This window comes from Acartia tonsa, chromosome 5, assembly GCF_053477335.1.
Source record: "Acartia tonsa isolate MP-2025a chromosome 5, ASM5347733v1, whole genome shotgun sequence".
NCBI classification, from domain to species: domain Eukaryota; kingdom Metazoa; phylum Arthropoda; class Copepoda; order Calanoida; family Acartiidae; genus Acartia; species Acartia tonsa.
The window spans coordinates 13,440,009-13,990,994 of NC_137264.1; the positions used below are offsets into that span (position 1 = coordinate 13,440,009).

Genomic DNA, 550,986 nt, shown 5'->3' on the forward strand with positions numbered 1-550,986 from the left:
GGAAATATTTAGTGGAAAAAAGTGTTATAATTATAAATAATTAACTACTAAAAAATATTTTTAATTGAAGTGATTTTATAGTGTTGGAAAAGTGTTTTAAACTAAAAAAAAACAACGTTTTAAAAATGATACTACACAGGGTGTACAGCAAAAATCTAAATTATTGAATGACAAGGTGTCTGATGAACGTATGATGACCCTATGTAGAATGTCAATTGTGCCACCAGCGGGAATAGAACCACAAACCCACGGACCCGTTACAGGAAAAAAAGATATTCAGTTTTTAAGATGTCTTTTGCAGTTTGTAAATAAATCACTGCAAATGACATATTTATTAGATATACTTAAAATATAAGCAACTAGCGGCTGCACCTCTAGAGGCCTTTAGGGGCACCTAATTTAGGATGGGAGAAAGGGGGCAGTCGACCTACCATCATTTTCAATTTTAAATTAAATTTTATAATTTGGGATGGTAATTTTTTTCTAGGAGTGATTTCTCCTTGGAGGGTAGTGGTAAACTCTTCCAAATAGCTATTGACCTATGAGAAGCTACACTGCACTGTTAAAGAGAACCATATCGGTTTAGTAGTTGGCGAGATCTTTCGACACAGCCAGATCCTGTTACTTTTATATTAAGATATTCGATATTAACTTTTTCTAAAACCATTAATAAACAAGGTATTTATAGTTAATATTGTTAAATAACTCGTACTATAAATTTATACTCGGTCAACAAAACAAATTATCTTTGCGGACAGGTCAGCAGCTAGCCGTCAAACTGCTGCAGGAGCAGATCAACCAGCAGCAGCCGCCGCCGAGCAGCCAAGACACAAAACCACCCCGCCATTTACTCAGTGACATTATGATGCCGCCATCGGCGGCTGTCACAAATAGCAGCAGCCCAAACTCCACCGATTTAATTTACAGTAAACCGTTACGGAAGCTTGGTTTTTCGATTGATTCCATAGTCGGCGTGAAACGTGAGGCAAGCTCGCCACCGGCGAGTCCTAGGAGTAACTCCCCGCCGGGTTTAAGACGGCAGCGAAGTTGGAGCCCGCCGGATAGAAGCGGCGGTGATGATAGGGCGAGGTCACGCTCGCCGCGATGGTCGGTGTCCCCGCCCCCATTTACAGGTATTATAGGACAATGAAAGATAAATATTCTGTAGGAACAAATTTTGATTTGGTTCGCTATGGCCAAAATTGTGATTTATTTGAATAAAATCCATTTGTCGTTAAGAATATGAGAAAATCAGAGAGGGAACATTGGGCCGTTTATTATTACTCTCGTCCCCAAAGTTTATAGTAACGTTTTCTTACTCGTTGGGGACTTTACTTGAATTTTGATTGGTTGGATTATTAAGTTTAGTGTCCAAAAGTTTCAACCACCAATTGTAATCTAAAAAAGAAGTAATTTTGTGCTTCAACAAAAAAATCTATAGTTGGTGTCTAATTTTAGGTGTATCGCCATTACTGGCTTCCAGCCCTTTAGTAACAAGTTCGATTGGTGGCACAGGAAAGGATTATTCAAGATAATTTAATCTTCCCCTCCATTTAAAAGTACAAAATATTGCCTCGAATCCTTGTATAAAAGTAACATGATGTCTATGCTTGCGTAGTGAAGGATATTTCTAACCTATGAACCGACATGGTTCTCCTTTACAGTGAAGCTCCTTATATTTAGGTTCAGAGAAGGCTTATAGATATTATTGGGGAGAGTACTCCACCCTCCCAAAAGAAAATAAAAATACCAATGATATATTTTAGAGTGCCATTAGAGGGTAACCGCTACGAAACGGGCAATATTGATTATAATAAATAAGGTTGTGTATATCAATTTATCTCCCATTGTCTTTGATTAACACGAATAAATAGTTATATATTATCTTTAATTTACACTTTATATTTCTAATAATAATTGGGCTTTGTAAAATAAGGAGGTTTGGTGATGATACCATCAATTCTAATAAATTTTAATATTACTGACCTTTCCTCCATATTTATATCTTAAATTGATTTGATTATTTATAATGTTTTTTTCACTATTTCCTTTTTTTACTTTTTAGAACCGGTTCTAATCCAGAAGATATTATCGGTTTCGTAGCCATACTAAATATAACTTTTACTTATCCCCCTTTCTGAAGTAGAGTTAAAGCAAACAAGGCATGATTAAACTCGATAAAATACCAAATATTTTTATTTTCAACCTATAATGAATAATCCTTGGATATTAGGACCGCACCTACCTGTGAGCGGCCTGCCTGGTCTACCTGGAGGCCTCCAGCCTGGGGCTGGAGCTGGACAATCATACCTGGACCAACTAGCATCACTTAAGGATTGAAAGTCTGTTTTATATGAAAATTTTTTTTCTAATTTTTAAGTGTATCTCATACTGGTACCCAAAGTTTTATAAAACTTTTCTTCAATTTTATTGATTGGTTACTAGTGTTCAAACGTTTCAACCAATTATTTTAATCTATAGAAGAGGTGATTTTGCGTATCCTCATTGGGGATGTATATCAATTTATCGGCTATTGTCTTTTCCATTAAAATCCCTAAATTTGCTAACATAGCAATTTTAATACTAAAACACTTTCCTCCCCTCAAATAATATCGTCCATTTTACTGGAACCCAAAGTTTTTATAAAACTTAATTTTCTTGAATTTCATTGATTGGTTAGTAACTTAGTAGTGGCCTAATTATTCAACCAATACTTTTATCGTAAAAATATCTATCCGTTACGGACGGACTGACCGACCCTAATTATAGAAAAGCTTCGCTTTTCAAAAAAGTGTAATATTGCTTCTAATCGTTGGAGATATATATCAATTTATAGGCCATTGTGTTATCCCTTTAGATCCCTGAATTCATCCAAAGGCATAATTTAGCAAGATTGATTTATCATCCATTGTATTATCTCTACATCCCTGCGATTTTGACGTCTTAATAAGAAGAACTAAATGTAAAAAATATTAAATAAAATTTCAGCGTTTTTATTAAATATACCAATGTAAAAAATCTAATTTTTTTTCAGCTCTAAAACGCCATTAAATTAAATTAAGTTGATACTTTAAGATTAAACCTAAAAAATCTTCTAAAGTTCATTTTTAACAAGGACAATTATATCCATAAGTAGCACAGTAAAAAACAGCAATAGAAATTTCATAATTAAAAAGAAAAATTGACTGATATTAAATTATATTATACTAATAGAAAATGGTTTTTTCTCGCATCGTTTTTTAGCCCCGAGGTGCCGAAGGCACGGGTTAAAAAAATGGTTTTAATCTTATGATTTTACATTTTTATATTCGTAGAAAGCTGGATAAAATACGATGCTAGACATAGTTTTTTCGTATGGATGAGAACCGGTTCCTATCCACCGGATTCGAATGAATACGAGAAAACTTATGACATATCTACTAAATGTTATGTTAAGAAAAGAAGACAATTACCTAAAAAAAACAGTTGGATCATTTGACTTTATATTATACTGGTACCCAAAGTTTTATATAAAAGTTATATCATTTTTAGGGTGAAAACCTTTGGGGATCTTTATTATATCCTGATTGGGTGTTACAAACTAACTAGAAGTGTCAAAACTTTTGTTTATCATAATTTGGTGTGTACATCAATTTATTGTCCATTGTCTTATCCCTTAAGATCATTTATTACTGAACATCCTTTAACTACAGACGTACGGACATCTTCTAGATATAAAGTAGTTTCGCTACTAAGATATACTAGTAATCTGATACACCTAAATTATATTTATATTTTAAACTCGTTTAAATTTTACAGAAAAAAAATCTTTCAAATATTAATCCTTTTAATATTAACCAGATTAGCTTTTAATAAACATAAAAGATATTTGCAAAATATATATTCTAAAACGTATAACGGAAAGTGAAATTATTATTTTATTTTTAAAAAATAGTTATTTATACGTTTGATAGATAAGACAATGGCCGATAAATTGATGTACATCCCCAATGATGATACACAAAATAACCCCTACTGTAGATTAAAATTAGTTGTTGAAACGTCTGAAAACTCAACTTTCGGCAAAGTTGTCAAGCCAACGAATAAGAAAACGTTATTATGCAACTTTGGGGACTAGTGTAATGAACAGCCCATTGTCCTTTCTCTCTTTGGAATAATATACCTTTTTACACTATACCCCTAAACCACCCTCCAACAAAAAACTAGAAAATGCGCCCTTACTATCAGACAAACGTCAGACATAATTAAACAATAGTCATACAATGTTGTAGACAAAATCAATACACTAACTCAGGAAGGAAGGGGACTATGGACGATATTTTAATTTTATCCCCAATTATAACAAACAATGTCACTCCTATTGTAGATTAATGATCCAATATTTGGTTAAGGGCAGGTTTAACACTAGATTTTTGGGGTGGGGGTTATCGTATTGTAGCTTTAGCCAAAATTTCAAGATTATATGCTATTTGATTGGGGGGGGGGGGGGGGATTGAATACAACCCCTCCATGATGACACAAATCGTCTAAACTCAATTTTCATGCTCGATAAATTCATCTTTAAAACGCCTATTGTCCAAATAGTTCAATAAAATTAAAAAATCAATAAAAACAGACTTTTTAATTATAAAATTGAAACATAGGCTCTGTATGAAGCAAAATCTAACCAGCCCTCATTGCCCCCCCTGCACGCCCTCCCCCCATCCGCCACCCATCTGCTCCCGGGGGCCCTGCTGCCGCCCCACTTCCCGCGGCCCCCACATTTTCTCGGGGGACTGCCGGGGGGCCATCCCGGCCTCCCCCCACCTCGAGAAGGATTCCCACTGCATCCATGGTTTTTCAACAGACATCGATTTCCATTAGGTAAGATTTTTAGATTCTTGGATCTTTAACCAGATTTCATTTAATACAGTTAAACTTTTAGCGGGCGAAAATCACGATACCCCATATCCACCCCATTCTCTCTCCTCTTACTGGATGTACGAACTGACCAATAAATAAGTTAGCTTTAGCAACCTAAATTGACGACAATTTTTCCCCTGTCATAATATCCACGTATATTCTATATCCATTGAAATAGCGCAAAACTACTATAGAAGTATTGCCAGTGGCTCAGCCATGCTACGATTTATAGCTGCCTCATAATGCGATTGAAAATATGTACACTTTTAAACCAATAGTATGACCAGGTTGTTCCTCCACTGCTTTCCTATTAACTGATTTAGATAGTGTCTCTAAATGTTTTAAGATTATTACTATATATTTGTATGCCCTGTTCTATTTTACATATATATCATGTATATATCATTAAAATACTTGTCCTTTCGTTTACATGCAACATACTTTAAACACATTTAAAGGGAAAAAAAACAAGAACGATTTTATCTAATAAGTAATTAACTTATTTATAAAGAAAATAAGATTGATATTGAAAACGAGATGTTTAAGCAGTGATCTAAAGGGATAAGACAATGGCCAATTAATGGCCAATTAATGACCTATGATGATACACAAAATTACCCCTTTTTGAGTGTGATAGGGCACATAAAAGCAGAAATGAGAAAAAATATGAGATAAAAATGGATAGTAAATTAATCTACAATCCCTTCCTCTCCTTATTTATTACCATCTGCTTAAATTTTACAACAATAATAATTTATCATCGATTGTCTTAGCGCCACAGTACTAAGAGAAAATTTAAGAGAATGAGAAAAGAAGAGAGAGAGGGAGAGAAAGAAAGTGCAAACAAAAAAACAAAATAAACATTAATGACAGTCATAGACAAACAGACATATCTTACTTAAAAAGTAGCTTCGCTTATAAAAAATAGGCCTTTACTTACATTCTAAACATTTTGCTTTGCCGTGTGCAAAAAGGTGTTTTCAACTAAAAAATTTTATTTATATTTTGGAGCGTAGTTACTCTATAACTTATATGTAGCTAAACGTCAATTCGTCTGTCATAGTGTCTAAAACCACTATAAGACATTTTTAGTAAAGACAATCCGGATACATATTTTTAGAGATCTTTGTCTTCAGACAAACCAACCCTGTACTAAATATTATATTTTTACAAAACTTAAACAATGTTACGCTACTTAAAAACTCACTTGCCCTTGTTTTCTAAAAACAAGAATTTTTATTTTAGTGGTACAACCCTTTATTGAGAAAATCCTTTAAATATCAACTTAGTCTATTTCCGCCCCCCCCCCCCCTTCTATAATTTGCTCTTTGCTTCGCCCTAAGCCTCAATGCAAATGGGGATGTCAAGAAAATAGTCTAAAACTACCCTCAAGACATTTATAGAGATTCCCTGAAAATACATTTGGTGTAATATCTCCGAGATCTTTAGCTTCAGACAAATCATTTACTACTTTAAAATGTTTAAATATCATACATTTTTACTAGGGGTGATTTTTCTTGGGTGTGTGGAGATACCCTCTCCCAAAATAGTTATAAACCTTCTATGGACATAAAAAAGCTTCACTGTAAAGAAGTTACAACGTTTAGCGGTTAGCGAGATCCTTAGCTGCAGACAAAAAAAAGCTTACTACTTTTTATACTTTTTTATACTTTATAAACTTTTTGTTAATAATTTTGACTTTGTAGTTTTTTGTATGTGGGGTTTAATATTGGTCCACAATTAAGTTTCAGGGGAAACTACCCTATCCCACCGCTCTTTTTGCCGCAATTACGGGCGGGTAATCTGCGGTTATTATTGTGACAACAGGGACTGTAAAAAGCCACCGTCTATGACACGCTTGAAATGCGGGAAAATGGTCGCAATCACGAAATCGTTGGTGTGCCCCCACTCCCGCTAAAATTTCCGAGACTTCCAGTTATCCAGAGAGGGAGGAGGCAATTGACTGTATATTTTCGGGTACCTAACGTTTTATAAAAATGCTCTGTAATTCGTTGGCTTAAAAACTTAATTTTACTAAATCTTGATTGTGGGGTATAAACAAGAAGTGTCAAAACTTTTCTACCAATAATTTGATTGTACAGAAGTGGTAGTTTTGTTTATCATCATAGCTGATCAATGATCATAGCAAATAAATTAATCCTCAATTGTCTTATCCCTAAGGATCTTTGCAATTTTCAAATAGTTTAAAACTTGCTAATTTTCTTTCTTACTTTGTTGTAACTTAAACATAAGCAGTCCCTTGGGTTGCGAGATCTTATTGTACATGCATACATAGACAGATAAACATTATATATAGGGATCTTAAGGTATAAGACAATGGGCGATAGATTTATGTACATACCCAATAAATATAAACAAAATTACACCTTCTGTAGATTAAAAGTAATGCTAAAAAAGATTTGACACTGTTAGTTAGTACCCAAAGTATGTTTATGAAACTTTGGGTACCAGTATAAATTATAGTCCTATGTTCCTTCAATCCTCTACATTATTTTATTTCATTTTTTGGTGCAATTTTGTGCCAACACCTTTAAGGGGAGTAAAGGGGGAGGGCAATGCAACAACAAGTTATAAAATTATCCAGGGCGGGGTTTCTGTTAGGCCACGCAAAGGATGACGGGTAAAACATATCTGAAAATACGCAATGACGAAAAAGAGTACAAATGTTACGCCAATTGTGATCACAACTCTCACGTTTATCTAAAAATGCAACATATAATAATAGCTATTAAAAAAAATTTCAAGCATAACTTTTATCTTATTAGGATAACAATTAAATAAGAAAAATATTTTTACCATATGAAATTCGTGATCAAACACCTAATTGAAAAAAATGCAAGACATAGCTTTTATTTTAAGAAAGACTAGAGGCAACGAACGCCCCCAAGAAGCCTCTAGGTGTTCTTAAGGTGGGAGGGGGATAAGTCAACCGCCCTTCTACTTTTTAATTTGAGTTTTAATAAGAAATATTCAGAAAAAAAATTTGGGGGGGGATTTTAAATTGGGAGGGTGGAGATACGCTTTACCAAAGTAGTTAAAAATCTTCCCTGTACCTAAAAAATAGGCTTAATTGCAAAGGAAAACCAAACAGATGTCATTTTTAAAAAAAATTTTATAAAAAAAATTGGCGCATTTGTATAAACACCCATGAGTTGTCACGAATTACGCATTTTGAGGGAAAGAAAAAAAAGGGGGAGGGGAACTGGTTTGAAGAAATCCTAGAATAGTTATGTTACGAATCTGCTGCTATCACGCAAAGGGGTCAAGCTAGCGAGGGTTAAATTGTCAAATTTACAACAATTTAAGATAAATATAGGATTTACACGGGACAGGTTAATTGTCATAATCATTTTTGCACTTGGCTGGAATAATGGATATAGAAAATGTGGATATTATGACAGGGGAAATTTTGTCGCCAATTTAGGATGCTACAATAATTCTCATTTGTTGTTTAGTTCGTTCATCCAGTAAGAGGGGAGGGGATTAAGTAAAGGGTGTGGATCGGGGGTATTATAAATTTAGCCAGCTGGGAGTATTATTTTATCGGGGTTCATGAAAATCTGGTGCAACATCCAAGTAGTTATTTATATGAATTGCTGGAATATTTGTTTAAACTGATCATTTATATTTTTAAAATAAAATAAAGATTTACTTCATATTTTAATTAACGTAACAGTATTTTAAAAAACTATTCATAAAAAAACTTTTTAATTCTGATCAAAGGATATTTTTATAATTTAAGATATGTTGGTTTTCCTCAAAGATCTAAGTCGAGCACAGAGGGGTAGTTTTTGTGCCATTGTTTTTACTTTCTATCAAGTTAGGTTAGGTTATATTTGGTATAGGGTAGCCATGTATGGTTATGGAGCCGCAGGTATAGTCCACGCAGGGTAAGGACCACCGCAAAAAGAAACTCATCATACTTCTTTTAAAATTATTACCTTCACAATGTGGGGTTTTTCTTGCTCGTTGGCACATTAGGGAAAGCACCATAAGGTTTTTGCCAATTTTGCATCATTCTTTTGCTCCTCTGTCGATCTAAAAAGCGATGGTTGCTAATTTTCCGTGGACCATTTAATTTGTCTAAATAGTAAATAATAGCCCCATCATAGCCGCACAATTTACAACAGAAAATTTGGGGTTAGGTCCAGGAAGGGAGGGAGGGGACATTGGACTGTAAATTACACTGGTACCCAAAGTTTTGTAAACATATTTTTCGCGTTGGTTGGCTTACTATCTTTGGATACTTTAATTGTGATTGGCAATGTCAAAACTTGTCAACCAAGTATTTTAATCTACAGAAGGGGTGATTTTATGTATCATGCTTAGAGTTGTAAATGAATCTATCGTCCTTTATCTTATTCCTTAAAATCCCTGGGATAGGTCTAACATTATATAAAGTATGTCAGGTATTTAGAGCGAAGCTTTATATTAAATTTATGTACGTTTGTCTGTCTGTACAGTCATTGATTTAGAACCTACAACTTTGATATAATATGTCAATATGACTATTTTTTATAGATTATTTGTATTTTATTAATTAATTCAATGGAGGGAGGGAACATTGAACTGTAAATTACACTGGTACCTAGAGTACAACAATCCTGTTGTCTTATTCGTTGGCTATAAACTTTAATTGGTCAATTACAAACTTTATAATCTATGATTTTGGTGTAAGAAAGGGATAATTTTGTTTATCATTATTAGAGGTATTTCCATTGATTCAACTGATAGTTTGTTAAATTGTTTTGAACAATCTTCAATCCCAAAAGAAAGTACTTTTTGAGGATCTGTTTAATTTGCAGTCGATTGTCCCCTCCCTTCCTGCTATTTAGACAAATCTGTGTCGAATCAGGGATCTAAAGGGATAACACTATAGCCGGTAATTTGATGTACGTTCCCAATTATAATACACAAAACACTTAACTTAATGAACCAACCAATCAAAAAAGTCCCCAAAGTTGTCAAGCTAACGAATGAGAAAACTTTATCATAAAACTTTGGGGACTAGTGTAATAAACAGCCCATTGTCCCCTCCCTCCCTGGTGTCAACTCCTTTCTTGTTCTCCTTACTTAGATAAGACAGGGATGTAGGGAAAGTCCAATGGAAAATAAACATTATCTCTAAAGATAAGATACAAGGATAGAACAATGAAAGAAAAATTAATCTCTATTATTGACAAAATAAATAATCAATTTTAAAAACATTTTCTCTATGTTTCTCTGTACTTCCAAAATGATAAAATTGTTCTATTGAATTCATTCCTTATTGGAGGATTTTTGTAAAAACAAGGCATAACCTGTAGAATTTAGCAACTCTATAATATTTACCAGAAAGCAACATTTTGAAGAAAAGGGTGTTTTTAGCCTTTTTGATATCAAAAAAGATACATGTTGATTCTCCTGGGACGATTAGAATTTCAAATTTTAAGAATATGGGGAAGATTTATTTTTTTATCCATTGAAAAATTCCTATTTCCCAGAAATAACAAACATGGTTAAGAAAAAAAAGTTGATTTTCTACTTTTTTTCTCTCTCTCTCTCTTTTGGTTGAGTGAAGTTTTGTAAGATCTCATTTATTGTTCCCATATATAACACTAGCGTCAGCGCCCCTAGCATCTAGGTACTCTATATTCGAAGGAAAATGAAAGGGCAGAAAAATAGCCTAAAACAATACCCAGACTTATTTTTTAAAAATAAAATAGCCAAAAACCATCTCAGGGTCAATAAGAAGCTTCCCTCTAAAGAAGAACCATATTGGTTCAGTGGTGAGCGAGATCTTTCGCCACAAACAAAAAAAGCTTAGTACTTTATATTATAGGATGAGGTGTCCTTTCACTTCAGCATTTTCTTTAGGGAGTAGACATTGGGCTGTTTATTACACTAGTCCCCAAAGTTTAATAATAACGTTTTTTTATTCGTTGGCTTTGGAGACTTTTATTGAATTATGATTAGTTGGTTCATTAATTGTAATCATTCTACAGAAGGGTTGATTTTGTAAATCATCATTGGGGATGTACATCAAAAAACATGTTACACGTAACTGACGGCCCGACGAATATTTGGATTTATAGAGTAGCTTCGCTACAAAAAACCTTCACCTCTAAGAGTTGTTAAACACTTTAAAATAAAATTGGCCTCATTTCAAATGCATTGAAAAGGAATAATTTGAAACTTTAAAGGATCTATAAGGAAAAAAAGGAACAGTAAAATTTAATACAGTTAAATGAAATTATAATACGTTTAATGAAATTTTATAAAGATTAAAAAGAGTGTTGTGCTTTGTAAACAATATGTTATTGTACTAAATTTTCTCTAACGTAGTGACGTACGGACGTATAGAAGACGTATCTATGGTCTCTAAAGTGAGGAATAAAATAGCCAAAAACCAACCCTCTGATATATATGATGCTTCTGTGGAAGGCATGACTCAATAAGGCAAGCCATCTCCTAGAACTTTAGCTTCAAACAAAAAACCTGAATACTTTAATTTTTAAAATACTATCGAGGGGTGAGAAGCAACGCTGTAATGGAGAACCATATTGGTTCAGCGGTTAGCGAGATCATTCGGTACCGACAGACACACATATAGACATTCTTTTACTTGTGAATAAGGGTATATTAAAAGTCGTTTTTTCGTTCTTTTACCTATCCATCTAGCTGTAAAAACGGCCAAACTAACCGTTCAATTTTTCTTCAATAAATCTATGATAATCATCCATTTTTATATATTTTATACCCTTTATTAACAGCTTTTTTTGGCTGGGATCTTAAGGGATAAGACAATGGCCGATAATTTGATGTACATCCCCGATGATGATACAAAAATTTGCCCTATCTGTAGATTAAAATTAATGGTTGCAACGTTTAAACACTCATCTTAATGAATCAATCAGTCAAAATTTACTTAGGGATCTAAAGGGATTAGACAATGGCCGATAAATTGATGTACATCTCCGATGATGATATTCAAAAATAACCCTTCTGTAGATCAAAATTAATGGTTGCAATGTTTAAACACTCAACTTAATGAATAAACCAATAAAAAAATTCCCTTTGATGAATTTTGATTTGTATTCATTAAGTTACGTGTCTCCAATTGTAATCTACAGATTGGGTAATTTTGTTTATCATCATTGGGGATGTATTTCAATTTATCATCCATTGTCTTATCCCTTAAGATCCCTAAAGAAAACAAACCTTACATTTAGAAAAGCTTCGCTTAAAATAAGTCAACTTTATATCACAAAATAAAGAATAATAATTTAATAAATAGAATGAATAAAAAAAATATTTATATATCATTTATCTAACTATGTAGATTCTTGTACAGATACTGTTCAGGCATAAAAGAATAGGCATTTTAGTCTACTACAACCAAAGAAAAAATATATCTCATTTTAAATTAAATGAAAATAAAGGGGGAGTGGGTAGTTTTTCGTGTTTTAGTGTTTTACTTTAGGCCAGGTTATGTTAGATTATATTTGGTACTGGGTAGCCACACAGGATTAGGGCCCCTCCACCCGCAGGAGTTATGTTAGGTTCTATTGGGTACTGGGTAGCCACACAGGATTAGGGCCCCTCCACCCGCAGGAGTTATGTTAGGTTCTATTGGGTACTGGGTAGCCACACAGGATTAGGGCCCCTCCACCCGCAGGAGTTATGCATAAGTGGAAGAGTCTCTATTGTGCTCGCTAGGCTCTTTAGTAAAGGCATCTATTTTTAATGTTTTCTTGTTCATTGTTTTAAAGCCTTTTAAAAAAAACTATTTTTTTTAAAGTATAAGATATTAATAATTATATTAAGATGAATAAAATTACTAAACCATAAGAAAAATAGTTAAAAAAACTTCTTAGTTTTATTAAAGTTTCACTCTAAAGAAGAACCATAATCCTTCGCCAAAAACACAAACGTAGACACACACAGACAGACATTCTGTTACTCGGAAATTTAGGGAAAGGTTAATTTATCATCCATTGGACCATCCCTTATATCCCTGATATGCAGGGGTCTAAAAGGGCATGACAATGGCCGATAAAATGATTAACATCCCCAATGATGATACACAAAATTACCCCTTCTTTAGATTATAATTAGGGGTTGAAACGTTTAGACGTCTAACTTAATGAACCAACCAATCAAAATTCAATAAAAGTTTAATAAGAAAACGTTATTAAAAAACTTTGGGGACTATAGTAATTAACAGCCCATTATCCCATCTCTCTCTGCCTGAGATGTGTATAGGCTTTTATTTCTAAATTGAATAGAGCTTATCTTGATTAAAAGAAAACACTAAACAAACTCTTATTATATTACACCAGCAACTTTAAAGGATAAGACAATGGACGATAAATTGATGTACATCCCCAATGATGATAAATAAAATTAAACACTGATTTAAATTAAAGCTATTGGTTCAAAAGATTATAAATACACTATTTAATAAAAGTATCCAAAGTTTTTAAAGATATCATAAAACTTTGGGTACTAAAGTAATATAATTTCCCTTTCTTCCTGAAAATAGACGGCTAGTAGCTACGATACTAAAAATTCACATGAAAGTCTAAAGAAACAAGGGCTCGACAGCCGAGTGTTAGCCGCGATTAAGCTTAAAATTTAAACCCGTTAGAATACTAAAAAAATTGAAAAGAGAAATTGCCAAATTTGGGTAATGTTTGGACCTCCAGCTGACCTTTATTAAATTGTAAAAGGTTGATTTCCCTGAGGCTTACAGGCGGCTGACGCGCTGCTGTCGCGCCCCAAAGAAACCTTTTAATGTAAGAATTAACTGTGAGAACAAAATTAGAAGTGATAACATTATAATTGAACTAATAAGGTTTCAGGGAAAAGTTTGTACAGTATGGCTTCAAAGTCGATTCTCAGTCATACTGAAAAATCATGCTTAGCATCATATTATAGACAATTTTCTACGAATATTACAATAAAAATCATAAAACTATTACAAATTTTGTTAGCAGAAACTGTTGGTTTTTTTCATTTTTTATTTTAATATCCGCGGAAACTTGTCTATGAAACGATGCGATAAAAAATTACATGATTGATTTGGACATGTTAAAATTATCTTATCTATTTGAAACTTGACAAAAGGATTTAAGCGCAGAAAGCGTAGTAACTCTATAATAATTGCCTTAAAGTCAATATGTCCTTTTTTTATATAATTATATCTGATTGCTTTGATTTTAGGAGTATATCTAAAGGGTTAAATTAATAACTAAGACTCGAGATAAGTTTGGAAAGAATATAGTTACTTATTTTACCAATAGATGACAATAGTTAAAATAATAAATAACCTGTTTTTATTTTTGGATATTATTTTGGATATCAAATAAATTAATTCCAATTTTGTAATTTTAGTTTTTAATTAAAAAAATCATTTTCTTGAAAAGCTATTCATTTAATAAAAACGTTAAAAGTTTATTAAAGAATTAATCATATAGTAAATTAGAATTAATTAGAATCATATTTAAAATATTAAAATTTAAAACCTCATTTTTTTAATTGTGTTAAATGATAACTTTCAAATTAACACGCTAATATTTAAGAATAGCCAATCAATTCATCGTTTGGTTGTTGACTGGTTAAATCTTGACCAAAGTACGTTATTAATGGTGATTGATCCTATTATAGCTGCTATGTCAGATGCGCGACAATAATAGTAAAAAGAGACGAAATCCCTTAGCCTAATAAAGAAGCATCTTGTTAGCATGCACAGTTGAGACTTCCAGACAAAGGTTTTTCAATCAAGACATAATTGGGACCTCGGGACATTATTTTATCCATAACAGGGATCTCAAGGGATAAGACGATGAATTGATGTATTATAAATTAACTTATTTTTTAAAATTTCACTTTCTGTAAATCAAAATTTTTGCTTAATTGGTTCTTCTACCCCTTTGTGCAAATAAAATATAATTTTTTACTTTTCTATCTGCGGAAAACTATAAAACGATGCAATAAAAAATATAATATATATCTTCATTTATTTTAATAAAAGAGATAATTTATGTCATAAATCAAAATTTATCCAAATCTGTAGTAAAATCATTCATTTTGATAAAAAGATATTTCACAGTATGGCTTCGAAACTGATTTATATACGCTGGATTAGAACCGGTTTTCAGCCATACTGGGAAAAAAAAACATTTAGAACTGGCAATAATTTTTTATTCTATTTCAATATTCGTGAAAAATTCAATGTAATACAATGCTAAAAATGATTTTTCAGTATTGCTGACAACTGGTTCTAATTCAACTGATATTAATAGGTTTCAAAGCCATACTACACTGGAAAAGATTTTCTTGTATTCATTAGAAACCGATTCTAATCCGGTGGATTAGAACCAGTTTTCATCCATACAAAAAAACTATGTCTAGCATTGTATTATATCCAGTTTTATACAAATATAAAAAAATGTATGATCATAAGATTAAAACCAGTTTTTTAGCCAAGGGCACCGGCTAAAAAACTGGTTTTAATCTTATAATTGTACACATTTACCTTCGCCTAAAGCTGTTTATAATACGATGCGAGAAATAACTATTAATAATCTTACTCAAACCTATAGTTAAAGAACTTAGTGATATACAAGAAAAAAAAGAACTAGAAAAAGAAGAAAAAGCAATTTTTGCATAATATCTATGCAAATTTATAAAAATAGTCTTAAATTGCAAAACAAAATTATGCTATTTTTCTTGGATAAAGTATTTGGTAGAAAATTAGGTAAACAAATATTTTAGTGATAAGTAAAAGTAAAATTTTATTTTTTTGGTGGCCAAAGAAAAAGAAAAAAAAACAGAAAAAATTAGTTATTTTTGGAAATTTCTAAACTCTTACATTTTTACCCTTCCATACACCCGGCCCCAAACAATTTTACAAATAAAGATATTTTTAGCATTTTTCTATGCATTTTAACTTATTATAGCATAATAACTTTACTTTTGCGCTTTTTTCTGCCTTACATTGCTTTATTTATAATGCAATTTTACTCAAATTTTCATATATTTCACTTTTAGGTTAGATATGTATTTTGCTAGTAAACTAAAAACCCTCACCCTTACATATTTTTTTACCATCTCCTTTAGGATTTTGTTGGGGTTTTCAGTACTCAAATAAGTACGCCCATACAGTTTTTCATGATTTTACTAAAAGCCATAGACCTTTTTATGGTTAAATTTAGTCAAATGAAAAAAATATGGGATATTGATTTAAATTTTTATATTCAGGACCAAGTTTACCAGAATTTTTGTTGCCTTTCCGCAAGCCGAAGCGAATTCGCACAGCGTTCTCCCCCTCTCAACTTTTGAAGCTGGAGCAAGCTTTTGAGAAGAATCAATATGTTGTCGGACAGGAGAGAAAAGAACTTGCTAAGTCACTCAACTTGTCAGAAACACAGGTAACACATTTACCCTAGTCTAGACAAATTGACCAAAAATATTAAGCGATATACTAAAATTTACCCTATAGTATAAAAATTATTGCGATCATATTTAAATCCTTAAGATCAAAAATGTGTAATTTTAGGTAATTTATGAATTATAGATTTCTTCAATATTGAAAAAGTTACATATTTTGTGAACTTTTATGCCAACCAAAATCCTAATTAAAGATACCCCCCAAATACCAAAATAAGGACAATCTTTGCAAACTGTTGCATCATCCAATACCCCAAAACTATAAAAGTTGCAATGTTCCTATTTATTTCAGACATACAATCATGCTTAAAAATGATAAGGTAGCTACGTTTATACCAATGATTTACTCTAATGATAGAAATGAGTGATTCTAGAGTGATTTAGTTTTATAACCAATTCGAGATGTTCCCATTTGTCCAGGGAGAAAGGGATAGATTAATAAATATTAAACTCCAAAGTTTCCGCTTGTAAGAAGGATTTTATATTTTAGTAGATGAGGATGATGAACAAAATAACCCCTTCTCTAGACCAAAAAATTGGTGGAAAAGTTTGAACACTTCTTTTATTTGTATCAACCAATCACAGAATCAATAAAAGTCCCTAAAGTTTTGAAGCTATATAAACATTGGGAAATCTCGATGGGTTAATAGACAAACTCGCATTTTCTTTCCATATTTTTTGTATACAAAAGGATTAATTTGTTTTTTTATAACTAATTTTAGTTTATTGTATTATCCCTTAAAGTCCCTGCTATAATCTGACACTTAAAATGTATCTGTTTTTGCTTAGTGTTAACCTATATTATATCATTAACACGTTAAATATCAAAATGTATTTATAATGGGAAAGTACGTTCTTATAATTTTTTATAAATATTTGGTCAAGTTTAAGGGTAGACTTACTGTATGTAAAAAAAAGTAGAATATTGTCTGTCCGTCTGTCTGTTTGCCAAGTATAAGCTTATGATCTTGGTAAACTTCTGAAAGGTTAGGCTCTGATTTAATTAGGTATTATCTGGTTTAAGATGTTTTCATCGTGAAAAACTGCCATCATAATCGAAAGTTTTGGGTAAACTCTCCCACTCCCGTTTTAGGGCAAGGCTCTTAGAAGCTAGGGGCGATGCAATTAGTAATATATTACGATTTTAATTTTAAAGAGAATCTTCTAAATATAAAAGTTAAACTTTTCTGAAAATTGTGGGACGATCGGTCTAGTCATTTACAAAATCTTAGAGGATAGATGTACATACAGACAGACATCTTTATGTAACTCTCATATAAAACTTTAAAAATATTAAAATCAAAGTGCTTCTCTTTAAATGGTCTTTGACTCCTTAAACCCCAACTAATGTCTGGTATTTGTTGAAATCTTAAGGGATAAGACAATGGACGATAAATTAATAAACATCTTCAATTATGATTGCAAAATTTCTTCCTCTAGATTATAATTATTAAACTTTGGTCAATGATTTCATTTAAACCAATCAATCAAGATTTGATAATAGTGAAGTGATAGGTTAACGAATAAGAAAACGTATGAATAAAACTTTGAGTACAGTAAAATTTACAGTCCAATGTCCCAACTTTCCCATAAGTAACTGGATATGTATTTAAAGATTAAAAAAATAAAAATAGTTAATAATCGCATCACCTTTCCGTGGATAGTAAAATGAAAAATTATAATATTATTACCAGTTTTGTAGGCACCGAAGGCCTAGACTATCAAACAGGTATTAATATTATGATTTTTATTTTATTATTCATAGAAAATTGTCTATAATACGACACGATACATGATTTTTCAAAATGATTTAGAAAAAAATATATCATTTAAATGAAGAAAAAATGGCAGAAAATGTGTATCAGTCCTAAATGCTTAATGTTGTTGAACTATTTATCAAATTAATTGAAATTGCCTGAGCAGTGTAACACTCACTTTGCCATTCCAGAGATAAATAATTACTTCCTGTAAAACTAGAATAGACAGATAGTTAGGTAGCATGGTTATTAAGGGGATAAGACAATGAAAGTTAAATTGATATTCATCCCCAATGATGATGAATAAAGTTAAATCTTTTTAAGATTAAAATTATTGGTTAAAAAGTATAGACACTGCTAGTTTGATTAAACCAATCAAAATTTAAATTCAACCAAGGTTTATGGGCAACGAATGATAGAACGTGTTTTTATACTTTTAATATCAAGATGTTAATGTTTAATACTTTATGTCAGGTTAGTTTAGGTTATAATGGATATTGGGTTAGGACCTCCAGGAGGAAATAAGCATAGGGGGGCGGGGGGGAGGGTGGGGAGGAAATTTAACCCACCCCCGGATTTTTTCAAAAGCAAAAGAAAATTAGATATTAAAAATTTGAATATGGGAAAAAAACTGAATCACTGAATTAGAAAAATATTCCTAAACATGAGAAAATATTCGGAGGGGAATTTTGTGGGGCTAGTTAATCTAATTTGATGATAATAAATGGAGCGGACGTGATAATAAAATTATAGAGCAGCAATTACATCAATTATATCATAATTGGGGGACATCTAATTTTATTTTTATCTATCTATCTTTGTTTCTAATTTTTATCTATCTATCTATCTTACAAAAATATTCTTGGTACCTAAAAATTTATCTATCTATCTTTCTATACCCTTCCAATCTATCTATTTATCTATCTATCTAACTATTATTTATCCTTAAATAAATGTAACAGGATGTCTGTCTATATAACCGAACCAATATGGTTTTCCTTTACATTGTAGCTTCTCACAGGTCCTGGGAAGGTAATAACTATTTTGGGGGAGGATACAACCAACCTCCCCCCAAAAAATACCCATAGAAAAAAATACTCCCTCCCAAAAAAAGAAAACTAATTTTTCCTTTCTTTTAAATCTTAAATTTCTTTTAAGTGCCCCTAGAGAAATTCAAATTTATTTTCGACTGACCTATTCCTGATTCCCTACATGATATGTTTTAGAATTAAAAGGGTTGCCTTTCTTTTATCTGTTATTTAATGAAAAATGATTTATAGTTAATTTTATCAGATATAAAAAGGATAAGGCAGAATCTATAATAAAAGTAGAACGATGTCTGTCTGTCCGTCTGTCCGTCTGTCTGTCTGTCCCTTAAGATCTCGGTAACCACTGAACCGATCGGATTCTACTCTTCAGGGTATCTACCTATTGGTCCTGTGGTGGTTTTAAGCTATTTTCTTGGGGGGTGGGACACCCCCAACCCCCCCAAAAATCAAAAAATCCCCCCCTCCATTTTTTTTTTGAAGGAGATTTCCATGGTTCTTTACGATTTTCGCCATGATTTTTTTTTATCACCTCTTGGGGCAAAGCCCCTAGAGGCTAGGGGCGAAGCCGCTAGTATAATAAAAAGTAACAGGATGTATGTCTACAGAAGAAAACCATTTATTCAATTGCACGTCTTTTATCTGGAAGTTGCGCCTGTTTTTAGGCCAAAGTATTACAGACATATATTGTTGTACAACCCCAATTATGATAGTCAAAATTACCCCTCTGCAGATCAAAATTATTGTTCGAAAGTTTGAACTAACAAATCAAAATCTTAAAAATGTTTCCATATTTTTTAAGCGAACCAATGGGGCAGAACATGTTTATAAAACCTTGGGTACCAGTATAATTTACAGCTTAATGTTTCCTCCCTTCATGTCATTAATGTCGAGCGCCTGACATAGTACCATTAGCTTTTCTATTTAATACAACGAAGGACACATTCAACCCCCCCCCCACAACAGGAAAAATGCTTATTATTTTCCTTTCCAAGCCCAATACCTTTTATCCCTGAAATTTAATCTAAGTAACTTATTAACATAATATAAACAGGTCGTAAATTAGATCTTATTTATTGGGGACCAGAGCTACTATATAGCAAATTACATTGGCACCCAAAGTTTTATAACAATGTTTTCTTATTCGTTTGCTTTAAAACTTTGGGTATTTTTATTGGTTGGTTTCAAACTAATATTTTCCAAACTTTTCAAACAATAATTTTAATCTACAGAATTTATTTCTAAGCTTAATAGAAATTTATGAATATTGTCATCCTTGTTTTAATGAAAATGTTTATATGTGAAAAAACGATAAAATTTGCATTTGAATTTATATTTCAAGATTATTTTTAATGTTTCTAAATGTAAATTTATTTATAGTAAGAAATGTCTGTATGTCTGTCTGTATTTCTGTCTGTATGTTTGTTTGTCTATGTGTCTCTCTAATTATCTGTCTGTCTGTTTATCGGTATGTCTGTCTGCATGTCTGTCTGTATATCTGTCTGTTTGTTTATCTGTATTTCTTTGTATGTTTGTCTTAATGTCTGTCTGTATGTATGTATTTTTTTATGTGTAGCTGTATGTCTATCTGAATGTCTGTCTGTATGTCTGTCTGTCTGTTGTCTGTCTGTTTGTCTGTCTGTATGTCCGTCTCAATTTTTGTCTGAATGTCTGTATGTCTGTCTGTTTGTCTTTCTGTATGCTTGTCTGTCTGTCTGTATGTCTGTCTGTATGTATGTCTGTCTGTATGTCTGTCTGTATGTCTGTCTGTATGTCTGTCTGTATGTCTGTCTGTATGTCTGTCTGTATGTCTGTCTGTATGTCTGTCTGTATGTCTGTCTGTATGTCTGTCTTTATGTCTGTCTGTATGTCTGTCTGTATGTCTGTCTGTATGTCTGTCTGTATGTCTGTCTGTATGTCCCTCTGTATGTCTGTCTGTATGTCTGTCTGTATGTCTGTCTGTATGTCTGTCTGTATGTCTGTCTGTATGTCTTTCTGTATGTCTGTCTGTATGTCTGTCTGTATGTCTGTCTGTATGTCTGTCTGTATGTCTGTCTGTATGTCTGTCTGTATGTCTGTCTGTATGTCTGTCTGTATGTCTGTCTGTATGTCTGTCTGTATGTCTGTCTGTATGTCTGTCTGTATGTCTGTCTGTATGTCTGTCTGTATGTCTGTCTGTATGTCTGTCTGTATGTCTGTCTGTATGTCTGTCTGTATGTCTGTCTGTATGTCTGTCTGTATGTCTGTCTGTATGTCTGTCTGTATGTCTGTCTGTATTATTTCTCTAGAACTAATATATCAATTGGCTTATTAGCTAGTTAATTTATAATTTACTAGCGGCTACGCCCCTAGAGGCCTCTAGGGGCACTTGAGGAGGGGGGAGTCGAATTTGATAACCCAATTTCTTATTTTAGATTTTAAAAGAAAAATTTTAAAAAATATTTTGGGGGGTTGGAATTTTTTTTTTTGGGGGGGGGGGGTTGCGTGCCCCCCCCCCCCCCATCATTTTTCATTTTAGTTAAAAAACGAAAAAAAAAATTTTTATTTGGGGGGGTGGTTACTTTTCATTTTTGGGGGGGTTGGGGGTGTCCCACCCCCCAAGAAAATAGTTATAAACCTTCCCGGGACTTATGAGAAGCTACCCTGTTAAGGAAAACCCGATCGGTTCAGCGGTTAGCGAGATCCTTTGGTACAGACACACAGACAAACATCCTGTTACTTTAGTATAAGGACTAGCGGCTACGCCCCTAGAGGCCTCTAGTGGCACTTTTAATGCTTTTTTATTTCAAATATATAGGTAATTAGAGAAATAATTGGTTTATGTTTCGTTAAAGTCTCTTTTTTGGGAAGGGTAATTTTTTTCTAGGGGCGATTTCTCTTGGGTGGGTGGTGGTACCCTCCCCCAAAATAGTTATAAACCTTCCCGGGACCTATGAGAAGCTACCCTGTTAAGGAGAACCCGATCGGTTCAGCGGTTAGCGAGATCCTTTGGTACAAACACACAGACAAACACACAAACACACAGACATCCTGTTACTTTAGTATAAGGATATTCAGTTGATTATCCCTCAATAAATAATATATCTATTGCTTTTTTAGATGGTTCATTTATTTTTTATAATAAGTTGATTATCCCTCTATCTAATATATGTATTGCCTTGTTAGCTAGATAATTTATATCTGTTGATTATCCCTCTATGTCTAATACCTTTTTTGCCTTGTTAGCTGGTTAATTTATAATTTTGATCAGTTTATTATTCATCTTTGTCTAATACCTCTATTGTCTTGTAAGCTTGCTAATTCATATTAAGTTGATTATCAATCTATATCTAAATACTTCTATTTCCTTATCAGCTGGTATAATCAGTTAATTATCCCTCTATAACTAATATATCTATTTTGTTGTTAGCTAATTAATCTATAATTATAATCAGTTGATTATCCCTCTATAACTAATATATCTATTTTGTTGTTAGCTAATTAATCTATAATTATAATCAGTTGATTATCCCTCTATAACTAATATATCTATTTTGTTGTTAGCTAATTAATCTATAATTATAATCAGTTAATTATCCCTCTATAACTAATATATCTATTTTGTTGTTAGCTAATTAATCTATAATTATAATCAGTTGATTATCCCTCTATAACTAATATATCTATTTTGTTGTTAGCTAATTAATCTATGATTATAATCAGTTGATTATCCCTCTATATCTATTATATTTATTGCTTTTTTATATTTCATAATAAGTTGATTTTCCCTCTATCTAGTTTATGTATTGCCTTGTATGCTAGATAATTTATATCTGTTGATTATCCCTCTATAACTAATATCTCTATTGCCTTGTTAGCTAGTTAATTTATAATTTATAATCAGTTGATTATCCCCCTTAGGTTGAAGTCATCTATAACTCAATTAAGTTATAATCAATAATTTATATCTTAATTCCCATATAATCATACTAAATTAAAAGGATTAGGTATTTTTAAAAAGATTTATCTACAAAAAAAGACCAATTTTTGTAATGTCTACTTGTTAAACTATAAGCTAAAGGCCTCTAGGGGCACGTAAAATGATTTCTTTTCAATCTATATTAAGATTAGCTGTTTACCAAAAAATATTTTTTCGCCGCCAGATGGGGTTAGTTATGTTTTTTTTCGGATTTTTTTCGATTTATCTTGGGAGGTTGGTGGTACCGCACCAAAAAATATCTATAAAGCAACACGAAAAACCCCCTACCTTAATTTTCAATTTATATCAAAAAAACTGAGAGGGGTTTCTGTGCTCGCCAAAGCACTTTGAAGGAAAGCTCCTTTAATATTTGATTACTAATTGAAGCATAATACCTTTCAACCTGAGCGATTTAAAACCATTTAACGAGGAGCGCGTTCGACCGCAATTAAGAAGGTATTTTAGGTTAATTTTATAATTAAAATATATCTTTTAAACAGGGATCTAAAGAGATATGACATTGACCGATAATTTGATGTACATCCCTATTGATGATACACAAAATTACCCCTTCTGTAGATTACAATTAGTAGTTGAAACGTTTGGACACTTAAGTTGATTAATAAACTAATCAAAATTCAAAAAAAGTCAACAAATTTGTTAAGCCAACGAAACTTGTGGACTAGTATAATAAATAACCCATTGTCCCCTCTCTCTGACTAAAGTAGCATGTTGGTTGTAAGTGTGTATCTCGAAAACGGCTGAACCGATTACTTCACTTTATTTAAAGGAAGCTTGTTTTTGGTCCTGAGCAGGTTTTATGCTATCTAAGGGGGAATAAACTTCCCCCTCCCCCCCCCCCCCCCGTCTAAGAATTCATGCTAACCACTGAACCGTTTGAGGTCTTAATTTATGGAAGCTTTACATTGGTAACGGAATGGGTTTAAGCTATTTTCTACCCCTTATCTAGATGTTAGGAGCGCAACCGCTATTTTAACAAATTGGTTATTATTTGATATTTTATTATATTTTATGTATATGTGAGTGAGTGTATGTATGTGTGTGTGAGTGTGTGTTATATAGCATTAAACCCGTCATATCACCCAATTACAAATCAGTTTTAACCCCTCCTTTATATCCCATTCACCCCCCTCCTCCCTATTCCTCCCCCTCTAAACACATTATTAAATCGTTGGTAATTTTCCCCTCTTTCATATCATATCAGTAAAAGGACTGTACACTAAAAATAAAAAAAATATAATGCAAAACAGAGAAACAATCCTTTGATTGGATAATTCTTGTCTTGAAGTCCTATTAAGCCTGTTTTTTTTTCTTAGGCATTCTCTCTAACTAATAGGAAGAAGTAGCACTATTTAAGTATTTTTTAACGTCTCTAGTATGACGCACTCTGAGCCTATCGACTTCCCAAAATAAATAGGTTACTTATACAGGGAGGGAGGGGACATTGGACTGTTTATAAAAAAAAATTCTCATTTATTAGCTTCAAAACTTTGGGTACTTTTTGAAAAATCATAATTGGGTTGCACAAACCTGCAAAATCCAAACTTTTCCACCACTAACTCAGTGAATAATAATTGGGTGTTTACATCATTTTATCCTCCATATAGTATTATCCCTCAGAGAGGGAGGGGACAATGGGCTGTTTATTATAATAGTCCCCAAAGTTTTATAATAACATTTTCTTATTCGTTGGCTTATAAACTTTGGGGACTTGATTGATGGCTTCATTAAGTTGAGTGTTCAAACGATTGAACCACTAATTTTAATTTAAAGAATGTGTAATTTTGTGTATAATCTTTGGAGATGTACATCAATTTATCGGCCATTGTATTATTTCTTTAGATCACTGATTATGCCTGGTACCAATTTCTCAAAATGCCGCTGGAACTTAAAAATTGTAAATGTACCGTCCTACTGAAAACTTTTGTGTTATATCAATCTAATCTGAACTATGTAGTTATATATCTCAGGGATCTAAAGGGATAAGACAATGGCTGATAAATTGATATTTATCCCTCTTGATGACACACAAAATTAACCCTTCTGTATATCAAAATTAGTGGTTGAAACGTTTGAACACTCAACTTAATGAATCAATCTATCAAAATTCCCCAAAGTCCCCAAAGTTAATAAGCCAACAAATAAGAAAACATTATTGTAAAACTTTGGGGACTAGTGTAATAAACAGCCCATTGTCCCCTGTATCTCGAAGTGCATCTAGTATACACATCACACAGCTACAAATTTACAGGGATCTTAAGGGATAAGACAATGAAGGATAAATTGACGTTCATCCCCAATGATGACAAACAAAGTTATCCCAATGTTTATTTGGACATTGCTAAAGATTTGATAAAGGTACCCAAAGTTTTCTAGCCAACAAATGAAAGAAAGTAGTTATAAAACTTTGGGTGCCATTGTATTATTTCCTCTCTTCCTGGCAAATTCCCCTCTACCTATCAACTGCTCCCCCCACGTACCCATTTTTTTCGTGGGAGGGAGGGGGATATTTCCCCCCCAAAACAACTTCTGACAATAATACTCACTCAACCACAACGTACAGCAAGCTTTATTCAAGTCCAGTTTTTAAAATAATAAAAAATATATTGGATCATGGAAAGAAAACAAATTAGTGTGTTTCGTTGTAATTTCACAAAGCTTTTGAGATGTTATTTTAGGTTAGATAAATGTTAATGATTGCCTGCAGGGTTAAAGCCCCCTGCAGTGGCTAGAAATAGAAGAAGGGCTACTGTGAAAATACGACTACGTTTCCTTTTCATGATCCAAAACAAAGTAGTATGGTTTTTTTTGTTTGTAGGTTCTTCATTTTAGGGAAGATACACATAGATCCCAGGATGGTTTTAGACTATTTTTCTGCCCTTCCTTACCCCAGAGCTTTTTAGAGAGGGAGAGGGTAATTGACTCCAATACATTTGATTTACATATGTGGGAACATTAATATATTTTCTCGTATTCATTCGAATCCGGTGGATAGGAACCGGTTCTCATCCATACGAAAAAACTATATCTAGCACCGTTTTATAACCAGTTTTCTACGAATATAAAAATGTACAATCATAAGATTAAAACCATTTTTTTTGTCCGTTCCTTCGGCATCTCGGGGCTAAAGAGACTTGTACATTTTATATCCGCGGAAAGCCGTTTATAATACGATGCGAGAAATAACTATTACATTGTCTTATCCCTTTAGATATTCAATAATTTCAATGTAAAATTTTTAAATTTTAAAAATACTTTAAAAACTGTTCTCTGATGTTTGATAAGATTAAATCAGAAAATTATGATAATGCTAGAAAATTATTAACATGTAAATTTCAACAGATATCTATCTATCTTTCTATCTAGTCATTTAATTATCTATCTATGATATCAAAATAAAGTTATTAAGATGTTAATTTCAACAAATATCTATCTATCCATCTAACTAACTATTTAATTAGCTATCTATCTATACAGATATTTAACTTTTATCTACCTGTATTCATATTAAAGTAAATTATTTAGATGCAAATTTCAACAGATATCTATGTATTATAAGGGTATATTATGTTTGTCCGTTAATATCTCGTTAACCTATTGAGTTCTCCATTTTACAGAAGCTTTACATTGCCATCGGGATAGTAAAGGCTTTTTAATTTTTAAATTTATCATAGGGTGGTTTTATGCTATATTTCTATCCTATCCCTCCCCTTTAGAATACATAGCACCTGGATGCAACCTCTAATTTAAGGAAGATAGTTTAATAGTACAAATGAATTGTAGTAAAATAATAATTATTTTGGACGTATTAACGTATTTGGTTGTTTAAGAGTAGATGCGCTAAGAAAAGAAAAAAGTGGTAATTATTAGTTTATTTTCTTCCTTTTACTGTTTGGGCGTTTCCCTCATAGTATAATTTCATAATAGATAGATAGATAGATAGATAGATAGATAGATAGATAGATAGATAGATAGATAGATAGATAGATAGATAGATAGATAAATAGATAGATAGATAGATAGATAGATAGACAGACAGACAGACAGACAGACAGACAGACAGACAGACAGACAGACAGACAGACAGATAGATAGATAGATATACGGATAGATAGATAAATAGATAGATAGATAGATAGATAGATAGATAGAAAGATAGATAGATAGATAGATAGATAGATAGATAGATAGATAGATAGATAGATAGACAGACAGACAGACAGACAGACAGACAGACAGACAGACAGACAGACAGACAGACAGACAGACAGACAGACAGACAGACAGATAGATCGATAGATAGATATATGGATAGATAGATAAATAGATAGATAGTAGATAGATAGCTAGATATATGGATAGATAGATAGATAGGTAAATCTATCGCTGGTATAAGTTGATCCTAATTATATGTTAAAGTATTTAACCTCAAATGTCTGGTTAACAAGCAGGGATAGATAGATAGGACAATGGAAAATATAAAAAAAATTTAACTTTCCCCAGGGAGATAGGAGACATTAAACTGTAAACTACACTAGCACCCAAAGTTTTATGAATAATTATCTTATTCGTTTGTCCTAAAACTTTGGGTACTTATGAAATGTTGATTGGTTGGTTCCAAAATTTCAACAATAATTTGTATCCTCCAGAAGGGGTAATTTTGTTTAACATCATTGGGAATTCATATCAAATTATCGTCTATTGTCCAATCCCTTCAGATCCCTGGATTTAACAAACAATATATTTATCATTTACATGTCCCTGTTCCCTAAACGCTAAACAGAAAGGTTAAAGATTATTATTTTGGGCCAGATTCTCTATTAATGACTTTGGTATTAAGAAAAGTGTCTTTTAATTTAATGACTTTGGTATTATTAACTAAAGTGTCTTTAAATTTTAATACCCTTGCTTTCTCTCTCTCTCTCTCTCTCTCTCTCTCTCTCTCTCTCTCTCTCTCTCTCTCTCTCTCTCTCTCTCTCTCTCTCTCTCTCTCTCTCTCTCTCTCTCTCTCTCTCTCTCTCTCTCTCTCTCTCTCTCTCTCTCTCTCTCTCTCTCTATCTATCTCTCTCTCTCTCTCTCTCTCTCTCTCCCTCTCTCACTCTAACTTGACTTGTTTTTTAATTTAATACCCTCAAATTATTTAATGATTTTTATAATTGCTTTCTCTCTCTCTCTCTTTCTTTCTTTTTTTTCTTTATTTCTCTCTCTTTCTCTCTCTTGTCTATCTTTTAGTTTATTTATTTTCCTCTCTCATTCTCTCTCTCTCTCTCTCCCTCTCTCCCTAAGAAACTTGACTTCGATATTAACTTATTAAAGTTAAGATGATTTCTATAATTGCTTTTTATTCTTTTCTTGTCATTCTCTCTCATTCTCTATCTCACTCTCTCCCTTCATTCTCTCCCTCTTTTTCTCTTTCATTCTTTATTGTTGTTGCTCCGCTTGTTATGGACTAAATTTCCATTATTATATGATGTTTTATGAATACGGCTCTATGATGGTTATCTCTGTGCATATTCCTTAATTTCTTAATTTTCACATCTTAAATATGAAAGCTAACAAATTTCTCTCTAAAGGAGGGCATTCATACATTAATCTTCATAATTCTATCATAAGCCAATAATGAAAATTGTCGTCAATTCAGGTTGCTAACATGGACATCATTTATTGGTCAGTTTATTCATCCAGTAGGAAGGGATGGAATGGAGGGTATCGTTATTTTAGCCAGTGATGAGTTTCACTTTATCATAATACATAAGATCCAAGTAAACAAGGATGACAACATCCATTAAAGCGAAGCACTGAAACGGAAGGACAAACGGACATTAACACTTGTATAGTGTCTGAACTGAATAATCAGAATATAAAAGTATCGAAAGAGTGGAAGCAAAATTGTAAGTAAATTTGTTGAAAAACTACTTGATACAGGATAATGTTTATGGACATACTTACATTTTAAGGACTTGATTATAGAGTTGCGTCGCTTATACTATTGTTCTTTGTTGTCCCAGGAATCAATATACCAAAAATCAGATCAAACGGATAATTAGATCACATAAATATTTGTTGTTAAAAAAGTAAAAAAAATCAACATGTTTAAAATGGACGTAGGGACATTATGGTAATGATTATAGAGTTGCTACGCTTTCTAAATCGTACCTAACTACTACAGGAATCACCATGCAAAGTTTGAAAACGATAGGACAATTCTAACATGCCTAAAATAACGAATAAAAGCTATCTATCTCGGACGGACGGACCAACCCTAATTATAGAAAAGCTTCGCTTTTAAAAATAAATTCATTATAATAAAATAGTCGGTCTCAAAATCTTGGGTTATCAAAAAGTCTATTCTGATATGGACTGATTGGGATGTACAAACCATCGGTGTCCACAAGGTGTAATTTTGTTTCAAGTAATTTGTGGTGTGCATTAACCAATCGTCCATTGTCTTATCCATTAAGATCCCTGATACCAAAGGACTAATTAGAATTAGATGATATAAATTGCAAATCATATTTGAAATTCATCGTCTAAATGCACCTTTTAAAGCCACATAAACACTACGTTTCACATAAAAATAATAAATATGCTTAATAATTATGACCAAATTAACTCTAATTAAGATAATTGTAGTATCTCTTTAAGCAAGAGATAGCTTAATGGAAGATAAACCAATATTTTACCACTATCTCGATCTTTGAATTGGGGAGATTAAATCATCTTTAATTGACCATTTATGAAATTTTTAATCCAACAAGATTAATTTTATCCATAAGTAGAGCAGCAATAACAAGAGAACAACATCCTTTTTGTCATTTTAGGTAAACTTAAAATAATTACTTTCTTTTCAAGAATACAAAAACTCAATCAGTTTAGAAAGAATTTTGTATTCATCTTCTATTTTGACGTGGAAGGTTTCGTGATTTATTAAGGAATATTTTAAAGGTGGATGTTTTTCAACCTATTTTTAATAAAAATACACTATTCCCAGGACATGAAGTTATATTTTGCTTTTAGCAATCATTTTCAATTTATATGATCTTCAGTAGAAGTGAACTAAATAATATTAGCATTGCCGTTTTACAATAAAAAATTTTATTGCAATTTTTCAAAAGCAAAAAACTAAGAATTTAGTGTTAGAAAAATTTGTCAATAAACTGCAGCTTTTTGAACTTAGATTTACTTCAAAAAACTTTAGGGGGGGCCTTGGGGTGTAAGGCCATCCGTATAAGGGAAAAAACTAATTCCATCCCCCCCTCAGTCAATATATTTAAAAAGAAGGGGGTGGGGTATCAGTTGTAAACTAGCCACTTGTGGGAAAGCACCAAAATAACTGTTAAAATAAATAATAATAAATACAAAAAATGTCAAAGAGCGAGTCTAATCTAGAACATTTGTAGTCATTGAAAATAAGTCATTATCCAGGGAGGAAGGGGACATTGGACTGTAAATTAAACTGGTCCCCAAAGTTTTACCAACACGTTCCCTCATTTGTTATTTTTTTAACTCAAATGCAAAGTGGAGTATTGACTCCCGTCTCTTAATTGCCTTTAGAGGCCTCTGAGCCTAATAAATCTTCTTTAAGAAAAGCATAACAAATTTGTCAATAATGTTATTTTAAATTTATTTCTTGACCTTTGGTGACTTAAGTCAACGAAAACGGTTTTAAATTATATTTTTTATCGGTTGGATGGTGGGGGGGAGTTATTTATAAGAAGCGTCGCTATTCTATGCCTTACTTTGTCCGTTTGTTGTTTTGTTTTTTGGGGAGCATGACTTTAAATTTTAATTTTAAACAGGTTGTACAGTTTGAACTGGTTCTTAGCTTTGGTATCTAGGTTTAAAAGTGAAGCTTTTCTATGGCCTTTTCGTCTGTCCGTAACGTATAGTTCGGATCGTTAATTTAGGCTCATTAGAATCGCACCATCGATTTCAAACATGGCATGATGATTTGTGTAATAGTAATGTGCAATTCAGACAACGTATAAATAATGTCGAAAACAAAAACGTTGTAACAATATACTATACTAGTGGCTTCGCCCCTAGCGTCTAGGTGCTTTGCCCCAATAGGTTTAATTACATCTTTTATTACCTGGAAATGCACTCACTCCACCACTATTTAAATACCCACCCCACCCCCCAAGAAAATAGCCCAAAACCACCACAGGACAAGTAGGTATATTCCCTGAAGAGTAGAATCTGATCGGTTCAGTGGTTACCGAGATCTTAAGGGACAGACAGACAGACAGGCGGACGGACAGACATCATTCTACTTTGTATTATAGATAATTGTTTATGTTCGTTTGTCTGACTTTCTGATTTGTTAAGTTTAAGTAAGGGATGATACAATGGACGATAAATATATTTTCTTTTTCGCGACCCAGACCAGCTTTAAATTCAGCGGAAATTAGGTTTAAAGCAGAGAAAAATTTGTATTTCGAATGTTATTGGCTCATACACAATGTGTGTATCGAGCCCTATAAATAAAACTTCTATATATACTAATAAAAGGGAAGGGTGGCTGAGATGTCATGTAAAGTTATAATAAATTAAATATTCATGATAAGGTCAGGAGTCCAAACTAATAAATCTATAAAACAATAATGGCCTTAAAAATCTAAAATGTTATTATTTCAATTATCAGATATAAAAAAATTTGCTCATAAAGACAAAAATTGAATAATTTTTAACAATTTCATGTTAATAAAGATTTGCCTAGCGTGTTTATTATGAACTAAAATGTTGGTATTAATTGGCAGAAAATAGGATCAGATTAAGGGGATTAAATTCTTAATCGCCTTAAAAAATAAATAACAACTCTTAAATGTTTTTGAAAGCGAAGCTTTTATATAATTGGGGTCGTTCCATCCGTTTCTAATGGATAGCCATAACATGCATCTTATACAATCTGGCTAAAATGTAACTATGTCCTTAAACAGTATCATGTATTTATTCAATTTTGCAACAAATTTATTAGTAATTTGTTAAGATTTAAAACTTCATATTCTACTTGTTAAGTTCTAACATCTCTGCAAGTTTCAATGTTCGTTTGTCCATCCGTCTGATTCTTATGAATCTTGTCGCCCTTGTTTATATAGGGTTAGGGATTAAGTTTAAAGGGAATCAGTCTCTATTTAAATTTTTTTAAAAAGGGGGAAAGTGGTTATTGATAAAATATTCTGAGAATAAATGCAGAGAGAGAGGGGACAATGGGCTGTCTATTATACTAGTCACCAAAGTTTTACAATAACATTTTTTTATTTGTTGGCTGAACTTTGGGGAATTTTGACTGGATGATTCATTAAGTTGAGTGTTCTAACGCTTCAATTAATGATTTTAATATACAGAAAGGGTAATTTTGTATATCATCATTACAGATGTGCATCAATTATCGGCCATTGTCTTATCCCTTTAAATACCTGGGATAAATGTAAAGTTTAAGAGGGGGGCTATATTTTTAAATAAAATCTTACTTGAAAATGGATAAGACATTAAATTATAATTATAAGTAGAAAAGATTAAACACTGTCAATTTGCAAATTAAAAATTTTTTACTTTCTAGTTTGAACAATCCAATTATAATAACCCAAAGTTTTAAAACTTCTCAATAATTCTGTATGTTTTAACCGTTTTAGAAGTCTTTAAATCCTTATATGAGTAACATTTCATAAATTTATATTTACTTCTTTTTTTCAGGTAAAAGTGTGGTTTCAAAACCGGCGGACCAAGAGCAAGCGTGAGCAGACGGAGGGCGAGGGCGGCGGCGAAGGCGGTGAGCGCGGCGGGCGTGACGAGAGCGGCGACGGGTCGGGGAATGGCGGCGAAGATGAGGAACTGGACATCATTGATTATGATGATGAGGATGACTATGTGGACCAGCTGAAGATGCGCCATGCCGCGGCCCTCGCCGCAATCAATCAATCAAACAACAGTCAATCAATCAATAATCATTCGCCGCCATCGCCGATGTCACGTGATTTGAAAGATCATGAAATGAAAGAATCTCAAAATTCACCACCTTCCCTTTTTACATCACTACCCAAGCACTCACCCCCACCACCCCCAACGGGGGCAACAGCTGTTAATCTATCAATGACGTCATCAGAAGCAGCTAGGCATCAACAGCTGACAGCTTCCACTAACCCACTAGCTGTCCATGCTTTGACCTTACGGGCTGACAATCAAGCTGTTAGCGGTCAGCAGGCAGCTGTACTAAGCTTGGCAGCTAATAATAAATCTGCTTTTAGCTTATCTGGTAGCAGCCAAGCAGCTTTAAATCTACCATTAAACAATCAAGTTGCTGGCAGCTTGCAGGCTGCTAGTGACAGCTTGCAACAAGGACTAAATTTAGCAGCTGGGCGGAGCTTGCCTACAAATCTAAACAGCATATGGACACTCATACCAAAAAGTACATCCAGTGAAAAAATTTAAATAACAATAGATTTGTGATTTTAAACTGAATTCTCCAAAAACTTATTAGATTCTTGTGATTTATTAGTTATTATTTAGATACATTTTTGTGCCATTTTAAAGATTTTAAGTGCCAAAATTTTTGCCTTTGCAATATATAATCATTTAATCATGTATAGTACATTGTATCCATTCTCAAATTTCTAGATGCGAAACTGCTCTACAAGTCGATATTCATGCCTGTTACTATATATAGAAGCTCTTTATAGCAGGGACGTCCAAGCTTTTTTATTTGGGGGGGTAAAAATTGAAAATCCAAAATCTTGGGGGGGGGTAATCACCCCTTTACCCCCCCCCCCTTGGACGTCTATGCTTTATAGTGCCTATAAAAATGACGTGATACAATACAAATGACCGATAATAAGGCAATACAAAGACTAAAATACCAATGCCAGGCCAGTAAACATTGTAATTGACCAATGGTGGGCCAGTATGACGTCATTTTTTATGGGCACTATAAAAAGCTTCCTTTGAAATTTTAGGTAAAAAAGTTTGGACACACATAGTTAGGAACTACTTTATGAAAGTACCCAAAGTACCCAATTAATGACAGAAGTGTTAATAAAACTTTGGGTACCAGTGTGATTTAAAGTTCAATATCACCAATTCTTCCTTGCTGATGATAAACTCAAATACACTAATTGAATTAGAGAAAGAGGGGACAATGGTCCCCAAAGTTTTGTAATAAGATAACGTGGTTTTAAAACTTTAGGTCCCAGTATAATTTACATTTCAATGTCCTTTCCCTCCCTAACAAATATGTATATGTACTGACAACAATTGGACTGTGGATTCGCATATCAGGTTTTAAAGGCTTTGTTACTATTGGATGTAATAGTCCTTGTTTAAATTTATTTGTATCAGCTTTAATATAATTTTTTTATAGGTGTAGCTTATTTAGAAGGGATAGATTAATGTAGGTTAAATTTAAGTTCTTCTTCTTAATTCTTATATGGTATGATTCTACTTTAAGTAACTTGAAAAAAATAAGTTTGACAAATAATTTATCTTTTATTATATTCTTCATAGGGCTGGGCCGGATATTCGGCCATTTTTAATATTCGGCCGGATACCGGATATTGAAACTATCCGGATACCGGATAACTGGCTGATTCTAACGCTGAATGTCCGGTTATCCGACCGGATATACGGTAATTTGCCGAATATCGAACGTTAGCCAGATATCCGACCGGATACCGGATATACGGAATATGAAATCAGCCGGATATCCGATATCCGGCAAAAAAAAGTATCCGGCCCAACCCTAATTCTTCACACCATAATTATTTAGTCATATTTCCAATTTTAATTTATTAGTAACGAAGTTTAGTTGGTCTACAAGCCGCTTATAACACCTTACCATGGATGACAGCAATTCATTTTGACAAGTGAAGGTTCTAAAATGAGAATCCTCATAATAAAGTAACAGGATTTGTGTTTGTATGTTTGTACCGAAGGATCTCGCTAACCGCTGAACCGATAGGGTTCTTCTTAACAGGGTAGCTTCTCATATGTCCTGGAAATGATTATAACTATTTTTGGGGAGGGTACCACCACCCTCCAAAGCGAAATGTTTTTACGTAGGGACTTTAACGCAACATAGAATTTTGTTTTGCTCAAAAACATTTAAAGTGCCACTAGAGGCCTCTAGGGCCGTAGCCGCTAGTATTATTGACAGCAACCAGGATCAAAATGTTGTTGATTAGTAAAAAATCAATTTTTTTATCATAGTTGAAAGCTTTTTACTATTAAAGTTTATCAATTCTTTTCAATAAATAATTTGGTACACCGACAAACGTCCTACTACGACAAACCTCCTAATGCGACAAACGTCCTAATCCGACAAACCTCCTAAAGGACAAACATCCTAATGCGACAAACCTCCCAATGCGACACCTTCTAAGTAAAACCTCCTAAAAAAATTTGATTTTTAAATCTTCCAAAATTAAAAAGAATCTTCCAAAAATAATGTACTAACAGTGAAACAATGTAAAAAACCAATCCAATATGGCGATAAAACACACAGGGACGAAATTCAAAACCAAAATTTTTTTTTTAAACTTTGTCTACAGGGTGAAATTTAAAAATCCGTCCGACAGTTCGTCTAAAGTCATGTTGGCTACTCAACGGCATGGTTTCGAACCCGATACAACCTTGCATTACAAAAATCGACCCTTACCTCTCACTTAATAAATGTAATTTCACTTTTTAGGAGGTTTTACTTACGAGATGTCGCATTAGGAGGTTTGTCGCATTAGGATGTTTGTCGCATTTTGAGGTTTAGGACGTTTGTCGCATTAGGACGTTTGTCGCCTTTGGAGGTTTGTCGGTGTACCAATAATTTAGATACTTGAAAATTCTCATAATTTGATTAAAATGCTTTAAACATAATATTTTTGCAATAATTGTATAAGAATTTTCTTATTTATTCTAGTGATCTTTTATCATAAATTATATATGAAATAAATTATAAAAAAATCTTTATACTTAGTTAACTTTATTAGAATTTGATATTAAAGTTTAATTTAAATTCTAAAAAGCTTTTAACTCATTAAACGTTTCATAATAAATTTATATACATATATTTGCTTTGGGTTATGTTAGGAAAATTAAGTTACTGAAGTCTTTAAAAAGGAGGAAAAAAGAATTTTTGTTTTTAATACCGAAGCTACTCTATAAGTCACTTTGTCCGTCCGCCTGTACGTCTACGAAGAAACATGATTTTCTCGCCAAAAAATGTAATTTTTGGTGATGATTCCTATGACCTATGCGGATGCACACATTGTCTGTCTGTCTGTCGTGTCTGTAATGCTATTTGCTCTTGTTATTTTGTAAAATGTACCAATTTACCAAATATTTATGCTTCGCTCTTTTAACGTTGTCATCCTTGCTTTAGTGCTTGGTAAAAGCTAGGCTTTTCTATAATTATGATCCGTCCGAAATGGTCAGCTCTTAACGTTATTTAGACATGTTAGAGTTGTCCTATCGATTTCAAACTTTGCATTATGATTCCTAAAATAGATGGTACGATTTAGGAAGCGTAGCAACTAAATAATCGTTACCAGAATGTTCCTACGTCCATTTAAAACATTTTTTAGGTAAAAGGATTATCCTATTCATCTGATTTTTGGAAAACTAATTCATATTACAACAAGGTAAAATGTTATAAGCAAAGCATCTCTATAATCAAGTCCTAAAAATGTAAGTATGTCCTAAACAGTATCCGGTATTTAAGCAGTTTTGCAACAAATTTACTTAGAATTTTGTTTTGACTTATGCACTATATTTTGCTTATTCAGTTTTTACTCTCTAAAAGTGTTAATGTTCGTTTGTCCTACCATTTCAGAGCTTGGTTTTTTAGGATGTTGTCATCCTTGCTTTAGTACTTGTCAAGGAGTCTTTATTATATCAAATTGATTTTAAATTTAGGTTAATTTGTCTTTAAATTGTTTCATTTTAGGGTAAATCCCTTATTTTTACCCTTTGACTCTGCATTCCCCTACGCCGCATTTTCAATCCTAATATAAAGTAGTAAGTTTTTTTTTGTCTGATTAGTGGTCCGAATCGGTTATACTTCAAGGAAGCTTATTGAATATCTTACTTAGGTTTTAGGCTTTTTTCCTGACATCCCTAGAGGCTAGGGACGAAGTAACATATATTAAACCTGCTGGGTCTTACCAAGTCGAAGTTTATTGTTGTTCATTAGTCGTCGGTTTGTCGGTAATTTGTCATAAATGAATACTTTTATTTCATGCCTTTAAGGATATAATAATTTTTTGATAAAAAAAACAAGGAAATAATATGTCAGCTATGCACACTTTTAATACAAAACATAAACAGTTGAAATATCACATCGACCCTATACAGAAAGGTTGTTTATCATAGTTGCTTAACTGGCGATTTAAGAGATATTGACCTATTTTTGATGGTCCAATTTGGTCCAATTATGATTCCTAACAACAAAAAGGGGGAGTGCCTTCACTTCCACACAGGTGTCACATTATCATATTTTATTGCAACAGCACAAACTAACCTTTAATTCCATTCATTATGCTCTCTTTATTTTATTCGTGTGGCAGGGAGGGGACATTGGAATGTTAATCATAATTGTTCCCATAATTTGCTTGTTTAAAACTTTAAACTGGGTACTTTTGTTAAATCTTCATTGGTTTGTAAATATTTGATAATTATAATCTACAGAAAAGTTAATTTTGTGTATCAATATCGGGATGTACATGAATTTATTGTCCATTGTCTTATCCCTTAAGATCCATAGATATTTTAATGTATTTAAATGGTGTAAGTTTATAAGTTTGTGTATATATATATATATATGTGTATGTGTGTGTGTGTGTGTGTGTAAGTATGTTTATGTGTGCGTGTGTATGTGTGTGTGTATGTGGGAGTGTATGTGTGTGTGTGTATGTGAGAGATTATGTGTGTGTGTATGTGGGAGTGCATGTGTGTGTTTGTGTGTGTGAGAGTACGTGTGTGTGTGTATGTGGGAGTGTATCTGTGTGTATGTGTGTGTATGTGGGAGTGTATGTGGGAGTGTATGTGAGTGTGTATGTGTGTGTGTGTATGTGTATGTGTGAGTGTATGTGTGTGTGTGTGCGTATGTGTGTGTGTCTTATCCCTTAAGATCCCTGATGAAACATTACGCGGGCGGCGGATATGTGAGAATATGCGAAAATCATTGCACACCGCAAAAAGGACGTTCAGCCCTTGTTAAACTTTTTATCTGGATAAATTTTGCTTTGCAAATTCAATATTTGCACACAAAATTTTGGGCCAGTTTCCAGTTAAGTTATGGTGGTATAAATCTCACCCCCGCCCCACATTCAAAGGTTTTTTTTAGGAGCCTTCCTGTCCTAGGAATCACCATTCTAAAATTATTTTACATTACATAAAATATTTCTGTCGCAACTGGACAAAGTGTATCAAAAATAAGCCACGTGACGTCATAAAAATAATAAATTATCCATCTCTTTATTTGGGGTTTTCTTTCCCACTTCTCCTCTCATCTCCCTCATTTAAAGACGTCACATGGCTGATTTTTTAGACACTTTTTCCAGTTATATATTGTTTAAAACGCAATTAATCCTTTTTAATATCACTAGCCTCTAAGGGCACTTAAGTTAGGAGAGGGAAAAGTTGACATCATCCCATTTTAAATTTGAGTTTCAAAAGTAAAAAAAATATTTTTGGGGGGAGGGGGGTGAAGACACCCTTCCCAAAAATAGTTTAAAACCTTCCCATGACCTATAAGAAGCTTCACTGTAAAGGAGAACAATATAAGTTTAGCGGTTAGCGATAATAGGATAAATTTATAGAGTTGCTACATTGCCTTAATTGTATCTAACTGTTACAGGAATGCAAAGTTTAAAATCTATTCGTGACGAACAGATGAATCCACCTAATTGTAGAATAGCTTTGATACACAAACCGAAAAGGGGAAACAGGAAATTCTAAGGGGAATAAAGCGGTGATAATACCCCCCCCCCCAAAAAAAAAAAAGTATGGACGTCGTTGGTGGGGGGGGGGGTATTAACCTACTTAAAAACTAGCCGGGAAATTGAATAAAAATTTGCAAAATTGTTCACTTTTTATCTGTGTAGAGATTATTTATATAAAATTGGTAAATTATAGAGCCACGGAAAAATTCTTTTCACCCAGACAAACAAGCCACCAAGAATAAAGGATAATACAATAAGGATAACTGGCAGAAACTACACCCCCTAGAGGCCTCTAGGGGCACTTGAGGTCAACCCTTGTCCTATTTCAATTTCAAGAGGAAAAAATATAAAAAAAAATTTCTAGGGAATATTTCTCTTGGGAGGTTGGTGGTAACCTCCCCTCAAATTAGTTATAAACCTTCCCTGGACCCTCATTGAGAAGCTACATTGTAAATGAGAACCATATCGGTTCAGCGGTTATCGAGATTCTTCGCTACAGACACACACACGGACTGAATACTTTTGAAAAAGTGTATCTTCCCAAAAAAAAAAACCAGCAGTCTATCCTAAATAGCAGCCGAGAAAATCACATTTTCGATATGGTTTTACAGACTGACGGATATGGTGTTACAGACTGACGGATATGGTGTTACAGACTGACGGATGAACGGGCAGACAAAGTCAATTCGCTTTCTGAAACATACATAAGAAGCTCATTATTATAGTAACTAGCGGCTTCGCCCCCTAGAAGCCTCTAGGGGTTATTAAGGTAGGAGGGGGGAAAGACGACCTCATCCCATTTTAAATTTGAGTTTCAAAAGAGTAAAACATATTTTTTTGGGGGGAGAGGGGTTAAGACACCCTCCTCAAAAATAGTTTAAAACTTTCCAAGGACCTATGAGAAGCTTCACTGTAAAGGAGGACAATACCGGTTGAGCGGTTAGCGAGATCCTTCGGGACAAACAAAAAACGCTTACTACTTTATATAATAGGATTACTAAGAACTTAAGTCAAACTTTAGCTAATTGTATAATTATCTATCCTATTATATAAGTAATAAGGTTTTTTTGTCTGAAGCTTAAGATCTCAATAATTACTGAACCAATTGGGTTCTTTAGTTAAGATAAGCTTCACATTGTTCCTGTGGTGGTTTTAGGCTATCTTAGTTTTAGATTTATGTTTTTGGATGGTTTAAAGCTATTTTTCTAGCCTATATCTACCATTTAAAATACTGAGCCTCTAGATGCTATGGACGTAACCGCTAGTATTTGATAATGAAGAGTATAATATGTCATGATTAAACAAGCAGCGCTACTCAAATGTCAAGTTAAAACAAGTTATGTCGCTGTATATCTTATTTAATTGATATTTTACTTAAGTCTAATACTTAAAAGATCTTCTTTTATTGTTGATAAGATTACTAACCAAATTGATTGACTTCCGTCCGTCCGAGATAGTTAGCTTTTATTTGTTAATTTAGGCATGTTAGAATTGTCCTATCGATTTCAAACGTTGCATGGTGATTCCTGTAGTAGTTAGGTACGATTTAGAAAGCTTAGCAACTCTATAATCGTTACCAGAATGTCCATTTTAAAAATGTCAGTATGTCCTTAAACAGAATTCTGTATTTAAGAAGTTTTGCAACAAATTTAAGTATAATTTTGTCAAACCTTATATTTTCATATTTTGTATATTCAGTTCTGACACTCAACAAAAGTAAATGTTCGTCTGTCATATCGTTTCAGAGCTTCGCTTTTATGGATGTTGCCGTCCTTGTTTTTGGTAAGCTTCACATAGGTTTTAGGACATTATATTTTTAGATCTAATTCTTGGAATGATTTTAAGCTATTTTTCTGCCTCTTCGAATACAGATCTCTTAGAGGCTAGCCGCTAGGGGTGTAGCCGCTTTTTAAAATATAATTTCCTAGAGCAAAGGTATCTTATGAACTGTCATTGTTCATAGCTGATTTCTTAAATAAATAAAATGAAAATAAGAGCTCTTTAATGCCAAAAAGTGTACACCTTCTAACCAATAATATGGTCGGATTGTTACTATTAATGAATTTTAGAATAACAGTGCATATAATGTTTAAAAAAGTAAGTTTTAAATGTATAGGACAATTCTAACATGCCTAAATTAACTACCAGAGCTATCCGTAAGGGACGATCATTGTGGAAGGCTTATAGATATTTGAAGCTTTCCCCTAAGTGTCTGTTGGGCATTGAAACCCCCCAATTAAACTTATTCCAAATATACTTAATATAACCTAACCTAAACTGCCTAAAATAATATAAAAACGAAAAATATCCCTTTCGTTATTTTAAATTTATTTTTTTTTAAATAAGGGGTGAGGTTTCGGTTGTGGAAAAACCGCTAAAGCACTATTAAGAATTGAACTGTGGCATATCTATTACACAATAAAATCTGAGAAAACCAGGGAGGGAGGGGGCATTAGTATGTTTTTTACACTAATCCCCAAAGTTTTATAATAATGTTTTCTTATTCCTTGGCTTGAGATGTACATCGATTTATCGGTCATTGTCTTATCCCTTTAGATACCTGGGGGAAAAGACAGAAGGATAACTCTGGAGACTTTTGATTATTTTGATTAGTTGGTTCATTAAGTGTCCAAACGTTTCAAACACATAATTATAATCTACAGAAGGGGTAATTTTGTTCATCATCATTGGGGATGTACATCAATTTATCGGTCATTGTCTTATTCCTTTAGATACCTGAGGGAAAAGAAAGAAGGACAACAAATTAACCCAGGCCAACTGAAAAATTAACCAAAATGGTTTGTCCAACAAGAATGATAATTTACATAATTACCCCCAAAAAATATTTTATCCAATTTTAAATGATTTTTAAAAGTTTTTTCGTATAAGTCCGTAACTTTGTACCAAGAATCCAAACATTTAAAAGCTTTTTATAAGAGTAATTTAACCTATGAAAAATAACGTTAAAATTAGACTAAAAAACAAATATGTATTTATAGCTTTTACAGACTTTTCATAGCTCATTATAGAGTAGTTTTCTTACTAAAAATTAGGTTTAAAATTAGTCTAAAATAATTAGTCAATCTTGTACAGACTTTAAAAGCTTATTAAAGAGTAGCTTCGCTACTAAAAATTAGGTTTAAAATTAGTCTAAAATAATTAGTTAATCTTGTACAGACTTTTGAAAGCTTATTATAGAGTAGCTTCACTACTACAAATTAGTTTTAAAATTAGTTTAAAATACGACAAACATATCTATTTTTTTATCTTTTCAAAGGCTATTATAGAGTAACTTCACTACTAAAAATTAAGTTTAAAAAACAAATATTTCTAGCTTTTAAAGATTTTTCAAAGCTGTTTATATAGTAGCTTCGCTACTAAAAATTAGGTTTAAAATTAGTCTAAAATAAGACAAATATATCCAACAGTTTTGTTAAAGATAAAGTAACTAAATCTAGATCAGGAATATAGGGGGTTGATGGAACCATCTTATACGTTTAAAACTCTTACTTAACGATGTTATCATTTCAATCATGCTTGCCTTTGATCACAAAACCTTTGTCTAGAAGTCCTAACTTTGTATGGAAGTAAGTTGTGACTGTTTTTTGCCCAAGGCATTACCCATATTCTAGCAAATGCTGTAATGCTACCTACCTCAATTACGTAATACAGGGTTGGGATGATGTCCATGACACTCAAATGCAAGGTCCAACAATCCAGAATAACTATGGGGAGCCAAATGTCTCCTTTTCTGTCCAAACACCCGGGCAATTATAACACATATCAGACAACCAACTATTTTATTGTACAAACTTTGTCTTAGAAGTCCAAACTCTGCATTGTGATGAGTTGCGCCTGTTTTGATCCAAGGCATTCCCCCAACTCTAACTATTAATGTCGCGCACCTGACATAGTAGCAGTGGGAACCATTTTTAACGTCTTTAGTTATGACTTGGTGCCGAGATTCGAACCTCCTCGACGACGAGCGGATGTACTACGTGTTGAGTAAGAGATATAAGTTTTCCGGAATTGTAATGTAGGGAGTAGATTTGAAATCTGCATCAAATTTTAAGGATTTTTTATAAAATTCGTTTTTTCTATAATTCTTTATCTAAAAGCGGAAATACAAATTAAGTTAATTAATTTTGGCATCTGTGATTGGTGGATTTAAAAAATCTGCGCTCTGATTGGATGTCGTACATCATTCAACCAATTAGAGCGCAGGTAGTTTAAAATCCACCTATCCTATTGGTCAAAATTAATTAACTTAAAATGTATTTTCGCTTTTAGATAAAGAATTTTACAAAAAACGAATTTTATAAAAAATCCTTAAAATTTGATGCAGATTTCAAATCTACTCCCTACATTAAAATTCCGGAAAACTTATATCTCTTAGTGTTGAGGTTCCCTGTAATGCTAGAAGTATGAAAGTTAAGATCAGTTTGTTGTAGCTCCTACTGTGCAACTCTCACAAAAAAGTCCCAGGGAACCTCAGGGCGAAAGGAATAGGGCAATGAAAATTTTGAAACATAAAACCTTTTTCAAACTTCAGGTTAGGTTTATTATTTTTTGTAAACTTATCATGACCCTTGCAAATATTTTTATATTGATTTCCCTATATAAAAGAAACAGGATACCTATATTTCTGTACCGAAGGATCTCAATAACCGCTGAACCAATATGGTTCTCCTTTACAATGTAACTTATCATAGGCACTTGTGGTGGTTTATAATTCTAATGTAATTATTCGTGGAAAAAAGTCATTAATATGACACAATACATGCTTTTTCAGTATGACTCTTAACCGGCTCTAATCCAGTGGATATTAACCGGTTTTGATGTCATACTGGAAAAGTATAGTAAAATTTCGCTTTCATTTAGATTTTTAGTTTTCACTTTTTCTCTGAAAGTTATGTTGGAAGAGTAAGATATATTTTATGTAAGTAATACTACTACATATAAAAACTTTAGAAAAATATATGTACATGTATACATAGTTAGATAGATATGAAAATAGATAGAAGAAAGATAGAAAAATATGATAGTTAAATTGATTAAATATAGAAAGACAGATAGATTAAAGTAATTATTTATAGATATATAGATAGATAGCTATAAAGAAAGAGAGAGAGACAGGGGGATTGATTGAAAAGAAACATATATATAATACTATATAGATAGAAAAAGATACAAAAAATTTAGATAGAAAGTAGATAGATAGACAGACAAGAAGATAGATAGATAGATAGGTAAGTGTTAGGTTTATGTTCAAGTAAACATTATAGAAATAATTATCTACCTTATTTATAGGCATTTACTTTTAGGGTCAAAGTAATTGGTAAATCAGAAATAAATTGTAGTTTTCGTAATCAATTTTAAGTTTTAAAAACAATAAGTAAAAAAAATAAGGGGATGTACTTTCCTCTAGGGGCTATTTCTCTTGAAAGGGTGGTGGTACCTACCCTTAAAATAGTTATAAAACCTCCCAGTACTTATGAAAAGCTATATTGAAAAAGAAAAACCATATTGATTTAGCGGATAGCGAGTTCCTTTGGTACAGACAGACAAACACAAATCCTATTTCTTTTGTGTAAGAATTGGAGCATAATAAATTGATAAAATCTAGAAGAATAGATAGATTGAAAGATGCCTTAGATGTTTAGAAATAAAGATAGGTAGATAAGAAGATAGATAGATAGAAAGACTGAAATATGGATTAATAGATTGATAGATATGTAGATAGATATATTGCTAACGAATTACAGAATGATATTGTAAAATAAAATATAGAATTTATTCATTCTCCAATTACAAATCCCCTTGTCCCTGCTATCTAGCAGTCTCTGTTATTTATTGACTCTTGGAAAAATAGCTTGTATTTTAGAAACCTAATTTCAGTAGTTTGGTAAATAAACATTGTTCTATATACATGGGGTAGGATAAAGAAAAATAGCTTGTATTTTAGAAACATAATTTCAACAGTTTGGTAAATAAACATTGTTTTATATACATGGGATAGGATATAGAAAAATAGCTTGTATTTTAGAAACTTAATTTCAACAGTTTGGTAAATAAACATTGTTCTGTATATATGGGTTAGAATATAGAAAAATAGCTTGTATTTTAGAACAATAATTTCAACAGTTTGGTAAATAAACATTGTTCTGTATATATGGGTTAGAATATAGAAAAATAGCTTGTATTTTAGAACAATAATTTCAATAGTTAAGTAAATAAACATATCTATATACATGGGGTAGGATATAGATAAATAGCTTGTATTTTAGAAACATAATTTCAATAGTTTGGTAAATAAACATCCTTCTGTATACATAGGGTAGGATATAAATAAATAGCCTGTATTTTAGAAACCTACTTTCAACAGTTTGGTAAATAAACATTGTTTTATATACATGGGGTAGGATATAGAAAAATAGCTTGTATTTTAGAAACCTAATTTCAATAGTTTGGTAAATAAACATCCTTCTATATACATGGGGTAGGATATAGAAAAATAGGTTGTATTTTAGAAACATAATTTTAAGAGTTTGGTAAAAAAACATCCTTCTATATACATGGGGTAGGATATAGTTTATAGTTCCTAAAAAACATGACGCCATACAAATACAAATGACCAATGATAGGCAATACACAGACTAATTTACCAATGGCAGGCCATTATACATTTTAATTGACAAATGGTAGGCAAGTGTGACGTCATTTTTATAGGCTTAATTGACCAATGGTAGGCCAGTGTGACGTCATTTTTATAGGCACCTAAACAGCTTCTTAGCAAATCTATAAGTTTAGGTTACCCTCCCTGTAAATACAAACTGAGGTTTAACTAACACACTAGTCTTTGAATTGCAAAAGTCATGTAGTAAGAGCATATTTACAGTAAAGTTCTAGATTAGCCTAGCATCAAAATCTACTGTGATAATCATATTTAAAAAAATATGGAACTTTTTTTAGTTTAGAGTGATTGGAAACATATGTGTCACAGTTTTTTTTAGTAGTGAAGCTAATCTATAATTCGAAATGTCGGTCTGTTAAGAAGAAACGTGATTTTCTGGGCTCCTATAAAAGATAGACAGCTGAAACTTTTATTCAACATTACTATTAATATGGAACATAATTTAATATAACTTGGATCTTGCACCAGAGTATCATGCATTCTAACGATACCGCCCCCTTAACCCTATTCCCTCCCCTTATACTAGATGGACGAACTGACCAATAATAAACTCCATGTCAGCAACCTAAATTTTTCCCCTGTCATAATATCCACGTATATTCTATATCCATTCAACGTGGATGATAAATGATTTGTTGTAAAACAAGGATAACAACATCCATAAAAGCTTTAAAGCGGTAAGACAAACGAACAAGAACACTTATAGAGTGTCAAAACTGAATAATCAGAATATACATGTATAAATAACGATAAAAAATTGTCAGTAAATTTGTTGAAAGCTGCTTAAATACAGGATGATGTTTGTTTAAGAACATGCTTACTATTTTTGAACTTGATTATAGATATGCTTCGCTTATAACATTGTACTTTGTTGTTGCTACGCTTTTTAAATCGTACCTAACTACTACTGGAATTACCACGCAAAGTTTACGAAAAAATCTATCCGTTCCGGACGGACCGACCCTGGTATTTTACATTATTCCCCCACATCACTCTATAATTTATCTTGGAACCAATCTGTTCGCACCTAGCACTCAATAATTGTTACATACTCCCTTGGGACTGACTATAAAGAACCAGAGAGAAGGGACAATAGGCTGTTTTTAACAATAGTCCCCAAAGTTTTCTTATAACATTTTCTTATTCGTTGGCTTAACAACTTTGGGGACTCTTGTGAATTTGGATTAATTGGTTCATTATGTTGAGTGTCCAAGAGTTTCAACCACTAATTCTAATCTAGGGAAGGGGTAATTTTGTGTATCATCATTGGGGTTGTACTTTAATTTATCGGCAATTGTCATGTCCCTTTAGATCCCTGAAAAGCAGTTAACATCAAACAGTGGGGAAATATTTTTTTCTTCAGGTTAAAAACTTGCTTAAAATCGAAGTTTTTCTATAATTAAAGTCTGTCCTTATATGCATATGTGCATGGTGTAATTTTCCTATTGACTTTCAACTTTGCATGATGATTCCTGTAACAGTTAGGTACTATTTCACAAAAGTAGCAACACTATAAACGTTACCAAAAAGTCCGTACGTCAATTTAACATTTTTATTCTATTCATTTGATTTTTTGGAATATTGGTTCTAGAACAACAAGTTACAATATTATAAGTGCTCGCTCCATAATCTAGTCCTATAAATGTTTGAATATCCGTTAACATTATTCTGTAAATCTTTAAAAATCTAGTTTAGTTTTTTTATTAAGTTCTCTACAAATATTTATGTTTGTTTGTCAGACCTTTTAATTTGAGAGCTTTGCTTTTATGGATGTTGTCATCCTTGTTTAAATCACTATATTATACAGATTATCTAAAATTAAGATACAATATAATATATAATGTAAAATATCATTTTTTTTTTCCGTATCGCTTCGAAACTGATTAATACCGGATTCTCAGCCATACAGAAAAAATTATGTCTAGCATCGTATTATTTCCAGTTTTCTACGAATATAGAAATGTACAATCATAAGATTAAAACCAATTTTTTTTGCCCGTGCCTTGGCATCTCCGCAGAAAGCTGTTTATAATACGATTCGAGTATAGTTATTTCTTGCATCGTATTATAAACGGCTTTCCGCGGATATAGAATGTACAATTATGAGATTAAAACTAGTTTTTTTTAGCCCCGAGGTGACGAAGTCACCGGCTAAAAAAACTAGTTTTAATCTTATGATTGTACATTTCTATATTCGTAGAAAGCTGGATATAATACGATGCTAGACATAGTTTTTTCGTATGGATGAGAACCAGTTCCTATACACCGGATTCGAATAAATACGAGAATAGTTATTTCTCGTATCGTATTATAAACGGCTTTCCGCGGATATAGAATGTACAATTATAAGATTAAAACTAGTTTTAATCTTATGATTGTACATTTCTATATTCGTAGAAAACTGGATATAATACGATGCTAGACATAGTTTTTTCGTATGGATGAGAACCGGTTCCTATCCACCGGATTCGAATGAATACGAGAAAAAATATTATAATATTTAGATGTACACCAAAAACGATTACGTCTTTATAGGCTAATCTTAATCTATAAAATAAGATATTCTTTGACTTTGTGATTGAACGGGTTGTTTTTCAAACCCCTGAAGAAAATTCATGAATATGCGACACTTATTGTGTGTAACAATTAGGTACTCGCAAAGCATCTCTATAATCATTACGTAAGTATGTCCTGTACTGAAAAAGAGTACTTTTATATTACACTTAAGCAATCAAATCAATAGTTTTCTGACCTCTATCTAAATATTTATTTTTATATTTCTTATAATATTTCATAAAGTAAATAAAATACAGCATTTAAAAACTAATATTATTTATTATAGATAAGTACAAAAAAAATATTATTATTGTAAAAACAAATTTAAATTGCGAGATCTAGCGGCGAAATTCAGAACTACATATTATACAAGTTTCGTCAATTTTGCAATATTTATCAGAAAACTGGGTTTTATCAGGGATCTTAAGGGATAAGAAAATGGACATAAATGAAAATACCCTTTTTCAATATTGAAATTATTGGTAGAAAAGTTTTGACACTCATATTTTGGAACCAACTAAGCAAAATTTGATAAAAAGTCTCCAAAGTTTTTGACCCAAAAAAATGAGATAACAGGGTTGTAAAACTTTGGGTACCAGTGTAATTTATAATCCAATGTCCCCTCCCTTCAGATATATTCAGATCTTCTTTCTGTTTTGTAATTTTGTAGTTAGTATATGTTACTATGGGGACAGCGGAAAGTGGTATGTGTGACGTCAAAAAAATATGTAAATTATCCATAACTTTTTTAGGGGTTCTTTTCCACTTCTCCTCTCATTCTTTCTATTTAGACGTATTTTCATGTGTCACACATGACACTTTCCGCTGTCCTGTTTCTAAAACTATTGCACGACTGTCTTCTTTAAATTTCTATGACACTGAGAATCTCTGAACATATACGTTCTTGTTAAAGCTTAATGGGTGAAATAACCTTGTTTTTAACTGATGTGGGACCCACATAAAGACATAGTTAGCAGGTATTACTATGCAAACAGTCTCTTAACACATTTATTATATGTTCATTATAGCAAGGAGTACAAAATAATGGGTTAGGAAACAGAAAATTGGTCAGACTTCCTTAAAAGTTAGTATAGTTATTTTCGCATTATATTATAAACAGCTTCCCGCGGATATAAAAATGTACAATAATAAGATTAAAACAAGGTATTCAGTCCCGAGATTCTGAATAATACGATGCTATACATAATTTTCAGTTTTTTTCAGTTTTATCAGTTACTGGAAAACTCATTCTGACATTTGTCTTTGGGTGATTATATTGAACTTAATTTTAATGGTAAGAAGTAACATTGTTCAAATTTTTCCACCATTCTAATTCTAATAATTTTGTACTTACATATATTGTCCTAATAATATAAATCCTGGCAGGTATTGCAAACAAACCTTTTATTAAAATACCTTGCAATTTAAAAGCATACCCGTCCGAAAAGACCATTAAGTGAAAAATTAGTGGTGATTCAAAATATCAAATGATTTTTTGTTTCGTTAGTAGGTTAGGTTAAGGTTTGGATTAACACCCAACAGATAATCAACCCTTAGATTACAATTCCTTTGTCTTGAAGTCCTAACTTGCATGGTAATGTGTTGCGCTAGTTTATAGCTAGGGCATTTCCCCTAATCTTACTTTTAATGTCAAATGAAAACAAGGATGACAACATCCATAAGTAGCGAAGCTCAAAAATTATCAATAGATATCTGGAAAAAATTCACTAAAGAGCCGTTTCATTAAACTTGATAAAATAGGGAAATCACAAAGCCTTTAAATCGCGCAACCTTATAATCATGAAAACATAAAAATCTAGGAAGCGATCTAGCACCGTAATTAATAGACAAATCCTAATAAAACTTAATATAAATATGTAGAATATGAGCATATTCAAACCCTATCATTTCAGCCGTCAATTCTGAACAGGAATCGAGAAAATCACGAAAACCTAAAAATCTATCGATCTAGCACCCCAATAAATAGACGAATCTTAATAAAACTTAGTGAAAACATGTATGGTTAATTATTCTCTGAAAATTCCAGCCTTCTATCTTGAAAAGGAGATGAGAAAATCACAAAAACTTGAAAACCTAGGAATCGATCTAGCAAACCAAATAATAGACAGATGGACAAAACAATGTATAGATTATAAGGACATATATCATATGAATCTTCACTAAAAATTTCAGCTATCTATCTTGAATAGGAGCCGAGAAAATCAAAATTCACGTTTCCCTCTTTCCTTGTCTGACGGACAGACGGACGGACATTTGGATACAATATACATTTAAAATCAAACTGTACTATTTGAATATAACATAATAGATTCACCACTAGTATCTAGGGTCACTGTATTCGAAGTTTGAGGAAGGGGCAAGAAAATTAAATAGCCTTAAACCATTCCAAAACTGTAATTTAAATTTGAAACAGGAAAAAACTATCCTGAGATCTATCATCTATATAAAGCTTCCCTAAACTAGAATAGTGAATTGGTTCAGTGGTTCAGTGGTTAGTGAGACTAGAACTAATAGATAAAAAAATACTTTCTTTGTAATCAGTACAAACAGACAGACATCATGTTACTTTTATAGAAGAATAGAACTTTGAAGCACCCCCCCTATGGCTCTGAAAAATTTGGCCTAATTAGGTATGAGATAGAGGGGGGGAATTATATCCCCCCCCCCCCCCATTATTCTAGACCACAAATTATTGGTAATTTTGCCAGCACTTTGCTGGACAGGTGTGCATGCAATTGCGCCAAAAAATTGGATATAATTGCAAAATTTTAAGCTCTTTATATTGCCTATAAAAAGGACGTCATACAATACAAATGACCACAATTTGGAAACAGTCATATCAATAAACAGGCGTTATGACTTTTAGACAAAGGTCGTGCAATTAAAGATTATATTTGGGCATTAAATTTATTTACATTACAAATGATTTTTTTAAATTTTTCCTTTTGTAGATTAAAGTTATAAGTTGACAGTTTTTGACACTTCAAAACTCAACCAACCAATCAAGATCTTATAAAAGTACCCAAAGTTTTTAAGCCCATGAATTAGAGAGCAAGTTTATATAACTTTGGGTAACTAGTAAATTGCAGACCAAGGGTCCCTTTTCAGACAAACGTCGTGCAATTAAAATGCGTGCGGTAGGGGGGTGTAAAGGAATATGTCAATATGGTAGGGGGGAATGTAGGGGTGTCACCCCCCCCCCTTCCAAAACGCTATACACGCCACTAGTTGCAGCATTGTAGGATAACCTTTAACTTGCACCACAAAACATAGCTTTTAGTTGCATGCACATACAGACAATGGGCGAACTTTTAAATTTTCAACATTTTGGCCTTATATTCTACCATCGGTTACGCCCCTAGAGGCCTCTAAGGTACTTGAAGATAGGAGGGGGAGTCAACCTTCGCTAATTTTTAATTCTAGTTTTTTAAAAAGCTATGAAAAAAATTCTTATGGGGGGAATATTTTTCTATGGGCAATTTCTCTTGGGAGGGTGGTGTTACCCTCCCCCAAATAGGTTTAAACCTTCCCAGGACATATGGAAAGCTACACAGTTAAGTAGAACCATATCTTTCCAGCGAGATCTTTTTAAGACAGACTTACACATGTCCTGTTACTTTTATATAAGGATAGATTACCTGGATAACCTCTAGAGGATCATATTTTGGCGCATCTCTGTACCAAATCTTGCTAATGAAGTGCATGATTATACGGTTAAACGCCCTTTAAAAATTCAACTCTTTTATTGCAAGACCTTTTTGTAGAAGTCCGCCCATCTTGTTTTTTGGTCAAAAAAAGGTTGAAATATGTTGTGCTAAGAAAAAATAGAAACACAACATGGGAAAGAAAATGAAAAGGGGAAAACAAGTACAATGACGTTTACGTTCAAAAGGAGCAAAAACTTGTAAATATTATTTAAAGTAGTAAGGTTTTTTGTCGGACGCTTAAGATTTAAAAAATTACCGAATCAATTGGTTTTAAAGGTCTCGTGATAGTTTTAGACTATTTTATTTAGATATGGCCTCTGGATTCATCTGATTTTTAGAATACTGATTCCTATTACAAAAAGATACAATGTTATAAGCGTTGCATCTCTATAATGTCCTATAAGTCCTAAAAATGTAAGTATGTCCTTAAACTTACAATTTTGTTTAGACTAATACAATTATATTCTGCTTGTTCAGTTCTGACTCTCTACAAGTGTTTAGTTATTTACAGAATTTCTGCAGAAGACAGACAAACACATGTAACACTTTTAGAGCAGTATCGCTTCTCTAAAAAGAGTAAACACTATTTATATGCAGTCGGTGTAAAAAAAAAGGATTTGACCCTAAAACGTAATTATATATTACACAAAAAAATAGTCCCAAAAACTAACTTTAAGAAAATAATATGTGAAGCCTTTTTTGTAAGTTATTCTGGTTCCCCAAAGTTTTAAAAACACGTTCTCTCATTCATTGGTTTTTTTTTTAAATATTAGTTCGGTCAAACAAACCCTGCTAGTTTAAAACCAACCAATCAAAATTTAATAAAATGAATCCAAAGTTTTTAGCCAACAAATAAAATAGCGTGGTTATAAAACTTTGGGCACTAGTATAATTTACAGTCCAATGTCTCCTCCCTTCCTTGCTTTTATTCCCTTTAGCTTTGTGTCTGTCTGTGTGTACCGATGGATCTTGCTAACCGCTGAACCGATATGGTCGTCCTTTACAGTGTAGCCTCCCATATGTCCTGGGAATGTTTATAAGTATTTTGGGGGAGGGTACCACAACTCTCCATAAGAGATATAGAATAAAACTAGCTACCTCCCCTCCAAAAACAATTTATTTTATTTATACTTTTTCGGGAATAGTCCCTTCCGTGGCAAAATACGTAAGGGGCGATTCGTCGTATTTTTAAATGGCTTTTGATAGGTTATATTAGGTTAGGTGATTGCCCCACAGGGTTAGGCAATTGGCCCCGCAGGGTTAGAGCCCCCCGCAGGGGCTAGAAATAGGAGAAAAGCTACTGTGAAAAAAAACGAAGAAACGCCCCTTAAGGAGCATTGCCACGAAAGGGACTATACCCACTTTTTCTTTTTAAAACTGAAAATTGAGCCCCTAGAGGCTTCTAGAGGTGTATCAGCTGCTCTATACTATATTCTCTATTGGTTAAGTACTCACTAATTTGTTAGACAAGCTAATTTTTTTTAGCAAACTTGTTTTTAAGTCTCAGGGATCTTAAGGGATAAGACAAATGACAAACAATTTATATAAATGATGATAAACATAATTCCCCTTCTCTAGATTAAAATTATTCGTTGAAAAGTTTGGACACTTTGTAGAACCAACCAAGTACCCAAAGTTTTTGAGCCAACGAATAGAATAACGTGATTATAAAACTATGGCGTAATTTACATTCCAATGTCCCCAAAGTTTTAAAGTTAAAGAATAACAAAAACGAGTTTGAGGGTCAATATTATTTTCACTTCATTATCCCCTCTCTCCCTGACAGGTCTAGAATCAATATATTTAGGAGAAATAACAACAAAGTATTTTTATAATGTTAAAAAACAAATTTTCTTTGAAACATAGTAATAGGCAATAGCTTTTATACAGTTTTTTGAAAGGCAGGTTTTAGACTGTTTAGGGTGGAGGAGGGGTAAACTACCTAAGAATATGACATTTCTTTTTTTTTAAAAGTCCACATAAAAGTGTTGTCAAAAAAGTAAAAAACATAGCATGTTTTAAATGGACATACAAACTTTTAAAACAATTATAAAGTTCTTACGCTTGCTATTTCATACCTAACTGTTACAGGAATCATCATACAAAGTTTTAAATAAATAGAAGAATTCTAACCTGCCTAAATTAACGAAAAAATATATCTGTTCAGGACAGACGTAAAGACCGACCTTGAATATAGAAAAGCATTGCTAAAATACTGTATATTTATGACATAAGCATCTGAAATTTCTGATAGAGATTCTCCTTAAGTTGCAAATTTTTGTCTACTTTTTGAAAACACATATTCAACAATAGCCAGGGAGTAAAGAGACATCGGGCTGTTTATAACACTAGTCCCCAAAGTTTTACAATAACGTTTCTTATTCGTTGGTTTAACAAATTTGGGGACTTATTAATTTTGATTGGTTGGTTCATTAGATTGAGTGTCCAACTGTTTCAACCAGATGTTGTAATCTACTTAAGGGATAATACATGCATCATGATTGGGGATGTTCTCAATTTACCGGCCATTGACTTATCCCTTTATATCCCTGAACAACAGTACTACATAATTTTCACGTTGAAGACATGTAATCACAGATCAGCCTAATCACATGTAATCCAGGGATCTAAAGGGATAAGACAATGGCCGATAAATTCATGTACATCCCCAATGATGATACACTAAATTCCCTGTGATCTGTAGATTACAATTTGTGGTTAACCTTAGTAAAACTTCATAATTCAGTAGAAGTCCCCAAAGTTGTTAAGCCTACAAATACGAAAACGTTATTGTAAACTTTGGGGACTAGTGTAATAAAGAGCCCATTATCCACTTCTTTCCTGCATGTAATCACTTTAATCACAAATTAAAACCTTTTACTGGCCCCCCTCCTCCTTATTTTCATTTTCTGTTCTGGGATACATCAATTACTAAAATCAGTCAATAAATAAGGAAATTATGCCCCAAAACATGAATATCCCTGTAATAAGGTTTCCCCTCTGGTATACTGGATTTACTTGATTTACCTCACTCAACTTTCTGGCGTGTTGTACAGTGAAAAAACTACCCCCCCCTTATTTTTGATTTTCTACAAAATTAAGGGGGGGGGGTTAAAAACTACCCCCCCCCCTTATTTTTGATTTTGTCAAAACTAAGCGGGGGGTTAAAAAACTACCCCCCCCTTATTTTTTATTTTTGTCAAAACTAAGCGGGGGGGGGGGGTTTTCGGTGCTCCGGTCTTCACATGTAAGCAAGCACCTTTTTTTTTAAAGCGAAGCTTTTCTTCATTTGATGTAATGGATTTATTATTACTTGGATATTACACCAGATTATCATTTACTCAGATAAAGTACCCTATCTCCTCCTTTTCTACTGCATATACAAACCTACCAATAAATGACAGGAGAAATAGCAACTAACTTGATGTCATTTTTCCCCTGTCATAATAACTACGTATATTCTACTTCCATTTTTAAAGTTTATTATGGATTGTTAATTGTTAATGTTATTTTGATTTGTTTATCGCCCTATGAATATGTAGACTGAAATCCATCTGATTGTCCATTAGTATTTCGTTAACCAAATAACAGGGAAGCTTAATATTGGTCCACGGTAAGTTTATATCTATTTTCTGGCATTTTTTTCTACTGAAAGTCTATTCTTCAATGGGAACTGTCAAATAGGCTTGAAACCTTTCCATTAACAGTATAAAACATTACTTTAAAAGTACAACCCAATTTTGATCTTCAAATGGTTTTAGGCTGTTTTTGGCCCCTACCTCTCCCCTTCCAATGTATGCAAGGGGGACCGTTGCTAATGCTTATATAAAAGTAACAAGATGTTTATCTGTGTGTGTGTGTGTGTGTGTGTAGCTTAACCATTATGGTTCTCCTTTTCGCTGAAGCCTCGTATAGGTCCTCAGAAGGTTTATAACTGTTGGGGGAAGATACCACCACCCTCCTAAGAGAAATCGCACTCCAAAAGAACCCCCCCCCCCGCAACAAAAAAAATAGTATTAAATTGTTTAAATCAACAAAGATAGGATACTGAATAAAAATCAATTTGGCGTTGGCAACTGAATTTTAAATGAGCCCGCTGTAAGAAAGAAAGAATTATTTAAAATATTTTATGATAACATAACATGATATTTAATCTACAGCTATATAAACATGTTACGTGTTTTTTTATGGCGAAGCTACTTTATAACTCAAAAGGTACGTTTTTTAAATTGTATATTCATTTTTATATTTAACATCGCCTTTTATATGTAAACTAGCGACTTCGCCCCTAGCCTCTAGGGGCTTCGCCCTAGGGTATGGGAAAGTCAACCCTCCTGTATAGAATTTGATATAAAAAAAAGGCTACCTACTTCAGCATTTGTTTTTAAAACAATAGGCACTGCTACAGGCTACCTACTGCTTCAGCCTACCTAAAAAAATATATAAAAAAAGGGATGGGGGATTTTTTTTTCTGGGGGGGGGGGTTGTCTCACTCCCTAAGAAAATAGCCTAAAACCATCACAGGACCAGTAGGTATATTCCCTGAAGAGTAGAATCCGATCTTAAGGTCTTAAGGGACGGACAGACATACAAACGGACGGACAGACAGACGGATAGACAGACATCGTTCTTGTTTTTATTATAGATAAATCCTTCTATAAAAGTTAAAGGATGTTAGTCTGTGTGGTTGTACTTAAAATCCCGTTGGACCGATATGGTTTAAAGTGAAACATCTCACAGGTTAAGGGAAGGTTTATAACTATTTTGGAAGAGGGCACATCAACCCTCCCAATAGAAAATACCCTTGGTAAAAATTATTTTTGTTTGTCCTTTAAGATCTCAATAACCACTGAACCGATTGATTTCTCCATTTGATAAAAGCTCCATATAGTTAATATTTTTTGTATACATAGTAAGGCGGGTTGATTTCAAACTTTTTTGGAATTTCACATTTTTTCACATTGGCAAGGGTTACAGGGCCAATATAAAACCCTATGAAACTTGAAACAGGTTTTTTAATCCAAAAACAACGGGCGCGCGGGGGGGAATAAAAAGTGCCCACCCCCTTATAAAACCAAAATTGAAATTCCTTCAAACACAGGCATGTTGCATATCAAAATGACCGCATTGAAATGCTGATTATGAATCTGAAAACCGTTTTGAAAAATATTGCTCCTAGTTCGAATAAGAGCTCATTAAGTACCTAAAAAGGCTGATTTAGTCAAAATTGTTCATTTTGGTAGGTTATTTGAAAATCATTTCAGACTGAATCAATATTTTTCAAAACGGTTTTCAGATCTGTAATCAGCATTTCAATGCGGTCAATTTGATATGCAACATGCCTGTGTTTGAAGGAATTTCAATTTTTGGTTTTATAAGGGGGCTGGCACATTTTATAAAGTTGGAAATCAACCCGCCTTAATACATAGGTCTTAGGATGGTATTAGGCTATTGTTCTCCCTTCCCCCCCCCCCAAAATTCCTCTAAATATAATTCAAAAGACAGTGGGTAATTGACAAGAGGGAAATGGGAAGTTCAGTTGCTGTAGTAACAATTTGCGCGGTTATTGCAACCTTTTGCGGAGCTGATGAAACATAAAATATTTGGTGGTGAATTTATAAATAAGTTAAAAGATTTATCACTTTACAAGATATGGTTATGTACCAAAACTTCAATGTGCATCATAGAAAAGTAGTAAAAAAGGGTAAAACGGACATATAAACTATAACGGCTCAGGGATCTTAAGAGATAAGACAATGGCCTATAAATTGAAGCACATTCTAATGTTGGTACATAAAATACCCCTTTTGTACATATAATTAATGGTTAAAACTTTTGGATACTCCATTTAATGAACCAACCAATCAAATTACAACGAACATGAAAACGTTATTTCTAAACCTTTGAGACTAGTTTAATAAACAGTGCAATGTCCCCTCCCTCCCTGATTTTGTTACAACCTTTCATTACAAAGCCTTTGTCAGGAAGTCTGAACTGAACTAGAAAATAAGTAGTGTTCAGGTTTTGTTTTCACGCGCCTGACATAGCAGTAATAAAAAAACATTTTATACGCAAGTAGAAAACCATAAAGTAACCTTGAAAGGTACAACACTTTTAAACCAGCATTTTCTGAGATCTTTAGCTGCAGACAAAAAACCTTCCCCCTTCTTATTATAGGAAATATAAAAATATAAATTAAATATAAAAATGTTGATTATATGTCAGCCATGAACACTTTTATTAAATGCTATATTGTCGACAGAAACCATAAATCTATTTACCAGGAATCTTAAGAGATTATCCAATGGATGATGAATTGTTGTACATCCTTCTGTAGATTAGATTCTGTAGGTTGACATGATTAGACCCTACTTGTCTAGAATCAACCAATGAGCCAAAAAATAATATAATATGGTTATAGAACTTTGGGTACCAGTGTAATTTACAGTCCAATATTCCCTCATTACTGAAGTCTACAAAGTGTTCCAATTATTTGACTTTATATTTACAAACTTTGGTAATTATAAGGAAATATATGTATGGAGGGGGGGGGGGGGAGTAGTTGGCCTCTTAAACAAATACCAACATCATAGCCCCCCCTCCCCTCTCCCACCAATCAACAAATAACAAATACCTGTTGAGATAATAATAATTGGTGTACTATCGTATCCCAATAATAACCTTTTTTCCTCAGCTGCTTTTGAAGATAGATATTTTTATTTTTTAAAGAATCTTATAATGCCTAATACAAAAGACGTCTTATAATACAAATGACCAATGATAGGCCAGTATACATTTATATAGACCAATGGTAAAATGTATACTGTCCTTTTATTGGTCTTTTGCATTGTATGCCATCATTTTTTATTATAGGCACTATAATCTGCTTCTAAGATTCTCTAATGAGCTTATTTTATGATTATGTGAAATGTAATTTTCTTGGCTGCTATACAAGAAAGATGTCTCATATTTTGCAAAGTTTTCTAAGACCAATGATCTTCTTTTTAAGACACTTTGTCTGTCTGCCTGTTGTGATGAAGTGTGGTTTTTCTCAGCAACTATTAATGATAGATGTCTTATTATGAGATAAATATAATTTCTCTGGTGCTATCAAAGATAGATGTCTGAAATTGTTTTAAAGATTTCTGGAAAAACGGAGAATCATCTACTCACTGAGCATCTACTCTTTATCTAACTTTGTCCGTCAGCCTGTCCATTACGCAGATTTTTACGTAAGAAACCAGGGATCTAAGGGGATAAGACAATGGCCAATAAATTTATGTACATCCCCAATGATGAAACACAAAATTACCTCTTCTGTAGATTACCATTAGTGGCTGAAACGTTTAGACACTATACTTAATGAACCAACCAATCAAAAGTCAACAAAGTTATTAAGCCAAGGATTAAGAGAACGTTATTATAAAACTTTATAAACAGCCCAATGTCCCCTCCCTCCCTTTGAACCCTTTGTTTATTCAAAAAAAACGACTTTTGATTATTGAAAGATTTAAAATTTGTGTGGTAGGGATAGTGCACCTAATGATTTACTATGATTGAAATTGAATGCCTGTATTAATATATTGTAATACGTAGTATTGAGAAGAATATATTACCAAACTCTCACCCAGCATTATTATACATAGTTTGGGTACTGCTTTAGTTTATAGTCAGCTTTATACTAGCAAAATCATTATACTAAAGTAACAGGATGTCTGTTTGTCTCTTTGTTTGTACCGAAGGATCTCGCTAACCGCTTAACCGATCGGGTTTTCCTTAACATGGTAGCTTTTCATTGGTCTAAGGAAGGTTTATAACTATGTTGGGGAGGGTACCAACACCCTCAAAGCAACCCTAGAAAAAATTACCTCCCCCCCCCAAAAAAAATGAAACTTAAAATTGAAATATGGGGTCCAATAGCATTACAGACAGATTACAATTAGCGTTGGAAACGTTTAAACACTCAACTTAATTAACCATCCAATCAAAATTCAATATAATTCTCGATTGTTGTTAAACCAACGAATTAAAGAAAGTTGTTATTAAAACCTTGGGGGCTGGTGCAATAAACAACCCAATATTCCCTTCCTTCCTGCTAAAACTTAGACTACAATCTTAAGCAGTATTAATGTGTATATAACACTGAATTTATAATTCATAATATCTATCTATATAATATCCATCTATCTATATATGTATTGTATATAATATCTATATTCTATATGCAGCACCTCTCTGGGCCACTACCAGTGGGGAATTTGAAATAACAACTGAGTTTTAATCTAGGGAGGAAGGAAAAATTGGTCGCCAAAGTTAAATAATAATGTTTCTTATTCGTTGGATTAACAACTATGTCTTATGCCTTTAGATCCTGGGTTTAAATCCCATTTTAGTTTCCTATATATAAAAAAAACAGGATCTGTCCGTATGTCTGTCTGTCGTGAAGGATCTCGCCTAACGCTGAACCGGAATGGGTCTCCTTTAACATCAGTTTCCAAACTTTTAATCTACAAACGGGGTAATGTTATTAACCATTATAGTGGATGTACATTAGGGATCTAATGGGATAAATTGACATACATCCCTTATGATGATATACAGAATTACCCCTTCTCCAGATTACAAGCAGCGGTTGCAACGTTTGGACACTCAACTTAATGAAAATTCAATGAAAGCCTCCAATTTTTTTAAGCCAACGAATAAGAAAACATTATAAAACTTTGGGGTCCAGTGTAATAAACAGCTAAATGTTTCCTCTCTAACTGGATCGATGTAATTCGTAAGTAGTTGCTCTAATTAGAATAGCTGAACAACTACTTAAGTTATTAGAAGTTCACTCATTTTCCCAACCAAAGAGAGCGTGTTAATAGAGAGATAGCGTTTAAAGGAGGTGGGTGGGGAGATGTAAATGTAAATGGAAAACTAAAGGGGGGGGGGGAGATTATTATAATGTATGATGAGGAATGTTTTGATATTTCAATCAACTGGGTCATGCACCAATTCCGCGGGGAGATAGGGATATTAAAGTTGGCTAAATATTTGGTCCTTGATGAAAATTGTATCTTTCTGTTGACATACAATTTTAATGGTTTATGTCCGCTATGTTAAATTAGATAAAAGCAGATTTTGCTGACATAATATCGACATATCATTTTTGTCGACTTGTTGCTTTGCTTATGATCAGGAACAGCCTATTTTCTTACTTTAACTTCAAAAAAAGTCGTGCAAATGAATGGTAATTACTGATAACCTAGGCCTTATACTTTTACTGTGCCTTTTTTCCATGACTAAAGTCAAACACCTTCTCTTTAACTCTCTCCTTCACACTCTCTCTCTCTTTATCTCTCTCTCTCTCTCTTTCTCTCTCCCATATTCTCTCGCTCTCCATCCTCTCTCATTTTCTTGATTCTTTCTTTAAAACAATCATAAGAAAGAGATTAGATGTTTTACTCACCCCCCCCCCTCCCCTCCCCAAGCTCTGACATCAATTTTTAATAATTCTAGCTCAATCTTTCAAAATTTCCCATTGGTCTTGATTGGACCATAAAAAAGGCACCCTATACACTTAAATATTTTCAGTAAATTTAATATCTAAAGAATTATATGTAAAACTACTTTGGAGCTTTCAATCCAAAGATTTAAAGATTAACATTGAGCATTAAATGACCCACCAAAATATAATATAAAAATTGCCAAAAATATTTTATACATCACTATCCCCCCCCCCCCCCGAATAAAAAATCCAGAGATACAAAGCACCCCTAAGCACAAACCATGTTTTTTTTCAATATTTAAGGGTGGTGAGGGGGGGGGGTTAATTCTAAAAGAAGTACTACTATAGCTAGCATCATGATTAGTACAGCTAAGGCGATCTGTTAGGAATTTAATTAATACAGAGATATGACAACAGAATATTAGATAGATAGATAGATAGATAGATAGATAGATAGATAGATAGATAGATAGATAGATAGATAGATAGATAGATAGATAGATAGATAGATAGATAGATAGATAGATAGATAGATAGATAGATAGATAGATAGATAGATAGATAGATAGATAGATAGATAGATAGATAGATAGATAGATAGATAGATAGATAGATAGATAGATAAATAGATAGATAGATAGATCTGTTATGAATTTAATTAATACCCAGATATGATAACAGAATATTGCCTCAAAACATCACGGTGTTCATACAAAGACTTAAACAAAATTTGCTTTTATTATTTTATTCTTGAATAAAAGTATCAGGATGTCTGTCTGTCCGTACCGAATTATCTCACTAACCACTGATTTAATATGGTTCTTCTTCACAGTGAATATTTTCATAGGTCTAAGAAGGTTTATACCTATTTTAGGGGAATGTACCTTTCAAGAGTTAAAGACAATGATAATTTGTACATCCTAATCAAGATTCAAAAACACCCCCAAAAGTTTTCAAAATGGCACAATGAATTTGAAAAAGGATTGGAGGATATATCATTTACAGTCCAATTTACCCTCCTACCTTTGGGGTAGGTTTTAAGCTGTTTTCCTATTCTTATCTAGATTGAATTCACACCAAGTTAACAGCAGATCTCAGGAATATAAAGGATAATAAAATGGCCGATAAATTGATGTGGTTCTCCATTGATTATATACATTATTACTCCTTCTTTAGATTTCAATTAGTGGTTGAATTTATTGGCGCAAAACTTTATGATCCAACCAATCAAATTTAAATTAAAAGTGCCTAAATTTGTTAATCCAACGTTAAAATAAAACTTTGGGGACGAGTGTAAAAAACATCCCTATGTCCCCTCCCTTCGTCCCTGAGCGATCCTGCACTGTGAGACAAATTGATTTATTAAAATTGAACAATGTTGGATGTTGATAGTAGCTTAAGAATTTGGTAAATATCAATTACAGATAATTTAATTTTATGCAAAACTTTATTTAGAAAGATTGTTTAGAAGACTTTAGATTATACTGGTACCCAAAGTTATATGAATTTGTTCTCTCCTTTGCTACCTTATTAACTTTGGGGACTTTTTGATCTTTGGTTACGTTAAAACCACTAATTTGTAATCTACAGAAGGGGTACTTTTGTGAATTATCAATGGGGGTTACAATTTAACGGCAATTGTTCTCTGTTAGATCTCTGTTGGTAGTAGCTTCAAAATTTGGTAAATATCAATTACAGATAATTTAATTTTTAAAAGCGAAGCTTTTCTATGATTAGGGTCGGTCCGTCCGTCCGTACGTCTGTCCGTCCGTACGTCCGTCCGAGATAGATAGCTTTTATTCGTTAATTTAGGCATGTTAGAATTGTCCTATCGATTTCAAACTTTGCATGATGATTCCTGTAGTAGTTAGGTACGATTTAGAAAGCGTAGCAACTCTATAATCATTACCAGAACATGTTGATTTTTCTACTTTTTTAAAAGCAAATTTTTATGTGAACTAATCATCCGTTTGATCTGATTTTTGGTATATTGATTCCTGTGACAACAAAGAACAATATTGTAAGCGAAGCAACTCTATAATCAAGTCCTAAAAATGTAAGTATGTCCATAAACATTATCCTGTATCAAGCAGTTTTTCAACAAATTTACATACAATTTTGCGTCGACTCTTATACTTTTATATTCTGATTATTCAGTTCAGACACTATACAGGTGTTAATGTCCGTTTGTCCTACCGTTTCAGTGTTTCGCTTTTATGGATGTTGTCATCCTTGTTTTTTATAAACCTTGATTAAGGAAGAGTGGTTGAAGCAATGGTGGTAGGGGACATTGGACTGTAAACTATACTAGTACCCAATGTTTTATGAACATTTTATGAACCTTACTAACTTTGGGTACTTTTAATAAATTTTGATTGGTTGGTTTACCAAGTTGAGTGTAAAAACGTTTCATCCACTAATTGTAATCTACAACAAGGGTAATTATGTGAATCGTCATTGGGAATGTACATCCATTTATCGGCCATTGTCTTATCCCTTTAGATCCCTAGAGTAACAAATTATTGAGACATAAAACTACGTGTATAAGTATGGGTGTGGTCAAATTACTTTAAAAAGGATGACAACATCCATAAAAGCGAAGCTCTGAAATGGTAGGACAAACGATCTAAACAGAATAATCAAAATATAAACAAATAAAAGTCAAAACAAAATTTTCAGTAAATTTGTTGAAAACTGCAAAAATTCAGGATTATATTTAAGGACATACTTAATTTTTAGAACTTGATTATAGAGATGCTTTGCTTATACTTTGTTGTCCTAGGAATCAGTATTCCAAAAATCAGATCATTCGAATAATCATAAAAATTAGCTGTTTAAAAAAGTTAAAAATCAACATATTTAAAATGGACGTACGAACATTCTGGTAACGATTATAGAGTTGCTACGCATTCTAAATCGTCCCTAACTAAAAATCAGTGTATAAGTATAGGTGTGGTCAAATTACATTAAAAAGGATTATAAATTTGGTCCATTACAAAACAATGCATCTTAGTAACCCTTCAAACCAAAAAAAAAATATAATGTTTTTTAGTAGCAGAGCTACTTTATAATCAAACAAGCGGTTACGTCCCTAGAGGCAATTGAGGCGGGGGGTGACTGAAGTTTTTTGGGAGGGCTTTACTTTTAATATGGGTTTAAGGAATATAATAATATAAGGCCTCCCCGTAAAATTTTGAATAAATATTTAAGGAAAGTGTAATTGTTATTTATCGCATCGTATTATATACAGCTTTCCGCGCAAATTAAAATGAAAAATGGTTTTAATTTTATGATTTTTATGCCAATATTCGCGGAAAGCAGTCTGTAATAAGATGATTTTTTAGAATGAACGAGAACTAGTTCTAATCCAGCTGATATTAATTGGTTTCGAATCCAAACTGGAAAAAGTAATCTTGAATCCGACCCCCCTTAATTATAAGCTTTTTGGAACACAGTAATAGTGTCTGACTGATTATGACGTAACAAAAAAAAATTAGCCAATGAGAGGCCGCTATTGACCAATGGTAAAATTTATAGTGGCCTCTCATTGGCTATTTTTTGTTACGTCATAATCAGTCAGACACTATTACTGTGTTCCTTTTTTGTGAATATAGCCACAAATTAGCATTTTGTTTTAAGTGACATTATTCATCGGGATTTTTTTTCAGGGAGGGAGGGAACATTGGGTTGCTTATTACACTTGTCCCAAAAGTTTTATAATAACGTTTTTTTCATTCATCGGCTCATCAACTTTAGAGACTTTTATTCAATTTTGATTGGTTGAATTATTAAGTTAAAGTTCCAAACGTTTCGACCAATAATTGGTTTTTTTTCAGTTACATCAATTTTTCGGAGATTGTCTTATCCCTTTAGATCCCTGAATTTTTTAACAAGGCTTATTTTAATGCAAAACACTGCACATACAACTAGAACATCATACTTCCAATAATGGCAAACATTTTTCGAGGGATAATATTAATTGAGAAAGAGAGAGATAAGAAGAGAAAGAGAGAGAGAACGAGAGAAAGAGAGAGAGAGAGAGAGAGAGAGAGAGAGAGAGAGAACGAGAGAGAGAGAGAGAGAGAGAGAGAGAGAGAGAGAGAAGGAGAGAGAGAGAAAGAGAGAGCGAGAGAAAAAAGAGATAGAGAGAGAGAAAGAGAGAGAGAGAGAGAGAGATAGATAAAGAGAAATAAGAAGAGGAAAGAGATAACAATATTTCAGTTTAATCCCACCTTAACCAATAGTGAACTACAGAAGGACAGACAGACAGACACAAACAGCATAGCTTTGCTCCCAAAAAATTTGCATCTTTATTTGCTGCCTTGAATAGGCAAATAAAACTTAACAGGCCATTAAATTCTTTCTCTTTGAGGAAAAAAATCTCTGTATTTCTGGCGGCAATTACTAAATTAATTCTATCTTTCCCAATTTTTTTGTGCATTTTCATTTTACAATCTTGTTTTTTTTGTGTTTGTAAAAGCGAAGCTTTCCTACAATGTGGCCAGTCTGTACGTCCTTCCAAATGAGATCATTAGTTTAGGCATGTTAAGAGTTCTATATTTACCACATTACCAAAAAGTCTAAAAATCTTTTTTTAAATATGTTGATTTTTTACTAGAAAAAAATGATTTAGTTGACAAGATTTTTGAAATGGTTATTCTTGGGACAATAGGGCACAATTTCAAAAGGAAATTTTGTTGTTGTGTTAACATATTCTTTCTCATTCTCAAAAAATATGGATAGTATCAACCTTGTTCTCTATTTTTACTCCATTGTTTGTTGTATGTGTTAATAGATCTAAATATATTTCAATAACTAAAACTCTGCATAAATATGAATAATATCAACCTTGTTCTCTATTCTTACTCCATTGTTTGTTGTATGTGTTAATAGATAAATATATTTCAATAACTTAACTCTGCATAAATATGGATAATATCATTCTTGTTCTCTATTCTTACTCCATTGTTTGTTGTATGTGTTAATAGATAAATATATTTCAATAATTAAACTCTGCATAAATATGGATAATATCGTTCTTGTTCTCTATTCTTACTCCATTGTTTGTTGTATGTGTTAATAGATAAATATATTTCAATAACTTAACTCTGCATAAATATGGATAATATCATTCTTGTTCTCTATTCTTACTCTATTGTTTGTTGTATGTGTTAATAGATAAATATATTTCAATAACTTAACTCTGCATAAATATGGATAATATCATTCTTGTTCTCTATTCTTACTCCATTGTTTGTTGTATGTGTTAATAGATAAATATATTTCAATACCTAAACTCTGCATAAATATGGATAATATCATTCTTGTTCTCTATTCTTACTCCATTGTTTGTTGTATGTGTTAATAGATAAATATATTTCAATAATTAAACTCTGCATAAATATGGATAATATCAACCTTGTTCTCTATTCTTACTCCATTGTTTGTTGTATGTGTTAATAGATAAATATATTTCAATACCTAAACTCTGCATAAATATGGATAATATCATTCTTGTTCTCTATTCTTACTCCATTGTTTGTTGTATGTGTTAATAGATAAATATATTTCAATACCTAAACTCTGCATAAATATGGATAATATCAACCTTGTTCTCTATTCTTACTCCATTGTTTGTTGTATGTGTTAATAGATAAATATATTTCAATACCTAAACTCTGCATAAATATGGATAATATCAACCTTGTTCTCTATTCTTACTCCATTGTTTGTTGTATGTGTTAATGGATAAATATATTTCAATAATTAAACTCTGCATAAATATGGATAATATCGTTCTTGTTCTCTATTCTTACTCCATTGTTTGTTGTATGTGTTAATAGATAAATATATTTCAATAACTTAACTCTGCATAAATATGGATAATATCATTCTTGTTCTCTATTCTTATTCCATTGTTTGTTGTATGTGTTAATAGATAAATATATTTCAATAACTTAACTCTGCATAAATATGGATAATATCATTCTTGTTCTCTATTCTTACTCCATTGTTTGTTGTATGTGTTAATAGATAAATATATTTCAATACCTAAACTCTGCATAAATATGGATAATATCATTCTTGTTCTCTATTCTTACTCCATTGTTTGTTGTATGTGTTAATAGATAAATATATTTCAATAATTAAACTCTGCATAAATATGGATAATATCAACCTTGTTCTCTATTCTTACTCCATTGTTTGTTGTATGTTTTAATAGATAAATATATTTCAATACCTAAACTCTGCATAAATATGGATAATATCAACCTTGTTCTCTATTCTTACTCCATTGTTTGTTGTATGTGTTAATGGATAAATATATTTCAATAATTAAACTCTGCATAAATATGGATAATATCGTTCTTGTTCTCTATTCTTACTCCATTGTTTGTTGTATGTGTTAATAGATAAATATATTTCAATAACTTAACTCTGCATAAATATGGATAATATCATTCTTGTTCTCTATTCTTACTCTATTGTTTGTTGTATGTGTTAATAGATAAATATATTTCAATAACTTAACTCTGCATAAATATGGATAATATCATTCTTGTTCTCTATTCTTACTCCATTGTTTGTTGTATGTGTTAATAGATAAATATATTTCAATACCTAAACTCTGCATAAATATGGATAATATCATTCTTGTTCTCTATTCTTACTCCATTGTTTGTTGTATGTGTTAATAGATAAATATATTTCAATACCTAAACTCTGCATAAATATGGATAATATCATTCTTGTTCTCTATTCTTACTCCATTGTTTGTTGTATGTGTTAATAGATAAATATATTTCAATAATTAAACTCTGCATAAATATGGATAATATCAACCTTGTTCTCTATTCTTACTCCATTGTTTGTTGTATGTGTTAATAGATAAATATATTTCAATACCTAAACTCTGCATAAATATGGATAATATCATTCTTGTTCTCTATTCTTACTCCATTGTTTGTTGTATGTGTTAATAGATAAATATATTTCAATACCTAAACTCTGCATAAATATGGATAATATCAACCTTGTTCTCTATTCTTACTCCATTGTTTGTTGTATGTGTTAATAGATAAATATATTTCAATACCTAAACTCTGCATAAATATGGATAATATCAACCTTGTTCTCTATTCTTACTCCATTGTTTGTTGTATGTGTTAATGGATAAATATATTTCAATAATTAAACTCTGCATAAATATGGATAATATCGTTCTTGTTCTCTATTCTTACTCCATTGTTTGTTGTATGTGTTAATAGATAAATATATTTCAATAACTTAACTCTGCATAAATATGGATAATATCATTCTTGTTCTCTATTCTTATTCCATTGTTTGTTGTATGTGTTAATAGATAAATATATTTCAATAACTTAACTCTGCATAAATATGGATAATATCATTCTTGTTCTCTATTCTTACTCCATTGTTTGTTGTATGTGTTAATAGATAAATATATTTCAATACCTAAACTCTGCATAAATATGGATAATATCATTCTTGTTCTCTATTCTTACTCCATTGTTTGTTGTATGTGTTAATAGATAAATATATTTCAATAATTAAACTCTGCATAAATATGGATAATATCAACCTTGTTCTCTATTCTTACTCCATTGTTTGTTGTATGTTTTAATAGATAAATATATTTCAATACCTAAACTCTGCATAAATATGGATAATATCAACCTTGTTCTCTATTCTTACTCCATTGTTTGTTGTATGTGTTAATAGATAAATATATTTCAATACCTAAACTCTGCATAAATATGGATAATATCATTCTTGTTCTCTATTCTTACTCCATTGTTTGTTGTATGTGTTAATAGATAAATATATTTCAATAACTTAACTCTGCATAAATATGGATAATATCATTCTTGTTCTCTATTCTTACTCTATTGTTTGTTGTATGTGTTAATAGATAAATATATTTCAATAACTTAACTCTGCATAAATATGGATAATATCATTCTTGTTCTCTATTCTTACTCCATTGTTTGTTGTATGTGTTAATAGATAAATATATTTCAATACCTAAACTCTGCATAAATATGGATAATATCATTCTTGTTCTCTATTCTTACTCCATTGTTTGTTGTATGTGTTAATAGATAAATATATTTCAATAATTAAACTCTGCATAAATATGGATAATATCAACCTTGTTCTCTATTCTTACTCCATTGTTTGTTGTATGTGTTAATAGATAAATATATTTCAATACCTAAACTCTGCATAAATATGGATAATATCATTCTTGTTCTCTATTCTTACTCCATTGTTTGTTGTATGTGTTAATAGATAAATATATTTCAATACCTAAACTCTGCATAAATATGGATAATATCAACCTTGTTCTCTATTCTTACTCCATTGTTTGTTGTATGTGTTAATAGATAAATATATTTCAATACCTAAACTCTGCATAAATATGGATAATATCAACCTTGTTCTCTATTCTTACTCCATTGTTTGTTGTATGTGTTAATGGATAAATATATTTCAATAATTAAACTCTGCATAAATATGGATAATATCGTTCTTGTTCTCTATTCTTACTCCATTGTTTGTTGTATGTGTTAATAGATAAATATATTTCAATAACTTAACTCTGCATAAATATGGATAATATCATTCTTGTTCTCTATTCTTATTCCATTGTTTGTTGTATGTGTTAATAGATAAATATATTTCAATAACTTAACTCTGCATAAATATGGATAATATCATTCTTGTTCTCTATTCTTACTCCATTGTTTGTTGTATGTGTTAATAGATAAATATATTTCAATACCTAAACTCTGCATAAATATGGATAATATCATTCTTGTTCTCTATTCTTACTCCATTGTTTGTTGTATGTGTTAATAGATAAATATATTTCAATAATTAAACTCTGCATAAATATGGATAATATCAACCTTGTTCTCTATTCTTACTCCATTGTTTGTTGTATGTTTTAATAGATAAATATATTTCAATACCTAAACTCTGCATAAATATGGATAATATCAACCTTGTTCTCTATTCTTACTCCATTGTTTGTTGTATGTGTTAATGGATAAATATATTTCAATAATTAAACTCTGCATAAATATGGATAATATCGTTCTTGTTCTCTATTCTTACTCCATTGTTTGTTGTATGTGTTAATAGATAAATATATTTCAATAACTTAACTCTGCATAAATATGGATAATATCATTCTTGTTCTCTATTCTTACTCTATTGTTTGTTGTATGTGTTAATAGATAAATATATTTCAATAACTTAACTCTGCATAAATATGGATAATATCATTCTTGTTCTCTATTCTTACTCCATTGTTTGTTGTATGTGTTAATAGATAAATATATTTCAATACCTAAACTCTGCATAAATATGGATAATATCATTCTTGTTCTCTATTCTTACTCCATTGTTTGTTGTATGTGTTAATAGATAAATATATTTCAATACCTAAACTCTGCATAAATATGGATAATATCATTCTTGTTCTCTATTCTTACTCCATTGTTTGTTGTATGTGTTAATAGATAAATATATTTCAATAATTAAACTCTGCATAAATATGGATAATATCAACCTTGTTCTCTATTCTTACTCCATTGTTTGTTGTATGTGTTAATAGATAAATATATTTCAATACCTAAACTCTGCATAAATATGGATAATATCATTCTTGTTCTCTATTCTTACTCCATTGTTTGTTGTATGTGTTAATAGATAAATATATTTCAATACCTAAACTCTGCATAAATATGGATAATATCAACCTTGTTCTCTATTCTTACTCCATTGTTTGTTGTATGTGTTAATAGATAAATATATTTCAATACCTAAACTCTGCATAAATATGGATAATATCAACCTTGTTCTCTATTCTTACTCCATTGTTTGTTGTATGTGTTAATGGATAAATATATTTCAATAATTAAACTCTGCATAAATATGGATAATATCGTTCTTGTTCTCTATTCTTACTCCATTGTTTGTTGTATGTGTTAATAGATAAATATATTTCAATAACTTAACTCTGCATAAATATGGATAATATCAACCTTGTTCTCTATTCTTACTCCATTGTTTGTTGTATGTGTTAATAGATAAATATATTTCAATAATTAAACTCTGCATAAATATGGATAATATCATTCTTGTTCTCTATTCCTACTCCATTGTTTGTTGTATGTGTTAATAGATAAATATATTTCAATAATTAAACTCTGCATAAATATGGATAATATCATTCTTGTTCTCTATTCTTACTCCATTGTTTGTTGTATGTGTTAATAGATAAATATATTTCAATACCTAAACTCTGCATAAATATGGATAATATCATTCTTGTTCTCTATTCTTACTCCATTGTTTGTTGTATGTGTTACCCCTTAGAGATCGGGGGGGGGGGGGGGGCTCAAAGAGCCCCCCCCTCTAGTTTTTTCAATCTCATTTTTTTTGTAGGTAAGATGGAGAGCTGTAACTTCATGACTTTTTAAGTTTAGTAATTATACGTCGGCAAGAGTTGATTTTATTAGGATATCTGGTCTGTGTCGGTCGTGGTGTCCGGTCAAAGTCGGTTGGGTAGCAAAAAAAATTAGAAAAAATTCTAAATAAATCTTAATTTCTACATTATGACTTTTTTTTATAAGGTAGAAACCTAAAATTTTTTTTGTGAATACTAAGATATCAATGACCATCTGAGAAAAGTGGTGTTATGACCGTTTGACCGCTCCCTGACCAACTTTATGACCGATTTTTGTCCGGCTTTTACTAGAGACCTATATTACAGCTAGAGACCTATAATTTTTTTTGGTAAATCCTTGAGCAATAATAAACAGATAAAAATATTAATTTGCGCCGCCAACCGCCGTTTTACCGCCGTAACCGCCGAAAATGGCGGTTTCCGTTATTTGCCGTTTTTCGGCGATGATCAGAAAAAGTAATTTTTTTGTTATGAAAAATAAAAGTTCGTCCTAAAATTTGGTCATCCTAGCTGCAAAATTGGCCGCTCTACCGCTGTTTTAAAATTTAGCGGCTGGCCACTAAAAAGCGGCTAAGTAGCGGTCTGACTGCTATGACTAGAAAAAGTATTTTTCTCTAAAAATACACATGAACCACCAGAAAAAATTTTTACGTCTTTATCTGTACCAGGAGCCGAGATAGAGGGGGGGGCTCTTTGAGCCCCCCCCCCCCCCCGATCTATTAAGGTGGGAATTGGGGCCCGATCTGTAAGGGTTAATGGATAAATATATTTCAATAATTAAACTCTGCATAAATATGGATAATATCATTCTTGTTCTCTATTCTTACTCTATTGTTTGTTGTATGTGTTAATAGATAAATATATTTCAATAACTTAACTCTGCATAAATATGGATAATATCATTCTTGTTCTCTATTCTTACTCCATTGTTTGTTGTATGTGTTAATAGATAAATATATTTCAATACCTAAACTCTGCATAAATATGGATAATATCATTCTTGTTCTCTATTCTTACTCCATTGTTTGTTGTATGTGTTAATAGATAAATATATTTCAATACCTAAACTCTGCATAAATATGGATAATATCATTCTTGTTCTCTATTCTTACTCTATTGTTTGTTGTATGTGTTAATAGATAAATATATTTCAATAATTAAACTCTGCATAAATATGGATAATATCGTTCTTGTTCTCTATTCTTACTCCATTGTTTGTTGTATGTGTTAATAGATAAATATATTTCAATAACTTAACTCTGCATAAATATGGATAATATCAACCTTGTTCTCTATTCTTACTCCATTGTTTGTTGTATGTGTTAATAGATAAATATATTTCAATACCTAAACTCTGCATAAATATGGATAATATCAACCTTGTTCTCTATTCTCACTCCATTGTTTGTTGTATGTGTTAATAGATAAATATATTTCAATAACTAAACTCTGCATAAATATGCCATTATTATCTTACACGCCCAGAATTCTGTATTTTAGAAGTTCTGCAACAAATTTACGTATAATTTTGTCAAAACTTATAAAAGCATTTTTTGTACATACAGTTCTGGCACTCTACAAGAGTTAATGTTCATCTGTCATACCATTTCAGAGCTTCGCTTTTATGGATGTTGTCATCCTTGTTTGTTGGTATTTTGGTAGACATATATATTTGCCTCTAACTTATCTGCTGGTCTTATATAATAGGAGTTCTACAGAAAATAAGAATAACTTGTTTCAATTTCTCTCCTACTTACCATTTTTAAAAGCAAAGCTTTTCTATAATTAGGTTCGGTCAGACCGTACGTCCGTCCGTAACGGATAGCTTTTTTCGTTAATTTAGGCATGTTAGAATTGTCCTATCGATTTCAAATTTTGCATGGTGATTCCTTTAGTAGTTAGGTACGATTTAGAAAGCATAGCAACTCTATAATCATCAACAAAATATCCGTACGTACATTTTAAACATGTTGATTTTTTACTTTTTTAACAACAAATTTTTATGTGATCAAATCATCCGATTGATCTGATTTTTTCGTATATTGATTCCTGGGACAACAAAATGTAAGTATGTCCATAAACATTATCCTGAATCAAGCAGTTTTTCAACAAATTTACTTACAATTTTGCTTTGACCCTTATACATTTGTATTCTGATTATTCAGTTCTGACACTATACAAGTGTTAATGTCCGTTTGTCCTACCGTTTCAGTGCTTCGCTTTTATGGATGTTGTCATCCTTGTTACAATTTTAAATTAAATTTCATAGCTAAATCAATCCTAGCTAGTTTTAAATAAGTAAAATTAAATTTTGTCAACAATCAAATTTTACACTTAAATATAAGAAATCCTTTTAATTACTGGTAGAAAAGACAAAGGCAATCAAGAGGCTGTAATTTTAAGCATGCCTTCCGGCAATCTAAGTTTCTGACAAAGATAAGGTTATAATTTTGTGTCTAGGTGACGTAATTTAATATTGTTTTTTGATTTTTCTTTTATGAGCATTGGAAATCTTTCAAAAATTTCATTGTACATAAAATGCTATTTTGAAATGCCTAGAACTTTTTTGTTATTGAAGCTGGAAGCTTTAAATTTGGGGTATTGGGTCTACTTGTGGCAGTCTTTCAGCAGTTAAAGCGTGGTATTTCTTGCAGGCGTCCTTTAAGTCATTGCATGAATAATGTTTAATTTAGAAAACCTAACATAATTTAAACTACTCCAATATCTTTTGAACAAAGATTTTAGTGGAAAATTTTAGTGATTTATGTAAATTTTAAAATTATCAATTAATTTTGTGCATATTTTAGGTTGATTAGTCCCACTGCACTGTGTGTAGAGTCAGGGAGGAAATGGGCATTGGGCTTTTTATTACACTAGTCCCCAATGTATTATGTTTTCTCATTCGTTGACTAGATAACTTTGGGGATTTTAATGAATTTTGATTGGTGGTTCATTAAGTGGAGTTTCCAACTAATTTTAATCTACATAAGGGGTAATTTTGTGTATCATCATGGGGGATGTAATTAAAATTGTCGGCCATTGTCATATCCCTTGAGATCCCTGGTGCAGAGTGGATACAGCTTAGGAGGTATGCATTCATTTCCGTACATGTATCACATAGGGTTGGGCCGTATATGTCAACAAAATTCGATATCCGGCAATTTACCGGATATCCGGCCGAATAACCGAATATCCGGCCCAACCCTAGTATCACATTATCAAATCAGCAATTATTCATATTATTACAACAGCACAAACTGCAAAATCATAAACATCCCTTTTAATATTTGCAAACATAAGAACATAGACGTCCAAGGGGGGGTGGTGGTAATGGGGTGATTACCCCCCCACAAAATTTTGGATGTTCAATTTTTACCCCCTTTCCCCCCCCCCTCAAATAAAAAAAAATGCGGGGGTGAATGAACAACCTAGAGAGCCTAAATATGTCTATATTACACTAACTCGCGAGCACGGAAGTGAATGTACACCCTAGAGAGCCTAAACAGTAAACATGTCTATATTACACTAACTCGCGAGCACGGAGGTGAATGTACACCCTAGAGAGCCTAAAAATTTCTATATTACACTAACTCGCGAGCACGGAGGTGAATGAACACCCTAGAGAGCCTAAACATGTCTATATTACACAAACTCGCGAGCACGGAGGTGAATGTACACCCTAGAGAGACTAAACATGTCTATATTACACTAACTCGCGAGCACGGAGGTGAATGTACACCCTAGAGAGCCTAAACATGTCTATATTACACTAACTCGCGAGCACGGAGGTGAATGTACACCCTAGAGAGCCTAAACATGTCTATATTACACTAACTCGCGAGCACGGAGGTGAATGTACACCCTAGAGAGCCTAAACATGTCTATATTACACTAACTCGCGAGCACGGAGGTGAATGAACACCCTAGAGAGCCTAAACATGTCTATATTACACTAACTCGCGAGCACGGAGGTGAATGTACACCCTAGAGAGCCTAAACATGTCTATATTACACTAACTCGCGAGCACGGAGGTGAATGAACACCCTAGAGAGCCTAAACATGTCTATATTACACTAACTCGCGAGCACGGAGGTGAATGTACACCCTAGAGAGCCTAAACATGTCTATATTACACTAACTCGCGAGCATTTAATGACTTCTAACAACCTCCCCCCCCCCCCTCCCTCCGCAATGCTAAAAAGGGGGGGTTAGTAGTGCTGTGTATATTAAAACAAAATTGAGGCATTTTAGAAGAATGGTAGGGGGGGGGGGGGGCTAGAGTGGGGGGGTAAAAGTAGGACCTTTTTACTCACTGATCTCTTTAACTCTGATAAAGTACATAAAGTACTAAGTTTTGTTTTTGTCTGAAGCTTAAGATTTCAACTATTTTCTACTTTCAAGGACATAGGTTGGATTAAGGCTATTTAGTTTTTAGATTTAAGTCTTAGGATGGATTTAGGCTATTTTTGACCCCTTTAAATACAGAGCCCCGAGATCCTAGGAGCGCAACCGCTAGTATTTATATAAAGTAGTAAGATGTTTTTGTTTCTAGTAACATCAAGTAAAACCCAAATTAGTTTAAAAGTTAACATTAAAAATCTGGATATCAGTTATAATCTCTAAGTTAAGTTTTAATGCTAAAAAACATACCAATAACCTTAAGTTTTTTCAGATTACCATTGATTTAAACTAAAGTTTCAATTTCTCTCAAGAGACCTGTGACTCTCTCTGACGATTATATTGAAACTTTGCCGCCAAAAGTTATCCAACCACGTGGCCATATTGCCCTGCTAATCTCCTAATGGCCGCCATGATGCTTTGTGAATGTGGAAAAAAAACGACCAATCTGCTCGCTCTCAGGGATCTACAGGGATAGGACAATGGCCAGTAAATTGATGATATACAAAGTTAACCCTTCTGTAGATTACAATTATATTGGTTAGAACATTTGGACACTCAACGTAATGAACCAACAAATCAAAATTCACAAAATCCCCAAAATTGTTAAGCCAACGATTAAGAAATCCTTATTATAAAACTTTGGGGACTAGTATAAAAAACAGTCGATTGTCCCCTCCTTCCCTGGCTTGCTCTGCTGCAACATTACACTTTTTGGCATATCAAGGATGGGGTTGGGATAATGGTATGGCTAAATTTCCTAAAAATCTAAAAACCTAAAAATCAAAATGAACATTACACTTTGTCTGTCTGTAAAGATTTGTTTCTCTCACTCTGTATGTCTGTAAAGCTTAGTTTCCCTCCTTATGTCTGTCAGTAAAGCTTAGTTTCCCTCACTCTGTTCTGTATGTCAGTAAAGCTTAGTTTCCCTCACCCTGTATGTCTGTAAAGCTTAGTTTCCCTCACTCTGTATGTCTGTAAAGCTTAGTTTCCCTCACTCTGTATGTCTGTAAAGCTTATTTTCCCTCACTCTGTCTGTCTGTAAAGCTTAGTTCCCTCACTCTGTCTGTCTGTAAAGCTTAGTTCCCTCACTCTGTCTGTCTGTAAAGCTTAGTTTCCCTCACTCCGTATGTCTGGAAATATTAGTTTCTCTCACTCTGTCTGTCTGTAATGCTTAGTTTTCCTAACTCTGTCTGTCTGTAAAGCTTAGTTTCTTTCACTCTGTCTGTCTGTAAAGATTAGTTTCCCTCTGTCTGTCTGTAAAGTTAAGTTTCCCTCACTCTGTCTGTCTGTAAAGCTTGGTTTCCCTCACTCCGTATGTCTGGAAATATTAGTTTCTCTCACTCTGTCTGTCTGTAATGCTTAGTTTTCCTAACTCTGTCTGTCTGTAAAGCTTAGTTTCTTTCACACTGTCTGTCTGTAAAGATTAGTTTCACTCTGTCTGTCTGTAAAGTTAAGTTTCCCTTACTCTGTCTATCTGTAAAGCTTAGTTTAACTCACTCTTATCAGTCTGTAAAGCTTAGTTTCTCTCACTCTGTCTGTCTGTAAAGCTTAGTTTTCCTCACTCTGTCTGTCTGTAAAGCTTAGTTTTCCTCACTCTATCTGTCTGTAAAGCTTAGTTTCCCTCACTCTGTCTGTCTGTAAAGCTTAGATTACCTCACTCTGTATGTCTTTTAAGCTAAGTTTTCCTCCCTCCGTATGTTTGAAAAGCTTAGTTTCTCTCACTCTGTCTGTCTGTAATGCTTAGTTTTCCTAACTCTGTCTGTCTGTAAAGCTTAGTTTCTTTCACTCTGTCTGTCTGTAAAGATTAGTTTCCCTCTGTCTGTCTGTAAAGCTTAGTTTCTTTCACTCTGTCTGTCTGTAAAGATTAGTTTCCCTCTCTCTGTTTGTAATACTTACAGTTTCCCTCACTCTGTCTGTCTGTAAAGATTAGTTTCCCTCACTCTGTCTGTCTATAAAGCTTAGTTTCCCTCACTCTGTCTGTATGTAACGCTTAGTTTTACCCACTCTGTATGTCTGTAAAGCTAGTTTCCCTCAATCTGTCTGTCTTTAAAGCTTAGTTTCCCACCCTATGTCTGTCTGTAAAGCTTAGTTTCCCTCTATATGTCTGTCTGTAAAGCTTAGTTTCCCTCGCTCTGTCTGTCTGTATCTCCCTTTATCCCTGGTTAAGGGGGCATTGTTGTACTTTTGCATATCTCTATGATTACAGAACAAAATGGCTTTAACTCACACTTACAGGGATAGGTCAGTAGGAGTTTAATTAATTTTTCCTCCAATATTTCATTATAGCAAAACTACTATGTCTGTCTATCTGTCCTTATGTAATACTGTTCTCTTTTACATGCTATTATAGATCGCTGTTATATGACAAAATCATCCATGTTAGAATACATATCCTTCGCCTCCCTGAATAGAATTAGAGGGGGGGTTAAATTAATGTCAGTTGGTGGGGGGGGGGGGGGCGGAGGTTTGAAACTAGTTATAAAATGTTGGTACTCGCTTACTAATGGGACTCCATTTAGCAGATGAACTGAAATTAGTTTCCGAATGTGAACACATTTTCCTAGGTGTTTCCCAATCCTATCTCAATATTTGCTACTAGCTAAAAAATCTTCAAACTTCAAAAAAAAATCAAAATTTGAATGTATTAACGATTTATACATTATACATTCAAAGATTTAATTTTTCAAATTTTGATTTTTTTTTTTGGAAGTTTAAAGGTTTTTTAGCGATAGCCTGATATCTAGTTGCCGAATGTGTACGCAGTTTCCTGAGTGTTTCCTCATCCTAGCTCAATATTTACTACTAGCTAAAAAAGCTTCAAACTTCAAAAAAAAAAAAAATCAAAATTTAAAAAATTCAAATTTATAATGTATATTGTATAAATCGTTTACACATTCAAATTTTGATTTTTTTAAGGGAAGTTTGAAGATTTGTAGCTAGTAGTAAATATTGAGCGAGGATGAGGAAACACCCAGGAAACTGCGTACACATTCGGCAACTAGATATCAGGCTATCTTTTTAGCTAGTAGCAAATATTGAGATAGGATTGGGAAACACCTAGGAAAATGTGTTCACATTCGGAAACTAATTTCAGTTCACCATTTAGCATTAGTGTTTAGCAGAACCAGGGAGGGGAGGGGACATTGGACTATAAATTACGCTGGTACCCAAAGTTTTATAACCATGTTTTCTTATTCGTTGGTTCAAAAACTTTAGGTGCTTTTATTCTTCAACTTTTTCAAGCAAAAATTTAATCTACAGAAGGGGTAATTTTGTTTCTCATCATAGTTGATGCATATCAATTTATCGACCATTGTCTTATCCCTTAGCACCCCTGAGTTGAAAATAGTGGGCTGATGAAGCTGTTATAGGATAGGTTGGTTCAGTTTGCAAATTTAAGTCGGGATCTTTAGGGATAAGAAGAAGGGAGGAGAAATATTGGTCTTCAAATCCTACAGGTAGCCAATTTTTGTTTGCTTACATTTTTTTAATACTGTCATCCAGGAAAGGTATAACCAACAAGCGAAATAAATCAACTGATAATTTTAATCTACAGGATGGACAATTTATTTGGGAAGAAGGGGACGTAGGGCTTTTTATTTCACTAGTCCCCAAAGTTTTCTAATAAAGTTTTTTATCCTTTGGCCAACAACATTGGGGACTTTTATTGAATTTTGATTGGTTGGTTCATTTAGTTAAGGTCCAAACGTTTAACCAATAATTGTAATCTACAAGAAGGGTTAAATTTGTGTATCATTAATTTATCAATTTATAATCCCATATCATATCCCTTTAGATATTTGGTACATGGTTTTAAAAATTGGGCCAGCCTAACCAGAAGTTTAGTGGGTGGGGCTGAATTTTAGCCCCAACTGAATAGATATATTATGGATATATTAGTACCTCTTTGCAAAATTTTCCAATCAATCAGCAACCCCCCCCCCCCTCTCCCTCCTCTATACATATATTTCAATTTAAGCTAACTTCTCCCACTTTGAAACTTGAAATATTCAGGGATCTAAAGGAATAAGACAATAGACAATAAATTTATTTACATCCCCAATGATGATACATAAAATTAATCCTTCAGTAGATTAAAATTAGTGATTGTAACGTTTAAACACTTAACTTAAACCAATCAAGATTCACTAAGGTCCCCAAAGTTGTTAAGCCAACGAATGAGAAAATATTATAAAAAATTTTGGGGACTAGAGTAATAAACAGCCCATTGTACCCTCTCTACCTGGAGAAATAATGCAATTTGTTAAACATATGCATGCACAGTGCGTATGAAGGTGCTTTGACTTTTGTGTCAGAACCTAAATTAGGACAAAGTGCATTTCATTACCCTAGATTAGGTAACTTTATTTCACTTTTCAATAAAATCTAAAATGCAGCCGTTTTTGAGAAAATTAGATTTGAAAATTTCAAGTTCAATTTTCATCCACTAGGAGTTACCGCATAATCATGACAAGAAAAGCAAATATTATTTATTTAAAATTTTGAACAACTTTGCTTTTATAAAGTCTGTCATAAAACCTCTCTATATATGATTTATTTCAGGCTGAATTTTCGTGACCTTAGCAAAGCAACTAATAAAAATGGCCATGAATCAACTCACTTCAGGAGTGGTTTTATGAAGAACTTTTTAAAAGCAAACTTGTTCTAAATTTTAAATAAATAATCTTTGTTTTTCTTGTCATGATTATACGGTAACTCCTAGTGGATGAAAATTGAACTTGAAATTTTCAAATCTAATTTTCTCAAAAACGGCTGCATATTAGATTTTGTTAAAAAGTGAAATGAAGTTACCTAACCTAGGGTAATGAAATGCACTATGTCCCAATTTAGGTTCTGACACAAAAGTCAAAGCACTTTCAAACGCACTGTGGCATAATGCATATAGAACAGGGGGAGGGAGGAGACATTGGACTGTGAATACCACTAGTACCCAAAGTTTAATAATCACATTATCTTATTCTTTGCCAGTGTCCAAACCTTTCAACCAATAAACTTTAATCTACAGATGGGGTAATTTTGTTTCTATCATTGGGGATTTATATTAATTTACTGTCCATTGTCTTATCCCTTAAGATTCATACCTTGTAGCAAAATTATTTTTAGCCCCAACCCTTCTCAATGCAATATTATTTTTTTTTTTATAATATAAAAAGGTTTCGTGATTTTATCAATGTAATTGACACATGAATAAAACGTGTGGCTACGCAGAGTAGAACAAGGATGACAACATCCATAAAAGCAAGCTCTCAAATTGAAGGACAAACAAACATTAACATAATTAACGAGTGTCAGATCTGAATAATCAGGTTATTATTGCATAAGAATAAACAAAATTGTAAGTAAATTTGTTGCAAAACTGCATAAATACATATTACTATTTAAGGACATATAACATTTTCAGGACTTAATTATAGAGATGCTTCGCTTATAACATTGTACCTAGTTGTAATAAGAATCAGTATTCCAAAAATCAGATGAATCGGATAGTTCTAACATACAAAAATTTGATATCAAAAAGTAAAAGATCAACATGTTTAAAATGAACATACTGACATTATGATTTTGGTATTGACTAGAGAGTTGCTTCGCTATCTAAATAGTACCTAACTATTACAGGAATTAATAGAAATAGAAGAATAGAAGCATATTCTGAACCCTTTTTTCGTCAAATCTAAGGAGGAACATTTCTAGCAGACAAAAGTATTGTTTACTTTCGACTCAAGCTGATGTGGATTCTTAAGAAATTATAGACTCGCTACTCGATAGTGAGGCAAAATTATTTTTGTGAAAAATCATCCAAAAGCACATTAAAAATCTACAAAAATTAAACAAAATCATATGTTAATAACCCTTTTAAGATTTATTAATTTTTGTAAATTTTTTTGGAGGATTTTTCACAAAAATAATTTTGCCTCACCAGCGAGTAGCCAGCCTAACTTTTTTTTTAAGAATCCACCTCGTTACTAAGCTTTCAAATTTAAACGAAATTTTTCGGCAATTAATTCTGATTCCGCAAAGCTTTCTACAAAGAAAATATACTGTTTACAGCTGACTTTTAACTATGTATGAAATGAAAAAAAAACATGCATTCGTAACAAGATGTGTACAAAATTTTAACCAATGAAATTAAATGTATGTACCGATGCGATTCTCCTATTGGCCCAATCAGACATTCCTTCTCTTTCTTAGTACCTTTATTCAGGAATTATAATGCAAAGTTTAAAATCGATATGCCTGAATTAACGAAAAGAGCTAACCGTGACGGACTGACCGCTCCTACTCATAGAAAAGCATCGCTTTTAAAAATAGCCTTAAACTATCCTAGAGCCAAAAAATGGAGAACCCAATCTGTTCAGTGGTAAGCAAGATCTTAACGGACAAACAAACAAAAGCTTACTTCTTTATACAATAGTTGGAAAAATAATAGTGTTGGGCCGGAAATTGAAAATTGCAAGATAACCGGCAAATTACCAGATATCCGGCCGAATAACCGGATATCTGGCATTATAAATCAGCCGGATATCCAGTATCCGGATAATTTCAATATCCGAAATCCGGCCGAATATTAAAAATGGCCGGATATCCGGCCCAACCCTAATAAATAACAATTATGAGATAAAGTTATTCATTTATTTAATTCAACGTTGACTTAATTTATTTTAAAATTATATATTTAAAACATTTACATAAAATTCTCTAGTAAAAAGGTAAGAATAAAACTCATCCACCAAGGGGGGGGGGGGGAGGAGGGGGGATGTGTCACTTTTTTGCATCAAACACAAAAATAAAGTTAGTCATTTGCATTCCAAACGTTGCTGCCGCCGAAAAACGCCATATCTCGGTTTTAAATGTCAACGAGAAATAAAGGTAGTTTTTCCGCCGTTTTGTATTTTATTAAAGCAACTTTTTCTTTATATGCCTAGTTTCTTTGTATTAAGTTTTACTAAAATGGCACATCCACCCTCCCCCTTCCCTCAACACCTTTCCATTAAAATCATTTACTCCAACTTAAACAAGAGAAATTTTAATACAAATAGTAGACTTAATTTCAATAATTTAATTAAAAACTATAATTGGGCAATTATAGTAATGTTAAAGACTAAAAGTTCACCAAAACATTGAGATAGAAAATTGCGATAATGTCCAATAGCAGTGTAGCTTTTCAGAAAATATGAAAAATAATGCGCGACTTTTTTCTCTTAAAAACTTCTTTGGAACCTTATATTGGGTTGTAAAAACATTCAGAGTCTAATCTTTTTCCCCAATTTTAAATACATAAAAAAAGGGTAAATTTATTTATCGTAATTGGGGGGCCTTCAATATACATGTCTAAAATACCGAATAGTAAAACTTTCAGAGTAGTTTTGCTTATAAAAATTGCATATAATAATAACAATTGTTCGATCCATAATTGGAGAAAAAATTAATAAAATCGCCATTAAAAGGTAATACTGGGCATTTTTTCAAAGCTTTTTCAATAATCTAATTTTGTTAAAATACTGAAAGAAAAATCAGTGATCTTAAGGGATAACGCAATGGACTATAAATTGATGTACTTTCCTAATGATAGTTAACAAAATTACGCCATGAGTGAATAGAAAATATTAGTTGTAAATTTATGATGAGGGAGGATGGTGACATAGGATCTTTGTAAAACTTCGCAACAATAATTTTATTCTGAGACTGGGACAATTTAATTTATAATACCTTGGGGGTGTACATTAATTTATCGTTTATTGTCTTATCCCTTAAGATCTCTAAAAATTAGCTTTGTCAAGATCTACAATATTTTTTCATCAGAATTTTCATCCATACAAGTTGTTAAAAGAATTATATATTTTGTGGTTATATAATAAAACTCTGGTTATTCTTAATATCATTTTATACAGATATAAGGGAGGGGGGGGGGGGGTTTAATGCAACCATCTCGTAATCAGTGAGCAAATGGCACTTAGAATTCGAATTTCGAGCTGAAATTTTGCATGAGTAATCCTTGGTAGGTCTATTTTCCCTAAATTAAACAAAAAGCAGCTCAGCCGTTTAGCCGTTTTTTGCCTATTTTACGGGGAAATTCATCATTAATTACGTAGGAATCAACTTTTTAAAACATATCTTTGGTTTAATTCATGTTAAATGATAGCAATAACCATTTTTTAAATTTTTAGTACCAGCTGCTAAACGGCTAGAACTGACTGAAAACGGCTGTTAGCGGCCAAGACTATGAAGGGTAGATAGGGCTTGTGACATGTCTAGGGGTAGGTTTTTATGGGTGCTTAGCTCAAAAATACTACTTAAAATAGTGATGGCAAATCCATATGGCAGCTGGGTAACAGCTGCTGCTAAGCTGCGAGCGGCCAAGAGTAGAATGAGTAGATAAGGCTTGTGACGTGTCTAGGGGTAGGTTTTTATGGGTGCTGAGCTCAAAAATGCTACCAAAAATAGTGGCGGCCAATACATATGGCAGCTGGGTAACAGCTGCTGCTCAGCTGCGAGTTGCCATGAGTAGAATGAGTAGATAGGGCTTTTGACATGTCTAGGGTTAGGTTTTTATGGGTGCTGAGCTCAAAAATGCTACCAAAAATAGTGGTGGCCCATCCATGTGGCAGCTGGGTAATGGCCGCAGCTAAGCTGGTAGAGGCCAAGGGTAGAATGAGTACATAGGACATGTGATATGGCTAGGGGTAGATTTTCATGGGTGCTGAGCTCAAAAATGCTACCAAAAAAGTGGTGACCCATCTATATGGCAGCTAAGTAACAGCTGCAGCTCAGCTGCGAGCGGCCAAGAGTAGAATGAGTAGATAGGGCTTGTGACGTGTCTAGGGGTAGGTTTTCATGGGTGCTGAGCTCAAAAATGGTACCAAAAATAGTGGCGGCCCATCTATATTGCAGCTGGGTAACAGCTGCAGCTCAGCTGCGCGCCGCCAATAGTATAATGAGAAGATAGGGCTTGTGACGTGCCTCGGGGTAGGTTTTTATAGGTGCTAAGCTCAAAAATGCTACTAAAAATAAGGGCCAATCCATTTATGGCAGCTGAGTAACAGCTGCAGCTCAGCTAGGAGCGGCCAAGAGAAGAATGAGTACATAGGGCTTGTGACGTGTCCAGGGGTAGATTTTTATGAGTGCTGAGCTCAAAATGCTACCAAACATAGTGGTGACCCATCCATATGGCAGCTGGGTAACAGCTGCAGCTCAGCTTGGAGCGGCCGAGAGTAGAATGAGTACATAGGGCTTGTGACGTGTCCAGGGGTAGGTTTTATGGGTGTTGAGCTCATAAATGCTACCAAAAATAGTTGCGGCTCATCCATATGGCAGCTGGGTACCCGCTACAGCCTACTATCCCTATCTTCTCATTCTACTCTTGGCCTCTCCCAGCTGAGCAGCGGCCGTTACCCAGCTGCCATATGGATGGGCCACCACTATTTTTTGTAGTATTTTTGAGCTCAGTACCCATAAAAACTTACCCCAAGACACGTCACAAGCCCTATGTACTCATTTTACTCTTGGCCGCTCCCATCTCAGCTGCAGCTGTTGCTCAGATGCCATATAGATTGGTCACCATTATTCTTGGTAGCATTTTTGAGCTAAGCACCCTTTAAAACCTACCCCTAGACACGTCATAAACCCTATCTACTCATTACACTCTTGTCTGCTCGCAGCTAAGCTGCAGCTGTTAACCAGCTGCCATATGGATTGGCCGCCACTATTTTTTGCATCATTTTGAAGCTCAGCACCCATAAAAACCTACCACTACACACGTCACAATCTACTTATTCTACTCTTGGCCGCTCCCAGCTGAGCTGCGGCCGTTACCCAGCTGCCACATGGATGGGCCGCCACTATTTGTGGTAGCATTTTTGAGCTGAGCACCCATAAAAACCTACCCCTAGACATGTCACAAGCCCTATCTACTCATTCTACTCTTGGCCGCTCGCAGCTGAGCAGCAGCTGTTACCCAGCTGCCATATGTATTGGCCGCCACTATTTTTGGTAGCATTTTTGAGCTCAGCACCCATAAAAACCTACCCCTAGACATGTCACAAGCCCTATCTACTCTTCATACTCTTGGCCGCTCCCAGCCGTTTTCAGCCGGTTCTAGCCGTTTAGCAGCTGGTACTAGAAATTTAAAAAATGGTTATTGCTATCATTTAACATGAATTAAACCAAAAATATGTTTTAAAAAGTTGATTCCTACGTAATTAATGATGAATTTGCCCTAAAAATAGGCAAAAAACGGCTAAACGGCTGAGCTGCCAGCCGCCAGCCGTTACTTTTCAACTTTTTGTTTAATTTAGGGAAAATAGACCTACCAAGGATTACTCATGCAAAATTTCAGCCCGAAATTCGAATTATAAGTGCTATTTGCTCACTGATTACGAGATGGTTGCATTAAAAACCCCCCCCTTTAATTATTAAAATGCCAATAACTGATATTTTTTAAAATTAGACTAGATGTTGTTCGTAAATAAAATGGCTTGATAAAAACTGGTTCTGAACTGTACTGAAAACACATGTATCGTATGATTTAATAGAATTGGTACGATTAACATCTGCTGAATTAGAACCGGTTCTAAACCACGCTGGAAAAAAACATGTATCGCATCTTATTACTGACTATTTTCCACAAATAATAAAATCAAATCATATAAACAAAACTTGAATTTAATTTTATTATCCGGTCAAAGATTTCTATACGTAATAATAACTATACTTTGTTCTATAACAAATAACGAAATATCAAATATTTATGATAAGTATATATAATCAATTACCTACCTACCTAATTTCTAAATATAAACTACACTTACCTTAGTTAACCCCAAAATTTTTTTAAAATAATTTTACAGTTTAATGATAGTTTCATAATAGTTATAAGACTGCATTCTACGGATATTGAAATAAAAAAAGTTAAGACTAAAACCAGGCAAATATAATTGGTATTACTATTTGGATTTTTATTTTAATATTAGTGGAAAACTTCCTGCAATACGATGCTATGCATTAATTTTCAGTATGGATGAGAACCTGTTCTAATTCAGCGTATATTAATCGGTTTTTTAAACCATTCTTGAAAAGATTTTAAAATAAATGTTAATTTTTCACATTTAATTTACAAATTGGTCAAAATTTTAATTTTAGATATAATAAAACTATAAAATAATAAATTATTGTGCATCTTATGATTTCCAAAGTCGTATCAATCGACTTTTTATATAGGTATATATAAAACAGCGACAAAAAGATTTTTATAAAAGATATGATTAATAAATTACATTTAGACATTGAAAAACCTTTACATTATGAAAACATAAGACAAAAAATAGGAAAGGGAACTATCAACGAACGAGAGCAAGTGATTATAAGCACCTTGCAGCAATGATCCATAGTATTTTTTTAATGAATATAATACTATGTTTATGATTAATATTTGGTTTATCAACAAAAAGTTGGGCTTTACAATGCAATGGTTTTACATGAAAAATTTCTGAAATGTAAACTGTTTTTTTGATGCAATATCATCAAATGCTTTGTTGAGTTCAAAGGACAAAATAAAATAACACGGCAGAAAAGCATTAAATGCTGTAAATTGCAAAAGTACTTTAATTAAACTGTTTACAATATTACAAGTTACCAACCCTTTTTCTAAATACTTAATTAATATTTTATTAATATTTTTTAATCAAAATAATATACTTTTGTGTCAAAGTTAAAAAAAAAACAGTTTGAACTCATCAAAAACATTTGATGATATTACACCAAAAAAATTCTTTACTTTTAAAATTTTTTTCATGTAAAACTATGGTGAAACCTAACATTTTAGTTGATAAGCCAAATATTAAACATTAACCTAGTATATTCACTAAAAAAAATACTATGGATCGATGCTGGAAGGTGCTAAGAGTCACTTGCTCTCTCGTTCGTTTATAGTCCCCTTTTTAAACGATTTAAAGTTAGAATGGAAAAAAAATTTCATTGGGCGCTTTTTGAATAATTTATTCCCTAATTTCAAACTTTATAAAATGCCCTTTAAAATACCAAATTCAAGCTGGAATGTTTATAAACGAATTATTTATTAGCTACCTACCTAGTAAATTCAGTAACAAACAAAAAATGATAAAAATACACAATTTACGTATTTTTAAATAAATGATTTAAATTAAACTATTGACAAAAAAGATTCTGACAAATAAAATAAGCAAATTTTAAATATTAGGATCATGGAAAGAAAAAGAAAGTAGCGGGTTTCGTCGTATTTTCTCAGCAGCTTTTGATAGTTTATTTTAGGTTAGGTTAGGTAAATGTAAATGATTGCCCCACAGAGTTAGAAAATAAGCCGCACAGGGCTAGAGCCGAAAATACGACGAAATACGCTACTTCGTTTTCTTTCTATGATACAATATTGTAATAGTGAATGGTGATAGGCAAATTCTTGCTTTATATTAAAGTTATATATAATATAAAAAGATAATACCTATGTATGATTGGAAACTTTAGCTATTATTTCTCAGTTTTTTATGTCATTTTTTGTGCTTAAAATATATTAAAAATAATATTGATAAAAATGATACAATAGGTATAAATTAAATATCTTTTTGTGCATCTTGTTTTATTATCAAAATACAATAAAATTATAATACCTAAAAATAATATTTGGGGGGGAAAGATTCGAAATTTTCATTTTCCAAAACTAATTTTATTCTTTTTTTGGTTATCAGCATTCTTGATTATAGGTTAAGCAAGATTAGTTAGAATTCAGGGGTGTTAATTCTGCATAGGATCCCCTACTAAAGGGGAGGGGGGGGGGGGGGGGGTGTAGGAGTGAGAAGAAAAAAAATAAAGAGTACTGAAAACATTTTGAGTTTAGTCTCTTTCGTAATAACGCCTCTTAAGGGACGTTTCGTCGTATTTTCACAGTAGCTTTTAATAGCTTATTTTAGGTTAGGTTAGGTAATTGCCCCGCAGGGGCTAGATAAGGGAGAAAAGCTACTGTGAAAATACGACGGAACCCAACTATACCCAACATTTTCTTCCCCTCCTTGATCAACTCTCCTTTTTAAAGATTATTTGAATTTCTTTTTATATTTATTTTAAATTAAGGGGGGGGGGGGGGTTTAATGCAACCATCTCGTAATCAGTGATTAAATGGCACTTAGAATTCGAATTTCTATCTGAAATTTTGCATGAATAATCCTTGGTAGGTCTATTTTCCCTATATCGACCAAAAAGTTGGAAAAGTAACGGTAAACGGCTGGCGGCTCAGCCGTTTTGTCAATTTTTGCCAATCTTAAGAGCATATTAGTCACGAAACTTATCTTCACATACTACTTATTCTCGCTCAAAAACCTTTAGCCGGTAGCTGTTGGTTCTAGAAATTTAAAATATGGTCATTGCTATCATTTAACATAAATTAAACCAAAAATATGTTTTAAAAAGTTTATTCCTACGTAATTAATGATGAATTTGCCCTGAAAATAGGCAAAAAACGGCTAAACGGCAGAGCCGCCAGCCGTTACTTTTCCAACTTTTTGTTTGATTTAGGGAAAATAGACCTACCAAGGATTACTCATGAAAAAATTCAGATCGAAATTCGAATTCTAAGTGCCATTTGATCATTGATTACGAGATGGTTGCATTAAAAAAAAAAACCCTTATTATGTAGGTATTTATGGTTATAACTAAAAGTAACTTCCTTTTCCAAAATCATTAAATTCTCGAATATAAGTTTTTGTATCTAAATTATTAGGTATGATGATGATTGTAATTTTGGTTCCAGTATGACTTCGAAACAGATCAATATCCGCTGGATAAAAACCGGTTCTAAGTCTTACTTAAACATCATGTATCGTATCGTATTATATCCAGTTTTCTACGAATATAAAAATGTACGATCATATGAAAACCAGCTTTGTTAGACCGTGCCTTTGGCATCGCGGGGCAATAGAAATAGAAGAATAGAAGCATATTCTGAACCCCTTTTTCGTCAAATCTAAGAAGGAACATTTCTAGCAGACAAAAGTATTGTTTACTTTCGACTCAAGCTGATGTGGATTCTTAAAAAATTATAGACTCGCTACTCGATAGTGAGGCAAAATTATTTTTGTGAAAAATCATCCAAAAGCACATTAAAAATCTACAAAAATTAAACAAAATCATATGTTAATAACCCTTTAATATTTTATTTAATATTGGTAAATTTTTTATTCGATTTTGGAGGATTTTTCACAAAAAAATAATTTTTCCTCACCAGCGAGTAGCCAGCCTAACTTGTTTTTTAAGAATCCACCTCGTTTCGAAGCTTTCAAATTTATACGAAATTTTTGGGCAATTAATTCTGATTCCGCAAAGCTTTCTACTAAGAAAAAATACTGTTTACAGCTGACTTTTAAATATGTATGAAATGAAAAAAAACATGCATTCTTAACAAGATGTGTACAAAATTTCAACCAATGAAACTAAATGTATGTACCGATGCGAGTCTCCTATTGGCTCAATCAGACATTCCCTCTCTTTCTTAGTACCTTTATTCGCGGGGCTAAAGAAACAGGTTTAAATCTTATAATTGTACACTTTTATATCCGCGGAAAGCTGTTTATAATACGATGTGATAAATAACTATTACCATATAAAATTGAACCTATCTATAATAGTTAGACTTGAGAAAAATCTTTGAACACAAATATAATTTTTTTGTTCTTTTCAATTTTGAATATTTTTAGCAGCACGGCTTCTCTATACTTGGTTAAATTCTATTCCTGTTTGTCTGATTGTGGTTTGGCTGTAAAACTTTTGATAAATTCCTGTTTTAACTTGGACAGGGTGGGGGGCATGGGTCCAGCTTCCTGAAAAAGAAAACAAGGATGACAACATCAATAACCAAGCACAAAACATCATGGATTCAACGGACTGACTAAATTATAAAAAAAAAACACAAGTGTTTAATAGTCATAATAAGAGAGGAAGAAAACTGGAGAAAAAAAGGACATAAAAATGGAAGAAAGAACAATGGTCGAAAATCACAAAGCCAGGAGGCCTTCCCATAGAATAAAAAAACAATATTGTCAAAAGAAAATCTGAATTGCCAAAAGGTTAGGGGAAAAAATCATAAAAAGAGTATTTCTTGAAATGCCTTAATCTGCAATTAATTTCCCCTCATTAAGAAGCGTACCTATGGTAGTCTTAATTAAAATACTTTTAAAATACATTGAAAATAAAACGGGGGAAGTTTTCTAATGTACCTGTCCTGTTTCTAGCGTTGTGCTTGTTGTACATGTTGATACGTTGTCTAAAATAAAAAATAAGCATTTAGAAATATAGTATTCTATACCTAACCTAAAACACAGGGATCTAAAAACTGATAATATAATGGCCGATAAATTGAGGTATATCCCCAATGATGATTCACATAATTTCTCCTATGGTAGAGTATAATAAGCGGTTGAAACGGATGGACGCTTTACTTAATGAACCATCCAATAAAAGTCCCCAAGGTTGTTGAATCAACGTATAAGAAAACGTTATTGTAAGACTTTTGGGACTAATGTAATATACACCCTATTGTCTCCTCTTCCTACCTAAAACCAGAGAGGGAGGAGACAACGGACTGTAAATCATACTGTTATCCAAAGAATCAAAAACAAGTTTTCTTATTCGTTGGCTTCAATATTTAAACTTACTTTGATAAATCTTGATTTTATGATTTAAACATTAGTAAAACACTAGAGGAGGGAGGGGTTAAATAACTGTATCTCCCCATCACAATGACCATTGTCCAGACTCTCAATTATGTCATTGAACATCAACCAGTAGTGTCGGAAATATTAACATAGCTAAATAGCAGAAAACAATTTGCTAGCAGACGAAATAGATCATTGAAAAAGGAAGTGAGGTAGTTATCTGTATGTATATGTATATGCAGTGTAGAAAATTTTCCAAGAACAATTTTGATCTACAAAAGCGGCGCTTTTGTTTTTCATAATTGGGGGATATTAATCAATTCATTGTCCACTGCCTTATCCCTTATGATCCCTATTGACATTCTATTCGCCCAATTTTAGAGTTACCCCTTTTTCCCTACTTTTGTTAAAAATAAAAATCTATAGAATGATATGAAAAAAAATGTTGCAAGAAGAAGCAGTTAGGAAATATTCTCACCTCCATTGGAAGTTGACTGTTGTTGATTATTTGTATCATTGACACTAGATTGTAGAGCTACAGGGGTCAACCATTCCTATAATATTATTTGTATATTGACACTAGATTGTAGAGCTACAGGGGTCAACCATTCCTATAATATTATTTGTATATTGACACTAGATTGTAGAGCTACAGGGGTCAACCATTCCTATAATATTATTTGTATATTGACACTAGATTGTAGAGCTACAGGGGTCAACCATTCCTATAATATTATTTGTATATTGACACTAGATTGTAGAGCTACAGGGGTCAACCATTCCTATAATATTATTTGTATATTGACACTAGATTGTAGAGCTACAGGGGTCAACCATTTCTATAATATTATTTGTATATTGATACTAGATTGTAGAGCTACAGGGGTCAACTATAATATTATAACAATGATAAAGTTACAAATCATGTCAGCTGTAGAAAAAAACAAAAATTCGGATCAACTAGCAAAATCTAGCTTTTCTGTCCTATACATAGCAAAATCTCACAAAATATAGCTTTTCTGTCCTTTACATAGCAAAATCTCACAAAATCTAGCTTTTCTGTGCTTTACTTAGCACAATCTCACAAAATCTAGCTTTTCTGTCCTATACATAGCAAAATCTCACAAAATCTAGCTTTTCTGTGCTTTAAATAGCACAATCTCACCAAATCTAGCTTTTCTGTCCTTTACTTAGCAAAATCTTAATTAAAAAGTAGCTACGCTACTAAAAAAAAGACTGAACTCACCTTAGGAAGACATTTTTGTAAGAACGGAACACAGGTCGACATGTAGGCTAATCTATTTACCCAGGCAGGAATATCTCTAAATATGTTAAAGATGTATAAATGGAAAGAGTACCTAGTGGAAACGGGATTCCCTTGATTTTAATAAGGTACTAAGGTAACAGAGTTTCATACTCTAGAGGTCAAATATAAAGGGGGAAAGAAAAGGTGTGGACCATATGTTTGCATTTTTGGATAAAGTTTGCACATTTCTTTATGTTTAAGAAAGTAACTGTTTTTCTTTCTTTAAGCGGGTACAAGATACAAAATTTAAGTTTAGTAGAAACTCAATAACAGGCTAGGTAAGACATTATATTAGACAGGCAGGAGTAGGTTGCGCTAAAAATCTGTAAAGGTGTGAGTTTTAAGGCTTAAAAATAGTAGTAGAACGATAAAATTCACTAAATATGTGTATTTCTTATTGAAAAGAACTATGGACAAATTTTTTTTAAATTTAACATAAATTTTTATTGTTCATATAGTTTTTGACTTAAAATTCACAACATTTACAGATTTTTAACGCAACCTACTCCTCCCTTTATTAATATTCTATATGGGGGTACAGAGTTACGGCCCTTGCAGAAGAGGGAATGCCTTGGCCTAGAACAGGTCCGTCTCCTAACTATGCATGTGTAATACTTAAACGAATAATTTGGTTGTCTGTTATATACTCCAAAAGTTTGAGAACACAAGTAAGGTCTATAATAGCCAGGGAGGGAGGATGCCAAATTTCACTGACCCCCAAAGTTGTCTAATATAGCTGTATGGAGCTAATGCCAAAAGTATTCCTTAACATTTAAATGGAATAATCATAATCTCATCCTTATACATGAGAACTTTGCTGTCGGTATAACAAATCTCTGGGAGAGAGGGGAAATTGGACTGCAAATCACACTGGTACCCAAAGTTTTAGAAACAAGTTGTCTTATTCCTTGGCTTATAAACGGGGTGAAATTTGAATATGAGTGTAACGAAATATGTAATATTTTACCAAGTTAGCCGCATGAAGTTCAAGGAAAAAAAAAAATTTTGTAAGGGGGGTCAAAATGGGGGGTCCGCAGTCTCACCACCCCCCGCAGGGGGGCGGCCGGAGGCCGATTTTGAAAAGGAAAATTGCTATGGATTCTTGAATGCCGTCCGGAGGTGAGGCAATTGGAATTTTGAAAATCGGAGCAAAAACGCGCGCGCAGCGCGCGCGCAAAGTTGAAAATTGCGGAAAAAAAGGTCAAAATGTCCATTTTACACAAAATATCCTCTCGTTTTTTGATCGTTAATAACGCGCAGGGTTTTTGATTTACAGAAAAATCTTTTTAAACCATGAAAATCTGGCAAAATGGCATCGCAAAAAATCATGACCCAACATTTTCCCCCAAGTGGCGGAAAAGTTAGAGCACTTCAAAAAATTTTTTACAAGGCCTGGTGTATTGGCCCCTGTGGGCTCCCAGAGGGGCTACAAAAAATCTGAAGGTACCTACAGAACCACAATGGCCGGCTCTAACTATCATTTAGTGTTGCCAGAGGCAATTGCCGGCCTCCTTCCGGCATTTAATTGGCGGCAAAGTTAGCGCACCCAAAAAATGGCCATTTTTTGACGTGTTTTTCGCGCATAGCGCGGCGTGTGTTTGTGGCGCAGCCACGTGTATTCCAACTTTTTTGTAGTCCATCCCAAGCCAGTTCAGCAGATGTGCGGCCGGAGGTGGTCGGCCCAGCCGTTTGGCCGGCAGCGGCCGTCAAAGGTCGCGAAAATCGTCAAAAAACGCTGTTTTTGCGGATTTTCGGCGGGCCGGTGCGGCCAGACCGTGCGGCCGACCGGCTTGGGACACATATCCCTGGATTCTATGGGCCATTGACCTTCATTGCTATTTTGCACAATTTTTTTCCCCCAATTACCCTGGCCGGGACGGCCGTCCAAAGTGGCCAGGGTCAAAATCGGCAAAAACCCGTCAAAAAACACCGTTTTTGCCGTACTTTTGGCGGCCGACCACGGCCGAACCAGCTGGCCGACAGGCCTGACTGGGATATCTCTGAAACCGGCTGGCAATGCCGGTTTTGGGGATGTAAAAAAATTGCTCCCCTCTGATGTGATTTTTTTCGGCAACAGCCCCTTAAAGTGGGGTGGGGTTCTAAGAAATTAAAAAAATTTTCTGTAAATTATAACAACTACTATTATTACACCACCCCCTGAAATGTATTTACCCCCCGCAAGAAACAAGTTTGGAGCCTTCGGCTTAAAAAATTATTTCATCCAAACTTGTTTCTTGCAGGGGGGTATTTAGGATCAGAGGTAACTTCAGTTTTAGTACACTCTCTCGGTAAATATAACAACTACTATTATTACACCACCCACCGAAATGTATTAACCCCCGGCAAGAAACAAGTTTGGATGAAATAATTTTTTAAGCCGCAGGCTCCAAAACTTGTTTCTTGCAGGGGGGTATTTAGGATCAGAGGTAACTTCAGTTTTAGTACACTCTCTACCTTTCCATCTCTGGTAACAGGTATAATAACTACAGTTATCAATTATATTATCTAACCAATTAGTAATCCACCAACTACAACTCAAAATCAATTGCTAATTATTACCATTATCTGTTTATTAATTTAATTAAATAACCAAATACTTATTATTACCTAATTATCATTATATAGTCATCACTATCATTTGTAATTTACAATATTAAAATTATCCATCATTACAAATCAATTACTAAATATTATTACATTTTAATTATTATTATAATACCTAACTTTTATAGTTTGATTATAATTATCTTATTTTTTTGCAATACAATAGATATCAATGATACATTTCAATCATAATGCTATAATCAACAATCACATTATATTACCCTTTACAAATCAATCGATTATCTTATAAGTTTCTATAATTAGCAATCATAATATTATTATAGTTATCTATGATATTATTTTGATTATTTTATTATTTAATAATTATATTATTAATATATTTAGCAATTTTATATCATAATTATGATACTATACTATAATTTACAATTATAATATATAATAAATAATAATAATTATTTTAATATGATATTTTAATAATTTTATATTTTATTGATTACATTAATTATATAATTAGCACTAATAATATTATTATAATTATTCTATAATTTAATTATCATACAATATTATAATAAATATTTATAATGGTATTTCAATTATTCCAATTATTTTATAACTTAATATTCATATAAATAATAATATTTATATTATAAATTATCATATCATTTACAATATTAGATTACAAAAATAATGATCTTATTACTTTCAATATCATAATTAGCAATTATTATGTTAATAGTAATGTTTGTAATATAATTATCATACAATAACATAATTTTCATAATAATATTATAATTGTAATTACATTTCATTCAATTAAAGGTAGGTTCTTTTTAAACTATTTTCCTCTGATATACCTGTTATTATATTTAACTTTAATTAACAATTATAATATTATTAAAATTATTAATAATGTTATTTTAATTATTTTCTATTTTAATATTCATAAAAATAATATTATTAATTTTTTGAATTACCATATCATTTACAATATTAATATGAGATTACAAAAATAATTATCTTTTTACTTTCAATATTATAAATAGCAATTTTAATATTATTATAATTATTTATAATGTTGTTTCATTTATTTTATGATTATATTAATAATATAATTAGCAATTATAATGTTACATTAATTATTTTATAATATAAATATTATACAATATTATGATTTGCAATCATATTATTATAATAATTATTTAATGATATAAATATCATACAATATTATAATTACCTTATTTTATTCAATATTAGAATTAGCAAACATATTATTATAATTGTTTTGTAATATAATTAGTACTCAATAACTTTAATATTATAATAATTATTAAACAATAACATATTTATTAAAATAATATTATATTTATTATTTTAATTATTTGATCAATTACCTTATTATTATTAGATTGAAATAATCATTATCTTATTATATTTAATTTTATTATTATGGTATAATAAAATTATTATCTTAATTATAATAATAATTTGTTAATGCTTTCTATACTCATATATTTTTACAATTCGCTGACGCTTGCTTCACGCGGTCCCATACCAAATTTCACCGTGGGGGTCCCAATCGAAAGGGACCGCGTCAGCCTGTTCTAGACTTTGGGCATTTTCATCAAACCTTATTCGGTTGGTCCAATCTAGAAATGTCCAAACTTTTCAACCAATATTTCTAAACTCCTTAATATTTACCTGCCGGTTAGAATTTGACTAAAAGCTCCAGTAAAATGATTGCAATTTTTGTTCATTAGATGATATTTGTCTCCGCGAAAATCCTAAAACAGTTATTTATTGCATCGTATTAAGACAGTTTTTCGCGGATATTAAAAATAAGAATTTTAAGATTAATACCAGTTTTTAATTTTAATATTCTTGGAAAATTTTCTTTAATACGATGCTAAACGTGACGTGCATTAGTAGGAAAACATCGAAAATTTTAATGATAATAATCATAAAAAAAACAAGTGTTTTAAATTAATTTTAATTACATAAGTCGCAATCTAACTTTTTCGTATAACATGTTATTAATACGTGATTCCATTAAAAAAGTCATAGTTCGTGCGTTTTATAAATTATTGCGTTGAAAAAATGAAATGTAAGCATTTAATGTCTAGAGTTTCATATTCAAATATACGTAAATTGATTCCAAATAACTATTCTGAAAAAAAATATTTGAACAAAATCCAATTCGCAATAATACATCTTCTATAGAAGTTTTACCCGTCTAGGTACTTATAATAAAAATCGATCTATATTACGAAGTACTAATGTTATTCAACTACTACGCCCCTAACTTTAAGAAGCTCTGCGAAAAGAGGTAAGGAAAGCAAAACAATAGCCTAAAACCATCTAAAACTAAATCTATAAATTAAATAGTTTAAAATCATCCTCGGACCAAAGTGAAGCTTCTCAAAAAGGGAGAACTCAATCAGTTCAGTAGGTATTGATAAATGTCAAGTTTAAAAGTTTAATTATATATTGAACTTAATATATGTACTATCTCTACTGCAAGCATAAGAAATACACATTGCTAAAGGGGAATTAAAAGCATCTTTGATCGTGTATAGACGTTCGGACGAAACCTAATTTAATAGTAGCTGAACTATCCTATAATACAAAGTAGTAAGGATTTTTTGTCTCAAGCTAAAGATCTCGAAAATAGTTCCATGAAGTTGTTGTACTTTTCAGGGAATGTTAAAAAATATCTTAGGTTGGTTTTAGGCTATTTTACTCACCTTTCACACCCTCCCCTAAAGGCTATAAGAAACTAGTTTAATAAAAAGGGGAAACAAAAAGTACTTACCTTTCCTAATTCTTCCAATATTTTTTCAACTTCTTGATCTGTGAAATCTGTGTACCCTAGGTGCATACTCTGAAACATTACCAAATATAAAAACTAGGACGACAGTATCAATACAAGTGGTAGGATAAACGAACATCAACACTTGTAGTGTTTCGGAAATGAATAAGTAGAATATAAATGTATATCTAAACAAAATTGTAAGTAAATTTGTTGCAAAACTGCTTTAATACAGGATACTGTTTAAGGACATAACTACATTTTTTAGGACTAGATTATATAGATGCTTCGCTTATAATATTGTTCTTGATTGTCCTAGGAATCAGTATTCCAAAAATCAGATATAGGTATATAATGGAATAATTATAACTCATAAAAATTGTCAAAATTTAATAATCAACATGTTTTAAATGAATGTACGGTCTTTCTGGTAACGATTATAAAGTTGCTATTCTATAGATTGCTGATTTTTTCCCCTTCTTTCTCTATTTTTTATGAACACTTTACATTTACTCTATAGGTAATAAAAAACTATTTTCTATATAATTAGAAAATATTTCACTAAATTAACCCACCTCTTTAAAACTGAATTGTTCACCAAGTTCTTTAGATTCTTTGGGTCGAATATCAAAAACACCCGAAAAGGGAAAAGGATGGCCACCTATAAAAAATATAAATATTAGTTTTAAAATATGATTTCTTTTGTATTTTTGAAAAAAAGTAACAGGCTGTCTGTCTGTATCGATGGATCTCACAAACAGCAAAATCGATATGGTTTTCCATTACAGTTTAGCCTCTGATAACTAACTTCCAAGGAAGGTATATATATAACTTTTTGGGATACCTCTACCCTCCATAAAGAACACCCCAAAAAATACCCCTCCCCCACTTGCCTTAAATGCATCTATGGGCGTAGCTTTTAGTATGTAAGTATAAAATGGCTTGTCGGAGAAGATTACTTTTTTTCAGTGAATATGGGCAGATAAGTCAACCTTCTTATGAGAAATTAATCCTTAGAAAAACATTAGAAATACTTAAAAACAAAACATCTATGAAACATTAGAAAATAAAAATGTTTCAAATCTTACCATAGGCATATTCTCTGCCATATACTTCTAGTCCTGAATGGTACACCCCGACACCAACATTGGCTGTGTAACCATTGGTCCAGAACATGTCGTAAATATTAAGAATCACTGGTTCCCGGGGCAGGTCCAGGGCTGATATAGCCTCTTCTATCTCTTCACCTGCAAAAGTTATTTATCGTAGTATAGACAGCTTTCCGCGGATATTAAGAAAAATTATAAAATAAAAACCAGTTGTGTTAGCCCCAAGGAGCCGAAGACCCAGAAAAACAAAAGTGCTAATAATTTTAAGTTTGTCATTTTAATTTTCGTGGGATATTTTATGTATTACGATGCTATTCATGATTTTTCCGTATAGCTGACCATAAAAAAAAAATACTTACGGTTCCGAATGATTAAAAATATTTTGTTAAGTATAAATGAAAAACAAATACAAACCTTCTGCAGAAGCTGAACAAAAAGGAATTTTACAAGATCCGTTCATTTCAGAAACTTTATTTTTCACAAATAACTTCTATAAGTTTTATATAATTTGTGCTGTTATTGATTATTTTCTAACTACTAAAAATCAATTTACTAGCACTATCTCTCTCAATTCATGAGTTATAGTCCATTATAACAAATCCATCTTTTAGAATCTGAAAATAATTTTTTTTTTACAATTCATAGGTAAGAAATATTACTCATTAATTGCATTAAAAAAATTATTTATATAATAAACAATAAACAAGAGTAGGTAATAAACATCCATAATTATAGCGAAGCACAAAAATTAAAAAATTGAAACAAAAACCGAAAAATTTCTTTACGAACCATCTTTCTTAATTAAAAAAAGGTGAAAAAAATCACATTTCCCAAAAAATCTGTTTCTAACAGTCAAAATGACATTTCAAATTATAGAGCAGCTTTGCAAAAAAATCAATTCATGAGCTTATAATCCATTTCTTTATATAAAATCTAAAAAAATATTTTTTTCACAATTTTTAAGAAAAACTACCTACTCTTAAATGACATTAAAATATTAATTATATAATAAAACAATAAATTTTCACAAAAAAAAGCTGATTTCTAAGTCAGATGATTCATATCAGAGAAGAGAGAAAAAGATTTTTATCTTCTTTATGTTGTGTCAATCAAAACAAAAAGCTGGTTCAAAATTGATTGATTGATATTTTGCGCATTTATGCCGCGTTACATTTAAGAGGAGAAAAGTTTTCTCTATTATAAATTTTTCCCTAATCTAACAAGGGATCTAAAGGGATAACACTAAAGCCGATAAACTGATATACATCCCCAATGACGAGACACAAGATACTTCCTGCACAAAATTACCACTTCTGTAGATAACAATAAGTGGTTGAAACGGTTGAACACTCAAATTAATGAACCAGAATTCACTAAAGTCCTAAAAGTTGTTGAGCCAACAAATAAGAAAACGTTATTGTAAAACTCTGAGGAATAGTGTCCCTTCTCTCTCGAATCTAATAATGATTTCGGTTTATTATCAACTAGCGGCTTCGCCCCTAGCCTCTAGGGGCTTTGCCCCAAGAGGTGATAAAAAAATTAAGGCGAAATTCGTTTAAAAGAAAAAAAAAATTGGGGGGGAGATTTTTTGGTTTTTTGGGGGGGGTGGGGGTGTCCCACCCCCCAAGAAAATAGCTTAAAACCACCACAGGACCAATAGGTATATACCCTGAAGAGTAGAATCCGATCGGTTCAGTGGTTACCTAGATCTTAAGGGACAGACAGACAGACGGACAGACAGACATCGTTCTACTTTGTATTATCAATAGGAAAAGATATGGGACATTGAATTATACTGGTACCCAAAGTTTTAAAAACAATTAACCCAGCTAACATTTTCATTAAAATTCATTTAATTTTCATCTTTTTCACTTACATCTATTCATTTAAAATCATCATGCCAGAAAAATGAAAATCAGGGATATTTCAGAATCAACTCCCTTCTAAAATGGCACCGATTTTGATGATTATAGAAATGAATTTTAAATGACAATCATTTTTGTGGAGACCTGACTTTTAAATGACAGTCATGTTTGTACAGAAATGAAATTTACATGCCAGGTCATCTTTTTACGGAAATAATATATAATGTAAAGCAGCATCCAAGGACTTACCACATGTACCTAAGTATGATGGCCAAAGATATTACTAAAATAAAGAATGTGTTGTAGTTGACACTGAATTTAGTTGTTTATATGACTAATTGAAATTGTAATTCAAATAAGATTTCTTTATTTTAAATGAATGTTAAAAATTCCTTTCATGTTCAAAAATATTTCCGTTATATTTTCTAATAACATAATAATTACTCAATTTTAATTAAATTTATTTTTACCTAACTTTTCCCACTTTTAAAATTAAAATTTGAGACCTCTAGCGGGATTTTTTCTAACAATGTAATATAGAAAAAAAGAATGGTATGAAAATTAAATGAAAGTCATTTTGATGAAAAAAAGATGACAGGAATGTTTTTTTCATCAAAAAAATGAAAAGTAAATGACCAGCATTTATTTTTCATCTCTTAATGATATGAAGATTCTTGGCATAATTTGGAAAAAGTCAAACATGAAAATTTAATGCCGGGTCATTTTTCGGAAAATTACAAAAATGAAAAATAAATGCTGGTCATTCACTTTTCATTTTTAATGAAAAAAACATTCTTTTCATCTTTCTGGCATTTGGGGGAAAATTACAAAAATGAAAAAAAAATGCTGGTCATTTATTTTTCATTTTCAATGAAAAAAAGATTCCTATCATTTCTATGAATTTGAAATTGTCATTTATTTTTTTTGGAGAGATGACGCATGTTTGACTGGGTTCTCTCATTAAAAGGATTGAAAACTTTGGGTACTTTTGGTTTGATAAGTTTGATTTTAACCCCTTACTACTTTCAGTGCCCCTAGATGTCCCTAAGGGCGTAGTCGCTTAGGACAATTAAAACGCAGTAGAAGGAACTTAAATGGGATTTTTTGTCACAGAAGAATTTGTCCAACAACAGGATGCGCAATTGCGGCAAATTTGAAAGGGGTCGATGCGAGTTGTTAGAATTTGTAAACAAACGCTCAAAAAATGCGAGTTTTATCATGTTTGTTTACTTTTCAGAGCTTTTCTAGCATTAAAATGCTATTTTTCTTCTTATCAGTGACTTTTTAATGTTATAAAAGCCATAAAAATGTTCATTTTCAGATGTATAGAGTAAATTTTTGTGATATTTGGTAGAAGTTGAATTTTTTTTTAAAAAGAAATAAAAATACAAAAAAATGGATTTTTCGTGGAATAATAAAGATAACTCCAGGTATAATAGAACATTTTTAAAATTTTCTGTAATAGTTTAATTTTCAGTTCATTCGTTGACTTAAAAAAATTTGGGGACCTTAATTAAAATCTTTGTTTCTTTATATATTACTAGCGGCTACGCCCCCTATATAGAGGCCTCTAGGGGCACTTGAGAAGGGGGGAGTCGAATTTGATAACCCAATTTCTTATTTCAGATTTTACAAGAAAAATTAAAAAAAATATTTGGGGGGTGGACATTTTTTTTTTTTTGGGGGGGGGGATGCCCCCCCCCCCCATTATTTATAATTTTAGTTAAAAAACGTAAAAAAAATTTTTTTTGGAGGGGGGGGTGAGTCCCACCCCCTAAGAAAATAGTTATAAACCTTCCCGGGACATATGAGAAGCTACCGATCGGTTCAGTGGTTAGCGAGATCCTTCGGTACAGACACACAGACAAACATCCTGTTACTTTAGTATAAGGATAGTACAAACCTTTAATATAATTAACTGTACGTTATTTTGGGGTAGGTATGTCATTGTTATATAACATAATTGTGATTGTACATAAACTAAGAGTCCATTGTCATTTAATTCCTTGGCTTCACAACTTTGGGGACTTTTATTGCATGGTTGGTGCATTTAAGCGAGTGTCTAAATGTTTCAACCACCAATTGTAACCTTCAAAGGGTAATTTTATGTATCATCATTGGAGACGTACATCACAATCTAACGGCCATTGTCTTATCCTTATATAATATTGATATTCATGATTAAAAATATAAAAAAGATTTGTTAAATAACTATTACATATATTTCAGCAATCTGTCTGGATTGGATACTTCTCTTGGATTTACAGGTATTTAATTGTTACTTTCTTACTTTCGGCTGCGCCCTTAGGATCAAGGGGCTTTGTGTTTGAAAAGGTAGGGATCGGAGGGCACAAAAGTAGACTAAAACCAAGGTATACCTAAAGCTTCCCATTAATGTGAAACTTAATCGGTTTAGTAGTTATCGAACACAGATAAAAAATATCAAATAAATACTTTATATAATAGGATTTACTAACATTTCGTATGATTATCTTAATGAATAATCTGGATTTTTCCTAGTAAACAAAACCCCTTAAGTTTTTTCATTTATCTGTATTTGTTATTATTAGGGTTAAAGAGACCTGGAGACCATTTGATAAGAAGAACCCCTTCCAAAACTCCTAGGTAAGAAAAATAATCAGACTCATGCCTTACTTGTAGTTAAGCTAGTTGTATGGATATTGTCGAGTTTATTACAAATAGTGCATTAAAGTAAATATACCTACTATGAGGAGGGGAATGCCTTGCCAAAATAAAACTTGTACATTACATATTTAAATAACTTATAAGACATGTAGGCAATGTGCATAGCATATCTATAATCACCTCTTATAATGTAAGACGTCTATTTTACGAAAAATTAACCCTTAATAACTTTCTCCAGATTTATTGAAAAATTACCGTATCTTCAATATTGTGATAGTTTTTTTTGTGTTGTTTTTTCACATCACCGAATAGCTAACGCTCTAGGTATTATACAACAATTTTAATCCTAAGAACATTTTATAATTTTAGAAAATCTCCCGGTAGAACTCCTGGTACGCCCGGAAGCACACCTGGCAGAAAAACTGGAGACAGGTACAAAATATCAGTAGTTATTTTTCGCATAGTATTATAGACAGCTTTCCGCGTATGGTTAAACATAAAATTATAATATTCTAACCAGTTTTGTTAGACCCGAGGGGCCAAAGGCCTTGGTTAACAAAAGTGATATTAATTTTATGATATTATAATGTTCGTGGAAATTTGTCTGTAATGCGGTGCTTAGTAGTTTTTTTTTAGTAATGGCTGAGAACCGGTTCTGATCCGGCGGATATTAATCGGTCTCGAAGTCTTATCATTATAAAATTACTTAAAATATTCAGTTATTCTTGAGAATTGGCTAAATCAGATTGAGTTGCTTCATACAATAAGATTTTTTGAATGCTGCTGTTTGTGAGATCCTTTCCTACATGCAGACACAGACATCCTGTTACTTTTACATATAAATGTTGCAACAAAATTTATTTTCTAGATTTATTCCTAACAGAAGTGCCATGGATTTTGAAAATGCATATCACAAACTATTTAGAGAGGTAAAATTCTGAATTAAATTAAGTTTTATAGAATTCAAGTAGAAACAGAGAAAGATAGACATACAGACATCCTATTTATTCTTAGTTAAAATGTAATTGAAGCTTTTATAATTGGTACTCATAGACAATCTTCCTTCTATGAAAAAACTATTTTCTGATCCTAAAAAATGGGATAACATTTTTTATTCGCTGGCTTAACAACCTTGGGGACTTTTATTGAATATTTGATTCATTGGTACATTTAGTTGAGTGTCCAAACTTTTTAACAACTAATTGTAATCTGGAGAAGGGATAATTTTGTTTATAATCATTTGAGATGTACATCAATTTGTCGGTCATTGTCTTATCTCTTTATATCCCTAGGAGCGGATGTCTCTTTATTGTCAAAATAATCCTTGTTTAGAACCCCAACGATTCCGAAGTGGAGATGCAGTCCCCCAGCAAGCGGGAATACACCCGAGTCTTGCAAGGAAATTTAAATATTGGAGATCCAAATACATCCAGAGTTCTATCATTTAATCCTAAGGTTAGTTATAGTTCGATACTTAAAAGTACCATATTAGGAAAAAATTGAAGCTGTGTTAACGAGAATCCTTTGATTAATAAACCTTTACTCTTTATGTTTGTTGATATTTCTCAATGTTTTTCACTTAGGGATGTTGCCATCCTTGCTATTTTATAACTTTTTTGCTCTACCGTTGTTTGTTCTTTTCTCTTACAAAACTGAAGTAATTAGCAAAGTTTTTACTAATGTTTGGTAGATACCCAGGGGTGTATATTTTGCTTTAGATCAATTTTAATGACCGTGACAATATAAAAAATGCCTTAACCCTAAATCAATTTAAGAAGCAGCTTAAAAAATGTTTTCTCTCAAGAATAGATATAACATTTAATAGACTACTTTGTCGTTCTTGACACCTAAGAATGTAAAACCTCTATGTTGTCTGTTTACAAGCCCTAGATTAATCAATTCTCTATTTTTTACTAAATTATAAGTATTTTAATCATTAATATGAACCCACACACACTCACACAATCATCCTACTATTTCCTTCATCATATCCTTTCCCTATTAATATCCCTGTAATATACCCTTATACAATTTTTTACTTTCTTGTTTTAATAAATAAGATTCACACTACCTTTTAGTTTATTATTCTATGTTATTCGCAAAGGCTATCTAATATCACCTCGAGAGAGATTATTTAGTCCTTTGACACGTATATTAACTTTTTTTTTGTCTTATGTGGATATTATTAACCTTGCTATACTGTAATTAATTAATCATGATCAATTTTACTGCTTGTTTGTGATTATTTATGTCATGTATATGTATGTCTATTTTACTATGTGTCATAAAAATAAATATTTCATTTCATTTCAATTTGTTTCCTCTGCTACAAATTTTTTTTATTCCCCATAGTTTTTTCCACCAAGGAGGGGGGGGGGGGAATAGAAAAATATTTAAAGAACTCTATTTTATTCATTTTATCCCCCCTCCCATATATTCTTTTAGATTTTTTTCAAAAATGGAAAAGATTACTCCCCTGTTTTTATGGCTTCTCTTTTTAAGACATAATTTTTTTTTAGGTTAGCCCATCAAATAGATATTTGGATAGCCTGAAAATTTTAAGCAACAGTCAGCGCGAAGCTGCGGCTCAAAAACAAACTGTCAGATTAATACCCCAGGTAGAAATATTTTTGGGACTCAAAATGCTGAGTGAGCACAGAGCCCCCTTATTTTTTTAAAAATTGAAAATAACATGGAAATGGGGGGGGGGGAATTAGTTTTTTATGCCTTTTTTAATGGGTTTATAAAGGATATCAATCTTATTTCATTTCTATGAAGGGGGCTATACCTGATGTGCGCTAACCCTGCGGGGCTTCCCTGTTGTCAATATAACCTGGGATAAAGTAAAACGCAATATAAAACATCCCTCCTCATTTTTTTTTCAACTTATTTCATAATAAGAGGCAGGTGAGACTTTTTGGGCCGATTATCATCTATTTTTAATATCTTCCTAAAGATTTAGAAAGTACCTAATGTAATCTTATTCTTTAATGTAAAAATCGTATTTTGCAGTCAGCAGATCGAATCCTGGACGCGCCGGACATAATCGACGACTACTACCTGAACGTGGTGGACTGGAGCGCTAGCAACCAGCTGGCCGTGGCTCTCGCCAGCACAGCCTTCATCTGGAACGCGGACAATGGAGCTATTACGCCGCTGCTGGAAGCCGCAGGTATTTCGATTTGTATTTGCATTTTCATTAGTTTTGGTTTATGTACAAAGAAGAGGAGAGGGGGTATAATGAAGAATGGGGATTGAATATTTAAACTATTGTGAAGCTTTTACCAGGGATCTTAAGGTACAAAACAATTGTTGCACTGCACACCCTTAATGATGACAAACAAAATTATCAAATTGGTAGTCAAAACTTATCAGTTGAAAGTTAAATGAACCAATTAGGATTTTAAAAAAGTACCTAATGTTTTTAAGCTAACGAATGTGATAATGTATTAATAAAACTTCGGGTACCCTTATAATTTAATTAACAGACCAAACTGTGTACTATGGTAAAATTGAGCTAAATGTGAAGAAATATCAATCAATCGCTTGATTAATTTTTATTTCCAGATGGCGAGTATATTTGCAGCGTGCGTTGGATTTCAGACGGCGGCCACCATTTGGCCGTTGGTACCAGTGACGGCCTTGTCCAGCTGTGGGATGTGGCGGCGGGCAAACGGCTGCGGGTTATGACTGGACATGATTCGCGGGTGTCCAGTCTTGCTTGGAACCAGGAATGTTATATTCAACTATTAAATTTTGATTTTATCGCAAATTTTTTGCACATGAAGGACACAGCACACTAAAATGCGCGAAAAACGTTTTCAATTTCGCGAGTTTCTTCTTTTAATGTGCAGTGCACCCAGAACCTATGCTAGCTTCATTCAAAGTTATTTGTAATTTGGTCTTTATCCATTAATTTTTTAAAATTAAGTGAATCAATTTTCGTGGCATTATTTATGAAAAACTCAGAAATATTTTTTCACTTACAAAACCTGCCAAGTAATTGAACAAAATAAAATATTTATGATTAATTTCTGTCAAGGGTTATTGGGTCATATAAAGCTAAGTTTTTATACTATTGAGAACACCTTTGGATGAGCAATCATTATTTCTCATGTTACATATTTAGTTCCTTAAAAAAAGAAAATACCTAATCCAAGGAATTATTAAAAGATTTGAGTATGACAAAATAAAATGTGTAGTATATTTTATCAAGCGGCTCAAGAACTGGGTCAATATTACACAGTGACGTCAGAGTTCCAAACCATCTAGTCTCTGCTTCTCATATTCATACACAGGTATTACCGACATACAGACAGACAAACAGACATGCTTGTAGAGTGATAGACAGATGAACAAATAGATAGATAGACAAATAAGAGTAAAGTAATAGTTTCTATCCATCAAGTCTCGGCTTCTCATATACAAACTCTGGCATTTAGGGATAGACATACACACAAACATGAGGTTAGAGCGATAGACAGATGGACAGATTGACAAACATGCTTGTAGAGCGATAGAAAAAGGAGCAGATAGATAGACACATAATATTATACAATACTTTTACAAAGCTTCAAGAAAATTATTGATAACAGTAAACTATGATAAGTGGCTAAATTCTCTGAATGGTCTTTTGGATCATGAAAAGAAAACGAAGTAGTGGGTTTTGTCGTATTTCCACAGTAGCTTTTGATAGGTTAGGTGAAAGTTAATGACTACCCCGTAGGGTTAGAGCTCTTCGCAGTGGCTAGAAATGGGAGAAAAGCTACTGTGAAAATACGACGAAACCCGCTACTTCTTTTTCTTTTCGTGATCCCTATTTCTTACCTATGTATTTCTATAAAAAAAAAACTATTGATTGTAGGAAGTATGTGGACTAGCATGGTCGCCGGACGGGCGTTACCTGGCTAGCGGAGGCAATGATAATCTGGTTTGTGTGTGGAACGCCGCACAGGGAGAATGTTTTGCGGGCCAAGCACCGCATCTCACCATTACAGACCATCAGGTAACAACATACAGACCAGGAAAAGAGTGGAATATTTACCAGTATTTACCAGTATGGCTTCGAAACCGATTTAATATCCGCTGGATTAGAACCGTTTTTGAGACATACTTAAGAATCATTATCGTTTCGTATTATAGACAGCTTTCCTTGGATATTAAAATGAAAAATTGTAAAATTAAAACCTGTTTTGTTAGCCCCTAGAGGCCGAAGCGATTGCGATCGTGGCAATCCGAAGTTCTTGCTAGCACCTGTGGTCAATCTATCTATCTATATCTATCTGTCTATCTATCTATCAAGGCTGCTGTGCGTGCGGTAGTTTGGTGTCCGTGGCAGTCCGGATTTCTTGCTAGTGGCTGTCGTTAATCTATCTAACTATCTATCTATCTATTAAGGCTGCTGTGCGTGCAGTGGCTTGGTGTCCGTGGCAGTCCGGAGTTCTTGCAAGCGGTGGCGGTGCCAGGGATAAGACAATCAAGTAAGTTTTTAATTTTTTAATTTGTTTTACGTTATCCACATTTTATTTTTACTTAAAACTTGCGGCTGTGCCTCCAGAAGCTTCTATGGACAGTGTACACTTGAGGTGAAGGTGGTGATCGACCCCTTCCCCACCCCCTCCAAAGAGGGAGGTCATTTTCTAGTAAATCCCGTAAAGGTGTGTGTTATAAGGCCTAAAAATAGTAGTAGAATGATAAGGTGCTCTATATATTTGTATTCCCTATTGAATAGAACAATAGGTAAATTTTTTTTTTTTTATAACCGTACCTGGAATATCTTAAAATAAGAAATTTCTATCAAACGCTTTGTTTGGCTCAAACTGACAAAAATTTAAAAAAATATAATTATAATAATAATGTTTTCGGTTCCATCGGGATTCCTCCCACACGGGATCCCTCCCACTGAATTCCTCCCACGGGATTCCTCCCAAACGGGATACCTCCCACACGGGATTCCTCCCACACGGGATCCCTCCCACGGGATCCCTCCCACGGAATTCCTCCCAAACGGGATACCTCCCACGGTATTCCTCCCACACGGGATCCCTCCCACGGGATTCCTCCCAAACAGGATACCTCCCAAGGTATTCCTCCCACACGGGATCCCTCCCACGGAATTCCTCCCAAACGGGATACCTCCCACGGTATTCCTCCCACACGGGATCCCTCCCACGGGATTCCTCCCAAACGGGATACCTCCCACGGTATTCCTCCCACACGGGATCCCTCCCACGGAATTCCTCCCAAACGGGATACCTCCCACGGTATTCCTCCCACACGGGATCCCTCCCACGGAATTCCTCCCAAATGGGATACCTCCCACGGTATTCCTCCCACACGGGATCCCTCCCACGGGATTCCTCCCAAACGGGACACCTCCCACGGTATTCCTCCCACACGGGATCCCTCCCATGGGATTCCTCCCAAACGGGATACCTCCCAAACAGGATACCTCCTACGGTATTCCTCCCACACGGGATCCCTCCCAGGGAATTCCTCCTAAGCAGGATACCTCCCACGGTATTCCTCCCACACAGGATCCCTCCCACGGAATTCCTCCCAAACGGGATACCTCCTACGGTATTCCTCCCACACGGGATCCCTCCCAGGGAATTCCTCCTAAGCAGGATACCTCCCACGGTATTCCTCCCACACGGGATCCCTCTCACGGAATTCCTCCCAAATGGGATACCTCCCACGGTATTCCTCCCACACGGGATCCCTCCCACGGGATTCCTCCCAAACGGGACACCTCCTACGGTATTCCTCCCACACGGGATCCCTCCCACGGGATTCCTCCCAAACGGGATACCTCCCATGGTATTCCTCCCACACGGGATCCCTCCCACAGAATTCCTCCCAAACAGGATACCTCCTACGGTATTCCTCCCACACGGGATCCCTCCCAGGGAATTCCTCCTAAGCAGGATACCTCCCACGGTATTCCTCCCACACGGGATCCCTCCCACGGTATTCCTCCTAAACGGGATACCTCCCATGGTATTCCTCCCACACGGGATCCCTCCCAGGGAATGCCTCCCAAACAGGATACCTCCCACGGTATTCCTCCCACACGGGATCCCTCCCATGGAATTCCTCCCAAACGGGATACCTCCCACGGTATTCCTCCCACACGGGATCCCTCCCACATGGGACTCCTCCCAAAAATGTTTCAACTTTTTTCCCTTTTTCAATTTTTCAAGGTGAAGTGACCTTCCACAACCCCCTAAAAATAAAATTTTCCAAATTCCAAATTTTTTTTTTCCAGTTTTAATTTTGTTGATGGTGGGGTGACCTTCCACATCCCAATCAAAGTTTCCTTCAAAATTTTTTTTTCTTTCATTTTCAAATTTTTTGGGGTGGGGTGACATTCCACACCCCCTAAAATTTTTTTTTTCTTTCATTTTCAAATTTTTTGGGGTGGGGTGGCCTTCCACACCCACCTAAAAATTTCTTTTTCAAATTTTTTTCTTTTTCCATTTTTCGGGGGTGAGGAGACCTTCCACACCCCCCTAAAATATTTTTTTATAAATTTTTTTTTCCATTTAAAAAAAAATATAACAGCATCATTTTCAGGGGGTGTGGAAGGTCACATATTTTCATTCATAGTTTGTCCTTTGATAAACATATTGTGGTGGAGGAAGTCACAGCTTGAGTACACTGTTATATCCATTCATTCAAATTTTAAGTACTTTAATGCATTTATCCCACTTTTTTAAGATTATGGGGGGGAGGGTTGGGTTGCAATTCCTTTTTTAGTGATTGGTAGAAGAAATAATAACTACATTCTTCTTTAGGGGTACAAGAAGACATAAATGACAATAAAATTTAGAGTTAAACATAATAACAGATAATTTCAAAAACAATTTTATATTTAACTTCAAATTCTAAGAATTTTTTGTTTTATAAAATTTTCTGTAAAACTAAAATTAGATGGACTTTAAAGACTGCTGTTGTTTTCTCAGTAAATTAAAATACATAATTTTTAATTTCTACAAATATTAGAAAAAGGAGAAGGCAACATGCAAGGTGGAGATGCTCAATTTTCAGAAAGAGGAGGTGAAGTCCGAGAGGAAGGTGGATTCCAATATGTGTTGAGGCAAGATAGAATAGGAAGAAATGGTGAGAGGACATGGAGGTGCCGCATGCAGAGGCAACATAGATGCTCTGCAACTATCAAAACGAAAAATGGCATACTTCAGGGAAATGAGGCACCTGTACACTCACACACTGGAGATCCAGTGAAAAATGATGTGTTGAGAGTGCAGTCCCTCATGAGGACCAAGGCCTCTTCAACTCTTGATACAACAAGATCTGTTCTTGCAGATTGCCTTGCAGGTCTAAGTCAAGATACGTTGCAAAGGTTACCTAAGCGCCCATCTTTAGATGACAACATCAGGGCTAAGAGAAGAGTGGGCAATCCTGTAGAGCCAAATCCTCAGAATTTAAGCTTTGAAATTCCTGAGAAATACAGGAATGTTCTTCTTCATGTCACAGGTATTGCAGATCCTAACCGAATTTTAATGTTAGGCTCCAGGGAGCTTTTACATGTACTGGATGATGAGAATGTGTGGTTGGGTGATGGCACCTTTGCTGTTGTGCCATCAGTTTTCTACCAGCTTTACACAATCCATGCTAAAGTTGGCAACAACTATCCTCCAATAGTGTATTTTCTTTTGCCCAACAAAGAACAAAATACATACATCAGGATGCTAGATGCCCTAAAGGAACTTCTGCCTGATTCTGTTCCCCAAATTATGTTGCTTGACTTTGAAAATGCTGCTCAAAATGCATTTAGACTGGCATACCCAAATGCTTCAGTAAAAGGATGCCTTTTCCACCTTAGTCAATCTGTAATAAGAAAAGTTGGAGAACTTGGTCTAAAGAGCCAATTTGAAAGCAACCCAGAGTTCAACATGGCAGTCAAATCCTTAATGGCATTATCATTTGTTCCATTAGATGATGTGTTACTAAGATTTCATGAACTAGCTGATTTATTTCCAGATATAGAGAGAGTTAATGAGCTGATTGCCTACTTTGAGGTAACTTACATCCAGGGTAGAGATAGAGGTGCAGGCATACCAAGAAATCCTCCTACGTATCCCCCTCAAGTTTGGAACCATTTTACAGATCCAGCTGAAAATGTTCCCAGAACCACTAATGCTGTAGAAGGATACCATAATGGATTAAATTCACTCTTTCTCTCTAAACATCCCAGTGCAGTGTGTGGAAACTTTTAGATGGGCTTATAAAGGACATTGCACTCCAACATAAGGTTTATGCTGACAATCAGGCTGTCAACAATCCTGCAGTTAGACAAAAATACAAATTAGTGGCACAAAGACTTGATGCCAAAGTTAATACTTATGCAGCAAGCCTAAATAAGTTGGTCTATCTCAGAGCAGTAGCTAACATTTTTAGCTCTGTATGATCCTATGAGGACACAATTTTTATAAAAAAAAAATAAAATTAAAAAAAAAGTATAAAAAATAAAAAAAATAAAAAGATTTTTTTAAAAAAAAACAAGAAAAGCTAAAAAAAATTTTAAAAAATTAAAAACAAAGAAATTCATCAAAAATGGCTTGCTATTATACTTGACCTCCTCGTGGTGCAAGCTGGATAAGACAGACAAAGTATAAAATCATATGTAAGTTTTTCAGACATGTAGTCAAAATCAAATATATTTTTAAAATCTTTAGAGGACAAGTTATGAAAAAATTTTAGAAATAAATTGAAAAAAGAATTTTATTAGTTATTTCTTTCATCGTATTATAAACGGCTTTCCGCAGATATAGAATGTACAATTATAAGATTAAAACCAGTTTTTTTAGCCCCAAGGTGCCAAAGGCACAGGCTAAAAAAACTGGTTTTAATCTTATGATTGTACATTTTTATATTCGTAGAAAGCTGGATATAATACGATGCTAGACATAGTTTTTTCGTATGGATGAGAACCGGTTCCTATCCACCAGATTTGAATAAATACGAGAAAAATAGATTCTTGGTTTTCTTTTAAATAAATAACTGAAAAAAAGTGAAAATGTCTTTTGTAAAAAGAACCTATGTGGGAGGAATTCATTGGGATTGGGAAACCTCCCACATCCCCCTGTAAAATTTTTGAAATTTTTTTTTTTGCCATTTAAATTTTTTTAATTATTTGGAGAAAAAATTTTTAGAGGGGTGTCGGTCCATAGGGGATTTTTTTTCCCCGGCTTTTTTAGAAATTTAAGTAGTGCCGCTCAAATAAATATACCTTTAGGTTAGAAAACCCTTGTGTTAAAGTTTGATCGCCTAGGACAAGTCTTTTGCCCAGTAAAATCACATTTTTTAAAAATGGAGAGGTTTCGTGATTTTTTTACCATTTTTTTATTTATTTTTCTTCTGTAATCTGAAAAAAAAACATAAAAAATGACATATGGAGTGAAAAAATTAAAACACAGATTATTTGTAATGGTATAAACTAAGTTTTAGGCACGAAAAAGGCAAAAAAATAAACAAAAACAATACAAGTTGTGAAAATTATTACTGTTTTATAAAAAAAATATTTGATATTTTAGCACAAAATACACATTATTTAAAAAGATTTTTTGGTCATGTTTTTGGGGTAATCTTTTCTGTTCTTTTATACCACTTGAAGGCAATCTTGAAGCTTATCTTCCTTATGATTTTTCAGGATGAAATCAGAAATTAACCTTATATTTCTTTCAGCAGTAACATTCGTTACAGAAATGTTCTTAACTTTTTCTCTGAACTGATGGTATATAGGAGAAGCTGAATCGAAATTAGATTCATGGAGCTGCTTCAGATTTTCAGCTTTAAAACCCAAAGCTTCAAACAAAAGATAAGATTCCTGGTTGACAAGATCTTCCAGCTTCGTGTTGGTATCTGGTTCAACTATAGGAGTTGATATTTCTTTATCAAACTCATCAGATTCAGGAACATCAAACTGGAAATCTTATTTAGAATTGCATGGCGAGATTCTACCTCCAAATCTTCATCAGCCAATGATAGACCAATAAGCTGGGGAACTAAATACCAAGTATGTCGTCTTGTACTGTCCAACAATGCCTGTGCCAACCCACCATACCTGCTGTCCAGCTCTTTGTCATTTTTCAACGTTATTTCTATCTTAATAGCTCTCAAACCATTGGCAGGAGCAACAGCTGGTAATGAAGCCTGGAGAAAGAATTTGGCATGAAAAAAAAGCTACATATTCAGCACCAATCTCCATCTGCTTTTTGACATCAGGCTCTAGCTTATAATAATTGCCAGTCATTGTTATAACTAAAAAGTAGATGGCACAAGCAAACCAACAGGCTTGATGACAGGCTCTTAAGCAAGACATTTGGCAAAGTGGCCGTTCAGATCACAAATACCTGTGCCAGCTGGTGGTAGTTTTTTTGGGTGGTCAAGTTCCCGGCAAATTCAGGTTTCACCAGCCTCAAGCCTGTCATCAAGCCCGTTGGTTTGCTTGTGCCATCTACTTTTTAGTTATAACAATGACTGGCAATTATTATAAGCCAGAGCCTGATGTCAAAAAGCAGATGGAGATTGGTGCTGAATATGTAGCTTTTTTTCATGCCAAATTCTTTCTCCAGGCTTCATTACCAACTGTTGCTCCTGCCAATGATTTGAGAGCTATTAAGATAGCAATAACGTTGAAAAATTAGATTTCTATATTTCTCTAAAAGGAGAACACATCGGGTTAGAGAAATGTTTAGATACAAAAATACACATACACACATTTTACCACTTTAATTCAGCGATAATTTCTTAATGGAACAATTCACGGCGCTAGAGTTGAATAGAGGCTATCCAAACAAATAAGAACACAGTTCAAAATGTAGAAATATATTTGAATCAGCTACATGAATATTATAACAGGGGGAAAATCGTCGTCAATTTGGCTTTCATGGAACTCGTTCATTGGACAGTTTGTTCAACCAGTAGGGCGGAATGTGGTATAGGGGATGAAAGGGAAATTCAATATTTTAGCCCGCTGCAAGTTTCACTTTATTAGAGAACAGCAAAATATGGTGTAAGATTCAAGTAATAATATTCATTCAACCTTCTATGGTTCTTTTAGTGTACAAAAGTTTGTTTAAAACCATATATTTTTTAAGACTTTGGAATTGTAACACAGGAAGAAATATTACCAGTTTAGACACAAAGTCACAGGTACTGATAATTTTCAGTGATCTAAAGGGATAAGGCCGATAGATTGATGTACATACCCAATAATTATACCTAAACAAAATTACGATTTCTTTAGATTACAATTAGTGGTTGAAACATTTGAACACTCAACTAAACAAATCAAAATTCAATAAAGTCCCCAAAGTTGTTAAGACGTTATTTTACACTTTGTAATAAACACCCCCATTGTCCCCCCCCCCTCTCTCTCTCTCTCTCTCTGGTTAAATTGTCATCATATTTTAGGCGTAGCAACAACATCCCATTCTTAAACAATCCTACAGATACAAAGCACAACAAACGAACACAATCACATTCTTAGGAGTGTCTAATACAATAGTCCCCAAAGTTCTATAATAACATTTCTTTATTCTTTGGCTCAACAGCTTTGAGGACTTTTTGGGGGATCATTAGGTTGAGTATACAAACGTTGCAACCACTAAATGTAATCTACAGTAGGGGTAATTTGTGTATCATAAATAAAACTGATATTGATATGTCCCTCCGACATTTTTCACTAATTTTAAAAAAATAGTGGGGGTTCTGTGCTCGCTAGACACTTTAAGGGAAAGCACCATACTATATGATTTACAATAGCCTTCTAATGATCCCTAACTATTAAACTTTATATGTAAATTAGACTGAAAAATCCATTTCAACATGTTAATATGTTCCTCCAACTGTACTAAGCTTCGCTTTTATGACTGTGTTCATAATTGTTTATGTACTAGGTGTGTAGTCTGTTATGGAACGAGAATTACAACGAGTTAGCGAGCAGCCACGGGTATCCTTCACATGAAATAAACATCTGGAAATATCCAACTATGAAAAAAGTAAGAATTAGGGTTGAACTGGATACTTTTTTTGTCGGATACCGGATATCCGGCAAATTACCGGACATCCAGCATTAGAAATCAGCCAGGTATCCGGATAGTTTCAATATCCGGTATTTGGCCGTAAGAATATTTAGTTTTTTGATGGATAATATTTGACAATATAACAGAATTATTTTACTTTTTCCACACACAAAAAAAGTGGGGTTGGGGGTTAAAGACTCGAAAGAGTCCCCTGGTCCTCCCAATGAAATAAATTACAGAGAGGTCTGTACTGTTTGTTGTTTTTCATTTGGTATAAAAAAAAATACTTTTGAATACCTATAATTTAAAGGGGGGGCGTAATGACATTTAAACGTAAACCGTGAGCAAAATTGTCTAAATATTAAGTTAGACGCTTGAAACTTGGCACACAAGCCTAGTCCTTTAGATACTACACCTAAATGAGAAAAAAATCAAAATTTTTTATTTTAAGGTTAGGTAAGAAAATCCTGCGGAAATGGGATTTTTAGACCTTTTTTGGCCTGTTTTAGTGTAATTTGACATAAAAACTAACTTTTAATTGTTTTTTCTTAAGTTTTTTGCTTAAATACTGTATGTCTATTCATAAGGACATTATTTAAGATTGTTCAGCAAGTTTGGGACCAAAACTCAAAAAAAAGGCCTAAAAACCCCATTTCCGCAGGGTTTTTCTTACCTAACCTAACCTAAATATTTAAGAATTTTTTTGCCATTTAGATGCAGTACCTATAGGACTAGGCTTATGTACCAAGTTACAAGTGTCTAGCTCAATTTTTAGACCATTTTGCTCACGGTTTACGTTTAAATGTCATTATGCCCCCCCCCCCCCTTACGTCTACATATGCATAAAGGAACAGTCAGCTTTTATCATTTTAGTAGGTAAAATTTGTAATCAGGGCTCTAGGTATATTTTTTTCTCACTATTTTCCTTTGGGGTTAGTGGTGGGGGGGGGGGGGGTCTTGGTAAGGATATGATAACCTACCTGCCTATGAATTGGGGAAGAAACTGAGATTTGGGGAATTGATTTGAAAATATACATACCTGGTTTTCATATTTACTAATCTTTTTAATTTTTTTAGGTTGGTGAGTTGACCGGGCACACACGACGTGTTCTCCACCTTTCCCTATCTCCCGATACCTCCACTCTACTGTCTGCGGGGGCGGATGAAACCCTTAGGTAACTATATAGACTTTCATACTGACCCAGAGATCTAAAGGGATAAGACAATGGCCGATAATTTGATGTACATCAAGTGGATTTTTTATTTTATTGAATGAATATAGAAAGAGTCAGGGAGGAAGGGGACATTGGACTATTAATTACACTAGTCCCCAAAGTTTTATATTCACTGCGGAGGCGGATGAAACCCTTAGGTAACTCTCTCGAGGATTTTCTTGTTCAGTGAATCCTAATATTAATAAAGTAAAAGGCCATCTGTCTGTCTGTTTGTACCGAAGGATCTCGCTAACCGCTGAACTTATATTGTTCTACTTTACAGTGTAGCTTTTCATAGGTCGTGTTAAGGATTATAGCTATATAAGGGGAGGGTACCATTACCACCCTCAAGCTAGGTAATCTTAAGAGATTTAAAAGAAAACATTTTACTTGCCCCTAGAGGCAATCTATCTTTTATTTACCTTTCTGTTTTCATATATTTAAATATTTAAACATTTTAAGACTTTGGAATCTATTCCCGCTAACCCAGAAGAAAAAAGAAACCAAGACACGACAACCGATGTCGTCTTTGTTCATGAACATGCGATAAAAAAATCCGCAAACTGATTTTTCCAAAAGTTTTTTTGTGATATGTATAGAAGGCGCTAAAAACTCTTGGTATATTTTTGTAGTTAAAGTTTATTAAAACAAAAATGTAGCTATTGAAAAAAAATAAAAGTTATCTTGATTTAAACTAATTAAAAAAATTAAGAACATATATGTATTAAAAACTAACATTATTTATGAAAGATTTATGATATACATACGTTAAACAGATTATAAATATAATAGAAACAGTTAGTGTTTTGAAAATAGTTTTCCTCTTTTAAATGAATTTTTTTATCTTTTATGAATTCCCAATTTCCCAATCTTGGTTTAAAGGGTTTTCTAGAAATAAGTATTTTGTTTCAAAATATAAATAAGGACAAATCTTGACTATTTAAAATCCGCAATTTATTGTTGCTTAATAATTTATATTGCCCAAAAATATTGCAGAAAATATTTTCAAATCAACAACTGTTCAAAAGAGAATAGTTATAATTATTTTTGTAGTTTACAACTAACAAAATTATTTATCAAACCCAACTAAAAAAGCTAAAAAACTAATTATAATACTAAAATATATGTAATATAACTACTGCCTATAAGATTTAATACAAATTAGGGGCGTGCAAAACCTTTTTCCCCGCACGCCCGTAATGTACTAAGTTAAAGTATTTATAATTTGAAAGAAACATATATTATTGTCAGAAAAATCGCTTATAAAAAATGTATGCTTATTATGTTATATTAAAATATGTAATTACCAAGAAAGAGGGAGGGGACAAGGGTATATAGATTAATCTACACTCCTTTTGTTACCCAAAAAGTACCAAGAGCAGAAAGTTAATTTTTTAATTCATCTTCCAATCCCTTATTTACTAATACCATTATGTTCTAACTATTGAATTAATATGGAAAAACAGAATATTAAACTATTCCCTATGATTTAAAAGTATATTTTTATTTATATCTTTGATTATATAAAAATGATTTTTCCTTTAAATACTTATATATTTTTAAAAATCCGCATATTGTATCGATTTTAAATGATAATAGTAAAAGAAATTGTGCTCTAAAATAATATGCAGTTCTGATACAATTTGTAGAAATAATTGCATAATATGTATTTGTTAAAATTATATTTTTTTATTTGTATACACTAAAAGATAATATAAAGTTAATTTGGCATTTATTAAAGATATACAGAAATTGATTTAGAATACGAGGATGGATATTGTGTAAGAATCTTCTAGCTGGCTAATATAACGATATCCCATATCACCCCCCCCCCCCCCCCCTCCTGACCATTGAGGAATGTATTGACCAATATCTGAGATTATATTAGCAACCTGAATTCCCCTGTCATAACATCCACGTATTCTATATCCATTATAACAGAAAATGATACAGGTTGATATGGAAAAAGTACCCTATTATATAAAAAAAGAACTAAATATGATTAAAAAGAATCATTATGATGTTATTTAATTTTATTGTTATGTATGTTTTATATGCAATAATATTCATTCTTTGTTTATAAAAACGAGGATCGTGGAAAGAAAACGAAGTAGCGGATTTCGTCGTATTTTAAAAGAAGCCTTTCTTCTATTTCTAGACCCTGCCCTGGACAATTATTAACATTTATCTAAATAACTGATCAAAAGCTACAGTGAAAATACGACGAAACCTCCTTCTTCTTTTCTTTCCATGACCCAAAAACTATTTTCGCACAGGGTGCCCCATAGAAAGATATGTAGATTTTATTATTTGTGTCAATATTATAGAATTTTGCTTTATATCTTGTCTTATTTTACAAGAAAAGTGGATTTCAAACATTTTTGGGACACCCTGTAGTTATTTATTTGGCAATTATTCAAAATTTACTGTGTTTAATTGAATTAAAAGGCCTTTTTTGCCAATGTAAAGGCATTTTTTTTTAGCAATTTAAGGGCCTAAAAATATTTTTGTTGTAAAATGTAAAAACATTTTCTTCCTATTTTTTTGTAAAACCAAATTTTTGTTCTGTAAAAATGTTCAAAAGAGTTATTTTTATTTAATTCTTTGTTTATTTTTTTCACTAGCGTCTACGTCTATTTTAAGGGGAACATTTTTTTCTAGTTGCGATTGATCATGGAAGGGTGGTACCCCCAACTAACTAGTTAAACCTTCCCTGGACCTATCGGTTCTTCGGTAAGAGATCCTTCGATACATACAGACATCTTGTTACTGTTATGTAGGGACTGCGCAGCAAAAAAAATTTAAAATATGGACTCTGTTTGCTCTACAAACAGCAGATATCTTAAAGGATAAGACAATGGACGATAATTTGATATAAATCCCCAATGATTATGAACAAAATTTTTAAGATATGATATAGCATGTCAATTAAACTGTAAGTACCAATTTAATTAACAGTCTAATGTCCCACCCTTCCCTGACAAACGTAGTAATATTTATTGTTAGTTAGTTTGATTATCTGTTGGTAGAATGGCTGGCTGCTTTGCATCCACTTGTTCCTGGCAGTTATTTATAATTAAAGATGGGAAATTTCTTGAGCGTGGCTAGAGGTAATAAATAGTTATTTCTCGCATTGTATTATAAACAGCTTTCCGCGGATATAGTATATACAATTAATTTATGATTGTACATTTTTATATGCGTAGAAAGCTGGATATAATACGATGCTAGACATAGTTTTTTCGTATGGATGAGAACCGGATTCGAATGAATACGAGAAAATGGATTTATTACTATTTGATCTTAAACCAGATTATGTACTATAAAAAAAATAAAAAGTAAGGATGACAACATCCATAAAAGCGAAGCACTGAAACGGTAGGACAAACGGACATTAACACTTGTATAGTGTCAGAACTGAATTGTCATGATATAAATGTACATGAGTCAAACCAAAATTGTAAGTAAAGAAGGCGTATCAACTTTTTCACTTTTTATTTAAGATAGCTAGCCGGTTCTTTTAGTAAGTAGTAGATGTAAAATTTTTCATAGAATTCAGATATGCAATCGGTTTTTTTTTGTAGACCTCTTAATTTTTAAGTAATTTAAGTTTTTTAAAAAAATAATTAAGTCGGTTTTATGGTACTAAAACGCAACAAAATAAAATGGCCAGTTTTCGGCGGTTGCGCCGCCGTTTTTTCACAGTTCCATATTGTACCCCTATAAAGCAACTGCCATGCAAAATCTCAGACCTGCAACTCTTTTTTTAGTTAAGTTCCTTTGTTGACTTTTAATTTTGGTTACAAAAAGTGTCACTTTCGCCCCCCCCCCCTTTGTTGTTAAAAAAGTAAAAAAATCAACATGTTTAAAATGGACATACGGACATTTTGGTAATGATTATATAGTTGTTACGCTTTCTAAATCGTACCTAACTACTACAGGAATGACCATGCAAAGTTTGAAATCGATAGGACAATTCTAACATGCACAAATTAACAAAAAAAAGCTATCCGTTTGTGACGGACGGACCGACCCTAATTATAGAAAAGCTTCGCTTTTAAAAACTTGTAGCTGGCTTTCCTACACCCTCTTTGCTCCTTTCCCTCCGCCCCTACTGGATAAACAAACTCACTGAAGTTGAAATTTTATTTAAGGGTCATGTCAACCAGATGTGTGCACAGAGATTCATTCAAATTCAAATTTTTTTTTTTTTTTGTCAACATCAGATTTTTTTGCCATAATAGCGATTTCGCTTTTAGTAATTTGGAGCTCATATTTGAAAGGGGAGTCAGAGGAGGCAAAAAAATAGCCTAATTGAAGCATTATTTTATTGTCAGGGGGATGGATACACCAACAAGTGTCCTTTGATTGGTAATTTGAAGAAAAAAACTAATTTAAGGAGGTGTTGACACTTAACAATTAAGGGGGGTGTTGATGTTGACACTTAACAAGAACGTTTATCTACCCTGCCTAGTTTTGCAGGGGGGAGGGCGGTTGAATACACCTTAGGCCCCATCCTTGTAGTTTTCCAATGTTTAATTTCCTGTGGGTTGATGTTAATATCTCTGGACTCCATAGAGCTCAGAGATTCGGAACCAGATGAATCCTAATAATAATAAAATTAATATTAATATACATTTCCGTTGATTTCCTTCTGTAGATTAAATTATTGGTTGAAATGTTTGAATCAATCGAAAGTTCACACAGTTTTTGTAACAAAAAAAAGATAACTTTGTTATTAAACTTTAGGTACTAATGTAATTTACAGTCAGTTGTTCCCTCCCTCCCTGTTAATTTTGAATCTTCTCTGAACCCCTTTTAATTTTGTAATATGATATCTACAATACAAAGTAGAATGATGTCTGTCCCTTAAGATCTCGGTAACCACTGAACCGATCGGATTCTACTCTTCAGGGAATATACCTACTGGTCCTGTTTGGGATTTTAGGCTAAAATCTCCATATTTTTTTTTGATGATGGAGAAGATACCAATTATTTGGTGCTGCACCACATGTACTACACGCCAGGCTATAATTGAATCAAGACAAAAGTAAGTGCCGAGCTCTGGGACCTATGTATGGTGAAATTAGACATAAAACCATGATGATTCCAGATAAAACCAAAATATTTCAGCGGGATCGTTTTGAGAAAATTAGATTTGAAAATTTCAGGTTCAATTTTCACCCCCTAGGAGTTGCCGTATAATCATGACAAGAAAAGCAAAGATTATTTATCTAAATTTTAAACAACTTTGCTTTTATGAAGTCTTTCATAAAACCTCTCTATATATGATTTATTTAAGGCTGAATTTCCGTGACCTTAGCAAAGCAACTGATAAAAATGGTCATTAATTAACTCCCTTCAGGAGTGGTTTTATGAAGAACTTTATAAAAGCAAATTTGCTCAAAATTTTAAATAAACAATCTTTGCTTTTCTTGTCATGATTATGCGGCAACTCCTAGGGGGTGAAAATTAAAATTTTCAAATCTAATTTTCTCAAAAAGATCCCGCTGAAATATTTTGGTTTTACCTGGAATCATTATGGTTTTATGTCTAATTTCACCATACATAGGTCCCAGAGCTCGGCACTTACTTTTATCTTGATTCAATTATAGCCTGGCGTGACTACATTTTTTTACTAGAGGCTCGGGGGAAATCCGCTAGTAGTATTATAAACAGCTTTGCGCGGATATACAATAATAAGATTAAAACCATTTTGTTAACCCGGAGATGCCGAATGCACGGGCTAACAAAACTGGTTTTAACATTATGATTGTACATTTTTAAATTTGTAGAAAATTGGATACGCGATATGAAACATGTATTTTCAGTACGGTTAAGAATAGGTCGCAATCCGGCGGAAATTCATCGGATTCAAAACTGGAGAACATGTACCTGGGTTTCCGTTCTTCTATCATAAAAACTTGAAAATCCTTCTCTAAAAAAGAGATAGTGTGATTTAGAATTAATTGGATTTTCATGTACTCAAATAAAGTGATGCTTTAAGTTGGCTAAAATAAGGATATCCCCCATCTCCTACTGGATTAACGAACTGACCAAATAAATGAAGTTCATATTAGCACCCTAAATTGACGACAATTTTTTCCCTGTCAATATATCCACGTAATCTATACCCATTGATATCATCATCATATAGATGTAATTGGTGTAATTTCGGCTAAAAATGTACGACTATATAATTTTTGTTTTTAGACGATGCCTAATCTGGAACTCACAGAAAGCATTGTTACAACAAAAATGTTAATGTGAGAAGTTGTTACTTAATACCTTTTATATTTTTCCGCTGAGGTAGCATTTGTTAATTCATCATCTAGATTGTAGAATGTGGATTTTCCAATTTTATTCTTATCCGTGGAAACGTTGGTTGAAGTTGCCTAATAACAAAATATAATATTAAAATTTATGTTTAATAATATATCTCTGGGAGGGAGGGGATATTAGACTGTAAATTTACTGGTCCCCAAAGTTTAATGTATTCATGTTCTCTCATTTGTTGGCTTTAAAACTGTGGGCACTTTCATTAAATCTTTATTGGTTGGTATAAACTAGCAGTGTCCGAACTTTACCACCAATAATCTAAATATTTAAAAGGGGTAATATTGTTTTTCGTCATTTAATATTCTAAAACCCGAACCACTTCATTATGCAATCTACATTTTCCTGGATATTTTGTCTACGGTAGACCATAAGCGTAAATCTTTACAGTACATTGTTTCTATTTGTTAAAGCAACACATATGATAAAAGAAAAAGATTCTTTTTAAAGTAAAATGCTTATATTTCAATCAAAATCTAAATTTTTGTATTTTTTACCGATCCACTTCATTATGCAAATCAAAAGAAAATCAATGAGAAAACGTTTGTTTTGCCCTTTTCTCCACTTTTAAAAATTAATTCTGATAAAATAACAATTTTTAAAGAGATTTATGCATTAATTATAATGAAAAACAGTTTAAGGTAGATTTTATTGATTTTTCTAAATAAGAAATAATTGAAAAAAAGAAATTCTATCCCTATCACTTTAGAGGACAGCTGCCGACCCCCAGTCTTATTGATGAAGCTAAATACATGTAAAAAATAAAAATTTGCCTGAAAAGTATACAAAAATGTTTTTTGAAGTGTTAAAATAATCCATTTTAAAATCTTGATTTTGAGGATGATGGCCTTTAAGATGCTCTTACTGGTGGTGATAGTGAGCTAAATGTTATCAAAGTGCATGCCCTTGAAGAAAACTTATATATTGAACTATGGTCCAATTTTTGTAGTCATAGCAGCCTCTAGCCAAGCAATATCAAAAAAGAAAAAAATTGCAATTTTAATTACTATAATTCATAGAGTAAATAATGTAGTTTTTAGATAATGGTTATATTTCATGTCGAGAGGCTCCACTGGAGGCTGCTATGACTACAAAAAATTGTACATAGGTTAATAGACAAGTTGTTGTAATGGTCATGTACTTAGATAACATTTAGCTCACCTTCTCCACCAGTAAGAGCATCTTAAAGGCCATCATCCTCAAAATCAAGATTTTAAAATGGATTTTTTTAACACACCAAAAAACATTTTTGTATACTTTTCAGGGTAATTTTTATCCATAACATGTATTTAGCTTCATCCATAAGACTGGGGGTCAGCAGCTGTCCTTTAAAGTGATGAGGATAGAATTTCTTTTTTTCAATTATTTCTTATTTAGAAAAATCATTAAAATCTGCCTAAAACTGTTTTTCATTATAATTAATGCATAAATCCCTTTAAAAATTGTTATTTTATCAGAATCATTTTTTAAAAGTGGAGAAAAGTGCAAAACCAACGTTTTCTCATTGATTTTCTTTTGATTTGCATAATGACGTGGATCGGTAAAAAATAAAAAAATATAGATTTTGATTGAAATATAAGCATTTTACTTTAAAAAGAATCTTTTTCTTTTATCATACGTGTTGCTTTAACAAATAGAAACAATGTACTGTAAAGCTGTACACTTATGGACTACCATAGACGAAATATCCAGGAAAATGTAGATTGCATAATAAAGTGGTTCGGGGTTTAGGAAAATTTTATATCAATACATTTATGTCACAATTATAGAGTAGCTACGCTACCAAATAGGACGTATTACCCAGGAAGGGAGGAGACTTAGGGCTGTTAATTTCACTAGTCCTCAAAGTGTTATAATAACGTTTTCTTATTCGTTGACTTAACAACCTTGGGGACTTTAATTTAATTTTGATTGGTTGGTACATTGGTTGAGAGTCCAAACATTTTAACCACTTATTGTAATCTACAGAAGGGGTAATTTTTTGTATCATCATTGGGGATGTACATCAATTTATCGGCCATTGTCTTATCCCTTTAGGTCCCTGCGTATTACCTCAGGTTCGTCTAATTAGAAGGCAAGATTTTGAGTTCCGTAAATATATTTGGGCTGGTTCCTTTTTATACACATACAGACTCCCTTTGACAATTATGTAGTAGCTACGCTACTATATAAGACGTACTACCTCCGGTTCGTCTAATTGGAAGGCAAGATTTTGAGTTCCATAAATATGTTTGGGCTGGTTCCTTTTTATACACATATACTCCCTTTGACAATTATAGAGTAGCTACGCTACTAAATAAGACGTACTTCCGGTTCGTCTAATTGGAAGGCAAGATTTTAAGTTCCATAAATATGTTTGGGCTTGTTCCTTTTTATACACATACAGACTCCCTTTGACAATTATAGAGTAGCTACGCTACTAAATAAGACGTACTACCTCTGGTTCGTCTAATTGGAAGGCAAGATTTTGAGTTCCGTAGATATGTTTAGGCTGGTCACGCTTCAATGGCTGCTTCAACTTACACGATCTCTCACCTTTATGCAAAAACAAGGTCTAAAACATCCATAAAAAAGAAGCTAAACAAATAATATATACGGACCATTTGCTCTATAAATTGGACCCAAATGTTACAAGAATCACGCCAAGTTTAAAATTGATGTTACAATGCTAAGATGCCTGAATTAACAAAAAGAGCTTATAGTTATGGACACGTACAGACCCTAATAGTAGAAAAGCTTCGCTTTTCATTAATAAGACATTTTTAAATAACAGTTGTTTAATATTTAGGAGGTTATATATGACGTTGGGGGACTAGACCTCTCAACTCAGACAAACCCTTTGACTGTACGACCTTAGAGAATTTCTAATTGTGCATGGTAATGAGTTGCGCCTGTTTACGGCTTTCCCCCTACTCTAACTATTATGTCGTGCACCTAACATAGTAGTAGTAAAAACTATTTTTATCGTCTTTAGTTATGACACAATGTCGGGCCAGGATTCGGACCTATCATATCCCCGACGACGATCGGATGCACTACGTGTTGAGCCACGGTAAAATTAAATAATCTGTACCTGGATAGATAGAAAAGCAAAGGAGCCCAGCTGCTATGACACCAAAAGCCAAAATAGCTGCTAAAAGTCCAAGTATGACGTCACTATACAATCGTAAACCCTGGATTTCCATATAGAGCTCATATGACTAAAATAAGATAGCAGACAATAGTTAGGTTCAATTATGACATCACTACTAGGAGTCCAGCTGCTATTATAGCAAAAGCCAAAATGGGCGCCAAAAGTCCAAGTATGGAGTAACTGTACAATCGTAGACCCTGGATTTCCATATACAGCTCATGGGACTAAAATAAGAGGCTGAAAATATAAAAACAAGATGACCGCAAAAATTTAATATTCTGACATAGCTAATTTTAACGGGAAAAAGGTAAAAAACAAGATGGCCGCCAAGTGTAACCTTACTTTGACACTAAAGGCTAGATCATGAAAAATAGTACACCTCCTATGACAAATGAAATACACTGTAATGAAAATTCAATAAATATAATTTAAAATACCTAGAGATATTGTCCATTTTTAAGATCTTAAGTAACATACCACATTCAAGTGATTCAATATTAGAATAACCTGGTCAGAACTAAGAACAGTTTCATACTCCTCAAACCGATCTGTTACATTTCAAATATCGAAAAATTGACAATTTATAGAAAAGGCTAGTGTGTGTTGATACCTATTCCTAATTGTCTCAGGAATCTTTAGGCAAGGTCAAGGAACGAAAGGACGATTCTAACATGCATAATTTACAATTTATACTGAATGTAGATGGCTTTGCTTTTTAAAAAGTTGTTGGGTTTAAACTTTTAGGGGTTTTAGAGATATTAGCAGCAAACAAACTAATTTTAATATTTTTCCTGAATGGTTTTCCACAACAGCCATGTTAAATTGAGAAGAGTTGTCTTCGATTTCAACCAAGTTTATCTAAAACAAGGATGACAACAGCCATAAAAGTGAAGCTCTAAAATAAAGGTAGGACATACGAACATTGACACTCGTAGAGTGTCAGAACATGATAGCCAGAATATTGATCTTTAAATTTAAAAATTGGAAATAAATCAAATTAATTTAATACTATATACATAAAAAGTTAACATATGAATTATAAGAGTTATTATAACAATATTAAATAAGGACTAATCCAAGATATTCTCTTATAAAAAGTGTAAGTTCATTGTAAAGCAGAAGTAAGCAATACAAAGAAAGAAAATTTTGCCGTTTAACATAAAAAGTGTACATTTAAATTAGGTCAATACTAATTCAACATAAAATCTTCTCAAAATATGTCCAATTTATACAAAAAAAAATAAAACTTCAGTAAGTTCCAGAAAGAAAAATAATAGTCATCGAGAAGTAAAATATAATATTCATGATAAAAATATTAGGTCAATAGGTACTAATCCTTAATATAAAAATGTGTATAATGGATACACAGCTGAACTTAAAAATGTTCCAATCAAAAAGTAAAAAATAAATATTAATTAAATGGACGTGGGACTTTCTTGCAACAATAAAAATGTTATTATGATTTTCAAGTTGTACCTAATTGTAACAGATTTAACATGCAAAGTTTGAAATCGACAGGACAATTCTAACATGCATAAATAAACGTTACGTGCGGACGGTCATACAGATCTTAATTATAGAAATGATTTGCTTTTAACAAGGACAATTAGGTCAAATATAAGTGAAGCAAACGCATTCTTCTACAGTCTCTACAATCCTTACTCTGAAGCTTATAGTTTCAATAAATACTGAACGAACCGATTAAGTTTTCCATTCTAATAATGTTTGATTTATATTATTGGTTAGTTTAGGTTATTTTATTTTAAAAAATTACGTCTTAGGATTGTTTTAGCCTATAGTTCCGTCCTCTACCTAACCATTAATAAAAAATGCCCCTAGATGGTAAAGGCACAGCTTCTAGTAATCATAAACGATAAAGTTTTTCAATCTAACTATTAAAGATATAAATATGCAGTTTGACCTTAAAGTAGCATTAAACAGATTTATGACTACATTTTTAGTAGCAAAGCTACTTAATAAAATTCTAAGGTAATTTTAAAGATAAACGCGTGTTTTTTTGTGAAGATTTATCTTTAACTTATTATGTTATACTGAAAAGCAACTGTATATTTTGGGAGAAAATTTTTTTTATCTTCCCTATCTCTATCACTTCAATACCTGAATATTTTCATAGATTACAGTTTCTTGTTTGTCCTCTATTAAATTAATATCTGGTTCAATAGCTCCACAATTACTATAAAACAAGAATAGCTATTTATCGCATCGTATTATAGACAGCTTTCCTTGGATATTAAAATTATAAGATTAAAACCAGTTTCGTTAGCCCCGAGCAAAAATTCAATATTTTATTTTAATATTCATAGAAATTTGTCTGTAATACGATGCTAGACTTGATTTTTCAGTATGAATGAAAACCGGTTCACCAATCTAATCGCTCCACAGTTACTAAGAAACAAGGATGACAACATTCATAAAACCAAAGAAAATGGGCAGGGATCTAAAGGGATAAGACAATGGCCAATAAATCTATGTACATCCCCAATGATGATACAGAAAATTAACCCTTCTGTAGATTACAATTGTTTGTTGAAACGTTTGAAAACTCAACCTAATGAACCAACCAATCAAAATTCAATAAAAGTCCCCGAGATTTTTAAGCCAACAAATAAGAGAACGTTAATATAAGACTTTGGGGACTATTGTAATAAACAGCCCAATGTCCAATTCCTCCCTGAGTACATAAAAGGTTTGAATTTAATAGTATGATTCTAACATGCATAAATATACAATTATAGCTCTCCATTAAGGACAAACTTACGGACAAGCCTAAAATATAAAAAAAAGCTTCGCTTAAAATAACCATACCTTTTACTAATAAAGAAAAATATCTGAACACACAAAATTATGAAAAAATCCATTAATTATCAAAAAATTAATATCATTTATTTTGTAATGAAAATATAACAATAAACTGGTGACAAATACATACATAATTCTCAATATTTGTAATAGATCAATAATATCAGGACTTAAAGTATAGGTTAATTGAAGATAAATATATGCCCCCCCACCCAAAAAAAAAACACAGATTTTTTATGAGTATATGAGAGTTTCATTCATTTTTTAAGGTGGGGAGGATAAATACCCCACCTCCCTCCCTTACAAATTTTCTGATTAGAGATAAAGATTAATTCGTCTGTTCAGGAGATATTACGTGACAAACATACATCAAGTGTCTTTAGAATTTAGTATTAAATAGACGTACGAACGTTTAAGTAATAATTTTTCCAATTTATGCTTAACGGTTACAGGAATCATAATGCAGTTTAAATTTAAAAATTCTAAAGCTATTATTTAGATCTATTCGTTAAGGACAGAAGGACCGACTATGATTTAGTTCTAATTGACTTGTCTGTCTCTTTATTCCTGATAATAATACACAAGTGTTTAAAAGAAGGAGAGAAAAGATCAAGGATAAAAATATCTATAATCAGCGAAGCACAATAAACGTGTCAAGACAAATGAACAAAGTGAGATAAAATTGTCGTTAGCTTCTTTTAATGTACATATACCTACTTGATATACAGCATGACCCTCGAAAAAGTATTTTTAAGCATCTGCAGCCCATATTTCTCAATGAATTATCAAAAAATGTATATGTCCTTGTTCTCTGTAGATTTCCACATAAGTAGATATAAAAATATTTTTTTTACATCAATTAACAGCTGAGATTTTTGGAGCCAAAGTTTTGAAAAAGTGGCTGAGGAAAAAGTAACTTTTCAAGAAAAATGTTTTTTTTAAAGTGAAATGACGTGTTTTCCTCATAATTTCAGAACTTTTTATAAAACTTATATAAAGATGTTTCCAAGAAATTTATTTCATGCTGAAAGCACTTTTTTCACTTGCTCTAAAAGGCATTTTTAGATTAGTGTTAATTGCAAAAACACCCTTACAGAAAGAAATCCTATAAAAAATAGTAGCAAATTGAAAGTTTACATAAACAGAAATCAAACACCTTTTATTTTATCAAAATAAGTTAAAAAACCAAAAAGTTACAGCTACAAACTTTTATTACACATTTAACAATTTAAATAATTTTTATGTGTCTTAGATTAATTTGATGAGTCGGCGTGAATTTATTTGTAAAGGTTGCGCTAATCCTTCCGGTAATGAGCATAAATTGGGGAGGGGTTTATTTAAGGTCATATTAATAAGTGGGAGATATTATAAGATTTGAGGGAAAATGGTTAGGTATAAGAAAAATGTATTTAGTAAAATTTGAGAAGTAGATTTTTATATGTAAAAGTAACGTTTTTTAATGCAATAAAAAATGTATCAATTGTAAACTTGCTCTTCTTTCTTATTTGTTTTTTAACTGGTTGATAAAAAGTAATATACTAATAAAAAACTAAGAAATATTTAGCAGTATCCAGTTTCTCAAGCACTTTTTCCAAACTTTGGCTTTAAAAATCTCGGCTGTTAATTGATGTAAAAAAAATATTTTGATATCCTTTGATGTAGAAAATTATAGAGAACAAGTACATATGAATCTTTTAATATTTTATTGAGAAATATAGGCTGCAGATGCTTAGAAATACTTTTTTGAGGGTCATGCTGTATAGAGTAGCTTTGCTACTAAACAAGGATGACAACATCCATAAAAGCGAAGCTCTGAAACAACGGTAGGACAAACGTACATTAACTCTTGTTTAGTGTCAGAACTGGATAATCAGAATATAAATGTATAAGAGTCGAAGCAAAATTGTAAGTAACTTTGTTGAAAAATTGCTTGATGCAGAATAATGTTTAAGGACATACTTACGTTTTTAGGACTTGGTTATAGAGTTGCTGCGCTTATAATAATGTACTATGTTGTCTCAGGAATCAATATACCAAAAGTCAGATCAATCGGATAATTAGATCATATAAAAATTTGTTGTTAAACAAGTGAAAACATTAACCTGTTAAAAATGGACGTACGGTCATTTGGTAACAACTATAGAGTTGCTACGCTTTCAAAATTGTACCTAACTACTACAGGAATCACCATGCAAAATTTAAAATCGATAGGAAAATTCTAACGTGCCTAAATTAACGAAAAAAGCTATCCGTCTCGGACGTACGGACGGACCGACCCTAATTATAGAAAAGCTTCGCTTTTAAAAACACATTTAGGTATAGTAAAGAGTATATTTTCGTTCGTGTTTTTAATAATAATTATATTGTAATTACAAGAAAGTTTATTTTAATCAGAAATATAGCTAAATACCTTTAAATAGGGTTTAATTTATGAAATAAAATACTTTGATAAAAGCTTGAATAGGCTAAATAAAAAAAATTAAGTATGTAGAATTTTCAATATGAAAATTCATATTTTTCCATCCACCTTATTTAAACAAAGTTGAAGAACAAAAGTGGAGGTAGGTTGTGCTAAAATTCCGCAAGTGTGTGAATTTTAAGGATTAAAAATAGGAGTAGAACAATAATATTCACTAAATATGTGTATTCCTTATTGAAAAGAACTAAAGACAAAAAAAATTTCAAAAATTACAAATAATGCCATTTATTTCAAAGATATTCATTTTTTAAAACATTATTTGATTGTCCATGGTAATTCTATGTATATGTTAAAAATTAATTTTTGTCAGCTTGACATTAGCAAAGATTATGGTGAAATTTTTAGGTTTTTCTTTTAACAATTTTTAATTACCGTTAATTTATTTTGTCTATGGTTCTTTTTAAAAAGGAATACACATATTTACTATTTAGTGAATATTATCGTTCTACTACTATTTTTAAGCCTTAAAACTCACACCTTTACGGAATTTTAGCACAACCTACTCCTCCCTTTGTTAAATACTTTAAGTCAGGGGTTAGGTTAAGTTACATAGGGTTACATAGGTATAGTAGCCCTATATTGGTTTTAATCCATCGAATATTAATAGGTTTCGAAGCTTCACTAGGAAATATTTTCTCGTATTCATTCGAAACCGTCTAATATCCGGAGGATTAGAACCGGTTCTCATCCATACGAAAAAACTATGTCTAGCATCGTATTATATCCAGTTTTCTACGAATATAAAAGTGTACAATCATAAGATTAAACCCAGTTTTTTTAGCCCGTGCCTTCGACATTTTATATCCGCCGAAAGCTGTTTATAATACGATGCGAGAAATAACTACCTATTCTTTTAAATTTGAAATTAGTATTTTAAATCGAGTGTATAAATGAAAATAACATAAATGATCAATTATACATAAAATTGCATTTTGACTAGTAACATATTCTGATTATTTTAGTCTTATTAATGGTTACTGGGATATACCAACAAAAGAATGGATGTATTATTAAATGGATGTTACACCAGATTTTAATATTCTCTAATAATGCGAAACACGCAGCGGGCTAAAATAACGATTTCCCCCCTTCCACCCCCTTTGAACCATCCTCTCCCCTCCTACTGGATGAAAGAACTGGCCAATATATGATATCCATGTTAGCAATCTAAATTGACGATAATCTGGTGTAACATCCAAGTAATAATAAAGCCATTATAATATTTTAAATGCTCAGATGTTCAACATTGCATTATTTTACAAAAAAAAAATATTCTAAACACAATTTAAAAAATTATTTTTGTATTTTTTTCTTAAATTCTCTGACTCTTTCTAAAAATTCATCATTTTTGTCCATTATTAAATTAACTTTGGTAGCCGTCACTTTTCTTTTATTTCTGATCTCTGAAAATAATAATGGATATTTATCGCATCGTATTATAGACATCTTTCCGTTGGATAGTAAACTGAAAAATTAAAAATATTTTACTGGGATGCAATACTCTAACACCCATGGATATTAGATTAAGTAACATCCAACAGACAACCAGCCCTTTGATTACACGACCTTTGTCTGAGAACTCCTAACTATGCATGGTAATGAGTTGCGCCTGTTTAATGTTTATGATCCAAGGCATTCCCTTACTTTAACCATTTATATCGCGCACCTAACATAGCAGCAGTAGGAAACATTTTTAACGCCGAGATTTGAAGCTACGGGTTGGTTGGGAAAGATTTATTTGGGACAAACCTGTTTAGTCACCCTCGACTGTGACTGTATCCAGGTGAGCAAGAATTTTATGTAACCCCTCATTATTTGAGTAAGCTCTTTTCTCCAGGGAGTTAACTTCTAATTTGGGGACTTTTATCGAATTTTGATTGGTTGGTTCATTAATTTCAGTGTCTAAACGTTTCAACCACTAATTGTAATCTTCAAAATTTTGTCTATCATAATTAGGGATGTACATTAGGATATATAAGTTTTTGAAATCTGCATCAAATTTTAAGGATTTTTTTTGTAAAATTCGTTTTTTGTATAATTCTTTATCTAAAAGCGGAAATACAATTTAAGTTAATTAATTTTGACCAATAGGATAGGTGGATTAGAAACTACCTGCGCTCTAATTAGGTGAATGATGTACGACACTCAAGCTTCTCCAATCAGAGCGCAGATAGTTTTCAACCCACCAATCACAGATGTCAAAATTAATTAACTTAAATTGTATTTCCACTTTTAGATAAAGAATTATAAAAAAACGAATTTTATAAAAAATCCTTAAAATTTGATGCAGTTTTCAAATCTCCCCCTAACATTAAAATTCCTTCCAACTCATATATATATATGTATATCCTAATGTACATCAAATTATCGGCCATTGTCTTATCCCTTTAGATCCCTGTGAAACAAACCTGTTTGGTTCCCCTCGACTGTGACTGTATCCAGGTTTGCCAGAATTTTATGTAACTCCTCATTATTTGAATTAGCTCTCTTCTCCAGTGAGCTGACTGCCTGGGGTACATGTTCCTTGGCCAACCATCCTTTCTCCAGATCTTCCATCTGAATAATAAATATACACTGATACAGTATACGTTGATATTGTGACAGGGGGAAAATCGTCTTCAATTTAGGTTGCTAACATGGACATCACTTATTGCATTGGTCAGTTCGTTCATCAAGTAGGAGGGGGTAAAAGGGGTGAAGGGGGGAGCCGTTATTTTAGTCCGCTATAAGTTTCACTTTATTATAGTATATGATAATCTTGAATAAGATCCAAGTAATAATATATAAATCCATTATCTAAGTTTTAAGATGATAGGTCAATAGACCAAAAGTTATTTATCGCACCGTATTAAAGACGGCTTTCCGCGAAAAAAAAAATAAAATTAATTATTAATGGCTAAGGCTAAAAAACTGACATTAATATTGTGATCTTTATTTTAATATATGTGAAAAAATTGTCTGTAATACGATGCTTTACATGATTTTTCAGTAAGGCCGAGAACCGTTTCTAATCCAGTGGATATTGATCAATTTTTAAGCCTTAGTGGAAAATACATTGCATCTGAAAAATAAACAAAGAGAGGGGTAGGTTTCTGGTAGAATCCGTAAAGGTGTGTGTTTTAAGATCTAAAAATAGTAGTAGAACGATAATATTTCTTATTGAAAGTACTATAGACAATTTTTTTTTTAAAAGTTAACATAAATTTTTATCGTTCTACTACTGTTTTTTACTTATAACACATAACCCTTACGGATTTTACCAAAAAACTACCCCTCTCTTTTTGAGAAAAAAAATGTATGCTTATCTTAATTTAGGTTAGGTTGGAATAGCCAAGTAGAGATAGCCTTGGATAGCCTTGAGGACGGGATTTTAGTTATGACACGGTGTCGGGTCGAGATTCGAACCTAATACCTTGTCGCGACAACGAGCGGATGAGCTATAGATATACTACAGTCTCGGGTAGCCAAGTAAGGATACTAGACGGATAGGACAACGCGGTAAGAATAGTTTGATATTAAGTTGTATAGATTACCTCTTGGCAAAGTTTTAAATATTTAGTTTCTACCAACAGACCTTTAGTTTCTAGATTTACAATATCTTTGTATGCAGCTTCCTAAAAATACATTCGGATTTAATAATAATTATAATAATGATTTTAGGTGCTGCTTAGCTTAGGAGATAGCACATACAATAATCTAAATATTCTGCTATCCATCGATATTTTTAGTTAACATTATGAAAGGGGTAGTTTCATGAAATGCATTTAAACTTAATTTAGTGAACCGCATATTTTATCCTGGTTAAATGTTTAAACTACATTTATATGGCATATATTTTAAAGAATTTCAATTTTCTACCACGTAGTTTTTAAAATATCAAGACTTGAAAATCGTCTTTTTAAATTGCATATATCACAAAAAGACAATTTTCAAGTCTTGATATTTTAAAAACTACGTGGTAGAAAATTGAATTCATTTCAAATATATCCTATTTAAATGTAGCTTAACCCATTAACTAGGAAAAAATATGCAGTTCACTAAATTAAGTTAAAATGCATTTCATGAAACTACCCCTTTAATCTCATAAAAAAAGATAACAATTAATAACTCGTGGTATATACATAGATTGTTTTATTAGTAGCAAAGCTACTCTATAATTCACTTTGTCCGTCAGTCCGTCCGTAACGCTAAGGGGGAAACGTGACTTTCTCGGCTCCTATACAAGATATGCCCATCTAATCTATACATTGTTTTGGCCATCTGTCTGTTATTTGGGGTGCTAGATCGATTCTTAGATTTTCAAGTTTTCGTGATTTTCTCAATTCCTTTTCAAGATAGAGGGCTGAACATTTTTAGGGATCAATTAATTTTAGATTCTACTTATTTTCACGAAGTTTTGATAAGATTTGTCTATTGTTTGATTAGCCATAGTCTCTTAGGGTTTGGACCTAAGTAGTCATGGAGTAGGCTGAGACACTTTTGTATAGCTACTAGGGCTATCAAGCTCCACGTTCAAGCACATTATGACTTGACCCGCTATCTCATGAGAGCTATTCATTATTACCTCACCCTCGCCGAGTATGGCAGGTGTCCCAAATTAAGTCACCGTATTGAATGACGCTCTCCGCAGAGGAGCTTGGGATAAGGGTAGTACTGATATTATGTACGTGACTATTAAGTATCCAAACTTACTCAATAATCCCCTTCTTACACAACCAGGGGAAGTTGCGTGAATGTATTCAACTGAGAAATTCGAGTTTGTCTATTAATTGGGGTGCTAGATCGATTCCTAGATTCCTAGATTTTTAGGTTTTCTTGATTTTCTCGATTCCTATTCAGGATTGACGGCAAAAAATTATCAGGGATTGAATATGCTAATATTATACAATAAACATATTTCCATAAAGTTTCATTAAGATATGTTTATTAATGGGGGTGCTAGATCGATTCCTAGATTTAAAAATTTTTGTGATTTTAAAGGTTTCCTGTTTTACCTATTTTTTCATTTTAAATGTTTATTGTATGACACTGCACTATAGTAATTTTTTTTTCATTCATAATTTTTGAGCTTCGCTACTGTTGTCATCCTTGTTTATACCGGGAAAAAATTATGGAAACGCAAAAAAATCGTCAAGAATACTATCTTGACGAAAATGGATTGATTGATTTTATCCAAGAAAACTTATGTCCAAAAGTAGCATAAAAAATACGTAGTAAAAGTCATCTAAGACGTATATCTATTATAGAGTCTAGTTAGGAGCTAGCTTATTCAATCTATCTATTTTTTAATTTCTAAAATATGTTAAAATCTAAAGAAATAGGTACCTACTATTTAATACAAAACTATAATTTATGTCACCTAGACTTCAGTAAAGTGTTCGACAACAAATTGATAATATTACTTCTGATGATAAATGAAAACAATTTAAAGTCAGCACTTTATCTTACAATAAGGATGACAAAATCCATTAAAGCGAAGCTCTGAAACGGTAGGACAAACTATCATTAACACTTGTATAGTGTTAGAAATGAATGAGTAGCATTTTAATGCATTAGTCTAAACAATATTGTAAGTAAATATATTGCATAACCTCTTAACTACAGGATACTGTTTAAGGAAATGCAACAGATCTATAGTATAGATGTATATACAGACAACTACCTCCCTTCATTTTTCAAAGACCTCTTTCGCCTGCTTCTTAATAATTTATTCTACTTGGCTGTGTTGATATAAGCGACACCATTGGTTGATTTTCAATGACCAAATAGGTGCCCAAAACGGTTGCGATGGGGAGATACAGTTATTAAACCCTTTCTCCCTCTAGTGTTTAACTCTAATGGAAATATTTACATTTTTGGGACTTTGTTATAGAGATGCTTCGCGTATAATATTGTACATAGTTGAAATAGCGATCAGTATTCCAAAAATCAGATGAATAGGATAGGATGATTATAACATAAAAAAATTTGTTGTCCACTTTTTGTTTGTGTATTTTTCCTAATGGCGATTATCTATCGCAGCCTACCACATATTTTTTGGCAAACTGCTGACCTTATCATAGATTGAAAAGAATACATATAATATTACGTGTCCCTGATGGCTTCTAGGGGCATAGCCGCTAGTAAATAATAAAATACTAAAACAACCTGTGTAGGATCATATTTTTTACCAAGAAGCATCACCTTGGACCCGTTTGATAATCCAGCCTAGAATTTAAAAATCAAACAAGTTGAATTTTTCAATAAAATCATTCGTCATGAAAACTTACCTATGCCTTTTAAATATGAAAAAAAATATTACTGCCCTTTTGGTACAGAGAGAGAGAGGGGACAATTGGCTGTTTTTAACACTGGTCCCCAAGGTAATATAATACCGTTTTCTTATTCGTTGCTTAACAACTTTGACGACTTTATAGAATTGTAATCGGTTGGTTCATTAAGTTGAATGTCCAAACGTTTCAATCACTAATTTTAATCTACAGAAGGGATAATTTTGTATATCATCATTGGGGGTGGTGTAGTGTACATCAATTTATCGGGCAGTGTCTTATTTCTTTAGATCCCTGGAAAATTCGAATCATGCCTGATATTGACCTGAATAAGAGTAGATTCAACGTCAGCTGATATCTGTTTCCCTTTGTAAATAAGTTTCTGCGCATTTACAGGAACACCGCTCACAGTAGCTAACTGCATCATTAAATCTCCTATAAAAAAAACTTTTCTTTGTCTGAAGCTTAAGATCTCGGAAGTTGCAGGTCCGAACCTCCTTCGACATTCCCTAGAGGGTAAGGTCAAAGAAACTAGGTCACTAAGGATGTAAACTCTTGAATGATTGATTCCTTTGTAAATAAGTTTCTGCGCGTTTAAGGGAACACCGCTCACCGTAGCTAACTGCATCATTAAATCTCCTACAAAAAAAGACGTTTTTTTGTCTGAAGCTTAAGATCTAGGAAATTGCAGGTCCGAACCTCCTTCGACATTCCCTAGAGGCTAAGGTCGAAGAAACTAGTGTTATATAGGTCACTAAGTATGTAAAATCTTGAATGATTGATTGCTTTATATTAAGTTTTTTGCGCTTTTACGGTAACACCGCTCACAGTAGCTAACTGCATCATTAGATCTCCTACAAAAATTTTTTTTTTGTCTGAAGCTTAAGATCTAGGAAATTGCAGGTCCGAACCTCCTTTGACATTCCCTAGAGGCTAAGGTCGAAGAAACTAGTGTTTTATAAGTTACTAAGTATGTAAAATCCTGAATGATGGATAACTTTATATTTATTTTTTTTGAGCGTTTACGGGAACACCGCTCACAATAGCTAGCTGCATCATTAAATCTCCTACAATAAAGACATTTCATCCTATTTCAGTTGTAATGTTTTGTCTGAAGCTCAAGATCTCAGAAAATGCTAATACAAATTGGATATACTCTTCAGGGAAGCTATAAATGTTGTGGGGTGGTTTTAGGCTATTTTTCCCAACATCCCACGATCTCTTCTAGAGTATCATAAGTGAAATCTTGTTTGTTGTAGCTAACGGAAACATAAAAAATCCTACAAAAGGGGATGTTGCATTGAAGGTCTTATGCTATTTTTACGTACGAGGAAAATAACTAGTTATATGTAGTCTATTCATAAAGCTTACTTACTAATAACAGTGGATATTTGATTTAGTTCTTATGATTGTACTTTAAAGTTGTCCTAATTCATAAAAATATGACTAAAATACTTTTTTTATAAAGAAAAAAAATTTTCGAACTAGGACAATATTTTGCCATAAATAGTGCAAAATAACAAGTTAACAATAATCGTTTGACAAAAATTACCAACTAATGACTGTTCTAGTTATAATGTACATAGTATTCCTGCTATAGGTATTGAACAGGGTTTCTCATAGTTCCCGAGATGTTTGATAAAACAAGGATGATAACATCCATAAACGCGAAGCTCTGAAATAGTGGGACACACGAACATTTAACACTTGTAAACAATAATAATATAGACATATAAAAATCAGCATGTTTTAAAGAGACGTATGGACTTTCTTGTAATCATTAAAGAGTTGCAACGCTTTCTAAATTGTACCCTTATATTATAGGAATCATCATGTAAAGTTTGAAATTGATAAAATTATAACATGCAGGGCGACCACTCCAAAACCAAAAAAATATAGTATTTTTATAGTATATTTTTTTTATCCATATAGTATATATAGTATATTTTTTTTCACTCATATAGTATGATATAGTATCTGACTTTGAATTATTTAATAATACATAGTATATACATCATTCAATAATAACTCAAAGCAAAGCTGTTATCAAAGCAATTTCACATATAAGGAGGGGGGGGGGGGGGGGGAGTTTTGCCACTTTCGCTTAATCTGTGATTATTAGACTAGGTATTAATTTGAGACTATAGGTTATTTGGGATAAAAGTTTACTTTTGTATAGTATTTCATGTATATTTTCTGTTTGAAGAGTTAGAGATCAACTTATTAAACAGAATATGCATAGTTTTGGACAGGTAAAATTCATTTTTTTTGTTTGAAGAGTTAGAGGTAACAAAGTATGCATCTATTTGAATATTTTCCACTCTGGACAGGTTATAAATCAATTTTTTAATTTAAAGAGTGAGAGGTCAACATATAAAGCAGAATATGCATCTTTTTGGATGTTATTAACATTAATGAAGAAAAAATTAAAATCGACCTCCAAGTTCTGGTCATGCAGGCCTCCAGGTCTACTCTGGACATGTAAAATTCAATTTTTTTGTTTGAAGAGTTAGAGGTAAAATTTTAAACTAAGTATGCATCTATTTGAATATTTTTTTACATATTTGAAGAAAAAATGACATTTAGCCTCGAGGTTCAGGTGCTGCAGAGCATCAGGTGGACTCTGGACAGGGACTTCTTGCTTGAACAGTTAATGGTATACCTATTTGTTAAAAAAAGGAGCTTATATTTGGATATTATTTATATATTTGAAGGAAAAAAATTTGGCCTCCAGGTTTAGGTGCTGCAGGCCTCCAGGTGGACTCTGGACAGGTATAAAATAATTTTTTTTTATTTAAGAAGTAAGAGGTTAGTTTATTAAACAACATAGGCATCTTTTTAGATGTTATTTATGTGTTGAAAGAAAAAATGACAATTGACCTCTATATTAATGTGCTGCAGGCCTCCAGGTGGACTCTGGACAGGTAAAAATCAAAATTTTCCTATTTATAGAGAATAAAGGTACTAAGAAAGAGAGGGAATGTCTAATTGAGCCAATAGGAGAATCGCATCGGAATTTACATTGGATCTCATTGGTTGAAATTATGTACACATTTTCCTACGAAGGCATGTTTTTTTTTCATTTCATACATGCATAAAAGTCAGCTGTTAACAGTATATTTTCTTAGTAGAAAGCTTTGCGGAATCAGAATTAATTGCCCAAAAATTTCGTTTACAATTTGAAAGCTTGAAACAAAGTTGGATTCTTAAAAAAAAAGTTAGGCTGGCAACTCGCTGGTGAGGCAAAATTATTTTTGTGAAAAATCCTCCAAAATCGAATAAAAAAATTTACAAAAATGAAATAAAATCTTAAGAGGGTTATTAACATATGATTTTGTTTAATTTTTGTATATTTTTAATGTTCTTTTGGATGATTTTTCACAAAAATAATTTTGCCTCACTATCGAATAGCGAGTCTATCATTTTTTAAGAATCCACATCAGCTTGGGTCGAAAGTAAACAATACTTTTGTCTGCTAGGAATGTTCTCTCTTAGATTTGACGAAAAAAGGGTTCAGAATATTCTTCTACTCTTCTATTTCTATTTTATAGAGTTAAAGGTTAGTTTTTTAAACACCATAAGCATTTTTTTAGACGTTATTTACATAACAGAAGAAAAAATACAATTGCTCTCCAGGTACAGGTGCTGCAGGCCTCCAGAGAAGACTTCAAACCCCAGAGAATACCGGGAGGCCAACAGGTCCTGAACTTGATGGACTATTTTATTTTGTTCTTCAGATATGTTAATAACATCAGGGCGACCACCGCCTTTTTTATATTAATATTGAAAATAACGTACTACAAAAAAATTACAATGAACACAATAACGTACATTTTTTGAAAAAATAACGTACAATAACGTACCATAAACCACATATACATATATCTATAATACAAAGTAGAACAATGTCTTTGCGTCTGTCTGAAGCTTAAGATCTCGGTAAATGATGAACTGATTGGGATCTACTCTTCAGGGAATTGATATCCTGTTATATAAAGTATTAAGCTTTTTTGTTTGTAGGAAAGGATCTTGCTAACCGCTGAACCGATGTGGTCCTCCTTTATATGGAAGCTTCTTATAGGCTATTACTTTTTGAAATAGTCCGGGTTTTAGGCTATTTTTATGCCCTCCAAATTCCTTCCATTATAGAGCCTCTTGATGCTAGGGGAGGAGTCGCTAGAATATAATACAAAGTAAAACAATATCTGTCTGTCTGTTTGTTTGTAACGAAGGATATTGCTAACCGCTGAACCGATCGGATTCTCCTTAACAGGGTAGCTTCTCATAGGTCATTGGAAGGTTTATATTATTTTTGTACCACGACCCTCCCAAGAGAAATCGCCCCTAGAAAAAATTACCCCCCCCCCCCCCTAGAGGCCTCTAGGGGCGTAGCCGCTAGTATATATATATAGAAAGTAGTATACTTATCCAAGGATACCCAAACTTTTTCATTGGAGGGGGTATAAAAAGCTCAATTTGTGAGGGGGTGGAGGGGTAAAAAGGCAGAAATTTTTCTACCCCTTGCAAAACTGTTTTGGGCGTTAACTACCTACTCCCCCTTTATTACCTCCCCTAAAAAAAGTGAGTTTTTTTTTAAAGGGAGTTTACTTGTTACATTTCACAAAAATAAATAAAAAAAATTTTTGAGGGGGAATTTTTTTTAGGGGGGTTGTGGTTGTCCCAACCCCCCAAAAAAAGACAGACAGATAGACATACATTGACTTTGTATTATAGAAAGTAGTATCTCATTCCTATAAGTACATGAAAACATTAAAATCAACTAAAAATAATCTCGCTAACTGATGAACAAATGTGATACTCCTTGAAAGTGTAACTTCTCATATGTCCTGGTAAGGTTTGTAATTACAATTAGTTTAGAGGAATTTTTTTTGCTATATAGTGAAATACTTAATTGAGTTTTTTATTTTACGAAACCTTGAAAATGACGTCATAGATAAATTGGTAAAATGGCGCGCGAAGCGCGCAGAAATTTTTAAAAAATAGTTTTTATGAAATACAATAACATTAATTATTATTAATACTAACCATACATTACAGAAAAACGTACAATAACGTATACTGAAATGTTCATATTGTACACAAAAATCAATAACGAACAAAAACGTACCAAGAAACCTAAAAATGGTGTTCAATATGAACATATTGAACATAACGTACATAGTGGTCACCCTGTAACATCCAAATAGATGCATATTCTGACCTCTTAACTCTTCAAATAAGAAATTTGAATATTTTAGCTGTCCTGAGTGAACCTGAACTTGGAGCCTGATATGTTAATATTATCCAAATAAATACATATTCTGTTATATAAATTGAACTCTAACTCGTCATATAAGAAATTTGATTGTTTACCTGTCCAGAGTGGACCTGGAGGCCTGCAAGACCTGAACTTATAGGTCGATTTTAATTTTTTCTTCAAAATTGTTAGTAACATCCAAAAAGGTACATATTCTGTTTTATAAGTGGACCTCTAACTCCTAAAATAAGAAATTCGATTTTTTACCTGTCCAGAGTGAACCTGGAGGCCTGCAGGACCAGAACTTGGAGGCCTAATTTATTTTTTTCTTCGGATTAGTATGTTAATAAAATCCAAACTGGTGCATAGGTATTTTGTTTAATAAGTTGATCTCTAACTCTTCAAAAAAAAATTTTTATTTTTTTTACCTGTCCAGAAACCACCTTCCAGCCTGCAGCACCTGAACCTGGAGACCTATCCAAAAAATGAATCAATATTAGTGAACTATTACCCAAAAGTAAACTTTTATCCCAAATAACCTTTAGTTTCACATTAATACCTAGCCTAATAACCATGGAGTAAGTGAAAGTGGCAAAACTTTTCCCTCCACCTTAAGTTAATTCTATAATGAAAAATAACTGATACTTAAATCACAATCACAAACAATAATATATTTTAATGGATTTTCTTCAACTCTTTCTTACTGTAGTGCTTTATTCATTTTTGTCGTATCACGGTATCTTTTGATAGGTTATTGAAGGTTAGGTTAGATAAGATAAAGGTCATTGGTTGCCCCGCAGGGCTAGAGCCCCCCGCAGGGGCTAGAAATAGGAGAAAACCAAATGTGAAAATAAGACAAAACGCACCTTAAGAGGCGTTGTCGCAAAACTGACAATATTCGTTTTCGTTATATAAATGTAATATTATATAGTATATATAGTAAATTTTGGTCAAATAAAGGTGAAATTATATAGTATATATAGTAAATTTTTGTCATATAGTATGATATAGTATCCAAATTCATCCTATATAGTATAAATAGTATATATAGTATGCAGTGGTCGCCCTGAACATGTCTAAATTAACGAAAAGAGAGCTAACCGTTACAGGCGGACGTATGGACAGGCCCTAATTGTAAAAAGCTTCGCTTTTAAAAAACCTACCTATCAACATATTTTCATCAACCTCTAAATCAAATGATTTTGTCATATGCTTTACATTTATATGCAACATTTTCATAGATTTTTTTATATTCTGAAAATTTACATTCAACATAAGAAAAGTCAAAATACAATTATTTTTAATTTATTTAGAAAAAAATTAATTAATTTACAAACGTTAATACAATCAAAAATACAAAAATCATTGAAATATTTTTTTTTGCAAAATGCTGAATTTAAACAAAATACATTTAATAATCTAAGACGAACAAGTTTTAAAGTAACTTTTTTTACAAAAAAAAAGAAAATTTTAAATTTTGAGTAATTAAAAAAAATATTTTAAATTGAGAGTTTTAACTTCTATGAATAATCAAAAAGATATTTTTAGAGTTTAAAAGTAGAGTACATTCAATTTTTTTCTCAAAAATAGGGAATTAATGTCCTTTTTATGCTTTTTTCAACTTCAACAAAAGAATTTAAAAGATTCTAAGTGTAAAAGAACCGTACAATAGATTTTTTTCAATGATTTAAAAGGAGCATATGATACAGAGTTATTAAAAGTAGGGATTTTGGTTGGTTTATGCTGATTTCAACTTTAACAAGGGAATTTTAAAAAATCATATTACAGTATTTTTTCAACATGTAAAAAGAGTGTCCAGTACATATTTTCTTAACTTGTAGAAGGAGCATCCAGATGAATTAGTTGTACTCCTGCTTGTTGTATTGTCCCGGCTTGTTCATGGAGTTAGTGAAGGACACGCACAGTCCTTTTCCATTCTAGAATAATTAACAAAGTTATTTTCTGAGAGAGAGGGGAAATTTGGGCTATTTATTACATTAGTCCCCCAAAGTTTTACAATAACGTTTTTATACTTTGGCTTGCCAACTTGGGGACTTTTATTAAATTATGATTTGTTGGTTAATTAAGTGTTTAAACGTTTCAATTTTAATCTACAGAAGAGGTGATTTTGTGTATCCCTATAAATCCCTGGTTATTTCAGTATTTACAGGAAAATCCTTGATAAAATAGGGGGAGGGATTTATTTCACTAAAAATTGAGTAAGAAATAAATCCTTTGAAATATAGGCTGGTCTTAGGGTTCTTAAGGGATAAGACAGTCCCCAATGATGACTTAGTACCCAACCTGAAGATTTAGACACTAGTATGAATTAACCATATAATATTTAACAAGTTTTTAAGCCAAGAAATGAGAGGTTAAAACTTTGGAAACGTATATATCAACTTACCTTTGATTTCATTTCTTCATTGCAGTAGTTGTGCATAACAGACAAAGCCATCAGAGCCTCATCAGGACTAAAATAATATCATTCATTTTCATTACATTTTTTTCAATCGAACTCTTTTTAGTGGTTTTCATATGAATGAGATGGTTTTTAATTGATCTTTACAAAAATCAAACCTTTAATATTGATTTTAAATACATAGGAGGTAAAAAATTCTTTAATGTGGTAAAAAAAAGAATTTAAAATTTGTTTGGACAGACAAACCGTATTTAGAAGGACTGAAAAAGTGTTTGTTTTTTATGTTTGAAAACTAAATGAAAAACGACTTGGATACACAAAAGTTAAAAATAGACATAAAACCCCAAAACACCAAAAAATAATATACTTAAATACAAACTTTTTGAAGACCTTCGTTTTGGGGGACCTTAGGGCCAAACTATGACAAGAAAACACATCTTTTTTAATTGGTCGAAATCTATCTATTTTTCAATAATGAAAAAAATACTTAATATCTGCTTGAAAATGAAATATATTACCTTGAGAAAACCAAGAAGCACATTTTAGCCTTTCCTTCGCAATCCCTGGACTCCTTGGCTGTAAATCCATGCTCAATAAACATTTCCTAATAATATAAATTATTATACAATGTTATACAATCCCTGGACACCTTGGCTGTAAATCCGTGCTCAATAAACATTTCCTAATAATATAAATTATTATACAATGTTATACAATCCCTGGACACCTTGGCTGTAAATCCGTGCTCAATAAACATTTCCTAATAATATAAATTATTATACAATGTTATACAATCCCTGGACTCCTTATCTGTAAATCCATGCTCAATAAACATTTCCTAATAATATAAATTATTATACAATATTATACAATCCCTGGACACCTTGGCTGTAAATCCATGCTCAATAAACATTTCCTATAAATATAAATTATTATACAATGTTATACCATCCCTGGACACCTTGGCTGTAAATCCATGCTCAATAAACATTTCCTAATAATATAAATTATTGTACAATGTTATACCATCCCTGGACACCTTGGCTGTAAATCCATACTCAATAAACATTTCCTATAAATATAAATTATAAAAAAACATATTGAAACTAATTTAAAAATTCAATGAAATAAAGTATCATTTAGGGAGGAAGGGAGTGTTTATTTCACTAGTCCTCAAAGCATTATAATAACGTTTCCTTACTCGTTGGCCATTGTCTTACCCCTTTAGATTCCTGAGTATTATTTAACTTTACTAAGAAATAACCGCCTAATATCAAGTAACATAATGTTTTAAATTTTCCTTTTTCACCAGGAAATTTGGGGTCATTGGACTAAAAATAAAACATGGTACCCAAAGTTTTTAAATCATGTTCTCTCATTCGTTGCCTTAAAAATTTAAGGATCTTATGATGATTCTTGATTTTTGGTTCAAAATTGCAATTTCCAAACATTTTAAACAATATTTTTTAATTCACAAAAAAGGTTAGGTTTGTTTATAATCATTTGAAATACTTTATATGGTTAGGTTAATATTGTTGCGCTATTTATATCCATAACTGCCCGCCCTGGTTTCCAGTTACCTTGATATCCTCATGGTTGTACTGCTCGGGAAAGTTGCTGATGTGCAGGATATTGGTTGGGGGACCCAGGTTCTTCGTGATCTTGGCTACCACCTGCGGGTTCTTGTATCTGTGGGATCTTAATAATTAGGTTCATTAGTAAAATGTATTCTAGATCTTGAGTACCTATATAAGAACAATTTTTATCCATAAAAACTTTACCTAGGTATTTACCTTACAATTTTATCTAAATGAAAAGATTATTCAACAATCTGAAAGACTCTGTTTGAGTGTGTGTGTCAAATATGATCTTGTAACCTTAATGACTGATAAAGGAAAGCTTTGAGTACTAGACATGGGAATTGAAAAAGGACTAATTGGCAAGTGAGCACAATTGCAGGATTTTAGTCACCGCAAAATGGAGAACAGAATAACGTACGACCATATCCTAATTATGGAGCAGCTGCGCTGCCAAAAATACAGGTTTTTTTTTACCTGGAATTGAGATATTGTTTCTGGAGTCCATCCTCCTCAATAAGTTTGTTTGCCAGCAGGCTCCTGATCTTACTGTAGGACAGGGTCAGGTTCTTACCTCCAACCTTGAACTGGTCCAAATGCTGTTTAGCCTAAACAGAGAAGTATGATTGGACCTATGGCAAATTCATGACTATCCATTGCCAATATCCATGAATAAGAGGTAAAGAGTGTGCAGATTTTAATAGTAAAACTAAACTTATTCATAGTGATCAATCAAAAGCAATTAACAAGTTTAAGTTCATAGATTAGATTATTTTTTATGGAAATCAGTTTTTGTGTTCTTGCAAAACTAGTTACAAATGTTAAAGAGAAATACTTGAGGCGCCAATTTCCATGCTCTCTGAGCGGAAAATGTTAACAAATACCTGAGATGGGGTTTAGCAAAGTGTACAAGAGCAGAATCTCTTTTCAACAATGGGCTGTTTATTACACTAGTCCCCAAAGTTTTATAATGACGTTTTCCTTTTGTTGGTTAACCAACTTTGGGAACTTCAGTAAAGGGGGGGGGGGGGGGGAAATGTGGTGACTCGTGCCACGACATACCAGCAATTTTATTTTGGGTGCTACTTCCTTAGTTTTAGAGATAATTGGGTGAAATCTTTTGGGCTGGGTCACTAGTTACCCCAAGTTTTGGTATCTTTCAAAAAAAAACGGCGGCGGGACCGCCGCTCCCGCCGTTCGCCGCCATTTTCCGCCGCCGCCAAAAATTTTTTTTTTTTTGAAAGATACCAAAACTTGGGGTAACTAGTGACCCAGCCCAAAATATTTCACCCAATTATCTCTAAAACTAAGGGAGTAGCACCCAAAATAAAATTGCTGGTATGTCGTGGCACGAGTCACCACATTCCCCCCCCCCTTTTTTGATTGGTTGACTCATTATGTTCAGTGTTTAAACGTTTCAACCACCAATTTAATCTACAGAAGGGGTAATTTTGTGTTTCATCATTGGGTAATTACCTGGGCTGCGTGATGTGGTTTAGCAAAGTGAACAAGAGCACAATCTCTCTTCTGGAAGAGAATCTTGACACAGAGAACATCTCCGTATACGCCCATAATGTTAAAAATTTTGTCAACCTGGGCCAACTAAAAGTAAAAAAAAAGTTTTAAAAATGTCTTTTCATTTCTGGGGGGGGGGGGGGAAGTGGGGCAATCGACTGTAAATTATACTAGTTGCCAAAACTTTGGATAACTCTATAAATCCCTGTTAAGTTAGTAAAAAAATAGCAGCTTCAAAAGTTTCCAACCAACAATCTAAATCTATATATATAGGGTAATTGTGTTTATTATTATTTGGTATGTAAAGTAAATCTATTTGTTAGCCATTGTCGTATTCCTCCTATTTAATTCTTTTAATGAATAATCTTAATTAGTTATTTATTGCATCGTATTATAGGCAGCTTTTGCGTGTATCATAATGAAAAAATATAAGATTAAAACCAGATTTGTTAGTCCTGAGAAGCTGAAGGTTCATGACGAAGCCCAATCTGTCCCACTTTAGAGCAAGACGATTCCTATATGACGTCATATAAAGGGAAAAGAAAAAGGGAAGGGGGGGGGGGAGAAAATCTCTTCAAAAGAGATGGGAGAAAAGGGAATCGTCTTGCTCAAAAGTGGGACAGATTGGGCTTCGTCAAGGTTCATGCTAACAAAACTGATAATAATAAAATGGTGTTTAATTTAGTATTCGTGGAAAATTTTTGTAATACGATGCTGTACATAATTTTTTAGTACGGCTGAGAACTAGTTCTAATTCTGCGGATATTAATTAGTTTCGAAGCCACACTAGAAAAAAAAATTACCTCGTCAGGGAGATTAGAGATGAGCACAACAAGATTATTTCTTCCCTCGTCCATGCCCTGTCCATAGTGATCTCCACCACCCATGTGCATAGGTCCACCCATATGCCCGCCCATTTGTCCACCAAAAGGTCCACCCATTGGTGGCCCGCCCATCGGTCCACCCATAGGTCCTCCATGGCCCTAAAGAAATAGTATTATAGTCAAACAATATTTTTATTTTTACACGAAATAATTAGAATTTCGTGGATTTTACAAAAAGTGGTTTGGAGATTTTTTTACAATTTTTAATTTATAGAATCTTTAGGTTAGGTTATATGGCTAGAGGGGACAGAGCGCCCGCGGCTAGGCAGGCCACGGGGCCGAACGCTGGGGCCATGATCATTATTAACAGTGGAGGCTATTTTCGTGAGGATATTTTGTCCAACAATCCAGTGTAGGAACATTCCGACCACATCAATGGTTAAAGAGTTACACATTTTAGTATGAAAGGGTATTTTAAATTCATTTTATCCATAAAATAAGTAAACTTTACTATGAATTTTGATCGAATTTCATCATATTTGACTAAATATTAACAAAAATTTATTTTTAAGTTGGCGGATTTTGTGACTTATTGACCATTTAGGGTCATTAATCTATTCCCTTTAGATTCATAAATGATTAGGTCAGTGTTTTAAGGTTTAATCAAAGATTGCCTACAGCTCCCTCAAATTCGTTTTTGAGAGGGTGTGGGGTGTAAACACCCCTTGGACATCACTGAAAACCTATTTACCTGGTCCATATGTTCCATAGCTGGGTTCCAGCGAGGAAATGGATTCAGCTTCACATTTCCAGTGTAATCCTTAAAATATAAAAATATTTTATTTCGTAGGTAATGTTTTAATATCATGATTATTAGATAATAGTTATTATTTACTGCATATAGGGTAATAAATAAATCTAATTTTTGACAAGGATCTAAAGGGATAAGACTATGGCCGATAATTTGATGTACATCCGCAATGATGTTAAATAAATTACCCCTTCTGTATATTACAATTAGTGGTTGAAACGTTTGGACAATGAACTTAATGAACCAACCAACATAAATTCAATTGAAGTCTCCAAAGTGGAGAAAATTTAATTATAAAACTTTGGGGACTAGCGTAATAAACAGCCTAATGTCCTCTCCCTCTCTACATTTTTGAACTAAAAATATTACCTGGGTGAGACCATCGTCCTGCATGGAGCCGGGGGCGGGGATGGGCACCTCGTTGAACTTAGTGCTAACCTTACAGAAGATGCGGAATCCATTGCGGTTCAGGTAATCCTGACCATCTACAACTCTACAAACAAGAATAGTTAACATAAAAAATGATGCCTTTTTGAACTTTAATAATAATGTTTTTTTCTTTTGAAGCATGACCAAGGGACATACGGGCAAAAATGTAGTAGCGCATAAATAATAGGAATCTTGACTAAAAATCACAGCAGTCTATTTTCAATAGCAGCTGAGAAACACATTTCCACCGAAGTGTTACGGACGGACGGACAGACAGACGGATACGGAAAGCATTGCGGTTCAACAACTATGCAAACAAAACATACAGGTATAGGGCAATGGGCGATAATTAATATTTCTTCATTTGTTTAGTTTTAGTATATTTATTTCAGCGGATAACGAGATTCTTTAGTACAAACAGACAGACAGACTAATAGACATCCTGTTACTTTTATATAAGGATATCATTATGATTTTAAGAAAAATGAAAAAATAGGAACTTACTTCTGGGCTTCTTCCCTGGTTCTCATTTGAATTAGAGCAGTTGATCTAAAGGTGAAATGTGTGTTACAATTATTAAAAATCTTAAAATGAGCTGAATCAAGGTCCAACCTTATATAGTACTTATTCTCTTCTTAGATATCTTAAATAGGGTTTATAAGATGTAAAAATGCAAAAAGGAAACAGATATTTAAAACCGAACATTAATTTATCTTTAAGAAGCAGTATTCTCAGGGATATAAATGGATATACCCTATGATGATAAAAAATAACCCCTGCTGTTGATTACAATTAGTTGTTAAAACGTTTGGACATGGACACAAAACTTAATGAACCTGTAAATCAAAATTCAATAAAAGTCCCCAAAGTTATTAAGCCAACGAATAAGAAAACATGTAATAAACTGCCCAATGTCCCCTCCCTCGCTCTCTAAGTATTCTAGTCGTTATTATCTTTCGTAATTTTAAACTTGCACTCATTTTCGGTCAACTGGAATATTTAAAACTTTTTAAAGTTCATGTAAGACACATAATATTCCTGTTGTTATGCAGAATCTTGATGCGCATGACCTCGCCAAAGTTGGATATCTCCTCGTGTATGATGGAGGGCAGGGCCAGGTCCAGGGGGATGTTGTTGATCAGCACCACCCGCTCTGGCTCCCCGGCGTGGGGGTCGGTGGGGTCTTCGTACTAAATTTTAAAAAGTAAAGGGGGTCGTACGTTAGTGAGCAATATTTTTTTTTGAGTAGCATATTTTTTTCTTAGGATGGAGGATATACCCTACCCCATAAAAGAATTTAAGAATCTTTACTGTAAAGGAGAACCTTATCGGTCCAACGGTTGGCGAGATCCTTCGCTACATACAGACATACATTATGTTACGTTGATATACGGATAAACTCCTTCTGTAGATTAAAATTTGTGGTTGAAACATTTGAACAAACCAATCAAAATTCAGTAAAAGTCCCCAATGTTTGTAATCTAACGAATAAAACGTAATTATAAAACTTTGGGGACTAGAGTAATTAACAGCCCAATGTCCCCTCCCTCCCTGATAATTATGGAATAAAATAAACCCATTAATAGGAAAATATTAAGTTAAGCTTACCCTTTTCTCAATCTTTCCATCCGGACCTTCCTTAGTGGAGCGGGACATTCTGTCAAAACCAGTTTTGGAGGAGTCCATGCCATAGCCTGAAATATACAAGTCATATAATTTTAGAACTGACATTACTATTTTATTTTCTGATTTCCTAGCAGGTATTTCTCGCTACATCACTTATTTGAATATGTTTAGGTTAGTTTTTAAATTTTTTTATTAGGAGGGTGGAGATACCCTCCCCCAAATTAGTTCAAAAAAACTAAAAAAAATTATGATAGTAGTATGACACACACACACACACACACAGATCATGATAGTAGTTATTACATATTTTTCAAACATATCTTTATATATCACGAAGAAGAAAAATGTACCTGGTGGCTTGGGACCAGTAGGACCGCCAGGATAACCGCCTGCAGCACTAGCGCCACCACCGAATCCGCCACTGCTTCTACCAAAACCTGTGGCACCAGCAGCAGCGGCTCCGCCGCCACCACCCCCCTGCTGTGTCTCTAGAAGCTCCACCTTCTTCTGAAGTTGTTGAATTGTAAGCATTAGTGACTTTTGGTCCATACTGCCGCCGACGGCAGACGGATTCATACCGCCGCCGCCTAACAGACCTGTATTGGCGCCTGTGCCGCCATAGCCGCCAGAGGACTGATTGTAGTTGCCGTACCCACCGCCATAGCCACCACCATACCCGCCGGCGGCATAACCGCCGCCATTTGCGCCATAGTCAGAGTAACCGGAGGAACCGCCGCCGTTGCCATAGCCGGAGGAATAGCCGGAGTTTGACTGAGCGCCTGGAGTGGATAGAAAAAAAGGAATGAGTAACGGACGGACGGACATTGACAACTATGTCGAACCGACAAAAAAGTGATAATTGTCTGAATATTTTTGTCAGTAACATGTTAGATATTAAGAAAAGTGTCAGACTAACAAAAAGTCAAACTAACGTTTAATTATGTCAGATTTAGCTACAGAAATTAAGTACTCAGAAAAAAATTAGAAAGTAATAAGCTGTAAATAAGGAAATATACGCAACTGGATTAAAGTTACATAGTATTTTCAAAAAGTTTAAGATGAACAAAAAAGTTTTTAGTAGCGCAGTAACTCTATAATTGGCGTAGGTCAGTAAGCATGGTGTGTCATTCTAGGCAAAATTGGTATTTTTGACATTTAGTTTATTATTTTTAATAGGCAACTTGGTAAAAGCTTTTTTTTAATTCTGCGCTACTAATGAACACGATTGTCATAGTTTGATAAAAATAATCAATTTTCACAAATGAATAGGTAAGTGAATAAATTATATATTTTAATGACAAAAAAAAGGAAAATTATGTCATTATGACAAGAAAGGGAGATAAAAGATTAGAAAGTTATTAAAAATGTCATTTTGACATAAAGGCATAATTGTCATAGTAGACCAAAAAATGTCATTATGACTAAAGATAAAAATAGTTGATGAAAAAGTCAATATAAACAAAAAAAATATACCTAGTCAAAATAAATCTAATTTACATGACAAGAAAGTAAAACAAAATGTCAAAAAGCATTACTGAAAAGAATAAGAAAAATCTGAAAAATTTTTTTACTAGCTGAAGTGAATTGAAATTGTCATTATGACAAAAGGCATGATTGTCATTATAAATACAAAATGACAAAAGGCATAAATGTCATTATGACCACGAATATTTGTCATTGTAAAAGTATTTTGGTTTTGACATATTGATAATTTTTTGGAAGATAAATTGATGTACATTGTACACCCCCAATTAGGAAAACAAAATTATCCCTTCTGAAGATTAAAATTATTTGTGGAAAAAAATGTCATTTCTGACAACAATAAAACCATAGTCATTAAGTTCCATGACAAAAACAAAAAGTCAAAAAGCATAGGTAAGAAAGAATCAATATGTTACAGAAAAAAAGGCCTTAATAGTATCTATTTGAAGTGAATTGAAATTGTCATTATGACAAAAGGCATGATTGTCATTATGAATACAAAATGACAAATGGCATAAATGTCATTATGACCACGAATATTTGTCATTGTAAAAGTATTTTGGTTTTGACATATTGATAATTTTTTGGAAGATAAATTGATGTACACCCCCAATTAGAAAAACAAAATTATCCCTACTGAAGATTAAAATTATTTGTTGAAAAAAAATGTCATTTATGCCACCAATAAAACCATAGTCATAATAAAAATGTCAAAATATTTGAGAAAAAAGCCTAACTTTTTTTGTTGAAGTGAATTGAATTGTCATTATGACAAAAGGCATGATTGTCATAATGAATACAAAATGACAAAAAGGCATAAATGTCATTATGACCACGAATGTTTGTCATTGTAAAAGTAGTTTGATTTCGACATTTTGAGAGAGGAAAAAATTAAACTTAATTAAAAAGTAGATAAAAATACCTTCAAAGGCAGGGATATTAAGGGATAGGACAATGAAAGATAATTTGATACACCCACCAATTGAGTTCCATGACAACAAGTAAAACAAAAATGTCAAAAAGTAATATTTAAAGGATAAGAAATATATTTGAGAAAAAAGCCTTGATTTCTTCTAACTGATGTAAATTGAAATTGTCATTATGACAAAAGGCATGATTGTCATTATGAATACAAAATGACAAAAAGGCATAAATGTCATTATGACCACGAATGTCTGTCATTGTAAAAGTATTTTCATTACAACATTTTGAGAGGGAAAAAATATTAATTTTGGTGGATTCTATATTTTCAAAAAGTAAATCATGACAGAAATATTAAGGGATAACACAATGGAAGATAAATCAATCAATCAATCAATCAATCAAAGATAAATTGATGTACACTCCCAATTAGAAAAACAAAGATCAATATTAATGGTGGGAAAGTTTGGAAACCTATTTTTTCTCCAACCAATCTAGATTTTAGTAAGTCCCCAAGGGTTTTAAGTAATCGAATACGAAAACATGAAGTTACAACTTTGAGAAACACTTAAATTAACAGTCCATTGTTCCCTCCCTCCCAAAATATGAAAAGGTGATATATGATTAAGTCATAAAGGGAAAGATAAATTTAAGAAAAGTTAATCTTCCAAAAATCTTAAGGAGCTTCTATTATCTATTGAGAGAAGAGAAAAAAATCGGATCAATGATAATGGAAAGAAAATGAAGTAGCGGGTTTCGTCGTATTTCTCTTATTTTTAGCCCCTATAGAAGGCTCTAACCCTCCGGGGAAAATTTCCTAACCCTGCAAGGCAATCAATAACATTTACCTAATTTATTTTATCATAAGCTTCAGTGAAAATACGACGCAACCCGCTAGGTACTTAATTCAATTAAAATTCTAAAATTATTAATTGAAAAATGTATGAAGAAAAAACTTACCATCATAGTTGTTGTAGCCTCTTTGCGAATTTCCACCACGTCTCATTTTTAAATATCTTAATTTATCTGAAATATTTTTATAGTTTGTTTTCAGTAAACAAGGGGTAGATCAGTGTAAAATTAATGAAAAAGTACTCAGAAAGGGAGAAGACAATAGGAGAAAAAAGAATATTTACCAAATATTGCATATGTCCACTTCACAGATGGGTGGTAATTTTTTGCACGGATTTTCCGTTAAGGTATGTGTGTGTATGGTACAATATAGAACTGGGCCAAGTGCAACTGCCATGCATAGTTTTAAAATTCTACTCCTGTTTTAAAGTCTTAGAACATAATCCTTTTGGAAAATCCGCGCAAAAAAATGTCCTTCTTTATCATTCAATTGTCTAATCCATGTAAAATACTGACTAATTAACTTGATTTGAATCAAGACATTTAGATATTATTAGGGACCAAAGAAATTAACCATATAGAATTTTGAAAATCTGACCACTTCTGTATTGTTGATTTTTAACAGTGTTTTGACATTAAAATATTTAAAATTTTGACGTTGCGATAATTTTGATATATTTATTTTTTTTTATGATCAGATTTCTAAAATCCAAGCCACTAATTTGAACATTTTATTGCCTCTTCCTCATATCATAACCTCAAAAATACAACAACTAAATAAAATAACATTATTAATAGCGTAGCCACTCTATAATTCGTATGAGTTCATTCAGACTTTAATAAAAATGTATCTTGATATGTTTGTAGACGGATTTTTATTTCCAGTATGGATTAGAACCGGTTCGAAAAATCATGTATCGTATTGATTACATCCAGTTTTCTACGAATATAAAAAGTACAATAATATATAATATTATGCATCTCAAGGCTAACAAAACTATTTTTAACTTTATGATTGTACATATTTTATATCCGCGGATAGCTGTTTATAATACAATGCGATAAATAACTATTACAACGTTAGTTTAATAAATTAAATTATAGATCCTTTCTGATTAATAATATTGTTATCCAGTTTATGCTGTGCTACTTATAAACATACTTGTGCTTGTTTAATAACAATAATGGTTTGATAGAAAAGTATCATAAAGTAAGAAATACATTATTAGTGATTTTCACATAGAAAATACTATTTTAAGTACATTTGTATAAGCATTTAGACACATTTTCTCCAATATTAATATTAAATTTATAACATTTATACAGATTGTCTAAATACTTTAAGGGATTTACAAAATAACATCAAAATTTCAAGAAACAACTCAAACATAACAAAAATCAAATTTTTTCAAACATATGATGTAAAACTAAAATTTTAACATAGATTTTCGTTTTTTTAAAACAATAATAACAAAATAATATTTAGCCCGCCAATGACATATTTTATCCGTTAAATTATCAGAAAGGGTATAAACTACAGAGTATGTTTAATATACATAACACTTAATAAATCATAATCATTCGGTGCAAAAATTCATTGTCTAAGTCTCAAAAAAAAATATAAAAAAAACAGTAGAAAAAACACACAAAAATTGATCTATTGTGAAAAAAACCTTTGTAGGATGAAAAAGAGTGTCCAGTGTAATTGTGAATTATTTTATTCTTTTTTGTTCCAATTCTGGGTGAACGAGACGCACAGTCCTTTTGAATTCTGAAAAAAATAAACATTAAAAATAAGCAGAAAATCAAAAAGTCAATGAAATAAACTATAACTATCCCTGTTTTGTCTTTATAGCTCTATCCTTATAAAAAAGTAACAGGATCTCTGTCTGTCTGTACCGAAGGATCTCGCTTATCGCTAAACCAATGTGGTTCTTTTTTACAATGTAGCTTCTCATTTGTCCTGGAATGTTTATAATAATTCACCTATTTTTCTTTTTTTTTTGAAGGAAGGGGGGGGGGGAGATGTAACGTACCCCGCAAAAAAGAAAAAACATAAAAAGTGCCCTTGAAGGCCTCTAGAAAAAAAGAACTAAAACTGACCTCTGTCTTAACCTTGTCACTGTTGTGGTTATGCATAACGGCCAATGCTCTCAGGGCTTCTTCAGGGTTGTCCATTTTCAGGTAGCACATTTTACTTTTACCCTCACATTCCTTGGAATCTATCACGGTAAAGCCATTCTCAACAAACAAATCCTTGATATCTGTGTGCTCCATGCCATCTGGTATGTTTCCCACGTGGAGGAGGTTGGAGGGAGGGCGCAGGTTTTTCAGCTGTTTTTTCTCGGCCATTATGTTCTTGAATCTATGAAGTGAAGATTTTGTGTAAATTTTCTGTAACCCCTCCTCATCTACTAACTTATCCTGTAGGTCACAGGTAAAGGATAATTAAAAAAAAACTTTTAAGCCATGCTGGAAATATTTTTAGACAAGTATATATTTCAAATTGTTGAGCAAAAATAACCCCCACCCTTTCGTTTTTGAAATAAGTTGTGTTTAGTTTTTTTGCTTTAGGTCAGGTTAGGTTTTAAGGTTTTCTTCACAGCAAGCTTAGTTAAACAACATCAATTAAACCCAATATAGGAATAAAGGGAGAGGTCATTTTCTAGTAAATCCCGTAAAGGTGTGTGTTATAAGGCCTAAAAATAGTAGTAGAACGATAAGGTGCTCTATATATTTGTATTTCCTATTGAATAGAACAATAGGGAAGAAATTTTTTTTTTTTTTTTGATAACCGTACCTGGAATATCTGAAATTTCTATCAAACGCTTTGTTTGGCTCAAACTGACACAAATAAAAAAAAATATAATTATAATAAATCAACCTGTAAAGAATGACTTCTTCCTTTGTTTAATGGTATAGATTGTTCTTAACCTTTACCTTGTACCTATAGAAAACATTATTATTATAATTATATTTTTTTTTAATTTTTGTCAGTTTGAGCCAAACAAAGCGTTTGATAGAAATTTCGTATTTTTTTTAGATAATCCAGGTACGGTTATCAAAAAAAAAAAAAAAATTTCCCTATTGTTCTATTCAATAGGGAATACATATATCTAGAGCACCTTATCGTTCTACTACTATTTTTAGGCCTTATAACACACACCTTTACGGGATTTACTAGAAAATGACCTCTCCCTTTGAGTAAGTACATGTTATGCAGGGATCTTAAAGGATAAGACAATGGATAATAAATTGATTACTAAAATTAACACTTCTGTAGATTTGAATTTCTGATTGAAAAGTTTTGTAACTACTAGATTGGAACCTACTAATAAAAATTCTTTATAAGATCCTTAAGTTCTTAAATGTATTAAACTTTGAGTACCAGCTTAATCTAATGTCGAATGTTTTATAGTATCTGTGATATAAAATTAACAATTTAAAAATCCTTTTTTCCCTGCCTTGAGCAAACTTCTCAACTTGCTGAATGAGACAATCAAATTCTTTCCTCCAACTTTAAACTGATCTAGGTGTTGCTTGGCCTAAATAAAATATTTTTGTTTGAAAGGTGATTGTGAAATCTAGCACTTTAAGAAACGTCATTTCGATTTCAAACTTTTACTTTTACCATTATTTAACGCAGCTACGATATCAGTTTATCACAGTAAATGAAAATCTGGTGTAAGATCCAAGTAATAAGATATCCACTAAGTAGAGTCACTGGTTCCTTATATTGATTCCATTCTTATTTTGTTGATTATGGTACATATTCATGTAGAGAACATTTCATTTTAGGATACCTGCGTTTTAATCTATTGTGGTGTAAGTAGTCAGATCCATAGTGATCTATTCATGGTTACCCGGGAAGAACTGATAAGGATTTAGGTTGATTATTGTTTTAGTAGTTATAATTGTTTTGTATCTTATATTTTTCTTTAAACAAAAATATCTGGGCAGCATGATGAGGTTTAGCCATATGAACCAGAGCACAGTCTCTCTTTTTAAACAATAATACCTGGGCAGCATGATGAGGTTTAGCCATATGAACCAGAGCACAGTCTCTCTTTTTAAACAGGATCTTTACACACAGCACATCCCCATAAACACCCAACATGTTGAAGATTTTGTCCACTTGCGCCAACTAATCACAAATAAAATATAATAAAGTACAATAAGTCTTTCAAAGGGGACTATGCACGAACGAGAGCAAATGATTTAGGCACCTTCCAGCAGTGAACCTGAGTAATATTTTGGTGAATATACTATTTTAATGCTGTTAATATAGTTTCATTATGGTTTTATATAAAAAAATCTTTAAAATAAGCATTTTTTATGATATGATCGAATGTTATTTTTAGTTCAAACTGTTGTGCATATAGTTCCCTTTAAAATGTACAAAATCAATAAAACTAATATAAGAATAAACATTAGGAAACAGAAATGTAATTTATTTTTATCTAAATGAATTTCTTTAATAAAACTAACACTCTAGGACTATTTAAAAAAAAATTACCTCCTCAGGAATGTTTGAAACTAGTAGGACGGGTCCATTGTCAGGTCCCATAGGTCCCATTGGACCCATCGGTCCCATAGGACCCATATCATCACGGAAAAATCTGTCAAAAATTTGTTTATACAAAAGAGTGAAAGCAGTTTTTAACTCACTGTGTCTATGGATATTATATAAAGTAGTAAGCTCTATTTTGTCTGTAGCGAAGGATCTCACTAAACGCTGATCCGATATGTTTCTCGAAGATTCTTACAGGTCCTTAGATGGTTTTAGTTAATTCTGTTTTTATAAATAAGTCTGGGTAATGGGTATGGTTTTATGCTTTTTTTCTGTCCTTCAATAACCCTTCGAATATAGAGCCCCTAGATGCAAGGGGCTCAGTCACTCATAGTGAATCTATAATACAGAGAGAGACACTAATTCTGACTTTATAAAATTAGTTTACTACTTATCATGCTAAGTTCAAGATATTCACAACTACATTTGTCCTATTTTTTTATTTGAGATAATAAAAATCATGCTGTTTTGTATCTTGACCTGTTTGGTGGGCCCATAAACTGATCCTTGGGGGGCTCCGGGGGCAACCAGCGGGGGTATTTGTTTAGATTGTACTTTCCAGTATAGTCCTAAAACAATGATTAAATTTTGACATTGAGAATCATGGAGGTAAGGGTATAATACAGGGATCTAATGGGATAAGACAATGGACGATAAATTGATAAATGATGACACACAAAATTACCCCTTCTATAGATTAAATTAGTTGTTGAAACGTTGGAACACTCAACTTTATAAAACAACCAATCAAAATTCAGTAAAAGTCCCCAAAGTTGTTAAGCTAACGAATAAGAAAGATAAAAGGTAAACCAGCAATCCAATCCAATAAATAAAAATCTAATTGAGTACCAAGATAACATACAGTCCAATGTCCCCTTCATCCTTAATTTATAGACAAAGTCTTACCGCTGTTTAATCATTCAACTGAAATATCTATTTTAAATTAATTTGAATATAAAACTTTAGGTACCATTCATCCCTTAATCCATAATGTTTAAAAAATGTGAAAATACTCGGTAATAAAACTTTGGGTACCAGTATAATTAAAAACTTTGGGTACCAGTATAATTAAATATGTTACCGCTGTATATCCATCATCCTGCATAGATCCAGGCATTGGTATTCTTACTTCTGTTAATAAAACTTTGGGTACCAGTATAGTTAAAAACTTTGGGTACCAGTATAATTAAATATGTTACCGCTGTAAATCCATCATCCTGCATAGATCCTGGTATTGGTATTCATACTTCTGTCAAGAAAACTTTGGGTACCAGAATAATTAAATACTTTGGGTACCAGAATAATTAAATACTTTGGGTACCAGTATAATTAAATAGCTTACCGCTGTATATCCATCATCCTGCATAGATCCTGGCATTGGTATTCTAACTTCTGTATACCTGAAAAAAAACATTTTTTAAACTACGTTTCACCAAATTCACTACCCAGGTAAAATCAGTTAAGAAATTCTAAATTCAATTTTGTTAGGCAAAAACGTACCAGCTTATGTAGACTTCCGTTCTAGAGGTCTGTAGTGCAATAACAAAATCTAACATATTTTTTGGAAAATTTTTGAAAACTTCATATAATATCAATGTTCTTATACGAAATTGCTCCTATTTAATTTGCCTTTCTATGGACAATTTTCGTAGATACTAAACCAAAAGTACTTTTTCATCCAAGACTAGAACCGGTTAAATGACATGATGATGGCAAAAAAAACTTACTTGGTGCTAATCTGTACTCTTATATGAAGTCCATTTCTACTTAATTTCTCCTGCTGCTCGATTACCCTAAAAAAGATATAATATTAGAACGTTTTAAAAAAAATATTTGAAGATTTTAAATTAAAAACAAAAATATGTTTTCTCGTATTCATTCGAATCCGGCGGATAGAAACCGGTTCTCATCCATACGAAAAAAACTATGTCTAGCACCGTATTATAACCAGTTTTCTACGAATATAAAAATGTACAGTCATAAGATTAAAACCAGTTTTTTTAGCCCGTGCCTTCAGCATCTCGGGGCTAAAAAAACTGGTTTTAATCTTATAGTTGTACATTTTATATCCGCGGAAAGCCGTTTATAATACGATGAAAGAAATAACTATTATATAACCATTTTTATTTTTAACCATTAGTAGCGCAGTTAGAACAATCTGACATAAGTTTATATAAAATTATAATAAGAACAGTAGATTTTTATACAGTAATAATATTGAAAATTTTTAGAAATTATAAATTAGGGGACATTAGGATGTTTATGACACTAGTCACCAAAGTTTTATATTTACATTTTCTTATTCGTTGGCTTAACGACTTTTGGTACTTCTATTGAATTTTGATTGGTCGATTCATTAAGAACAGTGTTTTAACTTTTTAACCACTAATTGTATTTACAGATGGGGTAATCATTATTGGAGATGTACATCAATTTATCGGCCATTGTCATATCCCTTAAGATCTCTGGTTAAAAGTAGACTTACTTGTTTGCATTTTCTGCATCTTTCATTTGCACTAGAGCCGTTGTTTTATTATTCGCCAGCACCTACACAATATCAAGAACAATTTTTTAAAAAGTTTTCAAAGTTTTTAAAGCCAACGAATAAGAAAATATTTAACAAACTTTAAGAGCATTATAATTTACAGTCCAATGCCTCCCCCCTGACAAATATAATACATTTTACATATTGCTATTTCAGGTGTGCCAGCATTAAGACTTATATTATTGTGATTATATGTTTTACCATGTAGTTATCTTATTATGCTTTGCATATTTTATGTTAATAAAATAAATATGTGTTTTACAGAATAAGTGGGCTTTTTGATATCTTTAATTTATATTCCAGACCAATAAAATGTGTGTCTATTTATGTAGTGTGTTATACACCAGGGATAGGTATGCTTTGCCCATTTTATCACCCCTATCTTACCACTCCCAAAATAAATGTATGTGTATACCTTAATCCTGAGAACCTCTCCAAACTTGGACATCTCCTCGTGTATGATCTTGGGTAGGGCCAGGTCCAGTGGTATGTTGGACATCACTATGACACGGGCCTCCCCCTTGTGTGGGTCTGAGGTGTCCTCATCTTGTTTCTAGGTGTAAGATAGATAGATAGATTAACCACCATAACCCCCCCCCCCCAGGGGGATGTTGGAGATCACTATAACACGGGCCTCCCCCTTGTGTGGGTCTGACGTGTCCTCATCTTGTTTCTAGGTGTAAGATAGATAGATAGATTAGCCACCTTAAACCCCCACCCCCCACCCACCCCCAAAGGGAATGTTTTACATGACTATGACCCTAGCCTCCCCTTGTGGGAGTCTGAGGTGTCCTCATCTTGTTTCTAATTTTAAGATAGATAGATAGATTAACTACCATACCCCCCCCCAAGGGGGATGTTGGACATAACAATGACCCTAGCCTCCCCCTTGTGGGAGTCTGAGGTGTCCTCATCTTGTTTCTAATTTTAAGATAGATAGATAGATTAACCACCATACCCCCCCCCCCAGGGGGATGTTGGACATGACTATGACCCTAGCCTCCCCCTTGTATGGATCTGAGGTGTTTTGTTTCTAGTAGCGTTTGGTTGTATTAAGGTACTTTCACTCATATAGATAGAATAACCTCACAACCCCCCCCCCCCCAAGTTCCAGGGGTATGTTTAACATGACAATGATCCTAGCCTCCCCCTTGTGAGGGTCTGACGTGTCTTTGTCTTGTTTATAGGAGTAAAGTTTTGTTTAGTCCAGGTTGTTTTATAATATTTTTCTGCCCCTCCCCCATCCATAGATTCTTGGGGGTGCAAACGCTAGTATTTCATGTTAAAAAATAGCTGAATACCATCCCAAGGCATTATTCTGAAAGCAATATAGCCCAAAACCTTAACAGGACCTTTATAAAGCTTACCTAAAACAACGAACTCAGTTGGGTCAGTAGTTACCAAGATCTTAAGATTAAGACAAAAAACCTTAGGTACTACTTTATATAATAAAATTGATAATAGGAGTTATGGAAAATATATTTAAACTCTAATAAGAGCTGCGCTACTTACCCTATTCCATTCTTGTTCTTCCTTTAAATTTGGCGGCACACGGGACACCCCAAATCCCGCCATTGGATTGCCTGACGCACGGCCGAATCCACCGCCGCCATATCCGCCGTAACCCTGGTCGTAATTACCATAACCGCCGCCGTTAAAATTTCCACTGCCGTAATTTCCGCCTAATTATAAAAAAATATTTTTTTATATTTCAGAATGTTTTATACAATTATAACGACAAATAAGTCCATAAGAAATTATTGTTAAATTTTAACTAGCTAATAACATTATAGATTCAATAAGTGCCTTTAAAAACAGACATTAAATGGTTAAGTTTTAAGGTCTTTCAATTTTAATAGCAAATGTAAGGGTAGAATTATTCCTTTTTTTTTAAATGGGAGGAAAGAGTTTTTTTTTCCTTCCATTTTTTAGATAGAGATAAAAATAAGCCTGTAAGCCTGACGCACTAACATTTGACTTGTACCTGTAGTAGTTTCATTACAAAAACAGTTATTTATCGCAGCGTATTTTAGACAGCTTTCCGCAGATATTTAAATGACAAATTATTAGATCTAAACCAAAGGCCCAGACTAACAAAACTTGTTTTAATTTTAAGATTTTTATTATATTATTCGTAGAAAAATGTCTATAGTACAATGCTTTACAAGATTTATCAATAGGGCTGAGAACCAGTTATAATCCAGCGGATATAAATCGGTTTGGAAGCCATACTGCAAAAAAAAACATTTACCTCTATTTCCGCCCCATCGGCTCATTTTTTATCAGGTCTGAAATTTTATATTTTTTCCACATAATTATTAGGATCCATTTTTTGTAGGATAAAAATACATATACAATACAATTTTCAACAATAACGTAATTTCATCACATAAGATATATTTTTTGTGATTTTTAAAATCTTTTAGTGCCAAAAAAAAACTTTTGAAAAAAAGGAATTATGTTACAATTTAAGATTCTTTTAGTTCCTGTAAATTTGTGTATTCTGAAAGTATTTTTATGTAACTTCAAATTCATTTTTCTTATTTGATAACAATATAATACTGTTAAAAACGATGAACTAATCTAATATAATAAACAATTCAAAAATAATTTTCTTAAAAATCTATAATATCTTTCTGTTTTAAGTACTTTAAATCTTAAGGAATTTCTTTCTTCTATTTGTCTGTAAATCCAGGGATCTAAAAGGATAAGACAATGGCTGATAAATTGGTGTACAACCAAATGATGATACACAAAATTACCACTTCAGTATATATAACAATTATTTGTTAAAACTTAGAAAATTTAAGAAAAGTCCCCAAAGTTGTTAAACAAATGAATAAAAAATCTACAAAACTTTGAGGTCAAGTGTAAAAAACAGCCAAATGTCCTTTCCCTCCCTGCCTTAAATCGCTGGCGACTTCATTCTGGAACCTTCCAGTTCAGCTCCTTGCCAACATCATACATCTTGGTGAGATTCTCAACTATGGTGTTGTCCTTCTTCATCTCCATATACTTCTTGTATAACCTGAATATACAAGTATAAAAGGAATGAAAATATTACCTTTTGAATGAATATTAAAGAGACCACGATTTAGATTATTTAGATACGTTTTATATGTTAATTTAGTTAGGTTATAATAAACATTAAACTATTAAACTATTAATCACAATAAGAACAACATATTTATAATCATTACAATTCAGCTATAGGTAGACCTTTCACATTGTAACTCAGATGTCAATTGAATGTATGTCAATGTAAACAAAGATCAGCTGATGGAAAAATGTGGTGTGTGTACATAAATGAGTTATTTAAGCAAACAAAATTTAGCATAAATGGATTTAAATAGCGTTAGCTCATCATTTAATACCTTGGGATTTAAATATCCATTTATGCTAAATTTTGTTTGCTTAAATAACATTCTATTGCAACAAAAAGGTGATGTTAGCAAATAATTTCTTGAATAAAATCATAAAACGTTTTTTCATTTAATTTTCATTTTTTTCACTGTTGTGTTTTTATTTGACATTAAAATAAAAATCATAAAAAATCTTCCAAATCAAAGAGAAAAAATCTTTGAATTATTGGTCCATTTAAGTTCAAAGATTTTTTTATTGTAAAAAGTTAATTTTTGTAAAATATTTTTAAAAAAATTTATCATAATCCAAGATGGCGTCAATACATGTAAAATAATATTTTCAAAACAAAAAATTTAAACTTGAATATCTTTTTTCACAGATTGAATTTCAAAAATCGGTCTGACAGTTTTTCCAAAGTCAGTATGATCTATCGAATGAAAAAGGTTTGAAACTGATAGAACATTTCTTTATACTAAAACATATTTTTTCTCCCATTTTTTCCCACACTTGCAAAAAATGAAATTCAACGAAAATTAAATGGTTCTCACGTTAAAAAAATTTTCTCACAGGTCCAAAAAATGAATTTAAATGAAAATCATATGTACCATTTAAATCAAAATAAATGGTTCCCACATTCTAAAAATTTTCCCACGCTTGACATTCTTGAAAAATGCTAAATAAATGGACATTTAAACAAACCAAAGATCGCGTTTTTTGCAATGGAATGTAAAGTCAAATGTCGTCTTTTGTGTTGGAATCTATAATACAAAGTAGAACGATGTCTGTCCGTCTGTCTATCTGTCTGTCCGTCTGTCCGTCTGTCTGTCCGTCTGAAGCTTAAGATCTCAGTAACCACTGAACCGATTGGGCTCTACTCTTCAGGGAATATACCTACTGGTCCTGTGATGGTTTTAAGCTATTTTCTTGGGGGGTGGGACACCCCCAACCCCCCAAAAAAATGAAAAATACCCCCTTAAAAAAAAATTTTTTTTTACTTTTCTTTTTAAATCTAAAATACAAAAAATTAGGTTGATCAAACCTCTTGGGGCAAAGCCCCTAGAGGCTAGGGGCGAAGCCGCTAGTAACATTATAAAGAATTAATAACTAAAACAAATATAATTTTGTTACAACAAGAATATTATCAGGGAGGAGGGTATTACTCCAGACCCAAAAGTTTGATAATAAAGTTTTCTTATTCATTCGCTTAACATTTTTTGGGACTTTAATTGGTTGATTTATTAAGTTCAGTTTCCAAACGTTTCAACCACTAGTTGTAATCTACAGAAAGGGGTAATTTTGTGTACTATCACTGGGGATGTACAACAATTTATCGGTCATTTTTGTCATGTACACTAATGTATGTACACTTTCAGGCCACCAGTCCACTGAGAAGAACAACGGGTTGCCTGCGGCTCACTGCGGCAGACATTCTAATTTCGCGGTTGCAAACAGCAATTTAAAGATTTTCATTTTTCAGACCGCTTAATTATAATGTCTGCCGGCTCTTTGGAGAACTAAGCTGTCCAGATTAACCATCCAGGTACAGCTTAATTCTCTGAATGTATGAATTTTATTTTTTAAAAAAAACCTTTACAGGAGAAATTTTATTTCATGTAAGTATGAAAATTATATGGTAATTGTTATAATTAATTTAAAGAGGACAAAAATAATAGGTGAATAGTGTTTTTTTTTTCTTATATTTTTTTCTGGAGAAAATCTGGTGATCGGTGCGTTTGTGTGTGTGTTGAAAAATGCGTACTAGGGTAATTATATCATCAAGAATTAATCATTGATCTTTATACAGAAAAAAAACTTTAAAACGTATTATTTACCCTAGTAATTACTCCGGATGCAAATTGATGCAAATTATTTTATGCTTTTTAAAAAATCAATAAAATAGTATATAATATAAAAAAAATAAACACTTTAATTATCAATTAAGATGCATGCCAATGTAATAATCAATTAAACTTAAGAAAACTAGTCAAAAAAAGTCTTCTAAAGGGGTAAAATAAACGATTTTGTTGACTTTCTCATTTATCATATGTTGAAGTAAAAGCAAAAATTGCAAAATCTACTTAAGGTTTTTTTTGATTTTTTAAATTTAACATAGATATTTTAAAAGTATGTAATGGCACCTTTCATATAAGCTCATATCATATTGAAACTATATTCGCCCTTTAAATCATACTGTCACAAGAAGGCATCACTTCCACAACCCACTCCTCGGATTGTCCAACTCTCGGACGAGGAAGTTCAGAAGGCGGAGAACTACTACTTTAGGCTCGCCACCAAAGAAGTGCTTAAATTCTCCAACTCTAAGGCCCACGGCAACAATGTCGTCACTGACGAAAACATTATCAAATACAATGGTCGTATTGTCGAGGGCACCAGCATTGAAGACGTTGACAATATCATGCCTGATTTGTCTCCCCTCCACTTTGTTAGACCGATAGTTGATCGGTATAGCTTGATAGCATACTCCGTTATGCTATACGCCCACCAAGAGCTTGCACTACATAGAAATGTAAATGCAACACTCTTAGAATCTAGGCACATCGCCTATATCCTCCATGGCAGAGATCTCTCCAAAGAGATTAGAGCGGCTTGCCCACATTGTCGTAGGTTCAAGGCCAAGCTTCTAAGCTGAAATGGGACCAATCCACCAAAACAGGTTGACCATTGCTCCCCCGTTCTACAACTGCCAACTTGACCTGATGGGTCCGTTCTTGGCTCACTGTGAACACAACCACAGGTCTACAGTCAAGGTTTGGGGTCTAGTCTGTAGAGACCCAGCCTCATCCGCAACAGCGTGTTATGCTATGACTAAGTATAACACAGACGCCTTTCTCCAAGCATTCCAACAATTCGTTCATCATTATTGCTACCCTAAAAAGGTCTTCATCGACCCAGGAGCACAGCTCATAAAAGGCGTAGCAAAATCGGAGTTTTCCATGGCTGACATCACTAAAACGCTCAATGGAAAAAGTTGCAGCATAGAGTACAAGGTCGGTCCCACTGCTGCTCACAACTATCAAGGTTGTGTGGAATGTTCAATCAAAGAAATCAAAACTTTGTTCCATGCAACATTTAACGGTCTCAAACTGGATGTCATGTCATTTGAGACTGCCTTTTCATATAAAGCAAATGAGATCAACAACATGCCGATCTGCACGGTATCCAGAACGGAGGATGTAGGTCACGCAGACCTTATCACGCCTAACCTTCTGATACACGGCAGAAATAACAGGCGTGCCCCCACTGGACCAATGAGGGTAGAACAACCCTCCCGCCTTTTGGAACAGATGGAACGCCTCTACCAATCATGGTGGCAGATCTGGCTATAAGAACGCCTTCCAGATTACATCCCAAGACCAAAGAAATTTGACAAGACAGGTCCACAACCAAAAGAGATGGACATCGTTGTTTTCCTCCGGTTCCCAGATGAGTTGATTGGCGATCAACTCTGGCGTCTTGGTCAGGTCCTACACCTCATCACTTCTGATGATGGTATTGTTCATCAGGTAGTTATCCATTGGCGGAAACACTGGAAGGAAGAATTTCATGAGACCAGAAGGAGTGTCCGGCACATCGCCATCCTGTTCTCCGAGGACGAGCTCTCACTAGTTGACCAAATCAGGTCCGCGGCCTCCAAGTGTGACAAGTCGTACGCTTCAGAGCAAAAAAACTAATAAAACTGTTCCTGAAACGGGTTAACACATTGCGTTGCAATTGAGTTACACCCGTTAAAACTTTGGCTGAATTTGCCGAAGATAATAATTAACCTCACGGACACGCATTACGATGTTGTGCGTCTCCGATCTCAAACCCCCTACTAATAAAGGCTGTAATTGCCGAAAAAATATAATTTAACCGACACGCATTACGATGTTGTGCATGTCCAAAATTCAACTCTACTATTAATAAAGGCTGTAAGTGTCGAAGATAAAAAAAACCTAACTATTAAATAAAGGCTGAAATGGCCCACCTCTCTAAATACAGCTGTAATTGCCTTACAAACCAACAATTAATATTAATACTGTAATTATTAAATATTAAATTACAACAAAAGAAAAATCCTACTTAAAGGTTCACACACCCTTTAATAACTTTAATAATCTTTTTATTAAATGTTAAATTCCAACAAGTAAATGCTGTTTATTGTCCTTAATAATTTTATTATTAAATGATGAATTGCCTCTAGAAGTTTAACCCACCTACGAGGATGATGGTTCTACATCAATAGCCGATAAATTGATTCCAGCCGAAGAAAACCTGGATTAGTATTATCAAATATTAAATTTAACGTTATTTTACAAAATAATTATTGTTTTTATGCCATTTTACCTATTGACTTTCGAAACAATTATAACCCATTGTAAACGATACGCCCAATAAGAAGCTTTTTTTATATATAAACAAAGTTTTTTTACTTCAGGATGGACAGTAATGTGGCCGCCATTTCAAACAACGGCCCCGTCCCAAGCGCCCCCCTTATCAAGCCAGAACCTGAAATCAGGGCAAAAAGAAAGGAGTTGCTGCAACGGCTAAATCCATCCTTCACCCCACAAATTGAACCCACCTTGTTCCAGAATGTCAACAACCCAAATATAGGGGAGATGCTTGACCAAGAAAACAAGGTGATTGAGTGCATCATCCACTTCCAGGAGGATATCAAAGCCCTTGAATAAAAAATTAACACGGAGCTGCACAAGATAAATGTCACCGACGTCAATGGTGGAAACTTCCTACCGGACGAGGAATTGACGGTTGAAATACCACAATGGACGCTAAAAGGCACCCACTGCGTAAGTACTCGTCAGGTTAGGGAAGAGGCTCAGAAGCGAAGCCGCTTAGAGCTGTTATACAAACAAAAATTCCCCGAGGATCCCACCCCCCTTCTTCTGGCCCGGACAGCAACTTGGTAAAAAAGATAGACTACCTTCACCAAGTCATGACTGAAAAAGAAATGTGAACCTTTTTTGATAGATGGCACCAACTGGACGCAATTCATGAACTGCTTGGAAAGGATGATGTAGTTGCTCCCCGGTTCCAATCTGTGTTTTGCCGTATGATACAGAAGTAAGGAAGCAGCGCTGGACGTCGCACTTAGCCGCCTAGAGTTTGACCGTGAGCAGAAGTTCTATGAATACAGAAAAAGGACTGCTGAGAATATGAAGACTGCAATCAGCCAAATCCCAAAACATAATTCCAAGATGCTATTCTGCAGGAATCAAGCATGTCCTGACTGTAAACACACATCCAAGCCCTCTTTAAAAACCCATGGTCTCCAGAATTCTGGCTCAAGAAGGAAAAAACAAAAAGTTTCCCAGGTCAAACAACAGGAACCCTCCACCTCAAGACAGCGCTCACGCTCCCGCTCACGTTCACCATCCAGGCGCCGGTCCTCAACAAGACATTCTCTGCCAAGACGCCGTTCCTCAACAAGACACTCTCCACAAAGACGCCGTTCTCCCTCCAGAAGGCGTCTCCCACCTAGACGACAATCCCCTCATCGACGACAGTCACCGCAAAGATGGCAATCACCACCACCTGCTGTAAGACGAGAATACCATCATTCAACAGCACACGATGAGAGAGATAGTTATTATAATAGCAATCCTTATGAGTATGCATCGGGTAGATACGTCACACACTTCGAACACGAACGTGTGGATCGTCCCTATAATGACTGGCAATATGGGGATGCCCATGAACCCCCAGGCCAGGACGGTCACGGCTATTAAACTTTAATAATTTCAGATAAAACCTAAATCACGATGAGTGTCCCGTACCACATGCTGGCCTCTCTTGAGCTTCCATATAACCATATGAAGTTCATAAAATGTGAGGTCCGTGATATCCGTGGCGCCATGGAATTTATCCGCCGCGGCCTGGAGAAACACGCCCGCCTGTTCCCGCAGGACAAACTGAACGCGCGGTACTTGAACCGCTACGCCCGCCGTATCTCCAGCCTTGAGGAGGATCTGGATAGCTGGACATCCTGGGCCCCCCGCATGCCTGAAGCCCTCGCCAGGTATGAGGTTAATGTCCTCCGGGAAAAGTTTTCAAAATAATGATGGAGATGGGACCGGCCGCCGAGGCGTTTTACTGGTCGATCTCCCCGGCGTGGAGGCGCCCTAAGGTTGTCACCCCTTGGCGCCAAATTTCTTTAAAAAAATTCAGTAAGCTGAAAAAAAAACTCAAAAGCAGCTCATCAGCTGCTTCGCCACCAGCAGAAGGACATCTCTGCCCTCCAGGAGTCCCGGGACTTGGCCCAGGATATGGAGAGAGCCGCGAAAAACGCGGCCTTCCAAGCCAAGGAAGAGACCAGCCGAGCCAGGGTCTGTACCCGCAAAGCCAAGCGGCTAGCCCTTGAAGCCAAAGCCGAGACGGCGGCAGCAAAGGCGGAACTACAGGCCTTACAAATAGAGATTCTCTGCCTACAACTCCAAAACTTAACTCTTTAAAATTATTTTGTTTCAACCCTCCTCCAAATTTTTCCCTTCCATTTTTTGTTCAAATTTAAAACCAATATGTCTTTCAGACAAGACATAAAATAACAAAATGAGAGGCGCAGCCACTAACACACTTTTTTAGTAAGCTCCGTCAGGATGATTGCTTCTGGGCGTGTCGTACAATTATTCTGTCCCCTTTCCTTTACATTGTACAATGCAGTGATCAACCCGCAGCCCTATGTTCTTCTTTTTCTTGCCGGGAGTGTCATGTACACTAATGTATGTACACTTTCAGGCCACCAGTCCACTGAGAAGAACAACGGGTTGCCTGCGGCTCACTACGGCAGACATTCTAATTTCGCGGTTGCAAACAGCAATTTAAAGATTTTCATTTTTCAGACCGCTTAATTATAATGTCTGCCGGCTCTTTGGAGAACTAAGCTGTCCAGATTAACCATCCAGGTACAGCTTAATTCTCTGAATATGATTAACCCTTTTCCCCTTTCTGTACTAACCATTACTGTAATAATGTATGGGGGGAGAATAGGATGTTAGTTTAAGCCGGGTGTAGCTTAGGCTTCCAACACCTGAACAAAAATATAACATTTTCTATCTAGGAAACAACATCAAGAATTTCCCAATATTCCAGACTCCATTAAATGCCCTGAGGCCCCGCCTGGAGACCCTAACCGTACTCCCGTCCTGGCCCCCCTGCACCCTTTGGATAACCTCTGGTGAGATTGTGATAACTTTGATCTTCCCTGCGTTACAGACCCAGGTAGTTTATATTTGCTAAAGCTGCTCTATAACTAGCCAATCTGTAAGTCCTATTCCATCTTGGGGGATACAGCATCCTTCCCAGACAATTTTTTTTTATCCCTTTAGATCCCAACTATAAAAGGGAAGATGAACAAAGCAGAATTTAGGACAAATAAACATTGTAACAGCCATTTTCATCTTTTTTAAAAATATCATATTGATAAAAAATAAAGTGACTTAAGAATTTCTTAGCTTTCCATATTATACCTAATTGTTAAAGGACTCCTACCTGAGAGAAGTAACAGCGTCCTCAATAGAGTCATGGGTAACTCCTTGGATAGTTGCCTCCAGGAAATACCAGGCCAAAAACTTCAAAGACACATATCTGAAATTGATTAAGTAGTAGTATATACTTAAATAAAAGTAACAGGAAGTTTGTGAGTCTGCCTGATTGTTTGAATCAAAGGATCTTGCTAACTGCTGATCTGATATGGTTCTTCTTTAAACTGTAGCTTCTCATAGGTTCTGGAAAGGTTTATGACTATTTTGGGAAGGGTTCACCACCTCCCAAGAGAAATCGCCAATGAAAGAACTTTTTACTATTTCTTTTCAAAACTAAATAGATAATTGGAAGGAGGGGGGGGGGGGGGGGGCGGCAACTTATAATATCTATCTCACTGTTGGACCCTCAGATGTAAAAACTTTATTTTAGTGTTTGGCCAAATTGACTTAGCAATTGTATCTGTAAGTACGTCTAATAACACCCTTTGCTATTTTTAAAATCCGAGAAAATTTTTTTGGCAAGAAATTGCAAAAGTTTGCAGCTTTTTTCGCACCACTACTTAAATCGAGTTTTAAAACGTTTCATATAAAATCATTTTTATAAAAAATATCAATAATTACTTAAAATTAGGCATGAAAGCAAAAAAATCTCATTACACGTGTTAATTTTCATGTTTTAGGTCTTTTTTTGAGGAAAGTATAACTTCTCCTTTTTTGACAACAATATATTTTTTAAACAATTCAAAGTAAAATATAATAAAAATTAAACGATTTTTTTTAAATTTTCAGTTGAAAATTTCATCAAACATGCAATTTAAGTGATGAAAATGTAATGAAATCATATTTTGAATGTTTAGAATTACCAATTTTCTACATTTAAAACAAAATGTTAACAAAATTTAAAAACATTTTAATATATAACTTTAAAAATAAATAACATTTTATAAAATTATGTTTTAAAAAATAAATCATTAAAAGGTATTAAAATGCATTTGAAATTACTTAAAATTAAAACGAGAACATCTTTTTACACTGTATTCTGTGTAATAGAGTTTAACTGACATGATTAGTAAATGAAAAATTTCCTAAACTGATTAAGCCTTTTAGTGACTATATTAAAAATAATTTATTTTGTTTTATATTGTTTTTTTATTCAAATATTTGACAAAATTTTCCCTGCGTCAATAAAATTAAGTCAGTTTTTACTGTTTCCAGGTTTTTCTTTATAATTTTAACAATTAAATATAATACAAATTATCATTATCTTTTATTTGAATTATCATACAATTAAAATGTGAAGTATAAGCTAGAATAGCACTTTTTTCAACGAATATTTTAATGACATTATATCAAAATAATTCCTCTTTAATATCACACAACATATGATTGGGAGTTATAGACATTTCTTGGAGGTATAATATTTACAAAAATACCATTAATTCTGTTTTTATCAAAAGTTAAAAAATTGAACAATTCTAAAACAATGGTTGGCTGTCTAGATATTGAGTACACTAAGACTATGGCTCTGTTATATTGAAATAATGTTGCAAAAAGAGGGGTTCTGAAAGTAATCTACCTAATTTTTTTTTAAAGAACCCACAAGTACTGTCAGTATCTATTTTCTTGTCATTTAGCAGACAATCAAATCATAACACAATTTTCATAATAAAATATTCAGGTTTCTACTTCACATTTTAAAAAATATACTGATCAATAAAATGTTCAAAATTTTACTTTGTATCATTTAAAAAAATATGTTGTAATTCTTATTTTAAAGTTACATTTTTATCCCTGACAAAATCATAGACGACTTTTAAAGGCATCTTATCTAAATTTTTTTAAGAAAAGCTTAAAAACGTTAATTAGGTATGAAAACTATTTTCTTCGATTTTTCTGAAGTTATTATCGCATTCTATGGGTTTTTTATTATCATTTACTTATATCGAAAGTGCCAAACATTGTACCCCAACTTATTCATTTAATAAAAAACGAAGCGTGATCTATCTATCCCTATGTATAATTACCTATGTAGGGGTAAATTATAAAGATAGTGGGTATCTCTAATTTGATCACTAGAAACTATAATAAATATCTATCTCATATAAGAGGGGGGGAAGTTTTGACACATTTGCGTAAACAGTGAGTATAGGCTTTATCTTTGCACTGAGAGGATAGGTTATTAGGGATAAAATCATTCATATATGATGAATTTTCCCAAGTTTTGAGCTTTTTTGGATACGCCTCCAGGTTCAGGAGCTGCAGGCCTCCAGGTACAAGAGCTGTAGGCCTCCAGTAGGTCTCTGGCTAGGTAAAAAGGAAAATTAATTTTTTAAAAAAGAGATAGAGGTCAACTTATTAACAAAATATGCATATTTTGTTATATAAAATGACCTCTAACTTTTCAACAACAAAAAGATAAAGTGCAAAGATAAAGCCTATACTCACTGTTTACGCAAATGTGTCAAAACTTCCCCCCTCTTACCTATGATGGGGTAAATGATGAAGATAGAGGGTATCTCTAATTTGATCACTGGGAACTATAATATCTATCTATCTATCTCTATGTATAATTACCTATGATGGGGTAAATGATAAAGATAGAGGGTATCTCTAATTTGATCACTGGGAACAACAACATTAATAACGCGGAAATCATTCTTCAAGCCATGACCTAAAATAAGATTGACCATTTTAATTACATCCGATTGTCCAATCCCTAATTAAATAACTTAATGAAAACATACTGGCTCAATATCGGTATAAAAAGACTTCTCAAGTGAAAAAGCTATAATTATAGAAGCTAGGTAGGTATAAAATCCAATAAAACGGCAAAGCAAGCCAAATCATTCAAAATGTTATAACACTCTGACAAACTAAATTTTTGAGAACATTGTTTTAGAGGGCCCTTTGGTCATATATATGATAGTATAGTTTTGAATTTTTGGAAAACCAGTAGGTATTACCTTAATGGATGTATAAGTAATATAAGTGGATATTATGACAGGAGAAAAGTTTCAGCTTGCTATTTACCGTATCATTTATTTGTCAGTTCGTTAATTCAGTAAGATGGGAGGGGATAAGGCAATGAAGGTGGAAGGGGGAAATTGTTATTTTAGCCCGCTGCGCGGTTCACTTTATTAGAGAACATGAAAATCTGGTGTAAGATCCAAGTAATTATAAATCCATTATTACCTATGAAAATAACTCCCGTATCAATTAGAAACCTAAGCTTCTGATAGGTTGACTTCAATGTTGTCAAATATAGTACCTTATTGTAATAGGACTCAGTAATAGGAAGTATTACCTATGAAAATAACCCCCGTATCAACCAGGAACCTGAGCTTCTGATAGGTTGACTTCAATGTTGTCAAATATAGTACCTTATTGTAATAGGACTCAGTAATAGGAAGTATTACCTATGAAAATAACCCCCGTATCAACCAGGAACCTGAGCTTCTGATAGGTGGACTTCAATGTCGTCAAATGCTTGGAACTGAAATTAGCATCCAGATCTCCGGGCTTTATACCTGACAAAAGAATTATTTTTAGGCAATGACGATTATTTCCAAATGCAGCAACCATTACATGTATAACTAACTAAAATAAATACTTTTAAACAATCAGAGCTTTATTGTTCCAACAGTTTTAGAGATCTTAAGTGTTATTAATCCTGCGTATTAAAACAAGGGGGGGGGGGAGTTTGTACACTTATAGGAAATGAAAGTTCAGTATCAAATTTTGCCCTGGCATTTTGGGCTTGTTTTTATAGTTTTCAACCTAATTCTTTTTGTAAACTCTCATATATGATTGAATATACCTGTAAAACTTTGAAAATTGAATTTTGAGACTTTCCTTCTCGGGGCTGGTGGGGCAAAAGACCCCTCCAAACACTAAAATTTTAAGTACTGAACTTATTTTTAAATATATCGAGCTGATTTTTTTAATTGAAACTATTTTCACATAAATAAAATAAGTAGTAACTACAGATTTTATTTACGCACTATCCTAAAAACAACCCCCCCAAATACAAAATTTACAAGTTTTGAGCTTACAAGCCCCTAGAAGTAAAGTGCAAAAATGTAATATCGGGTGGCTAATCAACTCATTTATGTAACAAAAGGTTCCATTTAAAAAATCAGCTAGATATTTTAAAAACTATTTTCATTTCCTAAAAGTGTATAAACTTACACCCCCCCCCCCCTCCCTTTATATAAGACTAAATAACACGATTGAAGAAAAAATGTTATTTTTGTTTTTCAGTGAGTTACTGAGTCACTGGTTGGTACCCAAAGTTTCAAAACCACTTTACCTTATTAGTTGGCTCAAAAACTTTAGGTGCTTTTAATGAATTTTGTTTGGTTAGTTGCAAACGAGTAGTGTCACAACTTTTTAAAGAATAATTGTAATATATAGAATTAGTAAGTTTGTTTATCATCATTGGAGATGTATTGTTTTATCCCTTAAGATCCTTAAAAAAAACGATTGAACTACACTGCAAACAAAGCTTACCTGAAAATTTTGTGAGATAATCTACGACTTGTTCCTGAGTTGAGATATAATCATCAATGAATGGAACACCCTCCAGTCTTCCATGTCCACGTACACACGTTATTCTGCCCACAGCGAGACAACGTTGATTAACAAATTAATTATTGGTTGAAAAATTTGGACACAAGAACGAGGGTCTAACTGTACTTAATTATGACCAAAATCTTAGTATGCGTTAGGTCATAATTAATAACAGTTTGACTTAATAAGCGCATTTGACTAAACGGTACGCAAAGAAGACCATCTTTACAAATAACATATTATAAACATGTTATTACAATTACTATGTCCAAATAAAATTAAGAACCTAAATCGCATTAATAAATATTTTAAAATAAACATCGTCTTTTCCTTGCAACAGACATATGAGCTGCCTTTACTGTACTCACTTTACCATCAGACCTAAAAAAATAATAAATAGGTATATTTGTTTTGATTTGTTTGGTATTTTCAACTTATGCAACGAGACTATGAACATATTATATTTAAAATCCGTTAACAACAAGGAAACCTCTTATTCAATTAGAGTTTTTTTTAAATCTATCAAAACTTAATCCTACCTCAATTCAGATTCTTCCTGGTTAAGGGTGACAAACTCCGCGTCCACAGCGACCAGATCACCCTTCCTGGGCAGCTCGTCGTTGTTGAGGGGGGTGAAGGTGATCCTCTTACCACCCGCCTTCTGCAACAGTGTCTTGTCCTCAGCAAATACGTCCACAGTGATCGGGTTCTGGTGTTTGGTTTACATTATTATCATCATTCTAGTAGAGGCGGCGTTCAAAAATTATCCCGCTATTGGCTAGATTGAATATTAATCTTTTTATTCCATTGGCCTATCCCTGTATATTAATCTTTTTCTTCCATTGTCCTATCTCTGAATATTAATCTATTTCTTCTATTGTCCAATTAAAAAACTAAAATTAATCCTTCTGTAGATTAAAATTATTGGTTGAGAAATTTGAACACTATTAGTTAGAACCAACCGAGATTCACTTAAATTACCCAAAGTCTTTGGGTACCAGTTTAATTTACAGTCCCATTGTCCCCTCCCTCCCTGTTAATAAAAAATAATATAATTCCTTGTATCTGGTATTCTTTGTTTTGACACTAAACTTAATCCAATCATAATTCATTAAAAGTCCCAAAGTTGTTAAGCTAACAAAACATTTCTAAAACTTTGGGTAATAGTGTAATAAACAGCCTGTTAATAAATCTTTGGGTACCAGTGTAATTTAAAGTCACATGTCCCCTCCTTCCCTGTTAAAATGAAATAATAATAATAATATAATTCCTTGTATCTGATATTCTCCAGAGGTAGTGAATATTGAACAGCTGTGAAGCAAAGGACACAAGGCACCTTCCATTTCAGGTTAAACCATACAGCTTCCTATTAATGATAATATATGGTTAAAAAGTAGATGCTTTTGTCTAAAAAATAATAATATAAAAATATAAAATTAAGGACTATTAATATGCAAAGTATAAACTATTATTGATTTTTCTTTGCCTGTTTTAAAGTAATAACTTTGGTTAAATACCAAATGATTTTGGGATCAATAAGGTTTCCCTTTCCAAAGTTTTTTTTTCATTTTAAGGGCAGGTGTTGCGCCCTTCCCCCCTAACACCCCTTCACAATGTATTCTAAATATATCTAAATAAAATAAATATTACCTCCTTTGGTATTGGGTTGATGGTAAAATCGTTGAAAATGTACCACTGAGACACAGGTGACCCAATTCTTGCATGGTAAGATGGTCCAACCTAAATAATATTTGTGGGTTAGAAGAAAGGCTAGTTGGTGTTTTTTAACCATTGCTAGCCCATATTGGATACAGTAGTACCATACATAATTTAGGTAGTACTTTAAAATATGGATTCACTTTCTAAAAGTTTTTTTCTACAACTATTATTTCTATAAATAGTATTAAATGTTAATTTGAATTTTAATCAAGATTTATTTATAGTAAATTAGAGCATATCAAATATAAAGACAAAGTATAATCAAACATAGCACGGGTGGACCCTCAGATGTAAAAACTTTATTTTAGTGTTTGGCCAAAATGACTTAGCAATTGTATCTGTAAGTACGTCTAATAACACCCTTTGCTATTTTTAAAATCCTAGAAAATTTTGTTTGGCAAGAAAATTGCATAAATTCGCAACCTTTTTTAGCACCACTACTTAACTCGAGTTTTAAAACTTTTTATATAAAATCCTTTTTACAAAAAATATCAATAATTACTTAAAATTAAACCTGAAAGAAAAAAAATCTCATTCCACGTGTTAATTTTCATGTTTTAGGTCTTTTTTTGAGGAAAGTATAACTTCCACATTTTTGACAATAATATATTTTTTTAACATTTCAAAGTAAAATATAATAAAACTTAAACGATTTTTCTTGAATTATCAGTTGAAAATTTCATCAAACATGCAATTTAAGTGATGAAAATTTAATAAAATCATTTTTTGAATGTTTAGATTTACCAATTTTCTACATTTAAAACAAAATGTTAACAAAATTTAAAACATTCTAATATATAACTTTAAAAATAAATAACATTTTATAAAATGATGTTTTAAAAAATAAATCAATAAAAGGCATTAAAATGCATTTTAAGTTGCTTAAAATTAAAACGAGAATATCTTTTTACACTTTATTCTTTGTAATAGAGATTAATCGTCATTTGCTGAAAATGAAACTAATTGAATCTTTTTGTGACCATATTTAAAATTTTTAATTTTTACACTAAGGTGTTTTTTAATAAAAATCTTTGTTAATTTCTGTTTTACGACAAAAAAGAAAGGGACTTTTTTACTATTTCTAGGTTATCTTATGCAATTTAAACTATATAATATGAAATAAATTTTAATTGTCTTTCTTTTGAGCCACAAAACACTGTAAAATGTAACATATATGCAAAAATAACAATTTTTTTAATGAATATTATAATATCCTTATATGACATTGCGTCAGAGCTTATTCTTTAGATCATATGTTCATGAAAAGTAGCCATAACTTGGAGGGTTGCGCTATTTATTAGAATATTAAATAAACTTGAATGGTAAAAATATTAGCATAGCCTTTGTCAATTCAAATGCTTTAGGTATATTATTCGGAAAGTTAGTTAAAAAAGAAAGAATTTGCTGTGTATACTGTTGAAAGACTTTAAAAAATGTAAATTACAAAGCAATCCTAAAAGATCGGGTCGTAGGCGAGTCTTAGTCGGGGGTTTTCTGATAGCAAATATTGCGTTATTGGTATACAATGTAAAAAAAAAATATTTAAAGAAATTCTTTAAATAAAACCCAACGTGTAATGACAGTACAAACATCTTAATGCTAGAAGACATATGTTTATCAACATTTGCCGAAAACTATTTCCACAAGAAAAATTATTCAGGTTTCTACTTTATAATTTTAAATATTTTTTTCTGAAAAAATGTTTGACATATATCGTATTATCATTTACCAAAAGAAATATTTTGATAATTTAGATTTCAGAGAAGATGAATCCCTTCAAAAAACTAAGACGACATTTTGCATCTTCTGCTATGACATTTTAGAAAAAAATATAAAAAAACAAAATTTAGTATGAAAACTATTTTTATCGATTTTTCTGAAGGTATTATTGTATTCTGTTGGTTTGTTATTACCATTTACTTATATCGAAAGTGCCAAACATTGTACCCTAACTTATTGATTTAATAAAAAACTAACCGTGATAGTTATAACTTCTGTAGGTTTTGTCAGTTAAGCACCAGAGTAAAGACATTTTTACAAGAGCCATTTTAGAGTGATGAAATCTTACAAAAAGTTTGACCATGTTAAGTAATAGTTTAAGAAAAAACAAAAGTAACACCTTGACCAAAGAGACAAGATTGGTAGAATCCGGATTAACAGGATCCATAATATTTGTACAGACAGCGTACAGCTCGTACGTGAGGCTCTGGATGATCTCAATGTTGGGGTCGTCTTTGCTTGTGTACACCAGGCCGTTGGAGGCCAGGTGTAGCTCTACCTCGAACGGTACCCAAGATCTTAATGGAAAAGGGTACTTTATTTATAGTTTAATGTCTCATGGAAAGAAAACGATGAAGTGGGTTGAGTAGTATTTTCACAATAGCTTTTTAGGTTAGGTTAGGTAAATGTTAATGACTGCCCAGTAGGGTTAGGGGTAGGACTAAAGCTACAGTGAAAATATGACGAAAACGGCTACTTCGTTTCTTTCCTTGATCCGTTTATTGTTTTAAAAATCTATGTGTAAAATTGGTCATTGGAAGCTGATTAATTCAAATTGAAGATGGGGGGGGGGGGGGTTGGATGCCCCTCCATCAATTCTAATTAAACTTTATTTTAACACTAGCGGCTGCGCCCTAAGAGGTTTAATCAACCTATTTTTGTGTTATTTAGATTTAAAAATAAAGTTAAATTTTTTTAGGGGGGGGGGGTATATTTTTTTTGGGGGGGGAAGGGTGGTCGTTAATTCCCTTTTCTGATTTTAGTTTTTAAAAAAATTGGGGGGGAATGGGGGTGTCGCACCCCCCCAAGAAAATAACTTAAAACCATCCAAAGGACTAGTAGGTATATTCCCTGAAGAGTAGAGCTTAATCGGTTCAGTGGTTACTGAGATCTTAAGCTTCAGACAGACAGACAGACGGACAGAGAGACAGACAGACATTGTACTACTTTGTATTATAGATAATTTGATTGATGGTTAAGTTATCTCTAACATAAAGTGACCCAATTCAGTGATCTAAAGGGATAAGACAATAAATTGCTGTACATTCTTTATTATGACAAACAAAATTACCCTTTCTGTAAATTAAAAATAGTAGTTGAAACGTCTGAACACTCAATTTAATAAACCAACCATTCAAAATTCAGTAAAAGTCCCCATAGTTTTTAAGCCAACGAATAAGAAAATGTTCTTATAAAACTTTGAGGACTATTGTATTAAACAGCTCATTGACCCTTCCCTCTCTGTATGAATCCCCATGCCCATACATGACCTAACAAAATTACCCATTTTGTAAATGAAAATTATTGGTTATAAGGTTATGAACTAACCAATCAAAATTCAATAAAAGTACCTAAAGTTTTGTAACTAACGAATAAGATAACGTGGTTTTATAAATTTGGGTACCAGTGCAATTTACAGTTTAATGATTCTGAACTTAATTACATTTTTAACAAAAAACACTCCAACTTTTTTTTATCAGATAAGATTAAATGATGCTAAAAAATGTCTAATTCAAATTGGTATATTTAACAAAAACCTAAACTTCAGAAGTTCAGAGAGAGAGGGGGGACAATAGGCTGTTTATTACACTAGTCCCCAAAGTTTTCTGATAATGTTTTCTTATTCGTTGGCTTAAAAACTTTGAGGACTTTTTTGATTGGAATGGTTCATTAAGTTGATAGTTTTAAAAACTAATTTTAATCTACAGAAGGGTTAATTTTCTGAAGATGTAAATCAATTCATCGGCCATTGTCTTATCCCTTTAGATCCCTGATTTTAAAGATACTTTATTAATACTCCAACTTCCACTTACTTTCCAATTTTGGCCAATTTATCGGCGACATCTAGGTCCATGTCCTTGAGTAACTGTTGTCCCTTGTGCCAGAACTTGCAGTCGGATCTCGTACACCCGTCTGCATACCTGCACGCTTTCTGCCCTAAATATTTTAATATTCTTTGAAAATTGTCTCTAAAACGATGCTGTACGTTGTTTTTTAGTATGGCTGAGAACCGGTTCTAATCCAACGGATATTAATGTATAAAGAGTTGGGGAGAGGGAAGAAGCATTCACCAGATAAAACAACAATAATAAAATAAAAAATAAAACTCAATTAGGAATTTAACCCATACAAAAAAATATACCTTGTGGGGGAGTCTCTTGTGTCTTGGCGTTTTTATCAGGACTGTCCTCTCTACCTTCCTTTTCCTCCTAAAGCAAAAAGTATTTAGATGATTTAACTTGTTGCATTACTGACAAAACAACCAAACCAGATGGATCAAAAAAGAACAGAAAATAAAATGGATGTAGGATGATTTCTAATATAGGGACAAATGTATATTGATATATTTTAAAATTGTAGCTTTCAGGGAAGCTAGTTTTATTAATATGCAAAGAGATGGTTTTGGAATATTGAATCGCTATCAAAAAATCATTACCTACGTCCATTTTAAACCTTCTATTTTTAATATTTTGATAACAACTTTTTTTACCTGTTCTAAAATAAGATGCATTTGTGTGTTCCAGAATGAAATATCCGCAGGATTATCCATACCAGCGTTTAGAGACAGGGTGTAGGGCAGGGAGCGCAGCCGTCTGAAGTTCACACCAACAGTTTATATACATTTTTGAGTTACGGTGATGAGAGTTCGAGTTCTAGTCCCCATGTGGCAACTCAAATTCCTCAGTTGAATACATTCACGCAACTTCCCCTGGTTGTGTAAGAAGGGGATTATTGAGTAAGTTTGGATACTTAATAGTCACGTACATAATATCAGTACTACCCTTATCCCAAGCTCCTCTGCGGAGAGCGTCATTCATTACGGTGACTTAATTTGGGACACCTGCCATACTCGGCGAGGGTGAGGTAATAATGAGTAGCTCTCATGAGATAGCGGGTCAAGTCATAATGTGCTTGAACGTGGAGCTTGATAGCCCTAGTGGCTATACAAAAGTGTCTCAGCCTACTCCATGACTACTTAGGTCCAAACCCTAAGAGACTATGGCTAATCAATCAATCAATCAATACATTTTTGATAGATATGAATTAGGGATCTTAAGGGATAAGACAATAGATAATAAACATTCCTATGATAGTTATCAAAATTACCCCTTCTCAAATTTATGTAATTGGATGAACAATTTTGACACTGTCAGTTAGATACCAACAAATTACAATAAAAAAAACCCAAAGTTTTTATTTAGATGCTAAAAAAATACAATAAAAATAAAATAAACATTTTATGAAAAAACAATCGTATTTGTGTTGACTTCCCTAGATTGAGTTGTGGGTTGATATTTTCTACATTTCTCACACCATGCTTGCGTTACCTACAAATATAAGACGTTCATATTTAGGGATCCTAAGGGATAAGACAATGGGCGATAAATTGATATACAAAACATCATCATTGATACCTCTTTTGAAGATTAAAATTATTAACTGAAAAGTTTCGACCAACAAATCCAATTTAAATATAAAATTGGACAGACAGACATTCTGTTTCTTTTCTATAAGGATTATTTTAAATATTCGTTCTACCACTAAGGATCTTAAGGCATAAGACAATGGCCGATAAATTGGTGTACATACCCAATGATTATACCCAAAATTATCCCTATTGAAGATTATAATTAATGGTTAAAACATTTTAACACTCAACTTAATAGATCAACCAATCAAAATTCCCTTTGGTCACAAAAGATTTTGAGTAAATGAAAAGGTAATTATAAAACTTTGGGGCCAATACCCCCTCCCTTCCTAAATAATACCTGTTCTGGACAAAGGCTGGAGCTAAGAATCTCAGCAAATGAAATCTTTAGTTTCAAGGTTGATTGTTCCGGATAGATGAGGTTACACAACAAGGGTAGGTTGTCCGACACTGTCTTAGTTTGACATTTGGAACAGGTCGTGATTTTTTCCTGAAAAAGAGGGTTATTTTTTCGCGAATTTTCCAAAAAAGTTGTGTGTAAGTTTTTAGTCAAATACGATTGGTCATAATTAAGACAGTTTGACTTAATAAGCGCATTTGACTAAAGCTTTCACACAATTTTACGTTAAATACGCGAGAAAATGACTCTCTTTATAAGTTAATTTGATATAGTAAGTACCTTCCTAGGCTTTATATGATTATCAGTATAATTACGGGATAAGACAACGGACGATTAATTGATGTTCTTCAACCTCAATAATTAATAGGTATACAATTATCTCTTCTGTAGATTACAATTATTGGTTGAAAAAATTGGAACAAACTACTCAAGATTTAATAAAAAGTACCTAAAGTTTTTCAGCCATAATATAAGGTAAAACCTTGAGTACCAGTGTAATTTATAGTCCAATGTCCCCTCCTTTCCTTTACTAACCTGTTTCATGCCCATGAGTTGAGCCACTGGAGAATCGTCCACAGGACTCTCAACGTTTTTCTGTCCTGCAAAGGATAACACTTCTGCCATATCCTGAACATACATAGAAATAGTCAGGGATCTAAAGGAATAAGACTATGTAAATTGAAATTGATGTACATCCCCAATGATCATACACAAAATAACGCTTCCATAAATTACAATTACGTTTGAACACTTAACTTAATAAATCAACCAGTCAAAATTCAATTAATGTCCCTAAAGTTATGAAGTCAACGAATAAGAAAATGTTATTATAAAACTTTGAGGACAGTCCAGTGTTCTTTTCCTCCATGAGAACTATATCTGCCCACATAAAGCTTATAATCTTTGTAACGCCGGACCAATTAGGTTCTACTTTTCAGTAAACAAACCTATTTGACTTGTGATGGTCTGACGATTGAAGGACAAATATTTTCTAGTAATATAATACCTATCTGCACTACAAAAACAGAAAAACTCACTCTGGAAATAGATTCAATCTCAGCAATGGCCGCAGGATCTGGTGTCCGCTTGGAGGGACTCGACCTGGACCAGTCCAGCAGGGACGCGGTCAACTTGGCGCCTGAAGGACTTGGGGAGGAGCTGCGTCCTTCACCTGATGTCAAAAAGAGATTTCATAACAAAAGCTTTTACTAAATCTTGATTGGGTTGTACAAAATAAAAGTTCTAAACATTTTCATTAATGATGTAAATTGAAGTACATTCCAATGATAATAAACAATATTACCCCTTGTGTAGATATAAATTAATTGGTGAAAAGTTTGAAACTACAATTTTGAACAAATCAACCAACGCATCAGAGGAGCTAAACATTTTGGACATCAGTATAATACCTTTAAAATGTTTTAAACACAAAACTGACACATACTGCTACTGTAAGTAATATAACAAAGGCTGATAATAGTTATTCATCGCTTGTAAACAGCTTTCAGTGGATATAAAAATGTACAATTATAATATTAAAACCAGTCTTAGATCAAAACAAAACTGGTTTAAATATTATGATAGTACATTTTCATATTAAACTGAATAGAATACGATATGATACATGATTTTAAGTGTGGCTGAGAACCGGTTCCTATCTACCGGATATTAATCGGTTTGGAAGCCATTCTGGTCTCTGGAAATATAAATGTTTACCTGGCATATTATCCGTGTACTGTTGATGTATCTGTTGGAGTATAAATCTATTCCAGGACTGTATTATGCGTGGTACAGAGCTCCGCGTGATAGTGTTCGCCTCTGAGAAGATTAGGCCCAGCGCAGACGCCTCTGGGATGGTGCGAAGCGCGCGCAAAAAGTTGGCCGGTTGACACGGCATGCCTTGGCCTAAAAAATACACATGTTATTGAATGTTATTTTTCTTATTTCAAAAGCGGCTGCACCAAAAGAAACTAGGACTTTTGTATTTGAAAGGAAGCCTAAAACCATCTTAACACTTAAATATATAACTAAAATAGCTGAACCTCCCCCCCCCCCCCCCCCCCGGTACAAGGACATAAATATTAGAATCTTCCACAAAAAAAAAAGAAATAATCTGTCGATTCAGAAATTATTAAAATCTTAAGGTAAAGCCAAAAAAAATAACTTTACTTTATATGATAAAAAAATAAAAAGTGTAGGGTTCTACAAGGGAATCCGAACACAAAAAAATGGTGTATATTAATATTAAGATATAGAGTAAGTATACCTATATCAAGCATATGGAAAAGATAAGATAGCTCACAGGCCAGGCAAGATTCTCGGATGCAAAAATGATTCAACAAAATAATTCGCAGCTTCTCAGTGAAATACAAAATCTGAAATATTTGAAAAAATATTTAAAAAAATATTTAAAAAACCTTCTTGAAACATTTTTGAAAACCTCTAATTTGAAGACAACTAGACATAATTCATTTTAAAAAACCCAAAGTTTTTAAGCCAACGAACATAAAACTTTAATTTACATTCCAATGTACCATCCCTCCTAGGAATAATTTTAGATTTTATATATTTTTCAGTGAATTAAAGTAAATTCTAATGTACACACATTTTTATTTTTTCCCCATATATTTAGATTCATTAATAATAGTCCGTAACTTAAAATAAGTAATCCAGCAACCGTGGCTCGTCGTCAAGGAAGTTGATAGGTTTAAATCAAGGCCCGAATCCGCGTTTTAACTGCTTCAATGTCAGGTGCGCGACACTAAAAGTTAGAGTTAGGGGGAATGCCTTGGCCCAAAACAGGTGCAACTCATTACCATGCACATTTAGGATTTCCAGCCTAAGGTCGTGCAATCAAACAGTTGGTTGCCTGATGGGTGTTACCTAACATAATACCCCGGGTGTTTTGACGGAAAAGGAGAGATTAAGCACCCCTTAGTCATCCTAGGTTGTTGGACCTGACGTTAAAGTGTCATGTACGGCAGCCACGCCCATATGATGTAACTAAAAAGTAAGTAAACAAACCTGTAACATAGCATTACAATAAGAATTGGGTAGAGAGGCCTCTAGCCCACAGAAACTTGTCTTGTTGAAATTATCAAAGTCAAAGTCATCCACACCAAGTTTTCCAAGCTTAATATCATTCTTCTTATACCTAAAGAAAATTAAAAGTAACAGAGTGTTTGTCTGTCTGTCCAATAAAATCTGATAAAAATCCGTATATAATGAAATTGTATAATTGAATTGAAATTTTTTGCAACGCAGCTACTTTAAGACAATGTTATGTTAGTCCGTCTTTAAGAGTATTCTCACAAAAATGTGATTTATTCTGCTTCAGCGTAAGAATGGCATCTGACTGCCCCTATGCGCTTGCAAATAAATGTATGTGTGCTTATATGTTTTCATAAGAAAGCTACATTTAACATAAAAGTATTAAAACATCTAAAGCATAAACGTGCAGAGTTAGTTAATAAAACTCAACTTTAAATCGAAATTGGGAATGACTTATTTACTCTCCTGGTTTTTTCATCCCTTTACGGTTAACACCCAAAAGCAAATCCCTGTGAACGCCACTAAATTCTAATTAAAATATTTTTTATCCATCTATTTACCTTTTAGGAACTGAGCTCTTGTAAGCAGAACTAGTTTCACTCCCTCCAGAACCAGAGCGACTTTCATTTACATCCTGTAACAATCAATCAATCTATCAATTTATCTATCTATCTACCTATAAATCAATAAATCTATCTATCAATCTTGTAAGCAGAACTAGTTTCACCCCCTCCAGAACCAGAGCGACTTTCATTTAAATCCTGTAACAATCAATCTATCAATTTATCTATCTATCTACCTATCATTCAATAAATCTATCTATCAATCTTGTAAGCAGAACTAGTTTCACCTCAACAAGAACCAGAACGACTTTCATTTAAATCCTGTAACAATTAATCAATCAATCAATTCTTAAATCTTACAATCAAATCATTCAATCAATCAATCAACCAATCAATCAACCAACAATTAACCAATCAATCAACCAATCAATCAACCAATCCATCAATTATTCAATCAATTGGTGAATCATATTAAGGCTTTAAACTGTTTTGAACCTATTTTTAAAGGGTATATAAAAATATACTCTGACACCTGTAGATTTAGAATCATACTGCAGAGGACCCCAATTAACTTTTTTGGTTGATTTTAAAGTTTACTTTTTACTATAGATTGAGCTAGATAGTTTTTTTTTCAGATCTTAAGGTTTTTTTTATTTTGGGGTAAAATTCTCAGCTTTTAGCATGTTTTGCTTCCTAAATACTGTTCTCTAGAATAGAGTAAAATCAGTTCTTTTGATATCATCGATCAAAATTCATTTAAAAAGGGAGGGGGGGGGGCGAAAGTGACACTTTTTGAAACCAAAACTAAAAGTCAAAGGAACTCATCTAAAAAAAGAGTTACAGGTCTGACATTTTGCATGGCAGTTGCTTTATATGGGTACAATATGGAACTGTGAAGAAACAGCGGCGCAACCGCCGAAAACCGCCGAGAAAAGGCAAAAAAAATTTCGGCGGGAAACGGCGGTTTTCGGCGGTAGCGCCGCCGTTTCTTCACGGTTCCATTTTGTACCCCTATAAAGCAACTGCCATGCAAAATCTCAGACCTGTAACTCTTTTTTTAGTTGAGTTCCTTTGTTGACTTTTAGTTTTGGTTTCAAAAAGTGTCACTTTCGCCCCCCCCCCTCCCCTTAATTCTTTACAATATATCAATCATTTGATCTATAAACCAATCAATCAATAAAAATTAATGCTACCTTATCACTCTGTTTCTTAAGATTATAGTGGATAACATTTCTTTTCTTCTGATCAATATTTCTTGCATAACCTAAATAACAAAAAAATTCTCAAACCTAAATAGGAATAGGTATATGTATTGGTACACAACAAGAGTCAGATTAAAAAGTATTTTATTTTACATATATATTTTAAATTCACATTCAAAAAAAGAACAAAAATAGATATGTTGCAGAAATAAAATAGAATTATTTTCTTATGTATTTTATATTTTGAAGAATGACTGATAGACCGACATACAAAGTAAATTACTTACTGGATGCTTATTGGTATCAAAATCTCAGGGAGTAAGGGAGGGGACAATGGATCGAATATTCAATTTTTAAGAGTCTCAGACTTTGGGTACTGGCTTAAAGGGAATGTGCAAGAATTCAGCAGTTTCTGACTGACTTTGGGTACTAGCGCATCAATGCCCCGCTAACTAGCTGAGTTAGTTTTAAATAAAGCAGACAGAAAAATTTGTCCTAAGGTGACTGGTTTTAACAAATATTTATCCCAAGAAAATGTCATTTCATGTATAGAAACTCTACTGTGATATTTATATATTAAACGATCTAAGAACCCCTTGAATTTAGGTAGCAGTTAAAAATATATGAGAAGGGTTGACGAAGTTCTAAGGGTGATTTTTCTTGTGATTAATTACAGAATGTTTACTACATTGTGATGTAGTAAGTAATTAAATTTTAAAGTAAATGATTTTTTTCTTGGAACTAATTTTGTTCTCAATAATATTACCATTATCCCTTTATAATTTTGGTAAAATTTTTTGGATAAATCTGGTTTTAATTGCTTTTCAGTGAAAACTCTTAAATTGAAATAATTGCCCATTGTCCCCTCCCTTACTCCCTGCAAAATCTTCACCAAAAAAATCACCTTTAATAAAAACATACAGAGTAGGTTTGCTACTAATAATGAATATGAAGAATAAGATTAACCAATAGTTCCAACCATCTTCATAGACTGTAGGATTGACTTCTCTATTTCTGGAACAGGTGGGTAGTAATATAAAGAATAAAAATTACCAATAGTTCCAACCATCTTCATAGACTGTAGGATTGACTTCTCTATTTCTGGAACAGGTGGGTAGTAATATAAAGAATAAAAATTACCAATAGTTCCAACCATCTTCATAGACTGTAGGATTGACTTCTCTATTTCTGGAACAGGTGGGTAGTAATATAAAGAATAAAAATTACCAATAGTTCCAACCATCTTCATAGACTGTAGGATTGACTTCTCTATTTCTGGAACAGGTGGGTAGTAATATAAAGAATAAAAATTACCAATAGTTCCAACCATCTTCATAGACTGTAGGATTGACTTCTCTATTTCTGGAACAGGTGAGTTGTAATATAAAGAATAAAAATTACCAATAGTTCCAACCATCTTCATAGACTGTAGGATTGACTTCTCTATTTCTGGAACAGGTGAGTTGTAATATAAAGAATAAAAATTACCAATAGTTCCAACCATCTTCATAGACTGTAGGATTGACTTCTCTATTTCTGGAACAGGTCGGTAGTAATATCTGTTAAACCTAAACAAATGTTTTTTTAATATTATATGATTAATTCAAAAAAGACTTTCTACTTTTTATAACCGGTGGAAAAAATATACTTTTTCTTTGATATTAAAATTCATTTAGTGCTTGGCAGTTCCTGAGATCCTACACTTTGGACCGTCAAACAACAATATAATTATATAAATGATAGTAAAACAAGCTATTCAAATGTCAAAACTAATGTTCGGTGGTCACAAATAATAAAATAAAAAAAGAAGTCTTTATTTATAAATGTCTTTTGTAACATGATCAGTAATTTGACGGTCCAAGCCAGTTGTATACTGGATCCTCTGTTGTAAGGAGTATCATCACAAAATAAATCAGATGCTTATCTTGATTATCAGCACAGAAAATTACATTTCATCCATAGAATTACGGACTGACATTTAGAAAAAGTGTTCATTCGTGATTTATGGACAATGACTCATAAAAAAATACCATTATTATATTACCTGTCGGGCCAATTATCGGAGACATACTGTGTTTGATCTGGGGGGAGGTGGGGAAGGGGGATCATGGCGTAATTGGCCATCTCGTCCTCTATCCTCATGTGGGGGAAGGTGGGCAGCGGGTGAGGGAATTCTGTGTCCCGGGAGTACAGATTAAAGGTCGGGTTCTCATTTCCTGAATTTTTATTAAATAGGCATATAATATTCATTTCATAAGCATTAAAAATTAATTCGGGATCTTAAGGGATAAGACAATGGAAGATAAATTGATTTACACACCCTGAATTATGATAAATATTATGTCCCTTCTTAATTCAATATTAATGGTAGAAAATACGGTAACTATACTTTAGCTAGTTGTACAAATGGCAGCCATTCATTCGAATGTATTCACATTAAAATAATGTTTAAACCATAAAGGAACTTAATTTGATCGATTACTCGTAGCAATAATAAAAATCTAGGATCATGGAAAGAAAACGGAGTACCGGGTTTCGTCGTATTTTCACAGTAGCTTATGATAGGTTATCTCTGGTTAGGTAAATGTTAATGATTGCCCCACAGGATTACAAAATAGGCCCCGCAGGGGTTAGAAATAGGAAAAAGGCGTATGTGAAAATACGACGAAACCTGCTACTTCATTTTCTTTCGATGATCCAAAATATGAATGTAGACCCACCTGAAGCAGTATAAAGAGAGATGCCACAATTTTGATCTCCAAATGCGAGACAATGGTTTGTCTGGGACACATCAAATGACAGGGCCATACCTCCACCTGTTTCCAGCTAAAATACAAGATGGTTGCTGCAGGGATATTAAGGAATAAGACAATAATTTGTCTGGGACACATCAAATGCCAGGGCCATACCTCCCCCTATTTCCAGCTAAACAAGCATGACCGACAGACTCACGGACAAAGTAAATTATACACTTGATGCTCAATAATACAGGAAATCTTTATCCAAACAATTAGCTTTCCATCTTCAATAACAGCCAAGAAAATCGCCTTCCCCCCATAACTGTTACGGACGGACAGACAAAAAGAATTATAGAGTAGCTTTGTCACTAAAATGAGCTTACCTGGAAAATATCTAAATTTGTGGTTCCCAGATCATTTACATCCACTATTTGCACCTAAATTAAAAAATAAAAATATATTAAAACAAGGATTACAACATCAATAAGTATTAAAGCACAAAAATCATGGATGGTTAAACATTAGGACAAGGAGATTTAAAGTGCATTTTAATCAAGTTTAAATGCAATGTAGAAAAAAATTAACAAACCTTTCTCACGTATTAAAAATTTTCTCTTATTTATAATTTGTAGCATGGCTGATAAATTATAAACAACTGTTAATGCGAAGCTAGACGAGACAAATAAGGAAAAAATAGCATTAAACGCTACCTGGCCAGTTTGAGACATGACAACTATCTTGGTAGTACCATTTAAAAACCTAAAATATAAATAAATTATTATATACTAAAGATTTAGGAAAGCCCCCCTCCTATATAGAATCGTTCGTTCGTAAGTTGTAAAATACCCCAAAAAATTGGGAGTGGGGTATTTTTTTGTTTTAGGGGGGGGGAGTGTCCCCCCCCCCCAAAGAAAATAGCTTAATCATCGCCGGGCCAGTAGGTATATTCCCTGAAGAGTAGAGCCCTATAAGTTTAGTGGTTCCTGAGATCTTGAGACACACATCGTACTACTTTGTATTATAGAAAGCGTCTCATATAATAAAAAAATTCATTTATATCTATAGGCTGATTTTAACATGGTATAAAATATGCATACCTGAGTTGCATTGGTTCTACAACACACTGCAAAGGACTCACACTTCTCATTATTCTGAAGGAAAAAAACAATGGTAAATGGAAGAAAAAATAATTTTCTTTTATATAAAAAAGTACAATATTCCAGGGATCTAAAGGGATAAAACAATGGCTGATAAATTGATGTACATATCCTATAATGATGCACAAATATACCCCTTCTGCAGATTACAATTAGTAGTTGAAACGTTGGACGCTGAACTTAATGAACCAACTAATCAAAATAAAAGTCCTCATAGTTGATAAGCTAACGAATTAGAAAAGTTGATATAAAAATTTGGGGACTAGTGAAATAAACAGGCAATTTTCTTTCCCTCTCTAACATCATCCTTTGTAATAAAAAGATGCAATAAAAGATTATACCTTAAATCATACACCATGAGAAAACGGTCAATAGCCTGGAGATTTCCGTGCCTGCGGGCAAATCCACACGTGACCAGATGATGACCGTTCATATCAAAGTCGGACAAAGTTCCACTGTGCGAGTCAAATGTGTGCAACACATTCATGCTCATAGGATCCCTAAGATTAAAATAATCATGATAAACAAAATTACCCCTTCTGTTCATTAAAATTTTTGGTAGAAAAATTATAGTTAGAACAAACCAATCAAGATTTAATAAAGAAGTTTGTAAGCAAACGAATAAAAGAACGTGTATATATAACTTAAGGTACCAGCATAATTTACTTCCCTGATTAAAATATTTTTTTATCATAATATTTTTTATCTATTTATATATTCACGTTGTATTCACATTTTTGTTAAATTTCTTATGTTTCAATCTACAACTATACAAACTTTGATTAAAACCCCACAGGGCTCCAAGAACTTTACTTAACCTAACCTAAAATTATTACCTTAATGAAATTCGTCCAGTAGTATCTCCGCACCCGACATGCCGACCATTGTATCGCAGAATAGCACAACTTCCACCTGTAAGGAATAATCATAATGTAAACTTTTTGTACATATGGTCTCGAATACCGCTGGACCGATTTGGTTCTATTCTTCCATCTTCCGAAAACTTAATAAATTTCCGGGATTCTAAAGGGATAGTTAAGACAGTGGCCAATAAATTGATGTACAATCCCAATAATGATACACAAAATTCCCTCTTATGTAGATTACAATTATTGGTGGAAAAGTTTGGACACTCAACTTAATTAATCAACCGATCAAAATTCATTAAAAGTTACCAAAGTTGTAAAGCCAACGAATAAGAAAATGTTAGGTATTCAAAACTTTAGGGACTGGTGTAATAAACAGACCATTGCCCCTTTTCTTTCCCGATTAATTCGCTTATTTATCATTTAAGTAAATAAAAGTCAATGAAAGAAAAATCAACTCTCAATTTAAGATGTAAAACTTACGAATGTGTTGAACTTAACAGTTTTAAAAAGATGTTTTATAGTTTACAGTTCAATTTTGTATATTTCCCCTGAAAATAAGTCAGTAAAAACAAACTACATTATACAACGACATAATTCTTACATAGCCTTTTAGACAATTATCCATAGATACGAAAATAAAAATATAATATTTGAAATAATAACCTGTGTCGTGCATTTGAATTTCTTTCAGTTTTTCCAGGTCCAGAGAAATCAGCTTGTCTTGGATACCTCCCATCAACAACTGGTTAGGCCTCTAAACAAAATCATAGATGTTACATTGTACAATAACTTTTCTTGATAAATAAAACTACCCTACCCTAACAAATAATGTAGTAAGGTTGTTAGATTCTCCGTTAATATAAAACTAACCACTGAACCGTTAAAGTTTTCCAGTATATGAAAGTTTCACATAGGTCCTGGGATGGTTTAATGACATTTTATATAGACTTTGGACGCAGCCGCTATTTTTTTTTATACAAGAGCAATCTTATACATAAATACAGGAGCAATAACAAGCTACAAACGTTTTGATGAATAGAAAACTGTATTGTCATAGATTACAGGTTATATGCTAAAGGGCAGTCGCTAGCTAATATAAAAGAAATCAACTTGTGTTGAATTTTCAACAAAAATAGGTCAATGAACAACAAATGAAAGAAACTAGGTAAACTTTTATCTTATATTTTGGAATAAATACGATTTCAATTTTTTCAAAGAGCTACTCACATAATTCATTACTGTTATCCAATGTGAAAAAAATGGACTAAAACCTGTTGATATTGAAGCATACACTGCATGTCAACCATATTGTCAGTAGAGTGAGTGAATACTGGTAAACCTCGTCTTATCTGACATCTACACAAACAAGATTGAAATTATTGGTTAAAAAGTTTGGGCACTGCATGTTTGTACCAATAAATTAAGATTTAAAGTTCTTAACTAAAGTTTTTAAGCCAATAAATCAGATAACTTGATTATAAAACTTTGGGTACCGGTATAATTTACAGGCCTGCAATGTCCACTCCATCCCCTTGATGAATTACTAAAGAAATTCTAATACTGACCTGAGAGTTGTTTGAGTTAGGGCAAGGATTCCACGTTCGGTTGACAAAATACTTCGCACTCCTTCGTTTGGACTAACCTAATAACATGGACAATAATGTCCATTTATACCCCAGAATTGACAGTTAACAATATTTTATATGAAAAAAGGTACAGATTGATAGAGAAAGAACAAGAGAAAAAGAGAGAAAAAATAAGAACTTGTAAACACTTGCTTATGAATTAAGTCTTTTATTGGAGGATACTTTTCGTCTCCCTGTTGGTCAAAAAAAAAGGATAATTTTAGGAAGGATTTTTCACCAATTATGAAAAAAAAAACAGTTTTATGTCATACCTGAAACGAAGTATATTTTTGAAGGTGCGGGCTGTAATAAGATGTAACATGTCCGTTTTGGTTTCCCATCCAAAGTAACTCCTAAATAATATCAGTAGTAAAAATAATCACAAAAATAATCAAAGTCAATTCAATTACCTAAGATTTAATAATAAACAGAATCTTTTAATAAAACAACAAATATCTTAAAAATCTTCCAAATATTTTTTCTAAAATCTTCTAAAAAATATTAATTTTCTACCTCAGCTGTATCAAAATGAAGTGCAGAAATGCCAACACCTCCATCGCCAACAACATGGTTTACTGCCTGTAAGCAAAAAAAGAAGACTGATTAATTTGAAATCATAGATGGTTTCAATTTAAATTCTGCATATTAGGACTTTATATTATCAATTTACATAATCTCTTTGTGTGTCTGTCTGTATCGAAGGATCTCGCTATTCGCTGAACAGTGTAGCTTCTCATATGTCATTGTCCTGGGAAAGTTTAAAATTATTTTAGGGGAGGGTACCACTAGTACCTACTGCTGCTACTTCATAACGAAATATATTTCGAAGAAAAAAATCGTCATTAGGTATCAATCGCATCTCTTATAGAAAGGAATCAAGCAATATTAGCTTGGTCGTTTTAGGGGAAAAAAAGGTGAAGAATGGTTGTCCTCTAACTTTTTCTAGAAGAGACCTTAAAAAAATATTTTGGATCATGGAAAGAAAACGAAGTAGCGGGTTTCATCGCATTTTCACAATAACTTTTCTCCTATTACTAGCATAACCTAACCTAAATTAACCTTTAATAAGCTAATATAAAAATACGAAAACCAGCTACTACGTTTTCTTTCCATAGTCCAATATTTCTTTTACCTGGAACTGTCCTTGTTGGTGCTGGAAGTGAGCCTGCTGTTGGTCCGCATACTCGTCCCCATACTCTCCGCCTGTCCCGTACTCACCATACCCCATGTCTCCGTAGTGACCATTTTCCTAAATATGGAAAAAGATTAAGGTCAAACTGTGATTCTCTAAGGAGGGGTTAGGGGGGGGGGGGAAATCAATATAGCTTAAAATCTTGGTGACCGCTGGACCAACACTGTTATGCTTCTTAGGGTATTTGCATCCTAGTCCTTCGATGGTTTAAAGCAATTTCCTTAATGTGTGGGACACCTTTAAACCCCCCCCCCCCCCGAAAATGAAAAAATCCCAATAACTATTTTTGTAAGCAAAACAAATAAGGTGGGTGGGAAAACTTCCACCACAACTGGGATTGAAGCCTTAATAAAAAAAATTCTGCTCCCAAAAAGTTTTAACAAATTTCAACCAAAAAAATTATTAACTTATATAATATTAGGGAACTTATATAATCCTAATGAAGAATTTAAAGTTCTCTGTGATATTGTCACAATATAAAGGTATTAAATAAAAACTACGCAGATTGTAAGACACAGCAAAACATCACTACTTAGGACAAAGACGCAGCCACTAGATTGTCTTTAAGATACTTATACCGTAGGGGATAAAGGCTGCGCCATTAGGTTCCTTGGAGTTTTGTTCTGACCGATACATCAACCTCCCCCATCATAAGATACTTACACTATAGGGAATATAGGCTGTGCCATTAGGATCCTGGGTGCATTGATCCTGGTAGATACATCAACCCTCCCACATCATAAAGATACTTCCACTGTAGGGAATAAAGGCTGCTCCATTAGGATTCTGGGAGTATTTATCTGGTAGATACATCCATAAAGATACTTACACTGTAGGGAATAAATGCTGCGCCATTAGGATCCTGGGTGTATTGATCTGGTAGGTACATCAACCGATCCCCCATCATAAAGATTAAAGATACTTACACTATACGAAATAAAGGCTGTTCCATTGGGATCCTGGGAGTATTGATCCGGTAGGTAAATCTACCCTACCCATCACAAAGATACTTACACTGTAGGGAATAAAGGCTGTGCCATTAGGATCCTGGGAGTATTGATCTGGTAGATACATCAACCCTCCCCCATCGTCCAACATTTTTAAAACAATGCTTTAATTATTGCTTTATCACATTTCTGAAACAATGAAAATTCTTTATTTACAACTTTCTCGTCTACGCATCAAGTCAAAAGTGGAATGATACAATTTGGTAGGAAAGAGCTAAAAACCACCCAGTAAAAATCACTTAAAACGAGAACTTGAACAAATCAGTTTTAAGTAGCATCATTTAATACAACAAAAAAATCATTAATTTGATTTGTAGAAAAAAATTTATTCAGGTAGGTATAAAATAAAAGAAAAAGTGTTAATTGTTAGGGATATGAAAATGGGCCTCAAATAGATCTTTTCCATGGATCATTGGAGGTTAATCGGCGAATTTTGAGTTTATTTAGTTTTAAAATCAATTTATGGTACTGAAATATACATTACCACTTCAAATTTACCCAATTTCATGTAATTTATGGTTAAAATCATCACAATATGTTATAAAAACTCACAATTTTCACAAGATCATTTTCTAAATATGCCGGAAAAGCTTTGACCTGCCTAGAATCGAAGCAGAAAACATAAACACGAATATAGAATTTTACGAGGCATTGCGCCTAGGGATTTATTGGTTGGAAAAATATTCTTGTGTCATATTTCCCCTCATTATTTTTGTAAATGACATTTTTTCCAGCATTGATTTCTTTTTGGAGGGTGGAGGTTTCCTACCCCAAAATAGTCCTTTGGCCTATGAGAAGCTTCACTATACAGGAGAACAATATCATTGAAAGATAATTTAATTTCTATAAAAAAATAACACCTTTTGTAGATTGAAATTATTAGTGGAAAAGTTTAGATTCTACTTTAGTGTGTTCTAACCAATCAAAATGAAAGTATTAGGCCCAAAGTATTAGAAAGTTAAATACCTTACACAAGGTTTTTTTAATTGGGTGTTTAGCTTATTTTACTATTTTCAAAAGCACACCATTAAACCTATTTTTAAGTTAAAAGGGAATAATTCTAATGAAAAAGCTGATCCATCAAACTATAGGCCGATAAGTTTATTAGCTATTTTCTCAAAAGTTTTAGAAAAAGTCATTTATCAACAACTGTCATGCTATTTGATTAGAAATAATATCATTTTTGAACATCAGTATGGATTTCAATCAAAAAAGTCTACAATACACCCCGTGATACACCTCTTAAATTATATAGCTGAAGCAAAAAATGATAATAAAACTGTAATTGGAGTCTTCTGTGATCTTGCAAAATGTTTTGATACAATTCCACACTCTATTTTAATTAAAAAGTTGTCAAAAATTGGCATTAATGGCGTTGAACTTGAATGGTTTAAAAATTATTTAAGTAATAGACAGCAATTTGTACATGTAAACAACACTGACTCAACAAAGCTGAACATAGATAGAGGTGTCCCACAGGGCTCTATTTTAGGACCAATTCTATTTTTAATCTACATAAATGATCTTAAAAACTGTACTGATTTATTTACCCTATTATTTGCTGATGACAGTAATTTTTTAATTTCTGGTAAAAACTTTACAGAGATAAAACTGAAATTAAACAATGAACTTAAAAAGATATCTGATTGGTTTAGGAGTAATCAAATGAGCTTAAATCCTGATAAAACTAAAATCATGATATTTAATAAAAATGAAAATACTATTGATTGGAATGCTCTTAATATTAAGCTAAACTTTAACAATGAAAATGAGTTTGATCATGAGAAAATAAAAATCTTAAATTACGTCAATTCAAGTAGCAATATTCCTGCAATTAAATTCCTAGGTGTATTTATAGATCCTTCTTTAAATTTTAAATATCATGTAGAACATTTACGTAAAAAGATTTCTAGTTCCTTATTTCTTATAAATAGAGCTAAACATATACTGAATTTAGATAGCAAAAAAATGCTTTTTCACTCACTTATAAATAGTCATTTACTTTACTGTTTACCTGCCTGGAGTTGTGGTCTAAAATCTACTATGGACCCATTAATTAAATTGCAAAAAAATGCAATAAGAATTGTTTTTAGTAAGAAACACATCTCACACACAATGCCTTTATTTAAAAAAATGAATGTCCTTCCTTTACATGAATCAGCTAATTATTTGAAATTATTATTTATGTATGATTTTATAAACAGTAAGCTACCAAGTTCCTTTCAAGGTACATGGCTTCGCCGTAATCAATTACATACCAGAAATCTTAGAAACTCTAATATGTTTGATGTTAAAAAACCGAAGTTTAAATCTATTGAAAGATTTCCTAAGTATCATTTCCAAGAATTATGGAATAACCATTGTAATAATGATTTATTAACCCACAATCAATCAAGAAAAAAATTTATGAAAAATCTAAAAGAATCTTTGTTATCAAGCTTAACTTTAGTGTGTAACAACCCATTATGTCAAGAATGTAGATAAAATTATATTTCTTTTCAATATTGTTTGAAATCTGATAAATCAATCAAAATCTATTTGTTAAATTTTTTTTTTAAATTTCTATTATTGCAATAATGGTGTGAGACTTGTATGTCCTAATCAATCCTTCCTATTATCATTCTTTCCTCTCCAATATGATTTTATTTATTGCTTATTATCTTTTTTTCTATTTTTTTTGTCTTATTTATATGGCCTGTATGAAAACAATGTGTGAATACACATTACTGCATACTTCCTAGTTTTTAGGAAACTGCCATTTGGGAAGAAAATTTTTTTATAAATTAATCATATCAATAAAATTTGACTGTATATATAAATGTATATAATATTCATTTAATTCATTTATTATTTTGTTGTTTTTTTTTTCTATGTATGTACACCCAAGAATAATAAATCTAATCTAATCTAATCTTATATACACAGGTTGGAACCGATTTTTTGACTCTACATTGTTGTAGTACCCAATGTTTTTATTAGTTCTTTCAGTAAAGGGGAAAATGTCTAGAGAAAAAGTGTCTCTAAAACTATATTCATCCCTTTATTTAGGAATAAATGTCTAGAGAAATAATGTTCTTAATAATATATTTATCCCTTTATTTACATTTTAATAAGTATAAAATTAATTGCGGCATTATTTATTTATTGCGCACACCGCTGAGAAAACCATTTTAAGGTATTTTTAATTAATTTTTACTATATTTTAACCTAAATTAATATAAAAATTAGATTTTTTATGTTTAAAATATGTGATTTTATATATTTTTTGTCTACATAACAAAGTTTTGTCATATTAGTGTAAGAAATTACCAGTTTTTGCCATCTAAAAAATTACTATTTTTGAATTAATTAACTTATTTAAAATTATTTTAAAGATTTTATTGACAGCGTATTTATTTCTTATAAAATCATTACTAAATGCTAAATTTTTATGATTATTTTGAACAAATGATTTACTGTTATGTAGGCTGTCAATATAAAGATGTATTTTTTGACTTTACCAAATTCGTACTTTTAATTCCTATTCTAGAGAAAGGGACAATTAATTAATTGTACTGAAAATTTATTGACCCCATTTCATTAGATAACCTGAATATATATTTTTTATAAATACCTATGTCCCCAAACTCGTCGAACAATTACCTTAATTTATTAGATATATATTTTTAAAATAACTTTATTTTAAAGTAAGATTTTTAGGTAATAGATATGATTCAAGCTTTATATATTGCCTACCTATTTTTTTCATGGGATAATTTTTCTAGCAATTATATTTTTTTCAAGTACTCTAGTACCTAGTTTTTTAAATAACAATTAACTATTAAACTAATTACAGTGTTCATGAATATTTTTATAATAAATTACTCAAAATTTTAATTATAATCATTTTTTAGGTGCATCAACCAAGAAAGCCGTCAAAATTGCCGGCCAAGGCCTTTGCAGCCCTGGAGACCTCGGGGGCCTGGGAGGTCTAGACGCTAACAGCAAAGATGAGCTCAAAACTCAGTTTGTGACGCGGGAGGGAGTTTATAGACTTATGACGTTCGCAGATTACTCAAGGCATGTCCATGTTTAAATTTTATTTCTTGTCTGCTTTTTTTGTTAAAAAATGATAAGTTCGAAGTAAAATTATTGTTATATCTCTAGGGATTTTAAGATGTAAGATAACGACTTATGAATTTATGTTCATCCTATAGTATAACAAAATTACCCCTTTTTGTGATAAAGATTATAGTTGGTATCAATCAATCAAGAATTCATATTCTTCAAAGTTCTCCAAAGTTTAAGCCAATAAGTAAGAAACATATATTTAAAACTTTAGTGACCTATACAATTTAAGTCTAAAGACCCCACCTTGTACATATCTCACATTTATTTCATTATTTTGCTTCTCATGAGATTTCATTGTCAATTTACAGTTTATTTTCTTATTGAAATTATTAGATTTAAACATGGCATTTTCTGTAGGCAAAGTCGAGTAGGGTATGTTTCCCAGGGGCCTGAGAGTATACCAGTCAAGGTGTCCTTCTCAGGCCCATCCGCCAATGAAAATGAAAAGATTGCCTTCAACTATGGCCGCGAGTTGTTTGTCTGCCCGTACCGGGGCGTCAAACGGACACAGGACTCAAAATTCACCGACAAACGAATATACAAAGGCACCTCGCCGTCGTGCCATGATTTTGGTCCGTGCGGGTGTGTGAAATCAGAAAAGGCGGATGTTGTGCCCCTACTTGTTGGCTTCACAGGCGGAGAAATTCACCTAATCGACCCCGTCAACAAAAATCTCAGCAAATTATTTAACGAAGAGCGGATGATTGACAAAAGTAAGGTGACGTGCATCCGCTGGGTGCCGCGGCACGGTGATATGTTTCTAGTCAGCCACGCCTCTGGCAGCCTGTACGCCTACCTGGCCAACGGCGACAGCCAAGTGCTGGCCCCCCAGTATCAAGTCTCCAAGCAAGGGGACAATTATACCTATTATACATGCAAGTCAAAGCCACCGCGGAATCCTGTGAGTAAACTCTGTCTAACACCCAACACTGGTGCTGTCAATGAATTTGCCTTTTCACCGTGCGGCGAACTATTAGCATCAGTTTCTCAGGATGGGTTCTTACGAATATTCAACTATGACAGCATGGATTTGGTCGGCACGGCCAAGTCCTACTTTGGTGGCCTTCACTGTGTCGCCTGGTCGCCGGACGGACGCTACATTGTTGTCGGCGGCGAGGACGATCTTGTGCACGTGTACAGTGTCAGCGAGAACCGCATTGTCATCCGCGGCCAGGGTCACCGGTCCTGGGTCAGCGTGGTCATGTTCGACTTGTACAATCTTTCTTATGGTGATGTACCTGACGGCCTAGATTTTTCCGGCTCCGACGACGAGAGTGGCGGCAGCATGTTGCCGGTTGGGGTCAACTCACAGCACGGTGGTGGCAGCAGCGGGATGGCGGGTTCCAGCACGTCTAGTAGTGCGGCTGTAGCGGCGTCGGGAAGTGAGAGTGTTGTGCGTGGAGCACGGGCACTCGGCGGGGCGACGGGTGGCGGTGAAGGGAGCAGCAATAGCACACAAGGAGATAACTGCCATGACAATGCAATGAATTATTCTCGCAGAAATAGTGATAGCTTAGAAAGGAGAAGTAATGGTGGAGGAGGAGAGAAACAGAAATCTATAAACAGAGAAAATTCTTTGCAGGATCAAAATGTTACTTGTTATAGGTAAGTTTTTTTGTAAGAACTTCGTATTTTTCGTAAAAATGATACCTATTTTGGCAACTATTACCTATTTTCTTTATGTTAAGATTGAACATACTTCAAAATTGATACTATGTTTGTATTAAATTACACATAATGAATTTATACAAAGGTTTTAAAAAAATAACAATTAGAAAAAAGCAGTCTTTTTAAATATAACCAACAGAAAATGTTAATCTACGTATTATTTCACCATATTTTTAAAAGCGAAGCTTTTATATAATTATGGTCGGTCCGTCCTTCCGTAATGGCTAGCATTGCTCGTTAATTAAATTTATACTGTGTCCTATATTTACTCAATTCTGCAACAAATCTATGTATAATTTTGTTTAGACTTAAAAATTATTAAGTTCTGACACTAAACAAGAGTTATTGTTAGTTTGTCCTACCTTCTGATTTTACAGCTTCGCTTTTATGGTTCTTGTCACCCTTGTTTTGTAATGATCAAATGTTTTTGTAGGTTCGGAAGCGTAGGTCAGGACACATCACTTTGTTTATGGGACTTCACGGAGGACCAAGTCAAGTCGCACCTTAGGAAAATTGGCAAGAAAAAGGAGGACCAGAATAGCATTACAATTAATGAAGTGGCCGTGGCCAACGACACGGAGAACGCGGTCGCTAATAATTCATCCGACAACAAGCATAGCACCAGTTCCTCCAGTAGCTTGACGTATAAGCTGGCAAACCTGAATTTTGGCCCCATTAGTAGTAAGGACTCCTCCGGGCATAAGAGAGCTTTCTCGTTGCCGAGTAGGGGGGAGAAGAAGGAGGCAAATATTCGGGTGGGAGGCAGTTTAACCAAAAGTAGTGTTCAACATTTTCAGGTGAGGATTTTTTTTCTTGGGGGGGATTGTCTGTTTTTTTTACCTAAGTATTGCACGTTTATAATACGATTTTAAAATTTTACTTAGTATTGTTGTGTGATTGTATACCTACTATTTTACTTCAGACTTTTGATAAATCGTGTATTGTAATATGTTGTACCGCCAATTGAAAAAAATAAAAGATTAATTATCAAATGTTTGTTTTTTATAGCATAAACAATAAACATGATTATTATCTATTAGATTTATTTTTCCTGGCATTCTATAGAATTTAATATGCGATGGAATAGTTCAACTATGCGATTAAAAATGTTAGTTTTCATTAAAATTAATCTTTTTTTTTATTACAGGATCAGAAGCCCAAAGATATAATCGGATCAACAAATTGTCCGCGCCTCAACGAAACTCCAGTCATAGAACCCATTGTTATTAAGAAAATTGCCCACGAACGCCTCACCTCTCTAGTATTCCGCGAGGTAAAAGCTTTTTTACTATTTTAATATAGAGATTTTTTAAAAAAGAGATTGAATTAGGGACGTCCAAGCGTTTTATTTTGAGGAGGGTAAAATGAGCGACTTCAGTGGTTAATCGAATGTATTTTTTTTTAATTAAAAGGGGGTAAAATGGGGGTTTTAAAGTTTTAGAGAGGTAAACACCCCTTAACCCTCCACTGCACCTTGGTATATATTAGTTTTTTTTTTAAATAATACTTCTCTTTACATACCTATCGGAATTTGGGGTTGGAATTTTTTTCTACCTGTTGTCGAATTTCGAATTTCTTTAATTAATCCCTTCCCTTGAATTCGTAAGAGTCAAATAATTCATACCTAATTCTGTGAATATTTTAATTTAGGACTGCCTTGTGACCGCATGTCAGGACGGATACGTGTGCACCTGGGCCCGGCCGGGCGCCACCAGCGGCGGCGGAGGTCAGACAACCACAACTGCCGGAGTCACCGTTTCCGCCATAGGCGGCGGCGGGCTAAATAACTCACCTGGCGGCGGTCATGGCGGAAGTATAGGCGGTCACCAGGATGACCTTGATCAGCCAGGCTACAGTGGCGGCGGCGCCACTGGCGGCCCTGGGACTGTTGTGTGATAGTAGGATTTATTTTTGCCAGAGATTTAAGGTTGACATTCTGCCAGGGAGGGAGGGGACAATGGGACTATAACACTATTCCCCAATGTTTTATAATTATGTTTTTTAAGTCGTTGGCTCAACAACTTTGGAGGATTTTGTCAAATTTTGATTGGTTGGCTAATAATGTTAAGTGTCAAAACGTTTCAACCACTCTTTTTAATCTACAGATGGTGTAATTTTGTTTATATCATCTTTGGGGATGTACATCATTTAATCGGCCATTGTCTTATCCCTTACCATCCCTGCATTCTGCAATTTGGTTTATCCAGACAAGGAGAGGACAACGAAAGATTTAGTCTTCACTCCAATCTTACCTCAAAAACCAATCCATCAAAAGTAGAAATTAATACAAAACAGTTGGAGTCATGATCAATTTTTCATCCATTTGTCTATCCTTGGGTTCAATTTTAGAGTAGCAGAATGTCAATTTAAAATCTCTGTATTTTAGTTACGGATATTCTGATTGTTTTGATAATAGAAAATAGCAATAGCGTTTTTATTAAATTAATCTAAAAATATACAAATAACTTATTTTAATTATTAATTTTTAACATAAATCAAATCAAGAAGAATAATCTCTATAAAAAAATTTACAGCGCTGATTTATTTATTTTGTGCTTACAACACACACTCAGTTATCAGTAAGTTCAGGATTATTAGGGATTATGCATTTTGAATGGATTCATTGATATGTTAATGAAAGAAAAAACAAGTTTTGCATCTCTAGGAGAGAAGTGTAGGGGGCGGGATGATGGACTAAGGTGCAATGGCGAAATTAATCTTTTCTTCCCTCAAATATTTTTAAGCTACATAAAAAAAAACCGGGAAGGGAGGGGACATTAGAGCGAAAGTTTTATATCTATCATCCGTAAAGAACTTTTATTACCTAAATCTTATGTTATTTGGTACAAAATAGCAGTGTCCAAACTTTTCCACCAATAATTAATCTACAAAAGGGCATTTCAAATTTATAGTCCATTGTCTTACCCCTGTTAAAAAAATGATTTTGTACCCCAAACTAAGATATATTTCAACTTCAATTTACCTATCTTAGTTTTCTCGCTTGATTACTATAGCGTTAGCTCAATGGAAGACATATTAAACTTCGGCCCAATATATTAAAATACACAACGTTTTACACTAAAAATGTTTTACTTCCATAAACCTATCCTTGTGTTTGAAATTTAGAAAGCAATTTTTCTGATTTAATAATCATAATCCCTAATATTCCTTGAAAAAATTATTAGGTTAAATATTTTAGCTAAAACATGACAAATACTTTTTTTTTAGTCCTAGTAAAGTATCATGATGATTATTATCATAGTAATGTATTTTCTTTTAATAGTTAAAACATCGTAATGAGCTTATTATATTGTAAAATCTACAAATATTTCCTGAATTCCATACATCATTGATTATTAGTTTCTCTCTCTCACATATTATGTTGAAACAGAAGCAGTTTGGTTGCTCATGTTAAGGGGGGACGTGCATTTAGACTATTTGAGCAGATGGGGAGGGGGGGGGGGGGTTGCTTCTCAATTCCTAGTAAGAAAAGGAAAGAGTCAAGGGCGTTTTAGGCATAAAATAACTGATTACTGACAATTTGTAAAACGACAGTTTTTTCGGGTTTTAAAGTTAACGTTAGGCAATTCAAGTAGTATGCATAAATCATTTTATCAGTGGCCTCAAGGGTTAAGGAATACCCCTTCCCCCCCCCCCCGGGAAAAAGGGGATATTGGTCTGTTTATTACACAAGTCCCATTAAGTTTTATAATAACGTTTTCTTATTCGTTGGCTTCACAACTTTTTAGGGGACTAATATTGAACTTTGAATGGTTGGTTCATTAATCTGAGTGTCGAAACATTTCAACTACTAATTGTGATCTACAGATGGGTACGTAGTACATCAATGTATTGGCAATTGTCCCTTTAGATCCCTGCTCAAATTGTTTACATACATTGCACGTTCCCCCTTTTTTTCTTGCGGTTAAAATTATTGTTATTAATTTATGTTTTTTAATCCTTGTTATTTAAGGTTTAGATGTTATTATCCTTTCTTATAATTTTCATATCATAATTAATGACAGCTTTAATTAGGGTTTTAGGGATAATTAGCCTAAAAATATATCCTTTTTTGGGTTTTTAAACAGGCAGAAAACTTTTTAAAACTTTTTATTACGTATAGAATTTATTTGATTTAAGTAATCAACAATTTATGCGCTATGATTGGCTTTACACCTGAAAAATAGCCTTAAACCTGCCTCATAAAAATCTTCCTTTAGAAGCACAATCTTAATAGTCTAGCTGTTTTCAAGATCTTTTGCTTCAAAGAGATGAGGTAATTTTTTCACGTATTTTTCCGTAAAGTTGTGTTTTACCGTTTTAGTCAAATGCGCTTATTAAGTAAAAATAATCTTAATTATGGCTATTTCATATTTATACATTTGGTCATAATTAAGAACAGTTTGACTTAATAAGCGCATTTGACCAAACGGTAAAACATAACTTTACGGAAAATACGCGAAAAAATGACCCCATTTTTACATCACTAATAACATGTACTGAAATATATATATTTATTTTTTTGGCTATCAGCATAACCCTTCATCCCTGGCTCTAATATATTTTCCTAACTATCAATAATATCTCCCTATCACTCTATCTCCCTGCAAAAGAAAATAAAAAAATAATTTCCATTCCATCTGTGATTTATAGTTGTTGATTAGAATGTTTTCTTTCATAATTGTATCTTTTTTTGCTCCTCTTGTGTCATTTTGTTGTACTTTTATTTATTGAATTAGGCGTTAAAAATTATTTTTTGTGTGATTTTTTTTTGCTTAGCTTTGGTAACTCAAAACATTACTATTTTAAGCATCAATTTTTAACGTCATTTGTTAGGTTGAATTTAAGTAATATGTTAATTGAAAACTACACACATACAAAACAATATGTAAAATAGAATTCTACAATTTAAAGTTTGATAATTATAATTCTTTTCTTTTAGGATAAAAGTCACAATAACTTATTAAATAGTATTTTCTTGTGTTCATAATATACAAATCAAATAATATATGATATTTATACAAAATAATATACAACAAAATATTAATATATCCATTTAAAATATTATAACTTAAATATTTGTACTTGATTGAAGTCCAATACAAAAATATGTAATCTACAACCCCCTTTTTTATATGATCTCTGTAATTGATTTGCTTTCTTAGAATTTAAAAGAAAATATTTTTCATTCTCTTTTTTGATTAACCAAATATTAGGACAATGCTATTTTTGATCAACAAGTCTTATTTCCAAAATTTGTACAGTAAAGTTTAAAAATAAATACCTCATCCTATTATATAAAGTAGGTAGTAAGTTTTTTTTGCTAAACCGGTTGTGTTTTACATTTTATGGAAGCTTCACATACCTTTCGTGATGGTTTTAGGCAATGTTATTAAGTCTTGGGATGGTTTCAGGCTATTACTTTATTCTTTAATTTTAGAGTCCCTAAACGCTATAATAAGGGCACAGCTATTAGTAATCTGAAATAATACCTTAAATACAAAGATTTGAAATAATATTTGTTGATCACACATTATTGAATTATTTTGATGTGCACCCTCTACTTGGTGGCTGACACTCTGATATGAGATGAAATGTTATTGAAATATTATTACAGATAGTATAATAATGTTAGATGAGCTATGGGCGGATTGGGACAACACTGGCAAAAAGAAATTGTAAGTATAATAACATAAATAGTATTATAGACAGCTTCCCACTGATATTAAAATGTCAAATAAAAAATTCAAGCCATTATTAAACTCCGAGGGGACGAAAGCTAACAAAACTGTTATTCATTTTATGATTTTTATTTAAATACTCGTGCAAAATTGTCTGTAATACGATGCAATATATGATTTGTCAATATGGCTGATAACCGGTTCTAATTCAGCGGGTATTATTCGATTTTGAAGCTATACTAGAAAATAAATATAGATATTAGATATATTCTACATTAGTAACAAAGTGGTGAATAATTCTAACCACATTATTGGTTTAGAAAGTGTACACGTTTTTGTTCTAAAAGGATAGGTTTTTTTTTATATAAAAATAGCAAAAAACTACAAAACAGCACTAAATCCTGATGGCTTGTTTGCTATGAAACTATGCTATTACTATGAAACTATGTGATAACTATTTGTATTTTAGTATGGATGGGGTGCTACGATGTTTGAAAGGAGATGTACGGGCGTTGAGTAGCCCCAACTACGCGGTTTTGGATAAACTCGTCTATTCTATCATCAACGATGCCGTTCAGGGAAAGGTTAGCTTTTTTATCTTTATAATAAAACATGATATTAAGATGAAAGTTACCCCAAATATCCCAAGGGAGAAAATTTTCTGGTAGTTTTAAGTTTTTTTGGGTCCTATTGCACCTTTTAACTCGGGAGTACGTTTTTTATGGTTGGGAGATTTTCTATAGAAATATAATTACTTTCATGTCTATGTTTGTAGCTGGGGTGTTAAAAATCTTATTTAGCTTCCAAAGTATAAAGATGTTTTTGAAAAATGCTACACTTTTATGGAAGGTAAAAAAAACATTTGAATTAAAGTAAAAACCTTTCTTAAAATATTCACAATAAATAGAAGGAAGATTACTTTGTTGTCCCTATTTATAGGTGAAACGTGATGCTGTAGTGACATGTTTTGCTGAGCTGATCAGCCAGAAACCTGAAATAGCCAGCCTCGTAGTGGATGTCATAGCTCTTATCGACATTGAAACTCAGGTTAGTGTCATTGTAAATAAAACCTTCCTTTTCGACTTTAGCAGTTTCCATCAAAGTACATAGTCGAACAGACAAAACCCCCACTCTTATTTTGATAATAATTGAGAATAAGATATCATTATGTTGGATTTTCCTGTGATTGTTTTTTTTACTTTAGTTTAGGCTAGGTTAGGTTGTATTAGCTATGTAATGTTGGGAAGGGGAGAGAATCAAAATATTTTATATTTTTAACAATTTAAATTGGGGCAAGAAATAGACAGGGATAGTTGAAAAAAATTCAACTCGGTTAGAAAATATTTAACCCTGCCTTTTCCATCAATTTAGAAGACTTATCCTTCTATTTAGAGATCTTAACAAATATTAATATTTTAGGTAGCAGAGAGTAAGTATGAAAGAGGAAGACTGGCCCTTCTCTTGAGGGATCTTAACAAATATTAATATTTTAGGTAGCAGAGAGTAAGAATGAAAGAGGAAGACTGGCCCTTCTCTTGAGGGATCTTAACAAATATTAATATTTTAGGTAGCAGAGAGTAAGGATGAAAGAGGAAGACTGGCCCTTCTCTTGAGGGATCTTAACAAATATTAATATTTTAGGTAGCAGAGAGTAAGGATGAAAGAGGAAGACTGGCCCTTCTCTTGAGGGATCTTAACAAATATTAATATTTTAGGTAGCAGAGAGTAAGGATGAAAGAGGAAGACTGGCCCTTCTCCTAAGGGATCTTAACAAATACCTCTCCGAAGAACTTGTTAAGGTAATTTTTAAGAATTTTAGTTTTAGTTATACCAATTTACAAACAACTTCATTAAAGTGCAACTTGTATGATAGACTTGCATTATGAATAAAAAGAGCATAATTGCAGGCTTCAGTCTAATGCGTTTATTAGGTCAAATTGTTCTGAATTATGCGTTAAATTATACTATTATTGTCAAAATTAAGGACAGCTTGACCTAACAAGTCGTACCTATTAGACAGGAAGCTTGCACCTAACTTTACGGAATTATGCGAAAATTTGACGCTCTTTTTTGCTCAATGTTAGAGTTAATGTGATTTTTTGTGTTTATATTGATGAAACTATTTTCAGGAAAGAATCGAACTTGAACTGTTGGGAGAATCAACAATCCTCAAAAATCCTAAGAAGTTTTTCAACACCGTCATCAAATTAAAGACCAAACTTTTGTAAGTACATAAACGTTTTATTAGAATTTAAATGATTTTTGGGAGGTAGAGGACTACAGATTGTAAACACCCTTACAATATGTTGTCCGTTGCTATTTTGTTTAAGATTCCCTTTAACATTCTTTAACTCCAACTTAAAAATACTCAACCAGAGGTGGATCCTTTAAAAAAAATTAGGCTCGCTACTCGGTGTTGAGGCAAAATTGATTTTGTAAAAAACCCTCCAAATCACATGAAAAATATACAAAACTAAAACAAAATCTTATGTTAATAACCCTTTTATGATCTTATTTAATTTTTGTAGAAGATTTTTTATGCGATTTTGCCTCACTAGCTATTAGCGAGCCTATTTTTTTTAAGAATACACCTCAGGATAATTTTTTCTATAATTATCTTTAAACAAATTGCTTGGGTATATATGTAGTTACTTAGATTGTTTAGATAAGACAGATTTAAATAATGAATTTCAATATAAACTTTATTAGTATCGAAGCTACTCTATAATTCCGTCCGTCCGTAACGCTATGGGGGAAATGGGATTTACTAACTCCTATAAAAGAATGCTGAAATTTTTTGACAACATTTCCATCATTAAGGAGCACAATTGACTATAAAACATCATTAGCGGTCGGACCGCTTTTTAGCAGGTTTTAGGCTATTTTTATATTTTTCACATTTTTCTCCATATCTCCAGTGTTTATGGTCCGATTTTCAAAATTTTTTCAATTACTGATATCAAAATTAAATTTCCCGTCGTTTAAAGACACAACCATGAAGGCCAGACTGCCTTTTTAGCAGGTTTTAGGCTATTTTTATATTTTTCACATTTTTCTCCATATTTTCAGTGTTTATGGTCCGATTTTCAAAATTTTTTCAATTACTGATATCAAAATTAAATTTCCCGTCTTTTAAAGAAAACAACCATGACGGCCAGACTGCCTTTTAAGAAGGTTTTAGGCTATTTTTATATTTTTCACATTTTTCTCCATATCTTCAGTGTATATGGTCCGATTTTCCAAATTTTTAAGTTAAGGATATAAAAATTTAATTTTCTGTCATTTTAAGAAAACCACCATAGCGGCCAGATTGCCTTTTATCAGGTTTTTGGCTATTCTTATATGTTTTACATATTTCCTCATATCTTTGTTTTTTTTATCCAACTTTTTTGGGATATCAGGATCATAATAATTTTCCCCATTGTTATGTGCATCTTTAATGTAATTTACTTTGACCATCGTCATCATACAAAATAAAACAAGGTTTCGTGTTTATTTTATCCAATAAATCTATTCTTGTTTTAAATAAATACCCTTTAAATCTACTTGTACGTATTCCCATCTATGATTTTTGTGCTTCGCTACTTATGGATGTTGCCATCCTTGTTTTTAATATTCTTTACGATAAGAGTTATTTGATTTCTATTATGTATTAAAGTTACAAGCAGCAGAAGTTCAACCTATTTCGCGAAGAAAGTGAGGGCTATGCCAAACTTATCACTGATCTTAATCAGGTAAGAATATGTCTATAATACAAAGTAGAACGATATCTCTCGGCCAGTCTGTCTGTCCTTGTGCTGAACTTAATCTAAGCCCAAACTGCACCATGACCAAAGAAGTTAAAAGTTTTACTTACTGCTGCTATCTCAGATGCGCGACATTTATTGTAAGAGTAGAGCAATGCCCTGTTTCAAAAAGTTGCAACTCTTTAGAATACACAGTCAGGACTTCCAAACTAAGGTCCTTCAATCAAAGAGTTGGTTGTCTGTATTTGTTGGAATGTTAATGCATAAACGTTAATATAACCGGCCTCAGAGATATTTTTTTTACTGAACTAACTTCTTACTGTTTTAAGGACTTGGACAAAGTAAAGCTTCCCTATGTGCTGCAGAGCATCCACTCTCTGATTGGTTACTTCAACTTGGATCCTAACCGGGTTCTAGACATTATTCTGGAGGCATTTGAACGTCAGCCGAGCCAGGTAAACTTTTTAAATGAAAACTAAAAGTAATTATGTCTGATTACCTCCAAAATAAGGTTCTTCTCCGGAATAAGGTATAGCCAACAAGAGAAATGAATCTAAAATAATATTTGGGGGCAGATAAAATGGTTGTCAATTCTAAAAAGTGTTGCTACCCAACGACAGCTGAAAGTCACGCACAGGTTTCGTGATTTTTTCGAATTAATATCGCTGTCGGTTTAAGCTGATATTAAAAGTCCCCCCCCCCAAAAAAAAAAAGAAATATCTAGGTAGAATGTTTTTAAAAATGTTTATGTGAATTTAGTTTTTTTTCTGTGTTCAGTATCGTATTATAGACAATTTTGAATAAGCTGTCTAAAATACGATGCCATAAATAACTATTTTAAGGGAAGATAATGATTAAATTTAATGTTATATTTCAGTTTAAATTCTTCATCGATTTACTGAATGAATTTCTCTCAGATAGGTATGTTGTTTTTCCATTAAAAGGGATATTTTTTGTACTTTTACACGGTGTTTAAAAAAAACCTGCGTTTTTCGGTTTCGGGAATTAATAAGGAGCATGAAAAAAATAATTATAGTCTATATTCTCTGTAAAAATGTACATCAAGTTTACTTGCAAGATTTCGATTAATAACTTCTAAAGATTTTCATTTGTGTTTTACTACGAAATTTTTTACCCCCGTAGGGCTCTCAATAACCTTATTAAACCCAACCTAAGTATTAAATATACATTGAGTAAATATTTTTTTGTCAAATCTTAAACTACGATTTATTTCCATTCGATACGATCCAGTTTGAACCATTTAGAAGAAAAAATAACTTTTATTTTCGTAGAGAGTTTTCCACGGAAACGTAAATATATATTTTATTTGTGCCAGGGACACTCTGAAAGAACTGCTTCACTTCAAGTACTCTTACTATGCGGATAATACAGGGATGGAAATATTTTTCCAGTATGAATTCGAAACCGATTATTATCCGCTGGATTAGTCCGGTTTTAAGCCTTACTGAATCATTGTATTACAGACAATTTTCCACTAACAGTAAAATAAAAATCATAATAATAATACCAGTTTTGTTAACCTTGGGGTTTCGGCCCTTGGGTCTAACAAAACTGGTTTTAATCTTATAATTTTTATTTTAATATCCGTGGAAAGCTGTCTATAATACGATGCGATAGATAACAATTCTAAAGTTATTGCATAAGTTGTACACCATCCCAAGAGAATTTGCCCCCAGAAAAAAAAGACACGGCATAATTTTTTTTTACCTAAAAAAACTATAGCTGAAAATCAGCGGATGTCGACTCCCACTTCCACTCCAAGTGCCCCTAAAGGCGTAGCCGCTAAATAGCTTAATATTTTTTACATATGGAACTTTCTGAATACTAGTTTATTACTGTTCTTAAAAATGTTGTTGATACACTACCTAGGTACTTACTTTTCAAAATTACCAATTTGAAAAATATCCATCCCTTTGATAAAAACAGAGGATGCTGTTACTCCTGAATCTCTGTACACTGTAACAGCTCTCCTAATTGTTCATGGTGTCCTATCCCTACCAGATGTTTATCCTTGGGTAAGAATTCTGTATTTATTAACCTTTAGCTAAAGGCAACTTTTCACATGATTAATAGCCTAAAACCCAACCTAAACTAGAAAAAATACTTTATTTCAAATATTGAGTTTTACATGAGCAAAATCTTATTTTTGTGTCCGATAGATATTAGTAGTATTATATATTAGAATGTAGTCTAGTTTAAAAAGTACAAGGGCAAATAACCACCAAAATGCTTCTAAAAGCCATAAAGTGAATAAATTTTTAAAATAAGTATAAAACTCTAGAAATACCCATATGTACTGTAGAAAATATATACTGTACAAAATAGGACCTTAAATTATGGATATAGAATATACGTGGATATTATAACACGGTAACAATTGTCGTCGACTTAGGTTGCTAACATGGACATCATTTATTGGTCAGTTATTTCATCCAGTAGGAGGGGAAGGGGTGGGGTAAAAGGGGAGAAAGGTGAATCGCTATTTTATCCAGCTACAAGTTTCACTGGATTAGAGTACATGATAATTTGTCTTAAGATTTAGTAATAATAAATCCAGTGTGCATGCAATATTTATTGTATTGGAGAGCAGAGATTTAAAGATAAGACAATGGTCGATAAATTGATGTACAACAATGTACATAAATTTATGATACACAAAATAACCCCTTTTCTGGTTAAAACGTTTGAACAATCAATTTAATGAAACAACCAATCAAAATTCACTGTAGTCCCTAAAGTTGTCAAGCCAACGATCAAGAAACGTTATTATAAAACTTTGGTGACTAGTGTAATAAACAGCCCATTGTACCTTTGCTCTTTGACTGGACAGTGATAACATACATTCATGATACATCTTACTATTTTAGTAAAAAAGAGAGTATTAAATGTATCATATTTTCTAGTTGAGCCCTACAGATGAGACTATCAATGACTTGTGGAAGGCCGAAGTTGCGGATGCAAAAGCTTTTCTCAAGAAAATGACATTAGTGTCAACTAAAAGCCAGGATGATGACGATAAAGCCAAGGTAAGGGATGACTATGAGTACCCAGAAAATAAATACCTTTACTTAACCTATTCAAACATATTTTTTTTTTATGAAATTTTATTTTTTTATATTTTAACTTATATTTATTTATGTATTGTATATATTACTGGCGGCTCTTATTTAAAGGGCTAGGAAAAGGATTGAAAAATAACCTAAAACCATCCAATTCTTAGAATTAAAAAAAAAACATGAAACTGTCGAGTAACCTAAGTGGAGCTACTCTAAAATATAGAACTCAATAGTTTCAAAATTCAGAGGATAGCGAGATTTATATAACATGAATTGGTTGAAATTAAATTGACTCTTTTTTTATCAAAAATGGTTTCAGCTTGGCTAGGTATGGATAAAATTGTCATTTTTAGGAGAAAGAGAACCGGAAAGATCCTGCAGAGAATAATCAAAAGTTTGGATTATTGACAGCTTTCTATAAGGTATAGCTTTAAAACAAATAACATAAGATATAATATTTCAACATCATACGAGGAAAATTCCCTCCAATTATTTAATGAGTCCATAATTCAGTCCTTTATGATTACTTTGTCAACTTTGTTTATTATTGATTTGCATTGTGTTTTTTTGTTCTGTCTACTTTATAACTTAACTAGTGGGTGCGTCTCTAGTATCTAGGGATATTAGAAGGGACATGAAAGTGCAGAAAAATTACTTAAAACCTTACAACGACTTTTTCATAAAAATTAAACAGCCTAAAACCACCCTTGGACCTATAAGAAGCTTCACTCTGAAGGAAAACCATATCGGTTCAGCGGTTAGCGAGATCCTTCGCTACAAACAAAAAAAGCTTACTACTTTATATAATAGGATTAGCGTTAAAAATATTGCCTTAAACCATACCCAGACATTTTTTATAGAAATGAAATAGATTAAAACTATCTTGGGACCCACAAGAAGCTTCACTGTAAAGGAGGACCATATCGGTTCAGCGGTTTTTTTAATCCAAATTATTTTAATCACTTTGCTCCTTTAAGGCATTTTATTTCCAAAAGCTAATCTTCGCTACTTAGTGAGCTTTCAGGAAAAAGGTATTTCAACAAGCAAAATAAACCTAAAATATTATTTGGGGGGTAGATAAAAGGGTCGTCAATTCTACTAAGTGTTGCCCCCAACGACAGCTGAAAATCACATATAGGTTTCGTGATATTTTCCGAATTAATTTTGTTGATGGTATAAGCTGGTTGGCTTTAAGTGAGTTTTGTTTTTAGTTGTCAAGTTGGGACCTAGCAGAGAAAATGTTAGTGACCCTGCCCCGCGAATATTGTATCTCTCAGCCTGGGGTGAGCAGAGCCCTGTGTCAGCTGGTCCACTGTACCCTGGAGCCACTATATGTACAGGTATATAATAATATTTTATCTCTCAGCCTGGGGTGAGCAGAGCCCTGTTCCAGCTGGTCCACTGTACCCTGGAGCCACTATATGTACAGGTATATAATAATATTGTGTCTCTCAGGAGTGAGCACAGCCCTGTGTCAGCTGGTCCACTGTACCCTGGAGCCACTATATGTACAGGTATATAATAATATCTCCCAGGAGTGAACAGAGCCCTGTGTCAGCTGGTCCACTGTACCCTGGAGCCACTATATGTACAGGTATATAATAATATTGGATCTCCCAGGAGTGAGCAGAGCCCTGTGTCAGCTGGTCCACTGTACCCTGGAGCCACTCTATGTACAGGTATATAATAATATTGTATCTCTCAGCCTGGGGTGAGCAGAGCTCTGTGTCAGCTGGTCCACTGTACCCTGTAGCCACTCTATATACAGGTGATTCTATGTAGCGCAGCTACTTTATGTCAAGGGAATGGTAGTTTGATTGCCTGTCCATCCCAGGGATAAGGGATAGGAAACCTGACCGAAAATTAGGTCTCAGCCTCCTTTTTAAAGTGATTAGGCAACTTTTCTTTTTTGCCTATAAAATCAACTAATTTCCTCCAGTTCCTTATTGGTTGTAGGCCAATATCCAATAGCCTGAAACTTGCTTTTAGCATTAACCAATTAATTAATAACAAATCCTTCCGCCAGTTCATTATTGGCTAAAGGGGGGGGGGGGGTTTAATGCAACCATCTCGTAATTAATGTATAAATGGCACTTAGAATTCGAATTTCGATCTCAAATTTTGCATGAGTAATCCTTGGTAGGTCTATTTTCCCTAAATCGAACAAAAAATTGGAAAAGTAACGGCTGGCGGCTCAGGCGTTTAGCCGTTTTTTGCCTATTTTCAGGGCAAATTCATCATTAATTACGTAGGAATCAACTTTTTAAAACATATTTTTGGTTTAATTCATGTTAAATGATAGCAATAACCATTTTTTAAATTTCTAGTACCAGCTGCTAAACGGCTAGAACCGGCTGAAAACGGCTGGGAGCTGCCAAGAGTATGAAGAGTTGATAGGGCATGTGACATGTCTAGGGGTAGGTTTTTATGGTTGCTGAGCTCAAAAATGCTACCAAAAATAGTGGCAGCCCATCCAAATGGCAGCTGGGTAACAGCTGCAGCTCAGCTGGTAGCGGCCAAGAGTAAAATGAGTAGATAGGGGGTTGTAACGTGTCTAATGGTAGGTTTTTATGGGTGCTGAGCTCAAAAATACTACCAAAAATAGTGGCAGCTCAATCATATGGCAGCTGGGTAACGGCCGCTGCTGAGCTGGGAGCGGCCAAGAGTAGAATGTGTAGATAGGGCTAGTGATGTGTCTAGGGGTAGGTTTTTATGGGTGCTAAGCTCAAAAATACTACCAAAAATAGTGGCCGCCCATCCATATGACAGCTGCGTAACAGCTGCAGCTCACCTTGGAGCGGCCAAGAGTAGAATGAGTAGATAGAGCTAGTGACATGTCTAGGGGTAGGTTTTTAGGGGTGCTGAGCTCAAAAATGCTACCAAAAATAGTGGCGGCCCATCCATATGGCAGCTGGGTAACAGCTGCAGCTCAGCTGGGAGTGGACAAGAGTAGAATGAGTAGAGAGGGCTTGTGACGTGTCTAGGGGTAGGTTTTTAGGGGTGCTGAGCTCAATACTACTACAAAAAATAGTAGCCGCCCAACCATATTTCAGCTGGGTAATGGCCGCAGCTCAGCTGGGAGCGGCCAAGAGTAGAATGAGTAGATAGGGCTTTTGATGTGTCTAGGGATAGGTTTTTAGGGGCGCTGAGATCAAAAATACTACCAAAAATAGTTGCCGCCCATCCATATGGCAGCTGGGTAACGACCGCAGCTCACCTTGGAGCGGCCAAGAGTAGAATAAGTAGATAGGACTTGTGATGTGTCTAGGGGTAGGTTTTTCGGAGTGCTGAGCTCAAAATACTACCAAAAATAGTGACGGCCCATCCACATGGCAGTTGGGTAACAGCTACAGCTCAGCTAGGAGGGGCCAATAGTAGAATGAGTAGATGGGGCTTGTGACGTCTCTAGAAGTAGGTTTTTATGGTTGCTTAGCTTAAAAATACTACCAAAAATAGTGGCCGCCCATCCATATGCCAGCTGGGTAACAGCTGCAGCTCAGCTGGGAGCGGCCAAAAGTAGATGAGTAGATAGGGCTTCTGATGTGTCTAGGGGTAGGTTTTAATGAGCGCTGAGCACAAAAATACTACAAAAATTAGTGCCGTCCCTTCTACATATATGGCAGCTGGGTAATGGCCACAGCTCAGCTGTTTTTTGAGTGGAGTTAAACTTCTCCCAATTAACATTTTACCTTTTTTTTCATGGATATATTACTAATAACTCTTTTTAATTACTAGATTTCACTGTTTCAAGAGCTGAAAACTACCAAAAAACGGCTGAGAACAGTTATCAATAGCCAAAAGTATATAGCATGTAACGTGTCTAGGGGTAGGTTTTTATGGGTGTTGAGCTCTAATATACTACCAATAAAAGTTCGGGCCTGTGTATATGGCAGCTGGGTAACAGCTACAGCTGAGCAGCAGCCCTTACCATGCTGCCATGTGGATGGGCTTTTCTATTTTTGGGAGTATTAATTAGCTTGGCACCTATAAAAACTTACACCTCTTTGACACATTACAAGCTATGTCTTAAACGTTTACTTTTATCTGTTGGTAACTGTTCCCAGCCAATTTCAGCCATTTAACAACTAAAACAATACATTGATAAGGTGTTGTTATTAATAATATAAAATGACAATAGTGTATTTATACTGAAAAATTCAATATTTGGTTATCCTTCAATAGTCCCAATAGTCAATGAGTCTTAAATAACGGCTTACTGCTAATCTTAGCTGTTACCCAGCTGCAATATGGATGGGCGGCCACTTTTTTTGGTAGTATTTTTGAGCTCAGCACTCATGAAAACACACCCCTAGACATGTCACAAGCCCTATCTACCCATTCTACTCTTGGCTGCTACTAGCTGAGCTGCAGCTGTTACCCAGCTGCCATATGGATGGGCTGCCACTATTTTTGGTAGCATTTTTGAGCTCAGCAACCATAAAAACCTACCCATAGACATGTCACATGCCCTATCAACTCTTCATACTCTTGGCAGCTCCCAGCCGTTTTCAGCCGGTTCTAGCAGTTTAGCAGCTGGTACTAGAAATTTTAAAAATGGTTATTGCTATCATTTAACATGAATTAAACCAAAAATATGTTTTAAAAAGTTGATTGCTACGTAATTAATGATGAATTTATCCTGAAAATAGGCAAAAAACGGCTGAGCCGCCAGCTGCCAGCCGTTACTTTTTCAATTTTTTGTTCGATTTAGGGAAAAAAGACCTACCAAGGATTACTCATGCAAAATTTGAGATTTAAATTCGAATTCTAAGTGCCATTTATACATTGATTACGAGATGGTTGCATTAAACCCCCCCCCCCCCCCCCCTTAATTCAAGCAAACGTAAATTTCTGCTATTAGAATGACAACAATGGAAATTTTCTGCGATCAAAATGACAACAATATATATGACGTTCAATCACATCAACTAATTATTAAATCTACACATTAATAAATGTTCATATAGCAAAACATAAACAGAGAGATCGTTTTTTGAAAACTAGTAGGATTCAACATTTTATACTTAAGAACAATGCACATAGGGGCAACAAGGGGCAACAATTCACCACCCCCAAATCTATGAGTATTATCATACCCAATGTACATCAGATTTTAAAGGAATCATAAAAATACGCTTTTTAAGTAAGCATTCTAATGCATGGAAGTCAAGAAATGCAAAAATTTTCTTACAGAAAAAGGCATACTTTTTGTGTTTCACCAACAATTTTAAAAGTATTATAAAATCTCTTAGAATTGACGTAATTAGACAAAATAACTTCTGATGAGTCATGCATTACATATATTTTGACAGTATAAAAGAAAAAAACACAAATTGAAGAAATTAGTCCTAAATAATTATAGTTGAAGTCAAGATTTTAGTTTATTTTTGTTTGTTTTTTAATCAACATTTAAGTAGACAGTAAGAGAAAACATGTTTTCGCCGGGTGTCGCCGGCTAAAAAAACGATATTTGATTACCCAAAGACATATTTTAATCGCCAGTACTGGTTTCATTTACCCCCCCGCGCCCCCGTAGGGGTTTTTAGCGTGTTTTCTGAGGCTGGGTGCACGAAAACTTTGTTAGGAAAATCTTTTAAATGCGCTTTTAAAGTCAAAATGAAAGATGTAATACATATAGATAAAAGACGCAAAAACATAGTTATAAGAAATATTTATTTGATTAGACTTTGAATTAATATTTTCAAGTTTTATTGCACTAAATGATGGAGACGGGAGGAAGGGGGGGGGGGGAGCTAAACCTAAATCTAAACCTTTTTATGTTTGATGTTTTAATGTAACTGAATAATCGTTTCTATAGATTATTACAAATATCAGGGATCTAAAGGGATAAGACAAAGGTCAATAAATTGTTGTACATCCCCAATGATAATACACAAAATTACCCCTTGTGTAGATTAAAGTTAGTAGTTAAAACGTTTGAACACACAACTGTAAAACTTTGGGGACTAGTGTTATAAACAGCCCAATGTCCCCTACCTCACTGCGGAAAGGTAGTTAATATGCAAATAACGTGAGGTTCTTATAATCATTCTAAATTGGAATTAGCTAGTAGTCTATCTGTCTGTATATTGGTAATGCTTTGATTTTAAATTATGTAGTTACATGGTATTCATGTTTAACCTCAGCAGTTTTATTTAGAAAGGGAGGGGACTGTTAATTACACTAGTCCCCAAACTTCAAAGTTTTATAATAACGTTTTTATATTCGTTAGCATAAGAACTTCAGGAAATTTAATTGATTTTTTATTGGTTGGTTCATTAAGATGAGTGTCAAAACTTTTCAACCACTAATTGTCATCTACAGACAAATAATTTTGTAATATAATTAATTAAATATGTATTTATTAAATATGTATCAATATTGGGGATGTACATGTTAATCGGTTATTGTTTTGTTCCTTAGATCCCTAGGTGTTAATATATAATACAAAGTAGCTTGATTTCTGTTTGTCTGTCCGCCCATCCCTTAAGATCTCGCTAACCACTAAATTGATTGAATTCTACTCTTCAGGGAATATATCTACTGGTCCTGTGGTTGTTTAAAGCTCTTTTTCAAAAATAAAAACCCCCAAATTTTTTTTCATATTTCTATAATTAGGGTCGGTCCGTCCGTACGTCTGGTACAGTTAGCTCTTTTACTTAACTTAAACAGGCTAGAATTGTCCTATCGATCTCAAACTTTTCATGCTGATTTCTACAACAGTTAGGTACAACTTAGAAAGCACAGCAACTCTATAATCGTTACCAGAAAGTCCGTACATCCATTTATAACAAGCTGATTTTTACTTTTTTGACAACAAATAATTGTTTTGAATGTTAAAAATATCCTATTCATCTGATTTTTTTAATACTGATTCTTATTTCAATAAGGTGTAATGTTATAAGCGAAGCATCTCTATAATCAAGTCCTAAAAACGTCAGTATGTCCTCAAACAGTAACATGTATTTAATCAGTTTTAATTACAATTTTGTATAGACATGCATTAATATTCAGTTCTGACACTTCACAAGTGTTAATGTTCGTTTGTCCTTCCATTTCAGAGCTTTGCTTCTTTCATTGATGTTGTCATCCTTGTTTAATTACCTCTTGGGGCAAATCCCCTAGAGGCTAGGGGCGAAGCCGCTAGTATACATATAAACAGTAAACAAGAATCATAATATCATTATAAATATAGATATTAGTTAATAAAAATTTATGTTAATCATGCCCACATTTATAATGGATTTATTAAACATAAAAATAAAGTGAAACTTGTAGCTTGCTAAAATAAGGATCCCCATCCACCCCCATTTACACCATACCCTCCCCTCCTACTGAAATGAATTCCATGGCCCCAAATTTGACACTTTGAACACTAAAATCGGACTACAATTGACATAGTTATACTTTAAAGGGCCCAAAAAGCTAGTGATAGGGTAGCTGCGCTACTAAAAAATTCTCATATTGCTCTGATAACCAAAACCTCTAATTAGACATTTTAAACACGAAATTCAAGATAGTTGATGGATAGATAGATGGATAGATAGATGAATAGATAGATGAATAGATATATGGATAGATAGATGGATAAGTAAATGGATAATCAGATGGATAGATGGATAGATAGATAGAGGGATAGATTGATGGATGGATAAATTGATAGTTAATGGATAAAGAGATGAATAGTTGATGGATAGATAGATGGATCGATATATAGATGGATAGACAGATGGATAGATAGATGGATAGATAGATGGATAGATAGATGGATAGATAGATGGATAGATAGATGGATAGATAGATGGATAGATAGATGGATAGATAGATGGATAGATAGATGGATAGATAGATGGATAGATAGATGGATAGATAGATGGATAGATAGATGGATAGATAGATGGATAGATAGATGGATAGATAGATGGATAGATAGATGGATAGATAGATGGATAGATAGATGGATAGATAGATGGATAGATAGATGGATAGATAGATGGATAGATAGATGGATAGATAGATGGATAGATAGATGGATAGATAGATGGATAGATAGATGGATAGATAGATGGATAGATAGATGGATAGATAGATGGATAGATAGATGGATAGATAGATGGATAGATAGATGGATTGATAGATGGATAGATAGATGGATAGATATATGGATAGATATATGGATAGATAGATGTATAGATTGATGGATAGATAGATAGGGTAAGGGGGGGCTATTTTCGGGAGGGGTTAATCTGGTAATTTTCTATCTACCTTCATAAAATGACCTTTATCTCCATGTTCCTTTCAAATGACAGAAAAAAAACATAAAAGCAAATTTGTTTGTTGTTAAATTACCTACAAAAATGTAGATGAACTTTAAGGGTACTAAATAATTAAATCCCCTTTTTGGTTGATTTGCCCCAATGTGCAATGTGAAAAACTCATGTCTTTAGACAATTTAAAAGTTAGGTATGTTTCATGTGGAATTGATAACACACCTAAATGATTACAAATACAAAACTAGTTCAATATGTAAATAAAAGTGTACTGTGTTTTGTAAAAAAAAAATTTCATTAATTTTGGTAAAAATTATTGCACACTTAATAGAACTTTTCTGTTAATTTTTAACGTAAAATTAATTTTTAAAAAATTCTTAATTTATATGTATGCTATGGAACAATTAGTTGATAGAATGTTACCCATGTACTTATTCAATTCTACTTAATTTATGTATTAAAGCTGGGGGGCTAAAGCGGTGTTTATTTCTATATACAAATTTTGGGGTGAAGTAGATCCCCCCTTAAAATGTTTTAAAGTACTCAGATTTAACCATCTCAAAAAAACTTTTTTTTAAATGGGGGGGGGGGGGTTGGCGAAGTAATGACCATCTTAACGGGATTCTACTTAAAGCCACTAACATATTGGTTCTTTGAAAAGTTTTTATTACATTCTATGCTAGGTGGAATCAACTACCTGAATTCTATTCTATACTTTTTTTCTTTGCATTCATATAATAGCTATTTCATCATTGTTCATAGTTTTAAAATCTAACTACTGCGTCATCCCGAAACTGGTTTATTAGGCCTAGTTGGAAAATAGGCCTGGAATAATATTTTCTTACGTTTCCCATCCCTTATCCCTGGTCCATCCTTCCGACACTTTCCCTAAAAGTGCTCCTGTTGAGTAAATTATGAAAAATTGAGGTGCGGGTACTTTTTAATTTGTTTACTAATATATAGGGCTAGGTCATGTTAAGGTTAAATTCTTTTTATATACATTTATTTCTGATTTTTTTTATTACTAAGTTGCTTTTTAATTATATTGTATAATAGTATTGTTAATAAGAGTTTTATAGAAATATTTTTTCAGTACAACGGACTAACCAGCCGAGTAAAGATGCGGAAGTATGAACATCTGCCCGCCGCTGTCCATCCGCCGCTTGCGAATACGCTCAAGGAACTGCGGTAAGATTTTTTTTTTAGATTGTGAAACTGTTCTATAAGTCTAAAGATTCGTTTGTTAGGTTATCTATAGAGAACTTGTGATGGTTAATATAAATATCCTATTATATAAAAATGTAAAGGTTTTTTCTCTGAATTTTAAGATTTTCCATAACTACAGAAATAAGTTCTCCCCAATAGTCAAGCTTATAAGTCTTTTTAGGATGGTTTTTAGGTTTAAGTCTGTGGATGTTAGGGGCACATTTGCTAGTAACAAATATATTGTTTTGTATTATAATAAGACATTTAAATTCTATATGAATAATAATAGTTAAAAAATTTAAAATTATTCGAGATTAAAGATATTAAATCAATATTGTATTTCTATCATTTTTATAATTCAGAAATATAATTTTTATTAGTTAGATAAATTTTCCCATTATAAAAAATCGATAAATTAAAACTTAGCTACTATAAAACAATTGCATGTCTATCTGTCCATTAGACGGCTTGACTCTCAATATCTCAACCACGTCAATATTCTTTCTTAAAAGTTACCTTCTACATACTTTAAAATACCTTTAATAATGAAAATATTTTGTTTGTGACTTATATAGATTACATTTACTGAAAAAAGTGAACTGTTTAATTTTATTGATAATGTAGTACAGTTAAGAGTTCTTTTTAAAGAAAATTAATTACTTGTTAAAATTTCTTTTGCAAACTTGTTTAAGTTTGGGAGATTTTTTTATTCACGTATATCTGTATAGCCTCTAACCACCCTGATACATTTACAAAGCTTTTCTAAAAAGAACAACCCATTCGAATCAGCCATGTCTAAGATCTTAAGCTTCAAACAACCTTACATCTTTATATAATAGAATATTCTTTTTCAGGACCATTGTATATCCAATGTTGAAGGCCTTAGGCCCATACGCTCATAGAGATCCAACCCTTCTATACAGAATTTTAAGGTAAACATTTTATACATACCAGGGAGTGAGGGAGTGTTGTTTATTTCACTAGTCCCAAAAGTTTATAATAACGTTTTATAATTTGTTGGTTTTACAACTTTGGGGACTTTTGATAGGTTGGTTTATTAAGTTGAGTGTCCAAACGTTTCAACTTTTAATTTTAATCTACAAAAGGGGTAATTTTGTATATCATCATTGGTCTTTTCCCGTTAGATCCCTGCAAATATGTGTATTGTGTATATACTTAAGTAACTATTTTATCATTCTGTTATTATTTTAGAATTCTGAAGTCTGGACTCGGAGTTTCAAGTCTGAGTAGTCTAGAATCAGATCCAAAAATGACAGATTTACACAACAATGATCTATACTATGATGCTATGACTCTACTCAATGAGGTAAAATCTTTATTGCACCTTTTTAGAACGGCATTTAGTGTTTACTTCTTCCACCAATTCAAAAACATTTCAATGCTTTCTCATTATTTCTATGGCCTCTGGGACTTCTTAAATGATGGTCGCCAAAAAGATCCGAAAATGACAGATTTACACAACAATGATCTTTACTATGATGCTATGACTCTACTCAATGAGGTAATATTTCTCTTTTGAACAATTGTATCGAGTATTTTTTTTTCTTCTAATCAAGGACGTCTAAAATGGGAAAGGGATTAAAAGGGGTAATACTAATACCCCTCAACAAAAAAATGGGACGTCATGATCGAAAGCCTTTAGTTTTTACAAATAAGGAATTCTTTGGTATGTGTCAGAATTTGGTTTAACTCCCCCCCCCCCACAAAAAAAGGAAAAACATATAGCAGTGGTAAATTTCCCCTGCAGTTAATATTACCTTCAGGATAAAAAAAGATTTGGTGGTAAAGAATAAAATTTTTTTAGGCATCCATCCCCTACACTCGAATTAATATAACGATAAGTATAGGCAGATAACGTTTTAAAAAACGCTAACACTACAAAAGGAGAATATTTGCAAAAAAATTACATAAGATAATTTAAGAAGTTGGATCAAGAAAAGGGAAGTGTAGTCAAGGGATATTGGGATATTTATTACATTAGTCCCTATACAGTCTTATAATAATAACGTTTTCTTATTTGCATGCTTAACTTTTTATAAAATTTTTATTGGTTGATTAACTTAATTGAGTGTCCAAAAGTAATTGTAATCTAAAGGTTTAATTTTTGTATCATAATCATTGGGGATGAAGTATGAAAATCAATTTATCGGCCAATGTCTTATCCCTTTAGATCCTTAAATAACTGCCGTTAATTCTAGGTGATATTTCCAAGTTTATCATTGATGACGTCCAACTGTTGTCTAGCTGAAGAAGTTTGGTCCCTTCTAAGGTAAATAAATTTCCATCCAGTTATATAAGACGTCTTTTAGTACATATAATAATAAAAAGGTATAGGTAAACATTTTAGTTCATTTATATTCCTTTTACATTATTTGCATTTTGATCCTTATTTCTGTTAGTCAAGAATCCGTATGATTAAGTAAAAGGATCTTTGTCTGTCTGTTTGCTTGTACAGAAGGATCTCGCTAACCGCCAAACCAATATAGATATCCTTACAGTGTAGCTTTTCATAGGTTCTTAAAGGTTTAAAGCTATTTTGGGGGAGGGTACCAAATAAATCGCAAAAAAACGTCATCTAGCGGCCAAAAATTTTTTTTGGTAAACAAATGATCTTAACATAGCAGCTAGTAATCATTATTGAGACAAAATTACTTTTCTAGGCATGTACCCTATGAACACAGATACAGACTGTATGATAGTTGGAAGGTAGCATTTTTATGTAGAAGAGCAATAACTTTATTAATGAGGGTATGTCCGTCCGTTCCTCCCAGCTTAAACCAACAACGAAATTAAATCAGAAAAAATCACGAAACCTATACGCGGTTTTAGCTGTCGTGGATGGGGGGGGGGGGGAATTAACAACATTTTATCTGCCTTTTAAATATTATTTCAGATTTTTTTCGCTTGTTGCGTTCCTTCCCTTTGGTTTATAACACTTTTCTTTTTAAAAATGGCTTTGGTTTGAAATTTTTAGTTTGATTGATGTTATTTCGAGCTTTCAATCATATTTATGATCCGAAGGACCTCTAAAACAGTTTTCTCTAAAATATTTGTCCGTAAATAAGGCTTATCTTTACCGTTTCTTGTTTCATTTTGAAATTTTTGTTAATAAGACTAGGTATAAGTATTGGATTTTCTGTCGTTTGATGAAATTTTGAAGCTTATACATGTAGGGTTTTTTTATTTCAAAGGGCTACAGTTTTATTAATACCAATGTTATTAGAATGAGACCATGGACTGGACTCTCAGCCCTTGTTGATCCGCGCCAAGGGTACAGCCCTCGAGTCTGCCAAGAGAATATTATTATTATTATTATTAGAATGAAACCATGGACTCTCAGCCCTTGTTGATCCGCGCCAAGGGTACGGCTCTGGAGTCTGTCAAGAGAATCATCAAGAAGATGGCTAAAGAGAATGTGAAACATACAGGTAGGATTCATAATTTAAAGGATTTGGGACACATTATCGCGTATTTTTTTGTAAACGTGAGACTTTAAAATAGGAGTAAAACTAATAAAATGTCAACTTTATTAGAAAATAATAAGTTTGTCTTGAAAGATTTAAATTTGTGTAGGTATGAAAGCGAGAAAATACTAACAAAAATGGCGTATTACCGTTTTCTCTGGCGTTTTCCGCCGTTTCCTCACAGCACCAAATTGTACCATATTAATTAAAGCAAATGCAAAGCCAAATGTGAGAGATCTACTCCTGTTTTAAAGTCTTAAAACACACACTTTAACGGAAAATACTTAAAAATCTTATATCACTTCACTTTCAGATACCTTGTATCTCATTATTTTTTCAATTATTCTATTTATTTTACTAGCGGTAGGACTTAAGGAAATAAAAATAAAATAAAATATGATTTTTAACAGGTCGACAGTTAGGGAAGCTAAGCCATAGCACACCAGGCCTTATTTTCCAATATGTTTGCTCACAAGTTCAGGTTAGTGCATTTTTATGCCTTTTCAATAGATTTACATTATTTCACTTAAATAATCTTATTGGTTGACTATAACTGACTCTATCCAGTATTTGATTAATCTTTCATTTCCATTAATCCTTTTCTGATTTTTTTTAATACCTACGCAGTTTTCATAATGAAGCAATGAAAGATAAATCTAAACAGTATACAACTCTATGTTATGTTATAGGTTGCTGATAATTTAATCAGCCCAATTGTTGACTCTATGAAGTATATGACCAACCTTTCATTTGATGTCCTTGGATTCTGTATCATTGAGAGCCTGGCGGACCCAGAGAAGAACAGAACTAAGACAGGTATGATCTGAAATTATCGGTGGAAAAGTTTGTTTTTAGGTATCATTTTGTACAACCGATTAAAGATTTATTTAAAATTACCATATTTTTGAGAGTTCATATTAATTTGACTTTGGGGCTGATATGATTTTTAGTCCAATTATCCTTCCCTGCCTGCTTAACATCCATCCCTAAACTGTCATCATTCAAGAAAAGAGTTGGTGAATATTTAGCCAACCAAAACTGATGACTGCTGACCAGTAAACCTTTTATTATAGCCCTATGTTTGGGCTCTCCAAGAGTATTATCAACATAGACATCCAAGGAATGGAGTATGGAGACTCGGAGAGGTTTTTATCCCCCTCAAACTTAAAAATTCTTTATTTACCCCTCTCAAAAAATAGGCTTGGACGTCCTTGCATTTATATATTTTATCCTTAGACGGCACCTCCATCTCCATGTGGCTGAACAATCTGGCCATGTTTTGTGGCTCCGTGTACAAGAAGTACAACATTGAGTTGACTGGGCTGCTGCAGTATGTCGCCAACCAGCTCAAGGCCAAGAACAGCTTGGATCTGTTGATTGTTAAAGAGGTAAGTCATATACTAATATATTAAGCAGTAAAAAGCATACATAAGCAGAAAAAATTATAATCAGAAATACAAATTCTAGTCTTCGCCACCACAGGATCAAGCCTGGGATAATGTCATTATCATTATCAAGGGAATCGTCCTATGTTCATAATTCTTTCTTCATTGGTTTTATTTATGATAATAATGTCATTAGTTTTGATGAATTTTGAAACTTTTACCATTGGCATTATACTATTTATGTGAAGCTACTCTAATATAAGGCCTGTACTAACATATGTAGATGACTCTAGCGTAAAATAACCTTAACTTCATAGGTTGTTGGTTTATAGAATGTTTATCTGTGCTTTACTGATAATGTCTACCTAACAAAAATATTTTTTTACCTTTTTATTCTTATTGATAAAATCTTTGCTAGCTTAACTAGCTGCGCTACTTACTGGATTTTGGACATAACTTTCTCCCTTTAGGTTGTAAATAAGATGGGCGGCATAGAAGCAGTTGAGGAAATGACAGCTGAGCAGCTGGAGGCTTTCTCTGGCGGTGAGCTGCTCAGACAAGAGGCTGGAAACTTCAATCAGGTTGGTAGATGCATTTTTAAACCAGAGGTCTAAAGGGATATGACAATTACACAAAATTACCCCTTCTAAGATAATTAGTGGTCGAAACGTTTGGAGACTCAACTTAATGAACTAACCAATCAATTCAACATAAGTCCCCAAAGTTGTAAAGCCAACGGATAAGAAAACGTTATTATAAAACTTCAAGGACAAGTGTAATAAAAAGATAAACAGATAGATAAATACAAAGATGAATGAATAGACCTATAATCAGATGGTTAGATTTTTATAATCTTAAATGTACAGAAACAATTAAAGACAAACCTAAACATGCCATTTTTTGGCCAATACATTCCTTATTTGTATTACTTTATAATTGTAGATTTATAATGATAATCTCAAACTAGGTGAAGAACACAAGAAAGTCAAGTCAAAGACTGAAAGAATGTCTTATGGAGATGAATCTGGCTGTACCCCTTGTCCTGCTCATGGCTCAACAGGGTAGCTGTGTAGTTTACCAGGTAATTTTCCCACGCTTGCCAATATGTTCCCACGGTTCACTACATGTTGTCATTGTTCTTCTCATGGCTTAACAGGTCAGCTGTGTAGTTTACCAGGTAATTTTCCCACGCTTGCTACTATTTTCTCACGTTTTTTTCTATGTTTCCACGGCTCACAAAATGTTCTATAGTGCTCCTTGTCCTTCTCATGGCATAACAGGGCAGTTGTGTAGTTAACCAGTTAATTTTCTCACGCTTATCACTATTTCCCTATGGCAAACTTCATTTTCTTACTCTCACTACTGTTTTCTCACGGCTCACTACATGTTCTATGTGTCCCTTGTCCTTCTCATGGCTCAACAGGGTAGCTGTGTAGTTTACCAGGTAATTTTTCCACGCTTGCCAATATTTTCCCACGGTTCACTACGTGTTGCCATTGTTCTTCTCATAGCTTATCAGGTCAGCTGTGTAGTTTACCAGGTAATTTTCCCATGCTTGCTTATAATTTCCCACGGTTAACTTCATTTTCCACGCTAACTACTTTTTTTCAAATGTTCCATGTAGCCATTGTTCTTTTCATGGCTCAACAAACTAATACTAATATTTTGTCACAAATAATTACATTATTCCCAGAGAGAAGGCAATGGCCGATAAATTGATGTGTACATCCACAATAATAATACACATGATTAACCCTCTTGTAGTATAAAATTAGTGTTTGAAACGTTGAACACTCAACTCAATGAGCCAACCTATCAAAAGGGATAGTTCCACGAAGTGTTTTTAAAGAGTTAAGGTACTTAGAGTAGTGAAATTTTATATGTCTTAGTAGAATATATTAGGCATTGGATAGATATGATTATGTGTTAAAGAATTTTTAACATTGACCTGACCGAACTTTTTTTATTTGACAATATCTAAAAAAGTTAGTGATTTGCCACATAAATTACATGAGAATGGTCTATTTTTTTCCTAATATGTATAGCCAAAATACCAGTATTAGAGAATGAATTGCCGCATATTTCACAAGAGTTATAAAAAATTGAACAGGGGTTCCCCTTGGGGCAAGTTACTTAAAGAACATAAAAAATAACGTCCGGTTCTTCATAGGGCAGGTTTTCTATAGATACAGACTATTTTAAAAATTAAGAAAACCGTCCGGTTTACTTACGATTTACACATTATCTCACGCGGAAATACAAACTAACCATATCATATATAAACTGCGAACCAAAAAAATAGGCAAATCCGAATTTTCAGAATGGCAGCTTCATTATTCATTTGAGACGAATTTACTGTAAATATGATATGTAGATGCATCTTTTTGTTACAAGTTTCCACCGTTGATTTTTCATTAATCAGCACCAATGAAGCACAAGATCTCAAAAACAGCATTTTTGTGAACCATAAAGATATGCAAATCCAAAACAAATCAATGGAAAAACGATTTTTTTGCACTTTTCTTCTGTTTTTAATATTGATTTTGATAAATTAACAATTTTTTAAGGGATTTATGCATAAATTATTATGAAATGTAGTATAAGGTAGAAATTAATGATTTTTTAAAATAAGAAATATTAGAAAAAAAGAAATTCAACCCCTATCACTTTAAAGGTCAGCTGCTGACCTCCAGTTTAATGGATGTAACCTAATACATGTTAAAGATAAAAATTCCCCTGAAAAGTATACAAAAATGCTTTTTAATGTGTTAAAAAAAAAACATTTCAAAATCCTGATTTTGAGGATGATGTCCTTTCAGATGCTCCTATTGGTGATGATGGTGAGCCAAATGTTATCTAAGTACATGCCCATTACAATAACTTGTCTATCAACCTATGTACCATTTTTTGTAGTCATAGCAATCTCCAATGGAGCCTGATGACAAGAAATATAAACATCTTCTAAAAACGACAGTATTTACCTTATGCATTGGAGTAATTAAAATTGCATTTTTTTTCTTTTTTAATACTGCTTTGCTAGAGGCTGCTATGTATACAAAAATTGGACCATAGTTCAATATATAAGTTTTTTTATCATGGTCATGCACTTTGATAACATTTGGCTCACAATCACTACCCATAGGAGCATCTTAAAGGCCATCATCCTTAAAATCAAGATTTTAAAATGGATTTTTTCAACACATTAAAAATCATTTTTGTATACTTTTGGGAGTAATTATTATTTTTAATATGTACTTAGCTTCATCCATAAGACTGGAGGTCAGCAACTGTCCTCTAAAGTGATAGGGGTCGAATTTCTTTTTTTCTAATATTTCTTATTTTTAAAAATCATTAATTTCTACCTTATACTACATTTCATAATAATTAATGCATAAATCCCTTAAAAAATTGTTAATTTATCAGAATCAATCTTTAAAACAGGAGAAAAGTGCAAAAAAATCATTTTTCCATTGATTTGTTTTGGATTTGCATATCTTTTTGGTTTACCAGTTTTTACCCAAAATGCTGTTTTTGAGATCATGTGCTTCATTGGTGCTGATTAATAAAAAATTAACGATGGAAACTTGTAACCAAAAGATGCATCTACATTTTATATTTACAATAAAATCATCCTAAATGAATATTAAAGCTGCTATTCTGCAAATTCAGATTTGCCTATTTTTTTGGTTCGCAGTTTATATATAAAATAGACCATTCTCGTGTAATTTATGTGGCAAATCACTAACTTTTTTGTATATTGTCAAATAAAAAAAGGTTGGTCAGGTCAATGTTAAAATTCTTTATCACATAATCATATCTATGGAATGCCTAATATATTCTACTAAGACATATAAAAGGTCACTACTCTAAGTACTATACTGTAAATTTTATTGGTCATTCTTTGTCATGTGTATTTTGTTGTATAAAAAGTTTAAAGTTCTATTAACTAGTAAATGCTATCTAAAGTTGTATTTTGACAAAAAAGTTTTCGCCATATATAACATGTAATGAAGATTAAAATAAAAATGAAAAACTCATTTTTTGAGGAAAATCCCTGGTCAAATCTTTTAATTTTAATCAATAACTTTATATTATGCATTACTACGTTATTTAAAGGGACTGTGAACGAAAATTTTTCTCATCTTAATATCAAATCTTAACATTATCTCATTCATAATATCTAACAGATAGAGCAAAACGCGCTTTTGTTTGCTTAAAAAACGGCTTTTTCCGACGATTTTTATAAGGTACGGGGAAAGGAAGAAATTTTCCGTATTATATAAAATGTGCATTAAATTGCTTTTTTCTCCCATTATAGCTAAAATTAAACTTTTTCACATAGTTCTAGATTTTTCCTAACAGTTAAGCTGACTTTTAACATAATCCTTGCTTTAATCCAATGTATAGTTACTTAGAAATTGATAAAATAAGCATTATTTTTTTATTGAAAACCAAATACAATAACAAAGCCAGAAACAGGTTTTTTATTTGTATCCAATTAACTTTAAATGGCCCATCTCTCGCCCACCTTTAATTACAAATTTGTAAATAATAAAGACGCAATATTTCTTTATAAACAGTCTGATAAAAGTGTAAACTAATTCTCCAAAGTGGGTTATTTATTGTTCAACACAATAAAAAAGGATATTATTATTTTATATAACCTATGAGATTCAACCCTTTGTAGACAGTGAGGTATTTTTTTGTCAATAATACGAATTTAAAATATGTCTTTATTACCTAATTACTACGTTATAAAAAAACGAATTGGCAATTTTTTAGCATAAAATAAATCCTTAACAGTAAGTAAATTGTTTCAACTATATACAGGGTGACCACTATGTACGTTATGTTCAATATGTTCATATTGAACACCACTTTTAGGGTTTTTGGTACGTTTTTGTTCGTTATTGATTTTTGTGTACAATATGAACATTTCAGCATACGTTATTGTACATTTTTCTGTAATGTATGATTAGTATTAGTAATCATTAATGTATTTGTATTTCATAAAAACTTCGCGCGCCATTTTACCAATTTATCCTGGGATTTATGACGTCATAGTGAAGCTTCCATAAAATAAAAAAACTCATCTTAATCAAGCATTTCAGTAAATAGAAAAAAAATTCCTCTAAACCAATTACAAACCTTATCAGGACATAGCGAAGTTAAACTTTAAAAGATGTTTAAATGATATTTGTGCATCAGTTAGCAAGATAATTTTAAGTTGATATTTATGTTTTCTTGTACTTATAGGAATGAGATACTACTTTCTATAATACAAAGTAGAACGATGTCTGTCTATCTATCCGTTTTTCTTTTAAGCTTAAGATCTCAGTAACCGCTGAACCAATTGGGTTCTACTCTTCAGGTAATATACCTACTGGTCCTGTTGTGGTTTTAGGCAAAGAATCCCCCCCCTCCAAAAAAATTTCTTTTTCTTTTTGTAAAATATAACAAGTAAGTGAGGCTGGGAAACTCCCTTTAAAAAAAAAACTTTACAATACCTCTTTTGGCGATGCCCCTAGAGACTAGGGGCGAAGATGCTGGAATATTTAATCGTACTTAAATAAATGAATATAAACCTCATTATTAGTTGGTACCATTTACATGATTAAATTGGGGTAAATTTGTTTAGGGGAGGTAATTAAGGGGGGGTAGTTAACACCCAAAACAGATTTCAGGGGGGGTAGAAAAAAAAGTTTTTAAAAAATTGGGGGGGAGGAAAATTTTTTTGGGGGGGGGGCGGGGTAGTCGAACTTTCCTTTTATGATTTCAGTTTTAAAAAGAAATTTTTTTTAGGGAGGGGATTTTTAATTTTTTGGGGTAGGGGTTGGGGGTGTCCCATCCCCCAAGAAAATAGCTTAAAACCATCCCAGGACAAGTAGGTATATTCCCTGAAGAGTAGAGCCCAATCGGTTCAGTGGTTACTGAGATCTTTAGCTTCAGACGGACAGACAGACATCGTTCAACTTTGTATTATAGATGTATATGTGTTTTATGGTACGTTATTGTACGTTATTTTTTCAAAAAATGTACGTTATTGTGTTCATTGTAATTTTTTTGTAGTACGTTATTTTCAATATTAATATCAAAAAGGCAGTGGTCGCCCTGTATATATGACAAGTTAAATATCCCTACAAACATTATAAGAAACAAAAACGTTCAGATTTTCCCTGTTTTTTCCTTTTTCCCTCTCAAAATACCATAAAATCAAGGCATTATTTCTGGCTATTTTTGTGAATAGGACATTTTTGGTTGATCAGTGTAGTGAAATGTGCTTAGTAAATGTTAAGATTTGATAATCAGATGAGAAATATTTACGTTCACACTCCCTTTAAAATAGAAAAACCATACAGTTCACTATTTCTTTTAAAATGCACTTCGTGGTACTATCCCTTTACTCGAAAAAGTTGTTAAGTCAACGAATAAGAAAACGTTATTATAAAACTTTTGGGACTAGTATAATAAACAGCCCATTGTCCCCTCTTTCACTACATTTTCCATGCTTACTACTATTTGCCACATTCATTATTAATTTCCCACGCTAACTACTATTTTCCCAGGCTTTTAAAAAAAAACTTTAATAGTTATTTCTCGCATCGTATTATAAACGGCTTTACGCGGATATAGAATGTACAATTATAAGATTAAAACCAGTTTTTTTAGCCGATGCCTTCGGCACCTCGGGGCAAAAAAATTGTACATTTTTATATTCGTATAAAGCTGGATATAATACGACATAGTTTTTTCATATGGATGAGTACCGGTTCCTATCCACCGGATTCGAATGAATACGAGGAAAATATTTTTTAGGCGGGGGGTCATTTTTTATAGTTTAAAAACTTTCCTAGGCCTATGAGAAGCTTCACTGTAAAGGATAATTATATTGGTTCAGCTGTTAGCAAGATCCTTCGCTACAGACAAAAAAGCCTTCAACTTTATCAAATTAAAGGCTAAATAAAGGATAGATGTAACTTAAATAAGAAAATTTAGTTATATTTTAATTATTTATTAATTACTTAGTATTTAGAATAATTTTATTTCAACTTTTGTTTAGGAAACCGAAGAGGCCCATTTGAAGTTGGTGGGTAAACTGTTTGACCAATGCCACGACACTCTCGTCCAGTTTGGTACCTTCCTGGCTAATAATCTTTCACAGGTATAAGTTATCATAGGAGAAGAACCAGGTAGCCTATTTTGTCTCTTAATTATAGCAGGCAAATTATTTGTCTTAAATCTCGACTATTTGGAAGAATGCACGAATCTTTAGTTAAAGATTCAGGTATCTTATGTTATCATCTATATATCTATCTCTCTCTCTATCTATTTAAGGATGATTATAGTAAAGTGATGCCACCCCTCCCCCAACTCTTGTCCCAGTTCTTTGTAAATCTATCTATCTATCTCTCTCTATCTAACTATCTCTATCTATCTATCCATCTCTATCTATCTATCTATTTAAGGATGATTATAGTAAATTGTTCCCCCCCCCTTCCCCCAACTCTTGTCCCAGTTCTTTGTAAATCTATCTATCTATCTCTCTCTATCTAACTATCTCTATCTATCTATCCATCTCTATCTATCTATCTATTTAAGGATGATTATAGTAAAGTGATGCCACCCCTCCCCCAACTCTTGTCCCAGTTCTTTGTAAATCTATCTATCTATCTCCCTCTATCTAACTATCTCTCTCTATCTTACTATCTCTATCTATCTATCCATCTCTATCTATCTATCTATTTAAGGATGATTATAGTAAAGTGATGCCACCCCTCCCCCAACTCTTGTCCCAGTTCTTTGTAAATCTATCTATCTATCTCTCTCTATCTAACTATCTCTCTCTATCTTACTATCTCTATCTATCTATCCATCTCTATCTATCTATCTATTTAAGGATGATTATAGTAAAGTGATGCCACCCCTCCCCCAACTCTTGTCCCAGTTCTTTGTAAATCCAGATATTGCATTCTTTTTGGCCAGGTAAGTGATAGTCTTCAGGTATCTAAAGGGATAATACAATGACCGTCTAATTGATGTACATCTCCAATATTAATAAACACAATTAGTGATTGAAACATTTGGACACTCAATTTATCAATAGACCATTCAAAATTCATTTTGAAAGTCCCTAAAGTTTTCAAGCTAACGAATAAGAAAACTTTATTGTAAAACTTTGGGGACCAGTGTAGTAAAGAGCTCATTGTCCCCTCTTTCTCTGGATTGTCCTATTGGCTTTATAAAATTAACAATAAACAAGGAAGCAACTTTTTTCAATAATTAACTAATTATAGAGTAGCTGAACTATTAGCATTTATAAAAAATTCAAGCATGACTTTGTATTTATTTTGTTAGAAAGTGCGACTTTTTAATGGTACTTGTATAAATTGGCATAAAGAAGCAGGAATATGGTATAGCTAACAGGCTAAATAAATCTGAAATAATATTTGGGGGGCAAATAGGTCGCCAATTCTACCGTCAAGTGTTGTCCCCCAACGTCAGCTGAAAATCACGCACTTATAGTTTCCATGATTTTTTTCTTGAATTTACTTTGTTGTAGATAAAAGCTGAAACAGGTGTCCTTTTTTAAACCGTCATTATAAGAAATTAGATTATAAAACCATTTTCAAAATTTTATTAATAAAAATTAAATCTCAATGATTTTTAGCTAAAATGCTTAAGGTAACTTAACTTAACAAAATGATGTTTGTTTAGGCCTATGTTTAACCATTTGATTAATGGCCAGTATGAAGATATTAGAAAATCTGATAAACAGTGGAGAACAAAAACTCTACAAGAAAAACAGGTTGGCAGATAGTTTTAATGAAAAAATCTCTTTTTTCCACTTACTAACTTTTAAACAAGTACATTTTCATTGCCTGTAAAATTAAAGAAGTTGTCGTAATTTGCAGATAAGAAAATATTTGCATTTTAGGATAATTAAATTAATAAATAAGACTGTTTTGAGTCAATACTAGCAGCTATGCCCCTAGAGGCTTTAACTAATTGTTGTGACCCTATTTTAATTGTAGATTAAGCACGGTGAAGCAGCTAGAATGATTATGGAACCCCTTACAAAGGCTGTTGTACCTGTGTATCCAGCTAAGGTGAATATATATTTATAGTATAGTTAAGCATAGTAAAGCAGCTAGAATAATTTGATTATGGAAGGACAGAAAAGCTATAGTTTGCAAGATTTTGCTATGTAAAGGACAGAAAAGCTATATTTAGTAAAGTTAAGCAATAAGCATAGTGAAGCAGCTAGAATGATTATGGAACCCCTGACTAAGGCTGTTGTATCTATTAACTAGCAGCTACGCCCCTAGAGGCCTCTAGTGGCACTTTAATGTTTTTGTTTGTTAAAGTTAATTTTTTATGTACGATACCACCTTATTTGACGTTGAAGTCTCCCAGATTTTTAAGAAAATTTTCAACTTTTTGTCATTTCTTTTGGGAGGGTGGTAGTACCCTCCCCCAAAATAGTTATAAACCTTCCCGGGACTTATGAGAAGCTACCCTGTTAAGGAGAACCCGATCGGTTCAGCGGTTAGCGAGATCCTTCGGTACAGACACACAGATACACAGACAAACAAACACCCTGTTACTTTAGTATAAGGATTAAGATTATATACAGTATGACCCACGAAAAAGTATCTTTAAGGGTTTACAGCTCTTATTTTTCAATGTATCATCAAAAATAGCAATCCGTGTTCTCTGTACATTTCCACACTAGAATATATAAAAAAAAAAAAAATTACTTCCATTAACACCGGAGCTTTTTAGAGCTAAAGTTTTGAAAAAGTGACTGAGAAAAAGATTTTTTTGTTTCTCATAAATTTTGGATGGTTATATTATTTCTTTCTGATAACTGAAGAATGACATACAAAGAAAAACAAGTTAAATAAGAGGGGGGGGGGGAGTTCTGAAACATTTGCGTAAACTTGGTATATAAGCTTTATCTTTGGACTGAGAGGATAGGTTATTAGGGATAAAATCATTCTTATATGAAGAATTTTCACAAGTTTTAAGATTTTTTGGATAGGCCTTAAGTTTCTGGAGCTCCAGGCCTCTAGGTGGTCTCTGTACTGGTAAAAATAAAAAAATAAAAACATTTTTTTAAAAGAGTTAGAGGTCAACTTATAAAACAAAATATGCATCTTTTTGATTGTTATTCACATATTTGAAGAAAAAACATGCATATTTTGTTTCATAAGCTGACTTCTAACTCTTCAAAAAAAAATTTTTTTTCATTTTTACCTGTACAGAGACCACCTGGAGGCCTGGAGCTTCGGAACCTGGAGGCCTATCCAAAAAATCTTAAATTTATCATATAAGAATGATTTTATCCCTAATAACCTATCCTCTCAGTCCAAAGATAAAGCCTATATACCAGGTTTACGCAAATGTGTCAGAACTTTTATTCCACCAAAAAATATCAATTTTTAATGGCTAAAAATACTACTGAATGAATTGATTATTTGAAAATTTCAGGCTATTTACTTACCCTTATTTATGAAAAGGATTAACTATGACAGTTGCTCCGCCCCCTTTTCTGACATCTCAATCACTTAATAAGGGGTTAATTAAAAGTTTTAGACAAAAAAAATTTATGTTGTAATTTTATTTTATTCATAACTTTTTTGTTATTTAAGTTAGGATAATAAAACAAAAACGATTTTCCTGCTATATTCATAAAGATTTATTTGGTTTTTTAATCTAAAACAATTTTGCCTGATAAGTAAGTTTTTAAAAATATCATTAAACTAAAAAATATGTGTAAAAAATGCTTTTAACTTAAAATCTAAATTTTTTATTTCATTTTTGTATAAAGTTTCTGCTAGTAACAAAAATAATAGGATTTCTATCTTTAATTTTGCTGAAAGAGTCATTTTATGTTAAAAGTTACTTTTTGCTCAGTCATTTTTTTAAAACTTTAGCTCTAAAAAGCTCTGGTGTTAATGGAGGTAAATTCTTTTTTGGATCTACTGCAGTTCACGGTAAAATATTGCTGGTAACGAATATTGCTAAAAATCTATGAATTTAAAAGGCTTCTAGCTGCCAAACGGCTTAACGTACAGATCATGCTCGCACACTGTTTTAAGCGGCATAAGAAGGCCTAAAAATAATCTGGAATAGCCATAAATCAATAATGCATAATTATCTCGCAGTGCAGAGAAATGCGTGAAAAAGGCCTATTTTACGCGTTTTTTCTTCAGTGAAGCTTTCACTGTGCATCATTGGATCTTGGCTATTCCAGATTATTTGTAGGCCTTCTTATACTGCTTAAAATGATGTGCGGGTATGATCTGTACGTCTAGCCGTTTGGCAGCTAGCAGACTTTAAAATTCATAGATTTTCAGCAATATTCGTTACCAGCAATATTTTACCGTGAACTGCAGTAGATCCTATTTTTTTTATATACAGGGCGTTTAAAAAAAAACTGCGTTTTCCGGTTTTGGGAAACAACCAGTAGGAGTATGAAAAAAATGATTATAGGTCCATATTCTATGTATAAATGTACACCAGATTTGCTTAAGGTGTTGTTTAATATCTCTAAAAATACGGCTTTTCTGATAGGTACATGTAGGAGAAAAATGCTTGATGTTAAATTTTATAAATCAATTTGATTGAAATAACTTGTAAATTTTTGAGAAAAAAGTTTTAAAATCCCATTAATAATATGGTAAATGGTTAAATGAAAGTGCATGTTTAATTTTTTGTCATTATTTCCCTTTTTTTTTCTCTGAAAAACGCTTTTTAGATCCTTACAAATTGCAATATTTCTCGTTTCTCTTGGTTGAACAAACTTTAGGTGACTAACTCTTCATAGTATTTTAGATTATAACATAAAAATTAAATACTTTTTATCCCTAGAAGTTATCTTTAAAAACAAAAAAGTTACAGCAGTTTGTTTTATTTACTTAAAAGTGCAACCTACAAATTAATAGCTTAAATGTTGATGTATGCACTTGAGATTTATGGTTTGACCGTAAATATAAAACATTTGAACCGTATTTGAAGGGGGGAGGGGTGGATTATAAATGTCCGTTAAGTAGTTCCAGTTCAATTAGATGCCAAAAGTGGGCGGAGATTTTAAAGTTTGACCGGAATTGTGTAACATTAGGCCCTTAATATAAGGTGTTGGAGGGGGGGGGGGGATATAATATTATATTCAGTTTTGATTACATCTTAAAACTATCAACAATGATACCTGAACAGTTTACTCCAGAACAAAGGACTTTTCTTTTACTTAAATACTCTAAATTAAGTGAAAGGAAAAAAAACTTTTGGCCAGATCTTCTACACGGATATATGGGAAGGTTTCCTACATCGCGACCACCATCAAAAAATACAGTGAGAAATATTATGAAGAAACAATTATCTAATTGGACTATGCATAATTGTAACAGTAAGAAAACTCCAGGGCGCACTTTTAGTGGCCGTAAGCGCACAGCAGTGACAGAGAGAAAAAACATTGGACCTGACCATTCTCCAATAAATTCATGCCGTCGAAACAGACTTGGAATTAGTCCAGCAAGCTGGCACAGAATTGCTAAGGAAATAGAATATCATCCTTATAAAGCTGTTAGAACCCAGCGGTTATTGGACACAGATTTTCCTAGACGTGTTAGTTTCAGTGAATGGATTGAGAGAAAATCTGTTCAAGAGATGAGAAACATGTTGTTCTCAGACGAAGCCTATTTTGATTTAAATGGGCATGTTAATTCGCAGAATGTCCGCATGTACTCTGCAAAACGATGAGGGCGGCCAGAAAATCTTGCACATGAGTGGTTTGTTTCCCAAAAATTGCATGTTTTTTGTGGCATTCGAATGTCTGGACTGTTAGGTCTAAGATTTTTTCGCAATGAAACAATGAATGCTGCACGATACCATTCACTATTGCAATATCATGTGTTACCTGAGATTAGAGAATCTAATGGTGGCAATCTGGCCAACCTTACCTGGACACAGGATGGAGCTCCATGCCATACAGAGAGGAGGAATATAGCTTACCTGAGCCGCCAGTTTGGGGGTCGGCTTGTAAGCAAAGGAGCTGATCGTGAATGGCCACCAAGGTCACCTGACCTTAATCCTTGTGACTTCTTTCTGTGGGGCTATTTAAAATCCAGAGATTATTATCCCAAACCTACTAACCTGGATGAGTTGTAGGCAGCTATAGAACAAGAGGTTAGGCAGCTTGATCCTGCAATTTGTTATAGAGCAGTGTTGGATATTCAAACACGAGCTGATAAGTGCATTGATATGGGTGGAAAATGCTTTGAAAAATAGTCCTGTCTTGATAATAACAAAGCATTTGATATGATATTTGTGATATTTTGTCTATGATAAAAAATTGCGTTTTATGTTTCAGTAAACCTGTAAATAAGTTGAATAAAAATTGAAATAAAAATAAAATATGTTTGTTTATCATTTTAGACAGATAGGAATAGTATTTTTTTATAAAACAATATAAAAAGCCTTAAAAACTGACCGAAAAAATTATCATTCATGCTTTTTAGAATTAATCAACTCTAAAATGCACCGTTGTTTTTAGAGTAATCAATAAACATCTTTTATAAAATTAATCCATATTTTTATAGAGAATAAGAATATATAATTATTTTTTTCATACTCCTACTGGTTGTTTCCCAAAACCGGAAAACGCAGTTTTTTTTGAAACGCCCTGTATGCTTGTGTGGAAATGTACAGAGAACACGGATATATGCTATTTTGATGATACATTGAGAAATAAGGGCTGTAAAAAATACTTTTTCATGGGATATACTGTAAGTACCAAAACTGTTTAATCAAACAAATAATAAATTCTGTTTATATAACTTTGTATTTTTATATAAATTAGAATTTAAATACAAATAAATAATATGTATTTGTATAACGGCTATTTTTTAGTTGTAAAAGCATGAATATTAGTTTTACCAATTATATTTATCTAAATTATCTTACATAATGCAGTTTTAAACATTACTTCGTGGAAAATTGTGAGAAGCGAGATTTTTTTTACATAAAATGTATGTTTAATGTTTATGTTGTCATTTTCTTTAGATTTGGGAGGACATCTCACCGCAGTTCTTATCCACCTTCTGGTCCCTGACCATTTACGACCTGTACGTTCCAGAACAGCTATACAAGAAGAAGATCAAAGAACTGAAGGCTCGTCAAATCGCCCTCCTCTTGTCGTCATTGTTTCTTAGTGGGCCATGACAAAAAATCAGCATTTTTAAAATACTTGCTGACTAAAACATTGCTGTATTGATTGATTCTTTGTGATGTTCTTTTTAGTAACATACAACAAATGCCTGCCTGTTTTTGGATATTCCTCCAGCAAAATTAATGAAAAACTGGTTTTTGTTTAAAAATATGTTTTGGATATTTAAAAGGTTTGATTTAGTTTCCAAAGTTGATTTCCAATCACTTATCAAGCTAATAAATGTGACGTAAAAGTGACATTATCAAAAAAAACCTGAAGATATTAAGAGAGGGCGATTTTGTGTTGATAGGATGCTCCCACCAAGCTGCATGAAAACAGGGATCTAAACTCTTCCAAAAGGAAGAAGGAGGCGGAAAGATTGGCGGTTTTGGTGGAAAAATTACAGGTAATTGATTCCTATTTACATTTTCGAGAGAAAAATAGAATTGTCCGATTGATTTTAAAATTTCTATTATCCAACTGACATTGAAATAATATTTCATTTGATAGTGTTACATTTTCTTAATAAATGCCAAAATAAAATACAACTAAATAATCTTGCAGCTGGTAGGTATAATCTAAATTTGTAACATTTTGTTATTTAAAAGATGAAACTTTTTTACACCAAAATATTTTCCATAAATTTTGTTTACAGTTAAGAAAATTACAGTGTTACGTTGTTGTTTCTGCGCTACTTATTGAGGCATAAGACAATGGAAGATAAATTGATATAAATTTCCAATCATGATATGCCAAATTACCCCTTCTTTAGATTAAGATTAATAGTTTTGAACTAATCAATAAAATTACCCATAGATAGCTTATATTCAAGGAAATAATATTTGATATTACGTGATTATAAAACTTTCGGTACCAATATATTTTGTTTGTTCAGGAAGAGGAAAAGAAGCACAAAGAGCATGTGGAGAGAGTTATGGTCAGGCTCAAGCAAGAGAAGGATAACTGGTTCCTTAGCAGATCTGCCAAGTAAGCATTTTATATCTTTTAAAAGCGAAGCTTTTCTATAATTAGGGTCGGTCCGTTCGTCCGTCTGGGACAGTTAACTTTTTTCGTGTAATAGTAGTGTAATTTAGACATGTTAGCATTGTCCAATCAATTTCAAACTTTGCATGATGATTCCTATAACAGTTAGGTACAATTTAGGAAGCGCAGCAACTCTATAATCTTTATCAGAATGTCTGTACATCCATTTTAAACAGTTGCTTAAACAAGAGAAGGATAACTGGTTCCTTAGCAGAATTGCTAAGTATGCATTTTATTCTTTTTAAAAAGAAGCTTTTCTAATATTAGGGTAGGTCCGTCCGTCCGGGACAGCTCTTTTCGTTAATTTAGACATGTTAGATTCTCCAGTCGATTTTAAACTTTCCATGATGATTCCTTTAACATTTAGGTACAATTTAGGAAGCGTAGCAACTCTTTAATCTTTACCGTACGTCCATTTAAAACAGTTGCTTAAACAAGAGAAGGATAACTGGTTTCTTAGCAGAACTGCATTTTATACCTTTTAAAGGCGTTCCGTTCCGTCCGTCAGTCTGGGACAATTAACTTTTTTCGTGTATCGGTTAGCTATTTTCGTTAATTTAGACATGTTAAAATTGTCCAATCGATTTCATTATTTTGCTTAATGATTCATATAATATATAGGTACACTTTAGGAAGCGTAGCATTTTTATAATCTTTACCAGAAAGTCCATACGTCCATTTAAAATTGTTTCTTCAACAAGAGAAGGATAACTGGTTCTTTGGTAGATTGATAAATAAGCATTTGATTCATATATTCTTTTTTATTTGGGGAGGAGGGAGTTGGATTATTATACAGAAGAGAGAAGTCAAAACTTTATTTTAACTTAAGTCTTATTTTTATTTTATTTTCTATTCTTAATCTTTTCTATTTATTTCTCTTTTGTTTTACCTGTTAATACCTTTTAATTAGCTATTAGCATTTTCATCTTCAATCTCTCTATTTATTGCAATAAATGATAAATGTTAACCTTAATTTGGAAGAACAAAACCTTTTCTAGCCTGGATTTTTACAACCACACACTTTAATTTAAAAATCATTTTATTAACTGTTTAATATTTTAGGACTGCCAAGAATGAGACGGTGACACAGTTCCTACAGTTTTGTCTTTTCCCAAGGTCTATTTTCACAGCTAAGTAAGTTTTTATCATCATCTTTAAACGACTGCAACTGCAATAATAGCGGCTGAGCTGCAAATTTATAATAAGGACATTTGGAGTTCAATAAGATAATGTAAAATAGAACACAAACAGCTATGTCCAAAATTACCAATCTAAGATTTTCCATATGATTATCACTGAGGGGGGGGGGGGGGTTTAATGCAACCATCTAGTAATCAGTGAACAAATGGCACTTAGAATTCGAATTTCGATCTGAAATTTTGCATGATTAATCCTTGGTAGGTAGGTCTATTTTCCCTAAATCGAACAAAAAGTTGAAAAAGTAACGGCTAACGGCTCAGCCGTTTTTGGGCTATTTTAGGGCAAATCTGCCATAAATTATGTAGGAATCAACTTTTGAAACATATTTTTGCTTTAAATCATTGAAATGATACAAAAAACATTTTTAGATTTCTAGTACCAGCAACTAGTGGCTAGAACCGTTTGAAAACTTTTTGGAGCAGCAAAGAGTATTATGTGGAGATAGGTTTCGTGATGATTTGCCTTGAAAATAGTAAAAAAAAAGGGTTAAACGGCCGCCAACCGTTAGCCGTTACTTTTCCAACTTTTTGTTCAATTTAGGGAAAATAGACCTACCAAGGATTACTCATGCAAAATTTCAGATAAAAATTCGAATTCTAAGTACCATTTGCTCACTGATTACGAGATGGTTGCATTAATCCCCCCCCCCCTTTTTTTTTAATCTACAGAAGGGGTATTTTTGTGTGTCATTATTAGGGATGTTCATCAATTTATCGGCCATTATCTAGTACCTTTAGATCCCTGAATAATGCATCTATTATTTTAGTGATGCCTCGTACGCGGCCAAATTTGTGCGGATTATTCACCAACTCAAGACTCCAAACTTCTCAACACTCATCCTCTTTGATAGAACTTTCTGTGATATCACATACACAGTTACATCTTGTACAGGTACAGATATTATTATATAAGGGGGATGAGGACTTTGACACATTTGCGTAAACCTGGAGTATAGGCTTTATCTTTGGACTGAGAGGATAGGTTATTAAAGATAAAATCATTCTTATATCATGAAATACCTGCAACTTTAAGATTTTTTTAATAGGCCTACAGGGGGTCTCTGTACAGGTAAAAATGAAAAAAGAATTTTTTTTGAAGGGTTAGAGGTCATGATTTGAAACAAAATATGCGTGTTTTTTCATCAAATATGTAAATAACAAGAAGCATATTTTGTTTTATCAGTAAGTTGACCTGTAACTCATTTTAAATTTTTATTTTATTTTTACCTGTACAGAGACGGCCTGGAGCTCCGGAACCTGGAGGCCTATCCAAAAAATCATAAAGTAGCGGGTATTTCATCATATAAGAATGATTTTATCTTTAATAACCTATCCTCTCAGTCCAAAAATAAACCTATACTCCAGGTTTACGCAAATGTGTCAAAATTCCCCCCCCCCCCCCCCCCCTTATTTCTACAACACATGCTATATTTCTGTGATATCACATACACAGTTACATCTTGTACAGGTACAAATATAATTTCATTTTTTCTACTTGGGGCCTCTAGGGGCACTCGAAATGGGGGTGGGGAGGGGAGGAGTCGATCCCAACCAAATTTTCAATATTAGCTTTAAAAAAAAGTTTGGATTTATTTTTTGTTTAAGGACTATTTCTCTTTGGAGGGTGGTGGTACCTTCCTCCAAAATAGTTTTAAACCTTCCCATGACTTATCTAAAAGCTTTATTGGTCCATATCGGTTTAGCGGAAAATGGCCAGCGACACACACAAAGATCATTGGGGAATGGGATTTACATCAATTTTTCGGCTATTTTCTTATCCCTTTAGATCTCTGCTCAAAATTCATCTTTTGTAGAAAACGAGGCCACAAGGTACGGCAGGTTCCTGTGTGCCATGCTGGAGACCGCCAGGAGGTGGCACAAGGACAAGCAGGTGTTCGAGGAGGAGTGCAGCGGCTACCCGGGCTTCATCACAAAGTTCAAGGTGGACAACATGTTAAAGCAACTGTTCAAGTAAAAATAGACATTTTTAGGTTATAGGAATGGATATACAATATACCTGGATATTATGGCAGGGGGAAAATTGTGTCAATTTAGGTTGCTAACATGAACATCACTTTTTGGTCAGTACGTTCATTCAGTTAGGAGGGGATGGGGTTAACGGGTGTGGGTCATTATCTTATCCTGCTTCAAGTTTCACTTTATTAGAGTACATAATTATCTTGTGTAAGATCCATGTAGTAATACATCCATGTCATAGGACACGTTAATGTAAAAAAAAATTACATTTTTTGGACATGAAATATATATTTGATCTTAACCTAAGATCAGCATAAAAACTGCAGCTCATACCAACAACAAAATGAATTCGGAAAAAAATCACGAAACCTATACGTGATTTTCAGCTGTCGTTGGGGGACGACCTTTTTTATCTGCCCCAAAAATTTATTTATTTTAGATTTATTTCGCTTGTTGGCCAAGAGGATTTTTTCCCCCGGCTTTTTTTGAAATTTAAGTAGTGCAGTTGCAGTTATTATGCCTTTTGGTGAAAACACTTTTTTTTAACCATTTTGGACAAGTATTATGCCCAGTAATTTCACTTTGAAATTTTGACGCCCCCCTTAATTTTCTTTAAATAGGTTAAAAAATCTGTAAGTTTGCCCATGGGGGTCAAAAAATCATTGCATCAGAAATATGGCTTCATGGTGCTCCCTGAATAGGTCTTGAGAAGTAGAATCAGGAATTTTTGAAATTTTCAACATATCTTGTTCCTAGCCTAAGAAAAGATAAAAAAAAACCTAAAAACGCTATTTTTGAAAATTGGCAAATTTTTAAAATTTTGATCAGTTGATTTATTTAGTTGACTATTCAGACGTTTTAAGCGCTAACTGTTATCTACAGATGGGATAATTTAGTGTATCATCTTTGGGGATGTATATCATTTTATCGGCCATCGTCTTATCCCTTTAGACCCATGCGTAACCGTCTTTGTTTAGGCTACAAGTGGAGTTGAGGATAGTAATGCCAGCGGAACAAGGCCTCTGACAGACTTTGTGGACTTTGAAAACTACAGACATGTCTGTCACAAGTGGCATTATAAGGTAAATACACACACTGAGAGAGGGGACAATGGGCTGTTTATTACACTCGTCCCCAAATTTTTATAACATTAATAACGTTATCTTATTCATTGGTTTAACAATTTTGGAGACTTTCCACGGATTTTTGATTGGTTTATTTATTAAGCTTATTGTATATTTTTTTGGTGATATTCAGGGTTGTCAAATCAAGCGGGTGGTTTTGGGCAGTCCTTTATCAGTCCTTTTGGGCGAGGGGAGGGGGTAAAAAAGAGGGGGGGGGGCCTATTTTTTATATAAATTATATAAAGAGAGGGGTAGGTTTCTGGTAAAAATCCGTAAAGCTTATGTGTTATAAGTAAAAAACAGTAGTAGAACCATAACATTTTTTGTCTATAGTTTGTCTTTTGGGCAATTGGGCGGCCCGTTATCGAAAAAATGCCCAATATGACAACCCTGATTATATCAAGTTTTCTACTAATATAGGTATAAATATACAATCATAAGATTAAAACTAGTTTTTTAGTTCGTGCCTATAGCATCTCAGGGTTAAAAAAAACGGTTTTAATCTTAGAAGGGGGGGGGGGGTTAATGCAACCATCTCGTAATCAATGTTTAAATGGCACTTAGAATTCGAATTTCAATCTGAAATTTTGCATGAGGAACCCTTGGTAGGTCTATTTTCCCTAAATCGAATAAAAAGTTAGAAAAAGTAACGGCTGGCAGCTCAGCCGTGAAGCCGGTTTTTGGCTATTTTCAGAGCATATCCATCATAACGGAGGAATCAACTTTTTGAATGATAGTTTTAAATTATTCGGTCTAAAAATGATACTCTTGGTATTTTATAGCTTCTACCAGCCTTTTTTTAGTCGATTCTAGCTGTTAAACAGCTGGTACTAGAAATTTTTAAAAAGTTTATTGGTGTTTTTATCAATAATTTTGCTCTAAAAAAAAGCCCCAAAACAGCTAAACGTCTGAGCCGGCAGCCGATAGCCGTTACGTTTCCAACTTTTTAATCGATTTCGGGAAAATAGACCTATCAAGGGTTCCTCATACAAAATTTCAGATCGAAATTCGAATTCTAAGTGCCATTTATACATTGATTACGAGATGGTTGCATTAAACCCCCCCCCCCCCCCCCTCCTTGTAGAATTTTATATCCGCCGAAAGGTGTCAATTATACGATGCGATTATTAACTATTGTTTTAGATTGCCAAGGCCTTGGTGGTATGTCTGGAAAGCAAGGATTATGTCCAGATCAGAAATGCCCTGATTATTCTGAATGAAATCATCAGCCAGTACCCTCTTATTCAGGTAAAGTTTTCTGATTTTCTGTTTTTTTTTTCATTATGTTAAGTGGTTTACTGATGGGTAAAGTTAGACTTCAGTCCCTCGGTGCTTACAAAACTAGTTTTAATCTTATAATTTATCATGTAATATCCGCTGTCTATAATACGATTCGATAAATAACTATTAAAGCCTTCGGTTTAACCCTTTATTCTACAAATACGTTTTTTATACAAAAATTATTGTTTTAGGCCATTATTTAGAGAAAAGTCTTATTTTAATAACATTTTGTTTTCATATATTTGTTGCGCCACTCATGGACTTGAATATTTGTCATATCTGTTATGTATATTTTATTTAGAATCTTGGTCATGTTCTTGAGAAGAGAGTTGAGAAGGTTTGCAATGAAGAGAAGGATCAAAGAGCTGATCTTTACATCAAGGTAAGAGAAATAGACAGACTAATAGTAGCCTCGCCTATAAATGATTATTGTAAGCCCTTTAAAATATATTCCCTTGATATAAATTGTTGTTGTTCAATCTATTGTTTTAAATTTTCCTGGCTTTTACTCATCTACTCAAAAACTTACTTTTTTCTTCCATTATAACAAAGTGTCTACTGAAATTCGTGAATGTTTATATTCTTGATTAAGAGGGTCATTTTTTTCGCGTAATTTTGTAAAGTTTTGTGGTGGATTGTAGTCAAATGCTCTTATTAAGTCAAACTGTTCTTGGTTATGGCCCATTTCATACATACATTGGTTATAATTAAGAACCCTTTGACTTAATAATAGTATTTGACTACAACAAACCAACTGAACGGATTTACGCTTTAAAAAAATGATCCTCTTTATGGCAATATTTGTCTAGCTGTGTATTAAAATATTTGCTTGTTCAGGCGCGTAGCTACCAAGGAAAGCTGTCAATGAACCGTACAAGGATGGTCAAAGAACATGAATTCCACTTGGTAAAAAATACATTTTTTCAGCCCTCTGATTCATCTGCCAAAATATTCTAAGATAACTGCGGCTGTCAAATGTTTTATTTAAATATTTGACAGTGGAAATAGCTATCTTAATTGACGACAATTTTACCCCGGTCATAATTTCCACGTACCTTACGTATAATTGAGAGAGAGAGGAATCAATGGGCTGTTTATATACTGGTTTCCAAAGTTCCTAATAAGGTTTTCTTATTCGCTGGCTTAACAACTTTGGGTTAAAATGTTTCAATCACTAATTTTAATCTACATAATGGTTAAATTGTGGGATGTACATCAATTTATCGGTCATTGTCTTATCCCTTTAAATCCCTGATTTTACATCCATAAATCTAGATGAAGAGCTTCAAGCCAGAGCCAGAGGAGGAGAAAACAAAGGGTAAGGAGGACGCTAAGGGGAAGGAAGACGGAAAAGAGGAGGGGGAAATCAACGAGGAAAAGAAGGTTAGTAAAAGAAAGATAAACTTAAACAGAAAGAAAACAAGATAAACTTAACCTAACTTATATGTTAATTATTTTGTAAAACCTCATGGTATTTTTGTTAATAAAAAAAGTAAGTAATGTTTGGGATAATTTCTTCACTGGGCTATATCTCTAACGACAAGCAGAGCCGTTCACGAGATCCTACTGAACTGCAGACAGACACGCAAACATCCTATTTTACATAATGTGTGTCAAATCTTTTTAGGTTTCTTGTTTTAGGTCATACAACTTAGATTCAGCTTATTTTGAATTGAAAATTAATATTTCTTTAGGAGAAGAAGAAAGACCGCGAAAGCAAATCGCGCGACCGGGAGACCAAGTCTCGTGACCGCGAGACCAAATCACGTGACCGCGAGACCAAGTCACGTGACCGTGACACGAGCTCGCGTGACCGCGGGAGCCGGGAGAGGGCCACAGAGATGGGACCACCGGCCTCCAGACAATCTGTGGTAAAGTATTTAATTTAATAGCGTACCTTTAATGTCCGTTTGTACGTCCGATTTTAAGTAGGGAGATATACCACCTCTCCTTTCTATGAGACTTCTGATCCTTTTTAGTAAGAAAGCTACTCTATAATTCGAAATGTGATTTTCTAGGCTCCTTTAAAGGATAGAAGGCTGATTTTCAGGGATTAAATATGTTAACATTCTTCATATTTTCACCAAGTTTCATTAAGATTCGTCAATTTATTGGGGTGCTAGATCGAATCCTACATTTTTAAGTTTTCATTATTTTCTCAACTCCTATTCAAGATAGATATAGTTAGGTTAATATTTTTTTTATGAAACTGCTTCATAGTTCATTTTTCCGTATATCAATCCATAATTTTTGAGCTTCGCTACTAATGGATGTTGTCATCCTTGTTTACTGTTCATTTAACCTTATATAATAATGTATTTAGTCTATGGTTGCTAAAGGGAGGGAAAATTGGTCTGTAAATTATTCGTGTTACTGTTGGTCCCCAAAGTTTCTTTAATATAATCTTTCATTTGTTGGCTACAAAACTATGGATATTTATGTATATTGTAAAGCTTTCAGTGTCCTAACTTTTTAACCAATAATTTTAATATCGAGAAGGGGTTATTTTGTTTATCTCAATTGCAAGTGTACACCAATTTATCATCAGTTGTCTTATCCCGTAATTAATAATTCATCCCCAATAAACTACTACAATCTAGCATAAAATCTGCGGTCTCGTATAATAAGCGAAAGTCTTGAATTTGTGATTTATTTTCCTGTCTTATAGGATCCTGGTGACTCAGACCGTGATTTTAAGCGTAAGCGTGATTCATCCAAAGATAAGAAAAAGGACAAATCGCCCGACAGGTAACGATATTGAATAGAATCGTCCTTTCATATTCAAACCTGTATCGTAGGTTCCCACAACGTTAACATCAATTTTAGATATTTAGAAAAATCTTTTCTACTCAAGCTTTTTGTCTTTCTATTCCTCTATTTTTGCTTAGTTTATTCGTTCAATACAATTTAGGCCCTTGTGTATTTAAGAATAACAGCCCAAAACCTACCTGCCGTAGAACGATAATTCAGAGATTAAATAGCTTTATACCATATAGGAAAAGAAGCTTTCCTAAAACTAAATTATTACAGTATTTAAAGAGATCTTAACCGCGGTTATCCATAACTTCTACTTAATATGATTCCTAAAATATTAGGTATACTAAATTGATTTAGGTTAGAGAAGAAAGAAAGAGCCAAGAAAGAGAAAGAGAGGCTTAGGAAGATAGAGGAAGAGAGGTAAAGTTATGTCTTAACATTAGAGTACAACAATAACTTTATCACACCATCGCAGTGTCCTTGTGCCGACTCTCAATTGGGTCATTGAAAATCAATCAATGGTGTCGGTTATATTAACACACAAGTAGCAGAAAAAAATTTTCTAGCAGCCAAAATTGGTTATTGAAAAAGGGAGGGAGGTAGTTATCTGTATATACATCTATACTTAGATCTATTATCTTACTTTTTTTTAATAGCTGACAGGGGTATGTTAATCGGAGAAGTATTTTTCGACTTTTGGCTTATCGCGTCGATTCTAACAAAACTGGTTTTAATATTATATTATTTTATTTTATCATCATTTAAAAGCAATCTACATAAAACGTTGCGATAAAAAAACTAGATTTTTATTTCTTTTTCAACTTGAATGATATTCAGACTTCGTGAGGATGAGGAACAGATGAGGAAGGAGCTGGCGGATAAAGAGGCAGCTGCGGCTTTTGCGACTGCTAAGAAAGATAGGAAAAGGGTAAGTATATTTTTTATTAGAAGAGTCTGTGTATTAAGAGGCTCTTTTGACGGGACTGAAAAGTAGACCTTAATTATTTCAAGAACTAATTTGTGTGAAGCTTTCCCCAAATGGAGAACTCAAAAATAATATTACTACTTTCTTTAATATAATTCCTCCAAAAAAGTTACATATATAACATTATTGTTTTAAAATAGCATAAGACCTGCATAAAGTTTTTACAAATGCAAAGTCACTGTATATTTAGCCGTTTTAAAGATTTTTAACTTCTATTTTAGTTAGAGTTCGTCTCTGAATTTTATTTTGTTTTCTAAGCTTTTCCTATAGACCCAAATCCAGGTGTATATTCTGCACAAGATTTATTTTTTTTCCCCTGCTACAAATTTTTTTTATTTTTTTCCCCCCTAGATTTTTCTTAAAAAGTAGGGGGGAAAATAGAAAAATATTTAAAGAACTCTATATTTTATTTATTTTATCCCTCCTACCACACATTTTTTTAGCTTTTTTAACCAAGTAGGGGGGCGAAATGAAAAAAATGTTTTCAGTTTTCTTAATTTTTACATTTTTTTTCCCTCCAACCACTTATTTTTTATTTCCCCCTTCCCCCCCTGAGCCGGGGATCCCATGCAGAATATACACCCCTGCCCAAATCATAAAATCCTTTAAATATGACGTCTTCAAACCATTGCTGATCATCACATTGGCCTGGGCTGTTTATTGCACTAGTCCCAAAAGTTTTATAATAACGTTTTCTTATTCGTTGGCTTGACAACTTTGGAGAATTTCATAGAATTTAGATTGGTTGGTTCATTAATTTGAGTATCAAAAATTTCAACAAATAATTGTAATCTACAGAAAGGGTAATTTTGTGTATCATCATTGGGGATGTTTATCAATCTATCGGCCATTGTCTTATTCCTTTAGATCCCTGAGATTTAACTGTTTAAACTTTTTTTTACGTTTAGGACCGCGACTCTAGCTCCGAACAGGAGAAGAAAAAACGGCGGGAAAACGAAGATTTGGCGGCAAAACAAAATGGCGATAGCAAGAGAAAATCTAGAAGGTATTATTTTCAAATGTATTTACAGTTTTAAACATAAAATAAAGCTTGACATTTATAGAAAATTACAGTAACTAAAAATATTAGTATTAACTGCTTTAATAAGGTCAAACATGCACATTGCACAAAACATTATTCCATTAGTTTTCATATACTTGGTGTTAACTACTCTTTATTTAGATGACCGTTTGTACGTTAGTTTCTCCTTTGTCAAAATAAGTGATTCATTGGATTTACATGCATCAATTTTTTTCCTTCTTGACGTTTTTTTCCTTTTTACCAATCCAAGAAAATGAAAGCTTCGGCTATGCTACATTTGGACATTGACTTAATGATAAAGTGATTTAAACTCTCATATTTTTGATATTTTCAGATAACCAGTTTGAAAAAAGAAACCACAAGAAAATCATTTTTATGTAAACTGTGGCATTTAATGTACACAATCAGAATTAATGTAATTTTTTTTAATGAAATCTGTTGTAATCGATTTTGAGAGAAAAAATAAATATTGAATTAGTTGTTTCTTTTATACCTATGTTGTTTGCTTTTTTTGTTTTTAAAAATGAATTGTTTCAGACTATTTTATGTATGAATAAAATGTTTGAAGAAATGCGAATAGATTTGCACCCAGCTGTAGTTGCTAATTTTCACTCCTTGGCTTACAAAAATCCTAATGGTACACAATGCTATTCTGGTTTAGATACAATAGATTAAAATATATTTAAATATGCATGGGATGTGATGCAGCAAATTAAGGGGGAAGGGGAATTCTGTACACTAATGGGAAATGAAAATTCAGTAACAAATCAGGGGTGTATATTCTCACACGATTTATTTTTTTTTCCCCGGCTACAAATTTTTTTTATTTCCCCCCCCCCCCCCCTAGTTTTTTCTCAACTAGTAGGGGGGAAAATGGAAAAATATTTAAAGAACTCTATTTATTTTATCCCTCCTACCACACATTTTTTAGTTTCTTCACCAAGGAGAGGAGGGGGGAAATGGAAAAAATGTTTTTAGTTTTCTTAATTTTTACATTTTTTTCCCCTCCAACTACTTAATTTTTATTCCCCCCCCCCCCCTGAGCAGGGGATCCCATGTAGAATATACACACCCCTGTAACAAATTTTGCCCTGGAAGTTTGGGCTTGTTTTTTTTAGTTATCAACCTAATTTGTTTTGTAAACTCTCTTATATGATTGGATCTATCTATAAAACTATGAAAATTGAATTTTAGGACTATACTTCCAGGGGCTACTGGGGCAAAAGACCCCTCCAAAAACTAAAATTCAAGTACTTAACTTATTTCTAAAGATATCGAGCTGATTTTTTTATTAGAAACTATTTTCACATAACTGAAATAAGTAGTAACTACAGATTTCATTTACGCACTATCCCTCTAGGGGCCTTTGGTTCAACCCCCCCAAATACAAAATTTATAAGTTTTGAGCTTACAAGCCCCTAGAAGTGAAGTGCAAAAATGTAATATGAGGTGGCTAATCAACTCCTTTATGTAATAAAAGGTTTTATTTAAAAAATCAGCTCGATATCTTTAAAAACAAGCTCATAAGTTACAATTTCAATGTTTGGTGGGGTCTTTTACCCCACTAGCCCCTAGAAGGAAAGTCCCAAAATTATTTTTATAGGTAGATCCAATCATATAAGTTTACATAAAGGATTAGGTTGATAACTATAAAAACAAGCACAAACGTCCAGGGCAAAATTTGATACTGAATTTTCATTTCCTATAAATGTACTAACTCTCTTTTTTATAGAAAAATAAGGGTAGGTGGTTCAATGCTCTATGGACACTTGGAGGAAAACACTAATTTTTTAAAAAGTTTCTTTGATTTTTGTGTAACTTTAATTTCAGATGGCACAAAATCTTCTATATAGGGATGGAGGGGATATTAGTCCCCAAAGAGTATAACAATTTTGTGGACTTTTATTAAATTTTGATTGGTTGGTTTATTAAGTTGAGTAACAAAATGTGTATACTGTACACCACTAATTGTATTCTAAAGATGGGGTAATCTTGTGTATCAACATTGGGGACGAACATCAATTTATCGGCCATTGTCTTATCCCTTTAAATTCCTGATGAATACCACATTGTCAATTATTTTTAGGTTATAGAGGAATTTTAATCGGAGAGTTGACCAATGTTTCAAAAATAAAACAAGGAGACCACGAAACAAAGAAATCTAACATATTATGCTTAAGGTTAGATTACTATTTAAGTAGCGCAGCTCTATACTATATAACAAGGGTATATACGTCTTCAGATAATTTAAAGAAAGGAGGAATATGTTATAGTCACTAATCAGTTATTCTTAAATTTAATGTTTTTGTTGTTCGTTATTTCTACTTATTGCTGCTTTATTAATAGTTTTGTAAGCTTGTTATTGCTGTGCTGTTTTTTTGTATGTTTAGGTCTAACTATTGCAGACAACCTTCTCTTTGATTGTACGACCTTTGTCAGGAAGTCCTAACTGTCTGATTTTGGCCAAGACATTCCCCTTTCTTTTACTATAAAATTTGCGCATCTGACAAAGCAACATTGGGTGTAAGTCTTAGGTTATGACGCGGCTTTGTTCAAGACTGTCACAGGAATCATCATTCCAAGTTTAAAATTTATAGGACAAATATTCTAACATGCCTACTAGATAAAAGCTTAATTTTTAAAGTAATTTATTTAGAGTTGAGGCAATATTACCAGTTAGCAGGAAGGATATTACAGAGTCCAGAATATTTAGCCCAGCCAAACTAGTAAAATTTTTATCCCCAAGAATACCAAAATCCATGAGGCTTTCAGACGTACAGGTCAGCTTTAGGGATCTAAAGGGATAAGACACTGGCCAATGAATTGATGTAGATCCCCAATGATAAAGTGTAAAGTTACCCATTTTATAGATTACAAAGAAGTTTTTAAACGTCTGAACACTTATTTTAATGAACAAACATAATTTAATAGAAGTCCCTAAAGTTGTTGGGATACAAATTAGAAAACGTTTTTATAAAATTCTGGAGGCTAATATAATTAATAGCCCATTGTCCCCTCCCTCCCTGGGTTAGCTTAGCACAGGACAGAAGGGAACAATGGCAGATAAAAAAATCTACATCCGTTCATTACCCCATTATTTACATTATTTTAAGTCACTTTTTAAGTTTTAAAGCTTTTTGTGGGTGGCTACTGGAATTCAAAATTGTTTAGGAGTAAACACCCCTTTAACCCCCCCCCCCCCTTGGACGACCTTGCGCTTTATTATCTATTGTTCTGTTTATATTCTCCTTTTAACTTCTTGTCATTTATTCGTAAAGGAAATTGGATATCTGGAAAATTGTGTTTACTAAGCTGCCTTATGATTTAAGCTTCTGCAGATTTTCCTTACTTAAAAGAACGTCTACTTATTTAATGCTTCGCTACTTATATAGATAATGATATTGTTGTCATCCTTGTCTATTATATCTTTCTTCAGGTTTTAGGCCATATCAGTTATCTGCCCAATCCAACTGAAAAAGATTACAGAATGGTAGGTTTAATTTAAGAAATATTAATTTTGAAGATAGCTTCTTTACAATTAGGATATCATATGCTCGTTAGTTTGAATGAGATTTTTTTAATTATATGACTTATATTCTCAATTGGGTCTTTAAAAATCCACCAATGGTTTCGGCAGTATAAACACAGCCAAGAAGCAGAAAATAACATATTGTTAGCAGACGAAAAGGGTCATAGGTAAAGGGAGGTAGTTATCTGTATCAGTGTATATTCATCTGTACTATAGATCTGTTATCTAATTAAAAGCATATTATTTATTTGAATGAATAATGGCTAAAGATTTTACAGGGGAGCAAAGAAGGGAATAAAATAGAAAAATATTTTCAAAACTGTTTCTTTTATTCATATTATCCCCCCTCCCACATATTCTTTTAGTTTTTTTTCACCAAAAAGGTGAGAAAAATAAAAAAATGCTTTCAGTTCTCTTAATTTTTACATTTTTTCCCCCCAACTACATATTTTTTATTCCCCCCCCCCCCCCTTCAGCAGGGTCAAATTTGAAAATATACACCCCTGAGATTTTATCCAAAATCTATTTTTTTAACCCTGATCATTTAATCATTTTAATAATATTTAAGGATAAGAAGATTGGAAAATTGCTCCATTGTTGTGAAATTCAGGTTTGATTTTCAAAAATTAAAAGAAATATTTGAATTTTGAAACTACTTTCGAGTCTAAAAGAAAAACACTTTTAACTTTACTAAATATTCGATATTTGATCAAGCGTTTACACAAGAAAGCTAAAAAACTTCTCATGTCTCCTCCAAGATGCCCTAATCAAGCTGTTTTTAAGATCTTATTTAACACTAATAAATTATCAGGGATCTAAAGGGATAAGACAATGGCCGATAAATTGATGTACAATGTATATCCCCAATGATGACAAACAAAAATACCCCTTCTGTAGATTTAAATTAGTGGTTAAAACGTTGGAAAAATCAACTTACCTAATAAACCAACCAATCAAAATTCAGTAAAAGTCCCCAAAGCTGTTTTAGCCATTGAATAAGAAATTATTGTACAACTTTGGGGACTAGTGTAATAATCAGCCCATTGCCCCCATTCTTTGATAGATTATACTTATTTAGAAACCTAAGATAGTGCTGTATATGGATTCCATTCCAAAAGAAGAAAATATTTGCTTGATAAATGCATTCAAGGTAAAAACTTTGATACAATGACGTCACGGAAAATAACCATACCCCCTCAAAAAATTCAGTGAGGAGGGTTGTGATAGTTAATATTTCTCACATATAACCAATTCTCTACTCAAAATAAGAGCTTGGACGTTTTTAGATAGTTAACTCTTTTTTAGAAATATTTAACCATGAAAAAGTCACAATTGTGTAACGAACTTTACCTATAAGGACCTATATCGAAATTAATTCGAAGAAAAATCTAGTAACCTATTACGTGATTTTCAGCTGTCGTTGGAGGGGGGGGGGGGGGGCAGATCATAAAGTAAAATTGACGACCTCTCCATCTGCTCCAAATTATAATTTTAGATCTATTTCGATTGTTGGCTATACCTTATTTCTAAACTTTATATATCATTGACCTATTGTTAATATTCAAATATTCAGGGAAGCATGTGGGATAAGAGTGGATGGAAAGAAAATATTGATGTGAATGTTTTAAATATTAGAAATATGACAACCTCGGATTATATGAAACCAAGACCTGACTCAACTTTTTATTCTGGTAATTGATTTTCTTTATTTGAGTAGTAAAAATAAATGTTCTACTTCTATGGAGTAGGGATAGTACATTGGACAGTAAACTAAACTGGGCCCCAAAGAGTTGTAAACACGTTCTGTAATTTATTGGCTTAATAACATCGGAGAATTTCAATAAAGCATTTTTGGGTTGTACAATCAAGCAGTGTCTAAACTTTTTCGCCAATAATTTTAATCTGAAGAAAGAGGTAATTTGTTAAGCATCTCATTTCATGGATGTCGCTATGATTGATTTTTATAAATGGATGTAGAATATACAGGGATATTATGACAGGTGAAAAAAAGACGTCATTTTAGGTTGTTAGGGGGAGAGGGGGGGTTGATTAGGAGTATCGTTATTTTAGCCCGCTGCGTGTTTCACTTTATTAGAGAACATTCAAATCTGATGTAAGATCCAAGTAATACATCCATTTTTGATAAAACCATAAAAAAATACATTCTATTAATTTCAGGTGATCTTTACCAACCCTCGACGACCAAAGACTGCTTGGGAATGGAAATACAACAGTCACATGACCAGTTGAAACATTTGGCTACACAAATTTTTAAAGAAAAGACTAATTTGACCAAGAACTGAAAGGTTTTACCTATTTTAATATAACTAAAATTCCGAATGTTACTTTATTTTTTATACAAATGTATCATAGTTATTTATCGCATCCCATTTATCCCCTAGGGGCCGACGGCCCCGGTTAACTAAACTAGTGTTGATTTTATGATTTGTATTTTGTTTTTAGTGAAAAATGTCTGTTATACGATGCTATAAATGATTTTCAGTAAGGTTTGAACCGGTTCTAATCCAGCGGATATTAATTGATTTCGAAGCCATACTGGACAATATTATCAGTTTAGTTTAATTATGTATGATTTATTAGTACAAAATTAGAAGTACTGAGTGAAACGAACCATTTAACTTTTATGACCATTTAATTAAGTTGCCATGTTTATGTTTTATATATATTTATATGAAATTTTGATAACCAATGTTAACTAATTAAAGCATTTTTTATTTCTAAATTCTTTTCTATTAGTTAATGAAATGTAATTAATTTTTATAAGGTTTTTTTTATCGGTCAATTATTATATAAAATGTAAATTTTATGTATTTATACTCATATTTTTAATACATATTTACTAAATTAGTTATACGGGCTTTAATTTTTATTAAAAGGCTTATATCATAAAAAATCCATTTTACCATTAAAACGCCTTCTCTAAAATCCTTATTCAAAACGCCCCGAATACCGCGGTAACTTTTCAAATTAAAACCAGTTTTCCGAATGCATTTTTAGTCTGCTGCTAGCTACGACGGCCGATGCAAGCAATTGTCTAACAGATAAAGTTAATTTTTGTTTGTTTTATTAATGATTTAGCTTAATTTTCAGATTTTAGACAATGCTAGCTGAGAAAAGGAGTGAGGTAAACTTTTTCTTTCAATATTCATTTTATTTATTAGTCATTTCGAGGTAGAAAATGTTTTTAAATTCTAGAATGTTCAAATGTGGATTTTCCCCTAACCCTCTGCAACCGGTAATAGGGTTGAACCGAACTTGAAAAAAAGTGCAGCTTTCCCCCCTTTAGGCGAAGCTGTTTTAGGGCCAACCCAGTGTGCTCAGATGAAAATTTTGCTCAAGTCCATTTTCTAGGTCGTGTGAAGTCCATTTTACACCCATTTCTTCCATTTGAAGTCCATTTGGGAAGAAGGGGGTAAAAAAGGGGAAGGGGGAGAAAATTTTTCTCAAGTCCATTGAACATCGGGAGGTTGCTTTTTTTCAAGTCCATTGAAGGTTTTCAAAAGTCCAATTTTCGAGAAAAATGGACTTGAAAAGTCCAATCTGAGCACAGTGGGCCAACCCTAGTTTTCTCGTAAATAAATCCTCTAATGCCCACATTTGTACTTTTGTATTGACCAATAGCATCGCAGCAGAGCAACGTAATTGACCAATGAGATGCTAGATTTCTCGTGGATTTGCTCAAATCAAAGTTTGCGGATTTTTTGTCCCAGCCAATAGTATCGCGCTGAATGGGTTAATTAGGGAGCTGCCGCTGGACACAGTTGCCAAACTTAAAATAAACAAATTCTTTAAAATTTTGAAATGAAATTTTTTATTTCTTGTTTTATTTTTTAAATCTGAAAGTATGTCCAGTATGGCTTTGAAACCGATTTAAGTCCGCTGGGTCAGAATCTGTTCTTAGCCATGCTGTAAAATCATGTTAAATTACATGTAAAATTACATGTTATACATACATTTTTCCAATATTATTAAAATATAAGTTTATATAGATTGATACCAGTTAACAAAACTGGTATTAATCTTACAATTGTACTTTAATATCAGCGGAAACTGTCTATTGCTGTCTTTCAACGGCAACCCTGTTTTGTCTGTCTCTTCACTGAAGCCCACACACACACACACACAATCAGCTGTTTACCTTCTCTCCCATACCCCTTTTTTACCCTTTCACTTCCCCACCTCCCTTTTTTTGGCCACTTTGCCGTGTGTGGGTGTGTGTGTATGTGTGTAGACACAGCCAGCCTGAGCAATCCTTTCCTTCCTTGCTGAGCGAGCGTGTGTGTGTGTGAGCGGAGTGTGACTGACTGCTAAACTATTTCACATTCTCATTACAACAATCGCCTTTGTGAGTAGCCAAACTTCTTGCAAGTTTTTCGCCCTCTGTTTTCGCCGAAAACTTTGCAAAAAATTGGCGTTTTTTAGTACCCAAAGTTTTATAAAAAAAAGTAATAGTAAATAAATTTGTGTCGCAAAGCGAAATTTGTGTGTTACAAAATTGAATTGATGAACCGTCGGTTTTGCCGTGGCATTTGTTTAGTCTCAGATGTCCGCTGATTCCTGGCACCCGCAGAAAGTATCCGCCGAAAAGTCGCCGCCAAACAAAAAGCGCAAAGTTAATTCAGGTGATAATTAAATTTTTTGAAAGCCAAAAATTAAGGTTTTATAAAGTTTAAGATAAATGATCAATCGTTTGGTATTATAGGTTAAAAATAATGATTATGTTCTTTTTTTTAATTAAAAACCTTTTTAGTTCTGAAAAATCGTTTTAGTATTTTATTTTCTCATATATTTTCGTACTTTTTTTCAAATAGGTAATAACTTATTTTTAAAAATGTAATTAATAAAACTTTATATGAAAGATATTGCTTACATAAACGCTTATCTTCAACTAAAACATATCTCTGATCTATAGCGGCGTTTTTGCCCCCATTCATAACATTTTTTTACAACTTTTTGTGGATTTATTTTTGTTAGTGAAAGTTGCTTTCCCTACTTTTCTCTCTCTACCTACGGCTAGACTCATTTTTTACCTACCCTTTGTTTAACACAAAATTGTGTCATTTTATGCTTATCATTCCCGGCTTAAACAGCTGATAAAAGGTTCATAATTTGTTCATTAAGCTGTAATAAGATATAATATGTGACTTTATTCTTCGTTTAAATACTGATAACTTATCTATTATTGTGATAATTTATCTCTGAATGATAAATTAGTGATTTGAATGTTGTGAATTTATATAAAAGTGAGCAATTGAAGTTATTAAAAGTTACTTTAGACTATACATAGTTTTTTTCTGTAAGAAAAGGTATTTATGTGAAAATAGGTTTCCTTTTTTAATAAAAGAATTTTTAGTTTTAAGCTATCCTATAATATAATAGGAGTATCAAGGTTTTTTGTCTGAAGCTTGAGTTTAACTATAGAACTAATTGAGTTTGCACTTTTTAGAAGGCTCCACATAGGTCCCTGGATGGTATTAGGCTATTTTATTTAGATTTAAGTCTTGGGACGGTTTTAGGCTACTTTTCTGCTCACTTCTTAACCCTTTGAAGATGCTAGGGGCGCAACCACTATTTTAACGTTAAGGATATCTTTATTTACCATTATAGGTAATTTCAAAAAAAAAATTTTTTGGTCGCGGTTCAAATACCTGTTCTATACATGAAAATAAGCAATAATATGAATTTTTTTGGTTCTATCTTGATTCTAAGTGGTAGAAGGTGAAATAAAGATTTTTTGAAAATACGCGAAGTATGAATCTCTAAATCTGAACATTGAGGTTATTGGTTACCGGTCTTTAGGCTGTCCTGAGGGCACTCTTATATCATTTTAGACTATAAGTTCAAACGGTAACTGCCTTTCATTTGCCTTGCCATTTCTAAAAAGAAAAAGAACGTCTTTCTGGCCCATCTGTGGGCTGAGATCTAAAAAAGTAAAACCAAGGATCCCTTTCTACTCTAAAGTCATATATAGAGAACGGAAAAATTTCGACCTTTCAACCTAGTTTTTAAGACAATAACTCTAAAATTGGCCACAGATGAGCTAGAAAAATGTTCTTTAGCATTTTAAAAATGGCATTGGATTCTACTAGGAGGTACCATTTGAACATATATTCTGAAACAACATCAAAGGTGACATTAAAGTCGAGAACTGAGAAAATTTAAAGATTCTTGGATTTTGGTAATTATTGTGTTAGTATATTGGCCAATGGCCATAGAATCAGTTCTAGGTGTACAAATCACTTCCAAAGGTGTTTTTGTTGTCAGGGTAATATGCTGGGTCAGATATTTTACCTAAGACCACTAAAACTGACCCTCTAATGACTTCACTTGGCGACATGGTATGACCTCACTGTAAGAGATAGAGTATGACAGTTAGTATGTACTAAGACATTTATCCATTGGTATCTGTATTCCTTTTTTAAAGATATTTCAATTTTGAAGCGTTTTACAGCAATTCTTACAAAAAAAACCGAAAATGGCCAATTATGGCAAATTTTCATCAAACAAGGATTACAACAACCATAAATGCGAAGCTTCAAACTGGTAGGACAAACAAACATTAACACTTGTTGAGTGTCAGAATTGAATAAGCAGAATACAAATGTATAAGTTGAAAAAATAGTAAGTAAATTGTTGCAAAACTGCTTAAATACAGGATACTGTTTAAGGACATACTTACATTTTTAGAACTTGATTATAAACATGTTTTACTTATAGAATTGTACCTTGTTGTAATAGGAATCAGTATTCCAAAAATCAGATAAAAAGGATATTTACGTCACATAAAAATGGATATACGGACATTCTGGTAACATTTATAGAGTTGCTACGCTTTCTAAATCATACTTTACTGTTATATGAATAATTATGTCTAAATTAACTGTCTTGGAAAGATGATAATAGCTCTCTATAGACACATTAACATCAAAGATTGGTCTAATTTAGCTCCCCTGGCAGACCTGGCAAAGTCAAAACTTAAGGCGAAGGTGAAACATTGAATTTTTTGTTACCTGTCTTCAGGGTGCGAACTCTAAAGTCTTTTTTTTTATACTAGGCATCCTTTAATGTTATCTCCTACTCACAATAAGACCTTTCTCAAACACCTTGAACACCATTCTAGCCCAACTGTAGCGGGATTAAGAGCTCCTATGCCCCAGCAGGCAGGTTGAAAGATAGACTATTCGAGCTCTCTATACATAGTTTCAATCCTTCAATGGAGCCTCGGTTCTACTTTTTTCAGATCTCAACTCACAGAAGGGCTAGATGGAAGCTCTTTAGCTTTTTAGAAATGGCAAGAAGAATGAAAGGCAGTTACCATTTGAACTTATAGTCTATAATGACTTTAGTGCAGATTAAAGACGGGTAACCAAGAACCTCGATGTTTTAGATAATTCGCGTATTGGCACAAAAATGCAAAATCACCTTCTACCACTAAGAATGCTTCTAGAAAGCTAAAATTGCATATTTAAGCTTATATCTATGCATAGAACAGGTATTTGCATCGCGACCTTTGATTTTCTTCATTTGGTTACATTATGAAATTACCTATTTACCAACCTTTTGCACCAATTTAAATTTTTGTAATGTATTCTTTTCACTAAAGGATTGTAAAGGATCTCCAAAACGGTGGTTTTTCTAAAAGTTTGCTCGTTACTCTAATAGAATTGAAGCTTATAGCCGTTTCAACCGTTTAAAAAAAATTTCTCAATTTTTTCTGACTTATTCTAACAATTTTTTATTATAGATTCAATCGGGATCGAGTCAGAAGCCAAAGAATCCAAAACTTTACAAGCAAACGGCAACGGTGAGTTGTAATTTTCTGATTGAACTTTTTTTTTATCAATATGCTTCTATTCCATCCCTCCTCTAAATGATAATAAGGGGTACGGGGGGGGGGAGATAGCTACCCTATTTTTAATATAACTTAAGGTGGGGGGGTAGATAGCTACCATATTTTTAATATAACCTACAAGATAACCTAAAGTTAACCAATACATGACCCCCCCCCCCCCCTCCTATAATAAATTTCAAAATAATGGGAGGGGGTCTCTACAGTGCAGTTTAAAAAACAAACACCTAAATAAAAAAGGGAATTTTTAATTTTTTACATCTGGAAATATCCTATAATTAATAATTTTTCTTTATTCAGGAACAATGGCTACCAACGGCTCTAACGGAAACGCCATGAACGGTGATGCAAACGGCAGCGGTGGGATTGATGAGGGGCTTTACTCCAGACAGCTCTTTGTTTTGGGTAAGTGTTATTCGGGGATGTATATTCTGCATGGGATCCTATAAGGGGGGGGGGATAAAAGATATGTGGGAGATAGAAAAAAATAATAAAATGAAGAGTTCTGAAAACATTTTCCCCCTCTTGGGGGGGAAAAAAAACTAGAAAAAAATGTGGGAGGGGTTAAAAGAATACCTACTTGGAAAAAAGTTTTCAGTAATATTTTAGGTATTATTTCCTCCTCTCTAATTTCATCCTAATTTCTAAGGGATTTTAGGATTTTTCTTTAGGTTAGGTCCTGTAAGGTTTTTAAGGGCCATTCAGATTTAAGGGGGGGGGGGGGAGTTCTGACACTTTTGCGTAAACGGTGAGTATAGGCTTTATCTTTGGACTGAGAGGATAGGTTATTAGGGATAAAATCATTCTTATATGATGAATTTCCCCCAGATTTAAGATTTTTTGGATAGGCCTCCAGGTTCCGGAGCTCCAGGCCTCCTGGTCCTCTCTGTACAGGTAAAATTGGAAAAAAAGATTTTTTTTTAAGTTACAGGTCAACTTATAAAACAAAATATGCAACTTTTTTAATATTATTCACATATTTGAAGAAAAAATATGCATATTTTGTTTTATAAGTTGATTTTTAACTTTAAAAAATTTTTTTTTTTTTTTTCATTTTTACCTGTACAGAGACCACCTGGAGGCCTGGAGCTCCGGAACCTGGAGGCCTATCCAAAAAATCTTAAATCTGGGGGAAATTCATGATATAAGAATGATTTTATCCCTAATAACCTATCCTCTCAGTCCAAAGATAAAGCCTATACTCACCGTTTACGCAAATGTGTCAGAACTTCCCCCCCCCCCTTATTGAAATAATGTTTACGGCACTTTGGTTCATTCAAAATTAAACGATCCAGTTTTTTATTTATAGTCTATTTTTTTAGAAATGTTAATGATTTAAAAGTTTAGTTGAATTTTATTTTATTTTCTACATTTAGAAATTACGAATAAGATATTTTAAGTCACGAAACATATCTATTTATATATTTTTATTGAAAGTTTTAAAATCTATTTTTTAACAAAATATATTTTTTTGCTAGGCAAAGAAGCTATGGAGAAGATGCAAAAATCTAATATTTTGATCTCTGGGATGAAGGGACTTGGCATTGAGATCGCTAAGAATGTGATCCTTGGCGGTGTTAAGAGAGTCACAATCCACGATCAGGTATAAGACAAGAGATGATAAATTGACACACATATCAATTCCCCAATGATGATTAACAAAAACCCTTTCAGTAGATTGAAATTATTAGTTGAAAATATTAAACTAACTAGTTTGAACCAACAATTTTAATAAAACGATGGGTTTGGGTATCAGTACAATTCACATATCTTTGCATCTCATCCGTATTCATGATAATACTATAGTAAACACAACAGCAAAGAAATAAATTAAATAAGACAATTTCTTAATTAAGTGACACTTTTTAAAAAAAAAAGTCAAAGGAACTCAATTTAAACAAAGAGTTACAATAACTTACAACACTTAAATTTGAAACAGCAGTCGCGTTAAATAGGAACAATGTGGAACTGAGAAGAAACAGCGGCGGAACCGCCCCTATCGCCGAAAACCGCAATTTTCCGCCAAAATTGTTTTCGCCAAATTAGGCAATTAAACACAGTTCCACATTTCTCCAATTGGCATTCCATATTTCAGTGCTGTAACTTTTTTTGTTAAGTTACTTTGTCTTTTAGTTTTGGTATCCAAAAGTGTCACACCCGCCCATCCCCTTTATTAAAACAATTTTATCTGCACAGGGGAATGTAGAGATGTCAGATTTGAGCTCACAGTTCTACCTGACTGAAGAGGACGTGGGTAAGAACAGGGCAGAGGCTTGCTTCGCCAAGGTCTCAGAACTCAACAAATATGTCAACATGCACGTTGTAAGTATCTTAATTTCATTTATTTTGTCTAAAAATCTTTTTTTTCTAATAAATGAATGTTTTTGTCATTGGAGATGAATAAATAGATTGACTATATTTTTTTGGGTGTTGTTTTCCTTGTTCGATAACATACAGGGTGCGGCACATAAATCGAGACATTTTTTAAACGGCCATGGCGCGAAAACTACTTGACCAATCAGGACGTTTGACCCCACTATAGAAAGCTTAGGTAATGACGTAGGGTCCGACAGGGAGGGAGTTGGAATCTTGACCCCAAATTTTGTGGGTGTCTTAGGCTCATTGAGACACACATTTTGCCGTTTTTAAATTCATTTTAGCTCAATCCTAGCCGAAATGAGGTCGATTTTTCAAGATTTTGAGCCTTAAGAAATCACAAACAGTAAGGCCCGACAGGGAAGGAGTTGGAAATTTGACCCAAAATTTTGTGTGTGTCTTAAGCTCATCGAGACAAGCATTTTGAGTACTTAAAGTCCACTGTAGCTAAATCCTAGCCCAAATGAGAGCAAAAACATGGATTTTGTCAATTTGGCGGTTACTCATGTTCCTAAGGAAATGTGGCCTCCCAGCAGCCCGATCTTAATTCAATGGACTTTTGGGTCTAGGGCTACTTTGAAGCATGTACCAATAGACGTGCCCATATCACAAAGACCTCCCTCATTGCCACTATCAAGGAGAACTACGCCAGCTTGGACAGGTACATTTTGACCTGGACCTGCCGGCGGTTGAAGAGGCCGGTAGAGGCGGTGATTGAGGTTGGCGGCGATTTTAATCTACTAGTCATATACCTAATTTGCTTCCCAGTTTTTAAAATTAAATAAAATCGTTAAAATTGACGATTTTATGTTCATTTCTTTAAAAATTACAAAATGTCTCGATTTATGTGCCGCACCCTGTATTTATAAGATTTGTTTAAGCTGAGATTAGTATATATTAGCAGGTATCTAAAGGGATAAGACAATAATGGGCGATAAATTGATTTACATCCCCAATGATGATACATAATATTACCCGCTTGGTAGATAACAATTGTTTGTTGGCACGTTAGGACATATTAAACGAACTAATCAAAATTCAAAGAAGTCCTTACAGTTAATCTAACGAATAAGAAAACGTCATGCACTTTTTAACCTGTTCATATTTAATATTTACTTTTTTTAATGTTAGAAGTAGTGCAGCTACTCTATAATGAATCTATTTCCAGAAAACTGGTGAGTTAAGTGAGAGCTTGATCAAGGAGCACAGCGTGGTCGTCTTGACCAACGCCACCCTGGAGGAACAGAGAAGGGTGAACAATATCACCCACGAGGCCGGTATTGCCTTCATTGTTGCCGATGTCAGAGGTCTTTATGCTCAGGTGATGATTCTTTTGCATCATTTCTGTAAGATAAAAACCGGTTTTGCGTTAAATATTGTATCTTGGTCCCTTTTGATAGAATTTTACAAGATATAACCCAACAATCGCTTAATAATATATTTTTGGAATGTATTACTACTTAGCGCCATTAACATTCAAGGGTTATGTAAAAAAAAGCTTAAAGACCTAAATCTAAAAATAAAATAGCCCAAAACAAATGCAGGACTTCCAGGAAGATTTCTAAAAAGTAGGAATTATCAGTTTAGTTGTACTTATAATCCTAAGCTTCAGAAAAAAAGAACCTTGCTATTTTGTATAATAGAATAGTAGAGTCATTATATGTGTGTGTCGTCCTAAGTATCTCAAACTTCCATTTCCCTTATTTTACAGTTTTCGGTCAAATGTCCTGTGTACGATTAGTTCTTCCAATAAAAAGAAAATTAATCTGAAAAATAACCCCTTTTCCATTCTCAGAATTTTCACTCATTTTAGGTATTTAACGATTTCGGCTCCAGTTTTACGGTTGTGGACACGGACGGTAACCAGCCGTTGTCTGCCATGATCGCCAGTGTCGGCAAGGAGGAAAAGGGAGTGGTAACGTGTCTGGACGAGCACAGGCATGGCTTCGAGACTGGAGACTTTGTCAAGTAAGTAAATATTTTTAGAGAAAAAGATGTCCATAGATAATCCTGTAACAACTATTTGCCTAACAATTTTACAGTTGTCATTTGTCCAATATTTTAAAGGATTAGAAAGAACGACGAAATTTTATCCAAAAATATCAACTTATATAGGTATGAATAAGATGTGTTCTTAATACAACATATTCTTTCTAAAAAATAATTTACTGAACCAAAATCTAAGTATATTACCTTTTTAATTTATCTGGTATTAATCTTATGAGTTTTAGTTTATTATTCATGGAAAATTGTCTTGTGATACTAAATTTACGCTGTGAACCGGTTCTAATCCAGCATATATTAATCGGTTTCGAAACCCTTTTAGAAAATATATTAATATTTTATTTAGGGATGGCAATGCGTCAAATTTTTGGAACGGATTCGGATTCTTACATTGCCAACCCTAATTTTATTGGAATCCCTAGTATACCAATTGAAAAAATTCCAAAATCCATTCTTAATTTTTTATTTTTCCTCAGGTTTTCTGAGGTCAAGGGTATGGAGGAGTTAAACGGTTTGGAATTTGAAGTGAATGTTACCGGTCCTTACACATTCTCCATCGGGGACACATCGGCATTTTCAGATTATGTTTCTGGCGGAGTTGCAACACAGGTTTGTGTCCCTTTTACTTATCTGTAACTTACTTTGTCAGTCCGTAACGTCCCTCTTTACCCTTTTGAAAGGGGAAAATTCGGTTTTTTTTTCTTCTTTAGAACGCAGGTCCTAGTCCCTATTACTTATCTATAACTAACTTTGTCGAACTGCCTTTCTTATATTATATGGGGGGAAACCTAAAAGTATACAAGATTTTCTAGTCTTCTGGAAGATATTGAATCCTTTGTTTTTTTTTCGGATCCTCTGACAAATCTTCTTTATATTTTTGTGATAAAAAAGTTTGATAAACTTAACATTAAAAAAACTTCTTTTTTGTCTCTTTGTCACAATCAGTTTTAATTTGTTCTCTATGTTACTACAATTGAATGAAAGCAAGGGTATAGGATAGAGAATTTTCAGTGTCAAGATGAGCATCCTAACATCAACTTCTTAATGGTAAATCCCCCCCCCCTCCCATTCTTTTTTTCTGAACAGAATCATAAACAAATATTTATTATTAGGTGAAGAAGCCTAAGATAGTAAGTTTCAAGAACTTGGAGGACTCGATGAAGGAGCCAGAATTTGTCATCACCGACTTCGCCAAGTTCGATTCCCCCGCCAAGCTACATGTCTGCTATCAAACTCTCCACAGGTAAATAAAATCAGTTGCTAGTTGTTAATTGACCTTGAGGAGTTTTGTAACAGTTTCCGCGGATATAAGAATGTACAATAAGATTAAAACCAGTTTTTTTTAGCCCCGATATGTTTAAGGTAAGGGCTAATAAAACTAAGATTGTACTTTTCTATATTCGTAGAAAACTAAATATAATACGATGCTATACATAATTTTTCAGTATGGCTGCAAGTCTGTACAAATCCACCTGAAATTAATCGATTTCGAAGCAATACTGGAAATAATATTCATTTAACATTAACAATTAGGGGATGTCTGTAATTACGTCGTTAAATGTTATTATGTTGATATTTAGCATCCCGTATAATAAGGATTTTGATTATTTTATTCTCTTTTTTGTTTCTTTAGTTTTATATTGCATCACTCTAAACATTATACCATTTACATGAAACCTTGGTATAACTGTAATTGACCATTTTAATATTTCAGCTATATCGCCGCTCACGGCAAGACCCCCGCCCCTTGGAGTGAGACCGACGCCCAAGCATTTGTAGCACTTGCCAAGGTAATATTTTTTTGTGTGTGTAATCTTTTCCATAATGCTAACTTTTGTTTTTTAAAGCATCAATAACTGAAAATTCATCAGTCAAAAATAAGTTTTTTATATTAACTTCAATTAAGATCCCAAAATACCCGCGCACAACAGGGTTTAAATGAATTTTAAGTTCCTGTAAGTTTCTAAATATACTTATACACTTTATTATACAGATACTTCAACGTCAGATATTGGATATTTTTTAGATTCCTCTCATCTGAGTTTGTCAGTTTTCACATTTAATCTGCCTTGCTGAGCGGAAACCAAAAATGTATTAATATTCAGGAAATGTTCCCTGACTCCGTAACATGCGAGGCTGATGAGGCGTACCTGGCTCAGTTTGCCAAGATCTCGCAGGGTGATCTCAATCCTATGTGTGCCGCCTTAGGTAACAATTTGTTGATCACAAGATATCTTATACTCCCCGCCCCTTTTACGCAAATTGACAATATATGTTGAAAACAATTTTAAGAAAGCAATTTAGCAACGTACAAAAATCGAAATATTATTTCTTGGATGTTGCACCAGAATTTTATTTACTCCAATAAAGTGATGCTCGCAGCTGACTAAAATGATGAGCCTTTCCCTTACATTTTTCCCTCCCTTTCCTGCTGGATGAACGATCACGAATAAACGCAAAAAGTGTAACCCCCAGCATTTGCTGACGTCAGGAAATCCGTCTGAATTGATTCTAGTTATGATTATATCTGTCTTAATTGACATGATGATTTTATCATATAACCCCTTCGCATATTTTGACGCATTTTTCGGAAATTTAAGTCGTGTAGTTTATCTAAAATTGGGTATGTACGCTTTTATGTCTGTTTACAAGTTGGTTAAAGTAAGTTACTTTTAAACAAGTTCTAGCGGCTGCGTTTCTAGCATATAAGAGCTTTATATTCGGAGAAGAAAGAAATGTAGGGAAATAGCCTAAAACCAAACTGCGCCCCTATCATCTAGCATCTATGAAGGGGTAAGAAGGGAGCAGAAAAGTAGTCTAAAATCGTCCCTAGACTAAAATAAAATAGCCTAAAACCATTCAGGGACCTTCAAAAAGCATCATTAAAATGGAGAATTCAATCGGTTCAGTAGTTGTCGAAATTTCAAGCTACAGACAAAAAATTCTTACCACTTTATAAAATAAAATTATTGTTATTGCTGCGCTACTTAAACACAGAATTATTCTTGTTGAATTAAGTATACAGTTTGATTTCATTTGGGTACAAGAAGGAATGAATCCATAAATGTGAATTTAGTTAGTTTATTTTATCTCTATATTAAATACTAGAGGTCTCTAGGGTATAGGAAGGCTAGCATTTTCTTCTAGGGGTGCTTTCTCTTTGTATGGTCGTTGGACCCTCCCACAAAAGATAGTTACAAAACTTCTCAGCACCTATGCGAAGCTGAACTGTAAAGGAGAATCATATCGGTTCAGCGGTTAGCTAAATTCTGTAGTATAAATATACAGACAGACTAACATAGACATCCTGTTACTTTTATGTAAGAAAGATTTGAATTTAACCAAAGAAGCTCTTTAACAAAAACATTGAAATACAAAAAAGCTGCGCTACTTGTGACATAACTAAATATTCACATTACGTTATGAAACTTGTTATGAATCAAATATCCAGAACTAAGGTACAGACAAATTAACATGGGAATTTACAATTTATGTTTCCCATACTTGCATTTTATTTTATCATGATTATGTAAAAAAAAAATTATAAGCTGAAAAATAAAATGAAATAAGTTATATATCGTATCGTATTATAATAATTAAAAAAAAAATTTAGGCGTTATCCTCTTAAAATTTTTTTTTCAATTTTGTAAACCCCCCCCCCCCCCCCCCCCCCCGAATTTTTCGTTAAAAACGGCTCCAAATCTAAATTAGCTAAAAATGATTTTTTAAGTAATAATATAATTTGGCAACGGTCTATTTCCCTATAATAAACTGAAAAACTATTGTTACTTAACAAATAGACACACATCCTTCTACTTTTATATAGCTTGAATCAAATAAAAGCAAAATATTTTATATTATTTATTTTATTTTATCAAATTCAATAATGAACAAAAATTGATATATTAATTTTAAGGTAGGAGCCGGAGCCACATCAAAATTAAACGGCTCCGACACCCTGGCAGTATATGTATATCTAATATAAACCACTAGACCATGTCTATCAAAGTTTTGATATTGATAATGAGTCTTATGTAATCTCAAGATATTACTCATGTTATGCTTGATCAGAATTAAAAATACTTGGGGTTTTATCTCTTATCTATTTTGGTGAGGTAAATCACACATAACTTCTATTCTTTTATTTTGAATGTGATTTAACCCCTCCTACATGTTATTTGATATCCTTAAACATTTCTGGGAACAAAATGAAGATTCTATTAAAAAAGACAACTTATTCGTTTAAGGCATTTTTGAGATCTTAACCTACTGTTAACCCTCATCCTACTTATTTTATGAAAATGATAACAGTATATAATATTGCAAGGGAAAAATTATCATAAAAGAGACAAAAGGGTTTTATTGTTATTATTCTAATCTATTATGCTGTTATTAGTATCAACAAAAAAAAATTACATTTAAGATTATGAAAATAAAATGAAATCTTTGTATATTCAACCGAACTATACATTTCTTGTTTAAATCTTGTCATGTGTAGATTAATGACATAAGCGACATAGCTAAAGTTTGTTACTTTCTATTTTATGTCTTTCTGTTTTTTTATCTTTTCGTATTTCGAAAATTGAGGACTAATATTTTATGTAGTAAATTGTTTAGGTCAAGTAGCTTGTGGAAGGGATAGAATTGCGTATTTTTGTTGTTGAAATAACTAGTTTTTAGCAGTTCTCCTTAAAATATGATAAAGAAATGAAATCTAAAATTTACTAACAAATGATTTAAATATGTTCTTTTTATACAGTAGAAAAAAATTCAAAAATTTCAATTGATGCCAAAATTACTTTTTGTATATTAACCAAAATCAATTTGACAGAAAATATTATTTGAGGGGTGTGTTACTCATGTATCAAAAACCTGTTATAACAAATATTAAACTTCCCTGAAAAAAAGCGGAATTGTTTGTTAAATGGTTTACTAGATTTTACTGGACAAACAACTGTTATGCTATTTTATGATTTCATCCTTGTTTTCATGTGATTAGGAAATGATGAAGTGACATATGGACAGTGACAGGGAAATTAATTCTGTAAAAAAATGAACTGTTTAATTTTCCCAGTTTTCTTTTCATGCATATTAAAGTTACACGATTAAGAGAGAGGTAGGTTTCTGGTTGTCTATAGTTATTTTCAATAAGAAATACACATATTTAGTGAATATTATCGTTCTACTACTATTTTTAAGCCTTAAAACACACACCTTTACGGATTTTAACCGAAACCTACCTCTCCCTTTCTCAAGTAGCTGTGAAACTTCATGTTGGTCTTCAGAAGTTTTTTGTCATGTATTTTTATCTTGATATTATAGTACTGGATTAAAGGGGGCAGGGGTTAAATAACTGTATGTCCACAGGACCCTGTGCTGATTTTAATTGGGTCTCTGAATATGAACCAATAGGCTCGGAAATATAATCACAGCCAAGTCGATACAAAAGCGCAAAAAGCAATTTACTAGCAGACGAAAAATGTCCTCCCCACTAGATTCAGGAATTTGTTTGGGTTATATATATCTCTACTAATACATTTATTTCCTGTAAAAGCTGTTATTATTTGCAAGATCATTATTCGAATATTTCTCCCTATAGCTGAATGTGCTCAAAAGGGTTAAAAGAATTTGCATTCAGGAATCTAGACGCGTTTTTTCAGGGATAAGTAAACTTTATATTTGGAGAATTAGTACAACAAAAAAGTAAATAAATATAAGAATTTATGGAGAAAACTTTGTTTTGTTGCTATATACTTATTGGCAAGCTCCTAGTATCTAGGATATCTGAATTCAAAGGTTAGGGGATAAGTTGAAAAATAACCTGAAACTACAAGTGACTTCAATCAATTAAGTCCCCAAAGATTGATAATAACATTTTCTTATTCGTTGGCTTAACAACTTAATGAATTTCGATAGGTTGGTTTACTGATTGTCCAAATGTTTCAACTACATTAGGGGTAATTTTGTGTTATCATTTTATCTCTTTACTCCTGAGATGTGCGTGTGTTTCACCTCACACATTGAGAAATTCTGACTTTTCGTTGATTTTTGTAAAATTTGGGGCAAGACATTTCTAATTATGTACGTTTGTTGCTAACTTGTTGGATTTCAATTTTTTGTATCTTATAATTTATTGAAAAGTTTATGTTTTAGTCGTTTTGTATTATATACAGCTTTTCACGGTTATAAAAATGTACAATTATAAGTTTAAAACTAAGTTTTGTTAATCCCGAGATACCGAAGGCAATGGCTAACTTAACTCGCAGAGAGTGAACAATGGGCAGTTTATTACACTAGTCCCCAAAGTTCTATAATAACGTTTTCTTATTCGTTGGCTATACAATAGGATATATAAGATGGAAGGAATTTTAATGTTTAAGGGAGATTTAAAATCTGCATCAAATTTTAAGGATTTTTATAAAATTCGTTTTTTGTATAATTCTTTACCTAATAGCGGAAATACAATTAAAGTTCATAAATTTTGACCGATAGGATAGGTGGATTTGAAACTACCTGCGCTCTAATTGGTTGAATGATGTACGACTCCAATCAGAGCGCAGATAATTTTCAATCCACTAATCACAGATGTCAAAATTAATTAACTTAAATTGTATTTCCGCTTTTAGATAAAGAATTATACAAAAAACGAATTTTATAAAAAAAAGAATCCTTAAAATTGGATGCAGATTTCAAATCTCCCTCTAACATTAAAATTCTTTCCAACTTATATATCTTACTATACAACTTAGGGTACTTTAATTGAATTATTGAATGTGCAAACGTTTCAACCACTAACCTGGCGCTACAAAAGGAGTAATTTTGTTTATCATTAGGGATGTACATTAATTTATCGGCCATTGTCTTATCCCTTTAGATCTCTGATAAATGTCCTTTTTTTCAGGCGGTATCGTTGGTCAGGAGGTTATGAAGGCGAGCAGTGGCAAATTTTCCCCAATTTATCAGTGGAAATATTTTGATGCCCTGGAGTGTCTGCCAGAGGATAAATCAGCACTCACTGAGGACAACTGCAAGCCTATTGGCTCCAGGTATGGTTTTGTTTATCATATTGTACTCAATGAACTATTTAGAAACGTCTTAGAAAGCTTTACATTGATGTAAATAGGAGGGGACATATCTAGGACTATTAATAAAGGTTTTATTGTCTTTGGGCTTCCCAATTTAGTAGATTTCTAAATTGTGTATTTTTATAATAGGTCAAGTTTACCCGGAGGGAGGGGACTTTGGGTTTTTTATTAAGTCTAGTGTCTAGTGTCCAAACGTTTCAACCAATAATCGTAATCTACATAAGGGGAATTTTTTGTATCATCTTCAGGGGTTTTCATCAATTTATCGGCCATTGTCTTTTGCTCCCTGTCATGTTCAATTCGTTTTACGAAATCTGAACAAAAGATAGTTACGATATGTTTATTTAATACTTATCATTACAGATATGACGGCCAGATAGCTGTGTTCGGCAAGGACTTCCAGGAGAAGCTCGGCCAACAGAAATGGTTTGTTGTGGGCGCCGGTGCTATTGGCTGTGAGCTGCTGAAGAACTTTGCCCTGATTGGTCTCGGCTGTGGCGGCGGTAATGTCAGTGTCACTGATATGGACATGATTGAAAGGTAGTTACGCTTTTTAATATTATTTTTTTTTCTCAATATGATATGGCTTTGAAATCCAAGGCATAAAATTCAATCTCAGTAATGCTGAACTGAAAAATCATGTATCGTACAATTTTCCACAAAAAATTAAGTAAAATAAGGGGGGGTTTTTAATGCAACCATCTCGTAATCAGTGAGCAAATGGCACTTAGAATTCGAATTTCGAGCTGAAATTTTGCATGGGTAATCCTTGGTAGGTCTATTTTCCCTAAATCGAACAAAAAGTTGGAAAAGTAACGGCTGGCGGCTGCAGCTCAGCCGTTTAGCCGTTTTTGGCCTATTTTTAGGGCAAATTCATCATTATTTACGTAGGAATCAACTTTTTAAAACATAGTTTTGGTTTAATTCATATTTAATGATAGCAATAACCATTTTTTTAAATTTCTAGTACCAGCTGCTAAACGGCTAGAACCGGCTGAAAACGGCTGGGAGCGGCCAAGAGTATGAAGAGTAGATAGGGCTTATGACATGTCTAGGGGTAGGTTTTTATGGGTGCTGAGCTCAAAAATGGTACCAAAAATAGTGGCGGCCAATCTATATGGTATCTGAGCAACAGCTGCAGCTCAGATGGGAGCGGCCAAGAGTAAAATGAGTACATAGGGCTTGTGACGTGTCTTGGGGTAAGTTTTTATAGGTACTGAGCTCAAAAATGCTCCCAAAAATAGTGGCGACCCATCCATATGGCAGCTGGGTAACGGCTGCAGCTCAGCTGGGGGAGGCTAAGAGTAGAATGAGTAGATAGGGCCTTGTGGGCTGTAGCTGTTACCCAGCTGCCATATGGATGAGCCGCCACTATTATTGTTAGTATTTTTGAGCTCAGCACTCATAAATACCTACCCCTGGACACGTCACAAGCCCTATGTACTCATTCTACTTTCGGCTGCTCCCAGCTGAGCTGCCGCCGTTACCCAGCTGCCACATGGATGGGTCACCACTATTTTTGGTAGCATTTTGAGCTCAGAACTCATAAAAACCTACCCTAAGACACATCACAAGCCCTATCTACTCATTCTACTCTTGGCCTCTCACAGCTGAGCTGCGTCCATTACACAGCTGCCATGTGGATGGGCCTCCACTATTTTTGTTAGCATTTTTGAGCTCAGCACCCATAAAAACCTACCCCTAGACACGTCATAAGCCCCATCTACTCATTCTACTCTTGACCGCTCGCAGCTGAGCAGCAGCTGTTACCCAGCTGCCATATGGATTGGCCGTCACTATTTTTAGTAGCATTTTTGAGCTCAGCACCCATAGAAACCTAATCCTGGACACGTTACATGCCTCATGTACTCATTCTACTCTTGGCCTATCTCGTCTGAGCTGCGGCCGTTACCCAGCTGAGCTGCGTCCATTACACAGCTGCCATGTGGATGGGCCTCCACTATTTTTGTTAGCATTTTTGAGCTCAGCACCTATAAAAACCTACCCCTAGACACGTCACAAGCCCTATCTACTCATTCTACTCTTGGCCGCTCGCAGCTGAGCTGCAGCTGTTACCCAGCTGCCATATGGATTGGCCGTCACTATTTTTAGTAGCATTTTTGAGCTCAGCACCCATAGAAACCTACCCCTAGACATGTCACAAGCCCTATCTACTCTTCATACTCTTGGCCGCTCTCAGCCGTTTACAGCCGGTTCTAGCCGTTTAGCAGATGGTACTAGAAATTTAAAAAATGGTTATTGCTATCATTTAATATGAATTAAACCAGAACTATGTTTATGGGTAACAGCTACAGCCCACAAGCCCTATCTACTCATTCTACTCTTAGCCTCCCCCAGCTGAGCTGCAGCCGTTACCCAGCTGCCATATGGATGGGTCGCCACTATTTTTGGGAGCATTTTTGAGCTCAGTTCCTATAAAAACTTACCCCAAGACACGTCACAAGCCCTATGTACTCATTTTACTCTTGGCCGCTCCCATCTGAGCTGCAGCTGTTGCTCAGATACCATATAGATTGGCCGCCACTATTTTTGGTACCATTTTTGAGCTCAGCACCCATAAAAACCTACCCCTAGACATGTCATAAGCCCTATCTACTCATTCTACTCTTGGCCTCTCACAGCTGAGCTGCGTCCATTACACAGCTGCCATGTGGATGGGCCTCCACTATTTTTGTTAGCATTTTTGAGCTCAGCACCTATAAAAACCTACCCCTAGACACGTCACAAGCCCTATCTACTCATTCTACTCTTGGCCGCTCGCAGCTGAGCTGCAGCTGTTACCCAGCTGCCATATGGATTGGCCGTCACTATTTTTAGTAGCATTTTTGAGCTCAGCACCCATAGAAACCTACCCCTAGACATGTCACAAGCCCTATCTACTCTTCATACTCTTGGCCGCTCTCAGCCGTTTACAGCCGGTTCTAGCCGTTTAGCAGATGGTACTAGAAATTTAAAAAATGGTTATTGCTATCATTTAATATGAATTAAACCAGAACTATGTTTATGGGTAACAGCTACAGCCCACAAGCCCTATCTACTCATTCTACTCTTAGCCTCCCCCAGCTGAGCTGCAGCCGTTACCCAGCTGCCATATGGATGGGTCGCCACTATTTTTGGGAGCATTTTTGAGCTCAGTACCTATAAAAACTTACCCCAAGACACGTCACAAGCCCTATGTACTCATTTTACTCTTGGCCGCTCCCATCTGAGCTGCAGCTGTTGCTCAGATACCATATAGATTGGCCGCCACTATTTTTGGTACCATTTTTGAGCTCAGCACCCATAAAAACCTACCCCTAGACATGTCATAAGCCCTATCTACTCATTCTACTCTTGGCCTCTCACAGCTGAGCTGCGTCCATTACACAGCTGCCATGTGGATGGGCCTCCACTATTTTTGTTAGCATTTTTGAACTCAGCACCCATAAAAACCTACCCCTAGACACGTCATAAGCCCCATCTACTCATTCTACTCTTGACCGCTCGCAGCTGAGCAGCAGCTGTTACCCAGCTGCCATATGTATTGGCCGCCACTATTTTTTGTAGTATTTTTGAGCTCAGCACCCATAAAAACCTAACCCTTGACATGTCACATGCCCTATGTACTCATTCTACTCTTGGCCTCTCGCAGCTGAGCTGCCGCCGTTACCCAGCTGCCACATGGATGGGCCGCCACTATTTTTGGTAGCATTTTTGAGCTCAGCACCCATAAAAACCTACCCCTAGACACGTCACAAGCCCTATCTACTCATTCTACTCTTGGCCGCTCGCAGCTGAGCTGCAGCTGTTACCCAGCTGCCATATGGATTGGCCGTCACTATTTTTAGTAGTATTTTTGAGCTCAACACCCATAAAAACCTACCCCTAGACATGTCACAAGCCCTATCTACTCTTCATACTCTTGGCCGCTCCCAGCCGTTTTCAGCCGGTTCTAGCCGTTTAGCAGCTGGTACTAGAAATTAAAAAAAATGGTTATTGCTATCATTTAATATGAATTAAACCAAAACTATGTTTTAAAAAGTTGATTCCTACGTAAATAATGATGAATATGCCCTAAAAATAGGCCAAAAACGGCTAAACGGCTGAGCTGCAGCCGCCAGCCGTTACTTTTCCAACTTTTTGTTCGATTTAGGGAAAATAGACCTACCAAGGATTACCCATGCAAAATTTCAGCTCGAAATTCGAATTCTAAGTGCCATTTGCTCACTGATTACGAGATGGTTGCATTAAAAACCCCCCCCTTAAAATTCATCTCGAGCCGTTAAAATGAACACTGATTCCACAATTATTCATTTTAATCCGCGGAAAACTGTTCATCTTACAATTCGATAATGATAATAACTACATATTATTTCTGAGGCAAGAAGTTATTATGCTAATTTCTGCCACGAATTACTGATATTTTGACAGACATGAAGCAAAAAAAGTATTCCTTCTCACTCTGAATGTTTCACATCCCTAAACTATCAACAAAACAGTAAGGTCTTTATTTTTATATGTTTTTACAAACAACCATAATGTTAGGTTCTTTTTCTTAACGTTTTGTATTTACTCAAGTTTTTTTTTCAGATCAAATCTGAATCGCCAGTTCTTGTTCCGCGACGCTGACATCCAGAAGTACAAGGCCCAGACAGCTGTGAAGGCTGTCAAGGCGATGAACCCCAACGCCAACTACACCTCCATGGAGCTGAGGGTGGGGGGTGAGACGGAGAATGTGTTCAATGACAAGTTTTTCAATAATTTGGATGGCGTGGCGAATGCCTTGGATAACATCGAAGCGCGTACCTATATGGATAGAAGGTAACCGATTAATAAAAATGGCATATTCCAAGTAAATCTGAAATTGTTTTATTAAAAAATTAGTTAATATAAGAACAGTGGTTAAGCCCCAAGAGGCCTTTAGGAATACTGAAGGAAAGTGGGAAGAGTCGACCATTAAACTGGGATGAGGGATATTTTGTCCAGGGGCTATTTTATCGGGAGTTTTAAGTACCATCTGAGTCTGACTAAATAGTTAAAAACTTTCCCTAGACACATAATGATCTTCTCTGAAGAGAAGAACCAAATCGGTCCAGCGGTTGGCAAGGTCTTAAGCTACAGACAAACATCCTGATACTATCCTGTATTTGTATAGATGTGTATATTACAACAAGCCACTATTGGAATCCGGTACCCTGGGGACCAAGGGCAACACCCAGGTGGTGATTCCTAAGCTGACAGAGTCCTACAGCTCCAGCCAAGACCCCCCAGAGAAGTCTATCCCCATCTGCACCCTGAAGAACTTCCCCAACGCCATTGAGCACACCCTGCAGTGGGCCAGGGACGTGTTTGAGGGACAGTTTACACAGGCGCCCCTCACGGCAGCTCAATATATTGAGGTAAGGATTAGTTTAGACAGGTTCCCTTCACGGCAGCTCAATATATTAAGGTAAGGATTAGTTTACACAGGCTACCTTCACGGCAGCTCAAAATTGAGGTAAGGATTAGTTTACACAGACTCCCCTCACGGCAGCTCAATATATTGAGGTAAGGATTAGTTTACACAGGCTCCCCTCACGGCAGCTCAATATATTGAGGTAAGTATTAGTTTACACAGGCTCCCCTCACGGCAGCTCAATATATTGAGGTAGAATTTATTAATGTTCACTTTTACATATTATCACATCTGCTCAGTGTTTAATACTTCCAAAAAGACATAATAGCAAACGATATAAGAGATTTTTTGATGGAGGGAGTTAACAATAATCTGTAAATTAATTTTGATTGATAGGTTTTACACTAATTTTTTCCAAACTTACTGACCTATAGACGGGATTTTCTGTCTGATTATCATTATTGGGATGTTTTAATCTAACGTCTTATCCCTCAAGATCCCTGGGTTATATTAAGGGATAGGAAACATCTTTAACAACTGAATAAATTTTTTAAATTGGTAATTTAGCTGACTTAAGATTTTGTCGGGCAATACTTCTGATACAGACAGGGGTGTATATTCTACATGGGATCCCCGGCTCAGGGGGGGGGGGGGGGATAAAAAATTAGTGGTTGGAGGGAAAAAAATGTAAAAATTAAGAAAACTGAAAACATTTTTTCCATTTCCACCCCCCCTCTCCTTGGTAAAAAAACTAAAAGAATGTGTGGTAGGAGGGATAAAATAAATAAAATATAGAGTTCTTTAAATATTTTTCCATTTTCCCCCCTACTTTGTGAGAAAAAACTAGGGGGGGGGGGAAATAAAGAAATTTGTAGCCGGGGAAAAAAAGTAAATATTGTGCAGAATATACACCCCTGGATACAGACGACCTTTGTATCTGCCCAAAAATATTATTATAGTTTTATTTCGCTAGTTGTTTACACCGTATTCCTGAGGTGAATTCTTAAAAAACTTTTTTGATTCACTGCCTCACTAAAATCCCCTCTAAATTTTTAGCGAGCCTCACTAAGGGAATTTTTAGTGAGGCATAAGTTTTTAAGAATCCAGCTCTGGATAGAAAACATTAAAATGATAAGCAAATATATATCAACCGGATTTTCTACTATTCTTTAAAAGGCTATTTCATAAAACTTCTATTTTTCTAGGACGAGAACTTTAAAGACAAGACATTGACTCTGCCTGGAGCTCAGCCTGTTGAAACATTAGAAACTGTTAAAAGAATTCTCATCTCAGAGAGACCGTCAGATTTTAAGGTTGGTTTTGTTTTTTTTTAACAAAAAATTAGTCAAATTCTTAATTATGTTGTTGTTTTTTGTAAGTTCAGATTTGTTGAAAAATAAAATTTAGATTTAAAAGTGAAAACATTACTTAGTAGAATATTCGAAAGAACGAAAAGTGAACCAAAAGCTTTTTGATCAATGTATTTCTGATTGTTATATAAAAAGCTTTGTATTGGTTAAATAACAGCCCCACAGGGTCTAGAAATATATATTAAAAAAAGAAATTAGTGGGGGGGGGGGGGGGTACATATTAAAGATTTATTAGGAATTATGTTTGCATAGTGTGATTTGAAAAATTTTAATAGCATGGATCAAAAAAATTTTGTTTTAGGATTGCGTAGCTTGGGCCCGTTTGACATGGCAAGAATTGTTCCACAATCAGATTGCCCAACTTCTTCACAATTTCCCACCAGACCAGGTATGTAGAGCATCGTCGGGAAGGTGATAGGTTCGAATCACCGGCCAAACACCGCGTCATAACCAAAGACGTTAAAAGTGGTTCCTACTGCAACTATGTCGGGTTAGCGACAATATTTAGAGTAGAGGAAATGGCTTGGCCCAAAACAGTCGCAACTCATAATTATTCAAAAGTAGGACAAAGGTCGTGTAATCAAAGGTTTGGTTTTCTGAAAGAGCGTTTGATAATATAATATAATCCCCTTTAATTTATATTTTGAGGCCGGTTTTAAAAGTGTGTTCATTAAAACTGACATCTACTTGAAACCGGTGTATGCCCGCCTATGGTTTGAACCTGTTATTGTTAAAACTCTGCTAAAATTGTTATCACTTATGCACTAATCTCTTGAATAATTCATTCTTTTTTACATATTTTTTTAATGCTTTACTTCAATTGTATATAATAGTTCTTATTTTTAGGTAACCAGTTCTGGAAGCCCATTCTGGTCAGGCCCCAAGAAATGTCCCAAGCCCTTGGACTTCTCAACTGATGATACTCTACACATGGACTTTGTGGATGCTGCTGCCAATCTTATGGTAAGAAATCCTAATAGTTAATTCTCGCATCGTATTATAAACAACTTTCCGCGGATATAAAATGTATATTATAATTATAAGATTAAAACTTATTTCTTAGCCCCGAGGTGCCAAAGGCATAGGCTAAAAAACTGGTTATAATCTAATGATTGTACACTTTTATATTTGTAGAAAACTAGTTTTAATACGATGCTAGACATAATTTTTCAGTATAGCTGGGAACCGGTTCTGATCCACCGGATGAAAAAATGTCCCTTAGGATCGAAATGTGTATTAAGTGTTCAAGCATGACACCCATGAAAAAATTTTAAGGCATGCGCAAGCTGTATGAGTTATGGTTGGTCCAAAAACTCACCCCCCAAAAGGATTTTTAATTTTGTTAAGGTTTTCCAAGGGATACAGATTTTGAAAAATACGTGGTAAAATTAAATATAAATTGGAAAGGTTGCGTGATTTTTTTAAATTTTACATATATAATTTTCTTCTATGAGACATTGTGTTATCATTATGAATGGGAAAGGTACAACTTTAATAGATTCTTAGTCACTCCAGGCTGGTTCAAAAGACATGCGGCCGAAGGCTGTGCAACCAGCAGTTTGGCTGCCAGCTGACATCAAAGTTATCATAAATTGGCAAAAATTGACATTTTTGTAGGTTTTTTTGCGGCATGGTGCGGCAAAGCTATGTGACCTAACGTGCATGTGGGTGCATTGGGTCATGATGATTCATTTGCATATTTAGCAAATATTTTACCTCTATTTCCTTGGCCGTAGTGGCTGTTCAGAGTCATTGAGTGTAAATTGGTCAGTAACATTTAAAATAATCATTATTTTACGGCCAGTAACGGAAAAACCAACATTCTTGTCCGGCATTAAAACTATCAGGGATTAAATATTTTTTAAAGGAATTAATATTTTAACCCCCTCAATGTAGTTATATAAATTATAGCTGTAATCTTTATATATATATTATATCTAGCGGCTGCGCTAGGTATAGGGGCTCTAAAAGAGGAAGAAAGGGCAAATCCAGCCTAAAACTATCCCAAGACTGAAGTCCCAAAATATAATGGACTAAAATCATGTGGGACTTATGTCAAGCTTCCCTATAATGGAGACCTCCATCTTTTCAGTAATTATCAAAATCTTAAGCTACAGACAAAAAATCTTGTCTACTTTGTATAATAAGATATATCCTTTTTTAAAACATTGTAAAGAATAGTTGAACCTGTTAAAATAACATTAGGGGGGTCAAATCTATCCCAAAAGTTTCAATGTCCTGACAATATCAGTTGAGTTGCTGGCTAGGCCTGTCATCTTACCAAAACAGCTATAACTGTAAGTACAATAACAGCTGTTTTATTATGCCATTTTTATACAAGTGACTTTGAACGGCTGTCATGGCCAGGGAAATAGAGATAAAACATTTTCTCAAAATACAAATGAAACTTTATGGCCAAATGAATTCAGAAATGGGTTACCCTAACCTTTCGGTCAAACAGCTCACAGTGGGATCTTTTGCCAAAAAACGGGACATTAAGGGTAGACAAAAGTAAACATCAATAAAAAAGCTTGTATTTGACGAAATGATGTAATTTCTTTTGCTTTAACTTAAAAATAACATAAATTTTGCTCCTGTTAACTTCTAATGTGCATTTGGTAAGTACGTCTGGCGGTTTTGGAGGAGCGAAGCTACCCTATTTTTAAAAAATCTATAAACCTTCATAACTTTAGTTAGGATAGGAATATTTTAACAAAATAAACGTCTATGTAAATATTTCTTCAATGCAAACAATGTTCGTGAACATGAATATAGCGTCAGGTGCACCCAGTTCGAGTCCCGGCATTTTTAGGTAATTCCAGTATAAGTAAAATAGGACACTAATAAGGCATGTTTTCTAATGTTTTTTTTTACAGATATAAACAACAATAACATAATTTTCAAAACACTTTTGATTTTGTGTTAATACCTTTATTCTAAGTCTAGCTATCTTCATTTAAAGTTTGTTTAAGAATATAAACATAATTGCTTATATTATATTCTCTCTCAAACGTATATTTCTCTCTCTCTCTCTCAGACGCATATACAGTGTGTTTTTTTTTATGAGAACTTTTTTGAAAGCAATTTTACCCCACTTATAGTTATCAGAATTTAATAATTAATGGCTTATTTTCTTCGTTTTTTAAGGGAAATTATGAAACAACCAAAAAAATTACAGTTTTTGTTGAAAAAGTACAGTAAAGTTGAAAATTAAAAACTTAGGTGACAACATCTAAAAATGGTTTTAGCGCATTTTTCTTAAGCTCAAAATTGGATTTTCAGTAGTCGACTTTGGGGGGCCAGTACTTTCTCCCTGATTGAGATATGGCCTTCAAACTTTGACCTATTCTAGTACATGTCCCCAATAGTATCTGTATAAATTTATAGCTCTATATTTCAACTTTGAAGCGTTTTGCAGCCATTCTTGCAAAAGGTAGAATATTTGAACATAAGAAAAATGCGCTAAAACCATTTTTAGATGTTGACACCTAAGTTTTTAATTTTCAACTTTACTGTACTTTTTTAACAAAAACTGTAATTTTTTTGGTTGTTTCATAATTTCCCTTAAAAAACGAAGAAAATAAGCCATTAATAATTAAATTCTGATAATTCAAAAAAGTTCTCATAAAAAAAAACACACTGTATAATGTTTTTGCAATATTATAATTAATCCCCGAATTTGAATTTCTGCTTAACCAAAACCAGTTAGAAATACAATTTTTTTCAGAACACATGAAATTTAGCAAATTTAATTGCTAAAATAAAAGTATTTAGAAGTCATCTTTTTTTAAGGACTCCTTGCTCGCTTAAATGTCTATTAAAACCGCGAGAACGGCAAAAATCGTTAAAAATCACACCTACGGCGGCAAATAACGGCGAAACGGTTGGCCGGAGGCAAATAATGCATAAGTAAAGAAAGTTCCGCCTCAAAAAGTTAGAAAACATTGCAGAGATGACTTAGGACTCTAAAATGACTCCTTCCCCCTCTAACGAGGGAAAATTTCAAATTAACAAGAACGAAATTGTTCAAACCATGCAATGTAAAATGCTCAATTACTCAAAAACGGCCGGGAGGCCCCAGGTTATGAAAACTGTTTTAAACACAATACATGTTGCATATTAATATTATTATTGCAAAACCCGGGGCATCCTGGCCGTTTTTGGGTAAAATGGAGAAAACTGATTTTTTGGGGTTAAAAATCTTAATATTTTTGGTGAAATTTTCTCACAAAATGTCAATTTACACCACCAAAAAAATATTTTTTTTAAATTTTTCTTTAATTAGACATTGGTTCAGGTATCTGAAAAGTACCTCAATCAAAAATTATTTTCATAAGATGAACATAAATGTATTTTTTGTTGCTTTGAAAAAATTGTGTAAAAAAATCTGGAAAATCATCATAACTGAAAAGAAATTTTTCACTACCTTTTTTAAAAATGGCATAAATCCGCCAAAAATGAATATTTTTTAAAATTTCTTTTCTAGCTGTCTACTTACAGCCATTATTAATTCCTAGGATAGATAAAAGTCAATTTTAAATTTTTTGGATGTCCCACTGGATCCCACTGTGCAGCTTAGCCGCACCATGCCAACAAAAATTCTCAAAAACGTCAATTTTTGCCAAATTATGATATCTTTGATGGCGACTGACGGCCAAACGGCTGGTTGGATAGTCTTCGGCTGCATGTCTTTTGAACCAGCCTGGAGTGACTAAGAAAAACCTATCATAGATGTAACTCTCCCATTCAGAGGGGTCGCATAATATCTCATAAAAGAAGATTATATACAGGGTGGGGCAAATAAGACCGGACAAATTCTAACTTCTAAACAAATAAACATAAAATCGTCAATTTTAAAGATTTTATTGAATTTTAAAAACTGGCAAGCAAAATAGGTATATGACTAGTAGATAATTCAACAAAATCGCCGCCAGCCTCAATGACCGCCTCTATCGGCCTCCTCAACCGCCGGCAGGTCCAGGTCAAAATGTACCTGTCAAAGCTGGCGTAGTTCTCCTTGATAGTGGCAATGAGGGAGGTCTTTGTGGTATGGGCACGTCTATTGGTGCATGCTTCAAAGTAGCCCTAGGCCCAAAAGTCCATTGAATTAAGATCGGGCTGCTGGGAGGCCACATTTCCTTAGGAACATGAGTAACCGCCAAATTGATAAAATCCATGTTTTTGCTCTCATTTGGGCTAGGATTTAGCTACAGTGGACTTTAAGTACTCAAAATGCGTGTCTCGATGAGCTTAAGAAACACAAAAAATTTTGGGTCAAATTTCTAACTCCTTCCCTGTCGGGCCCTACTGTTTGTGATTTCTTAAGGCTCAAAATCTTGAAAAATCGATCTCATTTCGGCTAGGATTGAGCTAAAATGGATTTAAACACGGCAAAATGTGTGTCTCAATGAGCCTAAGACACCCACGAAATTTGGGGTCAAGATTCCAACTCCTTCCCTATCGGACCCTACGTTATGTGATTTTGCGCATTAACCACCGGCGCATTTGAAATCTGCCTTGTTGAACATTTGCGCGGCCAGCTCGGTATACACGTCTATCTTCGTTCCAAATTTTTTTTGTGCTAAAAGTTCATTACCTAAGCTTTTTATAGTGTGGTCAAACGTCCTGATTGGTTAAGTAGTTTTGGCGCTATGGCCGTTTAAAGTTTGTCCGGTCTTATTTGCCCCACCCTGTATGTAAAATTGAAAAAAATCACGTAACCTTTCCAATTTATATCTACGTATTTTTCAAAATCTATATTCCTTGGAAAACCTTAACCAAATAAAAAATCCTTTGTGGGGGTGAGTTTTTCGACCAACCATAACTCATACAGCTTGCGCTTGCCTTAAAATTTTTTCATGGGTGTCATGCTTGAACACTCTTAATGTGTATTCATAACCAGTGCAGTGGTGAGATTTCAGATTAAATTAAGGGAATGTCCATTTAGACTTTATTTCCTATTTATTTTTTCTAAATAGCTACCTAGCCAAAGAATTAGTATATCCTCAATTAAAATGTTATTTATATTGCATGACACCATTATCTGCGCAAAGCCATTTTTTTATTGCAGTTTTATTTTGGTAAAATATTTAATGTTTCGTTTATATTACCTCATTAAAAAATATAATATCATCTACATGACCATTTGACCAGTCTTATGACCTTTATGACCACTTATTATTTTACTAGGCTGAAGTGTACGGACTTGAGAAGAACAGAAACAGGGAAGAGATGAAGAGTATTATTTCTATGGTCAATGTACCACCATTTGTGCCTAAATCAGGTATGAATAGTGTGTTTGTGTATGTATGTATGATGAAGAGTATTATTCCTATGGTCAATGTACCACCATTTGTGCCTAAATCAGGTATACATTGTGTGTGTGTGTGTGTGTGTGTATGTCTATGTATGATGAAGAGTATTATTCCTATGGTCAATGTACCACCATTTGTGCCTAAATCAGGTATTCATAGTGTGTGTGTGTGTGTGTGTGTGTGTGTGTGTGTGATGTGTTTGTGTGTATGTCTGTATGATGGAGAGTATTATTTCTATGGTCAATGTACCACCATTTGTGCCTAAATCAGGTATTCATAGTGTGTTTGTGTATGTGTGTGTGTATGTGTGTGGGTGTATAATGAAGAGTATCATTTCTATGGTCAATGTACCACCATTTGTGCCTAAATCAGGTATTGTGTGTGTGTGTGTGTGTTTATGATGAAGAGTATTATTTCTATGGTGAATGTACCACCATTTGTGCCTAAATCAGGTATACATTGTGTGTGTGTGTGTGTATGTATGATGGAGAGTATTATTCCTATGGTCAATGTACCACCATTTGTGCCTAAATCAGGTATACATTGTGTGTGTGTGTGTGTATGTATGTGTATGTATGATGAAGAGTATTATTCCTATGGTCAATGTACCACCATTTGTGCCTAAATCAGGTATACATAGTGTGTGTGTGTGTGTGTGTGTGTGTGTGTGTGTGTGTGTGTGTGTGTGTGTGATGAAGAGTATTATTCCTATGGTCAATGTACCACCATTTGTGCCTAAATCAGTTATTCATAGTGTGTGTGTGTGTGTGTGATGTGTGTGTGTGATGTGTGTGTGTATGATGGAGAGTATTATTTCTATGGTGAATGTACCACCATTTGTGCCTAAATCAGGCATACATAGTGTGTGTGTGTGTGTGTGTGTGTGTGTGTGTGTGATGAAGAGTATTATTTCTATGGTGAATGTACCAGCATTTGTGCCTATATCAGGTATACATAGTGTGTGTGTGTGTGTGTGTGTGTGTGTGTGTGTGTGTGTGTGATGAAGAGTATTATTTCTATGGTGAATGTACCACCATTTGTGCCTAAATCAGGTATACATAGTGTGTGTGTGTGTGTGTGTGTGTGTGTGTGTGTGTGATGAAGAGTATTATTTCTATGGTGAATGTACCAGCATTTGTGCCTAAATCAGGTATAAATAATGTGTGTGTGAGTGTATGGTGAAGGGTATTATTTCTATTGTCAATGTACCACCATTTGTGCCTAAATCAGGTATACACAGTGTGTGTATGTATGTGTATGTATGATGAAGAGTATTATTTCTATTGTCAATGTACCACCATTTGTGCCTAAATCAGGTATACACAGTGTGCGTGTGTGTGTGTGTGTATGATGAAGAGTATTATTTCTATGGTCAATGTACCACCATTTGTGCCTAAATCAGGTATACACAGTGTGCGTGTGTGTGTGTGTATGTATGATGAAGAGTATTATTTCTATGGTCAATGTACCACCATTTGTGCCTAAATCAGGTATACATAGTGTGTGTGTGTGTGTGTGTGTGATGAGTCTGTATTTGATCCGTATGGGTGGAAAAACTAATGTGAAAATCTCATCAAGTTTCTATTTTCAATTTAAATTTTCGAAAGAGAGAGGGGGAAAAGCTTGTTTCCACCTAAACTTTTCAATTAAAAAACTTCTCTGATCTGCAGTCTAAAGAAGGTGAAAAAGCTAATATCATGAAAAGAAAGCTAGAGGGGTAAAAATTAAATATTTTTGCAACCGGGGAAACTTTTGTTCGACAACTGTTTCTAATATATGTTTAATGAGTCTAATAGAAATCAGTCAATTTGCCTTCAGTAGCGCAGCTACCTCACAATTATGTTATTACAGGTGTAAAGATAGCTGTGACAGATACTGAGGCCCAGCAGCTGAACAATGAGGCCTCTTCTGATAGCAATACCCTTGACAAGTAAGTTTTTAACTTTGATAATAGAGAGCTATCCCACAAATTGAAAAAATACCACAGATTAATTTTTTTCAGCTAAAAATTCTTTTTCTATGTGTACGTAAAAAAAACTGAGTTAAGAAATGGCTATTTATTGTAGTAAATAACATTCCTACTCTTAATCTAAATGACCTTAATTGTAAGATAACAAAACCCAAATCATTTATTATTAAATAAGATATTATTTTAGTAAAATTTGAGGGGTGTATATTCTACATGGGATCCCCTGCTCAGGGGGGAGGGGGGGGAATAAAAAATAAGTAGTTGGAAGGGAAAAAAATGTAAAAATTAAGAAAACTAAAAACATTTTTTTCCATTTTCCCCCCTACTTGGTGAGAAAAAACTAGGGGGGGGGGGGGAATTAAAATTTTTGTAGCCGGGGGAAAAAAAATAAATCTTGTGCAGAATATACACCCCTATAAAATTTATAAACTGTATTACCTAGTGTCCCATAAAAATTGAAACAAAATATCAATTTAGGTTACTTGCTGAAATCAAAAGCCCGGCCGACTTCCGCGCCGAGAAGTTGCGCATCACTCCGCTGGAGTTTGAGAAGGACGATGACAGCAACCAGCACATTGACTTCATCGTTGCTACCAGCAACCTCAGGGCCACCAACTACTCCATTCCCCCGGCTGATAGGCTCAAATCTAAGGTAGGAAGTTGTTATGATTCTGAGGGGGTTGTGGATAGGTCATAGGTCTGTTAATTATGGTGGTCCCTACAGTTTTTTAAAAAAAGTTTTCTTATTCATTGACTTAACAACTTTGAAGACTTTTATTGAATTTTATTTGGTTGGTTGAGTTCCAAACATTTCAACCACTAATTGTAATCTACAGAAGGGACAAGTCTATGTATAATCATTGGGGATGTACTTCAATTTATTAACCAATGTCTTATCTTATATAAAGATATGATGTTTGATTTTTCCTTCTCTTTTATACTTAAATGCATTTAAGAAGATAAGGTTTTAATGATGATTTTAATTTTAATTGCATTATCAAACTAGCGGCTGAGCCCCAGCATCTAGTGGCTCTGTATCAGAAGGGGTAGGAAAGAACAGAAAAATATCCTAGAACAATTCCAAGACTTAAATCTAAAAACGAAATAGCCTAAAACCATCCAAGGAATGATGTAAATCTTCCCTGAAATGAAACGTTACAGTAGTTCTCGAAATCTTAAGCATTAGACAAAAAAACTTACTACTTTATACAATAGGATTAAATATGCAATTTTGTTCAGGGTATTGCTGGCCGTATTATCCCAGCCATCGCTACGACCACAAGTATGGTGGCTGGCTTCGTTACTTTGGAGCTGTACAAACTTGTCCAGGGACATACAAACATTGAGGTAAGGAGCTTCAAAGTATCCCAGAAGTTCAGTTTATAGTTGTTTATCGCATCGTATTATAGACAGCTTTCCGCGGATAGTGAAATGTAAAATTATGAGATCAGTAGTAAATTGTCTTTGATACGAAAAACGGTACATGATTTTTCAGTATGGCTTTTCAAAACTAGTTCTAATCCATTGGATATTAATCTTTTTCTTAGCCATACTTGAATTTAGTTTCTACACTTTAGGCCTCTATGTGGTTATAAAAGAAGGACTGATTTAGTTCACACCACCTTAAATTAAAAAATGAAAAGAAATTTTTGGAGGTGTTTCTACCCCATCCCTTATGGCCCTACACTTAACAGAATCTTTTGTAGGAACTGAATGAACTAAATTCAACTGCCCTAAATCATTCATAAAAATCAAAACGCTAGTTCAGGATATAAACCGGTTTTTTTTTGTTATGAAACGTCCTCTTTAAATGTTCATTTAATTTCAGGTATTCAAGAATGGTTTTGCCAACCTGGCGTTGCCCTTCATCACATTTTCTGAGCCCATCCAAGCACCAAAGTTAAAGTATTACGACACCGAGTGGACCCTTTGGGACAGGTATGTGACTATAATATATAGTTGGATTATAATAAGAAGTTCAGCTTCTCTATAACTAGAGTACATCCGTCCATCCAAGCGCCAAAGTTAAAGTATTACGACACCGAGCAGACCCTTTGGGACATGTATGTTGGTGGAAAAGGACATGAATAGTAGCGTAGCTACGCTATAACTAAAGAATATCCGTTTGTCCTTCGTTACAGCAGTTTTTACTTCATTTATCCTGATACGTAGCTGTTGCATCTCTTCATGAATCATCATGCATAAGAATTCAACAACTTTCACCCCTTGTTCTTTGAATATTTAGGATGACAGACTGAGAATATATGATGACTTGAAAAGTAAAAGGGTAGAAAACTTTATAAAACAATGCTTATTAATTCTCTTTCATTTGTATATTTTAGCAAATAAACCTTTAATAGTTATTTATATCATTGTATTATAGACAGCTTTCCGTGAATATTAAAATAAAAAAATTTAGAAGGCCCGTGTTAACAAAACTAGTTTTAATTTGATGATTTTTATTCTAATATTCTTAGAAATTAAAATGTTATTCGATTTTATACATGATTTTTCAGTATGATGAGAACCGGTTCTATTGAATTGTATTTCATTGAAAATATGAAAATATCGGTTTCGAAGCCATACGGAAAAATCATATTTAGAACAAAACTATAATCTTGATATTGCTTTAATACTTAAATTATATTTCTCTTTGTTTAGATTCGAGGTTCACTCAGTGAAAGAGGATGGTACCGAGATGACCATGAAGGACTTTATCGACTACTTTGAGAGGGAACACAAGCTTGAGATTACAATGTTGAGTCAAGGAGTATCCATGCTCTACTCATTCTTCATGCAGAAAGGTAGGCAATATATCCCAGGGATCTAAAGGGATAAGACAGTGGTCGATAAATTGATGTATATATATCCCTAATGTTATTACTTAAAATTGCCCCTTCTGCAGATTACAATGAGTGGTTGAAACGTTTGAACACTCAACTTAATAAACCAACCAATAAAATGCAGTTTAAGTCCCCAAAGTTGTTGAGGCAACGAATATGAAAACGTTGTTGTAAATTCCATTTCCCCCCCCCCCCCCCCTCTCTCTCTCTCTCTCTGAGAGCATCAAGTATAGTACAGTAACAGGATGTCTGTTTGTCTTAATGTACAAAATGGTATCTTAAACGGCAGGACTGATCAAACCACAATTAGGTTTTATGCTATTTAGATTTTTTTCGTAGATTTTACAATTTTGTAGAAATCATTTAATGTAAAGTTTTAATGCTGCTAGTTTCAACCAACCAATCAAAAATTGGTGTCTTAAGTTTTAAGCCAACGAATAACGGACCGAATTTTAAAAAAAACTTTGGTTACTAGTATCATTTACAGCCCAATGTATTTTCCCTTCCTGTATTATGTATATGATTCGCTTCTTATGGAAGTTTTCATATATTTCATTTTCATCATTTGTACATTTTCTTGTTTTTTGTTTAGCTAAACGTGAGGAGCGTATGACAATGGCCCTGAGTGAGGTGGTGCGCACTGTGAGCAAGAAGGATATCGAGGACCACGTGGAGGCTCTGGTCCTGGAGCTATGCTGCAATGACACGGAGGGAGAGGATGTTGAGGTCCCATATGTCAAATACAACCTTCCCAAAAGGTACAAAACTAACTTTTTGTGAAAGATATCCTATTATATAAAGTAGTAACCTTTTTCTGTAGCTAAGGATCTCGCTAAGCATTGAACCGATATGTTCCTTATTTATATGGAAACTTCTTATCGATCCCGGGATGGTTTTAGGCTATTACTTTTGTATAAAAAGTCTTGGTATGGTTTTAGGCTATTTTTCTGCTCTTCCATTTTCTCTCGAATATAGAGCCCCCTGAATACTAGGGGCGCAGCCGCTAGTTATTATTAAAGTCGTTGTCGACTGTCTGATTTTCAGACACTAAGTTAATGTAAAGGGGGTCATTTAATAAGGTATTTTCCGTCAAGTTGAGTGTAACCTTTTATTTACTTGTTTTACTTGTATGTGGTTTCTTCGGTAAGCTCGTAAAGCCATGATGAAGAATTCAGTCTCTGCTGGTTAATTTTTTCTCGCTCATCCACTGAACTAGTCTTTTTTTAAATTTTGTCACTTGTCTGATACTTTTTATGTCACTTGGTAATGAGTTCCAAATATCTGCCGTTCTCACTGTGAAAAAGTTTTTTCTAATTTCTAGGTTAGATCTCTCTTTTATTATGTTTAAAGAGTCTGTTTGTGATCTTGTAACTGTTCTTTCTGGGTTCACTTCCGGGTGTCTATAATTACACTTCACATGTCCAATATTTGTGATTAACTTGTGCATCTGAATAAGATCGAACATAAGTCTCCTTTTTTCTAGACTCCAAAGACCAAGCTCTTTCAGTTTTTCAACATAATCTTTACCTTGAAGTCCAGAAATCATTTTGACAGCTTTAACTTGTACTTCTTCTAAAACAGATATATCATTGACCTGCCAGGGGGACCAGGCTACACTTGAGAATTCCATGTGTGGGCGGACATATTGTTTATACAACCTCAAGAACACTACTTTGTCTCTGTAATGAAAACATCGAGAAATTTGGCCTAAGACAACTCTTGCTCTGTTTGCAGCTTCTTGACAATGCTTTGATGGTTTTAGATCAGATGATATTGTAACGCCAATGTCTCTCTCATATTCATCTTCTTCCAATTCTTCTCCCTTTATAAAATATTTAGTTTTGGGGTTGTTTCTTCCAAAATGCATAACTTTACATTTTTTAATGTTAAAAGCCATAGACCACTTTTCACTCCATTCATAAAGTTTATTTAATCCATCTTGAAGTTCCTGGGTATTTTTTTGATTTTTAATACATTTACCAGCCTTTGTGTCATCAGCGAACTTTTTGATCAAATCAATAATCAATTTAACACAATCATCCAGGTCATTTATAAAAATGACAAATAACAATGGTCCCAGTACTGATCCTTGTGGTACACCTGAGCCTACCTCTGTTTCTTTTGAATTAGCGCCATTAACACAGACCCATTGTGATCGATTTGTTAACCAGTCTGTTATCCAGCATAACAACTTACCACGTATGCCATGAGCTTTGAGTTTCAGTGCCAACTTGGAGTGGGAAATTTTGTCAAAAGCTTTGCTGAAGTCCAGATAAATGACATCTACTGGGTCCCCTTGGTCTATACATTTTGTGATAAAATCCATGAATTCAAGCAAATTAGTTTGACAGGACCTGTTCTTTGTAAATCCATGTTGAGAAGTGTTGATAAGTTTGTTTCTTATAAGATGTTCAGTTATTTTATCTCTGATGATACTTTCCAGCAGTTTACAGGCCACACTTGTTAACGAAACTGGTCTATAGTTTGAAGCCTTGCCTTTTGATCCTTTTTTGAAAATAGGTATCACCTTTGCCTTTTTCCATTCTGTAGGAACACACCCTTTACTGAGAGATTCCTGAAAAAGGATTTGTAGAGGTATACTTATCACAAATTTAAGTTTAATCAACAAGGTTGTTGATATTCCATCTGGTCCAGGAGCTTTACGAGGTTTCAGTTTGTCAATTTTATCTTCTATATCCTGTTTAGTTATTATCAGATCCTCAATAGGAGAATCAAACACTAGATCCTCAATATTATTGACATTAACATTATCTTTACTGAAAACGCTGCTAAAATGTTCATTCAAAATATCAGCCATCTTTTTTCCATCACTAGTCACTGTGTTGTGTTCATCTAAAAGTGGACCAATACCAGTCTTCTTGCCAAGCCTAGACTTGACATATTTATTAAAGCTATTTTTACCTTCATTTACATTTTGTTTAGATATTCGAACTTCAACTTTTTTCTTGGCATTTCTAATAGCTTTTTTGGTCACTTTCTCAGCATCTTTATAGTTTTTAGTATCACTTTCACTTTTTGTCAATTTCATTTTCTTGTACAATCTGGATTTTTTTCGTAGCATTCTTTTTATATAATTGTTCATCCATATAGGTTTAGAATTATCACTTGTTGTAGTTATTAAGGGCACATGTTTATAGATCACTGTGTTTAACTTTTGTTTAAAATTCGCCCAATTTAAATTCACGTCATCATTGCTTAAAAGGTTAGGCCAATCAACATTTGCAATTTCATCTTTTAATTCACTATAATTAGCTCTAGACCAGTTTAATTTCACATCATTATTGTTAGTAGAGACAAAGTCAAAACTAGGGATGGGAATCCGTCGAATTTTTGGGCCGGATTCGGATTCCGGATTCTGAAGGAATCCGTCAAAAAAAGTGACGGATTCTTGCGGATTCCGGATTCTTATTTTTGGCGGATTCCGGATTCGTATTCTGGATTCTAGCAGTATTTTAAAAGGCCGTCCGTCACAGAGGGATAGCTTTTTTCGTTAATTTATCACTATGTTACTTGGTTGAAGCCTTGATTTGTTTAAAGTGTTGACTTCCAGCATAACTAAAACATTTACATCACATTAGTAATTATTAAAATTTGTTATGTAGAAAAATTTTTTTATCTTTGCCTTCAAACAGAGGGAGTTGTAAGAAAAAAGACGGTAATTTTAGCCTACCAATTTAGAATCCGAAATCCGCTATAAAAAACGGATTCCGGATTCGGATTCCAAAATTGGCCGAAAATTGGGCGGATTCCGGATTCGGATTCCGGATCCGGATTCCCATCACTAGTCAAAACATGTTCTAATTAAAATCATAACATGATCACTATTGGACAGAGGTCCCAGATTTTCTGCATTTAAAACACAGTCATTATTGCAGAGAACTAGGTCTAGGATATTATTTTTACTGTGTGTAGGAAAGTCAACGTATTGACTAAAATTATTGTCAATACAAGAGTTCAAAAAATCACTGCTAAAAGCATCACTTGTTAAATTGTTCCAGTCTATTTTAGGAAAATTTATATCACCAATAATCAACGAGTCTTTTGGTGCATTTTTAATCAGGTTACATAACATTTCATTGTTAGCTTTGCTACTACTTGGAGGTCTGTAAATAAGAAAAATGTTCATATCACAAAGTGAAGTCGATATTCTAAAATGAGCATACTGGTTAAAATCACTAAGGTTGTCAATAGATAAAACTGCTAGTCCATTTTTAGCATAAACTAAAATTCCTCCTCCAATTCCATTTGTAGTATCAGTTCTGTCTTTTCTTAAATCCGAAATTAAATCATATCCAATTACTTTAAGAACATTATCACTTATAGTTTTGTTACACCAACTTTCTGTTATTAAAATAATATCAGGTTTAAAATTGTGAGCTGTAGCCTCTAAATCTGGAAGCTTACTAAGAATACTCTGGGCGTTGGTATAGAGTAATGTAAGCCCTCCACATTTTACTCCTTGTCCGTCTCCACCTGGTCCTCCTCCTCCTCTGTCTCCGTTCTGTTGTTCATCTCCTCTCCTCTCACTCCTCTCATTCTTTTTTCTCTTATTGTCTTTTCTGGTGTTCTGGCTCTTTTCATTGAAACACTCCTCTCCATATGTGTTTTTTGACTGGTTCCTCTCGATCCCCTGCCTCTGCTCCTTCCCCTTGGGCCGCCCCTTGCCCCTTGTCCGTCCTGTTTCTTGACTAGGATCATTCTTTTCTGTCCTTTCGGATCCACTAGCTTCCATTCCGAGTTTAAAGAAACCTCAGGATCAAGTTCAAGGTTTCTTTTTGTTACCTCCTTGGATAGGTCGTCCTCCTCTTTCCTCTGCTGTTTGGTAAGATCTGGAACAATATTTACTTCATAATAATCAGCTGAATCCTTTAATCTTTTAGCATGAGACAGAATATTTTCCTTCATTGTTATTGCTTTAACACCAAGTTGAACAGGACGAATTTTGCCATCATCTGTTTTTTCTCCCAGTCTTCTTATAAATTTAATATCATCCTTGCCAAAAGTAACAGATATCTCCTCCATAATCTCCATAATACAATCAATATCATACTGTTTCCTGTCCAATCCAGATCCAGCTTCAGATGATTCAAGCAGGTTGTGTATAATAAGATTACATTTCTTCTCTTCTCGTTCTCTAATTTCACTAAAAATTATTTGCTGTGTTGTCTCCACATTTTTAGCAATCATATCCTCGTTCTTCTTACTTTTTTCTTTCACTATTTTAACCTCCTCAGCCAGGGCATCTTGCGAAGTTTTGTTATCAGTGACATCCTTTCTAAGTTGTGTAAGATCTTTATTCAATTGTTTGATCTTTTTATCGAAAATTACACCAACTTTTTTGCAATGATCACAGGTCCAGGACAGGGAATTTCCTTCTCTTGTTTCTTCTATCAAGTATTTCAGCAGATCTTTACTAATATTAGAACATTCTGGATGTGTGTATTCTTCACACACATGGCAGGGTACACACACAGATCTCTTCAATGGCTGTTTGCAGGCTAGGCAGGTGTATTTTTTATTTCCAGACATCTTGACACGGCTAGTTTTGCTTGGTTCACTCCACAGACAATATTACATACAATAAAACAATATATTCAACTCTCCCCCTACCCTACCGAGATGTGGTACGTACGGGGGGGCCCTCGCGGAACCTGTGAGAGAGAATATATAAACAATCACAATTAAATTACAAGACAATACAGAGCTTGGGTGTCTTTTTTTTTCTTATCTTTTTTTAACTAAAAACTTTTTTTGGAAAAATACCTTATCTTTTTTTGGATTTTAGGTTTACTTTTTTTTAGAACCTTTTATTTTTATTTTTCTTGTAGGTTTATTTTTTTTAGAACCTTTTTTTCTTTTTCTTTAGTTTTTTTTTGTTTTTTTTTTATAGGTATTAATAAAGCTAGGTATCTTTTCTTTTCTTTCTTTACATTAGGTATTATGAATATATTAAGACAATCTTTTTTTGCTACAATTAGCAAACTCTGTATTATCAGGGTTAAGGTGTTAGCAACAGGAACAAATATCCTGCAATGGTTATTTAATTGTTAGTGTGTTAGGTTATATTCAAACATTGACATAAATTATAATTTCCGATATATCATTTCACAATATATTCTTCATTATAACTTTCCTGGGTATTATAGTAGTACAGGAGGGTTATTTATTACGCCTCAACTGTTTCTCCAATTCTCAACAGAACATTTTTCCGGCACCCGCCGGGGAAGACATTTTTATATGAAAAATCTCTTGTAGAAGTGAATCAAGCAATACTAGCTTGGTCGTTTAAATGATGTTATAAAAACAGAGCAACCGTTTTAGAGATATTAAGTAATATACGTAGGTCCTGACCTACATACATAATATAAGTTTTTATTTGTAGAACCTGACCAGTGAGCGACGAACAAGAATTAAATCTCAATTCCGAGTCTAGTATTCAAGATAGGTAAGAATTTTATATACGCTTGCAGTAGCGCGGCTACTTTATAACTACGTTAAATCATAACTCCTTTTGGCTTCGAAACTAGTTACTATTCGCAGGATTATAACCAGTTCTAAGCCATACTAAAAAATCATGTGTATTATCAAATACTAAATAAAAATGATAATAACCATACTAGTCTTTCTAGCCTGGATCTTTGGCTCTTCAGGATTAACAAAACTTGTTTTTATTTTATTATTCATGTTGATATCCGCGGAAATATGATACAATGCGAAACATAATGAATCATCGATTTTTATAAGCGTAGTAGCTGTAGCCAAATTATTTCATGGCATTAAACTAATCGAAAATTATAATTTCAGCGTTTCCGAAATTGAACCTCCCTCATTACCAAACGAAATGGACGAACCATCCCCTCCTACTCCACCACCTTCTTCAAGATTCTGTTCACTTTTCTGAACTCTGGCTTCATCACTGGACAACAGCTGATCCAACACATTTTGGCGGGAAATATTTTCTGTACTCTGCTGCACATCAGCTGTCTTTGGCGCCATATATTTGGCGGGAAATCTAAAAACCACGTGTTCAGTAAAGTCATCATTATAATATATTTAAAAATTAACTTAGTGCATTCGTACTTATGTATTTATAATTATTATTAATATTTTATATGAAAAATAAACCCAAATTTTGAATGGGATTAGTTTTGCTTTAGCTTTTAATTTTACCGAATGAGGGATGAAAATTCAACGTGAAATTTCTTGTAAATAATCTTGCTTTGATCAGGAATATTTTAAGTATACTTGTGCTCTTATATATATATTATATAGTGTTTTTTTATTGTAATTATCATAAGTTTTTTTAAATTGTGTATGTAATTGTGCACTAGAAATATGAAAAAATAAATAAGTGAATTTAGTTTTTGTTCTATAATTTTAATATTCTTAGTAGTTAATATTTATTAATACATGCATGTTATTTATTTTCAGATATTTTGTTTGATTTTAAAGCTAGTGATAAAGTCCATTATTTCATATGACTTTTGAAATACTATTTTCTTAAGAGTGTAACATTAGAGGGGGAAGGGGTTAAATAACTCCATGTGCCGACTTTCAATTTGGTCTTTGAATAATAGTTAATAGCCTTGTAATTATTAACGCATCTAAGTCGACAGAAAAGAGCAGAAGGTAATTCGCTATCGGACGAAAAAGGTTCACAAGACTTGGGCTAGGTAGTTGCTTGGGTTATAAATCCTCTAGTATTATATTTTTTCAGTTTTTTTCCCCATTTTAAATACAAATTGGGATTACAAAAATACATCCTTCAAGTCGACAGAAAAGAGCAGAAGGTAATTCGCTATCAGACGAAAAAGGTCCACAAGACTTGGGCTAGGTAGTTGCTTGGGTTATAAATCCTCTAGTATTATATTTTTTCAGTTTTTTCCCATTTTAAATACAATTTGGGAGTACAAAAATACATCCTTCCAAGTTGTTTCTTAAGTCGATAGCTTTTTTAGTAGTAATAAGTTACTGATGATAATCAGGGAGGGATGGAACATTGGGTTGTTAATTTCACCAGTCCTCGAAAGTTTTTGTTTTCTTACTCGTAAGTTTAACGATTGGTTGGTTCATCATGTAAAGTGTCCAAACATTTCAATCTATCATTGTAATCTACAGAACGGGTAATTTTGTGCATTAACGTTAGGGATGTACATCAATTTATTAGCCATTGTCTTCCCTATAGATCCCTGGATGATGTTTTGCTACCTTCATTAGGGCATTAAGGATCATCAATATGGCCGTTCATCGTTTCTTTGAAAGGTTGAGTAGTCAAACAAATTTTTATACTTTAATTATAAGTATCCTATTATACATTACTTGTAATTTACACAAATACCATCGTTTGATGGACCTTTACGCGGATAAGAAAATGTTTTAAATCTTTTGTTCTCTCTTTTTCCTTAAGTGTCTAAATAAACGATAACTCATAGTAAAATTTATGTGATTATAGGGGGAGGAATGTCGTGGCACTTTTGTTACCCAACTGAAACGAACTTACTAAAGAAGTTGCATCGAAAAGCTACTTCAATCTTTTTGTTATCTATAAACCTAAATATGTAAGTTTTATTGGAATTCTACTTTAACGGGATTGGCTCTTTCCCCTTTTAATGGCCTAACCATTTGTCGAACCTTACCTAACATTTTACGAATTAGGCATATTCATTTAAAACTTATCCACCTTTTAAGAGTTTGTATCATGCGGATTTAAATTTATATAATCGCATGCTTTAAAAAATTCTTAATTAAGTATTATACAACGACAAACTTTACATAGTAGATAAGTTTGTAATCGGTAGATAGATTTTTATTCTCACTGTGTATTTGTTTTTCTCGCGTCCCGTTAACGTTTTTTAACGCTGTTCACGTAAAGGCATTCGTGGTTGTAATACTTATCTGAAATTAAATCATAATTAATAGAATCCATGGTAATGTCCTACTTTAAACTTTTTATTAAACTTATGTTACAAGGAAGGGGACACGAAGCTGTCTATTACACTAGTCCCCAAAGTTTTATAATACTGTTTTCTTAGTTGGCTCACCAACTTTGGGGACTTTTATTGAATTTTGATAGGGTGGTTCATAAAATTGAGTGTCCAATCCAAACATTAGAATTTTGTGCAAATAATGGGGGATGTACTCAATTTAATTTATCACACATTGCCATATCCCTGTCAAGTTACTCATCCTTAGAGAAAAGATAATTCTTTGAAATATTTCCTTTAACAACAAAAAAATAAATTCTTGATGCTAATTTTAGATTTTAAAAATGGAAAAGTTGTACTCAAACGTGGAAGTTAGATCTACATGTGGGGACTAGTAAGTATACAATGATACATTGACATTAGTTTTATTTTATTCAAATCCGCAAGCAAAAAAATATATCACAATAAATACATATACGGAAAAGAACCTCTCTTTGCAATTTCTTAAAGGGAAAATTAAAAAATTAGTTAAAACAGCCTCGGTAATTCTAAACATATTCCGAATGTATAACTATTTAGATTGAATTATTTTATCTCTTATTAGATCATGTTTGACTTAATCAAAACATTTGACATGGAAGGTTTCATGAAAGTTTCATCACACCTGAACAAACCATTTTTATAAGACAAAAGTCAGTTTTCATCACTAAATATTCATATATATCTGATTATATTCTAGGAGCATTTAATGGGGAGGGGGAAGTCGACCCCTGCCCCATTTGCATTTTAAGATTTTTAAAAAAATGAGGGGATAGCAATTTTCTGTTGGGAGGATGGAATGGAGATATCCTCCCCCAAAATAGTTAAAAACCTTCCCTGGTCCTTCAAGCTTCACTTTAAAGGAGAACCATATCTGTTCAGCAGTTAGTTAGATACTTCGTTACAGACAAAAAAAAGCTTACTACTTTATATAATACGATACAAAAAATTGGGTATAGTCCCTTTCGCTCTTAAGGGGCGTTTCGTCGTATTTTCATAGTATTTTTCGAAAGGTTATGTTAGGTTAGGTTAAGAAAGGTAAGTTGATATCTCCGCAGAGTTAGTGTTTCCCGCAAGGGCTAGAAATAGGAGAATAGCTGCTGTGAAATTACGACGAAACGCCCCTTAACAGGCGTTGTCACGAAAGGGACTATTCCTAAAAAAAATTGTCATCCCTTTTATTTTAGTGTGGTTATCCGACCAGATAAAGAAAGCAAGAAACTGCTAACTGTTCTTTTTAGTCCAAACTCGCATATATTTCTTTTTGACAAAAAGAAAGGTAAGTACGATTTCTATTATCTAGTAAGGCTTCGAAACCGATTAATAACTGCTTGATTAGAACCGGTTTTCAGGCATTAAATTATAAACACCTTAATATTTAAGAACAAAAATCGTAAAACTAAAACCGAGAACTCATTTGGTTCAGTAGTTATCGAAAAAAATACTACAGTTTAAAACACCATTTTTTTTGGTCTTTAATTTTTAGGGGAGGTAGATAAAATTGCCTCTAACTACCCCAAAACATTTATAAATCTTCCCTGAAAAGTACAACCAATTCCGATATCTTAATAATTCTTTATATCCTAATCTTTAGATAAATAAACTTTCTCTTTATTTTTAGAAGGAATAGAGCCAAAAGAATGGTTCAAGCTATTTCGAGTTGGAGAATTTATTTCAGCTTTAGTCAAAGAGGAAATTATAATCTTATTTATACATTAATTTAAGTTCGTATGTCCAGATAACGTATAGATGTTTCGTCCGAATAAAGGTTTGTTTTATATCCAAAATAAATATTTAGGGACAGGGGTGTATATTCTGCACAAGATTTATTTTTTTTCCCCTGCTATAAATATTTTATTTTTCTTCCCCCCCTAGTTTTTTCTCACCAAGTAGGGGGAAAATTGAAAAATATTTAAAGAACTCTATATTTTATTTATTTTATACCTCCTACCACACATTTTTAAAAGTTTTTTTCACCAAGGAGGGGGGGAAATGGAAAAAATGTTTTCAGTTTTCTTAATTTTTTCATTTTTTTCCCCTCCAACCACTTATTTTTTATTTCCCCCCCCCCCCCCCCCCCCTGAGCAGGGGATCCCATGTAGAATATACACTAAGAGATATAAGTTTTCCGGAATTTTAATGTAGGGAGGAGATTTGAAATCTGCATCAAATTTTAAGGATTTTTTATAAAATTCGTTTTTTGTATAATTCTTTATCTAAAAGCGGAAATACATATTAAGTTAATTAATTTTGACCAATAGGATAGGTGGATTTTAAACTACCTGCGCTCTAATTGGTTGAATGATGTACGACATCCAATCAGAGCGCTGATTTTTTAAATCCACCAATCACGGATGCCAAAATTAATTAACTTAATTTGTATTTCCGCTTTTAGATAAGGAATTATACAAAAAACGAATTTTATAAAAAAAATCCTTAAAATTTTATGCAGATTTCAAATCTCCTCCCAAAAATCCGGAAAACTTATATCTCTTAATATACACCCCTGTTTAGGGATCTAAAGGAAAAATTTATGTACATCCCCAATGATGTTATACAAAATAGTCAGGATGTTCCAAGTTTTAACAAACCAATAGGGATTTAGTAAAAGTACCCAAAGTTTTTAAGCAAACAAATGAGAGAGCTTGTTTTACTAGTGTAATTTACAGCCCAGTGTCCTCTCTCCCTGATATTACATAACATGAAGACTATAATTTGGCACAGAGTAATGTGAACGGGGTACACATGTGCTTTGGAATTGCTTTCTACATCTCATGGTAGGTCACTTTCATTTATTATACAAGGACAATTTTGTCCATAAATAGCACAGTTTCAAGTGAAAAAATATAATATGAAAATAAAATTTGTTAAAACTATCCCATGACCTATATGTGAAGATTTCTAGAATAAAGAACTCGATCGGTTCAGTGGTCAGATATCGTTCAAACAGTAAAAATCCTAATCACTATTGATTACCTACTCTTTTTAATTGTTTGAAAATCCAAACTGAAATAATACTTTCCAGTATGGCTTCGAAACCGTTTAATATCCGCTGGATGAAAACCGGTTCTCAACCATACTGAAAATCATTTATACTATCATATTACAGATAATTTTCACGAATATTTAAACAAAAAAATCATAGAATGAATACTAGTTTTGTTAGCAAGGGCCTTCGGCTCCTCGGGTCTAACAAAACTGGTTTTATCTTATAATTTTTTTTTTTAATATCCGCAGAAAGCTGTCAATGATGCTTTGCGATAAACAACTATTTTTCATTTAGCCATAGATTGGGGCGTAACCAGCAACCAGAGAAGGGAAGCTTGAGACCAGGGGGAAGGGTACATGCCTACAGGGACGGCGGGGGTAAAGCGCAAGCCCATAGGGACGGTGGGGGTAGGCCACACGCCTATGGGGATGAAGGGGGAAGAGGCAGAGGGGATGCAAGGACCTATCAACGAGACAGGGATTAGAGTTGAAGAAATTTAATTTAAGATAATGATTATCTTATTAACTTTTGGAAATATACTTGTAATAAAGCAAGATAATAGAGGGAGCACGAGCTATATCAATGTTGACTTTAATTGGAGATTTGACCTTTGAATATCAGGCAATAGCGTCGGAATAGTAAACACAGCCATGTTGCTATAAAAGTGCAGAAAACAAAAAGGTCCCAAACACTTTGGCCAGGTAGTTGTCTGGGTTATACATCTATTCTTATACATTTATTATACTTCTATTATAAATATATTCTAAAAGTATTTTTTATATTTTTTGTAGAGGAATGCAATAAGGGGGGGGGGGGGCACATCTGACACTTTTGCGTAAACAGGGATTATAGGCTTTGTCTTAGGAGTTATAGGATAGGTTATTTGGGGAAAAAGTTTAGTTTTTGGGTGTATTTTCCTTATATTTAAAAAAAATTTTGATATGTCTCCAGGTTCAGGTGCTGCACGCTGGAAGGTCACTTCTGGACAGGTATAAATGAAAAAAAAATTTGTTTGAAGAGTTAGAGATCAACTTATTAAACCAAATATGCATCTTTTGGGATGTTATGAGCATATATGAAGAAAAAATAAAAATCAGCCTCCAGGTTCAGGTCCTGCAGGCCTCCAGGTGAATTCTGGACAGATAAAAACTGAAAATTTTAAATTTTATAGTTAGAACAAAACTTATTTTACAAAAGTTGCTACTTTATGGATGGTATGAACTAATTTGAAGAAAAATTTGAAATCGGGCTCCAGGTATAGGTACTGCAGGCCTCCAGGTAAATTCTGGACAGGTAAAAACTGAAATTTTTTACTTTTGAAGTTAGAACAAAACTTATTTAACAAAAGTTGCTACTTTATGGATGGTATGAACTAATTTGAAGAAAACTTTGCAATCGGGCTCCAGGTTCAGGTACTGCAGGCCTCCAGGTGAATTCTGGACAGGTAAAAACTGAAAATTTTAAATTTTATAGTTGGAACAAAACTTATTTTACAAAAGTTACTACTTTATGGATGGTATGAACTAATTTGAAGAAAAATTTCAAAACGGGCTCCAGGTACAGGTACTGCAGGCCTCCAGGTAAATTCTGGACAGGTAAAAACTGAAATTTTTTACTTTTGAAGTTAGAACAAAACTTATTTAACAAAAAATGCTACTTTATGGATGGTATGAACTAATTTGAAGAAAAATTTGCAATCGGGCTCCAGGTTCAGGTACTGCAGGCCTCTAGGTAAATTCTGGACAGGTAAAAATTGAAAAATTTTAATTTTATAGTTAGAACAAAACTTATTTTACAAAAGTTGCTACTTTATGTATGGTATGAAGTAATTTGAAGAAAAATTTGAAATCGGGCTCCAGGTTCAGGTACTGCAGGCCTCCAGGTAAATCCTGGACAGGTAAAAACTAAAAATTTTCACTTTTAAAGTTAGAGCATAACTTATTTAACAAAAGTTGCTACTTTATGGATAGTATTAACCAATTTGAAGAAAAATTTGAAATCGGGCTCCAGGTACAGGTACTGCAGGCCTCCAGGTAAATTCTGGACAGGTAAAAACTGAATTTTTTTACTATTGAAGTTAGAACAAAACTTATTGAACAAAAGTTGCTTCTTTATGGATGGTATTAACCAATTTGAAGAAAAATTTGAAATCGGGCTCCAGGTATAGATACTGCAGGCCTCCAGGTAAATTCTGGACAGGTAAAAATTGAAATTTTTTACTTTATAAGTTAGAACAAAACTTATTTAACAAATTTGAAGAAAATCAACGGTAGATGGGGCCATTTCTTTCAGATCTTATTCAACAAAGGTAACCAATAACTATTTACATAAAGTAAAAAATTTCTAAGAAGATAAAACAAATATAAATTATCCATACCCAGGTAAGAAAACAAGTTGTGGAAGGATGTTACTGAAAAAGATTAAATAAAAAAAATTGGAAATTAAGAGAACAGAAGACTAACGTAAGGATTGAAGAAATAAAAAGTAGAATGTTTACAGATAAGTCAACTATTTATTGTGATAGCAATTAAGTAATGGACAGTCAGACACAGAAGGTGAGCTACACAATTGATAAATATTATTTTGTATATCAGCCAAATTTCAGATACACTTAGAAATCATTATATTTCCTGACAATTTGTATTTGATGGAAAATATTAAACCATTCTAAATTATCTTAAAGAAGAGAGTTAAAAAAGTGTATTCCAAACTAAAATCTTTATTTCAAATATGTTAATACCATCCATAAAGAAGCAACTTTTGTTCAATAAGTTTTGTTCTAACTTCAATAGTAAAAATTTCAGTTTTTACCTGTCCAGAATTTACCTGGAGGCCTGCAGTACCTGAACCTGGAGCCCGATTGCAAATTTTTCTTCAAATTGGTTAATACCATCCATAAAGAAGCAACTTTTGTTCAATAAGTTTTGTTCTAACTTCAATAGTAAAAAATTTCAGTTTTTACCTGTCCAGAATTTACCTGGAGGCCTGCAATACCTGTACCTGGAGCCCGATTTCAAATTTTTCTTCAAATTGGTTAATACTATCCATAAAGTAGCAACTTTTGTTAAATAAGTTATGCTCTAACTTTAAAAGTGAAAATTTTTAGTTTTCACCTGTCCAGGATTTACCTGGAGGCCTGCAGTACCTGAACCTGGAGCCCGATTTCAAATTTTTCTTCAAATTAGTTCATACCATACATAAAGTAGCAACTTTTGTGAAATAAGTTTTGTTCTAACTATAAAATTAAAATTTTTCAATTTTTACCTGTCCAGAATTTACCTGGAGGCCTGCAGTACCTGAACCTGGAGCCCGATTGCAAATTTTTCTTCAAATTAGTTCATACCATCCATAAAGTAGCATTTTTTGTTAAATAAGTTTTGTTCTAACTTATAAAGTAAAAAATTTCAGTTTTTACCTGTCCAGAATTTACCTGGAGGCCTGCAGTACCTGTACCTGGAGCCCGTTTTGAAATTTTTCTTCAAATTAGTTCATACCATCCATAAAGTAGTAACTTTTGTAAAATAAGTTTTGTTCCAACTATAAAATTTAAAATTTTCAGTTTTTACCTGTCCAGAATTCACCTGGAGGCCTGCAGTACCTGAACCTGGAGCCCGATTGCAAAGTTTTCTTCAAATTAGTTCATACCATCCATAAAGTAGCAACTTTTGTTAAATAAGTTTTGTTCTAACTTCAATAGTAAAAAATTTCAGTTTTTACCTGTCCAGAATTTACCTGGAGGCCTGCAGTACCTGTACCTGGAGCCCGATTTCAAATTTTTCTTCAAATTAGTTCATACCATCCATAAAGTAGCAACTTTTGTAAAATAAGTTTTGTTCTAACTATAAAATTTAAAATTTTCAGTTTTTACCTGTCCAGAATTCACCTGGAGGCCTGCAGGACCTGAACCTGGAGGCTGATTTTTATTTTTTCTTCATATATGCTCATAACATCCCAAAAGATGCATATTCAGGGCGACCACTGCATACTATATATACTATTTATACTATATAGGATGAATTTGGATACTATATCATACTATATGACCAAAATTTACTATATATACTATATATTATTACCTTTACTTTACCAAAATTTACTATATATACTATATAATATCACATTTATATTACAAAAAACGAATATTGTCAGTTTTGTGACTATGCCTCTTAAGGAGCGTTTTGACTTATTTTCACAGTAGGTCTTCTCCTATTTCTAGCCCCTGCGGGGGGCTCAAAAGATACTGTAATACGACAAAAATGCATAAAGCTCTACAGTAAAAAATAGATGAAGAAAATCCTTTAAAATATATTTTTGTTTGTGATTATGATTTAAATATCAGTTACCTATTTTTCATAGAATAGAATTTCATAGAACTTGAGGGTGAGGGGGAAGTTTTACCACTTTTGCTTACTCCGTGATTATTAGGCTAGGTATTAATGTGAGACTATAGGTTATTTGGGATAAAAGTTTACTTTTGGGTAGTAGTTCACTTATATTAAATAATTTTTTTGGATAACTTTCCAGGTTCAGGTGCTGCAGGCTGAAAGGTGGTTTCTGGACAGGTAAAAAAATTTAGAGATCAACTTATTAAACAAAATATGCATCTTTCAGGGTGTTATTAACATATCTGAAGAAAAAAATTAAAATTTTCCTTCAAGTTCTGGTTAGAGGTCTATTTATATAACAGAATATGCATTTTATGGATAATATTAACATACCGGGATCCAAGTTCAGGTTCATTCAGGACAGGTAAAAGACTCAAATTTCTTATTTGAAGAGTTCAAGTTCAGGCCTCCAGGTTTTCTCTGGACAGAGTCTACATGGAAGTCTGCAGCACCTAGACCTGGAGGTCAATTGTATTTTTTCTTAAGATATGTAAATAACATCTAAAAAGATGCTTATGGTGTTTTATAAACTAACCTCTAACTATATAAATAAGAAATTTTGATTTTTACCTGTCCAGAGTTCACCTTGAGGCCTGCAGCATCAAAACCTGGAGGTCGATTGTTATTTTTCTTTAAATATATAAATAGCATCTATAAAGATACTTATGTTGTTTAATAAACCTCTAACTCTTTAAATTTAAAATTTTTATTTTGTTCGTGTCCAGAGTCCAACTGGAGGCCTGCAGCCCCTAAACCTGAGGGCCAATTTTATTTTTTACTTCAAATATGTAAAGAACATCCAAATATAAGCTCATTTTGTTTAACAAATATACCATTAACTGTTCAATTAAGGGAAGTTTGATTTTTACCTGTCCAGAGTCTGCAGGACCAGAACTTAGAGGTCGATTTAATTTTTTTTCTTCAGTTATGGTAATAACATCCAGAAAGATGCATATTCTTTTTTATAAGTTGACCTCTAACTCTTCAAATAAGAAAGGGGGGAGGCGGATGTGCCATTTTTTGAAACCAAAAGTAAAACGTGCATGATCTCAGCCCATAAAAGATTTACAGCTGTAATATTTAGCACAGCAGTTGCTTTTGTGGAGAACAATTTGGAACTGTGAAGAAACGGCAGTGGAACCGCCGCTCCCGCCGAAAACCGCCGTTTTCAATCAGCTGATATACACTTTTTTTCATAAAAATTTCGCTTATATTTTCACTTGACACTTGACATGTTTTTGAAATATTACAAGTGTAACGTGAAAATAGAAGGAAAATTTTTATGGCAAAAAAAGTTTATCTCAGATGATTGAGAACTGTCTAATTTGGCGAAAAAGGGCAAAAAAAATCGGCGGGAAACGGCGGTATTCGGCTGGAGCGGCGGTTCCGCCGCCGTTTCTTCATAGTCCTATATTGTTCACCACAAGAGAAACTGCTGTGCCGAGTTTTAGAGCTGTAACTCTTTTATGGGCTAAGATCATGCACGTTTTACTTTTGGTTTCAAAAAGTGTCACATCCGGCTCCCCCCTTTGAATTTTTTACTTGTCCAGAGTGGACATGGAAGCCTACAGGACTTGTCCAGAAACCACCTGAACCTGAGACGTATCCAAAAATACTAACCAAAAGTAAACTTTTATCCTAAATAACCTATAGTCTCATATTAATACCTAGACTAATAATCACAGAGTAAGCCCCTTATTTGTGAAATTGCTTTGATAACAGCTATGCTTTGAGTTATTATTGATGATGTATATACTATGTATTACTAAATAATTCTAAGTCCGATACTATATCATACTATATGAGTTTTAAAAAATATACTATATATACTATATGGATTTTAAAAATATACTATAAAAATACTATATTTTTTTGTTCTTGGAGTGGTCGCCCTGCATATTTGGTTTAATAAGTTGATCTCTAACTCTTCAAACAAATTTTTTTTTTCATTTATACCTGTCCAGAAGTGACCTTCCAGCCTGCAGCACCTGAACCTGGAGACCTATCAAATTTTTTTTTAAATATAAGGAAAATACACCCAAAAACTAAACTTTTTCCCCAAATAACCTATCCTATAACTCCTAAGACAAAGCCTATAATCCCTGTTTACGCAAAAGTGTCAGATGTGCCCCCCCCCCCTTGTTCTAGCCTTTTACAAAATTTTCTTTTCATATTTGTTTTTATCTTACTTGCATTCTTTAAATTTTAAAACTCTAAATTACTATTTTGCTTCAACTTTTATCGTTAAACCAAAAAGGCGGGAGACAAGAGACGATGGGCGGTTCCGTGACAGGAATGGCGGCGGCGAAAACGGACCAGATCGCCGCAATCATCGTCAAGACGGCCGACAGGATCGGAGCGGAAATGATAGGAACCGCAGGTCTAGCTCAGACCACCGTCGTCGGTCAAACTACGAGCGCAATTCTCAGGAAATCATACACATGATATAAACTTTTCCAGTATGGCTTCAAAACCAATTGATATCCGCTGGATTATGACCGGTTCTGTTATCCATAGTGAAAAATCAGAAATCGTTTCGTGGCTTTCGGCTCCTCAATGCTAAAAAAAACTTGAATTAATCTTAAGATTTTCATTTTACTATCCGCTGTTGTAAGCTGTCTTTAATACGATGCGATAAATAACCAGGGGTGTAATTCTGCACAAGATTCATTTTTTCCCCTGCTGCAAATATTTTTTCCTTCTAGTTTTTCGAGCAAGGAAGGGGATAAAATAGAAAAATATTTTTAAAACTCTTTATTTTATTCATATTACACCCCCTTCCACATATTCTATTAGTTTTTTTTTCACCAAAAAGGGGAGAAAAATGGGGGAAAATATGCTTTCAGTTTATTTATTTTTTTACATGTTTTCCCCCAACCACATATTTTTTATTTTTTTAACCCCCCCCCCCCCCCCCCCCTCAGCAGGGTCAAATTTGCAGAATATACACTAGTGTGGCCCAAATGAAGGTCTAAATCGCTTTTCAATGTGCGTTATGTAAAAATAGGTTATGTATTGTTTGTAGATTTTAGCCCTATAATTGATTTTAAGAAAAAATCTATCGCTATCTCGTCAAATGCATATTTATTTTCACCTTTAATTCCCCAAATTATGAAAGACTTACACCAGATATAAAGCAAAATATCAAATTTTCTGTGTCTTTGTTTACAAACATTGAAATTAAATATTAAAATCACCAGGAATAAACATATGAAGAAAGAAAGTATAAAAATTTATTTATGTACAATTACAATAATTTGGGAAAGTTTACTCATACTGCAAAATTATTGAAGAAAAATAATTAAAGATAAGCCTTACTCTTTATTCCTGGTTTAATAAAAAACAATCAAATTATTTTTTGCAATATTAATTTTTTTATTAGTATGCTTTTTTTAAAAGTTGAATATGAGAATAAGTATATTACATATTTTTTTACCTTCATTTAATTTTTTATTTAAGTAAATTGTCTCTTTATTGGCGACAATGTCTGTTGAGCCATGAAATTTATTAAAAACACTTTTTCCTATTTTATGTCTTTAAAATGTTTATTTTTTAGAGTTTTTCATCATTTCTCTTCTCATAAGACTAATAGCTACTGTTTTAGTTCAATTTCTTACACAAATTATCAATTTAAATAAAACAATGTTTTTAGACGTTTTTCGGAATTATTCGGCAGGAATGGTGGTTCTGCCTACTTTTTATGATTGCTTTATATTTGAACTCTTGTTACATTATTTTAGGTTGGCAGTTCTTTAATTATTTCTTGTTAAAATCATGAAAATATAAAGTTTTTGATAAAAAGCTTAAGAGTGAAATTTCGAGATCAATTTTCATCGTAGAGAGGTCTAGTTTTCACTAAAAGGTCTACATTTGAGCCGGTAACAACTTCAAGGTATCCGCAAATTGATATGGTAAAGATTTAAAAATTCATGTTTTTTTTGGGGCCAGTCTAATATACACCCTTGTAAATAACTTAGAGGGTTGGAGGATTTGTACTGTATTTCTCAAGTTATTAAATAATTACATTTGAAACTTTTTAGTGGTATTTTTGGAGTAAAAAGAAAACCTCTTAAAACGGCTGTTATTAACATCGTACGGAACTTTATTCTCTCTGATTTTTCTACAAAAACATTTTATAAAAAGATGTATAAATTTTTAGAGAGGGGATAATGAAACCCAAAGTCACTATGGAGACCCTAAATATTCTGAACATAGGTGTAGGCCGACCAATTACCAGGAAAAGATATAATAATTCAGAAAAAATGACAACTATTTCCACAAGTGGCACCGAAATTATTGTAAAAACAGTCGGCAAATGTAAACAGTAAATTCGACTTGAAAACTTTGGGAACTTTTATGAAATCCTGATTGGCTGGTTCAATCTAGCAGCTTTTACACTTGTAACCAATAATTTTATCTGAAGAAAGAATATTTTTATCTTTATTATTGTGGATATGTATCGTACATTATCTTATTCCCTGGGATTCCTGAAAATGTATTATTCTGAATCATTACACAGAGAGAGGTGACAATAGGTTGTTTATCACACGAGTTCTTAAAGGTTTATAATAACATTTTCTTATTCGTTAGCTTGACAACTTTTTGGACTTTGGTGGATTTTGATTGGTTGATTTATTAAGTTGGGTGCTCAGACATTTAACCTTTAATTTAATCTACAGAAGGGGTAATTTTGTAAATCATCATTGGGGATGTACAATGTACATAAATTTATCGGCCTTTGTTTCATCCTTTTAGATATCTGATTCTGAATTATTATAAATATCTTTATTTTATGATATTCAGAAAACTCAAGAAGGTGGACACAAAGAAACTGAAGGTCACTCTGTTAAGCAAGGGACCAAGGAGCAGACACACACCATGAAACAAGTGCCCGCCGCTGGTCAGCCAGAAAACCTTACTCATGTCAGTAGGGGGTTGAACCTGGAACCTATTCCGCAGGAACAGATTAATTTCTTTTAAAAAAAAGGATGAAGCTTTAAAGTTATGGATGGACATCAAAAAAAAAAAAACTAAAGGGCTAAAAATAATAAACATTAAACTTCATAAAATTAATCACGAAACCTATAAAAATTTTATAATAATGAAAAAATGTAGGAATCAATCTTGTATCCCAACCAATAATCTTAATTAAACTTGGTGAAAATATGTAGAATGTCAACTTATTTAATCCATGAAAATTCCAGTCATTCATTTTGAAAAGGAGCCGAGAAAACAACATTTCGAATTATAGAGTAGCTTCACCACTAAAAACAATAAAAAAGTTTAAATTAAAGCAAGGAAGATCAAAATAATTGTCAAATTAATAAAATAAAATTCATCCCATTAATATAGAAAGCTTTAAAATTCAAAATTAAAAAAAGGAATTTGTAATAAGATTTATTTGTTGTTTATTTTTTTAGCTCTGTACCTATGCTTTAGAATATAGGAAAACCTTCCTCGGTTCTTAAATATATGTATTGATGTAACTGATTTAGCGAGATCTTACACACACATCCTGCAACGCCATGGTCATAGAGTCTTCTAGGAGCACGTAAAATATGTTGTTGTTTTTTCAAATCTAGATAAAGATCATCTGTATACCAACAAATATTTTTCAGTCGCTAGATGGGGTTAGTTTTTTTGTGATTTCTCGTCTTAAGGGTGGGGAAAAACCCAGGTTTTTTTTAAAAAGCCCAACACCACCCGGTTTTTTTTAATAAACCTCTGGATTTTATTGTTTTTTGTTGGTTTTTTTTTATCTAGGAGTCAAATACATACATTTGATATATTGATGAAATATTAATGTTTATGTTGTTGTAGGTAATAGGTAAGCAAGATTTCACAATAAACAAGATAGATAATGAAGAAAGCTGGCATTCCGATCAATTATAATCCCTTATTAACAAGGGTGTGCAGTGCACAAAATATTCTATTAAGGGGGAGGGAAGGTTAAAGGCTTCAAAATATGGAACCTCCTTCTCTATTTTTAAGCAGTCAACGTCCCCTCCTCCCAGAAATTATTAAGGTCTTCCCCTTTTAACATCCCCTTAATATAACCCTCTGCACGCCACTACATCTATGTAATTGTTATGTTGTAGCTTAAAAAATCAATTATGCTTATGTAATTTTCACAATTAATATATCATTAACTTAGTAGCAAAGCGTTTTCTGAAATGTGGTTTTGAGAAAAAGTTATTTCATAAACATTTGAACAATAAGTAGAGCATTATTTTTATAATTACTTCAGATTTTTTTGCGTTTTTTTAAGGTAAAATGTGCTTTTAAATGTTATTAGATAGTCTTTGAGTAAATACAGGTTTAATTCGTAAATTTATACGTGAAATTTCTTTTTTTTTTAAACCAAAAAAACCTCAGGTTTTTTTCAGTGGTTTTTTTAAAACCCTGGGTGGTTTTTTTTGGTTGTTTTTTTTTGTATGCCCACCCTGTTCCTCTTTTGAAGGGTGGTCGTACTCTTTCATAAATAGCTATAAACCTTCCCAGAACCATTAAGAAGCTACATTGTAAAGCAGAACCATATCGGTTCGGTGGTTAGCGAGATCCTTTGGTACAGATAAATAGACAGACGGAGATCATGTTACTTTTATATAAGGTTCAATACTTATCATTCTGTAACTACAGTATGACAGTCAAAAGTCAGAATCGTCCAGAACCCAGAACGGCCATGATCAGCTTGTCAACCGAGGGAGATATTCAATGCAATGGATCTATTATTACTTGGATCTTACATCAGATTTTCACCCCTGCTACGAACGAAATGACTAATATTGAGTTCCATTTTGGCAACCTAGATTGACGACAATTTTTCGCCTGTAATATCCATGTATTATATTCTACATCTATTTTCAGTACAGACTTTTAAGTTTCAATTAAATGGTATGAATAAAACCAATAAAGTTATTAATACTAAAAGTCTTCAAAAAAGTTCTTATGAAAAGCTACGTTCATTCGTCAAAGGCAGGGCTAGGCAGCCGCGCATAAGCCTCAAATTTAAACCCGGCTAAGTGCAAAAAAAATAAATTCCTAAAAATGGGTTGTTTTTAGGACAGATTAGACATTAGCTGGATTTTAAAATATAGTTAAGTTAGTTGGTCCAGATTAGATCAAAATTTTGCTTTCAAATATACAAAAATACAGAGGTGTATAATTATATTTTGAACAAGATTCATTTTACTTTAATGATTTTTTCAAACATTTATTGAATATGCATAATGTTTTTCTCAGAATCTGATGGGCGGGATTCCGGCATAGTTCTTGATAGTGAAAAGGGGCGTGGTCGTGAAAAAGCTTCTGATGGTGGAAAGGGGCGTGGCCATGGCATAGCATCAGATAATGGAAAAGGGCGTGGTCGTGGCACATCTTCTGATGATGGAAAGGGGCGTGGCCGTGGCATAGCTATTGCTGATGGAAAGGGGCGTGGTCGTGGTACAGCATCAGATGATTCAAAGGGCCGTAGCACAGCAACAGACAAAGGGCGTGGTCGTGGCACATCTTCTAATGATGAAAAGGGGCGTGGTCGTGACAGAGGACAAAAACAGAATGGACAAGACATCCAACAAGTAAGTTATTCTTTCAATATAAAAAAAAACTTTATAAGTAGCTCCTCCCCACACATCTGTTTATTTATTTTTAAAAATGTTGGTTGATATTTCTTTTAAGGGCAGGGTGGTTGAGAAGTGAACAAATACTCCCCTTCATTAATTTTGGATCCATTAAAGAAAAAAGGAGACAAAAATTTTACTGGTTGAATATTTTTCCCTAGGGCCTTATCTCCCCCAAATAGCTTTAATATAATTTCAGGACCATTATGAAACTTCCATTGGCGTTAGTTAGTTAATTCATATCAACTTTAATTCGATTGAAATTGTTTGAATTACATATTTCTATTTTTTTCACTCGTTTTATCTTCGTTATTTTTTTTAAATGCCTATAACTTTTTACAGCTTTAATGAATATCAACCCAGTTTTCAAGGTTTTTTTAATTTTATTTTTCATTGGAATAAGATAATTTTGAATAGGCAATCATTTCTTCCAATGACATGAATAAAGAAATTAAGAGCAAAAAAAGGAGGGATAAGAAAAAAAATTCAAGAAAGAATGACACTGCTATAGACAATAACATTGCAGCTGATAACACCAAAGAAGGCCACGAAACTGAAACTTCAGCATCTAAAAAAGACTATCCAGAAATCTCTACAAAGAATTCTAAAATTGAAGACAAAACTCTTCCTGACAAAGAATTCATTCATGATGTTGCTGAATATTTAGTGGATGAGATTATTAATGTTGCATGGGATCAACAGTTTAATGCTAAAACTTCATACACGGAGGAAAAGAATGATGAAATGATAAACAATCATCAAATGGCTAAGGTATTTTATTAAGACTCATTTTTTCTTACTGGGTTGATAATCATTTAAGCTGCCGTTTATTTTCAAGCTGTCTTCCAAGAATTATCAGCAATTCTTTTATCTTTCATTATTCCTCCCTAACAGGGTATTTTTCTCATCAACCTTCAGGGGTGTATATTCTACATGGGATCCACTGCTCCCCCCTACTTGGTGAGAAAAAAACTAGGGGGGGGGGGGAATCTTGTGCAGAATATACACCCCTGTCAACCTTGCAATAATTAAAACTTTTGTAAAATGAAACTGATTCAACTTGGTGTTTTTTTACAACAATGATGACAACATCCATTTAAGCGAAGCTCTGGAAGAATAGGCCAAACCAAGATTTAACCTTGTAGAGTGTTAGAACTGAACAAGCAGAATATAAATATGCTTTGCTTATAACATTATACCTTCATGTACGGACTTTCTGGTAACGATTATTGAGTTGCTACACTTTCAAAATTGTACATAAATATTATAGGAATCATCATGCAAAGTTTGAAAGTGATAGGACAATTAAAACATGTCTAAATTAACTAAAAGAGTTAGCCGTTACGAACGGGCTTATGGACTGACCCTAACTATAGAAATTCTTCACTTTTAACAAATTAAATTTTGCAAAATTTGTGAGAATTTTACCCTCTTTTAAAAATTATTATTTGTCCATACAACAAAAGTTAAGATATTACAATTTTGTGTTATTTAAGGATAACTTGAACATGGAGGAAGCAAAGACAATGTTTGAAGATATCGAGAAAGATGAATGTAATAAAGCTGTCATAGAAAGTGGTGATTGTATAGTTGATATCAACAAAGATGACAAAGTAACCACTACAGAGGCTACAGATGTGAAAGAACCAGAATCTTTAACAACAACTTCTGATTTAGGAAAGGATATTTCAGTTTTAAAATGTTTAATTTACCTCTTTTTTTCTTATATTAGAGAGTCAAGAAGTTTTTGTGGTCTTCTTTATCTTAATTCTAAGTATCTTTAATCACGTAAACCCTGAGAGGTAGGGGGTTACATTTGGCTGTTTATTACGCTAGTCACCAACGTTTTATAATAACGTTTTCTTGTGGATTTTAATTTGATTTGTTGTTTTATTAATATGAGTGTCAAAACAGTTTAACCGCTTATTGTAATCTATAGAAAGGGTTTTTTGTTTATCATCATTGGGGTTTTGCATTAATTTATCGGCCTTTGTCTTGTCCCTTTAGTTCCCTGCGTAAACTTAAAGGACTAAGATATTAAAATTTACCTCTTAAAAACAAAATTTTGCCTGACGGAGAGGTAAGAGGTTTTTATTTATATGAAATATCTCCACCTGTCCTAGATACTATTCATGTTGAGGAAACCCTTGCCACTTCAAACACCAAGAATCAAATAGCATCAATTAAAGATTTTGATACTGCCAATAATATTCAAGTTAAAAATCTTGATGAAATAAACAACAATGTAATTACTACAAATACTGAGAATGAAATAGTTGAGGATACTCCAATTGTTGCGTCAGGTGTTGATCATAATGAGCTCTGTGATCAACTTGACAAAGCCTCCAATGTAGCAATTGCCAAAGATACAGAAAAAGAAAAGAACCACCAAGAAGCACCAAACAATACACCAGAGCTAGAACTAGAAACACAAGACAAAATCAAGGAACAAAATAACAGTGACTTCCTAAATGAAGCCATTGAAAATACAGAAATGTGTTCTTCTGATAATATTATCAAAAGTTCAATTTATCACATTGGAGAATGTTATCCAAAAAATACAACCAAAAATGAAGAAGAAAACAATATTATTGCTGACGAAACCAATGAAACTAAAGATGACACAAATACTCTGGAAAGCGCTACAGACGAGAAAGATATTCTTGAAACTGTTCCAGAGATTTTAAAGGACAAGGTGATGAGGAAAATTCTGGAGCAGGAAATCTGCGTTATTAGCTTCTTTAAACTCTTTTTTTTTTATTAATTGCTTTCTATAAAGATTTACCTACCTTTTTATTAATTACTAGCGGCTACGCCCCTAGAGGCCTCTAGTTGCATTTGAGAAAGGGGAAGTTAAATCCCAAAACCTATTTTTGTGAGTTAAAACCAGCTGTTTGTTATGGGGGGGGGGGGGGGGGGTAAGCCTACATCTTATAAATCTGTTATTAATACTGGGCTATATTGAAGGAATTCTTTAGACCCGTCATCCATTATACAAAAAAACTAACAAGAACTCGAAAAGCGAAATTTGAGCTTTTTGTTATAAATGAAAACGTGAAGAAAATAACGCATACCATTTGAAAGGATTTGTTTGGTAGCTCTGACGAATCTGATAGCGAATGCAAATCTGTTAAAAACTGTTTCTGCCAAAAACACGACACACAGGCATTAAAAACTGCAGTGTGTTTATTAAGAGGTTGGGGCGGGGGGGGGGGGGTAGAGCCGACACTCCCCTTTTTCCAAAAATGTAAGAAGAAAAAATATTGGGGGGGAGGGGGCTGGGTCTATTTTTTTCTAGTAGTGATTTCATTTGGGAAGTTGGTGGTAACCTACCCCAAAATAGAAATAAACCTTCCCAGGATAATCACAAGTTATTGGTCTACTATAAAGTAGTTATAACTACCTATATAGTCTTTCAACAGAATTAGTACCTTTATTAGTCTTTCAAAATTATTTTTTCAATATTTTGTACTGCATTATTAGTTACGCAGAAAACAACTATTTTTGTGCAGATATAGGGGACAATGGGCTGTTTATAACATTAGTCCCCAAAGTTTTTATTATAACGTTTTCTTATTCGTTGGCTTACCAACTTTGGGGACTTTAGTGAATTTTGATTGGTTGGCTTATTAAGTTGAGTGTTCAAACGTTTCAACCACAGATTTTAATTGTTTTATCCCTTTTGATTCCTGTCTACAATACCTTTGTAAAACACCGCGTCTAAAATCTACAGTTTTCTATGCACTTAAGGATAACACTTCTGCAAATGAGAGCACTAATTATACATCTACTGCTGCTAATCTTGCTGAAGAAGCTTTAGATAATGTGGAGAAGGATGGAAAGAAAGCAAAAGCTGATACTGTTGAAAAGAAGCCGGTCAAAACTATTCAAGAAGCAATCATAAGACAGGCAAGCTTTATTTTTTCAATTTAATTAAATCTAACAGGGAATGTGGGGTTATTATGTTCGTTGTCTTAAAAATTTTGGGGAATTTTATTAAGTTAAGTGTCCAAACGTTTCAAACTCTAATTGTAATCTACAGAAGAGGTAATTTTGTGCACCATCATTGGGAATTTAAGTGATGTCCATGTTTACAACCTAAATTGACGCAGGAATAAGGTATAACCAACAAGCGAAATAAATCTAAAATAATATTTGGGGGGCAAATGGAAACGTCGTCAATTTTACGATGTGTTGCCCCCTAACGACAGCTGAAAAAACACGTATAGGTTTCGTGATTTCTTTCTGAATTAATTTAATTGTTGGTATAAGCTGAAATTGACGACAATATCTCCCCTATCAAATATCCACGTATGTCGTATATTCTTTTATTATATCAATTATTATTAGGAATCGGAGAATTCCAATGTACCAGAGAGCAAGATCAGAGCCACACTGCAGAAATCTTCGCGTATAATTGACCAGGCTAGCGGCCACTTTCCTAGTCAAGATATTTACATTCCTGACAATGCTAATTACACAAGTGGCACAATATTGAACCATGCTAACAACTATTATGATGAAAAATCATACCAGACTAATATGGGACAAGTGATGGAAAGCGCTGTTTTGAACCAGACAAGCCGCAGGCCCATTTTAGGCTCAGGTTCGATTCCCTGCATGGATGCTTCAAGGACTCAAAGTACTGATTCAGGAAAAGGTTAGTCTCATTAATATTATTCAATGTTCATGTGAAGTAGCGATATCCTATTATATAAAGTAATAAGGTTTTTTTTGTCCGAATCTCAAGATCTCAATAACTTCTGAACTCTTTTAGTTACCTATCTTTTTTAGGTTAGCTTCACATAGCTTCTGTGATTTTTTTTAGGCCATTCTATTTTAAGATTTAGGCCTTGGGCTAATCTGGACGGTTTAGACTCTTATTAGCCTCACTTTGCCTCTTGAAATACAGGGACCCTAAAAGCAAGGGGTATATCCGCTAGTTACTGTATAATTTGATTATGTCCCCTTTTCATCCAGTAGGAGGGGATGGGGTATTAGGGGTGGATTGGAGTCGTTATTTTAGCCCGCTGAGAGTTCACTTTATTAGAGAGAACATAAAAATCTGGTGCAAGATTCAAGTTACAATATATCCTTTTTTATTATATAATCCTTTTACGGCAGTATTCATTTATTTATGTATTTTTTGTTTACACTTAGATTTTAAAGTCTTCACTAAGAAAAGTCAAGAATAATGCCTGTCTTTCAGCCAAGACATTCTTTTTACTCTTATTTTTCTGTTTATTTAATCTTAAGGAGAAGTAAATGTGATGATACCATCTGAATTCAACCCAAAGAAACTACCACCAGCCCCATTCATTACAGGAATTTAAGAAATTTTTATTAATATGGGGGAGAGGGGGTAATGCAACCAATCAAAGTATAAATGGCACTTAGAATTTGAACTTTTTAAAACATATTTTTGGTTTAATTCATGTTAAATAATAGCCAGGGATTAAGGTAGGGGACAATGGGCAATTAATTCAATTTAAGAGTATTTGCTGAAAGACCTTGAAATCCAGATTAATCCAGAAAATATGGAGGAAATTGTAAAGGAAGAGTTAATACAATACAGAAAACTATAAATTAAGAAGAAAGTTTCAAGAAAAAAGCATTCATTTGAAAATTATATTATCAGCACATCAGACTGACGTAACAATTCTGTAATTAATAACTAGAAAAATCTCCCTGGAACCCATTCAACCCATAGCCCCATAACCCAAAATTTAATTGGATTCTTAGATTGTTCATTAAACTAATATCACAATAAAGTTTTTATCTATGAAATGATATTTTCTGGAGAGAAATTTTTTTTTAAATTAGCCACATCATGACAAATTAAGTTTATTGATACTTGTCTGCAATATTCAAAACTAACAAACGAGTTAGCGGCATTTTGTGCGCTAGTACCCAAAGTCAGTCAGAAACTGCTAAATTCTTGCACATTCCCTTTAAGCCAGTACCCAAAGTCTGAGACTCCTAAAAATTGAATGTTCGATCCATTGTCCCCTCCCTTACTCCCTGATGATAGCAATGACCATTTTTGTAATTTCTAGTACCAACAGCTACCGGCTAGAACCGTTTGATAAGGTTTTTGAGCGACAAAAAGTATTATGTGGGGGTAGGTTTCGTGACTAATTTGCTTTTAAGATAGCCAAAAAAATGGCAAAACGGCTAAGCCGCCAGCCGTTACTTTTCTAACTTTTTGTTCGATTTAGGGAAAATGGACCTACCAAGGATAATCCATGCAAAATTTCAGATCGAAAATCTAATTCTAAGTGCCATTTATACATTGATTACGAGATGGTTGCATTAATTGTTGATTATAAGAAGTCAAGGGCTAACAAAACTTGTACCTATTAAGATTTTTTTTATTATTCGCAAAAAAATGTCTGTAATACGATACTATACATTATTTTTTCAGTATGGCTCAAGACCGGTTCTTATCCAGTTGATATTAACCGGTTTTGAAGCCATACTGGAAATGTTATTTATTCAGCTTTATATGGGCATAATTCAACTATCCTCAATTATAATTTTCTACATTCTTAATTCTTTAAATTGAATAGTGAACCTTATTGATAAAGATGGAAAAACAATGAATTACCTAGAAGATTCCTATGACGATCAAGATACTATGAACAATGGCGATGATGAGAGTTTAGTTGAGAGTGCTATAGATGATAAAAGTCTTTTTGTATGGGACCAAAATGCATCTGTAAATTCAGGATTGTATTAGATATTTATCGCATCGTCTTATAGACAGCTTTACGCGGTTATTCAAATAAAAAAAATTATTAGATTAAAACCAAGGCCCGGGCTAACAAAACTAGTATTTATAATTTGATTTTTATTTCAGTATAAGTAGTATATTGTCTGTAATACGATGCTGTACATGATTTTTCAGTATAACTGAGAACCGGTCCTAACAGCTACTATCAATGTTAAACTTTGGGGGGTAATTTTTTCTAGTAGTGATTTCTCCTGGGAGGGTTGAGATATCCTCCCTTAAAATAGTTTTAAAACTTCCCAGAACCTTTAAGAAGCTTAACTGTAAAGGAGAACCACATTGGTTAAGCGGTTAGCAAGATCCTTCGCAACAGACTTTGCTATTTATACAACTAGTGACTTCGCCCTTAGGGGCTCTTAAGGAGGGAGAAGTTGAATCCCAAAACCCACGTTTTTAATTTAGTTTTTTTCACAGTAAAAAAAAAAATTATTGGGGGAGAATTTTTTTCTAGGGGCGATTTCTCTGTGGAGGTTGGTGGTACCTTCCCCATTTGTATTTTTTGTTAAGATTGAAAAAGCAATAATGTGGATGTTGCCGCAATCGTTAATTATTTTTACTTGATAGGTAATTTATTTTTTCAATAATTTTGTTTATAGATGAGAGTAATTTGGCAACAGATAATCCGCTATTGTCAGCGGCGGCTGGTTTACCACCGCAGCTAGAGGAATCATTCGTAGAGGAAGATTTTCAGCCGAACCAGGTAAAGATTTGATTATAGAATATTTTACTAGTGTAGTTCAGGAAGGGAGGGGATGTAGGGCTATTAATCACACTAGTCCCCAAAGTCTTATAATAATGTGTTCTTATTCGTTGCTTAACAACCTTGGAGACTTTTATGAATTTTGCTTGGTTTGTTTATAAAGTTGATTTTCCAATTGTTATAACAACTAATTATAATCTACATAAGGGTAAATTTTGTGTATCATCATTAAGGAGGTACATTAATTTATCGTCCATTGTCTTATCCATTTAGATCCCTGAGTGCAGTTACTCTTTAATTCTTATTTTGGGTCAAGAGGGGAGGAAGTTTTGATACATTTGCGTAAACAGTGAGTATAGGCTTTATCTTTAGACTGAGAGGATAGGTTATTAAAGAAAAAATCATTCTTATATGATAAATTTTCCCAAGTTTTAAGATTTTTTGGATAGGCTTCGAGGTTCAGGGGCTGCAGGCCTCCAGGTGTTATATAACAAAATATGCATATTTTTAAATGTTATTTACATATTTCAACAAAAAAGACGTATATTTTTTTTATTGAGTTGATTTCTATCTCTTCAAAAAAATATTTTTTATTTTTACCTGTCCAGAGACCAACTTGAGGCCTACAGCTTCTAAACCTGGATGCCTGCAGCTCCTAAACCTGGAGGCCTATCCAAAAATCTTAAAACTTTAAAATTTATCATATAAGAATGATTTTTTCTTTAATAACCTATCCTCTCAGTCCAAAGATAAAGCCTATACTCACTGTTTACGCAAATGTGTCAAAACTTCCCCCCCTCTTTGTCCTCAATGCCAATTTTAAATGTTTATTTACCCCTAAATGATGTTGTACATCCCCAATGACAATGTTCAAAATTATCCCATCTGTGTATCAAAATTAGTGGTTAAAACGTTTGGACAGTAAACTTAATTAACCAACCAATCAAATGATAAATTCACTAAGTGAAAAAGTCTTTGATACTTCTTAGTTATTGAAATATATTTCGGTGGACATTATATTCAAGAAAAGTCCCCAAAGTAGTTAAGCCAACGAATAAGAAAACGTTATTTTATAATGGACTGTTTATTACACTAGTCCCCAAAGTTTTATAATAACATTTTTTATTAGCTGGCTTAACAACTTTTTGGACTTAAGATAATTTTGATTGGTTGATTCATTAAGTTGAGTGTTCACAATTTTCAACCACTAATTGTGTGTATACAGAATGTCTTATTTTCTGTATTATAATTGTGGATCTACATCAATTAATCGGAAATTGTCTTATCCCTTTAGATCCCTGATGACACCACTGGTTATATAAATGATTCTGATCATCACAACGATTATGCCAATGATAACCTTGATGATCCTAACTATTACTATGATGATCCTAACGCAGAGAATAATTTCTATGAAGCAGAAGAAGAATCTAATTTCTATGATACTACTGAACAAGATACAGGTATAGGGGACAGTGCTAGTACCCAAAGTTTTATAAACATGTCTTATTTGTTGGGGACTTTTAATGAATCTTGATTGCTTTGTATAAACAAGCAGTGTGTAAATTATTCGCCGAATAATTTACAGAAGAGGTAATTTTGTGTATTATAAATGGGTGTGTTCATTAATTTATTATCCCTTAGGATCCTTGGGTTATTAAAGTGTTTTCTATAGTAAAACTAAAAAGGTTATTTTCAATAAAACAAGGATAATTATGTAAATAAGTAGTGCAGCAATAAAAATTTAAGACTTTTTTGTGAGTTTTCTGCAAAGAAAGACAACTAAACTGTCACAATCCTTATAGAAAAGTAACATGGTGTCGTGTCTGTCTGTACCAAAGAATCGCGTTTACCGCTATCCGATAGGGTTCTACCTTGAAGTTTCTTATAGGTTTAGGGAAGGATTATAACTATTTTGGGAAAGGTTTCCACTACCCTCCTAAAAGAAATTGCACATAGAAAAAAATTACACCCACCTTAAAAAAATCTTTTACATACCATAATTTACAAGATGGGGGGGGGGGGGAGGCTGGTAATGTCTCGACTCTCTATAGGCCTCTAGGGGCGTAGCCGCTACTTATTTAGAAGCTGTGGAAACTAAACCAAATATTTTAGAAATTGTTGAATGTGAGGAGAAAGAGAAACCTGTGGATGTACTCGATGATTTTATGGATGAAATCTTAAGAGGAAATAATATTCTTTAAATTCTTTCCATATTGTATCAAGCGTTATTGAGTGGCTTCTTAAATTGTTCTATTATATTTTTCTGAATAATGAGCATCTACTTTATAACTCACTTTGTCCGCCCGTTTGTATGTACAGCTTCTTATAAAATTTTAACAATAAAAAAATGGTAGTTTTGTTAATTTCGTTAATATTTCGTCATCTTTGAATAGTAATTTCTTTTAAGACCATCAAGAAAATGAACAAAGTGTATTCTAATGTATATGTTAAGAGATTAGAGGTGGATTCTTTAAAAACTTTTTGGCTCACTCCCTCACTAAAATTAGTAAGGCTCGCATTAAAAATCTACAAAAATTAAATAAAATCATAAAAGGGTTATTAACATAAGATTTTTTTTATTTTTTTTAGAGTTTTAATGTGATTTTGGAGGATTTTTTACAAAAAAATTTAGCGATCCTTACTATTTTTAGTGAGGCAGTGAGCCAAAATGTATTTTTAAGAATCCACCTCAGAAATAAAATCAGTAAAATCTCGGTTTCGTTAAGAGTTATCTTGACAGAAAAAAAATCGTATTCTATCTTAGCCTAGCGGGCGGACGGCCAAACGAATTCAAATAAAGAGTAGCCTCGCTTCTAAGAATTTCATCTTTCACAACCAGTATTCTCTTAATTTTGTGAATATTACTGATAAATAAAAAAAAGAAATGGAGGAATTCCACAAGAACTCTCTGAAACATCCCCAATGGAATTTTGGAGCCCAACAAACTGACCAAATATTTCCCACAGGTGTTCTTGCAAAATTTGAAAAAAATTGTACTTAAACGTTGTCTTTAGATACCTATGGCAATGGAGTTTATGGCCATCTTTTTAACATTTAATTCGAGGGTTAAGCTACATCTTCCCCAAGATATTTTAAAAGCTTTCCCGGGACCTTGAACCAGCTGTAACCAACAACTTATTTTATAAGAAAAATTATTTGGTAATTTCAGCTGATTTGTTTTTAGATTTTGAGAGCAAGGCTTCGTAATAAAGGCAATCTTTTTTGCCTCCAAATATTGTTTTAGATTTATTTCGCTTGTTGACTACCTTATTCCTGCCTTTATCAAGCTTTTATATTCCTTAATAACGCCTTTGGACGTGATCGCTTTTAATTTTTAGTATTTTTACCGATTAAATGTAAGAACATATTATGTGCCAGACATAAACTGCCCCGATTCACCTGCCATTGATGTCTTGAATACTGTTGGCAGCGGCGGGTTTATTTACCCCGTGGCGGGAACTGCTGCAGGCTACGGGCGAGGACGAGGCGGTGGTCTGTACGGTAGAACCAGGTTTACGCCGGAACCCAGGAAAAATATGCATTTAATATCTTTATCACAGCAGCTATTCTATAACTAGAGTATATCAGTAAGAGTAAGAGGCTTTTTTTAACTTAATACAGAATCAACTGTTTATATTCTATCTAAAAGGTAGCCCCGTCCGTTTATTAAAACATAACAGATTTACCCATTGTTTTATAGGAATATTTTTAAAAATATCAAAAACAATTTAGTCTTAATCAAAAAAGTCACACGTCTCTTTAAGCCTGATGAGTTGACCACTAAGTTTTACTTCTTGATGATTGGATTTTAAAATTGTGTTTCTAATAACTTAAGACTTCTTTATCTAATATGACTTAATATTATTTAAATCTTTTATTACTTCTTTTATATTGTTTGTTATTTTTGATGTTGCCATTTATGTTAAAAGATGTTATTAAAAGCATATTTTCAAATATCTAGAGATACTGAGTACCCTGAAAGAGATTACAGCATTACCTTACAAAAACAACGAGTTCTAGAAATATTAAAGAAGGAGGTAAATTCAGGGAGGGTGGGGACATTACACATGTCCCCAAAGTTTTATGATGACGTTTTCTTATTTGTTGGCTTAATTACTTTAGAGACTTTCATTGAAATTTGATTGGTTGGTTCATAAGGTAGTCTCCAAACGTTTCAATATACAGAAGGGGTAATTTTACGTATCATCATTGGGGATTTACATCAATTTATCGGCAAATGTCTTATCCTTTTAGATTCCTGGGTAAAATTAGATGTTGCAGGGAAATGTCTGTCCATCCATGATCAGGGATCTTAAGGGATAAGACAATGCACGATAAACTGATTTACATCCCTAATTAAATTAATAAACTCATCAAAAATTGGTTGAAAAGTTTGGACATTTCTCTGTTTTAACAAAATTACCCAACGTTTTTTATTATTTCTATACAAATGATTATAGTTTTAGTCCATTGTCCCCTCCCTCCCTCTCTTTTTGTTTAGGGATGGGGGTTTGGTGTGGGTGGGGGGGAAGAAAGGTTTGCACCTTCTTATATTAACTTTCCTATATAATTTACCCCATTCCTTTAACCCCTTCCCTCTTTTGTTTTCTAAACCATTTCTTCAATTTAAACCAATATATTAAAACGTTTTGAAACCAACGTGTACCCAATAGATGTATTAAATATTTACTTTTTTATATATTTTATTTATTTTATGAAGAAATATAAAGTATTTTGAGACTTTATTACTAGCAAATGCGGTTTTTGAAAACTAAATCCAGCTCGATCAATTAGCTGTTTTCGAAATCTTAGTAAACAAAATTAAAGAAAGAAACAGTAAACATCCCTATTAAAATTCTTTTTGGAAATATTAAAACTAATGAAAATTAAGATTTGCAATGTTAATTTTTAATATTTCATTTGATATATCTCTCACTCATTACAGATTTAATACTTCTATTCCCCCTGACTAGCTTAGTCTAGTAAATTTCCCGGCTAGTTACATCTCCCAGCCAATAGGAGCAAAGCAAGGGGAACAGCTGACCAATAGGAATCCTCGACAAATCTGAAGCTTTCCATAACTTTTAGTTCAAAATTATACTACTAGGTGGCCAAAAGCTTTTTGTATATTTGTATTAAACACTCTAAAAGCACATATTTGCTTTTTTTGCAAAACAAAAAATAGATAGGAAACATGTTTAGGAATAGTAAAAAGTTTGTTATTTTAAAAGAAGTCATGTCTTGTTTTAAAATAAAGATAGTTGTAAAAATGTTACCAAATGGTCTTTGAAAGGCACCAAATTAAGCATACTTACCTGGCGTGGAGGTTAACCGTGATCAAGAAGGCGGTTCCTCTAGGGTGAGGCTGTGCCATTGCACTCCGGTATGGCTGACCCCTACGATTACCCCAAACGTGGGTAACTCGAACGCACAATTTTTGATAGTGGGGGACTGCGTTCGCGCTATCCCCTAATAATGCCCTTAGATTTAGTCAACATGTAGTATAAGACTGTTGACCTAACTTAGGAAACTTAAAGTGGATCTTGGTTGGCTGGTGCATTTAGTTGAGTGTCCAAAGGTTTCAACCACTAATTGTAATCATGTATAGTATCGTAATGCAGACAGTTTTCACGAATGATAAAATGAAAATCATGAAATTAATACAAGTTTTGTTGTTAATTGTAATCTACAGAAGGGGTAATTTTGTGTATCAATAGAGGGTGTTCATCAATTTATCGGCCATTGTCTAATCCCTTTAGATCCCTGCATAATTGACCATGTTTATCTGTTTAGAAGAAAACTCGTAAGTTCAAGATGCCCCTGAAGATGAACCTGAAAGATGTTGACTTTGCTAAGGTTGCCAAACTTGAAAATATTGCTGAGGAACAGAATAACAAGGAGAAGGGTGTCCAGGTGGGTGGGGATATCCAGGGAGGGAGGGGACATAGGACTGTTTATTACACTAGTTCACTAAGTATCCAGGGAGGAAGGGGACATAGGACTGTTTATTACACTAGTTCACTAAGTATCCAGGGAGGAGGGGACAAAGGACTGTTTATTACACTAGTTCACTAAGTATCCAGGGAGGAAGGGGACATAGGACTGTTTATTACACTAGTTCACTAAGTATCCAGGGAGGAAGGGGACATAGGACTGTTTATTACACTAGTTCACTAAGTATCCAGGGAGGAAGGGGACATAGGACTGTTTATTACACTAGTTCACTAAGTATCCAGGGAGGAAGGGGACATAGCACTGTTTATTACACTAGTTCACTAAGTATCCAGGGAGGAAGGGGACATAGGACTGTTTATTACACTAGTTCACTAAGTATCCAGGGAGGAAGGGGACATAGGACTGTTTATTACACTAGTTCACTAAGTATCCAGGGAGGAAGGGGACATAGGACTGTTTATTACACTAGTTCACTAAGTATCCAGGGAGGAAGGGGACATAGCACTGTTTATTACACTAGTTCACTAAGTATCCAGGGAGGAAGGGGACATAGCACTGTTTATTACACTAGTCCTCCTAAGTATCCAGGGAGGAAGGGAACATAGCACTGTTTATTACACTAGTTCCCTAAGTATCCAGGGAGGAAGGGGACATAGCACTGTTTATTACACTAGTCCTTCTAAGTATCCAGGGAGGAAGGGAACATAGCACTGTTTATTACACTAGTTCCCTAAGTATCCAGGGAGGAAGGGGACATAGCACTGTTTATTACACTAGTTCCCTAAGTATCCAGGGAGGAAGGGAACATAGCACTGTTTATTACACTAGTCCTTCTAAGTATCCAGGGAGGAAGGGAACATAGCACTGTTTATTACACTAGTCCCCTCAAGTATCCAGGGAGGAAGGGGACATAGCACTGTTTATTACACTAGTCCCCCTAAGTATCCAGGGAGGAAGGGAACATAGCACTGTTTATTACACTAGTCCTCCTAAGTATCCAGGGAGGAAGGGAACATAGCACTGTTTATTACACTAGTTCCCTAAGTATCCAGGGAGGAAGGGGACATAGCACTGTTTATTACACTAGTCCTTCTAAGTATCCAGGGAGGAAGGGAACATAGCACTGTTTATTACACTAGTCCCCTCAAGTATCCAGGGAGGAAGGGAACATAAGACTGTTTATTACACTATTCCTTAAAGTATTCAGGTAGGGAGGGGCCATAGAACTGTTTATTGCACTAGTTCCCAAAGTATGATTGAGGGAGAGGACATAGCACTGTTTATTACTCTAGTCCCCTAAGTTTGCTAAACTTGAAAATATTGCAGAGGAACAGAATAACAAGGAGAAGGGGGTTTAGGTGGGTGGGGATATCCTTGTAAAATAATATAATCATGAAAAGGATGTTTGTTTGTTTTTACCGAAGGTTCTCGCCAACCGCTTAACCAATGTGGTTCTCATTTACGGGGTAGCTTCTCATAGGTTACCAAATCCAACTCACCCCTCCTTAAGTGCCCCTTGAGGCCTCTAGGGGGCGTAGCTGCTTGTTTTCAATAAACTAGTGGATGCTCCCCTAAGCATCTAGAGGCTTCGTATTTAAAGTGAAAGGATGGGCAGAAAAATAGGATAAAAACATACCAATACTTTAATCTTAATATGAAAAAGCCTAAAACCATCCTAGGACCAAATGAAGCTTCCCTAAAATGGAGAATTCAATCATTTCAGTAGTTTATGAAATCTTAAGCTATAGACAAAAAAAACCTTTCTACTTTGGTTCCTCCACAGGTACTAGAAATATGTTAAATCATATAATATCAAGTAGATATTTTTGCCTGAAGCTAAAGAACTCAGAAATGGCTGGACCAAATTGTTTCTATTTTTAGAGAAGCTTTATAAATATTTAGGGGTGGTTCTTAACTATTTTTAAAAATTCTCCTTGCCCTCAGTTAGATGCTAGTAGCGGTGGTGTTAAGGTTTTCGGTGGTTTAAAAATAGGTCGGAGGGAAGCACGGGTAAAAACTTTAATCGATTACTAGTTGCTTTTCCCCTAATCTCAATGGTAGGGAGTGGGAGGTCAAGAAAACGGCCTGGAACCACAGGAATGCAATAATAATGAAATCCATTCTGACCAGCAATTTCCGAGATCTTTAGCTTCATACATAAAAACTCACTTTTTTTATTAGAACTTAATATGATCACAAAATTAGGCACTAAAATTGTCTGAAATGTATCCCCAATAAATGTAATAAGTGAAGATGTATGTATAGCCCAGACAACTACCTGGCCCCCCTGTCTTGTATAACCCAGACAAATACCTGGCCCCCCTGTCTTGTGGACATTTTTGTCTGTTAGCAAACTGCTTTCTGTCTTTTTTAGCTACTTGGATGTGTTAATAATAACGACACTATTGGCTAATATTCAAGGACCCAATTGAAAGTCCCCTTCCTCTTCTATTGTCTAAATATAATTTAAAACCCTTTTTTTATTTTAGACAGCGATCGCTGATATGGATATAACAGAAATGCCTTTGAATATCACAAATGAGCAGATCATTGGTAAGCTGTTTATTAGCAGCGAAGCTACTCCATCACCTACTTTGTATGCACGTCTCTCTGTATGTCAGTAAGCTTTTTTGTCCTTAGCAAAGGTTTTCAATAACCGCTGAACCGAAAAGGATCTCATTTACAGTGAAGCTTCTTATTTGTCCAGGAAAGGTTAATAACTATTTTTGAGAAGGGTATCTCTACTCTCCTAATAAAAAATGACACTTTTTTACTTAAAAAATTAATTGAAAATGGGGGGAGTCGACTTTCCCCCTCTCCCGCCATAAGTGCCCCTAGAGGCTACTAGTGGCATAGCCGCGTTCAAGAATAAAAACATATTTTTTATAGTAATGAAGAAAATTCTGTTGTTTGCCGGATATACAGAATCGAAAGCTGACGAGACCATCCACGATTTTTGTCAGGGATTTATTTAACATTTGATATTAAACCTTGTTTATTGAAGGATCTTAAAAATTTAGATCTTACAAATCTTAGAAAAGAAACAAAGCTACATATATATCCTAAATCTCACTTACATAGATTTGTAATGGATATGATATATACGTGATGTTATGACGACAGAGTAAAATTTGTCGTCAATTTAGGTTGTCAATATGGACATCACTTATTGGCCAGTTCGTTTATCCAGTAGGAGGGGAAGGTCGTTATTTTATTCTGCTATAAGTTTCACTTTATTAGAGTACATAATAATCTGGTGTAAGATACAACTTACAAGTATTAATGAATTCATTAGAATTATTGATGATACCCGCCAAAAATTAGAAATGAAGGGAGATAACCTCGTAGAACAAAGTGTCAAGTACATTTAGAAACATACTGAAAAGTTAATATCAAAATATTGTTTCATATAAACATGAAAATAAGGAATATTGACACTAAATTTGTAAATAATCTTTGACTTATTGTAATTTTTTTTACAATCCAAAGCGTTTAACGTTAGCAGTGGCGTGCGAAGCACTTTGTCTAGGGGGGGGCATTTTGAAGATTTTGTAAAATTTTGCCCCCCCCTAAATCAAAGTGCCCCGGGGGGGCACTTTGCTTTAGGGGGGGGCATTTTGATTACATATACTAATTTTAAATAAGGGCGTTTTAAGGGTGGGATTATTTGATTATGGGCCTCCTAGTCCTTATCCCTTCTTCCCCATCCCTATTTCCCATTTATATCCCCCACCTCCCCCCCCCAATCTCTCCCCCCCCCATCTCTTCTCCCCCATCCCTTCTCCCCACCCTGCAATGACCGAAGGGAAGGGAGCTAGAAAGCATCTTCAAAAAAAAAAAACAGAAGATAAATTAACCTTTCCCCCCCCCCCCCTCCACCACAAAACATTTTTAATGGGTGGAAGGGGATGTTATAAAATCTCAGCAGGAAGGATGAATAACCCCATTACAAAAAATTGGGGGGGGGGGGGAGATAAAAACACTCATTTTGGAAATAATTTACCAAAAATTAACCTAATATGAAAAAATGATATTAAATATTTCTTTATTGTTTGACAACAAGGATGACAACATCTTTAAGTAGCAAAGCACAAAAAATCATTAATAAGAATGCAGACAAGTAGATTTAAAGAGCATCTGTAAATATATATTTTAGGTAGAAAAAGTCACAAATGCTTTTTCCTGTATGTTGTGTGATGACAGTCAAAGTAAATTACATACAACAGCGAGAAATTTTATTTTTTTAAACATTATAATCCACAAAAAAATTTATCGTACCATAAAACCCAAAGATATAATTAACTGTGTAAAAAATTTTTAAAAATTACTTGTCCTTTCATTGTGATAAAAAGCAGAAACCATTTGGAAGGGCGCGAAGCGCAAATTTTTTACTTCAAATATGCAGGGAGGGAGGGGTTTTTGGGCTATTTATTACACTAGTTCCCAATATTTCATAGGAGAAACCATTTGGAAGGGCGCGAAGCGCAAATTTTTTTCTTCAAATATGCAGGGAGGGAGGGATTTTTGGGCTATTTATTACACTAGTCCCCAATATTTCATAGCAGAAACCATTTGGAAGGGCGCGAAGCGCAAATTTTTTTCTTCAAATATGCAGGGAGGGAGGGGTTTTTGGGCTATTTATTACACTAGTCCCCAATATTTCATAGCAGAAACCATTTGGAAGGGCGCGAAGCACAAATTTTTTTCTTCAAATATGCAGGGAGGGAGGGGTTTTTGGGCTATTTATTACACTAGTCCCCAATATTTCATAGCAGAAACCATTTGGAGGGCGCGAAGCGCAAATTTTTTTCTTCAAATATGCAGGGAGGGAGGGGTTTTTGGGCTATTTATTACACTAGTCCCCAATATTTCATAGCAGAAACCATTTGGAAGGGCGCGAAGCGCAAATTTTTTTCTTCAAATATGCAGGGAGGGAGGGGTTTTTGGGCTATTTTAATTACACTAGTCCCCAATATTTCATATAAAATTTTCTTATTCGTTGGCTCAACAACTTTGGGGACTTTAATGGAATTTTGATTGGTTGGTTAATTAAGTCGAGTTTCGAGTTTCCATACATTCCACTAATTGTAATCTATATAAGGGGTAATTTTGTGTATCATCATTGGGGATGTACAAAAATTTTTTGGTAAAAAGTTTATATTATACAAAATAAAATACTTCCTATAACCTGGTTTGTTATGTTCAGTGAAAAAAGATTACAACCTAATTTCTACACTAATTAAAAAATTTGGTAAGGTTAAATGAATAGTAACTCTGTTTGGCGCGAAGTGCAAAAAATTTTTTTTTTGAGTATTTCTTGATTTTTTTTTTGAAACTGGGATAGTTTTGCTTTTTGTAGGGTAGGGGGCAAAAAGGGGCATTTTTGTTGACCAGGGGGGGGCAAAATGGGGCATTTTTTAACATTTAGGGGGGGGCAGGGGGGGCGGTTGCTAGGGGGGGGCAGGGGGGGGCGTTTTGGTCGCTAGGGGGGGGGCGATTGCCCCAAATGCCCCCTTCGGTTCGCACGCCACTGAACGTTAGTAAAATAAAAGTAGTTTTTATCACATTGTGTTATAGACAGCTTTCCGTGGATATTAAAATGACAAAATAAATGATCAAAACTGATATCAACATAAATTATTTTCATTATAATATTTGTGGAAAATTGTCTGTAATACGATGCTATGCCTAATTTTTCAGTTTAGCTGAGAACCGGTTTTAATCCAGCCGTATGTATCAAGTTTTGACGCCATACTAGGAAAACTATTACTGACAGCACAAAATGTTAAATAAAAGTGATGTGCAAGGTTCGATCCCCTCTTTCTGTTTCAAGTGACCAAGGCCTTCAACTAGATGGATAAAATTTGATTAAGTATGCACAGAAATCCAGGAAAATATTTCATAAAAATAAGTGGTTATTTCCCTCGAAGTGCCTTGATAAGCACAGAACCCTTTTCCTAAATATTTTGAAACAAAATGAAAATATAGGGATGGTTTGTTTATTACTTTAGGTTAGGTTATCTTGGGTGCTGTGTTGCCCCGCAGGGAACAGCTCCATTAAGGGATAGGGGGGAAACATCTGCCAATTTTTCAAATAATGGTTCAGGGCTCGATAGGTCATTTGAGGGAAAGCACCAAATAATACTTCAAATTTTCTGTCAAAAAAAATAAACAACTTTCACTCCCAAATTGAATTATTTTCTTTCATATTTTGGGGATGGGGGCCGGGAAAATTGGATTGTTTATTATACCAGTCCCTAAAGTTTTATCATAGCGTTTTTTATTAGTTGGCATAACAATTTTGGTGGCTTATTCAATTTTGATTGGTTGGTTTATTAAGTTGAGTGTCAAAACGTTTGAACTAGTAATCTACAGAAGGGGTAATTTTACGTATCATCATTAGCGATGTGCATCAATTTATCGTACATTGTCTTATCCTTTAGATTTCTGGGAAAAATAAAACTTTCCCAAATCGTGTAAAATTTAGTCTTGGCTGGCAGAAAAGATAATGGCAAAACAGATCTTCAACAGATGAAATATTCCTCGACATAGATAAAATCCTGTCACAAAAAAGAAGCTGCTTCAACAACTGTGACTTTTAAATAATTTAAATAAACTTTAATTTTCATGGACTCAATTTTAATAAGAAGATAACCTAAAGTTTGTTATATTAGTAGATTATTTTTTTGTACCTTTTAAGCATTTTTTTCTTTATTTATGCATCCATGCCAGTGATCTAAATATTATTTTTGTACTGTTTTGTATTAAGGAAAAATTATTTTTATTCTTATTCTTGAAAATTGTTATCATTTACTATAATGTACATAAAGTTATTTTATAATTATGTATCTCATGTTATTTTTTTTTCAGATAATAATTTAGATACTTTTTTTACTGTATTTGAATTAATTTTTAAAAATGATAAAATGTCCCGGTTTATATTCTGGAAGGATGGAATATAGAGTTACAGTATTGCTACAAAACCGATTAATATCCGCTGGATTAAAACCGATTCTAAGTCTTGCTGAAAATCATTTATTTACATAGCATAGTGGTATATGGACTGTAAATTATGCTAGCTCCCAAACTTCAAGACTAGTACTATCCAATCTATCAAGTCTTTAATTTTAAGAAGGGATAATTTTGTTTATCATCACTATATATATAGGGATGTATATAAAGGGGGGGGGGGGGGGGGGGCGAAAGTGACACTTTTTGAAACCAAAACTAAAAGTCAATAAAGGAACTCAACTAAAAAAAGAGTTACAGGTCTGAGATTTTGCATGGCAGTTGCTTTATAGGGGTACAATATGGAACTGTGAAGAAACGGCGGCGCAACCGCCGAAAACCGCCGTTTCCCGCCGAAATGTTTTTGCCTTTTCTCGGCGGTTGCGCCGCCGTTTCTTCACAGTTCCATATTGTACCCCTATAAAGCAACTGCCATGCAAAATCTCAGACCTGTAACTCTTTTTTTAGTTGAGTTCCTTTGACTTGACTTTTAGTTTTGGTTTCAAAAAGTGTCACTTTCGCCCCCCCCCTTTTTTAGCTTATCACTTAAGTTCCCTGAGGTGGATACTTAAAAACATTAAAAACACTTGAAGACACGTTCGACGACTCAGTCTTCCGAGACTCGAGGTTAAATTTTTACCTCTTCTTAAAAACACTTCAAGACACTTTTGAAGAGACGTCAAGTTTTGTGTAGATTTGCGTAATTTTGCGTTAAAAAATCCTCCTGCTTTCCCTCCTAATATTATGTCATTAATAAGAGTTAACAACTTTTTTTCTCAAGTTTTATTTACATTTTTTCAAACTGAAAATCACAAGCGATTTCGCACCTAGCATTTAGGAACTATATATTCAAAGGGTAGAAAATAGCATAAAACCATTTATAATAGGATTTTGTATTGTATAATAAACAATTCTCACCGAATAATAAAATAAAGCTTCGGGCCCTCGGAAAAAAGAAATTGATAATAAACTTATGATATTTAATTTTACTATCCGTGGAAATATTAAATAAATATTTAAATAAAAAAATTGTGAAAATACTTGTTTGTCACCCTATAGGAATATATTCCCCCCCACTAAAGGAAAGTGCCTATTTTACAGACTAACATACACACACTGTTCGATGTAAATTGAGAACACTTCGAAGACGTCTTCAACTACCTACTTGAAGACTTGTCTTCAAAGAGTAGCTCTTCAAGAAAAAGTTTTTAAGAATTACTTTTTGCCAAAATACTTGAAGACTTCAAGACGTCGACAATGTTTTAAGTATCCACCTCTGGGATGAAAGTCAGCATAAGATAAAGAGAGGTGGAAAAACTTTGTGTGTGGGGGGGGGGGGGTTACATCAATGAGTAAATCGACAGGGAGGAAGGGGACATTGGGCTGTTTATTATACTAGTCCCCAAAGTTTACAAGAACATTTTCTTATTAGTTGGCCCAACAACTTAATTAGAATTTTATTAGTTGTTTCATTTAGTTGAGTGTTCAAAAGTTTCAACCACTAATATCTATCTACATAAGGGACAATTTTGTGTATCCTCATGGGAATGTACTTAAATTGAGAGGTTATTGTCTTATCCCCTTATATCCCTGAGACATAAGAGAAGAGGAAAAAAAACGTGTTTAGAGGGGGGGTGGGGAGGGAGGTATATTAATGTGTAAGTGAAAAGATATGGCGCAATTTCTGTGTTGACTTTTATAGTGAACACGTGGTGAGTGGGAGAAGAAAGGCTTATTTAACAAGGGAAAGGGAAGGAAACTTGTCTGAACAGAAGGTGACGGCAATACATCCACAATTTCTTTTATTATTATTTTAAAAAGGGGGGGGGGGCGAAAGTGACACTTTTTGAAACCAAAACTAAAGGTCAAAGGAACTCAACTAAAAAAAGAGTTACAGGTCTGACATTTTGCATGGCAGTTGCTTTATAGGGGTACAATATGGAACTGTGAAGAAACGGCGGCGCAACCGCCGAAAACCGCCGATAAAAGGCAACAAAAATTACGGCGGGAAACGGCGGTTTTGGCGGTTGCGCCGCCGTTTCTTCACAGTTCCATATTGTACCCCTATAAAGCAACTGCCATGCAAAATCTCAGACCTGTAACCCTTTTTTTAGTCGAGTTCCTTTGTTGACTCTTAGTTTTGGTTTCAAAAAGTGTCACTTTCGCCCCCCCCCTTTACAAAAAGAACATTAAAAATCACTAGATAGAAAGAAATAACATTAAAAATTATTAATGAATTATAATATTTTTTTTGTCAAATTGTATAAAAAAATGGAATTATTCTCAATAAAATCATGCATATTTTCATAAAGAATTTAATTTCAAGGAAACCCATAAAAAATACTTTTTACATTTCTTCATATTGAGCAAGTTTTAATTAAAAAAAATATCACTTTAATGAAATATGTCAAAAACACAATTTTTTTCCAAAGATCAATTGTGTTTCCGTAGACCCAACTGGAATGAGAATTTTAGTCCAGCTATTCTAGGCACTAAAATCGAGCTGATTATTTAGTTTAATAATTTGACAATAGGGAGCCAATATTTTTTTGTATACCACACTATTTTACTTATGAATTCGTTTTATATATTAATTAAGGATTTATTTTTAAATGTTAGCTATCAAAATTTTTATTTTATTGTTTATAAACAGATTTTAGGCATTTTTAATTACTGAAACACAGCAAAAACAATACTGGATCCCTTAGATCCTAAAAAATGGCAAATTTGAGCAAGATTATACTTCACAGAATCATTTCTGTAGTATATATCCATTGTTTCTTTTCGAAACTTTATAATAGCTAAGCCATGATGATGAGTTGAATGTCATGTCCTGAGCGTGAGAAGGCGTTGATGGTTCACTTCATCAACATATCGATGATCGCTTGGAAGTCACTCTGTGACTTCCTAGATGGACCATGACATCGGCTGAGTGGTAAAATTTATATCTCTGATGTATGCTAGTCGTACGCTAAACACTTTTTAAAATCGTTACATTAAGTAACACTCTATGTGAAGGGATAAAGAAAAAATAGTCGAAAACTATACCTTTTACTATAATATATCCATGTTAGGCAGGGATCTAAGACAATGGCCGACAAATTTATGTACATCCCAAATGATGACACACAAAATTACCCGTTCTATAGATTAAAATTAGTGGTTGTAACGTTTGAACACTCAGCTTAATGGACCAACCAATAAAAATTCAGTGCAAGTCCCCAAATTCATTAAGCCAACTAATACGAAAACGTTCCCTCTCTGCATCTGTTGACCTATCAGAAGCTTCACTCTAAAGGAAGCGGGATCTAGCTACAGACAATAAAGCTGAACATTTTACATAATAGGATTGATCTCTTAAGTTTGTTTATTCAAAGGAGACTTACATTTTATCGTCCATTGTCTTATCCCTTAAAATCCCTGATCATACTATAGTACTGAAAACTATCATTATAGTTGTAAAGCCAAAATATCATTCCATTCGTACATTTTTTTGACGGGGGAGGGGGGGGGGGGGTTATGCATAATATTTTTTGGGGCCATATTTCTGATATTATGTATGGGATTGTCTTTTATTTATCTGGTAAATATTATAAATTAAAAATGGCTAAAAAACAGCCTAAATTAACTAAAATGTTACTTTTAATTGTTAACTAGTGGCTTCGCCCTTAGTGCCCCTATTGAAAGAGGGGGTTAAAATCAAACCTCCATTTTCCATTTAAGTTTTTTTTTAGGAGGGGGGGGGGGGGTTTCCTGGCGAAATCTTTTAGGAGGGTTGAGAATTTATACCTTCCACCAAAATAGTTCCTATTAAATTAAGGGAGGAAGTAATTGTGTATAATGCTAGTAAAACGTTTTGAAATGTAAGATAAAGTAGATTATACACCTTTCCCTATTAATTCCCATTGCTTCCCCCACCCCTTATCTCACCCCCGCTTATTTTTGAAGGAACGTGCGATAAGCCCCAGGGATCTAAAGGGATAAGACAATAGCTAATAAATTGTTGTACATCCCCAATGATAATACTCAAATTATATTATCCCTTCTGTAGATTACAATTTGTGGGTGAAAAGTTTGGACACTCATTTTAATGAACCAACCAAATAAAATTAAAGTTCCCAACAATCCAACAAATAGAAAAACATTATTATTAAACTTTGGGCACTAGTGTAATAAACAGCCCAATGTCCCCTTCCTTCCTGGATAAGCCCGGCCCGTCCGTATATTAGTTAGAAAATGAAGGTTTGTAATTGGCGGATTGTGTTTGATCAGATACTTGTGATTGGCTGCTACAAAATAGAATTTTCTCTAAATTTAGTTCTTATTTTAACTGTTAGTTGTCCGTCTTAAAATCAAAATTTGACTTTGACATTAGGTATCATAATATTTTATTCATTTTTTCATACTGAAAGTAAGGTTGTGGGCTTGGTAAGGGAGTAAAACTAAAAATTCTAACAAAAAGTTGAAATTTGACTGTGAAACTTTATTATTTTGATAAACTGTCTAACTGGTGTTTAAAGTGTCTTTTCTTTAGTATCGCTTCTCGGCCTTTTGGCTAAGATCAAAGTGTAGTATCTGTTCTTATCAGCTTAATATCTGATACGGGGACCATGTGTCCCCTTCGATATTAAACTCATTTTTGTCAGGGGATGAGGACTTGGAGCTTGCTCCAGCCTTGTCACGGGTTGGCCTGGTATTGCAGTACCGCCAGGATAGGCCCACTTCCCCACTTAAACTTTAGAATTCACAGTCCAATGGACTATAATATCTAACCAGAGACTAGGCCCCCAGCTTACAAATAAGACAATAGGTTATAAAAGTCTGGGTTGGGTACCAGTGTAAATTACAGTCCAATGTCTCCTCCCTCCCTAGGTATTATAATGTGTGTAAATTTTTCTATAAATTAAGTAACAGGATGTTCGTTTGTCTGTCTTAATAACTTGAGGACTTGTTATACTCTGGAAAAAATATGGTTCTTTTCAGTAAAGTTTCTTAAGGTCACAGGAAGCTTTGTAATTATCTTGAAAGAAAACCTCGTCTTTTTGTAACCTAAATTGAAAATATTTAAAATTCCTTGAATTCATAGTTTGTTCCATGTTTTTACCCAGGAAATAAAGTATCTATAACACACAAAAACTAAAGGCTCACCCCCCCCCCCTTACAAGTGCCCCTGAAAGGCCTTTAGGGGCGTGGCCGCTAAGAAATAATCCCGATATTAAATTCGTTTTTTTTTGTGAATAGAAGCAGTATAATGCTATAACAGCTACCCCCCCCCCCCGCTCTCTATAAAGTCAGCTGCTTTCTCCAAGCAAATCCTCAGAACACAGAAGTAAGTAGTTTTCCGCTTTTATCTGTGTTCCGAGGATTTAGTCTGAGCACCTTCCCGCATTTTGTTTTATTCAATTCTCTCCAACTCCGCTAAGTCTCTCCCCCCCCCCCTCCCGACACACACACAGACACATACCAACACTTACCTACTTAAATTAATTTTTAATTTATTTTTGGACAAAAATAAAATGAAAATGTCTTAAAATCAATTTTAAAGTAGGTTTTAAAGCAAAACTAAAATTAGTTTTTTAAAGAAATAACTAAAGTAAATATTTTGTCCTCTAAAGGTCACTGTGAAAGCAAGCTGTCAAAGTCTATGGAAACTAGCAGCTAGCTATAAATTCTCTGAATATTAGTTAAGATTTTTAAGGCTAGGTGGACAATATTCCAAGAAAATAGATAATAATAAGCAATATTTTAATAATAGATCATTTACTTAAATTAAAAATAGTTTTAATGATTTAGGATTGCTTTAAATGCCATTAATTTAAATTAATAATGGTTATTTTGAAAAGAGCCATTCCAATATTTGTAAAAGTCTTAAAATGTTCCCTAAAATGTCCAATATGCAATCAACTCAAGCTTTCCACACATACCGAATAAATCTTTCGCCTTTTACTAAAGATTTCCGTGTATGGGGGGCAATAATTGAGAATTCTCATATTTCTCTGGCTGCTCTTTGAGCGGTTGCTAATCAATCAGACCCAATGGTGCCAGATGTACACATTTTGTGCGTAATGTACGCATTTTTAACTTTTGGAAAATGGACTTTTATAAGTAATGTACGCATTATCAAGTGAATGTACGCCCCCTCACCCCTCTTCCCTTTTCTCTTTCCCCCTTCCCTTTTTCCTTCCCCTCCCCCACAAATGTACACATCAAAGGCCCAATGTACACATTTTTTGTACACATTGATCTAAAAAATATCTGGCAACTATGATCAGACCATTCTTCCAATCCCAACCGAAATGTACCTCTGTTTAACCTGTGGATATTTTTCAAAGGGCACTTAATGCTGGGGGAAGTCGAATTGTACATTTTATAAACGTTTGGTGTAATTTTTTCCCATTCCAGGGTTGATTTGTTTTAAAGGATCCCCCAATAAATTATAAACCTCTCGGGACCTATGACAAGCTTCCTTATAAAAGAGAACTAAAACGTTTCAGTGGTTTTCGAGATCCTTCGGAACACAGATAGATATCCTTTTACTTTAGTATAAGGATATCTAACTTCTTATTACAGACAATTTTCCTCGAAGATTAAAATAAATTTATATAAAAAATGATGGGGGGGGGGGGGGTAAGGGTTCTGTAGTTGTACTCGCTAAGCACTTTGAGGGAAAGCCCTAAGTTCCATAATCCTGATTCCTGATTAATGAGTAAAACACAGGGAAGGGGTTAAATAACTGTATTTCCCTATCCCAATGACTATATGTTGACTCTCAAATTGGGTCTTTAAAAATCAACCAATGGTGTCGGGATTACAGCCAAGTAACAGAAAACAATTTGATAGCAGACGAAAAAGGTCATTGGAAAAGGGAAGAGGTAGTTATCTGTATATACACAACACATCTATACTATAGATCTGTTTCCTGATTTCAGAACAAGTATGAGGCTGGAGGGTACAGACTATCTGCTTAAGGCTAACAGGTAATACGGACACTTATAGAGTTGCTACACTTGTAACTGAAGGGTACAGACTATCTGCTGAAGGCTAACAGGTAATACGGACACTTATACACTTATAGAGTGGCTACACTTGTAACAGGTAGGGTACAGACTATCTGCTTAAGGCTAACAGGTAATACGGACACTTATAGAGTCGCTACACTTGTAACTGGAGGGTACAGACTATCTGCTTAAGGCTAACAGGCAGGGTTGTCGAATTGGGCACTTTTTTTGATATTGGGCGGCCCAATTGCCCAAAAGGGTTTTAGGCGGGTTTTGGGCGCCCAAAAGTGGTTTTGGGCACCCTTTTTGGGCAAATGTCGTAAAAGGCATATAAAAAGGATATAAAATAGCCTAAAACCATACCTAAACTTATTATTAGAAATAAAGTAGCCTAAAACCATCTCAGGACCTATATTGGCTCCACTGTAAAGGAGAACCATATCGGTTCAGCAGTTAGCGAAATCCTTCTCTAGATACAAAAAAGCTTACTAATTTATATAGTTTACTAGCGGCTACGGCCCTAGAGGCCTCTAGGGGCACTTGAGGAGGGGAGAGTCAAATTTGATAATCCAATTATTATAGGTATTAGATTTAAAAAGAAAAAGTAAAAAAAAATTGGGGGGGGGGATATTTTTTTTTTTTTGGGGTGGGGGGTTTCCTCCCCCCCATTTTTATATTTAGTTAAAAAAACTTTTTTAAAAAGTTTTTGGGGGAGTGTAATTTTTTTCTAGGGGCGATTTCTCTTAGGAGGGTGGTGGTACCCTCCCCCAAAATAGTTATAAACCTTCCCAGAACCTATGAGAAGCTACCCTGTTAAGGAGAACCCGATCGGTTCAGCGGTTAGCGAGATCCTTCGGTACAAACACACAGACACACATCCTGTTACTTTAGTATAAGGATATCACCCAAAAAATAGGCCCGCCCGCCCCCCCCCCCTCTTTTTTAACCCCCTCCCCTTTTTCTCTCCCCCTAAAAGAGGGGTGCCCAAAACTGCCCAAATAGGACCTTATATTGGACGGCCTAAAACCGCCCGCCCAAAACTGCCCGCCCAAAAGCGCCCGCCCAAAATGACAACCCTGCAACAGGCAGTTCGGACACTTACTCACTTATAGAGTGGCTACACTTGTAACTGGAGGGTACAGACTATCTGCTTAAGGCTAACAACAGGTAATAATGATACTTACTTACTTACAGTGTTGTTACACTTGTAACTGGAGGGTACAGACTATCTGCTTAAGGCTAACAGGTAATACGGACACTTATACACTTAAAGAGTTGCTACACTTGTAATTGGAGGGTACAGGCTATCTGCTTAAGGCTAACAGGTAATATAGATAATAAATGTACAGTGTGTTTTTTTTATGAGAACTTTTTTGAAAGCAATTTTACCCCACTTATAGTTATCAGAATTTAATGATTAATGGCTTATTTTCTTTGTTTTTTAAGGCAATTAATAGAACAGCAAAAAAATATTTCAGTCTTTATTTAAAAAGTACAGTAAAATCTAAATTTCAAAACTTAGGTGTCAACATATAAAAACGGTTTTAGCGCATTTTTCTTTAAAAAATGGATTTTCTGTAGTCAACTTTTGGGGGCCAGTACTCCCTCCCTGGTTGAGATATGACCTTCAAACTTTGATATGTTCTAGTACATGTCTCTAATAGTATCTATATACATTTTTAGCTCTATATCTCAACTTTGAAGTGTTTAGCAGCCATTCTTGCAAAAGGTTGATTATTTTAGCATAAGAAAAATGCGCTAAAACCATTTTTAGATGTTGACACCTAAGTTTTGAATTTTAGATTTTACTGTACTTTTAAAATAAAAACTGAAATATTTTTTGTTGTTCTATTAATTGCCTTTAAAAACGAAGAAAATAAGCAATTAATCATTAAATTCTGATAACTATAAGTGGGGTAAAATTGCTTTCAAAAAAGTTCTCATAAAAAAAACACACTGTATAAGTATGATAATCCAGATCACTTACGTTACTGGATCCAGTGTTTGGGACCTTTTGGTTGCTAGCAAATTGCTTTCTGCTCTTTTTGTAGCGACTTGGCTGTGTTAATATTTCCAACATTATTGGCTGATATTCAAAGACCCAATTGAAGGTAGACACAGGTGTTTCGGGTTATTTAACCCCTTACATCTCTATTGTTATACTTAAATATACAGACACCTTGACATATAGAGTTGCTGCGCTTGTAATTCAATGGCACGGACATAAAATAATCTATTATATAATCAATCGGTATTAATAGTGTCTTTTTCAATAGAATATGATACCAAAACCTTTTTCTTACAGCTTGAAGATTATACAGTACTTACCTAGCTGTACCAGGATTAAAAAAGAATTTGAAACTGATAGGACAGATTTAACACGCCCAAGTTCCATTTAATATTGACACATCTGTAAAGTCAGATTTTTACTTTTATGTTTTATTTAGATTGGGTTTGACCTACGATATTCTTGATTATTCCCAGGTAATAATTCATTAACATGCGTAGCCTATCTACAATTGGCGGCTTCGCCGTTAGAGGCCTCTAGGGACTTTTGAGATAGTGGGGGGTTGAATTACTCATTTTTTTTATTTAGTTTCAAAACAAAAGAAGAAGAAAAATATAGTGAGGTGGATTTGTTTGGGGCAGTTAGTGGTACCTTCCCATAAAATAGCTTTAATCCTTCTCAGGCCAATACATCATAAATGAGACCCATTTTGGGTTCTGCGGTTAGCGAGATCCTTCATTCACACAGACAGACATCCTGTTACTTTTATATTATAGGATGTGATAATGTGGTTGAAAAAACGGGAGCAGCACTTGCCAGAATTTAGGAGACAATCACCACAAATAAAAAAGAGGTAACATAAACCCATATTGACAGCTTTTCGCAGATATTAAAATTCAAAATTATATAAAACCGGTTTTGTCAGCCCGCCCGGGATAAAAAAAACTGGCATTAATTTTATGATTTTTATTTCAATATACGTGGAAAATTGTTTTACTTGATTTTAGTATGACAGAACCGATTCTAATCCAGCGGATATTAATCGGTTTCGAAGCCATACTGGAAAAATTTATTTCTATCTTTTTTAAAACAAATATATGATTCTCTATGACCGATTCAATAGTTTATATCAGTCACAGGTATCTTAATGGACAATAGGGCATTGAACGATAGATTGTAGCACACCCCCAATTATCATCAACAATAGCCCTTATGCAGGGTTTCGGATCCGCATTGATTTTATGCGGATCCGGATCCTCAAAATTTGGTCAGTGCGGATCCGGATCCGGATCTTTGACAATAAAAATAAAATCACCAAATTTTTCAAAAAAATTTTATTCTTTAATTCGAAGTCAAAAATACTTTTAATTTTCAAGTCTGAACCTAAACCTTAAAGATTGGCTCTCATCAAGAGAATGTCTGAGATTTTATATAAATTTAGGTAGATTTTTCCATTTTTTCCGCATTTTTTTGCGGATCCGGATCCGGATCCTTGGACTCAAAAATATGCAGATCCTTGCGGATCCGGATCCAGATCCGGATCCGAAACCCTGCCCTTATGTAAATTAAACTTATCGGTGGTAAAGTTGAGACCCTGCTGGTTTATAAAATAAAATCAAGTGTTAGAAAATTTTAAGCCAACGAATGAGAAAAATATTAAATGATAATTTACAGTCTAATGTCCCCTCCATCCTTGATAAATCATCTATAATACAGGCGTAAGTTGATTGACTGGACGACACAAGTTGCAGAGAAGTTGGAACTGTCGACCTGTACGGTCCACCTAGCAGTCAAGCTGCTGGACTACTTCATGGACGGTCATGACATCCAGGTATACCATGTTTATGTGGAAAGGACAAAAATGAATTATTTTATCTTTTTTCCAATTGAAGGGAATAAAAGGTTGCCTTTTCAGGGGTAATTTATTGGTTAAGTTAAGTGATTAACCTCCCCCCCTACCCTCCCCCTACAGTTATAAATGTACCAAAGACAGAAAGAAATATTTATGATTATGGGGGAGGGGATAAAGGGGGGAGGGAAGTTTTGACACATTTGCGTAAACAGTGAGTATAGGCTTATTCTTTGGACTGAGAGGATAGGTTATTAGGGATCACTAGTAAAATGTAGGTTTTTTAGCCAAAAAGAGGAATACTCTGGAAATTCGACCTGTTATCATTTATTTATACCTAAATAGAAAGCCCCACGTCTTTATTTAAATCATAAGTGCATAGCCTAATTTTTTTCATATTTTTATATTTTATACCTAATGAAACCCTCTATTTTCCAAAAATCTAACATCATTTCAACAAGTTTTATTTATTTATTTTATATGAAGTTCTTTTAAATCCACAATAATATTTGTTTTTTGTATAGAAATACATTTAATTAACTAAGATGGCATTCAAAATTTAAAATAAATTTCAAAGTATATAAAGATTTTAAAAAAATATTATAGCAATTCAGATTCTCATACTGGAATAGGTCATTAGGACGAACGGACATTAACACTTAGAGAATAATTATAATAAATGTAAATATTTTAAATGTCAAAACAAAATTGGAGTAAATTTGTTGAAAAACTGAGTATGGGCATTCAGATAACGATTATACAGTTGCTACGTTTTCTAAATAAATACTTAACTACTAAAGGAATCACCATGCAAAGTTTGAAATCAATAAGACAATTCTAACATGCCTAAGTTAACAGGGAAAAAACTATATGGATGGGCGAACGGACCGTCACTATTTTTAGAACAGTTTTGCTTTTAATAGACACTTTGAATTTATAATTCATAATTACAAATATGTTTTATAAACATGTTTTACAAGTATTACAAAGACCTGTTAGTTCCTTCATTTGCACAAGATTTTCAAGAACAAACACTGTTTCATTTTCCTCTTTATCTTGGCAATTCTTGCCTTTTCTTTCACAAGCAAAACAAATTGTTTTAGAGCTTTTAAAAATTTAAATGATCTAATGCAAAATATGGTATGTTTGTTATTTACGAAATAATTACACTGAGCATGAATTTTATTACTAAAAAGCTTCCCGGATTTTTCATATTTTAACTTGCGGATTTTTTTTTATGAATTTGTTAGGTTAAAAACACATTTTTACAGCTTTTTTTCAAGAAAAAATACACTCAAGTTCAAATGCAATTTATTCTTTAGGCTATGCACTTATAATTTAAATAAAGACGTGGAGCTCTCTATATAGGTATAAATAAATTATATCAGTTCGAATTTCCAGAGTATTCGACTTTTTAACTAAAAAACCTATATTTTAGTAGTGGGATAAAATCATTCTTATATGATGAATTTTCCCAAGTTTTAAGATTTTTTGGATAGGCCTCCAAGTTCAGGAGCTGCAGGCCTCCAGGTCCTCTCTGTACAGGTAAGAATAAAAAATAATTTTTTTTGAAGAGTTAGAAGTCAACCTATGAAACAAAATATGCATATTTTTGAATGTTATTCACATAATTGAAGAAAAAAAGGCATATTTTGTTCCATAAGTTGACTTCTAACTCTTCAAAAAAATTTTTTTTTAAATTTTTACCTGTACAGAGAGGACCTGGAGGCCTGCAGCTCCTAAACTTGGAGGCCTATCCAAAAAATCTTTAAACTTTGGAAAATTCATCATATAAGAATGATTTTATCCCAAATAACCTATCTTCTCAGTCCAAAGAATAAGCCTATACTCACTGTTTACGCAAATGTGTCAAAACTCCCCCCCCCCTTCGTCATCTCTATTCTACCCCTCCCTGAAAATTTTTTTGTTCATCCGTTAGGAAACCGCTTTAAACTTAACCTAAGGAGTTATCCATGTTTGGGAAGCTTTACATCGGTCCCGGGATGGTTTTAGACTATTTAATTTTTATTATAGGTTTTTGGCTTTTTTATCTCCTTAGATAAAGTTTTTAAGATCGGCATTTCTTAGTCATGAACAAAATTGGCATTTGTATGTCAATATCGACTGTTATCATTTTAACTTCAAAGGTCTTGGGATATTTAATTTAGTTAGTGGTAAATACTAAAAAATTGACAAAATATTACTTTGTTATTAGAATCCACAGCTGTATCTAGTCTGTCTGGTCTCCATCCTGCTGGCATCAAAAATGGAGGAAAAGGTAGAATATTTATCTTTTTACAAGGACAAAAGAAGCAAATATTTTAAGTTGTTAATAAAAGTTGATTTAATAATTCAGAACCAGTTTTCATTCAAATAACATTTCTGTCAAAAGTAAGCAGGTTAAATTAGGTTATACTTTTGCCCATCTAACATTTTCATTAAAATTCATTTAATTTTCATCTTTTTCGCTTACATCTATTCATTTAAAATCATCATGCCAGAAAAATGAAAATCAGGGATATTTCAGAATCAACTCCCTTCTAAAATGGCACCGATTTTGATGATTATAGAAATGAATTTTAAATGACAATCATTTTTGTGGAGACCTGACTTTTAAATGACAGTCATGTTTGTAGAGAAATGAAATTTACATGCCAGGTCATCTTTTTACGGAAATAATATATAATGTAAAGCAGCATCCAAGGACTTGCCACATGTACCTAAGTATGATGGCCAAAGATATTACTAAAATAAATATTGTGTTGAAGTTGACACTGAATTTAGTCGTTTATATGACTAATTGATATTGTAATTCAAATAAGATTTCTTTATTTTAAATGAATGTTAAAAATTCCTTTCATGTTCAAAAATATTTCCGTTATATTTTCTGATAACATAATAATTACTCAATTTTAATTAAATTTATTTTTACTTAACTTTTCCCACTTTAAAAATTAAAATTTGAGACCTCTAGCGGGATTTTTTCTAACCATGTAATATAGAAAAAAAGATTGACATGAAAATTAAATGAAAATCATTTAGATGAAAAAAAGATGACAGGAATGTTTTTTTCATGAAAAAAATGAAAAGTAAATGACCAGTATTTATTTTTCATCTCTTAATGATATGAAGATTCTTGGCATAATTTGGAAAAAGTCAAACATGAAAATTTAATGCCGGGTCATTTTTCGGAAAATTACAAAAATGAAAAATAAATGCTGGTCATTCACTTTTCATTTTTAATGAAAAAAACATTCTTTTCATCTTTCTGGCATTTGGGGGAAAATTTCAAAAATGAAAAAAAAATGATGGTCATTTATTTTTCATTTTCAAAGAAAAAAAGATTCCTATCATTTCTATGAATTTGAAATTGTCATTTAATTTTTTGGAGAGATGACGCATGTTTGACTGGGTGTACCTTTAAAAATAACTCCCTATATAATTAAAATGCTATGAAATGAACGTTACATACAGTCATACACTCTTGCAGGGTGAGGGAATATGGAAGTTTTTACCAGTATGGGTTTCAAACCGATAAATATATTATAACATAAAAATCATGTATAGCATCGTATTACAGACAGTTTTCCAGGAATAATAGAATGAAAATCATAAATTGATACCAGATTTGTTAGCCCTGGCGCCAACAAACTGGTTTTAATTTCATAATATATTATTTTGATATCCGCGGAAAGCTGTCTATAACATGATAAATAACTTAAAAATATTTTTGTTTTAGGATGACAAGATCCCAAAATGTTCCAAGTTAAATGTCTTGGTGAAGCATCAGTTCCCGAAACCGGACTTTCTGTCTCTAGAGTAAGTTTGGAGTAGCTTTGCTAGTTTTAAATCATCTAGGTAGAGACTACGCCCCTATTAGGTTAGGGCTTAGAATTATTATAAATTACACTAGTCGGTTGGTCGAATTTTCGCAGAATCTTTTTTCATTTAGAATATTTATTTCATTAAATGAAACAATATACAAAGTAAATAAAGTTATATGACTATTGTTTTGTTAGTATGTTAGTTTAAATTAGTACATTTTAAATTAATACATTATTTAATATTTGAAGATAATAAAAGTTATTTTAGGATAGGTTAGATAAATGTTAAGATTGCCTCGCGAAGTTAGAAAATTGGCCCCACAGGCTTTTATAGCCCCATGCAAGGGCCAGAAATGGGAGAAAAACTACTGTGAAAATACGTCAGAACCCGTTACTTCGTTTTCTTTCCATGATCCACATGTTCTTTCTTGTTTAGATTTGTAATGTTGAAATATTTTAATTGGAGCCTTGGTATGCCGACTGCTTGTAATTTTGCAGGTAAAACTGAACTTTGTTTTTCAATATGGCTTCGAAACCGATTGATTTGTGCTGGATTGGACCGGTTTTTAGCCGTACTGAAAAATCAAAAATCTTTTATAACATTGTATTACAGACAATTTTCAACGTATATTAGAATAAAAATCATAAAATTTAAACAAGTTTTGTTAGACCATGCCTTCAGGGTTAACAAAACTGGTTTAAATCTTAAAATTTTTCAATTTTCATACGTGGAAATTTTGTATTATTATACTGTGTGATAAATAACTACTTAAAGCGTACATGTAAACAAAATAAATATTGCTTTTTCTCTTCCTTTTTTTTTATTTTTACAGGTAAAGGGGATGTAACTGATAGTTTTCGACATTGCTTTATGCTATTTTTCTATTACTCTTAAATTATTGGCGCGTTTGTGAGAATCACATTTACACTTAAGATTTCAAATATATTTATTTCCCGTCAATCCATCGACCGAAAAAAAAATGCCGTACAACTAAGGGGGGAGGCGGATGTTCCACTTTTTGAAACCAAGAGTAAAACGTGCATGATCTCAGCCCATAAAAGAGTTACAGCTCTAAAATTCGGCACAGCAGTTGCTTTTGTGGAAAAAAATATGGAACTGTGAAGAAATGGCGGCGGAACCACCGCTCCCGCCGAAAACCGCCGTTTCCCGCCGATTTTTATTTTGCCTTTTTTCGCCAAATTAGACAGTTCTAAATCATCTGAGATAAACTTTTTTCTTATAAAAATTTCCCTTTTATATTCAAAAAATTGCAAGTGTAAAATCTTACAAGTGTCAAGTGAAAATATAAGCGAAATTTTTATGAAACAAAAATGTTTATCTCAGATGATTTAGAACTGTCTATTATGGCGAGAAAAGGCAAAAAAAAATTCGGCGGGAAACGGCGGTTTTCGGTGGGAGCGGTGGTTCCGCCGCCGTTTCTTCACAGTTCTATATTGTTCTCCACAAAATCAACTGCTGTGCCGAATTTTAGAGCTGTAACTCTTTTATGGGCTTAGATCATGGACGTTTTACTTTTGGTTTCAAAAAGTGGCACATCCGCCTTTATTAGGTAATGCCCGTAAATGGAAAAAAAAAATTAAAATTTTTAGTCTTTTACTTATCTTTTTTAATTTCTTAAAATGAATCTTATTTCAAATGAGGTTTTGAGATATTTCTATAATATTAAGATGTCGTCTTTTAAATCAAGTCCAAACATTTGTTTGTCAGCTGATATTGTGATTTATTTCAGAAATGTGGCTGCCGTATGCGATTCAGCCCACGGATTCACACAACAACGGACCAATTGTCAGCTTTAGGATTTTAGTCATTCAAAAATTCTAATTAAATAAAAAGATATTATGAAAACTATTTAATACGCCTATTGTATGATTCGTTTATTTGCTACCTCCCTTCCCCCACACAGATAGGGACTAATGCATTGGAAGCTCCAGCCAATGAGAATCAAGGTAAACAAGCTTTCAGCCAATAGGAAGACACTTTCTCAATGCTGTAAATTGAACATTTAAGTTTGATAATATGACGATAGGTGGCGCGTTTTCTTGATGAATTTATTTATGATTAAAGAATTTGCATATTTGTATTACTTTTTGTAAATTGAAAAATACAAAAAATAGTATATTATACACAAAATTGTAAATTTTTAAGGCTAATGTAAGCTTCAAATACAAACAACTAAAATTTCAGAAATGTTACCAAATGATCTTTGAAAGACACATCATTAAGCATACTTACCTGGCGTGGAGGTTAACCGTGATCAAGAAGGCGGTTCCTCTAGGGTGAGGCTGTGCCATTGCACTCCGGTATGGCTGACCCCTACGATTACCCCAAACGTGGGTAACTCGAACGCACAATTTTTGATAGTGGGGGACTGCGTTCGCGCTATCCCCTAATAAAAACCCCTAGAATCTTTATGCGAAATTAGCTGAATTTATGGTCTCTATGGTTAAACTTTGAGGACTTATCTTGATTGCTTGGTACAAACTAGCAATATTCCTCATATATACATCAATTTAATCTTCCATTGTCTCTCCCTCACCGCGGCTTGCTCACTTATAGAAATGGGAAACTTATAAAAGTTTTACTCAATACACGAAAGCGTAACAATTTTAAGGAAGAATACGCATTTTACAAGGCATACAAAACGCTCTAATTTTCGTTCTATTTAACGTAATTTTAAAATTTTTTTTGCTGTTTATCTTATTTTACATATACTTTTATCATTTTATCAAAAAAAATTTTATCTTTTTTCATCATTTTTTGGAGAAATTAATGATTAAACTAAGGGTATCTTTAGACGCAAAATTGACGCACTTAGAATAAAAAATGCGTATTGAGTACAAAGGGGGGATAATTTCAAGTCATGAATGTTCTAAAGATATCTTTTTTTCCATAAAATTTTAATGTTTAGTCCACCCCACGTCACCCCGAAAATTATATATCAAATTAGGAAGCTAATTTTTGTAGAACAATTACAGAATTTACAACTTTATGTACTCTGAAAGTATAGTTAAGATCAAAGGCGTGCAAAAGGTTGGTATAGGGGTTGTTTACACCACCCTTGTAAAATTAAGGGGATGGATACACCTCCCTAGGTGTCCACCCATGTCCACTCTCTTGACAAGAGCCTACACCCTCAGATACACCACTCTATAAATTCCAAGGGGGTGTAAAGGAAATAAATTTACACCCCTTAAAATAAAGTGGGGTTGGGGGTGTTTAAGGAGGGTGTATATAAGCAAGTCACAGATTCAGATAATTCTATGCTATCTTTTTTTAGATAAATTAATTACCAGACTTTACTAAAAAATCTTGCAATATTCTGTACAACTGTACTGTACAACTTTTAATTAGTAAATTGAGACATGAGGAAGCTCTCATACATATGTAGGGGGGGGGGGGAGTTAATGCAACCATCCCATAATCAATTAATCCAAATTTTGTTATGAAAATTGGCATGTGTAATCCTTGGTAGGTCTGTTTTTCAAAATTTAACAAAAAGTTAAGCTTAAGGGGGGGGGGGGGGTTAAGGCAACCATCACATAATCAATGCACAAATGGCACTTTGAATTCGAATTTCATTACAAAACTTGGCATGAGTAATCCTAGTTTCCCAAAATGGAACAAAAAGTTGGAAAAGTAATGGCTAATGGCTGTTTGCTCAGCTGTTTAGCCGTTTTTGGGCTATTTTCAGGGCAAATCCATCAATAATTATGTAGGAATCATCCATTAGGGATAGGTTTTAATGGGTGCTGAGCTGAAAAATACTACCAAAATAGTGGCAGCTGGTTAATGGCTTATAAGGATTTTAAAAAATTTAAAATTTCCATGTAATTAAACTTTTCTTAATTAACATTATAACTTTATGTCATGGACATATTACTAAAAACACTTTTTTTAATTTCTAGATTTTGATTTCATAACAGATAAAAACTGCAAAAAATGGCTGAGAACAGCTATCAACAGCCAAAAGTATATATTGTAGATTAAATCATCCCGCCCAAAAAAATTTTGATAAAAGTTTTGCCCCCAGTAAAAATTGGTTGATTTAAGCAAAAAAATGACCCATGCTAAATATTTTTTCTGTGATGCAATAATTGTGACCTCATGAGCACTGCAAAGTTTTTGAAATCTGCAAAAAAAATGTTTTTTTAGTTCTTTTGTGTGATCTCAATTTTAAAGATTTTTACAAAATTTCAATTCTAGTATGTCAATATAAACCTGAAATTCACTAAAAAAAATGGAGCAGTCTCAATTATAACATATGGAGGTGTAACAAGTTATCTGCAAATTCAAATTCCATTTTTGCAGAGTTTTTCTTACCTAACTTTAAAATAAAAATTTTAATTTTGTTTTTCATTTAAATGCAGTAACTACTGGACCAGGCAGTTTCAAAATTTTAGCTCAATATTCAATCAATTTTGCTCACCTTCCAGCACTAAACACCCCCCCCCCCCCCCCCAAGAAGATAATATTCTATGCCCCCCCCCCTTTATTGATAAGAAGACCATTAATTTTATTTGGGGTTTCCCTCAAAGTTTTTACACAGATAGTGTTAATATTTATAGTAAATTATGGCAAGAAATTTTAAAAATGGATATTTAAAGCAAAAATATGTTTCAAAAAGTTGATTCCTATGTAATTAATGATAGTTTTGCCCTGAATATAGCCCAAAAACGGCTAAACGACTAAGATGCCAGCTGTTAGCCGTCACTTTTCCAACTTTTTGTTTCATTTTGGGAAAATAGATATACCAAGGATTACTCATGCCAAGTTTTGTAATGAAATTCGAATTCTAAGTGCAATTTGCGCATTGATTATGAGATGGTTGCATTAACCCCCCCCCCCCCCCTAAACTTGAATTAATTCCTTTAATGATCTTGATAGATATATGTTTATAACTTTTAATATATTTTACAATAGTGCTCAAAGTTAATGTTGGGAGGGAGATATATCCCAATCCTCTTTTTATAAAAAAATTTTGAAATGAAATAAATTTCTTATGTAAAGTAGTTTTAGTAAAATCTTAATAAAATCACCCTTGATTTTAGTTTAAGGAGGCTGTTAAAAGTCATAAGTGGGGTGTCAAAAAATTTAGTTGTTAATAAATTAATGGAATATAACCTGATATTATAAATTTGGAACATATTTTTGATGTACAAAGAGATTAAAGGAACATGTATTACACTTTTTTTCATAGAAGAAATTGCATAATTTTTTATTTGTTTTTTTTCAACACAAGGTTAATTGTGTATCTCTTGGTACAAGATGACACCATATTATTAGTTAAATCTAATTTTTTATAAATTAAGTGAATCAGTCTGTTAGACCAAGGGCAGAAACTCAGCAGATAGACAGACAGACAGGCAAGAAGAATTATCAAAGTTTGACTATAATAGACAATTAATTAGATAAAATCCAATAGAGAACCTGTGAATGATCAGACAGACAGAGGGACAGACAGACGGACAGACAGAGGGACAGGTAAATAGTAATAGACAGTCTTTGAGGCATTAACAAATTACAATTAGACTATGCTAGATGATTCATTGAAATCCAAAAGAGAGGCAGTTAGACAGATAGACAGACAAGTGGTGGAAAAGACAGACAGACAGACAAATGGGTATTGCCTAAAAACAGTTTGGCTGCTATATGAATCATTAAAACCCACAATAGAAAAGAAATTTACATTAGTTTCTTTTTTCGATACTCAACGCCCCCTCCTCCCCCACTCAAAGGGGTTTATTATTTCTTAAAATCAATAAGTGACTTCTCAGCATAATAAAATTGAATATACTTTTTATTTCATCAATTTATCTTAAATAGAACGAAAATTATAATCATTTTATTGTCTACAAGAAATATGCTTTGAGTAAAAATCAACCTAATTGTCAGTAAAAACGTCATATTTATGCATATTTACACAGTAAATAAATTTTAAAATTGTATTTTATTGTAATGAATAACTTAAGGGGGTTGTATGAATTATCAAAAACCTTTAAAAAACCTATTTTGGTTAAATTAGTCCAAGTAATGATTGATTTAGTACAGCACGTATGAATATGTTGTAGATTTCCTATCAGAGTTGCTGTGCCCTGAAGTAAAAATTGAATGACTATATGACTGAAACAAAACAGGGAAGCAAGATCCTATTTCCACCAGTATGTGAAATACTTCCTAGACCTGTCCTTGGCAGATCCACAGTTCATTGATGTACCACCCAGGTAGGATAATGTATTTTTACAAAACTTACCCCCGTTCCCCCCCCCCCCCCCCACACACTTATTTTCAATTTTATTCAAAATAAGGCAAGGGCTCGACCTGGCACTTTTAAGGGAAACAACCAGAATGCTTGTGGTATATATTCAGTAGTGTGGCCCAAATGAAGGTCTAAATCGCTTTTCAATGTGCGTTATGTAAAAATAGGTTATGTATTGTTAGTAGATTTTAGCCCTATAATTGATTTTAAGAAAAAATCTATCGCTATCTCGACAAATGCATTTTTATTTTCACCTTTAATTCCCCAAATTATGAAAGGCTTACACCAGATATAAAGCAAAACATTAAATTTTCTGTCTGTTTGTTTACAAACATTGAAATAAAATATTAAAATCACCAGGAATAAACATATAAGGAAAGAAAGTATAAAAATTTGTTTATGTACAACTACAATAATTTGGGAAAGCTAATTCATACTGCAAAATTATTAAAGAAAAATAATTAAAGATAAGCCTTACTCTTTATTCCTGGTTTAATAAAAAACAATCAAATTATTTTTTGCAATATTAATTTTTTTATTAGTATGCTTTTTTTAAAGTTAAATATGAGAATAAGTATATTACATATTTTTTTACCTTCATTTGATTTTTTATTTAAGTAAAATGTTTCTTTATTGGCGACAATGTCTGTTGAGCCATGAAATTTATTAAAAACACTTTTTCCTATTTTATGTCTTTAAAATGTATATTTTTTAGAGTTTTTCATTATTTCTCTTCTCATAAGACTATTAGCTACTGTTTTAGTTCAATTTCTTACACAAACTATCAATTTAAATAAAACAATGTTTTTAGACGTTTTTCGGAATTATTCGGCAGGAATGGCGGTTCTGCCTACTTTTTATGATTGCTTTATATTTGAACTCTTGTTACATTATTTTAGGTTGGCAGTTCTTTAATTATTTCTTGTTAAAATCATGAAAATATGAAGTTTTTTATAAAAAGCTTAAGATTGAAATTTCGAGATCAATTTTCATTGTAGAGAGGTCTAGTTTTCACTAAAAGGTCTACATTTGAGCTGGTAACAACTTCAAGGTATCCGCAAATTGATATGGTAAAGATTTAAAAATTCATGTTTTTTTGGGCCAGTCTAATATTCAGTTTATAGGTAATTGTCACAAAAGTTCAGGGATGTATATTTTGCACAATTTTATTTTTACCCCTATACTTAGATTTATATTTCCCATCATTTTAAAGGAGTTTTGTGTCTGTAGATGAGAGGACAAGTAGCTTTTTTTCTGATTTTTAAAAATATTTCACCATATCTTTGGTGGTTTTTCAAAATTATTTCTTGATAATAATTTTAGTTGATGTTGTCAGTACACTATGTTTTCATCATCCCTCACCTCCCCCCCCCCCCCGCTCTTCCCGGCCTAAATAGAGAGAGATCCCGTGCAGAATATACAGCCCTGAAAAATTCTCATAGAATCTTAACAATAAAATGATAATTTAATGAATAAATTTTGTCTTTAGCCAGCTGGGAGCAGCTATCCTGGCGGCCGCCAGAATTGGATTTGGACTCACACCTTTCTGGTCCCATGAGATGAGCACTAGGACAGGTGAATATTTTATGCCAGAGAGAGAGAGAGAGACAGGGGACAATGGGCTGTTTATTACACTAGTCATGTAATAACGTTTTCTTATTCGTTGTCTTAACAACTTTGCGGACTTTAGCAAATTTTGAATAGTTGAAAAACTAAGTTGAGTTTTCAAACTTTTCAACCACTTATTTTATCAAAAGAAGGGGTAATTTTGTGTATCCTCATTTGGGATGTACATTAATTTATCGCTCATTGTCTTATCCCTTTAGATCCCTGAAATTTTATGTGCCCCTATTTTCAACCCTCCTTCATAAAAATCATACATTAAGGTATGAAGTCCTCCACAAGAAAGCACCCCCCCCCTGCCCCCCCCCCTCCCAAAAAAATACAGGATTTTCAAAGCAAACCTGTCATTTGAGAGATCTTGAAGGACATACATCTAGATAATACTAAAAAGTAAATATATGTGTATCAAGAATTGCCCACCTTTAGATGACGTCATCCTTATTTATATATTTTGTACAGGATTTGTGTTGGATTCTCTGCGTGGTTGTACAGATGTACTCCTGCATACCTTCAGGTTGGATGGAACAGCGGAGAGAGTCGGAGAGGTAAGCTGTAAAATTTTGGCGGGTTTATTTTATTTATTACAGATATGTAGTAAAAAAAATACAAGAAGTGCAGTTCTATCTTATGATAAAACACTTTTGTTAAAAAATTTGAACCACTGCACTTTGGACTTGATAATTATTAGCGTGTTTTTTTTCTTTACGTTAATTTAGGCAAATTTACTTACAATTTTTATTTAAACTTGTACATTTGTACTTTTACATATTCTGCTTATTCAGTTCTGAGACTCTACAAGAGTTAATTTTATTTTGTCCCACTGTTTCAGAGCTTTGCTTTCATTGATGTTTTCATCCTTGTTTTCTTCAGGATGAGGGTTATCAGTCTTTGATCAGCAGCCCAGATAAGACAATGGAGTCTTCTTGCCCAGAGGTAAACTTAATTTAGCATGGGGGGGGGGGGGAGTGTTACACTTTTATTAATTGGATGTTACACCAGATTTTCATGTTCACTAACAAAGTGAAACTCGCTGCGGGCTAAAATACGATGAAATTTAAGAGTTTAAGATAATTATTTTCCAGTATAGCTTCGTAACCGATTAATATCCGCTGGATTAGAACCAGTTCTCAGCTGTGATGAAAAATCATGTACAGCATCGTATTGCAGAAAATTAATACGAATATTAGAAAAAATCATACAGTTTTTTAGCCCGGGACTTCGGCCTCTCGGGGCGAACAAAACTCGTCTCATTTTATAATTTTTTATTTTTAATATCCGCGGAAAGCTCTTTCATATCTTTATTTTTTTAGCTTATGGAAACTTAAAGAAGATGAAGTAATAATTATGGAGTGATTATCTGAAAACTGGTGATAATATAAAAACTTTCTTGTCTCTATATCCATCTATATAATATCTATTTACTTTGTTCTTATTAATATACCTTTTATATATTTGTCTTTTATACCACATAGTTGTCTAATCCGACCAAGCTTTGTTGCTTGTTTTACTTCTTTAAGAGGAGTTGTTCTCATATTTTTATTTATTTTTGGCTGTGTTTTGATTCTCGTTACCACAGGGAAAGCGAATTATCTAAAAAATGGTGATAATATAAAAACTTTCTTGTCTCTATATCATTATCTATCTATATAATATCCATTTACTTTGAATACCTATTTTCTTATTAATATATAATATATTTGTCTTTTACACCATAAATGTCTAAACCGACCAAGCCATGTTGCTTGTTTCACTTCTTAAAGAGGAGTTGTTCTCATATTTATTATTTATTTTTGGCTGTGTTTTGATTCTCGTGTTCACAGGGAAAGCGATTCAATGATATAATATTTTCACAAAATGGAAGGAGACAATGGGCTGTTTATTACACTAGTCCCCAAAGTTTTATACAATAAAGTTTTCTTATTCGCTGTCTTACCAACTTTGAGAACTTTTATTAAGTTTTGATTGATTGGTTTATTAAGTTCAGTGTTCAAACGTTTTAACCAACAATTGTAATCTACAGAAGGATAATTTTGTGTGTCATTATTGGGGATGTATATCAATTTTAATTTGTAGGAAGATTAATTTATCTTCATTTGTCTTTAGAATCATTATCGCTTTTCCTGACTTTTAATATCATTATAATATTGGCTGTGCTGTAATTTCTTTTCTAGTGGCATTTGTGATGTTTATTGCTTTGCACTAAATCATGCTTATTTCATGTTGGGTTGGGCCGGATATTCGGCTGATTTCTAATGCCGGATATCCGGTAATTTGCCGAATATCGAACGTTAGCCAGATATCCGGCCGGATTTCCGGCATTAACAATCAGCCGGATATCCGGCCAAAAAAGTATCCGGCCCAACCCTAGTTTCATGTAAATATAAATGGGACAGAGATAATATTCTTGTCGCATCGTAATATAGACAGCTTTCCACGGATATAAAAATGAAAAATTTTAAGATATTAAAACCAGTTTTGTTTGCCCCGAGGGGCCTAAGGCCCGGATTTACAAAATTGGTGTTAATTTTATACTTTTTATTTTAATATTCATGAAAAATTGTCTGTAATATGATGCTTTACGAGATTTTTCAGTGTGGGTGATAACCGGTTCTAATCCAGTGGATATTAATCGGTTGCGAAGCCATACTGGAATATAGTTATTTGTTCTACTGTCCCTAAAATGATATTATATTCAGTGTTTATGGAAAATATTTATAACTTATGAATTATTAGAGCTTTATGTATTTTATATGTGATATTTTTGTCAAAATTATACACGAAAAAAATGTATTATGAAAGGGATTTAGAAAAAACCTAATACTGTGGTTTAGTAATGAATTTTATGAAAAAAAGTTGTATTAGGTTTTTTAATTTTCTGAATTTTTCATTCGTTGAATGTAAAAATATATATTAACAAGGATGACAACATTCATAAAAGCGAAGCTCTGAGGGTGTAGGACAAACGAACATTAAAACTTGTAGACTGTCAGAACTGAATAATCAGATTATAAATGTTTAAAAGTAGAAACAAAATTTTTGAAAAGTACGTAAATATAGGATATTGTTTAAGGACATAATTACATTTTGAGGACTTGATTATAGAGAAGCTTTGCTTGTAACATTGTACTTTGTTGTCCTAGGAATCAGTATTCCAAAAAATCAGATCAATCGGATAATTTTTTCACATAATTATTTTTTGTTAAAAAAATCAATATGTTTAATATGGACGTACGGACATTTTGGTAACGATTATAGAGTTGCTACGCTTTCTAAATCGTACCTAACTACTACAGGAATCATCATGCAAAGTTTGAAATCAATAGGACAATTCTAACATGCCTAAATTAACGAATAAAAGCTATCTATCTCGGACGGACGGACGGACGGACGGACGTACGGACCGACCCTAATTATAGAAAAGCTTCGCTTTTAAAAAGTATAGTTTTTAAAATTTATTATTTTTTTAGTTTATGCCTTATGTAAATACTAATAAATACTAGTACCTCTTAATATGGCAAAGGTGTGAGACTTCTGAAAGAGAAAAAAATCAATAAATGGCCATAAAACGCTTCTTAGCCGATTAATATCCGCTGGATTAGAACCGGTTCTCAGTCATAATGAAAAAAACATGTATTGCATCGTATTACAGACAATTTTCACTAATATTAAAATGCAAATGATATAATTAATGCCAGTTTTGTTAGACATCACCTCGGGGAAAACAACTGATTTAAATCTTATAATTTTTATTATAATACCCGCGGAAATCGGTCTATAATATGATGCGATTTATAACTATTTTTCATTTTGTTCAAAAATTTATTTTGTTCTAAAATTGGGTAGAAATAAGTTTAACGTCTATTGTTACATCCCTGTATTTTATGCCAATGATATTTTTTTCTTCAGAAATCTTATCTCTGTCCCCAACACAAGTCTTCCAATTTGCCAGATTTCTTCAGTGATAGGGCACCTGGTAAGAAAATATTTTGCCTCCAAACTTTCCTCCATTCTAAAACAACAGTTGTTTGATCATAAAATTTCAATGTACAATAAAAAGTATTTGCAGTATGGCTTCAAATCCGGATAGTAATATCTGATTAGATTAGAACCATTTTTCAGCCATATTGAAAAATCATGCATAGCATCATATTACAGACAAGTTTCAACGAATATGAAAGTAAAAATCATCAGATTAATGTCAGTTTTGTTCGGTCCTTCGGGGCTAACTGGTTTTAAATTAATCATATTATTTTTTCATTTTAATATTTGCGGAAGCTGTCTACAATACGATGCGAAAAATAACTATTAAGTAATAAACTTTTTACTTTTCACAGGTGGAAAATTTGAAGGCAAAATAATTTTTTTAGGTGCCAGTTAGCTGATGGTAGATTTTTCTGAATATTGTTAAGAGATTTGCTTTTAGAAAAAGCATTTCTCAATATTTCATAGTTTTTATGTATTTTATCCATTTCTATTTGTTATATTTTTTGGTATGTCTTTTTTTAGAAAAAGTAAATTAATTCCATATTTGTGTAAATTCAAAAATATTTTTTTTGTTTTTCAGATTTATAAAATGAAATTCGGGTACCCAAAGTAATGTCATTCGTTGGCTTAAAAACTTTGGGGACTAATTTTTAAATCTTGATTTGCTGGTAGTGAGGAAGTAGTGTCCAAATTTTTCCACCATTGTATATATATTCTATAGAATTTCTTTTAAAGTTCTCACAATTGGGGATGTACAATGTGCATCAATTTATCGTCCATTGTCTTATCCCTTTAGATCCCTGACATATAGGTCTTGTTTTTGGTAAATATAGATAAAAATCTGGATTCTAAAGGGATAAGACAATGACCAAATAATTTTTGTACAACCCTAATGATTATATACAAAATTATCCCTTCTGTAGATTACAATTTACGGTTAAAACTTTTGGACACTAACTGAATGAACCAACCAATCAAAATTAAATATAAGTTGCTTATGTTGTTGAGCTAACGTTATTATCAAATTTTGGGGACTAGTGTAATAAACAGTTCAATGTCCCCACTCCCCTCATTGATATAAAATCGTCTTACAAAATCAAAGCCTAATCAGTACAAAAAAGATTAATATTTCTAAACGTACTTCGTAAGTGCGTGCTTTCTTACTTTTCTCGTCATTAATGGGTGTTGCTTTCTTTCAGCGAAATTCTTCATAGTTCTATAAGTAGTAATGTATTTTTGCTTTACGTTAAAATCTAAATAGTTCCTAAAGGGGTAGTCGCACGAAATGAATTTAATCTTAAATGTAGTGAACTGCATATTTTTCCTTGTTCGATGGTATTCTTAAGACTACGGAAATATTGACATTTTACAATGTGGCTAAATTCATGAAGTAATTTTGTCTGAACATACGTGAAAATGTTTTTAAATTGCGCGTTTGTTTTGTCCCAAAATTCTCGATATTTATTAATACTCTCGTGAGTGTGACAGTTACCCAGTAGTCTAAGAATATACGTAAGTTTAAAAGTATAAGGGCAAATAACCACCAAAATTCTGCTTCTAAACGATGAATTAATATTTGGTTATGATAATCTATTATAAAGAAAACCCACACCTACAGAATATATACTGTACAAAATCAGAATATGTATTAACATGTTATTTATACTCTGCCCTTTAAACTAACAAGGATGAATATATTTTGATTGTCGGTGTTATAAAAGATTTCATAATTTATTTTATTTGCACTTATTTACCAATCAACACAAAATAGTTATCGCATCGTATTATAGACAGCTTTCCGCGGATATTAAAATGAAAAATTATAAGATTAAAACCAGTTTTGTTAGACCCGAGGGGCCGGAGGTTGGTAAAAACTGGTATTAATTTTATTATTCTAATATTTAAAGAAAACTGGGCTCAATACCAGCTGAGTATCCACAAATTCCCCAATAGTAGCTGAGTATCCACGCATATTACCCAAGAGTAGATGAATATCCACACTTTTCCCCTATAGTAGTTGAATATCCACAATAGTTTCCTATTGGTATTTTTATTAAATCCTTTCATAACTCTGGTTCCCATGACAATAAAGCACATTAATGCAAGCAATTCACAACTATCATTTAACTTTAATACAGATTTAGGAACCAAATATTGAAAATCCATAAAAGCAAAGCTCTGAAATGAAAGGACAAACTAACATTAACAGGATAATAATGCATAAGTCTATATAAAATTATTGTAATTATAGTAAATTTGTTGCAAAACTGCTTAAATATATGGTACTGTTAAAGGACATACTGACATTTTTAGGACTTGATTATTGAGATGCTTCACTTATAACATTGTACCTTATCGTAATAAGAATCAGTATTCTATAAATTAGATATCCTCAAACTTATAAATAATAAATACCATAAATTAATCCACGTATGTTTTTGTCTTGAATTTAAGTTGTACAAAGAAACCCAAAAATCGCCACCCACTTATTGCACCTTGCACTTTAAAACAAGGATGACAAATCATTAAAAGTGTAGTTGGGCATACAATAATCAATTTGATTTGTTGGTAATTACGTTCTTTATAATGTGCTTTACAGGAATCATAATGCCAAGTTTGAAATCGACGGACGGACAGACGCACAGACCCTTATTATAAAAAAGCTTCGCTTTTTAATATGATCAATCTACAGGGCTTATAATCAATATTTTTTTGGACTAAAAATCCCTAAAGCCACGATTTTATAGAGTTAGTATAATTTTCTATAGATGTAGAAAAACTTTGCTTTCATTTATTACATTATATGAAAAAAAATTGTTAAAAAGGTTATAAAGCAACATATTTCAATTTGACCATCGGACTTTCTATTATGGAGTTGCTACGCTTCCTTTTGTACCTTTTGTATTAAATCGATAGGTCAATTCTAACATGTATAAATTAACAAAAAAGCTAACCAAAATAATTGTTTAAAAACTTTTTTTCCCCCAATTGTAGTTGAATGTCCACACATTTTCCCAATGATAGCTGAGTATCCAAAAATGACCCCAATAGTAGCTGAATATCCACGTGGATACTCAGCTGGTATTGAGCCGAAAACTGGATATAATACTATGCTAGACATAATTTTTTCATATGGATCAGAACCGTTTTAAATCCCCAGGGTATTAATCGGTTTCATTAGAACACAAGAAATACCTATGTTTGACCTTATCATCAAATGAATCACTATCTTGTAAAAACTGATATATTATTACTTGGCGGACCAATTATTTGTAGCTTTTAATTAGTTAAATGTTCCACCAGATTTGCATGTACTCTAATAACGTGATACTCGCAGCTGGCTAAAATAACGATACTTTCCATCCATCCAACAATAATAAATTTTTATTTTAATTCTGCGGAATGCTGCCTATAATACGATGCGATAAATAAATTTTCCCTTTCTCCATGCAACATATGATATTACTTAACTCTGAAACTATTGAGTGCGCCCATAACAAGACTCGCGAGACTACATGCACGTGAGATACACGATTAGGCGCAGATAGGACCATTCCATCAGTACTACTAGATAATATGATAACCCAATTCCCCCCCCCCCCCTCCCCCTCATAATACAGGGGCCAAGCCACAATATATTTTTTTAAAATCAAATTATTTAACTAAAGAAAAACCTGTCATTAACTTCACTGTTCTTTTCGAATCTTGTGTATTTTCTAGCATTCTCTTATGAACTAATAGACTATTCTAAAATCCTACAAAATTACGCTCTAAGCAACAGAGAGAAAGAAAAGAAAGGGGGAGGAGGCGGATCAGGGAGGGAGGGCTGTTTATACACTAGACCCCAATGTTATATAATAACGTTTCCTTATTCGTTCGCTTAAAAACTATAGGGATTTTAATCAAATTTTGATTGGTTGACTCATTAAGTTGAGTGTCCAAACATTTCAACCACTAGTTGTAATATACTGAAGGGGTAATTTTGTGCATCATCATTGGGGATGTATATCAATTTATCGGCCATTGTCTTATCCCTTTATATCCCTGGGCAGCACAGACATAGAATTAGATACCGGTCAATCAGGTTTTCTCCCCCCCCCCCACATACACATACACATAATTTTAGACGCATACGGACATTTTCAGAGACAGAAAAATGCTTTATTTAAATGTTTTTAAACAAGTATAATTATATCCATGAGTAGCGCAGCTATTACACGCTAATAAAAGTTTAAGTAATTTAAATATCAAGTTAAGATACTTATTGTCAAATAATCACTATTTATGACATAAGAAATGGGCAATGTCTTAATTTTAAATCGAACAATAAATAAAAGTAGGTAATAAATTCAATTTTACTTAACTTACTCAGCCAGAGTGACGTACAGCCGCAGAACCTAGTTATAGAGTAGCTGTGCTACCTACGTACATGAGGGCCAAGCCTTCCTTGCTTTTTCGCCCACTTTTAAAACCTTCTTATGAAATAAGATTTTTCTAAAGTAAGCTAAAAATATAAATAAATCGTGAGAAATCTCATTTTTAACTAAAGCTAGTATTTTAAAATTCATACAAGACATGCTTTCTTATGAAGATAATACTGAAAACTAACTCTTTGATTGCAAGTCTTTTTTTCTGTGCATGGTAATGAATTGCGCCTGTTTTGGACCAATGCATGTCCCCAAACTTTGACTATTAAGTAGTAAATCGTAATCTATGACATAGTTTTTGACTAAGATTAATTTATTTGTTGTCTTAAAAACTTTGGGGACTTAAAATGGATTTTGATTGTTTATTGTTGAGTTGAGTGTCCAAACGTTTCAACCACCAGATGTAATCTACAGAAAGTGTAATTTTGTGTATTAAATCATTGTGGATGTACATCAATTTATCGGCCATTATCTTATCCCTTTAGATATCTTAATTATCCTTTAAACGCTGGATACAACGCAAGAGACGAGACATGGGCAGAAAATTATTTAGAGAGTGAAGTAGTATTAGTATTAAATAAGACGAGATCTGTGAAACTTGAATTTTAAAAGTGTGATCATTTTTTAAAAGTTGCCCACTGATATTTTTATTTGTGCTGACGCTTAGTTGTTTAATAGGGAGGGAGAGGACATTGGACTGTAAATCATACTGGTACCCAAAGTTTTATATTTGTATATATTTTCTTAATGTATTAAATCTTAATTGGCTGGTTTAAACCAACGAATGAGATATTTTGGTTATAAAACTTTGGTTACAATTATAATTTACTGTGCAATATCCGATCCTTTCTTAAGTTGTGATTAAGTTTTAAGCATACTTGGGTCATTTCATGTAAGATTTAATATTTTAAAATGTCATAGTGAGCTTCCCCGCATATATAAAGTCATACATGGGCCAATTCATTTTATGTGTATAAAATGTCACAGGAAGCTTCCCTGCAAATTAAAAATTATGTCTATTGCTTAAATTTCTGGCTTAAAAAATAAAACGTGTTTAAATAACCCAACGAGAAAATAGAGAAAGATGTGCTTAAAAGTGATAACAGGGATATCGGTATAGGTCACTACAAGATAAAAATCAGCTGCCTCCAAAACATATGTCTAGATAATAGGAAGAGAGAGGATAATTGGACTGTAAATTATAATTTATTTACACATTCTCTCATTTGCTGGCTTAAAAATTTTTAAGAATAATTCATATCAAAGTTGTTCTGTACAACCTGATAATGTCTAAACTTTTCCACCATTACTTTTTCTTTATCAATAACTTCTAAGTTATTTTTCATTGTCACACCCCTCTAGATCCTTGGTCTAAATATATATTTGAAATTTCAGGGGAATCGGGGGAGTGTATTTTTTTACCCTTCATGTACCTATCCCTGCAAACCCTGATACCAAAGTGAAAAAACCAGGGAGGAAGGAGACATTGGGCTGTTCATTACACCAGCACCCAAAGTTTTGTAATGGCGTTTTCTTATTCGTTAGCTTGAAAACTTTGGGAACTTCTATTGAATTTTTATTGGTTTGGTTATTAAGTTAAGTGTCCAAACTTTTCAAACACTGATTGTAATCTAGAGAAGGGTTCATTTTGTGTTTCAATATTAGGTATGTACTCAATTTATCGGCCATTGTCTTATCTCTTTAGATCCCTGGAAAAAAGTAAACGCAGTAGTTTCTCAAGTCCGTCTTAGCAACTGCGTGTTTACACTCAAATATTTATAAAAACAAGGATGACAACATACATAAGTAGCGAAGCTCTGTAATCAAACGGTAGAACAAACAAACATGAATTGAATACTTTTCAAAACTTAAAAAGCAGAATATTAACCTAAAGGTATACATAAAATTGAATAAAATTGAGTAAATACAGAATTCCGTTAAAGGATATACCTACATATTTTGACTTCAGTATAGAGATGCGTTGCCTAAAATATTGTACCTTGTTGTCCAAGGAATCAATGTTCCAAAAATCATTTGAATAGGATAATTATATTACACAAAAATGTTGAAATCAGCATTTTTAAATGGGCGTACGGACTTTCTGGTAACGATTATAGAGTTGTTATGCTTTCTAAAGTTTTACAGAAATCATCATCAAAGGTTTGAAATGTATAGAACAATTTTAACATAAATAAATATACTAAGAGAACTAACCGTTACGTACGGACGTACAGACCCTAATTATAGAGTAGCTTCGCTACTAAAAAATGTGATTTTTTGGGGTTCGCCATGTATTTGATGTACTTTTTGAGCACTGATAAAAAACATGAATTTTTTGGGATCAGTTTTATATTAACATGGACAGTTTTGTTTATTAGCAACATGGCAACAATAAGCCAGTTAAATGTTTTGAAAAAAATAACAGAAAGTTATAATACAGTCTTGTGATTTCATTCATTATTAGACATTATTAGTGGTAAAGTTAAAATATTAAATTAAGGTTTGCACAATGCTTATTTGAACTAGCCAATCTAGTTTTACTCAAATTCAAGGCCAAAGAATGAGAGAACGTGATTATTATAACTTTGGGTACCATTATATTTCACCTTTAGTTCAATGTCCCCTCCCTTCCTCTTTAAAATAATCTAGATTTATTGTTTAAACTACCATTAGTGAAACAATAAAATAGCACCCTAGATTGAGGGATCTAAAGGGATAAAACAATGGTTGATAAATTAATGTACGTACATTTCCAATAATGATACATAAAACAACTTTGGGGATTTTTATTGAATTTTGATTGGTTGGTTTATTAAATTGAGTGTCCAAACATCATTGAAAATCTAGATTAATTTATAGGTCATTGTCTTATCCCTTTTAATCCCTATGAGTGACGAGTTATATAGTAGCCGCGCTAATAACAAGAAACATAATTTTTTAGAAAACAATAATATTGACCTCTAAATAAAAACTTCTTATCATAAGTTCAAGGTTATCAAATAAATTTGTTTGTTTAATTTCGATTTACATTATTGATATGATATCTAATAATAAAACTATCTTAAATTTTCAGGGATTTATAGACATTGCAATAGGCAATCCTATTATATAAAGTAGTAAGAGTTTTTTGTCTGTCCCGAAGGATCTCGCTAGAATTAATTCAATATAGTGTTCAAAACCAAATTAATCTCGAAAAATTTCAAAATTTATAGCTAGTGTAAACAGTATGGGTAGTAAAACTCGGAAAAAAATCATATGTTCAGAAAATGTATTGTACAAAATTGGACCCTTATTTTGCATGTCATCATGATAATAGGTAGATAAACAAAAGATTACATTTGATAAAGATATAGAAATGTAGTTTTTATTAAATCATATATACAGTTAAGGTTTTAGATAATCTTATTAACAAGGTCAGTTATGTTTATGAGAATCCCATTAGGAATCAGCGAACAACAATTATTTTTTATTGAAAAAAGTACAGTATAGTGTAATAAATAGTCATTACGCATTTAGAAGAATAAAATATTTTACAAGAATATGAGCATGGATAGTATGATAAACTAATAAATAATATTTCTATTCGATAAAACAATTTCAGATTTTAAAATTTTATCAAAATGGAACGAAAATATAGTTTAGGTGATTGTGAAATAAATTAAGTTTAATCAAGCCTTTTCGCGAATTTATACGAGATGCCTCTGCATTATTGAGTAATGGCTACCTATAGGCCTTCTTTTGTCGGTTAAAATTTGTGTAAACATAGTAAATACTATCAGCCGTTTGGTCGCTAGGATCCTTTCAAAGTTCATAGATTTTTGCTGCCAGGAATATTTTACTTTGAACTGTACCTGATCCAAAATTCGTTATATTACAAAAAGTTAAGTTTTCCTTGTGTTATTGTAATCATGTCGTTATTGTTATCAATGCAGAAATTAAAACATTTCCAATATAAACTTGTTTAAAAACCGTATGTACCTATCAAATTGTATTTTATCATTCATATGAATCATTTTTTCCCTCCTAGTTTTTTCCCAAAAAAACTGAAAAATGTTTTCAGTAGCTACTCTTTATTTTTTATTTTTGTCCCCCTCCTTTTTCACCTTTAGCATGGGATCTCATGAAGAATATACATCCCTGTGTCACTTGGGGGGGGGGGGGGGGGGGTTGGAGGATGAAAGAGCATTTTTTATATTCCATTGATGTATCTCTGATTATTTCACAATGCCGACTGTGTCAGGTGCTAAAGCTGCCAAAAGATTTTACAGAGTTGATTCCCAAGGAGATTTATCCAGGTAATTAAGTTTTCTTAGGAAGGATCGAAGGGTATTTTTCACCGCATTGGACAAAAGAACTCATGTGATCTAATGTCACTTAGATAGAAATCTTCAGTATGTAAAGATGGGTGGGCGGATGATGTGCCACTTTTTAAAACTAAAAGTAAAACGGGCATGATCTCAGCCCATAAAAGAGTTACAGCTCTAAAATTCGGCACAGCAGTTTCTTTTGTGGAGAACAATATGGAACTGTGAAGAAACTGCAGCGTAACCGCCGCTTCCGCCGAATTCTTAAAAATTTCCATTATATTTTCAATATTGACATGTTTGAAATATTAAAGTGTCACGTGAAAATATAAGGGAAATTTTTATGAGAGAAAATATTTTATCTCAGATGCTTGAGAACTGTCTAATTTGGTGAAAAAAGGTAAACAAAATTTCGGCAGGAAACAGCGGTTTTTGGTGGGAGCGGTGGTTCCGCCGCCGTTTCTTCACAGTTCCATATTGTTCTCCACAAAAGCAACTGCTGTGCCTAATTTTAGAGCTGTAAATGGACTGAGATCATGCGCGTTTTACTTTTGGTTTCAAAAAGTGGCACATCCGCCTCCCCCCATTGTAGGTTATCTAACATTTATTTAGTACTTAAAAAAACATATTTTAATAAACTTCAATAGTTATTTATCACATCGTATTATAGACAGCTTTTCACGGATATTAGAATTAAAAATTATAAGATCAAAGCCATTTTTGTTAGCCCTGAGGGACGGAAGATAAAACTGGTAGTAATTTATGTCTGTAATACGATGCTATGATTTTTCAGTATGGCTGACAACCGGTTATAATCCAGCGGATATTAATCTGTTTCGTAGACCTACTGGAAAAGTTTTTCTTGAAAATTTTAAGTTTTTATATAAATCTGCCTTTAACTAGATTTTCATATTTCTATACCTTTCCGAAATATTTTTTCAAAACTGTCCACTAATATATACGACTGAAAATTGTGAAAGCCACCCTAAAACTAAGATTTTCTGTACGTTTGTCTGTCAAACTCTAAAAACCCGTGTAGAATTCAGTCTCGAAATTAAAGTTTGTATGACAAATAAAAAGGTCATTATTACAAAGGCGAATCCCCAAAACAGCAAAATTCGCAAAAGATTAACGTTTTAAATTATCTATTTTTTTGGCAGGTACTGGGACTATGGAGCTCATTTTAGTGATAATAACAGATGGTGCTTTGAAACTGCTTGGGAAGTTGCAAATAAGGTAAATTTGTTAACTTTTGCTGATTTTTAAAACCATGTGTGGCCCCTTATTTAAACTAACTTAACATAAACAAGCGTTATAGAGATTTGGATCTACTGCAGTTCACGGTAAAATATTGCTGGTAACGAATATTGCCAAAAATCTATTAATTTAAAGGCTGCTAGCTGCCATACGGCTGAACGTACAGATCATGCCCGCACACTGTTTTAAGCTGCATAAGAAGGCCTATAAATAATCTGGAATTGCCATAAATCAATAATGCATAATTATCTCGCAGTGCAGATAAATGCGCGAAAAGGCCTATTTTACGCGTTTTTTATTCAGTGGAGCTTTCCCTGTGCCTCATTGGATCTTGGCTATTCCAGATTATTTGTAGGCCTTCTTATACCGCTTAAAATGGTGTGCGGGTATGATCTGTACGTTCAGCAGTTTGGCAGCAAGCAGCCTTTAAAATTCATAGATTTTTGGCAATATTCGTTACCAGCAATATTTTACCGTGAACTGCAGTAGATCCAGAGATTTTAATCTGAAAATAGTGAAAACTAAATGTTGAAATATAAAGGAATTATATTTGTTTATTGGAGTTTTTTCATTGAAAGATTGATTTATAATACTATGAAGTTTTCAATAATTGAAAAATTGGGATCTAGTGCAGTTCACGGTAAAATGTTCTGGTAATGATTATCTTCAGTAATCTATGAACTTTAAAGGCTGTTAAACCCGAACGGTGGAATGTGTAGACTATCATCGTACAAAATTATAATCGACAAAAAAAGGCCAACAAAAATTTCTGGAAAAGCCATTACTCAATAATGCACAGTTATCTCGCAGTGCACATAAATGCGCGAAAAAAGACTTAGTTTACGTGTTTTTTCTTCAGTGAAACTTTATCTGTACATCATTGGATCTTTGCTATTCAAGATTATTTATAGACATTCTTATTTCACTGAACATGGTGTGCGGGCATGACATGTACGTTCAACCAATTTGCAGCTGGCAGCCTTTGAAGTTCAAAGATTTTTGGAGATATTCGTTACCAGGAAGCCAGTGTTGCGGAGCCGGGAGCCGTGGAGCCGCCATATTTTGCTGGAGCCGGAGCCGTAATTTTTGTTTAAGATAAAAATTAGAATAGATAAACAAAGAGGTTTTTTTTATAAATTATAATTTGGTAACTCTGTTTTGTCATGTGCAAATGCCCCTTTTAAGTTTTTCAAGTCCATTTTTATCAAAAATTGAACTTTTAAAACCCTCAAAAGTAAAAAATAGACGTGGGAAAAAAATATGTTGAGTTTTTCTTGATTTTAGGCCGGGGCCGGAACCGGAGCCGCACCAAAATCAAACGGCTCCGCAACGCTGCTAGGAACACTTTACTATAAACTTCACTAGATCCAATAATTATATTTATAGGTTGGAGGTATCTATACTGTGATCCGTAGCAAAACTGGAGTTTCTGTTCAAGAGCTTGGTGATCAATATGTGTTGCTGGGCCCATACAAGGAGCAACATGCCAGGTAATGCTTGGCCCACACTTTTTTAAGGGTGACATTATAGAAACACCGTTATATAATGTATTGCTAGGCTCATATACGTGCCCATAATAGTTTCGAGTATTGCAGGTTATGCATAAGAAAAGTTTTACTTAAAAAATCTATGTATTGATTCAGATTGGCCCTGCTTTAGAGGTTTTCTTAGGTATTGCGAAGCCCATTTTATTTAAGTTGATTGTATTGCCCACATATATACAATCTAACAGGCAGGGATTGTGTCATTGCCATTGGGCTGTTTATTGCACTAGTCCACAAATGTTAACGTTTCCTTATTCAGATTAATGAACCAACCAAGCAAAATTCAATGAAAGTACCCAAAGTAGATAATTAAGCCAACAAATAAGAAAACGTTATTATAATACTTTGGGGACTAGTGTAATAAAGAACAACTTGTCCCCTCCCTCCCTGTGACAAAATTCTCCATTATGGAACATATGGCCTTGTTCCGTCTAAATATATTCCTCTATTAAATATAATTCAGAGGATAAGTGGCATGTACGCACTCCTGAAAGATGCCGCGTATCTTACTATTGCTGACACAATTCTCCATTATAGAACTGAGGTTGAAGAGGAGGAGTTTAGCCCCGCACACCCCCTGGGACAAGCTGTACAGCTACAGCGTCAACGTGGCTATAGAGTTGTTACGGGCAGGTTAGTACATAACTGCTACATGTCAGGGAGGTGATAGATTCAGGGAGGGAGGGGAGGAGTTCAGCTCCGCCCACCCCTTGGGACAAGCTGTACAGCTACAGCGTCAAAGGGGCCAAAGAGTTGTCACGGGCAGGTTAGTTTATATCTGCTACATGTCAGGGAGGTGATATTTTTTGAATTATGGCAAAAAATGCATCTTAATTTCGAAACCGAATAATTTCAGCTGAGCCATACTTAAAAGTTAGGTTACCATCCGCGGAAAAATGTGCTAAATAAACAAGATGCAATTACCAACTACTATAAACAAATGCTGTTCAGTTAGCTGTTGATTGCAAAATGGAACACACTAATTTAAAATTTTGAGGTGCTCTCCCCCAAAATAGTTATAAACCTTTCCTGGACCTTTGAGAAGCCTTATCATGAAAAAGAATCATATTGGTCCAGTGGTTTTAAGATTATTTTCTATTCAGATGGTTGGTGGAAGGAAATCCTCAAGTCATTCTCTTTGATATTGGCTCCGCGGCTTATAAAATGAATGAATTCAAACAGGTATGTTTTCATCCTTGTTTTACTAAACTATAATATTTCTCAGAGAGGGGACAATGGGCTGTTTATTACATTGTCCTCAAAGTTTTACAAAAACATTTTCCTATTAGTTAGATTAACAACTTTGGGAACTTTTACTGAATTTGATCGGCTGGTTTATTAAGCTGAGTGTCCAAACGTTTCAACCACTAATTGTAGTCTACAGAAGGGATAATATGCGTCCTCATTGGAGATGTACATCAACTTATCGGTCATTGTCTTATCCCTTTTGATCCCTGAATATTTTTGATAGGAACTTTACGAGAAGGCGAACATTGGAGTGCCCCATACTGACGTTGAGGTTAATGATACTGTCATCCTCGGCTTTATGGTTGCGCAGTTCCTAGCTGATTTCAGGTAAATCATTAACAGGATGTCTGTTTTCCTATTTGTACGGAAGGATCTCGCTAACCACTGAACCGATATGGCTCATTATACAGTCATCCTTTGCTTTATGGTTGCGCAGTTCCTAGCTGATTTCAGGTAAATCATTAACAGGATGTCTGTCTGTCTGTCTGTCTGTCTGTTTGTACCGAAGGATCTTGCTAACCACTGAACCGATATGGTTAATGATACTGTCATCCTTGGCTTTATAGTGGCTCAGTTCTTAGCTGATTTCAGATGAATCATTAACAGGATGCCTGTCTGTCTGTTTGTACCGAAGGATCTAGCTAACCACTGAACCGATATGGTTAATGATACTGTCATCCTTTGCTTTATAGTGGCTCAGTTCCTAGCTGATTTCAGGTAAATATTCTTTAAATAAGCCAATAAACGGACTGGCATAGTAACTAATCAAATTTAATTATGTAAAATTTGTGTGCGATTTAATTTTTTCTCAAACAAATTCTTTTTTAAAAATGCAGGGATGTTGGTTACATTGGGCTGTTTGTTACAGTAGTCCCTAAAGTATTATAATAACGTTTTCTTTTTCGTTGGCTTAACAACTTTGTGGACTTTTATTATATTTTTATTGGTTGCTTGATTACGTTAAGTGACCATACGTTTCAATCACTTATTGCAATCTACATAAGAGTTAATTTTGTTTATCATCAGTTGGGGATGCACATCAATTTATCGCACATTTTCTTATCCATCTAGATCACTGAAAAAATGTTTTCTAAATTTTCTTTAACTATCATGAGGGAATTTAACTAATGTCTTTTACTTCAGGGATCTAAAGGGATAAGACACTGGCCGATGAATTAATGTACATCCCCTATAATGATATGGTTGAAACGTTTGGATACTCAAATTAACAAACCAACAAATCATAAAATCAATAAAAGTCCCCAAAGTTGTTGAGCAAACGAATAAGAAAACGTTATTACAAAACTTTGTGGACTAGTGTAAATAACAGCCCAATGTCCCCTCCCTCCTTGCTTTTATTTAGCCTTTCCCGTATACAACTTACCCCTTTTACCAAAATCCCAAAACATTCCAATTTTACCTGCCTTACAAATCTTATAATTAGCAGTATTCATACAAAGTAGCGTACTTTTAGCTTTCATTTTTTAGTACTTGTTGTACTTTTTACCCATTTCATGAAATTGTTAAATTATATAGCAGCATTTCTATGGTTTTGAAGACCTCTAAAACGTTGGCTTCTAGGGATGTTTTTGATATATGTCAAACCGTAAAAAAAATAAGTCTTTGTCGTAATCAATTGTGACAAATTATTCCTTTTTTATACTTTTAAAAAAACTTTAAAAGTTCTAATAGCAAAAACTTTGCTGGATTTGAAAAACATTTTTTAATTTACCTACAGGGAATAAGGCTAATCCGTGTCCAGTCCATTCATCCAATCACAAGGCGAGTTCAAAACTCCATTGGCCAATAGGATTCACGCATTTCTTATCACTTTTCTGAGTATTCTAGTTTGAATTAATTTCGCTAGGTGGTATATTAATATAATGTTTTTATTTTTCTGTACAAAATAATAAATGTAACTTAGAAATACTTTTATATTTTGGTTATTTTGTTTTAATCTATAATACAAAGTAGTACGATGTCTGTCTGTCTGAAGCTTAAGTTCTCAGTAACCACTGAACCGATTGGGCTCTACTCTTCAGGGAATATACCTACTGGTCCTGGGATGGTTCTAAGCTATTTTCTTAGGGGGGTGGAACACCCCCATCCCCCCCCCGCTCCCAAAAAAAATGAAAAATCACCCCACACCAAAAAAAAAATTAACCCCCCTCCGAATTTTTTTTTAAATTTTTCCTTTTAAATCAAAATAACACAAAAATAGGTTGATTAAACCTCTTGGGGAAAAGCCCCTAGAGGCTAGGGGCGAAGCCGCTAGTTAACTTATAATTTATATAAATCTTTTCCCTGTGTTGTAAACGTATTGTGAGTGTTTTAATCAGCATTTCTTAAATTTTTATAACTTAAAATACAGTAGTAACAGGCATACTTACCTGGCGTGGAGGTTAACCGTGATCAAGAAGGCGGTTCCTCTAGGGTGAGGCTGTGCCATTGCACTCCGGTATGGCTGACCCCTACGATTACCCCAAACGTGGGTAACTCGAACGCACAATTTTTGAAAGTGGGGGACTGCGTTCGCGCTATCCCCTGATAAAAACATTGAAATCTACTACTACACATGCTAAGGTTAAAACTCGGGAGTCCTTGTACTTTGCTTTTTCTAAAAGACATACTGACAATCCTCCAAAATTAGACCAAAATTGTATGCAAGTTAAAAAAAAAACTAAGGCATAAATAAACATACTATGATTATAACCAGAGGATGCACCCACAGCATCTAGGGGCTCTATTTAAAAAGGTACTATAAAAACAGCTTTAAACCTCCCCAGGACCTAATTCTGGAAATAGTATAGAACCATAATGGGACCTGTATTAAGCTTGCTTAAAAAGAACCCAAGTAGTTATTGAGATCTTAGGCTTCAGATATTAAAACCTTACTACTTCATATAATAGGATATGTGTAATGTATATTTTTTTAGGTTTGTGGCTGAGGACTACACAGACTGCCCTCCAAGAATTGTGGCCCACTTCCACGAGTGGATGGCGGGTACTGGACTTATCATTTCCAGGTAAATCCCAGATATCTAAAGGGATAAGACAATGACCGATAAATTGATGTCAATCACTAATGATGATACACAAATTACCCATTCTGTTTCAATTCGAGGTTGAGAATTTTGGACACTTGACAAAATGAACTAATCAAAATTCAATTAAAGTTCCCAAGCTGTTAAGCTAACGCTGTCATAAAACTTTACGGACGAGTTTAATGATCAGCCTAATGTCCCCTCCCATACATGTACCCAGATGGGGGGTGGGGTGGTGTACTTAGAGATCCCGTAAAAAAAGCTTTTATTTAAGGTTGGGGGGAGGGGGAGTAAATATTCCCCCGACCCCGAAAAAAATTACTCTTTGGTCAAATTTAAAAGGGTAGATGAAAATTACCTCCCCAAATTATATGTGTGTGTGATGTAATAAAAATGTACCAAATTTGTTAAAAACAAAGGCTTTGAACCCTGGTGCGAAGCGCCAAAAAAATCCTTTGAAATTTAAATAAGCATAAATTACATAAAAGTACAGATTAACATGACAGTTGTTTATATTTCAGATTATGGAAGCTGGACCTAGCGACTGTGTTTACTACGCATGCTACGCAGTTGGGAAGGTAGGAAATATTTTATTGTCACACATTTGGAAATAAATCATTCTGCAAATATCACCTTCCAATTTTTTTAAGTTCCAAAAATAAAAAAAATAATTTGGGGGGTTGTGGTATCCTCCCCCAAAGTAGCTATAAACCTTCCCGGGAACTATGAGAAGCTACACTGTATAGGAGAACCGTATCGGTTTAGTGGTTAGCGAGATCATTCGCTACGGACAAAAACACCTTACTACTTTATATTATAAGATATGCTACGCCTCAATCGCTAGGGGAAGTCAGGTAGGTCAGAACTAGCCTAAAACCAACCCAATACAGTTACGTATCTTCTCTGAAGTAGCTTTTAAATATTTTTAAAAGTTGCTTCACCCCTAGCCTCTGGAGGAGAGTGAGGGAGGTCAGTCAAATAACCTAAACCACTCCCAAGACATTTATAAAGCTTCCCTGTAACCCATTCTTTAAAAAAAACCTAAAACTATCTTAAGAATTGAAGTGAATAAAATATCCTTAAACTATCCGGAGACCAATACAAAGCTTCCCGTGAAAAATCAAACAGTTCGCTAGTTATCGAAATCTTAGGCTACAAACCTAAAAAAAAACCTTACTACTTTATAAAATAGAAGAATATTAAAGTAGTATTGTTTTGTTTGTACGTTAGGATCTCTATATAACCACTGAGCCAATTGAGTTCTATTTTAGGTAAGCTTTTTTCTCTACATGTGTTATATATTAACTAGCGGCTTTGCCCCTAGCCTCTAGGGGCTTCGCCCTATATAATTTAGGGAAGTCAACCCTCCTTAATAGAAATATTCAAAAAATTATTCTTTGTTTAATCACTCTGTGGTAAAATTAAACCCAGGTTGTGCGCTTTATGCACAAAAATTTTAATTTGTACAAATTAAACCCAGGTTGTTTGCCGTATACACAAAAATTTCAATTCGTAAAAATTAGACCTAGGTTGTTCGCATACACAAAAATTAAAAAAAAATATTTTGATTTTTTTTCGGGGGGGGGGGGGTATTCATGGGGGCTTCGCCCCATGTTGCAGTGGGGTTCCCCCACCCCAATTACTGGTTTTTGTTTAAAAAAATTAAAAAAAAAAAATTTTGGAAGTGGGGAATTTTTTTATTTTTGGGGGGGTTGGGGTGTCCCACCCCCCAAGAAAATAGCTTAAAACCACCAGAGGACCAGTAGGTATATTCCTAGAAGGGTAGAGCCCAATTTGATCAGCAGTTACTGAGATTTTACAAAAAATGTAAAAAAAAAAATTTTGGGGGTTGAATTTTTTTATTTTTGGGGGGGTTGGGGGTGTCCCACCCCCCAAGAAAATAGCCTAAAACCACCACAGGACCAGTAGGTATATTCCCTGAAGAGTAGAATCCGATCGGTTCAGTGGTTACCGAGATCTTAAGGGACAGACAGACAGACGGACAGACGGTCAGACGGACAGACGGACAGACGGACAGACGGACAGACGGACAGACATCAAGCTACTTTGTATTATAGATATTTTCTAAAACAGAGAGAGAGAAAGAGATAGCAACCAAATTTTATAATATTAAAATCCCTAATTTTTCAATACTATATGTACTTGCTTCAGCAGTACATATACTAAAATTGGAACGATACAGAGAAGATTAGCATGGCCCCTGCGCAAGGATGACACGCAAAATCGTGAAGCGTTCCACATTTTTGCGACCGCTTCACGCCCATTATTAGTTTTGCCAAATAGAAATAAAGTTTTCTTTTTTAATTACTAGCTTTTTTCATCATTTTGTGTATTTTTTTCAAAAATAATATACGGAGGTTTCGTGATGTTCCAAAAATCCTCCTAAACGTTTTAAATACTTTTACTTTCTGTTGTGTTCAAAATCAACAAACCTCGAAGTTTTTTTTATTGATTATCACCAAACTTCGAATATTGATATGATAGGGCTATATTTGCCCTATCATTTTAAAGCAGTAAGGATTTTGTTTTTTTCTGTTAAGATATCACTAACCACTGAACCGATTAGGTACCATTTTTCTGACCCCTTTCTCCCTATTATAATCTACCATTAACTATCTATCTATATATCTAGACATCTATAGTGCTGGAGATACAGATTTTTACAACAGGTTCTCTATCTATATCTATCTACCTCTCACTATCTCTCTAACTATCTAACTATATATCTATCTATTTATGTGCTGGAGATACATATTTCTACAACAGACTTTCTATCTATCCATCTATCTCTGTATCTATCTAGACAACTATGTGCTGGAGATAAAGATTTCTACAACATGCAGAGTATCTACCTATTTATTTAACTATCCAACTATCTATCTATCTAGACATCTATGCGCTGGAGTAACATAATTCTACAACAGACTATCTATCTATCTCTAACTATCTACATATGATATATCTAGACATTTATGTGCTGGAGATACAGATTTCTACAACAGACTTTATATCTATATTTCAATCCCTTATTATTGTATATCTCTCTTTTTCTACCTATGTACCCCTCACTATCTATCTATCTAGACATCTTTGTGCTGGAGATACAGATTTCTACAACAGACTGGAACAGTTTGATTGTGATAAAGAGGCGGGCAAGAGACAAATCTACCATAGGTCAGTTACAGGGCGTGAAGCGCCATTTTTTTTTCGATCACTCAATCAAATAAAATAAAGTAGTGCAAACCCTAATTTAAAAGTAGGTATGGTAGGAGGGGGAACAGGAACTTCCAAAGGGGGGGGGGGTAAAGGAGGGATAACCCCCCTCCCCTGAATAAGAAAGCTTGGACGTCCATGGAGCAGTGGCGTGCGAACCGAAGGGGGCATTTGGGGCAATCGCCCCCCCCTAGCGACCAAAACGCCCCCCTCTGCCCCCCCCCTAGCAACCGCCCCCCCTGCCCCTCCCTAAATGTTAAAAAATGCCCCATTTTGCCCCCCCCTGGTCAACAAAAATGCCCCTTTTTGCCCCCTACCCTACAAAAAGCAAAACTATCCCAGTTTCCAAAAAAAGATCAAGAAATACTCCAAAAAAAATTTTTTGCGCTTCGCGCCAACCAGACCAGACCAGTTAGGTTATAACCTTTTTTCACTGAACATAACAAACCAGGTTATAGGAAGTATTTTATTTTGTATAATATAAACTTTTTACCAAAGAAATTTTGTACATCCCCAATGATGATACAAAAAATTACCCCTTATATAGATTACAATTATTGGATGAAATGTATGGAAACTCGACTTAACTAACCAACCAATCAAAATTCCATTAAAGTACCCAAAGTTGTTGAGCCAACGAATAAGAAATTTTTATATGAAATATTGGGGACAAGTGTAATAAATAGCCCAAAAACCCCTCCCTCCCTGCATATTTGAAGAAAGAAATTTGTGCTTCGCGCCCTTCCAAATGGTTTCTGCTATGAAATATTGGGGACTAGTGTAATAAATAGCCCAAAAACCCCTCCCTCCCTGCATATTTGAAGAAAAAAATTTGCGCTTCGCGCCCTTCCAAATGGTTTCTGCTATGAAGTATTGGGGACTAGAGTAATAAATAGCCCAAAAACCCCTCCCTTTCTGCATATTTGAAGAAAAAAATTTGCGTTTCGCGCCCTTCCAAATGGTTTCTGCTATGAAATATTGGGGACTAGTGTACTAAATAGCCCAAAAATCCCTCCCTCCCTGCATATTTGAAGAAAAAAATTTGCGCTTCGTGCCCTTCTAAATGGTTTCTGCTTTTTATCACAATGAAAGGACAAGTAATTTTTTAAAATTTTTTACATAGTTCATTGTATCTTTGGTTTTTATTGTACGATAAATTTTTTTGTGGATTATAATAAAAAAAAATTTTTTTTCGCTGTTTTGAGCATCCAGTATGTAATTTACTTTGACTGTCATCACACAACATACAGGAAAAAGGATTTGTGACTTTTTCTACCTAAAATATATATTTTTTTCAACAGATGCTCTTTAAATCTACTTGTCTGTATTCTTATTAATGATTTTTGTGCTATGCTACTTAAAGATGTTGTCATCCTTGTTGTCATACAATAAAGAAATATTTAAAATCATTTTTTCATAGGTATTAGGTTAATTTTTGGTAAATTATTTCCAAAATGAGTGTTTTTATCCCCTCCCCCACCCAATTTTTTTTAATGGGGTTAATCATCCTTCCTGCTGAGATTTTATAACATCCCCTTCCACCCATTAAAAATGTTTTGTGGTGGGGGGGGGGGGGGGAAAGGTTAATTTATCTTCTGTACTATTTTTTCGAAGATGCTTTCTAGCTCCCTTCCCTTCGGTCATTGCAGGGTGGGGAGAAGGGATGGGGGAGAAGAGATGGGGGGGAAGAGGTGGGGGATATAAATGGGAAATAGGGATGGGGGAAGGGATGGGGAAGAAGGGATAAGGACTAGGAGGCCCATAATCAAATAATCCCACCCCTTAAAACGCCCTTAATTAAAATTAGTATATATAATCAAAATGCCCCCCCCTAAAGCAAAGTGCCCCCCCGGGGCACTTTGATTTAGGGGGGGGCAAAATTTTACAAAATCTTCAAAATGCCCCCCCCTAGACAAAGTGCTTCGCACGCCACTGCCATGGAGGAGGACATTTGACTGTAAAACATTGTGGTTGACTTATTATTACGACTTTTATTAAATGTTGATTGGTTGGTACAAAACAGCGGTATCCAAACTATCCACCAATAATTGAAATCTACAGATTGGGTTATTTTGTTTATTATCATGGGGGATGTAAACCAATTTATTGTACATTTAGATCCCTGGTTTCTGAAAGGTACTTAAACTACATTTTGTTAGAGAGAGAGGGGACAATGGGCTGTTTATTGCACTAGTCCCCAAAGAAGGGGTAATTTTGTGTAACATCAATTTATCCGTCATTGTCTTATCCCTTTAGATCCCTTAATCAAATTATATTTTTATCATTTTTGCAGGTATTGTCTGGAAAGAGCCGCAGCTACTCTGTCCCACATATTCACTACAGTGTCAGAGATCACGGGCATTGAGGCTGAGCATCTTATCAAGAGAAAGTAAGTAACCACTGGACCATTATGGTTCACCATCACCACTGTGCCAGAGATCACGGGCATTGAGGCTGAGCATCTTATCAAGAGAAAGTAAGTAACCACTGGACCATTATGGTTCACCATCACCACTGTGCCAGAGATCACGGGCATTGAGGCTGAGCATCTTATCAAGAGAAAGTAAGTAACCACTGGACCATTATGGTTCACCATCACCACTGTGCCAGAGATCACGGGCATTGAGGCCGAGCATCTTATCAAGAGAAAGTAAGTAACCACTGGACCATTATGGTTCACCATCACCACAGTGTCAGAGATCACAGACATTGAGGCCGAGCATCTCATAAAGAGAAAGTAAGTTATCATTAATAAGATCTCGCAACCACTGAACCGATATGGTTCACCATCACCACTGTGTGAGAGATCACGGGCATTGAGGCCGAGCATCTCATCAAGAGAAAGTAAGTAACCACTGAACCGTTATGGTTCACCATCACCACTGTGCCAGAGATCACGGGCATTGAGGCCGAGTATCTTATCAAGAGAAAGTAAGTAACCACTGGACCATTATGGTTCACCATCACCACTGTGTCAGAGATCACGGGCATTGAGGCCGAGCATCTTATCAAGAGAAAGTAAGTAACCACTAGACCATTATGGTTAACCATCACCACTGTGTCAGAGATCACGGGCATTGAGGCTGAGCATCTTATCAAGAGAAAGTAAGTAACCACTGGACCATTATGGTTCACCATCACCACTGTGTCAGAGATCACGGGCATTGAGGTTGAGCATCTTATCAAGAGAAAGTAGGTAACCACTGGACCATTATGGTTCACCATCACCACTGTGTCAGAGATCACTGGCATTGAGGCCGAGCATCTTATCAAGAGAAAGTAAGTAATCACTGGACCGATGTGGTTCACCATCACTACTGTGAGGCCGAGCATCTTATCAAGAGAAAGTAAGTAACCACTGGACCGATATGGTTCACCATCACCACTGTGTCAGAGATCACGGGCATTGAGGCCGAGTATCTTATCAAGAGAAAGTAAGTTATCATTAATAAGATCTTGCAACCAATGGACCGATATGGTTCACCATCACCACAGTATCATTTATAAGATCCCGCAACCACTGAACCGATATGGTTCACTATCATCACAGTATCAGAGACAGAGGCCGAGCCATCAAGAGAAAGTAAGTTATCATTAATAAGATCTACCAACAACTGGACCGATATGGTTCACCATCACCACAGTGTCAGAGATCACAGACATTGAGGCCGAGCATCTTATTAAGAGAAAGTAAGTAACCACTGGACCATTATGGTTCACCATCACCACTGTGCCAGAGATCACAGACATTGAGGCCGAGCATCTTATTAAGAGAAAGTAAGTAACCACTGGACCATTATGGTTCACCATCACCACAGTGTTAGAGATCACAGGCATTGAGGCCGAGCATCTTATCAAGAGAAAGTAAGTTATCATTAATAAGATCTTGCAACTACTGGACCGATATGGTTTACCATCACCACAGTATCATTTATAAGATCTCGCAACCACTGAACCGATATGGTTCACCATCATCACAGTGCCGGGAAAGTAGCTGTTTTCATGACTTTTCTAGTTTGGCTTTGAAACGAATAATATCCGCTGGATTAGAACCGGTTCCCCGCCATACTGAAAATTTTTGTATAGCATCGTTTTGCAGACAATTTTTCACGAATAATAAAATAAAAATATTTTATCATCCGAAAAAAACTGTCTATAATACGCTGCGATAAATAACTTTTCTTCATCCAAAAGTAACAGGATGTATGTCTATATGTAGGTAAGAGCTCGCTAACCGCTAGACCGACATGGTTCTCCTTTACAGTGCAGATTTTTTAGGTTTATGGAAGGTTTTTAACTATTTTGCGGGAGGAAATCTGTACACCCTCAAAAGTTAAATTGCCCCTGGATAAAGCAAATAATCTCCCACCCCTACCTTTAAAACTAAAATTGAAAATAAAGGGTCAACTTATCCCCCCCCCCCCCTCCTTTTTTTCCTAAAGTGTCGCCTTAAAAGCCTCTAGGGCCGTAGCCGCCGCTTGTGTTGCTAATATAAAAGTTTCTTCGAGATTGCGTGTTTTTCCAATTTATGTTCTTTGTATAATTACCGACTGTTTTATAATTTAATGTATTTTATTTAAGGCCTGATATTATTACTCCTAATGGTTTGAACGTTAAGAGAGACCTTCATGAATTTCAGAATCTTCACGCTAAAAGCAAGGTACATTTCAGTTTATTTTTATGGATTTTTTGAGAAATTATATTGTTAAAATATTGATTTTATGGCCATAACATAGTTATTTGGTTGAATCAAGATAATATCTTGTAATTCAAATCTTTAAAAAGTTGAAAATCAAGTTTAAGCCTGTAATTCTTTATATTTTCCATGGCCATGTTTTTTTTCCTCTCGTCGAGTCTCTACTTGTATAAAATTGTTTTCCAAAAGTATGAAATACAGTATTTCAATGTTGAAAGTAATAGAAGTATTAAATAATAAAAAAGACCAACATTTTATTAATACATAGCATTTCAAATTCATTTTATTTTCTTTTGTTTATATTAAAGGGCTTTAAAAGATCTTTGGACTATTTTTTAAAAATAGAAAATATATAATTTAGTTTTTCTTTACTTTTGTTTATTACTTCAATTATCTGCATTCATGAGAACAGCTGGTATATTTATGAAGAACTAGAGGCTGTCTATTGTATACCCCCAGCCAATAGGATTAGAGCATTTTCAACAGCTGACCAATAGGAAATCGTTTTCAAGAATATGTTCCTCAGTAATTTTAGTTTGTATTTTTAACACTAGGTGGACAAAACATTATGCAAAATAAAAAAATTTTAACCTAATTGATATAAAAAGTATAAAAGTAATTAAAATATTAATATCAATAAACATTTTTAAATATTTTTACTTGTACATAATGTAATAAATGATAATGTTTTGTTTCAAAACTTTACAAAAATATATTTACCTCCAACCGATGGTTAAAAGACACCTCATCGAGCATACTTACCTGGCGTGGAGGTTAACCGTGATCAAGAAGGCGGTTCCTCTAGGGTGAGGCTGTGCCATTGCACTCCGGTATGGCTGACCCCTACGATTACCCCAAACGTGGGTAACTCGAACGCACAATTTTTGATAGTGGGGGACTGCGTTCGCGCTATCCCCTAATTAATAACCTAGAATCATAAAGCACTCAATTGGAGAGAATCTAACTGTATGAAACTTTTCAGGAGAGCATTAATGAGTTTATTCGCGGACATTTCTATGGTCACTTTGATTTTGACTTGGACAACACCCTGTATATGTTCAGTGCTGGAAGGTAAACACTAAATTTACATCCCTTTCTACTCCCACTTAACACTTTTTTTCGGGAAATCTCCAGGATGGAGGAGACATAAATTACACTGGTATCCAAAGTGTTTTAACCACTTTACCTAATTCATTGAGTTGAAAACTTTGGGTATTTTATTTTATTAAATTGTGAGTTTTAAACTTTTAGTAACCAATAATTTTAATCTACAGAGGGGGCAATCTTGTTTATCATCATTGGGGTGGGGTTGTATATCAATTTATCGTCCATTGCCTTATCCATAGGAAATCTGAATTTTTGTCCACCCTTTTTAATTTAGACTATATTGATATTTTCGGTTTATTAACTGATTTTAAAAATTAACCTCAACTGTTTAATATTAGTTAATGGATATTTTATTACTTGGAACCTACACCAGATTTTCATGTTCTCTAATAAAGCGAAACTTAAAGCGGGCTAAAATAACAGTACCCGCTCACATCCTATTGGATGAACGAACTGACCAATAAATTATTTCCATGTTAGCAACCTAAATTGACGACAATTTTCCACGTGTATGTATATATTATATCTATTATTAGGTATGAATTTACAAACAAAGGAGCAGATATCTTCATTGAATCCTTGGCCAGGCTGAATCATCTCTTACAAACTTCAGGTAAGCTAATGATTCGCATTTATGATGGCCATATTAATCAACATCCCTATCTTTCCCCCAATGTATAACATTTCTTAAAACTATAACTTATCTTTAAACATATTTATTGGCTTTAACCTTTGTTACTTTTATCAATTCCTGATATTTAGGTTAAAATGCCAGTCACGGTGTCATAACTTTTCTATACCTAAATAATGTACAGAAGGGATGATTTTTTTTATCCTAATTGTGAGTGTATTTTTACTGTATATCAATTTATCATTGATTGTCCTATTCCTATCATGATATCAAATACAACTTTGACTGACCTGTTCTACATCTTGTGTTAGAAACTACTATATGGTTCATTTTTGTACATAAGTCCGTAACTGTATTTGGAAATGTGATTATCTCGGCTACTTTATAACTAACTTTGTCCGTTTGTCTTTTACAATATTTTTGCTATGCTACTTAAGGATATTGTAATCCCAGTATCTCTTCGAAACCGATTAATATCCGGTGGATTAGAACCGGTTTTTTCTTATAATATCCGAGGAAAGCTGTCTATAATACGATGCGATAAATAACTATTCTTAGGCTCCGATGTGACCGTAGTCGCCTTCCTTATTTTCCCCACAAAGACTAACAGTTTCAATGTGGAATCTTTGAAAGGCCATGCCATCACGAAAGGGTTAAAGGTACTATTTTTTTTACAACTGTCGGATATGCCTCTAGAGGCACCTGAAAATAGGCGAAAATCTTCAATTATTAATTTCAAATGAAAAAATAAAATAAGAATTTCGAAAGGGGGGATCATTATTTTTTAGGGTTGATATCTCTTGGGAGGGTTTTTGTATCCTCCTCAAAATTAGTTTAAAACATTCTCATGGAGGCTTCACTGTAAAACAGAACCATAAAGGTACAAACAGACAGACACAGACACACTGATAAACTTTGTTTTTAAGCATTAGAAAAAAACACAAATAATTTATTTATCTATCAAAACTGTAACAAATAGTGATTTAAAAACCATACCCAGACTTTTGCTGTAAGAATAGCCCATAAGCACCTCAGGACCTATAAGAAGATTTAATATAAAGCAGAACCATAATGGTTCAGCGGCTAGCGAGATCCTTCGGTCGGTACAAACAAACAGACAGACATATACAAGATATCCTTTTATTATTTCATAAGGGTACCTTAAAATTTCTTTTAAGTATTGAAAAACACAAATTAATTTATCTATCAAAACTGTCAAAATAGTGATTTATTGATAACACCTGAATAATTATTTATATATTCTCTAGGACACAATTGATTCTGTGCAGAAAGATATTGGCAAGAGATTGTATGAACAATGTCTCAGGGGAAAAATTCCAGACCCAAGTGAAATTCTGACTAGGTAACTTTCTGGTCGTGTGTTTGTGTGTGTGTGTTTGTGTGTGTATAAAGAGATTGTATGAACAATGTCTCAGGGGAAAAATTCCAGACCCAAGTGAAATTCTGACTAGGTAACTTTCTGTGTGTGTGTGTGTGTGTGTGTGTGTGTGTGTGTGCGTGCGTATGTGTGTGTGTGTTTGTGTGTGTATAAAGAGATTGTATGAACAATGTCTGAGGGGAAAAATTCCAGACCCAAGCGAAATTCTGACTAGGTAACTTTCTGTGTGTGTGTGTGTGTGTGTGTGTGTGTGTGTGTGTGTGTGTGTGTGTGTGTGTGTGTGTGTGTGTGTGTGGTTGTGTAGAGATTGTATGAACAATGTCTCAGGGGTAAAATTCCAGATCCAGGCGAAATTCTGATTAGGTAACTTTCTGCGTGTGTGTGTGTATGTGTGTGTGTGTGTGTGGTTGTGAAGAGATTGTATGAACAATAGGGCGGGTTCATATCGGAATTAGACAAAGCGGGGATATGCAATAGATAAAATTAACCTTTAAAACATTTCTGACCGAAAAATAATTTTAAAAAATTGAGTTTTAGAACACGACCACTTAAAAATATAATTCATTACTTATTAGTATGCAAAGACGACATTAAAAATTTTTTTTGAATCAGATCTATGGCTTCATGGTGCTCCCTGGAAAGGTCTTGAGGAGCTGAATCAGGAACTTTTGTCCGTTTCAAAATATCTCGTTCCTAGCCTTAGAAATCACTAAAAAAACACAATTTTTTAAGGTTTATTGAGAATTGTCCATTTGCAGAGGTTTTTTAGATTTCCTCAGGCTAGGAACGAGATTTTTTGAAACGGACAAAAGTTCCTGACTCAGCTCCTCAAGGCCTTTCCAGGGAGCACCATGAAGCCATAGTTCTGATTCAATAAATTTTTGACTCCCATTTACAAATAGCTATACAATTGAATGTCTGGTCGTCAGCGGTTTTAAGACTTAGGATAAATTTTAAATCATCCAGAGGTGTATTATATCTATATAAATTGAGTGCAGATCCCCGCTTTGGCCTCAGAAAAAAATGTCCAAAATCGACCCACCCTAATGAACAATGTCTCAGGGGTAAAATTCCAGATCCAGGCGAAATTCTGAATAGGTAACTTTCTGTGTGTGTGTGTGTGTGTGTGTGTGTGTGTGTGTGTATGTGTGTGTTTGTTTGTGAGTGTATAGAGATTGTAGGAACAATGTCTCAGGGGAAAAATTCCAGACCCAAGCGACATTCTGACTAGGTAACTTTCTGTGTGTGTGTGTGTGTGTGTGTGTGGGCGTGTGTGTGTGTGTGTGTTTGTGTGTGTATAAAGAGATTGTAGGAACAATTTCTCAGGGGAAAAATTCCAGACCCAAGCGACATTCTGACTAGGTAACTTTCTGTGTGTGTGTGTGTGTGTGTGTGCGTGTGTGTGTGTTTGTGTGTGTATAAAGAGATTGTAGGAACAATGTCTCAGGGGAAAAATTCCAGACCCAAGCGACATTCTGACTAGGTAACTTTCTGTGTGTGTGTGTGTGTATGTGTATGTGTATGTGTGTGTGTATGTTTGTGTGTGTATAAAGAGATTATAAGAATAATGTCTCAGGGGTGAAATTCCAGACCCAAGCGACATTCTGACTAGGTAACTTTCTGTGTGTGTGTGTGTGTGTGTGTGTGTGTGTGTGTGTGTGGGTGTGTGTTGTGTGAACAATGTCTCAGGGTAAAAATTCCAGACCCAAGCGAAATTCTGACTAGATAACTTTCTGTGTGTGTGTGTGTGTGTGTATGTCTGTGTGTGTGTTTGTGTGTGTGGTGGAAGAGATTGTATGAACAATGTCTCAGGGGTGAAATTCCAGACCCAAGCGAATTTCTGACTAGGTAACTTTCTGTGTGTGTATATGTGTGTGTGGGTGTGGGTGTGTGTGTGTGTGTGTGTGTGTGTGTGTGTGTGTGTGTTTGTGTGTTTATAAAGAGATTGTATGAACAATGTCTCAGGGGTAAAATTCCAGATCCAAGCGACATTCTGACTAGGTAATTTTCTGTGTGTGTGTGTGAGTATGTGTATGTGTGTGTGTGTGTGTGTGTGTGTGTGTGTGTGTGTGTATGTGTGTATGTGTGTTTGTGTGAGAAGAGATTATAAGAACAATGTCTCAGGGGTGAAATTCCAGATTCAAGCAAAATTAGGTAACTTTCTGCGTGTGTGAGTGTGTGTGTGTGTGTGTGAGGGGGAAGAGATTGTATGAACAATGTCTGAGGGAAAAAAGTCCAAATCCAAGCAATTATATAGTGCTTTTAAGCAGCGTTGCGGAGCCTTAAATTTTGGTGCGGCTCCGGCTCCGCGGGGCCGTCTGTGATGATGGCTGCTCTTTATTTATCTAGTCCGGAGCCGGTGCCGTTTTTTTAACGAAAATTACGGCTCCAGCTCCGGCTCCGCAATACTGCTTTTAAGACTTGAATATAGGTATGCTTCACTTATAACATTGTGCCTTTTCGTGCTAGGAATCTATATTCCAAATATCTGAGAGATTTATTTAATCACAGAAACGGATCATAAAAAAACAAAAAAATTTACTTCGGGTTTTGTAATAAAAAATTAACATCTTTCTTTTCATGTGTGTGATTAAAAATAAATGACGTAACTTTATACATTTGTGTGTGTGTGTCTAAGTTGTTTGTGTGTGTGTGTCTAAGTTGTGTGTATTGAATTTTTCCCGCTTTCTCTCTGTTGTGCGTAGTTAGTATATACAAAAAATATTATCACGCAACCTTCAAGCGACTAAAAGTAAACAGTTTTCTCAATATTATGCTAAAAACGCGCATTTATTTCCAATTTTTTTTCTTCCATTTTATGGACAATGAAAAGTTAAATGGCACTATGTTTTTAGTGTTTTAAAAAGTTGAAAAAGTAAACTTTTATGACGAGTTTTGCCAGTGGTCAATGAGAGTTAATTCGGGTTGATTAGATGAAATACCCTAACAGTTCCCTACTCTTACGGAAGCGCAGTGCTGTTGAGCGCAACTGAACTTGGATCGCTGACCCCTTGCCGTTGCTTTCGGGCGGCGGCAGTTGGTCGGCTGATCAGATCAGTCTGTTCTCCTCCCTTCCTAGCTTGATATCCGGGCCCTAGCGTTGCCACTGTGCTGTTCGCACGCTGCCCACTGTCACACAAACCAGTAAAAATTCTCGCAATTCACGCTTGAGACTTTGACTTCCATCGCTTCCATAAAACAGGTCCCACCCGAGGTGGCTGACCGATACTTTTGCCATTCTAGTTTGCTGTATAATAACTTCCTATATACTAATTTACTGTTCTTTTTAGGGAAGTTTACTAATTCATATAAATTCAGGGATGATCTGACCAAGTTGAAGCGAAGCATTTTTGCGGCTCAGTCCTCCCCGCTGCCCCCTATCACGACACACAATGTCTGCGACGAGTGGAAGGATCCCGTGCTGAATGCATTCAGACGTTGCCAGCTCTTCAATAACAGGTAGCAATAGGACAATGGCAGACAAAGATTAAGGGTATTTTTTTATTTAATGTACTTAGCGGTTGCACCCATAGCATCTATAGGATCTTAATTTGAATTTGTAGGGATAGGCAGCAAAATAGCCTAAAACCAAAGAAAGACTTAAATCTAGAAATAGAATAGCTTCAAACTATCGTGAGATATAAATGAAGCTTTTCTAAAATACTGAATTAAGAGTGTATTAACATTGATTCTAACAAAAAATTTATATTAAAAAATGTTACATGCCGGGATTCGAACCCGGGACCTTCCAACCAAGTTAAAACAAACATATAAGATTCGTAGGTTGCGTGATTATTATTGCGAATACTTATTTATAGATTATTTTATTTTGTAAGTTTTGAGGGATTTATAAAAGAAAAGGGTTTCTGATTAATTTGTCTTTGGGGACTTGCATTAAATCTTAACTACATAAGTGGTAATTTTATTTAATATGAATTGAGGTATTTGAGCTAGTCGTAGTAGGATTATAAATTATTATAAAACTAACATAAAGTGCATTTATGTATTTTAAGCTTTTACATACTGTAATAAGACGTAATTTTCATATCTTTCATATTTTTATAAGCGAAGCTTTTCAATAATTAGGGCCTGTTCGTCCGGAATGGATAGCTTTTTCATTAATTTAGACATGTTAGAATTGTCCTATCGATTTCAAACTTTGCATGGTGATTCCTGTAATAGTTAGATAGATTTTGAAAGCGTTGCAACTCAATAATCGTTACCAGAATGTCCGTCCATTTTTAACATGTTGATTTTTAACTTTTTTGAACAACAAATTTTAATGATACGATTAATCTGATTTTTAGACTGCTGATTCCTAAGACAATAAAATATAATGTTATTAGGGAAGCATCTCTATAATCAAGTCCTGAGAATGTAAGTATGTCCTTAAATATTATCCTGTATTTATGCAGTTTTTGAACTAATTTACTTACAATTTTGTTTCGAATATTAAAAATTTATATTCTGATTATTCAGTTCTGACACTCTACAAGTATTAATGTTCGTTTGTCTTACCGTTTCAGAGCTACGTTTTTTTATGGATGTTGTCATCCTTGTTACTTGAGAAATGAATTTATCTTACTTTTAGTTATGATCGTGTAAAGGTTGTTTTCCATCCAGAATTCTTGAACAGTACCAACCCCCTGTTTGGTCTAGACTACCAGGTACACAATTTTATAAAAGAATGACGAACATACATTGTTAGTTAAAGAGTAGCATCGCTACTAAGAATAAAATGTTGTTGAAATATTGAACAGTTTGGTCTAGACTACCAGGTACAGAGCTGATTAAGAAACATGACGGACACATAAAGTCAATTAAAGGGTTGCTTCGCTACATAGTATCAAAATGGCGATTACACTTCCTTTTGCTACTTTTTGAGAGAGAAATCTTACTTTTTACCCTTAGGTTAGGTTAGGGAAAGGTTGGAAAGGGCACTGCAGGCGGTTTAATTCGTAGAATCGTACTAATCCCATTTTTCATGAATAAAAAGAACAATGTACTATAATATGTAATACTGTAAGATATTTAAGTATTCATGTTACATATTTAGTAAATGAAATTTAAACTTTAGATCACTTATAAGTGCATAGATTATTATTATAATTAAAAATTATAAACTTTCATGATCTGCCGCCGATTACCTATTAAAGGGAGAAGTAGGTTGCGCTTAAAATCCGTAAAGTTGCGAGTTTTAAGGCTTAAAATTAGTAGTTGAACGATAATATTCACCAAATATGTGTATTTCTTATTGAAAAGACTATAGACAATTAAAGTTAGCATAAATTTTTATCGTTCTACTACTGTTTTTAACTTAAAACTCACAACCTTTACAGAATTTTAGCGCAACCTACTCCTCCCTTTGTTTCGCCGTTTAAAAAAAAAAAGATTCTAAAGCAAACCAAACCTTTTTTTGGATAAATTTCCATCAGATGTTATAAAAACATTCTACCTATTCTATTATTATTTTTTTAGGAATTTGTACGAGGTTGCCATTTGGGCGTGTTTCCCTCCTACTATGAACCTTGGGGCTATACCCCTGCGGAGTGTACTATTATGGGTAGGTTTTGGGCATACCAAAGTTTTTTTTCTGTAAAGCCTAGCGTTAAAAACACTGTATATTACTTTATTTCTGTATTTCTGCTTGTTGTAAAAATTTGAAGTTTTCTACAAAAATTCAAAGGGGACTATGCACGAACGAGAGCAAGTGATTCTAAGCACCTTCCAGCAATGATACTTTTTTTTGAGAATATACTAGGATTATGTTTGATAGTTATTTCAATTTTAAAAAATTAGGTTTCACAATGTTTTTTTATGGATAAAATTTTGAAACGTTTAGCATTTTTTGATGAAATATCAACAAATATTTTGTTGAGTTCAAAGGTTGAAAAAAATAACACGCCAAAACATAATCAAATGCTGTAAAATACAAATTCCTTTTTCTAAATTAACATTTTTCATTAAAAAAGTTTCTTTTGTGTCACAGAAGTTTGAACTCAACTAAACATTTGATGATATATAGCCAAAAAATGCTAACCTACCTAACATTTCAAAGTTTTTTTTTTTTATATAAAACCATAGTGAAACTTATTTTTTAAAAATTGATATAACTATATTAAACATTACCCTAGTATATTATTATTCATAAAAAAAAAACATTTAGAATCACTGATGGAAGGTGCTTAGAATCACTTGTTATCGTTCGTGCATACTCCTCTTTTGTAAGATACAAAGTAAATTTTTTGTGCCTATAGTCCCCAAAGTTTTATGATAACGTTTTCTTATTCTTTGGCTTAACAACTTTTAGGACTTAAATTTGATTTTGATTGGTTAGTTCTTAAAGTTGAGTGGTTAAAAGTTTCAACCTTTATCTGTAATCTACAGAAGGTTTGTCATTATTGTTTTGTTTAGGTATTCCAAGCATCACCACCAACCTGTCCGGCTTCGGCTGTTTCATGGAGGAACACGTTACAGACCCTCAGTCCTATGGTATCTACGTTGTAGACAGGTAATAACTCCCCCCCCCTCATGGAGGAACACGTGATAGACCCACAGTCCTATGGTATCTACGTTGTAGACAGGTAATTAACTCCCTAACCCCCCCCCCCCCCCATGGAGGAACACGTGACAGACCCACAGTCTTATGGCATCTACGTTGTATACAGGTAACAACCCCCCCTCATGGAGGAACACGTGACAGACCCACAGTCCTATGGTATCTACGTTGTAGACAGGTAATATCAACCCCCCCCCCTCCATGGAGGAACACGTGACAGACCCACAGTCTTATGGTATCTACGTTGTAGACAAGTAATAACTCCCCCCCCCCCCTCATGGAGGAACATATGACAGACCCACCTTCCTATGGTATCTACGTTGTAGACAAGTAATAACTCCCCCCCCCCTCATGGAGGAACATATGACAGACCCACAGTCATATATGGTATCTACGTTGAAGACAGGTAATCCCCCCCCCCCCCATGGAGAAACATGTGACAGACCCACAGTCTTATGGTATCTACGTAGTTGACAAGTAATTAACCCCCCCCCCCCTTCCTAAAATTTTGTTTTGATAGGTGTGGTGGGTAATAAATAAAATGGCGATTTATCATCACTCCCCAATGTGAATTATATCCCTATCCAGATTTTTACGTCTTCCCCCCCCCCCCCCCCACCAAAAAAAAGCGTTGACGTCTTTACTCTTAATGTTCATCTACGACGATTGCAATAAACCTCAAGCCCAATGAAAATACGAAAGCCTCCATTTCAACTAGCTTTTATCTTAAAGGTCTAATTTTTAGGAGAAACATTGGCTTGGAGGAATCAGTTCAACAGCTTGCCAGGATGATGCATGATTTCACAAGATTAAACAGGTAAAAACTTTTATTAAAAAGGACAGTTATGTTTGTAAGGTTATTTTTAAGGAAGACTGAATTATCTTATATTATCCATCCATGACAAAACTTTTCCAGTATGGCTTAGAAACTGATTAATATTCCCTGATTTAGAACCGGTTCTCAGCAATACTGAAATATCATGTATATCATCGTATTACATGCAATTTTCCACGATTAATAAAATAAAGATCATAAAATTATAACCAGTTTTGTTAGATCGGGCCTAAAGCCCTTTTGGGGGTAATAAAACTGGTTTTGATTGTATAATTTTTTATTTTGATATCCATGGATAGCTGTCTATAATACGATTTGATAAATAAACTTTATTTAGACGTCAGAGAATTATCCAGAGAAACAGAACAGAACGTTTGTCCGACCTCTTGGACTGGAAAAATCTTGGCATCTACTACAGACAGGTATTTACACTACCTAGTCCCCAAAGTTTTAATAATGTTTTGTTATTCATTTGATTAACAACTTTGGGGACTTTTAATAAATTTTGATTGGTAGATTCGTTAAGTGTCCAAATGTTTCAAACGTATCAAAATTTTCAAAATTGAAAAAAAATTCTAGAAGGATAACGCCCAAGTTTTGTTAGTCCGGGCTTTCGGCCTCTCGGAGCTAACAAAACTTGTTTAAATCTTATAATTAAAATTATAATACCCACGGAAAGCTGTCTATAATACCATGCGATAAATAACTGTTTTACATTAAAATTGTTGTAGACGCGTATGTTGGCTCTGCAGAAGGTGTTTACAGACGTGAGCCATTTTATAAAAGTTCCCAAAGATTCTAAGCCAACAAATAGGAGAGCATGTCATGTTCAATGTCTTCTCGCTCCCTAGTTAATGCTGGGATTTTTATATAAAAAATATATTCAAACTATTCTAGGGGCGTATGTTAAAAAAAGAGAACCCAATCATTTCAGCGGTTAGTGAGATCCTTCGCAACAGACAAAAAATGCTTACTACTTTTAGGCGCGTATGTTGGCCCTACAGAAGGTGTTCAGTGACGTGAGCTGTGATGAGGCGCCGCCATCTGGCGCTGGTAGATTGAACTATCCCAGACCCATTTCTGAGCCACCATCACCCACCTCCACTAGGGCCCACTCCCCCATCTCTTCTCTCAATGTAAGTATTTTAAGTAGCACAGCTACTTTATAGCTTACTAGCGGCCACGCCCCTCGAGTTGCAAGTAAAATGTTTTCTTATTAATCTACTGTAATATCAACTGTTTACCCAAAAATATCCGCAAGTCGGCTTTTATATATTTTTAAATTTTTTTCGATTTCTTTTGGGAGGGTGGTGGAACACCCATCCCCCCCCCCCAAAAAAAAATAGATATAAACCTTTCCAGGAAACATGAGAAGATACACTGTAAAGGAGAACCATATTGGTTCAGGGGTTAGCGAGATCCTTCGGTACAGACAGAGATCCTCTTTCTTATATATAAGGATTTATCTATTTATGTTGCTTAAGATCTCTAAAACAGCTTGATTTGTAGGATGATGATGCGGACAGCCATGACAGTGATGAGGAGCTTGAACAGTTACAGGTAAACATGTTGACAGGTTGACAGACTGGCATAATGACAGGTATACAGAGACTGAAAGCTATTATAGCGATGAGGAGCTTGAACAGTTACAGGTACACAGACATACGGACAGACTGATTTACAGACTTGACAGGCAGACTGACAATTGGCCATATAGACTGACAGATTGATTGACTGACTGACAGACTTGATAAACAAACAGACAGGGACATACATTTTACAGAGAGATAGACAGTTAGACAGACTTTTACAGTTAAACAGAATATATCAGATTTACAGTCTTTTGATAGATAGACAGACATTTGAAAGACATATGTACATTTTACAAATAGATTCGATAGTTAGACAGGCTTTTATGGTCAAACAAATTTACATTTTTATGACAAAGAGACAGCCTTTTGAACATAGACAGACACATGAAAGATAGATGCACATTGTACAGATAGATCATACAGACTATAACGTTCAGCAGAACTAGACAGACATTTGCCACATTTATACATATTTTACACACAGACAGACAAATAAAGAAAGATAGATAATCAGAATTTGACAGACAGTTAGAAATACTTTTGTCATATAGACAATCTTTGAGACAGACAAACATGGACTAAGGGGTAGTTTCACGAAAGGCATTTGAACCTAATTTAGTGAACCGCATATTTTTTCCTGGTTAATTGGTTAAACTACATTTATATGGCATATATTTGAAAGAATTTCAATTTTCTACCACGTAGTTTTAATAATATCAAGACTTGAAAATCGTCTTTTTAAATTGCATATATCACAAAAAGACGATTTTCAAGTCTTGATATTTTCAAAAGTACGTGGTAGATAAATTAAAATTCTTTCAAATATATGCCTTTTAAATATAGTTTAACCCATTAACTAGCAAAAAATATGCGGTTCACTAAATTAAGTTTAAATGCATTTCGTGAAACTACCCCTTTGTCCATGTTTGTCCAGGGAGGGAGGGGGTACTGGGCTGTTTATTTAACTAGTCCCCAAAGTTTCATAAACATGCACTTTAACCATTCGGTTCAAAACCTTGGGTTATTTTCATTTAATTTTGATTGGTTGGTTCCTAAGAACTGGTGTCCTAACGTTTCAACACATGATTTTACTCTTTAGAAGGGCTAATTTTATTTATAATTGGGGAAGTATATAAAGGGAGGAGTATGTTGCGCTAAAAATCCGTAAAGGTTGTGAGTTTTAAGTTAAAAACAGTAGTAGAACGATAAAAATTTATGTTAACTTTAAAAAAAAATGTTGTTGTCTATAGTTAAGAAATACACATATTTATTGAATATTATCGTTCTTCTACTATTTTTAAGCCTTAAAACTCACACCTTTACGGATTTTTAGCGCAACCCACCTCTCCTTTCTTCGTCCATTGACCATCCCTTAATAAAGATTACTGGGTTGCTAAAGATTGTGCCAAATTACTATGGAACGTGTGAATAACTATTTATAATGTATAGGTTGCACTGAAGAATCAACTAGAATAAAAAACTTACAAAGGAAGAAACAGGAATAGTAAATCTCTAAAAGGATTGGAATCCAACTTAAACTTATATTTTACCATTTTATTTTCTATTAAAAATAACAAAAAGACACTTGAACGCTTCAATTTTATTATATTAATCGATTTTATTTTTTTGGCATAAAATCATTGATTCTTATTGTTGAATTCGATAATAACTATTATCGCATCGTATTATAGACAGTTTCCCGCGGATTTTAAATTGAAAAATGATTAGATTAAAACCAGTTTTGTTAGCTCCGTGGGGCCAAGGTATTAATTTTATGATTATTATTTTAATATTCGTGGAAAATTGTCTTTACTACGATGCTATACATGATTTTTTAAATATGGTTGATAACCGGTTCTAATCCAGCGGATGTTTATCAGTTTCAAAGCCATACTGGAAATCCTAAAATGTTTTTTTTATACAAAATTTAAAAAAATAGCTTGTAGATGATTAATTTTAAGTTTTCAGTCCTTACGTTATTGTAGGTTTTAATCTTTTATGAAATTGTTTTATTTTTAGAATGTTTTATGATTTTATGTAAAGTTATGATTATGAAGTATACAAAATATGTGAATGTAATTACTTATGTACAATAATATAAATAATTAAAAAAACATCAAATTTTTTTAAGCCAAGCTTTTCAATGTTTAGGTTCGGTTCGTCCGTCCGCACGTCTAGGTAGATCTTATCGTAAGTTAATGCATGTTAAAAATGTCTTTTTGATTTCAAACTCAGCATGATGATTACTTTAACAGTTAGGTACAAATTTTAAAGTGTAGCAAATCTTTATTTGTCACCAATAAGTCTGTTCGTATAATTAAACTATTAAATATATTGAACTTTTTCGGCACCTCGGGGCTAAAAAAAACTGGTTTTAATCTTATAATTGTACATTCTATATCCGCGGAACGCTGTTTATAATACGATGAAAGAAACAACTATTATTACCCTCTACCAGAGATAAGGGGACATTGAAATGTAAGTTTTTAAGGCCTTACAAATTTTCTCCTACGTTTTTTGTATGAAATATATTGTATTCTTTTATTATTAACTCAAACATTTTTTATCCAATTATTATCAAATATACAAAAGGGTTACTTAGATTATCATCATTGGGTATGTTCATCAAATTATATGTCTTTTCCCTGAAATAGGATATGTATGCTCCCATTGGATTTATTACTACATGGAGCTTACACCAGATTATCATTTACTCTAATACAGTGAAAATTGAAGCTTGCTAAAATAACAACTATTCCCTCCCATTATATTAGATGAACGAAGTGAGCAATAAATAAGTTCTATGTTGGTAACCTAAATTGACAATAATTTTTCCTGTATCCACTTATATTTTATATCCATTTTCATATATGTCTTATCCCTTAAAACCCCCCTCCCCCCCCCAAACCTCTAACATATCCCATACCACATTTTGCATTCTCTCTCTCTCTCTCTCCCATGCTCTCTCTCTCTCTCTCTCTCTCTCTCTCTCTCTCTCTCTCTCTCCTCTCTCTCTCTACGCCCCAAGAGGCTCCTAGGTGCACGTAGAATGGTAGTTTTTTTTTATTTCTCCTTGGAGGTTGGTGGTACCCTCTCTCAAAATAGCTATAAATCTTCCCAGGACCTATGAGAAGCTACACTGTAAGGAGAATAATATCAGTTAGCGAGATTCTTTGGTACAGACAAACAAGACATTTAAAGAAAAGATTTTTAAAAAAGTAAATAAAAAATCTTTGGGGGGGGGGGAGATTTTGTTCTAAGGGTGATTTCTTTTAGGAGGGTGGTGGTACCCTTCCCCAATATAGTTAAAAACTGTACCAGAACCTATGAGAAGCTACCCTGTAAGGAAACATATCCGTTTAGCAGTAAGCGAGATCCTTTGGTACAGGCAAACAAACATCCTTTTACTTTATTATAAGGCTTTTTAATTTTGCAAAGCCACGAAAAAATAAAATCATTAATTGATAATATTCATGTTATGGTATAATAAAAAGCACAAAAATAAGCAATTTTAAATGATATAATACGATTTCCAGTATGGCTTAGATACCGATTATTATCCAATGGACAAGAACCGGTTCAGAGCCATACTGAAAAACCATGTATCGTATCTAATTTTAGACAGCTTTCCAGGAATAATAAAATAAAAATCCTATAATCAATACCCGGCCAGCTAAACTGGAATTATTCCTGTAAATTTTCATTTTAGTATCCGCGGAAATGTGTCTATATTACGATGCGATAAGTAACTTTTAAGCTTGAAGATCAGCCCCATCTTGGAAACACACCTAAAGCCACGCATCTAAAATTATAATTATTAAAACAGGGATAAGACAATGGCCGATAAATTGATGTACATACCCAATGTGGATATACAAAATTATTTCTATAGATTACAATTATTGGTTTAAACGTTTGGACACTCAATTAGATGAGCCAGCCAATCAAAAATCTATAAAAGTCTCCAAAGTTGTTAAGCCAACAAATAAGAAAACGTTATTATAAAACTTTGGAGACTAGTCTAATAAACAGCCCATTGTCCTCTTTCTCTGGCATTTAACACTGTCTCGGCAGACATCTGCTTAATTTCAGAGCGGCTTAGCTGCGGATTAAAAAAAACAGATAAGGACGGCTGATGTAAAATTTGGCGGCTTTAAGAAACATCCATATTAAGTAGCATAATCATATTTTTAGGAAGGGATTGGACATTGGGCTGTTTATTACAATAGTCCCCAAAGTTTATAATAACGTTTTCTTATTCGTTGGCCTAACAACTTTGGGGAATTTTTATTACTTTGATTGGTTGAATCATTAAGTTGAGTGTCCTAACGTTTCAAACACAAATTGTAATCTACAGAAGAGATAATCATCATTGGGAATGTACATCAATTTATCGGCCATAATGATGGAAATGTTGAGAAAAAAATCAGAGGTCTAGCTTTAATAGCAGCTGAGTAAATGTAATTTTCCCCATTGCGTTACGGAGTGAAGAACGGATGGACAAAGTGAGCTATAAACTAAAGTAGCTTTTAATAATAACAAGGATGACAACATCCATAAAAGCGAAGCACTTAAAAGGTAGGACAAACGGACATTAACACTTGTATAGTGTTAGAACTTAATAATTATCATAATATAAATTTATAAGAGTCAAAGCAAAATTGTAAGTAAATTTGTTGTAAAACTGCTTGATATAGAATAATTTTTATGGACATACTTACATTTTTAGGACTTGATTATAGAGTTGCTTCGCTTATTACATTTTACTTTGTTGTCCCAGAAATCAATATACCAAAAATCAGATCAATCCGATGATTTGATCACATAAAAATTTGTTGTTAAAAAAGTAAAAAAATCAACATGTTTAAAATGGACGTACGGATATTTTGGTAATGATTATAGAATTGCTACGCTTTCTAAATCGTACCTATCTACTAAAGGAATCCCCATGCAAAATTTGAAATCGATATTATAATTCTAACATGCCTAAATTAACGGGAAAAGCTATCCGTTACGGACGTACGGACGGACCGACCCTAATTATAGAAAAGCTTCGCTTTTAAAAAGATATACCTGCAATGCGTTCCCCATATGTTACAACTAAAAACAAGGACAATTAAAAATTAGCAGGGAGGACGGGAATAGTGGGCTGTTAATTGCACTAGTCCCTAAAGTCTTATAGTAACGTTTTCTTATTCTTTAGCTAATTGTAAACTACAGAAGTGATTTTATAAATTTTCAATGGGGAATGTACAACAATTTATCGGATCATGAAATCATACAAAAATTGTTGCGAAATTGTATTTTAAAAACGGCCTTTGAGTTGATTTGCTTTACAAAACGTATCTAACTGTTACAGGAACCATTATGCAAAGTTTGAAGACGATAGGATAATTCTAAAATGCCTAAATTATGCTACGGACGGACTGACCTAAATATAGAAAAGCTTTTCACAATTGTCTTACCTACAAGTTGTTCTATAGCAACATACTTCAAAGCTTAAAAATTAAAAATGAAGATTAGTTATTTATTGCATTGTATTATAGACAGTTATCCGCAGATATTAGAATGTTAAATTATAATATCAAAGTTAGTTTGGTTAGTTGCGAGGGGCTTATAACATTGGGGACTATTAAAATTTTCATTGGTTGGTTCATTTTGTTGAGTGTCCAAACGTTTCAACCACTAATTGTAATTTACAGAATTGGTAATTTTGTGTATTCTCATTAGAGATGTACATCAATTTATGAGCCATTGTCTTATCCCTTTAGATCCCTGTGGAACATAGAGCTACCTGTCCCCATTCCTAGAGCAGGCCTGCCCCTCGTTCTTGCACACCCCCCGCTCTCCGGTCATCTCGTTCCGGTAGATCATACCTGCACATATTATGACACTCCGAAGCGCTGGAAAGTGTCACTTGTGACGTCATAAAAATACATCTTTTATCCATCTCTTTTTTAGGGGTTTACTTTCCAACTTACGACATCATACATGACACTTTCCGTAACTCCGTCATAAATTTGATATTCCAGTATGGCTTCTAAACCGATTGATATCCGCGCTAGATTGGAACTGGTTCTTAGACATCCATAAAATAAAAACATATTGCAGACAATTTTCCACAAAATTTAAAATAAATATCATTAAATTAATACCACTTTAGTTAGCCAAGGCCTTCGGCACCTCAGCTCTAACAAAACTGGTTTAATCTTATAATTTTTTACTTTAATATCTGCGGAAAGCTGTCTTTAAAACGATGCGATAAATAACTAATCCTGAAAAATTTAATATAAAAATTCGGAGGAGGAAATGTTAAATGTAGCGAAGGATTTAAAAAAACCTCTAAATCATCAAATTTCTTGTAGGTCCACAGGAGAAAAAACTATCCACACCTTCCATGCAGCCGCTAGTAAGTAGTATTGGGCATAAATTACAATGTATACTGGCCCATCATTGGTCAGTTGTATTGTATTTTTATTGGGCACTACAAGCTGCTTCGGCAGATACTATGAATGATAGGCAGAAGTTTCCACTAGGGTTGGGCCTGATACTTTTTTGGCCGGATACCGTATACCGGATATCCGGCTGATTTCTAATGCCGGATATCCGTTTCCGGCCGGATATCTGGCCAACGTTCGATATCCGGCAAATTACCGAATATCCGGCGTCAAAAATCAGCTGGATATCATGTAACTGGATAGTTTTATTATCCGGTATCCGGCCGGATATTGAAAATGACCGGATATCCGGCTGGATAACCGGCAAGACCGGATATCCGGCCCAACCCTAATTTCCACAAAACTTTAATTTCCCTACTCCTGTTCTATTAATTACAAACCATGCAAACTAACAACACATTGAGACTTTCAGAGAAGCTTCGCTTTCAAATTTTACCTTCGGAATAAATCAATGTTGACGCCAACACAAAGATTAGCAGTAGCATTTTAGTCATATTTCTTCTTAAAATTAGGGTTGGGCCGGGTATCCAGTTTGACCGAATATCCGGTCATTTTCATTATCCGGCCGGATACCGGATATTGAAACTATCTCTATAAGGTTGTCAAGAAGGAGCGTGTACGACGTGCAACTACCTGGAGATCATCACCATCAGATCATCAGCAAAGTCCTTCAGCCTACTCCTCACAGAGGACATCAGATTCAGTTGTGAATTTTTCTACTAATTGACCAGACACTGCCGGCTGGACTGGTCAAAATCTTACTGCTAATGGCTGGCATCGAACCTAACCCAGGGCCTATTTACATATGCTCTGTATGCCTTGTCAGAATTCGTGATAACTCTAAAGCTGTGATATGCAACAAATGCTTTCAATGGGTCCACCATCGTAAAATTAATAACTGTGGCGAGCTTAAACATACCAAAGAACATAATAATAACTATGCCTGCCGTACCTGCCTTCACACTAACCCCCCCATCCCCCCCAACACGCTGACGCAGACCCCCCCTTCAACACAACCCCATTTTCAACAACCTTCACCCTCTCCACCATCATCAACATCCCACACACAGCAACAACAACAAAATAAATCACAACCCAGACAGGACAACAAACCCTACTATGACTTATTTATTATGCAATGGAACTGCAATGGTATATTAAACAAGACAGCTGAACTAATAGAATTCGTCAATAAACACCAAATCAAAGTTTTAGTATTGCAAGAAACTAAACTTGGGGATAAATCAACACCTCCTGATATCCCTAACTACACCTTAGTCCGCAAGGACAGAACATCTGACAAAGGTGGAGGACTTGCCACCTATGTCCACAAGTCTCTCATCTTCTCTAAGCTGCCAGATAGACCATCTGACGGCCACACAGAGACTCTAGGTGTTAAAATTGGTGATACCAACATCAACAATGTCTACATACCACCTGTAACCAGCTGCACCTCAGGTTTCAAACCAGATTTTCAATCTCTTTTAATACCTGGCAACTCCCTTGTCTTGGGTGATTTCAATGCCCATGATTCACTCTGGCACTCAAGAATCCAAGACAACAGGGGAGCTGAAATAGCTGATGAAATTGGCAACTCCACATATGGGGTCTTAAATGAAGACTCCCCCACTAGACTTCCTGCAAACGGCCTACCAACATCACCTGACATCTCTTTAGCATCTCTATCCTTGCTAACTAGTGCAGAATGGAGAACCGAAACCAGTTTGGGATCTGACCATCTCCAAATAATAATAAAAATCAGCACCACCATTGATCCAGTAAAAAGTGATTTCAGGAACTTCATAAATTTTAATAAAGCTAACTGGGAAAAATTTACCAACATCACCGAAGAAAAATTCCAGAACCAACCTATTCCAGACAACATACACCATGCGGAAAAGAAGTTCAGAGACATCATAAACAAAGCCTCCAAAAGAACAATACCAGAAGGCCGAATAAAGGATGTAATACCTGAAATCCCTACTGCCACTGCAAACAAAATAAAAACTCGTGACTCAATTAGAACAGACAACCCGAACTCTCCAGAAATTGCCATCTTAAATAGAGAAATCCTGAACAAAATATATATCCACAGGAAAACAAAATGGAGAGAGAAAGTTGCTGAAATCAAATGCTCATCCAAGCTATTTAAGTTAATTAAAAACCTAAATGGCAAAAATGGCCTGTCAAACAACAACCAAGCCATCAGATTCAAAGGCAAATATCTTTCATCTGCCAATGACATATCTAATGGTTTTAATAAACAGTACACTTCTGTTGTAAGACATCTAAGCTCCAAAGACTCCAGGACCAAATCAAAACAGATCAAGAAAAATGATCTAGTTGAGGATGACTTGATATTTACTCCCGACCAGACTTGGAAAGCCATCAAAGCTGCTAAAGCTTCCAAAGCTGCTGGCCCTGATAACATCTCAAATTTACATCTTAAACACCTTGGACCCAATGGTGTAAAATTCCTCACCACAATTTTCAACATGTCCATAAACACCAGCACAATACCTGATATTTGGAAGAAATCTGTCATTATTCCCCTTCTTAAACCTAACAAACCGGCAGATTTGTCCGACTCCTACAGACCAGTTTCCTTACTTTGTCCAGCAATAAAAATCCCAGAAAGACTCCTACTTCCTACTCTTAACAACAATCTAGACATTCCAAACTTCCAGCATGGCTTTAAAAAAGACCATTCTACAGTCACTGCTTTAAATGATTTCAATGATCAGGTAACAAATGGCTTCAACAAGAAAAAGTCGGCCAAACCTGACAGAACTGTTCTCTTACAGATTGACCTAAGCAAAGCTTTTGATATGGTCAATCATAACAAGCTTCTGAAGGATCTGAACGAAACATCTCTTCCTTCAAACCTGAAACGCTGGTTTTGCTGCTACCTTAAAGGACGGCAATCACAGGTGAATTTCAGAAATGCAAGATCTAGCTTTCAAAATGTAAGGGCAGGTGTTCCACAGGGGGCAGTGACATCGCCTATCCTTTTCAACTTTTATCTAAGGCACCTCCCCTCACCTCCTAAGAATGTTCAGATTATCCAATATGCTGACGACATAAGCATATATGCGACAGGAAACCCCATTGATAAATTATCTGATGCCATCAACAACTATGTCCCAGCTGTAATGAAATTCTTAGAAGAAAGGGAACTCCAAGTCTCACCCACTAAATCAACAGTGACACTGTTTACCACTGACACTAAAGAATTCAAGGTTAAACCAGTTGTTGAAATGAAAGAAGTACAGGTTCCACATGAACATACTCCTAAATTACTGGGGGTAACATTTGACACCATGTACTGTTTTGCCAAACATGTTCAAACAGTAGCTGATAAAGCAAAGACCAAAATCAACCTGATGAAGTCTATTGCTGGATCCACCTGGGGACAGGATAAAGACACACTATCCATGACCTACAAAACCATCTGCGGAAGCATAATGGAATATGCCGCACCCATCTGGAACCCCATAATCTCAGATACAAGCTGGGGGAAGCTTCAATCCCTCCAGAATCAGGCTCTGAGACTTATAACTGGCAACCTCAGAATGGCCTCTGAACAACACCTTCACAGAGAGTCTAAGATTCTTCCTATTAGAGATCACTGTAAAATGATCTCAAACCAGTTTCTTTTATCCAACCACATCAACAACCATCCAGGAAATAAGTTGACTTCTAAACCTCTTCCAAAAAGAAAAATTAAACCTTCAATACAGTTCTACAGACCAGCAATTAAAAACCTCCTTCCTGTTCAAAAAGAAAATTTGAGGTCAAAAATATTATAGCCAAATATCCCCCAAACAAAGTTCTCAAAAGAAACCCGCCAGAAGTTAATAGTGAAGAATCCAGCCTTCCCAGAGCTACCAGATCACTTCTCTCACAATTAAGATCTGGATACTCTAGACTACTCAACTCCTACCTACATAGAATAGGTGAAACCACAGACGACAAATGTCCTAAATGTAGAATTCACACGCACACCACATCTCATCTGTTTAAATGCCCACAGAACCCGACAAATCTTACTGTTTTATCCCTCTGGACTCAGCCTATCATGGCCGCGAAGTTTTTAAATTTTGACACGGGCACAACAAGAGATTCAACATCTGATGACCTGTCCACTGGAGGCTAATCAATCAATCAAACTATCTCTATAACGGATATCCGGCTGATTTCTAATGCCGGACATCCGGTAATTTGCCGGATATCGAACGTTGGCCAGATAACCGGCCCAACCGAACCAGGTAAAAGTGTAATTGACCAATGGAAAAATTTATACTGGCCTCTCATTAGCTAATTTTTTTACGTCATAATCAGAGCCAGATACTTTTACTAGGTTCTACCCAACCCTACTTAAAATGTTATTCATTTCCATTATGGATTCGAAACTTAATAATATCCGCTGGATTAGAACCGGTCCTCAGCCATACCGAATAAATATGTAAAATATAATATTACAAACAATTTTCCACGCATAAAAAAATCTTAATAGCAATACCAGTTTTTTAGCGAGGTCTTTGGCAAACTGGTTTTTAATCTTTTATTTTTTATTTTAATATCCCGGATAGCTGTCTATAATACGTTGCGATAAGTGTAGCTATTAAATTGACTAATGCTTTGAAAACGATTTAGGTTTAACTAACGAATAAAGTGAAATTTTGTGTTTTGCTTAATCTACAAAAATATTGTGTTTGTTATACTTATTTTTCTCATTATACGTGAGGTTCGGTTTTTAAGTAAAAAAGAAATTTCTAATGCAATTTTAAATTTATTTAGATTTTACTTGATAAAATATTATTTTCAATGGGGGCAAGGACGTCCAAGGGGGGGGGGGTAAAGGGGTGATTACCCCCCAAACGAGTTTTGTGATAAATCTTTTTAGTGGGGGGGGGGGGGTAATAAACCCCCCTCCCAACAGATTATAAGGAGGTATTTACCCCCCCCCCCCCAACAGATTCCAGGGGGGGGTAATTAGCCCCCTCCCCAAGCAAATTTACCCCCCAGGTAAAACATTTTTTTTTTTGGGGGGGGGGAGGGGGTAAAAACAATACCCCCTCAAACACAAATTAACCCCCCCCCCCCTTAAAAAAATTTTACCCGCCACACAAAAAAAAATCAAATATTCTCTACATCTCTACCGTGCGAACATAATATAACAATTTAGAGAAGACACGCTACTAAAAACATAAATGTATTAACATAACTTAAACAAATGTTTATTAATTTTATATTCTCGTCTAGAAAGGGTAAAATTTAATAATTCAATAGTTTTCAATGTTCTTAACATTTTAGTTAAAAAAACTACCGCAAGGTGACATAGGATTTATATGTTTTATCTTTTTTTTGGAAAAAAAGTTTTTTCTACAGTATAAAAAAGTACAAATTGAATTAAATAATTGAAAAGTATTTCATTAAATAAGTAAGATTTTAAGATAAAAATAGGTTAAAAACACAGACAGTGATATAAATTTAAAAAAATAAAAAATATAAAGAATCTCCGCATTAAATGGTAATGTTGTTTACTCTTAATGAATTTGTTTATTTGAAAGTCAGTTTGGCTAATTATGATGTTATGATCATACATATGTGGGGATGTTCTGATTAGTTTCTGCCCACTCCCTTAGTCATTAGGAAAGTAGGTATCATATTATATAAACAAACTAACCTACGCCTCTAATCAATTGTTTCTTTTCAATCTATATTAAAATCAGCGATTTACCTAAAATATTTTCTTCGCCGCTAGATGGTGTTAGTTATGCTTTTAGCTAATTGCAAAAAAGTCTGCAGGGCGGAGTTGTTTTTTATTTTTGTCGATTTTTCTTGGGAGGTTGGTGATACCCTACCCCAAAATAGTTATAAACCTTCCCGGGACCTACCATGTAAAGAAGAACCATATCGGTTCAGTGGTTAGCGAGATCTTTCGGTATAAACAAACAGACACACAAAGACAAACAAACACCATGTTACTTTATTAAAAAGATTGATATTTAAAAACTGATGATTTAAACAGGGATTGTCAGCCGCGCGGCTAAGACTAAGGCTGCTGCAGAATGCGGCTGAGGCTTCGAGTGGCTTAAGTTTTATTTAGACAATTATTTGTTGGCTGAGAAAGCCAAGCAGCTGGTTTTTGTGACTTCTCTAAGCCGCTGGGCTAATGGTGGCTGCGGCTTCCGACCCCTAAATTTAATACTGGAAAAGGTTCTCATTTTACCATCCTGTTATTCATGACTAATTCAATTTTAATAATCAAGGATGACAACATCCATAAAATGCAGATTAAAATTAGTGGTTGAAACGTTTGGAAATATAGTACCCAAAGGTATTGACACAACGAATAAGATAACGTTTTAAAAATTTTGGGGACCAGTGTAATATACAGCCCAACGTCTCCTCCCCCCTTTCAAACGAACAGTAATAACTATAGAATATATGAAAATAGCAAAATATAAAAAAACATCAACATTTTTTTGGGGGGTGGGGGGGGGGGGGGGAACGCAATTTTTAACGTATGGGGGTGATCTACCAACCAAGAAAGAGCTTACAACCACCACAAGACCAGCAGGTATATTTTCCAGGGATCTAAAGGGATAAGACAATGGCCGATAGATTGTTGTGCATCCCCAAAGATGTAACACAAAATTACCCCTTCTGAAGATTAAAATAACTAGTTGAAAGTTGAACACTCAACTTAATGAGTCATGTTGTTAAGCCAACGCATTAGAAAATGTTATTATTAAACTTTGGGGACTAGTGTAATAATTCGTTTATTATATAATATTTAAATATATGTGCCGGGGGGGGGGGGGATGGGGGGGGGGAATGCATTTATTTATGTTTTAATATAGGTTAGGACATGTTGGGTACGTTGGCTCTGCTGGTTTATAGAGAGCGAGGGGACAATGGGCTGTTTATTATTACACTAGTCCCCAAAGTTTTACAATAACGTTTCTTATTCATTGGTTAGCTCAACAATTTTGATTGGTGGATTCATTAAGATGAGAGTTCAAACCTTTAAACAACTTATTTTAATAAAATATGGTTAATTTTGTGTATCATCATCGGGGATGTACATAAATTTATCGGCCATTGTTCAACCCCTATAGATCACCACCTCAATAATTATAAAATTACAGAAACCTATTGAATAAAAGCTCAGATGTTTTAATGTGAAAAATCTGTCATGTAAGATGCATTAAAGTTCATACATTAGAAAATAATTTACTGATGTATAGAGAAGCTTCACATAGGTCCTGGTAAGGTTTTATGCTGTATTTCAGATTCAAGTCTTGAATTGGTTTCAGGTTATTTTTCTCCACCTCACAAGATGCTAGAGGCGAAACAGCAATCCTAGTATATAGTAGTAAGGTTTGTTTTGTCTGTAGCGAAGGATCTAACTAACCACTGAACTGATATGGTTTTATATCCCTTCTAATAAAGTGTACGAAATTGCTTGTAGACCAACTATTTAAAATTGTTTAGAGTATGACTAGCAATCATCAGAGATATAATTTTACCAATCAGCCGATGTCATGGTCCATCCAGGAGATCACAGAGTGACTTCCAAGCGACCAGCGATAAATTGATGGATTTAATCATAAACGCCTTCTCACGCTCAGGACATGACATTCAACTCATCATCATGACTTAGCTATTTTTATGTTTCGTAAAGAAACAAAGGATGTAAACTACAGAAATGATTTTGTGAAGTATAATCTTGGTTTATACAGCAGCATTTTAAGTATTATTAAACGTTATTTTAATTTTATCATTCCTCATAATACAAAATAACTAAGACAGTTTTAGTTTTAGATTTATTTAGATGAATTATAATAATTAAGTATTTTATATAGTTTAAAATAAAATAAAAAATCATGTCTATGGTAAAATAAAGTAATTTTTGAGATAGCAAGCACTCTAATGGCAAATTTATTAACTATATTCTACCCGTAAAATTTTTGTCTTTGCTAGCTGAACATTCTTTAGGCTTTAGATTGTAGACGGCAGGAAAGGAACCGTAACAAAATTTATTGTAGGTTTTTTGACAATTTGTTGAAATACAATTATTTTGAAAAGTTTTTTTATGTTTTCATTAGGATCTAAACGATCTAAGACAGATGATTTCAGCTTTTCAGAAAAGCTTTATTGCAGGAAAATATATTTTCTACATTTTTCATGGAAATAGATATTTATCGCATCGTATTACAAACAGCTCTTAGTGGATGTAAAAATTTACAATTATGAAATCAAACCAGTTTTTTTTTATCCACAAGATGCCGAAGGCTCGTGCTAAAAAAGGTTTGATGTAAAGTTTTATATTCGTATATAATACGATGGTATACATAATTTTACAGTATGGCTCAAATCCACCGGATATTAAAAGATCCGAAGCGATGCTGGAAAACAATTTCTCAAAAAATCAAAATACTGCTAACATGACAAAAAAGCAACCTTAATTTAAAAACTGTGTCGTTGATATTCCGTCTTCATACATTGTTGTTGCTATAAAATTACGCAGGGAGAAGGAAACTCTAAGCTGTTTATTACACTAGTCCCCAAAATTTATTATAACGTTTTCTTATTCGTTGGCTTAACAATCTTGGGGACTTTTAATGAAATTTAATTGGTTGGTTCATTAAGTTGAGTGTCCAAACGTTTCAATTACTAATTGTAATTCTACTGTTGGGGTCATTTTGTTAATCACCATTAAATTGGGGATATACATCAATTTAGTAGTGACCATTGTATTTGTCTTAGCTAGATGAGCTCCAAATGGATTTCCTATTCTAGCCCTAGTTTCCTAAAGTGTACAGCAGATAACCCAATTATTGCAGACCCTACTTTCAGCTACTCCGGAAATTTGTGAAAACAAAGCGATTTATACATTATACATTCAAAATTTTAATGTTAAATTTTTAAATTTTTTTTTGAAGTTTGAAGCTATTTTAGCTAATAGCAAATTTCGAGATAGGACGCGGACGCTAGGTACACTTTCGGAAACTAAATTGGAGTTCATCTTGTCTTATCCCTTTAGATCCCTGTCATAAAATACACATTTTTTACTTTATTTGCAATGTCATAAAAAATAGGATTTGTGAGCTCTATCCCCATAGAGGGGTCATTAGAGAAGAAACACTAATATAGCATATTGATATGACGACCTTTATCAAGGATTATCGATAATATCACGTATTTAGAAAGAAGTTTTCCAAGTTGCATATGAAATGATTTAAACAGGGATGAATTAAAGCAGAGGATTGTTTCACTAACATTTTAATTCAACCCAAGTATGACAAGATTTATTGTTTTCTGGTGGTCCTATGATCCTTAATCTTTTCGAAGTACCAGAAATGTAGGAAAAAATCCCATACTTAATACATCCCTGTTCAAAGTATTGTAATATCATCGACAAAACTTGTAGAGTAGCAGAAATAATAAACAAATATTGCATGATTAACCAAATCTATTATTAAACACAAGATTATAAATTTGGAAAAAGGCGTTGGTCGAGTAACACATCTTCGTCCGCAGCTTCATCGTCACCGAACACGAAGTGGACGTCCGGATCAAAGACTCTCGGGTTGCGGGTATCCGTGACTGTGCTGCGTTGAATAGAAAAAGCCTTGGCCAACTTTAATTTGTGAGAATCGCTGACTCGTCTGTAGTGTTGGGCTGACTCGAGGCTGCGCCAGCGGCCCTTGTCGCGGACGTCCGCGTCGGACAATCCGCTGGCAAAAGCCGCGGAAGTACCGCCAATCTTGGCGGACTTCCCGGACACAACCCCGGAGAAGCCGATCTTCTTGGCCAACGCTTTGATGTTGGTGACTAACGTGTTCTGAGAGACAGCGTGTCGGCCGTCGGGAATGAGTACCCGGGTGATTTTAGCCATTCTTAATCTTGGGAAGAGAAAATTGAGATCCTCTATTTTATTATCTCGAAAATAATAAGCAGTCCTGGCATAGTACAGTTTGAATAATGTATAAGGGCAAGCTGCGCCGCCTTCTTTGACAATGTGAGCCGTGCTGCCAATGTGGAGTTGGTCATTTTTCATCGAACGGAAAAGGATTTCGATGGCAGGGGTGCCTTCCAGTTCGACTAATTTCAAGTCACAAGCCCTCAGCTTTCTCGCATCGCTTATACGGCTGAGGGTATAGAACTGCAACAGGAGAAGTATTACCGTGCGAAAATTTCGTAGAGGGATCCTGTCCAGTTCTTGCGTGGTTCTTGGCCAGCAGGGAATTACCCATTCAATCATTCTTCTGATGATGTAGCCTGGCAACTGTTGAACGCGGGGGCGGCGTTTTCTGCGCGAAGCGGCTAAGCGCACGACGCCCTGGTACACGCGGTCCGTCGCGAGAGACCAGATTTCTGCAGACAGTCCCATAGCTGCCAAATAGGCGTATATGGCCCCCTTCACGGCAGACGTGTACCCGAAGGGTCTCTCGTCCTGATATACCTTCATTAGGAAACTCATGACGGCGGCTTCGTCCAAATCGAGTGGTTCCAGGCCTTGTTCTGCGATGAACGACGTCAGATCCTTGATGATCCTGTTGTGGCTCTTTCTGGTGCCTTCGGCCCTAGCGGCGCCGGCTAACCTGAAAACAGAATGGGAGGTAGAATGTAATCAGTTTTTGTAAAATGTGAATAGCTAGGATCGCTTATGGGATTGTAATTTTTTAAGTAAATGGTAAGAAACGCTGTAACTAAAATTGTAGTACGACAATAACGTGCATATGGTCTAATGTTGTCGGTAAAGGCGAACGATAATAAAAAATAACTGGCCGAAAAGTTAGAGCGAAAATAAAAAACGGCCTGTACCTTGCTTGTAATTCTTTCTTTCCGGCCAAGCCTAATTCTTGAAGAGCAGTCATTGTTCGGACCGGTTTCGAAGCGCTTGGAATTTGTGTGTGGCTGGAACCTGAGACTTTTTTCTGGAGCAGCCGAGAATATCTGCCTTTATCAGTGGGTACATTTTTAGTTTTTGCGGCTAGACCCATTTTCTGAAAAAAGAAAATTAAATGCATATATATGAATATATGAAAAATAACGAAAAATAAAAAGACCCAAACGAAAAAGAAATATTCGTGGAAATAAAACCGAGTATTAATTACGTATTTCAGTAAAGAAAAATAATGGTTATAATAGCTAAAAAGAGATGAAAATGCGTAGTAATAATCTGTGCGGAAGCGTAAAGATTTGACCGATAAAGGTCGTTTGGAAGAAAGGTAAAAATAATGTAAAAATTCGTATGATTCTAATTAGGAATTATAACCAGTGAAGTACTAATATTTTAAAAGTAAAAGAATGGCAGTGAATCGTTGAAAATTACGAGCCTGTCGAAAAACTCGGGGTATATATATGTCAGCCTGAAACGGCTGGGTCGAAATAAAACTTTAAGAAACATAATATTCTTATAAACATTAAACAGAGAAATAACACTGGCATATAGAAAATATCAGTCTCGAAAAAAGGGACCATGGACAGCAAAGCTGTATATAACTAGAGATTTTCGAAAAAAAAAACCGTATGGCAATGAAAAATAAATAAACTGGTATTGTCGAGAATAATGTCCTGTACAGTAACTGGCATAGTATGTGAATATAAAAATGACACAAATAAAAATTAGAATCATAGGAGAATAACGGAATTAAGCACGCGTAGAAGAAGCTCGTAGAATAAGAATAAAACAAAAAACTTTTGTGTAGCAAAATATAGAATGTAAATTGCTGAAGTATCACAGAAACAAACCAGCGTGATTTTCCGTTACTAGCCTATGAAATATATTAATCCACTATTACTAACATGGCCAAAGTGGCGAATTTAGTGGATCCGTTAAACATACATGAATCTGACTTAGAAATAAAAGAAGCGTCAAAAATAAAATGGGATTTTATACAAGGCTTAAACTGGTCTTTCTCCAAAAAGTCCGCAAAGAAAACGTGTGACCTCCAATAAGGTACAACTATTATAGATGTAAGACCTGAGATTTTAGTTAGCACGCGCCAAGCTCTAGAAATACAACTAATAGGAGGACAAACATATAAAATATCACTAGGGTTGATTGTCTGGTTGAAGAAATTGACGCCTGCTGTATTAGTTTCAGGTAACTTGCTAAAGTAACGAGCGCACTTTGTATTGCTTTGTGACGCAAAGGCGTCGAGCGTCGGTGTCAGGCCAAATTTTGACAGGACTTGAGCATAAGAAGCATCGTCCAGAGACCACTCGTCGGTGTTAGACTTCTTGGAGCCCATGTCCGCGATAGATAGATTGTCGTCGGACCGTTCAGACCAGAAGCAGAAAATCCGTACGTCTGAAAAAACAGAAATAATTATAATATTGAAAAATAGGGTTAAATATAACTAGGAGAAAACTCGAATATTGTGTCTGACTTAGAAGAATCTAAATTTAATAATAGCCTATTTATATATTAATGTAAAAAACGCTAAAAAAGACGAACACGGGAGCGCGCCTAGAAAAAGATGTGAATCTTACCCCATTTGTGTTGGAGCTCAAAGATTTTTAAAACCATTCCTTGGAGCTGGCGCACTCTGGACCCGCGTCTCATGATATGGCACAAGGACTGGGAGTCCGTTAACCATAGGATTAAACGTCCTTTGTTGTTTCTTAGAAAATCCTCGTTGACGGTAAGCAGCTTGTGTATAGCACTTAACTCGCGTAGAGTCGAGGACGCTTGCGCTTCGTTGTCGTTGAACGGAAACTCCGCGACAATTTGAAAAGTGTCTGCTTGAAAGATATATGCAGATTTGTCGCTGGCGTCGCTAACCATGGTTATGAGCTCTCTGGCATCGTTGTTAGGATCCCAGTTCTCTAGTAGATAGGTCTTGTGGGCAGGTTTAACGATGGTGGTGTGTTTGGACTCGTATCTGATAGGTTTGCCGTTATACGAATTCAAGTAAATCTTGCACAAGGACAATTCTTCGATCATTCTGGGGGAGACATTCATAACGGCGTTCCACCCTGACGCAATGACGACTTTTCCCAGCTGGTGTTGTGACTCTCTGGAAACAATTTTCAGTATTTCTCCGTAAGATTGTAGTAAGTGGGCGTTGGTACCAAGCAGGCTGGCTGTTTGCCGACACGGAATAGCTGTGCCGGATTGTCCTGCTGAAACAATGTCGTCGATATCGGATAAGAGCTTGGATATCTTGCGGGCAGGTGCCCAAATTCTCATGCTGAGAGTGTCAATGACAAAGCCTAGGTATCTGACTCTTTGTGAAGGTAGCACTGTCTTGTCCTCGGCGATCTCCCACGCACTGCATGACATCACGAAAAAAGTGTATTGCAGGTATTTCGAGCAACGTCTTATCGACACACCGATGTTGCCGCCGTCGTCGACATACCAAGACACATCCACACTCACTGAGTGTAGATGTATCTCGATAGGTCGGAGCAAGCTGGCCATGATTGCTGTCGCATTGCAGTACCCAAAGGGTACTACAATGAAACAGTAATGCTCGACGATGCCGGCAACGTTGGTGATTGAAAAACCGAAGTATCTCCACGCTTCCCTATGTAAGGAAACGTGGAGATACATCGCTCTAATGTCGTGCGTTGCAATGAAACTGCCCCTCTCGATCCTAAACAAATATAAACTGAAAATCATGAGGAACAGGTTCATTGCAACGCACGACATGTCTGTACGAATATTCGAGTTAAAAAGATGGGTAAACGAATACAAAAGATTGCGAGTGACGTCGACCGGACTAGGCCTTATATAAGAAAACAGCTGTGTAAAATACCCGGTTGCCCGAAAAAATTTGTAACGCACCTGGGTAAAAATGTCGACAGGTCGCTGAGAGGACACGATTTTGTTTCCACATACAAGTTTGTGCTCCTGCTTAGATCTATGCAGAGTCGTTTCTTGTGTTGGCCTGTAAAATTAAATAAGGATATAACGAAAGTTGTGAAACCTGGAACAACTGTAAAAACAACCCTACAGATGGAAGTTAAGGAGCGTCAAACGATGTCGGATAGCAATAAAGGCGCTTAAAAGAATGAAATTTAGACGGAGCCGGAAAAAGGTAGTTGTAATTGTGATAATAGCTATTGTTTGTTCGGATAATTTTAAATAAAAACCGAATTAGAGGAAAAAATTATTTATGCTTACTAAAGCTATAGTCTTGCTAAGAAAAACAGTACGGGCGGGAATATAGGATTAATCTGTACTAAAAAAGTACCTGTCATAACGTCATACTTCGAGGCAACAGATAAGGGAGCGTTGACTGTGGCAGGTTCGGATAGTTTCATCACATATCCTTTCTCTATCCATTCCTGCACAGTGTCCCTGACGAAAGGCATCTCGGACGCTGCTGACTTATTGTTGGCCATGGACGATGGAGGTGGTGGAGAATGTTTCCATCGGGGCATGTAGCCGTGTTCTAGGATGGAGAGGACTTCATTGTTGGCCGACAAAATGGTTTTGTAAAATTCGACGGCCTGAGGCTGGCCGATGCCCCTGGGAAGAGGGGAAAAACCTTTGTCTGTGATTTCTTTAATTTTCGCGTCTATGAAATCCTCGAAATCTTGATCGGAATGGTCTTGAATGACGTCGGGCGCTGTAGAAGTGGTGGCAGAACTAGGGAGAACCTGATCGGAGTCCAAAATAGTAGACGGTTTCTGTGTCTGGGCAAGAAGTGAACTGGACTGAAGTCTTTTTTCGGCTTTGACCGAGTGAGAGAAGGAAGTACTTGGTGGGGTGGCCAACGGTTTAAATGGTGGTTCGGATAAAGCTTTATTTTCAAAATTGTTTGTTGCAGGCTGAATTTGTAAAATAGCAGAGATTTCTTGGCGAGAATCAGCGTGAGCGGGAGGAGAGATTTTGTTTTGGTTTGTAGCAGAAAATGAGGTTGAAGGCTTAGAAATTTGTTCGGAAGGCTGAACTAGTCATTTTTTATCCGACCGGGGCTTGGCGGCACGTTCCTCCTTTATTCTGTGGCGGCACCTCTCGATAGTATGCGAAGTTTCTTGACAATAGTCACAATAGAACTTCTTGTATTGACGTTTACCGTTGCCTTTGCCTTTGAAATTGGAGTGACTGGTAGACTGTTTGCTTCTTTTTTCTTCTTCTTCCCTCTCTTTTGACTCCTATAAGTGTAAATAATAGCGTTAAATGCATATAATCGCCGCCAAAGAAGAATATAAAAAGAGAGGAAAAGAAAGAAGAGAGTGTGACATAATCGTAATTCCTGTGTTGACGAAAAAAGACACAGTAGGAAAAAATAATAGGCATGATTTTTTACGCGACTATCTAGTTTGGAAATTGATCCAGATGCTTGAAAGAAAAGGCTTAGCTAATATAAAGCGAAAAATGAAAAGGCTTAGCTAGTAGAAAGTAAAAAATTATTGTAGCCGTACTAAAAAGATAAACGGACGCGTGGCCCAGGGCGCGAAAAATCAGAAATGAAAATTATTAAGTTTAACCGAACAAAATTAATTGTCAGGCAAAAGATATTTCTTGTTTGAGGAAAAAATTTTTTGCGTGACGTAACCTATGGTCTGCGGGCAAAGATAAAAAATTTAAGATACCTTGCAAAGTGACTCCCAAAGCTTAATCTCTTTGCTGTTCATTTGCATTCCTCCAAAACCAGCTTGGCTTGCAAATTGTGTTGCCGTAGAGAATCTTGCGTTTGGCTGGAACATGATGTTCATGTTTCGTTGTAGCTTGCGCAGAGCATCTATCGCGTTTAAGGAATCATCGAGAGCTGAATGAATTTCAGGCCTCATTTTGACAGGGGCCATCAGAGAATATAGGCGTCGAGCATTTTCTTGTAATGCTTGCTCAATGTTCAAAGACTCGACGAGACAGGATTGCAGAAACACTAATTCACTCCGGCCTGCAACGGGTAAATTGTGATACATCCCGTATTTACTAATCCTTTCTTGTTGAAGCCCCTGCAGCGATAAAATATGTCTTATATACAATAACATAAAAAAGGCTTAGTCGTTAGGTAAAAACGGAATAAGTTAAATATAAACGCCTGTCGAAATAAAGTACATAAACTTTCGTTAACAAGAAATTAAAACCGACGCGAATCTCACATGTATGAGATTTGAAGAAGAATTATTTAAAATCGTACCTATGTAAAAGCCTTTACCTAAAATAGGATTTGTAGGGAGCAAAGGGGCCGACCACGAAAGAAAGAGGCTGCCCTATAGTATTATAATTATAAAAAATTGGTGTAGGAGTAAGAAAGGAAATAAAAATCCGAAAAGAAATATTTTATACAAACATATTTTCCCTGGTAAGAAATGGTGCAAAAATCCGGGGCACGATATTTCACCAGCGAACCTTGAATATTTCGCATGCGGGGACAACCCATCATCACGTATGCTGGATCATATCTGGCGTTGTACTGTGGGTGGATTTGATTGGATCTAGCCTTTGTGCCAGGTTCGAACTGTGGCCGGCGATTAAAATAGTCCTGGGTGTCCTCTTCTGAATCGGATGCATCCCTCAGCCAGGGCTTGGTTGCCATCTTGGACGCGGGGGCCGCCGTCTCTTTCCGCAGAGATGTCGGCTGGGCAGCGCCGCCCCAGTCAATTGTCTCGTCCGAAGACTCGACATCTTTCTCAGAGTCATCCTCAGATTCGGGAGGGATAAATTCTTGTCTCCTTTTCTTGTTGGGTACATAAGCTTGTTCCTCGGCTTTCCGTTTAGAAGTAGAGGGATCATTAGATGCAGCCATTTTCTGTATCAATTCTTGGATAGAATCCATTTGTGCCTGTAGCATCTGAATCTTGTCCTCGTCTGGAGCAGATGCGGCTGACGGCTTTTCCCCGTTGGCTTTAGGCTTCTTGGAAGCATTGGATTTATGTGAACGCCTAGATGATTCTGACTCACGCCTAGATCTTTTCTTTGGAGGAGTTTTTTCCGGGGATCTTGATTTGCGTGGATTGGCTGGGGGGGTGTCAGAAGGATTCTGAGTCGTAACCGTGCCGTTATTACCGCCGTTCCCCGTCGGATCATTGATATTGGCGGGAATCACTAAAAAGAAATATAAATAGATTAGAGAAATCATATATATCCAGAAGACAGGGAAAAATATTTCTTAACCTACTGCAAATTAAAAATATCTTAAACCTTGCAAAGGAGAAACGTGTGTAACATCTCACCCTGAGGGTTTGAAATCCTAGCCGGATTGACTGGCTGTACCGCCGAAAAAAGGGTGAATAAAAATGTAAACCGTAAAATATCTGTTTGAAAAAATAAAAAACGAACATTAAAGAGCTGGCGCCGCCGACAAATAAAAGCTTGCTCATTAGGGGCGTATATAATATATTATAAAAAACTATCTATGATTTTAACGACGTAAAAAGAACTAAAATAAAGAGTTCTATATAAAATGGCTTCAAATATCGTGTATACACGTGGCCGTAGCAAAAACTTATGTAAATTCTGTAAAGCTAGCGCGGTCGTGCAATAAGAAAATGAGACAGCCCGATAGAAAATAGATGAAGATTAAAGGGCATATGTAAAAAATCTTTAAATTCTTTTAAAAATTGGAAAAATAACTCCGACTAAAAATAGCAGCATTGAGGCATTTACAGTAAAAGTCGTGTTAACAGAAATAACATACCAGAAATCGAAAAAAGAAAACTGGCAATAATTAAAGGATTTTTTAGACAAGCTGAGCCATAAATCCTTGGCTGTAAGATAAAATAAGAAAAGTATTTTACCCATATTGCGAAGAGTATTCAGAGCGGCATCTGCTACGTCGTCATTCTCTGTCTCTCCTTGATCCAAAAAGTTGGCGGGCAGTTCGGGATCAGCCATAGTCGATTACAATCCGAAAGTATGAATCAATTCTGAAATAAAAGACATATAAACAAGGCGAATGACGTAAAAAAGGCGCTGAGCGTAAAAAAGAATAATTGTATTGAATAAAAAACTACATCTGTTGGGATACTGGCTAAAAACATGCCAACAAAAGTAAAATAAAGAATTCTTTATATAGTGCTGTTAGCCAAAAGAAATCGTGGGCGAATGTGTAAGCGCCTCTGAAGGGGCGATTATGTTACTAAGTATGTATATTAAGCCCCGATAGCTGGGGAAAAAATTTTTTAATTCGAAAACGCGGCATTCTTTCTTGACTGCGTTCCGAATAAAAAAGCACGTGGAAAATTCCAATATGGTCGAAAAAACATTTGTAAACCTATAGCATAAATGAATCTTAATTTTAGTTGTTTAATATATAAATAAAAAAGAATAAAATGATGGTTCGACGTAATTTGCAAACGTTTTATTTAGAAAACGTGCGGAATAAAAAGCCGCGTAAATTCGAAGGAAATATTACCACGTGGTATGATATTATAACTTGACGTAATTTAAACCAAGCGTGGAAAAAGGCTTAAAAATAACAAAGAAGAAATTATGTAGCTAGTAGGGAGGGTGGGAAGGCAAATAAAAAACGTTTCCATTATAAAAAACCGCCGAATATTCTGGCTGAAATCGTTTTATCACATGCACTGGATATAATCTAAATAAACATGACAAAAATAGGACGTCATAACAAACGTTATAAAGGAATAGTCATATCCTTTACTATAACATATTAACTTAATTACATAAAAACTGGAATTCGCGATTTAATTGTCGCCGAAAGGCCATATCGCTTGTAGAGCAGTTATGCGTTCACTAGTTCTTCAAATGTATGACTAAGCAAGTCCAAGAGATGTATGTAAGTGGGTGTGTGTGTGTGTATGTGTGTGTGTGTGAGTGTCCGTGCGAGAGTATGTGTGTGTTCCCCCCTTCTCTTCTGTTGAGTGTCCCGTGGCCTTAATTCACAACCCTCGCTCTGTGCTTTCCCGCGGATATGTAATCAGTAAACCGACCCTCTGTGATGTACGTCTGTCCGTAGAGTATATGTGTGCGTGTGTATATGTAAGTCCGTGGGCGCTCACTCCGTCTCCTCGAGTGTATTTTCCCCCCGTCCCCTTTGTGCCAAGGTGTGGGGGGAACGCAAAGTAAATTGCCTTCCCAAAGGGAGAATATGATGCCTTCCCCTAGGGGTATAATAATCCTCTCTCCCGTTACGAAAAACTGAGAGAGAAAATGTCCGGTTTCGTGTATGAACGTATTAAATTCAATCTCCGGACTCTCGGACGTTACCGTCCGGAATATATAATATTTTTTACCGAACTGCAGAAAACTGCGCATCCTCTTAATTAAATAATTGAAGAGGGAAACAAATGGACTTAATGGACCTTAACAGGGTTGTGCCATAGATCAAACTGCGGTATAACCGCGCTTCCTCTAATGATTGTAAGTAGAGGGGATGTCATAACAAATCAGTAATTTTCTATCCCCCTATCTTCCACCCTCCCTCCATGACCCTCTTTCCCCCCGGCCGTCCCCATCTCTCTCTCTCCCTCCATGTCCCTTATAACAAAGTTATACACGTGTTCAGCAGCAGAGAGAAGACAATGGGCTGTTTATTACACTAGTCCCCAAAGTTTTATAATAACGTTTTCTTATTTGTGGGCTTAATAACTTTTGGGGCATTTGTTAATTTTGATCATTGTTGATTCATTCAGTTGATCGTGTTCAAACGTTTCAACCACATATAATTTTAATCTATAGAAAGGGTAATTTTATGTTTCATCATTAGAGATGTACATCAATTTTTTCGGCCATTGTCTTTAGATCCCTCAGTCACATAGTAAAGCATAATAAAAAGTACAAAAACTATAAATTGTCACAAATTATGTTGAATCCTTTCAACAGGATGATAAATGAAAACACAAGACAGACGCGGACTTCCTGTTACTTTTATATGAAGACTAGCGGCTACGCTCCTAGAGGCCTCTAGGGGAATTGAATTCGATAACCCAATTTCTTAATTTAGATTTTTAAAGACCCAAACCCAAAAATTAAATTTAAAAAAAATTTTGGGGGAAGGATTTTTTTCTAGGGGCGATTTCTCTTGGGAGGATGGTGGTGCCCTACCCCAAAATAGTTATAAACTTTTCCGGGACCTATGAGAAGCTACCCTGTTAAGAAGAACCCGATCGGTTCAGCGGTTAGTGAGATCCTTTGTCACAAACAAACACAAACAGACAGCCAAACAGATTAACATCATGTTACTTTATTATAAGGATTAATATTTTCAAAAAAACTAAGGATTGGAAGACAATTTATTAAAAAAATATCTTTTTACAAATAAAACAATAACATCGATATGCCAAATAAAAATATCAAACAATTTTTAAAATGTTAATTTAACTATTTCAATACATTTTTGGTAATTTCCCTTAAAATACATTGTCGAGTACTGTCTCCCTCTTAATTTCTGTAGGTTAGGTTATATTGGGCTTAATTTTTAACTCCACACAAATAAAAAAAAGCTTGGACGCTTTGCCTACATGATATAAAGATTACCCAAAATTTTTGACTTTTAATTTTTTAACCCCTTCCCCCCAAATAAAAAAAAAGGTTGGAAGTTATTGCCCGCAGAATTAAGTTATAATTCCCTTAGTTTCTAGATTTTTTAAAATAGGGGTAGGGAGGTTACTCGATTTTAACTTTGAAAGAAAGTACCTTATTTAACTTTTTATCCTTTCTGTATAAGGAGTAATTATTTTTACTTATTTAAAGATTTAAAAAATTTCATAAAAATAAGCAATGATAAAATTTTCTAATTGCTATGAAAATGTGGTATCCGCCTAGGGTAAATGGCAGACACCAGAGTTCGAATAAAGACTACGGCAGTGTGAACAGACGTGGACACCTATACTATAGAGAAGCTACGCTTCTCTAGCAATCACTAAATAATAAACATAGTCTATTCAGTTGTTTCTTTATTGCAGGTCAAAGGATAACTAAAGCTATATACAACAAACAATAACTACATGGATAGGAATAAGTAATCATAACATAAAAGCATTATAATACATATACAATAGTCAGTTTGGGCAATCATGATCCCCCATCCCTGGAAAGGGTGGGGGGGATTAAGAATACAGTTAACCATAATATAACTACATATGGATTGGGAATAAAGATAGTTAAAGATAAATCATACAGTAAAACATAGATAATTGCAATGGTTAGGTAGATGGCTATCCCTGTCTGGGGCAGGCAGGATAGCCCATGGAACAGCACAATAGGTAGATAAGCATAGAGGGGTTGAGTGGTAGGTCTGGGTACTAAAGAGGGAAGGTTTGATGGTTACTTTGACAACAACAGTCTGTGTGGGGGTGATTCTATCAGGTGAGGGAAGGCTTAGATCCTTTATCCTCAGGGTTGAGGTGGTGCTGATAACTTGGTGGTTGAAGGGGAAGGTTCTGGTGCTTAAGATGGGAGAGGGAGGGGTAACACCCCTCCCTCCATTTGCAGGACAACTGAGAGATGAAATCAATACCCTTATCTGACATATTTTCAGGTGGCTTTACAATTGTAGAATAACAGGATTTAGCTGGGTGCGTAGCATCACTATAATGTCTTGGTTTCTGCATGGTCCAGAGTTGCCGCATACCACAACTCTCCCCTCGGAAGGCTTGGAGGGGTTGTCTGCACCGCCAGACTTCCGACAGTGGTTGCGGCCTTCAGTTTGTTGTCCTTGTGGAATGGGTCCGCCAGGCTACCAGTTGCTGGACGGTGGTGGACTCCAGCCCTCCCCAGGTCGAACGGAATCTGCTATATCGGCTGGAGTAGCTGGTCCTGTTGGATATTCTGGCCGTTGGATGTGTACCTCTGAGGCCACCCTGGCAACCTCCAGGGGTGGCACAGCACATGAGGGGGCTTGGACCAACAGCCGCCTGGTATACACCTCTTCAGGTTTCTCCACTGGGCTGGTGGTCTCCATCGTGTTGGTCACCTTGCTGCTGGCAGGCTGGCTACTGGATGCAGGCGCAGCTTCTTCGCCCTCGGGGCTGGTCAGGTTCATTCGGCTTCCAGGGTCTCTGTCAATGCGGGCAGGTGGTGGTTGCCATACTGTAGGAGCGTTGCCTCCCTCAGGCTCATCCTGGACATTGGCAGGGTGGTGCATGGCCGTCCGACCTGCGGGGTAGGGGAAGGTAACAGTCCATCCTTTATGCCGGAGGCTGTCTTGGATCTGCAAGGGTGGCTCCGCTCTAGTTGGCTGGGAGACAGGCCCATCCACGGCCACTGCTGCTGGTGGACTGGAGGCACAAGGCTCCGGATTTCCTCCCCTAGCCTGAAGGGGTCCAGGCACATCGTCTCCATCTTGGGTAGACATAATTGTTGGGGATCCTCTACTTCTATGGTTAGGCTCGGCACTTGGCGCATCTAGTTGTGTTACTCCCCAGGCAGCGGTCAAAGCTTCTTCAGTTTGGCTGGTAATGGCTGATATCCTGGTTCCTGGGGCAGATGCAGGGGGCGCAGGCAAGTTTGGCCCAGCCCAAACTTCCTGGTACACCAGTGCAATACAATTACCCTGGCTTGGTTGAGGGAGGTAGACAGCTGGATGCAGTTGAGGGTGAGGGACAGCTGGACTCTCCCTGCTGGCTGGGGGCTCTGGCTGGCTGGGGGTGACGGGTGTCACCCCTTCCTCTGGGGCTGCGGGCTCATTCCGGGGTCCAGGTATCTCGGTGGCGGCGACGGTTGTCGCCCCAGGCACCAGTGTGGGGGCGCTGGATAGCACCCCCCAGTCTTCACAGGGGTCCAGGTCTCTCGGTGGCGGCGACGGTTGTCGCCCCAGGCACCAGCGTGGGGCGCTGGATAGCACCCCCCAGTCTTCACAGGTGGCGGCGACGGTTGTCGCCCCAGACATCAGCTTGGTGGTGCAGGGAAGCACCTCTCGTTCCTTCCAGGTGGCGACGCCGGTTGGCGTCCCATACATCGACTCAGACTTGCTGGCTAGCGCCTCTTGCCTCTCCCTCTCGGCGGCCGCCAGGGCCTCCCCGTACACCGTCCCGGTGGCGCTGGGTAGCGCCCCTCGGCTCTTGCTGGGGGTGACAGGGGTTACGGACACCGGTCCCCTGTGGTTGAGGCTGAGGTCCAGGCCAACCCGGTTGGGTTCAGCCGCTCCTCCCAGCACGTTGATCCTGGCCACTATGGTCCCAATCTGAGACACAGACTCCTGGGTAGCCGCGGCCCCAGCGGCGGCAGCTAGTTGGGGTGACGGCTGGGCATCTCCCTCCAGGTGGACCTGGGTGGCAGACTGGTTGCATGCAGGTTGTTGGGCGGCCTGGTGTTTCTTCATTGCCTGGTCCCAACCGGTTCTACACTTGGCGGCTGTGTGGCCGTTGAAGCAGCAGCGCCCCTTCGTCCAGCTGGGTCCCATCAGGCCGGCTTCCCCAGGGTGTATCAACCTGCCAGGTCTCTCCTCCTCCAGTTGGGGCACCAGCTGACAAACAGGGTCTCCCCTACCAGGGGTCAGGCGGTGCTGGGCTGCTTGTGGTGGCTCCTTGGTTACATTCAGCCTCCTCCCCATACACACAGGTTCCTTCCATCCAACAGCGGCTCTCCTCCCCTGGGTGGCGAGGCCAGCCTCGGCCTTAGCTTCTGCAGGTGCTTCTCCACATGAGGGATCCTGCCTCTGGGTATGCCAGGTAGTTGGTAGCAAAGGCCGTTGATGGTGCCAGTCGGAAAGGGGGCTATGATCTCTGGGGGGTACCTGTGGCCAGTGTGTGGACAGGTACCCACAGGTGGACCAGCAAGGCCCAGAAGATGCCATACTGATGGTAGCCTGAACTGTATTCTGGACTGTCAGCAGACTGTTGGTAGCCACCTGAGTTGGGCCAGAGTTGCCAGCTGGTATTGCGTCCCTGCCAGGCCCCGTCAGCTGCTGGTGGGGAGCCCCTGCGGTGGTTCTGGTTTTGGCAGGGGGTGGCCTTCTTATTGACTTCCCTAGTTGGAGCTCTGCATCCTGGTGGGCCTCCATCTTCAGCAGCATGGGGGAACTTGGCTGGGACATGTGCAGTGGTTCAACAGAGTAGAGGCATCTGGTCTTGGAGTGTGGGGGAACAGTCTCACTGCTGCTGGTCAACCCTGCTCCCTCCGTGCTGGGTAAAGTCTTCCACTGCAGCAGGTCACCAGTCCCCATCCTTAGGCCGGTCCCCAGTCGTTCCATGCCTGGGGGCTCCCAGGGAGGCTTGGGTGGCGGCTCCCCCACCCCCAGGTACGCGTCGGGCATCTGGGTGAAGAGCCTATTCCCCTGGGACAGCTCCCCACCCTCCAGATTGGTGAGGCCAGCGCCAGGGAGGACCTTTCCACCCCAGAAACAGGTGGTACTGGCCCTAGGGCTGGGCCCCTTTGGAGTCTCAGTTCTGGTAGTAGTGTCCATCTTGGGGCTGGCCACTAAGTCTCTGAAGCTTGTCACCTTCTCATTAGGCTCAGTGGCATCGTTCAACACCCCCAGGAGGACACCTACAGGTTCAGCAATCCCCAGTCCAGTATTGCTATTTCTCGTGCGTTGAGCACCAACTGAACAGGGGCTGTGCAGCGGACATTCAGTCACCCTTCCAGACAAGGGCATCTCAGGGACCAGGGGTCTGTGACCTGGCATGTGTTTGATGTTCACTGTACTCAACACAGTAGGCCAAAGTAATAACAGAAGCAGTATTGTGTATGAAGAAGCAGAGAGTGGTGGGGTACAGATGTTGGTGGTTCTGGTCCAAATGAAGACTTCTGTCCACCACAGTGCCAGCAGCAGGCCTAGGCACACAGTTAATGCCCAATCATGAATGTCTTCTATTTCCGCACGTCGGGCTAGGGGCTGCCAAGTTCTTATCTTGTAGATGTAGGAGCAGAGTAGAGTAGCCGCGCCGCAAGGAGGTTCGAGCCGGCTCACCCCTAGTATAAATACTATAGCTGTGTAATTAGGGTGGTAGTCCACGTAGCCGTAGGCTTGGTCCTCCTGGCTCAAGAGTTTCTGTGGCTGGCGCGTCCCCATGATAAGTAGCAGGGGGTTGGTCTGTTGGTGCCAGCGTCTTGTTTAACTGTTGAGCCTGAGTTGTTCTCCTTTCCAGTATAGCTCTTGATTTCTGTGATAACCAGCGGATCTTAGCTTAAAGGTAAAAGGAATATGTTAGGTATCCACAGATGTCTCTAGGAGCGTATCCGCTAGTAGATATATGGATAGGTAGGCTAACTATATATATATATATGGCTACACTCCCATATATATATATACGTGTATAAGAATATCCCCAGAGCTAGCTAGCTTTCCTCCTTGCTCCAAAAAAATCACGCTTCCTCTGTATATAGTTCACAACTATGAGGTCGATGGTCCAGGTACACACCACCACTGCCCAGTGTGGGGCATCAAGTCAGGCTATGTCCACAGGGTGGGCGTACTTTCGTTCAGTTACCATATCAGTTTCCAGTGTTGTATGGTGCAGTTAGTATTCACTTACTTGCACCCATGATACAAAAAAACAACACTATTTGTCACTTGGGTATTTATATATATACATATATTTGTTTCACTAACCACTCAGCTTTGAAGTAGGGTTGGCAGGGCTAGGAAGATGTTGAGGGTCTGAGCGGGTTTAAGGAACTGGTTTAGTTTTCCTTATCACACTGTAGATAGGAGGGAGGAGCTTGCAAGTTTTTTTCTCCTAAAAAAAATATCTCTGTTGTATGCTATAGAGTGGCCCCTCTCCTGTGTGTGTGTGTGCGTGAAATCTCCTTTCCGTGCAGCGCGCTTACGCACCGTCAATCCGCGCACACAGGTAAAACGCGCACTTATCCCTCAACTCGCTCTCTCGTTGGTCCGCTTTGTCCGTGGAATTTTAGGATATTTCCGCACTCCGTTGCGCTACCCGTAAATGGCGCTCTGTGATCCCGGTCACTAGCTCCACACCGGGGGCGGACTTAGTCAAGTGTGGGTAGGAGGGGGGAAGCGCGTGAGGGGACGGGGTAAATCCGTCCGTTCCCCCTGTGAGGAAGGGGGGGGGAATGCCGTGAGTTTGAGGTAACTGTGTAATGAGGTAATGTTGCCCTCTCTCCTTAATCCTAGGTTTATTTTTATATCACCTTGATTGTATTCTCTTCAATGGAGAGTGAGCCCCTCCCTTTCCTCTGAAATAAGGGGTGTATTGTTGTTGTGCTGTAGGCTTGAGGTAATTTGATTGTGTATCAGGGCATTTGTTATATTACATCTAGCTTCTATTTTTGTCCTTATCACAATTACATAACAGATTTGTTTACCAACCCTGTTCTATTTTTAGTTGTTATCACAATACACAGTAAATCCAAGCCTGTTCTATTTTTAGTTTTATCACAACACAACAAATTGTTTGCCAATCTTTGCTCATAAATCTATTGTTTAACCATCACACCAGGGTGGTAATCCCTGCAATGTGATATACTATCTGTTTTTCTAGATGGGTGGCTGCGTTGTAGCCTCTCAGGATACTTGGAGTTGACGTAGTTTTCTCTGCTTTGGTGCACTATACTCGTATGTTGGCTCACAGCTCGCAGCTATGTGGCGTGTTTCAGCCTATCGGCGGCAGGGAATGTCCCGTCCTGCTAGCGCCGCTTGTAGCTATGTGGCGTGTTTCAGCCTATCGGCGGCAGGGAATGTCCCGTCCTGCTAGCGCCGCTGATCCAAATCCGGCTGATGGCGGCAGGGAATGTCCCGTCCTGCTAGCGCCACTGGTTCGGATCCTGCTATCTCTTGCAGTAAAGTTGGCCTATTTTCAGCCGTTTACACTTATTTGGCTTGTTTCAGCCGGTCCGCAGGCCTGTTTCAGCCTTTTGAGCGCTCAATTCTCCGTTAGATGTCGGCGCTTCTCGCGGTTCTTCGTCAAGTTTCGCTGTCTCGCTTCCACAACTGCCGGATGCAGAGTTAGACTTTGCTGTCCAGGGTGGGTAATTCAGGTTGCTTGTGTCAGTTTTGCCAGTTTCACTGCTGGGAGTACCTTAGCCTCAGATGCGCGTCTGCTCTACACTTGTGGTTCGCCGTAATCTCACACAGCTGTCACCAAAAGTTGTGGTATCCGCCTAGGGTAAATGGCAGACACCAGAGTTCGAATAAAGACTACGGCAGTGTGAACAGACGTGGACACCTATACTATAGAGAAGCTACGCTTCTCTAGCAATCACTAAATAATAAACATAGTCTATTCAGTTGTTTCTTTATTGCAGGTCAAAGGATAACTAAAGCTATATACAACAAACAATAACTACATGGATAGGAATAAGTAATCATAACATAAAAGCATTATAATACATATACAATAGTCAGTTTGGGCAATCATGATCCCCCATCCCTGGAAAGGGTGGGGGGGATTAAGAATACAGTTAACCATAATATAACTACATATGGATTGGGAATAAAGATAGTTAAAGATAAATCATACAGTAAAACATAGATAATTGCAATGGTTAGGTAGATGGCTATCCCTGTCTGGGGCAGGCAGGATAGCCCATGGAACAGCACAATAGGTAGATAAGCATAGAGGGGTTGAGTGGTAGGTCTGGGTACTAAAGAGGGAAGGTTTGATGGTTACTTTGACAACAACAGTCTGTGTGGGGGTGATTCTATCAGGTGAGGGAAGGCTTAGATCCTTTATCCTCAGGGTTGAGGTGGTGCTGATAACTTGGTGGTTGAAGGGGAAGGTTCTGGTGCTTAAGATGGGAGAGGGAGGGGTAACACCCCTCCCTCCATTTGCAGGACAACTGAGAGATGAAATCAATACCGTTATCTGACATATTTTCAGGTGGCTTTACAATTGTAGAATAACAGGATTTAGCTGGGTGCGTAGCATCACTATAATGTCTTGGTTTCTGCATGGTCCAGAGTTGCCGCATACCACAAAAACAATTAAATTTGGTTTTAAGTTTCTAACTTATTGCACTAACATTTAAAATAATTTAATTTACAAAGATTAATTTATCACATTTTAATAATACTACTGGCTACGCCCCAAAAGGCTTATAGGGGCACTTGGAGGAGGGGGGGGGGGGGTGAGTCGACCTCCAACTTGATATTTTAAGTTTCAAAAGATTTATTTTGGGTTTGGGGGATTTTTTCTAATGACGATTTCTCATACTTGTGGCTGTACCCTCCCAAAAATAATTATAAATCTTCCCTAGCCAACTACTGTAAACGGAGAACCATATCGGTTCAGCGGTATCCTTTGCTATATACACAGTCAGACAGAAAGACATCCTGTTACTTTTAGATAAGGACGATTATTTACATAAACTAAACAAAACATTTTTAAAAATCGTGGAAAATCAAACATTTGCTTCAATACAATATTCTGTGAAATATAATGAGGGCTCGGCAGCCGCGCGTCACCCGCCTTAAGGCCTCAATGAATTCTACCTTTTACAATTTTACAAGTCAGCCTGACCCAAATATCCCTCTTTTCAAAATATTTTTTAAAGCACCCAAACGGGTAAAATTTTATGGCTTAGTCGCGGCTGCCGAGCCCCGAATATGAATACATAAAAGTTAGAGTAAGAGATTCAAAGGTCTTTATGAGATTCAATAGCATTTGGTAAAATACAGATTTAAAATTAAATCAATATTATTTATAAATGATTAAACTATACTCTAAATAAGATAATTAATTTTCAAGTATGGATTCGAAACCGATTAAGATGAACCCAGCAAAAGTGTCGGACTGATTATGACGTAAAAAAAATAATTAGCCAATGAGAGGCCACTTTAAACTTTACCATTGGTCAATAATGGCCTCTCATTGGCTAATTTTTTTTCTCGTCATAATCAGTCCGACACTATTACTGGGTTCATTAATATCCGTTGGATTAGAACCAGTTCTATGCCATACTGAAAAATCATGTAAAACATCGTATTATAAACAATTTCCCATGAGTATTAAAATAAAATTAATAGCAGTTTTTTAACCCCGAGGGGCCGAAGGATAGCTGATTAAAAAATACAATAACAGTTAAGTTCGTAACAAGGACGGTTCTAAGCTGTATATAAATTTATATCAGGAATCTACAGGGATAAGACAATGACTGATAATTGATATACATCCCCAATGGTGCTACACAAAATTACCCCGTATCTCTGATTACAATTAGTGGTTGAAAAGTCAACTTAATTAACCTACCAATTTAAAATTCAATGAAAAGTCCCCAAAAATGTTAAGATAATGAATTAGAAAACATTATTATTGACTTCGGTAACTAGTGTAATAAACAGCCCACTGTCCCTTCCTTCCCTGTGTTTAGATAGTATTATCAAAAGCATCATAATAATCTTCATTATCTTCAGTATTATCATCATATGCTGTACTTCCATCACTTTGATCCAAATCTGAAAAAAAGGAATAAATAATAAAAATCGCAAAAACCTCTTAAATATTATTATACTAGAGTTGGCTCAATATAACTATATCGCTATTGGCTAGTTTTCTATAAGTACATATCTATTTATCTATTTCTCAATAAATCAATTTTCCTCCCCCGCCATTACTATCTAAAAGAAAGAAGTAAATATTTATTAATTTAAATGATTTTAAAAAGATTATTTCAATTATATTTTTTTCACATTACCATCACCAAAGGGTTAATATGATTAAAATTTTAGTTTTAATATTTTAACACAAAGAAAGTGTCGCCGCAATCGGATTCTTTTAAAATACAGTTTTCTTAGATTTACTCTATTATGAACGTATATTTTTTATTTATGAAATAAGGATTAAATACTTCAATGTAATTCAAATATCTACATGAAGTGAAAAACTTAATTCATTCCATAAACAAATAGGATAAAGGTCTTATCGCTTTGGTCAATGAGAGTTTAATGAGGATTATTGGAGCACTATGAGTTAAAAACACTTTACCATTGGAAGACTCGAGCTCATTTATAGACGTTTATTTCCTATATAGATCTGTCATGGATCTTGATGCAATAAAGCAGGCTGTTTTGTAAATGTTAAAAATTGGAAGATTTCATTAAATAAAAGTAATCGCAAATATACTTAGTAAATAAATGTCTTTTGTAGCTAAACGAACAGGCTGTAAAAGTAAGCTGTATACCAGATGCGTTTTGATAAGGGGTATCTTTACACACAAAAAACAGCAGCCTTTCTTAAATAGTAGCCGAGAAAATCATATTTTTTAAAACATAGCGTTACGGACATCAAAGAAAAAATCACGAAACCTTTACAAGTCAAAATGTAAATCTCTTTCGTAGCGAAACCAAAGCTTCACTGTAAAGAAAAACCATATTGGTTCAGCCATTAACCAGATCCTTGGCAGCCACAGACAGACACATAGACATCATGTTACTTTTCTATAAGGATTACCTTGTAAAAATTCAGTATCTACAATAACTCGTTTTCTTGAACCATCCTTAAAATAAAATATTTTATTAGAATGGATTTAGGAAATACGGATATATATTGACAGGGGAAAATTTGTCGTCAATTTAGCTAGCTAACACTGACTTCATTTATTGGTCAAAATGTTCATCAAGTAGAAAGGACAAGGAAATGGGATAAAGGGGGTGTGGATGGGGTTATATTTATTTTAACCAGCTGCGAGAATCACTTTATCAGAATAAATGAAAATCTGGTGCTACATCCAAGCCCCCCATTTATTTGGCAAAGGTTAAGAAACGTGATTTTAAAATATTGGGTACCAGTATTATTTACAGCCTAATGTCCCCTCCCTCCCTGCATATCTACTAATCTAGCCATGAAGAAAAGTATAGTTATTTCTCGCATCGTATTATAAACGGCTTTCCGCGGATATTGAAAGTACAATTATGAGATTAAAGCTAGTTTTTTTAGCCCCGTGGTACCGGCTAAAAAAACTGGTTTTAATATTATGATTGTACATTTCTATATTCGTAGAAAGCTGGATTTAATACGATGCTAGACATAGTTTTTTCGTATGGATGAGAACCGGTTCCTATCCACTGGATTCGAATGAAAACGAGAAAATATTTTATTTTCCTGTATAGCTTTGCAACCAATATTAATATCCGCTGGATTAGAACAGGAGCCATACTGCAAAATCATGTATAGCATCGTATTACAGACAACTTTCCACGAATATCAAAATAAAAATCAATATAATATAACCATTCGTTTAAACCCAGGCCTCTCGATGTTTTAATCTTATGATTTTTTTACATATTAATATCCGCGGAACACTATCTATAATACGATGCGCTAAATAACTATTACCTGATTCCCATCCAGCTCCCTAGCATAGATTTCTTGTTCCATACAATTATCATGTTCTCTCATACATCTAGCTACCTTTCTAGCCTAGATAGATAGATAGATAGATAGATAGATAGATAGATAGATAGATAGATAGATAGATAGATAGATAGATAGATAGATAGATAGATAGATAGATAGATAGATAGATAGATAGATAGATAGATAGATAGATAGATAGATAGATAGATAGATAGATAGATAGATAGATAGATAGATAGATATATAGATAGATAGATAGATAGATAGATAGATAGATAGATAGATAGATAGATAGATAGATAGATAGATAGATAGATAGATAGATAGATAGATAGATAGATAGATAGATAGATAGATAGATAGATAGATAGATAGATAGATAGATAGATAGATAGATAGATAGATAGATAGATAGATAGATAGATAGATAGATAGATAGATAGATAGATACCTCTGGAATAGTCATCAATGACCCCCAAACTCCAGAATTGATGCCATGGAAAGATAGATAGATAGATAAATAGATAGATAGATACCTCTGGAATGGTCATGAGTGACCCCCAAACTCCAGACTTGATGCCATGGAAAGCCATCTTGAACAGATACTTGTTGGCGGCCCTAAAAAATTACGTTTTTGAGACCACTGTATTGGAGGTCCTTAAAGCCATACAAATGAATACTTTCATATTTCTTTTTCTAATCATGAATTTACTCAAAGTGCTTAGCGGGTAAAGATCCCATTATTTTAAATAAAATCACCACTTCTGCAGATCAAAATTATTGGTTAATAAAGTTTGAACACCACTAGTTTTGAACCAACGAATAAGATTTCATGGTTATAAAACTTTTGGTACTTTACAGTCCAATGCAAAGCCTGAACTTACCCCCATAGTTCTGATGGTTTGTCCAGATACATAATTCCAGATTCCATCACTCCTGATAAACAACGCCAGATCTAATAATAATTAATATTAGCTAGGGATAGGACAATGGGAAATTAATTAAATTCAACAGAATCAGAGATTGGTAGGATTTAAAAATCAGAAAATGTCTTAAAATTGACTTTTCTGTTCTTCATATTTTTCCGATTTCTGAGGATGGTTGATAACAACTTAGGATTAGACCTAAAATCTCAAATATTGCAGACAGCAAAAGGGATAAGACAATGACCGATGAATTGATGTACATTCCCAATGTTACTACACAAAATTACCACTTCTGTAGATTACAATTAGTGGTTGAAACTTTTTGAAACTCATCTTAAAAAAACAAACAATCAAATTCATTAAAGTCCTCAAAGTTATTAAGCCAACGAATAAGAAAACGTTATTATAAAACTTTGTGGACTAGTGATATAAACAGCCTAATGTCCCCTCCCTCCTTTGATTGTACGACTGATGGTGAGGAAGTCTTAACGGATGCGCTACGTGTTAGCTACAGTCACGGGGATAATGCTGGATTATACCTGGAGCTTACAGGAATCATCATCCTGTTGAGCTGATCTTTTCTTCTTGATAGAATTGCTATCCAGCCAAGGTTCATCTAAAATATTGAATGGTCAACTTAATTTAGGTTTTCTACCGTTATTGCCGTTTTTTAACGGTAATTAACGGTGCCAGGGCGGTAAAATTTGTTTGAATCTTTCTCTGAATTTTAAAAATGAAAAATTTTGTTTTTGGTTGTGTCTTGATATCTTTTATAGTTTCTGAGATAGCAGGGTGGGGAGGCGTTTTACGCCCCCCGCCCCAGAATAAGGTTATTTAGAGGCCCCCCGAAATTGGGTTAAAATGGTTGTGTTACCTTCTCCAATGATAGTTGTTCCATTTCCACTTCGTTTATATTCCAATTCTTCTTCGTATAATTTCCCTTCCTGTAAAAAAAGATTATTAATAAACTTAAGGGATAAGTAACAGGATGTCTGTTTGTCCGTACCTCTTAACTGATATGTTTCTCCTTTACAATATGGCTCTTGATAGGTATAGATATTTTTGGGGAGAGTAACATTAAGGACGTTTTTGAGGTGGGTTAAATAAGAGGTACTTAGGGGGTACCTAATATATTTTTTATTAGACAATTAAGGGGGGTACATTGAGGGGTTTAAAAAATTGAGGGTGTTAACAGGCCTTTCACCCCACTCCCTTTGGACGTTAATGAATTCCATTCTTCTCCCAAGAGAATATAATGAACCCCCCCCCCCAAAAAAAAAAAAAAATTATATTTACTTTTTCCTTAAAAAACTAAAATTGAAAATGGGTGGGTAAGGTAAAAACACCCACACTCAACATAAGTGCAATAAAAAATTATATGTCAATATATTGTCTACAAGTTTAACTGGGGAGCTAAAACTTTCTTCCAAATGAGGCAAAGTGTATATACAAAATTGCCATTTATGGGCAGTTCATGGGCTTTAAATCTTTTTAAATAAGTTTTGATGGCTTTAGTCCAATAGATGTATTACCCTAGAAGGGCTATCAAACACAGTAATCCGTACAAGAAAGTTTATCTAAGAAATTCAATGACAAAGCCAATACTGTCCTGTTGTGACGTCATAAATTTCGAAATAGGAGAAGGGAAGAGGGGAAGAAAATCTTTTCAAAGGAGATGGGAGAAATGGGGTTCTCCTTTCCCTTTTCCTTTTCCAAATTTATGACGTCAAAACAGGACAATATAGGCTTTGTCAATTCAACTATTTTAGCTTACTTATTACGTACTAGCGGTCGTGCTCCTAGCATCTAGGAGCTCTGTATTCAGATAAGTAAGGAAAATACAAAAATAGCCTAAAACCATACAGGGATCTATAAAAAGCTTCCTTAAAATAGAGATCTAAATCGTTTCAGTATTTATCAAAGTCTTCATTCCAACCAATAATCTAGACGGATTGTTCCTATACCGTGTTCTGAATAGTCCAAAGTACTAAGGTGGATTCTTAAAAAACTAAAAATGTTTTTAACATAAGATTTTTAAATTTTTTTTTGTAGATTTTTTATGCGATTTTGGAGGATTTTTCACAAAAAGTTATAGCGAGCCTCACTGATTTTAATGAGCCAGTAAGCCAAAAAGTTTTTTTTAAAGAATCCACCTCTGATTATGGATCTAGATCTACTATGTATATCTATTTTTAGCACAATGATTGTTTAGCATTTATGTTATAGTTTCCTATAATATTAATTTGCACCCAAAAAGCCACATTACACTGGTACTCAGAGTTTTATAACCACGTTATCTAATTTGTTGACTTAAAAACTTTAGGTAATTTTATTAATTCTTTATTGTTTGGTTCAGTACAGAAGGGGTAATGTTGAACATAATCATTAGGGATGTACACAGGGATCTAAATGCATAAGACAATGGCTGATAAATTGATGGACAACCTCAGTGATGGTACACAAAACTATTACGATTAGATTACAATCAGTGGTTGAAACGTTGGGACACTCAACTTAATAAACAATCAAAATTTAATAAAAATCCACAAAAGTGTTAAGCCAACGAATAAACAATAAACATGCGTTATTATAAAACTTTGGAGACTAGTGTAATCAACAGCCCAATGTCCCTTCTATCACTGGGATGTACATAAATTTATCGTCCATTGTCTTATCTAGCTTCCCTATAAAAGATAAAAATTAATAAAAAGAGGGAGAGGGTGGGGGGGGGGGTCAAATGAAAAATAATTGGAAACTATCATTTTCTTATCATGTTGACTTATCTTTTCCAGGGGTATTAAGGGATAAGACAATGGACGATAAATTGATATACATACTCAATGATAATAAACAAGATTACCCTATCTGTAGATAAATATTATTGGTTAAAACTTTTAGACACTAATTGTCTTAAAATTACTATTAATAAAAATTTATTAAAAGTAACCAAAAGTTAGGAGTCAATAAACTGAACATAATAACTTTGGATACCAATGTAATGTCCCCTCCCTCTCTGAATCTTTTCTTTGTTATCCTCAAATCATTGAGATTATCCAAGCTTTTACCTGGCTCTCATAATACATGGATACGTTAATGGAAGTTGAATTATATATACTTTTAAAAAACTATAATACAAAGTAGAACGATGTCTGTTTGTTTGTCTGTCTGTTTGTAGCGAAGGATCTCGCTAACCGCTGAACCGATCGGGTTCTCCTTTACAGGGTAGCTTCTCATAGGTCCCAGGAAGGTTTATAACTATTTTCTTGGGGGGTGGGACACCCTTAAACCCCCCCCCTAAAAAAAAAAATCCCCCCCCCAAAGTTTAAAAAATTTTTTCGAACACAGTAATAGTGTCTGACTGATTATGACGTAACAAAAAAAAATTAGCCAATGAGAGGCCGTTATTGACCAATAGTAAAATTTATAGTGGCCTCTCATTGGCTAATTTTTTTGTTACGTCATAATCAGTCAGACACTATTACTGTGTTCAAATTTTCTTTAAAATCTTAAACACGAAAAATTGGTTTTACCAAACCTCTTGGGGAAAAGCCCCTAGAGGCTAGGGGCGAAGCCGCTAGTGTGTATTATATAGCTTTAAACTATTTGGGGTAGTATTAACTTTTCTTTTATTAACTTTATTTTTTATTTATAGACAAACTTTTAGTTTAGTTATTTATCGCATTGTATTATAGACAGCTTTCCACCGATAGTAAAAAAAGTTATAAGATTAATTACATGCAATTTTGTTGGATACTATTAGTTTTTTATAATCTATTCCCAATTTAATAAAAGTACCCAACGTTTTGCAGCGAATAAATCTAAATAATCTAACGGTGTTTATTTCATCAAATAATATAACTAAGTTAAGTTGAAATGTAACAATTGGACTGAGGTGGATTCTTTAAAAAAATTTGCCCCACTAAGCGATTAGTGGGGCATTTTTTTTAAGAATCCACCTCTGATGTCTCTGAGAATTTATTTTTATAAAAAAAACTATGCTACATTTTAAAATTTGATTAGTTACATATCATTTTGTTTGAAATGACAAATAACATTTAAGGTCCAATTTTGACAGTCATTTAATCTGAGGCAACTTTTAAAAAAATTATATATTAAGCAATAATCTCATATTTGTACACTATGTTAAGATTATCGTATTATAGACAGCTTTCTGCGGATATTAAGATTAAAAATTATAATATGAAATACGATGCTATACATGATTTCCAGTATGGCTGAACCGGTTGTAATGATATGAAGTTCCTTAATATTAATTTTGTGAAGTTAAAGATCTCAGAAATTGCTGGATCAAAGTAATTATATTTTTCAGGGAATCATTTTATTTGTCTTTGTAATGGTTTTAGGCCATTTTTCTGACCCCATCCAGTTCTCCCCTATAGTCGATCTAGTGGAGAAGCATTTAACGATGTAAAAGATAATTATATTAGTCTTAATATCCAAAGAGAGAGAGGGGACAATGGGCTGTTTATTATACTAGTTCCCAAAGTTTTATAATAACGTTTTCTTATTCGTTAGCCTAACAACTTTGGGGCTTTTTATTAAATTTTGGATTGGTTATTTTGTTAGGATGAGTGTCAAAATGTTTCAACTACTAATTGTAATCTACAGAAGGGGTAATTTAGTGTATCATCATTGAGGATGTAAATTAATCAATCGGCCATTGTCTTATCCCTTTAGATCCCTGACAAGACAATCATATTAGTCTTAATATACTTTTTTTGTTATTTGTTGAAAATATTAATGTGTCCTAATAAAATATTAGTCAAAGCTTGCAAGAAATTAGGCCGACACATATTTCAAAAATACAATAGACAGTTTCTAGAAATATTTATGCTTTAATAGTACATTACATTTTCTACCATTCAGGGCCTGTTAATGTATTGTAACACTATGGTTATAATGTTTTTAGGAACCGTTTAATGTTACTCATGGAGGAAGGGGACATTGGACTGAATATTACTCTAGTCTCCAAAGTTTTATAATAACGTTTTGTTATTCGGTGCTTATCAACCTTGGGGTCTTTTAGCGATTTTGATTTGTTGAATATTTTAGTTGAGTGTCCAAACGTTTCAACCACTTGTAATCTAAAGATGAGGTAATTTTGTGTATCATCATTAGGCATTTACATTTAGATCCCTGATACGTTATTATTCTTTTATAGTCGCAATGCATTTTTTAGAAAGGCTAGAAAAATGAGTTTCACGCGACTTAGGCTCAGAAAGAATAGCTTTGAATGACCAGTCATTTATATTTTTGCATGGCGATGTTCGTACGAAATATAAATATTTTAGTTAAAGGTTTTTAGACTTTTGACTGTATAATAACTTGTTTGTGTTTATGGGCCAAGGCATGGCATTCCCCTCACAATAATACTATTGATATAATAATCTTGATTGGGCTGTACAAACTAACAGTATTCAAAAATTCTGATGTAAAGAAGATGACATTTTGTTCATCATAATTTGTTTATTTTTTGTTGTCCTATCCCTTAAGACTCCTGTTTTTAAACTATTTTCCATTTTTATAACACTAGCGGTTTCGCCCCTAGCTTCTAGGGGCTTTGCCCGAAGAGGTAATTTAAAAAAAATCAGTACCACTGGTGCAACAACCATCCCATTTTAAAAAAAAATTAGGGGGATTTTTTTTTTGGGGGGGGGGGGCGGTTGTGGGAGTCACAACCCCTCAAAAAATAGCCTAAAATCACCACAGGACCAGTAGGTATATTCCCTGAAGAGTAGAATCCAATCGGATTAGTGGTTACCGAGATCTTAAGGGACAAATTAAAAAACATTATTACTTTATACTATAGGATTATAAAAATAAATCAAATAGATGCAACTATCAATTTGTCTGTCTGTCTATATGTATGTATGTCTGTATTTCTATCTGTCTGTCTGTCTTTGTGTCTGTCATTGTGTCTGTCTTTGTGTCTGTCACTGTGTCTGTCTTTGTGTCTGTCTTTGTGTCTGTCACTGTGTCTGTCTTTGTGTCTGTCTTTGTAACTGTCTTTCTGTCTGTCTTTCTGTCTGTCTTTCTGTCTGTCTTTCTGTCTGTATTTCTGTCTGTCTTTCTGTCTGTCTTTCTGTCTGTCTTTCTGTCTGTCTTTCTGTCTGTCTTTCTGTCTGTCTTTCTGTCTGTCTTTCTGTCTGTTTTTCTGTCTGTCTTTCTGTCTGTTTTTTTGTCTGTCTTTCTGTCAGTCTTTCTGTCTGTCTTTCTGTCTGTCTTTCTGTCTGTCTGTCTTTCTGTCTTTCTGTCTGTCTTTCTGTCTGTCTTTCTGTCTGTCTTTCTGTCTGTCTTTCTGTCTGTCTTTCTGTCTGTCTTTCTGTCTGTCTTTCTGTCTGTCTGTCTGTCTGTCTTTCTGTCTGTCTGTCTTTCTGTCTGTCTTTCTGTCTGTCTTTCTGTCTGTCTTTCTGTCTGTCTTTCTGTCTGTCTTTCTGTCTGTCTTTCTGTCTGTCTTTCTGTCTGTCTTTCTGTCTGTCTTTCTGTCTGTCTTTCTGTCTGTCTTTCTGTCTGTCTTTCTGTCTGTCTTTCTGTCTGTCTTTCTGTCTGTCTTTCTGTCTGTCTTTCTGTCTGTCTTTCTGTCTGTCTTTCTGTCTGTCTTTCTGTCTGTCTTTCTGTCTGTCTTTCTGTCTGTCTTTCTGTCTGTCTTTCTGTCTGTCTTTCTGTTTGTCTTTCTGTCTGTCTTTCTGTCTGTCTTTCTGTCTGTCTTTCTGTCTGTCTTTCTGTCTGTCTTTCTGTCTGTCTTTCTGTCTGTCTTTCTGTCTGTCTTTCTGTCTGTCTTTCTGTCTGTCTTTCTGTCTGTCTTTCTGTCTGTATTTCTGTCTGTCTTTCTGCTTATCTATCTGTCTATTCTATTGGCTTTCTTTCTGCCTGTCTATCTTGCTGTCTATATTGCAGTCTGTCTGTAATGAATGAACACTTATGCATGGTGGCTTACAGCTCAGTTTCTTCCATTGTTGTCTAAATAGAGTTGGGCATTTCCAGGTATTTGAGGATAAGTAATAAGTATATTGTTATAGTTGGGTATTTTCAAGGATAAGAGGATTAGTAAGTTGTTGTTTAAATAGTTGGATATTTTCAGGAATAAGAGTATAGGTATATTGTTTAAATAGTTGGGCATTTTCAGGAATATGAGTATAAGTATATTGTTGTTTAAATAGAGTTGGGCATTTTCAGGAATATGAGTATAAGTATATTGTTGTCTAAATAGAGTTGGGCATTTCCAGGAATAGAGTCATAAGTATATAGTTGTTTATATAGTTGGGTAGGTAACTTTACAAAGTGTCTCAAAAATCAGCCATGTCACGTCATAAAAATGAGGGAGATGAGAGGAAAAGTGAGAAAGAAAATCCCTAAAAAAGAGATGGACAATTCCTCGTTTTTATGACGTCACTTTGAGACACTTTGTAAAGTTACGTTGGGCATTTTCAAGAAGAGAACCATAAGTATAAAATTTAAAATATAATAGCTGAAAAGGAAAATATGTTAATAAAAGAAAGGGCATAATAATAATTACGTGTTACTTCTTATGTCATATGTTAAATAGTTTGAACCAACCAATCAAGATTTAATATATGTGCCCAATTTTCTTAAGCTAACCGGAATTATCGAATTAATTTCATTGCCTAATTTTACTATTCCTTCATTACTGACTTATTCCTGCGACAACAATTAAGCATTTTCTTTGGTGCTTTCCCTTAAATTGCCTAGCAAGCATAGAACCCTTATCTTGAAACAAATTAAAAATAAGTAACGGAGGGGGATTCTATACCTAGGGTGCCGTAACCCTGTGTGACTTCCATTACCCAATATAACCTAACCTAGAAAAAGGTAAACCACTAATACACCTAAAATAACCCCTTAATATATAATTCAATAAAATAAGGTGGGAGGGGTGTTTTAGTGCTCACTGATCGCTTTAAGAGAAACCACCATTTCTTTAAGATATATCTAGCCGCCCCTAGCTAAAATGGGCATGAAAAGCATAAAAAGAAGTGTTTATTATCATAATGATAAACACTTTCTTCATTTATTTACTGTGCACTTTTTATACTTTTATATAGCCACAGGAATCACAGAAGATAAGACAATGGATGATAAATTGATATATGTATTTCCAATGATGATAAATAAAATTTCTCCTTCTGTAGATTAAATTTGAAACCATCCAATCAATATTCAATATACTATGATAGGGTGTTTTGTAAGTCCGACGTCTATCACTAATCGAATTCAAACATCCAACAGACAACCAACTTTTCACAACCTTTGTCTGAAAGTCTTAATTGCGCTTGTGTTGTGACTAAACAATCTTAATTTTTTTTGCACAATTATTATCTTAGAAGACTTGCAAACATTTATTTAAAAAGAAATTACAAGGATACAGTTTTCCTCCTTTGAATCTAAATGTTCTTGTTGGTTACTTTCTTTAAATTAATTTTGCACCCAGCTCAAAGTGACAATATGACAAAAGAAAAAATTGCTGAGAATTTTTTAGCAAATGATATCTCTGCAAGGAAAATTAGTTTTAGGGATCTTAAGGGATAAGACAATGGACGAAAAATTTATGTACAACCCCAATTACAAGTTAGCAAAATCTTGAGTTGCACCCAGCTCAATATGACAAAAGAAAATTTGGCTGAGATTTTTTTTTAGCAAATGATATCTTTATAAGGAGAATTATAATTATTTTTTTCAGCTTCGAAACCGATAAATATCCGCTGTATCAGAACTGGTTCTGATTCATACTAAAAATCATGGATAGTATCGTATTATGGAAATTTTCTTTTAATAATAATATTGAAATCATATTATTAATGCCAGTTGGAACTAATCTTATAATTTTCTTATTATTCTGAAAAGCTGTCTAAAATACGTAAGATAAATAACTATTTAATACACTTTTCATATCTTTTATCCTAAAAGCAAAGCAATAGATAATACATTTATGTAGCAGGATAATCAATAAGTGATAATTTTATCAAAAAAAGTAACTTCTTTACTTACAGATGTTGTCATCCTAGTTTTATGACATATATAATAAATGTTGATATTAAATGCATTAATAAATAAATGCAGTTTTTCTGACTTTTTTATTTAGTTTCGCATCATTTAAACTAAATAAAACAATTAAATAAAAAATTAGAAACTTCTTTGCAACAAATTTTCCTCTCTGTAGGTAATCAAATTAATTTATAATTCGAAGTAGAACAAGGTTTGTTTGTCTGTCTGTCGGTTATAATTGTCATATAATCTCATCAACCGCGCTGGACTGATTAGGTTCTCCTTTTTAGGGAACATTTCTACTTATTATACTTTGATTTAAAATTATATGCTTGGGTTATCCTAATGGTCTATTATCAGCATCTCTGTCTATCTATCTGTACTCTATTATCAGCGTATCTGTCTATGTGTACTCTATTATCAGCATATCTGTCTTTGTGTACTTTATTATCAGCATGTCTGTCTATCTGTCTATACTCTATTGTCAGCATGTCTGTCTATATGTCTGTAGTCTATTATCAGCATGTCTGTCTATCTGAACTCTATTATCAGCATATCTGTCTTTGTGTACTTTATTATCAGCATGTCTGTCTATCTGTACTCTATTATCAGCATATCTGTCTTTGTGTCTGTCTATCTTTACTCTAATGTCAGCATGGGACTTAATTGTTTCGTTTTGTTCAACTCTTCTGATGTGTGCTTTCTTTATACTGCAAATACATGTTGGTATAGACCAATCTTAAATAAGTATTTCGGATTTTAAGATCTAATAAGAAAGTAATAGGATGTCAGTCTTTTTCTATGTTCTTTGTACTAAATCATCTAGCTAATTGCTGAACCGATATGGTTCTCATTTACAGTGAAGCTTCTCTTGTCCTATATAAAGGGTAATGTTGTTTATCATAAGTATTAGTGAAGCATAAAGGTTGATGTTTCTTATTTAACTCTAATATATCCTGTGTAATACAGAAAGAGTATAATTTAGACGTAGCATCAGACCATTCTCACAAAAACCAAGGATTTTTCATTAAAATCTTAACAATTATTTTCAGTTTTAACCAGAGATCTTAAGGGATAAGACAATGGGAGATAAATTGTTGCTGGACAAAGTGTCTCAAAGAATCAGCATTGTGACGTCATAAAAATGTGGGATTATCCATCTCTTTATTAAGGGGTTTTCTTTCCCACTTATACTCTCATCTCCCTCATTTTTATGACATCACATAGCTGATTTTTGAGACACTTCAAATTCAATAAAAGTACCCAAAGTTTTTGAGCCATCAAATAAGAAACCATAATTATAAAACTTTGGGTACCAGTGTAATTTACAGTCTAATGCTAATTTCACCACTAATAATAATGTAATCCTTGTAAAAAATATCAAGTCATCATTTTTAAAAAGGAGAAAACTGCAAAGATGTCTTTTTAGTTTATTATCTTCTCACAATGGATATATAATATACATGGATATATTGACAGGGGAAAATTTGTCGTCAATCTAGGTTGCTAACAAGGGCATTTATTGGTCAGTTCGTTCAGTTGGAGGGGAGGCAATGGGTTAAAAAGGTGGATGGGGGGTATCGTTATTTTATCCAGCTGCGAGCTTCACTTTGACAGAGTACATGAAAATCTGGTGCAACATTTATGTAATAACACATCGATTGTTATCACAAACTATTCTATTTTGTCTCCTCTTTGTTCATTATGATCTCCTAAACAGATGAATAACATACTAGATATTTACAATAGGGAGGGAGGGAACATTGGACTGTAAATTACACTGGTACCCAAAGTTTTATAACAGTATTATCTTATTGGTTCGCTTAAACACTTTGGTTACTTTTATTTGATTTTGATTGGTTAGGTCCGAAAGTTTTCAATCCACATAAAGGGTAATCTTGTTTATTATCATTGGGGATTAATATGATATTATCGTCCAATGTCTTATTCCCTAACATCTGTGAGATATTTACAATAAGGAAATTTTCAGGGATCATAAGGGATAAGACAATGAAGGATAAATTCATATACACCGCCAATAATGTATGACAAAATAACACTTTTTATGATTGTTGATTTAAAGGTTTGGACACTGTAAGTTTGTACAACCCAATCAAGATTTATCAAAAGTCCCCTAAGACCGAATGAGAGAACGTGTTGTATTTAAAACCAGCATAATTTAGAGTGTATACTAGGAAAATATAAAAATAAATAAATATCGTTTACTTAATCCATAATTTTCTAAATTAAAAAAGAAAATTGATTATTTACAAACTAATTTATTTCTATTTTAGAAAGAAGTAGATTTTTTGTCTGTCTGTTAAAATCTCGCTAACCACTGCGCCGATGCTTGGAATGAAGCCATTGAAGCTTTTTGATGATAAGTTTTTGCAATAATTGAATTAAACTGAGAGTGACCCATAAATATTTTTTTTTGTCAAAAACAACTATAGTTTTAATTCTTTTTTAAGTTAGGTTAGGTAAGAACTAGGAAAACCCAAATATTTGTCCACACAGGATTACAGCTCCCCACGAAGGCTGGGTTAGCATTGTTTTAGGGTTAGGCCGGATATCCGGCCATTTTCAATATCAGGCCGGATACCTGATATTGAAACTATCCGAATACTGGATATCCGGCTGATTTTTAATGCTGGATATCCGGTTATACGGTAATTTGTCGGATTTCGAATGTCCGGATATCCGGTATCCGGCCAAACCCTAATTTTTTTTTGTGAAGTTCATATTTCATTTATATATCCTTTTATTCTAGGCCCATTCCAGGGATATTAGGGGTAAGACAATGGACGATAAATTGAATAACTAAAATTATTATAAACAAAATTATCCCTGCTCTAGATTGAAGTTTTTGGTGAAAAATTTTAGACACTTCTAGTTTGTACCATCCAATCAAGATTCAAATAAAAGTCTCCAAAGTTTTTAGGCCAACAAATCAAAGAATGTGTTTATAAAACTAGGGTTGGCAATCCGAATCCGAATCCGGAATTAGAAATCCGAAACCCGCCTCATTTCTAGCCAATTTCGGAATCTGAATCCGGAATCCGTTTTTTATTAGCGGATTCGGATTCTTAATAGGTAGACTAAAATTAGCGTCTTGAGTTTTTTCTTTCAACTCCGCCTTTTTGAAGGCAAAGATTATCATCATTATATATAATATCTTTTAAAATCTGGTTTGATTCTCGTAAGTAAATTATTGTGAACACCAAGAACATTACTTTTTAGGACATATGTAGCAACTAAATTTTTTAATTTAAAAGAAGCCTTTAAAAATTGCTAGAATCCGCCTTTTTTTGGACGGATTCTTGTAAGAATCCTAATCCGAATCCGGTCCAAAAATTTGACGGATTGCCATACCTATATAAAACATTAGGGACCAGAATAATTTCCACTCCAATGTCCCCTCCCTCCCTCCCTCCCTGCCCTGCCCATATCAAAGCTCAACCAAATCAAAAGTATAATTGCTGTTATGGTTTTTACATTTAAGTACCGTGCGAATATAAAAAAAATAAATGGAAAATTAAATTGATTGATAATGAATTCAGACACACCTTATTGATACGCGTATCTTTTCTAATTTGGGGAAAAAGATACTTTGTCTTACATTGACTTATCCCCCTTTAAATGATACTAGCGGCTACACCCCTAGAGGCCTCTAATGTTAGCGAGATCCTTCGGTATACACAAACAGACAGACAGACAGACAGACAGACAGACAGACAGACAGACAGACAGACAGACAGACAGACAAACAGACAGACAAACAAACATACATCATGTTACTTTATTATAAGGATAAACAAGTATGACAACAGCTATAAGTAGCGAAGCAAAAAAAAATAATTGGTAGACAAACGGTCAAAGTAAGTTATAGAGCAGATAAATGTGTCTTCTGTAGCATGACCAACAGACTGACGGACCAAGTTAATGAAATAAACGCAGATAGATATATCTTTTGTAAAATAACTGACGGAGGAACCAACAATAGACTAACATTCTATCTTAAAAAGCATACTAGAAAATCACATTTCCCTCCATAGAGTTACGGATTGAAAAAAGCTGACTGAAGGACAGACAGACAAAGGTTAATTTTACAGTAACTTTCCTTTAAAATAGACTCGCATATTTATGAATTGTATTACAGAGAATGTCGACAAAAATAAAACTTTTAAAACCACATTTGTGGTTTATTTTTAGCTTGGGTTAGGTGAAATAAGGCTTTGAGAGCATTGCCCTCGTAATATTAGAGCTATAATACTAGTTATTTCTCGAATCGTATTATAAACAGTTCTCCGAAGATATAAAAGGTACAATTATAAGATCAAAACCAGTTTTTTTTGTCCCCGAGATGCCGAAGGTACGGGCTAAAAAAATGGTTTTAGTCTTATGATTGTACATTTTTATATTCGTAGAAAACTGGATATAATACGATGCTAGACATAGTTTTTTGGTATTGATGAGAACCGGTTCCTATCCACCGGATTCGAATGAATACGAGAATAGTTATTTCTCACATCGTATTATAAACGGCTTTCCGCGGATATAGAATGTACAATTATAAAATTAAAACTAATTTTTTTAGCCCCGAGGTGCCAAAGGCACCGGCTAAAAAAACTGGTTTTAATCTTATGATTGTACATTTCTATATTCGTAGAAAACTGGATATAATACGATGCTAGACATAGTTTTTTCGTATTCATGAGAACCGGTTCCTATCCACCGGATTCAAATGAATACGAGAAACATTTTTACAATAATTAACTGTGTGTAATCAAAGTGACTTTTTGAACATGGTTACTTCTTTAGGTTGCAATGGGTTAGGTTATATTTGGGTATTGGTTAGCCCCGGGCATTTTCAATTCCTTTAAACGGAGGAGGATAGGGAGAGCCAGAGTTATAAAATTCTACCAATTCCTTTATTTCTACGAGACTAAAAGTGTACTTCTAAATAGTCTTTTCATCGGTTTAACACAATTGATAAAAAAAAGTCTGTTTGAAAATCAAGTACTTGTATAAAAGTAACAGGATGTCTGAAAAGGATTTTCTTTGTAGTGAAGCTTCTTATGAATGTAAAAACAAGATTTATAACGTTTTTTTTGGGGGGGGAGGGTACCTCCACCTTGCCTAGAAAACTCAAGGAAAAATTCTTGCTTTAATCATATCAACTTTTGGGACTTTTATACAGTATGACCCTCGAAAAAGTATCTTTAAGGGTATACAGTCCTTATTTCTTAATGTATCACAAAAAATAGCATTTGTCCTTGTTCTCTGTACATTTCTACACAAACATATATAAAAATTTTTATTTTACCTCCATTAACACCGGAGATTTTTAGAGCTAAAGTTTTGAAAAAGTGACTGAGAAAATTTTTTTTTTGTTTCCCACTATTTTTGGATGGTTACATTATGTCTTTCTGGTAACTGAAGAATGATAAACAAAGAAAAACATGGTAACTAATTATTTCTTTTTATTCCACCAAAAAATATAAATTTTTAAAGGCAAAAAAAAACTACTGAATGAATTGATTATTTGCAAATTTCAGGCTATTAACTTACCCTTATTTAAGAAAAGGATTAATTATGACAGTTGCTCCGCCCCCTTTTTTGACATCTCAATCACTTAATAGGGGGTTAATTAAGCTTTTTAGACTAAAAAATCATTATAATGTAATTTTATTTTCCTTATAACTTTTTTGTTATTAAAGTTATGATTATGAAACAAAAACAATATTCCTGCTATATTCATAAAGATTTATTTGTTTTTTTTTAATCTAAAACAATTTTGCCTTATAAGTATGTTTTTAAAAATATCATTACACAAGAAAGACTCAAAAATATGTGTAAAAAAAGACTTTTAACTTAAAACCTAAATTTTTTGTTTCATTTTTGTATAAAGTTTCTGCTAGTAACAAAAATAATAGGATTTCTATCTTAATTTTGCCAAAAAAGTCAATTTATGTTAAATTTACTTTTTGCTCAGTCACTTTTTCAAAACTTTAGCTCTAAAAATCTCCAGTGTTAATGAAGGTAAAATTAATTTTTTTATATATGCTTGTGTGGAAAAAATTACAGAGAACAAGGACATATGCTATTTTTTATGATACATTAAGAAATAAGGGCTGTATACCCTTAAAGATACTTTTTCGAGGGTCATACTGTATAATGTTGATTGGGTTGTACAAACCTTCAGTGTATACACTTTTACACCAATAATTCTAATCTACAGAAGGGTTAGTTTTGTTTATCATGTTCAGGGGTACACGGAAATTTTTATTCATTGTCTTATCCCTCAAGAATCTTAAATGTGTAAGGAAATTTTTTATCTTCAGTGACAAAAAACTGTTCGCTAGTTTTAAGAATACATAAAAAGAAACGAAAGCAACAAGGATGACAACATCCATAAGTAGCGAAGCACAAAAAAAGATGGATTGAGAAACGGACAAAGTGAGTTAAGATTAGGGTTGGGCCGGATATTCGGCCATTTTTAATATTCGGCTGGGTACCACGTATCGAAACTATCCGGATAGCGAATATCCGGCTGTTTTTTAATGCTGGGTAACCGATTATCCGGCAAGATATTTGGAAATTTGACGGATATCAAACGTAAGCCAGATAACCGGCTGGATACAGGATATCCGGCGTTACAAATTAGCCGGATATCCGGTATCCGGCCAAAAAAAGGATCCGGCCCAACTCTAGTTAAAACTTACAGACCGACGGACGAAGTAAACTTTAAACTATAAAATGTCAGATATCTATCTTCAATAGCAGCCAGAAAATTCACATTCTGTGTTAGGTACTGACGGACGTACAGACATATGGAGTAGCTTCGCTACTAAAAAAAGTGTACACAGAAAAGTACTTTATTTTAAGTTAACGAAGTTTTTTTGTGAAGCTAATTTAGTAAATTATCTCGATAATGACCAATTTTCTTACCAAGGGATCTTAAGGGACAAGACAATTGAGAATAAATTGATTAATACATTCCCAGTGATGATAAATAAAATTACCCCTTATGTAGATTAAAGTTAAAGATTCAAAAAATTTGTTCGGAACCAACCAATAAATAATAAATAATAGCAACCAACGTCTTTTAGCCAACGAATATGATAATGCTGTTATAAAAACTTTGGATACCGGTGTAATTTAGAGTCCAATGTCCCCTCCCTCCCTTCTAAGTAGTACAAACAACCAACTTTCTTATTCCGACTTTCAGGATGTACTAAGGTAATAACAATTAAACAAGGATGACAACATCCATAAGTAATAAAGCCCCCCCGCAAAAAAAACGTGGATGGAATATGCAAAAACTTTAAAAAATCAACGTTTATGCCTTTAGAAGCATGAATGACAAACAGACGGACAAAACAATGTATAAATTAGATAATCATTCATAAGAATCTTCACTGAAAATTTCAGCTGTCACAAAGTGAATTATAGAGGAGCTTCACTGCTTTTTGGTAAGGTGTATCTTCACAAGGAATCAGCAAACTATCTTTAGTAGTAGCTGAGAAAACATTTATAGAGTTACTGACGGACGGACGAATAAACGAACGGTCGGACAGACAAAGTAAATCATATAGTTGCTTCAGTACGACAACTTTCATTATTTTTGGCATCTTTTTTATTTGAAAAAATAAATCTTTAACTATGTGATTTTTTAACAAGCTTACATGAATTATTTAGGATACGTGCTTAGCTTCATAAATAGAATCGTAGCTACTTTATAATTCTGGTAAATACGTACGTCAGTTCATAAAAGCAATTTTTGATTATTTTCCATACATTTTAGGACTTGATTATAGAGATGCTTCGTTATAACAATGTACTTTGTTGTCCTAGGAATCAGTATTCCAAAAATCAGACCAATCGGATAATTCTATCACATAAAATTTGATGTTAAAAAGTAAAAAAAACAACATGTTTAAAATGGATGTACGGACTTTCTGGTAATGAGTTGCTTCGCTTTCTAATTCGTAACTAACTCATATAGGTATCATCATGCAAAGTTTGAAATCGATAGTACAATTTTAAAATGACTAAATTAACGAAAAGAGCTATCCATTACATACGGACGGACGGACGTACGGACCGACCCTAATTATAGAAAAGCTTCGCTTTTAAAAATATAAGGAATCTTAAAGGATAAGACAATGAACAATAAACTGATCTACATTCGCAAAAATGTATTAACAAATACTTCTTTTGTTGATCAAATATTAGTTAAAAAGTTAGAACACTGATAGATTGAACCGACCAATCAAGATATAATTAAATAACCCAATTGTTTTTAAGCTAGCAAATTAAAGAGCTTATTTATGTATAGAACTTTGGATACCATTATATTTTACAGTGCATTGTCCCCTCCCTCACTGAAAAATATATATATTTTTGTAGTTGGGGATCATTTTAATATTTATTTTATGCTTAAATTAATGCTTTTTTTCATTCTTGTTTTAAGAGTACAAAGAAATTTACTCATGAGAAAGTAAGTTGTTCTCATTTTAACGACTATTTCAAAAATGTTTTTGTACTGTTTGTAATTTTAATTATGTCATAAAAAAACCTCAATTGTTTTTTGTAAAAAAATATTTGAAACTATTGATTTTATTGTCAGTATCAAAATATCATTGAAACTGAAGACTAAAAAGTATCTATCTATCTATCTATCTATCTATCTATCTATCTATCTATCTATCTATCTATCTATCTATCTATCTATCTATCTATCTATCTATCTATCTATCCATCCATCCATCCATCCATCCATCCATCCATCCATCCATCCATCCATCCATACATCCATCCATCCATCCATCTATCCATCCATCCATCCATCCATCCATCCATCCATCCATCCATCCATCCATCCATCCATCCATCCATCCAACAATCCATCCATCCATCCATATACCCATCCATCCATCCATCCATCCATCCATATATCCATCCATCCATCCATCCATCCATCCATCCATCCATCCATCCATCCATCCATCCATCCATCCATTTATCCATCCATCCATCCATTTATCCATCCATCCATCCATTTATCCATCCATCCATCCATCCATCCATCTATCTATCTAAAAAGTATCTATCTATCTATCTATCTATCTATCTATCTATCTATCTATCTATCTATCTATCTATCTATTTATCTATCTATCTATCTATCTATCTATCTATCTATCTATCTATCTATCTATCTATCTATCTATCTATCTATATATCTATCTATCTATCTATCTATCTATCTATATATCTATCTATCTATCTATCTATCTATCTATCTATCTATCTATCTATCTATCTATCTATCTATCTATCTATCTATCTATCTATCTATCTATCCATCCATCTATCTATCTATCTATTCTATCAATCTACCTGGTATTCATGGTCGACCTCATCCTTGATCTTGAAGAACTCCTTGACAATATTGGTTAAGGAGAACCAACTCTTATCTATCTATCTATCTATCTATCTACCTGGTATTCATGGTCGACCTCGTCCTTGATCTTGAAGAACTCCTTGACAATATTGGTGAAGGAGAACCAACTCTCGTCATTATTCTGTTGCTTGCCCAGGGTCGAGAGTTTTGTCTCGTCGTCGTTTTCCTAAATTAAAATCAAATTTATTTTGAGATAATACAAAAGTTTAAAACAGCACGTTTAAAACATGTATCACTCCACTGAAATAAAAAATACTTTGACTCTATACTGTATCATTTTCAATTAATCCGAAAAAAAATTTCCAGACTGGTTGAAAAAGTGTCGTCTAAAACTTTTTTCTATCCATCTGTTATGGGCAATATTTTTGTCGGTTGAGAGAGTATAACATATTGATGCTGTCAAAAAGTTTTGTCATTATAATGGCAAAAAAAGTATGTAGATCAACTAAGAAATGAATATTATCAAAATAATATTTTTAAAAGCGAAGCTTTTCTATAATCCGTCCGTACGTCCGTCAGTCCGTAAAGGATAGCTTTTTTCGTTAATTTAGGCATGTTAGAATTGTCGTATCGATTCAAACTTTGCATGGTGATTCCTTTGGTAGTTAGGTACGATTTAGAAAGCGTAGCAACTCTAATCATTACCAGAATGTCCGTACGTCCATTTTAAACATGTGGATTTTTTTTACTTTTTTAACAACAAATTTTCATGTGATCTAATCATCCGATTGATCTGATTTTTGGTATATTAATTCCTGGGACAACAAAGTATAATTTTATAAGTTTTTCAACAAATTTACTTACAATTTTGGTTCGACTCTTATACATTTATATTTTGATTATTCAGTTCTGACACTATACAAATGTTAATGTCCGTTTGTCCTACCGTTTCAGTGCTTCGATTTTATGGATGTTGTCATCCTTGTTAAAATAACATGGACATACACACATTTTTTATGGACATACACACATTTTTAGGACTTGATTATAAAGTCTGTAAGTTTTTTAATATGTCCGATCATAACATTGCAAGTATTTGGCCATAACTCTGTCTAAAATGTTTTTAAAACATACCTTTTTCGACCCAAGATACTGAAATAGTTTATTTGTAAGCCAAAGTATTCAGTTTTAAAACTGTTTTAGTATCTTGGGTCGAAAAAGGTCTGTTTTAAAGCATTTTTGACCGAGTTATGGCCAAATACTTTCTGCTTCTATAAAAATGGATTCAACTCCCCAACTGTAAAAATAACAGGATGCCTCTCTGACTGTCTTTACCGAAACCGCCGCTTGACCGATTTTAACTTATTCAATCCCTTAAAATTTCAGGCGTCTATCTTGAAATGGAGTCGAGAAAATCCCTGAAAACGTTTCAGACGGACATACAAACGGACGGACATTTTAAATTATAGAGTAGCTTTGCAATTAAAAATTGTAAGATACATATTAACAAAAATTTCAAAGCATTTTTAGACAATCAGACATTAGAAAGCATAAAACCAGATAATAATAATAAATTCCAATATTTAGGATATTTATACAAAATTGAATTGTTTTATTGCATTTACATTATGTGATTTTTAAAAAACAAGGATGACAACATCCATAAAAGCGAAGCACTGAAACGGTAGGACAAACGGACATTAACGCTTGTATAGTGTCTGAACTGAATAATCAGAATATAAAAGTATAAGAGTCAAAGCAAAATTGTAAGTAAATTTGTTGAAAAACTGCTTGATATAGGATAATGTTTAAGGACATACTTACATTTTTAGGACTTGATTATAGAGTTGCTTCGCTTATAATATTGTTCTTTGTTGTCTCAGGAATTAATATACCAAAAATCAGATCAAACGGATAAATAGTTCAGATAAAAATTTGTTGTTTAAAAAGTAGAAAAATCAACATGTTTAAAATGGACGTACGGACATTCTGGTAATGATTATAGAGTTGCTACGCTTTCTAAATCGTACCTAACTACTACAGGAATCATCATGCAAAGTTTGAAATCGATAGGACAATTCTAACATGCCTAAATTAACAAATAAAGCTATCCGTTACGGACGGACGTACGGACCGACCCTAATTATAGAAAAGCTTCGCTTTTAAAAATAGTGCGTACCATTTATACAACTGTCTTCTTCTCTTAAATGATAAAACGCATTTTTAAAATTAAACTTAATAAAGTTTCTTTTAATTTCATTTTTTTGTGTCATTAAATCGATATGAAAATAAAATCATAATTAGATCATTCGGTACAAACATACAGACAGACAAACAGACATCCTCTTACTTTTATATATAGATAAAACAAGGATGACAACATATATAAAAGCGAAGCACTGAAACGGTAGGACAAATGGACATTAACACTTGTATAGTGTCCGAACTGAATAATCATAATATAAATGTATAAGAGTCAAAGCAAAATTGTAAGTAAATTTGTTGAAAAACTGCTTGATTCAGGATAATGATTATGGACATACTTACATTTCTATGACTTGATTATAGAGTTGCTTCGCTTATTACATTATACTTTGTTGTCCCAGGAATCAATATACCAAAAATCAGATCAATCGGATGATTAGATCACATAAAAATTTTTAAAAAAGAAAAAAAATCAACATGTTTAAAATGGACGTACGGACATTTTGGTTATGATTATAGAGTTGCTACGCTTTCTAAATCGTACCTAGCTATTAAAGGAATCACCATGCAAAATTTAAGTCGATAGGACAATTCTAACATGCCTAAATTAACAAATAAAGCTATCCGTTACGGACGGACGTACGGACGGACCGACCCTAATTATAGAAAAGCTTCGCTTTTAAAAATATATGAATATGGTAGTTTTTGTTCTTTATTTGAACTGTGTATTTGTATAGGTACATTTGAAATCACACAAATTAGTAATTAATTAGAAAGTTTGATTATAAATTTAAAAATAATTGTTTGCTATCGGTGAATAGGAACCGGTTCTCATCCATACGAAAAAGAACTCTGTCTTCTAGCATCGTATTATATCCAGTTTTCTACTAAAATAAAAAATTACAACCACAAGATTAAAACCAGTTTTTTAATCCCATGACTTTGGCATCTCGGGGCCAAAAAACTGGTTTTAATCTTATAATTGTCAATTTTATATCCGCAGAAAGCTGTTTATAATACGATGCTAGATATCCTTATAATAAAGTAACAATATGTTTTTCTGTACCACTGAAGGATCTCGCTAACCACTGAATCGGTATGGTTCTCCTTTACAGAGTAGCTTTTTATGGTTCCAGGGAAGGTTTTTAACTAATATAAAGGAGGGTACCACCACCCTCCTAAAAGATATCGTCCTTAGAAAATTTGCCCACAACCCCAAATAAAAAAAATATTTTCCCCCTGTGAAAAAAAAATATTTTTCTTTTTAAATCTTAGTTGGGTTATCGAATCAACTCCTCCCTCCTCAAGTGCCCCTAGAGGCCTCTAGGAGCGTAACCGCTAATAACTATTATCTTATTGAATGTTAGACAGCTTTATTTGTATATAAAATGAAGCCTCGGGCTACCAAAACTGGTATTAATTTTTTATTTTCATATTCGTGGAAAATCGGCTGTAATACGATGCTATTTATGATTTTCAGTATGGATATTATAGAATACGTCAATATATTGAAAGTGGAAAGTTTGTCGTTAATTTAGCTTGTTTTTCCTTCTTCGTTCTTCATTTAATGATGTTTTTATGGTTTCTAAATTACTTGAGGTTTGACACAATTTTTTTGTAAAACCTCAAGTAATTTAGAAACCAACATTTTGTCCCACTTAAATTATTCAAATATCACATAGGGTCTTTCTAAAAGTAAAGATATTGATCAAATAAGAAAACAACAAAAAAGGGCAATAAGGATTATTGAAGGTGCTAATTATAATGCGCACACTGAAATTTTGTTTGGACAATCTAAAATCTTAAAATTGGATGATTTAGTAAATTTAAACATTATAAATTTTACAAGTAAATTTTTTCGTAAGAAACTCCCAGAAAGCTTTAATAACATGTTTGAAGTTCTTTCTTCTCAGAGATAAAAAAAGTTACTGATAAGTATACATAAAACAAAACATCTTGAATATTTTCCAGCAGTGTCATTTCCAAAATGAAATAAGGCTTTCAGGCTCTGTAAAGAAATCATTGTTAATGATTACTAAAGATTATTTTTCAACTTATAAATCATTTCATTGCAACAAAAGAAAATGCCTTTCCTGTAAGAAATAAAATCTTTACATTTTTCTGTAACTTTAAATAGTTATTTAGTCAACCCACTTAATTATTAATCTATTTATCTATTAAAGCCAATCAGGGGCGACCAAGCTTTTTTATTTGGGGAGGGTAAAATTTTTTTAAAGGGGTGGTAATTTTTTTTTGGAGGGGGGGTAAAATGCGCGGGGTAAAATTTTTTAGGGGGGTAATTTAAATACTATTTAATATTTAGTGGTAATTGTTTGGGGGGGTAAATACCCCCTCCTAAATGGTAGGGGTAATTTTAAATGACTGGGGTAAAATGAAAAAAAATCGTTTTTTTTTTTTTTTGGGGGGGGGGTAATCCCCACTTTACCCCCCCCCCCCTTGGACGTCCTTGATGCCAATCCTAATAAAAAAGTATAAGTATTTCTTTGTGTCTGTCTATCTTGCTAAACGCTGATCCAATATGGCGCACCTTAGCAGTGTAGCTGCTTTCCATAGGTTTTTGGAAGGATTATAGCTATTTTAAGATAAAGAACAAAAAAGAGAAAGAAGTTTGTGAAACAAAAAAATATTAATAAAAATATTTCTCTTACAGCAGACCAACCGACCGACGGACAGACAAGTTAAAAATTCTGGAAGTGAGATCAGGTTCTCAGAGTAAATTTTCTAGTTTTGTTGGTCAAAAAAGACAAAATGGTTTAGTTTTGTTTGTAGCTGTCACCCTAGTAGTTGCAACTGCATATTATGAACATTACTGATGGCTGGCAGCTGAAATTATAAAATTTCAGGCGGTAGCCGTTTGCTTAAAAAGAGAAGCAAAATGCTGCTACTACTGCCGAGCCTTGTGAAAAGAAAACTGAAAATGATATTTCTAACTTTTAAATCAGCTACTTTACACAAATTATTACACAAAAAGATGATGATTATATTTAAGTGTCCTTGATAGTTGACAAGATATTAAAATTCAAGTGGATCCAAAAAGGTTGATTTTTCTTTTTAAAAGAATGTCCTTGGTTTCTATATAGGATTCAAAAGAAAAGAATAGTTATTTCTCGCATTATAGTTTATATTCGTATTATAAACGGCTTTCCGCTGGAAAGCTGGATATAATACGATGCTAGACATAGTTTTTTTTCGTATGGATGAGAACCGGTTCCTATCCACCGGATTCGAATGAATACGAAAAAAGTATTTTCTTACTCAAAGAAAAGGTTGAGAATGTAATTTTTTCGCTCTGATTGCGATTCATCACCGCTGGATTATAACCGGTTTGGACCCGTATTGTATTCGCCCCTAGCATCTAGGGGCTTCGCCCCAAGAGGTTTGAACAACCTATTTAAATTTAAAAAGAAAAAGAAAAAAAATTGGTGGGGGGGAGGAGAATTTTTTTTTATATTTTTTTTTTGGGGGGGGGGGGTTGGGGGTGTCCCAAGAAAATAGCTAAAACCATCACAGGACCAGTAGGTATATTCCCTGAAGAGTAGAGCCCAATCGGTTCAGTGGTAACTGAGATCTTAAGCTTCAGACAGACAGACATCGTACTACTTTGTATTATAGATAGATATTTTACAAATGATTAAATTGGAATTAATCCCAAAATTTTTAATTTTAATTTTCGTGGAAAACTTTCTATAAAACTATAGTAAAACTACTTTTATTTGTCCTTTAAAGTTGAGAAGGTTTAAAAAATCAAGTGGACTTAAAAGGATGATTTTTTTCATTTTCTTTTTATAGGACAAGTCCTTGGTTTCTAAAAAAGAATTATAAGTTTTTCTTTTAGAAATTTGAAATATAAATTTACCTCAAGATTTTCTTCATTGTCCGATTTTCCCATTTGTTTGATTGAGTCGATTAGATCACTGAAATATAAACATTAATTTAATAAAATTAGTTTTTTTATGCTATAAACATAAATATTTGAAGGATAGAGGGAAGGGGGGAGGGGGGGGGTTAATAGGCCTTCACTTTAAATTTTAGTTTTAAAAAATGAAAAATGGGGTGAGGAGACATATTTTTCTCTTGGGAGGGTAATGGAACCCTTTCATAAATAGTTATAAACCTTCCTTATGGGAAGCAAGATTATAAAGGAAAACCATATCGGTTCAGCGTTTTGCGAGATCTTTGGCTACATATAGACAGAAAGACATCCTTTTAATTTTATAAATGGATTTTTGGCTAGGACCCTATAGGACTATATAGACATATGAGGGAAGGGGGGAGGAGGATTTCTGTGAATTTTAGTTTTAAATAAAAAAATAAAAATTAGGGGTGGGGGGAGAAGGAAGTATTTTTTATGGGCTAATTTCTCTTAAGATATTTTGTTAAAAAATTATATATAGAAACTGTGTATTTAAAAGTAGTAAACTTTTTTTAACTTTTCACTTATGAAAATTGCATTTCTAGTAATTTCTCGGAATAAGTTTTACAACTTCTTTAGAAAGCATTTAACGACGGCATAGAAAAATAAAAAGTCATCGTGTAGTTGTCAGGGTTTATACGTATGAGGCATATGGAGAAGAAAAGATATTTTTAAAGGGACGGGGGATTGTAAATTTTAATGGTACCCAAAGTTTTATAAAAACGTTGGCGGCTCATAAACTTTTGGGTACTTTGATAGAATTTTGATTGGTTAATTCCAAAGAAGTAGTGTCCAAACTTTTCAACCAATGGAGAAGGTTTAATTTTATTTATAATCATTGGGAATGTACATCAATTTATCGTCCATTGTCTTTTCCCTTAACCCTTACAGATCGGGGGGGGGGGGGGGGGGGCTCAAAGAGCCCCCCCCTCTAGTTTTTTCAGTCTCATTTTTTTTGTAGGTAAGATGGAGAGCTGTAACTTCATGACTTTTTAAGTTTAGTAATTATACGTCGGCAAGAGTTGATTTTATTAGGATATCTGGTCTGTGTCGGTCGTGGTGTCCGGTCAAAGTCGGTTGGGTAGCAAAAAAAATTAGAAAAAATTCTAAATAAATCTTAATTTCTACATTATGACTTTTGTGTATAAGGTAGAAACCTATAATTTTTTTGGTGAATACTTAGATATCAATGACCTTCTGAGAAAAGTGGTTTTATGACCGTTTGACCGCTCCCTGACCGACTTTATGACCGATTTTTGTCCGGCTTTTACTACAGATATAAATCATGAATATCGTGGCTTCTATCACAGCTAGAGACCTATAATTTTTTTTGGTAAATCCTTGAGCAATAATAAACAGATGAAAATAATAATTTGCGCCGCCAACCGCCGTTTTACCGCCGTAACCGCCGAAAATGGCGGTTTCCGGTATTTGCCGTTTTTCGGCGATGATCAGAAAAAGTAATTTTTTTGTTATGAAAAATAAAAATTCGTCCTAAAATTTGGTCATCCTAGCTGCAAAATTGGCCGTTTTACAGCTGCTTTAAAATTTAGCGGCTGGCCGCTAAAAAGCGGCTAAGGAGTGGTCTGACTGCTATGACTAGAAAAAGTAATTTTCTCTAAAAATACACATGAACCACCAGAAAAAAGTTTTACGTCTTTATCTGTACCAGGAGCCGAGATAGAGGGGGGGGCTCTTTGAGCCCCCCCCCCGATCTATTAAGGTGGGAATTGGGGCCCGATCTGTAAGGGTTAAGCACAATTTAATTTTAAATAATATTGGATGGCTCAAAATGTAAAGAGTATCCATTGCAAAGAAATTTGAAATACAATATTCCTATCCTCCTGATATTTTATTATTTTATTTTTGTGGTTGTATAATGAAAAATTCGTATATCCATAAAACTGTTGTAAAATCTACTTGGGGTAACATATGTTTATCATACTAGGGTGGGGATGGTTATCTGAAGATATTATTGTATTTATAAAACTATTATAAAATCTACTAAGGGGTAACATATGTTTATCATACTAGAGTGGGGATGGGTTGTCTTAAAAAAACTATTGTAAAATCTGCTAAAGTAAAGTTTTTATAATAGTTATTCATCGCATCGTATTATAGGCAGCTTTCCGCGGATATTAAAATGAAAAATTATGAGATAAAACCAGTTTTCTAAGCCCCGAGGAGCCTAAAGCCCAAAATAACAAAACTGGTATCAATATTATGATCTTCATTTTAATATTCGTGGAAAATTGTCAGTAATTTGATGCTATATTTGTTTTTTTCACTATGGCTTGGAACCGGTTCTGATCCAGCGGATATTAATCAGTTTGGAAGACTTACTGGAATACTTATTCCTGTGCATTCTGCATCTAAAGACCAAATTTGCAAGTCAAGATAATTTCCTCTGCAATTTACACAATATTGCAATATTTTCAGGGATAAAGGGAAAGGATAATAGAAGATTAATTGAATAAATAAGGTGACTTAAAGCTTGGATTAATTGTTAAAAGCTAAGCTTTTCTATAATTAGGGTCGGTCCGTCCGTACGTCCGTAACGGATAGCTTTTTTCGTTAATTTAGGCATGTTAGAATTGTCCTATCGATTTCAAACTGTGCATGGTGGTTCCTGTAGAAGCTAGGTACGAGTTAGAAAGCGTAGCAACTCTATAATCATTACCAGAATGTCCGTACGTCCATTTTAAACATGTTGATTTTTTTTACATTTTTAACAACAAATTTGTATGTGACCTAATTATCCGATTGGTCTGATTTTTGTTATAATGATTTCTGGGACGACAAAGTACAATATTATAAGCGAAGCAACTCTATAATCAAGTCCTAAAAATGTAAGTATGTCCATAAACATTATCCTGTACCAAGCAGTTTTTCAACAAATTTACTTACAATTTTGCTTTGACTCTTTTACATTTACATTCTGATCTAGCTAACCTCTGGACCGATATGGTTCTGCTTTATAATGTCGCTTCTTATGGGTTCTGGGAAGGGTTATATCTATTTGAGGAAGGTTAACCCCACTCTTCCGAGAGAAATAGAAAAAATGACCGCCAAAAAATTATTGCGCAACAAATTATTAGGCCATTTACCTATCCCCGCACCCCTGAGAATTCCTAAAATAATGAGGACTTGCATATTTTTTTATGGCCAATTGTGTTGCGAAAAAAAGTAAGAAATTAAATATCTCAAGGGAAAAGACAATGGACGATAAATTGATGTACAATGATAAAAAAATTATTCTTTTTCTAGATTAAAATTATTGGTTAAAAAGTTTGTACACTATTAGTGCACACCTTAACCAAAAAGTGTGCAAAGTTTATGAGTTAACGAACAAAAGAGCATAGTTTTAAAACTTTGGGTACCTGTGTAATATCTAGCCCATGTTCTGTTACCTCAATACTTCTTACAACTTTGAACTGACAAAGCCCAATCCGTCCCATTTTGAGCAAGACGATTCCCTTTTCTCTTACCTCTTTAGAAGAGATTTTCTTACCCCCCTTCCCTTTTTCTTTTCCCTTTATATGACGTCATATAGGAATCATCTTGCTCAAAAGTGGGACTGATTGGGCTTCGTCCTTTGAACTTGCATGTACTTTTATTTTTGTAATAGCGAAGCTACTTTATAATATACTTTGTCTGTCCGACAGTTCGTCCGTTCGTCGGTCAGTATCACTATATGGAAAACGATATTAACTCATTTACAAATAAAGTTTTTCCGTGGTTCGCTGTTTATGGATGTTGCCATCCTTATTCTTTGTTTATTTTACAACTGAGAAATTTTGGTTATTATATGTTTAAAAAGCATGCAATTAGCTAAACCTTAATTTTCTTTAAAAATGCATTTAAAAACCTTTGTACTTAGTAAATGTACTTTAAAGTAAAAAGTGTACATTTACAGAAATTTTAGACGAAGGGTTGGACATTAGATATAATAATGATATACGAAGAAAATTTTGAAAATCGGACCAAAAACATCAAAGATTTTGAGATAAATGTGAGAAATATAAAAATAGCCAAAGACCTGCCAAAAAGCAGAGGGAGAGAGAGAGAAAAAAGAGAAATATGACAAAGGAAGCAATACTAGAAAATGTAACAAAAATAAATTGTCATAACTGTATATTAGTTATCTATCGCATCGAATTAGAGACAGCTTTCCACGGCTATCAAAATGCCATATTATAAGATTTAAACCATTTTTATTATGGCTAACAAAACTGGCAATAATTTTGGGATTTTTATTTTAATATTCGTGAAAGATTGTCTGTAAAACAATGCTATACATAATTTTTCATTATGGCTGAAAACCGGTTCTAATCCAGCGGATTTTAATCGGTTTCGAAGCCATACTGGAAAATTAATAATTACCTGGTTTCAGACTTGCCCAATTCTTCTATTTTAACCTCGAAATCGTCCAAACCTAACAAGCAAAAAAATAATAAGAAAATTTTTAAAATTTTGATGAAGAAAATCAAACATATTTGACATTTTCCCATATGGTATCTAGCAAGCATAAAACCCCCTCCCTTATTTTGAAATAAATTGAAAAAAAGGGGAAGGGATGGTTGTTTTAATTTTATCTTAGGTTAGGTTATATTTGGTACAGGGTAGCCCACAAAGTAAAAGCATTGGTTATAACCTCCTACCCATATTTTCAATTCATTAAAAAAATAGAGGATGAGGAAGGGTTTTCTTTGCTCGCTAGGCATTTTTAGGGAAAGCAGCTCAGATATTTTGATAAAAAAATAGATAAAAAAAATTTGATATGATAGATAGAAAGAATTCATAGAGATATGAAATGAATTGATAGATAGATAAACATGATATATGAAGTATGTATATAAATATATGAAATATGGGATTATGATATGTGATGTGTGGATATATGATATATGGATATATGAAATATTTTTTTTATGATATGATAAATGAAATATGATTTTTTATATGATATATGAAATATGACTTTATGATATGATATATGAAATATTATTTTTATATGACAAATAAATGAGTATGATATATGAATAGAAATTATTTAAATGAAGTTTATTTTAATATGATAAAAAAAGATATATGATGTTACAAACTTCCTAAATTTAAATTAAAAGCTTTTTGATTAAACCCTAGTATTATAATTATTTATCATATCGTATTATAGACAGCTATTCGCGGAAAGTAAAATAAAGAATAGTTATTTCTCGCATCGTATTATAAACGGCTTTCAGCGGATATAGAATGTACAATTATGAGATTAAAACTAGTTTTTTTAGCCCCGAGGTGCCAAAGGCACCGGCTAAAAAAACTGGTTTTAATCTTATGATTGTACATTTCTATATTCGTAGAAAACTGGATATAATACGATGCTAGACATAGTTTTTTCGTATGGCTGAGAACCGGTTCCTATCCACCGGATTCGAATGAATACGAGAAAAAAATATTATATGATGTAACAAAATTCCTAAATTTAAATTAAAAGCTTTTTGATTAAACCCTAGTATTATAATTGTTTATCACATCGTATTATAGACAGCTATTCGCGAAAAGTAAAATAAAGAAAAAGAATACTCTATCTTTTTTGTCACCGAGGGACTGAAGGCCTTAGCCAACAAAACTTTTTATTATTTATTTTGTAATTCGGGAAAAATGTTCATTATACATGATCATTCTGAATAGGGAAGAATCGGTTCTAATTTACCGAATATTAGAAGCCCTAATGAAAAATAAAAACCTGAGGTTTCGAAGGGGTTCCAGTCCGCGTCATAACAAAGAGTTTAATAAGTTTACCTTTGGGAAGAACCATTAGGGCAGTATGGATATTGTATAAAGGAGCTATTAGTATATTTAACATAATAAATTAATATAATAATCATGAATATAACCTTTGGCTTCACCCCTAGCAGATGGAGGATCTCTATTCGAAGGGTTAGGTAGAAAATTGAATCCGAGACTTAATTAAATAGCCTAAAACTATCCAAGAAGCCGTGTTAAAGTTTCCATTAAAGAAAAACTTAATCAGAGGTGAATTCTTAAAAAAATATTTTGGCTCAATGCCTCACTAAGATAGTGAGGCAAAACTATCCCCTCTAAATTTTTAGGAAGCCTCACTAATTTTAGTGAGGCAAAGAATTTATATTAAGACAAAAGTTCTATATAAATATTAAAAATACTTAAACATAATTAGTAAAATAATAGATTATATACGTTTCTAAACAGTATAATAGTTATTTATCATATTGCTATATAAATACCTAGCTTTCCGCGGATATAAAAATGTACAATTTAATAATACCATATTTTTAAAATATTCATAGAAAACAGGCTAGAATACAATACTATACATAATTCTACAGTATGACTAAAAACTGGTTCTAATCCACCGGAAATCAATTGGTTTCGAGGCTATACTGTAAATAAGATAAATGATCTACAATATAGGTATAATAAAGTTATAATTCAATAATTATTTTCATATTTTCATATAACAATAATTTATCCTATAATATCAGGGATGGAGGGGACATTAAAAAATAAATTACACTGGTACCCAAAGTTTAATAACTACGTTATCTTACTTGTTTGCTATTAACCTTTGGGTATTTTATGACTTAAAACAATTAGTGTCCAAGCTTTTGAACCAACAATTTTAATCTTCATAAGAGATACTTTTTAAAAATCATTCAGAATGTATTATCGTCCATTGTCTTATCCCCTAAGATCCTTGTCTAACATAAAGTCCCAACTAATTACCTCTTACTAATTCAAAATTAATTATCATTAAGAAAGTTATTTGGCAGATTCCATCAAAGTGCTTGACGAGCACAGGAACCCCCCCCCCCCACCCGCCTAATTTGTAAGTAATTTGAAAATAAGAAAGGGGGTGGGGGTACTTTGGTTTGTTAGGGCACCGCAATTAAACCCCTCCCCTCCCCCTTAATAAATAAAATTGGGTAAGGGGGGGATTTGAGTGCTCCAAAGGCACCTAGAGGGAAAGCACTGATTATTCTCTATTCTCACCAATTATTATGTCATTTGAGGGTAAACTTTCACTCAAGTCCAATTCTCTCTACAATATTATCAGTTGAAATATTAGTATTTTCATTTAAATTTTATCTTTTATAGTTAAGAGAGGGGACATTGGGCTATTTATTACACTAGTCCCCAAAGTATTACAATAATGTTTTTATATTCGATGGTTTAACAACTTTGAGGAATTTAATGAATTTTAATTGGATGGTTGATTAAGTTAAGTATCCAAACATTTCAACCACTAATTTTAATGTACAGAAGGGGTAATTTTATGTATTATCATTGGGGATGTACTTAGCTTGTTCGGCCATTGTCCTATCCATTTAATTCCCTTATTAGTTCTTTTTTTGTGCCTGTTTTGGGGCAAATGCATTATTCTTTCTTAGCAGCACTTTAACGTCTTTAAAATCGCGCAAGGAGGGAGGGGGAATTGAATTATAAATTATACTGGAAACCAAAGTTTTATAAATAATTTTACCAAAAACTTTAGATTTTTAATTGATTGGTTTGTTCAAACTAGCAGTGTCAAACAAATATACGTTTTTTCTTCTTATTTTGTTTATCATAAATAGGGATGTACATCAACTTATCTTCTATTGTCATATCCCTGAATATCATTACAATTACGACGGAGACTCGAACCCACAACCTTTAATCTTTTAATATAAATATCAACTGTCCTTTTTTCTCTTTTTCTGGTTGATAATTTGGATGTATAGAAAATAGGTCGCGGCTGCTAAAGCTGCTAAAAGCAGCGGCAACTAATTATTTAATTAATGGGTTATTTTTTTTAAGATAGTAAAAATTTTAAACACTACCTCCCCCCCCCCCCCCAAAAAAAAAAGTTTTTCCGCCTCATTTTAGTAAAGTGAATGATACATTTAACTTAAATAAGCAATTTTGCGTGAAAAAAAACAGTAAATCCATTAATACAAGCGGCACAAGGGGTTATATCTCAAAAGTAATTCTAAACAAAAAGTTTAACATTTATTAGCCTTAAATTTACAATAACAAATTTTGTTTCTAGTAGTATAAACATAATAGGAGAAAAATCAGAAATAATTTTAGTGTAGCTGTCTATAGTGCCCTACCAAAATGGGGAATGGGGATAGATGTTACTGCTTTTGGCCTACCTATTCTATTGACATCATAAAATACCATATACCCCATTTCTTTTCTAAGGGGTTTCTTTCCCCTTCCCTTTCTCTATCCCTCTACTATAATGACAATAGAATAGGTAGGCCAAAAGCTGTGACATCTATCCCCATTTCCTAGGACACTAGGACACAGCTACAATTTTAGTTTAATTTTCATAACCAAGTTGGCACTACTGTAGTCTTCATAGACCCATTAAATTCCTGTAAATCATTTCCGCCATGACAACAGTCGCAACCCTTGCCATAGCCGCCAGAGGCGCTAGTGTCCTAATTTAGTTCATAATTGACAATAAAGATGGTGTTTTAGCTTTTAATTTTTTTTGCTGATTTAGAAAGGGATGGTTCAATGAAATGTAATTTACACTAGTATCCCAAAGTTTATTAACCATATTATCTTATTCTTTAGATCAAAATCTTAAGGTATTTTTATTGAATTTTTGTTGCTTGATTCCAAACTAGAGTAGTGTTCAAACTTTTCAACCACATTTATATGAGGTAATTTTTTTGTATTGTCATTGGAAATATGTATCATTGTCATATAGCTTAAGATCTCAGTTGCAAAAAAATAATTAAGATTTTTAAATTTTAATCTAGAACTAGCATAATTAAATCATAAGGCTTATAGTAAATTTATTATTGTCAATTTATTTATTTCCTGATCATATCTATCATATCTGTCATAATAATTATCATCCAGTGGATAGTATTTATCTAGTCTTTCTCTGAATAGTAAAATTGCTAATTTTTGTAATGATTTCTTTAGACCCTCAAAATTGCAGTGTTTGTAGTTTGATACTTTTTGTTTGAAAGACAAGTCCAGTCATGACCAAAAGTATAAAAGAATAGTTTTTAGTAAAATACTGAATTAACTGTAATATTATTTTATGTTAAATCCTTATATAAAAGTAACAGGATGTCTCTATTTGTGTGTGTATCTGTCTGTCTGTACCGATAAGTTACTCCTTAACTTCTCATAGGTCTTGGGAAGGTTTATAAATATTTTTGGGAAGGGTGCCTTCCTAAGATAAATCGCCTCTAGAATAAAATGTCCCCCCAATTTTTTTTCTCACTTTTACATTCTTAAAAAAAAATTGAAAGTAATGCGCCTAGAGGCCTCTTGTATCATAGCCGTTAGTAAAACATTCTTATAGTATGCATTAAAAACAGGATTTTTTTACTTAAAAAATAATTTAAAATTAGTGTTTTTTTCCCTGTATTCAGTATCAGAAGCATAGTACTTTCTGTTCCTACTCATTTTAGTATTTTATCTGGATCAAAAAAACAAGGTTGACATCATCCATTATTAGCTAAGTACAGTCGGACTGCTATAGATATTATACACTTAAATATGGCCTATAATGATGGAAACATTGACAAGAAAAATCTTGAGGTCTAGTTTTAATAGCAGCTGAGTAAATCTAATTTCACCAATGAAGCTATGGACTTACAGACAGATGGACTGACATACAAAAGGAATTATAGAGTAGCTTCGCAGAAGATCATTTTTGTTTGATTAATGAGTGATAGTCTAGAAATTTTGTTTAGAAATTAGAATTTCAAGAGATTTGCTTGTGTTCTAACTGTTCTATTTTTTCCAGAGATCTAAAGGGATAAGACAATGGACGATACATCCACAATGACAATAAACACAATTGCTTATTCTATAAATTAAAATCATTGAATGAAGGGTTAGGAACCAACCAATCAAAATTCAATAAAAAGTACCCAAAGTTTTTTGAGGCAGCAAATAAGATAAACTAGTTATAAACCTTTGGGTACCAATATAATTCTTACTCCAATGTCCCCTCCCTCCCTCAATTTTAAAAGGTGATAACTCATTCAATGACTCTTACAATAGGCATTGAGCAATGTTCATACAAAAAATATAAAAAAATAATAAATTAGCAATTGTTATTTCAACAATAAATATCAATTGTTAATTATTGTTATAAGAATGGATAAATGACAGAGAGATAAAAAAATCTTTCCCAATCAATATTTTAAGAAGAAAATTTTGATTTTAGAAAATTGTATTTTTTCTTTCTTTCTAACCCCTGCGGGTAGCCCTAACCCTGTAGGACCTGTTTTTTTCAAAATATGTGGGGTTGGGGGGGGGGGGGGGCTCTGTTCTGGGCTCGACAAGGCACTGTGAGGGAAAGAATCATTTATTCATTAAGCTATTGCCTTCAGGTATTTAAAGGGATAAGACAATGGCCGACAAATTGATGTACATCCCTAAAAATGACACACAAAATTACCCCTTCTGTAGATTAAAATTAGGGTTGAAACGGTTGAAATTCAACTTATTAAACTAACCAATCAAAAATTTAGTTAAAGTCCCCAAAGTTGTTAGGCCAACTAATAAATAGACGTTATTATGCAACTTTGGGGACTAGTGTAATAAACAGCCCATTGTCCTCTCTCTCTCTCTGTAATGCCTTACACTTGTCTTAATAAAATTCAATTACAACATTACAAGTGAAATTTGAGTTTTTTTTCACAAAAATAAAGGCATAATTTAGCATTTAATAAGTTAAGGTATATTTTCACAGTTTCAAAGAAACACCAAAAAGTTAAAGGCAAAATTACTGAGAAGTTAAAGAAAGTGTGGTGGACAATTAGGAACCTACTGGGATCTTTAGGGATAAGACAATGGATGATAAATTGATACACATCCCCAAAAATTACATAGAAATTACCATTTATGAAGATCAATGATGTACTTATGTAGATTGAAAAGTTTGAAAACTACTAATTCAATTAAATGTCCCCTCCCTTCCTACTAATTTACAGACATATTAACATTTATTTTAATTTTTTAGGGGCAATTTCTCTTTGAAGGGTGGTACACTCCCCCAAATTAGTTATAAACATTCCGAGGACCTATGAGAAGCTGCATTTTAAAGGATAACCATATCGGTTCAGCGAGAATTAATCAATTAGAAGCTTTTCAATTAAGAGATTTAAATTTTTACACCGGACTAACATCTAATTTAAAAAATTACACCAAGCTAATATCTAATTTTGAAAATTTATATTCCTGGTAAGGCTATTGAGAAACAGTATCTTACTGATTCTGACAGTCAATTAGTAATTTTAGACCAGGCTAATATCTAATTATTAAAAAGTTAAATTTTGTGTCAGGCTATTGTGAATTAGTAGCCTACTGATTCTGACACGCTATCATAAATTCACACAATTAAAGGATGATATTACAATTAAGAAAAACGTTTACTACCTAGGGATCTTAATGGATAAGACAATGATTGATAAATTTATATACATCCCCCATGTTGTTGACATAATTACCCCTTTGGTATATTAAAATTATTTCTTGAAAAATTTTCATTCTACTAGTTGTAAACCAACTAATCATCTATAATACAAAGTAGCTTGATGTCTGTCCGTCTGTCCGTCTGTCCGTCTGTCTGTCCCTTAAGATCTCGGTAACCACTGAACCGATTGGATTCTACTCTTCAGGGTATATTTCTATTGGTCCTGTGGTGGTTTTAAGCTATTTTCTTGGGGGGTGGGACACCCCCAACCCCCCCAAAAACAAAAAATCCCCCCCCATTTTTTTTTTTTTTTTTTTTTTGCTGAAGATTTCCTAGGTTCTTTAGGTTTTGTAGAAGATTTCCTAGGTTCTTTAGGTTTTGCAGAAGATTTCCTAGGTTCTTTAGGTTTTGTAGAAGATTTCCTAGGTTCTTTAGGTTTTGTAGAAGATTTCCTTGGTCCTTTAACGAATTTCGCCTTAATTTTTTTAATCACCTCTTGGGGCAAAGCCCCTAGAGGCTAGGGGCGAAGCCGCTAGTATTCAATAAAGTACTAAAATTTTTTAAGCTGTCGATTAAGATAACTTGGTTATAAAACTGGGCAGAAAGGCAAAAAGATTCTTAAAAAAAGAGATTAAAGAACTTAAAAAATTGATAAAATGTAAACATGGTCTGTGAATACATCTCCAATGATGATAAATAAAATGACCTATCAGAAGCTTAAAATATTGGTTAAAACGTTTGGACCATAAACTTTATGAACTAACCAATCAAAATATCCCCTCCTTCACTAAAGATTTCTAACAGAATTAAGATAGCTGTTAAAATTCAAATTTGTTTTTATGTGTAGTTGCCCCAAGGGCCCATTTCTTTTTATGATATTTTATTTTTTCAAATCAGGGATCTTAAGGGATATGACAATAGACGATACATTTATGTTCACTCCTAACTTTGGACACTGTTAATTTTGATATAATCAATATATAATAAAAGTACCCAAAGTTTTAAAGCCAACGAATGACATTTTAAAACTTTGGGTACCAATGTATCTTCCATTCCTGATATAAGTAGGATTTAATAGACAGATTAGCCTTATTATTTTAGGTCATAACTGTAAATTTAATATTTTCTTTTTTTTAGTAACAAAGCTACTCAAAAATGCACTTTGTCTGTCCGTCAGTCATTCAATCAATGGGGGAAATGTGATTTTTATACTTTAATCTTCTTCTAACCATATTTTATATGATATCATAATTAAAATAGAAATCTATCAAATAAATCAGTTTAGCCTTTAAAAACATCAGTATGGAAGTAAAGATTAATCTATAGATCATTTCTTTTTCTTGAACTGATAATATGCCAGCTCAAATAGTTTATCTTTTATGTTTAATTGTAAGTAGAATATGCTAAATATAGATATTTTGTTAGTCATTACCTAAAATTGTAGAAAATGCATTTTATATAACTTATTTGAAACTCATAAAAATGTATGGTATTTTCCTTCAAAATACCTTATGGTTCAGAATACCCCCATCCCCTATTTGTTTGAAATAAATTGAAAACAAGGTTTAGGAAAAGAAGTATTGGGGAGTTCAGAGATCCATAGGAACTTTGAGGGGAAAGCACCAAATGTATAAACCACCTGTGAAACGAAAAAAATGAGACAAAATAGATTCCTCCTCTTTTTTATCTCCTCTCCCTGTTCTCCTTCTATTATCCATGAGGGCCTGTAGACACCAGCAACAAGACTTAGTTTGTGGTAATACTATATAGCAGCAACGCCCCTGGAGGTCTCTAGGGACATTTGAGGTAACTTTAACTTTTAGCTTAAAAGAAAAAGTAAAAAAAAATTGAGAGAGGAGGTATTTTCTCTTGGGAAGTACCTCCCCCAAAATAGTTCTAAACCTTTACTGGACACATAAGAAGCCTAATGTAAAGTAGAACCATATTGGTTCAGCAGTTAGCATGATTCTAAGTAACACAAAGACATCCTGTTACTTTTATAATAGGATTATGATCCTAATTTTAGTTTGTCTTAACTGCCCTGATTAAGTAGAAGAACTGAAGCAGCCAGAGCTGCTAGAAATATGATTAGGCTGGAGAGATTGTCAACACCCCCACAACTACCATATCCCCCTCCTCCTCCCAGAGTCTCGGAGCCAGACAGCCTAAATTTAACCCTTTAGTGCCGAGACATTAAAAGTTCAAAAATAGAAGCAAAAGCTATGTATGAATAATTCAAATTCAAAGTATCAATATCAATAATAGCTGAAACTCTAATTAACTTCCTATTTTCCAAAAGTAATGAAGTAAGTAATTTGTATCATTCTTAAATAAGCTTTTATTTAAAAAAGCCTTTAAAACATGAATAAAGAATTAATTAAAATTCCTAAATCTAAGAGCAACACCAATTATCAAAAGAATTTAGAGATCAATATATTTTTTTTAAGACACTAATTTATAAAGTCTTAATCAAATACTGATTATAAATTCAGAATTTATCTAATTTACAAAGAAAGTTTAATTATTGAGTAGCTCTGCATTAAAAAAAGTTGAGAAACTTATTAATGATTGGGTATTTTTGCAATAGTTTTGCAATTTTCTTACAATAGGGCCTATTCATTGGAATGTCAAAACATATCATTTGTTAATTTTCCTTTCACCTTTCTTGTGCGGGCTCAGATCCACTATAGAACATGGCATCAAGATTGGGTACAGGTAGGCCCCAAAATGGACTCTGTTTGAAAAGTTGTTTTTGCGGATATTTAGAGTCATGTTTATCTATGTCATATTTGTCGTAATCATCATTGTAAGATCCTTTTCTACTGCTCTTGTCTAAAGAATTGCTTTTTCAGAATATGATTTTCTTAATAAAATATTTATAAATTATAATTATTTTTTAATTTGAGTTACAAGTAATATTTCATTTTCCACCAAAAAATACAATTTGGGTACTGTTTTTCTTCTCCCCCCCCCCCTTCAAAATGTACTTAATTAACACCATTAACACATTTTTTATTGGATTGAATAAGATTTAGATCCAGGCTTCTTACATCCAATAAAAATTTCAAAAGTTTATGAACTTCTCAGATTAAATTCAACCCCTGGATTGCAGCCTTATTCTCTTAGCCACTTTAACCCCCTCTCCTCTAGGATCCACATCCCTGGATTTTGTAAAAACATATCTATTACACTAGATGGGGAATCAGACACAATAATCTGCCAATCTTAAAAATGGAATTTCAAGCATATAAAGATTTTCTTTATATTTAGTCACATATGTCTTAATTCCACAGTATTTGGACATTATAACCATGTGTAAACATTCAAACAAATAGTTTCGTCAGACATTGTTTTCTTATTGGTCCAATTAAGGGACTGATCATGTGGACTTTGTATATTTATTCTGAACAAGTGTGCCTGAATGAGAGCCTGACCCATCCAGCACTATGATGGGAAGATACGAGGTTTGCGAGGAGGACGAAGCTTTGCCTTTCCTGGAATTATTTAGGGATACTCTCAGTTTTTATTGTCTCTGTTGCAGTAAAGTAATAGATGTTAATTAGGAGCGTTCCTTGTTGAGCACTAAAAACCCTCTCTTTATTTTTAAAAAAAAGATTGAAAATAAAGGGGTGGTAGTTTTATGTGTGATTGTATTTTAACTAAAGGTCAAAGTTTGTTAGGTTATGGTACAAGGTAGCCCCGCAGGGTTAGGGACTCTTATGCAAGAGTTTGCATAAAGAAAAGAAAAAAATCTATTTAAATCAAAAATACGGAGAGGAGTTCTAGGCACTAAACTAAGCAAAAACTAAAAAACTGAGCAAGAAAAAGGTTTATAAGTACCTCTCAAAGTTCAAGTGTTATAACACTGTAAAAATCGGACCATTAAGATAAAATTGTCTAAATTTTTAGTGAAAATAAATTTGCAAATAGACACAAAATCATTAGAGTGAGAATGTCCCTTGAAGGTCTAGCCGTATCTCTATTATAAGCAAAGTATCTCCTACGAGATCTACTAGCAGAGTTTCCCTTCATTACTTTAAAGTTAATTCTGTCAGAACTTACAGATCTAATTTTAGCATTTTATTAAATTAATTTAAGTTTACTAAAAAAGTGTATATATTAAGCGACATCCCAACTATGGCAGACAATCAACCATTTCACTTTGATTGTGCGACCTTTGTCTGGAAGTCAAATAAGCCTGGAGTTTTGCTTATTTTAAGGTAAAACATTTCATCCAATTAATTTTGTGCACCTGACATAGCAGCAGCCTTAACGATTTTAGATAAAACACACAGAGAAAAAATTCATGAAAATAATTCTTAATCTTATGTCAATATTTGAAAAAATATACATTTAAAAACCTTAAAAATGATTCCTACTGTAAAAAAGTATGACAACATCCCTAAAAGCAAAGCTGTACAAAACAAGTGTAGAACTATATCTATGATTATAAACAATATTGTATGTAAATTGGTTAAATAAAGGATATTTTTCCTTCAACAAGCAAACCTCGTGAAATTCTAAATTATTAAAAATATAAAATAAAATGTATAAATAAAAATGCTTCCTAAATTTTCCGGGCAAAAAATGAATTTTCTTATCGCCAACATTAAGATGGCTCATTTTTACTTCACTTTATGAAAAAAAAACAAGGATGACAACATCTTTAAGTAGCAAAGCACTAAAGGTCATTGATGGGAGTACGGCTAAGGAAAACAATCACGAAACCTTTCTCACTTATTTCTTTTAATATTTATATTTTAAAGCGTGACTGACATAATGACGGACAAAGTAAGTTACACACTAGATTCTCCTTGGTGTATGAAATCTAAACAAAAATAATCAGCTGTTTATCTTGGAAAGAAGCTGAGAAAATCATGTTTCCTCCATAGAGTTACGGACTGACTGACAGACAGACAATGGGAATTATGGAGTAGCCTTAGCTACTTTAAAGGAATTAGACGAAAAAATGCAAGATTTTCAGATATTCCAAACTTTTTTTCACGATTGAATGTCTAAAAAACTATGAAAAAACAGTAATCTTAAGGGATAAGACAATGGACGATAAATTGAAGTACATCACCAGTGATGTTAAACAAAGTTACCAATTCTGTATATTTAAATTGGTTATTCAAATGTTTAAGTCAAACCAATCAAATGATGAAAAAGATTTTAGGCCAACGAATAAGATAACGTTGTTGTACAGCTGTAACACCAGTAAAATTTACAGTCCAATATCCCCTCCCTTCTTGGCATAAACAAAATTTTATGTCTTAAAAATCTTATACTTTTTCGTCTTTTATATACAATCACATATATGTTTACTAATTAAACGACAAACTCTTACTGACCAACTAACCAATTTTCCGTGTGAAAGCTTAAAAACTACCATAGTGTATAAAACCAAGTAATCACAGTAGAGTTCTATAAAAGTCATCTAAGTGAAAGTAAGGTGATAAAGCAGTTTTAATATTCGTTGAAATAGCCACTACCAACGAAGTTTGGCCAACGGCTTTCGCGCAAAAATTGACGGTTGAAAAATAGTTCTCGCGCATTTTAAAAAAAAGAAAGCATTTCTACAATTTTGGTCTGTAATCTTTGCATGTCCGATTTTAAACTTTCCTTTTAAAGTTAGGTACAATTTATAAAGCGTACGAACTCTTTAATCGTAGGTCTATTAAAATTTCTTTTTTAAAAACCTTTTACAACATTTTTGGTATGGTATGATTAATGATTCCTAGGATACCAAGGTACAATAGTATTTGCGAATGGAAGTATGTCCTTAAAATTTTGCTACAAATTTTCACACAATTTTGTTAAGACATATAAATACACATATTACATTCTACTTATTGACTTCTGACACTGTACAAGTTCGTTTGTCCTATAGTCTGATTTTAAAGCTTAGATTTTAAGGATGCTGTCATCCTTGTTAATTCAAAACAAAAATACTTTAATAAATTAGACAAATTATTATGAAAATTAGGTTAAAAAGACATAAAAAAGTAAAGCAAAAAATGGCAAAAACGGTTTTAAAAAAAGATATTAATGATTATGTTATTTTTAACTAGGAAATAATCTTCAAAAGTGTCGCGGATTTTTATTTAATATGATAAAGTGATGCTCGCAGCTGGATAAAATAACGATAGCTAACATCCACCCATTTTATCCCATCCCGTCCTACTAGATGAACGAACAGACCAATGAATGAAGGCCCTATTAGCAACCTAAATTGACGACAAATTTTCCCCTGCCAATATATTCATGTATATACTACATCTAGTTTAACAAAACGTTAAACATTTGACGTACATAATCTAATTATAGAAAAGCTTGGCCGATAAATTGATGCACATACCCAATGATAGTGCACAAAATTACCCCTTCAGTAAATTACAATTAGTGATTGGAAAGTTTGGACACTCAAGTTAATTCAAGTTAAATCAAAATTCAATAAAAGGGCCCAAAGTTGTGAATGCAACGAATAAGAAAACCTTATTATAAAACTTTGGGGACTGGTGTAATAAAAAGCACAATATCTCCTCCTTACAAATACACAACATAGGTTAATTAGAAAGTTTCGTTGCCTTAACATTTTGACATAAAATGTAAGTATATAAAGAATTGATTGTGATAGATATCTAATTTAAATTTTGCCTAGGGATCATTTTTTATACTCTCAGTTAGGTTTCTAAAATGGGTACGGAATAACTTATAGTAAGCTGAAAAAATATGTATAAAAAGTAGTAGTTTAACTTCTTAAGGAATAAGACAAAGGCCGATAAAATGGTGTACATATTCAATGAAAAATTATCCCTTCTGTAGATTAAAGTTAGTGGTTGAAACATTGGGACACTTAACCTAATGAACCAATAAATCAAAATTCAATTAAAGTCTCCAAAGTTGTTAAGTTAACAAAAAGAAATTATAAAACTTTGGGGACTAGTATAATAAACAGCCCTAAAAGTAGCAGGATGTCTATGTGTCAATTTGCCTGTGTGTAGCGAAGGATCTCGCTAACCGCTGAACCAATTGGTTCTACTTTACAGAAGGTACTGGAAAGGTACATTACTATCTTGAGGAGGGTAAAATCACCCTCACAAGAGAAATCCCCCCCCCCCCATAAAAAAACAACACTTTCTTCAAGACATCTTAATTAAAAAATGTCCCGAGAGGCCTCTAGTATAAATATAAAGCTATATTTAAGTTCTAAGAGACTTTAACGATATAATAAGAAAGTATCGTTTTAAGCTTTTAACACGAATTTGTCAACAACAACAAAATTTTCTATTCGGTTGAAATTAATTGGTTAATCAAATTATTTGTTGAAAAGTTTGTACACTACTAGTTTGAATCAACTAACCAAAATTCAATAAAAATACCCAAAGAGCCAACGAATAGGATAATTTAGGTATCAATATAATTTACAGTCCAATGTCCCCTCCCTCCCTTGAAGAAAACACATTATTAGAATTTCTAATATTGAAAGCAATTAAAGAAAAGTAAAAAGTATTTGTGATCAGGGAGGAAGGGGACATTGGAATGTAAATTAAACTGGTAACCAAAGTTTTATAAACACGGTGGCTTTAAACTTTGGGTACTTTCATCGAACTTTAATTGGATGCTTCCAAACTAGTAATATTCATTGTTTTCAGCTACAAAACAGTAATATTGTTTATTATCATTGGGAATGTGTATACATTTATTGTTCATTGTCTTATCCCTTAAGATCTCTGATAAGTAATTAAACAGCAGTAAAACTAAATGATAATTAATCAATACATGAAATCAAATTAACAAATCCAATCACCACATAAGATATCAGGTATATAGACATGGAATATTAATCCAATCATTATATAGGATACAGGGATATAGACATGGAAAATAAATCCAACCACTATATAGGATACAGGGATATAGACATGGAAAATGAATTAAAATTTCAAATAAAAAAAAGAGGTTAAAAAGTTTGTCAATATCCATAATAGTCAGTGATCTTAAGGGATAAGACAATGGTCGACAAATTAATGCACATCCTCAATAATAATAAATAAAAGTATTCCTTCTATAGATTAAGATTATTAGCTGAAAAGTTGAGAAACTGCTAGTTTAAACTAACCAATCATCATTTGATAAAAATAATCAAAGTTTTTTTTTATAAAACTTAAGTAACCAGTATAATTTTCGGTCCAATGTTTCCTCTCAGAAAATATTGCAGAAAAAAAGTAATTATTTTAATCTATCTTCTATTTACCTACCCCTCTATCCCTGTAAACAAGTGGATAGTTTTTTTTATAATTGTTTCTATTGCCAATTAATCCTTATATAAAAGTAACAGTATGTTTGTGTGAACTAAAGGGTCTCGATTACCGAACAGATTCTCCTTTACAGTGTATATTCCCATAGGTCCTCGAAAGGTTTATGTATAACTATACCACCACCCTGCCAAAAGGATTTGCCCCTAGAAAAAAATAACTCCACCAAAAATAAATAAAATACGTTTCTTACTATAACTAAAATTAAAGGTGAGGGAGGGTCGACTCCCCTCTAGAGGCCTCTTGGGGCGTAGCCGCTGGTATTAAATCTAGGAAGAGGTATAGGGCATACGAAGAAAAATAAATCTTTTCCTTTAAAAATAATATAGCATTGTAAAGGTAATTATTGAAGGAAAAAAACTTAAATATCTTCAGATACATCTTTATATAAAAGTAACTGGATGTCTGTACCGAAGGATCTCGCTAATCGATGAACCTTTACAATGTAGCTCCTTGAAAGGTTTATAACTATTTTGTCAAGATAAATCGCCCCTAGAAAATATATGCCTCCTCCAAAAAATTTAACTAGGGAGGGGGTTAGACTTCTCCTCTCAACCCCAAGTTCCTTCGCTAGTATTTTATATTTAATTATAATTATAATTTATAACTCAAAATAATCACTAAACCTATAAATTTAAGTATAAAAAATTATAACACAAAATAATCACTAAACCTATCAACACAAATCTGTAAAACATTAAAAGCATAGCTTTACAGAATATTTTATCAGCGGCTGCGCTCTAGTATCTAGGGAATTTATTATTCTAGCGGTATAAGTATGATCAATTCACGTAAATTATTCCAAGCCAACTTATTTTCCTTATCATTCTTAGTAAGAAACAACTCACTTTTTTATAACTAAATGAAGTTAATGTTTTTATATAAAAAAATTCTATATATTAACATTTTAATTCGAAAATTGATATTAACCATAGATTTTAAGGGGTAAGATGGGCTATAAATTTCTATACATCCCCAATGATGAAACTCTTGATGACCCCTGCAGTGGAATAAAATAACGTAGGCATAAAAGATTGGGTACCAGTGTAATTATCAGTCGAATGTACCCTACCTTCCTGATATTATTTTAGAAATCAAATATAATATTTAAATCCTCTAAAAAGTATTTTCAATAATATGAGCTAATTAATAAACAAATTATCAAAATTATCTTACTATATAAGTTTACCATTTTGTTTAGCTAATTTACGAATTTTTATCCTTGTTATAACTCTTGGCACGACCATATTTGTTGAGAAAATAGTGACATAATTTTTGTTCACAAGAGAGAGATGATGCAATAGATATAATTATAGAAGAAGACAGACATAACTGAACATACAGGGTGCCAGAGGGAAATATTTTCGTGGACAATCTACGGATTTTTTAGTTGTTTAAAAATTTCAAGAATTTAAGGGATAACACAATGGCCATTAACTTTGAACTTTTCTAGTTTGGAACCATTTAATCAAAATTCAGCATTCAAATTTTTAAACCACATAATATGATTATATTAAACTTTAGATACTAGTATAATTTTCAGTCCAATGTCCCCGCCCTCCCTGATTTTTTAGATTTTGCAATTTGGTTTTCTGTCCTAAAAATATAATATCAAAACTCTTGATAATATAAAGTTAGGAAGAAAAAAAGTTCCTTTTTTAAAATTGAAACACCCTGTGTGTCTTGGGAAAGTATTTTATATTATAAGTAATGATATATTATATAATTCTTTGGCAATAAATCAAAGAATTCACATATAATTAAATAATTTTATTTTAATGTTTAGCATTAACTTTAAGATAAATTTTTTTTATTTAAAATCAATTAATAATAAGTACTATAAATAAATACATTTAAAATGAGTACATAAATGTATAAATGAGTATAGTATAAAAAAATTATGATAATTATAATAAATTTAGCATGTACATAAAAATAAACAATTTATTCCATATTTTTAGATACCAATAATAAAATATGATACATATAAACCCAATTTCATTTGAATCATAAGACAAGTAAAAAATTTATCTGAGTAAATTTGACTGTTGGTAACAGATGATCTAACTTACTATGCTTTAAATTTAACTCTCAATGAAACAAACATAGAGCAAACATCAAAGTATTTATTTACATTTTAAAACAAAATACAAAATTGAAATTATTATTTTTACCTGAAGTCAAAAACTTGGCTGCAAGCTCAGAATTTTCATCTAGCTTAGTATGATAATTTTCTACAGATCTTTTCATCCTTCTTCCTTTGGTAGCTATCACCTATACAATTCATTTCATTCAGTTTTGTATATAAATTTTTATGAATGACTTGTCTTTGATAATTCTATATTATTATTACGGAAGTTATTCAATTTCAAGGCAAAACTGTTAGAATTAAAATAGAAACTTAAAGATTTGATTACCTGATTAAGAGCAAATCCAGCTGCTGCCCCAGCCAATGCCAAAAGAGCAATAAAGGTTTCATAATCAATATCAATGTATCTGCTCAAAAGACCACCAAAAGGTTGACGTCTTGGTGGTGGACGTAAAAGAACCAGCATTTGGTCATAACCATTCCCCTGTAGCAGTCCTTGTCTTTCAGTACCAAAGCTAGGATCAGGCCTGGCTGATGTTGCTTGAGTGGGAAATATCAGATCAGCAATGTTGTTGCCAACAAAAGGAATGCTATTTCTAATAGTGTCCCCAACAATATTGCCAGAATTAGCAACACCAATTTGTCTTGACTGTACTGCAAGCCCATTTCTCTTTATTGTTGAGTAATTGTTAGATACATTCTGTATGTATTTCAATGGCCTATTAACTAGCTTATTATTTGTCTGAATCCTAGAAGTAATTGGAATCTTTTTGTTTTGTGTTCTTTTAAGTAAGTTTGATGGATATGACTTTTGATACCTGGGTGTGTTGACATTCTTAACTAGTTTACCATTAAACTTTCTATTAATAAGCTGATGCTGACCCATTCTATCAGATTTGACTGTTGTCGGATTGAAATATAAATTTCTTTTCAATTGATCTTGACTTCTAGAGAATTTGCTTCTAAAGCCAATTTTATCATTCTTGTGGTAAGTAGGAACTGGCCTTTTAGGAGTTTCACTAGTTGTTTTTACTTTTGAATTTCCATAATTTTGCTTTAGCTCATTTATACCTTCCTTGTCATAAACTGTAACATAACCAGAAGTGTATTTTTCTGTAGGAACTTTCTTAATGTCTTGAACACTTTCATCTGGAGAAAATAGTTCTTTTTCAAATGAAGTTTTGTCCCAGACTTCATTAAATCCAGTTGCTAGTTTATCCATGTGATAAAAATCCATATAGCTCGCCTTTTCATTATTAAGCCTTTCATTATTAATGCTATCTTTATTTTTAGGTACTCTGGAAATCACAGGTTTTTCACCAACATTCTGAATTTCATATTCACCAGAAATTATATGAACCTTGTCATCCTTTACTGCTTCCATTCCTTGGGCAGTAAGGTTGGGTTTATCTGATTCAGGAAAGTCATCAGGTAGATAGGGACTGATATCATAATGATAATCATGCTCTTCAACATTTTCTGTTACCGGTTTAGAATTAATGTCACCATGATTAGTTTTGAGTTGAGTTTTTATAGGTACATAATGCTTCTTATGGTTTTCCAGATTACTACTAAGAAATTTATGAAGAAGGCTTATAAAAAACAAAGTACAAAATGTTAACTTTAGAAATGATAAAAGAAATTAATATTAGAAAAAAAGTTATCTGTTTGTGTGTAAGATCTTGCTAACTCCTGCACTGATAAGGTTGTGCTGTTCATAAATTATATCTACTGGTTCTGGCTATATTCTTTGGGGTGGGGGGGGGGGGGTGGGTAAGAAAAATTAATGAAATTTTTTAAAGCATAATTTCAAGCCTCTTTTGACCTTTGGCTTGAAGATTCCGGTGCAGATACAACAAAGTTTTCATCAATTCTCTTTAAATTATAATTTGGAACAATGTTTTGTAATGGTCTTTCAGGGTATCTAATTGGAGGCCTAATATTCATTCTTCTAATAGGAATATTTCTTCTTATATTATTTGGTGGGAAGTATTGTCTTGGTGGAAATTGATGGTAATATTGTCTCTTTGGAATCATTCTAAAAACAAAATCTTAATTATTGAAAGTAAGCCAGGTATCTTAAAGGATAAGACAATGGACAAAATTTAATTTGAATCCCCAATGTTGAAAATCAAAATTAACCCTTTTGTAGATTAAAATTATTGGTTAAAAAGTTTAGAAGTATAACCTTAAGAAATAAGGATTTACTAAAAGTTCCCAGATGTAAATAAAACTTTGAGTACCAGAATAATTTACAGTATAAATCCCCTCTTTCCCTGGAAGTAAAGAATCTACAAGGCAAAAGAAAATGTTTAAAATTTTCATCAAATTTTCACCTTGATTCAACAGCAAGATTATCATCTTCTACAATAATATCAGAAGAATGTTCTGAAAAAAGTTATAGGTTTAGTTTTGGTTTAAGGCCAATTTATTTAAAATCAAGTAAAAAATCACCAAACCTTTCAATTGAAATAAAAAATGTAAGTTGCAACTATGAAATAATCTAAATGATATGAATAAAAATATGCTTTTTAAAATTGAATAATTATTTTATGCTTATTGTTTGTTCAAAAGAATAGAACTCATAAATTAAGAAACTTAATTTTAAAAATTTCTAATAAAGTATAAAAACAATTTACCTAAAGGATTTTCTTTAACTTTCTCCATACTCACTTTTCTATTTTATTTTAAATCACTTGTAAACAACTGAAACTTATAAATTTGATTCACATTAATTTACTAACAAAACATTGTATATTTTTGCATCACAATTATTTGTTCCACCTTGAAGACGACATTGAAAACTGACGCATTTCTACGCGGTATAATTATTTGTTTGTGCGCATTTTATGTGTATGTGTGAGCGTAATTTTCCGGCGTGTTATTTTTATGTCTCCATGACTGGTCAGAAAAGTGACACCTTTAGTTTCTCTCCCCCTTTTAGTATTTCTCTTTCCCCCTATCTATCTATTCTATACTCTCTTTTTTCTATGAAATGGCTGTTAGTCCCCCTCTCTATGTCTCCGTTTAAATCACCGCTATAATAATCCTCTAAATTTCTCCATCATTTCTCTCTCATCTAAATTAAATTTACCGTTTCACCCGCCCGCGCGTCGAATCAAACTTGCACCCGGTGAAATTGATGCGCGCCGCGCTTATGGGGGAGGGGGAGATGTTAGATTGCGCGCACAGCTACGAGAAAATAGAAATAAGAGTTATCTTTAGAAAAAGGATGATTTTTATGGCTAACCTAAAGCCAACCCTCCCTCTTTTTCCCCCTTCGAACCAAATTGTAAAAAAATGTGTATCATGTAATAAGAAAAAGTTTCACTTTTCTTAGAAGAAATTGCCAATTTTTAAACAAGGATGATAACATTAAAAAAATGTCTTACAAAAGCTTAATATTTCTAGAACTACAAAACTGATTGAGTTCTCCCTTAAAGGAAAGCTTCATATAGGTCCTGGAACGGCTTTGGGCTATTTTATTTTTAGATTTAAGCTTTGGGATGGTTTCAGACTTTTTTTCTGCCCCTTTGGATACAGAGCCCCTAGATGCTAGGGGCGCTTCTGCTAGAAATTAAAACATTAGGTACTAATTTAAAAAATATTTTTCTATAAATATATACATAAAATACATTACAATATATTAAATAATTATGTATGATTGAAATATTTCGAAATACATTAAATGTTTGACATACAAATTTAAAACAATTATATAAAATCTAAAATATTTTGAAATAGCATCAAATTATATACATTATACATACATAAATCATACCAAAATAATTTTATATCAATTATATATGTCTAAATTAAAAATGATATTTTACTTAATTCAGAATAGTCATTTATCGCATCGTATTATAGACAGATTTTCGCGGATAGAAAAGTAAAAAATCATTAGATTAATTCCTTTTTAGTTGGCCCAAAGGGGCCAAAGGCCCAGGTCAACTAAACTGGTATTTTATATTGTTATACTCGGAAAGCTATAATTTTATACAATTCATGAATTTTCAGTATGGCTCAGAACTATTTCTAATCCAGCGGGTATTAATCTGTTTCGAAGCCATACTGAAAAAGCATAAATTTCATCTACTAAAGTAGTATAGTACTTTTTAATCTTTATTTTGACCAATTTAAGTTATAAATCAAATGACACCTTTTTAATTTAAATCCTTTGGTATGTGGCTAATTTTAGAAAAGATAATTTCTATCGCGAGGCATTGGAACCCAGGGCTCGGCAGTTTTGAATAATAAAAAGCCAATATCAAGGCTAAAAACTTTAACAAAAAATTGTCTGTTTTTAAAAGTTATATAAAGTTAGTTTTTCTGCCCTCTTTTTCATCCCAAAATGGTTTCACATACCCCTGGTAAATCGCTGTGCACGTCACTGAATGAAACATTATGGATCTTAAGGGATAAGACATTTGGCAATTGATTAATATACATCCCAAACAGAATTACTACCCCTTTAGAAGATTAAATGTATTTGTTGAAAAGTGTGGACACTACTAATTTAGAACTAACCAATAGAACTAAAAAGGTAATCAAAGCTATTCGCCGACGAGAAAACATAGGGTACCGGTGTAATTTACAATTCAATGTCCTCTACCTCACTTCATAAAAAAATATTCTTTCAATAGATAAATTCATCTATGTATAGTTATATTTATCAGGGATATAAAGGGATAAGACAATGACCGATAAATTGATGTGTATCCCTAAGGATGATAAACAAAATTACCAGTTCTGTAGATTACGATTATTGAAATGTTTGGACACTCAACTTAATGAACTATTCAATCAAAATTTAATAAGAGCCCCCAAACGTTATCATAAAACTTTGGGGACTTAAATTTACCTGTTGTATTTAAACATTTTTCTATTTCTAAGCTTCTTTTGAATCTAAAGCCACCTTTTTTAACCAACCAAATCTAACCATGCTTTTAAAAAAAGTGTCTTATTTGAAGACCAATTTATTAACAGATATATTTTTACTTGGAACTTACACCAGATTTTCATGGCTTAAATAACAATTCTTCCCTTTTCCCCATCCCTTTTACCCTTTTGTTAGATGAACGAACTGACCAATGAACGAGTTTCATGCTATCAAACTAAATTGACGACAATTTTTCCTCTGTCATAATATCCACGTATATTCTACTTTTATTTATTTATTATAGAGATATATGTCAACAGGAGATAAATTTTACCCATATCTATATTTTATATTTGTATTTATTCTTATTTTATATTTGTTCGATTTAAAATATAATTAACTCTTAATTTGATAAAAAATAAGCTTTTTATAGAAGAGAAAGAATAGTTATTTCTCGCATCGTATTATAAAAAACTTTTTTGCGAATATAGAATTAGAAACAATTTTCTAGTATGGCTTTGAAACCGATTAATATTCGCTGGATTAGAACCGGTTCTCAGTCATACTGAAAAATCACGTACAGAATCATATTTTAGTCAATTTTCCACTATTATCAAAATAAAAATCATTTAATAAATACCAGCTTTGTTAGACAACGGTTTTAATTTAATTTTCATTTTTATATCCGCGGAAAGCTGTCTATAATACGATGCGATAAATAACTATTATCTACTGACCTCGATAGCATCAAATAATTGAAAAATGAAAGAATTTGATAGATTAAGAAAAAATAAAATTAACACGGCAATTTTATACAATTTAATTTATTTTTCAAATAAAAATTGTGATTAATTGTAATTTTAGGATAAAATTTTAAATATGGCCTTGTAATGGATGCAGAATACGTGGATATTGTGAGAGTTTCTCGCATACTCTGATAAATGTTTCTCCAAGCTGGCTAATATAACGATAACTCCATTACCAGGTTATGACTTTACCCCATCCCCTTCCTTGAAAATGGGAGAACGTATTGACCAATATCTAAGGACTAAATTAGCAACCTAAATTGACGACAAAAATCACCCTGTCACAATATCCACGTGTATTCTATATCCATTGGCTTTGTACAATTATTTTTATTTTTTTACATTAAAAATAAAAATAAACCTTTCGGTATGAAATTGCTAAGGGCTTTTTATGCATTTTAACACATTTTTAATGGATATATTATACCTAATTTCTATATGAATCAATACATAAAGAATTATAAGCATGGTGATTGGTTTCCTCCATTATTATTATTGTTATTATTATTCACGTTATTACTAAAAAATGATAAGTTATTGCATTCATAATAATAATCCTATTATATAAAGTAACTAGCGGCTACGCACCTAGAAGCCTCTAGGGTCCCAACCATAAAATAGTTTAAAACCTCCCCTGCACTTATGAGAAGCTTCGCTGTAAAGGAGAACCATCTCGGTTCAGCAGTTAGTGAGATCCTTAGCTACAGACAAAAAAGCTTACTACTTTATATAATAGGATAAGCTTTTTTTCTTTGTAACGAAGGATCTCACTAACCGCTGAACCGATCTAGTTCTCCTTTTCAAGGAATCTTCAAATATGTCCAAGGATGGTTTTAGGCTATTTAATTTCCGGATTTATGTCTTGGGATGGTTTTAGGCCTTTTTTTGCCATTTCCTAGCTCTTGAAATACAGACTCCCTAGATGCTAGGGGCGCATCCGCTAGTCCTTATATAAAGTAACAGGATGTCTGTTTGTGTGTGTGTGTGTCTGTCAGTCTTTAGCAAAGTACCTCACTATACAAATCTCTTTTACTTTGAAGGTTTACATATATTTTGGGATAGGGAAATTAAGGGTCTACATACAACCCCCACCTTTCCTCAAGTGCCCCAAGAGGCTATTAGTGGTGTTCGCTAGTTCCTATAGTAGTAAGTAAACTTGTCCGTATGAATATGCAAATCCATTCTTTTGGGAGGGTAATGTTATCATTCCCTTAAAAAGTTATAAAACTTCTTATGAGACCTATGAGAAGCTATATTGTAAAGGAGAACCATTGTGGTTTAACGGTTAGCGAGATCATTTGGCACAAACAGACATAAAGACAGACACACAAACATCCTGTTACTTTGACATGAGATTATGATTCTTGTTGTGATCAAAAAAAGACACATTACAATCTTTCCCGATTTTGTATTACTTTTGCGGAACATGATTCCAGTTACGTCATATTTTTCTTTCCCGAAAAAGGGAAGGGGGGAAGAAAATCTCTTCAAAAGAGATGGGGAAAACCCCCTTTTCTCCCATCTCTTTTTTTCTTCCCCCCTTCCCTTTTTTTCTTCCCCCCTTCCCTTTTTTTCTTCCCCCCTTCCCTTTTTCGGGAAAGAAAAATATGACGTAACTGGAATCATGTTCCGCAAAAGTAATACAAAATCGGGAAAGATTGTAATGTGTCTCAAAAAAATTATGAATGCAAGAACTTTCTTGATTTGCTGCTGAAGGAAAAATGTTGCTAAAGCAATTCCTCCTAGTACAAATAATAATTATCTACATAAAACAAGAAGGACTTATTTTTGTTTGTTTGTACCAGGGATATCAAGAGACAAGACAATGAATATACATTCTCAATTATAAAAAGAAAATAACCCCTTCTAAAGATTAAAATTATTGGTTGAAACGTTTGGACATTTTTAGATAAAACCAACCTATGAGCAAAGATGTTTTTTACACTTTGGCCGGGTACCAGTGTAATTTTCAGTTCAAAGTTCCCTCCCTCCCTAAATAAAAATTTAGCAACTTATGGTGGTAATTTTGCTTGTTTTATGTAAATAACCACTGGACCTATAAGGGCTAACCAGGTATAGGGATCAACCACGACGGGGCAACAATCCTAATTAGTATTTTTCTTTTCGTGATTTAAAAGGATTTTACATCGCCTCTTAAGGGGCGTTGCATCGCATTTTCACAGTTACTTTTGTTTATTTTAGGTTTGGTATGTGTTAATGATTGTCCGCAGGGTTACAGCCCCCCGCGTGGGCTAGAAAAAGGAGAAAAGCTACTGTGAAAATATAACCAAACGCCTCTTAGAAGTCAATGTCACGAAAGCGACAATACCCGAAAATTCTTACTTAACCTAGCCTAATTTAAAAATATGATTTTGAAAAAAAAGAATTTTATTCATTTTTCAAGCGTAATAATTTAATAAAAAAGAAAAATGTTCTCCTCATGATAAGAGGGAGAATATGAATAGCTATTGTCATATCCCCCATGGTCATAGCTATAGCTGTGGTGGTCATCGCCATATGACCGCAACTGGGCAGCGGTCATCCGGGCATTATTCACCACAGGACCGCTACGGTGCAGCATTAATTTACTTTGGTAGTAATTCATTTTCTAAAAAAACTGTTTTTTTTTTTATAGAGAGAGTTTTCAGATTTAATAATTTTTTTTTGAAGATTTATTCAATAAAAAAACATCTTTAACACTTTCTCAATTAAAAAAAAAGGAAATTTTTAATGCTTTCCTTCAAAGTGCCTTTCAAACACAGAATACCACAACCCCCCCCCCCACACATATTTTGAAATAATTTAATAGTTTCCAGGACAAAGGCAGGAATGTTTAGAATATTACATATTTCTATACAGGTTATGTTAGGTTAAGACATGAATATACAAATAAACCTCAATATAAAAAAACATAGAAGATGGTTTGAAATAGGTTAGGTTAAGTGTCCTTTCCGACGTTTGTCACTCCTGCATTTGTTCTAAAACAATTTAATATAAGGGGGGGGGGGGGGGTATTTCCTATATGATAACCCCTACGATAAGGGCTAACCTGTATTATTAAATACAACTTAACCTAACCTAATCTAAAGTAGTAAACAAACAAACGAAAAACTATTCCTCCTTCTTCTTTATTTTCAATTTATTTTCCAAAAGAGAGGTAAATAAGAGGGTCTATGTGCACAACTAGGCTTTTTTAGAGAATTAATGAAAATTATGAAACGTACTATCTGAAAACTCTCTTTAACTTCTACAAATAATAACTTGGTTTTGAAAGAATTGGTTTAAAGGTTAGACTTTGACTGTCAAAATCCTACTTTTTGGGTGTTTATGTTAAAGTAAATTTTCATGATTTAGTTATTTTTGTGATTTAAAAAAAATCGCAGCTACTTTATAAAGAGGGTAAAGTCTGTACGCCAGTCTTGTTAAATATTAGTTATTAAATCAACAAAAGATTATAGTCATAAAATGTGACGTAATATCAGCCATGGCCCTTTTAATTAATGTCATACAGTCGACATAAACTTCTAGGATTAATCAGAGCAAATAAACTTACAGCAAAGGTACTATATAATTAAGGGATAAGACTATGGATGATAAATTGATAAACATTCCTAATTATGATTAACAAAATAACCACTTCTGTAGATTATAATTATTGGTGGAAATGTTTGTATGTATAAGTTTTCATTACATAATTCAGTACCCAACGTTTCCAGGCCAACGAATGAAATAACGTGAACATAAAACTTTGGGTACAAGTTCAATTTATAGTCCAATGTCCCCTCCCTTCTAAATCATTTGGTATTCTGTTTTAAAGATCTTGTTGTTGCTGCTCTACTTATAAACAAAATTGTCCTTGTTTAAAATTACAGCAAGACCAAAAAAATTTTAAGTTTTGTAAAATCATCAGGATAAAGTCAGAGAGGGAGGGGACATTGGACTGTAAATTACACTGGTACCCAAAATTTACTTGTTGGCTCAAAAACTTTGGGTACGTTTATTGATTTTTTAACTTACAATTTTGATCTAATTTATGTAATCATCATTGGGGATGGAAATGAATTTATCGACCATTGTCTTATCCCTTTAGATCTCTGGGAGGGATAAGATTAGTTCTTTAGTACATTTAGTACAAATATTTTAGGTTTGTCCGTTTGTCTATTAATATTTTTGATTGACTATGATTGACTGAGATTTGCACTTTAGGAACGATTTGAATTGGTCCTAAAAAAGTCTATAACGCAGGAACGGTGTTTTTAATTATATTATTTTCTAGATTCGATTATCTAAAATAAAGTTAAATATCCATAGTTAGAGTAATAACAAACCCCATTGAATATAAAATGTTATAAATAGTAAAAGTTTATAATTTGATACATTTTTAAAATTATGCAATCTATCTGTCTATTTATCTATCTATCAACCTTGTAGTATAATCTGCGACCTATGATCTTGACAATGGTCTATCTATCTATCTATCCATCTATTTATTCTTCTATCTATCTATCTACCTTGTAGTATAATCTGTAAAGTCTCAATATACCCCACATCCCTTTTCTTCCTGCGGCCAATGATTTTGACAATGTTTCATCTATCTATCTATCTATCTATCTATCTATCTATCTATCCATCTATTATCTATGTATCTATCCATCTATCTATCTATGTATCTATCTACCTTGTAGTATAATCTGTAAAGTCTCAATATACCCCACATCCCTTTTCTTCCTGCGACCAATGATCTTGACAATGGCCTGCTGTAGAAAGAATGTGGCTAGGGCAATGCCAGCTATGAGTGCCAGCCAGGTGTACGGGTCCACCACGGGGGGGCAGCAGTCGTCCCCGTATCCACTGCTGTACGCACCCTGTTATTGCAGGCAAAAATGATTGTACAAGTTATCAGTTACCAGCACTTAGAGGTCCTATATTCAAAAATAGCCTTAAACTATCCTAAGGCTTTTATCTAAATTTAAAATAGCCTAAAACTAGGTAGTCCCGTAGGGTTAGGGCACTTGCAGGTAATAGCCCTAAATATGTTCGGCTTTAAAAAAAATATCCCAATTTCCTCTATATTCAAATTATTTCAAAAAAAGATGAAGGGGATTCAGTGCTCGATAGGCACTTTGGGGAAAAGCATAATATACACAAATCACTCAATTAAATTGTTTAAATTATATTTCTCTTGGGAAGGTGGTGTTTCCCTCCATAAAAACAGTGTTAAACGTTCCCATTATCTATTAGAAGCTTCACTGTAAAGGGTAACCATATCGGTTCAGCGGTTAGAACAATAATAACTTGTATTAATTATTTTTGCCTGCATGCCACCACCGAAACGATCCATTTTTAAAATGTTTTTAAGTATTAACTATTAGTCTTTAAAAACTCCAATAACTAAACCTAGAGGGTTTAGACCAGATTTTAGGGTAAGTTTTATATACTTAATTCACTTTATATAAGTTTTTCGTAGCAAATAAGGCTTTCAACTGAAGAATTGAATAAAGATTTCTTCCGGTTATGACTTTATGATATTTTGGTTGTATTCAATAGGAGATAAAAGATGGCACTGTTAACAATTTTATCTTAGAATAGTGAAATATAGGGTATAAAAGAGCAATTTTAGAATTTTTTTGAAAGCACACTTGGAAATTTCAAAGCTTGATTGGTTTGTATAATCTTTATCTCTTTATATCAAAATTGAGGATGGGAATAAATTTATCGTTCATTGTCCTATCCAAAAACAAGTTAAAAATTTAAAAAAACAATGACAATAACTTTCATAAGAAATAATGATATTCTCGTTGAAGAAAAGAACAGTAAAGTAACATAAAGTAAATATTATTAAGAAAAAACCATAGATAATGTGTAAGACAAACAAAATTAACCCTTTTGAAGATTGGAATAATTGATGAAAGAGTTAACGAATGTCTATCTTTTAAGTCTTTTAATCCCAAGTTTTAGAATAGCAGAGCATCTTAAACTTTTTGAAGACATACTTATTGATTCGAAAAAGAGGTATTTACCCCCTGCTACCCCCCGGCCCCCTTGGTGTTGTATCATATGTTATTGAACATTTTAACAAAAGGATGAAATTGGTAATCAAAATTTAAGGGACACAGCGATAGGGTCATCAAAGATTATTCCAGGGATATAAAGAGTGAAGACAATAGCAGTTAAATTGATATATCCTAAAAGTCCCCAAAGTAGTTCAGCTAAGAAACCGCTTTAATTAAACTTTGGGGACCAGTGTAATAAACAGCCCATTGTCCCAACTAACTTTGGGTACAATAATTGAATCTACAGAAGTGTAATTATGTTTATCAACATTGGGGTTATACATTAATTAATTGTCCATGGTCTTATCCCTTTAGATCCCTAAAATTAAATAAAGTTTTTAATTCTCTATTTAATTATCCAAGCATCTCTGGAAATTTTAGTTCAAAATGTTCAAAATGCTTTTATTTGAATTATTAGACACACAAACGCACATCCAGTTATTTATATTAGGTATTTTACAGGATAAGACAAACTGATAAATGCTCCAATGATGATAAACAAAATTAAACCTTCTAAACATTACAATAATTAATGGAAGCGTTTAAATACTATTTGTTTGTGCCAAACAATAAAGATATAATAAAAGTACCCAAATGAGAGTTTTTTTTAAAACTTTGGGTACCAAATAATTTACAATCCAACACCTCCCTCCCAATTACCTTACTGTTCTAGAGATCATATACGACATGAATATATATGCTATTTATATTCTTTTAAAGGAAAACTATACGCCCTCCCTATCAATAAACCAAGGGAAAATCATTTGACATATATATAAGATATTGTATATGAAAAGTGTACAAAAAGAAAATTCTACCAAAGTGCATTTTAAAAAAAAAAGACAGTCGAGTATTAGTTTGTAAAGCAAAAAGTGATTTTGTAGTGCAAAAAATACCTCAAAAAGTTTATATGTAAAATAGTTATACAAAAGGTTGTTAAAGGTGAAATTTTAAATTAAAAATAGTAGGGAGGAATTATTGGACGGTAAATTACACTGGTACCCAAAGTTTTACAACCAAGTAATCTTAATCGTTGGCTCCAAAATTTTAGGTATTATAAACATTAAATTTTAAATCAATTTTCAATTGAATTGTTTCAGACTTTCAGTATCTTAACATTTCAACCAATAATTTTAAGTTCCAGAAGGTTTATTTTGTTGTTCATCGTTGGGATGTATATCAAATTATCGTCAATTGCCTTATCCCTTAAGATACCTTAAGAAGACTAATAACCATGTGCAGTACTTAACCTAACCTAAAAGAAACATCTAAAATAAGTTTTACGGACTTTAAAAATGTTTTTAATTCATATTGCACAAAAAAGGGTTAAAATACTTTTATAGATAAAAATTGATGGCAATAATCGGGTATAATCCAGGAATCTAAAGGAATAAGACAATGTTCTATAAATTGATTTAAATCTCTTATAATGATACTTAACTTAAATACTTTAAATATTGAACCAACCAATCAAAATACAATAAGTCCTCAAAAGTTGCTAAGCTAACGAATAAGAAAACTTTATTATATAACTTTGGGGACTAGTCTCTTCCCTCCCTGGGGTTATAATCCATAAATAAAACCGCCCTAAAATCTGGCCAAATCACCTTTATAATCACTTTTTCTCAGCACTTAACACTTTTAATTTTAACTTTGCAATGTAAGATATGATAGTTGAGAATTAAATTGAAACTAAAAGTGGGAACTGAGCTGCAAAACTGTCATAATTAAACTTGTCATATCATTCTATCTATCTAGCTACCTTCCTTCCTACCTAACTATCTATCCTTTTTTGCTATCTTTCTATTTTCTTTTTTTTATATCATGGATAAGGTTATAATTAAGTAGTTAAATAATAGTTATAATTTAAATAAAAAAAACTATTATTTTTATAATTTTTCTAAGTTCTACCCTTTTATCTATGGTAACTTTACAAAGTGTCTAAAAAATCAGCCATTAAAATAAGGGAGATGGGAGGAGAAGTGGGAAAAAACCCTTAAAAAGAGAATAATATTTTTTATGACGTCACATGGCTGATTTTTGAGACACGTTTTAAAGTTACTTATCTATATCTAAATGATGTTTTCATGTTTAATGTAAAATTCATATTAAAAAAATCACTAATTCCTAATGGGATATCTGTCTGTCTGTCTTTACCCATAGATCTTGCTAACCACTGAACCGATTGAGTTCTTCTTAACAGTGAAGCTTTTTATAGGTACCAGTAGGAATTTTACCTATATCAGGAGGGGGTATTTTACCCTACCAAAAATAATAGCCCCTAGATAAAGCTAGTCCAATCGCCCCTAAAAGTGCCCCTAGAGGCCTCTAGGAGCGTAGTTACTATTTCTTTTATAAATCCAAACAATTTAGAAATTTCAAGAAATTTACTTATTCCTTTTTTACTGATTTCAACACTTTTACCTTTTTCTCTTTACTTTACAGCAGGGAGGGAGGGGACATTGGACAGTGAATTATTCTGCTACCCAAAGTTTTATTATCATTTTTTTTTATTCGTTGTATAAAAAACTGTAGGTCCTTTTTATAAAATTTGGATTGTTGGGTTCAAAACTTTTCAAGGGGTAGTTTTGTTTATTCTTATCGAGGATTTGAATAAATTTATCGTCCATTGTCTTATCCCTTAAGATCCCTGATACCTTTGCAAAGAGTTTAATCCCCTTTTTTAATCTTTCCCCTCGTTTTCTCTCTTGTTTATATAGCCACCCTTGGATTTTTATATTTCCCCCCACCTCAATTGTTTCATTAGAATGGTCTTAACTTTTAAAATTTAAACAATTTTTAAAAGCCAATATTTTAAAAATTATTGAAAAAATCTCTATAATTAGAGTCTGAACGTCCAACCTTACTTAATAGGGCGGGTTCATATTAGAATTATACAAAGAGGGGATGTGCAACAGATAAAACTAACTTAAATAAAATTTCTGACCGAAAAAGATATGCAAAAGACGACATTCAAGACCTCTCCAATTATTATCTCAGTTCCTATTAGTGCTAGAGGGCTAAATATTTTTGTGCATTTCCCGAGTTATACTCCTCAATGCCTTTCCTGGGAGCACCATAAAGCCATAGTTCTGATTCAATAAATTTTGACACCCATCTACAAATAGCTATACAATTGAATGTCTGGTCGTCAGCGGTTTTAAGACTTAGGATAAATTTTAAATCATCCAGAGGTGTATCATACTCATAAAAATCATTTGCAGATCCCCGCTTTGGTCTCAGAAAAAAATGTCCAAATCGATCCACCCTAATCGTAACAGACAGATCCTATTGTTAAATTAGTCATGTTAGAATTTTCTATCCATTTTAAACTTTGCATGATGATTCTTATTACAGATATGTACAACTTAGAAATCTTAGCAACAAATCTTATATGATATAATTGTCCTATTCATCCGAATTGTGTAACAATGATTCCTATGATAACAAGGTACTATATTTAAAACGATAATCTCTATAATCAAGTCATAAAAATGTATCCAGTATTTAAGCAGTTTTGCAACAAATTTATTTAAAATTTTGTTAAGAGTTATAAAATTTTCGCCCCCTCTACAATTGTCTATGTTTGTCTGTTGATTTCAAAGCTTCGCTTTTATGGATGATGTCATCCTTGCGTTTATAAAGAATAATTTTTTTCTTCAAAATTTGTTAATTTTTTGATTGTTAATAAATACAACCACCCTAGTCTCATATTTTGCAGAAATCATCCTTTTAAAACTTTTAATTCACCATCTATCAGGGGTGGAGGGAGGGGACATTAAATTAATTGGTACCCAAAGTTTTAACAAACATGTTCTCTAATTGGTCAGCTCAAAAACTTTAGGTACAATTGTAATTTTTTACCAATTTTTTTTCATATTGATTTTATGTTTCATCTTTTAGGATTTTTAAAAATTTATCAGCCATTGTCTTATCCCTTAATATACCTGCCATCTCTACAACTTGCAGAGATAGAAAGTTTAGTAAACAAACTTATACTATCAAGTGTACAATAGTTATTTATCGCATAATCGTATTTCAGACAGCTTTCCGCGGATATAAAAATTATAAATTAAAAAGATTTGAACAATTTTCGCCATGTGGGAACGGAGGCCCAGTATAACAAAACTGGTGTTAATTTTATGAATTTTCATTTCAATATTCGTTGAAAATTGTCTGTAATACGATACTTTACATGATTTTCAGTATGGCTAAGAACCGGTTCTAATCCAGAGGATATTAAGTAGTTTGGAAGCCATACTGGAAACAATTTAAACTATGAAGTGAACAAAATTTGTTATTATTTTCATTGCTTTCATACATTTTAGTGATAATCAATTAAGGAATAAGACAATGGAGACGTATTGATGTATCTCTCCAGTTATGATAAACAAAATTATCCTTTGTGTAGATAATATAAATGTTCAATCGGCCACTGCTAGTTTTTACCAACCAATCAAAATTACTATTTGATAACAGGGAGTAAGGGAGGGGACAATGGATCGAAAATTCAATTTTTAAGGAGTCTCAGACTTTGGGGACTGGCTTAAAGGGAATGTGCACGAATACAGCAGATTCTTACTGATTTTGGGGACTTGCGCATCAATGCCCCGCTAACTAGCTGAGCTAGTTTTGAATATGCAGACAGAAAAGTTTGTTATTTATCGCTGGTTTTAACAAATATTTTTTCCCAAGAAAATGTCTTTTCATGTATAGAAACTCTACTGTGATATTTATGTATTAAATAACCTAAGAACCGCTTGAATTTAGGGGTCGGTTATAAATATATCAGAAGGGTTGGGATAGTTCTAAACAAGATTTTTCTAGTGATTAATTACAGAATGTTTACTACATTGTGATGTGTTGATAATTTAATTTTCAAGTAAATGCTTTTTTTCTTAGAACTAATTTTGTTCTAAATTAGGTTACTATAATCCCTTTACAATTTTGGTAAAATTTTCTTGATAAATCTGGTTTACATTGCTTTTCAGCGAACCCTCTTAAATTGAATTAATTGCCCATTGTCCCCTCCCTTACTCCCTGATTTGATAAAGTGATAATTTTTCATACATTTCAGTGATAATTAGGGATCTTAAGGGATAAGACAATGGACGAAAAGTTAATATACATCTCAAATGATGATAAACAAATTACCCCTAAAATTACCAATGGAAAAGTTTTGACGCTGCTAATCTATACTAACCAATCTATATTAAATAAGAAAGCCCGATTTGTAGACAATTTAATGAGAAATGTGTATATAATAGTGATATAAACCCAACCATGGGGGTGTGAGCTATAGGAGGATTAAAATAAATTCAGAGGGGGGATGGTTGACATAAAACCCCCCAACACACCCCCTACACACCTCTCCTGTAGAGACAGCAAATATAAATGTTTCAAAGTCTGAAAGGTAAGAATTATTCTATTATTAGTGAAATACATTTATTTGACATATGCCTTATACTATACATGAATAAATATCTTATATACTTAATTGGCCTGTTTTAAAGTCTAGGCATTTTTTTACAGTATCAACTTTTTAAAACTGATTCAAACCCACCACCTTTAGTAAAGTATTCCTACTTATTTAAACTTACTTAAAATTAAATCTTCTAAATCAAAGCTTTTTTTCTTTCTCCTTCTTTCTTTCTTGATATTCTTCAATATTGCTTCTCTTAGAAAATATGTTGCTAGTGCTTTTTGGGCAGTTGAAAATTTAAAATTACAATTCATTATAATACTAAAATTTTGAATGAGTTATGAATTATAAACTTATGCGAAATCCGTCTATATAAGAAAGCTAGCCAAGTAAATGAATTTGTAGTCCATTGTCCTATCACTTAAGATCTCTAGATAAGTTCTAAATATGTGAGAATAAAGAAGAATTTGTAAGAAAAGGAAGAATGTTTTAGAGATGGGAAGAATTTGTGAGAATAAAGAAGAATTTGTGAGAATAAGGAAGAATTTGTGAGAATAAGAAAGAATTTGTGAGAATAAGGAAGAATTTGTGAGAATAAGGAAGAATTTGTAAGAATAAGGAAGAATTTGTAAGAACAAGGAAGAATTTATGAGAATAAGGAAGAATTTGTGAGAATTCATGAGAATAAGCAAGATTATTCAAGTTATGATTTGTAAATGATTGCCTATGCCAGCTATGAGAGCCAGCCAAGTATAAGGATCAACCACAGGGGGGCAGCAATCATCTCCGTAACCAGAGCTAACACTATACACACACACAAACAATAACAATTATGTACAGAAGTTGCGCAACTAAAATCTAAGTAATGGCAAGCCCATGGGAAATAGTTCATTTCATTAAATTTATTTTAAATTTACAGGGGTAAGATAGTGGGAGAAAAATTATTCATAGTGGCAAAGCTACTCTACAATTCACTTTATATGTCAATCCGCCAAGGATGTTATGTGGAAATTAAATTTTCTCCGCTGCTATTTAAGATAGATGGCTTAAATTTTGGGTAATTGAGTATCTGAAGTATATAATTCACTTAGTACGTCTGTCTGTCAGTAATGTTTTAAAAGAGAAAAATACTTATTTTATAAACGAGGATTAACTCTCTTTCTGGACATCTGCTCTATTGTACTTTGTTTGATTGTCCATCCATAATTATTTATGCTTGGCAACTTATGCATATCTATATCCTTGTTTCTTATTTGATTATAATTAAATTGTTTGTATTGCCTGCCAAAGATTCGATCAACATCCTTACTTCTAGCTAGGGCCATTATCACTAGACTTTCAAACTTCTAGGTTTTAGGTTAAAAGGACACTCTACACTTTTAATTTTTATAACTTGATATAGTTTGTATGTAAATTGATCTGTTATGTACTATGTTTGTCTGAATGTATAACTGAACCGATATGATTCTCCTTTCATAGGTCCAGGGAAGGTTTCTAACTATTTTTAAGGCAGGTACCATCAACCTTATGAGAGAAATCGAAAATAATAAAAAAATCTTTTTAAAACTAAAATTAAAAGTGGAGGGATGATTCCCATCCTCCGCCCTTAAGGCCCCAAGAGGCCTTTAGGAGGCGTAGCCGCTAGTTAATATACAATAGTAACAATATGTTTATCTGTATGTGCAATGAATGTTTTTGCTAATCACTAAACCGATATGGTTCTCCTTTCCAGTGAATATTCTCATAGATCTAAGGAAAGTTTATGCCTATTTTTTTTAGGGCTGGTACCTCCACCATTTTAAGACAAATTAATAATTATCTCAAATATATTTGAAAATAAAAGAGAGGGGTTTCTGTGTTCGACTAGTCAATTTAATAGAGACCACAAAAAATTTCAACTTATTTTAACTTTTTAAAACTGATTTTCCAGTATGACCTCAAAACTTATTAATATCCGCTAGATGAGAACCGATTTTAAGCTATACATAAAAATCATGTATAGCATCGTGTTATTGACAATTTTCCACGAATTATGGAATAAAAATCACTAAATTAATACCTGTTTTGTAACAAAACTTGTTTTAATCTTATATTATTTATCTTAATATCCGCGGAAAGTTGTCTATAATACGATATGTTATATAACTATTTCAATATGTTAGATAAACTTATAATGTAGAATGTCCTTATAACCTAAAAAAATATTTGCAATATATTTGCAGAAAGTTTGTATAACCAAGTCTTAACAAGAACTGAGTAGAAGCATATTCCATCTATTTATCATGCTGGGCATGTAAATGGATATATAATATACGAGGATATTATGACAGGGGACAAATTGTCGTCAATTTAGGTTGCTAACATGGACATTACTAATTGGTCAGTTCGTTCATCAAGTAGGAGGGGAAAATGGGGTAAAGGGAGTGGATAAGGGAGGATCGTTATTTTAGTCAGCTACAAGTTTTACTTTATTAGAGTATATGATTATCTGGTGTAAGATCCAAGTAATAATAAATCCATTAGCACATATCTATCTATTCTAGCATATGCCTATAATAAATCATAATACTTGCAATTTTAGTTTTCTTTCAATATCCATTTTTATAAATTTTTACCACCCCCCAACTTTATATATTTTCCAGCATAACTTCCAAACCTGGATTAAAACCGGTTCCCAGCCACATTGAAAATAATGTATAACATCGTCTAAGAAAATCAAAATCATAAAATCCAAACCAGTTTTGTTAAACCGGACCGGGGCTAACAAAACTAGTTTTAATAGTCAAAAAGCAGTTTTTAATTATCTTTAGGGATAAGACAATTGATGATAAATTTATATACATCCCCAATAATGAAAAACAAGAAAATTCTTCTGAGGATTTATTGGTTGACAAGTTTGGATACTATTTAGTGTAATCTTAACCAATTAAATTGTATGAAAGTACCTAAAGTTTTTGGGCTAACAAATTAGATAGCGTGGTCATAATTCTTTGAGTACCAGTGTATTTTACCGTTAATAAATACTCTGGGTACCAATTGAAGTTATTATGGATATTATTGCAGAATTAATGCACAGTGCAGGGTGAAATCTCAGAGATCTTAATGGATAAAACAATCCTTATAATAAAGTAACAGGATGTCTGTTTATCTGTCTGTCTGTGTGTACCGAAGGATCTCGCTAACCGGTGAACCGATCGGGTTCCCCTTAACAGGGTAGCTTCTCATAGGTCCTGGGAAGGTTTATAACTATTTTGGGGGAGGGTACCACAACCTCCCAAGACAAATCACCTCTAGAAAAAATTAACTACCCCAAAAAAAATTAATTTTATTTTCTTAATTAAAATTAAAAATGGGGGGGCACTCCCCCCCCCCCACAAAAAATTTCCCCTTCTAAAATTTTTTTTTTTACTATTTCTTTTAAAATCTAAAATAATAAATTGGGTTATCAAGTTCGACACTCCCCTCCTCAAGTGTCCCTAGAGGCATCTCTAGGGGCGTATCTGCTAGTGGACGATAAATTGTTAAACATACCAAATAATAATAGACAAAAGTTTCACTTCTGCAGATTAATACTATCGATTGAAACGATTGGACACTTAATGGACCAACCAATCAAAATCTATTACAAGTACCCAAAACGAATAAGAAATAATGTTTTTAGACTTTGAGTACTTTGTATTTAACAGTTCAATGTATCTCCCTCCCTGGTGAAATCTAAATTAGTTATTCAGGGAAAGGTTCATGGAGAGTAAATTAATAAATCACCTCCCCCCCCAAAAAAAATCCAACAAAGTCTGATACTTGTACTTTAAAATTGTTAAGAATGTTTTATCTTTTATTGTCTTATCCTTGTGCCCCTGAGTGGTTATCAGGTGTTTCTATGCATCAGATTAGAAAAGCAATTTATCTATAACCAGCGGTTACACCCTTAGAAGCCTCTAGGGGCACTTAAGGTGTGCGGGGGGGGGAGGAAGTCACCACACTCCCAAGAGAATAAATACCCCCTAGAAATAAATTACCCTACCCTTCAATTTTTTTTTACTTTTTCTCTAAGTGTCCCTGGAAGCCTCTAGGGGCGTAGCCACTAGAATACATATATAATACATACTTTTGTATGTTTATTAACAATTTGGTAGTAACACTGAGTTTCAGCCTAATATATCATATTTTTTCTTAAAATCAACTATAATTATATCAGGGAGGAAGGGGATATTGGACTGTAAATTACACTGGTGCCCAAAGTTTTATGGCGGCAAAATCTTATTAATTGGCTCAAAAACTAGAATAGTCCAAACATTTCAAACAATAAAAGAGAAATTATGTTTATCATCATTGGGGATATTAATCAATTCAACACCCACTGTCCTATCCCTTAAGATCCCTGACAATAATAGAAATACAAGAAGATTTAATTGCATTTTTCCAGACGTAAAAATAATCTACAGCCAATGCAATGACGTGCACAGAAAATTGCCTTGGGGACGTAAGCTACTACCAATTTATAATTCAATATCTACATACTTCCCTCATTTATCCATCATTGACATATTCATCATTTTTTATTTTCTTTGTTCTCTGGGTTGGAGGAAACACAGGTACCCAAAGTTTTATAAAAGTACTTTCTTATTCGTTGGCTCAAACCTATAGTTGCTTTTATTAAAATTTGATTGTTAGTTACAATCTATTAAGTGCCCAAATTTTTCAACCAATAGTCTTTATCTACAAAGGGGTAATGTTGTTTTTTGATCATTTGGCATTCACATAAAATTTACAAGCCAAAATATTAGGGATCTTAAAGGAGAAGACAATGGGCGAAAAATTAAAAAGTACATTTACAATTAAACTAAACAAATTATCCCTTTTGAAGACTAACAATATTGGCGGAAATGTTTAGATACTAACTAACTAACTAATTCAATAAATCATCTATAGCCAACGAATAAGATAATATATAAAATGAAATTTACAGTCCAATGTCCCCTCCCTCTCCCTGATAAATGTTTAAAATTAGAACAAATCATTGAATTGACAGAGATGATTGAAATGAAATTAAACACTTTCTACTATTACATTAATTAAATAAAATTACCAAAGCTTTTCAACCAGAAAATCTGTGGAAATTTTTTATGACCTCATACATAAATGTCAAAAAGTAGGTTTGATTATTTGTTCGATATCTAATTAAAGTTACAATTATTTTAATCAATGATATGCACCTAGAGGCCTCTAGGGAGAATAGTAAAACGACCCCATCCCACCCATATACAAATTTAGTTTTTAAAAGAAAATCTAAAAATAAATTATAAATAGTATATGTATACTTCCAAGGACCTATGAAAAGCTGCATGGTAAAGAAGAACCATAGTGAAAAGCGGTTAGCAATCGGTACAGATAGACACAGCAGACAGATAGACTTCCTGTTACTTTTATATAAGGATTGTTATAGATTCAAATGAAATTAGATATAACTAGTATAAAATAATTTTACAAAATTATAGATAAACAATAAAGTTATCTATGTATACCAAAACTATCAAATACTCAAATAAATTTCTTATCAGCAATTTGATTCTTATATGATAAATAAATTTTTGTTATGATCCTTAAACATTACAAAACCCTCCTTTAGATATGAAACTGGTACAAAGTACATGAATTAAACTTTGCAAGAGATATAAAGTACATCAGTGCAAGTATGATACATCTATTACTTTTCAATTTAACCAAAAATGTTTTTTTAAGTATGCAAAAAATATACAAGATACAAAATTTACTTTTCGTACAAAAAACATAAAAGTTTTAATCTTACCTTTCGGAATTTGTCCAGGGTTAACATCTTCTTCAAACAAACTTCTCTTTTTTCTACCTGTAACGTTCTTAAGCATAGCTTGGCGCAGGAAATATGTAGCAAGTGCTATTCCTAAAATACACACATGGTGCAGTGATGTGATTTAAGTGTTTTGACTCACCCATCTGAATTTGTCCTGGGTTGTCCTCCTCTTCGATACTTCTTTTCCTCTTTCTTTTAGTGATGTTTTTCAGCATAGCCTGACGGAGAAAGTAGGTAGCTAGTGCTATTCCTGAATTACAGACAAGAGACGGTTAGAACCTAATAATTGGACTCACCCATTTGTATTTGCCCAGGACTATCTTCCGTGTCGACACTCCTTTTTCTCTTTCTTTTTGTAATGTTTATCAACATTGCTTGACGTAGAAAGTATGTGGCTAGTGCAATTCCTGAAGTGAGTGTACAATTGTTAAAAAAAAACACCAAAAATATCCCCTTATATACTTTCTTTTATGATTGGGATTGTTGGGCTGAAGGTTAACAGATGACAGCGCAAAGTTTAAATTACCTCCAATAAGTGCAACAAGCACAAAGGGATTGACAACAGGTGGACAGCACTCCTCTGTCCCACTAGAGCTCCTGCCTGCTGCTAAATTAATCAACATACCAATTGGGAGATGGTTATTCTAGTGATATTTCCAAACTAAGTGACCAACACTTGTAATTGTTAAAGATACATGCAGATATTTTCTTGAGGACACCTGTCACAATTTCACAAATTGCAAAGGTTTAGTAGTATCACTAGAAAACAACTTTTTCTCCTTGAATCAGCTGAACATGTGCCATGCATTACCTTGATTCTCATATCCATTCTGTCAAACTGTGAATGCTAAAAATACCATACCATACCTAATGAAACGTCTACAATGCACAAGATATTTGGTATTTTATTGTGCAATTGCAAGAATATTGCTACACATCTATTGTATCTGAACTAAAGAAATTACCAAGACAGATGCATAAAGTGAATACATTTGTTGAAATAAATTTGCTACAAATCTCATTCTAAGTGTTTGGGGTGCAAATAAGAAGGATTGTATACTAAGTATGAATCACTCCAGTTTATGGTTTCTAATGAGCGCAAAGTAAATGCTACATTTCTTTCCTGAAATTAAACTAGATATTCTTCTCCTTACTACACAAGGAATAATGATGCTATACGTGCTATGATTAATTCAGAGTAAAAAATAATGCTTGAGTTTATTAAATTGTCAAAATATTTAATTGACCTACAACTTAAATGTGACAAAAAAAATTTGAGATGTGTATTTTACTTTATGTTAAGTAATTAAGAGAGAGATGAAATGGAGAAGACATGGATATGTGATCTGTTTAAGTTATACTAGAACCCAAGTAAAATTTTTAAACTAGAATTTCTATATTGTAAATAAGGATGTGGGGGTCTTAAGTTTACTTACTTTTTTTCAGAAAATTTTATATGCTTCATGCAATATGGCTGTACATAAATCATTATACGAACACTCCAACTCTACCTGTATTCTGAGATACATCAAATGCATGTGGTTTGAAGATGCTACATGCTGAATGACATAACATACAGTTGCTGCGTAGATGCTTGAATATTTGGCGTCAATTTTGTGACCGCCAGGTCCTACCTGCAATGAGCGCAAGGAACGTATATGGATCAACAACAGGGGGACAACAGTCTCCGCCGCCACTACGTGCTGTTCCTAAGTCAGTAGTAGGGATGTATGTATTGTAGAGGGGGGAGAAACACATACCTGCTATAAGTGCAATAAAAGTATATGGGTCAACTACTGGCGGACAACAATCTCCATACCCTCCGCTTCGTGCACTTCCTAGATGTACCTACATTAGTCCCCCATGATGAGAAGCAATGGAAAGTGTCATGTGTGACGTCTTAAAGATACGTCTAAATCCATCTCTTTTTTAGGCATTTCCTTTCCCACTTCTCCTCTTGTCCCTCCCTTTTAGACGTAATTTTATGACATCACACATGACAGTTTCTAGCGCTTCCATATTGATGTATGCATAATTCTTATATAAAAGTAATAGGATCTGTGTCTGTCTGTACCAAAGGATCTCTCTAGATGTAGCTACATAAGTCCCCCATATTTATATATGTATAATTCTTGTGATAAATAACAGGATCTGTGTCTGTCTGTACCAAAGGATCTATCTAGATGTAGCTATATTATTCCCCAATATTATATTATAAGCATAATTACAGCTGATTCCTAAACTGATATACCCAGATATCATATTTTTGTCTATCTGTGAACTAAATCTAGCTAATGACCCCTTCAGACAAGCAACCCTTTGATTTCATGACCCTTGCCTTTAGGTCCTTACAGTGCATGGTAATGAGTTGCACATGTTTTGGTCTAAGGCCTTCCAAATACTCTTACTATTAATCTATACACTACACATTTGACATAGTTAATCTAACATCTTTAGTTATGACGTGGTTTAGACAAAGAATCGAACTCATCGACCACATCCCTAATCTAACCTAACAAAAGACGTACATGCTAAAACATGAAGTAGTTTATAATGCATAATAAAAATGTAAAACACAAATGACCAATTAAGGCCAGTATACATTGTAATTGACAAATGGTAAAATGTATACTGGCCTATTATTTGCATTGTATGACGTCATTTTTATTAGGCACTTTTAGCTGCTTCGCTAATATTATCTATATACTCATAAAATGATTAATAATGCTTTGATATTTACAAATTTATACAGTATAATTCTATAATGTTAAGTTCTATAGTGCTTAATAATTATTGATGAAATTTCACTACTAATTTAAAACAATGCAATGCAATGCATAGAAAACATATTTACAATTTTTGAAGTCTATTCAAACTCACAAAATCCAGTTTCTAACTAAAATCACTTTACATTATAAATATCAAAAGGGTGCAAAAACGTTATTGACAAAAAATATTAATAATCAAAAAAATTAATAGAAACAAAAAAAATATTATTTACAACAGAAAACTCGGGTATAGTCCCATTTGTAGCAACGCCCCTTAAGGGGCGATTTATCGTATTTTCACAGTAGCTTTTTTACTATTTCTAGCCCCTGCAGGGGGCTCTAACCCTGCGAGGCAATCACCAAACCCAATATAACCTAACCTAAGATAACCTATAAATAGCCATTTAAAAATATGACGAATCGCTCCTTAAGGGGCGTTGCCAGGAAAGGGACTATATACCCGAAAACTTTATAAAATAGATATTAGACAGCCTGCCGGACTATGTATGTTGTATGCTGGAGGAGTTTTAGAAAAGGTCATTTTTACCCCAAAAAATCAGTGTGTCTTAAATAGCACCAAAGAAAGTTTACCAAATTGCTTTAATGACGAACGACCAAAGTAAATTATAGAGTAGCTTTGCTACTAAAAATAATTTAATTTTGATGTGAAACTAAACAATAATGAACTGCTAACCTGAAGACCCGGTAGCCAGCATGGTAGAATTTGCATCAGTATTCTCATAACCTGCCAATATTATATCCTTATAATAAAGTTTTAGTATCTCTGTGTACCAATATGGTTCTCCTTTACAAAGTAGCTATTCAAAGGTCCAGGGAAGGTTTAAACCTATTTTGGGGGAGGGTATCAAGAAAAATCGCCCCTAGAGAAAGAATTACCCGCCTCCGAAAAAATATTTTCTTTTTTTCTTTTTAAAACTAAAATTAAAAATGAAGGTGGTCAAATTCCATCTCCCCCTAAAAAATATTTTTTTTCTTTATATTTTTGAGCCTTAATTAAAATGGAAGGTCGATTTTAACGCCCAACCACCATAAGTATAATGATTGGACATGATATTTAATCCGTCTATCCTAAACAGGGGCCAAGAAAATCACGTTTTAACTAGACGGACTAACGGACATTTCGAATCATAGAGTAGTTTTGATAAACAAGTGAACTAAATCATAAATATTTGAGAGGGGGGCAAATGGAGAGGTCGTCAATTTTACTGTATGTTGCCCCCCCCCCCCAACAACAGCTGAAAACCAGGTATAGGTTTCGTGATTTTTCTAATTAATTTCGTTATTGGTATAAGCTGATATTAATTACCTTTAGAATAAATGATATCATCTCCGCCCTCCTTGGATTTAGGCTCGTTCCAGTTCTCATAGATTTTAAAACCTGACCCAAACAATTGGATTTTTTTTATAGATCCACAAGAAATTGTATAAGGATGTTTTCCCTTAGTGTGCCTAGTCGAGCAAAAAACCTCATCCATTCTTCTGTACTAGATTAAAAATAAGAGGGATTGCTAGTTTATTGGTTACGGGAGGTGTAAAAATATTCTGTTGCGCTTCTCGCACGCCACCAATCTCAATAAGTGGTAGAATAAAATTTCAGAAATGAAAAAGTTTAAAGTTTTTTCTTCTTCGGAAAGTTGTATTTTGGTGCTTCATTAAGTTGGTGTTTTGGGGAAGGGAGATGGGGGGGGGGGTGGGAGGTAAGGTTGACAAGGGTAAGAAGGTATAAAAAAACAACTTCTTTTTGGTGTCGGGGTTAGGTAAACATATAAAAAATCTCCAAATACACTAACACACTTATTTCTGATATATACGTTTTTAATTTTGTAAAGTTAAGCAAATGTAAATTACATGATTTAGTTTATCCTTCCGTTTTGCATATCTTGTTGAAAAAGATATTTTAAAATAAATATTTTAATTGTTTGTTCCTGTTTGTACAAGGCTTTTAGCCATTTTTAAATGTTCAATAATATCCATGTCATCGAGATTCATTGTTTTCTGAAAATTAAAAGAAATATTTGTCTTATCCTTTAAGGTCCCTGACTTTAACTACAATTATCAGAGATTAAAGGGACATTAGATTTTTAATTATAATGGTACCCAAAGTTTTAAAACCAAGTTCATTTTTCTATTCTTTGGATATAAAACTTTGAGGATTTTTACAGTGGCGTGCGAACCGAAGGGGGCATTTGGGGCAATTGCCCCCCCCTAGCGACCAAAACACCCCCCCCTGCCCCCCCCCTAGCCACCGCCCCCCCTGCCCCCCCTAAATGTTGAAAAATGCCCCATTTTGCCCCCCCCCTGGTCAATAAAAATGCCCCTTTTTGCCCCCTACCCTACAAAAAGCATAACTATCCCAGTTTCCAAAAAAAAAAGATCAAGAAATACTCAAAAAAATTTTGGCGCTTCTCGCCAAACAGACAGTTACTATTCATTTAACCTTACCAAATTTTTTAGTTAGTGTAGAAATTAGGTTATAATCTTTTTCACTGAACATAACAAACCAGGTAATAGGAACTATTTTATTTTGTATAATATAAACTTTTTACCAAAGAAATTTTGTACATCCCCAATAATGATACACAAAATTACCCCTTATATAGATTACAATTAGTGGATGAAATGTATGGAAACTCGACTTAATTAACCAACCAATCAAAATTCCATTAAAGTCCTCAAAGTTGTTGAGCCAACGAATAAGAAAATTTTATATGAAATATTGGGGACTAGTGTAATAAATAGCCCAAAAACCCCTTCCTTCCTGCATATTTGAAGAAAAAATTTGCACTTTGCGCCCTTTCAAATGGTTTCTGCTTTTTATCACATTGTATATTTTGTTTTTATTTCTATAAAAACATGTGTAAACAACAAATATTAAATCAAAAAGTTATTTTATATAAAAAAGAAACAGCGATGATATTTATCTAAGCCTTTTTCTCAACACTGTATGTCTGTCTAAATGAATAACTATATATGATGTCATATTTTTTTCAGGATAAGGTTATCATTTTTTTGTGTACATACCCTTACAAAAAGACATGTTTTTTTATGGCAATTTTCATTAAAAACCCTCAAAACTAACTACACTCTTTATTCCTAACTTGATAAAATACGCCACTCTTGTTGTCTTTAATTGATTTTAGTTCAAAGGGGGAGTAAATATTTTTAGGTGCACTTCACACTAAGAGATATAAGTTTTCCGGAATTTTAATGTAGGGAGGAGATTTGAAATCTGAATCAAATTTTAAGGATTTTTTATAAATTTCGTTTTTTGTATAATTCTTTATCTAAAAGCGGAAATACAAATTAAGTTAATTAATTTTGGCATCCGTGATTGGTGGATTTAAAAAATCTGCGCTCTGATTGGATGTCGTACATCATTCAACCAATTAGAGCGCAGGTAGTTTAAAATCCACCTATCCTATTGGTCAAAATTAATTAACTTAAAATGTATTTCCGCTTTTAGATAAAGAATTATACAAAAAACGAATTTTATAAAAAATCCTTAAAATTTGATGCAGATTTCAAATCTCCTCCCTACATTAAAATTCCGGAAAACTTATATCTCTTACTTCACACACCGCCCTTATAAATCATTGGAAACACTACTTAATCAAAAATTAACAGAGTTGTAAAGTGCCATTTAAAGAGGGTAGGATATGTTGATATAACTTTTTAGCTTCTCTATAATTCACTATGGCTGTCAGTACGTAATGCTAAGGGGGAAATGTGATTTTTTCAACTGCAATTAAAGATAGAAGGCTAAAACTTAATTTTAACATTCCCATCATTATGGAGCTGTATAATTAACTATTGAAAATTCATGGAGGTTGGACTGCTTTTCAGGACGTTTTTGGCTATTTTTGTATCTTTTAAATTTCGGGTATAGTCCCTTTTGTGACATTGCCTCTTAAGGTGCATTTCGTCGTATTTTCACAGTAGCTTTTCACCTATTTATAGCTCCTGCGGGGCCAATTGCCTAATCCTGCGGGGAAATCACCTGACCTAACTTAACCTAGAATACCCTATTAAAAGCTTCTATGAAAATACGACGAAATGCCCCTTATGAGGCGTTGCCACTAAAGAGACTATACCCCAAAGTTTTCCATATTTCTAAGAGATTTTTATATCTGTAGATGAAAGGACAAGTAATTTTTTTTTATTTTTTACATAGTTTTTTATATCTTTGGTTTTTATGGTATGATAAATTTTTTTGTGGATTATAAGATTAAAAAAAAAAAATTTCTCGCTGTTTCGAGCATCCAGTATGTAATTTACTTTGACTGTCATCACACAATATACAGGAAAAAGGATTTGTGACTTTTTCTAACTAAAATATATATTTATTTCAACAGATGCTATTTAAATCTACTTGTCTGTATTATTATTAATGATTTTTTGTGCTTTGCGACTTAAAGATGTTGTCATCCTTGTTGTCATACAATATAGAAATATTTAAAATCAGTTTTACATATTAGGTTAATTTTTGGTAAATTATTTCCAAAATGAGAGTTTTTATCTCCCCCCCCCAATTTTTTTTTAATGGGGTTATTCATCCTTCCTGCTGAGATTTTATAACATCCCCTTCCACCCATAAAAAATGCTTTGTGGTGGGGAGGGGGAGGGAAGGTTAAATTATCTTCTGTAGTTTTTTTTCGAAGATGCTTTCTAGCTTCCTTCCCTTCGGTCATTGCAGGGTGGGAAGAAGGGATGGGGGAGAAGGGATAGGGGAGAAGAGATGGGGGATATAAATGGGAAATAGGGATGGGGGAAGGGATGGGGAAAAAGGGATAAGGACTAGAAGGCCCATAATCAAATAATCCCACCTCTAAAACGCCCTTATTTAAAATTAGTATATATAATCAAAATGCCCCCCCCTAATCATCATGTTTAATATACAGAAAGGGTTATTTTGTTATCAAAATTTGGAAGGTTCATCAATTTACCAACCATTGTCTTATCCCTTTTTGATATTTATCTACTTAACATAAAATTGTAGCTATAAATTCTATTATTAGAATAATATAACATTGTAGTTATATGACTTTAGTAGTGGTACTTAAACAAGGATATAGAGTCGATGTAAATATCCTGCAATTTTTTTTAATGGCGATAACATATTTGCAGGGATTTTAAGAATAAGACAAAGTATAATAAATTGATTAAGCATTATCTAGCAACACGCTGAACCCATTTATACATCCTTTACAGTAGCATCTTAGAAGTCCAGGAAAGGCCCGGGGAGGTTAACTAAGAGAAATCGTCCCTGGAAAAAATAACCTGCCCGCTTACTTTCTCTTAAAATAAAAATTGAAATTGGGGGGCCGAAATTAACCTACCAATTCTCTCAGGCGCCCCTAGATGCCTCTATTGGCTTAGCTAGCCGCTGGTTTTAGACATAATGCAAGACATAACATTGCAAAAAATGCACCATAAATAATCATTAATTACATGTCTAGCTTTAAAGCTATCCTAAGCAGTCGGGAAAAAATGGTTTAGTTTTTATCAATTCTAAAACATTGGATATTTTACAATGCCAATATCAACCAATATATGAAGCAATAGAAGGATTGAATGGCCTAAAACCATTTCAAGACTTAAATCTAAAAATAAAATAGCCTGGACCGGTAAGAAACTAACCTAAAACGGAGAACTAAGTCGGTCCAGTAATTATTGAAATCTTTAGTTATTGACAAAAAACTTACTACTTTATTTGATAGAATAATCATATAAGTATAACATTCTGTCTAATACTCGGGCTAAATATCAAAATTTTACTGAAATGACAGGCACCAAAAACAGATGAATTATCGCATCGTATTATAGACAGCTTTCCGCAGATAGCAAAACTAATAATTTAAAGATTAATTCAAATTTTAGTGGCCCCGAGGTGCTGAAGTCCCAGGTTAACAAAACTGGTATACCTATTATTATTTTTGTTTCATTATTCGCAAAAATTTGTCTATTTGAAATAGATACCGTACATATAGTTTCAGTATTACTGAGAACCGGTTCTAATCCTGTTGATATAAATCGGTTTCGAAGGCAAACTGGATAAATGCATCTTAATATTCAATTTTATTTGCACTTATTAATCACAATCACTTGGGCAATTATCACAGCAAAAAGTATGGCTTCGAAACGGATTAATATCCACTGGATTAGAACCTGTTCTCAGCCATACTGAAAAATCATGTATAACATCGTATTATAGACAATTTTCAGCGAATAATATGATAAAAACTCATAATATTAATACTAGTTTTGTAGCCTTGGACCTTCAGCCCCTCGGGGCTAACAAAAATGCTTATAATCTTATAATTTTCCAGTTTACTATCCACGGAAAGCTGTCTATAATACGATGCGATAAATAACTAACAATAATTGATGAAAATGACTTGGAGATATTTCAAATACAATGGTATGTATATGGATATGCACAAAAGCAGACACGCTTAAATATACCGTAACACGATAAATTTCACTTAGATAAAGCTGAATATAATACATATAAAAAAACACATACATAAATATAACTGTTTAATTCCATATTTTGTTTTATTTCAAAGGTATTTATATCATTTCTTTTTTTCACTTGAAGATGTAAAAAATATTTAAATACTGAAGCATAAAAACGGTTTAGTCTAAATTTTTCTTTCCCAATAACCGGAGGAGGGGGGTGGGGTAACCCCTCCCTCCCCTCCCCCTCCCCTGTTGCGTTGTCCATCCATAATCATTAATAGAATAACGCAGCCACTTAAATAATTTTTCTCTCTTAATGGATATATTATCACTTGGATGTTGCACCAGATTTTCATGTAATCTAATAAGTAGAGGGACAAAGATACTGTAAAATCAGCCATGTGACGTCATAAAAATGAGGAATTATTTATCTCTTTTTTAGGGGATTATCTTTCCCAATTCTCCTTTCATATCCCACATTTTTATGACGTCACATGGCTTATCTTAGAGTCACTTTGTCCCTCTACATCTAATAAAGTCATACTAGCTGCTTGCTAAAATAATAATACCTCCTTTCCACCCCTTTACCCCAATCCCTCCACTCTAATTGGATGAATTAACTCACCAATAAATAAGGTTCATATTTGCAAGCTAAATTGACGAGAAATTTTCTCCTGTCAATATATCCACGTATATCCTATATCCATTCTTTTAACGCAGCTACTTTAAAATTTTCCCTCTCTTTCCCTCTACTTTCCCTTATTACATTATCTACCCCTCCCTTCAGGATATATATTTAGAATATGATGCTAATAAATATACAAAGTCTAGATGCCTAATCAAATAATTAGACCAATAGAACCACAGCAAAAGAACAAGCAGGGACGTCTAAGCTTTTTATTTTGAGTGGGGTATAATGTTTGATTTTAGAGGTTTGAGGTGGTTAATCTAATGTATTTCTAAAATTTTTTAGTAGGATAAAATGAGAATTTTTTAAAAGTATGAGGGGAAGTAAACACCCCTTTACTCCCACCCTTGGACGTCTGAGGGAACGAGCTTGGAATAGCTGGATTTCTTAAGATAAATCTTTGCTTGGGGAAATTATATCGACAAATGGTATAGAATCAAATACGCATTATTTAACCCACTTACCATTGACAGAAATTAATAATCATTATCTTGTATTCTTCATTTATTGCTTAGGGCATTTATTTAGTCAAAACAATAAACTTGAAATTTTATGTTAGTCCATTAATATTTTCAAAATCATCAAAAGTTTTTGATGCAAAATTGGTCGAAAACTGCTAAATAATTTTTCTTTTTATATATATTGCTGCCCCCAAGCCAAGGAAGAAAACAAGATATCCAATATTAAATTCTGTCAATTGTAAGTGGGTTAGATTAAACATTGAAAAAATTGTTTGCTAGTTGGATGTGATGGTATAGCAGCATGAACTTGTGTAAATGGTCTTGTCCTGTATTAAGCATCTAGGGTAGTATATCTATTATGATGGTGTAGCAGCATGAACTTGTGTAGCAATAATCTTGTCTTGTATTAAGCATCTAGGGTAGTATATGTATTATGATGGTATGAGAGCAGCATGAACTTGTGTAGCAATGGTCTTGTCCTGTATTGAGTATCTAGGGTAGTATATCTATTATGATGGTATAGCAGCATGAACTTGTGTAGCAATGGTCTTGTACTGTATTGAGTATCTAGGGTAGTATATCTATTATGATGGTATAGCAGCATGAACTTGTGTAGCAATGGTCTTGTCTTGTATTGAACATCTAGGGTAGTATATATATTATGACGGTATAGCAGCATGAACTTGTGTAGCAATGGTCTTGTCTTGTATTGAGCATCTAGGTGAGTATATCTATTATGATGGTATAGCAGCATGAACTTGTGTAGCAATGGTCTTGTCGTCTTGTATAATTTTAGACCAATCTCACTTTCATTTGGCGAACCCTATTAAAGTACCTTAAAGTAATTCGATTTTTTTGTCCTAATATAAAAGTTACAGGATGTCTGTTATTCATTCTATCTGTATGTACTTGTACCGAAAAATCTCGCTAACCTCTGGACCTATATGGTTCTCCTTTACAATCAAGCTTCTTATAGGTCCTGGGAAGGTTTTTAATTATTTTTCAAAAAGTAGATATTTCAAAACTTGACTCCTTATTAAACGTGCAAAGTGCTTAACCTTTTTTTTTACATCCTCCTGAAATTTACATTTTTACCTTGACAAGCACCATGGCTAATGTTAGTGGGTTTATTAGGGTTGCGTTTACCCTTGTCATGGGGGATGGGGGGTATAGTGTGGGTAACTATACACCCTTCTATTTGCGATTCTACATGTACCTTTTTATTTTGTATAAATATAAAAATGATGTTTAGTTAGAGCTCTCTTTTCACTCTCACCGGTAAATCTTTCCCGATATAAAAAGTAGTACTGTGGTATCCACCTAGGATAAATGGCAGACACCAGAGTTCAAATGACTACGGCAGTGTGAACAGACGTGGACACCTATACTATAGAGAAGCTACGCTTCTCTAGCAATCACTAAATAATAAACAGAGTCTATTCAGTTGTTTCTTTATTGAGGGTCTAAGGATTACTAACGTTATATACAACAAACAATAACTACACAGATAGGAATAAATAATCATGAATAACACCAATATAATACATATACAATAGTCAGTTTGGGCAATAATGATCCCCCATCCCTGGAAAGGGTGGGGGGAATTAACAATACAGCTTAACCATAATAAGGCTGTCAGAATCTATCATTAATTTTAGGCATAGGGAGGGGGTCGGCAGACCCCTTCCCCAGGACTCGGGGGAGGGCCCTTGGCCCTTCCCCGAACCCAGGTCAGGGTTGCCATAGGCATGGCTCACGGTTGCCGAATACCACAGTACTATTAATCAGAGACGTAAGGATATGTTAATTCCAGATAAAAAGACTCTCCGATATAAAAATTAGTACTATTAATCAGAGAAGTAAGGATAGGTTAATTAAAGATAAATTAATATCTCCATGTTTATTTTTTTGTCTAAAGCTTAAGATCTAAATAACTACTGAACCAATTAAGTTATCTTTTTTAGGTAAGCTTGGATGGTCTTCGGATGGTTTTAATTCATTTTTGCAGCGCATCTTTGCCTTTTTAAATACAGAGCTCCATAACTGACATAAGAAGTACATTATTTTAATATGTTTTTACAGAAATCTGCTACATTAGAGTATTGATAGCAATAGTATTAAAAAAAAGGTAAAAGGTAAAAGTTTTGCAATCAAAGGTCCAAGGAAATTAAGTCAAACTACAAAGCTGTGTTTAAGTGTTTTAAACTATGCTTAGACATAGAGGTGCTTCACCTAAACATATTTTTTATCAACGAATACCCTTTCCCCTTCCCCATTTCTAAAATTGAATCTTACCAAAAATGAGCCAAAGAACATAGTTTTATGTAATATTCTAGGGAAACCGCTGATTGATTGACCTGTCATTTATCTATCCCTAATTCCCTGACAATTGATAGTAAGTAGTTTTGTCCCAGGGATAATTTAAGTTCTAGAGGATAAATGTAAAACAACATCTAATTTTCTAGTTTAGCAAATACAAAAATGGGAAGGAGGGGTCATTTGACTGTAGATTATACTGGTACCCAAAGTCTTTATAATTATGTTCTTTCATTTGTTGGGTCTTATTTAATTGAACACACCAAATATTTCCACCATTATTTTTAATCTACAGAAGGGTTTATTTTGTTAATCATAGTTGGTGGTATACATCCTATTATATAAAGTAATAAGCAATTTTATGTCTGTAGCGAAGGATCTCGTTAACCGCTGAACGATATGGTTCTCCTTTACTGTGAAGCTTCTATTGTATCCTCGGATGGTTTTGGGCTATCTAATTGTTATAACTAGGTACCTATGGGTATGGTTTTGGGCTATCTTATTGATATAACTAGGTACCTATGGGTATGGTTTTAGGCTATTAATAATAATAATAGACAAGAAAAAACGGACAGATGGACATTTGCTGTTTTAAAAATATGTCTGTTTTTTACAACAACATAAAATTAAAGATATATTATCTTTGTATTACAAAATCATCTGTGGTTTCTTTTTGGCTACAAGCGCAATGCTTGTTTAGTAGTAAGGTAGTACGTTCATTTATGAGTAGCACAGCTACTCTATAATTTGTATATAGGTAGTTTTTTTTTTAACATTTGACTAAAAAAACACATTAAGGTTTTTAAACTCTCTTATCTATATGTTGACTTGAAAACGTTGGGTACTTTTCAGAAATAAGTTATAGCCGGCAAGCTAAAAAATTCTAATATAATATTTGGGGGCAGATAAATGGTCGTAGGTAATACGAAGCACTGCCCCCCCCCCCCCCGAAATAAAAAAAACAGCTGAAATTACAAAATATTTTTTTTGAATTAATTCAGTTGGGTCCTACGACAAACGCAGGAGTCCCAAACGTCGGAGTGAACAAACGTCGTAGTGGATACTTAACCTAACCTTACCTATTTTAGACCATCTTATAGGTTTTTTAAATGCCTAACCCATGCGGGGAGCTTATTTGTTCATTGATATCTTAACCTAACCTAATCTGTATAGAAATACTTAGTAAAATTAATATTTTAACACTCCTGCGTTTGTCCACTTCGACGTTTGGGACTTCTGCGTTTGTCCTGGAACTTTTTTAACCTATATTTTGAGTCTACAGTAGGGATATTTTTTATTAAAGTCATAAGGACAGTACATCAATTTATCGACCATTGTCTTATCCCTTAAGATCACTGTAAATATTGCAATTGAAGGTGTGAAATGTTGAAAAATTGCTTAATTGTCAACACAATAACATTTCCGCGCTTATTTATTTTAAATTAAAATTTCTTTTAAAGGATGTAACTTTCTTAATTGCATTCATATATACTATCTATACTTACTAGCGGATATGCCCTTAGACTCTAGGGGCCCTGTATTCGAAGAGGAAGAAGGCCGAGACTGCTTAGCAAAAATGTATTAAAACCATACCAAGACTTAAATCTGATAAAATAATGACCTAAAGCCATTACAGAAGCAATGTGAAGCTTACCTATACAAAAAGAACTCAATCAGTTAATTAATTATTGAGATCGTAAGCTTCAGACAAAAAAACATAATTACTTTATATAATAGGAAAACAACATTTTTTTCTCAGTAAAAGTACCCAAATTTTAAGATCTAACAAATAAGATAAAGTGGTTTTCAAACTTTGGGTACAAGTATATTTTATATACAAATTGTCCCCCAACCCCCTTTCTTGAGTATTTTTGATATAATAGCTAACTAAGACATATTGGCTTACGAAAAGACCGACGTTTTAGAAAAGCTTTGCTTTAAAAAATGTGTGAAAAAATTGGTATCTAATGACATTTATTAGATGACTTTACGCTTTTTAGAAAATATAAAATTACAGTTATACTAATGGATATAGAATACGTGGATATTGTGGCAGATTCTTGCATACCCTGATAAAATGTTTCTCCCAGCTGGCTAATATAAGATGGATGGACATATTGACCAATATCTAAAGTATAAATTGAGGACAAAAATTCCCCTGTCACAATATCCATGTATTTTATTTCCATTGTTATACTGAAAAGAAATTTTATATCACAGACGACATTTTAAATCAGAAACAAAAATTAAATATGATTTTACAATTTAATAAAATCATTAAATATAAAATCTGGGACAGACGGGACATTGGACTGTAAATTACACTGGTACCTAAAGTTTTATAACCATGTTATCACATTCGTCGGCTAAACATTTTCAACCAATCATCCTAATCTAAAGAAGGGGTTTTTAAACTTAACATCAAATTCTAATCACCTAAAGGTAAGAGGCAATACTTAAGAGCTTAGGATCTCTTAAACGGCTTAAAAAATTATGGTTGCTACTGGTAAAAGATACAAATCCTTTGATGTTTCATATTAGGCGAATTGCCAAGGAGGAAGGGGACATTGGCCTGTTTATTAAACTAGTCCCCAAAGTTTTATAATAACGTCTTATTTGATGGCTTAACAACTTTGTAACTATTATTGTGTTTTCAACCTAATCTACAAAATAAATTTTGTGAATAATAATCATTGGGGATTTATATCAATTTATCGGCAATTGTCCTATCCCTTTAGATCCCTGAATTTACTAGATTTAAATTCATTAATGGTCTGCATATGAATTAGTTTTTATCTTATTAAAGTCTCTCTTTTGCAGGGATCCTAAGGGATAAGACAATGGACATACCCAATTATGATAAACATTATTATTACTGTAGATGAAATTTGACAACACTAGTATAGACCAACCCATAAAGATTTAGTAAAAGTACCCAAACGTTTTAGGGAGCATTTATACAAAACTTTGGGTACTAGCATGATTTACGGTCCAATATTCCCTCCTTTCCTGCTATTTAGTCTATTTGATGTCTCGTCATTTTAATTACATGAATATAAGGAGAGGTAAATACTATAAACTAAAAGTTTTTGCTACTCATCTTGGATAGAAAGATGCTTTCCCTAAGAAATCGAAATTTGAGCACAGAACCCCCTCACTTTTACTATAAAAAAAGTGAAAAAAATAGGGGCGGGGGTAGTTTTTATCGTGGTTTGTTCGAACGGGGTTAGATAGTTAAGGTAATAAGGTGTAAGATACAGAGTAGCCCGCAGAGTTGATAGAGTTTAACTTAAAGTCAAGAAAATAAAACATTATGATAACCCGTTTTACCCCATCCCTTATCCTCTACCCCACTTTTGCTTTCATTACAAAATTCTTCCATCCTAACTTAACAACGCTACTCAATACTGTGGCTCACCAAATTTACACATAAGGTGACGTTAACATGGGAAATACATATAATTAATTATGAAAATAATATATCCAAGTGCGTCTGTCGATAAAAAGAGAAAGACACAATAAATCATTTAGCTCTTTATTTTTAATTTTTTAAGTTTAAAAATATTGTACTCGGCTATTCCTTGGCCGATTTAGGCTTTTAATCATATCCTGGCCGAGACAAATTTAGACCGTTGACTAATCAAAAATTGGTTCAGTTAGAGGGATACCCAACGTCTCAATTTATTGCTACCAAAAGTCTTATAACTACGTTGCAATTATATAAAAACCCGTAAATTGAGTTTAATCAAAGGAGTATACTACATATTTCAATCACGCCCCCATCCCGTGATACAGCGTGGATTTAATTTGTCATTGACCCGCAGAGTTAGGGCCCCATGCAAAGATTTTGTATATAGGAAACCTAAATTTCTTTGCAATATAGAATTTTGTAAAATAAAACTTGATGGGAAAAACAATTTATACGTTGTTGACCTATACCTGTATAGTTATACCTCAATTTATTTACATTTTTAAAAGGAAGACAAAAAGGACTGTAAAATTCCTGGCTATTCATAATAAATTCAAAGGGTAGCTTTATATATAAGCTCTGTAGATTCTTAATTATCTAATTATATGCATAAGTTATTTAAATAAAAATCCCTTAAAACGTCAGTTTTGTGTCTGTCCCAAAGGATCTCGCTAACCGCTGAGCCGATATTGTTCTCCTTTACAGTGAAGCTTCTTATGGGTCCTTGGGCCCTTCCCCCCCAAAAAAATATTTTCTTTACTCTTTTGAAACTTAAATCTAAAATGGGATGAGGTCGACTTTTCGCCCTCCTACCTCCTTTTCGCTTCTAGGGGCGTAGCCGCTAGTCCTTATAATAAAGTAACAGGATGTGTGTTTGTCTGTCTGTTTGTCTCTACTGAAGGATCTCGCTAACCGCTGAACCGATCGGGTTCTCCTTAAGAGGAAAGCTTCTTATAGGTCCCGGGAAAAATTTTTTGTTTAACTAAAATTATAAATTGGGGGGGAGGGGGGGAAACACTTTTTCTTTCAAAATCTGAAATAAGAAATTGGATTATCAAATTCGACTCTCCCCCCCCCCCTCAAGTGCTCCTAAAGGCGTAACCGCTAGTTTAGCATATAGTATGTCCCAAAGCAAGAAACATAAAATATTTTTAGGGGAAAAAAAGAAGGACCATGCAGTTGTGCCTTTAGTATAAAAAGCTGATGCAGTTGTGGCTGCACCTTTTAAGGCCTCTTTTATTCAAATATTTTGATTAAGAAAGTTTGAGTATTGTAAACGATACAGGGATCTAAAGGGTTAAGACAATGGCCGATAGATTTATGAACATCCTCATTAATATAACAAAATAACCCCTTCTATAGAATACAATAAGTGGTCGAAAAGTTTAGATACTCAACTTAATGAACCCTCCAATCAAAATTCAACAACAGTTTCCAAAGTTTTCAAGCCATGAATAGTAAAATGTTTTTATAAAACTTTGGGGACTAGTGTAATCAGCCTAAATCCCCTCCCTCCCTGTAAACGATACCTTTCTATGATTCATCAAAATCTTCATAATTTAGTAAAGCTTTTCTATTATTAGGTTCGATACTCTTTACGCAACGGGGAGTCCCATAGATTTTATATTTGGCATGATGATTCCCATAACAGTCAGATACAATTTAAGAAGCGAAGCAACTCAATAAAAATAGTCTATTTAGAACATTTAAATTTTTTAACTTTTTTGACAGCACTTTTTTTACATGATTCAATGATCCCATTTTTCTGATTTTTGAAAAATGATTTCTAGGAAGATTAGACAATATTTCTTATTCTGAGGGCATGCCTTAATAATAATGACCACTACTTGATCTTTCAATGGTGATTCCTAGTATGATTAAGCCAGTTATAATCTTTATCTCTCCTGAAAAGATATTGTCATCCTTGTTTATTCTTTGTTTAATTTTTATACTAAAATACCTTCAAACTTTTTGTGTTAATATGTAATGATATAAGTCTTTTCTTTTGATAAAAAAGTAATGTTTTTATTAAGTTTAAGTGCGTATTATATCAAATTATAAGTAACCCCCACCCAGCTTAAAGTTTGATAAAGAAAGTATTAGAAATTTTGGGAATAGCCCCTTTCGTAACATCGCCCCATAAGGGGCGATTCGTCGTATTTTTATAGGTTATTTTAGGTTAGGTTAGGTTATATTGGGTTAGGTGATTGGCCCACATGGTTAGGTAATTGGCCCTGCAGGGTTAGAGCCCCCCGCAGGGGCTAAGAAAAGGAGAAAAGCTACTGTGAAAAATACAAAGAATCGCCCGATAAGGTGCGATGTTACGAAAGGGACTAACCCGAAATTTTTAAAGCGTAGCTTTCTACATTTAGTTTGTCCGTACGTCTATAACGGATAGCTGTACCGCAGCTGTAGGCCCCGCAAGGTTTTAAACATACAGAATTTTTTTTGGGGGGAGGGGGTGTTCGCAAGGTACCCATTACTAAAAGCACCCAATTTTCTAATCTAAAATCAATTGAAACTTACCTTTTATAGTTTTCAAAACAGTATGTAATTGAAAATAAATAGATTTTTATCTTTTTTAATGTATAAATTAAGTTCTTTTGTTTGTTTAAATATACATTACATATGTGAGGCTAAAAGTAGTCAATTTTGTTTAAATTGAAGTTCTTTACGAAAACTTGAATAGAGTATTATTTTTTTCTATTCTAATATTCTTTAATTTACTTTGTCTGTCTGTCTATCAGTCCGTAACGCGGAAAATGTGCCATTCAATTGGCCTAAAATTAACGAAAATGATAGTTCGTTATGGACGGAAAAATGGGCATACGGTCGACCATAAATTTTGAAAATCTTAGCTTTTGAAAATAAAATATAATGAATTAAAAAATGTTACTAAAAATAGACTTAAAGACTTTATAAGATACTGGCGGCTACGCCCCTAGATGCCTCTACTTGGGGCACTTGAGAGAAGGGGACAGTTGACCTTCTACCCCAAACATTGGTGGTACCCTCCCTCAAAATAGGTATAAACCTTCATCGGACCTATGAAAAGATACATGATGAAGGAGAACCATATCAGTTATCATATCGGTTAGCGAGATCCTTTGGTATACACAAACATCCTGTTACTAATATATAAGAATTTTCATGAGATCTAACGATAAAAATTAGGGACATTGAATCATTGTTCAAGCAGTGAATATAAAAGTTATCTATCATGTAGCTCTATTGTTTATTTTGAAAAGCCTGAACAAAGTTTGAGATGGTTGGATTACAAATTAGGAAACATCCAAATTAAGCCGACCCTTCTTATTTGTATTATACAGGGAGTAAGGGGTATGTTAATGGTATTAAATATTAGAAAGCACCCAAATTAAGCCAACCTTTCTTATCTGTATTATACAGGGAGTAAGGGGTATGTTAATGGTATTAAATATTAGAAAGCACCCAAATTAAGCCAACCTTTCTTATCTGTATTATACAGGGAGTAAGGGGTATGTCAATGGTATTAAATATTAGAAAGCACCCAAATTAAACCGACCCTTCTTATCTGTATTATACAGGGAGTAAGGGGTATGTTAATGGTATTAAATATTAGAAAGCACCCAAATTAAGCCAACCTTTCTTATCTGTATTATACAGGGAGTAAGGGGTATGTTAATGGTATTAAATATTAGAAAGCACCCAAATTAAGCCAACCTTTCTTATCTGTATTATACAGGGAGTAAGGGGTATGTCAATGGTATTAAATATTAGAAAGCACCCAAATTAAGCCGACCCTTCTTATCTGTATTATACAGGGAGTAAGGGGTATGTTAATGGTATTAGATATTAGAAAGCACCCAAATTAAGCCAACCCTTCTTATCTGTATTATACAGGGAGTAAGGGGTATGTCAATGGTATTAAATATTAGAAAGCACCCAAATTAAGCCAACCTTTCTTATCTGTATTATACAGGGAGTAAGGGGTATGTCAATGGTATTAAATATTAGAAAGCACCCAAATTAAGCCAACCTTTCTTATCTGTATTATACAGGGAGTAAGGGGTATGTCAATGGTATTAAATATTAGAAAGCACCCAAATTAAGCCGACCCTTCTTATCTGTATTATACAGGGAGTAAGGGGTATGTTAATGGTATTAAATATTAGACAGCACCCAAATTAAGCCAACCTTTCTTATCTGTATTATACAGGGAGTAAGGGGTATGTCAATGGTATTAAATATTAGAAAGCACCCAAATTAAGCCAACCTTTCTTATCTGTATTATACAGGGAGTAAGGGGTATGTCAATGGTATTAAATATTAGAAAGCACCCAAATTAAGCCGACCCTTCTTATCTGTATTATACAGGGAGTAAGGGGTATGTTAATGGTATTAAATATTAGACAGCACCCAAATTAAGCCAACCTTTCTTATCTGTATTATACAGGGAGTAAGGGGTATGTCAATGGTATTAAATATTAGAAAGCACCCAAATTAAGCCGACCCTTCTTATCTGTATTATACAGGGAGTAAGGGGTATGTCAATGGTATTAAATATTAGAAAGCACCCAAATTAAGCCAACCTTTCTTATCTGTATTATACAGGGAGTAAGGGGTATGTCAATGGTATTAAATATTAGAAAGCACCCAAATTAAGCCGACCCTTCTTATCTGTATTATACAGGGAGTAAGGGGTATGTCAATGGTATTAAATATTAGAAAGCACCCAAATTAAGCCAACCTTTCTTATCTGTATTATACAGGGAGTAAGGGGTATGTCAATGGTATTAAATATTAGACAGCATCCAAATTAAGCCGACCATTCTTATCTGTAATATCCAAGGAGTAAGGGGTATGTCAATGGTATTAAATATTAGAAAGCATCCAAATTAAGCCGACCATTTTTATCTGTAATATCCAAGGAGTAAGGGGTATGTCAATGGTATCAAATATTAGACAGCACCCAAATTAAGCCAACCTTTCTTATCTGTATTATACAGGGAGTAAGGGGTATGTCAATGTCATTAAATATTAGACAGCATCCAAATTAAGCCGACCCTTCTTATTTGTATTATACAGGGAGTAAGGGGTATGTCAATGGTATAAAATATGAGACAGCACCCAAATTAAGCCAACCCTTCTTATCTGTTCTATACAGGGAGTAAGGGGTATGTCAATGGTATTAAATATTAGACAGACCCCAAATTAAGTCGGGTATATTAACCAGGGATTCCTTGATCGGTTCTTTCAAATTAGGAGTGTCTAAATTTTTCAACCAATAATTATGATTATCAGAGGGGTAATTTTATGGGGATGTAAATAAAATTATCGACCATTGTCTTATTCCTTAAGATGCCTGCATAAACACATATTTAATTCCTTTATTCCTGACACAGTATCTTCCAATAATATTGCGGCTATTTAACCTTTTTTTGTTTCCTTATTAGGAAAGCACCCAGGAATATAGGAATATAGTTTAATCCTTATATAAATGTAGCATAATGTTTTTCTATCTCTGCGTCTGCATGTGTGTCTGTAGGTAAGGATCTCACAAAGCGCTAAACATTATGGTTTTTCTTTACAGTAAAGCTTTTTATAGGTCCAGGAAATTTTTTGAGCTAATAACTACATCAATTCAACTCCTATCTAAATATCTTGCTTTAAATTTTGTTTATGGGTGGGGGGGGGGGGGAGAGGAGTATTTCATCTTCATTTTACCTCTTCCTAAATTACTGGTACCTAACTTTTAAATACATATACTGAAAAATATTGCTTTGAGATTGTTTAGGCTTTTTTAAAATGATTTATAATAAAAATTGTCGTATACTTTCATTATGATAATAATCTTCAGAAAAAATAATATTACAATAGATTTGATGTAAGATTTTTGAGGAATTTTTTTAAGAAAAATATTTGAAAGATTTTAATATGTGCCTTCTTTAAAAATGATTTATTAATCAAGAATTTGAACAAATTAAATTCTTAAATGAAAGTAATAGGGTGTATGTAGATAAACTTCTTGCCCAGGGGCGTCCAAGCTTTTTATTTTTTTGGGGGGGGGGTAATTCGGTTTTGGGGGGGGTAAATATCCCCTACTAAATGGTTGGTGGTGCCTACGGCACCACCAGGGTAGGGGTAAATTTTAAATGGGGGGGGGGGGGTAAAATGAAAAAAATTTTGGGGGTACCGTAGGCACCCCCAAATTCGTTTGGGGGGGGGGGGTAATCGCCTTATTACCCCCCCCCCCTTAAACGTCTATGTTCTTGCCAACCGCTGAACTGATACGATTCTCCTTCAAAGTGCAACTTCTTTTAGGTTTGTAGGCATTGAGGAAGGGGACATTGGGCTGTTTATTACACAAGTCCCCAAAGTTTAATAATAACGTTTTCAGACGAAGCCCAATCTGTCCCACTTTTAAGCAAGACGATTTCCTTTTCTCCCATCTTCCCTTTTTCTTTTCCTATTTTATGACGTCATATAGGAATCGTCTTGCTTAAAAGTGGGACAGATTGGGCTTTGTCCGTTTTCTTATTCATTGGCTTAACAACTTTGGGGACTTTGAATTTTGATTGCTTGGTTCATTAAGTTGAGTGTCCAAACGCTTCAAAGACTAATTGTAATCTACAGAAGGGGTCTTTATATCACTGTTATATAGGTAATGTTGAATTTACATGTATAAAGATGCCCTTTACGGTAATCAAAGCCTGCTACGTGTCTGAAAACCAAACTTAATGCTGTGTAAAAAACCGTCCATTTGTTAAGCAGTTTCTTTCTTATTTGGATAGCTCAAAATTAGATGATATCTTTCATTCGTATTGAAAGGAGGGTTTATTCAATGTAGCTAATTTTAATACATTCTGGAATTTGTAGGGATAAGACAATGGACGATAAATTAATATACATCCCCACATGATGATAAACAAATTAACCATTTATGAAGATGGAAATTATTAGTCGAAAAGTTTAGACCCATTAAGTTTGGAACCAACCAATAAATAAAATAACGTGATTATAAAACTTTGGGTACCAGCCTTAGTTACATTACCCTCTCATCCTGGTTTTATGCTATTTCAACTACATCAATTTTCTATTGATTTTATCACCTGTTATAAAAGCTAGCTAATCAAATCAGTCCTTGATGTTTTAATAATCCATGAGATTTGCTACTAAATGTTTTCATCCTTGCTTTTATTGAATTATAATTAGTTGGTTCCTAACTGTTCAACCGATTTCAATCTACAGGAGGGCTAGTTTAGTTTATCATTGTTTGGGATGAATATAAATTCATCGTCCATTGTCTTATCCCTAAATATCCCTAAATTAAATGACATATTAGGAAGTATTCTTTCATATGTTTTTTACTAAATAACAAGGATGACAACATCCATAAAAGCGAAGCACTGAAACGGTAGGACAAACGGACATTAACACTTTTATAGTATCTGAACTGAATAATCAGAATTTAAAAGTATAAGAGCCAAAGCAAAATTGTAAGTAAATTTGTTGAAAAGCTGCTTGAAGCAAAATAATGTTTATGGACATACTTAAATTTTTTGACTTTATTATAGAGTTGCTTCGCTTATAATATTGTTCTTTGTTGTCCCAGGAATCAATATATCAAAAATCAGATCAAACGGATAATTAGAACACTTGAAAATTTGTTGTTAAAAAAGGAGAAAAATCAACATATTTAAAATGGACGTACGGACATTCTGGTAATGATTATAAAGTTGCTACGCTTTCTAAACCGAACCCAACTACTACAGGAATCATCATGCAAAGTTTGAAATCGATAGGACAATTCTAACATGCCTAAATTAACGAACAAAATCTATCTATCTCGGACGGACGGACGGACGGACGTACGGACGGACGTACGGACGGACCGACCCTAATTATAGAAACGCTTCGCTTTTGATAATTACAGTTTTGTTTAAACGTAGTTTCTGTACATACAAATAAGTTTTGAAGGCGTTGCTTATTTAAGAAATTAATTGCATATATACGCAAAAGGGGAAATGCCTTGAGTTAAAGAATAGCACATAACTTTAACTTTGCATAACGCATGTTTTAAACAGAGCGTAGCTTCTTTAAAATTTTGACGGACGTCCTTCTTTCTAATTTTTTCTCTATTCTATTCTCCTACTTTCTTTTATTTTCTTGCTTTCTTTCTCTCTCTCTCTTTCTCTCTTTCCTCTCTTTCTCTCTCTCTCTCTCTCTCTCTCTCTCTCTCTCTCTCTCTCTCTCTCTCTCTCTCTGTCTTTCTTTCTTTCTTACTAACTTCCTCTTTATTTTTCTCTCACCCTTCTCTATATCTTCCTGTCTCTCTATCTCCGTCTTTCTCTTTCTCTCTCTCTCTCTCTCTCTCTCTCTCTCTCTGTCTTTTTTTCTCTTTATTTGTAAGGCAACAAATTTCAGCCGTTTCCTGGATCTTATGATGTTGTTAAAAGCCAATAATTGCGCTGTTTTTTTATGCGCTACTAATGAATATAATTGATCTTGTTCTATCAGTATTTCCTTTGTTTTTATGTTGAATGAATTTAAGAATTTAAATTTAATATTTTTACGCGTGTGCCGCTTTATGTAGGTATCAAATTCCTTTTGTGAAAGAATCTTGAGTTGTCTGTCCGTTTAGTTGTCTGACATTTTGTCTGTCTATTCATCTGTTTGTTTGTTTGTCTTTTTGCTTGTCTGTCTGTTTTTCTGTCTGTTTTTCTGTCTGTTTGTCTGTATGTTTGTCTGTCTGTTTGTCCGTCTATTTGCCTGTCTGTTTGTCTGCCTGTCTGTCCTTCTGTTTGTCTGTTTGTTTGATTGTCTGTCTGTTTGTTTGTCTGTTTCTCCGTATGTTTGTCTGATTTTCTGTCTGTTTGTTTCTCTGTATTTTTGTCTGTTTTTCTGTCCGTTTGTGTGTTTTTGTGTCTGTTTGTCTGCTTGTTTGTCTGCTTGTTTGTCTGCTTGTTTGTCTGCTTGTTTGTCTGTCTGTTTGTTTGTCTGTTTGACTGTCTCTCTGCCTTTCTGTTTGTCTGTCTGCCTGTCTGTTTGCCTTTTGTTTGTTTGTCTGTCTGTTTGTCTGCCTTTTTGTCTGTCTTTTTGTCTGCCTGTTTGTCTGTCTGTTTGTCCGTCTGTTTGTCTGTCTATCGATCTGTCTGATTTTCTGTCTGTTTGTTTGTCTGTTTTTCTGTCCGTTTGTGTGTTTATTTGTCTGTCTGTTTTTCTGTCTGTTTTTTGTCTGTCTGTCTGTTTATCTTTCTGTTTGTCTGTCTGTTTCTGTTCTACTTATCAATTTATTTACTACTTTCATAAGAGTTTAACGTATGGTTAGTTGCATAAAAAGTACCAGATCTATCCATGTTGTACCTAAGGCTGCTTGACCCTTCTTAAACTTTCAGGGCCTTTCAGACAATTTCCCATGTGGTGACTTTTTAAGACTACCCACCCCTCAATTTAAAAAAGTTTTTGTCTACTCCAATTAAAATTTAACTTTGATATCAAGTATTTTTATATAAAAGTAACAGAATGTTTGTCAGTGTGTATATAAATTGTACATTGTGAAATAAAAGGATATAGAATATCTTTCATAACTTTGAAAATTAAACAAATAATTATAACAGTTATCTGTTACAACATTATAAGAAATAGCTAGCTGCAGATCAAAAATAGTTCTCCTTTACATTGAAGCTTATCATTGGTTTAAGGAAAGGTTTTTGACAAAGGGGTAACAACACCAACCCTAGAAAAGTTACTTTTTCTTTTTAAAACTAAAATTTAAAGTGTATGGTCGATTACACCTCCCCCCTCTCTTTATCAATTATAGGGTGGGAGGTTACGAATGTGGTTCAGTATATTTGAATGGGATAATGCTTAGCAGACAAATTTCTGATGATAATTCAAAAGGTCATTACAAATTCTTTACATTTGTTTTTACCCAAAGAATTTGTAAAGGAACATCCTCCAATTTTTTTATAATATTAATATAATAATAAAAATACGTTTTTTTGTTGTGCTTTAATCTTTGGCAATTAATATAAGATAATTATATAAAGTAGTAGGGATTCTAACTGAAGCATGCGATCTCAATAACTACTAAACTAATGAGATATTCTACACATAGGTCCTCTTACGGTTTAAGACAATATATTTTTAGATTTTAATTTTTTGATGGTTTTAAGCCATTAGTATAGCACCTCTTTAACCATATAAATAGTAACACAGAGCCCCTACATGCTATAGGCGTTGACTCTAATCTAAAATATCATGTCGCTAATATTTTTTATCTAAAAAGAATTTTTTACTATTTATTTAGATATGAGAAAACTCATTTCAGACACAGACTAAGGTTCAGAGTGTCCTGTTATTGCACAGGCCTTTGCAGTAATTCCTTTAACGATATAGCATTACCATTAAAGTTGGTTTACAATTACCTACAATTGGAGTATTTAAATCTGTGAAGAATTATAGAATAAATGTATAGCAATTACACACAAAAAACACTAAACATGGAAAGAAAATATTATAATTAGTTGATATTAAGCCAATAGCCTAAATCTCTAAGAAGACGGGTACATGGTGAAAAATCTCTCTTATACAACTTTAAAAATTGTGTTTATAAGTTAATTTAATTAAACGTATACATATATGGCAATTAAAGTAAGGGCTAGACTTTGTACATTAAATATTTTTTATGGCTTATAAAATAAAATGTAAAAAAAATACTTTGTGATTTTTAAACTTTAGTACATTCTGGAACTACTGGATATCTGGGTCTGACGGATAAACGTACATTTTGTCAGACCTGCATAAATCTAACTCTAAATAATCAGAAGCTAATAAGGCACACACTCACACAAACTCTAACTCTAAATAATTACAAACACACACTAATTCCCCCCTCCCCCCCCCCCACACACACACAAACTCTAACTTTAAATAATTACAAACACACACTAATTCCCCCCTCCCCCCCCCCCACACACACACAAACTCTAACTTTAAATAATTACAAACAAATAAGGCACACATACACAACCCCCCCCCCCAACACACACACACACAAACAAAAACACACACACACACTTACACAGAAATTCTAACTCTAAATAATTACAAACAAATAAGGCACACACACCTGTTGGAAATTTAAATATATGTAAAACAGGGATCCTAAGGAATAAGACAATGGACGATAAATTTAACCCCAATTATTATCAACAAAGTAATAAACTATTGGTAAATACGTTTGAGTAAACCAATAAAGGTTTGATAGAATTTACCAATGTTTTTAAGCCAATAAAGAACGGGTTTATAAGACATTGGGTACCAGTGTAATCTAAACTCCAATGTATATGGATGAAATGATGTCTGTGTTAGCTGGTATTTATTACTAGAGTTGGGCTCGATATAATTATCTCGCTATTGGCTAGGTTCATTCAATGTTTTATTTACTTTTAGTTATCTGAATTCTGACTGTTAACCCTAATCTTCCATTATTTTCTCCCTGACAATTTCTTTCTTTAAACTATTTTAGGATCTTAATATTTTTTATTTCAAATTATCGCCCTGAAAGGGTTAAAATGTTCAGTTAACTGTTAAATTTTAGTTCAATATCTGACCACATTACGCACGTATCGCTAGTATCAAATTATTTTAAAACTAAATTTTCTTTTATTTACTATATTATTGATTTAGATTTTCTGTTTTATGGATAGAAATTTAATACTTTAATATAATTCAAATAGCAACATGAAATAAAAAAATGAATTTATTCTTCATACAGTAAAATAATGGGTCTTATCATTCTGGTCAATGAGAGTTTATTACGGATTATTGGAGCACTATGAGTTTAAAACATTTATTGCTTGGAAAACTTGAGCTCATATATAGACATTTATTTCCTATATAGATCTGTCATGGATCTTGATGCAATAAAGTAGGCTGTTTTATAAATGTTAAAAATTAGAAGATTTCATTAAACAAAAGTTCCCGCAAATATAAGTATCAAAAGAGAAAAGCCATTGTACCCTCTCTCCCTAAAATACCTACCATCGAAATGAATTATACTTAAAATAAATAAAAATATGTGCTTATATTTTTTAAAAATACCGTAAATCTTAAGAGAAAAGCCAATGGACAAAAAAATGTACCTCCATAATGATAATGAAGGAAACTACCCCTTCTGTAGATCAAAAACATTGGTTGTATAGTTTGGACCCTTTCGGTTTGGGACCAACGAATCAAAATTCAATAAAAGTACCAAAAGTTAAGAAAAAAGAAAAGGTGTCATTAAACTTTGGACACCAGTGTAATTTATAGTCCATTGTCATCTCCCTCCATAACAAATACAAACACTAAAAGGAAGCTTCACAAATCTTTCCACAGGGAAGCTTCTCATTTGTCTAGGGTAGGTTTAAGGCTATTTACCCACAAATAAAAAAGAATAATTATACCAATATTAATTGTTTGAAATATTAGATAAAGGGTCTTGAATAGTTATTGCGGGGTAATTTATTCTGAATATAATTTAGGAGGTGAATATTTAATATTAACATCGTATCTATTGTATAATATTTTACAAAGATAAAGAGAAACAGAAATGTTTTTAGAAATTTTCAAATATTCTGTTAATTTAATGGTTTTAGTCTTTTTTAGACATTCCCCGCCCTATTCAAAGAGGAAGAAAGAGGACTTAAAAATAACTTAAAACCATCCCTATACATATGTGAAGCTTTCCTATAAAGGAGAACTCAATCAGTTCAGCTTTAAAAGTAAAACCCGTAATACTTGATATATAAAATCTTGCGGACTCCAACCCTTTGATTAACGTTCCTTTTCGATAAGTCCTAAATTCTACAACAAGGAGGGAGTCGACATTGGACTTTAAATTATACTGGTCCCCAAAGTTTTATAAACACGTTCTCTCTTTTGTTGGCATGAAAACATTGAGTACTTTTTAAAAATATTGATTGGATTGTTTAAACTAAATAATTTTGGGAGTAAATCAATTTATCGTTCATTGTCTTATCCCTTAAGATCCTTGCATTAATAAATTTAGCTTATACAGTGTGTTTTTTTTGAGAACTTTTTTGAAAGCAATTTTACCCCACTTATAGTTATCAGAATTTAATGATTAATGGCTTATTTTCTTCGTTTTTTATAACTATTTATAGAACATCAAAAAAATATTTCAGTTTTTATTAAAAAAGTGCAGTAAAATCAAAAATTCAAAACTTAGGTGTCAACATCTAAAAATGGTTTTAGCGCATTTTTCTTAAGCTCAAATCTTCTACCCTTTGCAAAAAAAAATTGGATTTTCAGTAGTCGACTTTGGGCGCCAGTACTCCCCCCCTGGTTGAGATATAGCCTTCAAACTATGATATGTTCTAGTACATGTCCCCAAAAGTATCTGTATTAATTTTTAACTCTGTATCTCAACTTTGAAGTGTTTTGCAGCCATTCTTGCAAAGGGTAGAAGATTTGAGCATGAGAAAAATGCGCTAAAACCATTTTTAGATGTTGACACCTAGGTTTTGAATTTTTGATTTTACTGCACTTTTTTAATAAAAACTGAAATACTTTTTTTGATGTTCTATAAATGGTTATAAATAACGAAGAAAATAAGCTATTAATCATTAAATTCTGATAACTATAAGTGGGGTAAAGTTGCTTTCAAAAAAGATCTCATAAAAAAAACACACTGTATTTTACTAATCAATACCTTAAACGCTGGTTAGTTTTATGATTCAAGGGTATATTTAAATAATCTATATTAGGAAAAGATGGGGTTACTTAAAGTCTTTCGTAGCGTAGCTACTATTTAATTACACTGGTACCCAAAGTTTTGTAATCTAAACTACGGTACTTTACTTTTGATAAATTTTGATTTGTTGTTTCCAATTTAGTATTATACAAAGTTTTCAACCAATAATTTTAATTTACAAAAGGAGTAATTATGTTTATCATAATGACATATTGTCCTATGTATTTCATAGCGTAGCAGCTACACCATAAAGGTATGTCCGCCTGTCTATCCGTTCCCTTATAAGCAATCTTCGCAATAGCATACAATATGTTATTAGATTTTCAAATAATTTCTATGCAGCTAAATGTTCTTTATTAATACAAATTCAGTTGCTATGCTATACAACTTATAAGAAAAGTTATTCTTGTTAGTTGGCATATTAATTTAGTATGCTAATTTTTAATAGCGAAGCTTTTCCATAATTCACTTTATCTGTCCGTCAGTCCGTCCGCAACTCTATAGGGAAGGCATTATTTTCTTGGCAGCTATAGGAGATAGAAAGCTGAAATTTACACTGAAGATTCCTACAATATAAAGGCATCTAGTCTACACATTGTTTTGTCCGTCTGTCTGTCGGTCATGCTTTAAAAGATATATACCTTATTTTTTAAAGGTTTTGTGATTTTCTTTAAGTTTTCTCTCTTTCTTTTTTTTGCAACTCACTTTGTCAGTTTGTCCAACCCATGATTTAGTTGTGCTTCGCTACTTATGGATGTTGTCATCCTTGTTAAACTTTTTTCATTATGCAGACTCCTATCAGTTAATTTTAGGAAAGGGTTTAAATCAACTTTTATAATTTTTAAAATATTTTTAAAAGCGAAGCTTTTCTATAATTAGGGTCGGTCCGTCCGTCACGGATAGCTTTTTTCGTTAATTTAGACATGTTAGAATTGTCCTATCGATTTCAAATTTTGCATGGTGATTCCTTTAGTAGTTAGGTACGATTTAGAAAGCGTAGCAACTCTATAATCATTACCAAAATGTCTGTACGTCCATTTTAAACATGTTGATTTTTTTACTTTTTTAAATAGCTTTTTCCGTTAATTTAGGCATGTTAGATTTGTCCTATCGATTTCAAATTTTGCATGGTGATACCTGTAATAGTTAGGTACGAGTTAGAAAGCGTAGCAACTCTATAATCATTACTAGAATGTACGTACGTCCATTTTAAACATGTTGATTTTTTTACATTTTGAACAACAAATTTGTATGTGACCTAATTATCCGATTGGTCTGATTTTTGGTATACTGATTCCTGGGACAAGAAGGTACAATATTATAAGCGAAGCAATTCTATAATCAAGTCCTAAAAATGTAAGTATGTCCATAATCATTATCCTGTATCAAACAGTTTTTTAACAAATTTGCTTACAATTTTGCTTTGACTCTTATACATTCGCATTCTGATTATTCAGTTCTGACATTATACAAGTGTTTGTCCGTTTGTCCTACCGTTTCAGAGCTTCGCTTTTATGGATGTTGTCATCCTTGTTATTTTCAATAATAACTGTCGTCCTTTAGTTTGAAAATGAAACTGAATAGTTAAGAAATTGGCAGAGATCTTAAGGGATAAGACAATGAACGAAAATCTATCCCCTTGGAAAAGCTTGGAATGAAAAAGTGGCCAAAGTTTAGGGCCAATGAAAAAGATAACGAGAGGTTATACAACTTTGGGTACTAGCGTAATTTACAGTCCAATATCTCCTCCATTCCTGCATATTAAAGAGAAATCTATTTGTTGTTTAGCATTTAATGAATGGTTATTTAAAAAAAGTTAATTATTTATACAGATATAATAGGGATAAGAAAATGGACAATAAATTGATGTACATCCCCAATGACGATATACAAATTCTTTATAATAAAATCAACTGTTTAAAAGATTAAAAAACACTTCAAGTTTTGAATCAACCAATGAAAGTTTGATAAAAGTTCCCAAAGTTTTGGAATATCATAAAACTTTGGGTACCAGTGTCTCTCTCTCCCTGCATATTAGAAATCTATGTGATCGTTGTTTTGTATTGAATTAATGGGTATTTCTAAAAGTGTGCTATTTTAAATCAACACGGTAAGTCTTTTCAGAGATGTTGAGATATGTACATAAAATTTATCCTTATATAAAAGTAACAGGATGTCTGTCTGGGTGGACCGAAGAATCTCGTCAACCGCTGGACCGATAAGGTTCTTCTTTACAGTAAAGTTTCTTACTTTCTTATATACAAGTAACAGAATGTCTATCTGTGTATTTTATACCGAAGAATCTCTGCTGAACTGATATGGTTCTCCTTTATAGTAAAGCTTCTTACTTTCTTATGTACAAGTAACAGGATGTGTATTTTATACAGAAGAATCTCTGCTGAACTGATATGGTTCTTCTTTATAGCAAAGCTTCTTACTTTCTTATATACAAGTAACAGAATGTCTATCTATGTATTTTATACCGAAGAATCTCTGCTAAACTAATATGGTTCTTCTTTATAGTAAAGCTTCTTACTTTCTTATATACAAGTAACAGGATGTCTGTCTGTGTGTACTGAAGAATCTCGTTAACTTCTGAACTGATATGGTTCTTCTTTACAGAAAGGTTTTTTTACGTATGTATAAAGAAGGATATAACCATTTTGGGGGTGGATACCAAAAAAACAAAATTCAATAAAAGTACCCAAAGTTTTTAACCCAGCGAATACGATAACAATGCGTTTATAAAACTTTGGACACCACTGTAATTAAAAGTCAAAAGTCCCCTCCCTCCACTATAAAAACTAACTCTATACCCACGTAGAAAGTTAGTAACAAACCAGAGATCTAAAGGGATAAGACATTAAGACAATGGCCGATAAATTGACGTACAACATCCCCATTGATGATGCACAAAATTATCCCATCTGTAGATTACAATTAGTGGTTTAAATGTTTTAACACTCAACTAAATTACCCAACCAATCATAAATCAATAAAAAGTCCCCAAGGTCGTTAAGCCAAAGAATAAGAAAACGTTTTCATAAACCTTTGGGTACCACTATAATTTACAGTCCAATGTCCCCTCCCTCCCTAACAAAACGATCTCTATACCCATGTAGCTATCTAACTATGGGTTTCATCTTGAATCTTGAATGTTTTAAGATATATTTTGTACGCGCATTTTCTCAGTTTAGTTGTGCTTGTGATGGTTTAATGTGCGCACTACGCGTGGCGTTGAGCGCCCTAATTTTTCGTGTTTTTAGTGATTAGAATTTAAAAATATCTATTTCCCATTGCATATAAAAATAGATTGTTTTTTAAGCATTAACATATAAATAGATTTAGTAAAATCGTCAGTTTCTTATTCAAATAGCCTTTGTGATTTTTATTTTTCTTAAAAAAAAATAATAATGAATATGGTAATAAGTCTAGCTAGAATACAATACTTATTTCTTTCATCGTATTATAAACAGCTTTCCGCGGATAAAACCACTATTTGTAATCTACAGAAGGGGTGACTTTGTGTATCATCAATGAAGAATTAATCGGCCATTGTCGTATCCCTTTATCAAAAACTGCACATCAAAATAAATTACTTTTCACGACGTGAAAATTTGAAATTCATTGAAGAAAATTAGTTAAAAATATATTAACATTCTTTTGATCTTATGTATAGCAAAATTAAAATATTTAACAACTATCAAAAATAAATTTAATGGTATCTAATAGGCCTTTTAGTACATAACAGTTAAAGGAAAATTAGATTTTTTACATATTTTTTTGTTATTTCAAATTATCATCATTAGAATTTGATTTCTCGTATTCATTCGAAGCCGATTAATATTCGCTGGATTAGAACCGGTTTTCAACCATACTGAAAAAGTATGTTTAGCATCGTATTACAGATAACTTTCCACGATGCATGTTTTGTCATCATTGTTCCTAATATAATTAATAGTCCCTTTAAATAAAATGCAGATGTAAATGTTCAGAAATATTGTGATAGGTTGATGCAAGATAAATTTATACTCTTCACTCTTTTTTGAAAGATTATATTCGTTAACTAAAACGTTGGGTACTTTTATTGAATTTTGATTTTTTGATTCCAAATTAGAAGTATTCTTACTTTTCAACGAATAATTTTTATCTACAGATGGGGTAATTTTGTCTATTATTATTGGGTACGTACACACATCAATTAATCGTCCATTGTATTATCCCTTAAGATCCCTCTACTCATTTTAAAATAAATGTTAAATGATTTCTCATTGACATATCCCTGTGTTTGCAAAATAAAAAAACAGATGCAGAAAAGTAAAAATAAAAAGCTGCAAATGTATTTTTTTCTTCATGAATTAAAAGAAAAGCAAATGGTCTAATAATTGAATATTAAATAAAACACATTTAAAGATTTAAATAAGGCATTAAATTTTTATTTATTTCTATCACAAAATCCATAAAAAAATTGCAACAATTATTTACATCTGTGGAATAATTTTTCTGAGGTTAGAAAAGAGCTTACAACCAACAAATTATTTCTAACGCTTTCCTAAAATAAAAGAACAGTTTTTCAACGATAAAAGATAATATTATTTTTAATTTATACTAAAGGTTAGAATTATTTAGATTGTTTTTTTATTTGATTGGTACCTGGCAGACCTTTTCAAGGGTTAGGAATCGGGCAAAAATCTCCACCCTTCTTGTATTCAATTTATTTCAAAATAAGGGAGGGGGTGGGGGTTAAGTGCTCGACAGGTACTTTGATGAAAAGTACTGATGTTTTTCTCGTTATCTGGAATCATTTTTTGAATCTTTATTAATATTTTCTTTTCCGTTCATTCTTGACATTGTGGGGGTCTTGAATTAATTGAAATGTAATCTTTAGAATGCAGGAGGCATGCACCAATTTTTAAGTGAAGCTTTCTATATTTAGGGCGTGTAAGTACGTCTGTCCGTCCGTCGAAATATTTTAACTGAGAGCTTAGGTTTGAAACGTGTGACACTCCTGTCAAAATAAGGTATAATATAGGAAGCCTAAAGACCATATAAGAAAAGGGCTATTTTGAATTGATTTAATAAGACTTAATATAGAGACTATTCTTCATATTTTGATTAAAATCCTATAAACTAAAGTAGCAGGAGGTTTGTCTGTTCATTAAGATCTTAGAGACCTCTGCAACAATTATATTTTCCACAAAACGTTTCTTATGTACAGACGGACAGACATTTTGAATGATAAAGTAGCTCTGATCTTTGAAAAATTGAATTGCTATTTATCTATGTAAAATTTTGTTTTGATAATTAAATATGCAGAATTCTAATTGGTAGTAAAAAATTTTAAATCAAAACATTTGGATATTTCAAATAGATTTTTAGAAATCATATCAAAATTTTACAATATAAGCTTTAAGATAGGTTTTATGATATAAATATCAAAAGTAAAATAGATTGTAAGAAAAATAAGAGAGAGAAGAAAACAAAAAAAACTTTCTAATTTTTTTATGTGTCGTTTGTTGCATTACCTATGGAAAATTAAGTTTTATTAGCAATCTAGTTTGTTAATTGCAGCCTAGAAAATCACAATTCTCCCATAACGTTACGGACTGTCGGACGGACGGACTAAGTAAATTGTTGATTTGCAATGTTTATTCAAGGAAAATATGAATTTTAGCGAATAAAGAATACATTGTTATGTCCAGTCACGTCAAGAATTTATGTTTTTTTTTAGATTAGTGCATTTAGTATTAAATGAAAGTACCCAAAGTTTTTAAGTCAACGAATAAGATAACATGGTAAGTTTTGGGTACCAGTGTAATTTACAGTACAATGCCCCCTCCCTCTTTGTATATTCCACATTTAGTAACTTGTAAGAGTCAAAGGAAAGGATAGGGTAATTAATAAATATTAATTTATCTACTATTAATCTCTCCCTCCCAGCTAAAAATAGTATTTTCTTTCTTCAGGGAGGGAGGTGACATTGGTCAATATATTACACTAGTTCCCAAAGTTTTATAATAACGTTTTCTTATTCGTTGGAATAACAACTTTGGGGCCTTTTATGTAATTGTAATTGGTTGGTTCTTTAAGTTGAATGTCCAAACGTTTCTACCCCTAATTGTAATCTAAGAAGGGCTAATTTTGTGTATCATCATTTGGAATGTATATCAATTTATCTTCCATTGTCTTATCCCTTTAGATCCCTGATTTTGTCAACCACTCCTTTATCCTAATTATTATAATTTTATTCAATAAAAAATAAAATATGTCATGAAA

The 550,986-nt window shown here is 33.6% G+C and overlaps 22 protein-coding genes and 9 non-coding genes across 85 annotated transcripts; 19 read left to right on the forward strand and 12 right to left on the reverse strand.

Annotated features, from left to right (window-relative positions):
* Positions 1-208: 208 nt before the first annotated feature.
* On the forward strand, positions 209-1,535 carry LOC145319937 (uncharacterized). The gene is made up of 3 exons (XM_080162339.1): positions 209-290; positions 759-1,133; positions 1,459-1,535. Exons 1-3 carry the CDS (start codon positions 209-211, stop codon positions 1,533-1,535), a joined length of 534 nt encoding a protein of 177 aa, XP_080018465.1.
* A 2,674-nt stretch (positions 1,536-4,209) lies between these two features.
* On the forward strand, positions 4,210-33,843 carry LOC145319939 (uncharacterized). Its single transcript, XM_080162340.1, has 4 exons — positions 4,210-4,233; positions 4,644-4,863; positions 16,168-16,337; positions 32,835-33,843. Exons 1-4 carry the CDS (start codon positions 4,210-4,212, stop codon positions 33,567-33,569), a joined length of 1,149 nt encoding a protein of 382 aa, XP_080018466.1. The 3' UTR covers positions 33,570-33,843.
* Positions 33,844-88,164: 54,321 nt separating this feature from the next.
* On the reverse strand, positions 88,165-100,523 carry LOC145318807 (deubiquitinase DESI2-like). Of its 2 annotated transcripts, XR_013879539.1 has the most exons (10): positions 100,328-100,523; positions 99,893-100,051; positions 99,380-99,465; positions 98,808-98,876; positions 97,697-97,779; positions 93,374-93,449; positions 92,606-92,681; positions 91,690-91,736; positions 91,089-91,293; positions 88,165-90,185 (listed from the first exon to the last, which is right to left on the reverse strand). XR_013879539.1 is itself a non-coding variant. In XM_080160392.1 (9 exons), exons 1-9 carry the CDS (start codon positions 100,371-100,373, stop codon positions 91,201-91,203), a joined length of 735 nt encoding a protein of 244 aa, XP_080016518.1. In that variant the 5' UTR covers positions 100,374-100,523; the 3' UTR covers positions 88,165-91,200. The 2 variants fall into 2 exon arrangements, 1 of the variants encoding a protein (XP_080016518.1); XM_080160392.1 differs by having other exon boundaries at positions 88,165-91,293.
* Positions 100,524-102,956: 2,433 nt separating this feature from the next.
* On the forward strand, positions 102,957-121,287 carry LOC145318808 (cell division cycle protein 20 homolog). Its single transcript, XM_080160393.1, has 18 exons — positions 102,957-103,208; positions 104,008-104,045; positions 104,349-104,403; positions 104,794-104,856; positions 105,293-105,353; positions 105,757-105,879; positions 106,944-107,042; positions 107,437-107,596; positions 107,992-108,153; positions 108,625-108,722; positions 109,289-109,429; positions 109,822-109,904; positions 116,547-116,601; positions 117,348-117,449; positions 118,551-118,648; positions 119,150-119,484; positions 119,716-120,468; positions 120,629-121,287. Exons 1-16 carry the CDS (start codon positions 103,174-103,176, stop codon positions 119,235-119,237), a joined length of 1,461 nt encoding a protein of 486 aa, XP_080016519.1. The 5' UTR covers positions 102,957-103,173; the 3' UTR covers positions 119,238-119,484; positions 119,716-120,468; positions 120,629-121,287.
* Positions 121,288-121,689: 402 nt separating this feature from the next.
* Positions 121,690-131,065, reverse strand: LOC145319940 (uncharacterized). The gene is made up of 10 exons (XM_080162341.1): positions 130,983-131,065; positions 130,275-130,350; positions 128,948-129,014; positions 128,664-128,704; positions 128,097-128,223; positions 127,461-127,558; positions 124,976-125,082; positions 124,583-124,625; positions 123,153-123,293; positions 121,690-121,746 (listed from the first exon to the last, which is right to left on the reverse strand). Exons 1-10 carry the CDS (start codon positions 131,033-131,035, stop codon positions 121,690-121,692), a joined length of 810 nt encoding a protein of 269 aa, XP_080018467.1. The 5' UTR covers positions 131,036-131,065.
* A 2,698-nt stretch (positions 131,066-133,763) lies between these two features.
* On the reverse strand, positions 133,764-146,816 carry LOC145318818 (BAG family molecular chaperone regulator 1-like). Its single transcript, XM_080160410.1, has 6 exons — positions 146,145-146,816; positions 140,050-140,159; positions 139,603-139,662; positions 136,989-137,069; positions 135,864-136,011; positions 133,764-134,858 (listed from the first exon to the last, which is right to left on the reverse strand). The coding sequence occupies exons 1-6, from the start codon at positions 146,254-146,256 to the stop codon at positions 134,749-134,751; spliced, it is 621 nt and encodes a 206-aa protein (XP_080016536.1). The 5' UTR covers positions 146,257-146,816; the 3' UTR covers positions 133,764-134,748.
* Positions 146,816-157,620, reverse strand: LOC145318813 (polypyrimidine tract-binding protein 2-like). Of its 4 annotated transcripts, none has more exons than XM_080160405.1 (15): positions 157,549-157,620; positions 154,536-154,964; positions 154,168-154,253; positions 153,598-153,749; positions 153,064-153,108; positions 152,500-152,623; positions 152,071-152,139; positions 151,299-151,478; positions 150,457-150,582; positions 149,458-149,588; positions 148,984-149,101; positions 148,053-148,085; positions 147,922-147,974; positions 147,389-147,455; positions 146,816-146,918 (listed from the first exon to the last, which is right to left on the reverse strand). In XM_080160405.1, the coding sequence occupies exons 1-15, from the start codon at positions 157,592-157,594 to the stop codon at positions 146,841-146,843; spliced, it is 1,737 nt and encodes a 578-aa protein (XP_080016531.1). In that variant the 5' UTR covers positions 157,595-157,620; the 3' UTR covers positions 146,816-146,840. The 4 variants fall into 4 exon arrangements, with proteins under 4 accessions (XP_080016531.1, XP_080016530.1, XP_080016529.1 ...); XM_080160404.1 differs by lacking the exon at positions 148,053-148,085 and adding an exon at positions 148,131-148,163; XM_080160403.1 differs by lacking the exon at positions 148,053-148,085 and having other exon boundaries at positions 147,922-148,007.
* On the reverse strand, positions 157,610-306,236 carry LOC145318814 (polypyrimidine tract-binding protein 2-like). Its single transcript, XM_080160407.1, has 14 exons — positions 306,205-306,236; positions 166,807-166,842; positions 166,068-166,237; positions 164,971-165,108; positions 164,496-164,557; positions 163,738-163,803; positions 163,353-163,410; positions 162,491-162,579; positions 161,957-162,059; positions 161,459-161,584; positions 160,911-160,985; positions 159,544-159,870; positions 158,662-159,211; positions 157,610-158,213 (listed from the first exon to the last, which is right to left on the reverse strand). The coding sequence occupies exons 2-13, from the start codon at positions 166,829-166,831 to the stop codon at positions 159,158-159,160; spliced, it is 1,293 nt and encodes a 430-aa protein (XP_080016533.1). The 5' UTR covers positions 166,832-166,842; positions 306,205-306,236; the 3' UTR covers positions 157,610-158,213; positions 158,662-159,157.
* Positions 166,843-201,065, reverse strand: PAN2 (PAN2-PAN3 deadenylation complex catalytic subunit PAN2). Of its 3 annotated transcripts, none has more exons than XM_080160395.1 (38): positions 200,945-201,065; positions 199,871-199,987; positions 199,252-199,317; positions 199,011-199,091; positions 198,679-198,755; positions 198,385-198,469; positions 197,777-197,867; positions 197,081-197,156; positions 196,586-196,744; positions 196,185-196,238; positions 195,798-195,846; positions 195,471-195,524; positions 195,070-195,175; positions 194,394-194,565; positions 193,838-193,917; positions 192,341-192,411; positions 191,145-191,218; positions 190,558-190,687; positions 189,800-189,908; positions 189,250-189,438; positions 188,571-188,704; positions 188,068-188,160; positions 187,474-187,623; positions 186,977-187,032; positions 186,195-186,297; positions 185,847-185,913; positions 185,518-185,641; positions 183,825-184,002; positions 181,637-181,726; positions 181,257-181,352; positions 180,526-180,695; positions 180,317-180,367; positions 179,927-180,030; positions 178,834-178,944; positions 177,992-178,088; positions 175,425-175,520; positions 167,460-167,583; positions 166,843-167,254 (listed from the first exon to the last, which is right to left on the reverse strand). In XM_080160395.1, the coding sequence occupies exons 1-37, from the start codon at positions 201,026-201,028 to the stop codon at positions 167,478-167,480; spliced, it is 3,750 nt and encodes a 1,249-aa protein (XP_080016521.1). In that variant the 5' UTR covers positions 201,029-201,065; the 3' UTR covers positions 166,843-167,254; positions 167,460-167,477. The 3 variants fall into 3 exon arrangements, with proteins under 3 accessions (XP_080016521.1, XP_080016523.1, XP_080016522.1); XM_080160397.1 differs by lacking the exon at positions 200,945-201,065 and adding an exon at positions 200,760-200,818; XM_080160396.1 differs by lacking the exon at positions 200,945-201,065 and adding an exon at positions 200,683-200,709 and having other exon boundaries at positions 199,871-199,986.
* LOC145318812 (WD repeat-containing protein 20) lies at positions 204,020-212,333 on the forward strand. Of its 3 annotated transcripts, XM_080160402.1 has the most exons (9): positions 204,020-204,112; positions 204,831-204,996; positions 205,405-206,652; positions 207,149-207,512; positions 207,863-207,988; positions 208,366-208,642; positions 209,102-209,294; positions 209,901-210,125; positions 210,689-212,333. In XM_080160402.1, exons 2-6 carry the CDS (start codon positions 204,974-204,976, stop codon positions 208,609-208,611), a joined length of 2,007 nt encoding a protein of 668 aa, XP_080016528.1. In that variant the 5' UTR covers positions 204,020-204,112; positions 204,831-204,973; the 3' UTR covers positions 208,612-208,642; positions 209,102-209,294; positions 209,901-210,125; positions 210,689-212,333. The 3 variants fall into 3 exon arrangements, with proteins under 3 accessions (XP_080016528.1, XP_080016527.1, XP_080016526.1); XM_080160401.1 differs by having other exon boundaries at positions 209,102-210,125; XM_080160400.1 differs by lacking the exon at positions 204,020-204,112 and having other exon boundaries at positions 204,830-204,996; positions 209,102-210,125.
* tho2 (THO complex subunit 2-like protein) lies at positions 212,273-259,675 on the forward strand. Its single transcript, XM_080160394.1, has 45 exons — positions 212,273-212,393; positions 212,866-212,980; positions 213,336-213,443; positions 214,112-214,195; positions 214,526-214,620; positions 216,055-216,130; positions 216,472-216,597; positions 217,020-217,063; positions 217,479-217,530; positions 218,086-218,178; positions 219,067-219,189; positions 219,573-219,641; positions 220,431-220,559; positions 228,583-228,677; positions 229,550-229,627; positions 229,908-230,022; positions 230,915-230,985; positions 231,377-231,422; positions 232,036-232,144; positions 232,591-232,661; positions 232,870-232,996; positions 233,417-233,568; positions 234,036-234,146; positions 234,533-234,646; positions 240,626-240,727; positions 241,463-241,548; positions 242,281-242,371; positions 242,598-242,672; positions 247,630-247,737; positions 248,085-248,180; positions 248,670-248,761; positions 249,881-249,952; positions 250,785-250,909; positions 251,832-251,959; positions 252,972-253,076; positions 254,262-254,366; positions 254,701-254,781; positions 255,237-255,305; positions 255,675-255,782; positions 256,094-256,270; positions 257,068-257,147; positions 257,514-257,576; positions 257,994-258,084; positions 259,050-259,147; positions 259,518-259,675. The coding sequence occupies exons 1-45, from the start codon at positions 212,344-212,346 to the stop codon at positions 259,519-259,521; spliced, it is 4,209 nt and encodes a 1,402-aa protein (XP_080016520.1). The 5' UTR covers positions 212,273-212,343; the 3' UTR covers positions 259,522-259,675.
* On the forward strand, positions 259,679-265,824 carry LOC145318816 (uncharacterized). Its single transcript, XM_080160408.1, has 8 exons — positions 259,679-259,820; positions 261,270-261,363; positions 261,840-261,963; positions 262,620-262,673; positions 263,281-263,322; positions 263,791-263,862; positions 264,286-264,403; positions 264,891-265,824. Exons 1-8 carry the CDS (start codon positions 259,679-259,681, stop codon positions 265,013-265,015), a joined length of 771 nt encoding a protein of 256 aa, XP_080016534.1. The 3' UTR covers positions 265,016-265,824.
* Positions 265,750-307,319, forward strand: Uba1 (ubiquitin-like activating enzyme 1). The gene is made up of 28 exons (XM_080160399.1): positions 265,750-265,857; positions 267,271-267,355; positions 270,478-270,537; positions 270,883-270,987; positions 272,061-272,185; positions 272,779-272,904; positions 274,127-274,279; positions 274,772-274,926; positions 275,439-275,571; positions 276,075-276,205; positions 276,677-276,752; positions 277,068-277,170; positions 281,864-282,008; positions 282,411-282,587; positions 286,638-286,868; positions 287,203-287,446; positions 288,648-288,755; positions 289,114-289,200; positions 289,659-289,775; positions 295,002-295,095; positions 296,978-297,056; positions 297,573-297,747; positions 298,335-298,442; positions 298,924-299,033; positions 299,757-299,899; positions 300,531-300,696; positions 306,342-306,404; positions 306,764-307,319. Exons 1-27 carry the CDS (start codon positions 265,834-265,836, stop codon positions 306,346-306,348), a joined length of 3,267 nt encoding a protein of 1,088 aa, XP_080016525.1. The 5' UTR covers positions 265,750-265,833; the 3' UTR covers positions 306,349-306,404; positions 306,764-307,319.
* Positions 307,320-308,326: 1,007 nt separating this feature from the next.
* LOC145318817 (uncharacterized) lies at positions 308,327-318,912 on the forward strand. Its single transcript, XM_080160409.1, has 6 exons — positions 308,327-309,277; positions 310,110-310,201; positions 310,544-310,612; positions 311,645-311,699; positions 312,206-312,386; positions 318,552-318,912. Exons 1-6 carry the CDS (start codon positions 309,228-309,230, stop codon positions 318,744-318,746), a joined length of 642 nt encoding a protein of 213 aa, XP_080016535.1. The 5' UTR covers positions 308,327-309,227; the 3' UTR covers positions 318,747-318,912.
* A 4,598-nt stretch (positions 318,913-323,510) lies between these two features.
* LOC145318819 (uncharacterized) lies at positions 323,511-344,237 on the forward strand. 4 transcript variants are annotated; one of them, XM_080160411.1, is made up of 20 exons: positions 323,511-323,873; positions 324,333-324,686; positions 325,412-325,589; positions 326,036-326,632; positions 326,998-327,080; positions 327,666-327,824; positions 328,266-328,575; positions 329,172-329,238; positions 330,483-330,641; positions 331,300-331,405; positions 332,700-332,868; positions 333,521-333,590; positions 334,289-334,374; positions 334,787-334,935; positions 335,368-335,445; positions 337,202-337,321; positions 339,853-339,916; positions 340,253-340,324; positions 343,169-343,251; positions 343,914-344,237. In XM_080160411.1, the coding sequence occupies exons 1-19, from the start codon at positions 323,526-323,528 to the stop codon at positions 343,222-343,224; spliced, it is 3,225 nt and encodes a 1,074-aa protein (XP_080016537.1). In that variant the 5' UTR covers positions 323,511-323,525; the 3' UTR covers positions 343,225-343,251; positions 343,914-344,237. The 4 variants fall into 4 exon arrangements, with proteins under 4 accessions (XP_080016537.1, XP_080016538.1, XP_080016539.1 ...); XM_080160412.1 differs by having other exon boundaries at positions 326,036-326,610; positions 327,000-327,080; XM_080160413.1 differs by lacking the exon at positions 337,202-337,321.
* Positions 336,716-336,880, forward strand: LOC145320448 (U1 spliceosomal RNA). Its single transcript, XR_013880232.1, has one exon. It is a non-coding gene; the product is annotated as a U1 spliceosomal RNA (small nuclear RNA).
* A 2,867-nt stretch (positions 344,238-347,104) lies between the features above and the next one.
* On the forward strand, positions 347,105-347,308 carry LOC145320454 (small nucleolar RNA U3). Its single transcript, XR_013880238.1, has one exon. It is a non-coding gene; the product is annotated as a small nucleolar RNA U3 (small nucleolar RNA).
* Positions 347,309-348,906: 1,598 nt separating this feature from the next.
* LOC145320452 (U2 spliceosomal RNA) lies at positions 348,907-349,098 on the forward strand. The gene has a single exon (XR_013880236.1). It is a non-coding gene; the product is annotated as a U2 spliceosomal RNA (small nuclear RNA).
* Positions 349,099-350,273: 1,175 nt separating this feature from the next.
* Positions 350,274-350,387, forward strand: LOC145320411 (U5 spliceosomal RNA). The gene has a single exon (XR_013880197.1). It is a non-coding gene; the product is annotated as a U5 spliceosomal RNA (small nuclear RNA).
* A 644-nt stretch (positions 350,388-351,031) lies between these two features.
* On the forward strand, positions 351,032-371,516 carry LOC145318820 (cyclin-J-like). Of its 43 annotated transcripts, none has more exons than XM_080160447.1 (17): positions 351,032-351,348; positions 353,817-353,853; positions 354,154-354,230; positions 355,094-355,208; positions 357,442-357,504; positions 358,966-359,045; positions 359,487-359,548; positions 360,802-360,866; positions 365,205-365,293; positions 366,818-366,903; positions 367,411-367,496; positions 367,822-367,884; positions 368,262-369,325; positions 369,648-369,738; positions 370,394-370,471; positions 370,858-370,924; positions 371,319-371,516. In XM_080160447.1, the coding sequence occupies exons 1-13, from the start codon at positions 351,308-351,310 to the stop codon at positions 368,274-368,276; spliced, it is 879 nt and encodes a 292-aa protein (XP_080016573.1). In that variant the 5' UTR covers positions 351,032-351,307; the 3' UTR covers positions 368,277-369,325; positions 369,648-369,738; positions 370,394-370,471; positions 370,858-370,924; positions 371,319-371,516. The 43 variants fall into 43 exon arrangements, with proteins under 43 accessions (XP_080016573.1, XP_080016574.1, XP_080016582.1 ...); XM_080160448.1 differs by having other exon boundaries at positions 370,419-370,471; XM_080160456.1 differs by lacking the exon at positions 370,394-370,471 and having other exon boundaries at positions 368,262-369,175; positions 369,302-369,325; positions 369,648-369,813.
* Positions 361,297-361,461, forward strand: LOC145320449 (U1 spliceosomal RNA). The gene has a single exon (XR_013880233.1). It is a non-coding gene; the product is annotated as a U1 spliceosomal RNA (small nuclear RNA).
* Positions 371,517-378,929: 7,413 nt separating the features above from the next.
* Positions 378,930-408,392, forward strand: Glys (glycogen [starch] synthase). Of its 2 annotated transcripts, XM_080160462.1 has the most exons (25): positions 378,930-379,004; positions 379,603-379,657; positions 380,827-380,902; positions 382,310-382,413; positions 383,005-383,100; positions 383,571-383,649; positions 383,939-384,042; positions 386,652-386,741; positions 387,281-387,337; positions 389,865-389,954; positions 392,287-392,382; positions 394,575-394,653; positions 395,672-395,760; positions 396,333-396,409; positions 396,986-397,086; positions 397,696-397,790; positions 401,145-401,285; positions 402,418-402,493; positions 403,305-403,389; positions 404,241-404,337; positions 405,131-405,202; positions 405,558-405,642; positions 406,204-406,356; positions 406,730-406,780; positions 408,262-408,392. In XM_080160462.1, the coding sequence occupies exons 1-25, from the start codon at positions 378,983-378,985 to the stop codon at positions 408,286-408,288; spliced, it is 2,097 nt and encodes a 698-aa protein (XP_080016588.1). In that variant the 5' UTR covers positions 378,930-378,982; the 3' UTR covers positions 408,289-408,392. The 2 variants fall into 2 exon arrangements, with proteins under 2 accessions (XP_080016588.1, XP_080016589.1); XM_080160463.1 differs by lacking the exons at positions 378,930-379,004; positions 379,603-379,657; positions 380,827-380,902; positions 382,310-382,413; positions 383,005-383,100 and adding an exon at positions 383,162-383,233.
* LOC145320451 (U1 spliceosomal RNA) lies at positions 386,098-386,262 on the forward strand. Its single transcript, XR_013880235.1, has one exon. It is a non-coding gene; the product is annotated as a U1 spliceosomal RNA (small nuclear RNA).
* On the forward strand, positions 388,919-389,025 carry LOC145320412 (U6 spliceosomal RNA). Its single transcript, XR_013880198.1, has one exon. It is a non-coding gene; the product is annotated as a U6 spliceosomal RNA (small nuclear RNA).
* Positions 395,444-395,608, forward strand: LOC145320450 (U1 spliceosomal RNA). The gene has a single exon (XR_013880234.1). It is a non-coding gene; the product is annotated as a U1 spliceosomal RNA (small nuclear RNA).
* A 1,877-nt stretch (positions 408,393-410,269) lies between the features above and the next one.
* On the reverse strand, positions 410,270-413,853 carry LOC145318796 (xibalbin-1-like). The gene is made up of 5 exons (XM_080160382.1): positions 413,707-413,853; positions 412,607-412,688; positions 412,278-412,310; positions 411,886-411,912; positions 410,270-410,614 (listed from the first exon to the last, which is right to left on the reverse strand). Exons 1-5 carry the CDS (start codon positions 413,762-413,764, stop codon positions 410,578-410,580), a joined length of 237 nt encoding a protein of 78 aa, XP_080016508.1. The 5' UTR covers positions 413,765-413,853; the 3' UTR covers positions 410,270-410,577.
* A 6,953-nt stretch (positions 413,854-420,806) lies between these two features.
* On the reverse strand, positions 420,807-421,010 carry LOC145320457 (small nucleolar RNA U3). The gene has a single exon (XR_013880242.1). It is a non-coding gene; the product is annotated as a small nucleolar RNA U3 (small nucleolar RNA).
* Positions 421,011-427,926: 6,916 nt separating this feature from the next.
* Positions 427,927-429,158, reverse strand: LOC145320250 (uncharacterized). Its single transcript, XM_080162680.1, has 2 exons — positions 428,838-429,158; positions 427,927-428,396 (listed from the first exon to the last, which is right to left on the reverse strand). Exons 1-2 carry the CDS (start codon positions 429,048-429,050, stop codon positions 428,196-428,198), a joined length of 414 nt encoding a protein of 137 aa, XP_080018806.1. The 5' UTR covers positions 429,051-429,158; the 3' UTR covers positions 427,927-428,195.
* A 317-nt stretch (positions 429,159-429,475) lies between these two features.
* Positions 429,476-431,085, reverse strand: LOC145319942 (uncharacterized). The gene is made up of 2 exons (XM_080162343.1): positions 430,989-431,085; positions 429,476-430,296 (listed from the first exon to the last, which is right to left on the reverse strand). Exons 1-2 carry the CDS (start codon positions 431,083-431,085, stop codon positions 429,476-429,478), a joined length of 918 nt encoding a protein of 305 aa, XP_080018469.1.
* Positions 431,086-441,187: 10,102 nt separating this feature from the next.
* On the reverse strand, positions 441,188-494,903 carry LOC145318826 (uncharacterized). Its single transcript, XM_080160464.1, has 15 exons — positions 494,434-494,903; positions 494,131-494,182; positions 493,620-493,832; positions 492,123-493,365; positions 491,880-491,979; positions 474,295-474,346; positions 469,855-469,912; positions 463,870-463,998; positions 446,214-446,283; positions 445,879-445,955; positions 445,298-445,368; positions 444,950-445,031; positions 444,393-444,476; positions 443,508-443,553; positions 441,188-442,513 (listed from the first exon to the last, which is right to left on the reverse strand). Exons 1-15 carry the CDS (start codon positions 494,459-494,461, stop codon positions 442,425-442,427), a joined length of 2,394 nt encoding a protein of 797 aa, XP_080016590.1. The 5' UTR covers positions 494,462-494,903; the 3' UTR covers positions 441,188-442,424.
* On the reverse strand, positions 483,147-485,466 carry LOC145319860 (uncharacterized). Its single transcript, XM_080162263.1, has 4 exons — positions 485,450-485,466; positions 484,805-484,881; positions 484,048-484,219; positions 483,147-483,552 (listed from the first exon to the last, which is right to left on the reverse strand). The coding sequence occupies exons 1-4, from the start codon at positions 485,464-485,466 to the stop codon at positions 483,420-483,422; spliced, it is 399 nt and encodes a 132-aa protein (XP_080018389.1). The 3' UTR covers positions 483,147-483,419.
* Positions 494,904-550,986: the final 56,083 nt, after the last annotated feature.

What these genes read in the sequence shown, in the direction of transcription:
- LOC145318807 (XM_080160392.1), bottom strand. Translation starts at nt 100,373, where the DNA reads ATGAACGGATCTTGTAAAATTCCTTTTTGTTCAGCTTCTGCAGAAG. An exon ending in TTGTTCAGCTTCTGCAGAAG is followed by an intron (nt 100,052 to 100,327) that starts GTTTGTATTTGT and finishes TAACTTTTGCAG; the next exon opens with GTGAAGAGATAGAAGAGGCT. An exon ending in AGTCAAATTCTAACCGGCAG is followed by an intron (nt 93,450 to 97,696) that starts GTAAATATTAAG and finishes TAACATATTTAG; the next exon opens with AGATATTCCTGCCTGGGTAA.
- PAN2 (XM_080160395.1), bottom strand. Translation starts at nt 201,028, where the DNA reads ATGTTGGACGATGGGGGAGGGTTGATGTATCTACCAGATCAATACTCC. An exon ending in CAGCCTTTATTCCCTACAGT is followed by an intron (nt 199,988 to 200,944) that starts GTAAGTATCTTT and finishes TTCCATATTTAG; the next exon opens with GAAAATGGTCACTACGGAGA. An exon ending in TCATGTCTCAAACTGGCCAG is followed by an intron (nt 195,525 to 195,797) that starts GTAGCGTTTAAT and finishes TTTTTAATTTAG; the next exon opens with GTGCAAATAGTGGATGTAAA.
- LOC145318818 (XM_080160410.1), bottom strand. Translation starts at nt 146,256, where the DNA reads ATGTTGAATGTAAATTTTCAGAATATAAAAAAATCTATGAAAATGTTG. An exon ending in AAAAATATGATCCTACACAG is followed by an intron (nt 137,070 to 139,602) that starts GTTGTTTTAGTA and finishes ATGTATTTTTAG; the next exon opens with GAAGCTGCATACAAAGATAT. An exon ending in ATTTAAAACTTTGCCAAGAG is followed by an intron (nt 136,012 to 136,988) that starts GTAATCTATACA and finishes TTTATTATTCAG; the next exon opens with ATGGAAGATCTGGAGAAAGG.
- Glys (XM_080160462.1), top strand. Translation starts at nt 378,983, where the DNA reads ATGGAACGAAAATATAGTTTAG. An exon ending in TCCCAAGGAGATTTATCCAG is followed by an intron (nt 379,658 to 380,826) that starts GTAATTAAGTTT and finishes TTTTTTTGGCAG; the next exon opens with GTACTGGGACTATGGAGCTC. An exon ending in CCATCACGAAAGGGTTAAAG is followed by an intron (nt 397,087 to 397,695) that starts GTACTATTTTTT and finishes TATATTCTCTAG; the next exon opens with GACACAATTGATTCTGTGCA.
- LOC145319937 (XM_080162339.1), top strand. Translation starts at nt 209, where the DNA reads ATGTCAATTGTGCCACCAGCGGGAATAGAACCACAAACCCACGGACCC. An exon ending in AGATATTCAGTTTTTAAGAT is followed by an intron (nt 291 to 758) that starts GTCTTTTGCAGT and finishes CTTTGCGGACAG; the next exon opens with GTCAGCAGCTAGCCGTCAAA. An exon ending in GTCCCCGCCCCCATTTACAG is followed by an intron (nt 1,134 to 1,458) that starts GTATTATAGGAC and finishes GTCTAATTTTAG; the next exon opens with GTGTATCGCCATTACTGGCT.
- LOC145319860 (XM_080162263.1), bottom strand. An exon ending in TGGGTCAGGCTCTCATTCAG is followed by an intron (nt 484,220 to 484,804) that starts GCACACTTGTTC and finishes GCAATTCTTTAG; the next exon opens with ACAAGAGCAGTAGAAAAGGA. An exon ending in TCTGAGCCCGCACAAGAAAG is followed by an intron (nt 483,553 to 484,047) that starts GTGAAAGGAAAA and finishes GGTTAAATTTAG; the next exon opens with GCTGTCTGGCTCCGAGACTC.
- LOC145318816 (XM_080160408.1), top strand. Translation starts at nt 259,679, where the DNA reads ATGTTGTTTGCTTTTTTTGTTTTTAAAAATGAATTGTTTCAGACTATT. An exon ending in TCTAACATATTATGCTTAAG is followed by an intron (nt 261,364 to 261,839) that starts GTTAGATTACTA and finishes TAATTTATTTAG; the next exon opens with AGTTGAGGCAATATTACCAG. An exon ending in GCTTGATAAATGCATTCAAG is followed by an intron (nt 263,863 to 264,285) that starts GTAAAAACTTTG and finishes TCAAATATTCAG; the next exon opens with GGAAGCATGTGGGATAAGAG.
- LOC145319940 (XM_080162341.1), bottom strand. Translation starts at nt 131,035, where the DNA reads ATGGATTTTTTCATAATTTTGTGTGTTCAGATATTTTTCTTTATTAGT. An exon ending in TGTTGTGGAAAACCATTCAG is followed by an intron (nt 128,705 to 128,947) that starts GAAAAATATTAA and finishes GAAATGTAACAG; the next exon opens with ATCGGTTTGAGGAGTATGAA. An exon ending in TTGCTTTTCTATCTATCCAG is followed by an intron (nt 127,559 to 128,096) that starts GTACAGATTATT and finishes TTTTGCATAAAG; the next exon opens with GTGAGAGATCGTGTAAGTTG.
- LOC145318817 (XM_080160409.1), top strand. Translation starts at nt 309,228, where the DNA reads ATGGAAAAGTTGTACTCAAACGTGGAAGTTAGATCTACATGTGGGGAC. An exon ending in AGATCTACATGTGGGGACTA is followed by an intron (nt 309,278 to 310,109) that starts GTAAGTATACAA and finishes CTTTTATTTTAG; the next exon opens with TGTGGTTATCCGACCAGATA. An exon ending in ATTGCTTTCTACATCTCATG is followed by an intron (nt 311,700 to 312,205) that starts GTAGGTCACTTT and finishes TTTTTCATTTAG; the next exon opens with CCATAGATTGGGGCGTAACC.
- tho2 (XM_080160394.1), top strand. Translation starts at nt 212,344, where the DNA reads ATGTTAGATGAGCTATGGGCGGATTGGGACAACACTGGCAAAAAGAAA. An exon ending in AAACTCTACAAGAAAAACAG is followed by an intron (nt 242,372 to 242,597) that starts GTTGGCAGATAG and finishes TTTTAATTGTAG; the next exon opens with ATTAAGCACGGTGAAGCAGC. An exon ending in GTCACAAGTGGCATTATAAG is followed by an intron (nt 253,077 to 254,261) that starts GTAAATACACAC and finishes CTATTGTTTTAG; the next exon opens with ATTGCCAAGGCCTTGGTGGT.
- LOC145318826 (XM_080160464.1), bottom strand. Translation starts at nt 494,461, where the DNA reads ATGGAGAAAGTTAAAGAAAATCCTTTAG. An exon ending in CTGGATTTGCTCTTAATCAG is followed by an intron (nt 491,980 to 492,122) that starts GTAATCAAATCT and finishes TGAATTGTATAG; the next exon opens with GTGATAGCTACCAAAGGAAG. An exon ending in AACAACTATCATTGGAGAAG is followed by an intron (nt 445,956 to 446,213) that starts GTAACACAACCA and finishes TCAATATTTTAG; the next exon opens with ATGAACCTTGGCTGGATAGC.
- LOC145318819 (XM_080160411.1), top strand. Translation starts at nt 323,526, where the DNA reads ATGTTTTTCTCAGAATCTGATGGGCGGGATTCCGGCATAGTTCTTGAT. An exon ending in AAGTACTGATTCAGGAAAAG is followed by an intron (nt 328,576 to 329,171) that starts GTTAGTCTCATT and finishes TTTAATCTTAAG; the next exon opens with GAGAAGTAAATGTGATGATA. An exon ending in CCACCAGCCCCATTCATTAC is followed by an intron (nt 329,239 to 330,482) that starts AGGAATTTAAGA and finishes TTTAAATTGAAT; the next exon opens with AGTGAACCTTATTGATAAAG.
- LOC145318808 (XM_080160393.1), top strand. Translation starts at nt 103,174, where the DNA reads ATGGATTTTTCGTGGAATAATAAAGATAACTCCAG. An exon ending in GCCGCTGCTGGAAGCCGCAG is followed by an intron (nt 107,597 to 107,991) that starts GTATTTCGATTT and finishes TTTTATTTCCAG; the next exon opens with ATGGCGAGTATATTTGCAGC. An exon ending in AATATCCAACTATGAAAAAA is followed by an intron (nt 117,450 to 118,550) that starts GTAAGAATTAGG and finishes TAATTTTTTTAG; the next exon opens with GTTGGTGAGTTGACCGGGCA.
- LOC145318812 (XM_080160401.1), top strand. Translation starts at nt 204,974, where the DNA reads ATGACGTTCGCAGATTACTCAAG. An exon ending in CAAAATGTTACTTGTTATAG is followed by an intron (nt 206,653 to 207,148) that starts GTAAGTTTTTTT and finishes ATGTTTTTGTAG; the next exon opens with GTTCGGAAGCGTAGGTCAGG. An exon ending in CCTCTCTAGTATTCCGCGAG is followed by an intron (nt 207,989 to 208,365) that starts GTAAAAGCTTTT and finishes ATTTTAATTTAG; the next exon opens with GACTGCCTTGTGACCGCATG.
- LOC145318813 (XM_080160403.1), bottom strand. Translation starts at nt 157,594, where the DNA reads ATGAGACGTGGTGGAAATTCGCAAAGAGGCTACAACAACTATGATG. An exon ending in TACTGGTCCCAAGCCACCAG is followed by an intron (nt 154,254 to 154,535) that starts GTACATTTTTCT and finishes TGTATATTTCAG; the next exon opens with GCTATGGCATGGACTCCTCC. An exon ending in ACAACCATGAGGATATCAAG is followed by an intron (nt 148,008 to 148,983) that starts GTAACTGGAAAC and finishes TTATATTATTAG; the next exon opens with GAAATGTTTATTGAGCATGG.
- LOC145320250 (XM_080162680.1), bottom strand. Translation starts at nt 429,050, where the DNA reads ATGGCCCCTGTCAAAATGAGGCCTGAAATTCATTCAGCTCTCGATGAT. An exon ending in TTTGGGAGTCACTTTGCAAG is followed by an intron (nt 428,397 to 428,837) that starts GTATCTTAAATT and finishes TTACACTTATAG; the next exon opens with GAGTCAAAAGAGAGGGAAGA.
- LOC145318814 (XM_080160407.1), bottom strand. Translation starts at nt 166,831, where the DNA reads ATGAGCCGATGGGGCGGAAATAGAG. An exon ending in AGAGTACAGATTAGCACCAA is followed by an intron (nt 163,411 to 163,737) that starts GTAAGTTTTTTT and finishes GTTTTTTTTCAG; the next exon opens with GTATACAGAAGTTAGAATAC. An exon ending in TTTCAAACATTCCTGAGGAG is followed by an intron (nt 161,585 to 161,956) that starts GTAATTTTTTTT and finishes ATTTGTGATTAG; the next exon opens with TTGGCGCAAGTGGACAAAAT.
- LOC145319939 (XM_080162340.1), top strand. Translation starts at nt 4,210, where the DNA reads ATGCGCCCTTACTATCAGACAAAC. An exon ending in GCCCTTACTATCAGACAAAC is followed by an intron (nt 4,234 to 4,643) that starts GTCAGACATAAT and finishes ATTGAAACATAG; the next exon opens with GCTCTGTATGAAGCAAAATC. An exon ending in TCAACTTGTCAGAAACACAG is followed by an intron (nt 16,338 to 32,834) that starts GTAACACATTTA and finishes TCTTTTTTTCAG; the next exon opens with GTAAAAGTGTGGTTTCAAAA.
- Uba1 (XM_080160399.1), top strand. Translation starts at nt 265,834, where the DNA reads ATGCTAGCTGAGAAAAGGAGTGAG. An exon ending in ACCATTTGTGCCTAAATCAG is followed by an intron (nt 295,096 to 296,977) that starts GTATGAATAGTG and finishes ATGTTATTACAG; the next exon opens with GTGTAAAGATAGCTGTGACA. An exon ending in CTGATAGGCTCAAATCTAAG is followed by an intron (nt 297,748 to 298,334) that starts GTAGGAAGTTGT and finishes AATTTTGTTCAG; the next exon opens with GGTATTGCTGGCCGTATTAT.
- LOC145318820 (XM_080160416.1), top strand. Translation starts at nt 351,308, where the DNA reads ATGAGGCTGGAGGGTACAGACTATCTGCTTAAGGCTAACAG. An exon ending in TGGACGGTCATGACATCCAG is followed by an intron (nt 355,209 to 357,441) that starts GTATACCATGTT and finishes CTTTGTTATTAG; the next exon opens with AATCCACAGCTGTATCTAGT. An exon ending in TTCATTGATGTACCACCCAG is followed by an intron (nt 365,294 to 366,817) that starts GTAGGATAATGT and finishes TTTTGTCTTTAG; the next exon opens with CCAGCTGGGAGCAGCTATCC.
- LOC145319942 (XM_080162343.1), bottom strand. Translation starts at nt 431,085, where the DNA reads ATGGCTGATCCCGAACTGCCCGCCAACTTTTTGGATCAAGGAGAGACA. An exon ending in GAATACTCTTCGCAATATGG is followed by an intron (nt 430,297 to 430,988) that starts GTAAAATACTTT and finishes ATTTCTTTTTAG; the next exon opens with TGATTCCCGCCAATATCAAT.
- LOC145318796 (XM_080160382.1), bottom strand. Translation starts at nt 413,764, where the DNA reads ATGACTAAAATGCTACTGCTAATCTTTGTGTTGGCGTCAACATTGATT. An exon ending in AACATTGATTTATTCCGAAG is followed by an intron (nt 412,689 to 413,706) that starts GTAAAATTTGAA and finishes TAATATGTGCAG; the next exon opens with GTATGATCTACCGGAACGAG. An exon ending in ATATGGGGAACGCATTGCAG is followed by an intron (nt 410,615 to 411,885) that starts GTATATCTTTTT and finishes TTATAATTTTAG; the next exon opens with ATGCGTGGCTTTAGGTGTGT.